The sequence below is a fragment of the Phacochoerus africanus genome, chromosome 4 (genome assembly GCF_016906955.1).
Source record: "Phacochoerus africanus isolate WHEZ1 chromosome 4, ROS_Pafr_v1, whole genome shotgun sequence".
Taxonomy (NCBI): Eukaryota; Metazoa; Chordata; class Mammalia; order Artiodactyla; family Suidae; genus Phacochoerus; species Phacochoerus africanus.
The window spans coordinates 89,477,397-89,950,584 of NC_062547.1; the positions used below are offsets into that span (position 1 = coordinate 89,477,397).

Here is a 473,188-nt window from a genome sequence, read left to right on the forward strand (position 1 = left end):
GAATGGAGAATAAAGGGGACAAACTGAAAAAAATAATAAAATATAGGTCCAGCCATATCAACAATTACATTAAATGAAAATGTTCTAGAAACACCAATTAAAAGACAGTTTGTCATTTTGGTTAAAAATATAAGACCCAATTATATGTTGTCTGTAAGAAGTCCACCTCAAGTAGTAGAAGTAGCTTAAAGTAGGAGGATGGGAAAAGACCATGAAAAGACAAATCAAAAGAAATCTGGAGTGGCTATATTAATCACACAAAATAGATTTCAAACAAGAAAAATAAAATATAAAGAAGTAAATTACATAAAATCGACAGTTCACTAAGAAGACATAAAAATCCTGAATATGTTTGCAGCCTACAACAGAGCTTCAAAATACATAAAATACGAACTGATAGGAGAAAAGAGATAAATCCACAATTATTGGTGAAAACTTCTCTGTGTAATCAACAGAACAGGTAAACAGAAAATCAGCAAAAATATAGAAGACCTGAATTATATTATCAATCAACTTGATCTAGGTGACTCTTACAGAAATTCCACTCCAAAATGGCAGAACACTCTGCATGTACATATGTAATATTGATCATGACAGATCATATCCTTGGTCACAAAATAAATCTTAACAAATTTGAAAGAATCAAAATCATATAAAATCGTATAAAATATGTTCTCTCACTAAAATGGAAATGAACTGGAAATTAGCAAGAAAAAGATACCTAGAAATTCATGTAATTACATGGATGTTAAATATAACACACTTCTGAATAATCCATGGGCCAAAGAGAAAGTCTTTGGGGAAATTAGAAAATATTTTGAAGTGAATGCACATGAGAATACAACATCAAAATTTGTTGGATGCACCCAAAACTGTGCCTCTAGGGAAATTTATAGCACTAAATACTTATATTAAAAAAGAAGAAAAGGGAGTTCCTGTTATGACTCAGTACGTTAAGGATCCGGTGTTGCCGTGAGCTGAGGCATAGGTTACAGACATAGCTTGAATCCAGCTGTGGCTGTGGTTTAGGCCAGCAGCTGCAGCTCCAGTTCAGCCCCCGGCCTGGGAATTTCTGTATGCTGCAGGTGAGAATGTAAAAAAAAAAAAAAAAAAAAGGAAGAAAGGAAGGAAGTCTCCATTTTGAGAAATCAGAAAAATGGCAAGCAAAATAAATGTAAGGCAAGCAGAAGGACATAATAGAGAAAACTAATGAAGTGAAAGGCTAGTTCTAGGAAAAGATCAGTAAACTGGTAAACCTCTAGCCAGACTGACCAAAGAAAGAAAAAAGACAAAATAACAGTATTAAGAATGAAAGATGCAGTAACAGTATATACCACACAAACACTAAAAAGATAATAAGGAAATAATATGAGTAAATTCACATTTAATCTAAGCTATTGAATATCAAAGTTTAATAATAGATTAATGGGCTGTTTCTTGAAAGACATGAATGATTGAAACTCACACAAAAAGAAACATAATCTGAATTGTCCAGTATCGATTAAAGGAACTAAATTTGCAGTTAACTTTCCAACTGAGAAAATTCCAGGCCCAGATTTACAGAGGAAATAATAACCATTCTACATAATCTCTTTCAGAAATGAAAAAGTAGCAGTGTTTCCCTACTCATTTTGAAAGCTAGCATTAGCCAACTGCCAAAACCAGAGAAAGACATTTCAAAGACCAAAATCTTGTATGTAGACACAAAAAATCCTCCAAAAAAATTAGCAAATTGAATTCAGCAATATATAAATAGAAAAATGTGTCAAAACCAAATGGGGTTTATGCCAGGAATGCAAAGCTGGTATCACATTCAAAAATCAATCAATATGATCCACCGTATTAACAGACTAAAGTATCAAAACCACATGATCATATGAATAAATGTAGAAAATGCACTTGACAAAGTCAACATCTATTCTTGATTTAAAAAAAAAAAAACTTGGAGTTCCCGTCGTGGCGCAGTGGTTAACGAATCCGACTAGGAACCATGAGGTTTGCGGGTTCAGTCCCTGCCCTTGCTCAGTGGGTTAAGGATCCGGCGTTGCCGTGAGCTGTGGTGTAGGCTGCAGACGTGGCTCGGATCCCGCGTTGCTGTGGCTGTGGTGTAGGCCAGTGGCTACAGCTCCGATTCAACCCCTAGCCTGGGAACCTCCATATGACGCGGGAGTGGTCCAAGAAATAGCAAAAAAAAGACCAAAAAAAAAAAAAGCCTCAAGACACTGGGAATATAAGATCCTTAACTTGATGATGAATGGTGGCTACTAAAACCTGACTGCTAACATTTTTAATGGCGAGGGACCAAATACTTTTCCCCAATATTAGGAAAAAGAAAAGAATGTCTGCTCTCAGCATTTCTGTTTAACATCGTAAGTTCTAGCCAGTTTAATAAGGCAAGAACAGAAATAAGAGGCATGCAATTTGGAAAGAAGAAAACTTTCTCTTTTCAGAAACATGATTGTAGAAAATCCAAGGGAATCTATAAAAAAGCTGCTAGAACTAATTAGTTTAGCATGGTTAGCTGAAGGATACACAGTTAACAGAAAAATCAATCACATTGCTGTATACTAGCCATGAGCAATTGAAAGTCAAAATTTAGGAGTTCCTGCTGTGGCACAGTGGGTTAAGGGTCTGGCATAGCAGCAGCTATGGCATAGGTAATAAAAATGTAGCCAAAAAAAAGGAAAAAAATGTCCAAATTTAAAACGTGTACCATTTACATAGTTCCCCCCAAATGAAATACTTTTATTTAAATCTAGCAAAATATCTGCAGTGTCTAAATGTTGAAACTACAAACACTGATTAAATAAATCAAAGAAGTTCTAAATTAATGAAGAGGTACTATTCATAGATTAGGATACTTAACATAATTAAGAATGTCAATTCTCCCAAATTGATTTGTAGTTTTAATGAATTCTAACCCAAATCTCAGCAGGACTTTTTTGTAGATACAGACAAGATTGTTTTAACATTTATATGAAAAGGCAAAATAACTTTGAAAAAGAAAAACCAAGTTGAAAGACGTTGGATTTTGACTCAAAAAATATAGTAATTAAGGCAGCGTGATATCGGGAAAAGGAAAACCACATAGATCAGTGGAGTAGAACCGACCAAGTCCAGAAATAAAACCACACAAATATGGTCAGTTAAGAAGTTCCCATCGTGGCTCAGTGGTTAATGAATCCGACTAGGAATCATGAGGTTGTGGGTTCAATCCCTGGCCTTGCTTGGTGGGTTAAGGATCCAGCTTTGCCATGAGCTGTGGTGTAGGTTGCAGACGTGGCTCGGATCCCCATTTGCTGTAGCTCTAGTGTAGGCCGGCAGCTACAGCTCTGATTGGACCCCTAGCCTGGGAACCTCCACATACTGCAGGTGTGGCCCTAAAAAGACAAAATAAATAAATAAATAAATAAATACAGTACAAATATGGTCAGGTGATTTTTTTGTTTTGTAGGTTTTTTTAGGGCCCCACTCAGGCTAGGGGTCCAATTGGAGATGTAGCCGCTGCCAGCCTACGACACAGCCACAGCAGGGCGGGATCTGAGCCATGTCTGTGACCTACACTACAGCTCACAGCAATGCTGGATCCTTAACGCATTGAGCAAGGCCAGGGATTGAACCTGGGTCCTCATGGCTGCTAGCCAGATTCATTTCCACTGAGTCATGTCGGAAGCTCCCCAGTCAGTTGATTTTTGACAAAGAGGAAAGGCGGTTCTTTGGAGAAAAGATAATCTTTTCAACAAATGATGTTAGAACTACTGGAATCTGTGTGCAAAAAAAAAAAAAGAACCTGATTTCCACTATACTTCTTGCACAAAAATTAATTCAAAATTGACTCTAGACATAAATGTAAAATGTGAAAATATAAAATTACTAGAAGAAAACAGACGATTTTATGACCTTAGATAAAGAGTTTTTAGGTATGATACCAAATATAGTCCATTTTAAAAATGAATAAATGGGTCTTCATCAAAAATTAAAAAAAAAAACAACTTTTAACCTGCCAAATACTGTTAAGAAAATGGAAGATCAGTTATGAACTGGGAGAAAATATTTTCAAATCACATATCCAACAAAGGACTCACAGCCATAGCATATAAAGAGCTTTAGGAGTTCCCGTCGTGGCGCAGTGGTTAACAAATCCGACTAGGAACCATGAGGTTGCGGGTTCGGTCCCCGCCCTTGCTCAGTGGGTTAACGATCTGGCGTTGCCGTGAGCGGTGGTGTAGGTTGCAGACGCGGCTGGGATCCCGCGTTGCTGTGGCTCTGGCGTAGGCCGGTGGCTACAGCTCCGATTGGACCCCTAGCCTGGGAATCTACATATGCCATGGGAGCAGCCCAAGAAATAGCAACAACAACAAAAGACCAAAAAAAAAAAAAAAAAGACGTGAATGGTAAAAAAAACACATAAAGCGATATGCAACATCATTAGTTATTAGAGAAATATAAAGTCCAAATAAGATATGACTGCACACCTATTAGAAAGTCTTAAAACACCTACATACACAAAACCAAATGCTGGTGAGAATGTGGAGCAAGTGGAATTCTTAAACTTTGCTGGTGAAAATGAAAAATGGTACAACCACTCTAGAAAACAGTTTGCTAGTTTCTGTTAAATATACAGTTGCTATGTGATTCAACATTCCTACTGCTAGCTATTTACCCTAGAGAAATGACAACTTACATTCACCCAAAAACTTATCATGAATGTCTATAACAGCATTATTCATAATGACCCAATACTGGGAACGATCCAAATGTGTTTCACCTGGTGGCTGTATAAACAAATGATACCTCCATGCAAGGGAATACTTTTCAGCAATGCAAGGGAACAAACTATTAATACAAACAACAACATGGGGAAATCTCTCATTATGCTGAATGAAAGAAGCTGGTTCCAAAATGTTACACACTCATGATTTTACTTACTTGACATTCTGGAAAAGACAGCATATAGGGAGGGAGAACAGATTAATGTTTGCTTGGGATTAGCATTGGAGGAGGGTAGAAATTTGGGAAGCTCTGTATCCTGATTGTGTTTGTGATTATACAAACTTGTGCATATATTGAAGCACAGAGAACTCTATATCAAAAGTAAGTCTGACTGTATGTAAATTTTTAAAAAAACAATAGTATTGGAGTTCCTGTTGAGAGTCAGCAGTTAACAAACCTGACTAGTATCCATGAGGACATGGGTTCGATCTCTGGCCTCTCTCAGTGGGTTAAGGATCTAGTGTTGCCATGAGCTGTGGTTTAGTTCACAGATGCAGCTGGGATCCAGCATTGCTGTGGCTGTGGTGTAGGCTGGCAGATACAGCTCTGATTCGACTCCTGGCCTGGGAACCTCCGTATGCTGCAAGTGCAGCCCTAAAAAGACAAACAAACAAAAACAGTATTTAAAAGGAGGCAAGAATATAAAATGGGAAAAAGACAGTCTTTTCGTCAAGTGGTGCTGGGAAAACTGGAGAGCCACATGTAAATCAACAAAACTGGAAAACACCCTCCCACCATGCACAGTAATAAACTCAAAATGGCTTAAAGACTTAAATGTAAGACAAGACAACATCAAACTCCTAGAAGAGAACATAGGCAAAACATTCTCTGACATCAACCTTACAAATGTTTTCTCAGGTCGGTCTCCCAAAGCAACAGAAATAAAAGCAAAAATAAACCAATGGGATCTAATAAAACTGACAAGTTTTGCACAGCACAGGAAACTATAAAAAAAAAAAACACCCAAAAAACCAAAAAGACAACTTATGGAATGGGAGAAAATGGTTTCAAAAAGATGCAGCTGACAAGGGCTTAATCTCTAAAATATGCAAGCAACTTATACAACTCAACAGCAAAAAAACCCAACAACTCAATTGCAAATTGGGTAGAAAACCTGAACAGACATTCTCCAAAGAAGATATATAGATGGCCACATGAATAAATGCTCAGCATCACTAATTATTAGAGAAATGCAAATCAAAACTAGTATGAGGTACCACCTCATATGGGTCAGAATGGCCATCATTAACAAGTCAAAATAACAAATGCTGGAGAGGATGTGGAGAAAAGGGAACACTACTATGCTGTGGGTGGGAATATAAATTGGTACCACTACGGAACACTATATGGAGGTACCTCAGAAAACTAAATATGGAACGACCATATGGCCCAGCAGTCCCACTCTTGGGCATATATCTGGACAAAGCTTTCATTGAAAAAGATAGACACACCCATATATTCATTGCAACACTATTCACAATAGCCAAGACCTGGAAACAACCTAAATGTCTATCAACAGATGAATGAATTTAGAAGATGTGGTCTATAACCACAATGGAATACTACTCAGCCATAAAAAAGAACAAAATAATGCCATTTGCAGCAACATGGACTGAACTAGAGACTCATACTTAGTGAAGTAAGTCAGAAAGAGAAAGAACAGTACCATATATCACTTATATGTGGAATCTATTATACAGCACAAATGAACCTTTCTACAGAAAAGAAACAGTACTTAATGCCACTAAACTAAACTAAAAATAATTGAAATGTTAAATTTTATATATGTTTTATGCATATACAAAAAATAGATCACATAATACTGGTTTTTATATAGGTCTTGACTGAGAAATACTAGGGGAAATTGCCCTATGTATGCCCTATTCAAGTAAGTTCTGTGTTCTTTAAAGAACAAAGTTAATCTGTTAACTGTTTCCAAAAAGTCATACATGAGTTTTGCATATGTTGCCATAGAACTTTGTTAATCATAAAGTAAGTTAAAATAAGATCTCAGTGTAAAAAGCTTGCTTTTTAACTGCTTCTGTAAAGCCCTAGGCAACAAGAAAAGCAATGTTTCCTCCCGTAATTAATTGCAGAGAAATCACAGATAGTTACATAATTGCCCTGATTTCATCCTGAGGATACAGGAGCTGAATGTGAGGAAAAGAATGCTCTGGGAGAGAGTTGCTTTGCAAGGACTTGATTAGGCTGTGTCTTGGGAGGATTAGAACAGAGCTTTAGAAGGTGTGGGATTTGCCCCCTGTATAAACAAACTTCTCAACAATAAAATGTGCTTTTTCCAACTAGGCAATATTTGAACTGTGAAAGATTAGGCTATTATGGATGTGTCACAACTATTCCTTGAACCAACCTAATTCTAGATTTTAAAAAAGGGATATGAGGTGTTAGGAGGACAGTTAAAAATCCCTTCTGCACTCACAAGAGCTTAAAGACAAGGGAAAAAGGGAGGATGGGGCTCAGGAAATGGGACTTTTTATGGCTCTTTTAAATTGTTTTTTATATGGTTGCATTATTCTACTGAAAAAAAATTTAATGTAAGGACCAAACAGCAAATGCTATGGTACATTTTCTTGGTTGTCCAGGTGGTTTATCTTAGGATAAATGGCAAGGTCTCACTTTAATGGCAACAGGAAAATTCAAGCTAGACTCTAGTTTTACAAAAGCTTATTGCTGAATCACAAAAACGCATGACCACAATGAACTGAATAATGAGTAAATGACACATCCACTTCATTATCATTTAAAATATTTGTTGCCCCTTCATGGGATCACCTTCCTGCAGGAGAATAATACTCCCTGGCTGTTGAACTCGGGCATGGCCAAATGACTTGCTTCAGGCCATAAATTATGAGCAGAAGTGACACATAGCACTTCAGAACAGGAACATTAAAAACAAGCATCTTTTTCGCCATGTCTCTTGTTCCTCTGCTGTTAAGACCAGCAGTATTCCAGATAAGAGCTGCTCTATGAGCCTTGGTCTATGAGTGGAGCAGATCGGTGATAGACATGTAACATGAGTAGGAAATCAACCTCTGTTTACTTGAGGTGGTTGTTGCCGCAGCATTACTTAACCTCTCCTGACCTTTGCATGTTCCCTCCACACAGTAGCAGCTTTGTAAACGTTTATGTAGTCTGTGTAACATTTTGTCTAGGTTTTTCATTTACCTTTGTATCCTTTCCTAAAGGCCAAATTTGTACAATTTCTTTTCTCTTCTTTAATAACGGAATCCCAGTTTCATTCTAGCTGTAATGTGCCCAGCTAATGGTTTGATTGGTCTAAGCCAATCATAGCAACCCTGTTCCTCCTTGAGAGTAAATGGTCTATGGATGAGCGTATGATCTAGTTCTGATCATATGCGGTTTAAAGAGAGTCTGCCAGAGAATTCAAGCGATCCTTTCCATTTCTGATAAGGGGGGCATGCAAGAGAAAGTTGTTTTTGTCCACTTTTGTCCACTTTTCTCGACTTTAAGCTTTGAAAGCTCTAAGGTAAGAATGTAATGCCTGGACCTATGAGATGAGTAAAGTCAAGGATAGAAGGAGCTGGAGTCCTTGATGACACAGTCGAACCATCAAATCAACCTTAGGACTGCCTACGTAGACTTAGTGAACTAATAATATCCTTATAGTTTAAGCCATAAGTCTGGTTTTTCTGTTCCTTTCTGCCAAAAGCATTCTGACACAATACATGTGGACGAAGCTTTGTTCACTTGGCCTGTTTCACAAGGGGTTCATCTTTATGACTACTCAAAATAAGCCTTAGATTTACCTGTTCTTAAAGTACAGTGGAAGTTAAAGATATTTGATGATTTTCCTTAATTTGGTCACCCTAGTACAGCTCTAACCTTAATGAAGTCCTCCCTGGTATAGGCACTGACTGAAGCTCTCAGCTCCCTGTGGTCTTTTCATGTGGAGTTCCATATCTCCAGGTGGTTCTAGAAGGTACCTGGGCCTAGTTTTTTCCCCAATGGAGAAAATAAGTTTATCATGAGATTTCTCCAAGAAAAGACAGTCAAGACAAAAGAAGCTGCCAATGCCACTGTCTTGAGCTCTCTGTTACATTGTATTCCAAAGTTACAAGGAAACGAATGTAGAGGGACCCCATGGCTTAAGCCTCAAGGAATGCTGTGTGTGTTTCCTCCAAAGCAGGAGTATTCCCCCATTCCTAGTCACTGTCTTGACCAACAGCAATGACCACAGAGTGGATCATGGGTTTAGGGAAGCAGGCATGCCTTTCAGTGCTCTAAGTTTGGTCTTTTCATAGTTTCTTGGAACAGTCTCCATTTTGGCATTCTGTTATCATGCATTATTTCCAGATGTTTCTCATTTTTATTCTAGTTCTCTGTTTCACAAACTATGTGTTATTATTTTTAATCCTTGTTTTATGTCTGTGTTTGTGGATCCTTGAAAAGGTCTCATAAATGTGATCATTCTTTAATTTTTCTAGGTATCTTTTCCTTTGCTGTCATAGCTGTATGTGGCTTCTGGATATCATGTAGGAGTGTTACTTTAATTTCAGGTTTCTGGAAACCCATGACAGATATCTCAATTGTTCTTGCACTATTTTCCTTTCATCTCTGTTTTACATGCATTTCATCTTTGCCAACAGAGTGTTCCAATATTTGGTGTCCCTTTTTATTGCCTATGCTACCACATACGTCTTTTCACCTTGTAAATAGGAAAGAAATATACAAAATTTGTCTTGTACAGTTATTTAATCAATCTTGGTAGCTATTTTGAAACATTCCACTAAGAGCAGTTAAGTTGCTATTAAACTAATAGGTTATTTTTTCCCTGAATGGTCCAAATTCAGAATCATCAAAATAACTTAATTTATATTTTCCTATTTTAATTTGCTTCGTATAAATTAGATAGTAATTGACCATATTTGCAGTTTTGCTCCACTTATTATGTCTATTTTATAGATAGGCTGCCCGTAGCTCAAGTTTTGTGTCTACTTGGCACCTGTGAATTCTTAGCATTCTTTCTTAGATTTATGCCTTGAATCAGAAAAGCTTTATTAAAAAATGTGTTTCTGCACATTGTCTCATAAAATTTTCTTTGGACAGACTAACATACCCAGTTTTCAAGGCGTTTAATGGCTATTTTCACCTTGTTGATTTATTGTGTTTTTTGTTTTGTTTTGTTTTGTTTTTGGAGCATTTCCATTCTTCCATCAGCTCACAGAAACCTTGAAACATCTGTGCCTGGGAGAACAGTGGTCACATGGAAATGAAAAGCACATTTAGCTGCTTTGTTCCTGCATATTGTGTGGCAAATAAAAGTCATAGGCCCTTGACATTCCAAACAGCCAGTGATGTACTGCACAGCTTGTGTTCCAGTGGTCTGTATATCAGCTGGTTATTTGAAATGCACTTCTCCATGGAAACAAGAGGGGCACTGAGGTTTCTAGGTTAGTTCATAAAAGCCTCTTTCACCCATAATATAACTAAAATTATATAACTGCAGTGAGTAATTGTAGAATATTATTGCAATATTGGTAACCCTTAAGTAAGCCAGAAAAGTAATCGAATTGAATAAAAAAAAGTTTTAAAAACTTATGTTGAATGATGATTATCAAAGAAAAATACTAAACTAGATGGGGATAGAGAAGAATATGCATAATGATTCCAACAGGAATAATGTAAGAACAAGTGGCAATAGTTTTCTTTGTTATGTTAGTTTCCTTTTAAAATAAACAGCTTGATAAAGTTTCAAAATATTCCTCATTAAGCATTATTTTTTATAATTAGGTCAAAGATGCCAAATGTTTCTTTAAAACGTTTTAAGAAGTGAAAAAAATCTCATGGCTTTCTTCTTGCTTGAGATAGCTGTATCAAGCTGCATCACTTTTGATTTAATTGAGCAGGGTGACTTTCGTGTCCTTGCATCTCATCTGTTAAATAGATGAATATCAGTTGCCCACTAAGTGACAGGTGCTGCTCTAGGCTCTATACAGCAGCAAATAAGACAGACCAGGCATTCCCGTCGTGGCTCAGTGGTTAATGAATCTGACTAGGAACTATGAGGTTGTGGGTTCGATCCCCGGCCTTGCTCAGTGGGTTAAGGATCCGGCATTGCCGTGACCTGTGGTGTAGGTCACAGATGCGGCTCAGATCCCGAGTTGCTGTGGCTGTGGTGTAGGTGGGAGGCTACAGCTCGGATTAGACCGATTAGACCCCTACCTCCATATGCTGCAGGTATGGCTCTCGAAAAGACCAAAAAAAAAAAAAAAAAAAGAAAGAAAGAAAGAAACAAAAGGAAAACATAAAGCCTTAAAAAATAAGAAAAAAAAAAGACCAAAGTCTGGTAGATTTATAGAGAGAGTGATGAACATCTCTAGGAGGGATTTTCCTGTGGAAATGAGGCAAGAAAGAAAAAGGTGAAGGAGGAAGGGAGTTACTGAAGACTTGAATGGAAGACAGAGATTTCCTGAGGAGAAATGAATTCACCTGGGAGTAGGAGAGGGTGAGAGGGAGAAGGTGGCCCCAGAATGCTGGACTCCCTGGGGAGAGGAAAGGAAGGAAAGGAGGAGAGAACTTGGATGAGGCACTGACCAGCCCAAGCCATGGAGTAACCCATCTACCCCAAAACAACTTGTGTGACTTAAGGTGAAAAGAGTGAGGGGGGGCAGGGAGCCAATTTCCACACGTGCGGAGGGAAGAAGCCATTCTGCAAGATGGCTGTTAGAAACTATAGGAAACAAAGCAAAGGGAACAGGCAGATGATTTGGCAGCAGTATCGCTCAGATAAACTCTGTGGTTTCCGAGAGTAAATCATGAGGGATAATTTGAGAAATGTCCAGAAATTTCAATTCAGATCTATTTTTTTCACAATAAAAAGCTATTTTTTTATCTGTTATAAAGTGATAATGTGTGATTAAAAATTATTTAGTGTATTTGGAAAGACAGAGTTGGAGAGAGCTAGCTAAGTGATGGGGTCTTCAGGAACACAGAGTAAAAGAGATTCCCCGTGCAGGATGGGTAGGAACTAGCCCACAACTGATGACTTGCTCGTCACTTTCTCAGCTTCCTCGAATTGCTTGCTTGCTTCTTTATTTAATTTATTTTATGGCTACACCTGGGGCATATGGAAGTTCCTGAGCCAGGAGTCCAATTAGAGCTGCAGCTAGGGGCAAGGCCAGATCCTTAACCCACTGAGCAAGGCCAGGGTTTGAACCTGCATCCTCATGGATACTAGTCAGTTTCTACCAAGCCACAATGGGAACTCCGATTTTTATTTTTATTGATGCACCCTTATTTTCACTTTAAGGAGTCCTTGAGATTTATTGAAAGGTGTCGAAAGTAATGCACATTCACCCAGTTCTATGCCCTAGAAAGACCCCACCACATGTAATTCCCTTAAAGGATCAGAGGAGTGCAGAGGTTAAGAGCATGAACTGTGTAGTCAGAACATCTGGATTTGAATCTTGACTCCAAGGACACAGTCACTTCCTGTGTTGTGTGACTTTGGGCAAGTTGCTTACCTTCTCTGGGCCCCAATTCTTTATATGCAAAATGGTGTGATAATAGCACCTAGATCATTATGTTACTTTAAAAATTGAATGGGTTAATGTACATGAAGCTCTTACAAAAATGCCTGGCCCTGAGGCAGTATTAGCTTTAAAAAGCAAAACAAAGCAAATATAACTTTAAACAATTCCCGCCCCAGTTACTTATATTAACGGAAACAAGAGCTAATGTCGCTGCATACATATTCATTTGCCTTCATTAACAGTTTGGTAAATGCTTACAATCTTATAAAGGGAAGGGTTAGAATCTGGCTCAGCTGCTTGGGCTCAGCCCATCCCAGCACCAGCTCTGCAGAGGAGCTCCAAGTCTGTCACATCTGAACCTGGTTCACTTCAGGTCCTAGATTCACTGGCTAGATTTGTTGGTTGCACTTTGTTATAGTGTGTCAGGAATTGCATACGGAAGCGCTCTCAGTCTTCCTACTCAAAGATGGTGATGATTTTTATCTGTTTGTGGATGTAGCTGGAATTTATTTTAAGTGGGTCCATGGAAAGAAAAAAAAAAAAAAAGCACCTCTTTGGATGCCTTCCTTCTAGTAGAATTTATCTAGAACAACAACAAAAAAAGGTCCCTCTAGCCAGATATGGCTCCACACAAGCCAGTGATGTAACTAAAGACCATCCTTGGGGCACTTCCAACATGGCTTTTAGCCCCAGTCAGAGCCCTATTGCTGCACACACACCATAACCACCCCCCCATCCTCGGCTCTGTCTTAAGGAAAATCCAAATTTGAACTTTTTTTTAAGAGTTAAATGTTAGCGGCCAAACACACAGCTCCCTACTTATGAAAAATCCACCTGTCTCTTGCTTTTCTCCCATGGAAAGCCTGCCCTACTTCCTCTTTTTCTGCATTTACATAAAATATGCCACCAATTCCAGAGGAATTTTTTTTTTTTGAGAGAGAGAGTCACAAATATTGAAGTGGATACCATGAAAATTTTTTCATCATCGTTGGGGAAAGAGGAAAAGGTAGGAAAAAATCTAGTACAATAAAGTAGTAAGGAACCAAAGCAGAAGAGGCATGAGGGAGAGAAAAGGGCTGATTGGGAATAAAGAAGAAAGTTAACTACTTTTGTGGGTAGAGTCATGAGAAGCAATTGGAATAGGATAGGATTTAGGAAAGAAGCATCTACTAGGCAATTTAGGAAGTTAGGTATGGAGGGTTACAAAAAACCATAGTTATCAGCACACTGAGGTGACAGCATGCTCAGTCAGACTGGGGGTGCAGCAGAGATATTAAGTCAGTAAAGAATATGACCCAGGGGAGTTCCCGTCGTGGCTCAGTGGTTAACAGATCCAACTAGGAACCATGACATTGCGGGTTCATTCCCTGGCCTTGCTCAGTGTGTTAAGGATCCGGCGTTGCCATGAGCTGTGGTGTAGGCCACAGACATGCCTTGGATCTGGCGTTGCTGTGGCTCTGGCGTAGGCCGGTGGCTATAACTCTGATTAGACCCCTAGCCTGGGAACCTCCATGTGCCGCAGGAGCGGCCCTAGAAAAGGCAAAAGACAAAAAAAAGAATGTGACCCAAATTGTTGGGGCAGGCTTTGTCCACCTAAGCCAGTTGGGCAAAGGTCAGCACCATGGATAGTCCCAAAGGCTGATTACTGCATGGACTCTGCAAAGAAGCAAAATGAACTCTAGGTATTTGGAGATAAACCAAAGTTTATTTTTTCAGCTTTGCCCCTGAGACCAAAGCTTTCTTGTTCTGCCTATATTGAAAAACAATAGAAAATTTGTTGAGCACCTGCTATGTGCCAGGCATACTTACTAGTGCTGAAGAATGACAAAGAAATAAAATAAGGTTCTGCCCTCAAGAAGCTTACTACCCCTGGAAAAATCAGAAATTAAAAAAAAAAAAAAAAAGGGAATTCCTATTGTGGCTCGGTGGTAACGAACCCGACTTGTATCCACTGGCCTTGCTCAGTGGGTTAAGGACCTGGCATTGCCATAAACTTCAGTGTAGGTTGCAGACGAGGCTCAGATCCCGTGTTGCTGTGACTGTAGCAGAGGCCAGCAGCTGGACCCTTAGCTTAGGAGCTTCCATGTGCCACAGGGGCAGCCCTAAAAAGAATAAGGATAGCTAATTTTTATAGATCAGTTACTATGTGCCAAACAATTTACTATGGATAAATTGTTTAATTTTATCAACAACTATAAACAAAAGGCATTACCATAATGTTATATATGTGGAAGCTGAGGCACGCAGGATTTAAGAAGCTTTAAGTCACATACCTTATGTGAAATAGAGCCAGAATTTAAACCCAGACATTCTGACTTCAGTGTGCCTACCACACTATATTGTCTTCATGTCAGAGTGACACCATGGAATAATACCTATGGCAGAGATATAGCTAAGATACAGGAGGAACATAGGAAGATACACCTGAATCAAAATGGGTTTGAAACAGGGAGAAATTCAGGGGAGCCCATTTAGCAAAAGTGGCATCCATCTTGAGTTCTGAAGAATGAGAATTGGCATGAAGCAGAAGGCTGAGCTTGGCTTATAGTGCCAGGCCTACTGGAGGTTTAAGGAGCCATCAGCTGTCCCCTCCATTCCTCATATTCTAAATGGTGGATAAAGGACTCAAGGGCCTAAATGGGACCAAAGTGTGAGGCTTAGCTAATTCCTCAAAAAGTACAGAAAATACAGAGAGAATGGAAGATAGGCCATGCTGCCTTTGCATTCCTGAACCTCAGTCAAAAAAGAGTTGAGATTTCAGTATCGTTTCTGGATATAAGATTTCACTATTTAATAAGAAATACCTTTGATACTAAAAAAATCCTCAACCAAATATTAACAAAGTAAATTTAGTAATATATGAAGAAGGAAAACATTTCATGACCTAGAAGGGTAATGAAATAATGATGCTAAGTATATTTTCATGTGTGTATTGGCCATTTGTATAACTTCTTTGAAAAAAAGTCTGTTTAAATCCTTTGCTCATTTTTTATTTGAGCCATCTTTTTATTGTTCAGTTGAAAGTGTTCTTCATATATTCTGGACACTAGCTCCTGATCAGATATGCAATTTTAATAAAGAATTGGAGTTCCTGTGTGACTCAGCAGGTTAAGTATCTGGTGTAGTCACTGCAGTGGCTTGGGTCACTGTTGTGGTGTGGGTTTGATCTCTGGCTTGGGAACTTCCCCATGCTGTGGGTGCAGCCAAAACAAACAAACAGAATTGGGCTGGCCTTTGTCTCTAGTTCAGGGGAGGTAACCTCTAAACCCTTGGAGTTCCTGTAATGGCTCAATGGAAACGAATCTAACTAGTATCCATGAGGATGCAGGTTCGATCCCTGGCATTGCCTAGTGGGTTAAGGATCCAGTGTTGCCGTGAGCTATGGTGTAGGTCACAGACTTGGCTCAGATCCCACGTTGCTGTGGCTGTGGTGTAGGCTGGCGGCTACAGCTCTGATTCGACCCCTAGCCTGGGAATCTCCATAATACTGTGGGTGCAGCCCTAAAAAGACAAAAATAAAAATAAAAAAATAAACCCTTGGAGTTTCCCACTCATAGCAGTGTCTTCATTATTCATGGTGGGCCGCTCAGACACACCAACTTACACATTCAAATTTAAAGATTTTATAAACCACATTTAAATAACAAAGGTTTGCAAGTAGTAAATATGGTAGGTTTACCACAGTCCCTCAAAGAATGTGAAATAAACAAGGGGGACGTTAGAATGAGGTGGTTCTAATACCTTAGCAGCCAATATAAGCAAACCAAAATATAAGCATGTAAATAGCTCAAGATTAAGAAATTGAAACCTAAGGACAACCAATCACATACCCCAGCTAGGTTTTCCCAAATAAGGCAAATGCTTAAACTGGAGCCAATCAGATTATTCCCTTTCTTGGCTTCCCTCTATTCTTTGTAAATCCTTCTCCTGGCTCCTGTTGGTGGAGGAGCCCTCCTAACCACTACCAGTTTGGAACTGCTAATTAAAATATTTTTTTTGCTCAAGTGAACTTTAAATACTTTTAGAAAAAAAAATATAAAAGGAGTTCCCTGGTGGCTCAGTCTGTTAAAGATCTGGCATCACTGCTGTGTCTCAGGTTCAGTCCGGGGCCTAGGAACTTCTGCATGCTCTGAACATGGCCAAAAAACAATTTAAAAAATTTTTTTTAAATTTTTTATTTTTTATTTTCCCACTGTACAGCAAGGGGATCAAGTTATCCTTACATGTATACATTACAATTATATTTCTTTCCCCACCCTTTGTTCTATTGCAACATGAGTATCTAGACAAAGATCTCAATGCTACTCAACAGGATCTCCTTGTAAATCTATTCTATCAGTTGTGTCTGATAACCCCAAGCTCCCGATCCCTCCCACTCCTTCCCTCTCCCATCAGGCAGCCACAAGTCTTTTCTCCAAGTCCATGATTTTCTTTTCTGTGGAAAGGTTCATTTGTGCTGGATATTAGATTCCAGTTATGAGTGATATCATATGGTATTTGTCTTTGTCTTTCTGGCTCATTTCACTCAGTATGAGATTCTCTAGTTCCATCCATGTTGCTGCAAATGGCATTATGTCATTCTTTTTTATGGCTGAGTAGTATTCCATTGTGTATATATACACCACCTCTTCCGAATCCAATCATCAGTTGATGGACATTTGGGTTGTTTCCATGTCCTGGCTATTGTGAATAGGGCTGCAATGAACATGCGGGTGCATGTGTCTCTTTTAAGTAGAGTTTTGTCCGGATAGATGCCCAAGAGTGGGATTGTGGGGTCATATGGGAGTTCTATGTATAGATTTCTGAGGTATCTCCAAACTGTTCTCCATAGTGGCTGTACCAGTTTACATTCCCACCAACAGTGCAGGAGGGTTCCCTTTTCTCCACAGCCCCTCCAGCATTTGTGATTCGTGGACTTATTAATGATGGCCATTCTGACTGGTGTGAGGTGGTACCTCATGGTAGTTTTGATTTGCATTTCTCATAATCAGCGATGTTGAGCATTTTTTCATGTGTTTGCTGGCCATCTGTATATCTTCCTTGGAGAACAGTCTATTCAGGTCTTTTGCCCATTTTTCCATTGGTTGATTGGCTTTTTTGCTGTTGGGTTGTATAAGTTGCTTATATATTCTAGAGATTAAGCCCTTGTCCATTGCATCATTTGAAACTATTTTCTCCCATTCTGTAAGTTGTCTTTTTGTTTGCTTTTTGGTTTCCTTTGCCATGCAAAAGCTTTTCAGTTTGATTAGGTCCCATGGGTTTATTTTTGCTCTAATTTCGATTGCTTTGGGAGACTGACCTGAGAAAATATTCATGATGTTGATGTCAGAGAGTGTTTTGTCTATGTTTTCTTCTAGGAGTTTGATGGTGTCCTGTCTTATATTTAAGTCTTTCAGCCATTTTGAGTTTATTTTTGTGCATGGTATGAGGGTGTGTTCTAGTTTCATTGCTTTGCATGCAGCTGTCCAGGTTTCCCGGCAATGCTTGTTGAATAGACTTTCTTTTTCCCATTTGATGTTCTTGCCTCCCTTGTCAAAGCTTAATTGACCATAGGTGTGTGGGTTTATTTCTGGGTTCTCTATTCTGTTCCATTGGTCTGTCTGTCTCTTTTGATACCAGTACCACGCTATTTTGATGACTGTGGCTTTGTAGTATTTCTTGAAGTCTGGGAGAGTTATGCCTCCTGCTTGGTTTTTGTTTCTCAGGATTCCTTTGGTGATTCTGGGTCTTTTGTTGTTCCATATAAATGTTTGGATTGTTTGTTCTAGTTCTGTGAAAAATGTCCTGGGTAATTTGATGGGGATTGCATTGAATCTGTAGATTGCTTTGGGTAGTATGGCCATTTTTACAATATTGATTTTTCAAATCCAGGAACATGGAATATCTTTCCATTTCTTTACATCTTCTTTGATTTCTTTGATTAAAGTTTTATAGTTCTCGGCATATAGGTCCTTTATCTCTTTGGTCAGGTGTATTCTGAGGTATTTGATTTTGTGAGGTGCAATTTTAAAAGGTATCGTATTTTCGTGTTCCTTTTCTAATATTTCATTGCTGGTATACAGAAATGCAACTGATTTCTGAATGTTAATCTTATATCCTGCTACTTTGCTGAATTTATTAATCAGTTCAAGTAGTTTTGGGGTTGAGTCCTTAGGGTTTTCTATGTATAGTATCATGTCATCTGCATACAGTGACAGTTTTATCTCTTCTCTTCCTATATGGATGCCTTTTATTTCTTCTGTTTGTCTAATTGCTGTGGCTAGGACTTCCAAAACTATGTTGAAGAGCAGTGGTGAGAGTGGGCATCCCTGTCTTGTTCCAGAGTTGAGTGAGAAGGCTTTCAGTTTTTCCCCATTGAGTATTATATTTGCTGTGGGTTTATCATAAATGGCTTTGATTATATTCAGGAATGTTCCCTCTATACCAACTTTGGTGAGGGTCTTGATCATGAATGGATGTTGGACTTTGTCAAATGCTTTTTCTGCATCTATTGAGATGATCATATGATTTTTGACTTTTCTTTTGTTAATGTGGTGTATGATGCTGATTGATTTGCGTATGTTGAACCATCCTTGTGAACCTGGGATGAACCCTACCTGGTCATGGTGTATAATTTTTTTGATATGTTGTTGGATTCGGTTGGCTAAGATTTTGTTGAGAATTTTTGCATCTCTATTCATCATTGATATTGGCTGATAGTTTTCTTTTTTGGTGGTATCTCTGTCTGGTTTTGGAATGAGGGTGATGGTGGCAACATAGAATGTCTTTGGGAGTATTCCTTCTTCTTCAACCTTTTGAAAGAGTTTAAGGAGGATGGGCCCCAATTCCTCTTTATATGTTTGATAGAATTCACCTGTGAATCCATCTGGTCCTGGACGTTTATTTGTAGGGAATGTTTTTATGACCTCTTCAATTTCATTTCTAGTGATCGGTTTGTTCAGTTGGTCTGTTTCTTTTTGATTCTGTTTTGGCAGGCTGTCAGATTCTAGAAAATTGTCCATTTCTTCCAGATTGTCAAACTTGTTGCCGTATAGTTGTTCATAGTATTCTCTTATGGTTTTTTGTATTTCTGCTGTATCCATTGTGATTTCTCCTTTTTCATTTATAATTTTGGTTATTTGGGTTCTTTCTCTCCTCTTTTTAGTGAGTCTGGCCAGGGGTTTGTCAATTTTGTTTACCTTTTCAAAGAACCAGCTCTTGGTTTTATTAATTTTCTCTATTGTTCAAAAAACAATTTTTTTAAACATACCTCAGTTTGTTTTTAACACTTGACCTTATATCTCAAAGGCAGCTTCGATCACCCCTTACCTTTTCAATCCAGACAAAATAACTCAAATCCTAAAGGCTCTTTCAATTTAATTAATGATTCTGATATACTTTTCCCCCCAGTGCTCAGATGATCACATCCTGTTAAACTACAAACATGAGGAGTTTCTGCTGTGGTGCAATAGGATCCATGCTGTCTTCATAGCACCAGGATGATTTGACCCTGGCCCAACACAATGGGTTAAAAGATCCAGCGTTGCTGCAGCTGTGGCATAGGTCACAACTGTGGCTCAGATGGGATCCCTGGACCTGGAACTCCATATGCTGCAAGGTGGCTAAAAAGGAGAAAATAAAAATCTTGACTCTAAATTCATGCAATGTAGCAATTCCTTAGTACAGTATGTTATGAGAGGTAAATATGCCCCTTTTTTTATATGAGTAATCCATTGATTGGATTATAGATGCTGTTAGCCAGTAGCATAAGTAGAAAGCATGTAAGTAAACTTGACCTTTTGTTTGCTTATTAGAGGCTTATTGTTCAACAGTCATCAGCTGTCTCTATAAAAAATAAAACCTCTCGGAGTTCCCGTTGTGGCGCAGTGGTTAACGAATCCGACTAGGAACCATGAGGTTGCGGGTTCGGTCCCTGCCCTTGCTCAGTGGGTTAATGATCTGGCGTTGCCATGAGCTGTGGTGTAGGTTGCAGACGCGGCTCGGACCCCGCGTTGCTGTGGCTCTGGCGTAGGCCGGTGGCTACAGCTCCGATTTGACCCCTTTCCTGGGAACCTCCATATGCCGTGAGAGCGGCACAAAGAAATAGCAAAAAAAGACAATAAAATAAAATAAAATAAAATAAAACCTCTGTTTGTATGGAGTACAGGATGACTTTACTGGGTTTGGAAGGACAGCATTTGCCACCTAGTACTAATTTGTCTTCCTTCCCTGAAATGTCCTGTTTCTTTTGGTTTCTCAGTCAACACAATGATAGGGTTTTGAACGGTGAGTTGTCTTGTCTTGGTACAAAGGGAGAAACTGTCAGATTGAAGATTACAGTGGATTTGTGTGAGTTTGCCAATATTTTGACTAATTCCTTTTTTCTCAAAGATCAATGAAACTAAAATAAAAATATAGCAACCAACTGGCTAAAAAAAAAACTGGCCAGGCCATTCATGGTTAATATTTCTGAAGAAATCGCTATACAACTATAACAATGCAGAGAAATTTAAATGTGTTAAAGAATTTTATTTTTAATCAGTTATTCCTAGGAGAGAATTACTAGTGATCTTTATTCTGTGCATTATATTTCTGGTACTATTTTTGTTTGTTTTTCTAATCTATATTTTGGTGATTTTTTTATTGTGGTGAATTTACTTAACATTTGTATTTATAATTAGAAAAACTGAACTGTTTCTGTTTTAGAATAATTGAAACCAAGATCAAAGGAAGAACCATGCTCTGATTTGCATGAAGACAAGTTCATGTGAGTTGTAATGGAGTAAACATACACATACTACTGAGGATATGATCTAATTGCTATACTTTCAAACATATGGATATGAAATAGTGTTTCAAGTTCTTGTAAAATGGCCATATGCTCTCTCACTCCCCATTTGTGTCATCCTGGACTAGCCGCCTAACCTCTAAGGGCCTCAGCTACCTAGTCTGAAAACAATAGTTCTTTTTGTTGTTGTTGTTGTTATTTTTTTATAATGATTTTTATTTTTTTCCATTATAGCTGGTTTACAGTGTCTATCAATTTTCTACTGTACGGCAAGGTGATCCAGTCACACATACATGTATACATTCTTTTTTCTCACATTATCATGCTCCATCACAAGTGACCAGACATAGTTCCCAGTGCTATACAGCAGGATCCCATAGCTTATCCATTCCAAAGGCAACAGATTGCATCTATTCACCCCAAATTCCCAATCCATCTCACTCTCTCCCCCTCCTTCTTGGCAACCACAAGTCTATTCTTCATGTCCATGATTTTCTTTTCTGTGGAAAGGTTCATTTGTGCCATTTATTAGATTCAAGATGTAAGTGAGATCATATGAAATTTGTCTTTCTCTTTCTGACTTACTTCACTTAGTATGAGAGTCTCTAGCTCCATCCACGTTGCTGCAAATGGCATTATTTCATTCTTTTTATGGCTGAGTAGTATTCCATTGTGTATATATACAACATCTTCCGAATCCAATCATCTGTCGATGGATGTTTAGGTTGTTTCCATGTCTTGGCTATTGTGAATAGTGCTGCAATGAACATGCAGGTGCATGTGTCTTTTTCAAGGAAAGTTTTATCTGGATATATGCCCAAGAGTGGGATTTCTGGGTCACATTGTAGTTCTGTGTATAGTTTTCTAACATACCTCCATAGTGTTGTCCATAGTGGTTGTACCAGTTTACATTCCCACCAATAGTGCAGGAGGGTTTCCTGTTTTCCACATCCTTTCCAGCATTTGTTACTTGTTGACTTGTTAATGATGGCCATTCTGACGGCTGTGATTTTTGAATCATAGTAGTTTTGATTTGCATTTCTCTAATAATTGGTGATGTTGAGCATTTTTTCATATGCTTGTTGGCCATCTGTATATCTTCTTTGGAGAAATGTCTATTCGGGTCTTCGGTCCATTTTTCCATTGGGTTGTTGGTTTTTTTGCTGTTGAGTTGTATAAGTTGTTTGTATATTTTAGAGATTAGGCCCTTTTCAGTTGCATCATTTGAAACTATTTCTCCCATTCTGTAAGATGTCTTTTTGTTTTGTTTATGGTTTCCTTTGCTGTGCAAAAGCTTGTCAGTTTGATTAGGTTCCATTGGTTTATTTTTGCTTTTATTTCTGTTGCTTTGGGAGACTGACCTGAGAAAACATTTGTAAGGTTGATGTCAGAGAATGTTTTGCCTATGTTCTCTTCTAGGAGTTTAATGGTGTCTTGTCTTATGTTTAAATCTTTAAGCCATTTTGAGTTTATTTTCGTGCATGGTGTGAGGGTGTGTTCCAGTTTCATTGATTTTCATACAGCTGTCCAGGTTTCCCAGTACCAGTTGGTGAAAAGACTGTCTTTTCCCCATTTTTTATTCTTGCCTCCTTTGTCAAAGCTTAATTGACCATAGGTGTGTGGGTTTATTTCCGGGTTCTCTATTCTGTTCCATTGGTCCATATGTCTGTTTTGGTACCAGTACCACATTGTCTTGATGACTGTGGCTTTGTAGTATTGCCTGAAGTCTGGGAGAGTTATGCCTCCCGCTTGGTTTTTGTTTCTCAGAATTGCTTTGGCAATTCTGGGTCTTTTGTTGTTCCATATAAATGTTTGGATTGTTTGTTCTAGTTCTGTGAAAAATGTCATGGGTAATTTGATAGGGATTGCACTTGAATCTGTAGATTGCTTTGTGTAGTAAGGCCTTTTTTACAGTATTAATTTTTCCAACTCAGGAACATGGAATATCTTTCCATTTATTTGCATCCTCTTTAATCTCCTTTATTAATGTTTTATAGTTTTCCTCATATAAGTCTTTCACCTCCTTGGTCAGGTGTATTCCCAGGTATTTGATTTTTTGGGGTGCAATTTTAAAGGATATTGTATTTTTGTATTCCTTTTCTAATATTTCATTGTTAGTATACAGAAATGTGACTGATTTCTGAATGTTAATCTTATATCCTGCTACTTTGCTGAATTTGTTGATCAGTTCAAATAGTTTTTGGGTTGAGTCCTTGGGGTTTTCTATATATAATATCATGTCATCTGCATACAATTTTACTTATTTTCTTCCAATTTAGACACCTCTTATTTCTTTTGTTTGTCTGATTGCTGCGGCTAGTACTTCCAAAAATATGTTGAATAACAGTGGTGAGAGTGGGCATCCTTGTCTTGTTCCAGATTTTAGTGGAAAGGCTTTCAGCTTTTCTTCACTGAGTATTACATTTGCTGTGGGTTACATTTGCTGTCATAAATGGCTTTTATTATATTAAGGTATGTTTCCTCTCTACCCATTTTGATCATGAATGGACATTGGATTTTGTCAAATGTTTTTTCTGCATCTGTTGAAATGATCATGTGGTTTTTGACTTTTCTTTTGTTAATGTGGTGTATGGCATTGATTTGCGTACATTGAACCATCCTTGTGAACCTGGGATAAATCCCACTTGGTCATGGTGTTTGATCTTTTTTATATGTTGTTGGGTCTGGTTGGCTAAAATTTTGTTGAGAATTGTTGCATATATATTGATCAGAGATACTGGCTTATAATTTTCTTTTCTGGTGATATCTTTATCTGGTTTTAGTATTACAGTGATGCTGGCATCATAGAATGTCTATGGGAGTGTTCCTTCTTCTTCAACCTTTTGGAAAAGTTTAAGGAGGATGGGTGTAAATTCCTCTCTGTATGTGAAAACAACAGTCCTTATGTTGTTATGAGGTTTACAGCACTCAATAATAGTGGCATATAGAAGATACTAAAACAAACAAACAAACGAAACTGTGGAGCTATTTTATTCTGACTGGGAAAGACCAAGTGTTATATTCATTTACTTATATGACCTAGTATAGAGTTTCATTTACTTATATGACCTAATTCTCAACACTATCTCTTCCTGTATTTCATGTTTCTAAATGGTCACAGCCTTCAGGCTTCCTAGACATCTTTTTTTCTTCAGAGGTTCCTGACAACTGTGTTGTAAAGAAAAACGTTAAGATGTAACTTTAATGCTACTGAGGTGTTCATGCCACAAAGATTGACAGTGACATACCTCGGTTGTGCCTTGGTTCCATTTGCATGGAGGGAATATCACGTTCCCAAACGGTGGCTTGTCTGTTATAGGGCTGCCCAGAGCCTGGGTTTTCTGACCCTTGCTAGAGGCTGGAAGGTCTGAACATCATGAGACGCAGGACTAGAGCAGGCCTGGGCAGAGTGCTTGGGCCGTTCTGCCGGAAGGTGAGGAGGCTATTGACTGTCTTGGAAAGCGGTCATGGGCAGCACATGTGAGAGGAAGACGACTAACAACAGAATAAAGGGCCAACACCCACACATTAATTGTCTGTAAGGTACTAGTTGGTGGTAGCTGCTCAGGCAAAGACCAAAAACAAAGAGAAAGTCCCACCCTTTAAAGAACATAGTCAAGATGATCATCAGGGATCAGGCACATGAATTAAATAGAGGCCAGAGGTAAATTAACACTAAAGATCCCAGAAGAGGAGTTCCTTTGTGGCTCAGCAGTAACAAACCTGACTAGTATCTATGAGGACGTGGGTTCAATCCTTGGCCTTGCTCAGTGGGTTAAGGATCTGGCATTTCTGTGAGCTGCAGTGTAGGTCACAGATGTGTCTCATATCTGGTGGTGTTGTGGCTGTGGTGGAGAATGGAGCTACAGCTCCAATTCAGCCCCTAGCCTGGAAACTTCCATATGCTACGGGTGTGCTCCCCCCCAAAAGGGAGGGTGTAATCTATGGGCTCATGTAACTGAGAGGGGTGTGAGTAGACCCAGGGAGGCTCTGTTAGGGCTTACTCTACCTCTTGTCCCTCCACCTTGGCGGCAGGTCTGATGAACTGGCTGAGTCACTGGGCTCCTCTCCGACTACAGGGTTCACTCAGCTCTCCCTGTTACTAGCTGTTACTAGCAGTTTTATCCCCCAACAAGTGAGGATGACATAATAACACCTTCCTGCCAGGCTTCTTGTGTGGAATTAGTTAGGACAGTGCCTGGTGCATTATGAGGACTTAATAAATGTTGCCCATTAGTTTGGCTCGTTTCCTGAGGCTCCATCTACATAAAGGTATCTTCTATACAGAGGAGAGGGTGGCTACTGGCCCCACATCCCATCTTCATGATCCAGCCTTATAGCTAAGAGATAGGGACACTATGATTGGCTGCCCTAGAAGCATTTGATGGGACCTAGGGAAGGAGTGTCTGCCACCTACACATCTCATCTCACAACCAGTGTCATAGAGAAGCAAAGCACATATTCTGCAGTTCTAGGTGAGAACACCAAGGTATCAAAAACTTAAGAGGTTCATGGGAAAGTGACAGAGCCAAGAATTTACCCAGACCTGTCACTCCACATCTGTTTTTACTTTATTTCACTGTTATAACCAAATCTCAAAATACTTTATTACTATAAAATAAAAGCTGCCTTCTGTTTCTGCTGGAGATGTTTTCACCACGAGTGGAGACTGTTTCATAGTCAACATGACATACATTTATTGAGCACCTACTGCATGCAGAGTGCCAAACACTGTCAGGGAAGTCAAAACACAGAGATGGACTTGTGGTTGCCCAGGGGGAAAGGGAGGGAGTGGGATGGATTGGGAGCTTGGAGTTAATGGATGCAAACTATTGGTTTTGGAATGGATCAACATAGAGCTCCTGCTGTGTATCACTGAGAACTATGTCTAGATACTTACAAGGGAGCATGACAATGGGAGAAAAAATTATGCATGCATGTATGTGTATACATGTATGTGTCCCCATGCTGTACAATGGGAAAAAAATTTTGTGGTGTTGGGGAAATAACAATTAAAAAAATAAAAAATAAATTAAAAAAAGAAATGCAAAAAAACCCCACACAGAGATGAGTGAAACATGGCTCCTACACATGTAAGATTTTTTAATTTATTTTAAATTTTTTTCTTCATTTTCTTATTTTTATTGAGCAAAGAATATAACATGATTGAAGACAGAGTATAAATGAATATTTGCAAAGAGTATAAATGAAAAATTGGGGGTGGGGTGGGGAGAATTTTTAAAGTAACTTTTGCCAAAAAAAAAATCTTTTTAAAAATATTATTTTCCATCATGGTCTATCCCAAGAGACTGGATATAGTTCACTGTACTACAAGTAGAACCTTATTTTGTTTATTCATTCTAAATGTAATAGTTTGCATCTACTAACCCCAAACTTCCAGTCCATCTCCACTTCATCCCCTGCCCTCTTGACAACCACAAATGTTCTCTATGTCTGTGAATCTGTTTGTTTTGTAGATGTTCATTTGTGCCATATTTTAGATTCCACATAGAAGTGATATCATATGGTATTTGTCTTTCTCTTCCTAACTTCATTTAGTATGCTGATCTCTAGTTGCATCCATGTTGTTGCAAATGGCATGATTTCATTTTTAAGGGCTGAGTAGTATTCCATTGTGTATATATACCACATCTTCTTTTTTTATTATATTTAAATTTTTTTTTGTCTTTTTGTCTTTTCTAGGGCCACACCCATGGCATATGGAGGTTCCCAGGCTAGGGGTCCAATTGGAGCTATAGCCACCGGCCTAAGCCAGAGCCACAGCAATGTGGGATCTGAGCCGCATCTGCGACCTACACCACCACTCATGGCAATGCCAGATCCTTAACCCACTGAGTGAGGCCAGGGATGGAGCCCGTAGACTCATGGTTCCTAGTTGGATTCATTAACCACTGAGCCACGATGGGAACTCCTACACCACATCTTCTTAAACCATTAATCTGTCAATGGACATTTAGGTTGTTTCCATGTCTTGGCTATTGTGAATAGTGCTGCTATGAACATACGGGTGTGTGTATTTTTTTTTAAATTATAGTTTTATCCAGACATATGCCCAGGAGTGGGATTGCTGGATCATCTGGTAGTTCTATTTTTTTGTTTTTTGAGGAACCTCCATACTGTTTTCCATGATGGTTGCACCTATTTACATTCCCACCAACAGTAGTGGGAGGGTTCCCTTTCCTCCACACCCTCTCCAGCATTTGTTATTTGCAGACTTATTAAAGATGGCCATTCTGTCTTGATCTACATTTCTCTAACAATTAGTGATGTTGGGCATCTTTTCATGTGCCCACTGGCCATCTATATGTCTTCTTTGGAGAACTGTCTGTTTAGGTCTTCTGCCCGTTTCTCAACTGGGTTGTTTGATTTTTTTTTTTTTGCTGTTGAGTTGTATGAGTTGTTTATTTATTTTGGAGATTAAGCCCTTGTCAGTTGAATTGTTTCAGCTATTTTTTTTCCCATTCTTTAAGTTGTCTTTTTGTTTTGTTTATGGTTTCTTTTGCTGTGCAAAAGCTTATACGTTTGATTAGGTCCCATTGTTTTATTTTTGTTTTTATTTCTATTGCCTTGCAAGACTGACCTAATAAAACATTTTTAGGATTTATGTTAGAGAATGTTTTGCCTATGTCCCCTTCTAAGAGTTTTATGGTATCATGTTTTATGTTTAAGTCTTTAAGTGATTTTGAATTTAATTTTGTGCATGGTGTGAGGGTGTGTTCTATTCACTGATTTACATGTAACTGTCCAGATTTCCCAGCATCATTTGCTGAAGAGATTTTTTTTCTATTTTATATCCTTGCCTCCTTTGTTGAAGATTAATTGACTGCTGCATGTTTATGGGTTCATTTCTGGACTCTCTCTCTGTTCCATTGATCTATATGTTTGTTTTTATACCAATACCAGACTGTTTTGATTACTGTAGCTTCATAATATTATCTGTAGAATAGGAGAGTGATGCCTACTGCTTTGTTTTTTCTTTTTCCCCCTCAGGATTTTTTTGGCAATCATGGGTCTTTTATGGGTCCATATAGATTTTTGGATTATTTGTTATAGTTCTGTGAAAAATGTCATGGGTAATTTTGATGGGAATTGCATTCAAGCAGAAATTTTAAATAGAGTGAAGAAGACAGCATAGCCAAATTTGCTTGAATACAGTTTACCTTGTGAAAAGAACAGATCAGTGGATCCAAAGTTTTTTTGTAATTTTTTTTAAGTGGGAGGCTGGAGAGTAGAGGACAACTTTAGTTGTCAATTTCTTATTTTGCTAAGGATATATATTTTTAAACCTATTATCAACAATAACTCTCATTTATATAAAAGTAATATTTTATTTCTTAAAATAGGAAGGACAAAATGTTCAGGATAAAAGATGGGCCTTCAAAGTTTATATATCTATTTTTTTGTCTTTTTGCCTTTTCTAGGGCCATTCCTTTGGCATATGGAGGTTCCCAGGCTAGGGGTCTAATCGGAGCTGTGGCCACCGGCCTACACCAGAGCCACAGCAACTTAGGATCCGAGCCGAGTTTGCAACCTACACCACAGCTCACGGCAATGCCGGATCATCAACCCACTGAGCAAAGCCAGGGTTCGAACCCGTAAGCTCATGGTTCCTAGTCGGATTCGTTAATCACGGAGCCATGACGGGAACTCCCAAGGGGCCTTCAAAGTTTAATAAGTGGAGTTGTACTATAAACTTATTAACTTTACAAACTCTATTAACTCTACAAACTGTACTTACTACATTGTTCTTACTTTTCCCATGTCACAGAGAAACAGTGAATCTTTTTATAAACCAATGTTTAGAGAACCATGGTCTGAATGACTTCCTAAATGTCTTTAATGCAAGATGGCATATGGGCATATTTTGATATTTTTTTAAATAAAAGCCTGCTAAAAATATGAGTTAGTGTTATTGTTTTTTTTTTTTTTTTGTTGTTGTTGTTACCTAAGCAGTACCCTGTCAGTTGCTCTAATGGGAGTATCCCAGTGGTCCAGGCACCAGTGGGCAATGACAATTTAGGATGAACTTAGAATGGTGCCACTGCTGGAATCAGATGTGGCCCAGGAAAGGTTTACTTGCTTTCTATGGCCTCAGTCCATGGTTAACCAAGGAAGTGTGTTTGATAAAGGACTTTGAAAAATAATACTTCTTTTTCTTGACCATTTTGGCAATTTAGACTTGAAAATGCTCTAGGGGATAATGGTATTGTGGTCACATAGCAAAATTCGCAATATATTTCCAAAGTGGGTCTCAGTGGCTGGAAACCTAGAATTTCTCAACATCTCAATTTCTGTTTGTGCTGGTGCTAATCAGCAAAACTCTCTTTCCAAATCCATGGAAGTCCGCCCATGTGACTCTGCAAAGTCTAGTTTTTTTTTTTATTATCTTGATTTCAAAGCAATTTCAATATTAATTTTTGTTCTTAAAAATACAGCAATAAAAAAAGAGCAAATAGGAGTTCCTGTTGTGGTGCAGTGGTTAATGAATCTGACTGGCATCCATGAGGTTGTGGGTTCGATCCCTAGCCTTGTTCAGTGGGTTGAGGATCCAGCATTGCCATGAGCTGTGGTGTAGGTTGCAGACGTGGCTTGGATCCTGCCTTGCTGAGGCTGTGGTGTAGGCTGGTGGCTACAGCTCTGATTGGACCCCTAGACTGGGAACCTCCACATGCCATGGGTGTGGACCCTAGAAAAGACAAAAAGACAAAAAAAAAAAAAAGAGCAATATAACCTGCCATTAAGATACTTGAATATATTTTATGGAGTTCCCGTTGTGACTCAGCAATAATGAACCCAACTAGTAACCATGAGGTTGCGGGTTCGATCCCTGGCTTCGCTCAATGGGTTAAGGATCTGGCATTGCTATGAGCTGTGACATAGGTTGCAGAGCAGCTCAGATCCCAAGTTGCTGTGGCTGTGGTGTAGGCCAATGGTATAGGTCAGTGTGATTTGACCCTTAGCCTTCAAAACTTCCGTATGCTGCAGGTGCAGCTCTAAAATAATAATAGTAATAATTGAATATATTTTAAAAGTTCCCATGATCTTTCGAACCTATCCCCGAAAAGATCTGACAGGCTATCATAAGGGCACAGGAAATAAAACCAAGAGATTAAGAGCTGAAATTCAGCTCCTTAACTCCAAAAATGTCATCATTAAAGTCATCAGAGTTGGGGCAGTTTCTCATTTTCCCTCAGGTGCTATTTAAAAATAGGGTTTAAAGAATCCCCCTATCTGTCTTCCATAAAGGCAATATACAATCCAGCTTCCTTGTTCTCTTCCACAATTACAGTGCTTGCCAATTTGTATTTGAGAATAAAATAACACACACATAGACACATTCTGTAAGAAAAAGCTTACTACACTTACCAACAGGGGCTAATTTTGTTATAAATAATAATCATAGCAGTAGATATCAGCAACCATAATATAACAAGAGCCATATACATAAATTCACTGACAGTTAACTTCACACAACTCATGCAAACAAAGGCAAATAAAAGTAAATGAAATACACACAGAACACAATGTAAAACCTCTCAGGCTTGAGTCTTCTAAGGTTTTCTCTTACAACCCAGGGTATACAGATTTCTGAGGTTTCCTTTTTCATCTCTCTGGTTCACATTGCCTTCTTCATAGGAACATCACAGAATTTATAGACTTAGTCAAGATGTAGAGACTGCTGCTACACAGAGCAGCACAGTTTTAGAAAATGAATGTGCATTTCAGGCCTAATGTTCACATTTGATTTTAGCATTAAGGGAAAGCAGAGCTATAATCTGAACGAAATATGACTCTTGAATCCTGCAAGAGAAAATGAATTGTACTCCTGTGCCCACAGCCAGGCAATGATCCTGACTCCAACGTCTAGCTAGGGGCAATGCCAGATGGTCCTTCCCAGGAAATTGAGCTTGTCCTCGGCATAGGAAAGCCAAATGACTCTATCCCACAGAGAATGCTTTATGGCCTATTACCATAAACTTTGTGGGACATAAAAGGATGAGGGTGGCGATGGCTGACGATTGATCAAAGGGAGGAAGCTGTGAAGTAACTGAGACTTCTGCTGATTTCTTGGCATTTTGGCTAAGATTAGGGATTGCAGTCTCAAAGTAATAGGGCAGAATTATTATGTGGGTAGAATAATAATTGCTAACTGTTGAATAATACTATCGCTATCACTGTGTTAAAAATGTACATATGCATTAATACTTACAACAACCCTATGAGGTCAGCTTATCATCATCATCATCCCCACTCACAGATGGGGAAATCGATGGACGCATTTCCATGGGATTCTGAAGTGCCAGCTCACAGAGTTCCTCAAAGTCTTACTTTTGATGACTGGCAAAGCCAGGATTTGAACCCCTATCTGTTTGACTTAGAGTCTGAGGTTGATATTATGAGTAACAGTATCATGACCTCCCCCAGCATTTATATAAAACAATACTGTCTGAGACGTGCTATCTTTTGAGTATCAGGAGGCCCACTGTGCTTTGCCTTTCTCAGATAATATTGTCAGGGAGCTTCTCTCTCTTGGTTTTTGCTCCCCAGATGCCTACTACTGATGTGTCTTATCCAGGCTTCTCTTCTTCTTCTTCTTCTTCTTCTTTCTTCTTTCTTCTTTCTTCTTCTTTCTTCTTTCTTCTTTCTTCTTCTTCCTACATCCTCATATGGAAGTTCCCAGGCTAGGGGTTGAATTGGAACTGCAGCTGCCAGCCTACACCACAGCCACAGCAATGCAAGATCCAAGCCACATCTGTGACCTACACTGTAGCTCACAGCAATGCCGGATCCTTAACCCACTGAACGAGGCCAGGGATCCAACCTGTGTCCTCATGGATAATAGTCGGATTCTTTTCCGCTGTGTCACAATAGGGAACTCCAAGGCTTATCTTCTTTTGTTCAAATTATATATGCTCTAGTCTCTGCTAAAAATAGGATTGTGTCCATTGATCATTTTAAAAAATGGCTTCAGTGGTGACATTTATCCTCTATTAAAAGAGCCTTTTCTTTATTTTTAAATGATTTTTATTTTTTCCGTTATAGTTGGTTTACAGTGTTCTGTCAATTTTCTACTGTACAGCAAAGTGACCCAGTCACTCATACATATATACATTCTTTTTCTCACCCTGTCCTTCTCATGCTTCATTATAAGTGACTAGATACGGTTCCCTGTACTAACAGCAAGATCTCATTGCTTATCCACTCCAAATGCGATAGTTTGCATCTATTAAACCCAGAAATCCAGTCCATCCCACTCTCTCCCCCCACCCTTGGCAATTACAAATCTGTTCTCCAAGTCCATGAGTTTCTTTTCTATGGAAAGATTTATTTGTGCCGTATATCAGATTCCAGATATAAGTGATATCATATGGTATTTGTCTTTCTCTTTCTGACTCACTTCACTTAGTATGAGAGTCTCTAGTTCCATCCATGTTGCTACAAATGGCATATTTTGTTCTTTTCTATGGCTGAGTAGTATTCCATTATGTGTATATACCACATCTTAATCCATTTATCTGTCGATGGACATTTAGGTTGTCTCCATGTCTTGACTATTGTGAATAGTGTTGCAATGAACATGCGGGCGCATGTATCCTTTTCTTTTCTTTCTTTTTTTTTTTTCATTACATTATTTTTTATGTGGTTTTATTTATTTTTTATTTTTTTATTTTATTTTCCCACTGTACAGCAAGGGGATCAAGTTATCCTTACATGTATACATTACATTTTTTTCCCCACCCTTTGTTCTGTTCCAACATGAGTATCTAGACATAGTTCTCAATGCTACTCAGCAGCATCTCCTTGTAAATCTATTCTAAGTTGTGTCTGATAAACCCAAACTCCCGATCCCTCCCACTCCCTCCCTCTCCCATCAGGCAGCCACAAGTCTATTTTCCAAGTCCATGATTTTCTTCTCTGTGGAGATGTTCATTTGTGCTGGATATTAGATTCCAGTTATAAGTGATATCATATGGTATTTGTCTTTGTCTTTCTGTCTCATTTCACTCAGTATGAGATTCTCTAGTTCCATCCATGTTGCTGCAAATGGCATTATGTCATTCTTTTTTATGGCCGAGTAGTATTCCATTGTGTATATATACACCACATCTTCTTAATCCATTAATTTATCGATGGACATTTAGGTTGTTTCCATGTCTTGGCTATTGCGGATAGTGTTGCAATGAACATGCAGGCACACGTATCCTTTTCAAGGAAAGTTTTCTCCAGATATATGCCCAGCAGTGGGATTGCTGGGTAAAACAGCCTTTTAATTTTCATGCTGTTGTGGATGGGCCACAGCTAAGCTTGGAAAAAATAACACCTAAAGGAAGGTGAATGCTACAAATTCTATTGTTATTTGGACAATTGAATTTTTACGTAAATTTCAAAAGGTAAAAGGCATAGTCAGATTTATAACAGTGTTGAGTATACGGCCTGGAGCCCACAGGAGAGATGTGGACCCGGGGTCCTTTAAACCACCTTTCTTTTCCCTTGAACTTTTCCCAAGAAAAACTCCTCCTCTCCCATGTGCTTCATCTTCCTTATATTCTGAGACCTGTGGCTTCTGGTGAACTTTTAAAAGTGCTCCAGAGTTAGGAGTTCCCATTGTGGCTCAGTGGTTAATGAATCCAACTCAGAACCATGAGGTTGCGGGTTTGATCCCTGGCCTTGCTCAGTGGGTTAAGGATCCGGCGTTGCTGTGAGCTGTGGTGTAGGTTGCAGACGCGGCTCGGATCCTGAGTTGCTGTGGTTCTGGTGTAGGCCGGCGGCTACAGCTCCGATTGGACCCCTAGCCTGGGAACCTCCATATGCTGAGGGAGCGGCCCAAGAAATGGCAAAAAGACAAAAAAAAAAAAAAAAAGGTGCTCCAGAGTTAAAAACAAGAAGGAAAAGATTACCTATAGCTAATATTCATGGCATACTTAGTATGCCAGGTTAAGCAGTGTATGTGATCGTTAACTACACTTTATAGGAAGTCCTAGGATCCTGAGCAGTTGAGTAACTCCCTCAAGTGGCAGAGGTGGGATTTGAACTTTGAACCTTGAACATGAAGGTTCCCTACCTCTGCTCCCCCCAGAATCCCTGAGTCTAAAAGTTACCAAACACTGTCTGCCTGGGCTGATTCCTGTGCATCACCTTGCAAGCAAAATGTCTTTTATCAGCTATGATCACTCTTTAGAAAGTTCACAATCTGACTACTAAAATAAAATATAAATGAGAGTTGTTGATCCTCAAAAAAGTATTATTTCGGAGTTCCCGTCGTGGCGCAGTGGTTAACGAATCCGACTAGGAACCATGAGGTTGCGGGTTCGGTCCCTGCCCTTGCTCAGTGGGTTAACGATCCGGCGTTGCTGTGAGCTGTGGTGTAGGTTGCAGACGCGGCTCGGATCCCGAGTTGCTGTGGCTGTGGCGTAGGCCGGTGGCTACAGCTCTGATTCAACCCCTAGCCTGGGAAGCTCCATATGCCGCGGGAGCGGCCCAAGAAATAGCAACAACAACAACAACAACAAAAAAGACAAAAGACAAAAAAAAAGTAGTATTATTTCAAGAGAGGTTGCCTGGAATACATCTTGGTTATCATGTACATCTTACCAATTCTAACTGCAATGGGAGGTCGGAAAAGGCTGAGGGAGTATAGGGTGGGGACCTCAGGGGAGAAGTAGGGCTTAATCAGCCCTGCAGAAAAGATCAGACTTCACAGTCGCGGGGTTTTCCATGTGTGTGCAGAGTCAACCCCAGGGGTTAGAGCAGGTGCGTATAGCCAGGGCTGGACACAGGCTGAACTGGAAAGACTCTTTCAGGGCAGTTTAAGGAGTTTAGATATTATCCTCCAGTCTATAAGGAAGCACTGATTGTTTTGACTAGGAGATGGCTGCAAACAAAATGATTCATTTGCTCAGTCACTTAACAGGGAGGATGGCAACAGGACAGTTGCTGATATTTCTTATGTAGGCAGCTGCCCAACATAGATTTTTAACTAAATGCTTTTATTGAAATAAAACACACATATAGAAAAGTGCACATATCAAATCATATAGCTCTTCAAATTTCTGTATTGTGAAAAAAACCTATGTAACCAGCAACCACATCATAACTAAGAAAATCGCCATCACCCTAGAAGGCGCTCTCGTACACCCCACCCAGTTAATAATTTCCCAAAGGTCACCACTATTTTGATTTCTGTCACCCCACATTAGTTTTGCCTGCTCTTTAATGTTATATAGATGGAATAATATACCACATTTTCTTTGGCATTGGACTTTTTTCTCAACATAATGAGAAATTTTGTGAGAATTATCCATGCTGTTTCCTGTACCCATACTTCATTCATTTCATTGCTGTATATTATTCCATTATATGAATGGACCTCAATTGACATATCTGTTTTCATGGTGAAGGGCAGTTGGGTTGTTTCCAGCTTGGGGTATTCATGAGTGATGCTGGTATGAACATTCTTCTGCTTATTCTTTTGCCTCCCTAAAGTAGAAATTAGAATTTACCCACTTCCCTGACAGCACTGGCGTGTGACCTAGGATCTGACAATTAGATACACCTACCATGACACCAAGTTGAGAAGAAAATCATGAGCAAGCAGCTAGTAAGAGTGGTGGAGAGTGGCCAAGAGACTCAGTGCTACCAGGGGAAGAGTGGCAGTGGTGATGCCCTGTGGACGATGCCTGGGCTGCCAGCACCACATGCGACATGTCACATTTCCAGGCAGTCCTGGGAGGTCCCCACTATTGTTCCTGGCTCTGTGCCTCAGACTTCAAAGCCTGACTCTCACCAGAATTCTTTGATCCTCTTTATTAACTTCCTGTTCAGCTTAAAGAACCCGGAGTGGGTTCTATTATTTCTGATGAGAAGGAACTATTAGAACAGGACTAGGTAAGACTTATTTGACCATTATGGGAATAGGAGATGTAATGTCTCTTTTAGAAATATGGACACGTCTCATATAGTGCTTAAAAGCATGGATTCTAGTGCCAAACTGCCCAAGTTCAAATTCTGTCTCCATGATTTATGAACTCTGTGTGCCCTTGGGTAAGTTACTCAATCTCTCCATACCTTACTTTCTTCATTATAAAGTAGTGATGATAATAAAATGCACATCAAAATGCAGGCTGTGCTGAGGATGAAATGAGGTAATTTATGAAAAGACACGAACCCATGCCAAGCACTTAGGAAGTGCTACGTGTGTTTGCTGCTATTACCATTATTACCTATGACACTACTCAGCCCCTGGGCTTTTTCAGATGAAAACTTAGCAGGAAAATGCCAGCTAGGACTGTGACTCGCTTGCGTAGCATTATTGGTACAGCAGGAATCTCCAACGTGCTTAGTTCAATAGAATGGAGTGAGGTAGCCTCAGTGGTCAAAGCAGCTGGGCAGAGATGCCTTTAACCAAGGCTTGTTAAACCTCACTTCCAGAGTGCTAAAGGCTCGCCTGCTTCTCATCACTTCTTTCTCTTTATTTCTGCCTTCCTCAAACTCTAGTACCTGTTTTCTCTACATGAAATCAAGTGTGTGTGGGGTGTGTGAGTGTGTGTGTGTGTGTGTGCACATGCCAGGCTCTGGGGCTTAGGTTACAATCTAGAGTCCCCACTTTTCCATTGGAGCCTCATTGTTTTTTGGTAATTTCTAAATATAGCGAGGAGACCTCCTCTGTGGGATGCACAGGTTTGCTCAATAGATTTTTTCCTCTTAGGCAGGGATGCCTTCATTTTGTAGGGTAGGTGGGGTTGCAGTATGAAACACTAGAGAGGAAGCATCAGAGCCTCCTTCTTAAGAGCCAGGGCACCCCACAGTAGGGATTGACACTGTGAGGGCAAGCCCTATCATGTGGCAAATCTGAGCAAGGGACACAGGGCAGAAGTGTACACTCCCTTGGAAGCAGTCCAACTGCACTCTGGAAGTGAGGTTTAACAAGCCTTGGTTAAAGGGTAGCCATTGAGCACTCAGTATAATCCTTTGTCAAAAAATGTGGTCAGCACAGTGTGAGTTATCAGTCTGAGGGGGCAGAAGAGAAGGAAGGTGGTCCTCCCCTGGGCCTTACCTGGGGTGTGAGCTATACTGAATCAATTCCATAGAATGGAATGGGTAAGGCACATGGGTGGAGAAAGTGCAGGGTGGACCCCACTGCTAACACACCGGCATGTCCCATCCCTGTAAGCCCTGATGCTCCTGCAGCTCTACTGAGCCACTTGTCCTTGTGACCTTGAGGTCAGCTGTACTGGGTCCAGGGATGTCAAAGATGAGAACAGCTGAGGCCCTGTCCTAGGGAAGCTTATACTCTGAGGAAGGGACTGGACAAGCACAGAAAGAACTACACTATGAAGAAGAAAACAGTAATTGGAGAATCTTATAGTTTCTCCACTGCTGCCCATCACTGTTTCCTGATTGTGTGATTAACTCTAGAGATGCTAATCTTTTCCTAATGTATCATTCAAATCTCATTATACTGCACATGATAGAAAGTCTGACTGAGAAATCAGATTTCAGGTCTGGTTTGATCCAGAGGTTCAACAATGTTATCAATCCTCCCACTCCCTGACCCCTTTTCAAATGTGTCTCCATTCTTCTTCCACAGCACTGACCTCACCCTAAGGCTGCCTGTCATATCTGCAAGATGATGCCTGATGGTCCAGAGGCTCCCTGACTCTCATCCACATCAAAGTAAAGAGAAAGCCTTAGTCTTTGCCCTAAGAATTTCAAGCCAGAGTCCTGACATTCACTCTGATTGGACTGGCTTAGGTCAATCACTCTGAGTGGGAGGGATGAAGTATGCTGGCTGGCTTGAGCAGAGTAGAGCCCATTCCTGGAAATACTCCTACTTTTAGGATATTGTTAGGGAAGAGAAGTGGAGAATGATTAGGGGTACCAGTCACTAATGTTGGTCACAGCTAGGTTCAAGGCAGGTGGTTTCTTCCTCTTCTTTTTTTTTTTTTTTAACAATGCCCAGGACTTATCCTCTGCTGAGGCTCAGAAATGAATAAGACGGGGTCCCTGGCCTCAAGGAACTTACAGTGCGGTATCAGAGACATGCATGTAAACAAATAATTCCCAAATGGTAGTAAAGGCAAAAAGGGGAAATGCAAACAAGAGCACCTGGAAAGAAGACTAAATCTAGCTGGGGCTTCCGTGAAGCCTCCAAGGAGAGAAATAACAACAACAACAACAACAACAAACCAGGTATTGCAGGATAAGCAGACATTAGTCAGGTGAAGATGACAGAAACCTGCTGTTATAGAAATACCCAAATAAAGAACTAGAGGCATGAAACAGTCACTTATTCAACAAACACTGCTGAACATGGTAATTACTGAGATCTACCAGAAGTCTGGAGTTACTGGAGATTAATATTTGAAGTGCATGGAGCTTAAAATTTGAATTTTGAAGCTCCTGGAAATTAATATTTGAAGTGGTAGGAGATGAGACCAATTAGGAAGGAAGACCAGATCACAGAGGGCTCCCTGTGCCAGTGGAAGAAACCTGGGTTTTATCCAGTGAGAGATGGAATTTGAATCAGGGAATCTGATGTGGATGAGCGCTAAAGAATTTCACCTAATCAATTTCAGTAAGTCTCTCCTTTCCTTAGTCTTAGCATAACTCACCAGCTTGGAAAATACTCACAAATGATGAACTATCACTTGCCATTTATTTCTTTTTATTTTATTTTATTTTTTGTTAGGGCTGCATCCATGGCATATGGACGTTCCCAGGCTAAGTGTTGAATCAGAACTGTGTTGCCTGCCTACGCCACAGCCACAGCAACACCAGATCCGAGCCGTGTCTTCAACCTACACCACAGCTCACGGCAACACTGGATCCTTAACCCACTAGGCAAGGCCAGAGATCGAATCTGTGTCCTCGTGGAGGCTAGTCAGATTCATTCCCACTGAGCCATGATGGGAACTCTTCTATTTTTATTAATCATCTAGCCCAGGCACCTTGTTGTTCTGGTGGCCACAGGGGAAACTCATTTTGGCCTCGTGTCTCACCTTGTTGGTTATAAATAGTTGTGTATTTACCTGCCCTCTTGCATAAGATGGGAAACTACTGGAGGCTCTTGAGTCTTCTATTTTTTTCCACGATCAACTCCATAACTAGTAAGGAATTGGTAATGTTTGTTGAACTGACCTCTTGATGATCTGGGTCACAGAGGCCATTAAGCTGGTTACAGACTAAACTTATTTCTAGTTTGGGAAAATAGGATTGAGAGTTTTGGAGAGAGGACTGCAAGCCATATGTTTTGAAGTCCAGGGCTGGAGTACTCCAGGGCTGAGAATGCACCGCTGGTGAGGCAAAGTCATCCCTTGTCTAAGTCATGAAGCTGAGAAGTAGACATTTATCGGGTGTGTGTCAGTCTGGGGCTTGCCTTGCTCTCACATTCACTTCTTGCCCAGTATCTGTCTTCAAGACTCAGGGTGAGTTCGGCCAACAAGAGACATTGGTGAACTTGAAGACAAGTAGAGAACAAGCCAGTTTTTTTTCCCCTCTTTTCCGCAGTCTCTGCCTTGGCTGGTGTCTGCCATGACGGTTGTCTCTTCCATGGCCTCGGCTCCTGCCGGACAAGACCACACAAGTCCGTCTTCTGCCAGGTGACTCCAGTGTCCAGGAGTTCACCTTCTCTCTTTGTCTCTACAGACCAGAAACTGTACTGACTTCCTCCAGTTCTTAATCTCTGAGTTTCTACCCCGAATCCCATTTGGCTTCTTTGGTTCCCCGAATTAAGTTCTACTTAAAATATTCAAGGAAGGAGTTCCCATTGTGCTTCGGTGATCGCAAACCCAAATAGTATCCATGAGGCTGCAGGTTTGATCCCTGGCCTCACTAGTGGGTTAAGGATCTGGAGTTGCCATGAACAAACATGGCTTGGATCTGGATCTGGCATTGCTGTGGCTGTGGTGTAGCCTGGGAACTTCCATATGCCACTGGTGTTGCCCTAAAAAGAAAAAAAAAAAAAAAAAGTCAAGGTATTCACTGGCGGACTAATAGTTAAGGATCCAGCATTGCCATGATGTGTCATGGGTTCAATCCCTGGCCCAGGTACTTCCGCATACTGTGGGAGTGGCCAAGAGAAATTAATATTTTCCTTACTGGATCCTGAATGATGTGAGACATTCCTATATACTCCTTCCCCCAATTCTTTTAACTATATATTTTGCTCAGACTTTAATGTCACATTCTACCTCTATTCCCCACCCCCACAATTCTGCCTCCTTTTGATCCAGAGCTTTCATGCTGCTCTATCTCTCCTGTTCGGAAGGCATATGAGCTGATAAATCCATTCACACACAGATGTGTACCCCTACTGGGAGTATATGAATTTTTAATAAATGCACAGGGATGCAGAAATGATACACTCAAAGTGATGACTCACAGATGGTGGAATTTCTCTTTCTTCGTTTTCTTCAGAGGCCAATGCTGTCCATGCATACTGCCACTTCTGGGTTTTGTGTGAACCAATGAGCATCACTCTGTCCCCTACAGCATTCCCTGGTCCAGATGTCTATCCTTGACCCCAAGGAATATGGATGGAGCATCAAAGTCCATCTCTAGCTCTGGAAAATCAGTTCAGAACTTTTTTTGCTAGTGGTAGGTGAGTAAATCTCTTTTTCAAATGTAAAGTACGCATATGTTGCTATTTGTATATATATATTTTACAATTTTTAATAAAGCCTACACAAAAAATAATAATCCACATTTAAAAATTACCTTCCGGAGTTCCTCTTGTGGTGCAGCAGAAGTGAATCTGACTAGTATCCATGAGGATGCAGATTTGATTCCTGGACTCATTCAGTGGGTTGGGGATCTGGCATTGCTGTGCGCTCTGGTGTAGGTTGCAGACGTGGGCTCAGATCCCAAGTTGCTGTGGCTGTGGCGTAGCTCCAATTTGACCCCTAGCCTGGGAACTTCTGTATGCCATGAGTGCGGCCTTAAAAAGCAATGAATAAATAAACAAAATAAAAATTATCTTCCCATACTACTTGAGAACTAAGTCTAGCAATTGTAGAATGGCATTTTATTTGCCTCAGGCAAACATATGCTACTCTATGTGTGTTTTTGACTTTGACACATTTACTGAACATGACAATTTTACCATTTAAAATAAACTATGGTAATTTAAGTACATAGAGATTTGATAATAAGCTCTGGCATAGTAAGTCTTAGATCACTGGTAACTCACCACTTCTACCCTCAAGTATTCAGATGGAAGTGAACCTTGAATGGCCTTAAAAAACAGCTCTTGGGAAGTCATGCATTGGTCCCAGAGTTAGGAAGGTCAACCATCCCATTTGTTGGAGACTGAGGGGTCTCCCAGGATGAAGGACTTTCTATGCTAAAACCAGGAAGTCCTGGGTAACCTGAGATAAAGCAGTCACCTTGTGAAGACTCGATTTCAGGGGAGGAGCAAGGCTCTGAATCTCACAGACAGTGTGCTACGGTTGACCAGGCTGCCATGTAGAAGGAAAGCAGCTTGCTGATTGGCTGTTCATGGTTGGGTGAGGTCAGTCTTTAAGTGCACAGAACTTCGGCTACAGGTGAACTAACCCAGTAGAAGACAGACTGAGGAAAAATAGAAGAGGAGGAGTAGTGAGAGGGTGTGAGAGGAGCAGTGGCCACCAGGCAGTCTCCAGTGGACAGTGGCAGAGGAGGACAGAAAATGAAGAGGAAGAAGACAAGTGGTTCTACTGTGCAGGCCCAGGTAAGAGGAATAGTTTTGTGCAGGACTTTGATTTCTCTAAGGTCTAGGGCAGTGGTTCTCAACTGTAGTGAGCCCTTAAAATTACATGGAAACTTTTGAAAATGCAGATGCCTAATTTGAATTAGAATTTGTACAAGTGGACACAGAAATTGGTCTTTTTTTTTTTTTTTTTAAAGTTCCCATGATTGGGAGTTCCCATTGTGGCACAGCAGAAACGAATCCAACTAGGAACCATGATGTTGTGGGTTCGATCCCTGGCCTCGCTCAGTGGGTTAAGAATCCGGTGTTGCCGTGAGCTGTGGTGTAGGTTGCAGATGCAGTTGGGATCTGGTGTTGCTGTGGCTGTGGGGTAGGCCCAGCGGCTGTAGCTCCGATTCGACCCCTGGCCTGGGAACCTCCATATGCCACAGGTGCGGCCCTAAAAAGCAAAAAAAAAAAAAAAAAAAAAAGAAAAGAAAAAATTAAAAAAAAAATGAAGTTCCCATGATCATATTATGTAGCTAAGGTTGAAAACCACTGACCCTACATACCTCTTTGTGTGTGTGACAGTAGGTCTGGGCACCAACAGTCAGGGAGGCTAAGTAATCATGTCTTAATATTTAGACTTTATCATACTTCCATACTGCCCTTGGTTGACTGTAGAAACTTCACCATCTCAAAATATTTCCCTTGCAGTATGTACATATAGCAAATTATTATGTTGTACACCTGTAACTAATATGTTATCTATCAATTATATATTATATAAAAATGTGTTTATATATATCAATATATTTATAATATATTATATATATATATAATTATATATATAGTATATTAAAAATTGCAAGGAGCCCACTGGGGTGTTTCCTTATGAGGCTTCACCAGAAGATCTGCCTGTGGTCTCCTGCTCCAGCTTCCTCGTTGAGTTACCAGCCCCAGGAACCTTTGCTTATAATCTCCTTGAGGCTGGAATCAACTCCATGCAACACTGGGCCACTGCTCACCCTCAGGCCAGTGAGAATGGATATTGGCAAAGGGAAGAAGCACCATTCACCTTTACCAACCCATCTCAAGCATGGACTCAGTCTTTTAATTTCCTTCAAACCAACAGAGAACTGAGGGTCTAGACGAAACAGAGACTGCAGGTGTTAATGTGGAGACTGACTGGGAACCTTTTTGCTAGAGAAACATTTCTCGCTTCCTTCAACACCAACTTTTCCTCTCCCGCTCTTATTTGTCATAGAATCAACCTCCTCTCAGGATTTTATAGAAAAATCACTCTCATTAGGAGAAAGCACAGGCCCTACCCTGAGGGCTATTTTTAAGGCTGTAATGGGATTAAATAGTCCAGTATGAGCCATCTGTGGGCTTCAGTGTTAAATAACACACCTCAGTAGGTAGGACATCAATGGTCCAGATCATAGGAGGCTCTGCTGAACCTCGTCTTCCATCTCTCTTACATGCAGGGTTGTTTACTTTGTAGATATCCCAGCAACATGAACGCTTCATCACCTGTGAGCAAGTGTCAAATAAGTTCTCAAGAGCCAAGATAGAACTTCTACTTCTTGCCTGAAACAACCACAATATATGACAAAATAGATGAAGCAGTCCAGACATGGGACAATAGGCAGGAAAGGGATCCTTGAGTGAGGAAGGCAAAGGAGATGAGCACTAGAAGTGCCCCTCCCAGGCCTCTCTGTAGCCTGGAGAGAGTTTGCCAGGCTACAGAACTGAGAGAACCCCAAGAAGAGAGTTAAAGAAGACAAAATTGAGGATTCAGGGAAGCCAGTGGCTAGAATACACAAGACAGGTTACTGGAGAGGAGACAGCTGCATAGAGAGCTCTGGATCTGCAGAAAATATCCCTCCCATCTTTAGCCAAGTCCAGGTCAGCTCATGCATGTGAGAAAATGACTAAGGGCAGAAAATGTACATCCAGAAAGAAGCAAGAGGAAAAATCTCTAGAGTTTACACCACTGCCTAAGAGTCAGAATGGAAATGTCTCCTGGCACAAGATATATGAAGTGGAGTCCTCAGCTGGGTGGGCAAGATGAACTCAGATGAAAAGCTGTTCTGAACCTCCCCAAGAAAGATTAAAAGTGGAGTTCCCATCATGGCTCGGTGGAAACAAATCCGACTAGCAGCCACGAGGACGCAGGTTCAATTCCTGGCCTCGCTCAGAGGGTTAACGATTCTGCGTTGCTGTGGCTGTGGCATAGGCAAGCGGCTACAGCTCTGATTCGACCCCTAGCATGGGAACCTCCATATGCTGCAGGAGGCCCTAAAAAGACAAAAAAAAAAAAAGATTAAAAGTAAATCTCCTATGGATGAAACTATTTTCAAGTTACCAAACAGTTCCACAGCCCAGAAGAAAATATTTGAAGGAGTATATTACAACAAACAAACAAACACAATGAGAACAACAGCAGAATGCAAAAGGTAAAACTCACAGTGTCTTGGCATCTAAACAAAAAAGGGCAGAGATTCAGGAAAATACGCCTCATAGAAAAGAGAAAAGGCAGTTAATAAGAGTAGACCCAGAAGTGACAAAAATGGCAAAACTGGTGGATAAAGCCATTAAAACAGCTATTATAAATATATCCCATATTCTTGATAAGGTAAAAGAAAGCATGAGCATGAAGAAGAGGAAAATGAAAGACAAAAAGACCCAATCAAACTTTATTTATTTTTTCTTTTTAGGGCTGCACCAGCAGCATATGGAAATTCCCAGGCTAGGGGTCAAATTGGAGCTGCAGCTGCTGGCCTACACCACAGCCACAACAACAATGGATCTAAACCGTGTCTGCAACCTGTGCCACAGCTCACAGCAGCGCTGGATCCTTAACCCACTGTGCAAGGCCAGGGACTGAACCTGTGTCCTCATGGATATCAGTCAGGTTCATTACCACTGAGTCACAATGGGAACTCCCCAATCAAACTTTTAAAGATGAAAAATCTAATGTATGAGAGATGAAAAATACATTAAGTGGGATTAACAGTAGGTGATACATGATGATGAAGTAGCCTTTGTCCTAGGAATGTAAGGTTTATTTAACACTGAAAAATAAACTATTGCTCCACCATATTAAATGAGTTAAAAAGTAAAACCGTATGAACATAAGAAAAAGTATCTGCCAAAATTCAATATCCAATCTTGATTAAAAAACAAAACAAAATACCAAACACTCCACAAACCAGGAATAGCTGGGAACTTCTTCAACCTGATCAAAGGCATCTATAAAAAACCTACAGGTAATATCACACTTGGCAAATTCTTCCCTTCTGAGATAAGGAGCAAGCAAGGCTATGCACTCTCACTTCTTCTATTTAACATTTTTTTCTAGAGGACTTAGCCATAGCAAAAGGCAAGAAATAGAAACAAAAGACATACTGATATGAAAGGAAGAAGTAATAACAGATGACATGATTAAGTAGAAAATCTTTAATCTATGAAAAAGTTATAAGAACTTATTATGAATACAGTGTGGTTATAGGGTACAAGATCCATATGTCAAAATAAATTTTATGGCCAAATACTATCAATGAACAACCAGAAAATAAATTAAAACATACCATTTACTATTTGTTATGGACTCTTTGTGTCTACACCCCTCCCCCCAAATTCATCTAATCTCCAGTGTGACTGGGAGGTGTGGCCCCTGGAAAGTAATTAGGCCATGAGGTTGGAGCCTTCCTGAATGGAGTCGGTGCCCTTATAAGGCAGTGAAAGACCTAAGCTCACTCACCATACACTATGAGGACATTACAACAAGTCCACTGTCTGCAACCAGGAAGAGGACTCTTACTAGACCCAACCATGTTAGCACCATGATCTTGGACTTCTGGCCTCCAGAACTGTGAGAAATTTCCTGTTGTTGTTAAGTCACCCAGTTTGTAGTATTCTGTTAAAACAGCCTGAGTTGACTAAGACACTGTTGCATCCAAAAATATGAAATACTTAAGACTAAATTAGACAAAAGCTGTGTAAGACCCATACACTGAAAACTACCAAAAACTGCTAAGAGAAATTTAAAAGTACCTAAAATGGGGAGATGTACCATGCTAATGGATTGGAGGGCTCAATATTAAGATGTTCTCTCTAAATTGATTTACAGATTCAACTGAATCCCAACCTAAACCTCAGCAAGATTTTTTTTTGCAGAAATTTGTGAGCTGAATCTAAAATGTGTATAGAAATAAAATTTGTATGGAATTGAAAGACTTAAAATAGCCAAAACAATTTTGAAGGAGAACCATTTGAAAAATCTTAAACTATTGATTTTTAAGACTTTTTAGAAAGTTAAAATAATCAAGACAGTGTGAAGTACACTACATCAGTGTAGATTTGTGTGTGTGTGTGTGTGTATCAACAATATATATCAAAGGAACATAATAGGAACTCACACATGTATAGTCAATTGATTTTTGACAAGCATGCCAAGGCAATTCCACAGGGAAAGAATAATCTTTTCAACAAATGGTGCTGGAACAGTTGGAGAGCACGTGCAAAAATACAAACCTTAATTACCATACCTCATACCTTTGGATCATGGACCTAAACATAAGAGCTGATAGCATAAAACTTATGGAAGAAAATACAGGAAAAAATTTTAGTGTCCTTGGGATAGTCCAAAGGACAACCCAAATGTCCATCAGCAGGATGAATAAATATGGTGCACCTGTATGACAGAATACTTCAGAAATGAACAGACTCTTGATAAGCTCATCAAAATGGATGAATCTCAATACCACCATGCTGTGTGAAAGATGCCGGAAAAAAGACTACATACTGTATAAGTCCATTTATATAAAAATTCTAGAAAATGCAGAATTTTCTAGAAATGGAGGGGAAGGAGAGGTAGTAAGGAAAGGATTTCAGAGGGGAAACAGGAGACAACTGTGGGTAAGAGAAATGATTGTTATTTTGATTGTGGTTATGGTTTCATGGATATACAGTATGTGGACACATCATTTACTAATCTTCAAATATGTGCAATTTATTATGTCATTCATACTGCAATGAGCCTATTTTTAAAAAGTCCAAAGATGAGTTTATAGTATAATGCACTTTATATCCTCAGTGAAATGTACCAGTCAGGGCAATTATCATTAGCTGTAAGAAGAAACCCAGTATCTCAATGCTTGATACAATAAAAGTTTCTATTTTTCTTATGTCACAGTTTCACATGGATTGGGCTACTCCTGGCAGCTTGAAGCCATGCAGTGACTCAGGGACCATGGCTTCTTCCATCTTGTGGCCCTGTTGACTTCAATATGTGTCTTCAGTCTTACCTAGAAGAAGAGAGAGCAGAGATGATCTTAGTCAGACTTAGAAGGAGGTACCCATTACCTCTGCCCACATCCCTTAGGCCAAAACCCAGTTCTATGGTCGGAAGGACTGGGAAATAGAGTCCTCTCCATGGCAGCAAAGAAGAGTAGTGTTTTCATTTCTGTATCCAGCCAGTCTCTTCCCAGAGCAGCTCTGCACACAAAAACATGTATTACAAAAGAAGGCTGAGCGTCTGAGCCTAAACACATGCATCCAGATCCCTTCACAGTTTTCTCCCAGATTCATGAGAGGGCATGTGCCTTATATTTCTGAACTGAAGAGCCTATTCAAGGGCTTCTTGTGAAGGAGCAGTTTCTACACCAAAGGGGAATCCAAGGCTTCAGCTCCTAAGATACAGAAAATTGTTTTATGGTTTTCAAATCAGCCTCTCCCACTCCTTTTTTTTTTTTCTTTCTCTCTCTCTCTTTTTTTTTTTTTTTTTTAGCTTTTTAGGGCTGTACCCATGGCATATGGAGGTTCCCAGGCTAGGGATCCAATCGGAGCTATAGCCGCTGGCCTACACCACAGTCACAGCAATGCCAGATCTGAGCTGCGTCTGTGACCTACACCACAGCTCTTGGCAATGCCGGACCCTTAACTCACTGAGTGAGGCCAGGGATCAAACCTGAGTCCTGATGGATGCTAGTCGGTTTGTTAATCTCTGAGCCATGACAGGAACTCCTCCCAGCCCTTTTCTACTTCTTATCCCCAAGGTTTCAAAACTTTCAGGGTTCAGTCTAAGCAAAGGCATGCAGCCTGTGCCCTCTGCCATCTGTATCTGCACCTACAGCATGAGGAGAAACTGAATCCAGCATGATGGCCAGAGCCAGGAAGAACATTTGCTCAGAGGAGTTCCCATCATGGCTCAGTGGTTAATGAATCCGACTAGGAACCATAAGGTTTCGGGTTCGATCCCTGGCCTTGCTCAGTGGGTTAAGGATCCAGCGTTGCCATGAGCTGTGGTGTAGGTTGAGATATGGCTTGGATCCCACGTTGCTGTGGCTCTGGTGTAGGCCGGCAGCTACAGTTCCGATTGGACCCCTAGCCTGGGAACCTCCCTATGCCACCAGAGGGGCCCAAGGAATGGCAAAAAAGACAAAAAAAAAAAAAAAAAAAGAACATGTGCTCAGAGCCTTTGGTGGTATATGGTAGAATAAAGAGATTCCTTGCCAAAGCAGCCAGGTTGCCCCAGGTGACCGTGGTAAGACTGGATTCAATCTTATCATTATCAGCTGTGTGACCTTGCCAAGGGTTAACCAGTTGCCTTTCCCTATAGCACATTCTCCTGTGGCAGTGAAGCTTCCCCAGTCTCAGCAAAGCTTCCCACCCAGGTGTATGTGGTCCTGGGGCACTTGATGACCTGACCTGTGTCAGAATGACCCTGGCTTTTACCTATAGGGGAAATCTATGGTTTTGTTCAGAGTGAGATGATCTGAGGGCTGAGCATGCAAGTCCATATTGGTAAGTTGATTGATATGGTTTGTCCTAATATTTTGATTTGCATCCTAGATTGTGTTTTATATATATATAAAACATATATATATACACACACATACATATATAAAACTTGTGCGTGAACCACTCCAATCTTTTTAGTCCTACCACTCCAGTGAAACCATGTTTGTCACTGTCACCAATAGTCCCCTCATTGTCCAAAGTCAATGGTCGTTTCTCAGTCAGCATCTAACTCGACATCAAAGAAGCATATGGAACAGCCGATCACTCTCTCTTAAAATACTAGCTTCGGGGACACCACACTCTCCAGGCCCTACTTGCCTGCCTGCGGCTGCTTCTTGTTCTTGCCTGCTGTCCTCCTAACCTCTGAATACTATTTTGCCAAAGAGCTCTGTCCTAGAATGTCTTCTCACACATGAATCAGGGATTTGGAAAAGCTATGGATTAGGTTCTATACACGTCTCGATCGCTTTGGACAACTCAGATAAAATTTCTCCTTCTTTCTTCCCTTCCCTCTTTCTTCCCTCCCTCCCTCTTTTCCTTCTTCCCTTCCTCCCTCTCCCTTCCTTTTTGTCAAATTATCTGGAAATCTTCTCCCTCTACAAGTAGTAATTAGGGTTTCCAGATATGATCGTTCCTTGCTCATTTTTTTCTCTTGCTTAGAAAGAAGCAACGAGGACACTTTCACTGCTATCAGTGAGACATGCATTGCTGTGCTTCAAAATCACCTTAAACTGACCCTTTCAGGAAAGAGTCCATGACATGCAAGAGGAAAAAACAATGAATTCAGAGAAGAGCTTGTTCCCACCCACTTGGAACATAGTTCCTTTTGCCAACCTGCTTGATCAGCTGGGGAAAAAAGCGTCCTCATTTACATAACCTCCTGGTTCTTTGTGTTTCAACATGGCACCATTCCAGCAGCGCAGTTTCTCCACAGGAATGATGGAAGCTAAAAGTCCACAAATGCCCAGCAGGCACCCCACTGGCTATAGCTTCTCTAGGATGTCCAAGGATTTTCAATTGTTTCTGTCTCTTACAGTCTTGAAGAATGATCTAATATTTGCTAATGTGTGTGCTCTCCTTCATAATTCAGTGTCCAAATATTAATTTAAGACATATTTATGAGTCACTTGTATACCTATTGCATATAAGCTCTCCCACTGGGTGCTGCAGCCCTGCTTTGGAGAAACAGACAATCAGGTGAGAAGTAGTACCTCAACATTATATCCTAATCTGAACACACCAGAGGCAGAGGCAAGGCATTTTTTCTGCATCTTCTACAGCATCTAAATATAGTGTCGAGGATATAAACACGTGATCAATAAGTAGTTCTCCCAGTGAATTTCCATAATTAAAACCCATAGTAGTCACCAGCAATATTTTGGAAGAAACCAGAGTTCCATTCTCTCACTGTCAGGAGGCATATGACAGCCACAATACCTCACATGGTAGGAAGTGATGACAGACCAGAGGCTGAAAAGAGTACTTTTTGTGGTTCAAGTGAAAAGGAACTCTGAGTAGACAGAAAGAATAAATAAGTGCTGAAATTAGCCTCCCCACGAGAGACATTGCTTATTGGGGACTAAAAAAAAAAAAAAAAAAAAGTTTCACATCTGAGAAAACACAAGTGGTTAGAAGTTCTAAATACTCATTGCCAAACTGTTTTTGTACTGAATTCACACGCTTAATGGTTTCCGTTCAAAAACGGAGCTCATCATTTATACCCGTCAATTGGCTTACGGGGTTGGGATCACGGAGAAGGAAATGAAAAGCCTCCCAAGGCCAATGCCCATCTTCTTTGCATCTAGAATCTGGCTCAAACCCTTGTCCACATTTATCTACTGTCTCCATACTAGTATTTCCTCTAAAGAACAATGCAAGTTCCCAGCTGGGTAAAACTCAAATTAGCATAGCACTGTCCTTTAGATATTTAAAAATATGTAAAGAGAAATGGCCACTGTTCTCTTACTGTAATTTCAAATGGAAATTTCCCTATTATATAGTTTTTAACAGTGATTTTTTTTTGAGGTGAAATGGAAAGAACACTCAGCTGCTCAGTGAAGCAGTTAAAATATTCTGCAAAAACAGCACTTATGGAACAGACAGAACCCCTGGGCTACCAATTAATGAACACACAACTAGTGGCATAAGACAGGTAACAGCTTCATGGGCCAAAAAAGGATTATTATTATTATTATTATTATTTTATCTTTAACAATTAACACTTTATGGCAAACCATTTTTATGATAAGTGACTAAGGAGACTAAAAAAATGTATACAAAATCAAACACTGGCACTCTCTGGAGTGTTCACTAGCTTTTTCTTGCAGCTGCTGGGCACATCATTTCTTTTCCACTTACATTTTATAATAGGGGTCTTGGTTTTCTGGTTGAACCAGCAAGATTTGTTAATCAAATGAATCCCAGTTCCAGCAAGGGTATCTAGTGAAACTATGACAGCAGGGCCTCCAGGAATAGATTCTGCCAGGGGTAGCAAGTCTCCCTTATTTGGTTTTCTTTTCCTGGTTGAAAACTCAGTGCTTAAAATTTAGTTTCTTTCATTTTACTCCTGAGAAATCACAGCCATTGAGAGGGAAAAACAGCATCTGATACCTTTCTGGGAACAGGGGAATTGCACTCACTAACTTCACCTCCAGTTTTGAATACAACAGTGCAAGTACAGGCGGAAAAGTCAAGGCTGCCAGTTATGCAAAGCCATCCTGTAACTCCACCCACTGCCATGGAAATGCAGTCCTGGATAAGTGTGAGTGTGTGGACACGGCAGCTGGGTGTGTTGTATATGTGAGGGGTTTATGAAAGTGCGAATTTTCGCGAATGTGTATTTGTATGTTTGTGAGTGCATGTATATGAATATGATTTGTGTATTTTTGAGTGAATGTACATTGATGTGTTCATGTGTGTATGTGTATATGATCATTTGTGACTACCTATGAATGTGTGAGTATAAATGTGTTTGTGTTTACGTGTAGTTTTGCGTAAGTGCCTGTATGAATGTGAATATGTGGTGTACATGTGTCTATATTGTGTGTGTGTTTGGCTGAGTGTGTAAATGCGTGAGCGTTTCAGTGTGTGTGTGTGTGTGTAGCTGCCTATGTTATTTGTATATAGGTTTGTATTTTTGTGTATAGGAATGCATATTGTGGATGTATTTGTATGTATGAAAGTGGGCAGTTTTCCATGTTTCTATTTGTGCGAATTGAGTATTTATGTGTGTTGGAGTGTGCAGTGTTTGTGAATTTGTGTGTTTTTGTTTGTATATGTGAGCGTTGAGTATGTAATTTCGCAAACGCGAGTATTTGTGTTGGGACTGTGCGCGACTGGTGAGTGCGCATTTGTGTGTATGTGAGTATATATGTTTGTGTGTATGTGTGAGTGTGTGTGCGCGCGCGCTCAAGTACGCGTGTGAGCGGGTGTGTGCGGTCGCCGCGCGCCTCCACCTCCGCGCGAACCGCCCCATCGCGGCGGGGGGACAGGCAGCCGCCCGAGGGAGGGACGCGCGCTGGGGTGAGCGGGCTGAGCCGCCGTCACTGCAGCCGCGCCGACTTTGCCCTTTAAATCGGTCTCCAAGCCGATTACAGCTGATCTCCCACGTGACGTTTTACCTTCTGTCTCCTGGAGCCAGTTGCCCGAGGACAGTCTTCCTCAAGCTGCAGCGCGTCGCGTCTCTCTAACCCACCGCGGGGGCTCGGGCTTCCGCAACTTTGGGCGAAGCAGCGGCGGGCCGGGCGCCTTCTCTGGGCCACTCTCCACTCGGGCGTCGGGGACTGCAGGGGCTTTGCTCGGCGGGGAGGGCGGTGGTCGGGGCAGAGAACGCGCCCCAGCCGCAGCCCGGTGCTCCTCGGACCCGCTCGCCGCCGCTCTCCGGAGGCCGACGGGCTGCCCTGTGCGCTGCGTCAGGAAAGGGGGCGCCCTTGGCCGTCGGGAGCCGAGCGGGCGCGCCCTCGGACAAGCCGGCGGGAGATGGCCGCGAGGCAGGGGTGAGCTCCCGCGCCCTCACCATGCAGAAGAGCGTACGTTACAATGAGGGGCACGCCCTGTACTTGGCCTTTCTGGCCCGCAAAGAGGGCACCAAGCGCGGTTTCCTGAGCAAGAAGGCAGCCGAGGCGAGCCGCTGGCACGAAAAGTGGTTCGCCCTCTACCAGAATGTGCTGTTCTACTTTGAGGGCGAGCAGAGCGGCCGCCCGGCCGGCATGTACCTCCTGGAAGGCTGCAGCTGCGAGCGGGCACTCGCGCCGCCCAGGGCCGGAACCGGGCCGGGCAGCGCCCGGGACGCGCTGGACAAGCAGGTACCACGCGCCGTCCCTCCCCATCTCCCTGCCTCCGGCCGCGGCAGTTCCCAGTTCTTTTAACCCCAGAGGTCGAGGCCCAACACCGCGACCGCGATCCGAGATTCCTCTTCGGCGTCGGTGGCAGGACATCTCCACACGCCTCCCACCTCCATTCCCCCTTATCCTCTATCTCCTTGAGATCAGTTGCAATAGGAATTCGGCTTTATTTTGTCGCGACCCAGAAAGCGGTCGAGTTATTTCGTTTTCATTGCTAAACTTCCGTTGCTTCTCTACACCTTGTTCGGGAGGATTTAGTGTGGTAACGTGTGTTGACACCTGTTGGATTTAGATTGGCAAGACGGAGCTAACTTACTTGAAAAAGTTTGGTCCCTCCTTTGCTCGGCTGGTTGCGTGTAGATGTCTTTGCCTGCAGACGTTTGATTGCTGTCTTCGCAGGGAACTAGCGGGTTCCCAGGATAGGCAGGCACTTGCTATTGGTCACTTTCAATCTGTCTTTGTGGCTTATGTCAGTTTACTTTGCTAACATTCTGCCTGCTGAGTCTAATTATGAAGGTAAATGTGTATCCGTTTCCCTCAGGAGTAATATTTGGTAGCCACATTCCTGCTTTGTGTAAACATGCGGGAATTTTAAAAGAACACTTCAGTGTACTTTTAAATGAATGCTTCAAAAATGAATGTGATCTTTTTATTCTGGATCATAATTTTATTAGTTTTTCCTCTGTGTGCCCTCGGAGGGGGGAACTCTCCAGATTTAGTAACTGCCCCCCCCCATTCCTGCAAATGCGAAATTTCTATTTTTTTAAATCACCATTTGGTTATTAAACTCAAAGCAGACTCATTTTATGTTCCTAACTGTTCTAACTTTGCTTCTACATCTCCACCTTGAAAAAAAGAAAGCTTATTGTCTTTGCTATTGCATAAAAATATTTCACACCTTAATTTTCGTGCAAGTGACAGCAAACAGTTTCTACTGTAAAGCTTCCACCCCCCTTTTCCCTCCCCCTCTCTCCTCCCCTCCCCCTCCCATCCCTCCCACCCCCTGCGGCTATGGGAGGCGGTAGCGGTAGCATTGGAATCTTGAATAAGATGTGTACATAACCCTGGGGGGGGGGGGCCTCATAAAATTGTGTGTAAAATTAAGAGGAGTTAAAACTAGATCTACCAGAAGTTTGAATTTTTGTCACTTTGGCTTCATTGTAAATCATTTAGACCTAACTGATTAAACTATTTAACACTTACAAATCTGAAAATTTGAAACTATGCCCTTTGATTTGTGAGGGCATGTTGAATGTCATTTGAAAAACCGATTTCCAATTTTGTAGATATAGATACAGGAAAGATAAATTTAAATTTCAAGTCAGGCATTTTAGAGTTTAAATTGAGAGCAGGAGAAGGGTTTTGAGGAAACAGATTTTTTTCCAGGATCTATTTTTTTTTTTAACTTTTCTATTGGTGAGAGGTTTTCTTTTTTTTTTTTTCAAGAATATGTTCTAAGGCCCATGAGAGCAATAAGTTTTAAAAGTGTTATTATGTCTAAAATAAAATAGTGTACTTTAAAGTATTCCGAAGATACATCATTGATTTAATTACTAAATACAAATTTCTCTCTGTATTTATACTGATATGAAGGGATAACCACTTTTTTTTTTTTTCTTTTGAGCTGGAAGTGGGGAGTTGTTACTTGTTGCACCTTACATGGCTTGTTTGTTTGATTTGTAAAATTTTTTTACCAGTCCCTTTTCCAAGATTTTTCTATTTGGCGAATAACCAGGTTCTCATTTTTAGGACAATTTTCTTTAAACCATATTTTTATAAAGAAATGTAACCTCCAAAGAGTTTGACTCTCCTGCCACTTTCTAGTGGAATCCTAAATAAGTCTTATGGTGAAGAAAATTTGTTTTCTATTTATCATCATACAAGTTATGAGTATTTCTCAATCATTTGTACATCTCTACAAGGTTAGAAATTAGAACCTTTAGTGTTTGTAATAAAACCGAGATGGAGAGGAGCAAGCATTCCAAAATAGATTAAGAGTTGGACTGGGAAACCTGTCAGAATTTGTCTTGTGTTAGACACGCTTCTATGACTTGGGTTGGTGTAGCAGGTTGATATTTTTATGCAACACTGTCTGGATATGTTTGAAGAATTAAGAAGAAACTATAAAGAGACAAGAAGAAACAGTCGACCTTTAACCTACACAGTTTATGTAGTTAATTTGTCTTGCAGGGTGCCTTTCACTTCATCCCAGGCACTTAAAAATAGTGCACCTGTGAAATTGGCAAGGTAAAGGGCAGATGTGAGGTGCTGAGCAGGGACCACACCAAGGTCTGCTCCACGTAGGCTTTGGATCTCTTTACGAAAATGTCTCCATCATCCCCATAAATGTAGTTGAAGGTTAATTTAAGGGCTTGAAACAGCATGGGTTTCCTCCACCACATTTCTTCTGCGTCTTCTTAGGCAAATCTCTTAACTGTTTTCCTGTTTTTTGTTAATGAAGTCTGTTCTTAAATATGTGAAAATTTGGCTAAGATGATTTCTAAGTTGTCATTATACATCTATTTCTAAGGTTATCACGGACAGTGTGAGCTTTCTGCTACATACAAGATGTATGTGAAAAACAATTTCACAAGATTTAAATCATCAGTCCCTGTAATGAAGCCTGCGTCTGAGTGGCTAAGGGCAGGCAGGTGTTTGAAGTGGACCTTGTGATCAATCAGGTCAGCAGATGTGCAAAACTATGGAAACGTCACTGCGTGACACAAAGACATTCGTGTTCACATTGGAGGGAGTCATTGTAATGTTAGTGACAGTTGCTAGAAAGTGCCTTTTCTTGCTATAAAATGCCACCAATCATTCTTGCCAGTTTAAAATCTACTTCTTCAAATAACTGAAATATTCTAATTAGTTGTGATAAGTTATAAAAAGAAAACACTCATTGATTTGCTTCTTCTAAGTAATAATTCAAAGTAAGCTAGTTGGCAAAAGAAAATTAAGGTTTTTTTTCTTTCTTTCCTTTCTTCCTTCCCTTCCTCCCTCCCTCCCCTCCCTCCCTCCCTTCCTCCCTTCATTCCTTCCTTTCCTTCTTTCTTTCCTTCCTTCTTTCCATCATTTTATCTTAAACTGTTTCCAGTTAAGGAGAAAAAGGTGTTTTTCACTTTCCACATATGGGTAGGTTGAAGGAATAGTTGCATTGCTCCATTTTCTAAATAGTGTCCCAAGATTCCACTTTGATAAGTCCTTGGGAGATCATAAGGCTCTCTTATCAATAGTTCTATGTGGCATCTTCTTATGAATAGTTATGGTAATATAATCAAAATACATTCAGTTATGGAAAATATTAAGTGGTGTTCCTTTCCTCCAAAATGTGTGCTGGCGGTGCTTTCTAAAAAAGCTCTGTTTATGGAAAACAAAAAACTTAACCTTTCGTTCCATGTGAAGGTGTTTAAGGGGGAAGGGAATTTGCTTATTAGTAGTAAGTGCCTTGTATGTGCCAAGTTTAGTGTCTTCTATTATGTAATGTAGTTTGATTCTCACTTTAGCTCTTAGAGATTGGTAGTGTTTTTTTTTTTTTTTTTTTTTTTTTCATTTTTATCTATGTTAACACTGAGGCTTAAAGGGTTCTGGGGAGATGATCAAAGTTCAACTCCAAGTATGAAGACCAAATAATCAGTCTTGAAGAGTGCCTTGTTAGACTATTTAAATCCACTGAGAAGTTCCCTCCTGGCTTAGCGGGGTAAAGATCTGGCGCAGTGGCTCTAGTTACAGCTGCAGCTGGGTTCGATCCCATGCCTGGGAACTTCTCCATGCCCTGGGTACAGCCAAAAATAAATAAATAAACAAATAGACAAATCTACTGAGCATCCAGAAATTTCAAATCTGGGTGGAATGGGAGGTTGGGGTGGTAGGAGGTATTTGTTTATTCTTATTTTCTCTTAAAAACCGATTAAAGAATAGTTTAGATTCTTGAGAAATATAACTGGAAACCATTACATTTTCAAAGAAAAAAAATGGGATTTATGTTTAAGCAGTTTTACGTGGCCTTCATTGGTTGACTTCAGTCGGGGATCTTTAAAAATATTTGCTCTTAAGATGACAGTCTATATCCCAGTTGGTCTGATCTAAGTGGTTGCATCTGTCTTGCCTGCTAGCAGCAAGACATATAGGAACAAAGCCATCTTTATTCTCATTTTCTTGGCAGTGTTCAGTGTTCTATTCAGTTGTTTGGGGGGAGAAGATCTCCTTACTTCTGGCGGTTTAAAGTAGTAGATACTTGTCATGTTTGCGCTGAATTAAATATAGCGATTTAATTTTGAAGAGATTAAAAGGTTGTGTGATTTCCCCTGTCACCTCATTTCTAACCAGTCATTTTAGCTTTCCTAACTTGACCACAAGCAGAGGATTGTAATCGTTTTATCGAATTAGGCAGAGCTGCACACAAGCCCTGAAATATTTGTTGGGGGGGGAGTGTAGATTGTGTGTTTTCACTCTAGTTTGGGTTTTTTAATTGAAGTTTAATAGCCAACTCTGTATTTTCTTTTCAACCTTTGCTTTTTGAACACAAGTAAAGGGCAAATTGGAATAAACATAGAGAAAATCCATGTTTGATGTGACAGATATACATAAAATGAATTTTTATTGTGATGGTATTTTTCCATGGGATTTAATCAGTGAGCGCTAAATGCAGTATTAAATGGTGGAAAATGTTTGTAGTGTGATACAAAAGTTTTTTCCTTCTTTCAGGAATTGAAAAACAGAGATATTTTCCTTTCAATTGGGTGATAAGTCCTAAAGCATGTGTGATAACTAAACGTTTTAGGTTTTAGCAAGCAAATGTTAATAGTTTGCTAAAACAATTGTTGATATTGACCTTTGTTTAACACACATTTTATATATATATATATATTTTTTTTTTTTGGCTTTTTGGCTTTTTGTCTTTTCAGAGCCCCACCCGCAGCATATGGAGTTTCCCAGGCTAGCAGTCTAATTGGAGCTGTAGTCTCCGGCCTACACCAGAGCCACAGCAATGCCAGATCCGAGCCAAGTCTGCAACCTATACCACAGCTCACCGCAATGCTGGATCCTTAATCTACTGAGCGAGGCCAGGGATCGAACCCACCACCTCCCCTGCACCATGATGGGAACTCCCACATTATATTTTTAAGTTAACTTTGGCCATATTTTTTATTTTTACTTTTAAAAATTTTTTATTTATTTATTTTTTTGTCTTTTTGCTATTTCTTGGGCCGCTCCTGCGGCATATGGAGGTTCCCAGGCTAGGGGTCTAATCGGAGCTGTAGCCACTGGCGTATGCCAGAGCCACAGGAACGCAGGATCCGAGCCGCGTTTGCAACCTACACCACAGCTCATGGCAACGCTGGATCGTCAACCCACTGAGCAAGGGCAGGCAGGGACCGAACCCTCAACCTCATGGTTCCTAGTCGGATTCGTTAACCACTGCGCCACCACGGGAACTCCCATATTTTTTAATAAACATGCATACTATAGTGTAATTAATTATACTATATATAGTGTAATCCATATAATTTTAATTTTGTGGGACAGAAAGTTGTATTTAAGAATATTTTTGGAGGAGTTCCTGTTCTGGTACAGCAGAAACGAATCTGACTAGGAACCATAAGGTTGTAGGTTCGATCCCTGGCCTCACTCAGTGGGTTAAGGATCTGGCGTTGCCATGAGCAGTGGTGTAGGTTGCAGACACAACTCAGTCCTGCATTGCTGTGGCTGTGGTATAGGCCAGCAGCTGTAGCTCTGATTTGAACCCCTAGCCTGGGAACTTCCATATGCCACAGGTATGGCCCTAAAAAAAAAAAAAGAATATTTTTTTTGATTAAATAAGACAGACTGACAAACAATATGGATTTACTGAGGTCTGAAATCCTAATTTTCACAATTTTAAAATAATTTTATGTTTTTATTCCTATGCATTGGTCCTATAAGGGATATGTGTGTGTATGTTGTGTATATGTTTATTGAGTTTATCTTGTATCATTGAATATTAAACATTTGTTATTCAGTTATTCATGTTGGAGTTTTATAGATTTTTATTTGTATTGTTAACATTTCAAGACGTGTTTTAAATTCAGTCTGTGTACAATTTGGGGAGTTTTATTTTTCAGGACTAATGATTCTGTTAAGCTAATCACAGTATAAATTCCTCTCCGAAATTAGTTTATCTTATTTCAAGACTATTTATGGTAAAATCTTAGTTAATATTTAAACAAAAATAGAAATGATATTTGTTAGGTATCAGTGTAGCACTATGCAAATACTTGGTTATTGTATAATACTTGGCCATTATTCTAAAAATTAACCAATATTCCACAGTTATTCATTACATTCCAACTGGTGTAATTTTCAAATATTAGCTGATTATGAAGTTATAAATACATTGTTTTGGCTCCACCAAAGGGTATATTTAACCTTTTTTGCCCAAGGAATTCATACATGATTGTGAGTATATTTGGGGGAAAAAACAGAAGCAAGTTTTTCTTTTATTTGAGTAAACATCAGTATCAGTAAGTGGAATGAAGATGCAGAAAGCACATGTATTCACACTTTTCCTTTTTACTAGCACTTGAAAAACTTACAATGCATGAAAAGTGAAGTATCAAATTGTTTTTCTTAAAACTCCTCACAGTGAGTGCAGAATGCTCCAAATAGGCTTTTGGGAGAGGGCAGGAGAAAATAAGCACATTTGAGTTGATCTATACTTATGTAAATAACATTTCTTTTTGAACTGCGGAGGAAGAAGTGAGAAAGTTGGGCAGGCCTATATAAGTATGACATAGCATCAGAGTACTGTAAGTTTACGAAAGATGGAATTATCATAAGACAGAATAAACAAAACAGTGTTAAGAAAAGCTATGCTTAAAATAAATTTATCGATCTGTTAGTGCTTTACTTTTTTTTAATGTAGACCATAATTTTTTTATTAGCTTCTTCCATACTTACCACTGTGACACTGCTGAGACCTAAGATGATGGAAACATCGGGGATCTGAGGGAAGGGCTGGTTACTGGTTACTGGTTACTGGTATTTGCCTTCTTTTCAGGTTCCTGAAATATCTTATTCTGTCCCTTGCTGATTTAATTTAGACAATGCCTGATTCATTTCCTGAACTGTATATATGAGCTCATGCCATTTGTGTGACTAATGTAAATAGTGGGGTTAGTGCCGTCAAATAGAGGGACCATTGGAAAGCCAGGAGGTTTCCTGGGTTAGACATGTGGGAATGGGGAGATAGGAGCCTGGCCTAAGCCTCACTGTGTAACATCACAACCCCTTATGCAAGAAGTCATAATGAGAGCAGGTCAGGAGTGCATAGAATAGGGGACCACTGTATCTAATATGAATTTGCTTTCTTTCAACTTTCAGAATGTCAGTTTCCGGGTAGATAGAAATATTGAGTATGGTTCAGTTCAGGAGCTCAATGGCGGCGTTTTTGTTCTCTCCTCAGCTGCTTACCAGGTATCTAATGAGCAGTTTCTCTTTCTAAGCCTGGACCCCTACCTGTGATGGGGATCATGATAGTACCTACATCATCAGGTTGTGTGAGACTCATAGGCAGTAGTCCACACCAAGCTCTTAACACAGGGCTCACCACATGGATAGTCAGCACATTTGTCAGCTAGTGGGTTTTATGTATATAATATATATTATATATTTATGTAATATATTATATATGTATACATACATGCATATATATATGCCAATAAGGAAAAACTTCCTATTTATAAGAAATAATATGATGTGTGGGACTTGCTTTAAAATAGTTAAATAAAGGAGTTCCCATCGTGGCTCAGTGGCTAACAAATCCAATTAGGAACCATGAGGTTGCGGGTTTGATCCCTGGCCTTGCTCAGTGGGTTAAGGATCCAGCGTTGCCGTGAGCTGTGGTGTAGGTCGCAGACGTGGCTTGGATCCTGCGTTGCTGTGGCTCTGGTGAAGTCCGGCAACTACAGCTCCGATTGGACCCCTAGCCTGGGAACCTCCATATGCCATGGGTGCGGCCTGAGAAAAGGCAAAAAGACCAAAAAAAAAAAAAAAGTTGCCCTGTTCAATATAGTAGTACCTTGCTGTTTATCCATTCTGCATATAATCGTTTGCATCTTCTCATCCCAAATTTCCAGTCCATCTCTATACCACCCTCCTCCCCCTTGGCAACCACAAGTCTGTTTTCTATGTCTGTGAGCCTGTTTCTCTTTGGTAGATAAGTTTATTTGTGTCATAGTTTAGATTCCACATATAAGTGGTATCATTCGGTATATGTCTTTCTCTTTCTGACTTATTTCACTTAATATGATAATCTCTAGGTCTCTGCATGTCCCTACAAATGGCATTATTTTGTCTTTTTTATGGCCGAGTGATATTCAGTTTTATACATATATACCACATCTTCTTTATCCATTCATCTGTCAATGGGCATTTAGGTTGTTTCCATGCCTTGGCTATTTTTTTTTTTTTTTTTTGCTTTTTTAGGGCCGTCCTCGCAGCATGTGGAAGTTCCCAGGCTAGGGGTCAAATTGGAGCTACAGCTGCCCACCTACACAGCAGCCACAGCCATGTGGGATCCAAGCCACATCTTCTACCTACACCACAGCCACAGCCATTTGGGATCCAAGCCGCATCTTCTACCTACACCACAGCTCTTGGCAAGGCTGAATCCTTAACGCACTGAGTAAGGCCTGGGATTGAACCTGCATCCTCATGGGTACTAGTATGATTTCTTTTCTGTGGCGCCCTAACAGGACCTCCCGCCTTGGCTATTGTAAGTAGATGTCAGATGATGTTTTTATCACCCCCTTTCTAATACAATTCTTTTTCTATTTTCTTCCTGTTGCTTTCATTACTAGGGGCACTTAAACAGTTTTTTCCCTCCTTCTGCTTTAAAAAATACTTTTAATTTAACACAGACAAAATAGAAATAGTTCTGGGAACACCAATATGCTTATCATTCAGCTTCAACAATCTTCACCTTTCTCTTTTCTTGTTAGCTGTTTTTCTCCACACATACCTTTTTTTGTTGTTCAGCTATTTTAAAGCAAGTCCCAGACATCATATTATTTCTTGTAAATAAGGATGTTTTTCCCTTTTGGCATGGCCCTTGTTTGGCACTGAAGGTTGTACGAGGTGTAGCTGTGAGAAGAATGATCTTGGAAAGACTTTGTAATGTGTTTCCGTTTTAATGTGTGTTATTGTAATTGTCATCATCTTCTTATTCCTTTGATATCATTGTGTAGGAGAAAACTTGAAACAGTAGTTGTGAAGACATAAAGGTAGTAGAATTAGCTTTTAAGTAAGTTCTGGCATGTTAAATCTGAAAGACAAAGAAATTTGAAATCAGTTGTTTAACCATGATCATGGTGTAAAGTTATTTTCATGATTTGACCACACTCTGGGGGAAATTGAATTACTGGTGATTCTCTTACTGAAGAACCTTCTTTTCCTTATTGAAGTCCATTAACTGAACTCTTTGAGCAGCTGGAAGAGTCTTGTTGAGAGGTCAGAGTGAGTGCTTTCTCCTCTGATGCCGTTAATGCTTCTCATCACTCAGTAGTTTGCGTAGTTTTGCAACTGTCAGCACGCTATCCATAAACTAGTGCTTCATCCATCTTTCAGAATCACTTCTGAGACCCAACAGTAGTCAGTGCTATTTTAAGGCAGTTACTAAGGCTTCATTAATCGAGTGTGTAGTTTGCTTTTTCTAGTGTTGCTGAGCTTTTCTTGGGTTAGTTGCTTTCTGTCATCTGATTATTTGCTTTGAGCTTTTTTGATTGCAAGGAAGGGATATGAACTCAAGTTGGCTTAAATAATGGGCATGTCTGTGTGTGGTTGGGGACAGTGGGGATATTTTAAGGGAGTATAAGGGTGGATATTGCTCTGCCTTTATTGTGACCTAGCTATATTCTTTGGACATAGGTACTGGCTGATATGTTTTCCAGTGTGTCAGTGCCTCTTGGCCCCTCACTGCTTCTGTTTTCTCATAATTTCTGCTTCTCCTAACTTCAGGCTTCCATGCCCCTCTTGGAATTGATTCAACGTGTTGTGGCCCCGTTCTCTTTGTTTTTTACTGCTTCAGTCCTCACTACAGCATCTGTTATTCACTCTGTATGTTCAGGCTCATCTTTTTGTGAGAGAGAATCTCATTGGCTTCATTCACATCTGGGGGCTAGACAAGGCCATTGGTCTCTGACTGGTTCATGGATTGGCTGTCGGACATCAGGGGCTGTGGGTGAGGGAGTTTCATGGAAAATTTGGTGGGTGTGAGAAACATTATTTTCGATGTGTCTAGTATATTCATCAAGTTAGTAAATACTATTTTCACTAACATGTTTATGCATCATAAGCCACCTTCTCTTCCTTCAGAAGCAGTTTTATATCCTTACCTTATCAATAAGATCTTGTCAATACTACAGTTTCTATCCTCTGGTCCTGATTGTCCTCCTGTGTTGCTAAGGGTTCATGTTCATAATTTCTTTTTACTTTCTAATACTATGATATTGAAAATTAATTGAATGTTGTTCTTTTAACAATAAATTACACACAAACCTATTTTTCAAAGTATAGCATACATATAGAAAAGTGCACAAATCGTAAATGTGTTGCTTCATGAATTTTCACAAAGTGAATATATTTTTGTAAGCAGCACCCGGGTCACCCATCGACATGATCAGCCCTCTGGAAACTAACCTTATATCTGTTTCTCTTTACTACTTCTGCCCAGGGGTAGCCACTGTCCTTATTTCTAACATCCTGGATTACTTTTCCCTATTTTTGAACTTCGTCATAGACACATGCAGTACGTACTCTTCTGTGTCAGGCTTCTTTCCCTCAACATCCTATTTGTGAGATGCGTCCATGTCTTTGGATGTTGTGGTTCATTCCTTTGTGGTTTTCCACTGGATGAGTATACAACAATTTCTTTATCTATTCTGTATCTGCTGTTGATGGACATTTGGATTGTTTCCAGATTGACGCTATTACAACTGATGTGGCAATGGGAATTCTTGTACATATATTTTGCACGTACATGTTTACATTTCTGTTGGGTGTATACTCAGGAATGAATTTATTAGTTCATAAGACTTGCTTATATTCAGCCTCAGTAATTATTGCTAAACAGTTTTCCAAAATATATATGTCAATTTATATTCCTGCTGGCTGTGTATAAGAATTCTATTTCCTCTACATCCTTGTCAGCTCTTGGTATTATCAATTGTTTTGGTTTTGAGCCTTCTAATGGGTGGGTAGTAGTATCTTCTATTGGTTTTCATCTTCACTTCCTAATAATGAGGTTGAACACATTTTCAAGTGTTGACCATTTGATTGTGCTCTGTTTTGAAGTGCTTGTTCAACCTTCTGTTCATTTTTATTGAGTTATCTTATTGGTGTGTAGGAGTTTTTAAATATTAGGTTAAACTATATGAGTCGTGGTTTTTGAATGTCAAAAATGACCAAATACCAGAATTTCATCTTGTTTATCCTAGGATGTGTGAAGACATGAATGCTTTGTCCGTTATATGTATTGCAAATGTTTTCTCTTACTCCAGTTTGCCTTCCTACTCTCCTAAAGGTATCATTTGATGAAGAGAAGTTTAAAACTAATGTAGTATAATCTGTCTTTTTCTTTATGGCATCTGTCTGCCCCTGAAGTGAGTGGGGATGGGGAAGACATCCGAGGTGCTTTATGTGCAAGGTACAGGAGCTGGGGACCCTACCTTGCTGCTCTGTAGTCAAGGCAATCAAGTGGATCACAAAAGATGCACCACTTTGTAAAACAGAATGCTCTTGCAGCAGCTTTGGAGTGTCACACCAGGATCTTTTCCCCTTGGGGGAAGGCTCCGGGGTCAGTTCTTTTGTCTTTTTTGTTGTTGTTGTTGCTGTTGTTGCTATTTCTTGGGCCGCTCCCGCGGCATATGGAGGTTCCCAGGCTAGGGGTCTAATCGGAGCTGTAGCCACCGGCCTACGCCAGAGCCACAGCAATGCGGGATCCGAGCCGCGTCTGCAACCTACACCACAGCTCACGGCAACGCCGGATCGTTAACCCACTGAGCAAGGGCAGGGATCGCACCCGCAACCTCATGGTTCCTAGTCGGATTCGTTAACCACTGCGCCACAACGGGAACTCCCCGGGGTCAGTTCTTAAAGACAAAAAAATGTATCATGTTCTTTCCTCCTTCATACCTCCTGGGATCTGAGGTGTTTCTTCCTCAGGTGCTTGGTTGCTGCTCTTCCTCTGGAGATGCGTACATGTATATGCACCACAGACTTGTACAAGAATTTTCATAGCAGTGTTATCTACAAAACTGGGTGTTCAGTTCCAGTAGCTCTAACTTCACTTTGTATTCACTCATCCCCAGCTCACACCTGCAGCATTCATCTGGGAGGATCAAGTGCAAGAGGGACAAAGTGCTTTTATAAAACTTAACCAGTGTTAAGCATGAATCCCTGATGCCCCCTTTCAGCTATGATGTCACCTGTAGGAAGTGTCAACTAGGCTGGCCTGGGGGTGCTGTTAGGGAAAGAAAAATACATTATGCTCAGTAGTGGTCAAGACAGAATCCTCAGTTTTCAAAATATGTTCATAGAGTGCCCTATAACCCTTCCCCTTCTGTCCTGATTATTACCCAGAACGTGGCCAAGAAGGGGTGACCCCTTTCTTGGAATACCTACATTCACTGATCACACTGCCTTACCGCAGTATATAGCCTGGGAGGGCCTAAGGGACAAGGCGTCGGACAAAAAGTCCATTGTTGAGTACACAGATTAGTTTCAAGGGCCACAATGGTGTGACTGGAAACAGCTAATCAGTAACCTGAAAAGGTATCTGCAGCAGTGAGGCAGCTCTGATAGCCCTGAGAGGGCTTCGAACGTCTGATGTAACCATTCTACCAGGGGTGCGGGAGGGGGTTAACACACCTTGTGACATGGCCTTTCCCATTGTGAGACAAACGGGTCAACAGTCGGCAGGAGTCACAAGGCTATCCTGCAGTGGTAGCCCTCTGCATTGGACACAGAGTCACCCTCCATCAGCAGCTTGATTCTGCTCAGTCCATAGCCCTTCCTGTGGTCACCTACATGAGTGATCCAGGCAGTTCAATAAGCAGACATGGTTTGTTTACCGGTTTATGTTGCCAAAGAAAGTCTCTTTAATCTGCCGATCTGTAGTTTTCCAAGTGGCAAACCAAATAGCTATGCCATTGGCAAGAGCCCAAAAGTCTGAGCCTTGCCTCCTGACTAGAGCAACTACATCTGTCTTTGCTTCTGCATAGCTGACACTGAGGTTGCATAGCCACAGCATCCCAGTAGATACTCTTGGGTTCCAGCCTAGCCAAACCATCAATGAGCCAGGCCCATATCTTTAGGGAATTTAGGTGGATCGAGGACCTCATTGAGTCAATGGCTGCCTCCAGGAGCAGAGCAGATAAAGTTCCCCATAGAGGGATTCTTGCTGCTTTTTAAAATGTAAAGCTGAGGAGTTCCCGTCGGGGCGCAGTGGTTAACGAATCTGACTAGGAACCATGAGGTTGCGGGTTCGGTCCCTGCCCTTGCTCAGTGGGTTAACGATCTGGCGTTGCCATGAGCTGTGGTGTAGGTTGCAGATGCGGCTCGGACCCCTCGTTGCTGTGGCTCTGGCGTAGGCCAGCGGCTACAGCTCCGATTAGACCCCTAGCCTGGGAACCTCCATATGCCACAGAAGCGGCCCAAAGAAATAGCAAAAAGACAAAAAAAATAAAATAAAATAAAATAAAAAAAAAATTAAAAAAAAATTAAAATGTAAAGCTGAGATGCTTCCGGGGCTACTCCAGCTACATTCTTGAATGTACCTCTTCCATTTGATAAGTAAGATTTTAGCCCTTCCTACCCGAATTCTTGAGTCTGAGATTGATTCATCCTGAAATGCAGATTTCAGGCTGGAGAGTTACAAGGTCTCTATGGGCCAATTTTGACAAGGACTCAGCTGTAAGCTAATGTTTGCCTATATGCCTTGTAATTTTGTTTGGATGCCGAACATTGTGTATGAAAAAAATCAAAGAGGTAATCTGAGGCTCTGTGTGATTTTTCTGTCAGAGAGGGTTTACTTTTGCTTTCTTGCAGGCATGATATGTGGGGTAATTTACACTAATCCATTCTGAGAATGAACTGGTGAAAGCTAGGTTTCAGGTTTGTGAAAACACTCTATTTCTAGTTGGTTCTAATTTCTAAAGTCTAGCCTTTCCAGGGTCTTATCAGGAATTCTGGATGTTTATATAACCCCTTCCTCTGGTCTCTCTCCAGCCCCACAGGAGTGCCAAAAACTCAACACTGATTTCCAGCCTCTTAACTCCTGCTCTCTGCTTAGCCTCTTAGCCTCTCGGCTCTGTACTACTCAGAAATTGGCAAATTCCTTGAAAGGAACAACTTCAAAGATTGTCAAACTCACTAGTTTACTTCCCTTTTCTAACTTTCTTTTCTCCTTAGGTCCTGAATGTCTTGTTAGCTCACTGATGCTTTCAAGTTGTGTGTGTGTGTGTGGTGTACTGTTCTTAATGTGTGCATGTTGGAGTGGTTGGGGAGGGTCTGGAACAAACTACCTGGCCATTACCACTTAGCAGTGAGTTTTAATAATAAGTCTAAAAATGAGTGAAACTCCTTTCAAAATAGTAAAAGAATTATCTTGTCTTTTTTTTTTTCTGGAAATGTATCTGTTAATTCTTTTTTTAATAATGATTTTTATTTTTTTCCATTATAGCTGGTTTACAATGTTCTGTCAGTTTTCTACTGTACAGCATGGTGACCCAGTTACATATACATGTATACATTCTTTTTTCTCACATTACCATGCTCCATCATTAGTGACTAGGCATAGTTCCCAGTGCTACACAGCAGGATCTCATTGCTAATCCATTCCAAAGGCAATAGGCCGCATCTCTTAACTCCAAGCTCCCAATCCATCCCATTCTCTCCCCGCCACCCCTTGGCATTCACAAGTTTATTCTCCAAGTTCATGATTTTCTTTTCTGTGGAAAGGTTCATTTGTGCATATACTAGATTCTAGATATAAGTGATATCCTATGGTATTTGTCTTTGTCTTTCTGACTCATTTCACTCAGTATGAGATTCTCTAGTTCCATCCATGTTGCTGCAAATGCAAATTATTTCATTCTTTTTTATGGCTGAGTAGTATTCCATTGTGTATATATACCACATCTTCCTAATCCATTCATCTGTCAGTGGACATTTAGGTTGTTTCCATGTCTTGGCTATTGTGAATAGTGCTGCAATGGATGTGCAAGTGCGTGTGTCTTTTTTAAGGAAAGTTTTCTCTGGATATATGCCCAGGAGTGGGATTGCTGGGTCATATGGTAGTTCTATGTATAGTTTTCTAAGGTACCTCCATACTGTTCTCCATAGTGGTTGTCTTCTTAATTCAGTAATGATAAATATTGAGAAGTCATGGAGTTCCCATTGTGGCTTAGCGGTAGTGAATCTGACTAATATCCATGAGGATGCAGGTTCGATCCAGGGCCTCGCTCAGTGGGTTAAGGGATCTCGTGTTGCTGTGGCTGTAGTGTAGGTTGGCAGTTGCAGCTCTGATTCAACCCCTGGCTTGGGAACTTCCTTATGTCGCAGGTGTGGCCCTTAAAAAAAATATTGAGAAGTCAAATCACATCTAATCCTTCTTTTATCAGCTTAATTCTGAAAATCTTTGAATATATCATTTTACAAAAAAAGAAAATATCATTTTGTAGTTATAAGATTTTTTTACAGATGCATATATATCTTCATTCTGTTCCTGAGTGGTGAGGTGTGTATTTTGAAGATATTGAGATGCAAGTCTTATTTTATTCCTTACATGGTAGATTTAATTTAAACTTTTTTATTTTATGTAAATTAAAAAAATTATAGTTGATTTACAGTGTTTTGTCAATTTCTGCTGTACAGCAAAGTAACTCAGTTATACATTTAAATATTCTTTTTTTCACATTACCCTTCATCATGTAACATCACTAGTGATTAGATAGAGTTCCCTGTGCTATACAGCAAGATCTTTATTGCTTATCCATTCCAAATGCAATAGTTTGCATCTACTAACCCCAAATTTCCAGTCTCTCCCACTCCCTCCTCCTCCCTCTGGGCAACCACAAGTCTGTTCTCCATGTCCATGAGTTTATTTCTTTTCTGTAGATAGATTCATTTGTGCTGTATATTGGATTCCAGATGTAAGTGATATCATATAGTATTTGTCTTTCTCTTTCTGATTTTATTTAGTATGAGAGTCTCTAGTTCCATCCACGTTGCTGCAGATGGCATTATTTTGTTCTTTTTTATGGCTGAGTAGTATTCCATTGTGTATATGTACCACATATTCTTAATCCATTCCTCTGTAAATGGACATTTAGGTTGTTTCCATGTCTCAGCTATTGTGAAAAGTGCTGCAATGAATAAACTTTTCTCTTAGATTGTCTTCTCATATCTGATTGTCTGTCTGTCTATCTATATCTAGTTGATGAGCATTTAATTTAATCAATCATCTTTCTCTAGGTCTAAGTTAGCCCTTTTTTCTTGCAAAGTGAAAAAGTAATAGACTATTTCATTTAGGATACTAACTTGTTAGTATATTATGGACATTGTTTTATATTGTACAATTGTAAGAATTACTGTTTATTGAATGCTAATTGTCAAAGCGCCAAACACTTTACATGTATTACCTTATTTAATTTTCACAACCATCCTGAGATGACAGTATCCTCTTTATTTTGAAGCTAAAGGTACTGAGGCTTTAGTGATTTATAATTCTCCCAGGGCAAACTTTTACTAAATAGCAAACTTGGTTTAGTTTAGTAAAAGCATATGTTGGTTCTTGGCCCTTATCTAGGAGTTAGAAATATATAACCAGCAGGGAAAAGTTTTTGTCTTCCATCTCATTCTTCTCTGTCTTGGTACATTTGCTGTTCAGGTGGAAAACTTCTCAGACTGATCTGGCAACATTCATAAAGCCCATAAAATTGAGTTATAGTTTCTACCCTGGATTCATGAAAGTATGTCCACAAAGCAAAGCTGTGGGCTCATGTTTATCTAAGGGAAGCATTAAAACCAGTTTATGTAACCTCAGTAATCTCTATGTGCTTGGCAGTGGGCTGATGCGCAGGAGATTTGGTGTTGGGGAACAGGTCAGTCAATCTCCAAAGCATCCTCATCTTTCTCCTGTGCCACTGATTTCCAGCACAGGCTTGCTTCTTAGTGTCTGCTCAGCACCATGAAGGGCCCAGTGCAAAAGGTGTAGAAGACAGAGCCCTCCCTGCCATTTCAGACCTTGCCTGTGCCACATCTCTTGACTCTGAGAAGACCTCTTACATTTTGAAGTGAGTCTACCTCTTCAGTGCTTTGATTGATGCTACCACTTTTTGGCCACTGGGTCAAACTAGACTGTAGTCTCTCCTGACCCAGAGCATCAGGAACTTTTGTCTGAAACATGAAGCAACTGAGAATGGTACTTGCAGTCTGTGCGATCAGCATAAATGTAATTAAAGGAGAAGGAGCATTTATTTATATGTGCTCAGTCTTTCCGTTCTGGGCCAGAGTATCTTCTTGTATTTGTTTTGTTGGAAGCTTCACCTGGTGTCTCTGGAATTGTACAAACAAATCATCGAACTATAGCATCCTGTGATTCTAGTGCCTTAGCTATAATTTCCTCTGTGAGTGTTATTATCCAAATTCATTTTCACCATGTCAGTTTGAGCTGAGGCCATCCTCCTTCCCCACTGTCCTGCCATGACCTATTCTTAGAGCACTGAAGATGCCATGGCATGCCATATGGTTAAATGGTATAGAATGCCCAGTATATTGAGGTGAAGTTCCCAGGTCCAAGTTCTAGATCTCCCTTTAAAAAGCTATATATTCTGAAGCTTAGCCCTTTCCTCATCTGGGAAATGGACATGATAATTCCTACCTTGTCAAGAAAGGGGGAATATTAAATTGAGATAACAATGTATGTGATAAATATTTTGTAAATTAAAATGCTACAAGAATGTTATTTAAATTCTTCTCAATTACGGTTTTTCATTTGAGTGAGGGCCATTTAAACAGTAAATAAACTGAAAGTTTGCTTACTACAGGTGTGTGTTCTATTCATTTTATGGTCCGTTTTGAGAAACACATAGCTTCTCTGCTTGGTTCGTAGACATCTTTATGCTTTTTCAGGGTCTATGGAGAATATTTAGTTGATGACAAATTCCTTAAGAAACAGTTGGGAGATTACTTTTACTAAGTGCAAGAGAATATTACCTAAAAGGATGGATCAGTGAAGAAATTTTTCTTTCTATTGTATAGATCCTGCTGACTGTAATAAATATTAATATGAGATTAATAGATTTTTTTTTAAAGGAAAATGTAGCTATATTGATACTTGTGCTTTGAAAGTTCAGTTTTTCATAGAGAGTGTTTAAAATATATACTGAAGGATAAATAAATCCACAGCTTACTCATTTCTTTCACTTTTAGTGTTAAACTGCCATGTTAACAGAACATTTTTTATTTTTATTTTTTTAAAGCTTTATTGAAATATAGTTGATTTGCAAGGTTGTGATAATTTCTCCTCTAGAACAAAGATTCAGTTATACCTGTACACACATACAATTCTTTCAGATTCTTTTCCCACATAGATTATCACAGAATACTGGGTAGAGTTCTCTGTGCCATGCAGTAAGTCCCTGTTGGCCAGTCATTCCGTATACCTCAGTGTGCATATGCCAATCCCCCCCTCGCCCCAGTCCATGCCCCCACCACCTGTCTGCTTTGGTAACCATAAGTTTTTAAAAGTCTGCGAGTTTGTTTCTGTTGTGCAGATAAGTTCATTTGTATCATTTTTTAGATTCTACATATAAGTGATGTATCACAGGATATTTGTCTTTTACTGTCTAACTTCACAGTATGATAATTTCTAAGTCTATCCATGTTGCTGCAAATGGCGTTATTTCATTCTTTTTAGTGGCTGAGTAATATTCCATTATATATCTATATCTATATATATAACATCTTCATTATATATCTATATCTATAGATATCTATAGATAACATCTTCTTGATCCATTCCTCTCTGTTGATAGACATTTAGGTTGCTTCCATGTTTTGGCTATTGTAAATAGTGCTGCAGTGAACATTGGGGTACATATATCTTTTTGAATTATGGTTTTCTCCACTGGATGCCCAGGAGTGGGCTTGCTGGATCATGTGGTAGTTCTGTTTTCAGTTTTCTTTGTGGAAATGGTATACTGTTTTCCATAGTGGTTGCACCAATTTATATCTCACCAACAGTGTTAAGAAGGCTCTCTTTTCTCCACACCCTCTCAGGCACTTATTGTTTAAAAGAACATCTTAAAAAGTAATTTTTTATTTAGAAAAGTAGTGTTTCTGAGGATCTAATGTACACCATGGTGACTATATTAACAATACAGTATTGTACACTTGTAATTAAATAAGAGAGTAGATCTTAAATGTTCTTAACACACACAGGGATTACTATGTGAAGTGATTGATTTGTTAGCTAATCTTATGTTAATCATTTCATAAACATATAATATATCAAATCATCATGTTGGACACTTTAAACTCACACAGTGTTATTTGTCAGTGATATCTCAGCAAAGCTGAAGAAGAAAAGGAAATCGGGGGAGTTCCCATGTGGCTCAGTGAGTTATGTATCTGGCATTATCACTGCAGTGGCTCAGGTCACTGCTGTGGTGAGGTTTTATCCCTCGCCCAGGAACTTCCACATGCTGCAGGTGTGGCAAAAAAAAAAAAAAAAAAAAAAGGGAAATCAGTGAATGGATATAGATATAGTGTATATTTTCTCATTCCATGAATTATATGTAGAAGTGATTGGTTATTTTTGCTATATTGTATCCCAAATGGATGCCAGTCAAAATACCTGCATTCTTATTCTAGTTCTTTGAGGAAATAACTAAGATATTTGCTCATGGGTAAAAAATAGAGCTTCTTTGTTTATAAATAATTGAGTGTAAAGGACTAAAGTTTGAGATGGTGAAACTCTCTTGGTATTTCAGACACTAGCTCATGAACCCAAATAGACCTTGACCTTAAGTAGTATCTAATCTTCTATTTTTATGCAATTGCAAAGGAAATTAAAATTATCATTATTATTTAAAAATCAAATAATACAGGTATATAATTCTATTTAGTGTTCAGAATGCATTCACATATTTTATCCATTTGATTTCTTAATAACTTTATATTGTGATTCTTGTACAGTTTCTAACTTTTTAGACACATTATTAAAGTTTAAAATTCATTGTGAAAAAAGTGTTTATTTATAAATTTTGGAAATCAGGCAACTATAAAATAGGAAAATTAAAATCTCCTGAAATCCCATCCCTCAGAAAAAAACTACACATTGAAATGTTGAAGGATTTCCTTCAAGGTTTATTCTGTGTGTGAGTATAATAAATAGACGTTTTTAAAAGGGAGCATAGTGGCTCAGCGGAAATGAATCTGGCTAGTATTCATGAGGATGTAGGTTTGATCCCTGCCCTCACTCAGTGGGGTGAGCTGTGGTGTAGGTCGCAGACAAGTTTGGATCTGGTGTTGCTGTGGTGTAGGCCGGTAGCTATAGCTCCAATTCGAGCCCTAGCCTGGGAACCTCCAAATGCCACAGGTGTGGCCCTAAAAAGCCAAAAGAAAAATACAAGTAAATAAAGGGGAGCATAATTGAGATCATACTGTATGTATGCAGAGTTTTGAATATTTTTTTTTATTGAACATTATATTGTGAGCATTTGGTTTGCCAGTAAACATCTTTGAAAACATTAGTTTTAATGCTTATATGCCATTCTTTCTATCACACAGATGTACATCAAACATTCTCCTACTCTTAGATGTTTAGATTATTTTCATATTATGAACTTTTGCTTTGGTTTATAGTCAGCAATGCTGCAGTGAACATCAGGATGACATTTGTGAAAAAAAACTGTCAGGGCAGGTGGAGGCACATGCAAACAAATGAATAGACAAACAAGCAGAAAGTGAGGGGCAGCCTGTTAACTACAACAACAAGGGTACTTTCCCCAACTTCATCTTAAGCAAAAACTATTTTCTCTAATAAATGCCCCACTTGCATTTCAAAGTAGTTTGGTAACTTACTGAAAACTTAACGTAAAATATAGATTTCTAGAATCGAGGTACAATTTCATCTGTGAATAAAATACAGAGACAAATGAGGCCAAATATAGTAGTCTAATTTTGGAAAATAAAACTAGACCTATGCATGCTTTCTGGTGAGACTTACTCTCCCTAAAGTATATTCGTTATGATTCATTAAAGTGCTTAGGACCATGATCTGGAGCTCCATTTGATTGCATTAAGTAGAAATACCTAAAATGACCATATTCCACTGATTTTTGAGCATACGTAGATTATAACATTTTACATTTTCTGAAATTGGAAAGTGTGTTCAGGAGTTCCTGTCATGGCTCAGCAGAAACAAATCTGACTAGTATCCACGAGGACTCAGAAATACTACCCCTGCCTTTGCTCATGGGTTAAGGATCTGGAGGTACTGTGAGCTGTGGTGTAGGTCGCAGACACGGCTCAGATCTGACGCTGCAGTCGGTGGCTGTGGCATAGGCCGGTGGCTATAGCTCTGATTTGACCCCTAGCCTGGGGACCTCCATGTGCCTTGAGTGTGGTCCTAAAAAGACAAAAAAAAAAAAAAAGATGTGTTTTCAATCAGTGTGCACATTTTGTTGATGTGGTAATCCTTTTTCTATAAACTTTTTTACTAGTTAATGTTATATTTTATAATACCGTCATAGACACAAAGAAAAGTGGGAGTTTTCAGACTAAGATACTTGATGTTTATTTGTATTTTCAATGCTCTTTGCTGTATTTACAAGAGCAAAGAGGTGTATGGATATCTATATTGTATCGTCTGCTGTGGGCCTTTGACCTCTTAATACTAATTAAATATAAAGATAGGGAATATCATGACCAAGTGAGAAAGAGGGAACTTCAAAGCTTGGTTTTTAAACTTCTTACTCTGATCGGTACCTTGCTTGTTATCTCTTCCTGCAGCCCCTTTGAGCCACACGCTCTCTGGTCACTAAAATTCAAGATTTGCTTCTCCCTTCAGCTACAACATTACCAACTTTTTTGGCAGTGGGTCTTCGTTTTTCATATTCTTCCATTGTGCTTAGAGAATGGCAAATTTGACTGATAATTCTAGCCCATCCTTCCATTTGATTGTGTTAACCTTTTAAGACCAAAACAAAACAATTAAACCCTCCTGAGTAAGGATACTCATTCTTTCCTACCTTTCGTGTTGCTAACAGCTGCCTTGCCTCCTTGGGCTTATTGTTATCTTTCCACCCCCGCATCCAACCCCAGAACATCTCTCATATTCCTGTGGTCCCACCAGCCCTCCCTCATCTTGCCTCTCCCTGTGGCTTTTGATGGCTTTTTGATGGGAATAATTTTGGTCCCAAACAGAATTTCTGAAATTATGCCATTGAACTTCTCATGTCTTATTTTAAAACTTATACACTGCTATGAATTTAAATAAATGAGCTTTCTAGTTTTGTTGTTTAGACAAAACATTTATTTATTTATTTATTTTTACTGAGGTATAGTTCATTTACAAGGTTGTGCTAGTTTCAAGTGTATAGCAAAGTTGTTCAGTAGTACATATATATGTATATTCTTTTTCAGACTCTTTTCCATTATAGGTTATTACAAGATATTGAATATAGTTCCCTGTGCTATTAGTAGGTCCTTGTCATTTACCTAGTTTATACATGGTAGTATACATATGTTAATCCCCAAATCCTCCCCTACCTCCTATTAGCCCCTTTGGTAACTATAAGTTTGTTTTCTCTGTGGGTCTGTTTTGTAAGTTTCTTTGCATCATTTTTTTTAGATTCCATATATAAGCGATATCATAGTTGTCTTTGACTAACTTCACTTGTTTCTGGGTCCATCCATGTTGCTTCAAATGGCATGATTTCATTCTTTTTTTTGGTTGAGTAATATTCCATTACATGTATGTTCCACATCTTCTTTAACCATTCACCAGTTGATGGACATTTAGGTTGCTAGACAAAAACATTTTATTTGAAGATTATTTTAGTGTCCTGGAAGGTAGATTTGTTTGGAGACTCTCACTTTGAATAAAGGAGGAATGTCCATTGGCTTTCACCTGGCAGTCTTGGCTGGCAAAGTGGGATGTTTCTAGAGAGTGCACTCACCACATGCTCTGTGCACCCAGTCCCCAAATTCCTCAGGATTGCTGCTCACAACATCACAGTAAAATCCACACAAGTGCTTCCTAGATACTTTGTGATCTCTTTTGCAAATTTACATAAAAGTCATCTAAAGTTTTGGAGCTTTGTACTTGTATATCAGTCGTGTTGCTCTAGTCCCAATACACCAACACTAGTTACTTACACACTCACTGTTATGAAGTAAAAACCTTCCATTTTAGATTTTACTAAGACCTGTTGTTGTTATAGTTCATACTGTTTGGCTTAATTGATACCACAGCATGGGGTCCATGTTTTCCAGGACAACCTTGATTTAAAATATTCTATCTCTGCTGTCCCATAAAAGCATATGGGTTTTCGCATCATGAGGTCATGATTTGCTTTGAAAATTATTGTACCTGTACTTCTGGGTAGCTTTGAAAAAATTTACAAAATGCTGGCTAGACTTTTTTTCCCCTCTGTAGGGCCGTACCTGTGGCATTTGGAAGTTCCCAGGCTAGGGGTCAAATCGGAGTTGTAGCTGCTGGCCTACACCACAGCCACAGCAATGCCATATCCAAGCCGCAGCCATAGCTCATGGCAATGCTGGATCCTTAACCCACAGAGTGAGGCCAGGGATCAAACCTGCATCCTCATGGATACTTGTTGGGTTCGTTACCGTGAGGACAATGGGAACTCCTCATTCGACTCTTAAATGGCACCTATGTGGTACAGCTGAGATGGAGAGAGAGACTTTTTTATTTTTATTTTTTTGTCTTTTTGCCTTTTCTAGTGCTGCTCCTGCAGGATATGGAGGTTCCCAGGCTAGGGGTCTAATCGGAGCTGTAGCCGCCAGCCTACACCACAGCTACAGCAATGCTAGATCAGAGACGTTTTTAAACAAGGTTGTGTTTGTTGTTATTGAGGCTTGTGAGTGCGCGTGTGTGCCTGTATGAGTGTGTGTGCCTGTGTGTGGTGGTGTTTTAGTAACTCATTTCCTCTTTATGAGGTATCTCAGCAATTCCTTTCTCATACTGAAAACTGCTTTTTTAAAACAAAACTTCCAGTTTCAGTGGGAAAATGACAATGTCTTAAATTTATCTTCAGAGAACAATTATGTAAAGGATAAAGTGTATCATAAAGGGACACAGCAGTTTGACCATGAATTAATTCACTAGCAGTGGGGCACTGCAGTGATGTGGCTCAGACCCTAAAATGATAAATCGGGGCAAGGGTGGGTAGGGCTTTTCTGCCCATGAAGGCTTGATTGTATGTCCTTACCGCAGGTGTCCTTTAGGAGGCCCGAATGTGCTCACAAGCCAGATCCCCCTGTGTCAGAGCCCAGGCACTTCATTCCTTCATTTATTCCCTAAGCAGGTTTTGAGCATTTGCTGCACAGCACTGTCCTGAGGCCTGTGAAAGAAGTTTCAGGTCTAATCTCTGCAATCCTGAAAGTGCCTGTCTAGGGGGGAGGTGAACTGATGTATTTGAAGGACTTCTCAGAGGATGTGTGAGGCTTAGTAGAGGCTGTAAGTATTTAGGAGATGAGGAAGACCTTTCTGGCTTTGTGGTCAGAGAGGGTTGCAGAAACATCTGAGGCCCTGGGTCCTAGACAGAGGAACCACACTTGGTTGGCAGAAGGAAAAGCGATGTTCATTTTGGCTCTAGCTGGGATGTTTAGGTTCAAGTTGGGAGTAACCTTTGGGCAAGACCGGAAGGGCAGAGGGGGCAGACCACACTCATTGGCTTGTGAGTCATGGAGAGCCAGGGAGGGATACCCACATAGGGAGGGGAGAGGGAGGGGTGAGCTGGAAAGATAACCTGGCTTGGTGTTTGGGGAAAATGGAACAAGGAAAGGTGGGAGCCTGAGACAGAACCGAGGAATTTGGTTCTATTATTAATAAGGTTTGCTGGGAGGAATTTTTCCTGATATCAAACAGGGCTTTATAAGATTAGACCAGAGCAGTATCTCAGAGTGAGCCGTGTGTTAGGAAGACTATCTACTTGTGTGCCTTGGTGTTTATTATTGTTAAAATGGGTTCACACCAAACAAGTGTGGGGAAAAGCTGAGTTATCCAAAGTGAAGTAGGTTTCTTCATGACAGGATTTCTCAGACTCTTTCCTATGCAAATGGCTTTGTTCATACTCCCTTACTTGATAGTCTGTTCTAGAACCAGAGTAGCTTAGCACAGTGAACACAGAGACCAAGCTATGGCATCACCCCCTTTGGCCCCTGGTCCTCCTCCTGTGGTTCCCAGCACCTTGAAGTCTTCACTGTGGCAACTGTAGGGCACTGAATGGTGGAACCTCTGTCTAGGAATCTCAGCGGCTATGTCTCCTCTGTCCTGACTACCTGTCCAAGTTGCAGTCACCTGGGTTCTCAGGAGGAGACTGAGGCTCATTGGAGTGCAGGTTCCAGTGTCAGTAGTGGCCCTGTCCATCCTTGGGCCAGTTCACTTTATCTTGAAAAATGTCTTCAGTTGAGGGCACTTGGATGAAAAGCTGCTCACTACCTTGGAGGGGCCCAATCAGGAAAAGAGTGCTATTTAAGTACCTACTACCATATGGACAGGCAAACTTTTTGTGTAAAGCGCCAAATAGTAAATATTTTGAGCTTTGTAGGCCAAGAGGCAAAATTGAGGATATTGTGTAGGTATCCTCATGGATACTTGTTGGGTTGTGTAGGTATCAATATCCTCAGTTTTGCCTCTTGGCCTACAAAGCTCAAAATATTTACTATCTGGTGCTTCACACAAAAAGTTTGCCTGTCCATATGGTAGCCAGAAGCAGTATGTGACTTCTGAGCACTTAGAACATGGTTCGACCAAATTGAGATGTGCTAAGTATTTACGTTTATACATGTTGGAATTTGAAGACTGGCTCGAGAAAGAAGAACTTAAAATATCTCAATAATTCTTTTTTTAAAAAAGTTTGTTCACACTTTTATTCAACATAGTATTGGAAGTCCTAGCCACAGCAATCAGACAAACAAAAGAAATAAAAGTTATCCAGATTTGAAGAGAAGAGGTAAAATTGTCATATGACAATTGTCACATGCAGATGACATGATACTATATATGGAAAATCCTAAGGACTCAACCGAAAAGCTACTCAAACTGATCAACAAATTCAGCACAGTAGCAGGATATAAGATTAACATTCAGAAATCAGTCACATTTCTGTACACTAACAATGAAATATTAGAAAAGGAATGCAAAAATACATTACCTTTTAAAATTGCACCCCAAAAAATCAAATACCTGGGAATACACCTGACCAAGGAGGTGAAGGCTTATATGCCAAGAACTATAAAACATTAATCAAGGAAATTAAAGAGAATGAAAAGAAATGGAAAGATATTCCATGCACCTGGGTTGGAAAAATTAATATCGTGAATATGGCCATACTCCCCAAAGCAGTCTACGGATTCAATGCAATCCCTATCAAATTACCCACAACATTTTTCACAGAACTAGAAAAAACAATCCAAAAATTTATTTGGAACCATAAAAGACCCAGAATTGCCAAAGCAATCCTGAGGGAACAAAAACCAAGCAGGAGGCATAACTCTCCTAGACTTCAGACAATACTGCAAAGCCACAGTCATCAAGACAGTGTGGTACTGGTACCAAAACAGACATATGGACCAATGGAACAGAATAGAGAACCCAGAAGTAAACCCACACACCTATGGTCAATTAATCTTCGACAAAGGAGGCAAGAATAAAAAAAATGGGGAAAAGACAGTCTTTTTAGCAAGTAGTGCTGGGAAAACTGGAGAGCCACATGTAAATCAGTGAAACTGGAACATGCCCTCACACCATGCACAATAAATAAACTCCAAATGGCTTAAAGACTTAAACATAAGACAAGACACCATTAAACTCCTAGAAGAGAACATAGGCAAAACATTCTCTGACATCAACCTTACAGATGTTTTCTCAGGTCAGTCAGTCTCCCAAGGCAGCAGTAATAAAAGCAAAAATAAACCAATGGGACCTAATCAGACTGACAACCTTTTTTTTTTTTTTTTTTTTCATTTTAGTGTATTGAAAAACTCTCCCAACAGCTTCTGCCTGGAACTTTTTTTTTTGGTCTTTTTAGGGCTGCACACATGGCATATGGAGGTTCCCAGGCTAGGGGTTGAATCTGAGCTGTAGCCACCAGCCTACACCACAGCCACAGCAATACCAGATCTGAGCCGCGTCTGTGACCCACACCATAGCTCACAGCAAACGCTAGATGCTTAACCCACTGAGCAAGGCCAGGGATTGAACCTGCATCCTCATTGATCTAGTCAGATTCTTTTCTGTTGAGCTGGCAACTCCAAACTGACAAGCTTTTGCACAGCAAAGGAAACCATTAAAATAAACACAAAGACAACTTACAGAATGGGAGAAAAAGTTTCAAACAATGCAACTGACAAGGGCTTAATCTCTAAAATATACAAACAACTTATACATCTCAACAGCAATAAAGCCGACAACCCAATTGAAAAATGGGCCAAAGACCTGAATAGACATTTCTCTAAAAAAGATATGCAGGTTTCCAACAAACATATGAAAAAATGCTCAACATCACTGATTATTAGAGAAATGCAAATCAATACTACTATGAGGTACCACCTCCTACCAGTCAGAATGGCTATCATTAATAAATAACAAATGCTGGAGAGGGTGTGGAGAAAAGGGAACCCTTCTGCACTGTTGGTGGGAATGTAAATTTGTGCAGCCACTATGGAAAACAGTGTGGAGGTATGTTAGAAAACTATACATAGAACTACCATATGACTCAGCAATCCCACTCCTGGGCATATATCCGGACAAAACTTTCCTTGAAAAAGACACATGAACTCGCATGTTCATTGCAGCTCTATTCACAATAGCCAAGACATGGAAACAACCTAAATGTCCATAGACAGATGATTGCATTAGGAATCCAATCATGATTGGTTTTTATACACAATGGAATATTATTCAGCTATAAAAAAGAACAACATCATACCATTTGTAGCAACATGGATGGAACCAGAGACTCTCATACTATGTGAAGTAAGTCAGAAGGAGAAAGACAGATACCTTAGGATATCACTTATATCTGGAATCTAATATATGGCACAATTGAACCTTTCCACGGAAAAGGAAGTCATGGACTTGGAGAACAGACTTGTGGTTGCCAAGGCAACTTGTGGTTGCCTTTTTTCTCCCATGGCCACCAGCAAATTTAAAATTACATGTGGGGCTTCTATTTGATATGCCCATTATATTGCTATTGTAAGATGTTGACTATAGTATAGCACCCAAGTTTATTGCCCACAGAGCTCTTTGTTTAAGGAGTCTCTTGAATAAACCTAGTTGATTTTTCTTGGGGTACAAGTTTAGCAAACAGAGCCCTAGTGTATTTTAGTTGGAAGGTTTGTGTTTTGTTGACAGCAAAGCTATGGTTTAATAGGTGTAAAACTCTCCCTTAAATAAAGTTATATACTTCCCTTTGTGTTTTTCAAATACAGATGTATTTTTAATGTTTTTCTTTAAATCAGGTATTCCTTTATTCTTATCATTACGTATGATTTACACAATCTGCGAGCTATATATTAGCCATGATATAAAAATCATGACCTTATCATGTCTGATTCAGCAACCCCATTTCTAGCTTTATGTCCTAAGGAAAAAAAATGGCTGAGTGTACAAAGATATGTATCAAAGTACTATTCTCATTATTGCCTTAAAAAAAGAAAAATTGGAAACTATTTTGATGCCCCACAATAAAGATTGATTACTTAAATTATGGAATATCAACATAGTTATATTGCCAATATAAATGATGGCAATGAATTATTAAAAGGTATTTATGACAATCAGTATTTTAAAGAGAAATAGATGAGTTTATACTTTAAAAAGAGTATAAAACAGTTAGAAAGAGACCACGTTCTAACTGTTCATCATGATTCTCTTTGGGAAATTTCGGGTTATTTTAATTTTCTTCCTGCCTATTTTTTGGTCTCATTTTCTGTAACAGACATGTATGTCTTATGTAATTACCTAACATAATTGTTTAACCACTTTGTAACTAATGTATGAAATAGCTCCTTGGAAAAAGTTCATAATTCTAAGCGAACACATTTGTGTGGCATAGGAATTCATAAAAATAGATTTTATTGTCACATAATGAGGGACATTTAGGTAATGTCCCTTATGGTGACAGATTCATCACATATTGGGAACAAATTGTCTTAATAAGGGCAGAAGTCATTGGTAGGGAGTAAAGAAATCTGTACTATCTAAAAAATAAAGTTTGTATTTGAAAGCCTTCTGAGATCTACCCTTACCACAGTGGTGATGGCCAGTGATATTTCCCTCTCAAATAATTTCCTGAAATTTTCAAATGCTTCATGGCTAGTTATTTTTAAGTCACCCAGCGCAGGAAGGATGTGGAGGGGGTGGAGTACATGGGAACTCCTGCCAGTTAATGGAAAAGTTGTTTGAAAGTGGGCTGAGGCCACCAAAAGTAGACCGAGGAGATAGCTGTTATGAAGTTTTTTTTTTTTTCTTTTCTTTTTTTTTGTCTTTTTGCCATTTCTTGGACCGCTCCAGCGGCATATGAAGGTTCTCAGACCAGGGGTTGAATTGGAGCTGTAGCCACTGGCCTATGCCAGAGCCACAACAATGCCAGATCCGAGCCACGTCTGCAACCTACACCACAGCTCACGGCAACGCCGGATCCTTAACCCACTGAGCGAGGCCAGGGATTGAATCCACAACATCATGGTTCCTAGTTGGATCCGTTAACCACTGTGCCACGCCTGGAACTCCAATAGCTGTTAACACAGTTTTTTTATTGTGGCAGGCAAATACAGCATGTGTGCTTGACCCCAACAGGTCTGAATATTTTGGGGCATTTTTCTTTAAATTTCTGTAATGAAATTTAAGGCTGAGAATCCGTTTGATAAAGTTGAAAAGGTAAGAAAACATCTTTCATCCTAGTAGTTAGTAGGTGAGCCCTAGCTAGCAAACAGAGCTCTCCTAACGGGATTTACCGTTAACATTCACAATATTAAAGTGTCATAGACTCTGTTGCATATGATATTCTGATATTATGTATTTTGAACAATTTAGGCATCATTTGGCTACATTCACAGGAAATGTCACTGGCAGTATGCACATCATTAGAAAAATGGGTGATAGGTCTTGCAGATTATTAAGACATTAGTGGAGTCAAATGTTACCTGCTTTGCCCAATTGGGTAGTTTGTAATTCTCCTCTGTGCACTTAGCACCTCATAACTACTTCTTACAGCATTGGAGTCGTTATGGTTATTATCTATGCATCCATCTTTCTTCTACTAAACTCAGAGCTCCTTGGCTGCCAGAACTGTATCTTACTTGCTTTTGTGTCCTTAGCTACCAGTACAGGACGTGTAGTTAGTGCCTAGTAGATGTTTATTGAAAGGAGGAAAGCAAGAGAGGACTGTTCTAGGTGATAGAATCTATTAAGCCCTGTATTCAAAAGTAGTCTGAATTGCTTCTGGCCAGATGCTTTTCAAACACTGGACAATCCAACACTCTCTATCTAACTTGGGAGTTGAAGCTACATATTTTGCAGGGAGAAATCTCTCAGCATTTGTTAAAGACCATCCTTTTATCTCACTCATCACTGTTGAATTCAGACCCTTCTCTTCTCTCAGTTGCCCTTCTTGGTGAGCTCCATGCCTCCTTTCCAAGCCATCCTCCACGTTGCCGTCACACTGCTGTCCCTAAATTAGTAGGGTCATATTCTTTTCCTGTTTAATGTTTGTTCCTGGCTCCTTATAACTTGCTCGGTAATCTTGTCCTCTTTGCAGGACATGGGAGCCCTAATTGGTCTGGCCCAGTTACTCCCACTCTTCCTGTGTCTGGGCCCCAGCAATGCCACAAAGAGGTGGTCATCATTCTTTCACAGGCCAGGCTACATGCTTTGCTGTGTTCACTGCTTGAAATGCTCTCAAGCTTCTTCTTTCAGTCAGATGTCCTCTTCTGTGGAAGACTGGCTCTCTGATCCCTCCGGGGAGCTTGCCCCACTTTCCAGTGGTCCCTGTTCAGGGCTTCTCAGCTCTCTGATTTACCTTAAGTATTTTTTTTTTGTCTTTTTGTTGTTGTTGTTGTTGCTATTTCTTGGGCCGCTCCCGCGGCATATGGAGCTTCCCAGGCTAGGGGTTGAATCGGAGCTGTAGCCACGGGCCTACGCCAGAGCCACAGCAACGCAGGATCCGAGCTGCGTCTGCAACCTACACCACAGCCCACTGAGCAAGGGCAGGGACCAAACCCGCAACCTCATGGTTCCTAGTCGGATTCGTTAACCACTGCGCCACGACGGGAACTCCTACCTCAAGTATTTATCTTTTGCTTCTTGACGTCTACGTCAATTCCTCTGGCTCTGCTACAATGCTGAAGAAATGGGAGCTCCCATTTTCCGAGTGCCAGCTACACCAGGCCTTTTGTTGATTTGCTTCCCACTGGATCAACAAGGCCTTGGGGCTGGAACCTTTGGGGGCTAACTGCTTACTCTAGGCTGAATATCTAGTTGGTCAGGGACTCTCTAAATCAGATGTATTGGTTGATTATAGACCTTTCCATCATTTTTGTTTTTTTCTCTTTGTTTGGCTGTGGCATGTGGAAGTTCCTAGGCCAGCGATCAAACCCATGCCCCAGCAGTGACCCAAGCCACAGCAAAGACAATGCTGGATCCTTAACCCGCTAGGCCACTGGGGAACTCCCACCAGCATCATCTTAAATAAGCAGACAAGTAGCCTAAGTCATTTGAATTCAGTCCTCATTTTATTTTGGCTTCAGGCAAAGATCATTTTTGCAAATAAGTGAGTGGTGGGTGATTGTGTAGTGATAATCACTCATTTTCTTGACTAGTTTGTTTTTGAGCAAATCATTGCCCACTCGTGAGAGGCAGACCAGGGAAGAAACGTGGTGAGATGGTTTCCACTTAACACTCAGAGCATTGCCCCAGAGCACTGAGATGAAAGGAGAATAAAGCCAGAATAGTGATGATGGGATTAGTGTAAAATGTAGGTTCTTGATTAATGGAAAGCCCCTGTGAAGTAGCTCCTCATGGTTCCATATGACTTGAAATACTTCGTGACATGCAAACTGTTTCCCAACCTCCATCTCTCCCATTACTCTGTGCTTCTGTTTTTGATGGTGGTGTCAAGTTCCCGTCTCCCATCACTTCTAGTCCAGGCAGTGCAGTGGTTCCCTAGAAAGCTGTGTAAGGGATCACCTCCACAACACTCCCTGTGATAGCTGTCATCTTTCCCTTTTTTTCTTTTATGCTACATGATCATCTCCACTTAGATGTAGCTTTTAAATAAATGTACTTTAGGTGTGTGTGTGTGTGTGTATTTAAATTAATCTGCAAAGTGTTTGTAGCCAAGAACAATATCTTATCTTTCTTTTAATTACCTGGAGTTCTTAGTACCAGTCTGTGAAGGTATTAAATGTTAGAGTCTTTCTGAATTACATTATTTTTAAGTGTTTAAAATCTTAGTGTGTGCATATATATACCTAAAGTACATTTTTAAAAAATATATGAATATATATACATGTATGTGTGTGTGTGTGTGTGTGTGTATTTTTTCATTCCAGGCCCTGATGGATGCTGTTTGCATTTATTTGATAACAGTTGAGAGAGGCATGCTGCCTGGCTTCAGTTACTGACTTTGCCATGTATTAGCAGTCTAACCTTTCTGTGCTTCAGTTTTTCATCTCTTAATGAAGCTAAAAGACACATCTACCTCAGAGGGTTGTTGCAGGGATAACAGTGTTGAGAGAAGTTATGTGCAAAATGCTTAACATTCCTGGTACAGAATAAGTTCATGATAAATATTAACCACTATGTATAATTTGTACATACAAACACAGAAGAATAAAACAACACAATGTGTGTAGTTTGCCTATACATTATTACTCTAATGATTATAAAATTGACCTTGCAGCCATGAAGAAAATTAAGGTGATATTAAGTGTGACTCAAAAAGTTGAATATGGAGTTCCCTCTGTGGGACAGTGGGAACTTAAGAATCAGCTGAGGTTGGAGTTCCCGTCGTGGCTCAGTGGTTAACGAATCTGACTAGGAACCATGAGGTTGCGGGTTCAACCCCTGGCCTTGCTCAGTGGGTTAAGGATCCGGCATTGCCGTGAGCTGTGGTATAGGATGCAGACGTGGCTCAGATCTGGCGTTGCTGTGGCTGTGGTGTAGGCCGGCAGCTACAGCTCCAATTGGACCCCTAGCCTGGGAACCTCCATATGCCATAGGAGTGGCCCAAGAAATGGCAAAAAGACAAAAAAAAAAAAAAAGAATCAGCTGAGGTTGCTGATTCTACAGTCCATTGCAGTGTGCTAAAGGGTACAACTCAGATTCAGTCTCTGGCCCAGAATGGGCATATGAGCCATGGGTGTGGCCATAAAATTAAAAATTAAAAGTTGAACATTATTACTATTTTTTTTTAAAGAAAGAACTCCCTTATTGTGTGTTGATACTCAAAATCAGATTGTCTGCTACATAAAGTCTAGCCTAAAGACACTGATATTAAAAGAATCGAGTAAAAACACACTCATGGAAATGTTTGTCATGATTTTTCTCGTTTCCGTGCAGCCATTTTTAGTTTAGACATGCCACTGTAGCGGGGGTTCTTTAAAGACTCCTCTGTGTGAAATTTTGTGTTGGAGCAAACTTCATCATTGGAGCAACTAATAATGATGTTGCAGTTTGGAGCTGTTACTGTAGAGTGGTGAAAAAAATGTCTTCATAAGATGCCCCATCGTGTTTGCAAATGAGAACTGGAGGATGGCAGTGGACCATGAGCAGAACAGTTATGCTACTCCCGCACTTGCTGAAATAAACAGCTCCGGTTTTGAAGCATGGGCTTTATTATATTCTTGCTTTCTGAAATGGATTCCATCACTGCCAATACAGTACAGGGTAGTTTTGCTGTAGTTAATCACGCCATCAGTCAATTTATAAAACTCAATATAATCAGATTGTGTAAAATGCAATTACGGTAAGAGTCATAATGAGATGAGAGGGATGGATGAGTCCTCAGAGAACTGTTCCCTCACTTCTAGAATACTGTTCATTGTCTGGATTGTTTATTGGATTCTGGGACGCCTGGGCTTATGTACTCTCCCTTCCTTTCCCTCCCAGCATAACCTGCTGCTCAGGTGGGGAGGGCACATGGCTTTGTCTGTGCATGTTGCATGCATGATTTTGCTGGGGGGGCGGTGAGTGGCAGCTGTCTTCCCTGGCGAAAGGAGGGCCATTTTCCTAGCACACAGGTGCCTTCCACTTGATAAGCCTAGTGCTCCCATTGCCCAAAGGAAAGGCTCCGACTGGTTTGACTGCTAGAGGGTTTTCTTCTTCTTTTTCTGTCCAGCTGGAGCGCCGTTTTCTAAATGGCACAGAGGCACACAATATTGCCTAATAGTGGCTTGACTTCTGGGGTCCCTAGGAAGCAGGCGAGCTCCTGGCGCCCACAGTTTCATGGCCGACTCAGAGTCCATTCTTAGAGTCTTGAGAATCCTCCTGACCGCTCTTCTACTCTTCTTGCCCCTGGAAGGAGAGGGGCGGGCAGCTCTAGCCAGAAGCAGTTGGGCCCCCAGTGTGGGGCCGAGGAGTTCTAAGGCTGGGGCTCTGGTCTGCTAGGGGCATTTCCCCTCCCTTGCTGGCTTGCATCAGCAGCTCCTCATGGCAGTGGGCCTATTTTAATGGGCAGGGCTGTCAATCCAGGTGAAAGACTGGTGGGGGCTGGGGTGGGGACTTGTCAGGGAACCGCTCTGTTCCCCAGACCAGCCAGTCATAGGCCCCACAGTTATCACCCCGAGCTCTCAACTCCCTGGCACTCTGGGCTCCTGTTTGTTGTTGGCCCTTCTTACATCCCAGGAAGGTTTTCCCTTCCTGCACGGTGGCTTGTGGCTGGCTAGTTGGCTGGTATGCCCCTCATCCTGGTGGTGTCTAACCTCTGTTCTGTGGGCTTTTCTTGGTATGACTTTGGGAAAGAGCAGAGTTCAGATTGTCATCATGCATCAGAAGTGCCGACTTCTTAGTATGTAAAGGTTCACATGGGGTGAGCTGCGTAAGCTCAGGTGGGTGGTGGTGCTTTTGTAGGTTGGAGGAGTTTGTGAATCAGATTAGAGCAGGAAAATTACTCATCTCCAGGAATGTCAAACCTCCTTTTCCCTTTATTGTAGATTTCTGCGACCCCTTGTTCCTATCAGTACTTTCCTAATTTTACATGATTGTTGATAGAATACATGAGCTTCTGGAACGTTAGAGCAAGACTTCTTAAACCTTGCAAAGGTCTGCAGATCACCCTGTGGGCCTTTAAAGTGCAGATTGTGATTCAGCCTGTCAAGGTCTAGACTGTGCATTTCCTTTTTTTTTTTTTTTTTTTTTTTTTAGGGTCTCATCCATTACCAGGCTAGGGGAAGTTCCCAGGCTAGGGGTCGAATTGGAGTTGTAGCTGCCAGCCTACACCACAGCCAGAACAACAGCAGATCCGAGCCATGTCTGCGACCTACACCACAGCTCACAGCAACGCCAGATCCTTAACCATGGAGTGAGGCCAGGGATCGAACCCATGTCCTCATGGATACTAGTTGGGTTCGTTAACCACTGAGCCACTATGGGAACTCCTAGACTGAGCATTTCTAATAGTCATCAGGACATTACCTCAAAGTCCTTACACACCCCTTTATATTTTATTTTCTCTTTTTTTAATTTTTTTTTTTTGTCTTTTTGCTATTTCTTGGGCCGCTCCCGCGGCATATGGAGGTTCCCAGGCTAGGGGTCTAATCAGAGCTGTAGCCACTGGCCTACGCCAGAGCCACAGCAACGCGGGATCCGAGCCGCGTCTGCAACCTACACCACAGCTCAGGGCAACGCCGGATCGTTAACCCACTGAGCAAGGGCAGGGACCGAACCCACAACCTCATGGTTCCTAGTCAGATTCGTTAACCACTGCGCCACGACGGGAACTCCTCTTTTTTTAAATTTTATTAATAGAGCTCTTTCTGGTATGCCTCTTTGCTTTGCTGTCCCTGAGATATATATTGATAAGCATTTGAAGAACCTTCTCAACTGTTGAGTATTTTCCCAAGATAATGTATGAAAGGAAAATAGTCACTTTTATTTTTTTAAATGCTTTCCTTTTAAAATTATGTAAACATGTTCACATTTTACAGAAATATTGTGAGCACCTATAGTTTATCCAGAAACTTTACCAGGGAACGTGTCTTTCAATGCAGCTACTAACTTTGATGTGAATGCTGGAGGCAGAAGGCCTTTAGATAAGTTAGTGCTGCCAGGGGTAAATATAATAGGGCTGGTGGACCCTGTGGACAAGGGGAGACTTTGGATGGGATGTCTGGGGAGGAAATTCCCATTAGGATGGTCGTAATACAGACAGTCTTCCACGTGAGTACCTGCCATGTTGCCTCCCAACCTCACCATTGCACCCCTCCCTCACCTCCATCCTAGACCAGAGAAGCCCCACTGCCTTTACCTCTTTGCATGAGTGCATGTGCATGCACACACACGCGCGCGCGCACACACACACACACACACACACACACACACACACACACACACACACTGAGAGACTGTGAGACCAAGAGCTTTAGTAAAGCCAGTATCATCCTTGGAAGGACGCTGCTTCTTAGATCTGAAGTTCTCTTTGGTGTTGCGGCTGCAGGAGGAATGGGCCCCCAGCCCCACCCAGGAGCACCCGTGGCCTTTGTGCCTGTGAGAGACATGGCTCAGGGAATTGACTTTCTCGAGGGTTTCTCCAAGTTCATCCAATGTGGTCTGGTATCTGTTCTACTTTTTTTTTTTTCCAGTTAGTAAAGTGAAGATGAGGGTTCTAATTTGCAGAAGAGAGTAAGAGGGAGGTACAGCCAGGGGCTTACTTTGAAAGAGATGAAACTCTTCAACAAAATTGGAAGGAATTGGTTCTAGGTGAAGCTTCAGGGTAGATTGTAAAGATTATCATCCTGTCTCAGGCTTCTTTTTGGTTTAAGGGAGTTTTAAAATATAGATGAAACTTCATGAGGAAAGATATATGTCAGTTTTTTTTTTCCTGAATTATCTTCATCTCTGCTTCATTTCAAAAAGAATTTAATGCAGCCCGTCTTAGAGTGTTTGGGCTTCTGTATCAAAAATACCATAGACTGTGTGGCTTATGAACAACAGAAATTTATTTCTCACAGTTCTGGAGGGTGGGACGCTCAAAGTCAGCACATGGGCAAATTTGGTGTCTGGTGAGACCCACTCTTGGTTCATAGACGGCCATCATCTCTCTGTGTCCTCACAGGACAGAAAGGGTGAGAGAGCAGTTTATCAGACTGTGGTCTCTTTTATCAGTTACTGACCCCATTCATGAGGCTCAACCTTCATAACCTCATCACTTCCCAGAGACCCCACCTCTGGGTACCATAACATTGGGGGTTAGGTTTTGACGTGAATCTGGGAAGGGGGCATAAGCATTCAGTCTATTGCATAGCCCACAAAGATACACCCACAAAGATTAAAAATAAACAAAATATATAAGGAGATGGGGTTGAAAGAAAAGAAGCTAGGAGTAGGATCAGCTCACAAACATTTCCCAAAAGATGCTGTTCACTCATTAGAAGTGAGCTATAGATTTGGCTGAGAGTGTCCAGGTTCCCCAAGTTGGTGAAGGGATGCATCATGGCCCTAAGATTAAGGGGAAACAGTTTTCCCTTCATAAAGGGAGCTCTATGTATGTAGTGAACCATGCTTTTGCAATATTCATTCCTCAAATAAATGGTAGAGTGTTTTGTGGGGCTATTTTTCAAAAGGTCCTTGGATATAAGTGGATGGCATAGGTATGCATAATTTAGTGAAGACCTTTTTACAAGAGCCCCAAACGACGAAGTCTAAGCGTGCAGTTCTCTGACTGCCTTCAGGGATAAGATTATCACGTCTGGAGGAAGAGATGGACTCATATTCTTTATGCAGTCTTCCATGAATGTTATTTTGCTCATCCAAGATATATTTTGGAAAATGTTAGGTTAAATTGCTTAAAAAGGGAAGAAAATTTGTGACTAAAGCTTTCTCTAGTGGAACGTTATCAACTTTAATTTTGGGGAAAGTCTATACAAAACAGATGAAACCCAATGACTGCTTCAATTTGTATATTGAGGGTTTAAATATATCAAAGTTCCTTTTGTCTCAAAAGTCTTCTGTATTAACCAAGGTCTTGGCAAGTAAGAGCTGATATTCTTAAATTGGGTCATACAGTAGTGAGGGCAGTGTTTGGGGATCCAGTAGGGCATAGTGCAGTGCCCAGGACTAGCTAGCACAGGGAGCCCTTAGCACTTCTAGGCTGCGGGCATGAGGGGAGGTTACAGAAATTGGAGAGATTAGTTTTAGGGAACTGTTTGACAAAATCTGTAGATCCCATGTATAAGTGATACCAAATGATATTTATCTTTCTCTGTCTGGCTTACTTCACTTAGCATGATAATCTCTAGGTCCCTCCATGTTGTTGCAAGTGGCATTACTTCATTCCTTTTTATGATTGAATAATATTCCATTGTATGCATGCAGAGATTAACATATACACACTACTGTATATAAAATAGATAACCAACAAGGACCTACGTATAGCAGAGGGAACTATACTCAATATATTGTAATAACCTATAAGGGAGGAGAATCTGTAGAAGAATGTAAATATATATATATATATATATTTTTCACTGTACTATATACCTAGAACCAACATGATATTGTAAATCAACTCTACTTCAATTAAAAACAAAAGCTGTAGGAGTTCCCGTCGTGGCACAGTGGTTAACGAATCCGACTAGGAACCATGAGGTTGCGGGTTCGGTCCCTGCCCTTGCTCAGTGGGTTAATGATCTGGCGTTGCCGTGAGCTGTGGTGTAGGTTGCAGACGTGGCTCGGATCCCGCGTTGCTGTGGCTGTGGCGTAGGCTGGAGGCTGCAGCTCCAATTCGGCCCCTAGCCTGGGAACCTCCATGTGCTGCGGGAGCAGCCCAAGAAATAGCAAAAAGACAAAAAAAAAAACAAAAAACAAAAAAACCCAAACCAAAACAAAAGCTGTAGAGGGATCAGCCAATCATAGTGGAAAGTTGAGCTGGAAGGATGACCACCTCAACTTCACTCTTTACCCCTCCCATCTCCTGACTGTGGTCCCCATGGGCAGAACCCAGTAGAAGGCCAGAGGGTTTCCATACACCTCAGCCTCCAGGGGCACAGTGGAGACGGAGACAGGGAGGAGCAGGTAAGAGACATGCAGTGCTTTCCCTCACTTTGTATTCCTAAACAAATGCTTTGATTTTTCCTCAAGGTCAAGAAATGCTGTCTTTGAGTTTTCTTCAATAAGAACCTTTTCTGATTTCCTGCTGTAGCTCCAGGGCTTAACCCAGGAACTGGTCCTCGGTAAAGTTCAGTGAACAAAGGGCCACTGGATAGTGACGGGCACCTTAAGTAAATGACAACAATCAAATTGGAGTGCTGAAGAAATAAAACAGACCTGGTGAGCTGATGGCTTTGACGGATTTCTGAGAGTCTGTGTTGTCCTAGCCCTAATGAATCCGATGAGAATAGTTTTTGGGCCGCAGGACAAATAAAACCTTCATAAAGTTTCATTTGATGCTCTCATCTTTATAGGGTTGGAGAAAATTCATTTTCTGATCCATAAATCTCACAGAAGAATGACAGGATGCCTCTGTGACAGCCTTATTATGAAGAACCTCCCCCCTTAGGTTGTATTCCTTGACCCGATGGCTTGAAGCAAAATCTGCTGTGCCCCAGAAATGTGATTTGAAGTCAAGTATGGGAATATAATTCCTGAGGGAATCATAGTGGATTTTTCCCCCAGCTTCTCAAACAACAGTACATTTTTCAAAAAAGTTCAACGGGAATATAGTTTAAACACAATAACATTCATCCACTTTGAGTGTACATTTCCATGAGTTTGGGCATATGTATACAGTTGTGCAGTCACTACCTTGGTCAAAAAAGAGAATGTTTGATCACCCCAGAAAGTTTACTTGGGCCCCTTTGTGGTAGACCCGCCCCCCACTTCTGAAGTCCTGGCTCCTGGCAATTTTTAGTCTGATTTTTGTCACTCTAGCTTTGCCTGTTGTAGAATTTTGTATCAGTGGAATCCTATGTATAGTATAGCCTTTACATTTTGTTTGTTCTTTTTTTTTTTTTCTTTTTAGGGCCACACCCGCAGCATATGGAGGTTCCCAGGCTAAGAGTCTAAGCGGAGCTATAGCCGCCGGCCCACACCAGAGCCACAGCAGTGCTAGATCTGAGCTGTGTCTGTGACCCATACCACAGCTCACAGCAAAGCTGGATCCTTAACCTACTGAGCGAGGCCAGGGATGGAACCCTCAACCTCATGATTCCTAGTTGGATTCGTTTCTGCTGTGCCACAATGGGGACTCCCAGCCTCTACATTTTAAAATCAGCCTTTCTTTCAATTTTTATAAAAAAGTCTCCTGGGGATTTATTGTATTTTTGTGTTTACATGTTTATACAAGTTAATATTTATTCAAGTACATCCACATGGTTAAAATGACCTGAACAGTGTAAAAAGGTTTCAAATGAAAACACAAGCCTACCGCCCACTCTTCTCATTTCAAATCCCACTTCAAGAGCCAGCAGCATTTAATTGTGTCTGCCTTCACTTCTTCTGGAGGTTTTAATTAATATACAAACTGCTGTTTCTTGACAGTGTTGCTGGGGAGAAGGAATTTTCCTCTACCCTTTTATGTTCTTCTGGCTGGCCTAAGAATTAAATTGACATAAGACAGATTAACAGGAGACAATCCGACAAAAGTTTCGTTGGATATACCGGAGAGACTTAAGTAACTTGGCATAAGGGCTGAAATCTTCACCTTAAATACCACCTTCGGCTAAAGACAAAGAGGACGTTGGAGGTGGCGCTTTGGGACTTCAGAGGGGAAGATGGCAGTTCCCATGGAGATAGGAAAGCAAACGTTTGGTAAGCAAATGTTTGCTGGACCGTGCAGAGACAATGGGATGCAGAGTGGACTCTGGTCTGTAGGCTCTGCTGAGATTCCTTAGCCGGTATTCTTTGCAGCTATCTCTGGTGATAGCTCTATCCTGGGAACAGTCCTCTATCGGAAGCCTTTTTAGGCAGTGACAGGAAAGGTCAGGGTTTTTTTCCCTGAGTCTTTGGTGCCTTGATTGTTTTCACCACAAAATAACCTGCCTGCCAGAGACACATTTTGGGGCGGCACATTTTGCCCCTATTTTATCTGTGAGAGGGGGATGATTCTGCTCATTGCATCACCTCCTCTACTCTCTGACCTCCTTTCCCCACCTCCTGAGAGCTGTCAATTACATCACTATATTTATTGCCTCTTTTGCTAACCATTTGAACTTTAAGTGCTTATTCTTGATGTTATACCTTAAACTAGCATGTTGAAGAAGAAAGTAATTACAATTCTTGGACTCAGTAGACTGTCCTTTCTGTAAAATAACCAAATCATCAATTTCAAGGGTAGAGATCAGGCATGACCAGTTAAGTTACTTTGCCATAGTGTGTGTGTTTGTGTGCGTGAGAGAGAGAGAGAGAATTGGTGTGTGATGTTTGTGATTCAGTTTTGTTTCAGTCATATATCATATTACAGAACAGCCACATTAGACCTTTGATGTTAAAAACATCATTTGTGGTAAGGGAAATTCAGAAGGAAATTGCAGGAGACTTGGGAAAAGCTTCTTATTTTTCCCAAGGAAAAAGGAGACTTGTTTGGCTCCTTTGGTACACATGGGTTCAGGAAAGCAAATGAAGGGAGTTTCCTCTTTCTAGCAAGAACATGAAATTTAAAATGAGGCACACAATAAAAATTAGCTAAAAATAAAGGTTTTGCAGCTAAGGACTCCTTATATTGTCAGTTAATTGAGTTAAAACATTCTTAGCCAATGTTAACAAAAACTTTTCAGAGCAATATTTATGAACACAAGCGCACTTCCTTGTAATTCTATGAACAATCGTCTTTGAGATGTTAAAAGGGGATTCTGACTGTTTTCCTTTATTATGAGGAGTCACAGGTGCAGATAGGGTGGTTTAGTAATTTACCTTCTCAGAGTCTTTGGAAGCTGTCAGATTTGACTTCATCATCTTGCATCTCTGGTGTCCAGTTTGCAGGTCAGACTTCTCCATGAACTCTTTCAAGTAGAGTGGTCTTTTCTGAGTGGAAGGCAAGAATGAAAAGACTTCTAAGTACAAGAACAAACCCCTCTTACAGCAACGTTCAAGAAATTTGTTTAGTTAAATCTAACAAGAACAAGAACAATAACGAATCAATGATCTCAGTGAGCTTGGGCAGTCATTTTTTTCTTGGTCTCTTTATCCAGGAAGGATGGCTAAAATGGAAATTCTGAAATACTGAAATAGTGATAGTTTTACATTTCATGAAACTCATTTGTTTTGTCACAAATTACAAAAATTTCTGTAGTTCATACAAAAGTGAAAGCCAGTGCATAGAAGAAAATTGGCCAGTATTTCCTTTTAAAGTTGTCAAGACTTTGATTTCTCCATTGACAGCAGCAACCTCTTTAAAATAAGAAGATGACAGTGGGAATATAGCCTGAGAACTGGTGCTGAAGAAGAGTTTTGAATGACTGGAACAAGAGGACATTTTTTTTGCTGAACAATTTCTTGCGGAAGCTGAAATGTTCAGGGGAAGGTTCTTACATGTGGGGCAGATAAGGCCTGAAGTAATCTCTCCACAGTGGTTACCATATTGCTGTTTTATAACTTTTAATATTTGTAAATTTCCATTTCTTATTTTATCAACTTTCAACAGTACCTCTTTTTTATTTTCTGTTCTGTTTTTTTTTTGTTTGTCTTTTCATTATTTTAAAAGTTTTATTGAAGTATAGTTGATTTGCAAGGTTGTGAATTTCTGCTGTACAACAAAGTGATTCAGTTGTACATATATTCACGTCCATTCTCTTACAGATTTTTTTCCCACATAGATTATCATAGAATATGGGGTAGTGCTCTCTGTGCTGTACAGCAGGTCCCCATTGGCCAATCACTCATATACCTCAGTGCACATATGCCAATCCCAAACCCCCAGCCCACCCCCCTACCTGTCCCATTTGGTAACCATAAATTTTTCAAAATCTGCAAGTCTGTTTCTGTTCTGCAAGTAAGTTCCTTTGTACCTTTTTTTTTAGATTCTACATATAAGTAATACCATATGATATTTGTTTTTCACTGTCTAATTTCACTTAGTATGGTAGTTTCTATGTCCATCCTTATTGCTGCAAATCACATTATCTCATTCTTTTTTATGGCTGAATAATATTCCATTGTGTATATTTCCAACATCTTCTTTATCCGTTTCATTGTTGATGGACATTTAGGTTGTTTCTATGTCTTGGCTATTATAAATAGTGTTGCAATGAACACTGGGTGCATGTATCTTTTTGAATTATAGTTTTTCTCTGGATAGATGCCCAAGAGTGAGATTGCTGGGTCACAATGGTAATTCTATTTTTAGTTTTTTGAGGCATATCCATATTGTTTCCATTGTGGTTGCACTAATTTACATTCCTACCAACAGTGTAATAGGGTTCCCTTTTTTTCCACACCGTGTCCAGCATTTATTGTTTGTAGACTTTTTTTGTTTGTTTGTTTGTAGACTTTTTGATGATAGCCATTCTGGCTGGTGTAAAGTGGTACCTCATAGTAGTTTTGATTTTCATTTCTCTAATAATCAGTGATGTTGAGTATCTTTTCATGTGTTTTTTTGCCATCTGTATGGAGAAATGTCTACTTTGATTTTCTGACCTTTTTTGTTTGTTTGTTTGTCTTTTTAGGGCCCCACCAGAGGCTTATGTAGGTTCCCAGGCTAGGGATCCAATCGGAGCTGAAGTCGCCGATTACACCACAGCCACAGCAACTCAGGATCCGAGCCGTGTCTATGACCTACACCATGCTGGATCCTTAACCCACTGAGCAAGGCCAGGGATCAAACCCTGAGTCCTTATGGATACCAGTTGGGTTCCTTAACCATTGAGCCACAGCAGGAACCCCCCCCCATTTTCTGACCATATTTTGATTGAGTTGTTTGTTTTTTGGATATTGAGCTGCAGGAAGTGTTCATATGTTTTGGATATTAATCCCTTGTCAGTCACTTCATTTGCAAATATTTTCTCCTGTCAACAGTATCTCTTGATTCTCTGCTCTCTGCCCTTCTTTCTCCTATCCTCCTTGCATGTTTACGGTGAAAATTACTATGATTTAAACTATACATTCTGAAATTTAAACAATCATCAAATTTGTATATAGTTCAATTTTTGAAAGACAAACGCTGAATGTAGGTTTTATTGCAATATACTATGATTAGATTTCTTTGTGGTACCAGGGCTAAGCTTCTTTGTAAGAAATAAGTTTAGGGAGTTCCTGTTGTAGCTCAGTGGGTTAAGAGCCGAGCTGGTGTCCATGAGGATGTGAGTTCAATCCCTGGCCTTGCTCAGTGGGTTAAGGATCCAGCCTTGCTGTAGCTGCTATGTGGGTGACAGATGTGACTCAGATCTGGCATTGCTGTGGCTGTGGCATAGGCTGGCAGCTACAGCTCTGCTTTGACCCCTAGTCTTGGAACTTCCATATGCCGCAGGTACAGTCCTAAAAGAAAAAAAAAACAAAAACCCAAGAAATAAGTTTAGGAGTTCTCCTGTGACTTAGTGGATTAAGGAAGTATCCAGCGTTGTCTCTGCTGCTGCTCGGGTCACTGCCGAGGCACAGGTTTGATCCCCAGCCTGGCACAGTAGGTTAAGGATCCTGTGTTGCTGCAGCTGTGGCTCAGATTCAATTCCTGGCCCAGGAACTTCCATAAGCTGTGGGCATGTCCTCCCCGCCCCAATAAATAAGTTTAAATAAATTCCCTTTTTTAATATACTCACTTCATTTGGCCACATTTTAGTGGATTTTTTATTTCTACCCTGATTTTCCTTTGTGGTTTCCCCTCCTTGGAGTTCTGTATTGCCTTTTGTTTTTTTCCCTTGAGAGATGCGTGGAATACCTTTGACTGTGCCCCTTGTACACCCAGTCTCCACTCTTCACCCTTTACTCTCTGCCTACGTGCATCGAATCAGCAGACTACCATGCCTGGTAACATCTGGTTGGCTTCAGCCAGTAAGGAGCCCAACAGGAGATGGGCGTGTGGATAATGCCATTCCAGTAAACAGTGATTGTTGGCCACTGTCAAGCCATCAGCCACTGCAGCTCCTCCCCCCCACTGTCCCCCATCGTATGCTCTGAGGGGAATTCAAGATGGATTGAAAACTGGATACTGGCCCTAGATAGTTTAATTGCATATCAGAGGAATAATTTCCATAAGCCCAGACTCTTGTAACTTCCTATATATAGAAAAAGCACTAAAATCATTAACTTGAGATATCTATATTTTGTGATTAGTAGTAATCTTTCTTTTTTTTTTTTCTTTTTGGTTTTTTTTGCCTTTTCAAGGGCCACACCCACGGCATATGGAGCTTCCCAGGCTAGGGGTCTAGTTGGAGCTATAGCCGCCGGCCTACGCCCAAACCACAGCAACACGGGATCTGAGCCGCATCTGTGACCTACACCACAGCTCACGGCAACGCTGGATCCTTAACCCACTGAGCGAGGCCAGGGATGGACCCCGCAACCTCATGGTTCTTAGTTGGATTTGTTAACCACTGAGCCACGACGGGAACTCCAGTAGTAATCTTGATGTTCAAAGACATGGGCTTTTTTCCAGCAAAAATTCCTAGATATCCTGGCTTCTCCCTTACCCCTTTGGAACAGTTCCTCAGAGCTAGCTGAGAGTTTGTCTCCCAGGCAGTAATACTCTGGATGGTCCCTGAATAAAAATATAACTCTCAAGTTTTAGGTTGTGCATTTTTTTTTTTCAGTTGACAGGCAGGAGTGGGGAGAATTATGTCAGAGCATATTCATTCTGTGGATCTTTCTCTGTGAGATTGCTTTAGTCGGGCTTTGTACTTCTAGTAAAGGTCATCTTTCCTTTTAAGGTAGCATCCTTGCAGACTCCCTACCATTTTTATTTTATTTTATTTTATTTTATTTTATTTTATTTTATTTTATTTTATTTTATTTTATTTTATTTTATTTTATTTTGTCTTTTGTCTTTTTAGGGCCTCACCCATGGCATATGGAGGTTCCCAGGCTAGGGGTCTAATCAGAGCTGTGGCTGTCAGCCTACACCTCAGCCATAGCAACACGGGATCCAAGCTGCATCTGCGACCTACACCACAGCTCACGGCAGCACCGTATCCTTGATCCACTGAGCAAGGCCAGGGTTTGAACCTGCAGCCTCATCGTTCCTAGTTGGATTTCTTTCCACTGCGCCACAATGGGAACTCCTCTATAATTTTGATTTGAGTAAATACTAACTCCCCTTGTCTCCTTGGGCTTCGGAGGGATGATCTCATTGCTGCTTGTCCTGCAGTTACTGCACTCTTTTCCTCAGTTTTGTAAATGCACCCTAAATTATCCTCAGCTGAGGGTGTCATTGGTTTTCTGTTGGGATATATTTAGATATATTTTAATGATTTTTGTTTCCGTTATAGCTGGTTTACACTGTTCTGTCAGTTTTCTACTGTACAGCAAGGTGATTCCATCACCCCTACATATATACATTCTTTTTTCTCACATAAACATGCTCCATCATAAGTGACTAGATATAGTTCCCAGTGCTATACAATAGGATCTCATTGCTTATCCATTCCAAAGGCAATAAATAGTTTGCATCTATGAACCCCAAATTCCCAGTCCATCTCACTCCCTCCTCCTTCCCCTTGGCAACCACAAGTCTGTTCTCCATGTCCATGATTTTCTTTCCTGTGGAAAGGTTCATTTGTGTTGAATATTAGATTCTAGATATAAGTGATATCATATGGTATTTGTCTTTCTCTTTCTGACTCACTGGCATCTTTTTTTACAATGTCTGTATTTTCATGTCTTATTTAATATCCTTGAACATTTTCTGCATTTTAAAAAATTTTATTATTATTAAAGTATAGTTGATTTACAGTGTTTCGTCATCCTGTTGGAATCTTAACTGATGCAGCAAACTCTTCCTAGTTAAAGTTCAAGTGTCGAGGGCATGTCTTGACTTCACCCAGTGCTGGTTTGTCAAAGTCACACACACACAGCTCTGATGGTGTAGACCTAGTGTTTCACAGCAAATTTCATAGGATGCATTGCCTTGGTGGTGTCCTGTGCACATCTGCATGGTAGTGACTAAACAAAGAAAAGCTTAGTTCAATTTGCATTTATTCAACACAGTACACAAAATATAGATAACTCTAACAAGAGATGTTGGCTAGCTAAATTCAAGCAGAGATGTAGCCCTGACACCCTGTTGTCTTGGCCAAGTCCAAGAAGACCACAGAGGAAGCCAGGACAACATGCCTAACTGGTCATCAGCTATTTGCTGCCATACCTTGCCTCTGTCACTATTGAGCTGGGTGCTTCAAAAATGAGAACCAGAGTTCCCGCTGTGGTGCAGTGGGTTAAGAATCCAACTGCAGTGGCTCAGGAAGCGGTGGAGGCACAGGTTGGATCCCTGGCTCAGTGCAGTGGGTTAAAGAATCCAGTGTTGTTGCAGCTGCAGTGTAGGTTGCAGCCGTGGCTCAGATTCATTCCCTAGCCCAGCAACTTCCACATGCAGTGGGTGCAGCTATTTAAAAAAAAGAGAGAGAACTGGTGAGTAGCGAGGGACGTTACTTGTTACATGGCTGAGTTATGCACCAGTGAGTGCTGTCATAGTTGTTTTATATTTTTTCTCATTTCCTGTTTAAATAGATTGAGCATATCTACCAGATTCAAGGATGCATGCAGCCTTAATTAAGAAGCACTGTTCTGAAAGAGATCAAGATGATATTTGTGATCCAACAGGCTGTTTTTCTTTCTCTGTTGTTATGTCTTCACCCCTGGGAAATACAATTGTTAACCCAGTCAGCAGCCTTCCAGCAGCAGTCTTTTTTATTAGATTTACAAATGAAGCTTGTATTTGTTATACCTGACTTCTCTATGATACTCTTTTTTAATTAATTTTTTTTTTTTGCTTTTTAGGGCCACACCTGTGACATATGGAAAATTCCCAGGCTAGAGGTTGAATCAGAGCTGCAGCTGCTGGCCTATGGCCTACGCCACAGCCACAGCCACAGCCACAGGCAAGCCATATCCGAGCTGCATGTGCGACCTACACCATCGCTCATGGCAACACTGGTCCTTACCCACTGACCAAGGCCAGGGATCAAACCCATATCCTCATGGATACTAGTTCAGTTCATTACCACCAAGCCACAAAGGGAACTCCTTCTCTATGATAATTTTAATAAAAAAATACTCGGATACTCTGAGTTAATGATGGGTTCAAGTGGGGAGTAGCTGCTTTTGTTGGGCTTCTTTGGATTCACGTAGGAGCCCACAAAGGTCAGGTGTACTACTTGGTGTCCCTGCAGTCTTGGTGTGTTTTGTTCTTTTGACACATGAGCTTCTCAGTTTTTACTGCTATTTTAGGGCCCTTTGACAGTCTGTGTGAGCTGCTGTATCAAGATACCACAGACTGGGTGGCTTATAAACAGCAGAAATTTATTTCTGGAGTTCCCATGGTGGCTCAGCAGTTAGTGAACCCAGCTAATATCAATGAGGACTTGGGTTCGATTCTGGGCCTCGCTCAGTGGGTTAAGGATCTGGTGTTTCCATGAGCTATGGCGTAGGTGTTAGATGCAGCTTGGATCCGATGTTGCTCTCCAAAAGACAAAAAAAAAAAATTTAAAAAAAAAAAAGTCATTTCTTATAGTTTTGGAGGCTAGAAAGTCTAAGATCAAGGCCCCAGGAGATTGGGTGTCTGGTGATCGCCTTTTTCTGGTTCATAGAAGGCCATTGTTCTGTGTCCTCACATGGTGGAAAGAGTGAGGGATCTCTCTGGGATCTTCTATAAGAATGCTAACCTTATTCATGAGGACTCCACCCTCATCACCTAATCGCCTTCCAAAAGCCACGCCTCCTAACCCCTTCTCTTTGGGCTTAGGACTTAACATGAACTTTGGGAAAACGCAAACATTTAGTCTATAGCACCCTTAGTCCTCATTCTATTTGGACCACAAAGTTGCTCTTTGGCACTCTCAGAGTCAAGGGTTCACTCCTTTTTTTTTTTTTTTCGGCTGCCCCATGGCACATGGGGTTCCCAGGCCAGAGATCAGATGCAAGCCGCAGTTATGACCTATGCCACAGCTGTGACATCGCCAGATACTTAACCCACTGTGCTGGGCTGGGGATCAACCCTGTGTCCCAGTGCTGCCAAGACGCCGCTGATCCTGTTGCACCACAGCGGAAACGCCCCACTTTTTTCTTCCTTCTTCAAGAGTTCACAACTTCTTGAGCACAGAATGTGCTTCCTGGGCAATATGATGTAGATGTTTGATGCCCAAAGGACTTTCTCACAGACATACACACATACTGCTCTCCTTTTTTGAAAAGCAACTACCTCTTGACACATAATTTTACCCTGATGTGTATTTATTTACTTGTTTTCTTGCCTTCATTTTGCTGTAGGGTTGTAACGTCCTTGAGGGCTGAGAAAAAGAGTTTCTTATCTTGATAGACCAACAGTGCCCAGCACAGTTTTGGCTATTATAACAGACTTGTGCTAGGTCAAAAGGAAATCTCGGCCTTCCCCTCATCTGCTGATTTGAGCAAGGTTTTGTCTTCTGTGACTTATTAAGCTGTGACAGAATTGGTGGCCTCTAAGGAAAAGAAGAAAAGTATCCATACATATCAGTTGGACATGGGTTCATCTGTATGTGGAATTAGATAATTTGGTTACCACTATGGTTTTTAGCAAATGACTTTGCATTGGTGATCCAGTTGGCAAACTACTATATATATTCAGTGGAAAGTCTGTTTTCAAGAGGAAAACTTTTCCTTCATTTAGTTTTGCTTTGTTAGAGGATAAAAGGTGGCACACTTAGCCTTTAATATTTATTCCTCTTTATAGAGGGAGTTGTTACCTAATTTGTCAACTTTGTTTTTAGGGCTTGATTTTTTTCTCTGCAATACAGAAGATGCAGGAGTTCCTGTCGTGGCTCAGGTTAACAAATCCAACTAGGAACCATGAGGTCGTGGGCTCGATCCCTGGCCTGGCTCAGTGGATTAGGAATCCAGTGTTGCTGTGAGCTGTGATGTAGGTCGCAGACGCGGCTCAGATCCTGCATTGCTGTGGCTCTGGTGTAGGCCGGTGGCTGCAGCTCCGATTAGACCTCTAACCTTGGAACCTCCATATGCTGCCGGAAACAGCTCTAGAAAAGGCAAAAAAGACAAAAAAATAAAAAAAGAAGATGCAGTTTTATCATTGTAAACAAGTGATTATATGATATTAAAATGAAAGGACTAGGGGTTTCCCGTTGTAGTGCAGTGGAAATGAATCCGAGTAGGAACCATAATGTTTCGGGGTTTGATCCCTGGCCTCGATGAGTGGGTTAAGGATCCCGTGTTGCCCTGAGCTGTGGTCTAGGTCACAGACACCCGCAGACAACCCCGCGTTGCTGTGGCTGTGGTGTAGGCCAGCAGCTGTAGCTCTGATTTGACCCTTAGCCTGGGAACCTCCATATGCTGTCGGTGTGACCCTAAAAAGCCAAAAAAAAAGGACTATAATTATTACTGGGTAAATTTATATCTTTGGAAGAAATAAAAATTTTTAAAAAATCTTATTGTACCTTTACTTAGTTCAGTCTAGACTTAAAAGCATATTAGTTCTCACAGACTCTCAATACCATGTAAGTAAGAGTATATACATTGTGTTGATGTGGAGATTTTGTAATTAAGTCATCTTTTTTCTGGGATTTTGCAAGATGTTATCTCACTAGGCAGAGTGAAATGGAAGATTTGATAATAGGATTATAATTTTTCCCAACAATAATTTGTCAGCATTATATTACATTTATTATGACAGGTTTGGCCAGCAAAGTAGCTGGCCTGACTCTGGCTATTGAACTGCTTATGGAAAAAAAAGGCTGTTTGGATGTCTTCAAACCAGTGGAAACTATCAATGAGAGTCCTTCGAACTCTATCCAGTGGGCATGAATTGGTTATAGTGATTGATTACCTGCCAGAGGAAAATAACTCCTTTTTTTTTTTTTATATCACAAAGAGTCTGATAGTTTTTCTTTAATAAAGGAAAAATAAATTGGTTATTCATAAAAACAGACAAATTTTTCAGCTTTACTAGGTATAATTGACAAGCAAAATTGTATCAAACCAATTTGTTTTGATTTCAGGCATCAAAACACGTTTCCGTATAACACAGGGTCAGTGCCAAGGCTGAACTATAGACTTAAAGAAATAGAATATCTACTTTTTATTCATTATTTTAGGAAAAAGAAGCCTGTGTTTTCCTCCCCAAAAGGTGGGGAACTGAATCTTCTACATGCTTGCCATTGTCCTAAGTCTTTGAAGAGAGTCCCATAGGTAACAGTTACAGGCTTTGCCTGGAGAGGGCCTCAGGTAACTGTAGGTCAGTGGTGGCAACAGGGTGCCTGTGGCTTGTTTGCATCCCCACCCTCCTGTTTAAAAACTCCTGCTGGAAAGCAGAATCCCTGCTGCAGAGGTGTTGGTGAGATGAGAGCTGGGAGTTGACTTATGTGCTTGTGTTTGTGTTAATGTTGGCGAGAGCCTCAGAGCATTTAAGGTTCTCTGGAATGATTTGAGGCTTGTAGCCAGAATAAAGCTCTCATTTGCCTTTGAGCTCTAAATACAATGAGCAGTTTCCTGTCATTGAACAGGGGAGAAAAAAAATAATACTCGACTACTGAGTATTGGATGTACTTGGTTTCGAGGTCTCCTCCTTGATTTGCAACCAGATAAGGTTTGGCACGTTACTTCTTGCATGCTCTTTTGTTTCTGGGCAGTGATTGACCTACTGATCACAGGGTGGTATCCGTTTCCCAGAGAGTTTGTGGACTTCTGTAAATGAAAAGTGGGATGAACAGTTAAGAGTCTGTTTTGGTTGTGATGTGAGTCCAGTCCAGTTGCAATATCCCCCCAGCTGGCTTGTGAGTGAGAACCATCAGACACCTAACTACTTGGTTAAACCATTGGAAGCAAGTTCATTTCTTATGTCTTAATAATGTATTCTTCTTTAAAGCAGGCTCTCGTAGTTCCTGTGTTGTACCGCGGAAATGAATCCTATTAGGAACCATGAAGTTGAGGGTTTGATCCCTGCCCTCGCTCAGTGGGTTAAGGATCTGGCGTTGCTGTGAGCTGTGGTGTAGCCTGGGGCAACAGCTCCAATTCGGCCCCTGGCCTGGGAACTTCCATATGCTGCAGGTGCAGCCCTAAAAGGACAAAAGACAAAGCAACAACAACAACAACAACAACAACAAAAACCCCAGAAAGCAGGCTCTCTTGTCTGAGCCTGGCTTTTTCCACCACATGAGGTACCACAACTATTTAACTTGGGCCATTTCATCAGTTGAAATGGCACTGGAGAATTTACTGTATTAATTGGTAGAAATGAGAGTTCCAGAGCGTGGGTAACATGACCAATGGCAGGGCAGCAAATATGGAAAAGGTATAAATGCTCTGATTCAAATCATAATCTGTGTAAACAATTGCCTTTCCTTCAATGCAACATCATCAGTATCGTTTTCTACTTGGAACAGAAATGCAGTGCATGCTGGTAAATTTTTAGTTTTGTTTTCAGCTGCACTCATCACCCCAGTGAATTTTAGTTTATTTTACTTTATTTATTTATTTTTGCTTCTTTTTTTAGGGCCACTCCTGCAGCATGTGAAAGTTCCCAGGCTAGGGGTCGAATTGGAGCTACAGCTGCCAGCCTATACTACAGCTACAGCAATGCAGGACCTGAGCCATGTCTGCAACCTACACCACAGTTCATGGCAATGCTGGAATCTTAACCTACTGAGCGAGGCTAGGATCAAACCTCCTCTCTTGGTTCCTGGTTGAGTTCGTTAACCACTGAGCCACGAAGGGAATCTCCACAGTGAATTTTAAAACAATTAAATTCCCTCCAGTTTCCCACTCCCTGGCCCCCCAGGCCTATGCAGCTACTAATTCTCCTTCTGTCGCTATGGATTTGCCCTTCTCAACCTTTTATATAAGTGGAATCATGTAATGTGTAGTCTGTTGTGACCAACTTTCACTTAGCATAATGGTTTCAAGGCTTATCCATGTATGTATATAGCTAGTATCCATACTTCATTCCTTTTTATGACTGAATAATATTCTATTTCATGGATATACCACATTGTTTATCCATTCACCACTTGAGGGTTATTTGAGTGTTTCCCCTTTTTGGCTATTATGAATAATGCTGCTGTGAGCAGTCCTATGCAAGTTTTTATGTAGATACATGTTTTCATTTCTCTTGAGCTTATACCCAGGTGTGGAGTGAGATTACTTTTTGCAGTGCTTTGTTCTTGCTCTCTAGAAGGGAGAAGAGGCCCTTTCTTCGGTGAAGTAGGCTCCGTGTTGGTGAGAACATTGATTAGGAGGCAGGAATTGTGGGTTAGAGTTCTAGGTCTGCCCCTGACTGGTTATTTGTTAGGAAATTCACTATTTCCTCAGCTGTACAAAGAGGTAGTTTTTATCAGACAATCTTTAAGATCCCTTCCAAATTAAAAAAAAAATTTCCTGAGTGATAATAAAAGGCTTTCAAGATATGAAGGAAACTATTTCCAGTGAGGTCTAAATAACAAACCACACCCCACTGAAGTCCCCAGAGCCTATTTTTTTGTTTCCTAGTTTGAAAACAACTTGGACCTCCATATTTAATTAGTTAAATGTTTTTCAAAAAAAAACAGATAAATGCTCCTTAAAAAAACTGGATGACTCTAGAACCAAAATTATTTAAATGTGTATTACCCAAAGACATTTAACATCTGCTTTAACATTTTGGGGTGTTTCATTTGGGTGCTTCAGTTTTTTCCACTTTAGGTTGTTTTTTGTTTATCAAGCTCTAATCATACTTGGTTCATGGTTTTCTGTTGGGATCCTGTTTTGATGGCCCTTCAGGCTATTCTTGATTTCACTGTGATGCTTCTTACTTTGATTGAAGGACCTTTGAAAGTGGGAGTCTCTTGATTTCAATGACTTTGTGAAACCCACAACAGTTTTGAGAGTGCGAAGGTGTTCCCAAAAGTGTGTTCTAGCCAGAGGAGTTGGTAGAAAGATTTGTATACAGTAGACAGGGATGAGGCTGTAAATGAGTTAAAATCAGTAGTTTCATACCCCAGAGCAGCTAATCCATTTCCTCTTCTTGTATTGTGACTGATTTAGATGCCATCAAAATCATGTGGTTATTTATGTTTTTTTTTTTCACAGTATAATTTGCTCAAAAAGTTTCTAACTGTGGTTTCAAGTTGACCAAATCTTCCCAGAAACACACTCCCAAGATTCTTAGCCTTGTTGGAAGAAAGGGTGAACTTGAGTTTCTTTTTGTCTACTTGCTGGTTTTCAAGGTCAACAACTTGAGAATTTACACTGACCTATTTTGGTTCCTGAGAGATGCTTCTGTACAGCGAAGCAGACCTTTCTTTCCTGGGAGGGTGCCGAGGTTCACTCCTCCCCCCAGACCTTTTTCTAGCTGGACCCTGAGGCTGGAGCGCCCCCTCCCCTCTGGCACCACCTGCCTTCAGAGAGCTCCAGTGTCCTTCTGTTCCTGGGAGCCCTTGCTGCTTACTGCCCTGGAAATGAGCTGGGCAGATAATCCCTCACTGTTTCTTTTTTCTTTGCTTTTTAAAACTCATGCCATCAAACTCAACTTTCTCACAGTATCCTTTTGGTTATAGTAAATGCTGTTTTGTATTTATTCAGTCAGCATTATGGAATGCTTACTATAGGTCAGATACTGGGATTTCAAAGTTCTTGCATTGTCGAAATTCAGTACTATATACAGAGTCCTTAAAAATCCGGCTAAAAAATATCTGGGTAAAAAATATGAAAAAAATCATAAGTGCTGGATTTTCTTCTTCTTTTTTTAAATACTTTGAATAATAATAATAATAGTAATTATTATTATTATTATTAATACTTATTTCCCCAATACATTTTTTTCCTACTGTACGGCATGGTGACCCAGTTACACATACATGTACACATTCTATTTTTGCACATTATCCTGCTCCATCATAAGTGACTAGACATAGTTCAACTCCTCTTTGAATGGACATAGAGACTTTCCGCAGAAAGTTGTGTATGACTGCCAGGTTAGAACTGCTAAAATACAATTTTTATTATCTCATGGTTCCAGCCCAAGAAAAATACAGTAAATCACCATTGCTTATGGCACAGGCTTTATTTTCTGTAGTTTTGTGGCTCTTTAAAATCTGACAAATAAGTTGATGCAAGCCTGCAACCCTTCTGTTGGGGGATTGTGTTCTTTTCCTCCTCTGAAGTTCTCACCAATGGACTGCGTGTAGAAGAATATCCAGTCGAATGAGAAACAAAGGCCAATTTATTAAATCTGGGTGCACCTCATCCCCTGGCTATAGAGAACAATGTGGCCTTATCTTGACCTTGAAAGAGGAGCTTCCTATTTCCCTTGAGTCTGGACTTGTGTGCTTAGGCTCTACAAATAGACAGCAAAGCAAGCCCAAGTTTGTTAGTGAAAATAGCTCCATGTACCTAAGTTCCTTACTTGGAAGAATTCATGTAATTTTCACAATAACTCTGTGAGGTAGATATAATGATCACTCACTTTATTTTTGGCCACACCCACGACATGCAGAATTTCCAGGGCCAGGGGTCAAACCTGCGCCACAGCAATGACTTGCGCTACTGCAGTAAGAACACCAGGTCCTTAACCTGCTGAGCCATTAGGGAACTCCTTACTCACATTTTTAGATGCAGAAATTGGAGCACAGCGGTACTGAGCAACTTGCCTAAGGCTATGTTAGTTCATAAGGTTCATTAATGGGACTTGAACGCCAGGAGGCTGGGGTCAGGACCGACAGTCAACCATCAGGATCACCCACCTGTCCGCGATGCTGCGAGCCTTACTCCCCAAATTGCAGGTGCAGCCGAGAGAAGGGCGACTGCATGTTGTTCTTCAAAGCAGTGACCCCACCCACAGGGGAGGTGAACCCACTGAGTGACATGCTGAGCAAACAGATCCGATGGGGCATCCTTGGTCTCCCGTGTGTGAGTAGAACGCACAGTAGAAGTGTCCACATCCCTTGGCAGTGGCGGTGATGGAGAGATTCTAAGGGCCCCAAGCTTTCTCAGTACCACCCAGCAAGAGACGTCTGCCTCATTTCTGCCAGTCTCTTCCCACCTGCTCCTCCCGTATTTTGGATTGTTCTTCCCTCTGAATGCTCTAGTCCTCTGGGACTTAACCTTGGGGAGCCACTCATTTGTATTTTGATCTGTTTGTGCGGTGATCTCCTATAACATTTATTGTCTTCATCTATAGTAAATATTTTCTAATAGGTCCAAATCAGGATGTATGGTCTAATATTCAGGAGCAACTGTCTCAAATGTCTAATAATCTGAAAAAATGTATGTTGATGGTTGTCATTGTCATAAGCTTATTTTAGCACTTTGACATAACTTTCACTTATTTAATCTTGTTTTATGAGTAACTAATTTATCTCTTTAACTAAATGGCAGTGTCCTTAAGACCAGGGAGTGGGGGGTGTGTGTGTGTGTGTGTGTGTGTGTGTGTGTGTGTGTATAAAATATACCAGCACGACACATTCTAAAATAAGGTGGTTGATGAATATTTAATGGATTTCTTCCTCCCTCCTTTTTTTTTCCCCTCCCTTCTTTCCTTCTTGTAGCACCTGGTGTCTCTTAGGCTGTTGATATAAATATTAGAAATGAGGATGGAAGTGGTTAGGGCAGCAGATAGGAACATTATGAAATTGAGGGGGAGAACTGCATAGACTTGATGATTTTTGGAAATTTATTGTTTACCCAGGTTCCAACCATCTATTTCTTCCCTCCCATTGTGGTCCAGAGGTGGCTCATACTTATTGTTTACCCAGGTTCCAACCCATCTATGTCTTCCCTCCCATGTGGTCCAGAGGTGGCTCAGTAGAGCAGATCGCCATTTCAGAGTCCTGGGTTTTGGACTCACATGACCTGGCTAGCTTTGCCACGTGTAAAGCTTTCTCACAGAGGGTAGGCAGCAGTGTGTGTGTGTGTGTATGAGTAAGAGTCCTTTCCTACTCCTGGGCCTCCAGCTTGGGGCACTTACCCTGGTGGATTGGGGATGACCATCATGCCTCTTTAAGCCTATTTTCTCATCTGTAAAATGGGAATAAATCCTGGGGTCATCGTGAGAATTAAATGAGAAGATACGCATGGAATCTTAGTACAACACCTGGCTTAACATTAAGCACCGAATGGATGTTAGCTATTCTTATGCCCAAGCACAGAGGCATGAACATCACACACTGCCCAGGTGAAAGAAGCTCCCCAAGAGTGTAAGCTCCCAGAGGGTAGGAATATTCAACCATTTATAATTTCCGGTTATAGCATCACAAATGCGGTTATTCAGTGGCTGGAATTGTGGTGTGAGTGTCATTTCAGTAGCTGATTATCACACCTGTCAGATGTAGCCTTGTGTCAGCCTTGGCAAATGCGGAGCAAATATCCTTAAAGGAAATCTAAAAACAAATTTTAAAAAACCCAAACGATTAATATCTTTTATCCAGTTTTGAAAATCTCAACCAATGGACTAACTCAAAATTCCAGTTAAAAGTTTTATGTGCCAAAATGTTAGGAGGAATAATGTTTCAAAAGTAGGCAAATACATTTAAGTAAACTGTCACATATCCTCTCTGTGCAGTGCTGTACAGCCTTTTATAAATGTTTACCACATTTTAAGTAACATGGAATCATATTTAGTTTATCATGGAACTTGAAAAATAACCAGAATAACATTGCATATGCAGTGAGCTCAACTATATTAAATTGCCTTTAGAAAATAAAATGGGGAGTTGTGGCTCAGTGGGTTAAGAACCCACATGGTGTCTGTGAGGATGCAGGTTCAATCCCTGGCCTCGCTCAGTGGGTTAAGAATGCGGCATTACTGAAAGCTACGGCATAAGTTGCAAATGCAACTTGGATCCTGCGTTGCTGTGACTGTGGTATAGGTCAGCAGCTGCAGCTCTGATTTGACCCCTGGCCTGAGAACTTCATATGCTGCAGGTACGCCTGTTAAAAAAAAAAAAAAAAGAAAGAAAAAAGGAAAGAAAAGAAAGAAAAGAAGAAGAAAATAGGAATTCCCGTCGTGGCGCAGTGGTTAACGAATCCGCCTAGGAACCATGAGGTTGCGGGTTCCGTCCCTGCCCTTGCTCAGTGGCGTTGCGGTGAGCTGTGGTGTAGGTTGCAGATGCGGCTCGGATCCCGCGTTGCTGTGGCTCTGGCGTAGGCCAGCGGCTACAGCTCCGATTAGACCCCTAGCCTGGGAACCTCCATATGCCGCGGGAGCGGCCCAAGAAATAGCAAAAAAGGCAAAAAAAAAAAAAAAGAAGGAGAAAATAGAATGGGTTGAAAGACATCAGAATTTATCAGTGGTTGTTTTTGGATGATGTTGGACTTGTGGACAAATTTCCCTAATTTTGCTTTTCTATATTTTCTATATTTATATGATTTATGTGATTATTTACATGGGCAAAAATTAAACTTTTTCTTAAGGGGTACATAATGTACATAAGTGGTCGACAAAAGTCATGGCATTTAGCTTGTATTTTCACAATGAAAATAACAACAAATGTATAAGGTACAGATTGAATTATTTGTTATTAATTTATCAAAGAGACATAAAGTGTGGCATAAGCTAAATTCTCCAGTTTTGAAACTAAAATTCCAAATTCTCTGGAAAATTTGAGAGAGGTTTAGCTTTATGAGGATTTTTGGAGAAGCAGCACAAATAAAAAGCCCTAGCTAATGCACATGTGCAAATTTTCTTTTCCAGTACTGAAGTTTGATATTCTTAGCCATGCTGATTGTGGAGTTTTGAGACTCTCATTTTCTTTTAAATGTCTGACAGCTATAAGCTTTCAGCTATCAGCAAATGAGGTGAAAATGTATTTTTAATATTGAAAGTCTTTTTTGGGGAAAGAGGCCCAGCAAAACCATCATTAACAGTTCACATTCAGGCAACATTTTAAGCTTCCTTCTTAATCCTGCTCCTTTGGTATTTAAGAGTCCAGGCATGTCCACCAAATGTGCTCTAAGTCCTTTTATTTACATAGGTGTTTCTGAAAATTTGCTGTACCTTTTTTTTTAAATTTATAAATAAGTGCATACCATGTAGCCTTCTTTTTCACACTGCGATGCTTCAGCATATTTGTTTCAAAGCAGAAAAGTGTCCAGTTGACCCTGAGTATTTTTCAAATCTTTAGCATATGTAGGACTCTTTATATTTATGTCTTTAAAATGTATATGTTTATTATGACTAATTTGAAAAGTGCATTAAATGTATGCATAAGAAGATAATAATTACTAAGGGATAACTACTGTCAGCATTTTGGTTTGTTTCCTTCTACTTATTTTTTTAATATGATTTTTATTTTTTCCATTATTGTTGATTTACAGTGTTCTTTCAATTTCTACTGTACGGAAAAGTGACCCAGTCATACATATATATTCTTTTTCTCACATTATCCTCCATCATGTTCCATCACAGGTGACTAGATACAGTTCCCTGTGCTTTACAGCAGGATCTCGTTGCTTGTCCGCTCCAAATGCAATAGTTTGCATCTATTAGCCCCATCCCACCTCCCCCACCCCCCTTGGCAACCACAAGTCTGTTCTTCCACTTATTTTTAGTAATACTTTTTCATTAATGTTACAAATTTTGTATTTATTCTCCAGCTTGGTTTTTGTTGCCTTTCTTATAAATGTTGGTACACATAGAACTCATTCTTTTAAACTGCTTATTCAAGTTTTGCTATAGTATATTTAACTATCCTTTTTTGGATATATATTTAGATTGTTGTCTTTTTTTTTTTTTTTTTGGCTTCTAAAGCAGTGTTGTGGTGAGTATCCCTATATGTGCTCTTCGAGCCCATGAGTGTTTCTCTAGGGAGTAAAATTACTGATGATGAGATTTGCTTTTTTTTTATGCTTTCTTCATTTAGTATATTTTTTCAATATACCTTTTTATCAACTTACAAACACATATTATAAATAAATAAGTGTTACACATATTTCTTTTTCTTTCATTGTAAATGGTTAGCTGCATTCCACCTATTGCTTTAAATCCTGTTTTTTTTTTGACCTAATGAACTTGTTCCATGTCAGTGGATATGTGACAGTGTAACCAAACTTTTACAGCAGATCCTCAGGTGCTTGGAGACCATGAATTTGCCTTCTAGCAACCTGACTTTTTTTTTTTTTTTTGTCTTTTTAGTACCATACTCATTGCATATGGAGGTTCCCTGGCTAGAGGTTGAATCAGAGCTGTAGCTGCTGGCCTACCCCACAGTCACAGCAATGCCGGACCCAAGCCACGTCTGTGACCTACACCATAGCTCACGGCAACACCAGATTCCCTAACCCTCTGAGCAAGGCCAGGGATCAAACCTGTGTCCTCATGGATGCTAGTCAGATTCGTTTCTGCTGAGCCACAATGGGAACTCCCCTAACAACCTGACTTTTAAAAAATTTCAAATTTTGTTTTTCTTTCAAACCTTAGTAAAATTGCAAGAGTAGTACAAAGAACTTCTGTATGTCTTTTACCTAGATTGACCGTATATGAATATATTGCCCCATTTACTCTCTCTCTCTATATAAATTCATATGAATTAATAATTTGACTTGATTTTTCTTTACTTTATGAATGAATATGAATTGATACTTTTTTTTACCTTATTCTTTTGGTGATGGTGGTGTCTGCTAGAGTTTTCCACTGTGAAGTGGAGGTTCATCCATGTTTATCTAAGTATTAGCAATTGCTTATTTGTTGTTGAATAGTTTTCCACTGTATTCATATACCACATATAGTTTCTTCACCTATTGAAGGACATTTGGGATTTTGCTAGCCATGAAGGTATGTCAACCAGATTCCCCTTCACAGAAGGGGTTGCTGTCCAGCTGCAAAGAGTTGGTCTACAGACAGCCTCTAGCTCTCAGCTCCTTCAGCGTCTACTACAGCTGCAGAGAGCTGCCTTGTTCCAGATTATGCCCTTCCTGAGGTAGCCCACATGCGGTGACTCGGTGAGGCAGTGCTGTAAAGGTCCAACCATTTCAGGAGTTCCCGTCGTGGCTCAGTGGTTAACGACTCTGACTAGGAACCATAAGGTTGCGGGTTTGATCCCTGGCCCTCCTCAGTGGGTTAAGGATCCAGTGTTGCTGTGAGCTGTGGTGTAGGTCGCAGATGCGGGTTGGATCTGGCGTTGCTGTGGCTGTGGCATAGGCTGGCGGCTACAGCTCCAATTAGACCCCTATCCTGGGAACCTCCACATGCTGAGGCAAAAAAAAAAAGACAAAAAAAAAAGGTTCAGCCATTTCGGCCTAGGGTGTGACAACTCTGATGCACGATTTTTACTCTTTACCATCATGGCATCCACCACTGTTACCCCAGCACCCCTTTCTTAGCTAATACTGCTGGGTGTATGCAGAATCCCGTACAACTCAGTGAAGGAAAAGGGAAAAGCCAAAGCTTGGGTTGTGGATGAGTCAGCTCAGAATGGCTCTGAAAGACCGTGATAAGGAGAAATTCTCCCAGTAGGGAGGGTTGTGCACCTGGCCATCCACTTTGAGTGGAAAGAGAAGCGGTCTGAGGTTCAAATATGTCTTTGAATGTATTTTTAGTGATTTTATTAGTATAGATTCCTATATAAAAACAGTGCAATACTTTAAGGTCTTGATACAAATTACCAACCTTCTTTACAAAGTTCTTAACCATTTTCATTTCAGTCAGCAGATTATACTTTCTAACTCTGGCTTTTATTATTTTAAAAAAGAGGCAATTTATTTATATATTTTTCAGAACCTTATTTTTTTAACTTTTTAAAATGTACATATTTATTTTTCTTTTTTTTTTAATAATTGTTATTTCCCCAATACGATTTTTTTTTCTACTGTACCGCATGGTGACCCAGCTATATATACATGTACACATTCTATTTTTGCACATTATCATGCTCCATCATAAGTGACTAGACATAGTTTACAGTGCTATACAGCAAGATCTCATTGCTAATCCATCCCGAAGGCAACACACTGCATCTATTTACGCCAAGCTCCCCATCCACCCCACTCCCTCCCCCTGCCCCTCGGCAACCACAAGTCTATTCTCCATGTCCATGATTTTCTTTTCTGTGGAAAGGGTCATTTGTGCCATATATGAGATTCCAGATATGTGATATCATATGGTATTTGTCTTTCTCTTTCTGACTTACTTCACTCAGTATGAGAGTCTCTAGCTCCATCCATGTTGCTGCAAATGGCATTATTTGGTTCTTTTTTTTATGGCTGAGCAGTATCCCATTGTGTATATATACCACATCTTCCGAATCCAATCATCTGTTGATGGACATTTGGGTTGTTTCCATGTCTTGGCTATTGTGAATAGAGCTGCAACAAACATGTGGGTGCATGTGTCTTTTTTAAGGAAAGTTTTGTCCGGATATATGCCCAAGAATGGGATTGCTGGGTCATATGGTAGTTCTATGTATAGATGTCTAAGGTACCTCCATACTGTTCTCCATAGTGGTTGTACCAGCTTATATCCCCACCAACAGTGCAGGAGGGTTCCCTTTTCTCCACACCCCCTCCAGCATTTGTGATTTGTGGACTTATTGATGATGGCCATTCTGACTGGTGTGAAGTGGTACTCATAGTAGTTTGGATTTGCATTTCTCTAATAACCAGGAATGCTGAGCCTTGTTTCAGGTGCTTGTTGGCCATCTGTTTATCTTCCTTGGAGAAATGTCTATTCAGGTCTTTTGCCCGTTTTTCCATTGGGTTGTTGGTGGTTTTGCTGTTGAGTTGTATAAGTTGCTTGTATATTGTAGAGATTAAGCCCTTGTCAGTTGCATCATTTAAAAGTATTTTCTCCCATTCTGTAAGTTGTCTTTTTGTTTGTTTTTTGGTTTCCTTTGCTGTGCAAAAGCTTGTCAGTTTGATGAGGTCCCATAGGCTTATTTTTGCTTTTATTTCTGTTGCTTTGGGAGACTGACCTGAGAAAATATTCATAAGGTTTATGTCAGAGAATGTTTTGCCTATGTTCTCTTCCAGGAGTTTGATGGTGTCTTGTCTTATATTTAAGTCTTTCAGCCATTTGGAGTTTATTTTTGTGCATGGTGAGAGGGTGTGTTCCAGTTTCATTGATTTGCATACAGCTGTCCAGGTTTCCCAGCAAGACTTGCTGAAAAGACTGTCTTTTCCCCATTTCATATTCTTGCCTCCTTTGTCGAAGAGTAATTGACCATAGGTGTCAGGGTTTATTTCTGGGTTCTCTATTCTGTTCCATTGGTCCATATGTCTGTTTTGGTACCAGTACCACACTATCTTGATGACTGTGGCTTTGTAGTATTGCCTGAAGTCTGGGAGAGATATGCCTCCTGCTTGGTTTTTGTTTCTCAGAATTGCTTTGGCAATTCTCGTTTTTTTGTGGTTTCATATAAATTTTTGGATTGTTTGTTCTAGTTCTGTGAAAAATGTCCTGGGTGATTTGATAGGGATTGCATTGAATCTGTAGATTGCTTTGGGTAGTATAGCCATTTTTGCAATATTGATTTTTCATACCCAAGAGCATGGAATATCTTTCCATTTCTTTGCATCTTCCTTAACTTCTTTGATTAATGTTTTATAGTTCTCAGCATATGAGTCTTTCACCTCCTTGGTCAGGTGTATTCCCGGGTATTTGGTTTTTGGGGGTACAATTTTAAAAGGCATTGTATTTTTGTATTCCTAAAAAAGACAATTTAAAACAATGGTCTTAATGTACTACTATGCATTTATTTTTAATATTTTCATGTATATAATTTTTGTTGTGAGTATGTGAACATTCTGTTCCTTTTCCCGCATTCCTGTTAGTGTATTTGACTTTTTTAATTGATTTATAAAACTTCTTTATTTATTAGCTGCATTAATTCATCCTTTTACATTATCTGATTTTTGCCTCTTGAGCTATGCCATTTGGGATATATGATAATTTGGTTATTTTCAGTTATTTATTCCTATTAGGGCTTCCATCTTTGAGGTTTGCTCAGTGAATTATGTGTTAATAGTTACTTCTGCGTAGCTAGCACTTAAAATATAAAACGTGAGACAACATTTCAAAGGATTCTTTCTGTCACTTTTGTAATATTGTGAACCTGATGCTTCTGATAAAAGCCATCAATGCAACAATGATTCTTAGTTAATTTGATAAGTGTAACTGATGATTATTAATATACACCAGAGGCAATGTCATAAAAGATGTTCCCTTTTAAAAGGCACTAATTATTTCTTTGCTTAGACGTGTATTTTCTTTCATTCCCATTTTGGTAAATTGCCGTATGATAAAAACTGAGATATTGAGCAGCAAAATCAGAACAGTGGTCTAGCCATTGTTTATGTGCATCTTCTATCACATGCCTTTTTTTTTTTTTTTCCTGTCTTTTTAGAGCCTCACTTGCAGCATATGGAAGTTCTTAGGCTAGGTGTCGAATCAGAGCTGTAGCTGCTGGCCTACACCATAGCCACAGCAATTCAGGATCCGAGCCACATCTGCGACCTACACCACAGCACAGCTCATGTTGTGACAATGGTTCTAGGCTGACCAGTGGTAGATCTCTCTCTCTCTAAAGATAATGAGTAAACAGGACTGGGGATGAGGGAGAGCCAATTCCATAGATCAAACATTGTCTTTAATAACATCTGTCCCCGTCTGAAGTGGTGCTATAAGAGGAAGACAGGAACTTGTGTGAGAATGTAATGAAACATGGAGAGGAATTGTTGCATTGTCCTGTGAGCCAGGGATGATGGCTTAGGCCACTGTGTCTTATGCTTCCATTTTCATAAATTTCAATATGCCTGGTGATTTATGGGAACTTATCCCTTGGTCGATGAAAGTTTCCCTGTTCAATTTTTATATGATAACCTTCCAGAGATTTGAAGAGCAACCAAATATATCAAGTTCTTTTAGCTATTCTTAAAATGACAGGTTTTCTGACCCTCTTGGCACAGTTTAATTTGACTCACTTTTTGGTGAAATTTGGAAGCCAGACAGGATGTATTTTTCCTATTGTTGTTACCCCCCCCCCCACCAAACACACACAATAGGAGGCCGTTAACCTGTATTGAGCTGTATTCTGAATTAAATTCTTGTCTATTAAAATATGTTTGGGGAGCTCCCACTGTGGCACAACAGGATTGGTGGCATCTCTGCAACATCAGGATGCAGGTTGGATCCCAAAGTTAAAGGATCCAGCATTGCCACAGCTGCAGCATAGGTTGTGACTGTGGCTGGGATCTGATCCCTGGCTCGGGAACTCTGTATGCCGTGGGGTGGCCAAAAAAGAAAAAAAAATATGTTTGTAGAAGAATATATTCTGAGGTGGGTCTTACATGCTGATACTCCAGCCTATTGTGGATTTTAGGCTTGCTAACACTCTGCTTTATTCATAGTTTCAAATTTAAAGTTTGTGTGTGCTTCTGTTTGGACAAGTCATCCAGCAAATGCTTGCATGTCACTGACACTTCAAAATACAGTGCCTCTCTAAGCCTTTGGGAAAATTAGAACTCTTTTTTTTTTATCATAAATATCAAACAACCACAGCAAAATCTGCAAGAATAAAATAACCAACCAATAACCACCATGATAAAAACAGTATGACCTCTTCTTAATTATCAAGTACCCAGTGGGCTGGTTTATAATTTTAATACATCCTTTTCTTTTTTTGCCCATGTACTTTTATCTGAGGAAAGCAGTGGAGAGAAAGCAGGAGGGACATTCAAGTTCCATAGTTTTGCAGAGCTGGAACAAATCCAGTGTCCTAGGATTTGTTCCGGGGACAGACTAGGCGGCTGGTTTCCTGGTGAGATCTGGCAATCCTATAGTAATGACAAGACACAGTCATGCTTTTCTAGACACTTTGATCTGTGTTATTACTGCATTTGATCTTCACCTTGGGGTTAGGAGGAGACATGGCCTGATCACCTCTTGGACGAAGAACAAACTAAGCACAAGAGAATCTTGCCAGAGTTCACACAGTGTCACCCAAGACAGGATGGAATCCTGATGTTCCATCTTATAGCCTGGGGCTCCTTCTGCTGAACCCACACTAAGATGCCTCGTGAATCTGTGAAGTCTTGTACTGAAGTGAACATGCCCATGGCCGTTCCTCTGAATCTCAGAGTTGAAAAGGAAGTGAATCAATAGGTAGGGGGAAAGCCTTCAGTGTCTTAGGTCTCTGTTCTTAAGGAGACCTGGAGGAAGTAGTTGGGAGATTTGACATATGTTTTAACGACAATGCATGAGCTTCAGCATGTAACCATCATGTGGAAAGATGGAGTCTATAAAGTAGTTGGAAAACTGCTCTCTAGCTTACACAGAATCTTCTCTGGAGCTAAAGGTACCCATGAGGTAGAGCTGTGGTCAAGAAATGATCCCACTATATAAAAACAGCCCCAGAAGCAGGAGAGTGAAATGCCTTCTCTTCTAGAGACCAAGGGAGCTGGGTCCAGGATATAAGGCCTTCGGCTTTTCTTCTTCAGTGAGTGCCCCCCACCCCCAGCTGGCACGTCAGTGACCAGCTGCAGTGGGCAGAGAAGTCCCTTACAAGTAACATTTCAATGGCCAGAAATACACAAGAGTGGGAATACCAGGAGGAGGAGAAGGGGAGGGGATGGTATCAAAAAGCATGAAGAATTTTCCACTTTTTTATCCTCACCTAACTGTTGTTTTCAGTCTGTCTTCTCTTCTCTCTCTCTCCCTCACTGCCAGGGCCGTGGCAGCAAATCAGGTTCAGAGAGATCTGTCTGTGCCTCTAGGGTGCAGGGATGGGGTATCTTCTCTTATGGAGGGCCAGTCACATATGAGCAACATGAATTGAAGTTCCTGTGAATGTTGGAGTTGTCAGTTTAGGTGAAGTTAAACCCTTGGGGTGAAACTTAGGCACATAAAACTCAGTTTTGTCAGTGTATCAGATATTTAACATGTATTTTCATTTCCATTCTCCAAGCAATTACAGAAGAAAGGGGAAAAGGGAGGAAGAGGAGGTAATGAATCATAGCAAGATTAACAGGAGCACAGACTTTGTTATTGCTTTGGCAATGCACCGGGACTAGAGAATTGCTGTCCATGGTTTTCATCCATGTCCACATCCAGAGACATCTGGATCTCCCTTCCAATTGGCATGGGTGGCCATAGCAACCCATGGGGATGCTGGGGGAGGAATATTCTCTGGGCTGCCCAGGGCCACTCAGTAGCATTATTCACAGTCCAGGGGACTAGGAAGCCCAGACTACAAGGCCTGGGTGGGGATGGGGAGCTCCCTCTGGCTTTTTTTTTTTTTTTTGCTTTTTAAGGGCCATACATGTGGCATTTGGAAGTTCCCAGGCTAGAGGCTGAGTCACAGTTACACCTGCAGGCCTATGCTACAGCCAGAGCAACAGGGGATCTGAGCTGCATCTGCAGCCTACACCACAGCTCACAACAACACTGGATCCTTAACCCACTGAGTGGGGCTATGGATCGAACCCGCATCCTTGTGGATACTATTTGGGTTTGTTACTGCTGAGCCGCAGCAGGAACTCTCCTTTTGGCCTTAGAGATGCTGTGGTCCCAGGGGCACTACCACTCCAGGCTGCTATGTTCTTGTGATTACTAGCCCCAGGTGTATAAGTCACCAAGCCAGGAACATTTGGAAGGTGTCCATTTCTTTCTTTTTTGGCCATGTTCATGGTATGCTGTTTCTTTATCCACTCATCCTCTGACTTGCAGGGTCAGACATGTGACTTTTCCTCTGGAGAGGAAAAAGCAAATAGGGCACCTCCCACCCCTCCATGGAAAGGGTTGGTTTTAATTCTTTTAATCTAAAACTGAAAAATAACAACATATGCAATAATTTAAAACTATGAAGTACTATCAAAATTATAAAATATATTGCAGAGCAAGGTGTTTTTTTTTTTTTTAATTTATTTTTGGCTACTCCCATGGCATATGAAAGTTCCCCAGTCCAGGGATTGAACCCATACCACAGCAGTGACCCAAGCCACTTCAGTGACAACAGTAGATCCTTAACCCACTGTGTCATAGGAGAACTCCAGAGAAGTTTGTTTGTTTGTTTTTTGAGAGATTATTTTTCTCCTATATACTTTCAGAAAACCCACAGTGGTTTTTAATCTTCTTTTGAACATCACTGATTTGACCAAGGTCATTTACTTTCTCTGGGTATATAAGTAATATTATAAAGACGTAGATATAGTTTTGAAAATGGATAGTGTCTTTATTATTGATTATATGGCTATATGTTTGTGACTCAAACAATTTAAAAATGGAATGAGCAGATTTTTGTTGACTATATAGCTATATGTGTTTATCGTAAATGATTCAAACAATATAGAAATGTAGAAAGCGGAAGTGGTCCTGTAATAGCATCCCCCAGCAATTGCCACTGTTAGAGCCGTAAACTTGTTTCTAACTTGCAGAAGCTTAAGAACTAGAGTTTTAAGTGAGCTTGTGTTCTCATATTGGGTTACATTTGTTCTTTCTGCAGCAGCAAACCCATTATAAAAACCAGACAATTGAAAAATGAAAATGCATGTAAAGCAACAATAGATAGCAATAAAACCCTGAACATTTAAGTAGCCAAGATCTGTTCATTATGTTGTCTTTCTGGCATTTTCTGGTCACTGTAGGTAAGAGGTAAGACCCTTTGGTGAATATGCCGACCTACAATATGTGTTCTTGCTGCTCCTCTAGGGGGTTGGTAGCTTTAGGGGTCTTTTAAAATCTTTTCTCTGAATGTCTGCTGGATGTGATTAAATAGTTATGAAATTGGTTGTCATGTGTGGCTGTTTGAAGCAAATTTATTAGGTTCATTATATCTCATCTTTCTTTACCAATGATCATTTATTCAGCAAACATTATTGAGGGATTTGTGTGTGCCCAGTGCTGTGCTAGGATCATAGGTACAAAAGGACAAGTCCTGCAGGAAAGGGGGACACATGCGTGAACAGCTCTAAGGTGATGTGAGAAAAGCGTGCATGGGCTTACCGAAGCCCAGAGGAAAGGGGGGGATGCCAGAAGGATCTGGGAAGGATTCTCAGAGGAATTGACGTTTTGTGACATGAGTCATGAACGTTCAGTAGGAACTTGTAGGTAGAGAAGGGACTGGAGATGAAGAAAGTCAAGACAAAGGGATACAGCTGAGAGAGAAGGGAATTCATATTTTGCCAAGTGCTTCCTCAGTGCCAGGCACTGCATGTCAGCAAGTTAGTCCTGTAAGATCTAAAATGTGGTCCTCATTTTGCCCATAAGGAAACTCAGTCTCAGAAAGGTTACATGTCCTGCCCAAAGTCTCGTAAGTTGAGTTACCACTTGGGGGAGTCAGGATGCACACCCACTTGTAGACTCCCGGAGAGCAAACTCTGTAGTAGCTGGAGGCTGAGAAAGGGGTTTGTCTTCTTGGGGGAGTGATAGGTTGATTGGCTGGAGTGTGGTGTACCCTGAAGAAAAGACGCGGAAATGAGGTTAAAAATGGAGAATTGGGCCAGTTTGTGAAGGATGTTTTCTGTCTGCACAAGATTTGTGTTTCTTAGTTTCAGAATACCAGCAAGGGTTTGTGAGCAAATCCGAAGGCTCAGATTTACCTTTTAGAAAGAAGACTCTGGCCATCTTGTTCACATTGGAGGGAGCTGGGTAAGAATGCAGATTTATCTTCACCACACTTACATGTACAAAAAAATTTTTTTTTTCTAAATTGAACCGACTTTCTCTTTAAGACCTCCTCTGTAGTCAATTGGAGAACAAGGAACCTGTCTTTACCTGAGAGTGATACATTTGGTCTTCTCCAATCACGTGAAAGTTAATTCATTCTTCTACGCTAAGATGGGGTCTGTGTAAGTGGGGACCCCGCGTCCTTGAGATTGCATGTGTGTGTGTATCAAAGGTTGAGGTGAGAGTCCTTGCTGGTGCTGACTGGGGTCTGGCATTGTTCTGGCTCTGCCTTGGTCACCTGGTGGCGTCTGTTGCTGAAGTGTGTGTGGCTGCTATGACTTGTGGTCCATTCTCTGTTTTGCTTACACGGCTAGGCTGCTGCTGGGGCTGTATAGCGCCCCCATGAGGTCTGATGGCCCCCTTCCTTCCACAGTCCTCCACGGTACACCCCAAGACATCACACCACATAAAAGCTGGGGAGGATCTGGATAGCTAAACTCGAGACCTAGACCCTGCCTTTATTTAGCCACTGTGGCACCAGATTTACTGATTGATACGATACGGTCACTTCCCATGAGGATACCACCTCCTGTTGTCATGAGCAGGGGTTTGGGGCAAGAGGACATCATGTGAGATGACATCCTCTGGAGCTCCAAAGTATCAAAGTCCCTTGATTTTTGGCTTTGTCATCAACCCGCTTAGGTCCTCAGCCTTCTCTGGGATTTTAGGCTCCAGTGGGGAGAAGCTGTACCAGACATATCTCTGCTGCTTTCTAACCTACCTTCACCACTACTTCTCTCCACATTTCTCCTTGTGTTCCGAGCTCACCAGGGCTTCCCGTCGGTCATCCAGTCCTCCTTCCAGAGGTTGCCATTAACCTCCCACTTTGGGCTATAAGAGCAGCCAGGAAATGAGGAGCAAGAGGGACCAGCTAGAAGATAAAGCAACCTCAGTTGGAAAGTATTTCCAAGTTGTGGTTATCTGTCATCAGTGGTAAAGCTGTTACTGTTAGGTAATCTAGTGAGGGATGATAAAAGCCACAAGAGAGACTTAGGAGGGGGCACTGGTGAAACCCCGTGTGGGGCTGATAGGAGGGAGAAGTTAAGGGTGACTTTGGGGTTCTTAGTTGGGCCAGCTGTTGGAGAAAGATGCACTTGACAGAGGAAACGCAAGGGGGGAGAGGAGGGCTCCGGGGGGGCAGAGGGTAGGAGGAGGAGCATAAGCGGGTGTGAGGAAGTGAGGGGAGGTAGCAAGTGAGTTCAATTTTGGACATGCTCTAAATGCTGGCTAATGGGAAACAAATGGGGCTGGCACTTGGGAGAGGATCGCCTGGAGAAACAGATTTGGGAACAGGTGAAACTATCCAGGGAGGAAAAAAAAAAGATGTAGATGTTGCGTTTGAAAACATAAACAAGGTCATCACTGTCATTATTCTTCCTTGCCCTTCCCGACGACCCAGTACTTGGGCACTTCCCCTCCTAGTTTATCGCAGTGGAGCAGCCCAGAGGTCAAAGAGTACTGTCAAGGGACCTGCTGATGCTTTTGATCCCCAAGGGGACCTCTAAAGCCCCAGATCTGACGCACACATCCATGGTATATTGATTCCATATCAGAGTGAGGCCAGAATACACAATGAAAACTTTTTTTTTTTTGCTTTTTAGGGCCACATCCACAGCATATGGAGGTTCCCAGGCTAGGGGTCGAATTAGAGCTACAGCTGCTGGCCTACACCACAGTCACAGAAATGCGGGACCCAAGCTGTGTCTGCAACCTACACCACAGCTCAAGGCAACACTGGATCCTTAACTCACTGAACGAGGCCAGGGATCGAACCTGCCGTCTCATGGTTACTCGTTGGATTTGTTTCCACTGCGCCACAGTGGGAACTCCAGAAAACTTTTTGGTGAATGGCTTGAGTTGAATAATTCGCAGGTACATGTAGAGGCAGTGTTTGATTCTTTGTGCTTAAGCAGAATTTGTTAGGCAAACTCCTGGAACCCGTACTTCTTAAAACCCTTTCCATCATTGTTATGCCTGAGACATGGTCTAACCTTTGGATGTACTCTGTAATGTAATCGCCCTGCTGTCTTTTAAAGGTGGCTTTTAATTGGGTTCCCAAGCAGCAGCTGCTGTTGAGGCGCTGGTTGCAGCCTTTCGCTATCAGGTTCGTTAAGTGTTTCCTCTTCCCAGACTGGGCATCTGGCCTTGGATGGTGGCCAGCACTTACTGAAATGCCATCAGTTAAAGGATTGCCCTTTAAGCCACTGATTTGCTGTTTTGTTGAGTTTCGATTCTTTTCCTCTCAAATTGAATCGAAGCTTTATTGAATACTGTGGTAACCTTAGTTTCTGCGATTCTCAGAGGCCTTTTCATCAGGTTATATCCCCCTAGTTCGTGGCATTCCGGCTTGGACAAGAGGTTTAAGAATTAAAGACAGCTTGTCATTTATGGGGCTCAGGGCTGTCCATGGGGAAGCACAGTGGATTATCTCACAGGCATGTCCTCAGCTGCCTGATGAATTATGCACAGGTAATAGGAGAAGTCTTTTAGCCCATTTTTTCCCCCTTTTGTAAAATTGTGCTGCAAATTCTATGACTTTTTTTTTAAGAATTTATCTGTAGAGTTATTATCCTGACTTTTTTTTTTTTGTCTTTTTTCCATTTCTTGGGCCACTTCCGTGGCATGTGGAGTATCCCAGGCTAGGGGTCTAATCGGAGCTGTAGCCACCGGCCTACACCACAGCCACAGCAACACGGGATCCGAGCCGTGTCTGCAAACTACACCACAGCTCACGGCAACGCCATATCCTTAACCTACTGAGCAAGGCTGGGGAACGAACCCACAACCTCATGGTTCCTAGTCAGATTCGTTAACCACTGCGCTACAACGGGAACTCCCTTGACAGTTTTTTTTAACTGAAGTATAGTTGACTTACAATATATTAGTTTCAGGTGTACAACACAGTGATCCAATATTTTTATAGATTAAAAGCTTTCGTAATGAAGCTTTTTAATTTGTTTGAAGAAAATGAGTATGCAGTGGTCACACCGAATCAAGAGTAGTTTGGAGATGGGGTGGGAAGTTGGCAGCACAGAAGGAATTTGGGTTTTGTCTTTGGTTTTCCATCTCAGAGCACCTGTGTGGGGATGGTTCTTTTCATGCCATTGAAGTTTTGGGCAGACCTAGTGTATTTGTTCATCATTGTCATATAATAAAATGTCCTCCAGTCATATTTCCTTCCCAGACAGTCTCAGTTTGGTAATTAATAAGTCTAGCCTCAACTAGACTTGTTTAAAGTGACAGCTTCTCCTGTCCCCGTCTTGGATTCTAGATTCCCTTTGTCAAATTCCACCCAAGTTAAACCTCTTGGTAGGTAATTTTATTGGAATACATTGAAGTTATAGATTAATTTACTCTTTAGAGATGATACATTTGTTTCCTTAGGTTCCCTAGCTATTTATATTTCTTTGCTATTGCAAATGCTGTGTTTAAAAAATTGTTTCCTACTTGTTGATAGTGGGCCAAAGTTCAATAGATTTTTATATATTGATTTTATATCCAACAGCTTTTTTGGATGTTCTCATTCTAATAGTTTTTCAATGGATTTTTTTTTTTTTGGTCTTTTTAGGGCTGCACCCATGGCATATGGAGTTTCCTAGGGTAGGGGTCTGATCAGAGCTATACCTGCTGGCCTACACCATAGCAACACCAGATCCAAGCTCCATCTGCGACCTACACCACAGCTCAGAGCAACACCGGATCCCTAACCCAAATGAACGGGGCCAGGGATTGAACCTGAAACCTCATGGTTCCTAGTTGGATTCATTTTTGCTGTGCCACAATGGGAACTCCCAATGAATTTTTAATATAGACACTTACATCATCTGTATTATGTGACTTCCCCTCTTGCTTTCCATTTCTTTTTTCCTTTAATTTATGTTGCCTTCTAGACAGAATTGCTAAATAGAAGTGGTGATAATTGCCATTTTTTTTCTTATTTTTGATTGTAGAAGTGTTGCTTGTAATAGTTCGCCACTAGGTAAAATATTTGTGGTAAATTTTTGATAGACATCCTTATTAATCAGGTTCAGAAATTTTGCTTTGTAGTTTGCAAGGAATTTTCATCATATATTTGTGCAGGATTTTATCAAATATCTTTCTGTATCTGAGAGATCATGAGTTGACTCTTACTGAGGGATGTTAAGATGCAACCTGTGGTATCTTCTAGGTGCAGAGTCATTGCCAAGCAGACTGGGAGTGTTGTTACATTTTGAAATATGGTTTAGGGAATGCTGATGCATTTTGTAAGCATATACCCTTTGTAGGGAAATACCTCGTTGTTATGCTTGAAAAATAAAATGTTACTTTGTTTTTCTTTCCAGTATTACTTCACAGTTCTTTTCGGCCACGAAGGTCAGAAACCACTAGAGCTGCGCTGTGAGGAGGAGCAGGACGGTAAAGAGTGGATGGAGGCCATTCACCAAGCTAGGTATGGATGCAAATCCTCTGTGTGACCCTGGATTGTCTTGGTCTTGCACTGGGGCTTCCCCATTGGCAGTAGTTTTGGACAAATTTGCACATCTGAAATGGGTTTCCCCTTTGCACCTCCTCCTTAGTCACATGTGGGAAGATTCTTTGTGCTTTCCACGGATATAGTCTAGCTAAAAGGTAAATGAAAGGTAGTAGATATAACGACAATATTGATAATTATTGAACATAAAATTTGTTCCCAAGTGGCTGGCACTGTTCTTAGTGCTTTTCAATTAGGGAATTTTTTGACTGTATTGATTTACTTATCCTCTCAACAATCTGTACAGCTGTATCATAATTACTCCCTCTTTTCCAGATAAGGAAACTGAAGCCTGGAAGGTTAGTTTGCTTCCTGAGGTCACACAGCTACTGAGTGGCAGAGCTGGGATACTGACCCAGCCCAGCCTGTATTGGTAAACCCTGCCCTGTGCAGCCTGGTAGTTGAGAAAGGGAATGCCAGCCTCTCTCTAGAGAAATACAAGCTTGCTTTTGCTTTCTCCTGGGAAGTACCAGGAAAGAGGAACTACTCAGCTTCAAATGGGAATGAGAAATCCAGAAGAGACGCAGATAGACCCGTCTTATTTATCTTTCATATCCAGTTCCAAAGTCCTGTCCATTTTTGGTTACCGACCTTATGCATCTCAGAGAAATATTTTGGAGCAGGGGAAAAGAAAAGGAATTGAAATCTTTTGCAAGTAACATCTCTACTCAGTTTCAAATGGGAATGAAAAATCCAAAAGAGTAGCTTTGAGTGCTCCTGGACTGGCTGCTTTTTGCCTGTCCTCGCCCCAACCCAAGTTCCCTTTGCTCCACAACTCCCTGCTTAGGCCCCTGGTATTTCAGGGACAAAACACATGACTTTTTCTTTGCCAGACATGCCCCTCCTTCTCCTGTAAGTTATTCACGTCTCCTCCCCTCCTCCCCCAACTCCCGGACACTTTCCGCCACAAGCCAGTGCTCACTTAACCTCTTCTCCAAATGGCTGTAGCACCGGCTTTACTATACATGGAATATTTGATAATTTAGTACAATTTAGGGTATTTTTTATGTATGTCATGTGTGTGACTTCTGTTTCTTGAGCTGGATTGTTTGAACCTTGAAGATGAGAAGGGCACATTCATTTCTGACTGAAGCATGGTACTACTTATGTAGTAGGTCATCAGACCATATTTTCAGATTAATTATAGCAAGTATAAGGCATTTGTTCTGAGTGAGTTTAGCCTATTCTTTGAACCCTGGAAACTTTTTCCCTCTCCCCTCCTCTCCTCTCCCCGTTTCCTTCCTCAGCTGCTTTATATTGACTACCTGCTGTGTAGCAGGCAGTGTGCTTTACATAATTATCTTTTTTACATTCCTCCTTTACAGACTTACTTTTTTTTTTATTCTTGCTTTATCAGGCAGTATGCTAAGTGCTTTACATACTTGTTTTTATGTATAATTAGCCTTTTACAGATGAGAAAACAAAGATTCATGATACTTAAGCAGCTTGGCCAAGGTCTAACACAAAGCTGTTATACTAAATGACTGTGATTCAAACCCAGGTCTGTTGGACTCTGGAACCTTTAACCAAGGTTCTATATTGTATCTCTCTTCATTATTGTCTCTTTTTCTCTTCAGTCTTTCCCTCTTCTATTTCTTTTTCTCGTCCTCTAATTCATGGATGCAAATGGGTTAATGTGCTGTCAGAGTTGAGAGTAGATGTTATTTGCAAAAGATTTAAATTCCGTTTCTTTTTTTCCCCCTCCAAAACATTTCTCTGAGATGCATAGGCTTGGTGACCATACTACCCGGGGAGGGGGTGGGTAACTTGCCAACATCATGATCCAGGCACAGTGTTCAGCTGTCTTCACGCTCATTGTCTCTGTCTGAGGGTTTTGCTCCAGACTTGGGACTAATGCAGACTGACTCACTGTAGAAAGGAGGTCAGGTCTTCAAGGGGGAAAGGTGTATCAAGTTGGCAAGGGCTCTACCCAAGGGCCATTTCTAGACATAATCTTTGTGACCACTTCTATTCCTTTCTACCTGGGAGTTAAAATGAAGTAAATAATTTTAAACATGTGTATTTGTCCACCTTTTTCATTCCAGAAGAGCCAGGTACTATGAGTAGCCTAAATGCCTTTATAGTTGCCAAGCAAACATTGTGGTGAACCAGAGTGTGAATTACTTTAAAACTGCGAAGATTTCAAGTAAGAGGTTTTTTTGGGGGGATGCTGCAAAAACTTTGTCATATATGTGGAAGTAGGTCAGTAACTATTTGGTGTTGATTGACATATGATCAGTCCAGGGCTTGCATGATTTATCAGGAAACATAGATTTTTAGAAACCACTGTAGTGGTTTAGGTAATTGAATGGTAAAAATTCTCTTTCGAATTTGAAGATTTGGTTAATAATTGATCTTTTCCTTTGATGTCCTGACATTTGGTCCATTGGATTTGCTTTTCCTTTGACTTGAGGTCCAGGACTGGGTTCTTTGATGACCTCCTTTTAATGTGACTGCTTCATCCTTGAGTTCTTGTATTTGACTTTTTGCATTGAGATGCTTCTTAAACTTTTGTTTTCTAAGTGAAGGAAGGTGGTAACTTTTTCGTTTGTTTCACAAAGTCAAGTGTTTGGTACAAACTTGGGTCTGTGAAATGCATCCTGACTTTGTACATACATGAGGAGAGCCAGAAAGTTAATGATGCTGATTCAGAGGAAGGATTTGTTAGCCATTTTTCTTGGCATTGTGCTAATTAAACAACTGGTTGGTTGACTAAACATTTCACCTTTAGAGGAGAGTCTGATAGCATTAATTTGGTATCAGTGCCTTTTTAATAGAAAATATTCAGTAATTATGGTTTTATTGTTCCCTCTGGTTTAGGTCTGAGCTTTTGATTAACTGATGACTTAGTTTGAGAGTAGTTCTTTTCTGAGCTGCAAATCCTTCTGCAGATGCTACAGAGAAACAGAGACTGCTCAGAATCCTTCTCTTGGTCACTGCTCTTTTCCTGGGATATTTCTCAATTCTGGCTTGGATGTTCTGTCTTTGGTGAAATCATATTCTTCAGGCTGGCTCCCATACCTCAGAGTCAAATTGGCTTGCCCTAGTTTGTCTTCAGAGGATCTTTAGGTCACTTTCTGGCATGTCAAGTTGCATGTTTTCTTCCTTAGATTTGGCCCAGGAAAGCATCTTTTTTGGAAATTAACATTATCATTTTGAAGCGTTGACCTGATCCAGGAAGCTTGTTTTCAGAGTTTTGTTCGAAGTTGGTCGATATTACATTTCTAAAAACTGGCACATTTAAAAATACCATTTCATCGCATATTACTGGCATCAGTTCATGGGAAGCTGCTAGCAAGGCTCAGTCTCGTTTTTGTCTGGATGAAGTGAGGCCCGAGTATTTTAACAGTAATGAAGTCTGGGCTCGTTCTATAAATAGTTTGCTGGTTGGGTATAGACTTTGGACATTTCCAAGAACCTGATATTTCTTTGTTCTCTTGGCCATATCTGTCCACCACAGTAGATTTATTTGTAGACATTAGGACAGTGCAAAACACTGATCCAGTTGATGGGAGTGGGTCTTTGGACTTACTGCCTGAAGAGGCAATGTCCACAGCTCCTTTTCTCCATGTTTCATCTGTTGGAGTCCTGATCAAGCGAGGCCTTGGCAGTTAGAAGGTGGTCATGGCCTGGAAGAGGATCCAGATGTACAGCTGTAACAAGGCTTTTCCCATTCCAACCTGAGCATAAGACCTGAAGGGCCTGGTCTATGACAGTTGTGGGGAGAGGTAGGTGGAAGGTATTCCAGACTGTGAAGGTAGGGGGTAGACTTCACAAGACTTTGCTACCACATGGATGTGGGCAGGATTAGACCAGGGTGGCATCTAACACATCTCTTGGGTCCCCAGCTTGGATGGTGTCACTCCCTGGGATGAATGAGAGCAGGTCTATGGGGCAAAGATGATGAGCGCTGGCCAGGAGGGGCTTCTGCAGAGAAGTGGAGGATATGATTGCCTGGAACCATGCAATACTGATGGGTCTCCTTGCCCCTTGGTGTGTAAGGTATGAGAGGATGAGTAACAGGACTTCTGGAGAAGGGAGGTGTGTCCTGAGGGGAGATCTGGCTCTGGGCTTCTACCAAGACTGGGGTCAGGGGAGGCCTTTGAAACATTGGAGCCATGGAGAACGTGGTGCAAGGTGTTGCACACCGTGGGGTGTATGCTGCTTTGCTTGCCCTGCAGAACCATCGCTTATGCTTTCAGGGTTTGAGCTGGTCCTACGGTCTTTTGCCTGCTTTCCAACTTCTCCAGCTGAAACTCAGCGCCCCTCCTCATTGCTCTTTTCTCCCTTTAGTGTGTGCCTGTGGAAGGTGGCTCTTAATTTTTCCTCCACGGGGAAGGTATTTCCAAGAGAAAAAGGAATTTGGCATATGCTTCCATTTCCATAAAACTCACGTCAGATTTAGTTTGGCCAGGGCTTGACTTAGCCCTTTCCTTCATCCTGTCAGTTTTGAACTTAATGAGCAGAGAGACTTCATCCTCTAGTTCAGATTGTTCAGTATCAATCTCCTGGGATAGACCATGATGGAAAAGAATATAAAAAAAGAATCTACATATACATAAAGATGAGTCACTTTCTTGTGCAGAAATTGGCACAACATTGTAAACTAACTATATTTTATTTTATTTTTTTCTTTTTTTAAAAGCTTTTTTTTAAAATTATAGTTGATTTACAATGTTCTGTCTGTTTCTGGTGTATGGAAAAGTGACCCACTTATACATTTATATACATTCTTTTTTTCACATTCTCCACCATCATGTTCCATCACAAGTGATTAGATATAGTTCCCAGGGCTATACAGCAGGATCTCATTATTTATCCATTCCAAATGCAATAGTTTGCATCTGCTAACCCCAAATTCCGAGTCTCATCCCACTCCCTCTAACACAAGATTTTCCTGCTTCATCTGATGGCAGTGAACTTGGCAGAATCACTAGGGAAAAGGTTACCATGACAGAGTTCTGTAGCCCAGCCCTCTCGTAAGGGGCAAGGTGCCTTAAAGAAGTTTCCTCTGGTATAAGTCTACTACAACCGTTATTATTATTACTGGCCATCAGTCCACTCTCACAGCTCTTTCCTGCATGGTAGCACTGAGAATTGTATTTATTTTTATTTTTTAATTTTTTTATTGTTATTTCCCCAGTACAATTTTTTTTTTCTACTATACAGCATGGTGACCCCATTACACATAGGAACAAAAACCAAGCAGGAGGCATAACTCTTCCAGACTTCAGGCAATGTTACAAAGCCACAGTCATCAAGACAGTGTGGTACTGGTACCAAAACAGACATATGGACCAATGGAACAGAATAGAGAACCCAGAAATAAACCCAGACACCTATGGTCAATTAATCTTTGACAAAGGTGGCAAGAATATGAAATGGGGAAAAGACAGTCTTTTCAGCAAGTCTTGCTGGGAAACCTGGACAGCTGTATGCAAATCAGTGAAACTGGAACACACCTTCACACCATGCACAAAAATTAACTCAAAATGGCTGAAAGACTTAAACATAAGACAAGACACCATCAAACTCCTGGAAGAGAACATAGGCAAAACATTCTCTGACATAAACCTTATAAATGTTTACTTAGGTCAGTCTCCCAAGGCAGCAGTATTAAAAGCAAAAATAAACCAATGGGACTTCTCAAACTGACAAGCTTTTGCACAGCAAAGGAAACCAAAAAGCAAACAAAAAGACAACTTACAGAATGGGAGAAAATACTTTTAAATGATGCAACTGACAAGGGCTTAATCTCTAGAATATACAAGCACTTATACAACTCAACAGCAAAACCACCAACAACCCAATGGAAAAACGGGCAAAAGACCTGAATAGACATTTCTCCAAGGAAGATAAACAGATGGCCAACAAGCACCTGAAACAAGGCTCAGTATTCCTGGTTATTAGAGAAATGCAAATCCAAACTACCATGAGATACCACCTCACACCAGTCAGAATGGCCATCATCAATAAGTCCACAAATCACAAATGCTGGAGGGGGTGTGGAGAAAAGGGAACCCTCCTGCACTGTTGGTGGGGATGTAAGCTGGTACAACCACTATGGAGAACAGTATGGAGGTACCTTAGACATCTATACATAGATTGACCCAGCAATCCCACTCTTGGGCGTATATCTGGATAAGACTTTATGTAAACTAACTATATTGTAATTAACAAAAAAAAAGAGAGAGGTTTTTCAATTAGGCCTTGTCTTCTTGATCATTAAAGAAAGCTCTAATCCAGCCTCTTTTTTGGGGGGTCAAATCGGAGCTACAGCTGCCGGCCTGCACCACAGCCACAGCCACACAGAGTCTGAGCCATGTCTGCAACCTACACTACAGCTCACAGCAATGTCGGATTCTTAACCCACTGAATGAGGCCAGGTATCGAACCCATAACCTCATGGATCCTAGTTGGTTTCATTAATGGCTATGCCACGAAGGGAACTCCTAATCCAGCCCCTTGAGTCTGCTTTTTTCTATAGTCCTATTGATTACATGAGCCTGAGGCAGCCTGTTGTTCATATTCTCTGTCTCTCTCTCACTCTCTCTGTCTCTCTCACCACTTCCCCCTCCCCCAACACACACACAAGCACTTATACGTATACCCACCCATACCCATACCCATGGCAGCTGCACCAAACACCAATGCTTGTAACCTCATTCTTTTTACTTGGATAGAGGCTTAATTTAGAGCAAAATATTTAATAGGAAATCTGTCCAACACTAAAATCTGTCCATGTGTGTATCCTGTCATCCCCATAATATTAGCATGTTGTAGAATGTGCATGGAGGAAATCCCTCACAAATCAGAAGAGTGATTACATAGAAAGGCTGAAAATGCTTTATGTATCATAACAAAACCACAGGACTAGAAAATCAGAAACAGGTGTTGATGTTATAGCCTAAACCAATACCAAGGCCATGTGTTGTATTCTTCTTGTGACAGAGAGACTATCACTATTAAAAAGCTGAAAATGTGGATTTTGTTCATTTGAGATACTGTATTCTTTTTTTTTTTACCAAGAGTTTCTATTAGGCCTTTGCCTCCAGATTTACCATGATGAAAGAGACTTCAACACTTTTTCCTTTAGAGTCTGCACAGTGCAACACAAAAGAAAAAGGTAGGGTGTTTGTGGACTGGGAAAGACTTACTTGGATGATAGATCTTGTTTTCTATAAGGAAAAGTTGGGCTTGAATTGTCCTGTTTTCAGCCCTTTGTTAATACTTTTGCCTGTCAGTTATGTTTCCAGTTCCTAAAGGGTTTTTGCTTCAAATGCTTGTCTCCTTCCTTAAGCATCAGCTTGCACTGCGATGCAACCTCATGTCTCTGCACACAGAGCAGGCGTGCCTCGCTGATGTCTTCCTGGTCCATGGGCTCACCTCAGCCCATCTCTGGTTTAGAGAAGCACCAGAAGAGAACTGTCTCTGGTTCAAGGAAGATCTCTATCCTCAGCCTCCTCCTTCTGATTTTCTTCCTCCAGACATTTTTCCATTTCTCTTTTATAGTTCCATTCTGTTTACCTGAGCCTCTTCTCTCCTGCCTCCTGCTCCCCTTGACTTTTTTCTTGTGCTCTTTAATATTCTTTAAATCTCTTCCACCTTAAAACAAACCCCAAGCTCCTCCCTTGGCCCAGAATCTTATTCTAGCTACTGACTTCTTGCACATGCAGCCTGGCTTTTTGGAGAAATGGTTTGGTTGTTCTTCCTCTGTACTCACCTCCTGCTCTTTTCAGCCCTTTGGGATGGATTTCTGCCCTACCCCACTGAAGTTGTGTCACTTGGGTCAACAGTGACTTTTTAATTTTTTTGTTTTTTTGTGTGTGTGTTTTTTGGGGGGTTATTATAGGATATTGACTGTAGTTCTCTGTGCTATACAGTGGGACTTTATTGTTTATCCATTCTGTATATAATAGTTTGCATCTGCTAATCCCGAACTCCCAATCCATCCCTCCTCTATGCCCCCTTTCTCAAGGCAACCACACGTCTGTTGTCTATGTCTGTGATTCTGTTTCTCTTTCATAGTTAAGTTTATTTGTGTCATTTTTTCTAGCTACACCCACAGCATGTGGAAATTCCTGGGACAGGGACTGAACCCGAGCCACAGCAGTGACAATGACAGATCCTTTACCACTAGGCCACAAGGGAACTCCTCTGTCATATTTTAGATTTCACTATATACATCTCTCTCTTTCTGATTTACTTCACTTAGTATTATAATCTCTCAGTCCATCTATTTAGCTGAAAATGGCATTATTTCATTCTTTCTTATGGCTGAATAATATTCTATTGTGTAAATATACCATATCTTTATACATTTATCTGTCAGTGAACATTTAGCTTGCTTCCATGTCCTGGCTATTGTAAAGAGTGCTACTGTCAACACTGGGGTACATGTATCTTTTTGAATTATAGTTTCATCCAGATATATGCCCAGGAGTGGGATAGCCGGATCATATGGCAACTCTATTTTTAGTTTTTTGGGGAACCTCCATACTGTTCTCCATAGTGGTTGCATGAGTTTACATTCCCACCAACAGTGTAGGAGGGTTCCCTCTTCTCTACATCTTCTCCAGCATTTGTTATCATATACTTTTTTTTTTTCTTTTTGTCTTTTAAGTACTGTACCCGATGCTTATAAAATTCCCAGGCTAGGGGTTGAATTGGAGCTGCAGCTTCCAGCCTGCACCACAGCTCTTGGCAATGCCGAATCTACTAAGCAAGGCCAGAGATTGAACCTGCATCCTCATGGATCCTAGTTGGACTTGTTACCACTGAGCCACGATGGAGATCGGTTTATGTGGGTCTCTATGATTTAAATCTTCTCTTAATGACATCATTCACTCCTGATTCATCTTCCAGCTTTTTGATCATTTTTCTCTTCTTTTTCACTCCCCCTCGTGTTCTGTCTTTTTTTAAAATGTCACTGCTCTGCAGTCCCCTCTTTTCTCACCTGGTGTCCGTTCCTTAGGCTTCCACCCCATGGATGGAGTGGCCCTTTCTCTCTGCTGGGGACCATTTCTTGTGCACCACATGCTCTTTTCATGCAGTAGACACAACAGCTTGTGAAGTAGGTGGTGCTATTCTCGCTGTGTCTGAGGTCTGAGAGAGATGAAATCACCTCCTGAAGGCCAGTTGACTAGAAATGGCAGAACTGTAATTCAGATCCATGTCAGGCCTGTGCATCTAACCACCAAGATATTTTGCCTCCAGAAGCTGATAAATATGCAAATATGCATTATTCTGTATCAAACTCTCTATTTATTATCTCCCCTGGGTTCTCAGAGTTATGTGATACTTAGTAAATCCAAAGCCATACTCGCATTTTTCTGCAAGTGGCTTCTTGCCCCCTTCTTTCTTCCCAAGGAACAGTGAGTCTCTCCAGCCAGAAGGATGTCATCCTGCATCCTCCTTACGTCCAGTCAGTCACACTTATGGATTTGACCTGGGAACATCTGGTCTCCCTGACTCTCCATGTCAATGGTGGTTGCCCAGGTGCATCACCTGTTTCCTTTTCAGATTTGTCTTCTTCTTATCTAACTTCCACATGATTATCAGAATGCCCTTTCTGATGAAAACATCTGAAATGTTGGAAGAACTCCAGCACTCCTTTTAGTTTTTTTAGTTATTATATTCAATATTCTTTTTATTGTAGAAAAATTTAAGCAGATACAAAGAGAGAGCAGTATAATGGTTCTCTGTGTTGTTTTTAAGAAAAAAAATAGTTGTTCATTCAATTGATATATATTACCTCCCAACCAAGTCTGGGAGGCAGTGAGCCAGTCTGGGTGAGGACTCGCCTGAGCTGACCTCTCTGATCGCCTCATGCTGTCCCCTACCCTTGTGTCCTGGGCTCTCTAGCCATAGCAATGCAGACAGGAATACAGGGACATCCCTCCAGCCTGAGTAACTCCAACTCCTCTCTCGGGACTCAGCCCTCAGTTATCTGCACCATCTTCCCTAATCTTCCTCCCCAGCCAGGAAGAACCGACCATTCCCTTCATTGAGTCTCCACTGAAACCACTTACTTCTCTCAAAGCACCGATGAGATGATTGCATTGATTTGCTTGCCTGCTTCTCCCCGTCAGCTTGAATTCCTTCAACACAAATGCGTCCTGGTCATTGCTTAGCCCTCTGCTCCTGGCACAGTACCAAATTACTTTTCAGAAGTGTGTGTACCAGTTTCATCTCCTTGTGTTAGGACATAAGAAATCTGGAATCATTTAAAAAAATATATTTATTATATTGATAGGTGGAGAATGGTATCTTGGTGCAATGAACATTTCCTTGATTATTAGTGAGACTATTTTGGCTCTGGTTAATATTTGTCTCTCTTTCCAACGTGAATTGCTACCTCATGTCTTTTCCTCATTTTTCTTATTGGTTGTTTTTCCTATCAGTTTGTTTATGAGCTCTTTATATGACAGAGATATTAGCTGTCTTTCATATTTGTTGTAAATTCCCTGTATCATTTTTTTGTCTTATACTTACACCTACTACAGCATTTTTTTTTTTTTGACATAAAGAGTTTTGAATTATCATGTAAAGAAAATACTGCTTTTGGAAGGGGGGTTGTTACATTGCTTTAAAAAAAAACGTTATTTTTACTTATTTATTTTTCTTTTTATGGCCTCACCTGCATCATATGGAAGTTCTTGGTCTATGGGTCCAATTGGACTTGAAGCTGCTGGCCTACACCATAGCCATGGCCCCACTGGATCCTTAACTCATTGAGTGAGGCCACGGATCAAACCCACATCCTCACGGAGACTACGGTGGGTTCTTAATCCACTAAGCCACAGCAGGAACTCTTAAAACATTATTTTAAAAATTGAAATATAATTCACATACCATAAAATAACCGGTTTTAAAGGGTATCACTTAGTTGTTTTTAGTATAGTAACAAGGTTGTGCAACCATCACCACTGTCTCATTCCAGAACATTTTCAACACCCAAGAAAGAAACCCTAGGTCCATTATTCCCTATTTTCCAATTTCCCTAGCCCCAGCCAACCACTAATCTGCTTGTTGTCTTTATGGATTTGCCAATTCTGGGCATATAAATGCCTTTTTTGATCTGGTTTCTTTCACTTAATGTAATGTTATCAAGGTTCATCCATGTTGTAGCATAATCAATCCTCTATTCCTTTTTACGGCTGAATACTATTCCATTGAATGACTATACCAGGTTTTGTTGACCTTGTCATCTTCTTGATGGTCATGTGGGTTGTTTCTTCTTCTTGCTGTTATAAACACTGCTGCTATGAATATTTGTGTACATGTTTTTGTGTGGACATTTGTTTTCAATTCTCTTGGGGCTATAGCTAGGAGTAGAATTACTGGGTCATGCAGAACTCTAAATTTAACCTTTTGGGGAATTGCCAAACTATTTTCCCCATGGCTGCACCACTTTACGTTCCCACCAGCAATGTGTGAGGGTTCCAATTTCTTCACAGCCTCACCAATACCTCTTTCTATTGCTATTTTTTGTTTTGTTTGTTTTTTTCCTTTTTCAAGTTTTCTTGAAGTATAGTTGATTTACAGTGTTGTGATTATTTTTGCTGCACAGCAAAGTGATTCAGTTAAACATGTGCACACATCTGTTCTTTTTCAGATTCTTTTCCCACATAGACCATCACAGAGTACTGGGTAGAGTTCTCTGTGCTATATAGCAAGTCTCCATTGGCCAATCATTCCATATACCTCGGTGTGCATATGCCAATCCCAAACCCCAAATCCATCCCTCCCCTTTGCTGTTTTGTTTAAGAGCCCTCATAGTGGAAATTGAATATGAACACTTATAAACCCCTTTAATCCATTTGTGTTTAATGTATATAGTTGAAAATATACTTCTGCTAAAGAATTTTTGGTGATCATTAATTGAATTCTACCAATACCTATTTATTTATGCATACTTGTAAAGAAATAAAAGTCTCAGTTTTAGGAAAGGGTTATCAATACCAACTATGATATAAAATAGGTTCCTCAGTTTTGTAATGTAATACTATAAAATGTACCTACTTTTAGAAGCATTCCTTATAATTGCTTTGTGACAAAGAAATAATTTACCATTATTGACTTCCTGTTATATTTACTTACAACAATGTTTTACTTGTATTTTTATATTGACTTGTGCTTCCAGAAAGATTACTGTTTAAGTGATGAACTACAACTGTGAACTGGAAAGAAGGATCCGTGTTCAAAACGGGGAGTTTTAGTCCTTAAATTGTATTTAGCTTTTTGCTCTCTCCTCACAGAAATGCTTGAGTTTTCATTCATTGTAAAAGGGACAGCTTAGGAGAGGAGGGCCTATTTGTAGAAAGAGAAGAGATAGCAGGAGTGAACTGATGTGACACCTGAAAAATATTGATTAGCCAGTAAGAGTGGAGCTATTGATGTAAGAGAATTTGAGAGCCAGAAAAATGGAAGGTAGCAGTGTTAAAGGGGCCATGAATGATGCCTGCAGGCCTGGTCTAGCCTAGATAAGTGCGCTGCTGCCCTTGCTCAAACATTGCTTAGGTAGGAATTGCAGTGCTGTCATCCAAGACCAGATTTTCCCGATTCCCAAAGACACTGTGGTGCTCCTGTGGTATGAGAATTGCTGATTCCAAAGTTTTCTCAATAAAATTGAGTATAATCCTAGAGCTAGTGGGAGTTTTTCTTCAGTTACCTGTTACACGACTTTTTAGTTTGGGTTTTACTATAGTTCTCGCTCTCTCTGATATGCTTCATATATATGCTTATTATTATTATTATTATTTTTGTCTTTTTGGGGCCACAGCTGTGGTATATGGAAATGTGCAGGCTAGGTGTTGAATCAGAGCTGTGGCTGCTGGCCTGCGCCACAGCTGCACCAATGCCAGCTCTGAGCCGCATCTGCAGTCTACCCTGCAGCTTACGGCAATGCCAGATCCTTAACCCACTGAGGGAGGCCAGGATCAAACTCGCATCCTTATGAATACTACTCAGGTTCATTACTGCTGAGCTACAATGGAACCTCCTATGTATGCTAATTATATCTAGCATATTAGACAGGTGTCTCTCTCATCAGCAAATTTGTCTTCAATCAGAATAACTTGTATGAGGTTCTGGCCCAAGGAGCAATTCCTTGCTAAGCTAATGTAGTTTTTCCCTCCTGTAAAAATGATTAAGGTGTATGATTTTATTTATTTTTAATTAATTAATTTGTTTATTTTTTCCACTGTACAGCATAGGGACCAAGTTATACATACATGTATACATACTTTTTCCTTCCATTGTTGTGTTGTGATGTAACTATATCTAGACATAATTCTCAATGCTACACAGCAGGATCTCATTGTAAATCCATTTCAAGAGCAATAGTTTGCATCCAATAACCCCACACTCCCAATCCCTCCCACTCCCCCCCCCCCCCGGGTGGCCACAAGTCTATTCTCCAAGTCTATTATTTTCTTTTCTGTAGAAATGTTCATTTGTGCTGTATATTAGATTCCAGGTATAAGTGATATCATATGGTATTTATCTTTTTCTTTCTGACTTATTTCACTCAGTATGAGAGTCTCTGGTTCCATCCATGTTGCTGCAAATGGCATTATGTCATTCTTTTTCATGGCTGAGTAGTATTCCATTGTGTATATATACCACATCTTCCGAATCCAATCATCTGTCGATGGACATTTAGGTTGTTTCCATGTCTTGGCTATTGTGAATAGTGCTGCAATGAACATGCGGGTGCATGTGTCTTTTTTAAGGAAAGTTTTATCCAGATATATGCTCAGGAGTGGGATTGCTGGGTCATATGGTAGTTCTATGTATAGTTTTCTAAGGTACCTCCATACTGTTCTCCATAGTGGCTGTATCAGCTTACATTCCCACCAACAGTGCAGGAGAGTTCCCTTTTCTCCACAACCCCTCCAGACTTGTTATTTGCAGATTTATTAATGATAAGGCCTATGATTTTATACTGTGCCTCTTCTCTAGACTTTTCAGGATTTTACTGGAATATTTCCTTCCCTCCTATCTGGAGTGGTGGTGGTTTGGTTTGACTCTAAATATTACACATGAATATTTTATTCCCATATATGTGCTTCAAACTTGCCATCTGTTGGTATTCAACAGATTAGTTTGGCTTTCAACAAGTTGATTTATATGGCTTAAATAATAATTTTTCTTGGCAGTGAGAAACCATTTTTTTTTTCCTTGAGAGAAATTAAACTGAACAACCAAAAGCAAAAAATCAGAAGTAATGAATAGATGAGGCAGGCACTCTTAAACTTGAGCATTATCTAGTAACTGGAACATTTAATCAGATAAAACATATATTGGAAATATAGTGGAATAGAAATAGCAATGCTCTGAAAATTCTTACATTGATGGAAAGCCATACATGCATTTTCAGTTGAGCTGACACAGTCCAGAGCAGACTTTTATTTACTAGTGAGATACCTAAAGAAAGCTTTATGATTTGAAGGTGAGAGTATATCCCAGTGGTAAACTAGGGAGACCCAGTGAAATGCTTTGAATGACTTGAAAGTTATGAGAAATGAAAATTATTTTATGAAGAAGAGTAAATCATACTAGATGACTTTTTTTTTTCACTTGACTGTGACTTCATTTGAAAGGCCATTTTGTGCCAGGTCCCATGCTCAGTGCTGGACTAATCTTCCACATTTTTGCCTGGGTTATTGCAGAACCTCCAGCTGGTCTCCTTTTCTCCCCTTGTGCTACACCCCTCACCTCTGTCCTGTCTCATCACAGTAGCCAGCATGATCCTGTTAAGAAGTTGGATCTTGACACACATCTGATCAAAGCTCAGCATCTCATGCAGGGTGGAAACCTGAGACTTTTCATCTGTCTGCAGAGCCCAACGTGCATTAGAATCCCGTCCCCTCTTGTGCCTCTCATGTATCTCTGCAGTCATCCAACCACTTTGCCATTCCCCACACAGGCCAGGCCTGCTCCACCGTGGGGCTTTTGCACTTGCAGTTTCCTCTACCTGGAAGGCTTCCTCCACTTGTCCACAAGGCTCACTCCTCAGGTCCTTACTCTAGTACTAGCTCTTTAGTGAGACCTCTTACATACCTTGGTTAAAATTGGAGCCCCAGAGTTCCTGCAGTGGCACAGCAGGTTGAGGACTTGGTGTTACTGCAGCTATAGTGTAGGTTGCAGCTGAGGCTTAGATTCAGTCCCTGGCCCGGGAACTTTAATATGCTGTGGGTACTGCTGAAAAAGAAAAGAAAGAGGAGTTCCTGTCGTGGCACAGTGGAAACAAACCCGACTAGGAACCTTGAAGTTGCGGGTTTGATCCCTGGCCTTGCTCAGTGGGTTAAGGATCCGGCATTGCCGTGAGCTGTGGCGTAGGTCGTAGACACGGCTCAGATCTGGCATTGTTGTGGCTGTGGCTGTGGCGTAGGCTGGCAGCTATAGCTCTAATTGGACGCCTAGCCTGGGAACCTCCATATGCCACGGGTGTAGCCCTAAAAAGACAATTAAAAAAAATTTTTTTTAAAAATTAAAAGAAAAGAAAGAAAGAAAGAAAGAAAGAGAGAAAGAAAGGAAAGAAAGAAAGAAAGAAAGAAAGAAAGAAAAGGAAATATTGTAACCCCATCTTCCCCACTTCCCATGCTTCTCCTCCCTTTTTCCTTTTAAGGGTAACCATCACCAGGTAACACACTATATATTTTTTGTTTTTGTTTTATTGTGTTTTCCTCTGCACTACAATATAAGCTTCATGAGGGCACAGATGTTTTTTTTCCTACTTTGTTTACTCTAGTATCTAGTGTTTTGAACAGTTTCTGGATACATAACATTCAATAAACATTGAATGAAAGAATGAATTTGGAGTCACAGAACATATAAAGAAGGAAATAAATATCACATAATCTCACCTCACAAAGTAACTAACTGCTATTAGGATTTGTGTGTGTGTGTGTTGAGGGGGTTTCTACTTAATATTATAGAGATGCTGGAAAATACAGAAAAGCACAAAAGAAGTAATTAAAAATTACCCGTAATTGCTCCAACCAGAGAAAGCGCCTTTTTGTGTTTGGAGTACCTATCTTTCTCTCCCCTGCTTTCCAACCCCTTGTACCTGTGATATACATAATTTTCTCTCTCTGTATGTGAACATGTATGTGTGTACATGCGCAAATCATATTTATTTAAATCTCCTGGGCTTTTTGTTGGTGCTGTTCATTTATTAGTAGTCTTTGGCTATGTTCCACTATGTTAACTACTCTTTTAAAATGTGATTTTTTTTTTTTTTTTTGCCTTTCTCTAGGGCCGCTCCTGCAGCATATGGAGGTTCCCAGGCTAGGGGTCTAATCGGAGCTGTAGCCGCCGGCCTACACCACAGCCACAGCAACGCCAGATCTGAGCCACGTCTGCAACCTACACCACAGCTCATGGCAATGCCAGATCCTTAACCCACTGAGCAAGGCCAGGGATCGAAGCCGCAATCTCGTGGTTCCTAGTCAGATTCGTTAACCACTGCACCACGATGGGAACTCCAAAAATGTGATTTTTTTAAAACAATTTTTGGTAGCCATCCTTTTTTTATTCACTCATTTTATATATATATATATATATATTTTACAAGTTTTTTTGGTAAGAGTCCATTTATTTTATTTTTATTTTTTCATTTTAAAGTTTTATTGAAGTATGTAGTTGATTTACAATGTTGTGATAATTTCTGCTGTACAATAAAGTGATTCAGCTATACATACACACAATCCATTCTTTTTTAGATTTGGATTGGCATATACACACTGTAGTATATGGAATGACTGGCCAGCAGGAACCTGCTATATAGCACAGGGAACTCTACCCAGTATTCTGTGATAATCTATACGGGAAAAGAATCTGAAAAATAAGTTTTTTTATGAGAAAAAGAATGGATATATGTATGCCTGGGTCATTGCACTGTACAGCAGAAACTGACAGAACATTGTAAATCAGCTATAATCAGTTTTTTTTTTTTTAAAGACAGGATAATATGAGAAAAAAGAATGTATACGTGTGTGTGACTGGGTCACCTTGCTGAGAAAATTGACAGAACACTGTAAACCAGCCATAATGGAAAAAAATAAAAATCATTAAAAAAGAAGAAAAAAAAAGGCAGGATAAACTTCAAGAAAATATAAAAACACTAATTCAAAAAGATAATATGCAGCCCTGTGTTCACTGTAGCATTTATTTACAATAGCCAAGATATGGAAACAACCAGATGGAGAAGAAGCAGCAGAAGGGGAAGATGTGGTGCAGGGGCTGAATCCAGCCACTGTAGTGTTGCTGTGAGCCACAGGGGAAGTCCTGAAAAATATGAGTTTTAAATGGCTTGTAGCATTCCATTAGATGGATGTACTGTTGCTTGCTTAATCACTTCTGATTGTATATTTAGATTGTTTCCATTCTCTTATATTTATTTTAATGAATGAATAGCTTGTTTCTTTGTACATCTTTGTGCAAGTCTCTGTTTATTTTCCTTTGGTTAGATTATTAGAAGTGAAATTGACCAAAGATATGTATGACCTTTTTTAACCTATCTTGATACATATTGTGACATTGTCTTTTGGAATGCCTCACTCCAGTAGACAGCACCCATTTTATCATATCTTTGCTGGTGCTTGAAATATTGTTTTCTAAAACTCTTTTTTTTTCCCCTTGCTTTTTAGGGCCACACCTGTGACATATGGAGGTTCCCAGGCTAGGAGTGGAATTGGAGCTACAGCTGCCAGCCTATACCACAGACACTGCAACACCAGATCTGAGCTGCAACTGCTATCTACACCATAGCTCACGAGAACACTGGATCCTTAACCACTGAGCAAGGCCAGAGATGGAACCCACAACCTCATGTTTCCTAGTTGGATTCACTTCTGCTGTGCCATGATGGGAACTCCCTGTTTTCTAAAACTCTCGATGAATTTGTTAAACATTTTTTACTTCTTTGATTACATAGGATTTTTTCCAGTATTTGTTAGTCATTTATATATTCTATGAAGTCCTTTTGTCTGTTTCTTGACTCAGTAATTTTAGGCAGTATTATTGCCTGGCTCCCTGCTAAAAATTTGAAGAATTTAACACTCTTAAATTATCTCTTACCTCTCCTCCCTCTGTCCCCTCTGTTTTTGATACTTACATACTTTTGTCTCATGCAGTGGTTGACTTTATATCTTAAAATGATAGCATTAAACCTCTGTCCATTTCTCAACTTTGGGCAATATATATTGATTCCTTGCTGTGAAGGATAAGTAAATTAAGACATCTAATGTGTTCTTATTGTTCTTTTCTTTCTTATACTCTGAAATTTTATTATTTTCATTGTTACTTATTCTCTATAAATTTTCAAGCATTTACCTTCTATTCTCTAAATTTAGTTAAGCCTTTGTTGATTCTGAAAATTAAAAAACAGAAAGGGCACTTACATCGTGGTTATGCAAATATGATGTACCAACCATCATGGCTGGTGTTTGGTTCCACAGAGCAATGTATTGTATGCAATTGAACATTTGCTCCTTGAAGAAGACTCCTACATGCATGAACTCCTTATTTCTTTCTTGTGTCCTTTACTTCGTCAAAAGTTTTTATTCTTGCATTCCATATCTTCCTTGGTCTTTGTTTTTTATTTTGTTTGATTAGAATACCTCCTCATAATTTTTCTCCCATAGAAAGTCTAGTTATTAGTAAACTGTTTCTGTCTTACACTGGCACTTGGTTAATTGATTGGTTGCCTGGCTATAGGATTGAAGTTCACAATATTTTTCTTTCCATTTTCTTTTATGATCTAGCATCCCAGGTTACTAATGAGAAGCACATCAGATTCATCATTGCTTTCTTTAGCTAACCTGTGGTTTCTCTTTGGAAGCTTTTATAATTTTTTTTCTCTGTTCTTAGAGCTCTGATATTTTACCAGGGTATGTCAGGATGTGAAATTTTTTTCACTTATCCTCTCTGGCATTTGAATTAGCCCTTCGTTTGAACTGTACCCTGTTCAGTTCTAGGGAGGCTTCTTTGATTTCTTGATTATTTCTTCCCCATCACAGTCTCTATTTTTTTTTTCTCTTCTAGAACTCCCATCAGAGTTCTTGGATCTGTACTCATTACTGCTCATATTTCTTTTATATTTTTTATCTCTTTGTATTTTCATTCAGTGTTCTTTATCTCTGCAATCACTCAGTTTAGTTATCAGCCATGTCTGGTTTATTGGTTAGCATATTCACTGACCTGTAAAATTTTAATAATCATTTTCATTTCCAAGAACTCTTCCTGTTATCCAATTACCTCTTTTCTATGGCAACCCCTTTTTGCTTTATGGCTCTCCAGTCCTTTCACATCTCTTGGAAGATAATAAACCTCTGTCCCCTGAATAAGTCTTGTTTCTCTAATATAGTTTTGTTTGTTCATTTAAGGCTGTATTTATTGTCTCCTGCTGCTTAACAATTTACTCCACAATGTTTAAAACAATAAACAATTTATTGTCCCCACAGTGTCTGTGAGTCAGGAATCCAGGTACCACTTAGCCGGGTGCCTCTGACGTAAGGTCAGAAGGCAAAATCTAGGATGTCAGCCAGGTCTGCAGTCTCATCTGAAGGCTCAAAAGGGAAAGGATCTGCTTCCAAGTTCACTCACATGATTGGTAGCCAGATTCACTTTTTTATCAGTTGTTGCCTTGAAGCCCCAGTTCCTCATCAGCTGTTGGCCAGAGGCCTCTCTCAGTTACCATCTCCGTATAGCAACTCACAGCACTACGCTGGCTTCCAGTGCAAACTGGCAAAACAGCAGGAGAAGGCCAATGAAATGGAAGCCAGAGTCTCCTTGTAAACTGACCTTGGAAGTGCCATGAGGTCACTTTTGCCACATTCTATTCCTTAGAAGTATGTCACCTTGGTCTAGTTTACGCTCAAGAGGAAGGGTTAAGAACGTGAAAACAAGTGGGCATGGACCAGTGGGGACCATCTTATATGCTGCCTACTACTTTCTCTTTGGGATTTGCTTTCTCAAGTATTTAGTGATCTTTCTTTCTTTCTTTCTTTCTTTCTTTTTTTTTTTAGGGCTGTACCCATGGCATATGGAGGTTCCCAGGCTAGAGGTCTAATGGGAGCTACAGCTGCTGGCCTATGTCACAGCCACAGCAATGCCAGATCCAAGCTGCATCTGTGACCTACACCACAGCTCATGGCAATGCCAGATTCTTAACCCATTGAGTGATGCCTGGGATTGAACCCGCAACCTCATGGTTCCTAGTCGGGTTTGTTTCTGCTGTGCCACAGTGGGAACTCCGATCTCTGTTTCTAAATGAAGGACCTTGAGGGTTATTACAGGTAGCTGGCCTGGGTTTACATTGTGACTGTAGTTGCAAGGGCTGTGTCACTTGTGTAGGCTTCCTTTACAGGTATGTGGGCAGATGGCAGGAAGATTGGCTGGAATCCCACCTTCTGTGATTCTACTTGTGACTTGCTACCAGCTACTAGTCTATAGCACACAGCCAGATAGTCACTCCTTTGATTGGGTTACATTACATGGCAAAGGAAAAGGGATTTTGCAGATGCATTTGTAGTCCTAAGTCACTTGACTTTGAGTTAATTAAAAGGAAGATTTTTCCTGGGTGGGCCTGACTTAATGAAATAAAAGTGGGATGAAGGCCCTCCCTGAGGTCAGAGACGCTCTCCAGCTGGTCCTGAAGAAATAAACTGCTTGTGGTCTACTTCTGCAAGAAAGTGACTTTTTCCAGCAACCTAAATGAACTTGGGAGTGGGTTCTTCCCCATTCAAGCCTCCAGAAGAAGATTCACCTTGGCTGACACCTTGATTGCAGCCTTGTGAGGCTCTGAGCTGAGAATCCAGCTAAACTGACCCAGGGAAACTATGAGATAATAAGTATGTGTTGTTTAAACCACTAAGTTTGGGTTAGCTTATTACACAGTAGAAAATGAATACAGTGTATTTCACGCCTAGCTCCTCTCAGTGCCTTTCCTTTTCAGTTCTCTATTGTGTCTGCAGTGGATGTGTGGTGTAAAGCCAAGCTCCCTTTCTCCTAATCCAGCTTCCTCACCTGGGGGCTTCTACAGAGGGCAGGCTTTGGGCTGTGACTTGAGGGCAAATCACTCCTGCCATTTGTGTCTTTTATTTCTTTACCTTGCTGGGTGAGAAGAGGAGGAACCCAACCTCCAGATAGTCTAAAGGCATTTGTTTAATGAAAGGCCTTGATGGTAATTCCCGAACTGACTCCCGTCCTTTGTATTTGTTGATTCTGGGCTCAGGGCATCTCTGGCCACTCCGTGGGAATCATGCTTTTGCAAGGGGTCAGTGTGTGTGGTTTCCTCTGCTCTCATTTTCCCACCACTCTGATTCTACTTGGTTTTTCTCTTCATAGAATTGCATCAAACTTCTGGTCTCTTGGCATATTTTCCTGTTTTATAATGCTCGTATGGTTTCACTCTTTAAACAAAAAACTGGGTTCCTAGCCTTTCGATGGGACTTTGGAAGTAAAGGGAGGCAGATGTCAGTGGTAAGTCTGTGTGAATTCAGCTGCACATCCTGCTTTGGACTTTTCCTTTTTATAAGAGAAAATAAAATACCGTTTTGCTACCAAACACTGACCTAACATATTTGTAATAAATTTGGCATTTTCCTAATAAAACTGATGAGAAAGGGCAGAATTTGTATTATAGTAACTTTCTCACGCTCAATTATTACTTCCTCCTTTTTTTTTTCTGTCTTTTTGCCTTATCTAGGGCCGCTTCCCAAGGCACATGGAAGTTCCCAGGCTAGGGGTCGAATCGGAGCCGTAGCCACCGGCCTATACCACAGCCACAGCAACGCCAGATCCGAGCCACGTCTGTGACCTACACCACAGCTCATGGCAATGCCTGATCCTTAACCCACTGAGCAAGGGCAGGGATCGAACCTGCAACCTCATGGCTCCCAGTCGGATTCATTAACCACTGCGCCACGCTGGGAACTCCTATTACGTCCTCCTTTTAAAGTTCCCCAAAGCATATTTCTAAGAAGACCATGCTCTTCCTCTTTCTTCCTCTTCCCATTACATAGCCTTTTTATTCTCTTAGGGTAATTTCTTAGAACAAGTGACTTAACAATATTGCTGACACTTTGTTTTTTTCTAACACTTATGGCACACATGATGTAAGTGCTGAGAATGTTGAGATAATTGAACTAAAATTGTGATTTTAGAATTGTCTTAAGATTGTTTTAGTTCCAAGGTCCAAAGCTATTTCAAGCTAGTTAAAAAGAGAGTTTATTAGGTGGAAGCTGCAATAGTATCTCACTGAACCCAAAGCTAAAACTATATTCAGATATCATGAGGTTCTGAACCAGAAACTAGAAAGCCAGCAGGAATCCAGGAAGTCATTACTTTTCTGTCTCAGACTTTCTCTCTTGTCTCTGTGTTTCTGGTCATCTGCTTATTCTTTTCTCTCTCAGCTGACTTTGTTTTGGCATGATAGTGGCCAAACATGGCTAAGAAACAACAGTAACCTGAGCTTCCAAGCTTGTATCTCAGCTCAAGCAAATAAATCAGAGGCACAATCCCAGATTTGAGGAGAAAAAACCAAGTTAGTTTACCTTCAGCCAGTTCGTTCGTTCGTTTTCTTTCTTTCTTTCTTTCTTTCTTTCTTTCTTTCTTTCTTTCTTTCTTTCTTTCTTTCTTTCTTTCTCTCTCTCTCTCTCTCTCTCTCTCTCTCTCTTTCTTTCTGCTTTTTAGGGCCACATCTGCAGCATGTGGAAGTTCCCAGGCTAGGAGTCAAATCAGAGTGACAGCTGCCAGCCTACACCACAGCCACAGCAATGTAGGATCTGAGCCACATCTGTGACCTACACCACAGCTCACGGCAATGGTGGGTCCTTAAGCCACTGAGCGGGTCCAAGAATTGAACCCACATCCTTGTGGATACTAGTCAGGTTTGTAACGTGCTGAGCCACGACAGGAACCCCATGAATGGGCCAGCTATTTCTTTTGAGACCAGTGATTGTGTTCATGACCAGTGATTATGCTCATTGTTCATTGTGTGATATGTGGCATGACTGCTACTGTCCAAGTTCCCAAAAAAGAGGTAAGTGGTGCAAGATCGGGCAGGTATCTCCAGATATGTCTGTTGTACTATTCTTGTTTAGATCCAGTGTGCTGTTTCTCATTAGGGAGACAGTGTAGTTTGTGGTTAAGAACATGGGCTTTGGGTCAGATCTCGATTTGAATCCCAGCCCTGCCGCCTACTAGCTGTGTGACCTCTCTGAGCATCAAATTCTTTCTCTGTACAATTGGGGTGATAAAGCCTGTCCCTCGGGGTTGCTGGGAGAGCAATAATATATTTGGTACATCCCACACACTCAATAAATAGCCAATGTTATTTATTACTATTACCATACCATTCGGGCAAGATTATGTGAATGGAGGACCATATAATCTTCTTACCACCCTGAAGGGTGCAAGAAGATCTGGAAGCAAAAATCCAGGTGCCGCAGAGATCAATAAAAGTCTAAAAGAGAACTCTTGCCTTTTTCACACTTGGCCAAAGAAATGGACATGGCAATTGTCCATTGTTAGTGTAGGCTGATGACTTACAATGAGAATCTACACTTATTTTTAGAATGAAATGTTTGCCTCTGTTGGTTCTGGACAGGGAGTCAGTGGCCTCACAAAGAGAGCCAAACAGGGCTGGTGGTCACTGGAATAGGCATCATAGTTCTTTCCAGCCAGTGCCTGCTCTGATGGTCTCTGCCTGCTTGGTGGCAGGTCTGTTCTGATAGGCTGGTGCCTCATCCAGTGAAATATTTTGAATATGTGCCATCAGTTCATCTTTATAAAACAATAGATTTGCTTTGCACCTTTCTCACTTATGTGACGAAGTTGGGGATGGAAGCCATCATTAAACAAACTCTTAGTACAAAGTATGTAATATGATGGTGATTCAAATTCTGTGGCATTAAAAGATGCCAAATGTTAGCCCACTGATAATGTTTACACAAAGTAGAGTTAGCCAGCAAACTATATTTATGGCTTCTTTTTAAATGAATGTAGTATGTGCTGTTCTGTATGAAACTGTAGTGGAATAGTATCTCAATGACTAACTGTGTAATTTTCTCTTAAGTTATGCAGACATTTTGATTGAGAGGGAAGTGTTAATGCAGAAGTACATTCATCTCGTTCAGATCGTAGAGACAGAAAAAATTGCTGCCAACCAGCTCCGGCATCAGCTTGAAGATCAAGATACAGAAATCGAAAGGCTTAAATCAGAGGTACTTCCCAGTTAATTGAGTCCTCCTCATTATTCCATGTGTATTGTCATTTCCACATGATTACTTAAGGTCTGTCAGGCCAAAATTTTAATCCCAAACGTAGTTCCTCTGCCATCAGCATGTATATGTCTAGGCTACTAGTGTACCTTAGAAAAGAATCAAATGTCTGTGTTAGGATTAGGTAGATATGTTACAGTGCAATGTCAGGATAATGTGCTCTTTTTGAATTGTTTATGCTCCTGATGTCCTTCATTTGATCAGATATTCAAGAGTTGACTATAAGTTTGAACTATTTTCAGATTGACTCCCAACAGTGAAAATTGGGAGCCTGTCATAGATGCAATTAAAGTCTGAATGACAACTTAGGAAGGTCCAAACATGAATTCAGAAAGTCTTTACTTTTTCTCCGTCTAAGGCGTCTAGCTTTCTCCCCTCTAGAATTTTGAAAAACTCATTTGAGTTAAAGTATAGAACATATGCTAGGGTGCATTTTTTTCCCTGCAGTTGGAATTCCTGCTTCCCTCAACTTCCCAGCGCTCCTCTGAGTGTGAATTTCTCAGGCTCTGCAGCCTCCCTCCCCCATAGTGTGTTTGGCTCCAGTGAGAGCAGAAGGTGGTGGTGAAGCCCGAAGCCGGCAGCCAGGGGGTATTTGTAGACCCTCCCTCTCTCTGAGGTGCCTCTGAAACCTGAGTGTACCTTCCTTTGCTGTCCTGTCATTCCTGGTGGGAAGTGATCAATAGCTAAAGAATTGAAGAGGAATATAGAAAATGAGCTTTCTTCCACTCTTTCTGACCAGTGGTATAGTATCTTCTTAGCATCAAAGAAAAGCATAAGACAGAATGCAGCCTACTACTAATTGTATCCTTTTGAACAGAAGCAATTCAGGCTCCTCAGCCTCTGTCACTTTCTTGTTGCTTTTCTGTTATTTGTTTTCTTCTTCGTTTCCTCACATCTTCTTCTGTGAGGGTTTTCACCTCCAGCTGCTTGAGTACCTCACCTCCAGCAGACAGAGGATGGGTATAAGCTGACTCTCATTGGGATCTTTTTGCCTCTCTGATGATGATAAGTTGCAAACTGTTCACCATATCATTAGTGCTGTTAACTTCCTGATTCAACTCTGAAATCTGAGATAATGAAAACAACAACAAAAAACTTAACAAACCTGTACTTTAAAAGACTATATCAGGCACTGTAATTTAAAACGAAATTATTGTGTTCTGTCTTTGCCAGAGTTCGCTAGAGCAGATGCTTGTCTACTAAATGAAAGAGGTTGGCATTTACTCCATGAGCGAAACTTAGCACCAAGCAATGTTCCCCAATATTTATTTGTGTGTGCTTATCTGTCTTTGCTATATTCTATTTTAGTGTGAATATATATTGCAGCTAAAAACTGTCAGTAGCAGGTATGTCTGTGTGGTCGCTTGACAGGAGCCATAATTTATTTCCTCCTCCTTTTATTTTTACACCTCCATGGCAATAAATGGCAGAGGAGTGTATTTGATAATGGGGACAAAATGTAAAGACAGGTCAGAGGGAGCAAGTATGAGCTCAGCTTTTTAAGTGTTGGCTTGGTAGTAAATCTGAATAGGTCCTTTATTTTGCAAGAGCCTGAAATTGAGTGATAGTCCAGGCTACCTGGATTTGCATTGTCCCTCATAGGTCACAGAACTGAGCTGAGACTATAAAGAGAGGGCACAGGTTGTTTCAATTCTTCTTTGCCTTTTTGTCTTTTCTTGGCTGGCTTGACCGACCCCTGGGCTCTGAAGTTCCCTTTGCCATTACCATTTTCCCAAGGAGATCTGTGAGCCTGCTGTCCTTGGAAGGCTATCGGCTGATATAGGAAGTAAGAGCTTTGAGCTGAGGGTCACTGCATTTGGAGACCACAGGGCATTACAGGAAGCTGCCTTTCGTGAGATGAAGGACATTAACTGAGATGCCGAGAAGGCCTTGGTCTGGTCGCCACTGGCAGTCAGGACCTAGTTTTGAACTAACATTTCTCTAATTCAGACCTTACACATTCCACAGTCACTTACAAGCACATTTGTTAGCAGCATAACAAAACAGTCTTGGGGTGAAGGTCATGCTTACCCTGACTCAACACCCGAGGAAGATGGGTATCTAAATAGTGAATGTTGCCTAACGATCTTGAAACTTCTTACGATTTATGGTTGTAGTCTAGTATTTTCACATCATGAAATGGACCGATTTTGTGTTATAGATTATCGCTCTTAATAAAACCAAGGAACGAATGAGACCTTACCAAAGCAATCAAGAAGATGAGGATCCAGACATCAAGAAGATTAAAAAGGTACAGTGCTGGGGGTTTCCAGAATTGGGAGAGCACGACAACCGGTTGTCTTTCTGGAGTGGCGACTTTGCCACCCTGACTCTGAGCTGAGACCAGTCTTAGTGTTTCTCTTCCAAAGGCTCCCAGACTTGTGCCTCAAAGTGGAAACACATGCTTACATCTCTGGAAAAGCTTAAGCTTGAGATTTCTTTCCAGTTCTGGGAATCCATTTGTGGATCCTGTAGGAAAGATGCCAAAGCCGGATGTTAAGACAATAGTATTCTCTGGTTGGGTTAAGTGCTGCTGAACCTTCTGATTTGGTGCTGCTTTTGTATTTTGGGGGGAGTATTTCTTTTAATTAAACTTGGAAAATATTTCTTTTAGCTTAATTCTTCGGTGCTTATTTAGAGAGGCTTTTGTGGGGGGAGCACATGAGAAGATTGAGTGAATCAGTACATCTCTGCAGATTTCTGGTTTATTGTTGTTTCTTTTTTGTTTAACATCTACATAATCAGCAGCTCTTTCCATCTTACTGTAATTTACAACTGTACAACTTTTGCAGTTAACCAGAGCCTGGCACTCAGTCTAGTCTGCTGTGTTTGATTTATGTCATCTAGGATTCGAGTTCCATAATCATAATTGTCCTGTGTACAAGCACTTATTCAGCTTTGTTAGCATTAGGCAAAAAGCATCACAGTTAAAGAAGTTCTTAATTTTTTTATTCTTATTTTCCTATAGCTAGGTAATTATTTCCTTTCAGTTGTAATAGAACTTTAAATATTGCTCAAAATTTGGAATAGAAATGTGTCTTAGGACTGAGTTGCACTGTTTCCAGTTTTCAAGAAATAAAAAAAGGAAAACAACATTCCTCTCTTAGAATTTACATATTTTTATTTTATTTTATCTTATTTTGGTCTTTTTTTAGGGTCACACCTGCAGCATATGAAGGTTTCCAGGCTAGGGGTCAAATCGGAGAGCTGCAGCTGCTGACCTACACCACAGGCACAGCAACACAGATCTGAACCACATCTGTGATCTACACCACAGCTCATGGCAATGCCAGATCCTTAACCCACTGAGTGAGGGCAGGGATTGAACATGTTCCTCATGGATGCTCAGATTTGTTTCCACTGAGCCACGACGGGAACTCTAGAATTTACAAATTTTTAAATCAAGTTCAGTTTTTATTCCATTCTGTTACAAAATGAATTCTATTGCCTTCCTTTTAATAGTGTGCAATTGCATAGAAACAAAGGTATTATAAAATACAATTGTAGTACATTCTTGCTATAGAAATAAAAGAAGGAAAACAACATTCCTCTCTTAGAATTTACATATTTTTATTTTATTTTATTTTATTTTATTTTGGTCTTTTTTTAGGGTTGTACCTGCAGCATATGGAGGTTCCCAGGCTAGGGGTCAAATCGGAGCTACAGCTGCTAGTCTGGTCTGGTAATAGGTAAGTGAACCAGCTTTTGCTCAGCAGACCATTCCTGCCCAAATAATAGAAAGATTTTATTTAACACAAAATTCAGTTAGGTTCATTTTTGAGAATGAACTTCTGTTAAATGTAAGAATAATGATAAATACATGCTGCGGGAGCAGCCCAAGAAATAGCAAAAAGACAAAATAAATAAATAAATAGAAAAGGCAAAAAGACAAAAAAAAAAGAATAATGACAAATACATACTTTTTATATTTTCTGTCTTCCTATTTCTTAATGATCTTTTAACAAACTTATTTTGAATTTATTAAATAGATTTTAAATTTAATTCCTTTGTTTCCAGTCAAACTAATGCCTGTATGGAAAGGGATGTTTACAAATGAATTAGTTTCTCTATTCTGATCTTGGCAAATATCAACAAAAATTTTTAACTTCGAGAAGCCAAAAGTGAAATTGGTTATAGTTCACAGAAATTTCCCATTAGATTTCTCCAAATAAGAGCGTATAAATTCTATTAAAATGTATTTAATTTTTGTTGTTTGAGATATGGCAACTGTATGAATGCCTGTTATGAAAATTGATAGTATGCTGACATTGGTTGGTAATTGAAAGAATTTTAAATATTGCAAAAGAAGAGTAGTTGTTTAAATGGATGATATTTTATAGCATATGGGTGAAATAGTATGGAAAAAATAAGAATGTGCTGAGGAGTTCCCTGGTGGCTCAGTGGGTTAAGGAACTAGAATTGTCACTGCTGTGGCTCTGGTTACTGTTGCTGGGGTGGGGGGGTTCCTATCCCTGGCTGGGGAACTTCTGCATGTCAAGGGCATGGCCAAAAAAGAAAGAAGAAAGAAAATAATGATACTAAAATAGATTCGATAGTAATTTAATGCTTTCAATTACATATGAATTTGCAACCTGCTTTGTTGTTGAATATGCCACTTAGATATAATAAATCCTAATAAATTATCTTTTTTTTAAACTTAGAAAGGACTTCAGATTTTTTGGTCAGTTATTTTATAAATAAGGAAATGGAAGTCAGAGCTCAAGGTCACCTAATAGGTTAGTGATAGAGCCTCTGGGTTAATTACTATGACATATATCTATATGCTTAGCACTCAGCATTCTGGGCATTTAAAAGGTGCTCAGTAAATCATTGTTGGCTGAAACACAAAGGCCAATGCACCTTGTTTGGTTTGCCTCTTATTTTTAAATCACTTCTAGGGAGTTCATCAATTTTATAGGCTATCATGTTCCTACAAAACTGATTTTAAATTTTACTTTTTGTCTCTTTTCACAAAATGATCACCGTTGTAAATTGTTAACATGTGTTTTGCCCATGTGGCTGGGAAAGAGTCCTTACAGTTAGCAGAAGCAGATAAAGGAAGGCCAAGTTTGGTTGCAGCTTTCCTGTGTGACTTGCCAAGAAATTTAGTTTACTTAACCATGAAAAGGGGGGGATCAGATGAACTGATGTCCAGCGCTTATTTTTTAAGCTTAATAAAAAACTCAACCATCACAAAAAATCAAATAACCCAATTTAAAAATAAGCAAAGGACTTGAATAGATATTTCTTCAAAGATAACAGACTTTTCTCTCCAAGATGATTCTTTAGAGAAATCACCACACCTACACCACATGAGAAGGTGCCCAACATCATTCAGCATCAGAGAAATACAAATCAAAACCACAATGCAGTGTCACCTCATATCCATGAGGATGGCTACTATTAAAAAAAAAAAAAAAACCCGAAATAGAAAATATTGTTGAGGATGTGGAGAAATTGGAACCCTTGTGCACTGCTGTTAAGACTATAAAATGTTCAACTGCCATGTTTGTTCCTCAAAAAATTAAAATAGAAATACCGTAGGATCCAGCAATCCCACTCCTGGTATATATCCAGAATAATCAAGAGCAGGATCTTGGCGACATGTCTGCATTCCCATATTCATTGCAGCATTATTTGCAATAGCCAAGAAGTGGAAATAACCCAAATGTTCATTGACAGATGAACAGATAAACAAAATGTTGTATGTAAAAGCCACGGAATATTATTCAGCCTTAAAAAGGAAGGAAGTCCTGGCACATGCTGCAACATGGCTGTACCTGGAGGCCACTATACTAAGTGAAATAAGCCACGTAAAAAGACAGATGCTGTTATCATTGCACTTATGTGAGGTATCCAAAGTAGGTATATTCGTAAGAATAGAAAGTAGAGTGGCAGAAAGCGGGAATGGAGAATTGTTTAGTGGGTATAGAGTTTGAGTTTTTCAAGATGAAAATGTTCCAGAGATCTGTTTGTCTAACAATGTGAAGATATTTAACACTGATTAACTGTGGACTTAAAAATGGTTAAGACAGTAAATTTAAGACAGTAAATTTTATGTTATGTGGGATTTTTAAACCATGATTTACAAAAAATTCTATATCTGCTTTTATGTTGTTAAAGAATAAACTTTTGATTTATTCCTTTCTTGAGATGTTAACAACTAACCTATGTGATATTATATTCTGGTGTCCTTCTAGGCAGGCCTAAAGAGCTTAAGTGATGGAAGAAACTGGTGAAGCCAAGGAAAAAATTTTTTTCTTTTTAGGGGGGCACCTGCAGTATATGGGGAAAGTCCCAGGCTAGGGGTCACATCGGAGCTGCAGCTGCTGGTCTACGCCACAGCCACAGCAATGTGTGATCCAAGCTGCGTCTGCGACCTACACTGCAGCTTGTGGCAATGCTGAATCCTTAACCCACTGAGCGAGGCCAGGGATCAAACCTGCGTCCTCAGGGATACTAGTCGGGTTCTTAACCTGTTAAGTGACAGTGAGAACTCCCCAAAAATATTTTTTTTTAAATCACCTCTTTTTTTTTTTTTTTTTTTCCGCTTTCTGGTATAAGCCTGACACTGTTCATTCTGGTGGTGGGCCTACTAGTGCATCCATGGGAGAGCAGGGTGTATATGGCACAGGATGGACACCCTCCTGACAGCTTCCTTAAGGTTCTTTTTTGTTTGTGTTTTGTTGTTCTGTAGGTTCAGAGCTTCATGCGAGGCTGGTTATGTAGAAGGAAGTGGAAGACCATCGTGCAGGATTACATTTGCTCTCCTCATGCTGAAAGTATGAGGAAGAGAAACCAGATTGTGTTCACCATGGTCGAGGCCGAGTCAGAGTACGTTCACCAGCTCTACATCCTGGTCAACGGCTTCCTCCGGCCCCTGCGAATGGCAGCCAGCTCCAAGAAGCCCCCCATCAGCCATGATGATGTCAGCAGTATTTTTCTCAACAGGTTGGTCTTGGCATAAAGAGTCACGTGAAAGACTTTGTGTTTCTGAAAAGAAGTACCATAAATTCACTGCTGTGAGCTTATGATATTGAAAATAAGAAAGCTCTCTTTGGTTTTGCATTCTTAGCCCAAATTTTCATATCCTTTTTTTTTTCTTTTTTTTTTTGTCTTTTTAGGGCTGCACCCGTGGCACATGGAAGTTCCCAGGCTACGGGTCCAGTTGGAACTGCAGCTGCCGGCCTACGCCACAGCCACAGCAATGCCAGATCCAAACCAAGTCTGTGGGCTATACCATGGCTCATGGAATGCTGGATCCTTAACCCATTGAGCAAGGCCAGGGATCAAACCTGTGTCCTCATGGATGGCAGCTGAATTTGTTAACTACTGAGCCATGATAGGAACTCCCAAATTTTCATCTCTTTATTCTTGAATCTTGGCATCTAGTTTTCTATTTTTCTTCTCATTGTGTGTGTTAAGGAAGATAATCTCCTCAACATAATAATCATGGAGTGATGAACAGGTCTTCACCTGAAATCTATACAGAAGTATTTTAGGAAGGACGGAAACTAACAGAAGGCCTGAAAATCTCTAATAAGTTTATTCACTCAGTAAATATTTGTACTACCTTTACTGCTGAGAGTTCATCAGTGAACAAACAGAAAATACCGCTTTGATGGAACTTAACATTTTTTTGGAACTGAAATTTTGATGTGGGAAGGCAGATAATGACTAGTGCATAAGTGGAAGATGTAGCTTTTATGTGGTGATGAGTGCTATGGAAAAATAAGCATAGCGGGGGAAGGGACTTCTTGAGTATTTTACTTAAAATTTTAGTTACTTTGTGGTTTTCGAGTAGATAATACATTCACATGGCTCAAAAAATGAAAGCAATACGAAAACATCAAACAGCAATTAGAAGTCTCACTCTTATTCTGTCTCTGCCCATCCCATTTTCCTCACTTGCTCTCTGTAACCGTTTTCATTAGTTCCTTATACATCCTTCCAGTGTTAATTGATATAGATTAATCAAATATGAACATACAGGAGTTCCCTTCATTGCTCAGCAGAAACAAATCTGATGAGCATCCATGGGGACCCAGGTATGATCCATGGCCTCACTCAGTGGGTTAAGGATCTGGCGTTGCTGTGGGCTGCAGTGTAGGTTGCAGATGTGACTTGGATCCTTCATTGCTGTGGCTGTGGTGTAGGCCCGCAGCTACAGCTCTGATTCAACCCCTAGCCTGAGAACCTCCACATGTCACCAGTGTGGCCCTAAAAAGACCAAAATAAAATAAAATAAAATGTGAATATAAGTCTTATTTCCCCCTATCTTACACAAAAGGCAAGTATTTAATATGTACCTGCTTTTTTCCACTTAACAGTATATCTTGGACATCATTATACACACACACACACACACACACACACACATAAAGAGCATTCTAGTTTTTAAAAGATAGCTGCATAATATTATATTATATGAATGTCCTGTAATTTTTCTGTAGCTAGTCTTGAGAAAGGCCTTAAAGATAAGTTAACATTTGAGCAGAGACTTGAAGTTGGGGAGGAAGCAAGCCATGTGGCTATCTTGGGGAAGAGAACAGCGATGCAAACAGGGGAGACTACCTGTTCAAAGAGCCTGGGGCCGGAGCTCACCTGGCATGCTTGTTGGAGGAACGGTCAAGGTCAGTGTGGATGAAGGAGGATGTCAGAGAGGTAACAGTTGGGGACATTGCACAGATGTTTGCTTTTACTCTTAATGAGATGGAGAGACAGTGGTGGAGGTTTGATGAGAAAAGTAGCATGACATGACTTATGTTTTAAAAGTTCACTCTGGTTTCTCTGTTGAGACTAGGCTGTAGGGAAGTCAGTTTGATGACTATTGCAATAAACCAGGTGAGAGATGACTTAGCAGGGAGTCGTGTTAGGCGGCTATTGCAAGAATCTAAGCAAGAGATGATTGCAGTGGAGGCAGTGATGAGTGATTGGATTCTGGGTATATTTTTAACGTAGAGCCAATAACATCTGTTGATGAGTTTGCTGTGGATTTTAAGGAAAAGTCCAAAGATTTTGGCCTGAACAACTAAAAGGATGGAGTTGCTATTTTTTAAGGGGGGAAGATTGATGTAAGAACAGGTTTAGGGGAAAGATGAAGAGGTTTTTTTGTTTGTTTGTTTGTTTTAATCTCAAACCTGGCAAGTCTGAGATGCTATTAGCCATCTACATGTAGAAATCAAATTAGCAGGGATGGATATTAGTCTAGAGTTCAGAGGAGGAGTTCAGGGCTGGAAGTCTAATAGCATATGGACAGTATTTAAAACTGTTAGTCTGAATAAGATTACCAAGGGAGCGAGCACAGATGAATGAGAGAAGACCCAGGACTGATCCCTGGGATATTCCAACATTTAGAGATTAGGAAGATAAAGAGCCATCTAAAGAGAGTGTAGAGTACAAGGTAGGGTTGCAGTATGTAAACCAGGAGACTGGGTTGTCCTGGAAACCCAGGCAAGAGGGAATGAACAACTATGTCCAAAAGGTCAAATAAAATAACCGAAGTCTATCTGTGGGCTTAAGAACTTGGAGCTTATCAGTGACTTAGATGAGAAGCCAAAGCCTGATTAATGGGGATTTGGAATGGAAGAGAGTTGCTAAAGAAAACTCTTTCTTTTTCTCTCTCTCTCTGTTTGTTTTTTTTTGTTTTTTGTTTTTTGTCTTTCTGCCATTTCCCGGGCCGCTCCCACGGCACATGGAGGCTCCCAGGCCAGGGGTCAAATCGGAGCTGCAGCCACCGGCCTACGCCATGGCCACAGCAACGCAGGATCCTAGCCGCGCCTGCAGCCCACACCACAGCCCACAGCAACGCCGGATCCCCAACCCGAGCAAGGGCAGGGATCGAACCCGCAACCTCATGGCTCCCAGTCGGACTTGCCAACCACTGAGCCATGATTGGAACTCCAAGAAAACTCTTTCAAGGAGGGTTGCTGTATAGAGGATCAGAGAAACAGGGTGGTATCTGGAGATAAATTAAAAAAATACTAAGGAATGTGTATGTGTGTGTGTTTAGATGAGATGAAAATGACACCAGTAATGAGGGGGAAAACGTTGTAGAAAAGACAGGGGAGAATTTCTAGAGCAGTAAACTTGTACAGGCAGAAGTGGATAGAAAGTGGTAAACCAGTCAGGAAATTGGCATTAGGTCAGAGCATGGGCAGGGAAGGAATAGTACCTGGACACAGGTAGTTAGGAAGCAAGGACATCAGGTGGCAGTGCTGTCAGGAGGGAAGTGTTGACATCAGGTAAGAGAGGAAGAGGTGTGAAATAATGATCACGGAGAATGGGGCAGTGAGTGGACGAGGGAGGTGTAGCATAATTGCTAGGCCGCTCTAAGACCTCATGTTAATATATTAGGTTGGTGATCATGACTTACAGTGACACTAGTTGTATGTTGTTCTGTAGCCACTTTCAGTTGCCTGGGCGCAGGTGCAGAATGGGTGGAGGGTTGTGTTCAACTGGTACTGGTGTTGTACGAGGCTTATAAGAAGTGAAGAAACAAGAAGGGAGTTGTAGGTGTATACAAGGAAGGGATTATAACACCAAGCCATGGAATCTAAACGATACAGAGAGGCAAATGATATTGGCAGAGGTTTTTGTCAGTGATAAGGTGACAGGATCAATGGTTTCAGGTCCTGGTGGTATGAGGGTTTTGAGGAATCAGGGTTCTCAAGGCAATGAACCCAAAGACGAGGTGGTCAGAGAATAGTGGGTCTGAAGCTGAGATGGGGATGCAGTTATTGACAATGGCAAGGTCTAGGATACGATTAAGAGAGTGTTGACAGCGGTCAGTGAAAGACAAAACCCACAAGGAAGAAGTTCAAAGCCCCAGAGAGGCCTGGTTATTGGAATGTTGTGTGTATGAATTGGAGTCACCAAGAATTGAGATACGAGTGGTGCTGGAAGAGAGACTGACAGTGAGCTGGGAGCTAAGGGCCCTCAGCCCTAGAAGACTGTCTGGGGGGTGGTGAGCCGGGGGCGTCTGTCAATGACTGCAAAAAAGAAAGGATGATGGGTGGCAGTCTGGTAACATGAGATGAAAAGCTCGTCTTTTGTGGTGTGAGGTAGAAGGGAGACTTCGCCGTATTGGGCGGCATTGGCTCCGCTGAAGTACTTAAGATCCTGTGCATCCTGAGGTTTTGCTCTTGATCCTCAAGCTATACAGCTAGCATTTGGGTGATACTTCAGTCACCCAGGCATGCAGTTTCAATAGTTCTGATGGCAGTGGACAGGATTGTGAACTGCACTCTGATAGTGATGCCATCACAGCCTGCACCCCAGTGGCTGCCTCTTGGGGGTGTTTCCAATGGATTGCCTGATCCACAGTTTGAAAGGCAAGGCTTGTCATATTGTTTTATTTGGAATCAAGATGCTATGATGTCCATTGACAGAGAAGTGGATAAAGAAGATGTGGTGCATATACACAATGGAATATTATGCAGCCATTAAAAAGAAAGAAATAACAACATTTGCAGCAACATGGATGGACCTAGAAATTATCATGCTAAGTGAAGTGAGTCAGACAGTGAGACACCAACATCAAATGCTATCATTTACAAGTTGAATCTAAAAAAAGGACACAGTAAACTTCTGCGTAGAACAGATATTGACTCACAGACTTTGAAAAACTTACGGTGTCCACATGAGACAGGTTGGGGGGTAGGGGGATGCACTGAGGGTTTGGGATGGAAATGCTATAAAATTTGGTTGTGATGATTGTTGTACAACTATAAATGTAATAAAATTCATTGAGTAATTAAAAAAAAGATGCTATGCCTCTTTTGGGAAGAGAGACAGTCTGCTTCATACAGATTAGCAGTTGTTTACTACACTGGGACTTAGATGGAGATTTGAAGAGTTATGTTTTAAAGGTGAGGCTTACAGGGTGTTTGTTGTCATTTCTGTTAACTAGATCCTCTTTCCTTGCTTTTGAAATTGAAACCTTTGGCAGGTCAATTCTTTTGAATTTCAACATAGACTTTATAGTTTAAAAATATAATTCAGAATTGTTTCATCTGTTTTCTAACCATTTAGTTGTCATAATAAGAAGGTAGATGTAACAGTTTTCAGCGTAGGAAAGAGAAACCTCCTCTCTGATTGGAGGGAATTCACTGCTTATAAAATCCTACATCAACTATATTCCACTAAAATTTATTTTAAAAAAAGACAGTAAATTAAAAAAAAAATCCTTTGGAGGGGCTGGAGGAAAAGTCTGGGAGCTGACCCTGAGATCATTGAGTTCAAGGGCACAGTCCCATAACTATGATCCAGAGGTTACGGAACTACTGCTACCACCACTGTCACCACATCTGCCTTTCGGATGCATGAAGCTGATTCCAAAGAACTAGAACACCGAGGCTGGAGGCTGAAATTGCCCCTAAAATGCTCACATCTCCAGGGTTGACTTTGGGTAGCAAGAAGTTGGCCTCTGCTTCACTTGCCATGCCTTACCTAGTACATCTATTAGTGGAACTGAATTTACATCTAGAACCCTACCTGTGAGGGAATCTGGAAAATGTAGTTTGAGTTCTCCATCGTCTACACCTGGAAGAGGATGGAATGGAGATTGAAAGACTAATCTACAGTCACTGCCAAACTAGATTTGGTTGAAATCTTTAAACCACAAATACAGCTTAGTTAAAATTTGTATCAAAGAAAAACAAATTACAGTCTTCAAGCAGTGTCTGTTACGCTTCGTGGACCACTTGGAAATAGTAAGGATTCCCCACTGATGTTTCTTATTATGGGATTTGACTTATAACAAACGAAGGTATTTCACTGACAGAAATAATCCTGTATTTGATTGTGTCAATGGGTTAGTTCAGAACAGCCTTCAAGGGTTCATTCCAGCAGGTTAATTCTACTGAGGGGAAAGCAGATGTTAGTCTGGTACCTTTTAGAAATTTGGATCTCTGATTTATGCCTAGTCTTCATTTTAATATATCTGTGTAGGCTCCATCCTTTGCAGAAGATTCCTCTCCATTTCTGTCCTGGGAGTGGTTACGGTAGAAGTCTGTCAAATCTTTTACCCTGTTTCCTTCCGTCAAAACTCATTTTGGTGAAAAAGAGAGACCTATCCCCAAGTTATTATCTAGAATTAAATCTGAAGAGAGAAGGATCATAACTAATTTTCTGATTATCAGTTGAAGCGCTACATCCCAACAGTATAAAGCTGTTTTTACTATAAATTGATGAAGAGGGTTGTATGACAGTAATTTGGTGCTTACTGTCTTCCAATACTTGAGGCTTAGCTCAGAGTTTTCTTTGAGATTTTCAGGTCATCTGAAAGAGAAATTGATTTGTGGGGTCTGGTATAATCGCTGTTGTTATTAGAGGCCCTCAAAGATATATAAATCATCCATTTATTAAGCCTTTAAGGACTCAATGGACTGGAACAAAATAGTTTACAATGACTAAATTATGTTATTTTTTTCATTTTTTTATAGTGAAACAATTATGTTTCTTCATGAAATATTTCATCAAGGACTAAAGGCCAGGATAGCCAACTGGCCCACGTTAATTTTAGGTAAGTGCTTGCTTTAGAGAGGTAAGATTTTCTCTTACTGTGGCCACAGTTAGGGTAAAGTAGCTTCAATGTTATTCAGCCAGTGCTATCTGAATTTCTGTAATAACCTGTGACCTTCCTTAGACATTGGGATTCTGTTTCCTTGCCTTTTTGTCCTTTCCCCCCCAGCCCATCAAAGTTCTTTGGGGGCTAGAGCTGGGCTCTGCCTCAGGGTGCATTCTAGCAGGTCAGTCATTTGGGCCTCTGGCTGGGCACCATGTATGTGTGATTCATGGTGCCAGGAGCCGCCCTCTGTCCTTCCTGCAGAGTGGACGCAGGCTCTTCCTGTACCTTAGAACAGTCACCAAGCACCAAGAGACATTGCCATGTTTACTTCTTCTTTCCAGCTGATCTGTTTGATATTTTACTCCCCATGCTGAACATTTATCAAGAATTTGTGCGTAATCACCAGTACAGCCTCCAAGTGCTCGCCAATTGTAAGCAAAACAGAGACTTCGACAAACTCTTGAAACAGTATGAAGCCAACCCTGCCTGTGAGGGGAGGATGCTGGAAACGTTCCTGACCTATCCAATGTTTCAGGTAAGTCGTCGGGGGTGCGTTGATAAGTCATTGATTCCAGCATGATGTGACTGATACCTGGTGGGACCAGAGTGAGGTTGCCAGTGTCCCCTGTGGGGAGTTAAGGCACATACGTATCATCTGCCATTTGAGTTTGACCCTGAGATAAAGAAATTTATGCCATATATTCTCTTTCTAGTCTGTCCAGTGTATGAAAGAAAACTGGGCATTTTTGAGGCAATTAAATCAGGAATGGTTTTGTGAAAAGCAGCACAATTTTCTCTTTACACAAAGATTCCTCCCAGACCTCTTCCATGGAGTCTCCTCCTCCAGTGTGTTTAAAAATATTATTAGGTTTACAGAAATAGGATGCTATGCAAATGTTCCAGTGTATGCTGGTTGCATAAAAGGTTCCGGGGGAGTGGAGGGACTGCGGGGAAGGTATTTGTTTTCCTGCCCTGTTGTGATTGCTGCTGAGTCTGCCGTGGCCGGAGCTCTGCAGAGGAAGATGACCTTCTGTGTTACAGAGGCTGTGAGGACAAGAGAGGCCAGAGGCACTGGCTGGGCGTGGGGACTCAGCCCCGAGTCAGGTGGTCGCATTGAGCCTGGGGCTTGACCTGACCTTCACTTTTTGGGATTAGAGCAACCCAGAGGCTTAAGTTCACTTAGGTGCTTTCCGATTTCTAAGACTTTACCCTTCTTTCGTGAGAACTGCAGAGGCCAAGATGTGAATTAAATCTCCTGTTCTTTTTTTAAAAGTGTTGATTCTGTTCTTTTGGACAAGCCTTGCATGTTCCCATAGTGGAATTTGTGGGGCTTCTGGCCAGGCCTCCAAATTGTCATGTGGCAACCGATTCTCCTAATCACGGGTGTTCTCATTTCAGTGGAGAACTTTGTCCCCCTGAATGAGCATCTTTGACCCTGGCTGATCATTTTGTAGCCTCAGAGAGAAGTGCTGCTCTGCTTCATAACTGTTTGTCTTAAAGTTTGTTGGTCCTGCTTGAAATCCTGGAAGTCACTACAGAAACTTAGTAAGATTTTTAAAAACCAAAAGGATGCATTTGTAACAACTTAAGTACAGTGAAACTTTATAACGTTACTGTGTTGTTGTTGTTTTTTTATGAAATTCAGTTGTTTAACGTTTTGCCCCTCTGCAAAAATACTTCACAAGAAAAACTACGAAGAAAATAATTGTTTAACCTTATCCAAAATTATAATATAAGATTTTATTTACAGTGAAAAAATTGTATGTAGTTCAATGTTCTGAGATTCTGTCTGAATCTTTGGCAGTTACCTCTAGGCCATGGTTAAATTCCCTAAATTGAATCTGTCTAGCAACACCCAGCTCAGGTGAATATGCAAAGGTAGGGTTTTGAAAGACACATAGAACATTCAGAGAGGTCCCTAACTCCCTTTCTGACAGCCTAGGAGTGTCTTTTCCAGTATTTTTTCTTCCCCTGGGTGTGGTGCTCTCCGTGGTTTAAAATGTCAAAACAGGGAGTTCCTGTCGTGGCTCAACAGTAATGAACCTGACTAGCATCCATGAGGATGCAGGTTTGATCCCTGATCTCACTCAGTGGGTTAAGGATCTGGCGTTGCCATGAGCTGTGGTGTAGGTCGAAGATATGGCTCAGATCCTGCATTGCTATGGCTCTGGCGTAGGCCAGCAGCTACAGCTCCTATTTGGCCCCTAACCTGGGAACCTCTGTATGCCATGGGTGCAGCCCTAAAAAGACAAAGCAAACAAACAAACAAAACAAATAAATAAAATGGCAGAGCAGTACTTGCACTGTAGGTGAAGTGTCCAAGCATAGTTGAAGGCAGGGCCTTGGGAGGGCCTTTGGATTTCTTAAAAATGCTGAACTATTCTTCTTCTACCAACCTTTCCTCCTTCCCCTGGAATTTAAGCCCAATAACAGCTTGTCGCTTTGACTGACCCCAAAGAATTCCCATAATGCCCGAGAAGGGCCATTGGACTGGGGGTGTTGAGGAGACCTGCGTATCTCCCTCACCCTTCAGAAGGAGCACTGGGAAAAGACCTGGACCGATCTAAATCTGTTTCTTACTTTTGAAATTGGGGCAGCTGGGCTCTGTTTATCTCCCAGAGCTCCAGCTCTCTGACTGTGATCTGGGGCAAACTAGACTGGTTCTGGAAGTTTGGGCTGGGTAACTATGTGGTGTTGTGAGGTGCCTTGTGATAGTCTAGGACACCCCTCCTCCCTCCAAGACCGTGGTGGCCCCACATCTTAGAATTTAGCTGAGGGGGCAGATGTTGAGGTTCTCTGGTTACTTTAAGACCGAGGTAACCAAAGGCGCTGGGAGAAGCCTCCAACTTAAAGAATTTAGCCAGAATCGGTCCAACTGCAAGAAATGTGCAAATTGAAGGAGTGCTGAATTGTGCTCTCATTTATTTGCTTCCCTGTAACATGTCCCTTCCCTAAAGCTGTTTTGAACAGACCATGATCATCAACGTTTGCTGCCCAAGGACTTTGTTCTCCTTGGCATCTCTCCCTCTCCTGCTTTCTCCCTAGAAATGACCACATGGAACATTTGAGGGGACAGTGCCCTTTCTAGATGCTTGAAGGTTTTTTTCATACTAGGTTCATGCTGTCCTTGTTCTCTTTCGATCCTTTTGCTAAGGAGTCCTGAAGGCATTTGCTCTCTCACATAGGCCAGCTATACACCTGCTTCCCTCTGCTCGTGTTGTATCAGCAGTGGTACTTGTGCATGTCTCTCTTGCTCCAGTGTAGGTTGGACACCTTGGGATGAGGCTGTGGTGCTGTGCATTTTCCCCATAGAGCAAGAATGAAAGATGTGATCTAGGCTCCTACTACCAAGGGGCCTCTGCCCAGACTTTTTTCTGGGGCCTAGATGTGGAGGCAAAGGTTTGTGTGGGCAGAGGGAGGAGGAGAGGCAACTGGTAACTTAAAGGCTGTGTATGTTTAGAAGAGAAAAGGGTTATATTCTCACTCTTCCTGGACCTGTTGTTAAGTCAGTTGTTATTCCTGAACCACCTTGAAGTATGGGAACATGGAGGAATTGTAGAATTTGGATGATGAAGTGAATTTCCCCTCAGTTGACCTATTAGGCAAGTAAGTTCAAATGTTACCAAGAACATTTTGATGGAAAATTATGTAGTCATTAACATAATTTTTGTTTAGCAAAGGTGGTGGCTTGGCTGGAACTGTTTAAATTGGCTTCAGCTGCTCCTAATCCATAGGTAAGCAGATCATGGAATCTGCTTCTGATAAGGACAGTGCTGTTATTTGTCCTTCAGAAAGTAGCCACTTGCTGCTTGAGTCACTTGTTTACTGAAACTGGAGAGCAAGCTAATTAATGTCTATAAAGTGACACATATTATTGCATAATGGAAAACATGGTGAATTATGATTCATCTGACAGGACTTACTAAGATCCTTGGGTTTTGAGGGGACAAATTTATAATCAGTTCTAAAATATACAGATGCGCTCTTGGAGAACTGGCTGCTTCTCTCTGCAGAAATACTTTGCCTACTTTTTGGTAGTTTAAGGCTTGTCCGGTTTTCCACCAGAAAGTGAGATGGGCCGGTTACTTTCAAATCCATTCACTTGAGTCTTAGCCAAAGAGCTCTCTAAAAATAGATTTAATTAATGGGGGAGGATCATGAAGCTATTGACTAAACTTAGTTTTGTAGGTTTTCAGTGCATTATAAGTAGTCAGGCTTCCCATTCCTGCCCTCTCTGTTATGAAAAATTGAGACTATTAGGTGTTGATTACCTCGATTTTCTTGTAGAAGTACTAACTTAGAGGCGAACTTTTATCCATCATGGCATTGTGCAAAAGGAACCTTTCTGGTCATACTTAGCCCAGAAGGCTTCACCACCCTTCTGCTACTGGAGAGTCTATACGTCTGAAATCTTGACTCAATGACGTTCCCTAGGACACGATCCCAGAGGATGAGCTGCAGACCAATGTCTGCACTTAGGGTGCCACCCTCTGTGCTGATGCGTAAATGTGGGCACTCCGTAAATATTAGTAAATAACCCAATGAAGGCTACCGCCTGCAAGAAAGCAAAAGCAGATCTGTGCCTAGAGCTGCCAATACAAGTCGGAATGGAAGAAGCTACCCATAGGGCTTTGGGAAGCCGTTTTACTTTCTTCATTCTTATAGGTCCTTTCAAGCCCAGAGGTAGACCTTAGTCCCTGCAGAAGAGACCCACTGGGCTGCTGCACTGGTCAGAGTCAGGCTCATAGCTGGTTCTGCCATTTACTCTGAGGCCACCTTGGGCAAGTTTTGGAACCTCTTCATGCATTATTTGCTTCTCCATAAAATGGAGAAATGATCCTGATGTTTTGTTGGAGGATTGGGTATACATGCAAACCCTGAGCTCCCAATCTGACTCATAGCAGGTTGCGTTATGGTAGCTGTTGTTCATGCAGGTTTTTATTAAAGTTAAACACACTGCCCTTGCTTTCCAAAATTTTTTAGTTTATGAGCCAGTAAAAAATATATTGATTCAATATAACTTGAGTTAACTCTCCACCGTGGTCTATTAAAACCTTCACAATATTGGTGGAGTTTCTGTCTTTGAGAGAATTCAGATAGTCTGTTCATAAACAAAAGTACAAACAAATAATCTAATTAAACAATACTTTTTACCACTAGAAAGAGTTGAAGTAGAGTAGGATCAGAATGTAATAAGGGCGAACATATCATTTCCAAATTTAATTCTCAAAGAGAACATTGTAGTAGGATTTAGTTTTTTGAAAAAAAGTGTAAACAGGCAAATAAATCTCAAACACAGACTCAAGTGACTTGCTGATAACTGTCTGTTTCCCTATGAACCAGTTTTCAAAAATTATAATTGAGAAATGTACGATTATATTAAAAAAATCTAAAGAAACAATAATTTCTTTTTTTCTTTCTTTCTTTTTTTTTCTTTCTTTTTTTTTGGCTTTTGTCTTCTTAGGGTTGCACCTGCAGCATATGGAGCTTCCCAGGCTAGGGGCTGAATCAGCTGTAGCCACCAGCCTACACCACAGCCACAGCAATGCAAGATCTGAGCCATGTCTGTAACCCACACCACAACTCACAGCAACGCTGGATCCTTAACCCACTGAGCAAGGCCAGGGATCGAACCTGTGTCCTCATGGATGCTAGTTGGGTTCGTTAATCACTGAGCCACAATAGAAACTCCAATAATTTCTTTGTAATACTTTGCCTTCACATTTTCTTGGCAAAGTATTTGTGTTCGTGTGTGCAGTTTGAAGGTTAATTTATTTTCCATGTATTTCTTAATATATATACATGTAAAATAATCACGAGTAGGAATGAACTTTTTAGAAGTGATGCTAGCCCAGAAGAGAGTGTGCAGTGTTGCTCACTCTGACATCTTGCTCATACTGGCCTTTGTTTGCTTTTAGATTCCTAGGTACATCATCACGCTTCATGAACTCCTAGCTCATACTCCCCATGAGCATGTGGAGAGGAAAAGTCTGGAATTTGCTAAATCAAAACTAGAGGAGCTATCCAGGTATGTGGAGAGTTTTGTTTTTTGGGGGGTTTGTTTTTTTGTTTGTTTGTTTTTTGGTCTTTTTAGGGCTGCACCTGCAGCATATGGCTATGGCACAGCCACAGCAACTCGGGATCTGAGCCGCATCTGTGACCTACACCACAGCACACAGCAACTCCGGATTCTTGACACACTGAATGAGACCAGGGATCTAACCTGTGTCCTTATGGATACTAGTTGGGTTCGTTAATCACTGAGCCATGATGGGAACTCTGATAATAAAGCTTTGATAAGGCAAAGGAGCATGTTAGTCTTTTGTGGAAATCTCCTCTGTATATCCAGGGAACAAGAAGCAAGACACAATCCGGTATCTTAGATTCCACTGATCACTAAATGCTGGCTCCTAAAGTGGTATAGAATCAGTCTGCACATTCATTTTAACCAAGAAAAAAATATATCTTTGAAAATGGTTTTATGGGAGTTCTCACTGAGGTGCAATGGGATTGGCGGCGTCTTGGGAGCGCTGGGCCACAGGATCCTTAACTCACTGTGCTGGGCCAGGGATCAAACCCATGTCTTCATGGATACTAGTCAGGTTCATTACCACTGAGCCATCATGAGAACTCCTCCTTTATTTATATTTTATTTATTTATTTATTTAGTCTTTTTGCTATTTCTTGGGCCGCTCCCTCGGCATATGGAGGTTCCCAGGCTAGGGGTCTAATCGGAGCTGCAGCCACCGGCCTACGCCAGAGCCACAGCAACGCGGGATCCGAGCCGCGTCTGCAACCTACACCACAGCTCACGGCAATGCCGGATCGGTTAACCCACTGAGCAAGGGCAGGGACCGAACACGCAACCTCACGGTTCCCAGTCGGATTCGTTAACCACTGCGCCACGATGGGAACTCCTATTTATATTTTAAATTTAATTTTTTTAAAAAAAGCATAACTCATTTAATTATTTAGTTAATTTTTTGGCTGTAGTATGCAGTAGCTTGATGTGGGATCTAGGTTCCAAGAACAGGGTTTGAACGCAGGCCACAGCGGGGAAAGCACCGAGGCCTAACCACTGGACCTCCCCACCCATTTATCCTTTAGAATCATGCTGTAAATTGCTTTGTTTGAGTGATAACTTAATGAAGCCTGGCTGTCCAGCGTGACTTACGCTAAACAGCCCCTACAAGTTCAAAACCCACAAGTTCACAGCCTACAAGTTCGAAACCTAGCTTCTCAGACGGAGCTCCTTTGCTTACCTGCTGGGGCAATAGAAAATCTCTTACCATGATCCTTTGTTGTGCCTCACAGGGTAATGCACGATGAAGTGAGTGACACTGAAAACATAAGGAAGAACCTTGCCATAGAAAGAATGATTGTGGAAGGCTGTGATATCTTGCTGGACACCAGCCAAACTTTCATCCGCCAAGGTAAGTCGTCGTTCCGCGGACCCACCATCTGAATGATCTCTGCGCCTATTACATTATCACTGGCAGATCCAGGAAAGCATTTTGGAGCAGGCTTGATTTAGCTGTTTGATTGATGCTGTTCATGCAGGACGTCCCCATGGCCTTGACCGAGGCTGTGGTTGAGGCCCACCTTTGTGCTGTTTCTTTTCAGGGGCCATGAAAAACAGCAACACAATAATAGTAAAGCACGAATGGGACAGTAAATTACATTCTGACTGGACTCTCCTCCTCAGTGGACCCGACATTCTCTACAGCTCCAAGGAGGACAGATTGGTCTGGCCGATTGGAGTAGCAGTGCCAGGCGATGACGACATCCAGGCAAAGGCCCAAGAGAAACTTGCATTGCTCAAAGCCCTTTCACATAGCAGTGGGGACAATGTCCGAAGTGAAAACAGCTGTCTCTTGTTCCCCTTTTTCATCAGCACTTCCGGATCAGCCCCACATGATATGACTTGACGCAACTGATAACTCCAGTTGCTAGATGAAATGTCTCGATTATTATTAACCTGCCCTGCCATGCTTTGGTGTTGGTGAAGGTATCATGTTTGAGACGTGTGCTTTGGGGTCTCCTCCAGTAAATTAAGCTTTTGAAGAGTGAAGATATTCATGCTGGAAACTGTAGAAAAGCGGACGCCTAACAGTGGATATTTCTCTGTGACTTGCGTTACCAAGTGCAGGAATTAAAACCACCACTCCCAGTTCTTGTTAAGTGCTTAGGTGTTCTCGAGTAGGGGAGCATGCCTCATGGAATTGATTCGAAGCAGCATATTACACACACTCATAATTTTGAACTTGGTGAGGAGTGGCATATACATATGCAACTAGAGTTAACCTTTAATGTGGTTTGTTTATAGCATGCCAGTATTATTTGAAGATATCTGCATTTCTAGTGCCTAACAAAACGTGCTGCTTGAAATATCTTTTTTACCTCATAAAACAAGACATTATTTGTGCTGCACGTGCTAAGTGTTGCACAGAACACCTAAAAATCTTAACACATGCTGTTCTATTTTACATTATTTATTTGCAAGCAGAGAAATCACACAGATGTTATTTAAAGTTTGAAAGTATATTTCAGGATATACCATTCTCATTTTTGGCTTTAGGTATTAATTTTGCTTTAAATAATAGTGGACTATGATGCTCACATCAAGTCTTCGTAATTACCCCTTACTTCCTCCACACAGACTGTGTCTCCCTATTGGCTTCCTGCCTTCCTGGCGCTTGTCTGCCTTTGTGCCTTTATGGGTGGTGCCCCCAGCCTGGGGGCCAAGAATGCCCTGCTCTGCCTCTCTCGTGCCTATGCTTATCCTCCTAGGCTCAGGTTGGACACCTCTAAAGAGCCTTTTAAAATTTCCTCCTCATCTTCGCCTCCCTGCTTCCTTCCAGGTAGAATGAATTACTTTCCTCCTTGTCCCCAAGCCTCTTTGCTGTGGGTGCATGTATTTCTTCCTCTTGTATTTTTATAGGTCTCTGAACGTATGTTTGTCTCCCCCAGTAATTGTAACTCTGAAGGGCAGTGTTTATAAATTTTCTCTTGCCTAGTACAATGCCTTCCATTATAGATACCTGGAAAAAATGGACAATGAATTAAATTGAGTTGCTTTGCTGAATTGCAGTTTTGAATGTCAGTTGTCTTATTTTGTATTTTTCTTGTATTTGGCGTTCACTGAAAAATACTTACTAAAGGACTTGAGCTTTATAATACGTGAAAATGGAAACAAAAGTTCCTATAACTAGTATTCAATGTTCTGAAAGGACTTTTGATTGAAAAGTATTATAACACATAAACATTTAATGTAGTTCTACAAACATAAACAGTTTTGATCTAACTCTGAAGAAAAAAATCTATGATGAAAAATGCTGGAAGGTTGAATACAATGAAGTTATATTTTTTTTTCATTGCACCTGGAGGAAAAACAGTCATGAGCCATCTCTCCCTTTGATTCATGTCCAGATGTTATTTACTGCTTGTCCTGTACCACGTGTTTGAGACACTTCTTTCAGCTATTAATATATCTGATGTTATTGCTGTATTGATGTTAATATAACGATTTGCCTTTCAGCAGTATTTTTCTGTATTGTTTGGTTTGGTTAGTCTGTTAAGGAATTATTCAATAAAGGTGGCTTTAAAAAATCAGCTTTAATCTGAAGGTAGAAAGTAATCCAATTATGGACAATTTGGAAAGTTTGTGTTATTTGCTTTGGTTGCTCTTATTATTACTTTTACTAAATACCTTTAATAGGCTTTAAAACTCATTGCAGTGGGCTTCTTACAGTTTTTTTTTTCAAAATTTGCGGGATTCTATTTTCTATGAAATGACTACAGTTTAATTGTGTACTTGTATTTGTGTTTACTTTTAGGGATGATATGAAGTCTGTTTTTCAGTGTGTGTGTGGTGTGTGTGTACAAATGCATGTGCATAGATATATGCATGGTTTCAATCTCAAATAAATTTTCCTTCTGAGGACAAGAGAAAATAAGTCATCCAGGGCATCTGAAAGGCTTCCTCAGAATATGGGTATCAGCCAACCTTGAATGTCAACCTGTGGGAATTTAGTGATTGAAAAAGCAGGTTTTATTGTAAACTGATTACAGTTGTTAGGCAATTGATGAGTAATGCGAAGGACCATATCATCATAGTGGTCTGACGTTGTCATTGATTTTCCAAAATCATTTCTAAGTTTCTTGAGCAAATGTTTCAGTGTCCAAGGCAATAATAACTAGACAGTATAGATGCATCATGGAGGCCCAGTCCTGTCTCCTCCACTTCCTTGCTGGGTGATATTGGGCAATTTATTTAACCTCTCTTTGCCTCAGTTACCTCTTTTAAATTGGGGTTAATAGTAGTACCTATCTTTTAGGATTGTTCTGAAGATTAAATGAGCTAAGTCTCATAAAAGCACCTAGAATAGTGTCTGTGAGATTATGACATAAACTTTAAAAACTGAGACCTAAACTTTGGAATGGATTTCTATTTTCATACGTGAATATTTATTAGAAGATAAAGACACTCTAAATGGACATTTTGTGCAAAACCTATCATACATAGTCACCATTGTCTTATGGAAATGTGAATCAGGAAAATTAAATAAAGGTGACTGAATTTAGAGCTAAATGCATGAGAATGAGACATGAACCTCTCTGGTACTTTAATCATTCCCAGACTCAAAATCATGTACTTTCAATGTACCAGTGTTCTTTGAAATTGTAACATGGGGTCTAAAAATACTTTTACCTTCTCAAATGACTATCCCAGTAACTTGGTAATTGCTCTTCATTCTTTTTCACTACTGAGTGAAATTAAAAATAGAACATTAACTAGTCTTGAATGCCATGCTATGGGAATTTAGTGATTGAATAACTGTTTTTTGGTAAGTTGACCCCAATTATTAGATAGAATGATGATGGTGATGCAAAGGACCATATTGTAGCAATGGTCTGATACCAAGGAGTTAACTGACTTAAGACTTATAATTTCTCTAATTTGTATTAACTGAAAAGGAATATTCAAGTCTCATGCGTGTGTTGAAACATCATGTCAAACATAAGATAAAATGTGAAAAAAAAATCCACTTAACATGTTTTGCAATGTGATTATTTTATAAACCAGAGTTGAAATTGTTCACTTTTAATTCAGGTGTATAGATTTCTGTGCATATACCTAATGCACATAGTTTCCTAGTTGAATATGAGATGAATAATTATTGACTAAGCCTGCTAGTTTATAGTTGCCAAGGAAACATTTGTTTTTTACCTCAAAGCTAAACTTCATAGTGATGACTTACATGCGCTAACAGTGTGTTTTATAATTTCTGGTTTACAAAAAAATAATTAAATACTGGAAGAATTTACCTGTGAACACATTACTATCCAGTTTTCATAGCCTCGGTTATTTCCTTTCTGAAAGTGACTCCCAAACCCTCTTGTCCACCTGTCTCTGCCCCAGTCTTCAGCTCTGCCCAAACCCATCTGCCTGGGTGACTCACGCCCACTCATGGCAAAGCAAGAACATGCTTTTTCCATCATTCCCTTTCCGACTTTGAGTATTTAGATTGCTGAGGCCACTGCATCCTGGCCGAGCCACCGAATTAGGGGTGAACCTAGGAGGGAGGCTTCATCGGCAGGCCTCCGTTTCGCCTTCTGTGAAAGGAGGGGATGTCCCAGGTCCTCTGAAAGATCTCTGCCTTGGATTCCACCCAGAGGTCTCTGGGTACCATCCTTCTGCTATGACTTGCTCATCTACTCCTCTAAGCATTCTGCCTTCTGCTTTTTCATCTCTCCTATGTTCTTCGTATTTCGTTACTGGCTGCCTGTGCTCTCTGCCGCCTTGCTCCCACCTACTTCTCCGCCTCCTCGCCCATTCTATTCATTGGAACCAAGCCTTCTCCCACCCTTTTCCCCAGTCCCACACCCTCCCTCCCTCAGAACTGCCTCCGTGTTATTCTTTAGGACCCAATAGCAGCCTTAGCTAAACACTCACCTGAATAGATGGAATCAGGGCCTGAAAACTTGGGTTCTTTACCCACTGCATGTACATCTTTAGATCTCTGTAAAAGTAGATGCTGTTTGGAATATTCATATGTTAATGTAAACATTTCGTGACCCACAATCATAGCTTTACTATTCTACATATATAAAGAACTTCAGAGAATTTTTTTTCTCCTCTTATAGAAATAACCTGTGCTCATTAAAAAAAGCAATCAGGAGGAGTTCCTGTCATGGCGCAGTGGTTGACGAATCCGACTAGGAACCATGGGGTTGCGGGTTTGATCCCTGGCCTTGCTCAGTGGGTTAAGGACCCAGCGTTGCCGTGAGCGTGGTGTGGGTTGCAGACGCGACTCGGATCCTGTTGTTGTGGCTCTGGTGTAGGCCGGTGGCTGTGGCTCCGATTGGACCCCTAGCCTGGGAGCCTCCATGTGCTGAGGGAGCAGCCCAAGAAATGGCAAAAAGACAAAAAAAAAAAAAAAGCAATCAGGGGAGTTTCCATTTTGGCTCAGCAGGTTAAGGACCCAATTTTGTCCCTGAGAGGATGCTGGTTCCATCCCTGTCCTCACTCAGTGGCTAAGGATCCAACGCTGCCACAAGCTGTGGTGTAGGTAGCTGCGGATGCAGCTCAGATCTGGTGTTGCTGTGGTTGTGGCATAAGCTGAAGCTATGGCTACAATTCGACTCCTAGCCTGGAAACTTCCACATGCCACACATGTGGCTATAAAAACAAAACAAATCAATCAGGAGACCCATAAAAATGTATGAAGAGGAAAATAAGATTGCCTACTGTCTCATTTCTTAGTGATGACCTCCATTAATATATAAGCAGTACATATTCATTTGCTAGTTTTTAGGAGGCTGATACGAGCCTTTGTAAAGATGCATTTGGGGTAGGTATTAGATTAAACCAATAGTAGAAATATTACTGGCTCTGCATTTCAGAAGTCAGAGGCAAGGTATTTGCAAACGTCTTTCTTAGTACTAAAGGTGTTTTTTGTTTGTTTGTTTTCGTTTTGTCTTTTTAGGGCCACACTCACGGCATATGGAGGTTCCCAGGCTAGGGATCAAATTGGAACTGCAGCCGCCAGCCTTCACCACAGCCACAGCAATGCCAGATCCGAGCCATATCTGTGACCTATACCACAGCTCACAGCAACGCTGGATCCTTAACCCACTGAGTGAGGCCAGGAATCGAACCCGCAACCTCGTGGGTCCTAGTCAGATTCGTTTCTGCTATGCTATGATGGGAACTCTGTTAGTACTAAAGGTTTGATACTAACTTAGATTGGAATTTTATTTTGGAGCCATTATTAGGGTGAAACCGTATAAAGGCTATGCATAGCTTCTCACCTTGAATAGAAGACAGTTTTGCTCATAGGAGTGTTCTGGGTATAGAATTTATGTGGTTTCCTTTCCATTTAGATTCCATTTAGAACTTTTATAATTTATATGTAACCTGAAATAGCTGCCCTTTAAAAATAGTTCTTTTTTTTTTTTTTTTTTTTGCTATTTCTTGGGCCGCTCCCGCGGCATATGGAGGTTACCAGGCTAGGGGTCGAATCGGAGCTGTAGCCACCGGCCTACGCCAGAGCCACAGCAATGAGGGATCCGAGCCACGTCTGCAACCTACACCACAGCTCACGGCAATGCCGGATCCTTAACCCACTGAGCAAGGCCAGGGACCGAACCCACAACCTCATGGTTCCTAGTCAGATTCGTTAACCACTGCGCCACGACGGGAACTCCCTAAAAATAGTTCTTAACTAAGTTGTGTTAAATTGTTTAATTTGTGTATTTTCATAATATACTTGCATTGGACATTCTGATTTTTTTTTTCCCCCACTGTACAGCAAGGGGATCAAGTTATCCTTACATGTATACATTACACTTACATTTTTTTTTCCCCACCCTTTGTTCTGTTGCAACATGAGTATCTAGACAAAGTTCTCAATGCTATTCAGCAGGATCTCCTTGTAAATCTCTTCTAAGTTGTGTCTGATAAGCCCAAGCTCCTGATCCCTCCCACTCCCTCCCCCTCCCATCAGGCAGCCACAAGTCTTTTCTCCAAGTCCATGATTTTCTTTTCTGTGGAGATGTTCATTTGTGCTGGATATTAGATTCCAGTTATAAAATCATATGGTATTTGTCTTTGTCTTTCTGGCTCATTTCACTCAGTATGAGATTCTCTAGTTCCATCCATGTTGCTGCAAATGGCATTATGTCATTCTTTTTCATGGCTGAGTAGTATTCCATTGTGTATATATACCACATCTTCCGGATCCAATCCTCTGTTGATGGACATTTGGGTTGTTTCCATGTCCTGGCTATTGTGAATAGTCCTGCAGTGAACATGCGGGTGCATGTGTCTCTTTTAAGTAGAGTTTGGACATTTTGTTTCTTAAAAACAAAGTGTACTGTATTAATGCTGTTTATCTACCTTCAGTGCTTTAGGAAGAAGAAATTCAATTTTCTTTTTATTATGTTATTTTGTTGCTATATGTGATTATACAATATGTACCTTATTCTTATGTAAATAAATGGATGGATATCAGATTACCAAGGACAGATGGCAGAAGTGCCTTGTTCTTTGAATTTAGTTTGGCTTTCTTTTTAAACTTATTTTCCCGCTTATAGATAAACAATCAGGTCTAAAGTGTTTTTACAAAAATAATAGGAATTTGCGTGACTCTTAAAATGTAGCATATTGTTTCTTCTGCTCAGAGTACAGGGGATTTACTTGTTCCAATGGTGCATCAAATAAATCCTTGGTATTTTGGGAAACAGGCCCTAGTGTTGTATCAGGAATGGCTCTCACTTGACAGAATTTTAATAACTGTATGTTCTTCACTTTTGTGATCACCAGGTTCTCTTATTCAAGTACCTTCCGTTGAGAGGGGGAAACTTAGTAAAGTTCGCCTGGGTTCATTGTCTTTGAAAAAGGAAGGAGAAAGACAATGCTTCCTATTTACAAAACACTTTTTAATTTGTACAAGAAGTTCAGGAGGAAAGCTGCATCTGCTCAAGGTACTGGTTTTACATGAATATCCATTTATATTCCATGCACTTAATAGGCTTCAAGGTTAATTTAGTTGTGTCTTTCCCTTGCCTGCTGTCATAAAACAGATTGTCACGGTTGCAACGGTTGCATCGTGAGGTCATGTACAGTTACCAGCCTTGACATTTACTTTGTTGTCAACTGGATACAAAGTAATAGAAATTGAAGTGTGCATTGCCATAAAGAAGAGAAATTAAAATCATAACCTGGACAAAATTACTCGTTGATGCCCACTGGGCTACAAAAATCTTGTCAAGGTACTACAGTGTAAGATTATGTAATATTTGCTAAATGCTATTTTATCTTGCTTAGTACCAGGAATGAGCAAACTATGACCCATGGCTTGCTACCTCTTTTTAATAATAAAGTTTTGTTGGAACGCAGACACCCTCATTTCCTTGTATATCATCCCTGGCTGTTTTCATGGTTTTTTAAGATGGCAGATTTGAGCAGTTGCAATAGAGATCATATGACTTGCAAAACCTAAAAGATTCATTAGCTGGCCTCTTACAGAGAAAGTTTGCCTGTCTGTACCTTCTGTTAGTGCCTGAAAATATTATCCAACATCATGGCCACAGCTTTCTACTGCTTCAGCCACTTCTTGTTGGAGAGTTCTGCCCTTTGCTGAGTGAGCTGTATTTACTCTATAGGGCCCCTAAGGTGCCCTATAATCTCCCATAGACTGACTTGCTAAGTTTCATCAATATTGGCAGTGGGAGTCGGATGAGGTCGAAGAGTAAGGATGTTCAGTGAGTTCAATTACTTTTACACATCGAAGTTTAATTTGGACTCAGTGAAAAATTATTTCATGATGCAAAATTGCCGTTTTCTTCTGTGGCAATTGGAATGTTTAACAAATCACACCTTCCCAACTTGTGCAGGATTCTTAGCCTCTTAATGAAAACTTGGTTTGTTTCCAGACAGGTGGCGTTCTCTCTCTCATAGATTGTACATTGATCGAGGAGCCTGATGCAAGCGATGATGACTGTAAGTCACATTCTATCACTTTGAATTATATTAGAATTAAAAAGTCCTATGGTTTTTAATTCATTCACCACTAAGAAGAGCTGCTTAAGGAGGCAGGAGCTAAGGGTAAATGTCCTGAGTTCATTTATATATGAGAAATTCTGTCAAACCATTTAACCTGTGAGCTGTGTTAAACCATTGATGGGAATTCATGTTTTGCTGAATTTGTCTCATGATAGTGACTTTTCTGTGGCTGAGAAGGAAGAAATTGAAGTAGTGTTGGAATTCAGGAACTTATGTAAAAATTAAAAAAAAAAACCCATGAAATGAGGAGAGTAGGATGCTAGCTCTGAGTAACCTATTGATGCCAGCTTCTTCATCTGCTATGAGCTTAACCAAGCCATCCTTATGCCTGAAAAGCACCATATTGCTGAAATGAGACACATTGATTGTATTACTAGAACTACATGTAAGCAGACATCACTCATATTTTTGCGTTCACATCTAACTCTCTGGTTTACGTGTGTTGAAGCCAAAGGTTCTGGGCAAGTGTTTGGACACCTGGATTTTAAAATAGTGGTGGAGCCTCCTGACGCTGCTCCTTTCACTGTAGTCTTGTTAGCACCTTCCCGCCAAGAGAAAGCTGCCTGGACAAGTGACATAAGTCAGGTAAGCAGGTGGCTTTTGCCACAGATTGGTTTTTGTTGTTGTTTTAAATTTCACAACCTGAACTTTGGGGAAGGAGTTTTAGAGTCAGTTTATTTTTATTAAAAAAATTATATCTTGTTGCTGTGATCACTGCTCTGTAAATGGATTGGATCATTTGTGTTTGCTTAAAGTTTACCTGAAATGTAGTCATTGTGTTTTGTTTCTGGCATTTTGGTGCAAGCTGTCAAAGTAATCACTTGTGCTGAACAGTGTTAAAATTGCCCTGTTGGTAATAAATTGCCCAATGACCCCATTTGATTTTTTTGTTTCCTGCTTACTTGATACTGAGGTAGGAAAATGGTGAGGGGTACAAAAACAACTAATAAGGACTCTGGTGAGAAATCACAAATTAAGGAATCAGATCGAAGAAGTGATACTGTCTGTAACACAAAGTCTGAAAATTAGCTTCTGTATTTTACACAGAAAAAATTAGGAACTGATTTGCTTACCTTTCATTGATTAGCCATGCCCAGTGAGGGAACTGCTGCATTTATTCAGGATTTGAAAAAATATCAAAACTAGGGATGATTGAACTTGGGGATTCCTCAATCCAAGTTCCATATTAATTTTGGCTCCATTAACCAACTGAGGTACGAAAAGGGAAGCCGTGTAAGGAAAATATTAAAAGAAAGCTTAGTAATTCAAAGTTGTTAACTCAAGGAATGTTGGGGCAAACAGGAAAGACCTACACTATAGATTTCATTGCCTTCTTTTTCTGAAGAACTCATAATAATTTATATATAAGACTTGGGTATAAATATGAGCTGTATCATAGCTCTTAGATAATTAATTTTTTTCTCAGTGACTGAAAACTTAGGGGAAAATGAATGCAAAAGTAATTATTTTTATGTGTTGGAGTTCCTGTCGTGGTCCAGTGGTTAACAAACCTGACTAGCATCCATGAGGAGGTGGATTCAATCCCTGGCCTCGCTCAGTGGGTTAAGGATCCGGCGTTGCCATGAGCTGTGTGTGGGTTGCAGATGTGGCGCAGATCCTGTGTCGCTGTGGCTGTGGTATAGGCAGGCAGCTGTAGCTCCGATTCGACCCCCCTAGCCTGGGAACCTCCGTATGCCGTGGGTGCGGCCCTAAAAAAACAAAAAGACAAAAAAAATTATTTTTATATGTCAAAGAAATTTTACAGACTTAATTTCATTTGACTCTTGCAATACAATGCTGAAGGAAAGCAGAAATCGTAGTCCCGGAGTTCCCGTTGTGGCGCAGTGGTTAACGAATCCGACTAGGAACCATGAGGTTGTGGGTTCGGTCCCTGGCCTTGCTCAGTGGGTTAAGGATCTGGCGTTGCCGTGAGCTGTGGTGTAGGTTGCAGACGCGGCTCGGATCCCGCGTTGCTGTGGCTCTGGCGTAGGCCGGTGGCTACAGCTCCGATTCGACCCCTAGCCTGGGAACCTCCATATGCCGCGGAAGCAGCCCAAAGAAATGGCAAAAAGACAAAAAAAAAAAAAAAAGAAATCGTAGTCCCATCTCACAGGTGAGTAACTTGAGGTTGAAGGGCTAAGCATTTGTCTGAAGTTACATAACTTCATTCAGAGTCAGGACTTAAACCCAATCCAGGTCTTTTATTAGCACTCTAAATATCCTCTACCAGGATTTTTCCTTCTCCCACCACCCACCCCCAGCCCCCCGCCGGGCTGTTTCGATGGTGAATAAATAGTTGAAGTGAAGGTGCTTCTTTTCTGGTTAAAAAGGGAATGAAAATATGAGATGTTATATATTTGCATAATTACATCCTTGTGGTAATTTATTCATACTTTCATTAGCTCCATGCTGTATGAATTAATACTTTAATTAAGTCTCTGTAATGCATCTTTTACCTTATGAAACTCTGAATCAGCCATTGATTCTATGAGTGTTAATTGAGCAATCACCATGTGTTGCCAGATATTGTGTGGTTACTAGGGACATGGCAATGGTCCCTGCTCTCAAGGAGATCGGCAGGCTAGTAGGGAAGAAAAAGAAGTAGACAACTTAATGCAACAAAATTTTGTAGGTGTTGTGAGGCCAAGATAAATAGGAGGCGTGGGCAGAATAGGAGTGTAGGCAAAGCTGTTTTTCCAGCTGCTTATAGTTTCTACCTTACAATGTAAACTGGGGCTCCTAAGATGCAGAGTTGATAAAAGTTTTTTTAAAAAATATTTAAATTTTATTTTTATTAGAGTTGATTTATGGTGTTGTGTCAATTTCAGGCTCCAAGCGATCTTCCTTAGGGTACCCAGTGAGCCATTGCTAAGACCCCTGGGTTGCTTGAATGACTCTATGCCCAGTCCTTTAAAGGAAGGATCCACTATTTTGCCACTCAGAAGCATCAAATGAGTCTTTTTACTGAGACTACATCTGTCTCGCTTTTTTCATATTTATTTATAGCATAGTTGATTTATAATGTTGATTGCAGTTAATCTTAACAATTAACAGTGTTAACTTTTGCTGTACAGCAAAGCGATGTATACACGTATGTACATTCTTTTTTTTTTTTTTTTTTAAACATCCCTTTTCATTATGGTTTACCCCAGGAGTTTGGATGTAGTTCCCTCTGCTCTGCAGTAGGATCTTGTTGTCCATCCATTCTAAGTCTAATAGTTTGCACCTACTACCCCTAAACTCCCTGCCTATCCCACCTCCACTCCCTCTTGGCAACCAGAAGTCTGTTCTCCACAATCTGTGATACTTAGACTACATCTTGAGTTGAATGTACAGATTCTTTCTGTTTTTCCAAGTTGCTATGGCTAAGATGTTTAACTGTAGTAGATTGTAAGTGCAATTGAATTGGAGAAGGAAACAACAGAGAAAACAACAATATCTTCAGGGTTTGAATGGTGGGTGGTGGAAGCAGAGTGCCACACTGTTGATTGAGGCCAGCCTACTGCCCAAGCAGCCTGCGTCTCAACCGGGCTTTGTTCTCTGCTTAAGGCATTTTCATTTTATGAGGGAAATTATGTACTATACATACATTGATGGAATTGGTCATTCTCCCAAGTGTGCCTTTGGATATATTCATTATTAATAAAATGAACTTATGGAATGTTTGAAAATGTATTTTTTTAGTATTTTATCATGTGTATGTAAAAATATGGACACAAAAAGGAACTAAAATTATCCCAGATCATTAAATAAATATGCATCAGAGTACTTTTCACAGACAACTGTATAGAATTACTTGAGGGTTTTTTAAAAATACAGATTCCTGAACCCACGTTCCAGATAACCGCCCTCCCCCCAGGTTTAAGAACCTCTACAGATCACTTTTGCACAGTTAAATTAGAGAAACTCTGCTCTGAAAACCAGATGTTTCCATCTCTAAAACCATCACAGTCCTGTCATACAGAAATAATTAAACAGTTTGGCTCTCAGTGTATATATGCATTGTTTTGCTTTTTACATTTTTCTGTGTTCCTATTAAGTCTTCATATTGGGTGTCTTCTGATAATAATATATATATTACTGTGTATATACACACACACACTGTGTATATATGTGTGTATACACACACACACACACGTTTTACCATGTTAACACTTTTCTAGGTCTTTCTGAATAATTAAGCATATGGGCAGTTTCCAGGTTTCAGCTTTAATATGTGATGTGATGCTAAACATCTTTGTGCAGGAGTTTCTCCCCCTTTCAAGGTCCCTTGTTGGTATATCTTGCCCACAGCAGGTAAGGCTGGTACAGAGGGCATGATCACTCTCATGATTTCATGATTCATGACTCAACAGACTGCCCAAATGTGCCAAGAAACATGAAACTCCTCATTTCACGATACCATCAGCAAGGTGTCTGTGCAGCTTTTTTTCAAGTCCTGAGAATGTTGAGTTTTGTCGCATTTATCACATTTTCTGATTTAAGGAAAAGTGGTATGGCTTTCTAGTGGTTTTAATTTACATGTCTATAATTAACAGTGAGATTAGAATTTTCCAGTATTTCTATTTCTTATCTGTTTATACCAGATGGACATCTATTCGTTGGAGCTAGCTATCCTTATAGACTAGGGAAATACATTTTTTTCCAATCCAAATTATGAATATGGTCTCCATTATTTTCTCCTTTCATTTTTGTCACTCTTTGTTTTGAAAAATTTTATTTTTTTCTGGCTTGATACCACCTTGCTAAACTGTTGTACCGTGTTATACTAATCACATGTAGCTCTTATTTGAGATAATGAAGTGGTTCCTGAATATTGACATAATCCTAGTTTCCAATAAAGAGCCATACAAAAATTAAGACTTTTTACTTTGTCAGATCTCTCTTTTTGAAGCTATAATTTTTAGAAGTAACAATTGCTTGAATGATTAATTATACTTTTAGCTCCACCAGCAAGGTCATAATTAACTGTTGGTGCCTCCAACAAAATGTGCAAGTGGTTAATGGTCTTGACCAATAATTCTTCCCTTTTCATCTATTTATAGGGAAAAATCTGAGGCCGAAGATTTGACCATTCATTTCAGTATAGTGCAGTCATTTGTGCATATCTTACTGTCATACATAATGGTGTATTAAACAGATTTTTCTATAATTATGGGTATTAACTAAAATGCAGAATTAAAATTCACCTCTGAGCCTCTTGGTTTGGGCAGATGTGTCAAAATATAGACCTTGTATAGATGAATTTGTAGCACATGGTCATGCTTCTTCCCTTAAAATAGCCTCTCTGCAATCAACAGGGAATTTTTTACTTTAATATAACAAGGTGAATTAAAAGAGAAAAATTGAATTTACTTTTCTTCCCACTACTTTGAAGTGTCAAGAAGCTCAAAAATATGGTGACACAGTAGACCACTGACTTTTTTTTAATTGTTGTTATTTTTTTAATAGTTATTTCCTCAATACAATTTTTTTCTACTGTACAGCATGGGGACCCAGTGCACACATTCTGTTTTTGCACATTATCATGATGCATCATAAGTGACTAGACATAGTTGCCAGTGCTACACAGCAGGATCTCATTGCTAATCCATTCTAAAGGCAATAGTTTATATCTGTTAACCCCAAGCTCCCCAAGCAACCCATTCCCTCCCCCTCCCCTTGGCAACCGCACGTCTTTTCTGCAAGTCCTTGATTTTCTTTTCTGTGGAAAGATTCATTTGTACCTTATGTTATATTCCAGATATAAGTGATACCATATGGTATTTGTCTTTCTCTTTCTGACTTCATTCAGGATCAGAGTCTCTAGTTCTGTCCATGTTGCTGCAAATGGCATTATTTCGTTCTTTTTTATAGCTGAGTAGTATCCCATTGTGTATATATACCACATCTTCCTAATCCAGTCTGTTTTACCACTGACTTTTGATCAGATATTGCCTTAAGCAAGACTCACCAAAAAAACTCCTGCTTGAACAAGCCATTCTTTTTTATTAATTAATTAATTTATTTTTATTACTCAACGAACTTACTACATTTATAGTTGTACAATGATCATCACAATCCAATTTTATAGAAACAAGCCATTCTTAACCCTTCTTCAAGGACCTAGCATCAAATTACCTGGGCTTTTGTGAATTTACATATTATCAGGCCCCACCCTAGTCATAGTCATCACAAACTGAACTAGAATAGCTATGACCTAGGAATCTGCTTCTGTTATCCAATTAAGATTGACAGTAATTTGCATAAATTCAATGGGTCCTTAAAGGTATATGACACCCTGGTTATTTTCATGCCTTTCTTCTTAAAATGAGTGAACTGTATTTATTTTCCCAGGGCTCAATCTCTTCTCCCCAACACAACCAAGATACATACTTATATGATCATGAATATATAGCATGGCTTCTAATATATTCATACACACATTCCTAAATACAAATTCTGTTGTAGTTTAACTTTTTTTTTCCGGATGAGAACACTTTCTTCAGTGCAGCATTACTGAAAATGCCAAATGGAAGTGAAATAAAAGCAGAATACTTTGATTGAAGTAGAATTGGTGGACTCTGAGCCTTCAGGAGTCCTATTTGTTCATACCTGTGTCGTTACAGCAGCTTGTCTTTGGAGCCTCTAAAAAAGAAGGTGTTCATTTCAAAACCACTCTTCTATCATAAATATACCATAATATGTTTTATACATTTTAACACATGTATTATATATATAAATAATTTAAAATATATATATATATGTATATTTATCCCAAAGATAGGTTAAACATTGTCCGTTTTCAAAGACTGTTTTGTACAGATAAATATGACTTTTATTTCTTGGTATTTTGATATAAAGTTCAGATTTCATATATATTTTCTTCTCCTGGAACTTGATGGTATGTGAAAATTTCTTTTTCTTCCCATTGAAAATAATTTTCATGCTTAACACAGTGAATCAGAAAGATTTATGAATGAGATCTGACATTGGATAATGAGATGTTCAGAAGTGGTCACATAAATCTTCTCTTTTGGATCTAAAACATTTATCTCAAGTTCCAATCCTGACATGGTGAGGGCTGCTCCAATTTAGATCCCCTTTAGTTATAAAACCAGAGGTCTTTAATACATAAAACCAGTATAATAAAGAAATTGAATACATTGGTGATACTTACAGATATAAAGGGAAATCTCTAGCTGGCAGAAATAACAAGGGAACTTGAAGTCAGGGCAGACAGCATGTAAACTGAAGACTGAGGAACTTGGGAATGATTTTATATTGGATGTTGGTCCCATGCCCAAGAGATATTAACAAAAGGGGTGAGAGGTAACCTTGGGGTCTCTTAAAGGAATTGAGATCTCTGTTTAAAGCCTGAGCATTGAAAGGCTGTCCCCTCTATGAAATAAGAACTCAAAAAAACTGATTAGGCCAGGAGCGACATAAGGAAGTTTGTCTTTGTCTTGAGTTCTGTATTTTTAAAACTCTCCTTTGGAAAAAACAAATGTGTTTATGGCCTATGGATTTGAAATTCAGATTTAGGTTATTCACATGGTGCAAAAATTCCAAACTGAGAAATTAATGCAAAAACAATTTTTGGACTGTTGCTCTCTCAAGAATGCTTGGTAGAGGCAAACCTGAAGTCAGTGCATTAGCAGCACTTCAACAATTCAGGGCTTATGACAATGTACTCAAAATCAAAAATACACATCTTGTGACTAAATGATCTGTCCCAAGCAAGAGTTGAAGGACCCAGTGAGCAGTTTAATCAGCACTGCTGGAACTTGAGATAATAGAGTGATAACTTAGAAAAGACTATGCGAAAGAGTGTTTAAAGTATAATAAAGCTATGGAAAAGACTATACCTATATGTGTAGCAAAGTCACCTTGCTGTACAGTAGAAATTAACACAACATTTTAAATCAACTATACTTCAATAAAATAAATTATTGCAAAAACAAAGCTATGAAAGGAAGGAACAGAAGATGGGAGGGAAGGAAGAGGAAGGAAAGAAAAGAATAGATCACTGTGTAAAAAGGACCAGGCTGATCTGTCAGTGAACCAAGTAGAAAATCTGTATGTCTAACTGAATCACTTTGTTGTATCGCAGAAATTATCACATTATAAATCAACTATATTTCAATAAGACTTTAAAAAATGAAAACAATCTAAACATGGAACCCAGGTCCCAAGTCATCCTAAAGCTGTTGTCTGTGTAACTATGCCATTGCTTAGAATGTTAAATGAAACTGAAGGAACACTGTTCATATCCCACAAGTCTCACCACACAGCGTCTCTGCCCTCCCACTTCCTGTGCTGGTGGCCCAGGTAGCATCCTCATTCTGCTCAGAAACATTGAGAGTGAAAAGTCTAAGGAATAGCTAGAAAGGTCGTGGGATGAAGCTTCTCTTATCCTCTCCTTCCTCTCCCTGTCTCTGTGCACCATCTGTCCTCATACAGCTTTTTTCCCCATGCCCCCCAAACCCCATACTCATAGTTTCATAAGAATAGGGAGAATGCTAATCCAGTTCCCACTGGAATTAGGAAAGTGAATTTACAGTGGCTTGCCTTATTCATCTTTGAAGCTTTTTCGTGTATCCTTTCTCTGCTCCCTGTCCTCATCTCCCAGCATTTAGCCCAGTATTTGTCATGTAGTAAGTACTTAATAAACACAGACCCGAGACCCTCATTTAATCAAATCCCTAATGCCATATAATCAGTGCATCTTCTTGGTGCCTTTGAGAATCCAAAAGATAGATTAGTTTGGGTTAGGATCTGTGTCATTCAAAAGACATTTGTTCATGCTTTACTGCTTTTAAATATATTTGCATTTCCATTGCATTTTCTTTTTTTCTTCTTTTATGTAATTTTTTTTTCCAATTTTAGCTGGTTTGCAGTCTTCTGTCAACTTTCTATGGTAGCTACTGCATTTTCTAATTAAAAACTGCCTATTAGTGATAGTCATCTTTGAATTTTTTTTTTAACCCTGCTTTTTTTCTCTTGGTTTTCTTCAGTAACTCATCGATTTATATTTTTTCTTCAAAATATTTATCTCCATCTCTTCCTTTTCATTCCCAGCGTCTGTCTCTGAGGAGGCATGAATCATTTCATTTATGACTCAGAGTCTCATTCTGATGATCTCTTCATTCATTCCTCCCTCTTTTCAGTGAATTATCTCCATGAAGCCAGCTGTAGATCTTTTAACATAAACAGGCCACTTAGAAACCTGTAGTGACTTCCCATCTGCCTCTGGACAAAACCCAGATTCGAGACTGCTGACTGCAGCTGACTCCATCATAAACGCACACACCAGCCAGCCTCATCTCTTCGTTCTCCAATGTGTGTTCGCTCTTAGCAGTGGAGTTGATGGTATCTTTTTGCATCTGGCCCTGCCTGAGAGCTCTCCCTTAGAGGTCCTGTGGCCGTTTTCAGGTTCAAGAGGATACCTCACCAGTGAGTAGCTTGGCTCACTTGTGGAAACACTGATTTTTTACAACTGGATACTAATTTAGGATATTGCAGTTTCAAGACTTTTGGAAGAATACCACATTCAACTTCTGTGGCTCAAAACTGACACATACTAGGATAGGAGAGGCAGCATGTCTTTGGCCTAAACAAGCGCAGCCCAGGAGTTCCCTGGTGGTTCGGCAGATTAAAGATGCAGCATTGTGACTGCTGTAGCTCAGGGCACTGCTGTGGTACACATTTGATTCCCAGCCTAAGAACTTCCACATGGGCGTGGCTAAAAAAAAAAAAATGAGCAGCCCATACACATGCTTTTCTGAAGTGTATGAAATCTGTGCTTGGAACCAGACCAGCTACGGCAGGATCCTATTCTTTGGGGCCCACCACAAAGTGGTTAATTTGGAATTATAGCCATCAACCAGTGTTGAGGAAGTTGATAAGAAATGATTTGGTAAAACCTGTAATTACTGTTTTTTACCAGTTTCTCTAGCAGTTTCTATTGGCAACATGTTGCTTTGCTGAGGATATATATATGTCATGCTGTTCATGACATTATTCAATGCTTTCTTTATGAGAACCCAAGAGATGATTTTCCTCTGGATGCAGGTTAAGATAACATGGATTTTGTAGCTGACTTTGTGGCCCCCTTTAAATTGGCTGCTCCATAGCTCAGCTAATTTTGAGGACCCTGTATAGCAAGTGTTTGGGACTTCTCAATATAATGTATGTATGGTGGTTTGATCCCAGGCTTCATCTTATTATTTTCCATTCTTTATCCAACTCCTCTCTGATTTTTGTACTTATCTTGACTTTTTCTTACCATAGGTATTTTTATAATCCACCTGTGTGAATAAGATATTCTATAAACTCACATGTAAGCACATATCATCTAATTTATAGTTGGATAACCATAATTAGTCATATAAAAAGAAAACTCCAAATTCCAGATGCTTAAGGAAATGAATTGAAGGGGAACTTGAAAATATTCCATTTTCTTCCCACGAGTTGAGATCCTCTGTACTTGGTCATTGAAATAATGGTGTAAGACCTAAGGAAACAAATTTTTTAGGGAAAAACAGGTATGAAAATAGCTGATATGCTAAGTAGAATGAATAGTCAGGGAATGTCATTGATCCAAAGTTTCTTATATGGCATATTCACTCTTTTGTTAGACACCGGGGTTTAGGAATAAACCCTGGGTTCAGGGCTATGTGAAATCACTTGGCAATGAGCTTCTTCACAGCACTTAATTGCACTCGTAAAGGACTACATGGTATCCTAATAACTAAAAGTAATTTATGATTTCAAAAATTGTTTCAATCTTTTTTTTTTCATTTTCTGCTTTGTTTAAAGGAAATATATGTAATTCAAAATAAATCCTTCTCCAACCCAAAGTAATTGCAAAGGGAAATTTTAAATTGATAAGGCATGGATATAAATAAAGAAGGCAGAGGAAATGAGCCCTTTAGGAAAAATTAGAAAATTAGCAAATTCCTGAGTTGTCCTCTTAGAAGGAAAATAGAAGATGAACAGGGATGGATGTATGCCAGAAATTGGAGAAAGTATATATATCCTCACCAAAGCAACATGTTGCCAATAGAAACTGCTAGAGAAACTGGTAAAATTGGGGAATTTATTGGCCAAAAGGCCCACTGAGAAGCAGGTACAGAGCTTGCTTGTGAGAGAGATGGTGCATTCCATCCAAGGAAGGCACCATTTTTAAAAATTAATTAATTAATTTTTCCGCTGTACAGTGTGGGGGCCAAGATACACTTACATGTATACATTTTTTTTCCACTCTTCGTTCTGTTACAATATAAGTATCTAGACATAGTTCTCAATGCTATTCAGCAGTATCTCCTTGTAAATCCATTCCAAGTTGTATCTGATAACCCCAAGCTCCTGATCCCTCTCACTCCCTCCCTCTCCCCCCAGGTGGCCGCATGTCTATTCTCCATGTCCGTGATTTTCTTTTCGGTGGAAAGGTTTGTTTGTGCCATATATTAGATTCCAGTTATAAGTGAAATCATATGGCATTTGTCTTTCTCTTTCTGACTTATTTCGCTCAGTATGAGAGACTCTAGTTCCACCCATGGTGCTATAAATGGTATTATGTCGTTCCTTTCTATGGCTGAGTAGTATTCCATTGTGTATATATACCACATCTTCTGAATCCAATCATCTGTTGATGGACATTTGGGTTGTTTCCATGTCCTGGCTATTGTGAATAGTGCTGCAATGAACATGTGGGTGCATGTGTCTCTTTTAAGTAGAGTTTTGTCCTAATATATGCCCAAGAGTGGGATTGCAGGGTCATATGGGAAGTTCTATGTATAGATTTCTAAGGTATCTCCAAACTGTTCTCCATAGTGGCTGTACCAGTTTACATTCCCACCAACAGTGCAGGAGGGTTCCCTTTTCTCCACACCCCCTCCAGCATTTGTGATTTGTGGACTTATTAATGATGGCCATTCTGACTGGTGTGAGGTAGTATTTCATGGTAGTTTTGATTTGCATATCTCTTACAATCAGCGATGTTGAGCATTTTTTCATGTGTTTGCCGGCCATCTGTATATCCTCCTTGGAGAAATGTCTATTCAGGTCTTTTGCCCATTTTTCCATTGATTGATTGGCTTTTTTGCTGTTGGGTTGTATAAGTTGTTTATATATTCTAGAGATTAAGCCCTTGTCGGTTGCATCATTTGAAACTATTTTCTCCCATTCTGAAAGTTGTCATTTTGTTTTCTTTTGGGTTTCCTTTGCTGTGCAAAAGCTTTTCAATTTGATGAGGCCCCATTGGTTTATATTTGCTCTTATTTCTGTTGCCTTGGGAGACTGACCTGAGAAAATATTCATGATGTTGATGTCAGAGAGTGTTTTGCCTATGTTCTCTTCTAGGAGTTGCATGGTGTCCTGTCTTATATTTAAGTCTTTCAGCCATTTTGAGTTTATTTTTGTGCATGGTGTGAGGGTGTGTTCTAGTTTCATTGCTTTGCATGCAGCTGTCCAGGTTTCCCAGCAATGCTTGCTGAATAGACTTTCTTTTTCCCACTTTATGTTCTTGCCTCCCTTGTCAAAGAGTAATTGACCATAGGTGTCAGGGTTTATTTCTGGGTTCTCTATTCTGTTCCATTGGTCTGTCTGTCTGTTTTGATACCAGTACCACGCTATTTTGATGACTGTGGCTTTATAATATTGCCTGAAGTTTGGGAGAGTTATGCCTAAAGTTTGGGAGAGTTATGTCCCCTGCTTGGTTTTTGTTTCTCAGAATTGCTTTGGCAATTCTGGGTCTTTTGTGGTTCCATATAAATGTTTGGATTGTTTGTTCTAGTTCTGTGAAAAATGTCCTGGGTAATTTGATGGGGATTGCATTGAATCTGTAGATTGCTTTGGGTAGTATGGCCATTTTTACAATATTGATTTTTCAAATCCATGAACATGGAATGTCTTTCCATTTCTTTACATCTTCTTTGATTTCTTTGATTAAAGTTTTATAGTTCTTGGCATGTAAGTCCTTTACCTCCTTGGTCAGGTGTATTCTCAGGTATTTGATTTTTTGAGGTGCAATTTTAAAAAGTATTATATTTTTGTATTCCTTTTCTAATATTCATTGTTGGTATGTAGAAATGCAACTGATTTCTGAATGTTAATCTTATATCCTGCTACTTTGCTGAATTTATTAATCAGTTCAAGTAGTTTTGGGGTTTTCTATGTATCGTATCATGTCATCTGCATAACAGTGACAGTTTTATCTCTTCTCTTCCTATTTGGATGCCTTTTATTTCTTCTGTTTGTCTAATTGCTGCGGCTAGGACTTCCAAAACTATGTTGAAGAGCAGTGGTGAGAGTGGGCATCCCTGTCTTGTTCCAGATTTGAGTGAGAAGGCTTTCAGTTTTTCTCCATTGAGTATTATATTTGCTGTGGGTTTGTCATAAATGGCTTTGATTCTATTCAGGAATGTTCCCTCTATACCCACTTTGGAAGCCACCATTTCTACTCTGCCTGCAACCTACCAACCACTAGGGCATAGAATGAATATAGCAGAGTCAGTCAATGAAGGTGTAAACTTCTCTAGTAGTGCTAATTCTCTAGTGATTGCTAGAGAACTGTGCCGTTGTGACATTGTGCTCAGAATCCTTGGGGAACACCTACCAGGAAAATGTAGCCCTTATATCCATCCTCAGGAATTTTCCAGCTGCACAGTTTTGGTATTTGGATATTGAATCTGTTCATCAATGTGTAATGTTTGGTGTGTGTGGCAAGTGTGTGTGTGTGTGTGGTGTGCGCGCGCCTGTGTGCACAGATGTGAAACTAAATTGTTTTTGCAGCTCTAAATAATTCTGGGACGATATATTCTGCCTAGTTTTCATGTGAGTTGTAACTGTCTGTTTTTTAATTTCACAGTGTGTGGACAACATACGGTGTAATGGTCTAATGACCATAGTGTTTGAAGAAAATTCCAAAGTCACTGTGCCACATATGATTAAGTAAGTGTGGTAATCCTTTCTCTTACGTTTTAAGCAAGATCAGATTGGTCGAGAATGTAAAACCCTGCATAAAATATTGCTTCGGTAGCATTTGGCTTCATACTGTGGAAGATGGTTGACAGTAATGTGACAGTTCATGATATGACATTATAAATAATAAGACTATCCAAATGGTTATTCAGATGCATAGTTTATTGACTCACAACATCGAAAAATAGTTTTCATGCTGCTACAAATGACAAAAGCCTATCAAAAATTTCAAGGTCAATATAAAAAGTTAGGATAGCCAGATGTATCAGAGGGTGAACCAAAGTTGGGCAGATTCTTTAGCTGTCTTCTCAGTGGGTATAAATCATATTAGTCAGATTTGGTTGTAGAGATACATTCAGGTTTTTGAAGACTCAAAATGGATTAACTGGATTTTCGGTGGTTCCATCTACCCACAGCCTATACGTGCGTTTATCCCAGAGGCTATTGCCCAAGGCTGCCATCCTACCCTCTATGTGTTTTCTTACCAAAACTAACTTACAATTTAATGTGATCATTAAGGAAACCATAGTTTTATTTTATTTTTTGTCTTTTTAGGGCTGCACACACGGCATATGGAGGTTCCCAGGCTAGGGGTCGAAGCGGAGCTGTAGCTGCTGGCCTACGCCACAGCCACAGCCATGCCAATTCTGAGCTGCATCTGTGACCTACACCACAGCTCACAGCAACACTGGATCCTGAACTCACTGAGCGAGTCAGATTTGTTTCTGCTGAGCCATGATGGGAACTCCAGGAAACTATAGTTTTAAAATAAGACATTAGATCAATAACTGTGTGCCACTGCTCTCTATATGAAAGTTTTTCTGTCTCCAAATTCAAAAATTGTTTTGGGAGGAATTTGAAGCTGACCTAATTGTTCCCTACTCTCATTTCTTTCGGTTATTTGCAGTGTAAGTTCTAAGATTAAAATGTATTTTTTAAAGCAGCCCTATTATATCTTTCCAAAAAAGTTACATGAAGCTAAGAAAATGTTTGTCTCTGTCTTCCATGGCTTTTTGTGTGGATTTTTTTAGGTCTGAGCTGCTTAAGAAAAAAAAAAATTAACGTTTTTCTTCTGACAGGTATTAATTATAATTAGCACTATCGCAATGGTACAAACTTTAAAACTTATCAATTATTGTATCAGATGAAGGCCGAGTACATTACTCTAGTGCCAAAATTACTGCAGAAAAAATATAAAAGAATACCATTTTAAATTACTAGTCAAATTTTAAAATACTTTGGGTAGGGTCATTTTAAAACTCTCAAGCAAAGATTCCTTTTGCATTGAGTTTTTTAGGTTGTTATTTTAATATAATCTTAAAAAAACAGATTAAAACATATGATACTAAAATTAAAACCAAGTATGGAATATTAAATTAAAAGGTTTAAATTATGACATAATTTTTAAATTCACACCACTGGGTTAGTCTTATTAGTTTTCTACCATAGTATTCTTATTGTAATAGTCACGGAGTAATATACATTATTTTAATTCATTTTGAAAAGTACTTTCTTAAAGGTTAAACAGCCATTAAAGTCCGGTGTGCTTCAGAATGAGAATATGTAAGTTAGAATTTGCAGCCAAGTTATAAGCAACTAAACTATAGGGCAGCTGCTCACCCGCTATACATACATTTTGTTCACTTTAATACAGATGAGGTGTTCTCGTGGCTCAGGGGAAACAAATCTGACTAGCATCCATGAGGACCTAGGTTCGAACCCTGGCCTTGCCTAGTGGGTTAAGGATCTAGTGTTGCCGTGAGCTGTGGTGTAGGCCACAGACGAGGCTTGGATCCCATGTTGCTATGGCCATGGTGTAGGCTGGCAGTTGCAGCTCTGATTCGAACTCCTGGCCTGAGACTCGCCATATGCCATGGGTGTGGCCCTAAAAAGACACACCCACAAAAAAATTAATATAGGTGAAAACTAGTTTTGTGCCTGACTCATTTATGGCTGGCACCTGAACGCATCTTCTGGCCTCTGTGATGGCCTTTTCACTAATGTCCATGTCCAATCTCATTTGTTTAACTACGTCTTGTATAGACAGGACTTTCCTACTTTTGGGTGCACCAAGGGGACACTGTGATAAGTTGGGACCACTCTCCTATGAGAATAGAAACCCCTATCTTGGACTGTAAGGATTTCCTATTGGGGTCACACATGTTTTGATGCCCACCTATACTATACTAGATGTATTCTCAAGGAAGAGTTTCATGTATTTCATACCTTTCTTCCTTTTCTTTTTCCCTGTGACATTGAGCTTGCCTCTCCTCAGAAAAAAAGAGGATGATTTTTGCAGTCTCTCTCCCTTCTGTTGGTTTCCACCATGGCCCTATTCTGCCCTAAATTCTGCATTCTTACCTCCTACGCCTTTCTCCGCCTACATGTGATTTAAAAAAAAAAAAAAAAAAAAGGTGTTTTGCAGAGTTAAAAGAAAAAATTATCCTCCCTTAATTGTGTCTTGTTATTGACATGGCATTATGTTTCAGGCACTCACTTCCTTTTAATTTTATGATGATTTTTGTTTTTTCCATTATAACTGGTTTATAGTGTTCTGTCAATTTTCTACTGTACAGCAAGGTGACCCAGTTTCACATACATGTATACATTCTTTTTTCTCACATGATCATGCTCCATCATAAGTGGCTAGATATAGTTCCCTATAGATCCTACTCAGCAGGATCTCATTGCTAATCCATTCCAAAGGCAATGCTTTGCATCTATTAACCCCAAGTTCCCAATCCATCCCACTCCTTCCCCCTCCCCCTTGGCAACCACAAGTCTGTTCTCCAAGTCCATGATTTTCTTTCCTGTGGAAAGGTGCATTTGGGCCATATATTAGATTCCAGATATAAGTGGTATCATGTGGTATTTGTTTTTCTCTTTCTGACTTACTTCCCTTGGTATGAGAAGTTCTAGTCCCATCCATATTGCTGCAAATAGCATTCTTTTGTTCTTTTTTATGGCTGAGTAGTATTCCATTGTGTATATATACCACATCTTCTTAATCCATTCATTTGTTGATGGACATTTAGATTGTTTCCAATGTCTTGGCTATTGTGAATAGTGCTGCAGTGAACATACAGGTGCATGTGTCTTTTTCAAGGAAAGTTTTGTCCAGATATATGCCCAAGAGTGGGATTTCACTTCCTTTTAAAACTCACTAATTATAGGAGTTCCTGTTGTGGCTCATTGGTTTACGAACCCGACTAGTATCCATGAGGATGCAGGTTCAATCCCTGGCCTTGCTCAGTGAGTTAAGGATCTGGCATTGCTGTGAGTTGTGGTATAGGTTACAGATGTGGCTTTGGTCCTGTGTTGCTGTGGCTTTGGTGTAGGCTGGCAGCAGCAGCTCTGATTTAACCCCTAGCCTGAGAACTTCTATATGCCGCATGTGTGGCCCTAAAAAGCAAAAAAACAAAACAAAACCAAAAAACTTACTAATTACAATAGGTGATTTGGGTTTGATGTCTCAAGATTGTTTTAAGTGTCTACCAAAGAGAAGTTGTTATTATCATAGGAGGCTTAGAGGGTCTCTTAGGAAATAATGTAAGCTCTCGTTCAGTGTAATAAAAGAAAATTAAGTAATTTCTTAATATTTAATTTCTTTACTTAAAATGAAAATGTAATTGTAACTTTGAAGGACAGTAATTTAATTAGTCAGTTTTAATTTCATATTGGTGGCAATATGTTTTTTCCTCCTAGTGTTTGAAGTAATTATACTCAAAGATGCAAAACTCCAAACTAAATTAGAATTCAAAATCATGACATTTATTAGGTGAATATATCCTTTTAAGTGATATATTTTATGTATATTGGCGAAGGCTTGTTTTCTTTTAATTTTTAATGATTTTTATTTTTTCCATTATAGTCAATTTACAGTATTCTGTCAATTTCTACTGTACAGCAAAGTGACCCAGTCATACACACACACATATATATTCTTTTTCTCACATTATCCTCCATCATGTTCCATCACAAGTGACTGGATATAGTTCCCTGTGCTATACAGCAGGATCTCATTGCTTATCCACTCCAAAAGCAATAGTTTGCATCTATTAACCCCAAATTCCCAGTCCATCCCACTCTCTCCCCCTCCCCCTTCGCAACCACAAGTTTGTTCTCCAAGTCCATGATTTTCTTTTCTGTGAAAAGATTCATTTGTGACATATTAGATTCCAGATATAAGTGATATCATATGGTATTTGTCTTTCTTTTTCTGGCTTATTTCACTTAGTATGAAAGTCACTAGATCCATCCATGTTGCTGCAAATGGCATTATTTGGTTCTTTTTTTATGGCTGAATAGTATTCCATTGTATATATATACCACATCTTAATTCATTCACCCGTCAATGGATGTTTAGGTTGTTTCCAATGTCTCGGCTATTGTGAATAGTGCTACAATGAACATGTGGGTGCATGTGTCTTTTTCAAGGAAAGTTTTGTCTGGATATATGCCCAAGAGTGGGATTGCTGGGTCATATGGTGGGTGGTTCTATATTTAGTTTTCTGAGGTACCTGCATACTGTTCTCCATAGTGGTTTACCAGCTTACCTTCCCACCAATAGTGCAGGTGAGTTCCCTTTTCTCCACACCCCCTCCAGCATTTGTTATTTGTGGACTTATTAATGATGGCCATTCTGACTAGTGTGAAGTGGTACCTCATAGTAGTTTTGATTTTCATTTCTCTAATAATCAGTAATGCTGAGCATTTTTTCATGTGCTTGTTGGTCATCTGTATATCTTTGGAGAAATGTCTTTTGCCCATTTTTCAATTGTGTTGTTGGCGTTTTTGCTGTTGAGTTGTATAAGTTGTTTGTATATTTTACAGATTAAGCTCTTGTCAGTTGCATTGTTTGAAACTATTTTCTCCCATTGTTTTCTTTTAATAATAGTTGTCCTCAATTTCCTTAGAAAATAGAGATTTGGGGTGGGAAAATGGTGGGAGAAAATGCTCTTTCCTTGATTAGCCATCCCCTAGACAGACTGATTTATAAAAGTTTCTAAGGGAGATGAGAAAAATTAAGAAAAGTAAAGTTGGTTGAGGGTCACATATTAAGTGGAAAAAAGAGCCAGGCTATTTCCAAGAATCTCAAGAGATGCACTTCTGTATTTTCGAGATCAGTAATGTGACTAAAACTAACAGGCCACCCTGAGCCAGTTCCTTGTCAGAAGTAAGCTGCTCATTTAAAATGCTCTTTCAGGCCTGCAAATGAAGTACTTCTGCCTGCACTGAGCTTGCTTTGGGGTGGAGCGTTTCCAAGAGCAAGCTAAGGAAGCTATTGATTTCTTCTTATCCAGAGAAAATAAATATATAATCCCTTGAAGTGCTGAAAGGGCTAATTAAGGGCACTCACAACAAGCCAGCTGATTCTTAGGCAACTGCCTCACTGAACATCTCTGGCCCTGTGGCCTTTAATCAAGTGGTGAAATCCAAGACTTCATTGATTACCTGTTCTGACACTGGGTATCAGACAGGAATGTGATGGCTACCGGTAGTCCTAGCAAAGGCGTGCATTTCTTTGAGTCCCACTTGGAGTCCTGTGGGCTTCCTCAGCTTCCAGGCTTTTCGTCTTAGGAACCCGGCCTCTGTGCTGGCCTCTTTTTCTAACAAAGGTGCGCCCTGGGTTGGGGGTTCTGAGCACAGCCAAGGATCTTGAGGGCTACTCTGTGAACCACCCCCTCCTCCGCGCCCCCCCATCTGCTTGTCCACTTGGAGAGGCTGCTGCAGGCTTCCAGTGCAAGGGCCTTAGGGTGGTGGCTTGAGGAGCAGCCAGATGGGAGGTTTTGCAGAATGAGAAAAGCCCAGGCCTGAAGGCAGACAGGTGGGTACTATTCCAGGAGAGTTCACTGCCTACATGACACCCATTCTTTTTTTTTTTTTTTCAATGAAGACTTTTTTTAACACTGCAGAATATTGAAAACATAATGAAAACATGTTTCATACAACTTACGGATTAAACTGCAGTCAGAAAATGAATAGCCGTAAATGCCTTAATCAGCCAGAAAGAATGAAAGGGATAAGTATTCAGTTCAGGAAGTTAGAAAAAGAATGACAAAATCAACTGTTGGAAAGTATAGAAAGGAAATAATTAAGATAAGAATGGAGTCAATAAATTAAAATAAAGAGAAGCAGTAGAATTGATCAAAAAGCTGCTTCCAGAGGGAAAAATACCTAATAATATAATCTATTAGACAGTTTAATCAAGAAAAAAAAAAAAGAGAGAAAGCACAAACACACAAAATTAGAAGTGAGAAAAAGAAATAACCACAGAGGATAGCAGTGACATCTGGGTCTCCCTCTCCGTGGGGAGGGTGTCACCTGTTGCTTTTTTCCTTTTTGTCATTGTATGGCCACACCCACAGCATATGGAAGTTCTAGGGCCAGGGATTGACTCTGAGCTGCAGCTGTGGCAACACTGGACCTTTAACCCACTGTGCCAGGCTGGGATCAGAACTTGCACCTCCACAGTGACCCGAGTTACTGCAGTCAGATCCTTAACCCACTGTGCCACAGCAGGAACTCATGTCACTTTTAACTTTGAAAGCACATTTCTGGTGCTTTGGGTTAAGGGCATAAGTAATGCCCCTCCTACACAGGGTTTTGGCTTTCATTTCCTAAAGAAACATAATTGAACCAGAGAAAGACCGGAAGGGTTGCAGAATATGCCACCCTAAAATATGCCACTTAGGCATATTGATTATTTTGCACTATGGGCACTTGAGAGAGAGCAAATGCAAAGAGAGGCTTTTTCTGCATCCCTCATATCTGCCTAAACACAGATCCTTCCAAAGGAACTCAGTTGCCATAAATCCCCTTCCCAACCATGGAAGACAGACTCTTGTCACAGGAGAGAAGAGATGTCAACATACCCAGTCAAACTGTCACTGTCATACCTCCCATCTGTTCTTCCAAGGGTTCATTCATCTTTCCTAAAAACAATTTACTCTCCCCTGAGAGGTCTACATACCCCCACCTCCCTTTCCCTATTAAGGTGGTATTTAAGTCAGTTCTAAGCCCCCTCTCTGAGAGTCCCATTTTCCTCTAGTTATTTGCCTTGTATACGTGAGATATACATGTTAATAAATTCGTTTATTTTTCTCTTGTTCATCTGTCTTTTATTACAGGATCTCAGCCAAGAACTCAGAAGGGTAGAGGCAAAATTATTTTTCTTCTCCTGCAGAAGGAATTCACAGAGAGAAATAAATTATTATCTTCTCCACAATTAATTCTGACCTTCCTAAATTATAATGGCATGTTTGATGTTTTTATAGTCCTGCTTTGTTGTATGTAAAATGTCCTATTGATCTTGGAGAGATGGCAGTGAGTGATGCCTTGAAGTGAGATCTTAATTCCCTGCTCAGGAATGGAACCTGGGCAGCCTGGGTGAAAATCAGGAGTCCCAGCCACTAGACCACTAGAGGTTAGAGGCTAAAAGCAGAGCGGCGCAGATTCTCACCTCCATTGAAAGCAAGAATCTTTCAAGGAGGCAAAAATGTAAAATACAGGGAGTTCCCGTCATGGCGCAGTGGTTAACGAATCTGACTAGGAACCATGAGGTTGCGGGTTCGATCCCTGGCCTTGCTCAGTGGGTTAAGGATCCGGCGTTGCCGTGAGCTGTGGTGTATGTTGCAGACGTGGCTCAGATCCCGAGTTCCTGTGGCTGTGGTGTAGGCTGGCGGCTACAGCTCCGATTTGCCCCCTAGCCTGGGAACCTCCATATACTGCTGGAGCGGCCCAAGAAATGGCAAAAAAAAAAAAAAAAAAAAAAAAAAAACTTTGAAAAACAGGTGCAAAGTTTCTTAGGAGGGAGGACAGCACAACTTGGGGGAGCACACAGAAAGTACTTTATTTAAGACTGAGGCAGGGCACGCCAAAAGGAGGATACACACTCAAAAGAAGGATGAAGGTACGGGTATCCTCCTGAATGAGGAACTGGCCAGAGAGGTGACTTAAATCACTTATAGAGGGCAGTTCTTCCGAGTCTTTGTTTTCCAGTGGCCAGTTATCTTGTTTTATTTCTCATACCTGATTGGACCCAGGGCTCTCCCAGATATGCGCATGCGTCTTTTAGCCAAGACGAATTCCAGCCTAATGGCCTATGGGAAGGTTGACAACACCTATTATGGGGTAGCACCCTTCCCTTTTTGACCCCAGGAATCTTTCTACACATGTGTAGTTGGGGAGATCTCCTTGACCTTAAGAGTGATTGACGTGGTCAAATTTTTACCCCAGCAGAGGTCAGCTCCTCTCATTAACTTTCTTCTTAAAATGTCAGAGAAACAAGGCCTATTTTACTCAACCTGACAAATCCCAGCTGTTCTCAGCCCAGGGGCCCATCTCCCTGTAACCTCACTATCTCATCTTTGATATTTACAAATACTGAAATATTTGTGTGTGTTTACAAATACTGAAATATTCAGGGGCCGAGAGGCAGCCGCACCCTGGTTTTATCCTCATGTTCCCACCCTGTGCATAGGTCCGATGCCCGTCTTCACAAGGATGACACCGACATTTGCTTCAGTAAAACACTCAACTCCTGCAAAGTGCCCCAGATCCGTTACGCTAGCGTGGAGCGCCTCTTGGAGCGGCTGACAGACCTGCGGTTTCTTAGCATCGATTTCCTCAACACCTTTCTGCACACCTATCGGATTTTCACCACAGCAGCCGTGGTGCTGGGGAAGCTTTCCGATATATACAAGAGGCCTTTCACCTCGATCCCCGTCAGGTAGGCCCAAGACTGGCCTGTGAGGAACGTGTGGCCCACTTGGTCCCTGGGCCGCCAAGCAGCTGGGCAGCCCTGCTCTGCCAGTTACTGGCCTGCCTGGGAACTCAGCAGGCCCAGCCAGTAGAAGGGGGTGAGGAGAGGTCACAGAGAATTCCTAAGGGAGGCAGTTGAAGTTTCCAAGTGGCCTTTGCTTGCTCTGTGATTATTTGGAAGATCACTCTATTGTTTGGGGGTTTTCTTTCTTTTTTTTTTTTTTTTAAACAATGGTACTTTGACCACTTTAATATGCATAAGCATCACCTGGGGGCCTTGTTAAATTGCCGGCTCTGATTTGGTAGGTCTGGCATGGGGCCCCATCCTGGTGTTCCTCATCTTTGGACTACAGTTTAGTAGCAAGGAATTAGAGCAAGCCTAAAAAGTGCCTCTGTTCCTTTGGCAAGTGTGTGGTCTCCACACAGCATTTAAATGAAGGTGAATCCAGCAACAGAAGAGCGATGCTAGGGACATTCCCGTTGTGGCTCAGCGGTTAAGGAACCCCACTGGGAACCATGAGGTTGTAGGTTTGATCCCTGGCCTCGCTCAGTGGCTTAAGGATCCAGCATTGCCTTGAGCTGTGGTGTAGGTCAGATGCGCCTCAGATCCTGCATTGCTGTAGCTGTGGTGTAGGCTGGCAGCTACAGCTCTGATTAGACTCCCTAACCTGGGAACCTCCATATGCTACGGGTGCAGCCCTAAAAAGTTAAAAAAAAAATTTAATTTAAAAAAGCATTTAAAAAAAAAAAAAAAGGAAGGGTGATGATAGGGCAAGCCTTTTAATGTAGGGAGCATATTCTTGAACGACATCAGGGGAATCATGTTCATTTGCCTACAGTCCGTTCAGAGCTTTTGCTCTTGTTTTTAGGTCTTTGGAATTGTTCTTTGCCACCAGCCAGAACAACAGAGGTGAACACTTGGTGGATGGCAAATCCCCACGCCTGTGTCGCAAATTCTCTTCCCCACCGCCACTGGCTGTGTCCAGAACGTCCTCCCCGGTGAGGGCCAGAAAGCTGTCCTTGACTTCTCCCTTGAACTCAAGGATAGGAGCATTGGACCTGACCACCTCCTCCGCGTCCAGCAGCCCTACCACCACCCATAGCCCTGCCGGGTCCCCACCACCGCACACTGGTAAAGTACCGCTGGATCTTAGCAGAGGCCTTTCTTCTCCAGAACAAAGCCCGGGAGCTGTGGAAGAGCATGTAGATAACCCTCGCGTGGATCTGTGTAACAAGCTGAAACGAAGTATTCAAAGAGGTATCTTCCAGCTGCCGCGCCCCGCATTTGCCAGCCCCCTGCTTCCCTACCATTCCTTCTGGTTCCCTAGATCCCTTCCTTGACAACTTTCCTACTTCTGTGTAGAAAGTAGAATGAATACAGGGGCTCGTTAGAAGAGGAAATGCCTGTAGTTCCCTCTAGCCTTTGTGGAAGGAGAGGAAGCTTAGCCTTAGTTCTGAGGCCTTCTGTAGCAAAAGGGTGATTGCAATCAGTTGTCTATGGAAGAATCGGATCATCTAAATGGTTATCACTGGAAGGTTCTTGATGGAATTTGACGAAGGCTGGTTGGCCAAAGAGCCTAGCATGATCTTGAACAGAGGCGTAGGTTATGGGCACCTTATCTATGACCTTGGACCTCAGAGCCTTTTCGTCCTCCAGTGTCTGCTTTAAACACCTCTACTGCTTTCAGCCTTTCCCTGCTAAGGATAACCTAGCCTGGAAGCATTAAGAGGAAATCTTCAATTTAGTTTCCAAGGCAACACTCCATATTACAACTGAGAAATAGGGAGAAAAATAAAATCTGAGACAGTGTTCATTGTCCATGACACAACCCAAACGGTTTTTAAAAATGTGAATTAGATCATCTGGTTTCCTGATTAGATTCTCTAATGACTTCCTGTCGCACTTAGAATAAACTACATTCTTCCTGCTAAGGCCTTCAGATCCTCAGAGACTTGGATCCTGTCTCTCCCTTTAAGCCTGGCTCTTGCCACGCTCCCTTGTCTGCTAGGCTTCAGTCGCATTGATTTCTTTCCCTTTTTTTTTTTTTTTTTTTTTTAAAGGGCCACACCTGCAACATATGGAAGTTCCCGGGCTAGGGGTTGAATCAGAGCCTCAGCTGCCAGCCTACACCACAGCCACACCAGGTCTGAGCAGCACGTCCGGCCTGCACCACGGCTCACAGCAACGCCAGATCCTTAATCCACAGAGTGAGGCCGAAGATCAAACCCGAGTCCTCATGGATACTGGTCAGGTTTGTAACCGCTGAGCCACAAGGGGAACTCCTCATTTCCTTTTTGAGTCTCAGAAATACCTGAGTCACTTCTGCCTCAGGGTCTTTGCACTTGTTTTCCCCTCTGCCTGCACAATCTTTTCCCAGGTACACTCATGAGGTCAGTGACCTCATCTATCTTGTTCACCTCTGTAACGCTCAGTGCCTTGGCCAGGGTGTGACAGGTCGTAAATTTTGTTAAATGAATAAATCAAGCCAAATACTCAGGGAACTAATCAAGGGTCCTGTGGCACATCGCCTTACCCTCCTCAACTTGGTACAGCATAGGGTTTGGAGGAGGTGATCGCATGCTTTTATAATCCAGTGTTTCTGTGATAAAATATGAAAGGTTTCACAGTCAAATTAGCAAAGAGGTTTTTTTTTTTTTTTCCTACTTTATAGTAACTGATGTATTTACTGACAACACAATACTAAGTAGGCAGGAAGTCAGAGAAAGTGCAAATTTTAAAGAGGATCACCCAGATGGAAGCGTAGACCCCTGTTTTCTACCTGCTTGGAGCTTCTCTGTACTTTCTAGCTCAGATCATTTAAATAAGCTTCCTGAGTGAGGTATTTAGTGGAATTTTTAGCCGGAGTGGTTGTCATCATCAAAAGTAGCATCCGTTTAAATAAGAAATTCTTTAAATTGACACATTAGCAACTAAGGAGGATGAAAGGGGGAAGATAATTAGAAATTCATTAGAACAACAAGCTGCAGCAGAATCATGATGGATTCTTTTTGGGATAATGAGCCAGTGCACAAACCAACAGGTGCATCTGGGCTTTGATCCGGGGCAGTGCCTGAGAATCTCCATGGAGAGAGTGATTGGGGGGCTTATTGCAAACCTCCCCTCTGGGCCAGAGTGGCCTGGAAAGTACAGGAACTTCTTGGAGTATGGAAAGTTCTTTCCCTTCCTTTTTTGGATTGCATTAAATAGGAGAGGAGAAATCTGGAGATAAGTCTGGATTTTTATGCTATTTTGAGTTAAGCATTTTGGTGTCATTTGTGACATTTGTGACTCCAAGGCTTTGATTTGATTGCTCCTGGGGCTGGGATGGAACACAGTAAGGTCTGCTCAGGAGCGATTGTGTGATCTTGTCTGTGCAGGTTGCTGTGCTACAGGGTCTCTAATGGTAGATAAGATGGTGCACTGGCCCCTTACATTAACTATGTATAAGGTAGACAAAACATAAATATAAGGACAAATGGTACAAGAGGTATAGACAAAGGTGCTCAGAAAGGTGAAAAGCAGGAGAAATCATGTTCAGTTGAGCAGTATCAGAAAATGGCATTGACATGAGCCAAGAACAATGGGTAAATGGGCTGCAGAGAGGAAACAGGCAAGCTTATGGGCAAAGAACACCTATGAGTAAAGGGCTAGTGGTAACATCCAGTGGTGGAAGCCATTTCTAAGACCAAGAGTCATCACTGCTTCTGAAGGTACAGCTTTTGTTGACTTTTGGTACAAAGTCCAATTCTGTAGGGTATACCCTGTTACTAGTCTTCTTTCTGGTATCTAGTAAACTTTTCAAAACTCTTCTAAAAAATCCTCCTCTTCTTCTTCCTTCTTCTTTTTGGCCATCTTAGCCTTTTTTTTTTTTCCAGGTTTTTTTTTTCATTTTTCCCCCCCCCTGTACAGTACGGGGACCAAGTTACTCTTACATGTATACATTTTTTTTTCCCACCCTTTGTTCTTTTGCAATATAAGTATCTAGACATAGTTCTCAATGCTACTCAGCAGGATCTCCTTGTAAATCCATTCCAAGTTGTATCTGATAACCCCAAGCTCCTGATCCCTCCCATTCCCTCCCTCTCCCCTCAGGCAGCCACAAGTCTATTCTCCAAGTCCGTGATTTTTTTAAGTGTACCATTCAGTAGTGTTCAGTATTTTTCACATTGTCTTGCAATACATACTTAGAACTTTTTCATCTTGCACAACTGAAACTCTGTATCCATTGAACAACTCCCCATTTCTCCCTCCCCACAGCCTTTGGCAACCACCATCTTCTTTCTGTTTCTATGAATTAGACTACTTTATATATACTTCATATAAGTGAAATCATATAACATTTGCCTTTTTGTGGCTGGTTAATTTCACATTGCAAAATGTCCTCAAGGTTCATCCATGCTGTGACATGTGCCAGGATTTTCTTATTTTTTTAAGGCTGAACAATATTCCATTGTGTGTGCGTGCATGCGTGTGTGTGTGTATGTTCCATATTTACTTTATCCATTCCTCTGTTGATGGACATTTGGGTTGCTTCCATCTCTTGGCTGTTGTGAGCAATACTGCAGTGTACATGTGTATGCAGTTATCTCTTCATGATTCTGCTTTCAATTCTTTTGTGTATATACCCAGAAGTGAGATTGCTATATCATATGGTAACTCTATTTTTAATTTTTTGAGGAACCTCCATTCCATTTTCCATAGTGGCTACATCATTTTACATTTCTGTCAACAGTGTACAGTGTTCTAATTTTTCTGCATCCTTGCCAACACTTAGTATTTTCTGTTCTTTTGATAGCAGCCATCCTAAGGGGAGTGAGGTGAGAATCTTTCTTCATTTTTGCAATTTCCTGGAGATTGCATTTTAATTCGCCTAAGGCCTAGTAGTATAGATACTAACTTTTTTCTTTTATTTTTTGGTCTTTTGTCTTTTTAGGGCCGCACCCACAGCATATGGAGGTTCCCAGGCTAGGGGTTGAATCAGAGCTGTAGCTGCTGGCCTACGCCAGAGCCACAGCAACGCTGGATCCTTAACCCACTGAGCACGGCCAGGGATTGAACCCAAGTCCTCATGGATGCCAGTTGGATTCGTTAACCACTGAGCCACGATGAGAACTCCTAACTTTTTTCTTTAATAGGGAAGCAAAAGAAAAATCTATTCCTTTCTGCATTATGGACTAAGAAGGTGTCGTAGTTCTAAAAGTCCTCAGTCAAGCTGCCCATTACCCATCTTAATTAATTCTTACACTTTAACCCACACGTGGATTTTTTTCCCTGGTGGTAACTAAAGTCCCTAGTTTTGGTCTTCAAAGTCCAAGCCTAGAGTTCACAGCAGTGGTCCACTGCCATATTATAACAGCTGTTTGGCCTATTGTCTCAGATAGAAGCATGGTCACTGGTAGGGATCAGAAGTTTTTTCCCCAGGAGCAACAAGCTGGCAAAAGGTTAGACTCAGGGAGACCAAAATAAATGAGAAAAAAACAGATCAAACCACCAGGGAAGGACATTGACAAAAGCTGCAAAGTCCTATCCATGCAGGTGTTGCACAGAGGTGGGATCATTATGGGCACAGCTAGTGGCAGCTGCAGAGCTTGTTAGGTGGCAGCTTGCATCATTTGTGACCAGGACCCAGTAGATGGAGAGGGTCCATGAGTAGTGGTGTGGCAGAGATAGTAGGTTCTTTCTGCATTCTGCCCTATTTCTTTAAAGAAATAGCTAAAGTTGAGGACTTAATGCTGCTTCCTCATTGGATTTCCCCAAAACACATGATTTGCAGTTAGAATTTCAGGAGTCAGTTTATTCACATGGTTCATGAGTTAGGAATATGATTTTGTGGTTCCTGGGTTTAAATGCAGGGCTCTTCTCATGGGGGAGGGTGGGGAAGTTCCAGGATTGTGTCCATGGGTGGCCCATGAAAGTTCTTGAAGCCCATTGGACCCAACCTCGAGTCCAGAGATGCCAGATCCCCTGCCCCCTGTGTTTCTTAGTCACCTCCACCCACTGACATGCCCCCCACATCTCTCCTTTTTACCATGGTAGTCCCCCTCCCAGATCCTTCCGTTAAACATTTTGTTCTGGCCTCTTCTTTGCATTTGGATTTCTTGTCCGTTTCTGTAGCTGTTTTCTAATTATTTTCAATGTATTTACTTCCCAGCTTGTTCTTAAAAGTATTTCAGGTGGTAGTTCAAAGAGGCACATGGTACACTGGATTCAAAATAAAATAGATAAGGAAATCAGGCAATGGAGAAAAATTGTATGAGGCCAAGGTCACAGTTAGTGAACAAATGAATACTATGTGGTCCTCTATGGTTCCTAGAGTCATTCTGATTTTGGTTCTGAATGTAGTGAACTACATGATTCATCTGGAAGCTGAGAACAGGTTGGTATGCAGGGACGTCCTTTCTTGCTCCGGAGACTTGAGAATATTCCTGGGGTCCGAGGAGCTCTTTGGTATTTTTTTGAAAAGGTGAAACAAAGGATTTAGAGACTTAGTTTTTCCTTTTGTTTTGCATTCATATAAAGACAACACTGATGATGAATAGTTGTAGGAAAGCCATGGATGAAACACTTTATTGCAGCATCAGCCTGACAAGTTCACTCTGTGTGTGTGTGTGTGTGTGTGTGTGTGTGTGCGCGTGCGTGTGTTTGCATGGGTACACAATATCTGTAGAAGCCAAGAGTCCTGCCGTATAACTCTGCCATCTACCCTTGAAAATTCTAATTGGCAAAAAGAGCCAGACAATGATCTGTCTTTAATTTGAAAGATGTTTGCCTGTGCTTTGCATAATGCTGACACTAGAAACAGTTGGCAAACTTGAGTAAGAAGCCTGCGCCAAGAGTTTATACATTTTCTGCTTTTCGCTTCAGGATACAGCTCCACAAACCGCATTGCACACTATCAGCTTTGCCACGAGGTCCATACTGAGGCCATGGGTCTCTCTCACTGCGGTCCAGCTAGACAGTTTCAGGGCACCCTCTTTGAAAAATAGGAGCACTCTTTGTCCAGTTTTTGCAGTTATCATGCCAGTCTTGCAATATTTCTTGGCAAGAGAGCTTCAAATGACATGAAAGGAAAGAAAAGAAATAGGAAATATCCCTCCGAGCTGGTGAGACTTTGAACCTCGGAGGGAAAAAATAATGCAGTTGATTTCACCCCCTGCCCAGTCCCTAGATCAGTTCCAGACTCTCTAAACATTCATTAGCGCCCCTCTTTCTTCCTACCTGGAAGCCCCCACCTTCTGCTCTTCTGGGTTCCTCCAACAAGCCCAGCTCACATCCAGATTCCACCTAGTGGTGAGATCTCAACCAAAAAAACACAGGCCAATGGCAGAGGAGAGTCACAGGGTGGCTCACCATATGAGTCCCCTCCGCAGTCAGTGGTCCCTTGGACCAGAGCCATGCAGCCCAGGCTGGGCATTGCCACATGACCCACATCACTAGTGTCTGTTTCTATGTTCTTAGTTTGAAAATTGCCTGCCTGTGGGCTGAAAGTGCTCCCAAATTTAGCATTTGTTTTGAGCCCACATCTGCCCACTCGTTCTGCAGGCAAAGCTGTTAGCATGGAACTTGATTGAAAATGAACCTGCAAGAAGGAAACGCTTCTGTCCCCCCCACCGCTACCACACTGGCATGGTTTCTCCTCACTGTAGGTGCCTGCTTGTGTACAGTGTTCTGTGCTTTCGTCTTCTTTCAGTGGACATGCAGGGCCTGTCCAGCTCTCTCACCGAAAAGTTTTTTGGGTTTGGTAGAATTGCTGACTGAAAGACTTGCTCCTTTGCTTTGAATGAATGGTTGAATCATTGGACATACATTTGATATTCTGCTTGCTCTTGCAGAGCAGATGCCTTCTATTACTGAATTTTGAGGGAGTTATTTAGAAAATAATAAAACTAACAGCTAAGCACTGATTTTTTTTTCTTTTTTCTTTTTGGTCTCCATCCTGCATCATTGCCAGCTTGACTATAATTATGTCATTCAAGGAAAGATTCTAACCATTTCCTTTCCCTGGCCCCTTTGTGTTTCAAAAGAGCTGAATTGCGGCCATATATCTAAGGGAGTAAATCACATGCAAGGGTAAAAATGGCCTTATGTGAAATCATGAGGGATTTTGTAAAGTTTATTGAGTGAAATCTTGAATGGAATGGTCAAGGGAGCTGAGAGTTGTTTTGCTGATGGGTGTAATGTAAAATTAGTGGAGGTGACACAGCTTTTATTGGTTGATGAAAAGCCCAAGGAAAAAGAAATGGAAAAGTTGCTGGAAATTTATGAAATTTTTGTAGTGCTTTTTCTTAAAAGAACACACGCAACATTGTAGTTTTACCTGGTGAATAAGCTAGAGGAAGGGGTGTATTAAGAGCCTAAATATGACCCTGGAATGATGTTTCTTTTACTCATCAGAAGTTAGCTACAGTTACGAGGCTCACATTATCTTAAAACTCTTCCTTATAAAAATTTCTGCTTCCCTCCTACTGACCTGTAGCTACAGGACAGACAGGGCTATCCAATAGAGCTTTCTGAGAGGATAGAAGTGCTGTTGAGTACTGTAGCCAGGAGCCACATGTGCCATGTAGCCAGTGCATGCGAGGAAGTGAAATATTCAGTTAAATTGAGTTAGTTTTCATTTAAATGTACATAGCCACTTCTGGCCAGTCTTGCCCTTTTGGACAGTACTGCTTTAGATGCTTAGGAGCCCCAGAGCTTCTTGGGGTCAGGGCGGGGGCTGCAAAGATAAAGATTCAAACTTTAATTGGCTTAAGGGAGCAACCCAAGCAAAGAACTCATAAAGTCCTAATTTTCATTTACAATCTGGAAGGGTTCCTCTTTTTCCATTCCAAGCAGGCAGAAGAGATTCTGGAGGGTGGGGAAACTACTGCCTATCCTATTCTTTTTGGCCTCAGTTGTGTTGACCAGAAGAGGCTGGGGAGGGCAGACCGGCTCAACAAGATCAGCAGGATGGGGGTCGGGCAGATCCACAGTTAGATTTTGTGTCATTCGACTTCAGCCAGGAGGAAGGCCTCAAGTCCATGCTAAAGTCCTTTAAAAACAGAGACGAGTATGAAATGCTTGTTCTCCCTAACAAACTTTTGTGTTTTCTCCATGCATGATACTGACAAGACACTCTTGAATTCATGCCCTGGTTGTTAAAGCTCTTGGTGTTTTAAAGCAGCAGTCCTAGAGTCTGGACCAGTGGACCGAGCAGGAGTGGAAAGCTCCCCAGCGACTGATGCCACAGAACTTTCACCTTGCCGGTCACCCTCGACTCCTCGGCACCTCCGCTACCGCCAGCCTGGAGGTGAGAGCTCAGAAGGGGACTCAGAGACACAAGGAAAAGAGGATTCTAGCTCTGGGATCTTTTGTCTGTCTTACTGTCTCTCTCCCCAGATATATTTTAGTTTCAGTTAGGAAAATTAATTGGAAGCAGCAGTTCCCATTGTGGCATAGTGGAAGTGAATCCGGCTGGTATCCATGAGGGTGTGGGTTCGATCCTTGGCCTCGCTCAGTGGGTTAAGGGTCCGGTGTTGCCGTGAGCTGTGGTGTAGGTCACAGACCCGCCTCGGATCCCGTCTTGCTGTGGCTGTGGTATAGGCCGGCAGCTACAGCTCCAACTTGAATTCTAGGATGGGAACCTCCATAGGCCGAGGGTGCGGCCCTAAAAAGATAAAAAAAAAAAAAGACAGAGAAAATTAACTGGAAGCAGATGATACTGGAGGACCAAGTAGTAGAAAAATAAATGATTAGCGAACATGCCATTAGTATAACCAATATTTATTTGACCCCATCATTACGTTGCACTTTGTGTGAAGTAATGTGAATCAAGAAGCTAGTTCTTAGTTGCTAGTTGAAGAATCTGAGTGCTGATTTTACTAAAATATTCCCAGACTCTGATACCTTACCATGAATCCTGTTGTGGTCTGTATAATATAGGCTCATCTGGGACACCAGATTTGGGGAGGTCTTTATCAAGACCACTGTTTCAATTAAAATAAAGTCCTGTTGCACAGAATCCCAATCATCATTATTGCTAGGAGTAGAATCTGGTATATTTTTTATAGTTCTGAAAATTATAAAAATTATGACCCATAATTTGTTTTAGGGTATACCAAATGTTTTCTGAATGGAGAGAAAACTCTCAGAGCAGAAGATTTATCTGCCATCGTTCAAATAAACGTATCCAAATAACAGTTGTTTTTGAAATGTTTCCTTTTTCCTCCTCAGGCCAGTTATTTCAAGTTGGAAGGGAAAATTTATTCAGTTGTGAAACCAGATCCACCCCAAGTAACCCAAGTGAAATGTAGACATTTTTTGATTCTCATGACTTCAGTTTTAAGAAGGCATTTAGCAAAGGATAGAGTGCATGGCTCCAAAGGGTCATTTCATTCATAGCCTTTGCCACATGGTAGAAGCTGTGGTCATTGCCATCAGCTCCAAGAGAAGCTGTCTTGGGTCAGGCTCTTGGCAGCAGATTTTCCCCGATGGATATTAGCCCTTGGGGTTGGACCGATTTTAGGTTCCTGGTCAGTAGTGGGTCACCCTGAGGTTTGGGCGGTTCTGGGAAACAAGCTTGACTTCCCTGGCTTGTTAGAGGACTACTATGGAATTGGCCAAATCTCTTCACTCTTCTCAGAGGCTTGGTCAGTCCAGGCCTTGACCTTTGCCACGAGGGACATACTCCCTGGAGTTCACCATCACCTTGGAAGAGTTTGGGGCCAAAGCCTGGAAGCAAAACTCTACCAAAGCAAGAGTTAAATGCTATCCACTTGGTTACTCTTATTAGCGTTCTGTTGTATAGCTGCTTTTCATATGTGTATATTCATTTAATATTTTAAAAATTTATGTAAACATCATTTATATATATTGGAAAATATATAAATTATTTTAAATTTATATAAGCATTATGCCACATCATGTGGAATGTGCATTATAATCCACAAACAAATCCTCGCCCTGTTTGTGGATTAATGAAGTTCTTTGTTTCTTCCGTGATCTGACTAAATCGCAGACACAAAGGAAGGAAGCCGAAATCTGTGATACTGTGGAAGATCCAAGTGGGGACAGTGTCACACACGTTCTCACCGTGTAGCTGAAATGTTGCCTGTTCATCTGTCTCCTTGCCACCTTGTTCTACAAATGGTTTCAAGCTGCTGCCAAAGAGAGGGTGGGGCTGTCCTGTGCTTTTGTGCTTGGGCACATGGAACAGCCCTTTGCTTACCCTCTTATTTATTTTAAGCGTGACTCTGTAAACTAATACAAACCCTCCAGGTCAGAATCACAGTGAACTCTCTTCCCTAAAAGCCTGAGTGAGGAGAAGCAGTGAGGTTGGCATCCACATTATCAAATGCTGTGTGTAAATATCTGAGGCGTGAGAGGGGCTGCAAAGAGGTGCTCAGCGCATCCTTCCATCTGAGAACCCATCCCACTTCTAAAGGTGTTTTGAGAAGAAAATTCTATCAGTAACATGTAGAATTATATGTGTGTATACTAGTCGTGTTTGTTAACCACTAAGCCATGACAGGAGCTCCTAAAAAATATTTTTAATATTGAGAGTTCAGGGAATTCAGGGAGTTCCAGTCTTGGCTCAGAAGTTACGAACCTAACTAATACCCATGAGGATGTGGGTTCGATCCCTGGCCTCACTTAGTGGGTTAAGGATCCAGCATTGCCGTGAGCTATGGTGGAGGTCACAGATGTGGCTTGGATCCCACATTGCTATGGCTGTGGCTCAGGCCAGCAGCTGTAGCTCCGATTCAACCCCTAGCCTGGGAACTTGCAAATGTTGCAGGTGCAGCCCTAAAAAGACCCCCCCCCCAAAAAAAAAGGAAGAGAGCAATGAAATTCATATACCATAAGTCACCCTTTTAAAGTATACAGTTCAGTAATTTTTATATATTCATAAAGCTGAGCAGCCATAACCACTGTCCTCTTAAAACATTTTCATCATCTCTGCCACAGGAAAACCCTGTGCCCATTTGTAGTCACTCCCCATTCCCATCTCCCGCCAGCCTCTGGCAACCACTAATTTACTTTCTGTCTCTATGGATTTACCTATTCTGGACATTTAATATAAATGGAACCATACAGTATGTGACTTTTCATTTAGCATGGTGTTTTCAGGGTTCATGCATGTTGTAGGATGTATCAGTACTTCATTCCTTTATGTGACTAAATAATATTCCCTAATATGGGAATTTTTTATTTGGTTTATCCACTCATCAGTCGATGGACATTCAGTTGTTTCTCCTTTTTAGCTATTATGAATGATGCTACCGTGGATGTTCATGTATGAGTTTTTGCTTCGCCTGGGTCTATACCTAGAGTGGACTTGCTGATGGTAAATCTCATTATTTGCTTATTAATAAGGACAACACAGGGTATTTGGCCCAACCTTTCATCCAGTGCAGGGATAAAATGAAAGTGTTCATTACATAATATCATCCATCTGCCTCACCATACCATTTCCATTCTTTTTAAATAACCAGGACAGACGGCTGACAACTCCCACTGCTCTGTTTCACCTGCTTCTGCTTTTGCAATTGCCACGGCTGCAGCAGGACACGGGAGTCCACCAGGTGAGTCGGGGCGAGCAGCGGAGCGCAGACACCAGGCAGTTTATGGTACATCAGTGGTCCTTACCTGCCAGCGTCTTGATGACATGCTGCACAGCTTCTGAAGAATGCAGATCCCCAGCTCCCTTTTCTAAGTCCGTGTGTGTCTTGGTGTGGGACTGCCTTTTAAATAAACACCTTCAGGTGAGTCTCACACAGCTGGCCTGTGGAGAATACTTTTGAGAACTTCTATAGCAGAGAAGGATGTGTTCTCTCTCTTTCAGGTTTTATGGAGTTCTTTAACCTTTTTAGCCAAATTATCGAGAGCATGTGTTTCCCTTTTTAATTGAGTACCGTGCTAAAAACACATGCAGGGCGGGAGGGGAGACTTGTGGAGGGGGGTGGGGAGGAAGGTGGGATCTCTTGCTTTAGCTGACTCATAATTCATTTCCAGTAGCTCCATGATGCTTTCTGAGTTGCTGTCAGTTAATTTTCAGGGTAAAGAAGTACTTCAAATAAAAGCATGATATTTTAAATAGATCAAGACTTTTATTCATTATCTCTGTCCTCTTTTCTCATGTGCAAGGAGGATATTATGTTAAAATAAATCTGCATGTGGTTTAGACAGCCTTGTTGCGGAGAGTGTCTCCACCTAAACTTAACTCCCTGGGTTTTGGGAGGGATGGTGTATTTTGTTATTTAGTCGTTGTTCACCTCCCGTAAAGAAGTCCGTTTCCAAAGCCTATGAACCTATATTCAGTGATAGGAACTGGTAGATACTGTCTTTGTGAATTCCTTCTAAATTGAAGTAAGAACAGAGAGGTGTTCTGTAATGAACATGAATTACCATAGTGATTATATATATATCTCCCATCTGAATCGAAAAATCTTTGCAGATTAACTATATTCCACATCTTCGGTATTTTACCACACACACACCTCATCGGATGTGGTCAGGCAAACTGGGGATGTTCTTTGCCCCCCCCCAATAGTCCCCACACCTTCCCCCCCAGTTTCCTATCAGTATAACACAATACAGCCAGTCGTGGTAATAAGATTGCTGTTTTCTCAATCCAGTTGGCTTCTGTTATTGACTGCATGTTATAATAATGAACATTTCTTGGATGAAATAATGGAGTGTTCCCTACATTTTCAGCCGAGTTGGTTATCACTGTGACCTGCTAAGAACATCTCCTGTCTTTTGTTCTCACAAGCTAGTCTGTCTTTGGAAAAAGTGAAGTACAGAGCTTCCTCACAGGTTTTTTAGCCTAAATATGTTTTCTGAGGGAAAAGAGTCATTGTTACTTCGGGCTGAGCCCATTTCCCCGTTTGCTGGAGGCTGGGTTGGGGAAGCTACCTTTTTTCCACGGAGACGGAAGCAGAGTTTTAATGGACATTGGCTTTCGGACTCTGGCTTGTCCGTGCATGATGGGGCAGAGGATGAAGTAGCCAAAACAGCTGTCTTCCTCACTATCTGAACAGGCTTTTGCCTCTGCTGCCTGTCTTCCTGCTTCTCCCCTGCAGCTGAAATAGTCTTAGGAAGGAAGTTCTCTTCAGTGGGTGGGATGAGGCAGGGCAGACTGCTGACCCGCTGTGGCTGGTGCTGCTCGGTCCAGGGTAGCCTGAGTCTCCTTTTGTTACCCTGCTGCTGATGTCCCCTATAATGTGGTCTGGAGCCGCATGATTCCATTTTAGACATAAGTGAAATCAAGGATGGATTTCACTGTGCCCTGCTGTCAAGGCAGTGGGGGTCAGTCTCAGTGTCTAACAGTGGTAAGAGAGGGGGTCTGGGAGTTCCCGCTGTGGCACAATGGGTAAAGAATCCAACGCCAGCAGCCCAGGTTGCTGCAGGGGTGCAGATGTGACAGCTGTGGCTTGGATTCAGTCCTTGGCTTGGGAGCTTCCATATGTTGTGGGTGTGGCCATAAAAAAACAAGAGGGGGTCTGTCTGTCTTGGACTGGGGATCAGTACATCCCTGGGCTTAGCTGTTTGTGGAGCTGGCTCCACAGGAGCGTCCACCTGCCTGTGAGAACTTGGCAGAGGGGCTCATGTTCACAGATGACTAAGGAAGGTGGACATGGAGCAGAAAGAGAGGAAGTGCTAAGAAGATGATCTGGACTTCTTGGCTGGTCAGGGAAGCCTGGTGCTGCCCAGAGAAGATCTAGACCCAGACAGACAGGTGTCCGAAGGAAAGGAAGGCTAGGTAATGGTTAAGTCCCAGATGGGGCTTTACATACAGTCTTTGAATCAGGAATTGCTGACCTGAATGCACCCTAGAACTTCGAGAGCTGCAAAGGCGAGCAGGAGGGAAGGTTGTGTAGGCAGACACATGAACACCTCATACTCACATCCATCTTTCCAGGCCCCTGTCTCCTTATCTGGCTGAAATGTGGGCCCACCCAGTGGCGCTGCTCTGCTGTGTGTGGCTTAGAGCAAGAAACAAGAGTCTGCCCAACCAAGCCTCACAGTCTGCAGAGCGGGCTTCCATGTTTCAGGCTGCTCTTCAGGTTCCCTCCTGCTTTAAACCTCTCCCACCTCCCTGCCCCCAACCTCTCTCTCCATCAAAATGCACAGGAATCTGGCACCTCTGGGTTAGAACTGTCAATTAATGATCATGCTTTCAACTATTCACTCTAGGCATTCGCATGTAAGCCATTTCTCCTTAATGATTGCCTGGAAGGTATTTTTACTGCATTAAAAGAAATTTAAATTTAGCAAGAGGATGGACAGAAATTTTTCTTTGCATAGAGGCCAAACAAGATGTGTATGCCTGGCCGTGAAGGCAAAGAAAGCGGACTTTTCTGTGGAAGGTGGCCTGGGATCTGCTCAGGATCGCCAGTCTTGTCCCTCAGGTCTGAGCCTGCCTAATTTCCACACATACTGGAAAAGCCTGGGTTTTTTTCCCTTCTGGCTTCTTTTAGAGCCTACCCTTTCCAAAGGAAAATAAGTCTCTCTTCCACATCATGCCCCCTTTCCATATAGACCAACAGTGGTACCTCTGTTTGAGAGGAAGGAGAGCCTGATCTGTGGGCACAATTGTGACACTAATTCTTGTTAACTCACGTTATGAAGATTTCACAGTTTATTTAGTTGCTTGCCTTCAGATTGGCCGCTAAGTCACATTAGACCCACTTATGGATGGATCCAGGGTTTGTGGGGTCTAATGCTTACCTAGTTTGCCTCAAGGGAGAAAATACAAAATTACAACCACAAACCTTTAGTGCACCTCCCAGTGCTTTGGAAGAGGACCACACTCAGTGAGAGGCCCTGCAGCTTAAGCTCTGTTGGCTTCCTGGTAAATCAGCTTATGAGGCCAGTCCTGCTTGTTCTTGGAATCAGAGCAGCTATAGGAAATTTTGATCCCTGAGAGATGGAGATGGGAGGGGGACCAGTGATCATCAAACAGTCACATAAGGGCTCTTTTCGGTGGTGGAGCTTTAACTCTATGAAAGATTGAGACAGAAAACAATCATGGGGTCTTAGGAGCCACCGCATTGGTTGAACTGTATTTTCAAGCATCTGCTCAAATTTAGGAGCTCTGCATTAAAGTGGAATTAAAATGTGTGCTTTTCGGATGGCTGCTGATACAGGGAATCTGCAGGTGCAGTTTGGATATAGTTAAGATATGAATAGAAATGCAAATCCAATGAATACACATATCAGGGTCTATCGTGGTGCTTACTCTACACCTGAAGCTCTGGGATTAATTATAGATTTTATGAAATGATCTAAAATGAAATATGACAGGATGAGGTGGGTTATTTTTATAAAAGTAGAAATAATGCCAGTGGAGGTACTACAAGCAACTCTTGATTTTCTGTGAGCAGATTATAGGTTTTACCATTCTTTGGGAGTCAAAGTAAATTAACAAAGTAGAGGAATGGTTGAATGCATTTATAGGAAAATTAATGGCACAGTTACAATTACTTAGAGAAAGAGCGAGTCTTTTACTGGCGTGACTTGGTACTTGTAAAATAGATAATTCGTAACCTGTTTTGTCTTCTGTCAAACCACTCATGCTTGTGTAGCCTGTAGTAGATCTGAGCTTGGTATAAATTGCGCTTAGACTTGCTTTTCAAAATACCAACACTTAGTCCCCCACCCAGAGATTCTGACTTAATTGGTCTGGGTACCTTCAGGGCATCAGGATTTTTAAAGCTCCCCAGGTGATACTTGTGTGGAGTCAAGGTGGGAAACCACCAAACTAGATGGAGACATTGGTTTCTTCTCTGCTTGCAGCATTCCTACTCAAATGTCTGAGTTTGAGACATGTTTTCTTTTGGTTTTGTTTTTTTTTTCAAAATATATTAAATCCATTTGTCATTACTTTATCAAAGATAGCTAGTTGAAGTTTGGGGGACAGAATGTACCTAATCTGTATTTTTAAGTGAAAACATTATCACTATTATTAATGAAAATCAAAGAGCTTTGGCAAGCCAAATTTAAATCAACAATGATTCCAAGTCTTATTTTTCATTATTTCTTGGTTTTTTTTTTTTTTTTTTGGTCTTTTGTAGGGCCGCACCCACGGCATATGGAGATTCCCAGGCTAGGGGTCTAATCGGAGTTACAGCTGCCAGCCTACGCCACAGCCACAGCAACACAGAATCTGAGCTACATCTGCAACCTGTACCACAGCTCACGGCAATGCCGGATCTTTAACCCGCTGAGCAAGACCAGGGATTGAACCCACAACCTCATGGTTCCTAGTCAGATTCGTTAACCACTGAGTCACGACAGGAACTCCCCGATTTTTTAGGTTTCATGTATACAGCATTATATTTCAGTTTCTGTATTCACTGCTCAGAAAGTTTAGTTTCCGGAATTCCCGTTGTGGCTCAGTGGTTAATGTACCCAACTAGTATACATGAGGACTCGGGTTCGATCCTTGGCCTCACACAGTGGGTTAAGGATCCAGCGTTGCCTTGAGCTTTGGTGTAGGTCCGCAGATGTGGCTCGGATCCCACATTGCTGTGGCTCTGGCATAGGCTGGCAGCTGCAGCTCCAATTGGACCCCTAGCCTGGGAACCTCTATGTGCCTCAGGTGCAGCCCTAAAAAAGACAAAAGAAAGAAAGTTTAGTTTCCATCCATCATTATCCAGTTGACCTCTTTACTGATTTTGCCCTCCCCCATGTCCCTTTCCCCTTGGTAACCATTGCTTTGTTCTCTGTATCCATGTGTTTGTTTTGGTTTGGTTGGTTGCTTACTTATTTCTTTTTATAACTCATATGAGTGAAAACATGATATTTCTCTTTCTCCATCTGAATTATTTCACTTAGCATAACACACTCCAGGTTTATCCATGTTGTTGCAAATGACAAAATTTCATCTTTTGGAGTTCCTGTCGTGGTGCAGTGGTTAACGAATCTGACTAGGAACCATGAGGATGTGGGTTTGATCCCTGGCCTTGCTGAGTGGGTTGGGAATCCGGCGTTGCTGTGAGCTGTGGTGTGGGTTGCAGACGTGGCTCGGATCAGTTCGAATCCCGCGTTGCTGTGGCTCTGGGGTAGGCCGGTGGCTACAGCTCGGATTAGAACACTAGCCTGGGAACCTCTATATGCCGTGGAAGCGGCCCCAGAAAAGGAAAAAAGACAAAAAAAAATCATCTTTTTTTGTGGCCAAGTAGTATTGCATTGTGTATATATATACTACATCTTTATCCATTCATCTATTAATGGGTACTTAGATTGTTTCTGTATCTTGGCTATTGTAAATAATGCTGCAGTGAACATAGGGGTTGCGTATGTCTCTTTGAATTAGCATCTTCATTTTCTTTGGATACATTCTCAGAAGTAGAATAGCTGGGTCATGCGGTAATTCCATTCTTAATTTTTAAAGGAATCTTCATACTGTTTTCCATAGTGGCTGCACCAGATTACATTCCCAGCACCAGTTCAAGAGGGTTCACTTCTCTCCTCATCCTCGCCAACACTTTTTATTTCCTCTTTTTGATGATAGCTATTCTACCTGGCATGAAGTCATAGGTCATTGTGGTTTTGATTTGTGTTTCCCTGGTAATGAGTGATGGTGAACATCTTTTCGTGTGCCTGTTGGCCATCTTTATATCTTTGGCAAAACGTCTATTTTTATCTTTGGAAAAATGACCATTTTTTAAATCAGAGTGTTAGTTTTGTTGTTGTGTTGTATGAGTTCTTTATATATTTTGATTATAAACCCTTATTGGATATATGATTTGCAAATATCATCTGCCATTCAGCAGGTTGTCTTTCTGTTTGGCCGATGGTTTCCTTTGCTGTGCAGAAGGCTTTTACTTTGATGTAGTCTCATTTGTTTATTTTTGCCTTTGTTTTTCTTGCCTCAGGAAACATATCAAGGAAGAGATTGCTAAGACCAGTATGAAAGAGTGTATTGCATCTGTTTTTCCTAGGAGTTCTATGATTTTAGGTCTTTCATTGAAGTCTTCAATCCATTTGAAGATTTTTATGTGTGGTATAAAATATGGGTCTAGTTTCATTCCTTGCATGTTGCTGTTCACTTTTCCTAACACCACTTATTGAAGAGACTGTCCTTTCTCTTAGTGCATGTTCTTTGCTCCTTTGTCATAAATTAATTGTCCATATATATGTAGGTTTATTCTGGGCTGTCAATTCTGTCTCATTGTTCTGTGTCTATTTCTGTCAATATCATGCTGTTTTGATTACTGTAGTTTCAGGCATACTTCATTTTATTGCACTTTGCTTTGTGGTGCTTCACAAATACTGTGTTTTTTACAAATTGAAGTTTGTGGCAACCCTGTGTCCAGCAAGTCTATCAGTGACATTTTTCCAACAGCATTTGCTCACTTCATGTCTCTGTGTCCTATTTTGGTAATTCTCACAATATTTCAGACTTTTTTCACTAGTATTATATTCATGGTGACCTGTGATCAGGAACCTTTGATGTCACTATTTAACTTAGGGGTGGTCCACAAACTGCACCCATATAAGGATGGCGAACTTACCAATAAATGTGTGTGTATTCTGACTGCTCTGCAGACCTGCTATTCTCCTGTCTCTCTCCCTCTGTTCAGGATGCCCTTTTTCCCGAGACACACACTGTAGACATTAGCCAATTAATTACCCTACAACAGCCTCTAAGTGTTTAAGTGAAAGAGAGAGTTGCACATCTTGCACTTTCAATCAAAAGCTAGAAATGCTTATCCATTAACCCCAAATTCCCAGTCCATCCCACTCCCTCCCCCTTGGCAACCACAAGTCTGTTCTCCATGTCCATGATTTTCTTTTCTGTGGAAAGGTTCATTTGTGGATGAACAATGAGATCCTGCTGTATAGCACTGGGAACTGTATCTAGTCACTTATGATGGAGCATGTTAATGTGAGAAAAAAGAATGTATATATGTATGTGTGACAGGGTTCACCTTACTGTACAATAGAAAATTGACAGAACACTGTAAACCAGCTATAATGAAAAAAAATTAAAATCATTAAAAAGAAAAAAAAAAAGCTAGAAATAATAAATCTTAGTGAGGAAGGTACATCAAAAGCCAAGACAGGCTGAAAGCTAGGCCTCTTGCACCAAACAATTAGCCAAGTTGTAAATGCAAAGGAAAAAGTTCTTGAAGGAAATTAAAAGAGCTCCTTCAGTGAACACAAGAAGCTGTTATGGAGAAAGTTTTCATGGTCTGGACAGAAGCTCAAACCAGCCACAATATTCCCTTAAGCCAAAGCCTAATCCAGAGCAATATACTCTCTTCAATGCTGTGAAGGCTGATCGAGGTGAGAAAGCTGCAGGAAAAAAATCTGAAGCTAGCAGAGGTTGATTCATGAGGTTTAGGGAGAGAAGCCATCTCTATAACATAAAAGTACAAGGTGAAACAGCAAATGCTGATGTAGAAGCTGCAGCAAGTTATCCAGGAGATCTATCTAAGATCATTAAAGAAGGTGGCTACACCAAACAGCAGATTTTCAGTGTAGATGAAACAGCTTTCTATTAGAAGATGCCTCTAGGACTTTCATAGCTAGAGAGGAGAATTCAACGTGTAGCTTCAAAGCATCAAAGGACAGGCTGACTCTCTTGGTAGGGACTATTGCACCTAAAATTGAAGCCAGTGTTCATTTACCATTCCAGAACTCCTAGGACACTTAAGAACTAGGCTGACTCCCTTCTGCCTGTGCCCTGCAAATGGGACAAGGCCTGGATGATGACACATTTATTTACAATGTGCTTTACTGAATATTTTAAGTCCACTGTTGAGACCTCTTGCTCAGAAAGAAAAAAAAAAAAAAAAAAGATCCCTTTCAAAACAGTACTGCGTGTTGACAATGTTTTCATGCCTGCTAACACAACATCCATTCTGCAACCCACAGTTCAAGGAATGATTTGGACTTTCAAGTCCTACTATTTAAGAGTTATGTTTTGTAAGGCTATATCTGCCATAGATAGTGATTCCTCTAATGGATCAGGGAAGGGTAAAATGAAAAACTTCTGGAAAGGACTTACCATTCTAGATGCCATTAAGAACACTCATGGTTCATGGGAAAAATTCAAAATAGCCACACTACCAAGAGTTTGGAACAAGTTGATTCCATCTGTGATGGATGAGTTTGAGGGGTTCAAGACTTTAGTGGAGGAAGTCACTGCAGATGTGGTGGGAATAGCAAAAGAACTAGAAATAGAAATGGAGCTTGAAGATGTGACTGACTGTAATCTCATGATAAAACTTGAATGGATGAGAGTTTTGCTTCCTATGGATGGAGAAAGAAGGTAGTTTCTTTCTTTCTTTTCTTTTTTTTTTTTTGTCTTTTTGCCATTTCTTGGGCCGCTCCCGCGGCATATGGAGGTTCCCAGGCTAGGGGTCTAATCGGAGCTGTAGCCACAGGCCTACGCCAGAGCCACAGCAACGCGGGATCCGAGCCGCATCTGCAACCTACACCACAGCTCACGGCAACGCCAGATCGTTAACCCACTGAGCAAGGGCAGGGACCGAACCCTAAACCTCATGGTTCCTAGTCAGATTCGTTAACCACTGCGCCATACAGGAACTCCAAGATTTAGAATTTGATGTAAACTTGGTTGATGAAGCAGCAGCAGAGTTTGAGAGGATTTATTCCAGTTTTGAAAGAAGTTCTGCTGTGGGTAAAATGCTGTCAAACAGCCTTGTGTGCTACAGAGAAATCATTGGTAAAAGGAAGAGTCAAACAATGCAGCCACCTTCATTCGTGTCTTATTTTTAAAAATTGCCACAGCTGTCAACCTGATCAGTCAGCAGCCATCAACATTAAGACAAAACCCTCCACCAGTAAAAAATATTACAATTTGTTGAAGGCTCAGTCGTTTAGTATTTCTTTTTAGCAATGAAGTATTTTTAATTAAGGTCTGTACATTACTTTTTTAGATTTAATGCTATTGCACACTTAACAAGTCTGTAACAACATAATGTAAACATAACTTGCCATGCCTGTGGCATATGGAAGTTCCCGGGCTAAGTGTCAAATCAGAGCTGCAACTACAGGCCTACTCCACAGCCATGGCAACACCAGATCTGAGCTGCATCTGTGAACTACGCTGCAGCTTGTAGCAATGCTGGATCCTTCACCCACTGAGTGAGGCCAGAGATGGAACCCGCATCCTCGCAGACACTATGCCAGGATCTTAACCCACTGAGCCACAACAGGGACTCCTAAACATAACTTTTATATGCACTAGGAAACCAAAAAAAAAAATTGTGTGACTTTACTGCAATATCTTCTTTGTTGTGGTGGTCTGGAACCGAACCAGCAGTATCTTTGATGTCTTCTTGTAGTATAATTTGAAATCAGAAAGTATGATACTTCCAGATTTTTTTTTTTTCCTTAGAATTGCTTTGGTTGTTTGGGGTCTTTTGTGGTTCTCTATAAATTTTAGAATTTTCCATTTTTGTGGAAAATATCGTTGGGATTTTGATAGGGAATTGGATTGAATCTGTAGACTGGTGTAGGTAATATGGACATTTTAACAATGTTAAGCCATAAGAGAAATGGAAGAAGTCACAAAGAAATGGAAAGATATTCTGTGCTCAGGGATCCCAGTCTTATTTTTAGACACACACACACACACACACACACACACGACTGAAATGAACATTTTGGAGGTTCCCAGGCTAGGGGTCTAATCGGAGCTGTAGCCACAGGCCTACGCCAGAGCCACAGCAACGCGGGATCCGAGCCGCATCTGCAACCTACACCACAGCTCACGGCAACGCCAGATCGTTAACCCACTGAGCAAGGGCAGGGACCGAACCCTAAACCTCATGGTTCCTAGTCAGATTCGTTAACCACTGCGCCATACAGGAACTCCAAGATTTAGAATTTGATGTAAACTTGGTTGATGAAGCAGCAGCAGAGTTTGAGAGGATTTATTCCAGTTTTGAAAGAAGTTCTGCTGTGGGTAAAATGCTGTCAAACAGCCTTGTGTGCTACAGAGAAATCATTGGTAAAAGGAAGAGTCAAACAATGCAGCCACCTTCATTCGTGTCTTATTTTTAAAAATTGCCACAGCTGTCAACCTGATCAGTCAGCAGCCATCAACATTAAGACAAAACCCTCCACCAGTAAAAAATATTACAATTTGTTGAAGGCTCAGTCGTTTAGTATTTCTTTTTAGCAATGAAGTATTTTTAATTAAGGTCTGTACATTACTTTTTTAGATTTAATGCTATTGCACACTTAACAAGTCTGTAACAACATAATGTAAACATAACTTGCCATGCCTGTGGCATATGGAAGTTCCCGGGCTAAGTGTCAAATCAGAGCTGCAACTACAGGCCTACTCCACAGCCATGGCAACACCAGATCTGAGCTGCATCTGTGAACTACGCTGCAGCTTGTAGCAATGCTGGATCCTTCACCCACTGAGTGAGGCCAGAGATGGAACCCGCATCCTCGCAGACACTATGCCAGGATCTTAACCCACTGAGCCACAACAGGGACTCCTAAACATAACTTTTATATGCACTAGGAAACCAAAAAAAAAATTGTGTGACTTTACTGCAATATCTTCTTTGTTGTGGTGGTCTGGAACCGAACCAGCAGTATCTTTGATGTCTTCTTGTAGTATAATTTGAAATCAGAAAGTATGATACTTCCAGATTTTTTTTTTTTCCTTAGAATTGCTTTGGTTGTTTGGGGTCTTTTGTGGTTCTCTATAAATTTTAGAATTTTCCATTTTTGTGGAAAATATCGTTGGGATTTTGATAGGGAATTGGATTGAATCTGTAGACTGGTGTAGGTAATATGGACATTTTAACAATGTTAAGCCATAAGAGAAATGGAAGAAGTCACAAAGAAATGGAAAGATATTCTGTGCTCAGGGATCCCAGTCTTATTTTTAGACACACACACACACACACACACACACACGACTGAAATGAACATTTTGGAACTAACAAGTTATGTCTTCACCAGTCTGAGCCTGCAGAGCAGCTAGGAGTGCTCATGTCAGGGGGTCATTGCATTCTCTTCCCGGGAAGATGCCCAACAAGCCAGATCACATGGAGCATCTCCTCTGCTCATCATGTGTTTTTGATGTGCCTTTTTAAGCAGACCCAGATCCTTGTTCCAGCTGGCCTGGGCACCCTCTTCCCTGACCGTGTTGCATTGCCAAGTTCTCCTTCTTTGCACTGCCCTTGCTTGAGTTCCATGCAGACCATCCTCTTCTATTACTCTCTCTTCTGGGCAAAGGTGCAATACGGTTGATTGCACATTTTCACTTTTTTGATCTGCTCACTGTGCTTAATTGCTACTTGGCTGCAGTACGGGTTCATCCATTTCAGAGCCAGGCAGATAACCGAAAGGGGGACAGGAGAGCTCCCCCTGGTTTTTGCCTTGACAGAATACAGACTAGAGCTGTCAGATCTATTTCTTTCTCTTCTTTTTTTACCTCTTCTTTTTTTAAAGAAAACCCTGAGAACTGGATATTTTTGTGAAAACTCCTATTTTTAAATGCTGGGAGTGAATTCATACTCTTTTAGAAAATGCTATCTAGGCCAAGCAAAATACTTGTGTGGACCACATTTGGTGGTGAGCCACCAGTATCTGACCTCAGATTTACTGTAATCACTTATAGCTGGAGTTGTAGGTTGATCCAGGTAAGAGTTCCTGAGACACACATAAGTACTAGCAATGATCTCCCCAGTCCTCCATCCCCTTAACCATTGCCTAGTCCTTTGGCTGGGCTGCTTGGTTTTCTTTTTATTATTTTATGATCTATTTTTTGGAGGGGGAGTGAGTTTTATTTATTTATCTTAATTATATTGAAGTATAGTTAATTTACAAGGCCATGATAATTTCTGCTGTACAACAAAGTGAGCCAGTCATACATACACACATATTTCTTCTCTCTCAGATTCTTTTCCCATGTAGATTATCACAGGATACTGGATAGAGTTCTCTGTGCTACACTGCAGGTCCCCGTTGGCCAGTCATTCCATGTACCTCAGGGGGCATATGCCAATCCCAAACCCCCAGTCCATCTCCCCTTACCCGTTTCCTTTGGTAACTATAAGTTTTTCAAAGTCTGAGAATCTGTTTCTGTTCTACAAATAAGTTCATTTTTATCTTTTCTTTTTTTAGATTCTCCATATAGGTGATATTGTTATGATGTTTGTCTTTCACTGCTTAACTTGATTTAGTGTAATGGTTTCTAGGTCCATCCATGTTGCTGCAAATGGCATTATATCATTCTTTTTATGGCTGAATAATATTCCATTGTACATATGTACCACATCTTCTTTATCCACTCCTCTGTTGATAGATATTTAGGTTGCTTCCATGTCTTGGCTATTATAAATAGTGCTGCTGTGGACATTGGGGTACATGTATCTTTTTGAGTTATGGTTTTCTCTGAATGCATGCCCTGGAGTGGGATTGCTGGATTGTATGGTAGTTCTATTTTTAGTTTTTTGAGGAACCTCCATACAGTTTTCCGTAGTGATTGCACCAGTGTACAGCCACATCAACAGTGTAAGAGGGTTCTCTTTTATCCACACCCTTTCCAGCATTTGTTTTTTGTAGGCTTTTTTTTGTTTTTTTTCAGGGCGCACTCACAGCATATGGAGATTCCCAGGCTAGGGGTCAAATTGTAGCTATAGCTGCTGGCCTACACCACATGCACTGCAACGCAGAATCTACAGCTGCACCTACACCACAGCCTATGGCAACACTGGATCCTTAACCCACTGAGCAAGGCCAGGGATCGAACCCACATCCTCATGGTTGCTAGTCGGGTTGGTTAACCACTGAGCCATGCTGGGAACTCCTTAACCCACTGTGTTACAGTGGGAACTCCTTGTTAGTTATTCTTGATCTTGTCTTTGTCTGAGGCACACCCATTTCTTTTCCATCTTCTTTCCACCTCTCTGTTCACCTGGTATTCACCTGGCAGAGCAGCATGGTAACTCCAGAGAGATGAGCCTGGGTGGAATTAGTCATCTGTGGGTAGATTCTTACTTGGCTAGCAGCACTGAAGGATCCTGTGATTTCTCCCACAGGATTGTATAAATTAGGGTCTCAGTACAATTTTATAACCTGATCAGAGGAAGCATTTATCTCTAAATTGAGATTTGGATTAATATTGAGTTATGTTAATGTCACATATGTACTCTGCTATCTATTTTTTTTTAGGATTTATGAAAACACTCAGCTCTCTCTATTGATTTTTTTTTTTTTTGGCCTTTTTAGGGCTGCACCTGTGGCATATGGAGGTTCCCAGGCTAGGGGTCAAATCAGAGCTCTAGCCACTGACCTATGCCACAGCCACAACAAAGCCAGATCTAAGCTGCATCTGTGACTTACACCACAGCTCATGGAAACACCCGATCCCTAACCCACTGAGTGTGGCCAGGGATTGAACCCACATCGTTATGGATACCAGTCAGATTCGTTTCTACTGAGCCATGACTTCTTAGCTCTCTTTAAATAGTTAATCTACTTATAGAGTGAACTTAGAAGGAAGGCACAGAGTATGTTTTTTTTCCAGTGTTGTTTGTCTTACTTGGCTTTGTAGCCTATGGCTTCACAAGTGCTAGAAAGACATGAAGAGGCAACTTAATAACATGTCATTCTCCTGTTTTATCCTGTGAATACATCATACTTATGGGTAGTTTTTGCAGAGGGCCTCTCAGAGTTGTATCCACATATGGCAGACGCCTATCCTACACTGTCCTGTTGGGCATTTCTGTCTTCAAATTGAGTGATTGCACTTATTATCAACAGGCAATTACAAGAGTAAAGTTACATAATTCTATAGCGTATATTATACACCAAATGCCATTCTAAGCTTTACATATGTTAACTGATATGTGAAGTAGTTACAATTATTATGCTCATTTTTTTTTAGTAAGGAAACCAAAATACAGAGAGTTAAGTAAGTCACCTAAGATAATGTAGGTGGTAGGTAGTAGATTTGAATCATATCCTCTGTCTGATGAAAAGAGGACCCTGATACAGGTGGTATCATGATTGCCAGTAAGCCTTGGCTAAATTATTCATAATTAAATTGAATTTAGGGGCATATTTTCATCTTGGATCTATAGCCAGTTCCAACTGCTGCCTTATATCCATAAAGCAGAGCTGGAATTTCATTCTCTAGGTTTCTACGGTCCTGCCATTGTATTTGGAGAAGGACATGAGTGTTTCTGTGGGTTGTCTGGTGGTTTTAAAAATATGTCCACATATTCTTTCATACTCCATCCATAAACAGGTAAAGTTGAGTTCCTTTTTCTTTTTTGTGTGGGCAGGATTTAGTAGCTTGCTTCTAACAAATAAAATTAAACAGAGGTGATCATGTATCACTTTGGAGGCTAGGTCATCAAAAGGCATAACTGTTCTCTATTTTGGTCAATCTCTCTCTTGGTTCACTTGTTCGGGAGGAAACAAGCTTCCATGTCATGAGGAGAGGCCCATGAGATGAGCAAGAAACTAGAAAATAAGCCTCCTGCCAATAGCCACATGCATGAGCTTAGAAGTGAACCCTCCAGCCCCAGTTGAGCTTTCAGATGACTGCAGCCCTGGTAGACATCTGGCTTGCAATCTCATGAGACACCTCGGGCCAGAGCCACCCAGCTGAGTCACTTCCAAAATCTTTCCCTAAAGAAACTGTAGGAGTTCCCATCGTGGCTCAGTGGTAATGACCCTGACTTGTATCCATGAGGACATGGGTTCGATCCTTGGCCTTGCTCGGTGGATTAAGGATCCGGCATTGCCATGATCTATGGTGTAGGTTGCAGACACGGCTTGGATCCCAAGTTGCTGTGGCTATGGTGTAGGCCAGCAGCTACAGCTCCAATTCAACCCCTAGCCTGGGACAGGTGCAGCCCTGAAAAGACAAAAGAAAAAGAAAAAAAAAAAGAAAAGAAACTATGATAGTAAATATTTGTAATTTTAAGTCTGTAAGTTTTAGGGTAATTTGTTGTGCAGCAATAGGTAGCTACTACAGGCAGTCTCATGATTGCCAGTAAACCTTGGCTAAATTATTCATAATTAAATTGAATTTAGGGGCATATTTTCATCTTGGAAAGAGACACATGCCCGGGCTGTTCCTCTAGTACAGAACACCCTGCCCTTATTCCCTAAGAAATATTTTGAAATGGAGACAATATATCTAAAATTAACATGTAGCTTAAATCTACCTTATATTCCAAGATCTCTAAACAGTCTTTCTCTTCTCCCTTCACCTGTGGTGCTCTGAATTGAATAGACTGATTTTTCTGCTGTTTGAAAGCTGAGTGCAGTTTGATTTGAACACAACTGTTGCTTAGCAATAGGAAGCAACTTAATGGCTCTACTCTCTTCTGCAAACTGAGAGTCGCCTCCCTGTGTAGCTATTGTCTGTCTGTAATGCTGAATTTAAAATTGTAATTATCATTTTAAGATGAAACCAAAGCTGGCCTCTGTGACACATTACACTTACCCTAGCATCTAAGCTACCCAGGGAGTTAGACTGTCCCAGTTTGAGGCCCCTTTGCTGAAAGGCTGTTCTCCCGGAATTTGGGGGCATTTAGAAGTCTCAGACAAAGCTTGAAAGAAGCTGGTGAATTATTCCTCATTGGTAGGTGGTGTGTATTCCCTTAACATTGACTCTGTGATTCGGGAGCTGAAAACTTCGTTCTTGAAATGTTGTGACTAGAAAATGGGCCAGTGATATTGGGGGAGAGACCAGTGGTGGGCTGGGGATCCCAAAGAAATTTGGAGGAAGTGGGAAGTCTAGCTGCCACTGACCTTACTACCTAGCTCTGTGGGAAAGAATCCTAGAATTGTCAGCTGCATTGGATTTTTAAACAAAAGGTCTAAATCCAGTTGTTCGACAGAAAGGTTGGTATGGAGATTCAGATATCGCTACCAAGATTTACAAGCGTTGTTCTTTCCCACTCTTTGGGTTAAATGATATGCAAGTTTATTTGATTTTGTTCAATCTTCAGTGAGTTATATAGGTCTATCCATCAGGTATTGTAGGAAGCTAACAATGAAATATGAGGCATGGCCTCTACTCTCTAAGGACTGACAATCCTGTTGAGGAGGTGAGGCAAACAGGCATGAAGTAAATCTCAAATGATCAAGATCTAAGCTCCAGAATACTGATAACAATCAGTATAATTCTCAGCCATGCTGTTAAATTCTGGACTTGAAGATGAGAGAAAATGTCACATTAGCAAAATAACAAGCCATCAGTGCATGACCCTGCAAGAAAAGGGTAATCTAGTTTCACAGTATTTCATGCAGTCTTCCAATTAGCCAGTTTTCTGAAAATAGGATTTTGGAGCTTTTTTGATTTAGTGGGTTTTTTTTTTTTTGTAGTTTTTTAATTTTGAGGCAGTGTTTTCCTCTGGATCTGCAGGTTATTCTTTATGGGCAGACACTTCTTGTGTGTGTTATAGTCTTAGGGGTTTAGCTGTTACTACATTAAGTGGGGGCAAAGTCTGTCATACTGGACTTTGTTAATATTGTCATAATTATTAACATACTATTAATAACATAATATTAACATAATTAACACATTGGACTAAGTTAATATTGTCAAGATTTCTACACCTGCATTATAATAAGAAGTGATGAAATGGAGTTCCTGTCATGGCTCAGTGGAAACCAATCTGACTGGCATCCATGAGGATGAAGGTTTAATCCCTGGCCTCGCTCAGTGTGTTAAGGATCCAGTGTTGCCGTGAGCTGTGGTGTAGGTCCCAGATGCAGCCCGGATCTGGCATTGCTGTGGCTGTGCTGTAGGCCAGTAGCTACAGCTCCGATTCAGCCCCTAGCCTGGGAACCTCCATATGCTGTAGGTATAGCCCTAAAAAGACCAAAAAAAAAAAAAAGTAATGAAAGACTTACACCAAGTATATTTTAGTGGCTTCAGAAACCAGAAGTCAATAGCCTAGAGAAAACTGAAAAGAGATGAGTTGAAATGGAGCAAAATAATAGTATCCTGATATGTTTGTGTGTATGTGTTTCTTTTTAAAATAAATGTAAAAAATAGTCATGGGGAGCCAAACATCTCATTTTTCAGATATTATTGGATCACCAGCTGTAAAGACTAAGACTCCTGTTTAATCATATGTTGCATTTGAGTAACAGCAGTGCAAATGTCATTGGCTTATAATTCCTCCTCCTCTTTTTTTAAAATTAATTAATTAATTTTTTTGTTTTTTGTCCTTTTAGGGCCACACCAGTGGCATATGGAGGTTCCCAGGCTAGGGGTCTAATTGGAGCTGTTGCTGCTGGCCTACACCACAGCCACAGCCACACCAGATCTGAGCCGAGTCTTCGACCTACACCACAGGTCACAACAACGCCAGATCCTTAACCCACTGAGCGAGGCCAGGGATCGAACCCACAACCTCATGGTTCCTAATTGGATTCGTTAACCACTGCACCATGACGGGAACTCCCCCTCCTCCTCTTTATAGAGTTTTCTTTGGGTTGTTTCTAATTTTCAAGATCCTCTTCACAATTCAGAATTCATTCCCAAAACAGTAGAGCATCTCAGTCAGGATACAGCTTTACCTGGCAAATAATGTTATGCTACCACAATCAGTTTTTTTTATTCCTGTGGGTTGTGTGTAAAACAAGCCATGGTCTGTTTAGAGGCAGGAACCAGAAAACTGACCATCTTAGTAAGGCTGCAGTTTCCTCCCTCCATCCTGCTTACTTTGCTCACTGTAGTTTGAAAGATTTATCAGTGATGTTCTCATTCCTTTTTTTTCCCCTATCCTAGCAGTATAGATTTATGAAGCCCTAATCCTGTAATTCATATTGTATACTATCTAATGATTGCAAAATCCTTTTATAAGTAACAGCATGTGTCTGTCACAGCAAGGCTGGAAGTGGAAAGGTAAGTTATATATTATCTTCTTCTTCTAATATATAAAGAAACAGGCTCAGCGAGCTAAAGTGACTTATTCAAGGGAAGTTATAAATTGCAAGAATAGGCCCAGAGTCCAGATCTCTTGACTTCCGATCCAGTGCTCATTCTGCGAAACCAGGTTGCTTTTGTAAAGTGGCATTTCAGAGCCATTCCTCTGAAATGTCAAAGGACAGTTAGCTGGTATCTGATAAACTAGTTGGTTTTTAATGATGCATCTTCAAATATGAATGTCGCTTCCCTCTTCAAGTATAGGTACTTAGGTGTTTTGATGGTGTATGATTCCCTTCGCACTACAAAGCTATTAGATTCAGAAATAGGATGACTTTATCTATGCCAGATGAAGAAAGTGAGTTAGCAATTTAAAGTCTTCCTCCAAAGAAAATCCCAGACCTAGATGGGTTCACAGGTGACTTATACCAAACATTCAAAGAATAAGTAGTGTCAAGTCCTCACAAAATCTTCCAGGCAATGGAGGAGTAACTCCTTCCAACTTATTTTATTAGGCCAGTATTACCATGACGTCAAAACCGAACAAAAACATAAGAAGAAAACCTAAGGAAATAGCACTCAGTCACTTCCTATATGTAAGGAAGTTTCAAAGACGGACTTTTATTTCTGGTTTGCTTTGTGCGTTTCATAGTTTGTATCTAATTTCCCAGAAAGGCTCAGGGTCTCCCACCCAAGTGTTCCTGAGGAGGTCACTTGGGTAGTGATTGACAGACCGAAAGACATTTTAAGGAATTTGAACATATTTCTTCGTTCTCCTACACATTCTTCAGATAAATATCATGGCATGAAGAAGAAAACCCAGAATTCACCAACCAGATTTTACTTATTTACTCTGTCATTTTAAAATCCACTCACCATGCATTTCCTTGGAATACATCTCCTAGCGTTGCTGGTGACTTAGAGATAGAAGCCTTTCATTTTCAAAGGTTGGCTATCTTGCCATTTTCAAATTTTTAGTATATGTACTGCCAAAGAGAGCACCATTTTCAGTGTTTTTTGGGTTTTGTTTTGTTTTTTACAGATATACCTGCAGCATATCGAAGTTCCCAGGCTAGGGGTCAAATCAGATCTGCAGCTGAGGGCTACACCACCGCCATGGCAACACCAGATCTGAGCTGCCTCTGTGACCTGTGCCACAGCTTGTGGCAATGCTGGATCCTTAATCCAGTGAGCGAGACCAGGGATCAAACCTGCACCCTCCATTTGAGTAATAAAAAAAAAATGGAAAAAAAAAACCCCAAAAAACCCTGCATACTCCCAGAGACAATGTCGGGTCCCAACCCACAGAGTTCAATGGGAACTCTTCAAATTTGTAAACAGCTTTACTGAGATACGTTTTACTTACCTTATGATTTGCTCATTTAAATTGCCTACAATTCAATGACTTTTAGTTTTGCTCTGACATTTTTAGTGGTCTTCCAGTCTGGGTTTTGAAAACACTCAGGCTGCCTACTATAAAAAACAATTCAATCAGGGTCTGTGACCACCTCAGAGTGTCTGGTTTCACTTGACACTGTGGTGTGGGTGGAGGATACAGTTAAGAAGCCCCCTTGCCCTCTTGGGGGTTAACAGTTGGTCCCGAGGATTTGGACTTCTGTTCTTACTACATCGAGGATGGGAAGAAAGGCTGCCTTGCCCCTTCCCTAGCACAGTGCTAGGGAAAAGTGGCCTCTGATGGCTAATGATCTGGCTGGCAGTCTGGCTGTAGGAAAAGTAGTTATTCAGGGAATGGAGGCCACAAGAGCCTTAGAGAGAATGGGGAATTGGTGAGAGCAGTTTTGAGTAACTCTCCAAGAAGTCAGGATTGAAAATGGTTAAGAGGGTGGATTTTGCTGTCAAGTAAATGTGGGTCTGAGTTCTGCCCTTGTCTCAGCTGTGTGATCGAGGATGGACTCTCATTTTCTCATCTTTGAAAAAAGTGAGAGTAATGATTGGACCTCCCACATAGAGGTGTCACGAGGATTAAAGGAGATGGTCCCCGGGCGGTTCTTAGCATTTGGAACCAGCCAAGCCCTCCATGAATATTTCCTGCTCTTATTATTGGCTGTTTCCGCCACATGATTTATGAGCTTCTTGAGAACTGAGACTGTTGTGTTTCCGATTAGATCTCTAGCCCCTGTCATCGTAACAAGCCAGAGTTGACTTGAATGCATTCCTCTGGAGCTCATTTATTCCGTCTGTCTTTTCCTGCCTCACTTATGTTCACCCACGTGTGTGCGTGCAGATGTACACATACACACATACGTGCACACCATAGCCCCTGCTGACTATTGTTACGTGGGTGAGAATTAGTAAAATAACCGCTGAAGAGTATTAATTGTGTGTCATCCGATAAAAGAAGTGTAGTTTCTGGGCACAATCAAGAGAACTAGAAATAACTTCGTTAAATAAATCTATGCTATGTAATGGTATCTGCTACAGCAGACTCTCAAGAATAATGGCAGGTAATTGGGGAGAGGAGAGGCAAGCAGCTGGCCAGTAAGATTTATAGTAGTAATGGTAGGAGATGCTTAGGACTCGCACGGGATGTTTCCAGACGGGAAAGGAGTCCGAGAAATCAATGAGGCATCGAAGTGCCTGGGGTTTTGAAACAGAGACAACAACAGTCAGCACCTGGCTATTATATTCTATGTCAGCGTAGGCGTTTTGGATGGACTATATATAGTACCTGGTGAAAACGAGAGAAGCAAGGAAGATAGTTCTTCAAGTCTTACACCTGAAAAACTAAGTTAATGTAATGATCTCAGTTCACAATTAGCTAATTGTTAGGTGTCAGCATTAAATCTAAGTGGGGAGAACCAAAGAGGAGGAGCTAGATGCACTTCTAAGATGAGTTTATCCAACCCCTCTCACTCCTGGAAAGGTGTCCTCTGGGCTTGTTTATTTATGTCATTTTGGAAAGGACTTGAGGCAGATCCCTGGCTGCATTGCAAGTCAGAAGACTGCCTGGGCTCCAATCTGGACAAAGTTCAAAGGAAATTGAGTTTTCTGTCCATAGGGAACTGGTATCTTAATAATAAAAATTATGTTTTCAACTTTTATCCTGAAAGTGTCACACATCCCAGAGAATAAATCTTGTGCAAACTGTTGCTGTTATCAGAAACAAGGTCATCTCAGGTGGCGTTTGCTGTACTTTTCCATGGCTCAAGGGGCGCTAATTACCTGTTGTGTCAGACTCAAGTTCCAGGTTAAGTCACTTATTAGCTTTTTGAGGCATCAGTTTCCTCATCACTAACAAAGGAATAATCATGTCCAATTTACTGGAATTTTGAGAATTAATTTATTTTTTCTAGCACTGAGATAATCAGAATGGAATCATGAAGACAACGTTGTGATATGGGTTGAAGGATGGCAACTGAATCAATCCCCATTTCCTGGTGCTTTCTGCTTATTAACACATTCCTACTGCCTAGTTGACCTGTGCCAGAAAGAGATGGTTCTGTCAAATAGAGGGACCCCTGAGGATGAAAAGGTGGGAAGTCAGGGATCAAAGAGAACATCTCCAACATGACTGAATAGCTTTATTTCACCTGCTATGGTCGGTTCTGATATTTTCTTAGGAAAGGTTCCTTAAGACTTCCCCTGACACTGCCCTAGCCATGCTAGTCTTTCGCAGGTCCCTCCTGCTGGATCTGATATTCCAGTGGATAATTTTCACAGGTACTGTCCTGGACCATCCAAGGTTGGACTCAGCCATACCAGTGCTATGATCATGTAAGTGCTCCAGAATAGTTCCCAATGTGGTTCAATTCGGTTTATGATTTTCCCAGTCCTGATTAATTTTTCATGCATAATGATTGTAATTATTTACGTTGAAGTATAGGAGACATTGGGTTTTTCCATAGTTAGAAAGATCTTGAGAAGTAATACTATATCAGTGGTACAAAGAAGTATTTTTCTTCAAATTCAAATAAAGGTTATAGGTACTAAACTCAGCCTTTGGACAATTATTGCTAATAATTGGAAGCTGTCACCAAAACCTCAATACTTTTTTTTTTGCCACCCTATGAAATGGTTTAATATAGCTATAAAATGGAAATGATATCCAAATTTAGGTTGTCCTTTTTCTCTTCAAGGGTAGGTGAGTAGGTGTTTTGATGGTGTATGACTACCTTCACATCACAAAGCTATTAGATTCAGAAATAGGATGACTTTATCTATGCCAGATGAAGAAAGTGAGTTAGCAATTTAAGGTCTTCCTCCAAAGAAAATCCCAGACCTAGATGGGTTCACAGGTGACTTATACCAAACATTCAAAGAATAAGTAGTGTCAAGTCCTCACAAAATCTTCTAGGCAATGGAGGAGGAACTCCTTCCAACTTGCTTTATTAGGCTAGTATTACCATGATATCAAAACCAAACAAAAACATAAGAAAACCTGAATGTAAAATACAAAAATTCTCAATAAAGTATGAGTAAACCAAATCCAGCAAGTTATGAAAAGTATCAAACACCATGACTAAATATATTTTAACTCAGGGATGCAAAATTGGTTTAACATCAGAAAATTAATTAATTAATGTAGTATACATATATCATATAAAGAATAAAATGATTACCTTAATAGTAACAGATAAAATATTTCATACAATTCTACCAAGAAAGTAGGAATAGAAGAAGAATTCTTGATTTTGGTAAGAAGCATCTATGAAAAAGGTAGAACTCACATCATATTTAATGATGAAAGACCAAATGCTTTCCTCCTAAGGTCAAGCAAAATATCAAGGATATCTTGTCACTTCTATTCCACATTGCACTGGGATATTTTCTGAATGCAATAAGAGAAAAGAAAGATTATATAAAGGCATCCTGATTGGAAGGAAATAAGAAAGTAAAACTGTCATTACTCACAGATGACATGATCCTATATACAGAAAACCAATATTCTGCTGTATAGCCCAAGGAACTATATCTGATCACTTGTGATGGAATATGATGGAGGATAATGTGAAAAAAAAATGTATATATACACACAGACACATATACACAGAAGAAGTTGATAGAACATTGTAAATCAACTGTAATAAAATTTTTTAAAAAAAGAAAACCATAAGGAATCCACAACAACAACAACCCTACCAGAACTAATAAATAATTTCAGCAAAGATGTAGAATATAAGATCAATATATGTCACTTGTATTTTATATACTAACAATGAACTTAAATGAAATTAAGAAAACAATTCTAGCCACAAAGCATCGAAAGAATTAGATACTCAGGAATAAATGTAACAAAAGAAGTAAAAGACTTGTATACTGTACCGTAGAGAACATTGCCAAGAGAAGTTAATGGAGAGATCTGCCAAGCTCATTGACTGGAAGATTCAGTTTTCCCAAAACTGATCTATAGATTCAACACAATTCCTTTCTAATACCCATAGGCTTATTTCTAGAAATTGACCAGCTGGTTCTAAAAAAAAATGCATCACTTTAAATGTATATTTATTTTTGCTTTCATTTTTGTTTTGTTTTATTGAGTGCTAATATTTCTTTGGAAATGCAAAAGACCCAGAATAACCAAGACAAGTTTAAAAAATAAGAACTAAGCTGGAGGATTTCTGCTTGCTGATTTAAGACTACAGTTAGCAAGATAGTTAGCAAGTTAGAATGGTCTGACATAAGGTTAGTCATACATATCCATGGAATAGGAGTCTAGAAATAAGTCTTTATGGTCCATTGATTTTTTTTTTTTAATGAAGATACCAAAGCAATTCAGTAGGAGAAAGGGTAGTCTTTTTCATCTAATGTTACTGGGGCAATGGCAGGCTAAAGCAAAAAGATTGATTTAATTCTAAACATTAAGGACTAAAAGTTTGAAGTTCAGTAAGAAACATAGGAGAAAGTCTTAACGCATTGGGTTGGGCAAAGAATTTTTAGATATAACGTCAAAATCAAGATCCATAAATGAAAAAAAATTAATAATTGAACTTCATCAAAATTGAAAACTTGTGTTCTTTCGAGGACACCATCAAGAAAGCAAAAAAGACAACCCATAGAGAAGTGGGAGGAAATAAAGCAAATCATCTACTTGATAAAGGATTTCTATCCAGAGTATATAAAGAACTCAATAATAAGAAGACAAACTACTGAAATAAAAGTGGGAGTGGAAGATCTGAATAGATATCTCACCAAAGAAGATAAAGAAATGACTAAAAAGCACATGAAAAGATGCTCATTATTCATTAGGGAAAATACAAATTAAAGTCACAATGAGATACTATTTCATAGCTGTTAGAATGACTATAATAAATTTGACAGAAATAATAACAAGTGACAGTGAGAATGTGGAGACACAGGAACCCTTATACTTTGCTGGTGGGCATGTAAAATAGTATAGCTACTTTGGAAAACAGTTTATCAGTTTCTTTTTTTCTTTTTAATTTATTTTTAAATTAAAAAAATATTGGAGTATAGTTGACCCACAATATTGTATTCGTTTCACGTTTACAGCAACGTGAATCAGTTATACATATACACATATCATCTCTTTTTTTTCCACATGTAGGTTATTATAGGACACTGCCAGTTTCCTAAAATGTTTAACATAAGCTTACCGTAGGATCCAGCAAATTCACTCCTGGGATCTAAGCATCTATGGAAAAGAATGAAGCCATATGTTCACACAAAGACTTGTACATGAATGTTTATAGAAGCATTATTCACAATAGCCCCAAATTAGAAACAGACCAAATGTCCATCAACAAATGACTGGGTAAACAAATGCGATATATTTTTGCAACATAATATTATTCCACAAGAAAAAGAAATGAATGACTAATATATGTTACAACATGGATGAACCTCAAAAATATCAAGCAATGTTTTTTTGAAAAGGTCAGATAGTAAATATTTTAGGCTTGTGGACCGTATGGTCTCTATGGCAACTTCCCAACTCTGCCCTCCTCGCACTAAAGCAGCAACAGACAATATGTAAACGGTTGGGTGTGATTGTGTTCCCATAAAACTTTATTTACAAAAACAGGCAGCAGGTACTTTGCTGACTCCTGTGTTAAGTGAAAGAAACCAGATGCAAAAGACCATACGCAGTATGATTCCATTCCTCTGAATGTTCAGAAAAGTAAATCTCTGCTGGCAGAAAGCAGACTCATGCTTGCCTGGCTTGGGGATGGGAACAGAGAATGACTGCAAATTGACACCAGGGATATTTTGGGGGAACGGAAATGTTCTGTAATTAGATTGTGATTGTGGTTGCACAACCCTGTAAATTTGCTAAATATCACCGAATTATGCCCTTAACTGAATTATACACTTAAAATGGGTGACTTTCATGGCATGGAAATTATATCTCAGTAAACCTGTTAAAAATTACATCTGCTTTCTTTTGTTCTTGTTTCTGTTGTTTCCAGCTTAGCCATTTTGTCCTCATATTATTACTTTTCAGGGAAAAAAAATTATTTTCTTTGTGACTCTAGTAGTAGTCCAGCTAAGAACAATGCTTAGAGAGTTTTATAAGTACCTCGGCACTTTGAACTCTTCCCTCTAGAGCAAAAGTTGAGGTGGGTTGGGTGAGTTCTTTTTGAACTCTTTCCCAGCCATCTTATTGTAAGGAAAAGTCTAGTTAGAACTCTGAAGGAAGCTTGATAGCATCCTCTGTGCTGGAATATCTGAAACCAAATGTTGGGGACTGTGCTGTCAGAGGTGGGTAAGAAAGGAGCCTTTGATTGTATGTATTTCTTTCCTGCATTCTTTAAAAGTTCTCATAATATCTAACCTCGGCTCAAGTAGGTGAATTCATCCAATGCTTATAAGGAATGGTCCATGCCTTTGGAAGATTTTTTTAGGCTAAGAAGAGGGCATTTGTTGCCAGTTGTCTGCTGTGATCATTACATTCCCATCCTGAGATCTGAGACTCACATGGGTCAAGGACCCAATTCAGATTCCATCTTGGGATCATCATTTAATTGCCTACGGCTTCTTCCCAAGAGAATAAGTTAGTAAAGTACAAAACCAATGGCATTACTGATACATAAGCAGGCTTTCATAGAACTAAAAATTAACCTGCTGGTGACAGAATTGGTCAGACTGAGAAAAAGGGCCACATAATGGCTGGTGCCCTGATCTGCTGATTTGGCTTCATTTCCCTCATCAGAGAGTATTTCCAAGGTGTGATCTTGAAAGAAAATAGCCTTTTCTCTGGACTGATAAAGGAGAATAGCTCTAGTGAATGGCCTCACTGCATGATTGAGATGCCATTAAATCCTCGACCTTGGAGCAGAGTGTGAGAGCTGGCTCTTAGAATCTTCAGGAGCCAGAGGTAAAAATGTACCCCCTCAGGAGGATGGGCTCTTTATTGGTCATAGGATTTTCCAGTTTGCCAAACTTACTGAAGGTATATAGCTGGAGAGAACCTCTTGGACAAATATAACAAACAGTAAATACTGTTTTGTCCCTACTGTAGCCTCTCTCCATCTTGCATACAATGATTCCCATATATGAATTGTGCGCAAATAACTTGATGCCTTATTAAAATCCTTATAACGAAGATTATCAATTACTATGAGCATTATCAGCACCAGTGGACTCCTTGCCGGAGTCCAATATGCATTATCATCTGTTATTTAAATTCCTTCCTTTAGTTGATCAGTCTTTTTCTCTGAATCTATAGAATGATCCTTTGCAGTGGTTTGATTTTCATTTAAATGAGAATGGTTTCATTTTCAGGTTCTGCCAAGCAAACAGAGACAGGTTGTTAATTTTTTTTAATTTTTTAATTTTTTTGGTTTTTTGCCTTTTCTGGGGCCAATCCTGCGGCATATGGAGGTTCCCAGGCTAGGGGTCGAATCAGAGCTACAGCTGCTGGCCTACACCACAGCCATAGCAACTCAGGATCCAAGCCAAGTCTGCAACCTACACCACAGCTCATGGCAATGCCAGATCCTTAACCCACTGAGCAAGGCCAGGGATTGAACCTGCAACATCATGGTTCCTAGTCAGATTCATTAACCACTGAGCCACGACGGGAACTCCCAGAGACAGGTTTTTTAAAAACTCATCCCGGCTGTCTTCTAAAGATGGGTTCAAGAGTGCCTGACTCACCAGTATTGTCCTCTGTGTAGACAGAAGCTTCTGTGTGAAGTCTCCTTAATTCTACTGAGATTCTCTCTTTCTCTCCCCTCCTTCCCTTTCCTTCCTTCCTTTTGGCATATGTGGAAGGCAATTTTGATCAGTCATGTGTTTACCTAGAAACTGGGAAGGTCTGGGGAGTTCCCGTTGTGGCTCAGCAGTAACAAATCGGACTAGTGTCCATGAGGACAGGCGTTCAATCCCTGGTCTCGCTCAGTGGGTTAAGGATCCAGCATTGCTATGAGCTGTGGTGTAGGTTATAGACATAGCTTGGATCCTGAGTTGCTGTGGCTGTGGTGTAGGCCAGCAGCTCTAGCGCTGATTTGACCCCCTAGCCTGAAAACTTCTTTTGTTTTTTTTGTCTTTTTAGCACTGCACCAGCAGCATATGGAGGTTCTCAGGCTAGGGGACTAATCAGAGCGGCCTACACCACAGCCACAGCAATGCCAGATCTGAACTTCATCTGCGACCTACACCACAGCTCATGGCAATGCCAGATCCGTAATCCAGTGAGCGAGGCCAGGGATTGACCCGAAATCTCAGGGCTCCTAGTCGGATGTATTTCCGCTGTGCCACGACAGGAACTCCCTTAGCCTGAAAATGTCTATATGCCATGGGTGCGGCCCTAGAAAGACGAAAAAAAAGAAAAGAAAAGAAAAGAAACGAAAGAAATTATGAAGGTCTGTTAGAAGGCAGGTTTCAGCATAACAAAACTAAAGAGCCTCTGGCCCCCTCTGAATGTGGAATGTGTTGTTTTAATTGAATGTCAAGACTTGTTCAGGTCCTGTCCCCCTCATCTGCCTCTGACTTCAGATGGGAAAGGTCGCTCCTGGTTTCTGATTTGCAAATACCGAGCATCGTGACCTAATTCCTGGATATTTGTCCTTGGACCCTTGCTCTCTGTTACCCATGAAAATTTGGTTGTAAGGAATAAATCATGGGCTTTACTTGGGAAGAGATTTCTTACAGCAAATGGGGTACAGGGGAAGAAATAGGCTTAAGGCTGGGCTTCAAGGAAACACCAGGGAGAAGTGAGCTACCTGGGGCTGCTGCTGTCCTTGGATGGTAGGAAAGCAGAAGATCTCCATGGAAACTGCCCACCCAAGAGGACCTTGACTTCACCACATGAGTGATTAGGAAACTGCTGCCTGCCTCTGCGGAGGCTGTCTCTCTGGGCTGGGACACTGCTGGCCTCCATGGCCATAGCAGGAGACGTGGCTGCTGCGGTGGATAATAGCCTTTGTCTCGTTCCCACAGTACAGACCCTGAGCAGATGCCTACTTTACGTTCAGAACCTGAGCTGCAGAAGAGCCTGGGAAATGCAGAATTTTTCTGCTTTTGAGCCTTCCAGCCCGAGGACATGAAGGAAAACCTCTCCATCTTAGACTTTTACATATAGTCAGTTATGCTTATTAAAAATGTTCCTGGAGTTCCCATCGTGGCGCAGCCGAAATGAATTTGACTAGGAACCATGAGGTTGCCGGTTTGATCCCCGGCCTCACTCAGTGGGTTAAGGATCTGGCGTTGCCATGAGCTATGGTGTAGGTCGCAGACATGGCTTGGATCTGGCTGCTGTGGCTCTGGCGTAGGCCGGCAGCTACAGCTCCAATTGGACCCCTAGCCTGGGAACCTCTATGTGCCCGGGGTATGGCCCTCAAAAGCGAAAAAATAAAGTTCCTTTTTGGAATTCCTGCTGTGGCGCATCAGGTTAAGGATCTGGCATTGTTTCTGTGGTGGCTCCAATTGGATCACTGGCCTGGGAACTTCCATATGCCACAGTTCAGCCAAAAAAGAAAAAAAAAGTTCATTTTTAATCATCTTAATTCATATGAAGTTACAAATGAGCATCCTGGAAGAATATGCAAAAATGAGACAGTCCTTAGGCATATAAGGTGTTCTCACAAATTTAAACCCACCTTTCTTGACCACCAAACTCACTCATTTAAAGTATCTTCAAGCCAAGCAATGTTTGTGCAGTATGTGGCCAAGCTACAAAAGAAACATGCAATTAGAGCATCCTTGTGGGACCCCGGTTATGTGGATATGTGTGCACATCAAGTCCTGTGCTAAGAATAAGCATTGCTTTTTTTGTGACCCTGGGAAGCACCGATGCATTGTGTGTCCCAACAGGAGATGCTGTATAATCAAAGAGCTGGCCTTGGCTGATGGCACCAGAACGTGTCTGCTCATTGGGGAACTCTTGTAAGATGGGGAAATTAGAACCTATGATGGCTGTAGTCTTAGCTGTAGTTGACGTGAATGGGTGCTGATGACACTGTGGATGCAAAAACTCTGCTACCTCATGAGGTTAATGTGAGGGTTCAATGAGTATAAAGTACTGGAACAGTGGCAGGCATATAATGAACACTATATAAATAATTTCTATTATGATTATATTATTATTATTTAAATTAATATATTGCTATTATTTAATAATTATTATTTTCTGTAAAGTGGGGATAACTTAGTTATAGGATTGCTGGAAAGCTTAAATGATTTTAATCCCTGGCATTAAGCACTGAGTGAATGTTAGCTATAAAATAATCATAATCAGGGGTTCCCGTCGTGGCGCAGTGGTTAACAAATCCAACTAGGAACCATGAGGTTGCAGGTTCGGTCCCTGCCCTTGCTCAGTGGGTTAACGATCCCACGTTGCTGTGGCTCTGGTGTAGGCCAGTGGCTACAGCTCCGATTCGACCCCTAGCCTGGGAACCTCCAAATGCCGCAGAAGCGGCCCAAGAAATAGCAAAAAGACCAAAAAAAAAAAATCATAATCATAATGGTTTAACTCAGAATGATGCGTTCACTATGACATATTTCCCTAGACCTTTTAACCCAGAGGCCTCCTATCTCTGAAGAGTGAGACAGACTTGCTAGCTTGAATTTGAGAGACAAGCAGAGGGCAATCTTCTCTCCTTCAGGACAGGCAGCTTCTTAGCAACATGCACATTTTTCTCCACATGTTAGTATATTTTACAGGCTTTCAATAGAACCTCAAGTCCAAGAAGTTAGTTTACCTTTGGAAAATTATTTCTCAAACCAAAACGACTTCACGCCACACTTAGTCATTGGATGAATTAAGGTGTCTGCCCTTAAGATTGGGCCACGTTTAATGACAAAAAAATAAAAAGGCCCAATCTTCGTGAAATTTAGGAATTGGTATGGTTTGTTAGTTCATATTTATATTAACCACATACTTTGACCTGATTTGGTAGAACATATTTTTGCATAAGTATCTGGTAGACTGTTGAATCATTTTTAGACTGTTGAATCATTTCTTGGGAGGTTGAAAAGAACATACTTTCAGAATTTGTGGTTTTAAAAAAGGATTTACTCTAGCCTGATGAATAGTGACAGTAACGTGGACTTAGGGAATGGAATTCTTAGGGCCCTTCTGGTACCTTCTGGCAGTTTGCATACCAATTAGCAAACGTTGGCCTGATCAGCAAAATATGGATTCTGGATGGAAGAGTTTGCCTATGAAGTTCCTAAGTGGCAGCTGAAGTCCTGTGTAGGTGAGGTGAAGGTGTCTGGGTAGGGTGAAGAGGAGCTCTGAAGCTCTCAAACACATTTTAAGAATTGTTAGTAGGAGTTCCCGTCATGGCGCAGTGGTTAACGAATCCGACTAGGAACCATGAGGTTGTGGGTTTGGTCCCTGCCCTTGCTCAGTGGGTTAACGATCCGACGTTGCCGTGGGCTGTGGTGTAGGTTGCAGATGCGGCTCGGATCCCGCGTTGCTGTGGCTCTGGCGTAGGCCTGTGGCTACAACTCCGATTAGACCCCTAGCCTGGGAACCTCCATATGCCGCAGAAGTGGCCCAAAGAAATAGCAAAAAGACAAAAAAAAAAAAAAAAGAATTGTTAGTAATCTTAGAGTTTCCGTTGTGGTGCCTCAGAAGCGAATCCAACTAGGAACCATGAGGTTGTGGGTTCGATCCCGGGCCTCACTCGGTGGGTTAAGGATCCGGCGTTGCCGTGAGCTGTGGTGTAGGTCGCAGATGTGGCTTGGATCTCACGTTGCTGTGGCTGTGGTGTAGGCCAGCAGTTGTAGTTCCAATTGGACCCCTAACCTGGGAACATTCATATGCTGTGGGTGCAGCCCTAAAAAGCAAAAAAAAAAAAAAAAAAAAAAGAACTGTTAGTAATCTGTTTGAAAGTTTTCAGCATTGAGCAGCCATCTTCCACTGAAATGCTACAGATAGATTTTTCCTGAAACACTTTGCAGAGACGTAGATTCCCAGCCAGGGTATGGAGGGCCCTCCAAGAACGGGGCGCAGTGCAACCAGGCCTTTGTGTGGAGGGTGTTTTCCTGGGCCTGAAGGTTTCACAGCTGTGTACAAACCTCTCTCCTGAGTCCTCAGTTGCTAAAGCAAAAATACTTTACATTACCTCAGGTCTTGTGGTTACCGACCCTGGGGAGGATGGGATGGGAGGAGAAGTGTGGTAAATTCCAAGGCAGGGAGGTTCAGGAACCTCCTGACTCAGGAAATACCAACGTCTTCCAATAAACGGGACTGTGTTAATATATTTATCCACAGCGATAAAGTGAATAAAAAATCTGGAATTAAAAAAAATATATATATATATATAAACAATTAGGAGTTCCCATTGCAGCTCAGCAGAAAGGAACCCGACTAGTATCCATGAGGACACAGGTTCGATCCCTGACCTTGCTTGGTGGGTTAAAGAATCTGGTGTTGCCGTGAGCCATGGTGTAGATCCCAGACATGGCTTGGATCCCGTGTTGCTGTGGCCATGGCACAGGCCGGTGGCTGCAGCTCCTATTCACCCCTAGCCTGGGAATTTCCATGTGCTGCGGCTGCGGCCCGAAAAAGCAAAAATAAATAAATAAACAGATTGTGTCCTCACTGCCTCTAAGGCCCTTTGCATGAAGGGTGGAAATGTAACCCAGTGTCCCAGGCCTCCAGCATGGGATCTCAGAGTGAGGCCTGATTTCTTCTTATACTTGAATTAAGCCAATTTTAGAACTCCCTCCTCTACCTTGCCTCCAATAGGGATGATCATTGGAAAGTCCGTCTTTCAGAGACTTTCTTGGGAATATTTCGAAGGATTCCAGCTGCGTGTTTCCCTGTCTTCACTAGCCTGCTGGTCAAATATCATGTTTTTAGCTATATCAAGGCCCCACTGGCTGGTCCTAGGTGTCTCTGCTGCAGCAGCAGAAGCTTTGGCCAGTCCACAGAGATGCTCGTGTGAACCCTACTCTGTTTACGGCGACTCCTGAGGCGGGTCCAGATCTCTGCTAATTTGTCCAGACCCTGTGACTTACACCTTCCCCAAAGCCCTAGGACTTCTTCTAGGCACCAGTTCAGATTCCTTCTTGCTTCTGGCAACTTGCCTTTTCTGAGCTCCATCATCCTTTCTGACAGTCTGACCTGACTCTGACTGTGCCACACGGGGCCACTTGATACATCTCAGTGTCACTGAACCACAGAAGAAAAGAGATGGGGTTATGGTCATAAGGGTGCCTTGTGTAAAGTCACAGATGCCATCAGACGTATGGACCTGGGGGTGCCCAACTTCACTCGAAGCACTCAGGACTAGAGCACCAGTGGATTTCTGGGGGCCTGGTGACATGTTATTCTTCCTGCTGAAAGCCTTTGCCTATTTACAAATATTCTAGGGGCACCTAGGCTAAGCAAGAAAGACAAAGCCTCCATCATCACATGTGAGGGAGTGGCAGCCTTGAAGAAAAGCCTTCATGAGTGTAGGGGAGGGATCCATGCAGATTGAAGGGCTCGAGGAAAGATGGGTGATGATGGTAATTGATGATGTCGGGGGTTCAGACTCATAGTGGGAGACCTGAGCTTTATCCCAGGAGACCCTGAAGAAAGGCAGGTGTCTAGATAAGTTCTGCATGATACCAAAGAGGAAACTGAGACCCGGAGAGACAAAGAGACTTTTCCAAGGCCACTCAGTGAGATAAGCCCATTAAAAACTCCCCAGTCTATTGTTTCTTCTATCCCATGTGCTGCTTTCTCCAGGGGGTAAGGAGGAGAGTGGGGAAGGAGTGGCAGAGAGACTTCGAGGAAGGGTGCAAGCCTCCTGGTCTCCCTCATGAGGTGATTGCAGTCTCTAGCAGGTGGCTGGGGCAATTGGTCAGACCACCCGGCAGTGTGCGCCGAGCGTGTTGCCATGTTGCGCCCTCATCATCAGTGTGAGTTGTTTGATGCTGCTCTCAGTAGCTAAGGTGAGGGACACAAACTTGTTGCCGCAAGGGACCCGGGTTGCATCATCCATCCGTCACTGCTGTTAAACAAATTCACTGGAGTAGAATATACAGCAAGCTGCTCAGAATCAGAAATCCTGGCAGGGGTCTTTAAACGGCACACTTGAGTACACAGTTGGATGGCAGTGATGGTCTCCTCCCTGCATTTGTCTGTAAGTTTCAAAGCAGACACAGCTTTTTAAATGAAAGGCCACTAGAGCAGCTGCAGGCTGCGTTCTGACCCTCCGCCTCTCTTTGGCCGCCTCCAGGGCACCCAGGGACAAGCAGAAGGCTTGGCCAGTTCTGATAGTGTGATCAAAGGCATGGAGCCTGCACCAGCCAGGGCCGTAACTGAACATAGGCAGGATCAGATGGAGCCAGTGTTCACGCAGAGTGGAGCTGCTCCCTGGAGAGGCCAGCAGAATTGTGCTGCCGAGACTCCCTTTATATCTTCACATTCCCAAATGGGCGTCCTGTGCTGCCAGGCAGCCATAGCAAAGTCGCTTCCCTACATGCCAGGATTTCTCTTTAGATCCCCTCATCCCTCTCCATACTCGATGATGAGCTTCCCTCCTCCTTCACCGAGAAAACACAAAGGGTAACCTGTCTCCTCCACTGGCTTCACCAGCCCAGTGCACTTGGATTCACGCTCTGCCTTCTCCCAGTGCTTCTGGGAGAATCATCCCTGCCCTGCTGTTGGGTTAAGCCCTTCCTCTCCACATGCTCCAGAACTGCTCTCACATGCTTACTCTCCTTTCCTCCCTCGTCCTCAGTTCTTTCCCCATGACGCCAGCATGTCTGCTTCTCTGCTTCCTTTTGCTACTTGCTTTCTTTTTTTTTTGGCTGTGCCCACAGCATGAAGAAGTTCCCAGACCAGGGATCAAACCCACATCACAGCAATAACCTGAGTCTCAGCAGTGACAACAGCAGATCCTTAACTGCTAAGCCACCAGGGAATTCCTGCTGCTTGCTTTCAAGGCAGAAAATCTTGAGTTATCCATAGTCAGTGTCTCCACTTTATCACCTATTTCCCTTAGCTTGTTCTCTTGGACTTTCACTCTGAAATGACTCTTCTCTAGGTCACCTGTGACCTCCATCCTGCCAAAGCCAAAGCCGTCATCCCAGTCAGCCTCTCTGCAGCATTTGGTGCAGCCGGTTGCATCCTCCTTGTTGAAACACGTGTCCTCTTTGTCTCCACGACACCACCCATGCCTGGTTGTCCTTACCCTCCCCCCTTTTTCTGTCTCCTTTGCTGGCTCCTCTTCTACCAAATCTCAGCTGGTCATGGGACCACAGCTTTCCCTAGCCCTTTCCCCCATATAAATTCTCTACCCAAGTAAGCTCATGCAGTCTTACGATGCTAAGTACTACATAAATACCCAATGCTCTCCAGTTTACATTTCTAGTAGGAACCTTTCTGTGTGAGTTTCAGGTTGTTATGTCTAAGAGCCTCACGGATATTTCCACTTATGTGTTTGAAAGAGGCATCTTTCAGGAATCTAATATATGGCACAAATGAACCTATCTGCAGAAAAGAAACAAACTTATGGACATGGAGAGCAGACTTGTGGTTGCCAAGGAGAAGGGGGAGGGAAAGGGAAGGACTGGGAGTTTGGAGTTAGTAGATGCAAACTATTGCATTTAGAGTATATAAGCAATGAGATACTGCTGTATAGCACAGGGAACTGTATCTAATCACTTGTGATGGAAAATGATGGCAGATAATGTGAGAAAAAGAATATTTATATGTATACACACACACACACATATATATGTATATATATGATTGAATCACTTTACAGCAGAAATTGACAGAACATTATAAATCAACTATGATAAAAATTTTTTAAAAGAATGGAGGAAAAGAAAGACATCTTTCAGTTTAAAACCAAATTCTTTTTTTTTTTTTTGTATTTTTTGTATTTTTATGGCCACACCTGTGGCAAATGGAATTTCCCAGGACAGGAGTTGAAGCCAAGTTCCAGCTGCAACCTATGGCAACCCCAGATGCTTTAATCCACTGCACCAGGCTGGGGATCAAACGCATGCCTCTGCGGTGACCTGAGCCACTGCAGTTGGATTGCACCACAGTGGTAACTCCTAAAGCCAAATTCTTGATTTTCCTCCCCAGACTTACCCCTTCCCAGTTTCAGGAAATGGCATCATCCTCATCTTTACCCAGCTGCTCAAGCCCCAAACAGTGGAGCCTTTCCTAAGTCCTCCCTTTCCTTTAGACCGTGTATTAGTTACCTAGGGCTGCTCTAGTAAATTATCTCAAATGGGTGGCTAAAAACAGCAGAAATGTGTTCTTTCACAGTTCTGGGGGCTAGAAACCTGAAATTAAGGTGGCAGCGGGGCTGTGTTCTCTGAAGGTGTAAGAGGAGTCTGCCTGGCCTCTTCCAGCTTCTGGTGGTTGCTGGCCATCCTTGGTGTGCCTGGCCTATGGCAGCATAATTCTCTGCCTCTGTTGTCACAGGGCCTTCTTCCTCTGGGTGTGTCTGTATCCAAATTTGCCTCTTTTTTTTTTTTTTTTTGGCCTTTTTGTCTTTTCTAGGGCCGCTCCAGTGGCATATGGAGGTTCCCAGGCTAGGGGTCTAATCGATGCTGTAGCTGCCAGCCTACACCACAGCCACACGAGATCCGAGCCTCATCTGAGACCTACACCACAGCTCATGGCAATACCAGATCCTTAACCCACTGAGCAAGGTCAGGGATTGAACCCACAATCTCATGGTTCCTAGTCAGATTTGTTAACCACTGCACCATGACGGGAACTCCCAAATTTGCCTCTTCTTGGAACCATACCAGTCATTGGGTGTAGGACCTTCCTTCATCCAGTTTGACATCTTAACTTGATTACATCTGCAAAGACCTTGTTTCCACATAAAGTAGTACTGGGAGGTTTTGAGTGAGCATGAATTTGGGGGAACGCTCCAGTTCAGTACAGATCCCCCAGCTAGTTTTAGCCTATGTATCTCCAACAATTCTCATACTCCTGCCACAACCTTTGTCCAACCCGCATCCCCTGGACCACTGCCCCATACCTGGTCTCTCCCAGTCCACTTTGGCCCCCTCCAGCCCACCTTACCCAAGGCGGCCAGAGTAACCTGTTCGTAGTGTCAATGAGGCCATGGTTTCTGCAAAACCCTCTGGTGGCTTCTTGATATCAGAGAATAAAATCCAGCTCTTTCGCTTGGTTTCAGAGATGTTCACTGGTCTTCCTCACTCCCCAACTTCGTCTCCCTTTTCCTGCCTGCCTGTGTGCTGGGCCCCAACCACACCGGGGCTGCTTTCTGGCCCCCAGTCATGCCGAGCTGTCTCATGGCCATTTCATTCACTGCTCTGCTTGAAATAATCTTCCCTCAAATCCTAATATGACCGTATCCTTTTCATTGTTCAAATCCCAACTCACCTGTCATCATCCTCTCCTTACAAAGGACTTCCCAACAAAGCCTAGCCCAGCAAATGCCCTGTCTCTGTCTCTCTTTCACCACACACACAATAGCCTATTTACTTTCTTTCCTTTTTTTTTTTTTTTGCTTTTTAGGGCCACACCTGCAGCATATGGAGGTTCCCAGGCTAGGGGTCTCATTGGAGCTACAGCTGCCAGCCTACACCACAGCCACAGCTTGGGATCCAAGCCAAGTCTGTGACCTACACCACAGCTCATGGCAACACCAGATCCTTAACCCACTGAGCAAGGCCAGGGATCGAACCCGCAACCTCATGGTTCCTAGTTGGATTTGTTTCCACTGTGCCACGACAGAAACTTCTGTTTACTTTCTGTATAGCTCTTCGTTTCATTATCTGAATTTACCTTCTTCATTTGTTTATAGCTAATACTATCACTGATGTGATGTATTATTTATTATTTGTGCCTCCCCCAGTAGAATGTTAAGTTCCTTTAAGCAGCTAATTAGTTTTCCTTGTCCACCACTGCACCCCAGTTCCTCTGAAAGTGATTGACGCAAAGACGCCGGTAAATGTTTTGTGTCTGATAAAATGGGCTGCCTTTGTATTCTGTGGCTTTCACCCTCCCTCCCAAGGTGTGTTTCATTTTCTAGTGGCAAAATCTCTTGCTTTGATACATTGGAGCAGTTTGTACACATTCTTATATGTTCACCATTAAGGGGGTTAAAATGGCCTGTGTTTATCCCCCTCCCCAGCTCTCAAATTCTCAGCTATGGCTTCTTCAGAATAGTTCCGCTAATGTGGGGCCCGTCCCCGCCTCCTTGTACACACAGGTGTGTGCTCCTTTACAACTTTGTACACACTTTATACACACTTCCCAAGGCAAAACCTATCACTCATCGTCCTGCCCCTACCCCCACAGAAAAGCATGTCTAGATGTGTGTGGGATTGTGTAGAAAGAAGTACAGAACAATTTAGAAAATTATTATTATTTTGGTTTATAGGGAAAATTTCCCTGATGCAAGAATGCGAATATTTTTCCTCATCAGGCTGGGTAGGCATCTCTTATCTACAAGGGGGAGCGGATGCCCATCAGAGAATTCAGACTGATGCACAGAAAAATGTCCATCTTTCCTTTTTTGGAATAATTGGTTATGTGGGCATAAAAGATAATAGTCAGAAAATTGGAAGTCTGTTCCTTTTTTTCTGGTGTTCTTTATGTTAACCATTTCTAGAACAGTTACTGTATTTTCAAAGGCCTGGGTAATACTGGTTTTGCTGTCCAGAAAGTGTTACCATGATTATTAGATTTCTTGGTTTTTTATAGATTTCCATATTTTGATTTTCAAACCAGTTCAAGTTATTGTCTCCCACAAACCCGTTTCACTTTTTTGTTTCTGGCCTGTTCCTTTCCTTCTTGCCTTTGCAGTTTTCTTAAAAAGTGCTTTAAATTCATTAACTCTGTGGCTTCACTTCTCACTGACTCCTCAAAGGGCCCCATTCTACTTCAGCAGAAGGCAGTGTTGCCCTCTGTTTTGGTGGTATGTCCTTACTGCAGCTTTAGACCAGCGCAGAAGCTGATGACAGCAGTGATGGGAGGGTTGGAGCTTACTCAGCAGTAAACAGGGCCAGCCAGTGCTTCTCATGGATAGGCATTCAGACAGGATGTTTCAGTGGGAAGAGCCTGGATTTGAGAATCCGATGGTCTTGCCATAAACCCCAGTTCTGTTTTTACCATCTGTGCCCTTAGGTTGCTATTGGACTTCTCAGAGCCTTAGTTTCCTCATCTGTAAAAACAAGAAATGTGTTTTATGTAATTGCGAGGATTAAAAGAAGTCACACCCATGGAGTTCCCGTTGTGGCTCAGTAAGTTAAGAACCTGACAGTGTCCATGAGGACGCAGGTTTGATCCCTGGCCTTGCTCAGTGGGTTAGGGATCCATCATTTGCCACAAGCCGTGGTGTAGGTTGCAAATGCAGCTTAGATCTGGTGTTGCTATCTATGGCTGTGGCATTGGCAGCTCCAATCTGACCCCTGACCCCACAGGTGCAGCCATTAAAAAAAAAAGAAGAAGAAGAAAGAAAAGGAAAAGAAGAAAAAGATTAAAAAAAGAAATAACACCCAATGGTTCCCAATAACTTTTATTTTAAACTTGGTGTATAATAATTTCTTCAAAATCTAAATAGCACCTATTTTTAAAAATCCATAGAAACAATTCAGCTAACCATCTTAATTACTGATTTTCTTGAAAGGTGAAAGCAGAGGGAAGATATTGATTTTGCCATTTGACAAGTATTTTTCATCACAAATAATGATAGACCTGCTGAGCTTCTTTTCCTCATTCTACAATGATGTGGTATTTCATTTTTATAGTTGATTGCACTTAGAGAAAAATCTCAGGTTAAAATAAGAACTTAACAACTCAAGGATAAGGACACACTTATAGAGAAGTTAAAAAAAAACAACCATACCATGCAGCATTTGTTCATTGCTTCAGTATTGCCTTGCCATATAACATCTTTGAAAAACTGCCTCTTCACATTTTTAGCCATGTGCTTTGAGTGGAAGCTTACCCCCCTCACACACACACACACACACACACACACACACACACACATACACACACACGTGTATGTGCACACATCTCCTTGCTATTTCTGACACCTTCTCCAACCATTGCCATAGTAATGAGTCTGAGGAAGGGGTATGATGCACTTCGGGCCAGTGAAATGCAAAGACTTTTGGGTTTTTTGTTTTGTTTTGTTTTTTGTTCTTTTTTTTTTTTTTTTTTGTCTTTTTAGGGCCGCACTCACGGCATTTGGAGGTTCCCAGGCTAGGGGTCTAATCGGAGCTACAGCTGCTGACTTATACCACAGCCACAGCAATGCCAGATCCAAGCCTCGTCTGCACCCTACACCACAGCTCACAGCAACGCTGGATCTTTAACCCACTGAACCAGGCCAGGGATCAGATCCGCATCCTCATGGAGCCTAGTCAGATTCATTTCTGCTGAGCACAACGGAAACTCCAATGCAAAGATTTTTTGGAGGACTTCTTGGTTACAAATTTCTTTATCTTTAGTGGAAGTTACCAGAAATAATTATCCTTATTCTCTGGATGGTATGATGTGAAGTCATAAGACTAGCATGGCCTTACCTATTTTCACTACCTGGCAATGAGAGCAGAATCAAAGTACAGAAGAGAAATAGACACAGACCAGGCTAACATGTGCCTCTGAATCAAACAGGATCTGAATCTAGAACTATCTCCAGATATAGAAAATACTAATCCCCTTTTTACTCCAAACCATTTTGAATTGAGTGTTCTGTCCCTTTTGCAAACAGAAGATTGCCAACTAAAAGTCCATTAAAATGGGAGTAATTGAATATACTAGTAGATTCCTATGCCAGATAGCCTACCCTATTAAGACTAACATTTGTTTTCTTTCATTGTAGCTATTATTCTGGGTCATCTCTCAAGAGTATATCAGTTCAAAGATTCAGTGAATACTGTTATCATGATGTTCATTACAGTGTATATGCAAATCTGCTCATCTTCATTAACCTGTGGGGTTTTTTTTTCAGTTTATTAGCTAGTAAAGGCAGCTATCCTTTCCATGTGAAGGAAAATATTCTAGATTTGGTTCAGTGGACAATAGGTAGATATTAGGAGTACTCAGTGCTACATGGATGGACCTAGAAATTATCATACTCAGTGAAATGAGCCAGACAGAGAAAGACAAATATCATGTGATGTCACTTATATGTGGAATCTAATGAAATGATACACATGAACTTATTTGCAAAATAGAAACAGATTTACAGACATAGAAAACAAACTTATGGTTACCAGATGGAAAAGTGGAGGGGGATAAATTAGGCATTTGGGATTAACATAGACACACTACTCTACATAAGATAGATAATCAAGGACCTACTGTGTAGCCAAGGGAACTCTACACAATATCTTTTAATAACCTGTAAGGGAAAAGAATCTGGAAAAAAAATGTATACGTACAACTGAATCACTTTGGTGTATCCCTGAAACTAACACAACATTGACATTAACTATACTTCAATTAAAAAAAAAAAAAGAAGTACTGCTGTTGGAGCAGTAATTAGAAGGACAATTGAGATTACTCTTGAATAGATAGCACCTTGCTCATTTGCAGGATTTCAAATTATACGTTTTGGGTGTGTGACTTGTTTGAAGGCTGTCTTCTTGCCATTTAAAGAGCAAACTCCATGAGAGCAGGGATTCCACCCTTTTTGTTCATCCAGCACCTGCACAAAATCTGGAACATAGTAAGTGCTCTAAAGATATTTATTGAATAATTGAATTATGGATGGAGGAAGAACAGAAGAACAGAGAGAAATGAGAAAGGAGGAACATTTGGAGACAAAAGCTGCAACCCATGGGGGAGGTACCTAGACTTAGGGTTGTAGCAGGAGACTAGAGAAGTGATCAATCTGACAGACCCTACCAAAAAAGTGAGTAGCATTTGTTGACCAAATGGGAAAAACCAAGGAGAGATAGAGAAGAATGAGGTTTGCCACCTGAGGAGCTGAAACCATGGTTGTTCCTTAACCAGAAAATTAGGATGGGGATGAGCTTGGGAGCAAAAAAACATAAATTTCTCTCTAACACCGTACACAAAAATAAATGAAAAATGGATTATAGGCCTAAATATAAGGCCAGATACTATAAAACTCCTAGAGAAAAAAATAGGCAGAACACTCTCACATAAATCACAGCAACATCTTGTTTGATCCACCTCCTAGAGTAATGACAATAAAGACCAAAATAAACCATTGGGACCCAATTAAACTCGAAAGCATTTGCTCAGCAAAGGAAACCATAAAAAAACAAAAAAAAAAATGAAAAGACAACCCATGGAATAGGAGAAAATCTTTGCAGAGAATGCAACAGAAGAGGACCTTATCTCCAAAATATTTAGACAACTCACAAACAAAAAAACAAACAACCCAATTGAAGAATGGCCAAAGACCTAAATAGACATTTATCCAAAGAAGATATACAGGTAGTCAACAGGCACATGAAAAAATCTCAGTATCACTCATGATTAGCGAAATACAAATCAAAACATTGTACAATGAGGAACCACCTCACACCAGTCAGAATGGCCATCATTAACTAGTCAACAAATGACAAATGCTGGAGAGGGTGTGGAGAAAAAGGAACCCTCCTTCACTGTTGGTGGGAATGTAAATTGGTGCAACTACTATGGAAAACAGTATGGAGGTACCTCAGAAAACTAAATATAGAACTACCATATGACCCAGCAATCCCACTCCTGGGTGTGTATCTAGACAAAACATTCATTCCAAAGGATGAGTGCACCCCGATAGTCATCACAGTGCTATTCACAATAGCCAAGACATGAAAACAGCCTAAATGTCATTGACAGATATATGATTAAGATGATGTGGCACATATATATAATGGAATACTACTCAGCCATAAAAAAGACAAAACAATGCCATTTGTAGCAACATGGATGGAACTAGAGATTCTCATACTAAGTGAATTAAGCCAGAAAGAAAAAGACAAATACCATATAATGCCACTTATTTGTGGAATTTAAAATATGGCACAGATGATCCTATATATGAAACAGAAACAGATCATGGTCAAAGAGAGCAGATGTGTGGTTCCCAAGGGTGGGAGGAGAGAGTGGGATGGATGGGCAGTTTGGGGTTTTTGGAAGTAAACTGTTGTATTTAGAATGGATGGGCAATGGATCCTACTTTATAGCACAGGGTACTACATGTGATTGGGTGACTTTATTGTAGAACAGAAATTGAAGAAACATTGTAAATCAACTATATGTTAATAAAAAAGTAAAAAAAAAATGAATCTGGTATTACCAAGAAAAAAATCCATAAATTTGATTTTTGGATATGTTTCTTTATGAGAGAAGAATGTGTCATGAATATGGAAATGTCTTGTAAGGTCCTTGGAATGAGGGATTTGGGAAAATGTTGGAACTGGAGGAGGTTGGAATGCATAGAAAAGGAGAGAATTATGTGCCAGAGGGCGTGAGAACTGGATGGAGTCAGCTGGAGAACAGATCAGAAACGGAGGAATGAGGCAGAGGCGAACAACCTGGAGGATTGGTTGGAGAATGGGGTGGGGGTGGGGATGTTTGGTGACAGAAACCAAAGGGGAGCGACAGTAAGAGGAGAAGCAACCTCTGCTTGTTCGTTCAGACATGTTTCAGAGTAAAGAATGCACTTAGTTATCCAGAGTTTCTGGGAAATTAATGCAGGTGGTTGAAACCTAACGCTAATAATCAGATTATCTGTTTTAGCCACTTTCAAACTTTTTTTTTTATTGCAATCCACTCTTAAGAAATGCATTTTACATTTTGATGCAGGATACACAACCCCCACCCCACCACACACACAATTGGTACAAAATTTCCCTAAAGAATATTCATTTTCACTATGTACAACCTACTCAGAGAATTTTCATCTATTTCATTGTTTAAATGCTGTTAACAACCCACTAAATTAATCTCACTACCCATTTATAAATCATGACTGCAAGTTTTAAAAGCTCTGGGGCATACAGTGGTCACATAGGAAATGGAATGAATTTGGAGAAAGAGTACATTTTTGAAAAAATTTAAATTCCAGTTAGATAGATAAAACTTTTTGTTTCAAATCCATTACAGTATGAAACGCCATAACAGCGCTATGTTCTTAGCACTTTCAAAATTTAAAAGAGAGAATTAAAGAAAAGCACTTACCTTCCCAAAATATTCACATAGCATCTTCTCTCATTGGTTTACCAACTTGCAAGTAAAACTTAAAATGTAAATTTTGGATCCAGGTCATGAGGTGTAATTCAAAGGACTCTGGCTTTGGAAATGGGCAGACCTCGGCTTCAAGTCCTGGTTCTGCCACTTAGAAACTCTGTGACCTTGGCCCAATTTCTTAACCTCTCTGAGTTCCTATTTCTTTGTCCATAAGTGAGGAAAACAACATTTACTCAACAGAGTTGCTGTTGTTATTGAAGAAGTCACATCACTCATAGTCCTGTACTTGGTGGGCATGTGATAAATGGCAATTGTTATTATTGTGAGGGTTAAATTATAGACACTTCCAAAGCTCCTAGCACAGTGCCTGGCACAAAGCAACAGTAAATATCAGTGATCTTTGCATGCCAGCTACCAGAGTCGAAATACAGTTGTAATCTGAGTGCACAGAAATGTACAAACCAATTATATGATTTCTGCCTTGCACACAATTTTTAGAAAGATATCTATTGGATAAGGTATATGGATAACATTGATGTCATTGGAGAGATTGAGTTCCATCTGCGTAAAGTGACAAACAGTTCATCACTAACATGGAGTTTTTCTAATTCCTCTACCAATATAACCACTAAAGTGACGGCAATGCAGTCATTCAATAAGCCTAAATTTATTTACACCTACAGTGCTAGGTCCTGGGGATAAGAACACAACAACAACAAAAAAATAGTTTCTAGAAGCATGATTAAAGTTACCCAAAATAAGCATTTACTTTTCCTCGGCGCATCACCGTGGACCACCATGGACCATCAATATTATCTGTGCTTTTTGGCTCTTCCTGATTTTACGCACAAAGTCAGAGGAAGGCCTAAAGATGCTTTGTTGGCATTAATGACAGTTCCATGGTCCACTTCTTGGTGATCTACTTTTTTTTTTCTCTTTCGGCAGAACAGGGATCAAATTCGAGCTGTAGCTGTGACCTAAGCCACAGCTACGGCAATGCTAGATCCTTAACCCACTGTGCCACAGTGGGAACTCCTACTTTTGATATTAAAATACCTCACCCCATTCAAGACTTCCTTGTCTTTGACAGTATGTCCTCAGGCAGTCTCGGGGTAGCTCTAACTGGACAAGCCCATAATCCACGTCGCCTACATGTAATCTTATTTCCATCTTGCCATTATTTTACTGGCCTTTAAAAATAGTGAAGTTAGCTAAGTGTCACACCATTTGAAGAATAAAATAAAAAATGTCCGAGTACCTGTTGTGGCACAGTGGAAACGAATCCCACTAGCATCCATGAGGATGCAGGTTCCACCCCTGGCCTCGCTCAGTGGGCAGTGGATTAAGGATCCGGTGTTGCTCTGAGCTATGGTGTAGATTTTAGGCGCAGCTCAGATCCTGTGGCTGTGGCATAGGCTGGTAGCTATAGCTCCAATTCTACCCCTAACCTGGCAACTTCCATACGCCTGAGTGCGGCCCTAAAGAGCAAAATAAATAAATAAATAAATAAAAAATAAATAAATGTCCTCTCTTTCTCTATTTTAAAATTTCCTTGCCTTGCTCCCCATTACTTTATTGTATGTCTTTCTTGTGACAGATTTCAAATACATCATCATCATGGTAATATAGTGATAGAATGCCCTTAATTCAGGTATAGCATCTGCAGATACTTTCAAATAGTTTTCAGGGAGTGATGCACTTTTTGTTAACAAGTATAACTGCTGAGTGCCTGTGTACAAAGATGCTCAGGATAAGATCCCTGCACCAAGGAGTTACAGCTAATGAGAGAGATGTCGCATCCACCAATTACTCTAAGGGATGGACTGACAAAGTGTCTGGGGGGAAGGACCATAAGATAGAATCACACATATGGTGATTTGGTTCTTATCATTTTTCCAGATGGCTTTTGTTGCCCGGATTAGCCCTTTTGTCCAGTGCCTACAACAATGATGAACGCGAGTGTGCATAAATTGAAAAGATGTGGGTATTCCAGATGTTAACTAGTAAAATGAACTCTGCTTGTATATGTAGAGTTTGATTGTGCAGTCATACCTGACCAGTGAAAGATGTTTAAAGCGCTACAAAGATTTGCTGTTTGCTCTTCCAAAAAAATGGGCACAAGAACTCCTTGGGGGTGGATCCATGATTCTAGGACAGAATGGCTTCTACGTGGGTATCACCACCAATTAGTGGTATAGTTTATGTTTAAATTCAGATATAAGTATTGCTCAAGCAACCCCCAGCTTAGATAACAGCTTGTAATAAGGAGGCTATCTGGTGATTTGCAGAAAATTGTTGCTTTGCTCCTAGAGCTTTAAATTTGTGAAAAATGGGGAGGTGGGCTGTCTGATCGGGAGTGTGGACATAATGTGCTATATTACAGCAAGACTACACATGTCTTAATACATGAGAGCCCCACTAAGGCAATTTCAGTTAGTGGATGAGCAGCATCTTCATTTATAAAACTTGATCTATCAAGACTTACTGCAGATTTGCCCCTCAGAGAGAAGGTTCATGTGTCTGGTTTAGGGAATTTCTAAATTTGGTAGTTTAAATAGACAGAGTGTTTCTAAAATCAAAGGCCTCTATCCTCTTTCTTGTTGTTTTTTTTTTCTTCTTTTTTTTGCTGCCCTGTAGCATATGGAGTTCCTGGGCCAGAGATCAGAACTGAGCTGCAGTTTGTGACTTAACACTGCAACTGTGGCAACGCCAGATCCTTAACCCACTGTGCTGAGCCAGGGATCGAACCTACACCACTGTAGAGACAATGCTAGATCCTTAACCCACTGTACCACAATGAGAACTCCTAACACCTTTTTTTATGTTTTTTATCTCTTTAGCTCTTAGTACTGCATTTGGGTAATTTTCTCAGATCTGTTTTTCTGATCTCTTTACAGTTTACTTTATTCAGCTGGGGTTAACCTGTTTTTATTTATTGTAATCTCTTTTAAATTGCTATTTGTCTATTTTTCAGCAATAATTGAAAGAATACTACTATTAATTTGAAGATGTTTTATGTGATTCTTGTAAAATTTGACTTTGAAAATATTTTTCAGGAGTTCCCTTTGTGGTGCAGTGGAAATGAATCCAACTAGGAAACATGAGGTTGCAGGTTTGGTCCCTGGCCTCACTCAGTGAGTTACGGATCTGGCGTTGCCATGAGCTATAGTGTAGGTCACAGACAAGGCTCAGATCCTGAGTTGCTATGGCTGTGGTATAGGCCAGCAGCTGTAGCTCTGATTAGACCTCTAACCTGGGAACCTCCCTATGCTGAGGGTGCAGCTCTGAAAAAATAAAAAAAAAAAAAATCAATCTTTTCGAATGTTTTCAGTTGCCACTTTTATATCTTTAGTCTTTATAAACATCCTAATTTTAGGATATTTTAACTAGAACTATTGCATAGTTCCAGCTTCTGAAATTCTCGGCGGTGGTGGAGGAGTTGGGTGAGGTGGGGAGTTCCTGACCTTTGTATCTGGTGACCCTTGTTCGTAGTGCAAGACTTGTGTGTTTTGTAACTTGGGGTTGTGAGTTTTTCTTCTGGAGCTTTCTTATTAGTAATCCAGTATTGGCTAGGGTTGACTATGTGTGTGTGTGTCCTGTCCCCCTCGGCCCCCATAGAGAGGTTTTGTGTGAGCTTTTGTTGGGATCCAGGGTTGTCACTGGCCTGGGTGACCCAGTGGTGTGGAACCTACATGAGGTGGACTTGTATTATCAATTCTCAGGGAGACTTTTTTTTTCTTCCCTCTCACTGAGATCCAGGCTAAGATAGTCACCTTTCTTAACTGTCCCCTTGTGCAGAATGGAAAATTTCTTCCCTCATCCTCTCTTGGGCAGAGGGGATGGTTTTTTGAGAGTTCCAGCTTTAGGTGGGAGTCTCAGTTCTAATTCTGTCACCACACTTCCTGAAGGCCCTGGGGCTTCATTTCCTGAACAGTGTGGATTTGCAGTCCACATCCCCAATTTCCAAGACTGGTAACCTCTGCTCTCAGGGCAGCCAGCATTAGTTCAGAGGCTTGGTTCTGATTTTCACATCTCTCTGTGTGTTTGGGCCTGGAAACACAAGGCTTATTTTCTTGAGAACTCAGATGTGCATTTAAAAAAGATATTTGTTATCTTTTACCCAGAATGTCTAAGCTTTTCATAGCAAGAGGTTTTTTTTCCAGATACCTTGTCTGGCCCAGAGCACATCCTCATATTCTGATGGTATCTGCTAGAGGGTGGAAGAAGCCTGTCTCCATTCAAAGAGGAGTGTGGAGAAGGGGCCTCTGCCCTTTAAAAGTTCATGGACTTTTTTGGTCTAACTCATTCATAAGCTCTGAGGGCTGTTCCTTCAGTCTTTCACTCAGTCATCCTTACGTTTAGAGCACATGCAAGAAACACTAAGTTCCTACTCTCCAAGCTTCTGTTCACTTACGCTTATTCAGCAAATGTATTTTGTGCCCACCATCTGCCACACATGCCAGGTATGTGTTTGTTTGTTTGTTTGTTTGTTTTTGTCTTTCGGCCATTTCCTGGGCTGCTCCCGAGGCATATGGAGGTTCCCAGGCTAGGGGTTGAATCAGAGCTGTAGCCGCTGGCCTACACCAGAGCCACAACAACATGGGATCTGAGCTGCATCTGTGACCTATACCACCGCTCACGGCAATGCCGGATCGTTAACCCACTGAGCAAGGCCAGGGATCGAACCCGCAACCTCAGGGTTCCTAGTCGGATTCGTTAACCAGTGAGTCGCAATGGGAACTCCGCCACGTATGTGTTTGTGCTCAGCAAAAACATACCCAATTCCTGTCTTCATGGAGGACATAGATCATGATGAGATAGTCACATACAGAAGTGTGAAACTGCAAATGTAGCAACTGTCAGAAAGTAAATGTGCATGTTACTGTGAGATGTGCAGTGGGGAATTTATCCAACGCAGCCAGGAAGGTTCAGGCCTCTTTGGAGAAGTGCAGTAAGACTGGCTTCCAAAGAGTGAAAAAAAGAGTGATAACTGGGAAACTATGTGCAAAGGCCCTGGGGTGAGGATGAGGGACTAAAATAAGAGAGCTTAAATGGAAGAGGAAATAGTGAGAAGAATGCGGCTCCAAAAAAGGCTGAGAGGGAGCTAGGGACCAAACCATAGAAGACCTTGCAGGGTGTGAAGGAGTTTTATATTTATCATAGGAGTCATTGAAGGGCTTTAAACAGGGGAATGACACATCTAATTGGCCCTTTGAAAGATCTTTCTGAGTTCATGGAGTTCCCATTGTGGCTCAGCGGAAACGAATCTGACTAGCATCGATGAGGACGCAAGTTCAGTCCCTGACCTTGCTGCAAACTGTGGTGTAGGTCACAGATGCAGCTCGGATCTGCTGTCGCTGTGGCTGTGGCGTAGGCTGGCAGCTACAGCTCTGTTTTGAACCCTAGCCTGGGAATTTCTATATGCCACGGGTGTGGCCCTAAAAAGACCAAAAAAAGAAGAAGAAAATCTTTCTGAGTTCAGAAAAGTGACCATATTTTAGGAGGGAGGAGTGATGATAAAGAAACTACTTGGAGAGTTCCCATCATGGCGCAGTGGTTAATGAATCCGACTAGGAACCATGAGGTTGCGGGTTCCATCCCTGGCCTTTCTCAGTGGGTTAAGAATCTGGCGTTGCCGTGAGCTGTGGTGTGGGTGGCAGACGCTGCTCAGATCCCGTGTTGCTGTGGCTCTGGCATAGGCCAGCAGCTACAGCTCCAATTGGACCCCTAGCCTGGGAACCTCCATATGCCAAGGGAGTGGCTCAAGAAAAGGCAAAAAGACAGAAAAAAAGAAAAAATGCTTGGGAGGCTATTGTCAGTAGACTAGATGAGGCTTGCTGGAGCTCAAATCCAGTTTGGGCTTTGTAGATACAAAGGCAGGGACAGAGTGGAGACTTATTGAGCAGGTGAAATTATCAGGAAGAAGCAGAGAGATGGGCCAAGAACAACTCCAAAGGTCTGGGCTTACATAATTGGATGGCATTGGTATTCCTTTGCTGAGAGAGAGAAAACACTGGAAGAGGGCAAGGTTTGGTGGAAAGGCTTTTGGTGGAAAGGGTTTTTCTTTTGCACATGAGATTTTTGAAACATCTGAGGGGAAAGTATCAAGAAGCAGTTGGATATACGGGGCCAGAGCTCAGAGAAATCTGGGGATCTAATGACATGAGTGATTTTCTTGTAGGTGATCATGAGATGAGATTTCCTATGGAGAGATGATAGCTAGCTATCAGCTCTACAGACACAGAGGTTACTGGTGACCTTAATGATGGTAAGATAGGGCGAGAAGCTTGGAATGGGATGCAGAGTGAGTAGGAGACAAAATGAAATCAGTGAGTAGAGACAACTTTCAAGAAGTTTGCCAGTGACATTGCTTAAGGCTCGAATTCATTCTTAGAGGAAATATGTCCCTTAATTATAATTTAAAATCTTTTAAAATAGAGAGTCAGTGGAAAAATATGAAAATGGTTTCTTAATCCTGAAACGGTGGCCAAGGTAGAAACACGGGCTGGCACAGAGAGAGCCCCAAGACACAGACCCAATATTGAGTTGTAACGGTAGCTAACATTTATTGAGCTCTCATTTTGATTAACATGTATTAACTAACTGCATCTCCAAATAAGCCTCTAAGGTTGGTATCCTTAATAACCCATGCAGGACTTGAGGACCCCGGTCACCAGAGAGGAGCCATCACTTGCACAGCAGGGGGACAGGGATTTGAACCCAGACAGTGTGGCAGTGGAGGTCATGTTCTTAACCACTGTGCGATTTTGCTTCTCCATATTTGTATCATCTGTGAGCCAAGGTATGGGCTCATCCATGTACAAATATAGAAAATGTTAGTGGTTATGTCATGACTTTGGAGCCAGAGTGTAAACTCATGTTGATTCAAATACTCCTCCTTGGCTCTATGTGATATAACAAGACAGGCACAAATGAAAGTGTCCTTAGACCAGCTTTAGCTTTCATCGCTGCCCTTCAGTAAATACGTCCACATTATTCATTGAATCGTGCCTGTAACTATGTGGTGGCCTCGCTGCTGAAGGTATGATAGGCGAGTAAGCAGAACCCACGGCAGTCTGAAGCCACTTGCTCCTCTCTGCCAAGATGTGTCGTTTGTGAGTTTCATGAACCAATGTCCTAAAATAAGTGACCTTTCCCAGGCCCCTGAGGGCTGGCTTTAACTGCAACATGTATGTGTTTCTTTTCCTCCTAAGGATTTAACAACGCCGAGAGAACATGTGACAAAGAATTCATTATACGTAGATCGGCCACCAATCGAGTACTGAACGTCCTCCGTCACTGGGTCTCAAAGCACGCACAGGTAATTCAGTGGCCTTGGTATTTACTTGCAAGGACTTTTTTTTTTTTCTTGTCTTTTGTCCTTTTAGGGCCGCACCTGCCGCATATGGAGGTTCCCAGGCTAGGGGTCTAAGTGGAGCTGTAGCCACCAGCCTACACCAGAGCCACAGCAACACCAGATCTGAGCCGTGTCTGTGACCTACACCACAGCTCGGGGCAACGCCAGATCCTTAACCCACTGAGCGAGGCCAGGGATCGAACTTGCAGCCTCATGGTTCCTAGTCTGATTTGTTTCTGCTGCACCACAATGGGAACTCTGCAAGGATTTTTTTTCCCTAACCAACTTTTTAAATCATGACAATGGCTCCTGATCCTTTGGAGTTAGAATTTGGAACCTTAAAATTGGAGCAGAGGAAGGTAAGAATCAGGAGGGTGGACAAACAGATCAAAGCAAACCAGCATCCACTGTTTCCAATCTACAAAGGGCACGACAAGGAGGTGGCAGAGCTCCCTCTTCCCTCCTCTCTGAGGCAACAGCACCCACCTGTGGGCACTAGAGCCACAGCAGGGCCACTGTGGCATGCCATCCTGGGAGCACAGGTTCCCAAGGCCCTCTCTGTAAGTGGAGTTGGGTCTGCTGGGGTGGTACCTCCTGGAGGTAAAAAGCAGGTCCCCGCAGAAGGAAGTAACATTCTGGTCCCAGACCCTGGTATCTTGTCAGGGGGTGTCTTTTCAGCCTGATTCAGGAGCTGCTTTGCCTCATGTGCCCTTTGATGTTTTGGTTTCTGGTACAGTTGTCTTGAACAATGTGGTGGTAAGGGGAGCCAACCTTCTGTGCCGTGGAAAATCTGGTATAACTTATAGTCAGCCCTCTGTATCCGTGGCTCCACAGTGTGTGTGATTCCTCTGCCTCCGAGGACTCAACCAGCCACAAATTGTGTAGTACCGTAGTATTCACTATCAAAAAAAAAAAAAAAAATATATATATATATATATATATATATATATACAGTGGACCTATATAGTTCAAACCTGTGTTCAAGAGTCTACTGAATTCTGTTTTTAAATTGCATCAGGCTGACAGAACACCTGCTTGTTATCTATTTGTGTGTTTTCAGTGTAAGTTTGTAGAATTTATACCCATTTCACCATTTCACAAAATAAAGTAAGGGCCCCCTTTGCCTCATTGATTCAAGGCATGAATGGTGCCAAACAGTGTGCCTACTGTCAAAAGAAAGGGCAGGCCCTCCTGGACTCTGGCTGTCCCGCACCCTGCAAAGGAGGGCTTTGGCAGGAGAGAGGAAGGCCCTTAACGGAGCATGGGAAACCTCAAATCTGAGTTCGCTAATAAGTAGAGGAACACAAGAGAACACAAGGAAGTCCCTTGTCTCCATTCATCCTACTCTCAGAGGCCATCCCAGGTCTACTGTCTGGCTGTTGGTAATGACAGTTCATCAGAGTGAGTCCCTCGAGGGCCAGGCTCCTAAAATGCTCCTGCCCAGGGGGAGGACAGGTCACTAACTGGGAAAAGTGAGATTTGGACCTCACCACCAGTTAGCCCATGACAATTCTTAAGTATTAATTCAAGTATTTAAAAAAAAAAAGCACACTCAGTAAAGGATGTAAACATTTCATCTTAGGAGTTCCCATTGTGGCTCCTGTTGTGAACCTGACTAATACCCATGAGGATGCGGGTTTGATCCCTGGCCTCACTCAGTGGATTAAGGATCCCACGTTGCTGTGAGCTGAGGTGTAAGTCGAAGATATGGCTCAGATCTGGTGTTGCTGTGGCTGTGGTGTAGGCTGGCAGCTACAGCTCAGATTCAACCCCTAGCTTGGGAACTTCCATATGCAGCAGGTGCAGCCCTAAAACAACCACCACCACCACAACAACCCCATTTCATCTTAATTCATCCTAAATAAATAAAAATAGGCTAGGGTTTATTTTACTACTTTTGGTAAAGAGATTTCATAGATGGGAGATTGGTGTATTTATAATTAATCACTTTGAATTATGGATTTAGAGTCAAGTCTGCTTTGTTAGCTGCACTGCACACGTACACCTGTGCGCATATGGGCAAATCAGGCTGCACAGCACCAAGCCTTTGGAACAGGGAATAGATCAACATGAAGGCAAGGGTCTCTTCGGATTGTGTCCTGGTGGCCTTTGTTTCTAATCCAAAAAGCACCCTGGGTGTTCGCTTTTGTTTGGACAGTTCAGATACTTTGCAATTTGTTACTGCCTGTGAAGTCCTTTGTAACTAACTCCAGTTCAGGGTCCCACCAGGAAGCCGGGGTGGCACAGCTCCACATGAGTGAATGGTACAAGCTTCTTAGCTGTCCAGTCTTGTCTCCTGTCATGGTTACTGTATAAAAATTTAGATCCTGATGTGCCAAAGGGAGTTCTTAGCACTCACTCGTCCTTTCTCGCCTTCCCTGCTTGTGTAAGTGGATTGTAGGGATCTGTGCTTGGTTTTCAATGGTGCTGTTATAACTTCATTATATGCACATCCTATTACCTTCCTTCATTATTCAAGCCAGTTCGATGTCACCTTCCCTGTGTAAGCGCCTAATGTGCAGGGCATTTCTGTGACATTTCTGCTGTTGACAGTGCTTTAAGACTGTTGTTTGTTTGTTTCTTTCTTTCTTTCTTGTTGTTGTTGTTGTTGTTTGCTTGTTTCAGATTCTGGGTCTCCCTTCCTCCCTTCATTGACTTGCTTTTGATAAGATACAAGCCCAGGTTTGTCCATTTCCAAGACCAAAGTGCTTTTAATTACACCTCAAGGCCTGGATGGAGAGTTTGGACTTTAAGTTTTATTTGAAAGTTGTTAAATAACACTTAGAGCTACAGGAGGAGTTCCCACTGTGGCTCAGCAGCTTAAGAACCCAGCATAGTGGCCGTGAGGATATGGGTTCAGTCCTGGCCTTGCTCAGGGGGTTAAGGATCTGTCATTGCTGCAAGCTTTAGCACAGGTCACAGATGTGGCTCGGATCTCGTGTTGCCATGGCTGTGGCATAGGCTGGCAGCTGCAGTTCTGATTCAGCCCCTAGCCTGGGAACTTCCATATGTGCTGGTACAATTGTAAGAAGAAGAAAAAGAAAGGCAGAAAAGCTACAAGCGAAGTTGGTAGTCAAATGTTTGGGAAAGTAAGTGCTTTTCTTTGAATTCTCTGTTCTGAATTCTGAAGAGTGACAGGAACATAGCACCATTATAGAGTTTCATGCTGTAATGATTGTTTTCAGGGGGGGCCACATTGTGCAGTGGCTTGATTTGGAATCTCAGTTCCGAATCCAGGGATAGAACTCAGACCACAGCAGCGAAAGTGCCGCATCCTAACCACTAGACCATCAGGGAACTCCTTGTAATGAATTTTAAATGAAAACCTTTATTCACCTGACTGGAATTAAAGTTAAAATGTAATTAAAGTTAAATTAAATGTAATTATAATTAAAATGTCCTCTTTCCTCAAATTCATGGCATATCCTGTGTGACCACTATAGATACCAGAGATTTTAAAACCTTCAATCAAGATCCACTAATGGAGAGTGAAATCAATTTAGTGGGTTGTTACCAAGAGCAAGTCGAGGCAGCCTCTTGATAATGGATTGGTAAACAGTTCCAGTGGACAGAACTGGTTTCAGCTCACAGTCGTGGAGGCCACATTGTATGCCTACCTCCTGCTCTCACCAACTATGGCACAGCCTGAGCCTGTTGAGTTCGAGGAGGTGGGAGTGTGGCCCCTGACTAGATGGACCCTGAGCGAGGTGACTATTATGATGCTTAAAATAAGAACAACTTGGTACCTTTATTCAGGCTTATCTAAAAGTCTTTAGTAAAGAGTTCCCTTGTGGCTTAGTGGATTAAGGGTCTGGTATTGTCACTGCTATGGCTCTGGTTACTGCAGTGGCGTGGGTTCAATCCTTGGCCAGGGAATTTCCGCTGGTTACTGCTGTGGGTGTGGCCAAATAAATAAATAAAGATCTTTACTCTCATAAAGGCAGTGTCCCACTATGAGACAAGACTACCTGTCCAAAAATTTGGGCTATAATCTGACTCTGCCAATTAACCCCTCATCTTTGTTGTCTTTGATTTCCACATCACAAATGAAGGGCTTGGACAAGAGGGTGTTTTGTTATCTGATTCCTTCAGTACCAATTGTGTCCATTTAAGAAAGAATGTAGCATTATTGTGGCAACCTGATTGTCCTAAAGTAGTAGCTTTTTAAAAAATAACTAGGAAGTTGTACTCATTTCTGAAATACAGCGTTCCCGTTGTGGCTCAGTGGTAGGGAACTGACTAATATCCATGAGAATGCATGTTCGATTAAGGATCCGGTGGGTTAAGGATCTGGTGTTGCTGTGAGCTGTGGTGTGGGTCACAGATGTGGCTTGGATCCTGCATTCCTGTGGCTGTGGTGTAGGCCAGCAGCTACAGTTCCAATTTGCCCCCTAACCTGGGAACTGCATGAGTGGCCCTAAAAAGCAAACAAAACAAAACAAAACAACCAGCCTAACATGGTAATAACTGCAGTTTTCCTCACATGTTACACTAACTAGGGACATCATTTCAATTTGTAGAAAACAGAAAAGCCACAGTAAAGCAACAGAATGTAAATCCGTCACCAAACAATCTAGAAAATTGAGTTTCCTCCGAAGTATTAGATATCGTGCATCGATTGTTTTGATTAAAGAGATTGTTCTTGTAACTAAAGGTGAGCATCACCTTTCACTTTAGTTCCTGGGTGAAAAAGGACTCAGGTGAGGCGAGGAATCTGGAAACCTGACTTCTAGTCTAGATTCATTGTTCACTTGCTATATTCCTCATTTGTAAAATTGGCCCAATGATCTGTATGGGGCTCTGCTGAAAGGAATGTCAAATTGCTTTAGAAAAATATATGATGTGAGAAACTATTATCTGGGAGTTCCCGTTGTGGAGCAGTGGAAACAAATCAGACTAGGAACCATGAGGTTGCAGGTTCGATCCCTGGCCTCCCTCAGTGGGTTAAGGATCCGGCGTTGCCCTGAGCTGTGGTGTAGGTCACAGACACGGCTCAAATCTGGTGTTGCTGTGGCTGTGGTGTAGGCTGGCGGCTGCAGCTCCAATTAGACCCCTAGCCTGGGAACCTCCATATGCCGTGGGTGTAGCCCTAGAAAGACAAAAAGACAAAAAAAGAAAAAAAGAAAACAAACTATTATCTGATAAATATAGGTTTTCTTTCTTTCTTTCTTTTTCTTTTTCTTTTTTTTTTTTTTTAAATCCTGAAGATGGATCTTCTTTTTCTCTGGTCCAAGCAAACAACCAAGTAAGAAGATCCCAGTTCTTTGAACTGCTTACAAATGTTTTTTCTTGTCTTTTATGCATCTCTATTGTTATCCTTTAAACCCCCCTTATGCTTTCCATGCTTATCTTTTTAAAAAATGCTTGGCAAGGAGTTCCCATTGTGGCTCAGCAGAAATGAACCCTACCAGTATCTATGAGGTTGCGGGTTTGATTCCTGGCCCCGCTCAGTGGGTTAAGGATCTGGTGTTGCTGTGGCATAGGCCACCAGCTGAAACTCCTAGCCTGGGAACTTCCATTTGCCTTGGGTGTGGCCCTAGATTTAAAAAAACAAACAAACAAACAAAAAAACAACTCAGCAAGATTTACAACAGGATTTATTTAAGTCAGTGTGAAATAGAATTAAGAGTTTAAGAAGGCTGTTTTAAATGGAACTGATATCAGTTTCCATTAGTGGCTGAGACAGTATGTGTAATTTGGTCCCCATGCTGTACAGCCAAAAAGAAAGAAAGAGAGAAAGAGAAAGAAAGAAAGAGAAAGGGAAAGGAAAGGAAAGGAGAAGAAAAGAAAAGAAATTTAGTTTTCCCCCTGTAGAAGGAATGAGTGGGCTTCTTTAACCTTTTGTGGATAGATTTTGTTGACAAAGAAAACACAGAGGAGCACCGCAGGGGATTTTAGGTACTCTGATAGCTTCTTATCTCTAATGTAAGAGTTTTCTGATGAAAGAGCCACTGGGCAGGGTGGGGGAGGGTTGGGGGGGCGAGGAGAGGGGAGGGGTCTTATTTTTCCCAGTTTGCTTTCTACATGCTCACGGTTGTTCTTGGATCTTGGAAGCATTTCTGGAGACCAAGACCTGCAGCGGTGTCCCCAGCCACCTTCTGTCAGTTTAAGTCACGTGAGGTTCCCCAAGGAGCCCACTTAATGTTGGTGCATCAAGTAGTGCATTCAGGTCCAAGGTGTTGTCTCACCTGCTGCCTTTTCTTTGTATCCCTCCTCTCCACGCTGCTCCAGGTGTCCCCAGCCTGTATCTCCTCATCTCCTCCCGTAGTAAAGTTTCTCTGATGGACATCAAAGCTTCTGCCTCTACCTGTGACTCTGAGCCTGTCTTCTCTGTGGGGAAAACCTACCAGCGTTCTTTATCAGCTTTTTGCCTTCTTGTGGATCAGGGCAGGGAGAACAAAGCATAGCTTAGAGACCACATTCTAGAATTTTCCTAAGGCTTGGAGTTAAACTAAAAGATAATTTTGTTGGCATGTGGCATTGATTAAGTTTAAAAAATCAGGTTTAAAACCAGGCTCTTCCAAACTTTCTTTCTCCTTCCAATCCTTGCCGGTTGTCTTGAAGGCTACAAACCACATCAGTTAACCACCTATCTAGAAACCGAAGGAAAGCACAGCATGTGGAAAAATTCTCCTTTATTCTGATAAATACAGTTTCAACTGGCTGATTCTCTTTTGACGCTTAAAGATGTCAGCTTGGGAGCCATCTGATTTCAGGCTTGTAGGGCAGTCTTTAAAATCCTTAGAAGCACAGCTGTTCAGGTCTAGAGGCTGAATTTTCGCAAGTCATTCACATGCAGAGTCATTTGTTAGACAAGGATCAAATGATTTTCTGCATGGGTTTCTCCTTCTCACTGCGTTGGTGTCATTCATTGCCATTTGCCTCTTCCCAGTTATTTTTGTTCTAACATATCTTCCACATTTGCGTTGTGCTTTCTCCCACTTCACATCTGTTCAACCGATTTCCCAAACTGCCAGTTTAAGAAGATTAGGTAGCTTGTTACCACTTGTCTCAAAGTTAAGAACCCTCCCCATGAACTTCATCCATTCATTTAGCAAAGATTTGAGGGCCCACCTGTGCTTACCAAATTTGGGGTTTAATCATATCTGGGTTTTACTCCCTTTTCCTGGTACATAAGCTCCTACCTGATAGTCAGGTATGCCTTTCCTTTGTGTTCTGTTCCTCTTTGAAGATGCTAAACCTTTGGAGTAATTACCTGGTGAATGTTGAACAGGTGTTGGACACTTTAGAATTACGATGGTAGTGCTTGGTTTCCTTCCAAACTTAACACCCTTCCTTAAAATTTTCAATTAGGGTGTCCTTCTTGTCGTGCAAACAAAGAGTGGTTAAGATATTTTTGTAGACATGCTGAAAAATTCCACCTTTCACTTTTCCAGTGAGAAACCCAGATTCAGAGTCAAGGTTGCCCAGAGGTGGTGAGAAGCAGGCAGAGCAGGGTGGTGGCCAGTAGACCAGACCCGAGTGGGTGCTGTGCAGGGTCCCCCATACCAGCTTTTAGCCAGCACATCTTCCCAGGATCAGGTTTCAATATTAAAGTTCTAAATAAAGGTTCCCCTCCCCTAAAGAGCTGAAAACCACACTGGATTAGAGGCTCGTTATCTTTAGTTGTTAAAATGGGGAATCTGAGGTCAGTTTGCATAGATTTGGGAAGATCAGCCCACATCTTTGCTTCAGTTTCCCATTTGACAAAATGGCCCAGATCTAACGTAAATCTATACCATGACTTAAAATTTTCACCTTCTGTAGCCAAAGAAAGCAGGAAATAGAAACCTGCTTTTCATTTTTCTTGAAAATCACTAAGTCCAACTCTAGGCTCTTATTTTTGAGTCTAAGCACATCCTAAGCCACTTCTTTATGAGCCCTTTGAACCAGGTTTTAAAATTATTTATGTGATTTTATTCCATTCTGCAGTATTTCCACTTTCCTTTTTAAAAACTCTGGCTTCTGTTAGGAATACACTGTACTGGTTACAGTGAGAAAATTACTCTTGTAATTCTCTTTACCCTCAAACTGTGTTCATGGAATCAGATTATCCCAATGTCCTAGCATTCCCTTGGCCATATGTAGTATATTATAATATCCTGCTCTCCTGAAGGAATGAATTTCATTTCCAAGATGCCTAAACAAGGATTTATCTTAAAGTGCCAGAAAATCTGATTTATTGCCTCACAGATGATTTTTTGGGGCATTGTGTGGTCTATCTTATTTATCCAAACTGAGTCTTGATATCTGCATCTCAAACACTGTTAGTTCCAGACTCAGTATGGTAACCAGTTACGGTTTGGATGTGTCTTTCAGCCCAAGCCACCAGTGCTCACTCACTGATAACCGCTTTTTCTGGAGAGTCCTTACAGTGTAGCTAGAGTTAAAGACTCAGGCTTTCGCTGACACTGCACAGGTTTGAGTCCTGGGTCTGCCACTTGCTACCTATGCAACTTTGGACAAGATACTTCGATTCTCTGAACTTTGATTTCCTCGTATGTAACATGAGGATAATAATGATTGTACCTATGTTGCTACTGAGGGTTGAATTAGGTAATAGGGTGGTTGAAATATCATCTAGCATGTGGCAAATTCTAAGTCTCCGTCATGATAAGTACCTCAGGTATTGTTCACTGACGTAGAGAAAATACTGACTCTCCTAATCATTCTTGAATGTGTTTGAGTCTACAAGTCTTGGTAAAATATTCCTATGTTCCAATAGCTTATTTCTCCAGGAGGATTCTAGCATCATCAGTTGATAACTTCTTGTTCCTAAGCTTTTGCTGTGTACCACATTCTGCTCTTTGGCACTGTGCTTGAGCTGTCATCTCTTTGCAGGGGGTCCCCAAACCTGCATTTCCAGGCCTGGACCCTTTTTAAAGACTCAGTCCTGCACCACTAGGCTCTCCCGCTTTTAGATTCCACACCGCCCCCCCTCCAGCCCCAAGCCCTGGTCTCCGTGGCTTTCATTGGCTAGTATCTCCTCCATCCACCCAGACGTCTGTTGGTTGCTGTGTCCCATCACCCAGAGCCCTCACTATGGAGGGGCTCAGTAATTGTTCAAAGAACAAGAGCTATAATTTCCTTTTAGAGACTGCAATATACGAGTCACACATTTTCTGGGCTCTCTGCCTTTGAAAGCAGGGTGGTTTCTTTTCTCATCTTTAACCTTCTGAGCCCCGTTTCATGAAAACGAAAACCAACCCACATAGCCGTTACTATGCTAACCGCAGGCCCTCTTGAGTGCTGCGAGGTTTGTTCATCATCCCAGGAAGCATCCCACTCTGGTTCTGCTTGCTCTCCACCCGCCTGCTGGTCCAGGAAAAGCGCCACTGACTCCCGTGGAGCCAGACGACCCAGGAGCGCCACCTTGTGGGAGCCCCGGTTGCTGACTGTGGGAAGAAACCGTGTCCCTCCACGACCCAGGACCTGGGGAAATGTCGCCAAAAATGAGATTTTCGATAATTACAAAATGGTTGTCAGGCACACTTATCATGAATAATCTACCTCTGGGTTTAAATAGGGCAAGTACCTTTTAGCTGTCCCAGATTTCTTTTTATTAAGTAGAAGTGTCTATGATTTTAACAGAGCTTTTTGTATGTCCAGTTTTGCATTTTATAAGCACTGGTCAAAAAAAGAAAACTTTATGTCCTAGGCAGTACATCAGAGGAGAGAATTTGTAATTTTTTGGTCAGTTTTTGAAGAGTTATTCTTTTACTTGACTCTTTTTTTGGGGGGGGGGGTGCTGTCCACCACAGCATATATAGAAGTTTCTGGGCCAGGGATTGAATCCTAGCTGCAGCTGTGACCTAACCTACACCACAGCTGCAGCAATCAGGATGGTTAACCCACTGTGCCAGAGGTTGAACCCCCTTCTCAGCAGCAACCGGAGCTGCTGCAGAGACAATTCCAGATCCTTAACCTACTGCTCCACACCAGAAAATCCCATGATGTTTTTTTCATGGCAAAGTTTTGCTGCTGAAAGTGTGACCAGCATCACTGCAGACCTTGTTTGAAAATTAGAATCTCAGCCCCCATTCCAGACCTGCTGCACGCGAATCTGATGATTCTTGTTTGCATGTGACAGTTTGAGACACACAGGAGGAAGCCAGATGGAAGATCTTTGTTCTTGTTTTGCTATAGCCATGTCCTTCCATTCTGCATCTCAGCTCCCTGGTATGACCACCTCTCTTCAGCTTCAGTGGCCCCAGTGTGAAACAGAATTTTGATTCCTGCCTTGCCTGCCCCTGGGTGGGCTGAAATCATATACAGGAGATCACTTTGAATGTGATAAAAACCCTGTGCAAGTGTAAAGGAAAACTATGAGTGAGAATTCTTACATTTCATACTCAGCCATCATTAGATAATCTGCTTTGTATTTGCTACATCCTCAGCAAGCGAATATTCACCTATAACCATCATGATTCAAAGAGTATCTGGGCATGGGAGTTCCCGTTGTGGCGCAGTAGTTAGCAAATCCGACTAGGAACCATGAGGTTGCGGGTTTGATCCCTGCCCTTGCTCAATGGGTTAAGGATCCGGCGTTGCCATGAGCTGTGGTGTAGGTTGCAGAGGTGGCTCAGATCCTGCGTTGCTGTGGCTTTGGCATAGGTCGGTAGTTATAGCTCTGATTCGACCCCTAGCCTGGGAACCTCCATGTCCCGAAGGAGCAGCCCTAGAAAAGGCAAAAAGACAAAAAAAACAAAAAACAAAAAAAAACACAAAGAGTGTCTGGGCAGATTTCACCAAGTTTCCAAAGGTCTCTCTCAGGCTAGTCTTCCCAGAGCTCAGAATAATAACATTACATTCTGTTTTCCTCAACAAGACCTTTCACTCACTTTGCCTTCCTGGGATCTCAGAAGTGTTCCCTCTGTTGCACCCAGGATGGGGGCCCAAGAGGTGCTCAAGGATGCTTGTTGATTAAACCACCAATTAGCCCCCAGCAAGGTCCAAACACCGGCTCGATGTCCTTCACATTAATCCATTTATGATAATCTGATTATTTCTATCATTAGAGACTCAACATAGCCACAGGAGGACTCAGTCATCTCACTAATAAATATCAAACATTCATTAAGCACAGACTCCTTGTGCCTGAGAAAACCTTTGGTAGTGCGTGAAGACAGAAGTAGGCGAGACCATTAACTGTTTACAAACATCATTTCCTTTCCCTTTGAGGTGGGGGAGGGGGTGGGACAAAGGCGGGGGGCGGGGGGGAAACAGCTGCAGGATGTTACTGTCTTCTGTTTGCATGTATTTAGAAAGAAAAATCAGTGGCCAAGAAGCTCTTGGAAAATAAACAGGTGAAATTTTGGGAAAACTTATCCTCTGAAGGTGTTGCCCCAGATACCAGTGACTCCTGTTCCTGAAGAAAGGGTACCGACTGCCAACAGTGCAACTGAGATGTTGAGAAAAATGAATGACACTGTTCTCCACCAAATAGGGGCCCACACTAATGCCATTCAAAATAAATTAGACTTGTGCTTTAGCTACACTCTGTGAAATGATGGACTTTCTGCCCCTAATTTGCTAAACAGCACAAAAGTATGCTGTTTTCTTTGGATCGGATCGGTTGCACTTAGCAATATTCTCTCTCGTCTTTGAAAAGAATTCAGAACGTGAGTGCTTCAAAATTACTTTCCCTAAGTTAAAATGTAGTTATAACAAGTAATTTATGTGGGAGCAAAAGTAAACCCCCAGGCCTGCACGTACAAAGACAGCCTTTCAGAATCAGATCCCGGAAGTCATCTGTGGACACCTGGCAATCCCAGGATGCTGCCCACGTGCTGTCGGTGTTTTATGAGAATGCATGTAAGAAAGGAGTGTGAAAGCACTACAGCCTTACCTTTTTTACTTTGGAGAAATTTCAAATCGAGAGAAAATGCCAGAATAAAGCCAGGTGCACTGATACACCTCTGGAGTCGCTCTTGGTTAGTGTGTTGACCACACGTGCGTGTTCTTCTTCCCTCTCCCTTCCTCTCTCACGTTCTCTCTCTTTCCTCCCCTCCCCCAACAGGAGCACAGACCTGCTCTTAAGTAGCTCTGGCAAAATGACCAAATTCAGGACAAGTAACATGAATAGAATGCTCTCGACTGTACATAGTTCTGACTCTCTTTTTGCCCATTGTCCCGGTAATGCCCTGTATAGCGTTTCCCCCTTGATCTCGATCTAATCCAGGCTCATCTGTTGCATTTAGCTGTGGTCTCTTTGGTGTCCTTTAAACTGGAGCCCTTTCTCAGTTTCTCTTCGTATCCGATGACATTAACATTTTTAGAGCCTGTAGGCCAGTGCTTCCTCTCAAGGCAAGTGCGGGATTATGCATTTGGGGCAAAAACCCTAAGGGATGCTTCTTCCCGGAGCGTTACATTCAGGGGTCCATGATGTTGGTTTGCTCCGTTACTGGTGGTGACATTGCTGATCTCTTGGCTAAGGTGGCATCTGTCAGAGTCTCCCTTTGTGATTAATAAATAGTCTCTAATAGTGGTGTGTGTCAAGGGGGTGAGGGCTCCGACTCTCTTAATTCTGTTCCCCATATATTTCAGTATCCCATGACCTTTTCTAATCACTTATTACTGCTTTTGTCAAAAATGGTGATTTCCTAACTCTTTCATTCCTTTGCATTTATTACAAGTCCACTGTGAAGGGTAGTTTTCTGTTCTCCTCTCTTCGTGTGTTTATCTATTTATGTATTTGTTTGTGGGCATCAATAGGGACCTGCAGATTGTTTCAGTTCACTAGGTTAATACGTATTACTCTCCTTGTTTTTTTTTTTTTTTTTTCCATCTTTTTGTCTTTTTAGGGCTGTACTCACGGCATATGGAGGTTCCCAGGCCAGGGGTCTAATCAAAGCTGTTGCTGCTGGCCTGTGCCACAGCCACAGCAGCACCAGATCCGAGCCGTGTCTGTGACCAACATCGCAGCTCATGGCAAAGCCGGATCCTTAACCCATTGAGTGAGGCCAGGGATTGAACCCACAACCTCACGGTTCCTAGTTGGATTAGTTTCTGCTGCACCATGACAGGAACTCCCTCTCCTTATTCATTTTGATGCTCACCTTGTCCCAGCTTTGTCCAGTGGGTGCCCCCTCGGTCCTATGCCTGTGTTTGCTTGATACAGCCCATTTGGTGTTTGGGTGTGTGGGTGTCACTTACCCTTTAGCTTATCTGTACTAAAGTTTTTTTTTTATTCACGCCACTGCCCAAATGACAGCTTTTATCCTTGCAGCAAGTCTTTTCTTGATCTATTGCTTTGCCCCAGTTACTGATCTTTCTCATGGTCCCATGGGAGACCAGACAATTAAATTGGCCCTTACAGGACAATCGGTTAGGATGAGGGCGCCAACGAAAAACTCTTTATCCTCTTGGGTCAACCAAGGAAGGAGCCTTGGTTGAGAAAGAAAAAGTAGATATAGAGGAAATATATCATCACCCCCTAGAGCTGGAGGATGAATAGAAATAAACCTGTGGAGGAAGCACAGTGTTCCAGGCTAAGGGAAACCTATTTCTTTAAGGAATTCCTGCCCTTCCAGGAGCCTGTCAGCAGGGCCCCATCCCCAGCCAATTAGGTCAGGATCTCTAAGGGAGAGTCCATACATTTTAATTTCCATACAGAACGTCTAGAGAATTTATCGTGAAGAGTGGTGTTCTGTGTCACAGAGCTACACCCTTCAAAACCAAAATTTTAAAAGATCCCTTTAGGAGTTCCCACTGTGGCTCAGCAGTCACCAATCCGACTAGTACCCATAAGGACACAGGGTCAATCCCTGGCCTCGATCACTGGGTTAAGGATCCCATGTGGCTGTGGCTGTGGTATAGATTGGCAGTTGTGGGTCCGATTTGACCCCTAGCCTGGGAACTTCTGTATGCCATGGGTGTCCCCCCCCCCCAAAAAAAAAACCCAAAATAAATAAATATAAAATGATCCATTTTACTTTCCAGGATTTTGAACTCAACAACGAACTAAAGATGAATGTCCTAAATTTGCTCGAAGAAGTTTTGCGAGACCCAGACCTTCTTCCCCAAGAAAGGAAAGCCACGGCGAATATCCTGAGGTAAAGGCAGCTGCAGGTGCTTCTTAACTACGCTGTTTGGTTTGTGCTGTGTTCATAGAAAAGAAGGTCCTGGAGTTCCCGTCGTGGCGCAGTGGTTAATGAACCTAACTAGGAACCATGAGGTTGTGGGTTCGATCCCTGGCCTCGCTTGGTGGGTTAAGGATCTGGCGTTGCCGTGAGCTGTGGTGTAGGTTGCAGATGCAGCTCGGATCCCGAGTTGCTGTGGCTCTGGCATAGGCTTGGCAGCTACAGCTCCGATTAGACCCCTAGCCTGGGAACCTCCATATGCCGAGGGAGCGGCCCTCGAAAAGGCAAAAAAGACAAAAAAAAGAAAAAGAAAAAGAAAAAGAAAAGAAGGTCCTGCCAACCAGAAGGAGTAGCTTAGACTCCCAGGGTTGGCAGGAGTTCTGTCCTCACTGGTAAAGTGGCCTTGGCGAGATTTCCGACCAGGCAACATAACTGGGGAAGAGTACAGTCACTCCTGTTTGAGTGGCAGACAGGGTTTACTGTAGAACCAGATGCCTTGAGGACCCTCCCCTGCAGGCCCAGCCCAGCAGGCATCCCAGAGTTGTTTCTTCCTCACGTGGCTCTAACTGTTTATGGAAAGCTTACATTATGAGCTGGGTGAGTGGCGATTCTATGGGACGCTCATGCATCTCGTTTGTGGATGTGCCACCCCAAAGTAGCTGTTTTCTTTGGCTTGTTTTGCTGGTCCTGGACCGATTTGACTGTCATCTTCTTAGGTGTGAATTTCCACATCATGTAGCTTGTGTACATTTGGATCCCATGCTTCCATGGGACAAAGTCTTGAACTTCGGGTGTCCCACTGGGAGGCTGCTGGTGTCTGTTGTGACAGCCAGCATCCAAGCAAGTCACAAACTTTCTTATGGCTTCGTGAACTGGGTGGATTTTTTTTCTAGTGCCCTCTCTGTGAAGAAGGGAGCCATCTGTGTCTCTGTGTGGACATTTCAGTGGCAGCTGTCCACCTCACTCATAGCTGTCTGCCTGCCTCTGCTTGGGGTGCAAAGCCTGGCCCCTATCTGCCAGGGCCTGGTGCTCCTTTCCCATTCTGACTTCTTTGTCCCTCTTCATTTGCAACCTCTGGAAAGAATCCTTCCTTTTTTTCTGTGCTTGACTCTTGTTTCTTTGTTAGAGGAGAGTCCACTTAGTTCAATGGAGAGTCCATTTTATTTCAGTCCACCCTTCCTGATGCAGCAATGCCTGCTAACAATTGGCCCATAAGTCATTCTTACCCCATTAGCTCAAGATCCCATAGCTGGACCCTTCTTTGGACTACAGGCTATTATGGGTTGGACTGTGTTCCCCCTCAAAAATTTGTCAAGGTTCTAACCTTGAGTACCTCACCGTATGACCTCATGCGGAAATAGGGCCATGCAGATGTAATTAGTAAGGACGAGGTCATCATACTGGAGTAGGGTGGGCACCTAATCCAGTGTGACTGGTGTCCTTTGAGAAGATGACCATGTGACATAGAGGGAAATACAGAGAGAATGCCAGGTGAGGATGGCGCAGACTTTGGAGGGAGGCAGCTGCAAGCCAAGAAATGCCATCGCTGGCAAACCTCCAAAAGTTGGGGAAAGACGAGGAAGGATTCCTCTACAGGTTTCAGAGGGAGCATGGCCCTGCAGACGTCTTGATTTTGGACTTTGAGCCTCTAGAGCTCTAAGACAATGAATTCCTCTTGTTTTAAGTTTGTTGTACTTGTTTAGCGCAACCCTAGGAAACTGGGCCTTCTTCCCTTTTTCCTCCTATGGAAAGGGCTAGGTCAGCTTAGGGCCTCTGTTCCTATGGTTATTTTCAGATTTTAAAATTATAAATACATTTGCAGATAAAACCTGGTGTCGGTGGGTGAGTGGTTATGTCCGTGAGTGACTGCTGTTCCTCTTTTCTCCATGTAAACAGTTGATGCTGCTCTTTGTGTTTAAAACACTGATATATAACAACTCTGTTCTGGAAATCTGTGCCCCTAGATTCATGTGACTAAATTGCCGGCAGGGAAATGAGGGTGCTCAGGCTGTTGGGACTGGCCAGGGTGAGGCCCTCATGTTGCCCAGCCCCTCACAACACTCATGCCAGACATTACCCATTAATCCCGAGGGCTTTCTCCCTGCCCCTGCAGGTGAGCTCAGAACTCAGCTGACTGATACTACTGCTTCAGATGAACCTTCTTTACAATCCTGGGTCTTTATTATTCATCAAGCTTAAGATGTACACATTCTTCTTCTTCTTCTTCTTTTTTTTTTTTTTTTGTCTTTTTAGGGCCACACCCATGGCATATGGAAGTTCCCAGGCTAGGGGTCAAATCAGAACTACAGCTGCCGGCCTTGGCCACGGCCACAGCCACGCCAGATCCAAGCCTTGTCTTTGACCTACACCACAGCTCATGGCAACGCCGGATCCTTAACTCACTGAGTGAGGCCAGGGATCAAACCAGCATCCTCATGGATACTAATGAGATTTGTTTCTGCTAAACCATGATGGGAACTTCATATTCTTCTTTCTGAATAAGTGCTAATTCTAATAAGAATTAGAGGTGTAAGGCTGATAAAGAGGAGAAACTTTAGTAGATGGTACAGCCTGGGAGCATAACACCTCGCAGAGTTTAACATGTAAGGTGTCACAGGTTTAAATCTTGGCTCAGCCACTAATAGCTGTCAAGTTTCTTAATCAGTCTAAACCTTATTTGCCTGATTTATGAAGTGAGGCTATCAAGACCTACCTCACTGGGGTGTTGTAAAGATTATGTGTTGTAATATGTGTAAAGAGGTTAACACAAGGCCTGAATCATAATTAGCACTCATATCACTGCTACAGGTGTTGTTGTTATCGTTGTTACGAGAAAGCACTGACAGTAGCTCTTGGGAAAAATAGTTTCAGCCGTCAAGGTGACACAGCCCAAGTAAAACCAGGCTAGATCTTAGTCAGACTCAACTTTCTTTAGGCTTCATTGCCTTGTCTATAGAAAAGAGATTGTAATAACTTTAACAACCTATAATGGAATATAACCTTCAAAAATACCGAATCACTGTGCTGTAGACCTGAAACTAACACAATATTGTAAATCAACCATACTTCAATTAAAAAATAAAAACTAATTTAGTTTGTGTCAGCTGAGTCTCTGGGGCACTAACTTATCTTCCCAATAAGCCAGTGAACAGATTTGTGCAAAAAACCCTGGTGCAAGAAAACAAGTGATATTAGATTAAATTTCGCCGGCCAAGTAATTCATTCTACCTGCACTGTGTTTGAAGGTCCTGGCCCTGGCACATGAGATTGTGATTATAGGAGGAATAAATAATACATTAATTTTTAGGATTTTTGAGTGATTTTCAATATCGGATGCTCATGCTTATATGTATGAAATTTAGGTTCTTAAAAATCATGTCAGAGTGATTAGAAAGTAGAGTAGGAAGTAGGACCTAGAGAGAGCCATTAACGGAAGGAATGTTATCATTTATGAAATCTCTTTGTGAAAAAAAAATCACGGGGTATATGAGAAAGAAACAGAAATCAAAAGAATTATTTAATAACCCTGAAAATTAAAAATATTTTCAACTTCATTTCTTAATTTGAAAACAAATGGAGAATTATTTTCAGCCGTAACTAGGAGAATTTAGTATTAAACATTTCCATGCATTTCTAGACATCTGCACCCTGCCCCCCCCTCCCTTTTTTTTTAACTGTACCAGAGCAATGGGCTCAAGTAAGCCTGGAAGAAGGAAAGCCATGGGGAGGAAGAGGTGGTCTGGCAGGTCCCAGAAGCAACAAGAGATTAAACCATTCATAAGGTGGAGAGGAGCAGAGCCTAAAGCAGGCCACGCCCTGGGCCCAAGCCTGCCAATCCCAGTAGCAAGCAAGCTGCCAAGAGGGTGCAGACCAATTTAAGGACAGAGGCTGCTTGCTCTTGGCTCTGTTTTTTAAGACTACATGATTTCTAGACCTTGAGTCCCCCGGTTCCCACCTTTACTTAAAAAAAAAAAAAAAGACTACATGATTTCTACAATTGAAGGAGAAATTTTCTGGTCATAGAACTTGGATAATCCCATTTCCCTTGAAGTTTCTTAACTGGCATTTCTCTTATAAATGCACAAAATTTTAAACTGATTATACTGAGTGATAGATGTGGGGGAAAAGTAGGATCCTGGAATAGTCATCAAACTCTATAAGTATTCAGAACACTAGAAGTAAGTCCATCTTATATTGGACCTGGACCAGAGTTAGAGAGGCCTTCACATCTGTAGGGAACATTTCTGAACATTCTTCTTGGAGAATACAAGTTAGGATTGTGAGAGATTAAAAATAAATAAAATAAATAAGCCCTGGGAGTTCCCTTGTGGTGCAGGGGGTTAAAGATCTAGCATTGTCACTCCTGTGGCACAGGTTCAGTCTCTGTCCTGGGAATGTGCATGTGCTTCGGGCATGGCCAAGAAAAAAACAAAAGCCCCTGACGTTAAAGATTTATATGCATTCAGGTCAGGTAAGCGATATAAACATGAAATGTGTATTTGAACATATATTACATGAAAACAGTGAAGGGAAAGCTTTCTATGCTGAGTCATCCCCACCTCACAGCCTCACAGGGGTTGCTTTATGATGAGAAAGCTTAATTGGCATAGGTAGTTTGTGACCCTGTTTGGCAATAAAACGTTTCCTCAAAACTTTCATATTCCTAAAATACCACCCCCTCCCATGTTGTCTGACTAGCTGGCTTCTGAATCTATGCAGTGTATTTGGTTTTCTGTTGATTTTTTTGTTTTTTGTTTTGTTTAATTAGAGTATAGTGGATTTACAGTGTTGTGTCCATTTCTGCTGTTCAGCATAGTGACCCAGTAGACAACCAACATGCCACAGAATGAAAGGAAACAGTGATTACCTTCTTGGATGGTCAGCTGGAATGGGTTCAGGACATGGAAAGGAGACTCACAAACCCACACAGCCCGAAGCAACAGCAGCAGCAGCAGACTTTTTTTTTTTTAAGAACACTACTTTATTCAAATTGCTTCACACAACAAACCAGCTATTCAAATGAACAGACCCCTTGGCAACCACAAGTCTATTCTCCAAGTCCATGATTTTCTTTTCTGTGGAAAGATTCATTTATGCCATGTAGTAGATTCCAGATAGAAGTGATATCATATGGTATTTGTCTTTCTCTTTCTGACTTACTTCACTCAGTATGAGAATCTCTAGTTCCATCCATGTTGCTGCAAATGGCATTATGTTGTTCTTTTTTATGGCTGAGTAGTATTCCATTGTGTGCTTGGGGTTATTAGACGCAGACTATTGCCTTTGGAATGGATTAGCAATGAGATCCTGCTGTGTAGCACTGGGAGCTATGTCTAGTCACTTATGATGGAGCCTGATAATGTGAGAAAAAAGAATGTATACAAGTATGTGTACCTGGGTCTCCATGCTGTACAGTAGAAAACTGATAGAACACTGTAAACCAGCTATAATGGAAAAAAATAAAAATCATTATAAAAAAAGAAGTAAACAGAAGTATCAGGGATATGTTGGACAATAAACTATAGTTATAAAAAAATGAACAGGCTGAGGTAAAAGTTTTACTTGGTTTAATCAAATTAGTTTACCAGATTCAAAGGAAATCCAGTTGATTGTGCTTCTGTGCAACTTTGTCAGGCTAAGGTGCTCTCATGGGGATGTTTATATGTGGCACATGAACATAGGAATACATGTACATTTGCATATCATTTCAAAAAGGTTTATAGACCCTTAGACATTTTTTAGTGGTAATTTAGAGTTAAGACGTTGTGTTCTAAGGGGACTTTTTTTTTTAAAAATAGAGAACAGTTTTTTCATTTATAGATTCTTTTGAAGAGAAATGTTAGGTAACTTACTGGGACCAGACGTATTTTGGAACATTAGGGTAAGATCCTTGAGAAGGGGAACATTTGAATAGAAGCTAAATAACTTCTGGACCATTTCTTTCCAAGGGAAGAATATTGCCCAGCCTCATAAACAAGACTTTTTCCACGGGTACACGTCGTTATATGGCCACTGATCTCCCTCCAAGAACCTCGACTGCAGTAGAAAGAATGACATGCGCTTTGGGAAAGAGCCACTTTTCCCCCATGTAGCCTTTAAGTGTGATGTAATGGTCTTTGGAGAAAGAGTTGCACTGACTTATTTTTTTTCTTCACCTTAACCTGCCCTTTACCGTGTGATGACTTTTTCTACTCACGAATGATATGGCTAATTGCAGACAAGAGGGCTGCCACTCCTGTAATCTAGAAGGATTCTGCTCCCTGGTAAGCAGCCGAGAGTTCTTGTTAGAAAGAAGGAAACTAGAGGAAAGGGAATTGACTTTTTTTTGTGTGTGTGTGTGTGTGTGTGTGTGTGTGTGTGTGTGTGTGTGTGTTCAATGCCAGACCCTTGAACAGGTGTCTTTCACGAGCCTGCTTAAGACGAGCAAGAGCAGCAGCAAAGCACAACTGGACTGAACCCTGGGCAATTTAGTCCATTTTTTGGAGCTTTTTTTCCCTCCTCTATAAAATGAAGATAATAACACTTACTTTAAAGGGACTTTTTACAATTCAGGAGAGACCGTGTGTCAGGTGGTTAGTACGTGCCCGGCATGAAATGGGCATATAGTTACCCAATTCGGTTGATTTTGTATTTTTGAGGGTGATAGTTTAGTTGTAATCAATTTAGAACACACAGAACCTCACGTTATTATTGCTTTTTAAAACTAGCATCCTCCAGCAGTTCCCGCTATGGCACAATGGGATCAGCGGCACTTTGGGAGTGCTGGGATGCAGGTTCCATCTCCGGCTGGGCACAGTGGGTTAAGCATCAGATCCCTGGCCGGGGAACTCCATATGCCGTGGGGCAGCCAAAAACAAAAACAAACACACAAACAAACAAAACAGTGTCCTCCAGCAGACAGGCTACGGGGTTGGACACTTTAAATATTTTAATCCTTTTAGTATGTGATTTGATTTCACTTTAGGAAACTTAAAATGCTTAGTCCAGATGGCAAATTATATAATCAGGCTAAGTCTCCCGGACTCTGAACTTCTGTTGGACATGAAGTATGACTCTTGCTCTGAAACCAGCTCCCACCTTAACTTATGGATTTATTTATTCATTTGTCACTGATTAAAAGAAATATATTTGTTGAGAGCTGAGTAACACTGGGTGTGGGGATGTGGGACCAATTGTGTCCCAGGAAAGTCCTTCTGGGAAGCCAAGGGGACGTGTTTACCTGCTGGCTTCTACCTCCAGTTGCTCCAACTCTTGCTACCTTGGAACCCCCCTGAGCCTCTGGTCTACCTGGGTAGGGAGGCGGCAGCCTTGCATCTTCTTGCCACAGCATCAGCAGAAAAGGGCCAGGGTAGGGACTGGAGGCGCGTGGATGAGCACTCAGACCCGAGTTAGAAGCCCTGACTGAGAGCAACACAAGGCACCGGGATTCACGGCAAGGATCCTCTCAATAAAAAGCACCAGCTCACCCTCCACTCCCCTTTCCGGGGCGGCAGGGGCAGGGCGCCTATTTTATTCACAACCTTGTATGTAACAGGTTGGCTCCTTGTTAGAAGTCAGCTCTCTCCATGAGCCTTCTGTGCCTTTAACGTGTGTTTTCCTGTTTCTTCAACCCCGTCTTCAATTCATGTCTCTGCAGCCTTGCAGATCCAAACCTTCCAGCTTTCCATCAGGGGGAAAACTGAGCTGCATTTAGGCATTTCATTTCTGGGATGTCTATTTTCTTTTCATGGAGGATATTCTGACTCTTTTTTTTTTTTTTTTAGGGCCCTTTCACAAGATGATCAAGATGACGTCCACCTAAAACTAGAGGATATAATTCAATTGGTAAGTTCAGCCATGGTCTTATTCTTGCACAATTAACATGCAGCACTTCTCTCTCAGGGGCGAGCACAGTGTCCATGACAAATAATGGGGTTCTGGACTGTGTATTCTGTCGACAAAGCTGTGTGAGATGGACAGGAACTGGCTTGGGGCTTAGCACTTGATCCATGATGTGAATGTCGGCTGGTATTTCTGAGTGTCCTGCTGTTTGCTTCATGGCTGGGATCTAGGATGGACGTTGTACTCCCATTGCTACAGGGAGCTGACGGGCACCTCGCTTCCAGGTGTATTTCACGCCCTGCCCTCCTCTCTTGCAGACAGACTGTCCGAAGGCCGAGTGCTTTGAGACCCTGTCGGCCATGGAGTTGGCCGAGCAGATCACACTCCTGGACCACATCATTTTCAGGAGCATTCCCTACGAGTGAGTGTACCTCACAGCAGCAGGGCCTGCTGCCCGACGGGTGACATTGTTCCCAGGCAGACATGTATGCAGAGGCGTGGGGTTTTATTTTATTTTATTTTATTTTAGTCTTTTGTCTTTTTAGGGCCACACCGTGGCACGTGGAGGTTCCCAGGCAGGGGTCGAATTACTCAGCTGTAGTTGCCGACCTGTGCCACAGCCACAGCAACAGAAGATCTGAGCCAAAGCTGCGACCTACACCACAGCTCATGGCAACGCTTGATCCTTAACCCACTGAGCGAGGCCAGGGATCAAACCTGTGTCCTCATGCATAGAGTAAGGGATGCTCCCTTAAGTTCCTCCCCACCCCCACAAGCTGTCATAATCAGCAGCTTCACACGCAATGCCTTTGTTTGGACAAATCCCAGGTGTTGCCACAAGTCCTCCATGAATTAATAACTAAATGGAAGGTGAGGGAGGGCCTGGGCAAGAGGCGTGAGTGAGTCCACGTCCCATGAAGAAAGGAGGATGATGGAGGGACAAGCGTGGCAAGGTGATGGTTAGAGCTATAGCTATGCTGGCAGTGTAAAAGACAGGGCCAGAAGATGCTCCTGCAAGCTTTTCTCTTCTGCACTCTATCTTATTTCCCTCCCCCTCCCCTTTCAGCACTCCTGGACCTATCCATGAACATGGCGGAAAAAAAAGGAATGTGACCCCCTTGGCTGTACATATGAACCCAGGGATTGTTTGATGACTTGACTTAGGAGCCCCAGATCCTACCTACCTCTTCCCCCCACCTCCTGACAACCCTCCAGTGTAGTGAGGATTCGGGAGGGAGGAGAGGGTAACCTCTGGGGAGGAAGAGAAAGAGCAAAGCCCGGACCCATGTGGTTGCCCTTGGTGTGGTCCCTTCCGGGAACCCTTCTCACCTCTCCTCCTTGTCCCCTCTGGGCCGATGGGAACAGGTCCCAGTTATTTTCAGCTGTGGAATTAGCGTACCTTTATGTTGGACAGCCTTGCAGGATGAGGACAGCACCACCCACATCATGGGACAAGGAGCCTTCCACAGGGACCTGGTCAACATTTCTGGGATAAGAATGTCAGAGCAGAGTTCCCGTCATGGTGCAGCGGAGACGAATCCGACTGGGAACCATGAGGCTGTGGGTTCGATCCCTGGCCTTGCTCAGTGGGTTAAGGATCCGGCATTGCCGTGAGTGGTGGTATAGGTCACAGACGCGGCTCGGATCCTGTGTTGTGGCTGTGGCTACAGCTCCAATTGGACCCCTAGTGTGGGAACCTCCATATGCTGTGGGTGTGGCCCTAAATAAAGACAAAAGACCAAAAAAAAAAAAAAAAAGAATATGTCAGCAATTTCATCTTAAGTTAGTTTTGGTAATGCCTCGACAAAATAACTCCTGTGTGCTCTAGCTGGCTTGTCCCTTGCTTGCTGTGATCTGGTCACCCACTCATGAGTGAAATGAAGGAGCAGAGCTGTTATTTGGAAGATAGACCTGCTACCAGGCTGAGTTCCCACCACAGTCACTGCGGTCATCATGTGAACCGGCTGTAAAGTGCTAACAAGGGCATTTGGTCATTGAGCCCTTACCACGTGTGGGCTCTGGGGAGAACAAAGGAAAGTTCCTGCCCGTGGAATTGACATTCTCCTGGAGAAAGAGCACAGTGGAGCAAAACAGGCTGTTCTTGATTAACATTTTTGGTAGTGATGGATTTTTCAAGCCTTGGGCTAAGGCTTAAGAATTTTTTAACAGCTGATCCAGGGAAAATGGTTTTGGTTTCTGAGCTAGGACTTAACCTCTTTATTCCTCTTGTCATTGTTTTCCAATTTCAGAGAAGCTTTTCTAATAGGGACAGAGTTCCAAACATTTATAAGAGAAAGCAGAAAATTGAAAAACCGTTTTCTTTTTGCCATCAAGGGGTAAAATGTTAGGATGGAGCTACAAGTCATTTGTGCTGATCAGGAGCAGCGGGAATTAGGCAGTGTCAAGCTTTATGTATCTAATACTCACAGTAATTTTTCAGGATCCTAGACACCCTTTAAAAAACTCAGTTGATTTTGTGTTTTTTTTTTTTTTTTTTTTAACTTGCAGAGAATTCCTTGGGCAGGGGTGGATGAAGCTGGATAAAAATGAAAGAACACCTTACATTATGAAAACCAGCCAGCACTTCAATGATGTGAGTAAAAGCATTAAAGGAAAACCTTGGGCAGGCGTCTTACAGGAACATGAGTCCCAGGGTTTTCCCACTCCACCTCTAAATTATTTTATTTTATTTTATTTTTTGTCTTTTGCCATTTCTTGGGCCGCTCCCGAGGCTTATGGAGGTTCCCAGGCTAGGGGTCTAATTGGAGCTGTAGCCACCGGCCTACATCAGAGCCACAGCAACGCAGGATCCGAGCCACGTGTGCAACCTACACCACAGCTTACGGCAACGCAGGATCCTTAACTACTGAGCAAGGCCAGGGATCGAACCCACAACCTCATGGTTCCTAGTCAGATTTGTTAACCACTGAGCTATGATGGGAACTCCCCTCCACCTCTACATTAAAGGAAGTCTGCCACCCACTTTTTAAGCAAAAATTGAAGGAATTTTTTTTTTTTTAAAGGCTTGTATCTCCTCTAAGAATTCATAGTGATGTAATAAACTTCCAGTTACCTTCCAGATGGAAGAGGTTCACTTTTGATGGTACACAGATCTGGTACGTGCTCAGTTATACGCAGGTAGCTGCTGCTGTTTTTATCATGATCATCATTACTTCATGGACATAGATTGACGAGTTCCAAGGGCACAAGTGTTACTGGCCCCTGGTGGTACTGGTGTTGGTAAGGCTGGATTGGTACAATTCCCCCTCCTCGTTGCTGAACATTTAGTACAAATATACTCCAGGGTCGGAAGGGATCTCTTTGAGGATAATTAGAGTATGGCTGTGGCTGTGTGGAGTGGTGACCATCTTTCCTCCATCTGTAAGGATGGAGTTGCTTTTCTACCCTCCAACTCCCAGTTGATGCCATTTTAATGGTCTTAGTCTTGTGGTGGAACTATAGATGCTGGAGTGTCTTCAGGTCTCTCCAGGCAAAGGAAGACTCTTTTTTTTTTGGCCTTTTTTTGCTATTTCTTGGGCCACTCCCGTGGCATATGGAGGTTCCCAGGCTAGGGGTCTAATCGGAGCTGTAGCCACTGGCCTACACCAGAGCCACGGGAACGCGGAATCCGAGCCGCATCTGCAACCTACACCACAGCCCATGGCAACGCCGGATCGTTAACCCACTGAGCAAGGGCAGGGACCGAACCCACAACCTCATGGTTCCTAGTCGGATTCGTTAACCACTGCGCCACGATGGGAACTCCCGGAAGACTCCTTTTTCAGTTCTGCTAAACTACTATAAAAGGAATAATCATAATTTTTTAAAAGACTACCTGGAAACCTATAGGTAAATTATCATCATCCGATATCAAAATACAAAACAACGGGAATTCCCTTTGTGGGTCAGCAGTAATGAATCCGACTAGTATCCATGAGGATGTGGGTTCGATCACCGGCCTCACTTAATGGGTTGAGGATCTGGTGTTGCTGTGAGCTGTGGTGTAGGTTGCAGACACTATTCGGACCTGGCGTTGCTGTGGCTGTGGTGCAGGCCTGCAGCTGCAGTTCTGATTGGACCCCTAGGCCAGTGGCTATAGCTCCAATTCAACCGCGTGCCTGGGTACTTCCACATGCTGCCCATGTGGCCCTAAAAAAGCAAAAAACAAAATAAAACAACAGTGTAGATTCCCAAGACAGCGCCTTGTGCAGGATAGCTGTTATCACAGGTTGAGCATCAATGCCATTGCATCCTAAATGAGAGAACGCGTGACTCACGTAGGCCACCCTCTGAGAAGCAGAGCCCCTGCTGTGGACAGTAAGCCATTTTTTTTTGCTTGTGCTATATATACAATTGGGATGTAATGGACACTTAAATCAGAGGTTCAATCCCAGGCACTGGACCCACATACCTCTACTTGGATGGCCATTTGCACTGTGTCGAGATTGCAAATGGAACTCATCAACCGCCCTCAGGCCTGCCAACCCTGCTTCTTCATCTTACTCTCTTTTCTCAGTCTTGGGTAACGGCCTCACCATCCATCCACTCACTCAGTCAAGCCCGGAATCTAGAGCTCAGTCTTCGACTCCTTCTCCCTCCCCACCCTCCTTACCTCCCCCCTTATTAGTGAACCCTAAATCTATATGTTTCAGACTCTTCTTTTCCTTCCTTTCCCACCACCATAACCTTAATTAGCCTCTTCTCTGAGAGCTCCCACCTCACTCTCCCCAACGCCGTCTCGCTGCCACCCAACCCATTCTTCACGTGGTGCCACGGGAATAACTTCTCTCAAAGGCCCATCCAATTGTGTCCCTTCCTTTGACAAAATTTTGCCAGTGGCTTCCCCTTCCTGGTGCATCCCTAGCTGCTTAAGCTGACCTCCAGGAGCCCCGTTTACCTGTCTCTCACTGTCCCCCATACTCCTCAGACCGCCACATCCACCATGCCACCATGCCTTCTGCCTCTGTCCCTTTGCAAATGCTCTTCTACTTGGATACAAGGCTGGCTCCCGTGCATCCTTTAGGGTTCGGTGCAGGCAGGACCTCTTTCCAGAAGCTGCCTGCCCCAGGCTGCCTCCGTTTCTCAAGCTCCCCCTCCACGCAGCCTTAGCTTTGTGTTTCACCGTGTGATATTTGTTTCTGTCTGTCTCTCCTGCCTTCCCGTCTAACCTGGCTCTGTACCTTGAGGCCAGGGAAACTGGTTTATTTATTTGATTTTTCCTCTTCCTACAACCCCCAAAATGCCTGGTCCTTACTAGGAGCTCAGTACAAAATAATTGCTTTTTTTTTTTTTTGGTTTGTTTTTGTTTTTTGTTTTCTTGGCTACACCCCTGGCATGCAGAAGTTCCAGGGCCAGGGATTGAGTCTATATCGCAGCAGTGACCTGAGCCACAGCAGTGACAATGCTGGATCCTTAACTGCTAGGCCACCAGGGAACTCCTAAAATATTTTTTTTTCTTTTTATGGCTGCACCTGTGGCATATGGAAGTTCCCGGGCTAGGGGTTGAATGGGAGCTGCAGCTGTCGGCCTACCCCCCATTATGGCAACATCGGATCCAAGCCACATCTGTGACCTATGCCACAGCTCATGGCAACACTGGATCCTTAACCCAATGATTGAGGCCAGGGATTGAACCTGATTCCTTACAGAGATAACATTGGGTCCTTAACCTGCTGATCACAGTGGGAACTCCCCAAAGTAGTTTCTTTAATAAATACACACAATGATAATTCTGAGGCCCTGTGAGATCTGAAATATCTACGGAATTATCTAAGAATGGTTCTATCCATCAGATATAGTGTGTGGGTATAAGATTAGGGACCTTGTATTGCCTTTGTTAGTAATCTTATTTTATTCTTTTCCTTTCCATATTCTAAGTGTTGGGCTTCTTAAGCTGCTTCTTTTTCTCTTGGCTTTAACTAATAGAATTACAGTACTTAGCCTTGAAACTCTAGGTCCCTTTATGGGCTGGTGAAAACATTTAGCAAGATTAAAAGATAAAAATGTTCTCTCTTCCCCTGTACCCAAGTGTTTCTGGTTTGAGAGTGGGTAGGTTGGTTTGATTTGATGGGGGGTGAATGCGCTGTCTTTCTCTGTGATGACTGAGGCTTCCTAGGGTACATATCCCCACACAGTGGGAACCCGGGGAACTTGGGGAGGGACCCCAAGAAGTAAACCCCTGACCTGCAGTGGTTGCCATTCCTCAGTTCCTCAGGGGTTAGCTCATTCTATTCCACTCCCTCAAGAATTATTGGAAATACCACCTTCATCAAAATTACCAATTACCAAAATCACCTCTGCCCCCAACCAGCTGATTCCCAGCAGTGCTTCCCTTCACTCTGAGGATGGGCAGGTGTCCCTTAGTGTGTTCTTGTTATTATTACAGACTTTAGTCTTTTCAGAAAGTCCGTGTCTAAAGGACCGTGATCTCCACCCGCGTCCCCTGACACCTGATTTCCTGACATTTCTGTCACTAATCCAGGTGTTTGGACTGCATGAGTTACTTTGGCTCTTAGCTGGCCTCTCTTGGCTTTTCCGTTGTCTCAGATGAGTAACCTGGTGGCCTCCCAGATCATGAATTACGCCGATGTCAGCTCCCGAGCCAACGCGATCGAGAAGTGGGTGGCCGTGGCGGACATCTGCCGGTGTCTGCACAACTACAACGGCGTGCTGGAGATCACCTCAGCCTTGAACCGAAGTGCCATCTACCGGCTGAAGAAAACCTGGGCCAAGGTGTCCAAGCAGGTGAGCGTCAGCGGGTGAGTGAGGAGGAGGGGCCGGGAGACCAGAGCCAAGAGAAATGTTACTAATTGGGAAATGATGAGCGGCAACGAGTAGCACGGTTGCCAGAGGAAGGTGCCAACATAGGTAATGACTGCATTCTTAGCACTTAATTGATTCCACTCCTGTGCCTTTCTAAATGGTTCATGTAGCAAAGAAAATACAAACGAAAACATTCATTATCACATATGCGGGGACAACTTCAAACAGTGCGATTGACAGTCAGGAGCCATCTCCTGACACACTGATTCCCAGTGCAGGCAGTGACACCCAGTGGATCCCTCTTTTTCCCCTCACAGTAAGGGCACAAGTGCCTTAGGGTCAAAAGCCAGGGACAAATGGTCACCATGTTCACCTTTTTCTTTATCATTCATGTCATCACGTTTTGGCCGAATGACCTGGATGTGAAGAAATAGAACTTGCCTAGTTTGCTTTTAGGTGGACTCAGCTTGTTCATACTTATTGTTTTCATTCAGATAATGTGAGGATTCAGATGCCGTGGCCATTTTCCGCTGCTCTTCCTCCTGGTCTCCCCCCTGGGTGTCGGTGGGGGTTGGGAGGGCTTCTCTGGGCTCGTGGAAGACTGTGTGCACCCACTAGCCTCTTGTTGTAGTCTTTGGCTGATGGGTCATTGGGTTCAAGCCGCTGTGCATTGTCTGTGCCTGGTGTTCACATGGTCAGCTTACCCTGCCAGGAACAAGGTTGTGGTTATTGCCCCCAGGGCGCTTGGCTGACCTCACCTCCCCTTCAGCTCTCACGGCTCTGCTGATTCTCTGAGACTGGTGCGTATTGTCTCTGCTAGAGGTCCTGCCCCCTCTGTCCCCCTGGATCCCTGGTGGGCCAGCTAACTCTTCACTACTAGATAACTACCTTGTCCCTCTCAAAGGCTGCTGGGGGAATTGTCTAGGCTCCTCTGTGTCCTGTGGGTGCCAGAGGCTAGGAGGATCTATGCCAGGCACTCTCTCTGTCTTCTTCTTCCACACACCACTACGCCTGCCTTGTTGTGACCACCCAAAGGTGGTGAAGCATCGCCAGGGTGCCCAGCCCCAGGGTTTCGGGCAGGATGAAGAGCATAGAATTCTGCTGATATTTCCTCAAAACTGTCTGGTTTCCTTCGCCCTTTCTGAGGATTTAAGCCACCTCTCCGCCAATCAGAGACACTACTTCTGACCCCATTCTATCTTCTTTTCTCTCTCCAACCCTTTTCATTTCTTCCCTATGTAGCAAGAAACCAAGCCTAAATCATAGCTTTTATCCCCTCCCCCAATTCTTTAGTAAAAAGTGGAGTGCTCTGAAAATCCCACATTTGGCCCCAAGAACTAGCAAATTCTTCTTCTGCGAATAAAGCCTGGATCTGGCACATGAAAGCCACACCTTTGTAAAAAATTGTGTAACATTGGAAAATAGAGTCACTATTTGATAATAACTTTATTTTATTTTTTATTAAAGTATAGTTGATTTACAATGTTATGCCTATTTCTGCTGTACAGCAAAATGACTCAGTCACAAGTGTATATACGTTCTTTTTAAAATACTGTTTTCTATCATGTTCTGTCCCAGGAGATTGTCTATAGTTCCCTGTGCTGTATACTAGGACCTTTTTGTTTATCCATTCTAAATGTAGTAGTTTGCATCTAGTAACCCCCAAATCCCAGTCCATCCCACTTCCTCCCCACTGCCCTTGAGGACTACAAATCTGTTCTCTCTGTCTGTGAGTCTGTGTTTTGTCAATAAGATTGTTGGGGCCATATTTTAGATCCCACGTATAAGTGGTATCATATGGTATTTGTCTTTCTTTTTCTGTCTTACTTCCCTTAGCATGAGAATCTCTAGTTGCATCCAGGTGGCTGCAAATGACATTAGTTCACGAGGCATGCACATCGGGGTGCATGTATCTTTTCGAATGAATGTTTTGTCCAGATGTATGCCCAGGAGTGAGATTTCTGGATCATATGGTAATCTCTATTTTTAGTTTCCTGAGGAACTTCTATACTGTTTTCCATGGTGGTTGTACCAGTTTACATTCCCACCAGCAGTGTAGGAAGGTTCCCTTTCTCCACACCCTCTCCAGCTTTTATTATTTGGTGACTGATTAATGATGGTCATTGTGACTGGTGTGAGGTGGTACCTCATTGTAGTTTTGATTTGCATTTCTCTAGTAGTTAGCGATATTGACCATCTTTTCAGGTGCCTGCTAGCCATCCATATGGCTTCTTTGGAGAAAGGTCTATTCAGGTCTTTGGCCCATTTTTTCATTGGGTTGTTCGTTTTTGTCATTGTTGAGTAAAAGTTATGGTTTTATTAAAAACTGTAATAAAAAACCTTTAATGTTGAGATCATTGCAGGGTCATACGCAGTTGTAAGAAATCAAATCATAAAGATCCCCTACACCTTAGACCCAATGTCCCCTAATGTAACATCTTACATAACTATAAACAATATCACAACTCCAGAATTAATCATTAATATCAACCACCCACTTTATTCAGACTTTATTACTTTTACATTTACTCATGTGTGTGTTTGTGTGGGAGTATATTGTGTTTTATATGCTTTTTTTTTTTTTTTTTTTTAGGGCCGCATCTGGGGCATATAGAAGTTTCCAGCTAGGGTTTGAATCGGAGCCACAGCTGCCCGCCTAGGCCACAGCCACGGCAACTCAGGATCAGCCACATCTGCGGCCTACACCACAGCTCACAGCAACACCAGATCCTTAACCCACGGAGCGTGGCCAGGGATCAAACCCGCATCTTCATGCATCCTAGTCAGGTCCATTGACCACTGAGCCATGAGGGAACTCCCCTCTGGGCTTTTATTACAGGGATAGATTCATGTGATCACCACCACGACCAAGACATGGAGCAGTTCTCTCACTAGGATCCCTCCTGCCACGCTTCTATGGTCACAACCACCTTCCACTCTCTCCCTCCCTAACTCCTGGCAACCACAGATTTTATGTCCATCTCTTTAATTTTGTTATTTCAAGAATGTGGTATAAATGGAATCCTACAGCATATGACATTTTAAGATTGCCTATTTTTGGGGGGGGGGCTTGGCCTCATTCCTTTGAGATCCATCAGGTTGTTACCTGTATCAATACTTGTTCTATTTTATTGCTGAACAGTATTTCATGGTATCGATATATGACACTTCATTTAACCGTTCGCCCCTTGAAGAACATCTGGGTTGTTTCCACCTTTCCCTGTTACAAATAAAACTGCTCTGAACATTCATGTATAGGTTTTGTGTAACTGTGAGTTTTCATTTCTTTGGGATAAATGCGTAAGAATGCCATTACTGGGTCATATGGTAATTGTTTAATTAATTAATTAATTAATTAATTAATTAATTAATTTTGTCTTTTTGCTATTTCTTTGGGCCGCTCCCGTGGCATATGGAGGTTCCCAGGCTAGGGGTCGAATCGGAGCTGTAGCCACCGGCCTACGCCAGAGCCACAGCAACGTGGGATCCAAGCCACGTCTGCGACCTACACCACAGCTCACAGCAACGCCGGATCATCAACCCACTGAGCAAGCACAGGGACCGAACCCGCAACCTCATGGTTCCAAGTCGGATTCGTTAACCACTGCGCCACGACGGGAACTCCCTGTTTGTTTAATTTAGTAAGAAACTGCCAGACTCTTTTCCAGAGAGGTTGTACCTTTTACATTCCTATCAGCAATGTATGAGTCAACCTGTTTCTCCACATTCTTATCAGCATTTGGTTTTATCATCATTTTTCATTTTAGCCACTTGGATTCTCACTATTGTTTTTATTTTCATTTCCTGGTGGTTAATGATGTTAAACATCTTTTCATGTACTTGTTAGCATCTGTATATCCTCTTCCATGAAGTGTCTCCTCAGGTCGTCACCTCTATTTTAATTGGATTGTTTGTTTTTTTACCTTTGAGATTTGAGTATTCTTTCTGCAGTCCTCCCACTTTATTCTTCTGTTTCAAAATTATTTTAGCTACTCTAGGTGCTGCGACTTTCCATATGAATTTTAGAATAAAGCTATATCTAAAAAACTTTCCCGAGATTTCCATTGGAATTCCATTAAACAAACTGACATCTTTACTATACTGAGCCTTCCATCCCATAAACGTAGTATTTCGCACTTTTTCTTTGATTTTTTTTAAATCAGCATTTTGAAATCTTCAACATACAAGTCTTATGTATATTTTGTTGGATTTATGCCTAAATATTTCATTTTTCTTTGGAGATATTTTAAATGTTATTGTGCTATGTTTTTGTTTTTGTTTTTATCCTTTTAGGACTATACCCAGGACATATGGAAGTTCCCAGGCTAGGGGGTCAAACCAGAACTGCAGCTGTCAGCTTACACCATAGCCACAGCAATGCCAGATCTGACCTGTGTCTGTGACTTACACCACAGCTCACAGCAATGACAGATTCTTAATCCACTGAGCAAGGCCAGGGAAACTTGCATCCTCATGGATACTAGTCAGGTTCTTAACCCACTGAGCCGCAACAGGAACTTCATTATTATTGTGGTTTTAATTTTGGTTTCCACAATTCATTGTTAATATGTACAAATGTGATTGATTTTTGTGTGCTGGTCTTAAATTTGCAATCTTGCTGAGCTCACTTATTAGTCCTAGGAGTTTTTCTATAGATTCCTTGCAATTTTCTACATAGACAGTTATGTCACTTGTAAATAAGAACAATATCATTTTTTCTTTCTAATTTATATCCTTTTATTTCCTTTTCTTGTCTTATTGCTCTGGCTAGACATTCCAGTGCTGTGTTGAATAAGATGATAAGCAAAGGAATTCCTATTGTGGCTTAACAGTTATGAACCTGGCTAGTATCCATGAGGACATGGGTTTAATCCCTGGCTTTGCTCAGTGGATTAAGGATCTGGTGTTACTGTGAGCTGCAGTGTAGGCCACAGACATGGCTCAGATCTGGCATTGCTGTGGCTATGGTATAGGCCAGCAGCTACAGCTCTGATTCTGCAGTGTAGGCCACAGACATGGCTCAGATCTGGCATTGCTGTGGCTATGGTATAGGCCAGCAGCTACAGCTCTGATTCTATCCCTAGCTTGGGAACTTCAATATGTCATGAGTATGGCCCTAAAAAGGCAAAAAAAAAAAAAAAAAAGATAAGAAAGGACACTCTTACCTAGTTCTTGATCTTGGGGAAATCCTCCTTTCAATTTTTCACCATTAAGGATGGTGTGAGCTATAGGGTTTTTTTTTTTGTGAATGCTTTTTATAAAATTTAGGGCACTACCCTCTCTTCCTAGTTTTTTGAGAAATTTTATGATGAATGGGTATTGTAATACTATTTTTAAAATGGTATTCATTATATCATTAATATCAGAATCCAAAAGCTGGACACTAAGTCCTTTGTTGTGCCTGGGTTTTGCCTCCCTCTAAGGCAGTTGTGGCCTAGCCCTTAGGCTCTGGATACAAAGAGCATGTTATCCTGTGACACGTCACACTTCATCAGGGTCAGTAAGTCACTTCTTTGCCTTCTCTTTTCTTCTCATTCTTTTTTCCTCTGAAGTTGGCATCAAGGGATTCGTAAATGTTCTTTAACAGAATGTTAGGCCTTCCCTGTACTTAGTGATATTCATGTTTTTGACAGGATGCAAGTTTAGGGATAACAGAACTGACTATGAAGTAGAGATGATAAGACTAATATTGGATTTTTTTTTTCAAATTTGAAAATATCATCTACAGAGACATTCAGTAGAATTTACCATTTCAGTAACATGTACAGATCACTCAAAGTGGCTTTAGTATGGGGGATAGACTATCCTCCAGGGCCCAGTGCCTCAACCCAGTCACGGTAAGCAGGGCCTAGTTGCATATGTGCCCTGCTTCAGACACTTTTGTTAGTACCATCATCTCTATAGCTTTTCTTAAGGTCTGAGTTCCATCTGGGAGATATCCAGAAGACCTGGTAGAATATATGCTCTGGAGCCCACCAAATATGGTGTGTGTCTGTAGGACAGACTGTATTCCTAAAGCTTCTTTGGGCAAAGGCCAGCCCTGGGCCAGGCAGAAGGGCTGCCTGACCTCATCCCATTCCTTCAGCCCTCCACCCCTGTGCATGCCTTGCTGGCTGTCTTCTTCCAGAGCTCTCAGGGACCAGGATGGGGAGGTAGCCCTTTCAGCCACTTTGAAATCGCTCTTGAAGCCATGCAGCTCCTCTCCAGATTGGGACAGAGTCATCTGAGGAGCCTCAGCCAGGACTTTACTGCAAGTGTTTCTCCCAGCCTGGCTGCTTGGGTGTGGGAATGACCAGGAGAGGGTCATCATCTCCAAGGGCCACCCTACCATTGTCCGAGGCACAGGGGAGACACTTCAGGCCAGTGTCAACAACAACGTCATGTCTTGGTAATTATCAGTTGTACTTTTCTAGCAAATGGATGAAGATGATCACAAAAGAAGATTTGAACTAGAGGGTATTGATTGGTCCATAGCCAGGCAACCTAATATGTGCTTTCATGACTTGGAAATTAATGATCAAATAAATTCATTAGGGAAATTCCCTGACACAAGACCTCTCCTTGAAGATCCCCTGTTTTTTTAGTTCTGTAAGTTCCTAAGTTTCCTGTGCCTTCCAGTTTTTCTTTTCTACATATTCTTTCTGACTAAATGAGTAGTCACTTTTTCTTCTCTACATGTTCTTCTTTCTTTTTTTAAACATCAAATTATATGTAATGCACCATCTCTATACTTGGAAAATTATATCACATCACAAGAGTCTGGCAAAGATATTAGTACTTGCTAATATAGAAGAGAATTGAGCATCTTTTGGTAACTTACCACCTTATCAAACCGTAGGAATGTTTTCATGACATACTAAGTTATTTGTTTCTTTCTAGACAAAAGCTCTAATGGACAAGCTTCAGAAGACTGTTTCATCTGAAGGAAGATTTAAGAATCTCAGAGAAACTCTTAAAAAGTATGTTTATCTTATTAAAGTGTTCATAATTCAGAAATGTATTTATGTAATTTTATAGTCTACAAATAGTGGCCTAACTCCTACTTTGCCTTTGAAGGGAAAACAAATGGGAAACAACTTATATCATTTAGGTATTTATCTTTTTTTTTTTTGAAGTAGAATTGATTTACAATGTTGTGTTAATTTCTGCTCTATAGCAAAGTGGTTCAGTTATATATACATTTTTTTTTTTGTCTTTTGTCTTTTGTCCTTTTAGGGCCGCATCCTCAGCATATGGAGGTTCCCAGGCTAGGGGGCTAATTGGAGCTGTTGCCGCCAGAGCCACAGCAGCGCCAGATCCGAGCTGCGTCTGTGACCTACACCGCAGCTCATGGACAGCAGATCCTTAACCCACTGAGTGAGGCCAGGGATCGAACCTGCAACTTCATGGTTCCTAGTCAGATTTGTTTCCGCTGCGTCACGATGGGAACTCCAGTTATATATACATTCTTTTTAAAATAGTCTTTTCCATGTGGTTTATCATAGGACATTGAACACACTTCCCTGTGCTCTACAGTAGGACCTTGTTGTTTATTCCCTCCATGTATAACGGCTTACATCTGCTAACCCCAACCTCCCCCTCCATCCCTCCTCCAGCCCCCTCCCCCTTGACAACCACAAGTCTGTTTCTATGTCCTCCATTTCTCTTTCGTACATAGGTTCATTTGCTAGGTGTTTGTCTGATGTTCCTTTTCATTTGGAATAACCATGCATATAGTAAATGTCTTATGGATAGACTCATGATATGCAGAGCATTCCGCATAAGAAAATATCACCATAGTTGATCAACCCATCTTTTACTATAAAAAGTTTCTTGATTTGGCATTTCCTTTTTTTTTTTTTTTTTTGTCTTTTTGCTATTTCTTTGGGCTGCTCCTGCAGCATATGGAGGTTCCCAGACTAGGGGTTGAATCGGAGCTGTAGCCACTGGCCTACACCAGAGCCACAGCAACGCCGGATCCGAGCCGCGTCTGCAACCTATACCACAGCTCACGGCAACACTGGATCGTTAACCCACTGAGCAAGGGCAGGGACCGAACCCGCAACCTCATGTTTCCTAGTCGGACTCGTTAACCACTGCGCCACGACGGGAACTCCGGCATTTCCATTTCTCAACAGAGTAATTTCCTATGACGTTTCATGTAAATGTTCCAGAACTTACTGAATATTGTTATTTATTTTTTGCCTCTTATTGCTGGTTCATTCTCTCTTTACACACACACACACACACACACACACACACAGAAGAGAAGCTATTCTCCTGCGACTTGTTTTCATATGATCTACTGTATATACTGGGAAATATTGTCCTGGGATGCCATGAGTGAAAGAAAGACTCACAGCAACAACAGCAATAACAACAACAACAATAGTACAAGAACTATTCACTGAATAATTTCCAAAATACAGATTCTATACTAAATGATTGATGTGACTTATTTAAACTTCCGAACAAAATAAAGAGATAAGTTTTATTGTCTCCACTTTACAGACAGGGAATCTGCTGTTTAGAGAGTTGGCCCAGCATCACTTAGTATGTGGTCAAGCTGGGACTCAAACCCAGTTCCCTCAGGCTCAAAAGGCCATGTTCTCAACCTCTAGACTCTTTGAGAAGACCGAGCTTATCCTCCATCCAAAGAGAGGTCTCACTTGAGTGTGCAGGTGTGATATTAATTAAGTCCATCCCTTCGAAAACATTTAAATACTAACTGAAACGGAAAATAAGTTTTACAAGCTCTAAACACATTGATTTTTCCACCCACTTCTTTAAGGTTGAATGTTTGTACTTAAGTGAGATGAGGGCATAGGATTTTCCTATATGCTTTTACCACTCAGAAAAGTGTGGCCAGTTTACAGGTATTACAAACATCACAAGCAAGTACCCTAGCAAATGCTTTGTATTTGTCTCTAAGACATCCTGTTGTTTGAAATCCCATTGTCTTAAACACAGAGAAAAACATAGGCTGTAATTTTGTATTATATTCTATTGTAAGAGGTCTTTAAAACTCTGCATATCGACGTTCCCGTCGTGGCTCAGCGATGATGAATCTGAGTAGTATCCATGAGGATGCGATCCCTGGCCTTACTCAGTGGGTTAAGGATCCAGTGTTGCTGTGGCTGTGGTGTAGGCCAGCAGCTATAGCTCTGATTCTGCCCCTAGCTGGGGAACTTCCATATGCCATGGTGTGGCCCTAAAAAGCCAAAAACAAATAAATAAAAAACAAAAACAAAAAAACTCTGCATATCATGAGTGTGCTTCTGAAAATGGAATCGAAAGACTTGATTCTTCAGGAGGGGAGCAGCACAGTTACTGACTGTTTAAACTGGGTAAATGGACACTTGTGTGAATGGCCATGAAAACAGTGCCTCTTGGTCTTGCAGTTGTAACCCCCCAGCTGTTCCTTATCTGGGGATGTACCTGACAGACCTGGCGTTTATTGAAGAAGGAACACCCAACTTTACTGAGGAAGGCCTTGTCAATTTCTCCAAGATGAGAATGGTAGGTGAGAATTTCACCGTCAGTGTGTCTCAGTGGCATCCAGAGAAGAAGCAATGTCATGGAAATCCCTGTTTGCTTTTTTTTTTTTGTCTTTTTAGGGCCGCACCCATGGCATATGGAGGTTCCCAGGCTAGGGGTTGAATTGGAGCTGTAGCCGTCAGCCTACACCATAGCCACAGTAACCCCAGATCCAAGCCACATCTATTGCCTGCACTGTAGCTCATAGCAATACTGGATCCTTAACCCACTGAGTGAGGCCAGGGATCCAAACCGCATCCTCATGGATACTAGTTGGGTTTGTTACTGCTGAGCCACAACAGGAACTCCCACTGTTTGCTTTTTAATCTTGAGGTGGAAGAGATGATGGTCACTTGAGAGTGGCAGAAGCAGGACATTGTCACGGGACCATTTCAGCTTTTAGTCTGGATGAAGAGGGTGGGGAATCAAGCTCCAGGGATGACTGTCCAGAGCTGACCAGTCATAGGCAGATGCTGAAGGCTTTTGGCTGGACAGCCAGCTTCTGAGCACTAGGTTAGAAGCAAGGGGCCCATGGACAGTGGCACCAAGGGCTTGCCACTCCTGAACCTGAAGCCACCCAGTGCCAGCTGTTTCCCTAATGGTGAATTCAGTATCTTCTTGCTGTTAGCATTTAGTGTGGCTCATCAAAGGGCAAGAAGGCCCCAGGCCTGAGGCATGATTGGGCAGAGCTCCAGATACTTCATTGAAGGAATTGACTGACTAGTCTGAGTCCACAGAAAAAATGTGCTGCAGCACAGGAAATACTTCTGCTTTGCTTTTGTCATGTTATTTCTCTGTTAGATATCACACATCATCAGAGAGATTCGCCAGTTCCAGCAGACCTCCTTTCGCATAGACCATCAGCCAAAGGTAATGTTCTATGGTTGAAAGGGAATTTAATGTAGGAAAAAAGTGGAAATTAATGAATTGGACACAGATAGAATTGATCAGTAATACCAAAAGCTGACTCAAAGAAAAGACCTATAAAATAGACAAATCTTTGGTAACTCTGACTTTAAAAAAAAAGAAAGAGGGCCAAAAGAATATCAATTCATCATTAAACTCTATTTTAGCTCCTCTGTTTCTCACAAAGCTGTCTACACCACCACCACCCCTGGTTCAAGCTACCAATCTTTGCTACCCAGTCTCCTTGCATTTGCTCTAGAGTGTAAAATCCATTCTATACTCCGTTTACAGCCAGCTAGAACTCTCTGAAATGCACAGTGGAAGTTGTTTGCCCCTTGCATAAAATATTTCATTGGCTTCCCTTTGCTCTTAGGATAAGGAAAGAAAAGCTCTTGATGTATCCAAGAAGTCTTGTGAAACGTGGTCCCTACTCATCTTTTAAGATTGATCTCAAGTCTTAGACCCCCTGCCTCTCTTCATCCCAGCCGCAACTGGTCTTTCTTACCTCTTCCTCCTGTCCTTTCTTTTTTCTTTCTTTCTTTTCATTTTTTAGTGGATGTTATTTTTTAGAATCATTTTAACTTTAAGAAAAATGGAAAGATAGGACAGAAGATTCCCATATAAGTCACAGTCAGTTTTCCCTATTATTTCATGGAACTTGACATATTTATTATGAAACTTATAAGGAAGCTGAGATAGGCAAAAAAATGATGTTTGTTTTTTGTTTTTGTTTTTTGTCTTTTTAGGGCTGCACTTGTGGCATATGGAGCTTCCTAGGCGAGGGGTTGAATCAGAGCTGTAGCTGATGGCTTGCAGTACAATCACAGCGACACACGATCTGAGCTGCATCTGTGACCTACACCACAGCTCACAGCGATGCTATATCCTTAACGCACTGAGTGAGGCCAGGGATCGAACCTGTGTCCTCATGGATGCTAGTCAGATTCATTTCCTCTGAGCCATGACAGGAACTCCCACTTTTAATTTTTTTAATTTATTATTATTTTTTTACAAGGACTTTTTTTGAAAAATAAGAAGGATAAGGTAGAGCTTTCCCTGCCAGATACAGACACACATCCTCAAACCACAGTAAAAAAAAAAAAACAGGACTGTGTTGGCACAGAAATACAAATTCAATGGAAAAGGATAAAGTCCAGATGCAGATTTTTGTCTATATGAAAATCATATACGGGATAAAGGAGGCATTAAAAAAATTGACTATTCTGTAAATGGTATAGAAATTCTGGCTCTCCATTTCATACCTGTCACAAAAATGGGGTCCAGATGAATTCATTACCTAAATATAAAAAGAAATGCGAAATCATTTAAATAAAATATAGGACAAAATATTCATGGCCTTTGGATTTGAAAGACATTCTTTTTTTTTTTTTTTGTCTTTTTGCTATTTCTTGGGCCGCTCCCACGGCATATGGAGGTTCCCAGGCTAGGGGTCTAATTGGAACTGTAGCTGCCAGCCTACGCCAGAGCCACAGCAATGCAGGATCCAAGCCGCGTCTGCAACCTACACCACAGCTCACGGCAACGCCGGATCGTTAACCCACTGAGCAAGGGCAGGGACCGAACCCGCAACCTCATGGTTCCTAGTCGGACTTGTTAACCACTGCGCCACGACGGGAACTCCTGAAAGACATTCTTACACACAGAAGGCAACAGCTGTAGAAGTAGAACTTGTTAATGTTTGTTGCATCAAGATCTAAAACTTCTGTATGACAAAGGGCAATTATGTTAAAAGAAAACAAGCAGTAGTCTAGAAGACAATATTTGTGACATATAAAACAAAGAAACAGAATAAATGTATTCCTACATATCTAAAAGGAAAGCATAAACAACTCAACGGGAAAATTGACAAAGCTATAAATAGGTAACTTGGAAGAAGAAACCAAAAAAGCCAATAATATTTGAAAACTGCTCCACTTCATTAATAAGAAAAAAGGCAAATTTTAAAGAGGCATCATTATTAGTTATCAGATAGACACAATTTTTAAATATTGATAGTAGCAAACATTAGTTAGGATATAGGATAACCAGCTCTTCTCATGTGCTGTTGGTACCATAGTTTCGGTGATTGTTTTATATTATCTTTTGAAGTTAAAAATTAATACACCAAGTAAACAGAACGCCCACACATAGCTGGTGAGAATAACATGGTACAACCTCATTGGAGAATTGTCATTTGGAGGTTTCTTAAAATGTTAAATATGCATCTACCTTATGACCCAGAAATTACTTACTCTCCAAGGTATTTATCCAACGGAGAAGTGAAAACACACCCATTAAAAATCTTGTATAAAATACTCTTTGCATTTCTTAATAATATCCAAAAATTGGGAGTTCCCTGGTAGTGTAGTGGTTAGGATTCAGTACTTTCACCACTGTGGCCCGAGTTCATTCCCCGGGCTGAGAACTGAGATCCCATATCAAGCTGCTGCATGCTATGGGCAAAATAAAATAATAATAATATCTAAAAATTGGAAACAGCTCAATTGTCCATAAATAGATGAATGGATAAACGAATTGTGGTGTGTCTGTACAGTGGACCACTACTCAGCTATGAAAGAGGACAAACCACTGAAACACACCACAACGTAGATGAATCTCAAAATGTTACACTGAGGAAAGAAACCAGATACCAAAGAGTATATCCTATGTAATATTCACTTATCACGTGAAGTTCTAGACTAAACAAAACTAATGTGTGGTGATAGAAATCAGAGCAGCAGTTGCTCCTGGGAGCAGATTGATTGGGAAGCTGCATGAGGAGACTCTCTGGGGTGATGGAATTATTCTACATTGTAATACGTAAGGTACATGGATGTTCACATTTGTCAAAACCAATCAAGCTATTGATTTTGCTTATATCGGTTATATCTCCGTAAAAATAAGGAACTATTTCCATGGCGATACCGCATGCTCCAGTGTGTTCATTCCACTGTCTTTTCTTTTTATTTCCATTGTCTACCCCAGAGGGTCATTCATACATGACCACCAGAGAGCCTGTCAACAGGGACTTCACTGTAGCCTTGTGTCACGGTGATTTTTTTTTTTTTGTCTTTTTAGGGTCACACGTGCGGCATATGGAAGTTCCCAGGCTAGGGGTCGAATCAGAATGCAACCGCCCGCCTACACCACAGCCACATGGATGTGGGATCAGAGCCACGTCTGCAACCTACACCACAGCTCATGGCAACACCAGATCCTTAACCCACGGAGCAAGGCCAGGGATCCAACCCGCGTCCTCATGGATACTAGTCGGGTTTGTTACCACTGAGCCACAACTGGAACTCCAAGTTTTTAAAGGTTTAGGAGAAAACGTCGAATTGTGTCAGGTTCCATTTGGAAACGTCCATACTGGTGTTGCGAAAGAATTAAATGTGGGGATATTCCTCTTTTCTCCAGGTCACGCAGTACTTGCTTGACAAAGCCCTCATCATAGATGAAGATACGCTCTATGATCTGTCACTAAAAATTGAACCTCGGCTCCCTGCTTGACCATCTGGCTTCGCCCCGAGTCCGTGGAATTTTCATGGAAAGCAGAACGGACAGAACTGTGCATGCTGTGCCTCCCAAAGAGCAGGGAGGACTGGGGATGGAGACCAAGCCAGTCTCCTTTGTCCACCGAAGACGACAGAACCAAACTGGAATTCTGTCTCCAGCCAGGGAAGCGCAGCTGGTTGGGGTTAAAGACAGATGCTTCAGGCTTGGGTGGGAAGGTGAAGAAGATGGATATTTGATAAAGCTGAGGGCACATCTGCCTGAGGGAATATCAAGAGGGGAGGTGCTGGTAGCCCGATTTCATGAAGCAGGAAAGAAGGTGAATTTGAAACTGCTCCATGTTCTGTTAGAACTTGGGGGACGAGCGTCCATGGAAAAGGCCTGCGATATTTCGCTGGCACTTGACCAACCGGGTGCACCTCCCAATCTCCTCCTGGGATTTAACTGTTACATTTCCTTTGTTACAAGCTTCCAGAAGAGCCGAAGCTGCTTCTGTCGGTTTGGGCGACGCATAAGCAATTTCAGTCTAGAGCATGTGCATGGTTCTCAGCGCATTATAAAAAATTAACATCGGAGGAATGGCATGTTCTGAAACTGCTCTTTCAGTCTTTAGGCAACAGGGCAGGAAAGACGCTAAAAGTCAAGTGGATCTGTACGTAAGTTTTCCAGGATTGAAAACCAAGTAACTGAGTCCCCAGGACTGTTTTGAGTCGGTGGGAGGGGCTTCTTCCTGAGGCTGTGGAGCCCAGGAAGCCAATGCCCTTGGAGAGGCAGGTGCATGCTTTGCAACAATATGCCCACGCTCCTCACCGACAAAACTGTGGAAGAGGACAGAAGGCCACCAAGTGCTACAGGGAAGAAGAGTGGGTTTCAATGCTAAGTGAAAAGATGTACTTAAAATGTATCATCTCTGCTCCCTGCTGTGCTCCGCCCCCCCCCCCCATGTGGTAATCTATTCTGATTTACACGAACCATTTTTAAGCCCACTATGAACATTGGATGTATTCTTTTGAAGCTGTTTATTGAGACTTCCTTTTTATAACCGCCCCCCCCCCCATTCCGTGTGCTGTTGGAAGACAGTTTTCCCCCAGTCATCTTTGTTTTTAGATTTTGAGGCATTTCTGAGTGAAAATGTTCTAAGTATATGGGAAATGGGCCCAACCTCTCAACAGCTCTTACATCAGAAAGCCAAATTCAAGGGTTGGTCCTCCTCCCTTAGGCTGGGAAAGTAATCTTGCTTTCCCCAGGGTTTGTAGGTTGTTGAAGAAATAGGGCTCTCTCATGTTTACCTCCCTCTTCTCTTCTCAGGGAGACCTCTGCTTTAAAAGAAGGAAAAGAAAAAAAATACAGTTATTATTACCTGAGCCTATTGCACCTGGCATTATCCCTAAGAGGCATGAGGCGTATGGATGCTGACAGTGAAAAAAATTGATCTGTTTGGCTGTTTTCCATCTTTCTTTGCACTTTAATTATGTTGTTAGAGCTAACAACTGACTAATAAATTCAATTTGCTGGCTCCTAAGACCCAGTGGCATTGATAATGTCCCATGGAGGTGGAGAATGTACATTTTTCCTGCATGGTAAGGGCCATCTCTGTATATAACTATAAAGTGAGATATCAAGTAATAGAAGATATTTATACTATTTGCGAACCACTCCAAAAATATTTTCAATAGCTCATATTAGCCAACAGTGTAGCACTAAACCCACAGAGGGTGACTTAATGGATGTTTTCTTTTTTTAAAAAGAAGTTGCTTGTTTTTTTCCTCTCTAGTCTCAAGTAAGAGGTTGATGCATCCTGATGCATGATAAGAAGCATGGGTTGTTTGGGTCCTAATGATGCATAACTTACAATTTATTTCTCAGTGTTCAGAAACTGAAGAGTTTGTACTAATATATGTCAGTCGCACCAAGCACCTCAAAGTCTTGCAGAAGAATAAAAAAGTAAAGGTTAACTTTCTTGGCTGAAAAACATCATTTGGAAGGTGAACAAAACCAGGACGAATCAGTGAAAGGACCACACACACGGTAGTTTCAGGCTGAACAACAGGTGGAAAAGTTGATGCATCCAACTCTGCCCTTAGAGTCCCCCAAAGTCTTCCAGAAGGGAGGGTGTGGTTCTGTCGGCACTGCGCCTGGAAGTCTGGACCCTTAACTCTCTGACCCAGATTTTCCAAAGGCACTGCAACCATTCTTATTAAAGAAAAATAGGAACTAGAGGGATTTCCAAATGCTTCTCCCTTTTTGGCGTAGGCCTTTTTTTCCCTCTGCTAGTGACAAAGCCGGCCTATTTCCTGCAGAATGTTGGCCGCGCCCCCCAGTGGTCAACTGTGGGCACTGTCCGTTGTCTGTGCTGACCCTTTAGCATTTTATTGACGCTAACACACTCCTTCCGAGCGTCTAAAGCATTGCTGGAGCTGTGCCGTGAGAGAACTCCACCTCCAAGGGCGTTGCTTTTGCTGACCTGCACCATTTCTGGGTTAGCTGGAAGAGGAAAATGCTTTTTAAAAAGCTCAATTTGGTGACATTTAAAATCCCCAAGAGCAATTTGTGATTTCTTTCCATTGTTTAAAGCACCCATCCTCTTCCGCCCTGTAAGCTTTGAGTGATTGTCAGAGCACGCACTCTTGGCTGTGTCTGCTTCTATCCCATCATATGAGACCCATTTCTATGAATAGATGGGAGGTCAGCCTCTAACAGCCAAGTAGGGAACACGTATTATTGCAAAATTAACCTAGAAAATCAGAAGCAAAATCCAATTTCATGCTTTCAGATGAATACCCACGTTTTGTACTTTCAATGAAATTATCTTGGGGATTTTAGGGGATGCCTTTGGTTATTAACTAAGACATCCAGTTTTGCTACAGGGACAAATCTCTCACTTAAGTCAATATATTGTGTGACAGATTCAGGCATGAAGTAAAATGTTGTCACTTTTCCTTAGTGTTTGAGTTTAAAGAGGGAATTTTAAACTCTTGTTGCAATATTTTCAACTGGCGCCCACACCAAGCCCCTATTTCTGTTTGTTAATTTCAGTGCATCTTAAAGTACTACTTAAAAACAAATGAATTTCTGGAGTTCCCGTCATGGCTCAGTGGTTAATGAGTCCGACTATGAACCATGGGGTTGCGGGTTCGATCCCTGCCCTTGCTCAGTGGGCTAAGGATCCGGCATTGCCGTGAGCTGTGGTGTTGGTCGCAGATGCGGCTCAGATCCCGCGTTGTTGTGGCTGTGGCGTAGGCCGGCGGCTACAGCTCTGATTCGACTCCTAGCCTGGGAACCTCCATGTGCTGAGGGAGTGGCCCCCAAAATGGCAAAAAGACAAAAAAAGAATTTCCCCCAGAAATTGATTTTATTTGATGTGCCCAAGCCTTAAGTTTAATAAAGAAAAAAAAAATCTCCATTAAAAAAAAATGAAACTTGGAGATACTGAATAACTTAGAAGAGAAAAATCTGTTATGGTCCCCCTTGAATGCGTGCGATAATGGACTCACACATCTTTTTTCAGGATGTTATACAAGATAAGACCTTGGGTCGAGAATGATTGAGCCATTTGTAAATTCTTAACTAAAAAGAGTAATGCAACAGAGGGATTTTTCCCAATATTAACTTTTATTTTACAAGGAAGGATTTTATTTAGCTCTCTCTCTCTTTTTTTTTTTAAGGGCACCTGTGGCATATGGAAGTTTCCAGGCTAGGGGTCAAATTGGAGCTGTTGCCTGTGCCACAGCCACAGCGATGCCAGATCTGAGCTTCGACTACAACCTACACCATAGCTCACAGCAATGCTGGATCCTTAAACCACTGAGGGAGGCCAGAGATTGAACCCACATCCTCATGGATAGTAGTCGGGATCGTAATCTGCTAAGCCACAATGGGAACTTGCTATTTAGCTCTTCAAAGTTTGATTTTAATCCCCCTTGAAGGGGTGATCCTTTCCCTTCACTTCAAAATATAAGATTTTTTTAAAACCAGCCTGTAAAGTTTCTTATTTTTACTGCTATTGAAATGCTATAAAAGATAACATATTATTTATGGCTAAAGAATAGATCTAGGCTAATGTCCACAGCCAGAAGGAATAAATAAAGATTCATTTTCATTTCAGTAAGACAACAGATTGTAAGTTTAAATAATGACTTGATTGCAGACACCACTATGTGAATCCCGGTAATAAGACTTGAGTCAATGAAACCTAATCAGTGTCATTTCTCTGTGTCTGCCAGCAGTTTAAAATTAAAGCAGGGCAGAGCTAAAGGAGAAAACAACCATTTTGTTGTAGGTATAAACACATGAATGATTCAGAAAAGTATTCATCTTGGCTGCCACACCACATCATGTTAACATTAGGGTGGATTTGATTGTACTTGATCTCATTTGCTCAAGAAAACTAATAGTTCTACTAAATGATGTTGAACCACTGTCTTTTACACTATCATTATTTTTTTTCTCTGGAGAGACAGTTATGAAAGTGTGCTGGGCTAGGGATCCTAGCCCTGAGTCCTAGGCCCAGGTCTGTATCTAAAGCTGGGGAACCTTAGGCCAGTGCTGAAACCTCTCTGCTCCTCAGTTTGCTTATCTGTGAAATGGGGCTAATAGTAATTCCTATGCTGCCTACCTCACAGGGCTGTCATGAGGAAAACTGTAAAGTGCTGTCCATGTGTGAGGTAACTTGATTACCATCCTCGTCTCTCTTGTGCAGAGGATCTAAGTGTATTTCTTTGTTATTTGTGTGTGTGATGGACGCATCCATGTGTTACTTTGAGAAGTATATTGTTTGTGTCCAGTTTGCAAATCTGCTGACATTTGTGACTCGGACAGAAGGGTTTGTTATGTGGCCTAACTTGCCAGGTGAGGTGTGGGTTATGCCTATATGCAAATTAAACTTTGCCTTTCTCAAATTCTCCACAATCTCCTTAGTCTCTTTATTTGATTCTTTTTTTTTTTTTTACTTTATTTAGGGCTGCACCTGCAGCATATGGAGGTTCCCAGGCTAGGGGTTGAATCAGAGCTATAGCTGCTGGCCACAGCCACCGCCACAGCCATGTGGGATCCAAGCCACATCTGCGACCTACACCACAGCTCACAGCAACACTGGATCCTTAAACCACTGAGTGAGGCCAGGGATCGAACCCACATCCTCTTGAATCCTAGTCAGGTTTGTTAACTGCTGAGCCATGAAGGAAACTTCCTGGTTATTTGGAATAGTATATATGAAAATATTTTGGTCAAGTCAATGAAGTTGTCCTAACCTTTAGAGCTGAAGGAAACACGATGCAGTGGTTGAGCACAAGAGAGAGCTGAGAAGGGGAAGACTGAGGGTCCCTCCTGTCCCACTGGCTCCCTTTCCCAGTTCTGAAATGAGCCATCAGCCTGCTAGGGATTCAGGAGCACAAGTTCCTCTCATCTTCTTACTTGGCCATTCCTCACGGCATTGCCCTCACCTGACAGTCAGATCTGGGTCCTACTGCATTGTCTCCAGCTGGATTTGGGAACAGACAAGAGAAGAAGCCTCCGACAGGAGATTTCCTTTATAGCAAGTGATAGGGCAGTTACACACCTCATCTCTTTTCCTGTCCCTAGAACAAGAGCCAGCCACACGGCCCCCAGACTTGGAAGGGAGCTGTGAGGAATGAGAAAGGAATAAATGGCATATGACAGGGATCACATGTGAAGGATTTGGGGAATTTCTTTTGAACCACCTGTGGAAGTTGCCATCTCATCATGTCACTTTTATTGTAAGTGTGAGGATGACTAGGTCCCCAAAAGAAGAGTGCCACCTCCCCCCTTTTCTCAACAACATCCCAACTTTTCTTCTGACCTTACTTTAATACATTAAAAGTACACTGTAAAAGATGAGGGCTTGGGATGAGGTGTGGCGGGGGAGAGGCTAAGTGTCCATTAGTAAGGAATTGGGGGGGGGAAAGGGGGCTTTCATTGTAACTGCTATTCTTTAAATTCTACATTTCCATGCTCTTCAAAAAGCCTCAGTTTTCTAGGTCTGGGATCTGGGCTATTTCAGGCTCCCTGGATTTATTTCACGTGGTGCCTGAACTGCCACACAGCAGTCAAACAGCAGCTGGTCAGTCCTGCAGACCTCTAGCCTGCTGCCCATCCTGGCACAGAAGCCAGAGGGACCATGGTCCATTGCAACAGAATGTGCAGACTGGGAACTCTGACTCTTTGGAGGATCATGCTGTCAGTTTGGTGGATCTGACAATCTGCAACTGTTTAATGAAATAACGTAGGAGAGCCTAGAACACGAGTATACTGAATGCAGAAAAGTTGTCTCGCTTTGTAAACATTTTGATTCAATGCAAGCTAGGTTATAAGGATAGCATATTTTAAACTGAGGTATGACCAATACTCAGTGAAGTGCTTGAAACTTGTGTACAACTTGAGGAATTTTTACATAAACTCTCCCAGTCAGTATCCCCAGGCAAAGGTGAAACACTTATTTTTGCTTTGGATCATATTTAAAAGAAATGGAGCTACTGAAAGAGAACCACCCTCTGTGGGAGATTATTTCTGGGCTCCACACCTGGTCCATCAGCCCCTCTGAGGATGGGTTAGGTCCTGAGAAGGAATCGAAAAGAATTAGCTGGTGACCTGCACGTGGCCATAGAAGCTGGGTACGTGACCCGTCCCCAGAGGCCTGGGCAGCTCCCTCTGAAATGCAAGGCTGCCGTCCAGAGTCCTGGTGGGTCAATGCTATTTACAGTCAACCTTTCCGGTTTGTGGTGGCCGTTCCAAGGAGGGCTATTTTTAAGCAAAGCGATGGCCTGCAGAACCTCTGGGTAGCAACTTCAGCTAGCGTGGATACAAAGTGAGATTGCCTATCAATCTACTGCAGATGGTCTGATCTAGAAGAGAAAGGTGATAATTACCGTCCCTGAATCCAGGCCCCAGACAAATTGGAAGATGATGACTGATGCCCTAGCCCCTAGCTCAGAGCTTGATCAGAAGCTAGAAAGAGGGGCCTAAGCCTAGGGAGAGGTTGGGGGTGGGAAGGGGAGAAGGAGAGGGGCTCATTCTCCGTAGTTAATCCGGGGCCCCAGGGATGGGGCTCCTGAGAGACGGGAGGAACCAATTACCTAAAAGGGGCAGATAGGGGACAGTTTCCCAGCGGCCCTTCCACCCCCAAGGCTGGAGCCTGCAAGCCTGGGCAGCCAGTCAGATGCCTGCGGGCCCAGGAACCTCTCGCAGAGGCCAGGGAGAGGCAGCCTCCAGCTGCAGACTTAAGCCGGAAAATTTAGCAGAGACAGAGCAGGTGGTACAAAGAACCCCGGGGCCCGCGGCGGCGGAAGAATCCGGGGCCGGCCTTCAAGGGCACAGCTGGGGAGCGATTCGCCCCGAGGTCTGAGGCCGGATTGGCCGAGACGGGCCCGACCCCGCCCCTCCCCTGAGCCCTTTCAAGGCCCGGCTTCGGCTCTCGCGTTTCAGTCCTTGGCTGTGTGCAGTGCAGGAGGCCGGGCGCAGGAGACTTCAGCTCCAAGGTTAGTGAGACGGTGAAGCACCTTTCTTCCCCCAAAGCCCAAAGCGGGGGCATTTCGGGAGCCAGGGTGGGGGCCTTGTGAGTAGTGTACCCAGGGCAGTGGGCCGGGATCTGGGCACTGTTCCTGTGTGAGGAATTAGTGGGAACTCTCTAGAGAAGCCGGTCGAGCCTCTGTCCTTGGCCGCCGTCATCCTGTACCCAGGAGCAGGTGACCATGCCATAGGACAGCTGCGTGTGAGGTGCCAGAGCCGTGTCAGCACCCTGCTTGCGGTGCCTGTTTTTGATAATGAATTGGGAATTTTTCTTGATGGCAGAAATCTAAATGCCACTAAATTGGGGACCTTCAACTTTCGCATGTATTTATGGAGACTCACACATTAGTTTTGAGAATGGTTTCCCGCAGCAGCAGCAACAAGAGAGGTGCAAATCAGTGACTTGGGGTAAACTAACTGAAAAAATGAGCATTTTGAAGCCCTCGAATGGAGCTAATTACTAATTGAGCAAATATAGCTAGACTTGATTTAAACTGGTTCATATTGCTAGTAATTCATTTTTGAAATCACTAACCCATTAATAATGAGCCAAGCTTATGTTTCCCCTCCACCCTGGAGGTAAAAATGCTATAGAATTGGCCTACATGTGTTTCACCTATGCCAAAGATGTGTTCTTTGCGTGCTTGGGTTACTGTCAGTCCTGTTTCTGTCCCTTGAGTGGGTGACATCTCTGCCTTCGAATGTTCTGCTGGGGATGGAGAGTGGTGTTTGCCAGAACAAGCCACAACCCCTCAGCCTTCCTCACTGTTGCCCTTGAGCCCTTCTCTTGAGCATTGCCCGGGTTCTGCAACCCCCCAGCGGGTCAGGTGGAATCAAGTGGGATAAAGAGTGCAGAGTCCTGCATGTCCAGAGGCAGAAGTATTTGTTCTGAGACAGACTTTGCCTCTGGCTCAGGGCCACTGGACCTCCTTCTCTGCCACAGCTGAGAGGAGGAGCCATTTGTCTTCCCAGAGGGAACCACATGGAACCTTGCATCAGCAGTCTGGGAGTTCCTGCCCATTGAGCCAGGAATCTCACAGGGAGCCCGTCCTGAAGGTGACTGCTGGAGGTCACACCCACTCCTGCCTGGGGAGCCATAAGGACTCTGTCCCTTGGGCAAGGGAAAGAGACCACTCTTTTACAGCATTTCAAGGGACTAGATGGTGCCCAGCTTCCTATTTTCTTGAAAACAACCTACCCTTGAGAGACAAGCCTGGTGATGATCATATGTCTTCATCCCCAGAAGGCCTAGGAAAGACCTGTTTTATAGGGAAGGACCCTAAACCTCTCCGCTTATGACTTTCTATTTGTTGAATAGAACAGAGGTGCCCAAGGGTGCCCCTGAAGGTGCCTCTATAGGCCATGGTGGCAAAGTAGCTTGAACCCTTTCCTCTCTTAGAACTGGGAAGGGACAGTCATTTTCTGCTGGCCACGTCTGGCATCATGTGAGTTTGTTCATAGCGTTCTGTGGAGCTGGTCCAACCCCAAGGACATCCTCTCTTTTGGGGTGACTCTCTAGATGGAAAGCTGACACATGGACCTCCCCCTAGCCTTCCACTGCCCTCCAAGGAGCTCAGACACATGGATACCATGTACAGCTGGACCAGAAATAACTCTGGGTCAGCAGAATGGCACTCATGGCATCTCCATCCAGGATACTCAGGACAACTAGGGGGCTCAGGATGGAGGCTGTGACAAAACCCAAGGCCTCCACGTTAGGAGGGGACGGAACCAGACAAAACCCTCAAACCATGACCCAGACTCCCAGGATTCCTGTCTGAGACAGATGTATAGCTCTTGGGCACAGTGACATGAGGGCTTGCTGTGGTGGTTCTTGTTTTTGGTGGAGAGGACAAGTGTAGGAATAACCACGACACCGTTGCCTTTGGCTGTGACCTTGCACCCCCCCATAGAAATCTCCCTGGCTGGGAGCCCAGCAGTTCTGCCAGGTTTTAGCCCTGATGCTACGAGCAGTACTTTTCAAATCAGGACTCAGGAGGTGTTCCAGATCAGGGAAACGGAGGCCGACCGCTTCTATGAGGTGAGGGCTAGAGATGCCTTCCCTCCTCACCCCTGCAATCCCTACCTCTGTGTGAGAGAGGAGAAGGAAGGGGAGGAGAGAGAAGAAAAGCCCAGGCCCCGCCTCCTCAGGGAAAGGCAGGCTGGCCCAGCATCCCCAGCACGGCTGGCAGGCTCTTTGGGCACCTGGCGTCAGAGTGGAGTGTGTAAAGCGGCACCTGGCATCTGGGCCCCTTCAGCAGGAGCCTGAGGACAAGGAAAGAGAACAGGTCCAGAGTGTTCTGGGACTCTGAGGGTGTCACATGGTCTGGGGTGAGGATCCCGTGTCTAGAAGCTGCTGCAGTAAAGGCATTTCTACCATCTTGGGGGCCTCGCTGAATGGTGTGATCAAACGCCACTTCCGGGTCCTAAACCACGTCCTAAACCACAAAGGTGGTTTCTTTCCAATTGCTGAGCAGAGTGGGGCTGCCCAGGAGGTGCGCTGCCAGCAAGGAGCCTGAATGCAGGGCCAAGCACAAGCCTAAGTTCAAATCCCAGCTTCATTTAGGCGCTGGCCCAAGACCTGGGGCAGGACTTTGAACCCTCTTGAGTCTGTTTCCCCATCAGCAAAATTGTGCCTGCTTGGCAGGATTGTTTCAAAGACTGAAAACAGGGTTTGTAAGGGCCACGTGCATGATGCATGGCTCCTGGTAGGCATTCAGTAAATGTTAGTTAAAAGAAACAAAGAAAGGAAGGTTCAACCAAGCGTGCAAGGATGGAAAGGACGTTCAAGGTGGAAGGAAAGGCTTGGACAAAAGGTCAGAGTCTAGAAGAAGAACTTGGGAGTCCAACTGAGTCCATCCATATTGTGAACCCAGATAATGGTTTTCAGAGGATGATCAATGGATCTGAAAGTTCATGATGGGCTCCTTCTGGAATCAGGTCTTGTCTGCAAAGAAATTACAACATAAAACCATTAAATGAAACTCATCAAATGCTAAACTTGTAAACCAAAATCAACAGATGTTCAGAGGAGGAGTTCCCATCATGGCACAGCGGTTAACAAATCTCTCTAAGAACCATGATGTTGCGAGTTCGATCCCTGGCCTCGCTCAGTGGGTTAAGGATCTGGCGTTGCTGTGAGCTGTGGTGTAGGTCACAGATGCGGCTCGGATTCCGAGTTGTTGTGGCTGTGGTGTAGGCTGGCAGCTACAGCTCCCATTGGACCCCTAGCCTGGGAACCTCCATATGCTGCGGGAGTGGCTCTAGGAAAGACAAAAAAAAAAAAAAAGGTTCAGAGAAGAGGCAGACCAGTGCTGGCTGGGACAGCCTGGGTTGGGAGGGATAACTGTCCCATTGTCTTTGGGTCATTAGGGAGAAGGGACTCAGATTTATTTCATGCCTGCTCTGGTCTGTCACTTAATCCTTACAGAGCTCAGGAAATGGTCTTACTGAGCCCATGAGGTACAGGAGTTGCTGAGGCTCAGGTAGGCAATTTACAGGGTTCCCAGATCCAGCAGGGCTTGGGAATGCCTGACATGCAATGGTTCCATTCTTGCTACTCATTGGAAAGTGAAGCCTAGAAATCTGGATTTTTAACCCATTTCACAGCTGATTTTCTTTTCACTTTTAATTTATTTAATTTAGATCATAAAGGCAAATACATTTGTATTTTTACAAGTGATGCAATACAGAATTCTATTAAGAGAAAATTAATCATCTACCGACTTCAAATCTATGCTCTGGAGTAATACTTGATGCAGTTTGAATAACCTTCAAGATTTTTCTTTATGTTTGTTGACTAGAAAAATGCACAATGTGGGAGCTGTGAGTTAAGTTTTATTTGGATCCAAAGGAGGATTATAGTTTGGGAGTCGGCCTTTCAGATAGCCGAGTGTGTGTGTGTAAGTAATTTTACTGAAAGAGGGATACATGCAATCAAGCACACATTTTGGCAGAAGGTTGCTGCTAGTCCTGAGGAACAGATGTCCCTGTGAACGATTTTAGTGCTTTTCTTAGATATGGCAAGATGCAAGAACTTGGGCTCATAAAATCTTCTCCTAGAAAAATACCTAACTGTCTGAAGGCCTGTTCTGTCAGTTTTCCCAGAGCACAGAGTGCCTCCCTCTGACCTCTTTTCAGGGTGTGTTGAAGGTCAGCGGCTGCAGTGGCCAATGACTTCATTCTTGTAGAACCAGAGGGCAAGTGACACTTTTTGGTTGGCCTGTTCGTACCAGTCTATGCACATATGTACATATGCACCTCGTTGTTACACAATTGGAATCATGCATACTCATTACTCTGCAAGATTTTTCCCTTTTAACCTAAAGACATGGTATAGATTACACCCTGGTGACTGGGGTCAGTTTTCACTGATTCTGTAATAGCTGCACAATGTTTCATTGTCCGAATGTGTCACATTTAATACAGCCTTCCTCTGATGGCCAGATTTCTTCTGCATGTGTGTTTTGGTTTGGTTTTTTTTTTTTGCCACTACACACATTGCTTCTTGAAACATTCTTATACCTCTTTCCTAATATACTGACAGCTCTGTTTCTGCAGGACAGACTTCCAAAGTGATGCTGGGCCAGTGGGTTTGCACTTTTTTTTTTTTTTTTTGTCTTTTTGCTATTTCTTGGGCCGCTCCCTCGGCATATGGAGGTTCCCAGGCTAGGGGTTGAATCGGAGCTGTAGCCACCGGCCTATGCCAGAGCCACAGCAACGTGGGATCCGAGCCGCGTCTGCAACCTACACCACAGCTCACGGCAACGCCGGATCGTTAACCCACTGAGCAAGGGCAGGGACCGAACCCGCAACCTCATAGTTCCTAGTTGGATTCGTTAACCACTGCGCCACGACGGTAACTCCAAGTTTGCACATTTTTATGATAATAGATGTTTCCTGGTTCACTTTCCACAATGGTTGTGGTGGCTCTCAAAGCACCCCGGGGTGAATCTGCTTCCACCCCAGGAGGAAGGGCCACGCAGAGCTGCTCCCTCCTGTCCCCTAACTCTCCCAGCTCTACTCCTGGGAGCCTTTTAGGACCAAAAGAAGGGCCACCTTGCCTCTAGCATGGGGCTTTATTTCCCTGCCTCCACAGAAGCTGAATGGTGGACCTGGAGCAGAGAGGTGAAACTTGTCCTGCCTAAAGTTTCTTTGAAGACATCAGGGCTGGAGTCCCTGTCGTGGCTCAGCAGTAATGAACCTGACTAGCATCCATGAGGACATGGGTTCCATCTCTGGCCTTGCTCAGTGGGTTGAGTATCCGGTGTTGCCGTGAGCTGTGGTGTAGGTCACAGATGCAGCTTGGATCCTGCATTGCTGTGGCTGTCGTGTAAGCTGGCAGCTGTTGCTCCAATTCAACCCCTAGCCTGGGAACCTCCATATGCTGCACGTTTGGCCCCGAAAAGCAAAAAAAGAAGGGAAGGAGGGAGGGAGGAAGAAAAGGAAAGAGGAAATAAAAAGAAAGAAGCGGATGTTTGAACAATTGCTGCCCTTTCTAGTCCAGACCCCTCTTGGGCAAGAAGTCTCTTACAAGCTCCATAATCACATTAGAAGACATCCTCTCTGCAAAACCTCCCAGGGACCCTTCCGTTCCACCTGATTACCCTGTCCTTGCCTGGACCCTAAACCTGCTCCCCAGCCAGGATTCCCAGTCATGGGGACTCCTCAAGTCAGAACCGTGGCCGTCCTTCAAGTGTCCTTCATGACACCCATCCCCAACCAATCACACAGGCCCCCCCCCCACCCCCAGCCCACCCACTAAATAGCTTGGGAATCCTTCCCATTTATCTTCATGTAAGCCTCCGCCACTGCCATGGCTCAAGGCCAGAGAATCTCCTCCCCAGATTAGTCCAGGGCCCTGGGACTTGGTTTCCCTGCCTCCAGACCCTTGTCCCTTCCTCAGCAATGTAGTAGCTTTAGCCACAAGAACTCCTAACATTTATTGCCTGCTCCCTCTCTGTCAGGATTCGGGCTGGCACCAGGACCCTCGACGTGTGGGTCCTATCATTGGCCCCCTTTTCCAGATGAGAAAACTGAGCCGTGCTTTTCAATCTATCTATAGAAAAAGCTGCTACTGATTTCTCCTCCATTGCAGACCAGTACATTTGTAAAATAAAAGTGCAATCGCTGGAAAAAGAACTTAATCAAAGACATGCAAAACACCAGCTCAGTTTTTTTTCCAATTGAAATTATTCTGTCAAAATGTTACACACATCCTCAAATTTCACTCTCAATTTCTGTGTGTGTCTCACCATGAATACCACAGCATTATGGAGTCAACCTTCTATAAATCTAGTAAAATTGTTCCTCTGCTAAAAATCCTGTTGTCCCTTTTCATCACCTCCAAAATCAACTGCCACGTCTCACAGTGACTTTCCTCTTGCTCCCTGTCTCTGCAGTCTGTGCCCTGCCTTTCACCTCACTAGCTGTCCCTATGCTCCTGGCAGCCCCCCACCTCTGTTCAATTTGTTCCCTTTATCTGGAATGTCCTCCCCTCTGTCCACCTGGCGCCAAAGATTTTTCACCTCCTCCAGAATGACCACCTCTGGTCCACCCGGCAGATTTGGGGTTTCTCCCCTCTTTTCTCTTTGCTTTTGCCACTTTGGATTGGAATGCTGTGTTCTTACAGTGATCTGTCTCCCCCACCAAACTGTGAACTCCAGGAGGGCAGCTCCAGGATCTAACACAGGGATTGACTCTCCAATGTTGGTTGAATGGAAGGACAGATAGGCAGATGGATGCATGGGTGGTTTGGTGAATGAATGGGATTTGAGGCTTAGCTCTTGGGCTGAAATGTGATCTTCTCCACCGTGGATGTTGCATTCACCCTTCACATGGGCCATTTGAGTGGTTGGTCTTGGCCCCATTCAGATTCATTCCTGGTAGCTGCAGGTATTCTGGAATCTAGAATCAGTCAGGGTTATCCCCAATTTGTGCATTTTCCCTGGGGCAGCCACTACAAATCCCAGGCAGATTCAGCTCCAGTTTAATTCAGCTCTCCACCTTCAGGGGAATTATCTTCTGTGGAGTCTCTCCAGAGCCACATTTGAATGAGGGACAGTGTCCAGGATGCTGTTTCCTCATTCAGAAGATTGAACAGGCATAGAACAGGGGCTGAAGTTAGCCTTTCTTCCCCTTCTCCTTTCCAAAGTAGATTAAGTGTGGTGAGGGCTGAGGGCAGGGGCAGTTCTCCCACCTGGAGATGGCGAGAAAGCAGCCAGCCAGAGCGAGGCGATGCACCAGACCTCCAGAGTCGTCTCATGATGCTCACGGGTGTGTGGTGTCTCCTCATTGTTTCTGCTCTAATCCTTTGCAGTCAGTGACCTGCTACTAGTCCCAGGGCAGGTGGAGGCAAGTAATACCTCCGTCTAATTGAGACCAGACAAGCTCCCTCAAACAGTGTAGCGAAGTGGGCTGGGCCAGTTCCAGACCCTCCCAGGGGCTCCCACAGGGCTCTGGGTCCCCTCAAAGAACACTTACCACGTGACTTGTTGCCCAGGCCGGGTGCTGGTTAAGGGCATGGATTATGAAAACAGACCACTGGTTTTGACTCCCAGCATTGGCGCTCAGAAACTGTGTGCTTTTGGATGTGTTATTTTACCCTTCTTTACCTCCATTTGCTCACCCGTAAAATGGGGGTCATAAGAGCATCAACCTCACGGGTCTGTTATACGGATTCAATGAGGTAATGACCACAAAGCTAACAGCAGATAACCACCAAGCTTAACAACAGTAAGTGCTACAGGAGAATTTTCCCCTTAGACTATGAGCTCTGAAAAGCAGCCCCATAGTAGGCACTTAAATATTTATCAAACAAACAAGTAAAGAGATAACATGTCTTTATCGTCACTTCATCCTGTCTTGCTTCTCCCTCCATCACTTTCTCACTGTGACTTGTCCCCACCTGACACACGTCATTATCATTCATGGTGACCGTGACCCCCCATGCCAGGTCAGTGGGGTTCCTGGAGGGAGGAGGAGCCCCGAGGGTACACCCCCTGCTTGCCCTGCCTCTCAGAGCTGCCCAGAATGATGCCCATGTGCTAGTGGGCAATTTGACCCCATAATTATCCTCTCTCAAGCCCCCTGTGGAAACCCTGATGAAGACAAACCCTTCAGGATGCCGGAGAGAGCATAAAGAACCAGAGGCAGCTAGAAGTGTCTGGCAGCTCTGTTCCTTGGGAGACAAGGGGATCGACTCCATTCAAATATACTGTAATATTGTTTATTACAAAAGCTTGTAGGAGTTCTCCTGTGGTGCAGTGGGTTAAGGTTCTGAAGCTGTCACTGCAGGGCAGTGGGTTGCTGGGTCGCTGCTATAGCATGCATTTGATCCCTGACCAGGGAACTTCCATGTTCCATGGGCGTAGTCAAAAATTAAAACACAAAAAGCTTGTAAGTAAAAGCAGCATCTTCATTTAAATGAGTGCCTATTGAAAGTCAGTACATATAACTTCTCTCTAGCTGTGTGACCTTTGGCTGTCAGTTAACCTCTCTGTTTTTGAGTTCCCACATCTGTGGCGTGGGGCAAAATAATACTCCTTGGAGTTGTGAAGAAAGTACATGGCCCTTGAAAGTGCTCTCTAGTTTTGTTTTTCCCCCTTATTAAGACATGAAAAGGATTTTTAATATTTTCAGTTATTCTCCAGTAAAACGGGTTGCTCTCAGAAGTGGTCAGCTCCCCAGCACTGCTGGTATTTAAGAACGGCTGAAGGGAAAGAGATTTCTGCATTCAAGTCGAGCTAAGTGGTCTCTAGGAGTTCCCTTGTGGGTTATTAGGTTAAGGATCCAGCATTGTCACTGCAGCGTCTCGGGTCACTGTTGTGGTGTGTTGTAACAGGTTTGATCCCTGGCTGGGAACTTCCACATGCTGCAGGCGCGGCCACAAATTTTTTAAAAAAATAGATAGATAGATGACTTCCAAAGTCCTTTCCTGCCCTGGTTTCTCTGTGACTGTTCATTCACTCACCCAGCATTTACTTAGAACCTGTCACATGTGGACCAGTGGGCTTGAGAACCAAGAAAAACTGTGACCCCATACTGTGGTTGTGGGTTCTCTTCCCTTTTATGTACCAAGTACTAAATCGGCTCCAAATAATGTCCACCCTGGAGCTGAGCCCAGCTGATCTCCCAAAACTGTCCTCCCCAGTGTGTGGGGGAGAGAAATGCCAAAGTTAATGTACCCCTTCCCTTTTCTTAGAGTATTTCCTTCAGAAAACTTTCTCTGCCCCTTTGAGACGTATTTAAATCTTTCTAAAAGCTAAGTAAACGTCTAGCCGGTTTGACCACCCAGGCCCGTCTTTCTCAAGCACCTGGGAGCATCTCTTTGAAATGTAAACGCCCCATTGAAGATAGCCGCCCAGTCTCCGAGGCTCAGTGGTAAGCAACCTGTCAGAGAAATGGAAAAGCTTATTTTCCCTTTGGACAAAGGTAGTTAGCTAACACAAATGGCCATGCCCACGACTGTGAATTTAGGGTGAACTCTGTGTGACAAGTAGTGCTGTCATATCCTCTTACCTGACTTACCTCGAGAGCAGTTTGGAAGGGTCTGTCTGCAAGGCTCCGTAAGAGGATGAGATTTTCTTCCGCCTTTTTGGAGTCTCTTTAACTGATTGCCTGTGCATTGCAGTCTGTTTTCCTGCTTATTAGTCAGTAATTAAACTGTTTCTTTCTTTTTTATTTTTTTTTTGTCTTTTTGTCTTTTCTAGGGCCTCACCCACGGCATATGGAGGTTCCCAGGCTAGGGGTCCAATCGGAGCTGTAGCTGCCACCTACACCACAGCCACAGCCACGCGAGATCCGAGCCTCATCTGCGACCTACACCACAGCTCACGGCAATGCCGGATCCTTAACCCACTGAGCAAGGCCAGGGATCGAACCCGCAACCTCATGGTACTAGTCGGATTGTGAGCCACTGAGCCACGATGGGAACTCCAAACTGTTTCTTACTTTCCTGTATCTTTTGGAAAGGAATTTCTGGGTGTCAGGAGATTTAAATTAAATTTCCCCAACACCTAGCACTTGCTCTTCACCTGAGCATGCCTTTCCCACCTGCCTGCTCGTTCTGGGGCGGATCCTTGGAGGGAGCAAGGGTGCACATGCTATGCTGTCTGTGGGGCAGCCTCTGCTGGGCACCTGTGGAAACCGCTGAGGATGGGCTCAGCGGGCTTTTGGGATCAGCCAGCCTGTCAAGGCTGAGAGTTCAGGATCCTGCACTGGGCTGCCTTGGCTCAGGCGCGGCTTACACAGCCCAGGAACCTGAGCTGGAAAATGCAGAAAAGCAGCCCACCAGCCTTGTTTTGTTGCTTTTCTGATAAGATTTCAAAATCAGAGGCTGAAAGGGATGTGTTTTGTGTAATGTAAGTAGATTTTTGTTTTTCCTCAAATTTTGATCCAGGAAGCTGGCTCACAAAGTGGATTCTAAATTGGTTTGGATACCAGGCCTGGGGCTTCATAGCAGATTAAAAGTGAAAAGGACTTGGGAGTAAAGGGGCCAGGCTAGAGAGTAAGGTGCCTTGGGGAAAGGAAAAGACGTACAGGTTTTTATTTTATTTTATTTATTTTTTACAAGTTCACTTGAGAGATACACACTTTTAAAAGGAGATACACAGGGAGTTCCCCTTGCGGCTCATCAGTAACAAACCCGACTAGGATCCATGAGGATGGGGTTCCATCCCCGGCCTCTATCAGTGGGTTAAAGATCCGGCGTTGCCACAAGCTGCTGCGGAGGTTGCAGATGTGGCTTGGATCTGGTGTGGCTGTGGTGTAGACCAGTAACTGCAACTCTGATTTGACTCCTAGGAACTTCCTGGGAACTCCTCTATGCCACGAGGGCAGCCCTAAAAAAAAGGAGATACACAGGGCATGGTAAGAGTGCCTCCTTCTGGAAATTAGGCAGAACACTGCTCACAAACATAAAGTCAGGGAAGAGATGTTTATTGAGCAGCTACTGTGCAGGAATCTGGCAGATGAGTTCCTATCCTTGAAGCTTTTACCAGTCAGCTGGAAAGACAATCCAAACACATGTGGGGAGTTCCCCAACGTGACAGGAGATACGGGATAACTGAAGTCACCACCACATGTCAAAGAACTATGCAGCTCAAGTGCAAGTGAGCAGCTCGTGAGTGCTTGGGGCACTCAGACAGAAAGCGATCACTTTTTTTGTGGAAACACAGGCACCAGGCTGAGGTCCAGTCAGGCCGGAAAGAATGGATGGCAAAGTCCAAATGGGAGGGGCAGTGACAGGTGATACTTTTACTAAATAGTAACAATTAATAATTTTATAAGAGCAACTGAGTGTAGTTCATTGCACTAGCACAAAAATACGAACAGAAAAACTGATATATTTTTTTAAATCTGTATTCAAATATGTATATATATATATATTTTTTTCTTTTTTTTTCCCCAAGTTGAGATTGTAAGGCTCTAGAGCTGTCAACCTGAATGTCAGGCTGGCCCACTGTGTCCTGGGGATTCTGGGCCCCCATGACCATCCCTGAACGTATGTCCATGTGCTTGTGTGAGCCTTCACAAAATTCTGCATATGAGCTTACTGAGTTGACATTGGCCTCTCTTCTCCAGAATACATCAGCATTGCTCTCCCAGGGGACCCTGGCTGCTGATCTCATACGGCTGAGGGAAGCAGGCTTCACAATTTCTCTGTTGCCTATGTTCCTCTTCCCCACCCCGTGCTCCCTCATCTGCTCAGCTCTCTGATTGGCTCCATTTCTGGCCTCACATCCCCCACTGTGACCACTCACTTGACCCCAGGATCATGAATCCTGGCAAGCCTCAGATTGACTTCTAACCCCAGCAAAAAACAGAAGTCAGTTATATTAAATAATGCTCCTGAGAGGCCTACTAAGCACCAGGCAATGGCAATATGACAGTGAGCAAAAGAAACAGGGTCTCTTCCCTTGGAGGCTTATAATTTGTTCAGGGAGATGATCAATAAACAAGAAAAATAAACAAAATAACTATAGGTGGGATTGAGTGCCAAGAAGGAATAAACAGGACATTCCAAAAGCAGAAATGATGCCTGCTTTGAAGTAAGCCATCAGGCAAAAAGCAAGACATGGAGCCCACAGTGCAGGTGTCTAGATGCCAAGGGCTTTCGTCCCCGGAGAAACACCACAGTTCCTCCAGCCCCTCATCTCCTCTCTCCACTGATCTCTTGACAGGACAGTTCAGTGTGTTATGCTAATACTAGGGGCATGGAGGGAATCAAAATTTTAAAAGCTTGTAAGGGAGCTTCAGAGCACTTTAAGCTCCAAACTTTTGTTCCAGTGGTTTCACATAATATACCAGTTTATAGAACCACCGTGTTTGGAAACTAGGCAAAGCCAAATACTGACCCCTTGGGTGAACGCAGATAACCTCCAGCATAGCTCTTTGCAGCTCTGTTGGTTTATGCCACGTGTTATCATCTGTGCAAACAACAAAGTGAGCCTCCTCTGAGCAGGGGTATCAGCTGTGCTTACGTAACATTGGGGCCTTCCGGGTAATAGAGAAATCTTTAGGACAAAGCAGTGTTCTGCCAGTGCAGGTTTTCAAAGACTAGCTTTTTTTTTTTTGTTCCCACTTTCTAGAGCCGCACCTGCAGCATATGGAAATTCCCAGGCTAGGGGTCAAATCAGAGCTACAGTTGCCGGCCTCCGCCACAGCCACAGCATCGTGGGATCCAAGCTGTGTTTGCGACCTACACCACAGCTCACAGCAAGGCCAGATCCCCAACTTGGCTGATCGAGGCCAGGGTTTGAACCCACAGCCTCATGGATTCTAGTCGAATTCATTTCCACTGAGCCGTGAGAGGAACTTCCAAAGACTAACTTTTAGTATGCAAGAGTGATTTAGTTTAGTTGTGAGGCAGAGTGATTTCATTGCAAGCCTGGCTCTGGGTCTTGGGGGAGCATGGCTCCAGAGGAGGACAGGACAGATCACTGTCCTGTTTGAGACCCTTGTTTCAACTTCATATCCAAGTTTATTGATTGGAACCTTAATGGTGAAATTCATTGTCTCCATGTGTCTTGGAGAGAGAAGAACATAGAGTCAAGGAAACAGGAATTCTTCACTTTACCAAAACTTTGAGTCTGTGTCAGTTCTCTACAAGGAATCAAAGCAGGGGGTAGAGAGAATTTCAGCCCTAAGATTGCTTGGCTTGCTGCACCCAAAGCCTCTAGAGGATTGTTGCCAGGAATCTGACATCATTGCCTGATGTTAGAACTCTTGGATGTTAAATAATATTATTTTTTCCAGAAACTAAAATATGGATATGATGACATCTCAAACATTCATATTCTGAGTCACATACCCCCTCCTGATCACCCTCGCAGCGGGGGAGACCTTTAAGGACCACCAGTGGTCAGTGCACTACACAGGGACACCATTCCCACCTCTTCCTCCTGACTCTGCCCCTTAGGATTTCTCTTCTCACACAGACTGATGCGAAAACATATCCAATTAAGGAAAAAAAAAATCAAAAATATTTGAGTCACCCTCAATCGCAACAACTGCACTTCCTGTTAACTTAGAGAAACAATGTCCTGGCTTATTTTTTGGCTCATGTATAGTCCGGAAAAAGTTTGGGCAAAGCTTCCCTTACTTTGATGAGTTCTACAATAAAACTCAGAGAAGACGATATTGCCTCGCTGCTTGGGAAGCTGATTGCAGGGTGTGGAAACAGCTAAGACAGGTCTGAAAGACGCAACCTAATGTTGCCTGCTGCATGCAAGGGCCAGGAACACCTGCTGCTGTTCCTTGAGGACCGTTCACCTCCTCTTGGAAGGAGATGAACAGCAGCCCAAAGTCTAGTAGGGAGCAAAGAAGTACATGTGACAAGGTGAATGTTGGGCCACTACAAGTCCCCAGAACAACTTTAAGAAATGACATGTTTATCTTGCCCGGTGATTACTAAGGTAATTCCAGTTTCTTTGGAATTGAGGGAGTTGTTTTAAGACATGAGCACAGAAGAAATGCTGTCTGATAATCTCATTTCCCATGCTAAATAGAAAAAGAATTTCCTCATTATTTTTTAAGGCCTTTGATGTTTTTAGTTGAGATGTTCAAATTTCTCCCTAGTGTTGCTCAAAAAGATATTAAGTAGAGACTTCCATGTGAGGATCCTGGAAGCACAAAGTTGAGGGATCAATCCCAGTTCCCCAAATGCAATCAAGCCAGAAAGTGGACCTCAGAAGGCTACTTCAGAATTACGTTTAAGGCCATGCCAGCTTCGCCTTATTGGGGGAGTTCATCATCCACTGGGTAGCCTAGGTTTTCATCCCACAATCATACTCTCAATGGGCTCTTTGCAAAAGCCATCTAACCCATCTATACTTGGAGAATCTTGTAGCAGAGTCCTGGGAACCTTCTAAATATTAGGGGGAAATTCTATCCTTCCTTTATTTGGGCATCACAGAGGCCAATCTAAAGAGGGAGTACTGAAGGGTACCTGCTCCATTGTTCTCTACTCAACAACCCATGTTAAATAGTTCCTCCCTGGGTGATGCTGTGGATTAATTGTCCCTTCTGATCTCTGAGCAGTAGCAGACACAGCAGGGTATCTGATTTTCATCCTTTGTTGATGTTATATAAAATGTATCATGATTTATACATTTTAGCTGCATCTCAGGCTGTCCCGCTAGTGTCTGTTTCTTACTTTCTAAAGTATATATTTTATTATTATTATTATTTTGCTTTTTAGGGCCGCACCTGCGGCATATGGAGGTTCCCAGGCTAGGGGTCTAATTGGAGCTGCAGCTGCCGGCCTACTCCACAACCACAGGAACACTGGATCCGAGCTGCATCTGCGACCTATACCACAGCGCACAGCAACGCCAGATCCTTGACCCACTGAGCGAGGCCAGGGATCGAACCCACGTGGTTCGGATTCCTTTCCACTGCTCCATGACAGCAACGCCTAAAGTATATATTTCAGTAGTTTCTTTCTTATGGATCTGCTCTTTAAATTGCCTTTTTCATTTTCAGTCAAAGATAGTTTGATTCGGTCCCCAATCTGGTTGATAATTATTGTCTCTTAGCCCCTTAAAGACACCGTGTCTCTGGCGTCCATTATTCATTGTTGAAAAAAATCAGCTGATGTTTTTTTTCCTTTTACAGTAAACTGTCTTTCTGTGAATTTTTTTTTTTTTGGTCTTTTTTTTGCTATTTCTTGGGCCGCTCCCGCGGCATATGGAGGTTCCCAGGCTAGGGGTCCAATCGGAGCTGTAGCCACTGGCCTACGCCAGAGCCACAGCAACACAGGATCCGAGCCGCGTCTGCAACCTACACCACAGCTCACGGCAACACCGGATCCTTAACCCACTGAGCAAGGGCAGGGACTGAACCCGCAACCTCGTGGTTCCTAGTCGGATTCGTTAACCACTGCTCCACGACGGGAACTCCCTGTGACTTCTTTTAATGTCATTGTTGCATCTGTGCTGCAGTTGACTATTACGTGTGAATGGATTATTTTAATTTTGGTTGGTTGTATTGTGCCTCTTGAATTATGGATTTTTGTCTTTTTTCCATTCTGGAAAATTCTCACTTTTCTTCTCATATGGCTTCTTTGTTTTCTCTGTTCTCCTTTCTGGGGCTTTAATTAGATGTGTATTTGACCTTCATTCTTTTACATCTCTTATCTTATACTTTCCATTTTCTTCTTAACCTGTACAACATTCTGTGTAGTTTCTTAAGATATATCTTCCAGTTTATTTATTCTGTCTTTAGCTGTATTATATCCAGTAGTTCAGTTTGGTTCTCTTCCAAATAAATTTGGTAATAATAGTCTCTGTTGCTCGCTCATTGTTGTGATTCCAAGATTTATTTCTTTCAACACTGCACATAGAGGCAATCTGAATTCTCATATGACAATTCCAGTATATTCAATCATTGGAGGTCTAAATCTGTGGCCATTTCTTCTGTTGACTCCCATTCATGGTATCTCCATTTGTGCTTGGTGGTCTTTGACTGAGAGCTTTTTGCTTGGTCTTAATCTGTAGGAAACCAGGTCCTAAAATGAATATACCTTCCTCAGAGAGGATTTGAGTGCACTTCAGTTGGAAGCCAGGGGAACAGGGAGGGCTCCTGACCTTGGACCACTTCAGCCCATCTCAAGAGTCCTTGCTCACCTGGGGAGTCTTAGATTCGGTCCTCCACCTCCCTGCTGGCATCCTGATCTTAGTGTTCAAATGGGCATCTACTCTCAAGATAACCCAAACCTCCTGACTTGTTACCCTGAGTTCTGACACTGACTCATTTGGGGTAAGCAAAGTAGGAGTGTGGTTCTCAGAGACTTTGAAACTGTACAAATGATGGATCACATCCATTTTGCCTGCCTTCACCAATCTAGGTCCTTTTAAGGCTTGCAGCTCCACCAAGCAGCTCCTAGCCTAAATGATAAGATGTTTGCCTGAGTTATTTTCCAGGAACTAGAGTCAGTTGTGTCTAGTTCAGGCTGAGTTGGTTAAGACTGGATCTGACCACTGAACCTTCAACTGGGCATACACAAGTGTCTGAGCTCAGTGATCTTCTGATATAGGAGGGCTGAAAACTCCACCCTCAGAACCTGGGAGCCCTTTAGCCTAATTACAGCTGTGCAAAATGACTATTACTGCACCTTTTTTCCAATCACCTCTCCCCATCCTCCCCACATTCCTCATGCCTTCGACCACCCTGCTGCTTTTTTAAAAATTATTTTTCTTTTTATTGCTGCACTTGCAGTATATGGAAGTTCCCAGGCCAGGGGTTGGATCAGAGCTGCAGCTGCCACTGCCATGACAACACCAGATCTGACCCACATCTGCAACCATAACGCTGGATCCTTAACCCATGGGGCCAGGGATCGAACCTTCATCCTCATGGAGACATCCTGCCCCGCTTCTTTATTCGTGATCCCATAAATACCTCAAGCTCCTTGCCTTCAGGGAGGAAGATTGGAGATTTGCTTTCCCATCTTCTCCCTTGGCTGCCTTGGGAATAACCCTCTCTTTGCTGCAAGCTTTATTGTCTCAGCGTTTTGGCTTGCTGTGCATTGGGCAAAATGAACCTAGTTTGGTAACAACTTCCTCTACCTCTTGTAAGCCCAGCAGTCCATTCTGTTCAGTGTTAAGTTGTGCAGGGGCAGAGTCCCAAAGAGCACGTGGTCTGTCAACCAGTCAGATGTAGAAATCCTCCATTTCCCACCCACGCATGTCCTGCTAGTGCAAAAAATGGCATGGGCTTCAAGCAATTTGACATTCTCAATTTCTAAAACTACCCAGATTTTCTCAAGCAATGTGAAGGGGGTAGAAGAGAAAGGAAGACAGAGAAAAGTAAAACAGACGCTAAGTCTCCCGCAGTTCTTTCTCCCATCTATTGATCTCTGTACTATGGTTCAGGGCTGTGCTGTGTGGCTAATCCAGCTTCTCTGCCTTCCAGACACTCATCCACGAGGAAGGATGGCCAGCACCTTCTCGAAATTACTAACTGGCCGCAATGCTTCTTTGTTATTTGCCACCTTGGGCACCGGTGCCCTGACCACCGGGTACTTGATGAATCAGCGGAGCGTGTGTGCTGAGGCCCGGGAGCAGCACAGGCTGTTCCCACCAAGGTAAGTCCTCTTGGCTTTATTTATTTATTTCTCTGGTTTTTGGTCTTTTTGTCTTTTTAGGTCCACACCTATGGAGGTACCCAGGCTAGGCATCCAATCAGAGCTGTAGCCATTGGCCTATGCCACAGCCACAGCAACACAGGATCTGAGCTGCATCTGCGATCTACACCACAGCGCAGGGCCATACTGGATCCTTAACCCACTGAGCGAGGCCAGGGATTGAACCCGCAACCTCATGGATGCTAGTCGGATTCACTGAACCATGACAGGAACGCCCCCTCTTGACTTTGAAATGACACCAAAAGCCAGCCAGAAATATGCTTTCTCCTGCCAAAACTGTCAGCAAGGATACCTCTTTTTGCCATTGAGGATGACTAAATCAAAGTGACTGTTTATAAACACAGTGACTTGGGGCAAATATAAGAAAGTGTAATGTCATCATCCCTGCTTAGAGCTGGATGTGTGTTGAAATAGCACTAATAGTAATAATAGTAGTAACATTTGTTGGACACTCCTGTGTGTACTGAGCACTTTATGCAGAATATTTTTTTTTTTTTGGTCTTTTTGTCTTTTCTAGGGCCAAACCCATGGCATATGGAGGTTCCCAGGCTAGGGGTCTAATCGGAGCTACAGCTGCTGGCCTACACCAGAGCCACAGCAAGGACAGATCCGAGCCGTGTCTGCAACCTACACCACAGCTCACGGCAGTGCCAGATCCTTAACCCACTGAGCAAGGGCAGGGATCAAACCCGCAACCTCATGGTTCCTAGTCGGATTCATTAACCCCTGAGCCATGACGGGAACTCCTATGCAGAGTATTTTGTTCCTCTTAGCATCCCTGATGCAGTGGATACTGAGGAGAATTAAGTAGTGCCATCAAATGTGAACCCAGGGACCTTGATTCGAGACCTATGTCTTGCCTATAAATGCTGTACCACCTCCGGAAAACATGCTGTTGTACGGGTTTTTTTTTTTTTTGCTTTTTTTAGGGCCGTACCCGGGGCATATAGAGGTTCCCAGGCTAGAGGTCCAGTCAGAGCTACAGCTGCCAGCCTACACCATAGCCACAGCAACGTAGGATCTGAGCTTCGTCTGTGCCCTACACCACAGCTCACAGCAATGCCAGATCCTTAACCCACTGAGCGAGGCCAGGGGTCAAACCCATAGCCTCATGGTCCCTTGTCAGTTTCGCTTCTGCTGCGCCACAGTGGGAATTCCCCATGTGGTAGTATTGATGTTAAGTGTCAGCTTTAAAGGACCTTGCAGTAGGGAAGTGGAGGAGTGGCATGAAAGTGAACTGTTTTTGGAGCTCCTCCTGTGGCGCAATGAGATCAGCAGCATCTTGGGAACGCTGGGACACAGGTTTGATCCCTCGCCCGGCACAGTGGGTTAAGGATCCCACATTGCCACAGGTATGGCTCAGATCTGATCCCTGGCCTGGCAACTCCATATAGGGGCAGGAAAAAAAAAAAAAAAGATGGACTGTTTTCTCCACCCTTGGAAACTTACTATGGCTGAGGCATCACACACCACTGGATCGAGTTGGGGTGGGGTCTTCCTTGAAGAGATTTCATGTAGGCACGTGTGCATGAAAGAGTCAAGGAACACCTGAGGTGTTTCTCAGAAACATTTACTGGCTTTGTGGGAATCAGGATCTCTGAGGGAAATACTGGCCCCCACCGTGTACCTCAGGAATTGCTGAGGTGAGATTACCTGCGTTTGAGCCTGTGGTCATCTTTAATCCCCTATTCTTCAGTCAGTACATAGCCCAGAGTAAGACAGCACCTCCATTTGATTTCTTTCTAGGTATTATTTCAACAGCTGAATTCCTGTTTCTATAGCCAGGCACTGCTCCCAGCAAAGCAGAGAACATCACAGAGAGAGGACAGACAGACACATGAATTTCTCTGTAGTTCCACCTGTTGAGTTTTTAGCCTTTGTACCGCAGATCTAAGGGACTAAAATGCAGCTGTTGTATTTTACCAAAATGATGGAGTTAAAAAAAAAAGGGAAGTCTGCATATGATTTCACTTTCTCATGGGTGTGTTTCGTGTTTTTGGAACAGTCCATCTTTACCATGGAAAGTACCAAAAATATTTTTATAGAATTATCCGATCCACATAGAATTGCAACATATTCTCTCTCTCATCTCTCTACCAATTTTTCTACCATATGGAAATCACAACTACAGTCTAACATTCTTCTACCCAACAGAACCATTTAATCCCTTTAAATGAGATGTCCTGTTATTTCTCCTTAGATAAAGTTTGATACTTTACAATAGCCTGTTCCACAATAATGCACGGGATTATCACTTAGCTTGGGGAGAAATGATTTACATATTTCTTATACCTGTATGTAGCTTCTTATATGATTTCAATTTCTTTTCTAATTATTTTCTCTCCTCTTTTTTTTTTGTCTTTTGTCTTTTTTGAGGGCCGCACCCAAGGCATATGGAGGTTCCCAGCCTAGGAGTCGAATTGGAGCTGTTGCTGCCAGCCGGCCTACATCACAGCCACAGCAACACCAGATCTGAGCCGCGTCTGCAACCTACATCACAGCTCACTGCAACGCTGGATCCTTAACCCACTGAGCAAGGCCAGGAATCGAACCCTCAACCTCATGGTTCCTAGTTGGATTAGTTTCCACTGCACCACCACAGGAACTCCCCTCTCTCTCCTCTTTACATAAACATAAGTCACAGTCTGTGGGCTTCTGCAGCCAGCATCATGGACTCCTTAGGCAGGGCCAGGTCCATTTCTCTGGCAGTTCAAGGAACTCTTTTTAAAAAATCTGGCTTACTTTAGTCACAACCTAGTTGAGTGTTCCTCTGCCTGCTGGGGAAGGATGGCCAGAAGCAGAGCTCCTGCACAGACCCCTTCGCTCAGGGGCTGCTCACTGAATGCATTTCTCCTCCCCCTGCAGTGCAGACTACCCTGATCTACGCAAGCACAACAACTGCATGGCCGAGTGCCTCACGCCGGCCATCTACGCCAAGCTCCGCAACAAGGTGACACCCAACGGCTACACCCTGGACCAGTGTATCCAGACTGGTGTGGACAACCCCGGCCACCCCTTCATAAAGACCGTGGGCATGGTGGCTGGTGACGAGGAGTCCTATGAGGTAAAATTCTGGGCTGCCAGTGCGTGTATGGGGGCGGATTGCTCTGAGTTCTCTCTGTGGGGCCACCTTGCTGCCTCTGCAGGAAGGGAGCCCGTCAATAGAGGCCCCAGCATCACGGGGCCATCTGCAGTGCTTTCTGAAACAGTGAGGTCTATAGCTCCCAGGGACAAAGCTTCCTTTGCTGCTGCTGCAGAAACCATCCCCATGGAGGAATGAGTTACGTGATGGAACTCTCTGAGCTTGTCAAGGGGATGAATTGATATTGAAAAAAAAATATTTTAATGGTTTTATTGTATTGGTGATATGTATTCACCAGTAAGGGTTTAGGAGATGATGCATTTGTGGCTGAACTTTACTGCAGTGGGAAGAGAATGGTTCCATGTGTCTTTTTTAAATTACTCAATGAATTTTATTACATTTATAGGTGTACAACAATCATCACAACCAAATTTTACAGCATTTCCATCCCATATCCTCAGTAGATCCCCCCACCCCCCAACCTGTCTCATTTGGAAACCATACATTTTTCAAACTTTGCAGACAAAGAAGTTGTGTCCTTTTTTCCATGTGTCTTGAGTTTAAGAATGACTGATTACACACAGCCGCTGTTCTATTAGTGAGTTCACTAAATCTCTTGGAGGAATCCCACAATCTCCACATCCTCATCCCGGCTGCAGAAGCACAGGGCGGTCTACTGCTCTGGAGCTCAGCAACCGGAGCAGCCTCGTGGTGACAAATACCTCCAGCTGATCTCCCTCTTGTCGGGCCCCCTTTGCCCCTTCTGTTTCAGAGAGCTGAAGGCAGCTCCCTGGAAAGGCAGCCATCAGGAGGAGGGTGGGGCTTCTCTGGAATGGACTAGACTGGTAGCTCACTCAGGTGCCACAGTGCCCAGCTCTGGGCTCCCAGAGTCCCAGACTAGAGCTGGCTGCCTGGACCCACTTCCCACTTCTCACAGCTCCCAAATGCTGTAGGGTGCTCTGTTATGACTTCTCTTAACATTATTTGACCTAGAGGATATTCTTTTTGAAGTTTTTGCTTTTTAAAAAAAGTAAATATCGCCCAAGGTAGTTTGGGCTGTGGAAGGTCCTCACAGGGTGAGAGGTTCCTGCTTTGCCTTAATTGCTGCTGTGCAGTTTTCTTTCAGTGCAGTTAGTTTATTATGTTGCAAAACTTTAGAATCTGACCTTTTCTTTTGACCCCAGAACTGCTTAGCTTCTGATCTGGCAGCTTCTTTTATCCCACAAAAGCAAGAACTTCTGGGGAAAAGCCCTCTTTTTCTTTTTTTTTTTTTCTTTTTTTGGGGCTGAGTCTGTGTTATGTGGCAGTTCCCAGGCTAGGGGTCAAATTGGTGCAGGCAGCATCACAGTACACAGCAACACGGGATCCAAGCTGAGTCTTTGACCTACACCACAGCTCACAGCAATGCCGGATCCTTAATCCCAGTGAGTGAGGCCAGGGATCGAACACGCAACCTCATGGATACTAGTCAGGTTCATTACCACTGTGTCACAATGGTAACTCCCCTCAAATTTTTTTTTTTAGCTTTTTTATTATGGTTGATTTAAAATGTTGTGTCAATTTCTGCTGTATGGCAAAGTGACCCAGTTTATATACATTATTTTTTTCACATTCTCCACCATCATGTTCCATCACAAGTGATTAGATATAGTTCCCAGTGCTGTACAGCAGGATCTCATTATTTATCCATTCCAAATGCAATAGTTTGCATCTACTAACCCCAAATTCCTAGTGCATCCCACTCCCTGTAACACAAGATTTTCCTACTTCATCTGATGGCAGTGAACTTGGCAGAATCACTAGGGAAAAGGTTACCATGACAGAGTTCTGTAGCCCTTCTCTCTCCTAAGGGTCAAGGTGCCTTAGAGAAGTTTCCTCTGGTATAAGTCTACTACAACTGTTATTATTATTACTGGCCATCAGTCCACTCTCACAGCTCTTTCCTGCATGGTAGCACTGAGAATTTTTGAGAAGGAAGGCATCAAATTTGGCTCTTAAGATAAAAGGGAGCAGGGAGTTCCTGTTGCGGCACAGCAGAAACGAATCTGACTAGAAACCATGAGGTTATGAGTTTGATCCCTGGCCTCACTCAGTGCGTTAAGGATCCGGCATTGCCGTGAGCTGTGTTATAGGTTGCAGACACGGCTCAGATCTGGTGTTGCTGTGGCGGTGGCGGGCAACTGTAGCTCTGATTAGACTCCTAGCCTGGGAACCTCCGTATGCCATAGGTGTGGCCCTAAAAAGGGAAAAAAAAAAAAAGATAAAAAGCAAATGATGAACCAATTTAATTCCAGAGGAAACAGGAGCATCTTCCCTCCTGCAGGTGTTTGCTGACCTCTTTGACCCTGTCATCAAGCTGAGGCACAATGGCTACGACCCTCGGGTGATGAAGCACCCCACCGATCTGGACGCATCCAAGGTAGGGGCAAGCCGCCTCTGTGCCTTCCGGTGCAGCTGCTCCCGAGCTCAAGGGGAGGAACACCTGAGAGAAGGCAGATGCCTTTGAAAGCCCTGTGATGGCCCTGGCACAGCAGGCTCCCTGGAGGGCCACGGAGATGGTCAGGAAGGTCCCGAAGTCTGTTTTTCTTACTTTGTACCACCAGGGGTGTAGCGGTCATTGAGAATTTTAAACCCTTCATAAAACAATTCCTTTTTCACTTCAGACCTAGTGGGGGGTAAAAGAACTGCAGGCAGCGCTGTGTAAAGTAGCTCCTCCCTAGACTTCTAAGACTCCTGCCCCCAGAGTTCCAGAATGTGTCCAGCGTGCACATGTGCTCAGTGTCATAGGGCCCTCAGATCCGAAGGCTGGAGGCCACTGTGGCCGTGGCGCCACGGTGACCCCAGGCTTTGCTCGGCAGATCACCCAGGGGCAGTTCGACGAGCGCTACGTGCTGTCGTCTCGGGTGCGCACAGGCCGCAGCATCCGCGGGCTGAGCCTGCCGCCCGCCTGTACCCGGGCCGAGCGGAGGGAGGTGGAGAACGTGGCCATCACGGCCCTGGAAGGCCTCAAGGGGGACCTGGCCGGCCGTTACTACAAGCTGTCCGAGATGACGGAGCAGGACCAGCAGCGGCTCATCGACGTGAGTCGAACACCCTGGGCTGCCCTGGGCTGGGCTGTGCTGAGAGAGCCCTGATCCGCGCGGTGTGGCCTCTCCCCCAGCCCGGGCCCCTGCGCTGGTTGGGAGCTTGCTGGGGCTTCAGCCTGGTCAGTGTAAAGAAAGAAGAGCAGGCCTTATAGCTTTAGGTCAGAAGTAGAGACGGATAAAGTCTGCAGAGGAAAAAGTATGGTGGGGGGTGGGGGATGGATTTGGAGGATCCCCTGGCTTGTTGATAAATGGAAACAATTGGGTGTGAAAAATCCTGTCTATGCCTGGATGGTGTCCATTACCACACTCAAAGTCCGGGAAGCTAGGAAAATCTGGGAAGGGAATTATCCAGGTAGAAGACCTGCCCTGGCCCCTCCAGGAGGGGCCAGCCTCCGGAATTCCTGCTGCCTCCTTAGGTTCTCCATGGCCTCACTCTAACACAAGGATAGACAAACCCCAAGTCCCTTTTTCAGTTTCCCTGTAGCACAGTTACAACAGAATGGCGTTTTTCAAAAGTAGCTTTAAACCCCAAGGAACAGCAGAAACACATCTCGGTCATTTCAGAAGATGCAGTGCCACAAAATATGCCCCGTTGCCAAATCAGATGGGCCATCCACATGATCTAGAGGCCTCAGTCTCCTGGTTCAGAACTAAGCCCTCCTCTTCCTCAAGGAGACACTTCTGGTTCTGGCTTAGGGGATACCCCGTTTCCTGGGAAATGACAGCCATCAGCCTGTCCTGGCTCAGGTCTCTGACCTCCTCCACTTAGAGATTGTTGAAGGACTCCCCTTCCTGTGTCCTCTTGATTTCTGACATCTGTGTAATATATTTGAATATATGGTATCCATATGCATATTCTCATTGTGTACACATGCTAAGAAAAAGGTCAGGCTCTGGGCATTGATTTTGATCTGTACATTTGATTTTGACTTTTGTACTCTATACTACAATATAGAATAGTATATTGTAATTAGAGGTGTATTTGGGACTTAGACAATCTAGGTTTGTAAGAGGCTCTGCCATTTCCTAGCTGTGTGATGGGCTGTTTGCTGTCTGTGTTCTCAGTTTTCTTTTCCTATCAAATAGAATGATCACATTTACCTCGGAGTGGTGTTGTGAGGATTAAAGGAAATAAATTAAAAGTTTAAAAATCCATAGCTAGAGCCTGGCACATAGTGAACATTACATTAATGGGAACAATTTTATTCACAGCTCATTTTATTTTATTTTTTATCCTTTTTAGGGCCACACCCACGGCATATGGAGGTTTCCAGGCTAGGGGTCCCATCGGAGCTGTAGCCGCCGGCCTGTGCCACAGCCACAGCAACACAGTATCCAAGCTGCGTCTGCGACCTACACCACAGCTCATGGCAACCCACTGAGTGAGACTAGGGGTCAAACCTGCGTCCTCATGGATGCTAGTTGCGTTCATTAACTGCTGAGCCACAATGGGAACTCCAACTCAGTTTATATCTCTAATACTTTTTAATGAAAGGAATAATAATAATAATAATAATAATAATAATAATAATAATAATAAATAAACCAACAGCACTTGGAAATGTGGAGACTGCATCTCTGTAAAATACTTTTCAGGATAGTACCCCCCACTCACTGCCCACCCTGCCATTGCGTGGGGTTGGCACTGGTGGGGTTGACAGTCTCCAAGGTGATGAAGGATTTCCATCTGGGCTCAGCCAGTGGTTTGCAACGTTAGCTGTCCACGAGAATCACCCAAAAAGACTGATGTCCAGGCTGCACCCCATAACGAGTCAGAATCTCTGAGAGATGGGAACTGGGCACTAGAATTTTTTTTTAAAGCTCTCAGGTTATTATAGCAGGGAGCCAAGGCTGAGAACCACTGCCTGAGGGACTTTAGCCACTATTAGTGAGTTGAAACTTGGCCACCTGGCACTTGCCATTGTCTCTGATCTCATCAGTTTCTCCTTGCTGCTTTGTCCTTTTTGGCCTGCAGGACCACTTTCTGTTTGATAAGCCAGTATCCCCTTTACTAACTTGTGCTGGGATGGCCCGTGACTGGCCAGATGCCAGGGGAATCTGGTATGGACACAGCGTTTTCACATTTGCAGTGTGTGCAGATGTTCTCCTTCAGATCATTGCTTGTCCTAACCTGAAGTTGCTGTGTTCTGCACTTGACAGCATGCCCAGCTTGAGCTAAATGGAGAAGAGAGAGTACTTAGAAATTGGGGTGTGTGTGTGTGTGTGTGTGTGTGTGTGTGTGTGTGTGATATAAATAGAGTGATGTTTCCAAGATGTGCAGGAATGTTTGCTGTTTTGCATGAATTATGCATGAGAAAAAAGACTATTTTTAAGAAAAAGTTAGCTTCATACTATTCGAACTCATAGAGGATCTGTTTCATGACATTAAAACAAAAGAGCAGAACATGAAAAATAAATACTGAGAATTTAAGCAAAACCCTATGAGGAAGAGTGAGTGTACACGTATTTTGTTTTGACCCTGAGTCCTCAAGCCACTTTGATCCCTGTACCTTGATAGGTTATTGTGACACTACCCAGAAGAGCCCAGATCAAAATGTTTGGGAGCAGCTGCTCAATGAGGGCAGATAGGCAGGATCTATACAGCAAACGTGAAATCTTCTGCAGCCCAAAGATGTTGGGATGCAGGTAAAATCATATTTTTAAGGGCTGCAAGATTTTGTTCCAATCTATTAGGAGACAAAACACTCTTGTTAACTTCAAAGCCAAATGTTATCATGGTTGAATTATCATCCTAGTCTGAGGAACAAGGGAGATTATGTTCTCTTTGGGCAAAACCATGACATCCTTGAGGGTTGGAGTTGGTCTTACTCTTCATTCTGTCAAGATAACATTATTTTGCAATACTTGTTCCAGCGCAATTAAGAGATTAGGGCCATGTAAGGAAATGAGGAGGCAATGAAGCTACAGAGGTAATGGGAATTTTCATGTGTTGAAACCACCGTAATTAACACTCGGCACCATATTTCTCTCTTCATTAGGCACAATTATGACAAGACATTTCTCATCTGGATTAATGAGGAAGACCACACCAGGGTAATCTCTATGGAGAAAGGAGGCAACATGAAAAGAGTATTTGAGCGATTCTGTCGAGGACTCAAGGAGGTAAGATGTCATCAGAGATTTCTGAATATTCGCTAAAATAAAATATCCTTTATTCTTTATTCTTGCAGGAAGACACTACGGTGACTTCCAAGATGGGCTAATTTTTTCTGGGGATCGTGGTACCCTTTTGGGATGGGAATTCCAGGGTAGTGCTTCAAAAAATAGATGACTTTCTTTTGTTATTAGCAAGCTCCTATGCTTTCCTCCCCAGTGCAAAATGGTAGAGACGTCTGTGGGTCATTAGTTATTTTCTGATTTCTTTAACAGAGCTCTTGGCAGTTCTAAGCAGAGACAATATAGGATACTCCTGTGTTCATAAGAACCTGCCCACAGCCATACTTGCTGAGAATTCCTATATTCTCCTACTATGCTCAGGTGGAAAACAATAACAGCTGGCATTTATTGAGTTTATTGTGGGCTAGATACTGTGATCAGTGTTTTACATTGTTCTTCTAATTTAATTGGACCATTTTAATATTCTGATAGGAGAGGTTTAATTTTCTGTTAAACAAGTATTATAGGGTGAAAGGATGGAATTTTGCCATTTGCAGCAACATGGAGGACTTGGAGCGCATTATGCTAAGTGAAATGTCAGAGAAAGACAAATTCTGTGTGATGTTCACTTAGCTGGGGAATCCAAAAATTGCAACAAACTAGTGAGTAAAACAACAAAGAAGCAGAGTCACAGACAAAAAGAACAAACTAGGGGTTACCAGGGGAGGGGAAGGGGCAGCAAAGGGGTTGGGGAGGTGAAAGGGTTATCATGGGATTGTATGAAATCGTGCGTGTGAAGCTTTTGACAATTGTTACGTGCTCTAGATTTTGAAGAATCTTTCTTTCAATAAAAAAGAAATTTAAAAACGTTCATTAAAAAAGAACTGAAAGACAGCTTTCCTTTTTCCTTTCTACCGAAAGAGAAGTCCTGTAAATTCACCTAAATTTCATTCATGGCAAACATATAGCACACAGGTCTCTCCCTGGTGTTTGGGATGTGCTGAGTGACTGGGTAGCTGAGAACTTTGCCGTTTGTTCCCTGTTGTAGGTAGAACGTCTAATCCAAGAACGAGGCTGGGAGTTCATGTGGAATGAACGCCTCGGGTACATTCTGACCTGTCCCTCGAACCTCGGCACGGGATTACGGGCTGGGGTCCATGTCAGGATCCCAAAACTCAGCAAGGTAATGTCATGGGGCCGGTGGCCCTGTTGGGTTCCACCAGGATCGGTTCAGATGGGACTGGTCTGCGGTGGGAGAAATGTCACAGCCCATTCCTTGACCCTTACTCTCTGCACGGATAATAGAAAGTGACAAGAAAGGGTTGTTTGCTTCAAAAACACTTGTACCTTAGGGTAAGAGGTGAATGGGGCTGTAAGAAAGGGATGTGGCTTCAAGAACAGGAAGTTCAAGTTTTTCACCTTCCAGGTTGGGATAGCTAGGCAGGCTGCCCTGCCCTGCCCTGCTCCCTGGCTTGCCTTCCATCTCCACTCTCTCTCCTAGGACAGAGGTTCTCAGACTTGAGCCTGCAGCAAAGTCACCTGGAGGCTTGTGCAAACACCAATTGCTGGCCCCACCTGCAGAATTTGCATTTCTAACAAGTTTCCAGGTGCTACTGCTGCTGCTGTCCAGGGAGCTACACTTGGAGGACTATAGTCTCAGGGCACTGTCCCCTTTGTATGGTCACAGTCAGGTCTCATGTTCTAGCTTGTGGGAAGGAAAGAGAGCATGCAGGTGTGTCCATAGAAAGATTTGAGTTCTATGGGGGTTTTCTGGTGGCTCAGCAGGTTAAGCCACTGCTGTGGCATAGGTTTGATCCCTGACTCAGGAACCTCCCTCCATATGTCATGGGCACGGCCAAAAAAAAAGAAAAAAGATTTAAGGTCTAGGCCTGGCAGTGGCACACGCCACTTCTGCTTGTTCCATCGAAAGAACCTACCAGTTGTTAACTTCCTCAGTTCATCTGTGGAATAGGAGAGGGATTCCAGTGGGCAGCTAATAGTTTCTGTCACAGCACACCAAATGAATCAAATACCTTAAAACAATTTTAGAAAATGTGCTTATCGTATAATAATATCTGTTATTCAAAACTCCAATACTAAGGAAATTCTTTGAAGTTATTTAATGTCACAATTTTAATCAGATCAGTAACAACTTTTATATAGATGAATCAAAACTCACCAAAGCTGGCATCCACATGCCAAAAAAGGGGTGTAGAAGTTAGTGACAGGGGTTCTCTTGTGGATCAGAGGGTTAAGAACCTGACTAGTATCCTTAAGAATGTAGGTTCGATCCCTGGCCTCGCTCAGTGGGTTAAGGATCTGGTGTTGCAGCAAGCTGCGGCATAGGTTGTAGATGCAGCTCGGATTTGGCATTGCTGTGGCCATGGTATAGGCTGGCAACTGCAACTCTGATTTGACCTCTAGCCTGGGAACTTCCATATGCCATGAATGTGGCCCTAAAAAGACCAAAAAAAAAAAAAAAAGAAGAAGAAGAAGGGGTTAATAATAGCTCTTTTCCCTTCTGTGTTCAGTCTACTTTTAGGCAAGTTAATTCCTCTGAGCCTTAGTTTCCTCATCTGTGAAGAAGGTGTAAAAGCCATACCTTCTTCATGGGGTTGTTCTAAGGCTTAAGTGTTCCAGCATAGGGCCCTGGTACATAGCAAATACATGCTTAATAAATATCAACTGTTGGGAGTTCCCATCGTGGTGCAGGGAAAACAAATCTGACCAGGAACCTTGAGGTTGTGGATTTGATCCCTGGCCTCGCTCAGTCGGTTAAGGATCTGGCATTGTCGTGAGCTGTGGTGTAGGTCTCAGGTGCAGCTCAGATCCCATGTTGCTGTGGCTGAGGCAAAGGCTGGCAGCTGTAACTCCCATTCGACCTCTAGCCTGGGAACCTCCGTATACCGTGGGTACAGCCCTGAAAAGCAAGAAAATAAATAAATATCAACTGTTGTTACTTATCCTTATATGTCTGAGTGTGCCAATAATGCATCAGTATTACATCTTATGACACTAAATCCTATCCTTTGTCCCAGGATCCGCGATTTTCTAAGATCCTGGAGAACCTAAGACTCCAGAAGCGTGGTACAGGTGGTGTGGACACTGCAGCAGTGGCAGACGTGTATGATATTTCCAACATAGACCGAATTGGTCGATCAGAGGTAATGGCTCTCTCACTCTCTGAACATGAACCAACGAAAGCAGCCTAAGACAAAAAGAAGTAACCTCAACAGCCTTTCCTTGCACACAAAATTCAAGACCTCCTCTTTGCCCATTAAGTCCTGAGTCATGTTAGCATTTCTTCATTCTGCAGTACTAGTCTTCCGCAGGAAATCACCACCTAAAGGTGAGCATGGTATAAGCTGAGGATGTACAGGCAAGTGAAGAAATTCACCGTGGGACTGTTGTCCCTTGCCTGCCCCTGAGAGCTCTTCCAGGATCCGTCAGCAGCAGGAGCTCTGTCATGCTGAAGGACGGCAGTCTTTTATCACCGTGAAGTCAGAGAGCATGTGTGCTATCTTTCCCTTTCCAAGGCGGGTAAAATAATGGAGTTTCTCTTGATTCAGAATTTCCTTTGGTGAAGGTCACATACTATCATCTTCACTTGGGTGTTTTTATTTTATTATTTTTTTTTAAGATGATTTTTATTTTTTCCATTATAGGCTTGTTTTCTTTTAATTTTTAAAGTGATTTTAATTTTTTCCATTATGGTTGATTTACAGTGTTCTGTCAATTCCTACTGCACAGCAAAGTGACCCAGTCATACACATATGTATATATTCTTTTTCTCACGTTATCTTCCATCATGCTCCATCATAAGTGACTGGGTATAGTTCCCTGTGCTATACAGCAGGATCTCATTGCTTATCCACTCCAAAGGAACAGTTTGCATCTGTAACCCCAGATTCCCAGTCCACCCCACTCCTTCCACACCCCCTTGGCAACCACAAATCTGTTCTCCAAGTCCATGAGTTTCTTTTCTGTGGAAAGGTTTACTTGTGCCATATATTAGATTCCAGATATATGTGATATCCTATGGTATTTGTCTTTCTCTTTCTGACTTACTTCACTCAGTATGAGAGTATTTAGTTCCATCCATGTTGCTGCAAAAGGCATTATACGCGGGCATTTTTAGATACTTGATATTTGTAAAATGTTATGTGTAGAGCTACAGATGGCAATTCAGGTGTGCACTAGGTGTGCGTGTATAAGATTGTGATCATCGGAGTTTCCGTCATGGCGCAGTGGTTAACGAATCCGACTAGGAACCATGAGGTTGCGGGTTTGGTCCCTGCCCTTGCTCAGTGGGTTAACGATCTGGCGTTGCCATGAGCTGTGGTGTAGGTTGCAGACGTGGCTCGGATCCAGCGTTGCTGTGGCTCTGGCCTAGGCTGGTGGCTACAGCTCCGATTCAACCCCCAGCCTGGGAACCTCCATATGCTGCGGGAGTGGCCCAAGAAATAGCAAAAAAAAAAAAAAAAAAAAGACAAAAAAAAAAAGCTAAAAAAGATTGTGATCATCACAGTAAGTCATGCCAACTTATCTGGATGAGGTCCCATTGAATGTATTGGGCTCATCATTAGTTTAAAGGCCTCATAACATACAACTCTTAATAACTTAGTGGGTGGTTATTAAATCTGAATTATTGGTGCCTGTTCTTCTTCCTTGCCATCTTTTGCATATTTAATTGCAGGTTGGTACCCCTCCCGGTGAACTGAGGAAAGGAAAGGCAAAAACACTCAAAACAGTTAAATCAGCCTAAGTCCTACTAGCTCTGATAAAGTACTTGAGGAAGAAGCAGCTCTATCTACCATACCTCCTGGCATTTGTTGGGAAAATGTATGGTGAAGTGAATAAAGAAAATATGGGGCATAGTCCTGTCAGCTTCTAGATTTTTATTGCTGGAAAGCAAGGTAGTTACCACTTTTAGAAAACTATAACAGGTGATCGTTATAAAAGGTAGAAACGTTTTTAAAAGTACTAAAAATAAAACCAATTTTTTAGCCTAACAACCCTGAGATAACCATCGTCAACATTATTCTAAACTGCCTTCCATTCATAGAATTACTCAAAAAATGTTTTTCACAAAATTTAGTGTTATAGCATATACTTGACATAATACAGATTTTCCCAATATATTATAACATGGGCATTTTCCTACAATATTAAATATTCTTTGGAACACAGTATTTAATGACAGCATAGTAAAAGTAGTCCATTGTCTATTTAATATCTCCCTGGTTATTTGATATTTTGTTTGTTCCTCTCTATGCATAACTCTAATTACAACTCTGATTATTTAGTTAGGATATATTTCTAGGAAAGGGATTCCTGAGTTAAAGATGAGGGGTCCCTTACTTATGACCATGTTTCCTACCAGAAGGTTTATCCCAAGAGAGATCCACTGGCAGTGAATGAGAGACCCATCTCACTACACGCTCATTCATACTGGAAGAGGGCAGTCGGATGAGTAGAAAATACTTGTTTCTTTTCTCAATGATGACTGTCTTTCTGACTCAACCCTCTCGTAGGGCCTCAGTTTCCTTATGCAAGAAAAGAACCGGGGAGGGTACTAGACTCCATCATGCCTGAAGTATGTTTAGCTCTGACACTTAACGATCTCTTCCATTATTGCTGTCCATTCTGGAGTTATACCATGTATTTTTGGGCCATCTGGAATGAATTAGTAATGACTTACTATCTTAGTTTGGGTCCCTTTAGGAGCAGTGCGAGAAATTTGGGAGGCAATTCCCAGGGAAAAATTCATAGGTAGATGGGTACTCTAGTTTAAGAAACACCAATTATTTGTAAGTAAAATAATTTTTAAGGGGAACTTTTTAAAGTATATCTTAATATAATTCACCCATGTTCCTTTAAGTAGCCAACTTGCCTCGTACAGTGCAAAACAGGGTTTAATTGCCAAACATTTGTGTTTAAAGAATTTTCAGAAAGCCATTCACTGTGTGAATGATAATATCTAAATTATAGCACATTTAATACTCAGGTAGCTTAGTGGCGGGTCAGAATTCAGTTCTGGATCAAAGAACATCACAAGGGTGTCACTGTGAAGTTTTGGTTTTAAACATACCGTTATTTTATAGCAGAGACTGTTGTGGAAAAAATGTCTGAGATACACACTAACGGGTTTTGTATTTTAAAAAAATTTCCCACACACAGAGTGGTAACCCATCTTAAGAAAGATTGAGAGGAGTTCCCGTCATGGCGCAGTGGTTAACGAATCCGACTAGGAACCATGAGGTTGTGGGTTCGGTCCCTGCCCTTGCTCAGTGGGTTAACGATCTGGCATTGCCGTGAGCTGTGGTGTAGGTTGCAGATGCGGCTCGGATCCCGCGTTGCTGTGGCTCTGGCGTAGGCCGGTGGCTACAGCTCCGATTCAACCCCTAGCCTGGGAACCTCCATATGCCACGGGAGCAGCCCAAGAAATAGCAACAACAACAACAACAACAAAAAAAAAAAAAAAAAGAAAGATTGAGAGAAACCCTGTATCAGATATCATCATATTTCTGATGATAACCATCTCTCCCCACAAAACTTCAGGGAAATAATGAGAAGAAATCATTATCAAGTCCGTCTAACATGGCGAGTTCTCATTTGTCCCAGTATTGTTCCTATTGATGAAAGCCTTGTATGTGTCTTCGGTGCAAATTAATCTTTCATCTTTTTCACTGTCAAAGGTTGAGCTTGTTCAGATAGTCATCGATGGAGTCAATTACCTGGTGGATTGTGAAAAGAAGCTGGAGAGAGGTCAAGATATTAAGGTGCCGCCACCTCTGCCCCAGTTTAGCAGGAAGTAAACTTTCCCTCCCCCAGTTTGAAATAATCTGTCTGCTGGATGACAGACATAAAGCAATTTCTACTCTGAGAGTTTTTATAGACTTGGAAAAATGTAAAATTGTAGGTCCTGTCTATCTTTACAATAAAACTCTCCTTAATATCTTTGGTTTGTTTCTTTGATTTTTTTTTTTTTTTAATGCTACAAAGAAGGGCAAACATTCAATTACAAGTAGCAGGTGGTAAAAATATTTTAAGATGGCAATAAAGCTAATATTTGTAAGACTCCTTATGCACCAATTTAGAAACCCTCCAACTATCTAGATGCTATTGTAATCAACTCTTTAACAAATCCCTACAGATACCATTGAAAAGAAAAATGAGAAACTAATGTAATCAGTAGAGCAAGAGGAAACTCATCTCTTGAATGTGTGGAAATAAAGATTATGCAGAAGAGGACAAATGAAGGCTCTTCAGGGCTTGCCATAGCAGGAGAGTCAGCCACCACCACCACTTCCAGGAATCTGGCAGAAATTTGAAGGCAAGCATAGGAAAGCTTTCTGGCAAAAGAAGGAGTATGCTCAGGTGTGCTCTGAGTGGGCTGTAGGCGGAAATTGGAGGCAGGCCAACTAGCAGCAGGGTATCCTGTGTAAGTGGTTTGGGAAGCATATTTGGCTTTCTTAGGTTGGTCGTGAATTGGAAGCTAGGGCGCAAAAGAGGGAAACTGGAAGTCACTGAGCAAGCCCAGTCTCTGGGCCAACTGCTTCAGAAGTGGTTTGGCTTCTTGAACTGGTTGCTGCAGAGGTTAGCGTCAAGAGTTTCATTGTCATTTATGGTCTGGCTGTTGTCCTTTTGTATATTCAGTCTCTCAAAAGCAATCCAAAATTTGATGTCTCAAATACCGAAAATGTATTTAGTATAATTTTGAAAGCCGAATTCTTTCCTCAGCACGCAGATGCTTACCTCGAATCTTGTTATTCTCTTCCTTCCATCCTGTGATGTCTATAATCTGAAGGGACATGATAGAAGAGGTGGGAGCAGCTAATTCTCTAACTCTAAAACTGCCCCACACAATGAGAAAAATACTGTTATCTTGAATAACAGGAATGTGAGCAAGTTCTGCATTTTGTGAATAAATGAGCACTGTAGATGCTACAATGAAGATAGATCACTGCTATAATAGAAACCTAGTCTTCCCTTCTGCTATATTGAGAAAAATAATGTATAAAAAGAATACATTTGTGCTGGTGCTAATAGGCACTACACCAATTTTTGAGTGACAAACTGATACGTGGTTGAAATTTAGAAGAGGAAACTACACCCACAGTATTCAGGACATTGTGCTAAACACCCTGAATGGGATGGGGTGGAGGGCTGTTCTGCCAACAAATGCCTGTTGACAAAAGAGGGATCAGAACCTTGGGCAGTAACTGGCTTTCTGGGGACAAGGGATGGAGGGTTGAGAGGACGTTGTGGTCAAGCATGTTGACTCTACAGCCCTTTGTTCGAGTACAAGTCCCAGCTCTCCCACCATATGATGTTAAGTGCTTGACTCTGAGTGCCTCAGCTTCCTCTGTATAAATGAGAATAATGATAATTCCTTCTTCATAGGGTTGTTGAGAGGCTAAAATTAATGTTTGTAAAGTTCACTTAGAAGTGCTCAACACATTGTAAGTACTACGTAAGGATTCCTTTGTTAAATAATAAAAAAGAATCACTTTTATAATATGATAATAATCCCTCTCTGAATATTCCTTAAAACCATCCTTTAGGGCAGACCAACAGGACTGATGATCCCTCTTCTGAAAGGTCTGATGAGATAAGTGGTAAGTGAAGGCAAGTTTGTACATTTAAAGAAACCGACACATAAATGAACTTGAAGAGATTAGAGAGAAGCACATGCTGACAAATATTGCCAAATATGTGAATGCTATAATCCTGTTTGCAGAACTTGTAGGTTCTTTTTCTATGAGAAACAAACACACTGGCAATGCTACAGTGAAAATAAAAGATCTGTGGTGTAAAAGATAAGTCAATTGAAAGATAAAAAGACTTGACTGTTGGTTAGATTTCTAACTGAATGCCCTTTTAGCCAAAGCAGTCATAGTGTATAAATGGTTTCTGTTTATTAAGGTCTCCTTCAATCAATATTTGTTGAGCAGGGATGGGGACAGAGTATGGTTAGTGTCATGGTACTTTTAAAGTTTGCTGTATTTCTTGTTTCTGGGGCAGAGTGCAGCTAGAGCAGGCTTTGCTGGCCAGGAAACCATTCTAGCTCTCTTCCTTGGTCCTTCTCTTTGACTTTTGCACTGCCGCAGTATGTCTGCTTATGCAGAACTGGCTGTTCTGCAGGCCAAAGATCATGTAAGAGCATGTTAGGAAAGCAGCCAAAAGAAATTGTTTTGAGGTTAAAAGATTTGCCTTAAATTGAAGCTCAGCCACTAACTGGCTGTATGACCAAGGGCAAATTATTTAACTCTATAATTAAGTCTTGGTTTCATTTGTAAAATGGAGACAATTGCCTTACAAAGTTTTTATGATGATTAAATAATATAAGGCAATGACTTACATTTTTTTTCTTTCACTGTAATTTATAGGAAAAAATATATTTTGTATTAGAACCCAGCACCCAGGTAAGCAAGTGAGTGTCTTTGTGTTATGTATGTAAAACCCAAATAAATGTTTGAGGTAATAATAGTTACCTATGTGAGATGCACTCTGATATTTTTCTATTCTATATTAACTCATTCTCTCAGATTTAAAAAAAGTTGATTGGGGTCACCTAAATTTGATTTTACAACACATGAATGGGATGAAACATTTTTGAAGACATAGATCTAATTACCTGGCTCAATAAACATTAAACCCTCTCCTTTCCCCCTTCTTTCGTTTCCAAATATTTTGTTCTATTGTCTTCTGATTTCCATGATTACCCCTTTCACAAGGACGGTTCCTCTTCTCACCTTCTGGTTCCCAGACATAAGAAGTCGCTTACTCCTTTTTCAATGTCAAAAATATTTCATAACAACTTTTTTACATTCAAAGTTGAATCAAGCCTAATTGTTTTAATGTGAAAGGATCCAGAGTTGCTGTTAATTTTAGTGAAGGAAAACTTTGGTACAGATTATGGAATATTTACTGCATTTAGTCCATTAATCGAGGTAGTGATTCTTTACATTAGAAATATTTATTCTCTTTCTCATATGTGTAGTGAACCATACAAGGCTTTAAAATTTTATGGGGGACTAGAACATATATGAAGGAGCCTCAAAACCATCAAAAAAGAGAGAAAGTAAATAAAACTGCCTAGGATTAAACTAGAAAAATCTACACGTGTGGGGATTAGCCATCTGGAAGACTAAATCTGGAAGACCTGGGATGTACAACTAAGAACTGCAAGACTAGGATCAGATGATTCAGAAAAGGAAGCCAAATTAACTACGTTTTCTCCTTTCTGTAAGAAACCTAGGCAAAGAGAAGGCAAATGGTTATCATGGAACCTAAAAAATGGGCTGGAGAGATCACATTTGGTACAAGGGGCCTTCTTCATCCTATCAGCTGCTGCTGAGGTCCAAATCCTCTTTAGTTAGTTCCTAGGATGGGGGTGGGGTTAGATGATCTGAATTTCTTGCTTTGGATCCATATATTCAATGAGTCACTTATCTTAGTGCCTTGAAAATAAATCCATGCTGGAGGTCAAGGATGAAAGAGGTGCACCATAAGTAATTGTGTTTTCAACTTGTAAGCAAAACCTGTATTTGACAATGAGTAAATCTGGTTTGAGAGATACAATTATGGAATTCTAAAAAGAAGGTTTAAGAAATTTTTTAAAAAATTAGTTTTATGAAACAGGGTTACAGAGGAAATGCAAAATGATATTCTTTTACTTTTTAACATATACATCAGGCTCCCTACTTTTCAAAAAATGCATTTGACTCATATAGGCTCTTGCCTATATTCAATGTGAAGATTTGGGGAAGAAATGCAGTATTTTGGTGTCTCTACAAAATCCTTTCTTGTCGTTTGTACAAAACTCAGTTGTTAGTATACAAGCAGCTCCGTAAATAGGGATCTTTTTAAAATAGTGTAGGTGAGGTAAAAAAGGAAGATGCTGGGCTCCTGGAATGCAGAGGCTGTGCTGTTGCAGACACAGGCAAATAGGCATAGAGTTGATGTAAATAGAGACACGTACTTGGTGATCACTCTGCAGACATGGACTGAATTACTTGGAACTCATCAGTTCTGATGAGGCACTAACTGCATTCAGGTGCACTTCAATCAGAACTAGATTATACCATTAAAATTAATGAAGCACTAGAAGACTTTAGTGAGTAAAAGAGGGTTGGTTTTCAAGTCTTTATGCATTTTATTCACATAACAGTTTGGTCGACAGTGAAATCACATCTCTCTCTGTAGACAGGTAAAAAGTTTTGGTTATTAAAGGTTTTAAGTAACATGTTCTATTCAACATATTCCCTGGCATATCTTCGACATTCATTTAAGTGGCCTATTGGTTTAGCTTAATTAAAACGGAGGTTGAGTTTTCTGTCTTTTTCTATCCTGTTTTTTTTTTTAATAGAAATTAAATAATCATTCTCTCTCTGATTCCAGATTTTCTCCTTATACTGCTGAGATGTCATTTCCCCGTCTTTTTAGATACTAGCACTTTTATAAGCCAATGGGGCACCTGTTTTTTATCTTTTCTAGGAATGTATTCATCATGAGTGGGGGGTGGGGTGGGGAGTCCATCCATCTTCAAATAGGACTTTACTGTGAGATTCAGCAGAATATGAAATTAGGAAAGAATTTGCCAAGAATCAATGCTTATTTTAATATAAGCCTGGCAAATAATAAAATGAAATATTAGGCAATCACAGGAAGGTGACATGACCATGAGTTCAGGAAAGGGAACAGACATTTTAAATCCTGGATATAGTTTTGACAAACTTAATGTTAGTTAAGTTAGTTCTGCATCTTAGTTTTCCCCAGCTGTAAATGAGTATTACTGTTCATGAGTGTTAAGTATATCATGAGTATGACCAGTCATAACTATTTAGGAAGATTTAAAGCATAAGATGCTTACTAATAGTGGCTATAATTATTTTGAAAAGGTTTTGTGCTCCACACATCACACTTCCTAAATTCAAATTGATGAGTGATTTTGTAATAAGAAAGAGAAGTTATACATGGGTAACAATCTGTTTCTTAAACTTAAGAACCGCTCCTTAAATAATAAAGTACATGTAAACAAGAGAATCAAGATGGCCTTTTTGATTAAAAGGTCAAATATGAATTTTTCTATTTTTTTAATAGACTGGCTTTTTAAAAAAGTTTTGGCCGAGCCTGCAGCATGTGGAAGTCCCTAGGCCAGATATCAAACCTGTGCCACAGTAGCAAGCAGAACCACAGCAGTGACAACACTGGATCCCCAACCTGCTGAATGGCCAGATGATATATCTACTCTTTAACAAGGTACTGGTAGACAGGAGATACTAAAAAATGCTTTTTCTTGACCTACTCTATTTTATAGAAATCCATTTTTAATTACAGACCTCCCACTGTCCCCCTGGAAGGAACAGTCTAAGACCCATACATACCAGGCAGCGTTTCCTCAGACAAAGGAGGAGGGAAGGAAGTATGCATGTCAGAGAGGAGAGCTTGCAAATCGTATCACTTGTAATTTAGGTTTAAGTATTCATTTGAAGCTCTTAACACTCTAACCTTTAAAAAGCATGATTAAGAACTCAAACTTGAGAGCCACACCAGAAGGGGGTGAGATGAGCGTCAGAAGGCCCCATCATTCTTGTGATTAATGTTTCCAGTGCTATTCTTTTTTTACTTTCAAAAAGTAAGAAAAAGATTCAAGTTTTTTTTTTCTTTTTTTCTTTTTTTTTTTTTTCAGGAGGGAACACAAACTTCATGTTATTTCTATTCCTTATTGCTTAGCAACCTCAAGCAACTTCCTATAATGGGTTTCTTCTGTTGAGAGTTCAGATACTGCTTGTAACTTTGTTATTGAGTGAGAAAACCAACAGTCAAATGAAAAACTAAAAATATAGGGCCATCTGTATGTCCACGTCAGGGAAAAAAACTGTGTTACTAGCAATGTGTCCTATGGCAGTTATTTAACTTCTCTGACTCTTCATTTATTAACCTGTAAAACAAGACTTTTAAAGGTATGTATTTCTATGAATCTATATATAATTGGAAATTCTTATGCACTGTCGCAAAACTTGCGTGGATTAAAAAACACTTTAATAATGATTTTAAAGAACATATTCATTAAAAAAAATTTGTAAAGTAATAGTTAAAGAAGAAAAAAGGAACTCATAATTCTATTACCCAGGAGCCTTATTGTAAGGGCTCTAAAGCAGCTAAAAAAAAAAAAAAAAGTCACTGACAGGGAGTTCCTGTCACTGGTTTGGATTTCATTTTTATTTACAACAGCAGGATCACTAATTCTTTTCCTCTCTCTTCTGCTCTATTTCTGTATATATTCTGATGAAGTTCAAGGCTCCAGAGGGTTCTGGCACTGCTTTAGGTACACTTTTCTACACACAGCCCTCTTCTGTGATCTATTTTATGGGATGATCTACTGATGATCTGAAAAACTATAATTCTTCATTGCTTAAGCTCTAAAGGATAACATGCAAACTTTGATTTAGTATTTACAAAACCCTTTATTTTGGTAAAATCTGGCCCCAGCTGTTCTTTTTAGGTGCAATAGTCTCCATTCCAAATTACAGCTAAACAGGTTTGGGAGTTCCTGTCGTGGTGCAGCAGGAACGAATCCAACTAGGAACCATGAGGTTGTGGGTTCGATCCCTGGCCTCGCTCAGTGGGTTAAGGATCCGGCGTTGCCGTGAGCTGTGGTGTAGGTCAAAGACGCGGTTCAGATCTGGCATTGCTGTGGCTCTGGTGTAGGCCAGTGGCTTCAGCTTGGGAACCTCCACATGTCACGGGTGTGGCCCTAAAAGGACAAAAGACAAAAAACAAAAAACAGGTGTTTGAAGCTGCTCATGCTGAGGTCCATCAGCCCTTCATAACTAAAACTCTAGCTTCCCACTCGACATTTACCCTCTGGATCATATGTTTTGAAAGTAACACTTTTACAGTATTTTAATGATATCTGAATGAAAACTTTTAATAAAAAGATAATTCTTTGAACTGTAAAAGTGAATACATTCTAAAAAAAAAATAGTCTTACATGAGCAAGACTGAGTAAAGTTTACTTTAAAGTGGGTTCAAGTAGGAGTTCCCATTGTGGCTCAGTGGTTAACGAATCCGACTAGGAACCATGAGGTTGTGGGTTTGATCCCTGGCTTTGCTTAGTGGGTTAAGTATCCAGAGTTGCTGTGATGTAGGTTGCAGAGACGGCTCGGATCCCGTATTGCTGTGATTGTGGTGTAGGCCTGTGGCTACAGCTCCAATTAGACCCCTAGCCTGGGAACCTCCATATGCCTCGGGTGTGGCTCTAAAAAGACAAAAAAAAAAAAAAAAAGATAAAGTGGGCTCAAGTACACAATCTTATGCAGTATTTTAACACAGTGGAGTGCATATGGTGGGCTGAGATCTTGGTTCAAATCCTGACTCTGTATCTTACTGGATATATGGCCTTGAATGAGTTACTTCAGCTCTCTGAGCTTGTTTCTTCATTGTAAAGTGGAGAAAATAATAGTTCTTACTTCCCAGGGTACTGGGGAGGTTAATTAGGTAATGAATGTAAAGCATTCAACAAACAGTGCTAGGTACCTACCAAATGTTCAGTGGAAGTGGGCTATCCTTAGTACTAATAATGTCTTCTGAATCCCAAAAGATTTCCATGGCTGATATACTCAATTTCTAATTTTTAGTTGATGCACATCTCCACAAACAGAGATCATGTTCCTTCACTTCCAGGGATGAACAACCATCTACAGATTAAAATTCAGCGCAATACCAAAGACAAGTTTTAGTTGAATGCACCCTCTAGTGGTATACATTATGTGCAAGAACCTGGAATCTGCAAAAGAAACCTCTATGAAATGTCAGGTTCTTGGCTGGCACTTAGAATGCTAAGTGGCTGGTTAAGAATATTATGCTATGAGAAACACTATCATATATCTTTTAGGAAACTTTCTCTCTTCAAGACCTGGAGGATTCAAAAAAATCTTTTAAAACTTTCCCCACCATAAGACCTAGGATATCTGTGATATTTACCATACCAAATTCCAATATTCCTACAGTATTGACTTTAATCTTTACTCTTAAAATAGGGTCATTTTCTAGCTTTAACAAGCATTGCAAAATATTTATTCTTCATTTAGTTAGCAAAACATAGGAGCATCAACTACATATCAGGCAACGGGGATACAATAACTTACTACAAAATGCATTATGCAATTATAAATTTGAAAAACACCATAAGGAAATATGGACTGCTATGAGTGAGCACTAGGGATTGGCCCAGTTTGGGGAAAGGGGCTTTGGAAAGCTTACTTGAGAATTAAATGTTAAAAAATCCTTGAAGGGTGAGGAGATGTTAATTGGAAGAAAAATAGGAGGAGAAGCATACAAAGTGAACAGCATGCTTAAAGGTAGAGACAGAAAGATGCACATGGCATTTGAGAAACTGAGCAAAGAGTCCCATGCAGGCAGCTCAGGAAAAAGGGGGAGCTTGTGCAGGGTGAGGCTAGAGAAGTAGGCAGACACTTAACGTCTTGTTTATGAGTTTGAAGTTCTTCCTAAGAACAATGGGAAACTGGTGTTCCCCTTGTGGCTCACTGGTAAGGAACCTGACTAGCATCCATGAGGAGGTAGGTTTGGTCCCTGGCCTCCCTCAGTGGGTTAAGGATCTGATATTGTGCTGTGGTGTAGGTTGCAGATGCAGCTTGGATTTGGCTTGGCTATGATCCCCTAGCCTGGGCGGGTGCGGCCCTAAAAAAGACAAAAACAAAACAAAAACAATGGGAAAATGGGAAACTATGGAAAGGTTTAAATCAGGGGAGCAACAATCTGGTTTACACTTCAAAAGCTTGCCTTGCTAAGGCTTGGAAAATGAATTCGAGGGAGTGGAGCAAGAACAGATGCCCAGAAAGTTGGAACAAGAGTAGTAGTAGTAGTGATGAAGTAGACAGATACTTAAGAGGTAAAAATGGATCGACCATGACAATGGGGATGGGAGCAGTTGCCCTGGTGAACTCAGTGGATGCCAATTTTTACAACAAGCAGGAATACTGGTGGTGGCTGTTGCGGGGAGGGGGCGTTGTTGAGCTAAAGAGTTGTTTGGGAGACTTGGGTTTCCCTCTTAAAAAGAGAACATCTTTGGCTTCACAGGGTGTTATTTCAGGTTCATCCTTAACTAGCACTGGGCAGGCAGGCCTAAGCGGCTCCATCCTCCATCCAAGAGGGCGCCAAATGTCCTTTTCGGATTTCTATAACAATGATCCACTGCCACTGCGCTAATAGGTTTACTTTACCTCTGTCTGAAAAGATCTAACTTTCTCCCAACGCCAATTCCAAAGAAATGTTTGTTTTATTTTTCAAGTCCAGTACAAAGATCCCTTGTCAAGGAAGGCTCTTTCGGGCCTCTCTCACCCCACGAACCCTCCCACCCATCTCGCTCACTATGCTGTGCGTTCCACACAGCACAGATTGCGCACTCTTCATCTTCGCGCCTCCGCCTTCCAACACAGTGCTTTTCAAACACCCGGCGCTCTACATTTACTAATTAGCCACATTTACCGGCGCTGACTTCTCAGCGCCGGTCAGGTGCACCTCCACCGGGGCCAGCCGATTGCCCGCCGGAAGTGACGCACCCTCAGGGATCACGTGCTTCCTCTACAGGGTGCCGCCTCCGCTGCCGCCGCGGCAGGGGTACGGGTCTCTCTGGCCGGCCAACTCAGCTGCCCTGGAGGATTCGTGCGTGGTAAGAGGTTGCGCGCCGGGGAATGAGGTGGTACGGGCCCCTAGTTTGTTCCTGAGGACCCGGCGGAAGGGCGGAGGGACTGGCGGCTAGGTCCCTAAGGGCCCCCAGGCGCCAGGTGGGCTCCCCGACCGGTCAGGTGGGCTCCCCGCCAGGTCAGGCTTCCCGACCGGGCTAGGGTGTCGGCGCCGGGACCGGCTTCAGCTGTAGGGAGCTGGCCGCTTGGGCCGGCGCGTCCAACCCCTGTGGGGCCATTCGGGCGAACGGTGTCAGGCGACCGGGTCCTCGGAGCTTCCCCTTCGCAGATGCTCAGGGAAAGGAGAAACCATCTCCTCTTGAACAGTTCCTGTCCCTACTGTGGCAGACACAGGATCTGCAGCGACGAGTGTGCGTGCGTGGTGTAAAGTGTCGTGCCGCGCGCGCCCCACAGGTCTTGTGGCAGGAAGGTTGTGGCAGCAGCTGATGTTTTAACACTGGTTGGTGCACAGGATGCTGCCCTAGAAGGGAGGCGGCTTCATAATGGATAATGATTGGAAACAACCAGGCTGGACGTAGCTTACACTCTGGAGGAAGATCTAGTATTATCACGTGACTGCAAACACTTTTATGTATTTTACTTCTCAGTCTGCCGCAGAGTTTTAATGACAGACATCACGTCAAAGGAGAGGATTTGTGCAGGCTTACCACTTTACTATGCAAATTACTTGCAATGAAATGGCAGACCCAGCGAGAAGACTGAAAGAGACTTTCGACTTAGAGATAGGAAAAATAAACAGCAGGGAAAACTGCAGAATTGGGGGAAAGTAACTTCATTTACTGTATGATTTAATTTTGATAATGTAGTTTCTTATGAATTGTTTTCCAATAAGAAGCAAGCATTTATATCCCTGTTTTTGTTGTTTGTTGTTTTACTGGTCTGATAGCTGTGGCAAGGGCTAGATTTATATTACAGGCATATTTCCCCAGTGTGTTACATAATTAAACATGTAGATATCTAAATGAAATAAGTGACTTAATAATTAAAACTTTGGGAGGTCCTGTCGTGGTGCAGCTGAAATGAATCCCACTAGGAACCAGGAGGTTGCCGGTTTGATCCCTGGCCTCGTCAGTGGGTTAACGTGTGAGCTGTGGTGTAGGTCGCAGATGCGGTAGGATCTGGCCTGGCTGTGGCTTAGGCTGGCTGGACCCCTAGCCTGGGAACCTCCATATGTGGTGGGTGCGACCCTAGAAAGCAAAAAATAAAAAAATAAATAAATAAAAATTAAAACTTTAACATATGGGTATGTGTGGTATAGTTATATACATAGTTCTTTTTTTTCTTGGAGCTGATAACTAACGGTCATGCTTGTGGTAAAGATTGATAAGGTACCTCTGATGAAGCCATGACAAGGTGGGCACGAGTTACGACCACACAGAACAGAAGACCCTTCCCTGCAACATCATGGGAGGACATGAAGAAGGGATCCCTTGAGGGGAAAAGCCAAAGCCCACCAAGGAGTAAACAACTTGAAGCCAACAGGCTGTCTCTTAAAAAGGACTCACCTCAAGCAAAACACAAAAAGAATAAAAAGAAAAAGGAGTATTTAAATGAAGATGTGAATGGATTCATGGAGTACCTAAGACAGAACTCACAGATGGTTCACAATGGGGAGGAGATAGCAGACAGTCAGGAAGTAAGGCAAGAAATTGCACTTGCTTTAAAGAAGGACAGTCGCCGGGAGGGCAGGCGATTAAAACGACAAGCAGCAAAGAAAAATGCAATGGTAAGATTATCACCTCTTCCAAAATGTTACTTTCTATGGCTAGAAACTATTATTCATACCTCCACATACATATTTTAGCAGAGCCTGATTGCTGTGATGTATTAGCTTTATAAGGAATATTTTTGAGGGCTCGTCATAACACTAGAACTATGTTAGCACCTTCTCTATGCTAGGCCACTTGATGTACTGATTAATTATCACAACACAGAGAGATGGTGGCTTTATTTCTATATGATGGGTAGAAAACACTGGTGTGCGGATAGGTTAAGTATCTTGCTGAAAGTCACTTAGCAAGTAGCAGAGGAGAAATTCAAACCCAGGAAAAGGTGTTAATTAGAATACTGGCTGGCACTGTATAAGTGGGTGTGTTATTAAATGTGAACCTAAATGGGCTGCTAACTCCTATGCAGTTTAGCCAAAAAAAAGAAAGAGAAGATATTTAATCCCGGAGTCTGACTTTAAAACCTGTGTTCTTACTCCTTAGTAGCTCTTTTTCAAGCAGTCACTAAAAAAAAAAAAAAAAAAAAAAAAAAAAAGTCAAAATAAGGGGGGAGGCTAAGTACAACAGGTAGGTATGTATAGTTCCTTTTGATATTGGACAGACTGTCCTTTTGTCTCTATCTATGAAAAACTGAGGCACAAGAGAAGAGCTAGTAAGAATCACTGGTTAGTAACATAGCAGAGGAACAGCAGAATTAAAACTCCTTGCGATTTTCCCTAGTCATTGCTCTTTCCTTCCTCATGTTACACTGAGGGGAATGCTGGAGGCTGCAGGTTTATTTCTGTGGAGCTAAGACCTAGATTTTAAACTGTGTCAGAGATAGGAAATGAAGTACTTGGTATAATTCTTTCCCTTCTCTAGCAAGGGATTTTTCCAGCAGGATGCTACATTAGAATCAGGGTGTGTTGCTATTTTATGGTTTAAAAGAAATTAGAATTACTAAATGTAGAGCATTATTTGCAGCAGTGCAGGCTTGAAATGTTACAGCCTCCACAAAAGTGGCTTCCGATTATTTGCAAGATTAGTTTTATACAGTATCATATTTAAAGTTTCTTTTTTTGAGATAATAATGAAATGTTCCTTGTGGTTAAATTTGGATAGTCATTTCTGTTTGGATCAAACAGTTTTGTTTAAATTGTACAATTATTTTTAAATAGTTTAGTTAATTTTACATAAAGGTTATTTAAAGATAATTTCATTGACATAGACATGACAGTGTCAATGCACACTTCCCTGCATAGGCAGTGTCAAGGCAGTGAATCACATACTTTTCAAAAAGTTTAGTGGTTTGACCTTTTAAGAGAAGTTTTATGGTTGTAGTTAAGGGAGATGACGTTGTTTTAGGGAAAAAAAGAATGCTTTATATTAAAGCGTATGCTTTAGATAGTTTTTCATTTTTTTCAAGACCCTTCAACTCATTTTTTTTTTTAATACCTCACACCAAGCATCAGTTCTTAACGTTAATAAATTGACTGTCATCTAGAAATTTAACAGTCTGCTCTCCACAGTCCCATCTACATTAAATTTATGGATCATTCAATAAGTTTGTATTTGAAGTTTGTATTTTACAGATAAAACCTTAATCAGTAAATTGTCAGGTTACTAGAAACTACCCTGACTTCACCTGGAGTCTAAGACTTCTTAGGTTGGTAAGCCAGTTTTTGGTAGTAGCTTTTCCTGCAGTTGTAGAATAAATGCATTTTCTTCCTTTGGGCTAGCTTATTCTAAATATAAAAGTTAATAAGGAATAAAGGGACTCATTTGTTTTTCCAAGGTGTTATTAAATAGGAAAAAAAGAAAGTGAGGGCATAGTTGCAGAATATTATGTTTTATTTTGCCTGCTGAATTAGCTTTTTTAAAACCTTGGGCATATTTTGAAAAAAATAATTAAATGATGAACTACTTGTTATCCAAAAATACACCTTTTTCCAGTTTAAATAAGATAGTTTAAATATCTACCATCTTATGATTATGAGTGATGTTCTCATTCATTGCAGCAAAGAATATCCTCCAAATTGCCAGATAGTATGTAAAGCAACCAAATCATTGTTTAATGTTATGCTGGAGCAAAATAATTCATCTTAGAATTATACCTTTAAAAATGTGTATATATTCTAAAATGAAACCTCTATATTTATGAATATGAAGGAATATGTATTAACAATATAAAAATTATGAAGTGTGCTTTTTGATCTGAAATGTATCTTATGATTTGAATCATAATTTAAATGGATTATTTGACCCAAATTCATTCAATTATGTGAACTTTAAAAGTGAAAGTATTAATTTTGAGTGATAATTTTTATGGTCATTGTCTGTCTTCTCCAGAAAACTCAGTTTTTCTAGTTATAGACATCCCCATTAATGAAATGAATAGTCCATATTTGCTTAATTCATTTTAAGCAATTATCTCCTACAAAGACATTTATAACTTTGTGTCTGAGACTGATAGATTTATGGATTGAGAATTTTCAGAGGCAGTGAAACCCTCTGATGGAAATGACATTTCTTACTGTTTAGGAATATATGAAACATTTTTTCTGCAGATAAAATAACTGAGATTTCAAAAAATGCTCTCGATAACTTCAAAATGAGAAATGTTTTAAAGATATTTTTGATGACTAGAATTAATAAAGCCAGTGTAGTGCTGCAGTATGGAAACTCAGGTTTTGTTTTTCCAGGTATGTTTCCATTGCAGACAACCTGGCCATGGGATTGCAGATTGCCCTGCTGCCCTTGAGAATCAAGAAATGGGCACTGGAATATGTTATCGGTGTGGATCCACAGAGCACGAAATAACCAAGTGCAAGGCTCAAGTAGACCCAGCTCTTGGTATGTTTCTTTTTCCTATCATTTTTTCCTGTGGTTAATGGGGAAAGTGGCCAATGGGTAGTCAACTGGTATTTTTGTTGTTGTTGACAGGGTTTGTTAGGAGTGTGTCACCTAATATTTTGAAATCAAATGAGATTAAACTTCATGTAAAAAAAAAATGTTTTCTACTCAGTATTTTAAAATAATATGAATTACATGACTTATATATAACTAACAACAGGAGCTGTTGATCGTTACAGGTGAATTTCCTTTTGCAAAATGTTTCGTTTGTGGGGAAATGGGACATCTATCCAGATCTTGTCCTGATAATCCCAAAGGACTCTATGCTGATGGTGAGTACTGTAATTCCTATAGGTCAAAAATGGTGAGTCATTGTCCAATTGAGATTTAATTTACACTTAACCAGTTTTTAAATACATCACTAAATAAGTAGCAAAACCTTACGAATTTAGTTGTTTTTATCAAGCAGTTTTCTGTGTACTAAACTTGTTGTGTACTGCAAATTGGTATTTTTAATACATCAAATCAGAAAATACCGACGTGTATTTCACACTCTTTGTGCTTGCTTCAGCATCAGTTGTGAGAGTATGTTATAAATATGTACTTTTAAGCAACTGAAGCAAAGGGCTTATTTCTCAGACTAATATAAGATTTAAAAAATAGTGTTGAAAATTTAATCTCAGCCTAGTGTGCCATTTTGGGTAGAAGGGTTGGTATACACTCTTCATATTTATGCTAATTTTTGTTTCTGAATGTTTTCCTTAGTTAATTGTCTGTCATGGGACCATGTAACTTTTTTACCTTGAGCTCAGTTAATGTGTTAAGGTGCCCACACTAAATAAAGCCTGTGATGTTTAAAGCTTTAAGGAGGAAGTTGTCATCCAGTAATGTGAGCCGTTTATTTATGTGATGCTGGTACCATCAGGTTCTGGACACCTCTTGTGTCATGTCCTTTGTTCCTTTGCAGACGTCCAGTAAAATGCTTTTACTTTGGAGTTAGACCAGTTATAGCCTCAGCATTAGCACTCGCTAATTGTGGGACTTTGGCCAGATTACTTTTCTCATTTCATTTTCCTCACCTGTTAAGTGCAAATGAGAAAAAATTATATTTCACAGATTCCAAGATACACATTTTTTTGACAGTGTAGTATCTCTGAACTCAGTGTATCTTACTATTGATGGGTGCCGCATAATTGGCAGTTTTTCTTTTCCGGAGAGGTATGTAAAATAATGATGCATCTTATAATCAATGGTGTCTTAGATTTGACATATTAGGGTGTTTTACCTTGAAGAGTTATAAGAATTAAAATATATTGTTCAAGTGCCTCTTCTCTTTCACTATGGCATCTACAGCAGTAAAGAGTCCTGGACCTAGAAAATGCTCAAAAGTCCCTTTTGGTTTTGAACTTATGAAACAGAGCATAAAATATGACTGGTGAACAAAGACGGCTTTGTATGGTCCACCAAAATGGCTAGATATAAAAACATGTAGCAAGGGGAGTAGATCACATGGAAGTGAGAATTCATCTAGGTTTGTATTCTGTAGGATCATTTTTCTGAGTAAGTCGCCTAACATTATAGCATGATCATGCGAATGCTTAACCCTTAAGCAGTAATGTTTCACCATTCACTGAAAGACTCATTTGAGAGACCAAATGTATTGTAATTTACTGTCCTAGAATGTTGCTTGAAGTAGGCAAGTAGGCATTTTTATGAGAATTAGGATGCCTGGCGGATAGATGGCAGTGAAACAAAAGTTACGTGAACTCCTTTTGTAACTGCCCACTCCTGTCTGACCTGCACAGCAGAGCAGTGGTTCCTCACCTCTTTGGGGGTCATGAAAGAATCATCTGGGGGTCATCTGACCATTAAAGAATCTGATTAAAAACTATGGGCATTCTCCTTAAAAAATGCACCCACACACAAATTTTGCAGAGGTCACAGACCCTTGACCATGTAACCAAGGTCTAGGCTTCCATGTAGTGGCTCTTGGACACTCCAAAGGACGGGTACCTTCTGTCATATCTCTTTTCCACTTTTCCCCGGAAGGCCTGGAGCAAGAAATGGTGGGTAGGTACAGTTTAGTCCTCTATGAGGTCAAGAGGAATAGACAACAGACTTAATAGGAATAAGTTTGTGGCTCCAGCTACCTTTACAACGTGACAAGGTTATGAGGACCATATTGGATATGAAAGACATTAAAAGCCTTAGGTAAGTATGAGAGGCTTTCCATAACTTTGTTCTTTTTATAGGTGGTTGCTGCAGACTTTGTGGCTCTGTGGAACATTTTAAGAAAGACTGCCCCGAAAGTAAGAATTCAGGTGAGATCTCTGGCTCTCTAGTTAGACGGGGTAAGATTAGTATTCCTCACCTCACTGAGGCACAACTGATTTAAAGGCTGGCTGGTTTCTTTCTGCAGTGATGACTTTATCATTTCTTTATCAGCAGTAGACACAGTACTAACTGAGCATCAGCTGCTGTTCCCCAGTGGAAGAAAAAAGTGACCCGTAAGCTCCAGAGGACCCTGATTTTATAAAGCATCTTATTCATAAACATTTGTATTTGCTAAGTAATGTATTTAATAATAGAGCCAATTCTGTTACTTTAGAAAACTATGGATTCACTAAGAGAAAATAAATGTGAAAATAACTTTCAATATTTTTATGACTGAGTATCCTCTGGTATGCTCTGAAGAAACCTATAGGATTCAAAGTTGGTTGCAAAAACTGGCAAAAATATTAAAATTGTGTTATACACACAGCATCTGGCCAGTTATGTTTTCTTCCTAATGAAACACTTCTCTTGGTCATCAAAAACTTCATAAATGTTCACCAAACCTAAGGCAGATTTTTAGGGCCACACCCACAACATATGGAGGTTCCCAAGCTAGGGGTCTAATCAGAGCTACAGCTGCTGGCTTACGTCACAGTCACACAACACCAGATCTGAGCCGCATCTGCAACCTACACCACAGCTCAAGGCAACAATGGATCCTTGAACCACTGAGCGAGGCCAGGGATCGAACCTGCAACCTCATGGTTCCTAGTCGAATTTGTTTCTACTGTACCATGATAGGAACTCCGACAGTAGTGCTTCTTAAGGAGAAAGCACATTTCTCTTGGTAGCAAATATTCATAGTACCGCACAAAGAAGTCTGTCCATTCTTTCTTCCTACCCCTAGCATTTGAATTTGAAAACCAAGAGTTCTTGTTTTTACAGTCTTGTCTAGAAGAAGTTGAAAGAAGCCTGCAACATTGTAGGCAGTGAGATTGAAATGATGAAGTGGAATTTGAATTCTCCCTCCTGGGAGGATTGCCACTTCCCAAATGACAAGACTGACAAGCAGATGTTGTTTAATTTCACAGGTGGAATCTTGTGCATTTAAAACTGATGCTTCATAAGTCTTGCTGTTTACAGACTCTTGGAATTCATTGACTCTGTAATGATGAACTCTGAGAAGGAATAAAAGAGCTTTCTCATCAGTTTGTGCATTGCAAAGCAGTTGCTGTATTTCCCTAATTGGGATGAGAAATTGCCTGTGGTACTCTGAAATCAAGGGTTATAATCAATTACAGAATTGCTCACTTTCCTTTATTGATGGAGTCGTCTCTCCTTGTGATTATTCATATCAAAACTAGTTCCTTTGCTAAACCAGTAACAATCTAAGTGGATTTATTTGATGACTGGTTTTCTTATATTCTGATTTTCCTATTCCTTTGCAGATCAAATGGTCACAGTTGGTCGCTGGGCAAAGGGAATGAGTGCAGACTATGAAGAAATTTTGGATGTGCCTAAACCACAGAAACCCAAAACAAAGCTACCTAAAGTTGTTAACTTTTGATAATGACTGGTACTGTTGTTAGCTGCCACTTCTTTGGTAAACATTCTGAATTGGGCTTACTTCACAAATTGGAGCTAGACTCTCTCTTGGAGGCGGCTTGTATTATCGATATCAGTATAAGCTGGGTGGGGTCAGGTTGTTCCCTGAGTTCTGTCCATTGAGGAGTACTTCTCCCACTGTTTGGGGAAAATCGCTGAAAAAAAGTATAAAATGTTCAAATTGGATTCTCTAAAAGTATATATTTTTAACAGATAAAACTTAGGTGTAACTAAGTGGTTATATACCTGATTGTAACAATCACCTTTTTCTTAAAAATGAAATTATGCATTAATATGAACCATCCCTAAATATAGGGTAACTGCTTTGTATTTGGAAATGAATTTTTGCCGACATAATTTTCTTCATTCAAAGTATCAATTTATTATTATATTAGAATTTATAATTGCTATAAAATCTGTATTTTAAAAATATTTAATAAAAACGCATTTGCTATTTATTTTTCTGAATACCTAACTTTGGAATGAATGAGCAGTTTTCCGTGAATGTCTATGTAATAATCCGTTTGGAAACATGATTTTTTATGAATCCTAGAAGGTTAGTTTTAGTTAATTTTTGTTTCAGTTTTTGTTTGTTTTTGCTTTTTAGGCCCACACCTGTGGCATATGGAGGTTCCCAGGCTAGGGGTTGAAATTGGAGCTGCAGCTGCCAGCCTATGCCACAGCCACAACAACTCAGGGATCCGAGCTGCATCTGTGACCTATACTATGGCTTGCGGCAACCCTGGATCCTTAACCCACTAAGTGAGGCCAGGGATTGAACCCGCATCCTCATGGATACTAGTAGGGTTCATTACTGCTGAGTCACAGCGGGAACTCCTTTTGCTTCAGTTTTGATGTAAAGAATTACAGATTACTCAGGTTAAAATAGAATATATTTCAATTTAACAGCAGCTGGTTCTTTGCTCCAATTTTCAAGAGAGAAGTTCCAGCCCAAATAGGGTATTTAACTAGAATGATGATGGTACATAACGGATTGTCTGTCAAACTTAATAGCATTTTGTTTGAATTTTTTGGATTGAGTCAGGGTGAGATGCAAATATCATCATAATAGAGTTAGAATACTAATCAGAGACCATTAGCTTCTTTGTTTGATTTGATGAATACATGCATACTTAATACATATATTTCACAAAGCTTAAGGCTCCCATTGTACTGTATAATGGGATGACTTTGTTGGATTGTGTTTCATTTGGAATTTTACCTGATTGGATACATTTGCAATGAAAGGAAACAGCTGTGATTAGTTACTGATGTTTCAAAAGCAAAATATTTACCAAATAAGAAAAGGAACACTTTTCTGTTTTAATGCCTCTGTGACTCAACAATTCTAGTATTTTTTTTTTTTCTTTTAGGGTTGCAACCACAGCATATGGAGGTTCCCAGGGTAGGGGTCCAATTGGAGCTACAACTGCTGGCCTACACCATAGCCACAGCAACGTGGGATTTGAGCTGTGTCTGGCACAGCTCAAGGCAACACTGGATCCTTAACCCACTGAGCGAGGCCAGGGATCGAACCCGCAACCTCATGGTTCCTAGTCAGATTCATTTCCACTGTTCCAACAGTTCTGGTCTTGATAGAAGCTGTTCTTTTTTTTTTTTTTTTTTTTTTTCCCCAGTGATGGAGGAAAACATGACAGAATGTGGCTCAGTATCTCAGAGCTTAAGGACGTAAGTGCCATTTAAAAGGAATGGCACAGGTCATACAACTGGAAAAGGACAGATGGGCTGCCTTAGTCATTAAGTCTGAACACTTAAGATTTATTTTACCTGTCGTATCCGGAGCAAAAGTCTCTGGAAAGTAGAAAGCCAGTCAGCTGCAAGTTAAGTCTAATGTTTTTTATGCGAGACTTCAGTGCAGGGATGGTCCTGTCTGTTTCGTCTATTTTGGGTTACTTTGTTTACATTTTAATGCTCTTTGAAGTAGACAGTGAAATCATTAGAAGTAAATTGCAGGTGCTGAATGTAATATTGGAAAAGTATGTGGTCGCTTTGTCAGAAGAACATGCTAGACACAGAAGTTCTGATATCCTGTGAAAGTGTGTATTGCTTTCTGTATCAGAAATATCAGTAAAAATAATACTAGGGCAGGATATTTTATTACACTTTATAAATACATCATTGAATCCCCTAAGAGTCATTAGCTCTCTTTTCTTTAGTTTTTTGGAAACGCCATCCCTTCTTGCCAACTTTTTTTTCTTCTTGGCTGTACCCATAGCATGCAAAAGTTCTGGAGCCAGGGATCAAACCTGACCCACAGCAGTGACAACGCTGGATCCTTAACCTGCTGAGCTACTGGTGAACTCCTGGCTTATTTTTCACTTCGCCATAGGTGACCCCTAAATCTACATCTAGCCCCCAGATCCCTGATTTTGCTTCCTTCTCACCTGCCTGCTGGACATTGCACTAATGCTTAAAACTCATATAGCTTTGAATCTTATCATGTCCCTTGAGGAAAAAAAAGGACTAATTTCCTTTCTTGTCTCCATTTATTTTCACTGCAATTATATTCCAAGCCTATAGGCCCGAATCTTGAGTTGCTCTTTTGACATTCCCCCCGCCCCATCCCAGAGTCAACCCTCTCTTACTGCCTTCAGGTGTCTGCTTTACAATGTGCTTCATAGACTCTTTTAGGACAGGCCTTACAGAGAATAGCTTTTTCCTTGTTCTGCTAACTTTTCATTCTCTCTAAATTTTGTCCATTATTTATGTTCCTACCTAGCACTATTTGTCCCCTCTCCATCAGATTATAGGCTATATGAGGGCAGGAATTTTGAGTCTTGCTCATTACTAGATCCTCAGAAGTGCTTGGTACATACAAAGTGTTCATACTTACTGAATGAACGACTGAATTAAATGAATACCTGATATAATTGGCGTTCGATGATGCAAGTGGCTGGATAGCTACTTTAGATTGGATAATCAAGGGAAGGCCTCTGACGCTTAGACTTTTAAGCTAGATTGTGGATGGCAAGAAGAAACCTGTTGTAAGGATAATGAGAAAGACCATTTAGGGAGAGAAAATAGTCAAAGCCCCTAAAGAGGAATGACCTTGCCGTATTCAAGGGATAGAAGGAAGATGTGAACTTTTGACTGGCTCCCTTCACTTGCCATGATGTCTTCAAGGTTTATCTGTAATAGTCTACTGTATAGGTACATGGGTAGTAGGGAGTAAGGCTTGGAAAAAAAATTTTTTTTTTTTTTTCTTTTTAGGGCCTCATTGGGGGCATATGGAAGTTCCCAGGCTGGGGGTAGAGTGGGAGCTACGTCTGCCGGCCACAGCCACAGCAGCATGGAATCTGAGCTGTATCTGCGACCTACACCACAGCTCATGGGAACGCCAGATCCCCAACCCACTGAGTGAGGCCAGGAATCAAACCCTCATCCTCATGAATACTAGTCGGCTGTATTTCCACTGGGCCACAACGGGAACTCGCCTTTTTTTTTTTTTTTTTTTTTTGCCTTGATGTGGATATCTTGATGTGAGGTAGTAAGTAAATGCACTTATTCTGAGGAAGGGGCATACCTGGTGTAGTTGAAAAACAGCAAAGAGGTCAGTACGGTTGGAGAAGAATGAAGGATAAACCAGTAGGAGATCAGACAGTTAACAGGGTCATATCTTACAGGCTCTACCAGTTTCTGCCACCTAAGAATCACAAACTCTCAGAAGCATACGATAGTAGGTGTGTACTTAGCTCATGCCTGTGAGCTCTGCTAATCTTGGTTAGGCTTGCTCACATCCATAGGAAGTTTGGTTTGGGATCAGCTGATCTAAGCTAGACTCAGATGAAGCAGCCCTATTCACATGTCTCTCTTCCTTTTTCTGGCAGCAGCAGGCTAGCCCTGATGTGTTTTTTCTCAGGACAATGGCAGAGATATAAGAGGGAAGTCCACTTGCGACAAAACCTTTTCAGCCCTTTGGCTTCATCATGTGTGTTAATGAGTCACATGGTCAAACTCAGAGACAATAGATACAGATGGAGGTGGTGGCGAGGGAGTGAGTGACTATTTCTGATAATTATTCCAAATAATCCAATGTATGACAACGGACCTCAAAAAAAAAAAAATGCTTTGGCTTTTATTCTGTGATAGGCAAAACCTTTCACTTTGAGGGAAAATGCGACATAATCTAATTGCTGAGCCGAGAGTAGATTGAAGGGAAGAGTAAGAATAGGAACAGAAAGGTTATGATCCAGATGAGAGAAGATGGTGTTCTGCATTAGGGCTGTTGCGGTGGAGTTGATTAGAAGGGATCAGGCTCTGATTATATTTTTAACAGAGCTGTTAAGATTTTCTGAAGAAAGGAGGATTTTATGGAGGGAAAGGCGGCAGAATTAAGGGGTCTGTTTCGGAAATGTTGACTTTGTGATGACTGTTACCTTGGTGGAAATGTCAAATAAGTGGTTAAATATACAGGTGTGGAGTTCAGGAGAGTTTAGGACTAGAGACAGATCTGGGAGTTATTGGCAAGTTGATGTCTTTTAAAACCTGGAAACTGAGGACTCGCTGATAAATGGAGGTAAAGGAGAAGAGGCCAGGGACAGAGCCCTAGGGTAATCTAATATTTAGAGGTCTGATGGAACAGGAAGAGCTACAAGAAGGGGGCTTTAAAAATGTGATGGGAGGAGTTCTGTGACGCAGCGGGTTAAGGATCCAGCGTTGTCACTGCAGCCGGTTGGATCGCTGCTGTGTCTTGGGTTCAGTCTCTGGCCTGGGAACTTGTGCATGTAACGGGTGTGGACAAAAAGAAGAAATATAAAAGCAATTGGTAATGTACGAGGAAATACAAGAGTGTGACATCACGGAAGCCAAGAAGAGAAAATATTGCAAAAAGAAGGAACTAGCCAACTTTGTTGACTCTGCTCAGAGGCTAAGAAAGTCAAGAAGAGGGCCAGGAGTTGTGGCAATATGGAAGACATGGGCGACCCTGAAAAGAGAGGTCTTTATGGAAGAGTGGAGTGGAAGTACAATTCGATGAATGAAATAAGGATATGAAGACTACATTTACAGTTAACGGGAATAGAGATGGGGTGGCCTTTAGGAAAAGGGATCAGGCGAAGTTGTTGTCTTATTTTAATAGATAATAGTGGCTATGGAAATAAGCCAGGAAAAACTGATGTCAAGAAAAAAGAGAATTAGAGGAGGGGTGCCTTGGAGAAGGTTAGAGAAATGGTTCTTTGCTAGGGGTAGAGATGTTTAATTCATTACAACAGGGGGGCCAGCAAAGATGTGGAAGGTGCATAAATGGGGACATGAGATGACTCCTGCCTAATGGTTTATATTTTCTCCAATGAGGTATTTTCTAAAGTTCATTAACAAAGATAGAAGACATGGGAAACTTGAAAGAAGGGAAGGCAGTATGAAGTAGCCAACAGAAAATGTAGTAGGATTATCAGAACCCTTTTGAAATTTGTGGTCATAAATTTCAGGTGAGACCAGGCCACAATTTTCAGGTGCTCAGTGCAGGCATGGGGTATTACAAATAACTTAACCACAATTGTGATTTGCCAGACAAGGTGAATGAAAGGAAGAGGTTCAGAGGTTTTCCAAGGAGTGATATTAATGATAGACCCATGGACTCTCAGCCAGGTAAGGAAAGAAGGGATGATGGAGAGAGATAAAGACCAATGGAGGAATTCCCATTGTGGTGCAGTGGAAACAAATCCGACTAGGAACCACGAGGTTTTGGGTTCAATCCCTGGCCTCGCTCAGTGGGTTAAGATCCGACATTGCTATGAGCTGTGGTGTAAGCCGGCAGCAACCGCTGCAACGGCTCCGATTACAGGCCTAGCCTGGGAACCTCCATATGCCACGGTGTGGCCCTAAAAAGACAAAAGACAAAAAAAAAAATGGAATAGGATAGAAATATTAATTTTGAATCTATTTTCAGTTGTCCCTAAAAATATCACAAAATGAGGAAAGGAAAGATGGTACCAGATGTGTAATTTTTATATGGTGCTTTTACTTGCAAGTATACAATGAGAGGCATTTTGTAATATTTCTTTGACTTTTGAATCTGGAGGTGGGTTACTCTGAGGAACCCAAGAACCCTGAAAAGTTTGAGATTCTAGTCTGTTACTGTTTCATGGATATTTACAGAAGGCGCAAGAATCCTGATTCAGAGACAAAGGACAGTATTAGTCATGGCACAGCAAGCAACGTGAGTATTGACTTATTTGTGCTGCTTCCCTTCTTCCCTAAGTCCTACAGGGTGGCATGATAGGCCCAGATAGATGCTATAGACAGCAGGTTTTTGTCACAGCTGAGGAATCCAGAGCCTAGCACTCTTTGAGTAAGTTGCAAACACTATAGCAAGCAGCAAATGAGCTGGGTCTCCTATGCCCAGAGAGTGGGCCATTACGCTAAAGTCATGCTGTGGTCACCTTGACCTACTTAATTGCCTTTGGGACCAGCTACAGGTACTGCTCAGAATTAGGATAAGTCTTCCAGTCTGGCACATTCAGCAGGAACATGCAGTATGTCTCTGGGTCCAAGGTGAACTGTCTGTCCCAGTAATTACATTACCTTCAAACGAGTGAAATAAAACATGAACAAACTTAATAGTTTACATTTTAATAATTTATTCTAAAACATAAAATTTATTTCTTAACATACACATTTTCAACATATATTTTCAAAACTACTCTCCTATAAATAAACCAGTAAAAAATTTCAAAGTTATCTCTGAAATGTGCAGTAAGAAATGTGAAGAGAACCATGTGATGGTATACATAAAACTACTCTGGAGTTCTTTCAGTTTTTATTAAAATTGTTCATTTCCTAGAGGTGTTTAAGTATAAGGGTAAACTATATTCTAAATTATGCAGGTCAGTTTTCACATTTTTTCCTCTAGATTTCTTCTTTAAAAAATATGATAGAAAAACTAAATACAGATCAGAAACTCAGTTGCATTAAAACCAGGAAGAATTAATAGGAATGAGCTTCCTTTCGTAATCAAAAGGGTTTTGGTCCTGTTAGAAATTCTTGAAAACCCTTGCCATTAGGAATGGCATGAAATCTTGAATGTTCCTTGAGGATATTTTGACATGCCAAAGGAAAAAATAAGCATGACTGCATTTTTATGTTTCCTCTATCCTTAGTCTCCATGGGCTTGAGGGTGACTGCTGATGAACCAGCTTAGCTGCTTAACCTTGGAGCAGTGTGTTTGCTTAAAGCCAGGGCCAAAGAATGGGGAAGGCTGTCTTTAATTCTGCTGTCTTTAATTATTTCTCACTCTGTTCAAGCCTACTTTTCCTAGAAAGTGCTAGAAACAGTCCCATCTCAAAGGCTTTGCCTGGATTAGTCCTTCTGCAGGACTGATCCTCGTGGCTCAGTCCCCCTCTGCCTTCAGGTTTTTGCTCAAATGTCCCTCAAGAGAGCTAACTGACTGCCCTATTTAAAATGTGAACAACCACCTCCCACACCTCCCCAGACCTCACATCCTTTATCCTTTTTGCATTTAACACGTATCTTCTAAATACTCTATATTATTTATTTATTTTATTACGATGTGATCAGTATGCTTCTGTTCCTTGGTGAACCCACAGTGCCTAAAAGTTTCTAACACCAGGGAGGTTCTTATTAAGTATGTATTAAATGAGTGAGAGAGCAATCAAACACATTTCCATTAAAAAAAGGAAAGGTCAACCTAAGGTCTATTGTTGAATTTTCCAACAGGAGTCCTTACTCAATTGTGGCATGCTTTCAGGCAACAGATGTTGAGATGCCCTCAGCAGAGCCCGAATGTATTGCTGTCTTTTCCAGATCATAACCTATTAAAATCTCTTTAGACCAGGAGTCCACAAGTGAGCTTCATGAGACCACGTGTGACTGATAATATTGAAATGGGGCTAGTGTGGCTGAAGAAATGATCTTTAAATTTTATTTAATTCTAATTAATTTAAATGGTCACATGTGGCTTATGGCTACCACATTGGACAGTTCTGGTACGGACGATGCCGGTGTTATGTTAGAGTGGGCAACATCTTTATGTCTAAAAGTGACCCAACCAAAGTTACTCTAGTCCTTCAACCCCACAATTGCTCTGTTACTGCTCAGGAAAAAATTTCAAGAAAATTAAAATTCAAAATAATTTGGTGGAAACAACAATGTGCCTTTTTCTGCAGTGTTGAGAGCAGTGACCTTAGCATTGGATGGCCAGCATTCTCTTCATAACACACACAACGATTCCTTCTGGCCACACGACGCTGAAGACAGACTTTGAAAAATGATGCTGCCTTTGAGGGCATGGTTAGGTGAGCATAAGTGTGAATATGGACACCAAGAATGAAATTATGCAAACAAACAAAAATGAATGCTTTATTCTAGCAGGTAGAGAAGTGTAGACTTTCTGTCACTGTTCTATTTACATAGGTCCTGTGAAGTCATAGACTGGGTAAAGATAGAAGTTAGAAGTGTGTCAGTTGTAAGAGAGGGCTGAAATTTTAGCATACAAAGTTTTAGTGTAATGTAACCCCCTTTACACTCGCTTTTTTAATCTTTTAAAAGATCTATATTCTCAAAAATCTTTCTACTTTTGAAATGTAATATATGACCATTTTAATCTACATATTCACTCTTTTTATTGTATATAACTGTTAATTCATAAGATTGGGCCACAGCCCAAAGTTCATATTAATGTAAACATGCTGGCACAGAATAATAAAATATTTACAACCAGACCTGGACAGAGGTAAAGATTAGACAAATTAAAGCAGGATATCTCTAACCTCTTAAGTGCTCAAAACTCTAATGATGAAGTCTTCCAACTTTTAGAAGTTGACATAGGCCGGTTTGTCTTAAAGTTAAGACAAATCACAGAGTAAAATAATAAATGTAAAAGTCTAGGGAATAAAGTTCTAAAAATGGTTATGAAAGAAGAGCTCAGTTAATTCTTTCTCTACAGTGTCACATTTTGCAGGTACTTTGTGAGTGTATATAGAGCAATAGATACTAAAATGGTCAGCTACCTTGATATATGTTCAGTGACACTAGTAAAGTAGTTCCTATTACTAAAATTGATTGGATTCCATTATGTTTTAATGTCTTCCTAATTTAAAGCTCTAAAACATGTAATACATCTTGTCAGATGCTCCCAACATACAGATACCTGCCGTACATGGAACAACCCCATGCGATTAATCAAATAGCCAATTTATCATTTCTGACTTTATAAAAAATTTTAAAATTTCACCCAGAATATGTTTCAGCCCTGAGCATAAAACTGTTTTGATTCTGTTAACCAAACTTTCACCATTTTACAGAAGACAAAATATTGCCTATGAGAAATTTTCCATTGCCTGCATCCCTGGAAGGGAGCAGAGCCACAGGTGATCTACAACAGAGTTTTAAAACTTTTAATGTTAAAAATCACCCAAATCACCCAAATCTTTTTGTTTTTTAACCTCTTCATAACTGCATTTTTTGCTTAGACCGATATGACATTATTTCGTAGCCCAGAAGCTTGCCAAGTGTCAGAACTAAGGGTGCTTGAAATTGAAAGTGGGACATCAAAGGACAGGTAATTTAAAATTTATCATTTAAAATATGCATAGCTCCATCATCAGTAGCATTCTCTATGAATTGTATACAGGAGGCTGCTGTCTCTTCAATGGATTTTGACCACCCACCAAGATTTCCAGCAAAATAAGGAAGGATGCCAGCAGAAATCTGGTTAAAGTAAGATATCTGTTTCAAAAAAACAAAGCAAAACAAAACAATGTTTTAATTTCTTATTGACTTGAGTTTTTTCAAGCAGCGATCCCAGTCTTGTTGGTGTAGGGGAGACAATGACTCTGATCTTTTGGGAATGGATCTGAAAGGATGACCTTAGGATTCCCTGGTGGGTGTGGGTGGGCACATGTTGCAGAATTACAGTTAATTAGTAAATCCAGGTTTCTCTGTATCTATAGGAGCAAATTAATCTGCTGATGTTTCCTCAAACTTACGGTACACGAATTGCTATCAACAGCATGGATGAGAAATCCGGCACATACGATTTCACTTCTGACGTACTGTGGTGAAGGTGGGACTGATGGCAGAGTAACCGACTTCACTGCCACCGTGTAAGTGTGACTGAAAGATAAAAGGACACTTTCTAAGTTCTTGAGAGAAATGAAGCATAGTTCTTAGACAATTCCTTTGGCTAATGCAGTTTGTTTATATAATAAAGTAAAACTATGGAGATCCAGATCTTCTAGATGAGTGGTATGCATTAGAAACACTATGGCTACATTCAAGCATAGAAAATATAGTGAGATGAGCCAAAGGTGTCTTCTGCCTGAGAATTACATATACTTTGCATAACTCTGCAAAGCTGGAGTCAACCTCGAAACTGTGTGTGTGTGCGTGTGCATGTCCTAATGGGTTGTAATTTCAGTCTCTTCTCCTTTTTTAATGAAAAAATGTCATTTTTTAAATTAAAATTTCATTTATTTATTTATATTTGGCGGTGCCTGTGGCCGATAGAAGTTTCCAAAGGAACCCAGGCCACAGCAGCGACCAAAGCTGCTACAGTGACAATGCAGGATCCTTAAGCTTTGCCACAAGAGAACTCCTATCATTGTCTTAAAGAACTCTCAGACAATAGAGAACCTTATAGAGTAGAAAATAGATATTTGGAATTCCTGTTGTGGTTCAGTGGGTTAAGGACCTAATGTGTCTGTGAAGATGTGGGATCAATCCCTAGCCTCACTCATGGAGTTAAGGATCGGATGTTGCTGTAAGCTGTGGAGTAGGTCACAGATGTAGCTCAGATCTAGTGCTACCATGGCTGTGGTGTAGCTCGCAGATACAGCTCTAGTTCGACCCCTGGCCCCCAAGAGTTTCTATTTCTATATGCTGCAGGTGCTGCCAGAAAAAGAAAAAAGGAAATAGAAATCATCCTTCAGTCCACCGTAGCCACAATACACTCCTATCCTAGAGGTGACACCCTTAACTTTTTGTTGTGGCCCTCTAAACCCATTTATAAATGTATAACAGTTATGAAATCAAAGGGACAAATGTAGATTTTTGCATGAATACAATCATTGTACAACTACTAGTCTATAATTTGATTTCCCTCTAACAATAAATCTTTGCAGGTGTTTCTGTATCAGTGTCTCAGTAACTGCTTCATCCTTTTTAATGCTGGTATAGTACTCTGTGGTATGGTTCCACCATAATTTATAAGATGGAGCTTTAGTTCATTTCTAGTATCTTTTGCTGCAGTAAATGATACTACACTGAACATCCATGTGCAGTAATCCCACATGTGAGGGATTATTTCTATAGATCAGCTTTGACATCAGAAATAATGCTGGCCAGTTCCAGAGGTAGACTCTGTCTTGGCACCTTCCACTTCTTGTCCCTTGAATACTTTCTTGTGGGACCCTTCCCCTTAGAACCTAGACATTATTTTCCAAAAAGTCCAATGACCATAGAGAAGCCATGAACAGAGCTCTAATCAACATCTAGCAATTCTGGGTGTCTAGCACAGTTGAGCCTTTGTAAATTCTGAACCAAAACCATTTCCTGGTGTTTTATTTGGCTTTCACTGCATTTTTACCAAAAAAGGAATGTCTCAAAGGTTTGCTAAGTATGTGGGATTTGTTTTTGGTTTTGTTTTGCTTTTTTAGGGCCACACCAGTGGCATATGGAGGTTCCCAGGCCAGGGGTCTAATCAGAGCTACACCACAGCTCACAGCAACACCAGATCCTTAGCCCACTGAGCGAGGCCAGGGATAGAACCCGCAATCTCATGGTTCGTAGTCAGATTCGTTTCTGCTGCACCACGATGGAAACTCCTTGCTAAGTATGTTTGACATTTGCATGGAGCAAAAGGAAATCAAACTGCTTTAGGAGTCTTGCATGATGCTTTGCCTGCACTTAATAGAATTTTTTTTTTAATGATAACTAAAGGTTCATCTAGAAAATTCTCATATGAATATCATTCAAAACCAGAAATGCTTATTCCATTGACTTCCTTATTTTCATATCAACTTTTTCTTTCTACTCTAAACTATAAAACATTGCGATAAACTTGAATTGCAGATACTCACCCATCTTTGAGAGGCCTTCTTCGTGATACAAGTACCACCAAGTCTTTGGGTTTGTCATCATTCATCGGAGGACAAGTGATATGATAAATCTGATCATCTTCATTTATCCAGTCTATGACTTCACAGGACCTATGTAAATAGAACAGTGACAGAAAGTCTATACTTTTCTATCCAGTAGAATAAAGCATTCATTTTTTTGTTTGTTTGCATAATTTCATTATTGGTGTCCATATTCTCTCTTTTGCTTATATAACCATCCCCTCAAAGCCAGCATCATTTTTCAAAGTCTGTTTTTAGTGTTGTGTGGCCAGAAGGAACAGTTCTGTGTGTGATGAAGAGAATGCTGGCCATCCGACACTAAGGTCACCGCTCTCAACACTGCAGAGAAAGGCACATCGCTGTTTTCCACAAAATTATTTTTCTTTAGGATCAAGTAATAATATTTTGAAAACTCGTCAATTATATGGACAATCCAAGAGGGACCCTTAGGTAAAGGAATATGGTGTATTGGGAAGGAGCCCTAAGTTTCAAATCAAACAACTTGGCTTTGAGTCCTAGATTGCCACTTAGTAGCTGTCTTATATTAGGCAGGTCACTTTTTTCCCATCTGTAAAATGTAGATAATAATAAGGAGGGGGTTGTATGAGACTGTGTATTAAAGTACAAGAGTCTGGAATTCAGAGCCTGATAGACCCGGGTTCCAGTTCAGGTTCCATTGCTTTACTGCCTCTGTGAGCTTGGCACATTTTGGAACTTCTCTCTTGTTAAATGGGAATAATATCAACCTTGAAGAGGTATTGATAAGATTACAATAGATGTGGCTAAAGTATATCAACTTAATATAGATGAAAAGTAGATGATTATAATACTTTTTGTTTTGTGTCTCTCAGTGGCACCTGATGTAGGTTTTTTTTTTTGTGCAGAGCAATTTTTAGAAAATACTCTTTAATCAATAAAACAGTGGGTCATACTTTGGACAGTGGAGATGGACTGCGGTGTGGAGATCGTCTTTTACATGATGTCAGGGTTGAATAAGGAAATATTTAAAACGTATTCTTACATGCAATGGGAGTCCCACAAAGGTCGCTTGGTAAAGTCAGATAAAAGATGATAAGCCAAGTGCGCTGGTCTCTCTGCACGTTTTTTAACCCAAACAGATAAAATATCATGCTCTTCCAAAGTATATATTTTTATCTAAAAGAAAATAACAAGAAAAAATACAAAAGAAACGTGGATGTTTTTACTTAAAAACCACAAGCTTGTATATACAGTCATAGGCTGCACTAACAAAGGCATCGTGGCACCTGGATAATAATGAAGCCAAATGATGGCAATTTCACTTCAGACACTTGGATGTCTAGACCTCAGACTAGGAAGCTATGCTCCTTTGTCATCTAAACAACATGTACTTGAGGGTGGGTTATATAATTATTGTGCAGCAGGTTTTGTCACAAAAGAGTGTAAGCCTTTCTCTCTTTATCTCTTTATGATATTTCCCTGCCTCTATCCAGGAACAACAGAAAATATCACTGGGCAAGTTAGTGCTTCATTTTCCTCTAGACCTTGGAGTCAAGGCGATAGCCAAAGATACTTTCCGAGAATGTCAGGCATACCTTCACATGGGCCGAAGGAACCCAGGAGGCAAGTCAACTGCCTTCAGAATCATCTCATCCTCTCAACAGGGCTGCTGAAGCACCTCGTTTCTTTAGCACAGAGCATTCTTTCATTTGTGAATCACAAGGGCTTGTCTTCCTGAGAGGCCAGTCCCTGGGTTTCTAGTATTTATTATTCTTTAGATAAGAGAAGGCTTGTCTGGGGAAGCCATTTGACATATACTTAAACATTAATGGATCCCCTGTTACTTTGAACTCTCATTCTACTGTGCTTTTACCAATAATCAGAGATACATGTTCAGCTAAGAACACATTTCTATCCTGCCCATTTTCTCCATCTCTTTCAGGGTTCTTTGAAGTTAGCGTTGAAATGTGCCATCTTATAATCATTCCCATGGCAACAAGCTGCGAGAAGACAAACAAGCATAGGGTTAAGACTTCACTGCAGGAATCAAGCAGATGGAAAAATCAGGCTGTAAGAGAGGAAAACCTTTATTTAAACATAAATATCTTCAAGAAGAGAATGAAGAAATGAGAAACTGACTAAAAGCAGCTTAGAAAGGAAAGAAGTAAGTATTTGCTTATACCATTTTATTCTCTATTTGACCTCAGTACCAAACCTGTCTTTACATTGAGCCTGCAAAGGAGAAGTAGGCTGTGGGCACTTATCAAACAGAAAGCAGACTATGAGTGTGGCCTTAGGTGGTGGCTGAGACTCACTCCAGCACAGAATTAGCTACTTTTGCCCCCTGTACAGTCGAAGTAGCAGGAGGTTCAATGGTATAAATTAAGGGAGAAGTCACCTCATAAAAGCCTGGTGTCCATGTGGCTCTCCAGCCTGATGGAGCTGTGCAATCTCAGAGGAGTGAGGGTAGGTGGTCAGAGTGAATTCTACCACCTCAGATTCTGGCTTTGGGGCAGCCATGGGCAACCTTGGTAGAACCAGGGTAGAGTGGGATGTAAGACTAGGCCAAGCACTTTTTAAGTGTTGAATTGTTCCCCCCACCCCCCAACTCATATGTTAAAGTCCTACTTCTAGTACCTCAGAATGTGACCTTATTTGGAAACAAGGTCATTGTAAATATAGTAAGTTAAGATGAGGTTATACTGCAGTAGAATGGGCCCCTAGTCCAATATAACTGGTGTCCTTATAAAAGGGGGCAATTTAGACACACACACACATATACACTGGGAGAATCCCACATGAAGATGAAGCAGAGGTCAGGTGATGGATGTACAATCCAAGGGGTCTCAAAGATTGACAGCAAACCGTCAGAAGCCATGGAGAGACCTGGAGTAGATATTCCCTCTCTCCCTCAGAAGGAAATGATACTGCCCACATGTTGGTCTCAGACTTGCAGCTTCCATAACTGCGAGACCCCCTGTTTGTGGTACTGTTACGGTGGCCCTAAGAAATTATCACAGCATTTTTCCAGGAAGCTGCTCTCAGGTTGCAGACACATGCTGCTGCTTCCTAACCTGGAGCCAAAACAAACTCCATGCTAAGTAGCTATCATTAAATTCTGCCCTTATAGATCTCACTAGACTTATCCAGTGCCAAGTACCATATTGGATATTTTGATCCTTTCCCTGAAGGTAAAAGTAACAGAAAGTCCTTCTCATCACTCTGCTGTCAGAGTCAATGATGTTGATGCAGATGAAGCAGGCAAAGAAAGGCAGCAGGAGGTGTTGGCTCTCTTTAAACCGTGCTACTTTGGGAAAGCCAACTTTTCTTAGCGAAAAATTCTCCAAGACCAACTCTTCAAGAAAATGAGTTCGGGTACATGCTTGGAAGAATACAATGGTTAAACTCCATTTGCAACCAACTCAAATGTTTCATCATTTGGTGCCTAGAGAATTATATTCTATGAAATGAAGCTTAAAGGAGGCTCAACATTTGCCGGAGCTTGTTAACATTTTATTAATGTTTTTTTTTTTCCCCTTCTAAGATTCTAATTAATGGGTTTGGGTCTTATACAAATGGCACAAGAAGAAATAACTCAAAAAGTTTTAGAATTCTGTACTCTCTGTTGACACGTATGTCATTGAGACTATATTGTGGGAAGGAGGACAAAACTGGTTGTGTTTATGGAGTCATGGGGAGAGGAGTAGATTCTTTGGAGATGCATTATATCCCAGGGGCTAAGAGGAGGAGACTTGGTCAGGTGGAGCCCTGGGACCAGCCCCTCCCCAGCTTCAAACAGACTAGTTCTCCTCTGGTCTGTTTCCTGTAGATTTTGTCCTGTGTAAAAGTTTTCACGTGATCCTTGCCATTCTGGCTGCTGGTACACTCTCATCCACTTATTAAATAAAAAGCTATGTCTGTCAATTAAGTCTTGTACCAATGCTGACTTTCATCAGGAAAGCTTGGCTTAAGCTGCTCACTGCCTGGAATGCCCCCTTTACCCCTCCAGCAATTTACCCCTGTACTATCCTCAGGGAGGAAAGAATCGTCTCCTTTCCAAAGCTGTCTAAGCAACTCTCTTCCCTGACTTTGATTTGCCTAAGAGCTGACTTTTGCATTTTAAATACTACAATCTCTCACTTCTTTATAAACTACCTTAAAATTATTCCTCAGCAGTGATATGTATATATGTGATGCTTTCAAAATTGACTATCAGCTTCTTTAGGATGAGGGTACATATTTTGCTTCTTGTATTACTGCTATTAATTCCACCACTACACACTGAAAATGAAATGTAGGTTAAAACAGTAAGTACTGCTCAATTTCATTACAAATACCAACAATTTTAGACATTTGCCATTTATCAAAACATCTAAAAAATAAGTATAGATTTTTAAAACCTCAAATAAGTATAATTTTAACAGACAGTTATGTTACAAGATTTTATTCAGCTGAAAGGTGACAGAAAAAATAAGTGAGCTGTATTTTAAAGTTAAAAGCATATAGTGGGTGAAGGTGGTTAAAACAAGCATATGGAAGCCTTAAAAACTTAGAGAGGGATAACTCAGAAAGAAAAAAAACTAGATTTTTATCATAAATATAATCTAGAAAAAGGAGGGCTTCAGATTCAACAGAGATAACATAAGAATGTTTCTTCAGTTACATAATATTCTCTAATATGTATCTGTACAAAAGTTAAGAATTAATGATTGATGGCTTTCCTTAGACACTGTAAAAACACATTTGTTTGTCTAGGTTGATTTCTGGCCCCAAACTCCTAAAGAACTGAAGTTTTAATGTTACCTGACTTTACTAAATAAATATGTTCTTGTCCTTTGTTCCAGACAAGAGAGTATCCTTTCCTACGCTTCTCATGAATGCTCAGATGCTCGCAATGATGCAAAAAGCAGCTTTCATATTAATAAAAGAAGGCAAAGTCTTGAAGCAGCTTTTATGAGGAATAAAGAGAAGCAAGTAGCATTGTTATGTTAAACCTGTGTTTTTGCACCACTGAACTAAGCATAGATGGAAACCTAAGTGGATCCAAAGAAGGTAAGGAAGACCCTGAAAGGATTCAGAAGTGAGCACCAAGACATCATAAAAGCAAACAACCAAAGCCAAAACATGAAGAGGAGGTCAAGCCAGAGGTGAAACAATCAATGCAGTAGCATCTGAATTTGCTTCCATTTCAGGGTAAGTGACCCTATTATTTATTATCTAAACTGGAACACTTAGGCACTGTTAATAATTATGATGGGACAATCCGGACTGTTCCAGGAAAACCAGAAAATATGATAATCCTACTTTAGAGGCTACTGTTTCATTGATGATGAAAAACAGTACACATTGAAATATGAGCATAGATAAATGTTGGGATTATTGAGCATCTCCAGAGTGGTGGGCACTGCTATGTTCTGGAATTATAGGGGTGAACAAAAGGGCCTCAGAGGGTTTATAATCTGTTTAGTGTGGACATCAGCTTCAGAAGATCTCCTGATAGACCTCTGAAATTAGATAAATTAAAATCCAAATTATACATGTTTATTTAAATTTGTTGACATGCAAACATTGTAAAAGGTGCTAAAAGAGATACAAAGAAGTCAAGACAAGGCTTCATTCTTAAGAAGTTTATAATCTAGTTTAGGGAAAAGATCATGTGTTGAAGTTAAAAAGTTAAATTGCTCTATAAGACAAATATCGATACAGTGTAGCCATGGAGGAACTGTCACAAGATAATGCATAATTGATTGGCAAATTAATTGTAAAGAAGTAATTGTTAAAGGAGTTCCTAGAGGGGTAAGTTCCTTCAGTCAGGGTAATTGGCTTTATGGAGAAGCTTAGTCCTGGGTGTTGAAGACCAGGTAGGCCTGGGGTAGGTAGATAGGAGGAGGAGGAGAGAGAGGTGGAATATGAAAACCAAACTCAGAGTAGGAATGTGCAAGGTGATTTGAAGGACCCTAGTTCAGCGGGTGTGGGATGGAAGTGACAGAGCTGGAAAGATACTTGACTCTTAAAAAAGCTCCCCCCCCAAGACTTTTTACCTTTTTAAAAATTGAAATATAGTTTATTTGCTAGGTTATATTCATTTCAGGTAGACAACAGAGTGATTCAATATTTTTATAGATTATACTCCTACACATGAATATATGATTATATATGACACACTCTCTCTCTCTCTCTCTATATATATATATATATAGAGAGAGAGAGAGAGAGAGAGAGAGGAATTGCTGGACCATGTAGTTGTTTTTAGTTTTTTGAGGAACCTCCATACTATTTTCCATAGTGGCTATACCAATATACATTCCTACAAACATTGTACTAGACACATCTTTGCCAGCATTTGTTATTTGTGGTCATTTTGATGATAGCCACTCTATAGGTATAAGGTGATAACCCACTGTATTTTTGATTTGCATTTTTCTGATGATGAGCGATGTTGAGCATCTTTTCATGAGACTCTTTGCCATCTGTATATCTTTTGAAAGATACCTATTCAGGTCTTCTGCCCATAGTTCTTTTTTTGACTGCACCCACAGAATGAGGGAGTTCTTGGGCCAAGGATCAAACCTGAGCCCCAGCAGTGACAACACTGAATCCTTAACTGCCAGGCTACCAGGGAACTCCTTCTGCCCATTTTTTAATTGGGTTATTTTTTTTTATATTGACTTGGAGGTTACCCCCTTATTGGTTATATCACTTGCAAATATTTTCTTTCATTCAATAGGCTGTTTTTTCATTTCCCCATTGTTTCCTTTGCTTTGGAAAAGCTTAATTAGGTTCCATATGTTTCCTTTGCTTTAGGAAACACATCCAGAAAAATATTTTAGATCCTGTTTTGTTCTTTTTTCCTCATATTGCTATGATTTATGTCAAATAATTTTTTGCCTGTTTTCTTCTAGGAGTATTATGGTCTCCAGTCTTAAATTTTTGAGTCTATTTTTGTATATAGTATGAGAAAATGTTCTAATTTCATTCTTTTACTTATAGCTGAGCAGTTTTCCTAGCACCACTTATTGAAGAGACTGCTATTTCCCCATTGTATATTCTTGCCCCCACCCCTGTCATAGATTAATTGACCATAAGTGCATGGGTTTATTTTGAGGCCCTTTATTCTCTCCCATTGTTTTATGTGTCTGTTTTTGTGCCAGCACCATTACTGTAGCTTTGTAATATACTCTGGAGCCAGGGACTGTGATATATCCAGCTTTGTTCTTTTTTCTCAAGACTGCTTTGGTTATTCAGGGTCTTTCATGGTTCCATATAAATTTTAGGATTATTCATTCTAGTTCTCTGAAAAATGTCGTGGGTATTGTCATGCCAGATGTTGTATTAAATTTGTAGGTTGCTTTGTGTAGTATGGTCATTTGAGAATATTGATTCTTCAATCCATGAGCATGGGATATCTTCCCACTTCTTTATATCATTTTTAATTTCCTTCATCAGTGTGTTACAGTTTTCAGAGAATAGATTTTTCAACTGCTTGGTTTAGTTTATTCACAGGTATTTTCTTCTTTTTATGTGATTTTAACTGGGATTATTTTCTTGTGTTCTCTTTTTCTTGTCTAATTGTTGTGGCTAGGAATTCCAATGCTATGTTAAATAGAAATGTATAGTGGAAATCCTTGTCTTATTCTTAATTTTAGAGGAAAAAGCCTTTTAGTTTTTTGCTATTGAGTATGATGTTAGCTGTGAACTTACCATATATGTTGAGATGTGTTCCCTCTATCACAATTTAGATGAGTTAATATCATGAATGAATGTCGAATCTTGTCAAATGTTTTTCTGCATCTATTGAAATGATTTTTATCCTTCCTTTTGTTAATGTAGTGTATCATATTAATCTGCAAATATAAAGTCATCCTTATGTCCCTGCAATAAATCCCACTTGATCATGGTATATGATCCTTTTTATGTATTGTTGGATTCAGCTTGCTAATATTTTCTTGAGGATTTTTGCATCTATATTGATCAGAAATATTGGCCTGTAATTGTCTTTTTTTTTTTTTTTTGTAGTGTCTTTGTCTGGTTTTGGTATTGGGGTAATGGTGGCCTCATAGAATGAATTTGGGAGTTTTTCTTCCTCTTAAATTTTTCAGAACAGTTTGAGAAGGATATGTAATAGCTCTTCTTTATATGATAGAATTCCCCTGTGAAGCCATCCCATCCTGGACTTTTGTTTCCTGGAAGTTTTTTGATTATTTATTCAATTTCACCACTAGTGATTGGTTTGTTCAGAATTTCTATTGCTTCTTGATTCGGTCTTGGAAGATTGTATGCTTCTAGAAATTTATGCATTTCTTCTAGATTGTCCAGTTTGTTGGCATAAAATTGTTTACGGTATTATGATTTTTTTTTGTGTCTTTGTGATATCTATTGTAACTTTTCCTCTTTGCTTTTTTATTTTGTTTATTTGGGTCCTCCCTGTTTTTTTCTTGATGAGTCTCGCAAAAGGTTTATCAATTTTGTTTATGTTTTCAAAAAAACAGCTCTTGGCTTCATTGATATTTTCCATTATTTTTTGGTCTCTATTTTATTTAGTTCCTTCTTTCTGCTTACTTTGGGCTTTGTTCTTCTTTTTCTAATTCCTTCAGATGGTAAGATAGTTTGTTTATTTGAGATTTTTTTAAATTTATTGAGGTAAATTTGTATCACTGTGAACTACCTTCTTAAGAACTGCTTTTGCTGCATTCCATAGATTTTGGAAAGTTACATTTACATTTTCATTTATCCTGAAGTACTTTCTGATTTCCTCTTTGATTTTTAATTGACCTCTTGGTTTCTTAGTAACATATTGTTTAGTCACCATGTGCTTGGTGTTTTTCAACTTTTGTTCCTGTAATTGATTTCTAATTTCATGATGTTATGGTCTGAAAGAGTGCTTAATATGATTTCTGTTGTATTAAATTTGTTGAGACTTTTTTTGGGGCCTAGTATGTGATCTGTCCTGGAGAATGCTCCATGTACACTTGAAAATAATGTGTATTCTGCTGTTTTGGGATGGAATTTTCTGCAGATTTAAGTCCAACTGGTCTATTGTATAAGAGCACTGTTCCTTTATTAATTTTCAATATGGCTATTCTGTCCATTGATATAAGTGATGTGTTAAATACTCCTACTATTTTTGTATTAATGTGAATTTCTCCTTTTATATATGTTAGTATTTGCTTTATATATTTAGGTGCTTGTGTATTGGGTACATATATGTTAATAGGTATAATAGCCTCTTCTTGTATTGATCCCTTTATCATTATATAATGTCCTTCTTTGTCTTCTGTTATAGACTTTGTTTTAAAGTCTATTTTGTCATCTAAAACAAGTATTGCTACTTCTGCCTTCTTGTTTCTTCTATTTATGTAAAAGTTTTTCAATCCCCTCATTTTCAGTCTGTGTGTGTTTATCGCTGAAACAGTCTCTTGTAGGCATCATATAGAATGTCTTGGTTTTTTATCCAACTATCCACCCTGTGTCTTTTAATTGGAGCATTTAATCCATTGACATTTAAGTAATTATCTATAGATAGAAGTGTTACTGTTGTGGCAGAGGAAATGAATCTGACTAGTATTCATGAGGGTGTGGGTTTGATCCCTGGCCTCTCTCAGCGGGTAGGGGATCGATCTGGTGTTGCCATGAGCTGTGGTGTAGGTCACAGATACAGCTCAGATCCCACATTTCTGTGGCTGTGGCATAGGCTGGCAACTGTAGCACTGATTTAGCTCCTAGCCTGGGACCTTCCCTACGCCTGATGTTCAGCCCTAAAAAAGCAAAGAAAAAAAATTTAAAAAATAAAGTAATATTGATAAGTATATACATAATGCCATTTTATTACTTGTTTTCCAGGTGTTTTTTTTTTTTTTTTGAAGTTCTTCTCTGTTCATTTCTTTTTGCTTTTTTCCCCCCTGTGGTTTGATGTTTTCTTTAGTAGTGTGCTTGTATTCCTTTCTTTTTGATTTTTGTGAATCTTTTTAGGTTTTTGATATGTGGTTGCCATGGGGTTCATATATGCTGTAGTGTAATTATATCTGCTTGCTTCAAACTGATAGTCATTAAGATCAAACGCATTCTAAAAGATCTACATTTTAAAACTCTCCTTCCCCACATTTTATATTTTTGTTGTAACATTTTACATCTTCATGTTTATCCCTGAATTATTTATTGTAGTCATAGTTGATTTTATGGTTTTATGATTTTTTTGTTTTTTAATCTTTGTTCTAGCTTATTTAAGTGGTTGATCCACAGCCTTTACTATATATTTGCTTTTATTAGTGGAATTTTTCTTTTCCTATTACTTCTTGCTGTAGACTTCTTTTCCACTGAGAGAAAACCCTGTAACATTTATTTTAAGGTTGGTTTAGTACTGATGACTTTATTTGTTTTTGTGCTTGTATGAGAAGTTCTTTATCTTTCCTTCAATACTGGATGACAGTCTTGTTATATGGAGTAACCTAAGTTGTAGGTTTTGCCCTTTAAGCACTTTAAATATATTATGCCGCTCTCTTCTGGCTCATAAAGTTTCTGCAGAAAAATCAGCTGATAGCCTTGTGGGGGGTTTCCTTTATATGATATTTTTTGTTTTTCTCTTGCTGCCTTTAGTTCTCTCTTTACCTTTAACTTTTGTCTTTTTAATTATGATATGTCTCTTTGGGTTCATCTTGTTTGGGACTCTCTCTATGTTTCTCATACCTGGATATCTGTTTCCCCTTTCAGGTTCTGGAATTTTTCAGTCATAATTTCTTCGAATACATTTTTGACCATTTTCTCTCTCTCCTCCTTCCGGGACTCCTATAGTGTAAATGTTATATGCTTGATGTTACCCAAATTTTCCTTTAACTGTTTGTATTTTTTAAAATTTTATAATGATTTTTATTTTCTCCATTATAACTGGTTTACAGTGTTCTGTCAATCCTCCACTGAACAGCAAGGTGACCCAGTCACACATACATGTATACATTCTTTTTTCTCACATTATCATGCTCCATCGTAAGTAACTAGATATAGTTCCCTGTGCTATACAGCAGGATCTCATTACTTACCCATTCCAAAGGCAATAGTTTGCATCTATTAACTTCAAATTCCCAATCCATCCCACTTTCTCCCCCTTGATAACCACAAGTCTGTTCTCCATGTCCATTATTTTCTTTTCTGTGGAAAGGTTCATTTGTGCCATATATTAGATTCCAGATATAAGTGATATCATATGGTGTTTGTCTTTCTCTTTCTGACCTACTTCACTTAATGCGAGTCTGTAGTTCCATCCATGTTGCTGAAAATGGTATTATTGTGTTCTTTTTAATGGCTGAGTAGTATTCCATTGTGTATAATACCACATCTTCTTAATCCAGTTATCTGTCAATGGACATTTAGGTTGCTTCCTTGTCTTGACTATTGTGAATAGTGCTGCAATGAACATGCAGGTGCATGTGTCTTTTTCAAGGAAAGTTTTGTCTAGCTATATGCCAAAGAGTGGGATTGCTGAGTCTTATGGTAGTTCTATGCATAGTTTTCTGAGGTACCTCCATACTGTTTTCCATAGTGGTTGTACCAATTTACATTCCTACCAACAGTGTAGGAGGGTTTCCTTTTCTCCTACCCTCTCCAGCATTTGTTATCTGTGGACTTATTAATGATGGCCATCCTGACTGGTGTGAGATGGTATCTTGTGGTAGTTTTGATTTGCATTTCTCTAATAATCAGGGATGTTGAGCATTTTTTCATGTGCTTGTTGGCCATGTGTATATCTTTTTTGGAGAAATGTCTATTCAGGTCTTTTGCCCATTTTTCCATTGGGTTGTTGGCTTTTTTGCTGTTAAGTTGTATACGTTGTTTGTATATTTTAGAGATTAAGCCCTTGTCGGTTGCATCACTTGAAACTATTTTCTCCCATTCTTTAAGTTGTCTTTTTTTTTTTTATGGTTTCCTGGGCTGTGAAAAAACCTGTCAGTTTGATTAGGTCCCATTGGTTTATTTTTGTTTTTATTTCTGTTCCCTTGGGAGACTGACCTGAGAAAACATTTGCAAGGTTGATATCAGAGAATGTTTTGCCTATGTTCTCTTCCAGGAGTTTGATGGTGTCTTGTCTTATGTATACATTTAAGCCATTTTGAGTTTATTTTTGTGCATGGTGTGAGGATGTGTTCCAGTTTCATTGATTTATATGTGGCTCTCCAGTTTCCCCAGCACCATTTGCTGAAAAGACTGTGTTTTTCCCATTTTATATTTTTGCCTACTTTATGGAAGATTAGTTGGCTGTACGTGTCTGGGTTTATTTCTGGGTTCTCTATTCTGTTCCATTGGTTTGTATATCTGTTTTGGTACCATTAACACACTGTCTTGATTACTGTGACTTTGTAATATTGCCTGAAGTCTGGTGTTTGTATTTTTTAAAATTTATTTTCCTTCTTGCTGTTCTGTTTAGGTGATTTCCATTATTGTATCTTCCATATTACTTAGGCATTCTTTATCACCTAGTTTGCTGTTAATTCCTTCTAGTGTGTTTTTCATTTCAGTTATTGTACTCTCCAGTTATGACTGGTTCTTTTTTTTTTAAAAAAAATATTTTCTAGTTCCTTGTTAAAATTCTCATTGTGTTCAATCTGTCCTTTTCTCTAGTTCACTTAGCATTCTTATTACTAATGCTTTCAACTCTTTATCTGGTAAATTATTCATCTCTTTCATTAGTTGTTTTGTCAAGGTTTTTATTGTTCTTTCATTTGAAACAAATTCCTCCATTTTCTTCTCTCTGTATGAAATTAGGTGCAGTGGTTAGTTATCTTGGTCTTGAAGGGGTATCCTTGTGTGGGAGCATCCATATGCAATCTATGTGTGCCCTGTGGCTTTGGTGGGAGCTGGGTCTGAAGTGAGGATGGGTCACTTCTTCCGCAGGGTGTACTTGTGGCTATCACCTTGGTGGGAATTGAGGCTGGAGATGAAAGGGATAAAGCAGAGCTAGGTGTGAGCTGGGGCTTCTCCAATGTTCAGTGGCCATTACTGCCCTTTTAGGGGCAGTGTCAGATCCCAGGGTGCTGGCACAGAAGCCCTGAGGATTGAGTCAAAGCTGATTCTGTTCCTTTTATGTGTGTACTCTTCTCCACACAGACAATGGCACTGTTAACCAGAGATGGGAGCAGTGCTAGAGCGAGAAGGGCCAGAGCAGGTACCTGGTGTAAGCTGGGGCATGTGCTGGGTGATCTTGGCACATCAGTTGGAGCTCCAGACAGCTTGTGATCCATCACTTTTGCAAATACCAGTAATGGCCACTCTCACCCTATTCAGATGTAGTGCTTGGTCTGAGCTGTCTCCATTTCCTCCGACTGTGCATTCTCCTCAGCATTGGCAACCTTCCCCCTAGTGGGGAGCTGTGATGGAGCTATACAGGCTGGAGCAGGTGCTTGATGTGGGCCAGGGTACACACTAGGATGGTCCCAGCAAACCAGCCATAACCCTGGGAGGTTTCAATCTGCTTCCTTTGCCTTGTTCCCAGGGATAAGGCAGCATGTAAGTGCTCTTTAACAGTGGAGTCCGGGTTTCTTATAGCCTTCCTGTTCGTTAGTCCCACTGCTTTTCAAACCAGCTAAGGGGACTCCTTCTCTTGGTGTCAGACCTCAGGGCTGGGGTGCACAGCACATGGTTCAAACTGCTCTCCCTCTGGGGAGGATCTCTGAGCCTGTGTGATACCCCCCCCATGACATCTCTTAGGGATGCAGGCCCTGACTTGGTCGCTTCTCTTCCCCTCCTACCTGACTCTGTGTGGATCATTCTTTACAATCTTGGTTGTTGTATAAGAGTCTTTCTGCCAGTCTTCAGTTTGTTTTCAGTGTAAATTGCTCCACATATAGAAGTATTTTTAATGTGTTTGTGGTGAGAAGTGAGCTCACTGTGCTTTACTCTGCCATCTTTATCTCCATTTTTTTTTTTTTTTTTTTTTTTTTTTACCATCTTAGAAGCAGCATTGGAAGCATCAGAACTGGGAGTTCCTGTCATGGCTCAGTGGCAGTGAACCCATCTAGTATCTATGAGGATATGGGATTGATCCCAGACCTCACTCAGTAGGTTAAGGATCTGGCATTGCTGTAAGTTGTGGTGTAGGTTGCAGATGTGGCTTGGATCCCGTGTTGCTGTGGCTGTGGTGTAGGCCAGCAGCTGCAGCTCTGATTCAATCCCTACCCTGGGAACTACCATATGCTGTAGGTATGGCCCTAAAAAGGAGAGAAAAAAAAAAGAAGAAGAAGTAGCAAAACCACCACCAACATGACAATTTTCATTTGTGATGGGCGACAGGTTGTGTGTATACCTGGATGCCTCCTACCTTTTCCACAGCACTGGTAAGCTCCCAACCACTTTTGGCTGCCAGATTTTTGAGAGCCTCCACATTGCCATTACTCAAAGATACCTAAAATGCAAATATTTGAAAAGCTGTGAGTTCAATGCACAGATATATGATCAAATATTTTCTGCTCAGAAACTGGACATTGTTAGAGCCAAAGTGCTGCTGTTGAGGTTAGAACTAAGTTACAGGAACGTAATTTCTGTCCCAACCTCTTAATTCAGAATTCAGATAAGATAATGTGAGTCTCCTATGCTTAGCAAATAAATATCATTTTAATTGGTATCCTGAGCAAAGATAAGCATACCATTCAGTATCACTTGTAATCAACATGTAATAAGTAAACTTGGATTTCCCTTTACATTTTATGGTCAGAAACTAATACTGTGTTGTTGTATTATAAAATTGCAAGCCAGTGGGTATATCATTCAGCAGGAACCATGGTATGACACCAGATCTCAATGTCTCATGCTGCTTGAATGCATTTGATCCAGAGTCTGTGACTTGGGAACTGTACACATAATTCAAATAAGGCAGCGAAGCAACTGGCTGATAACTAGTTACTGACAGCTTAGTTTTATTCCATTTTGAGATGACTGGTTACTATAATTCTCCTTTTCATCTAACCTGCATAGGCATGAGTCAGTTAAATGAGGGAATTTCAGTTTTTGTAAGGAAGTGATTTTTACATGAAGAACTTCGAATCATAAAAGTGTCATCACCTGGTTGCCAATATCCCAGTGTATGCAAAGTGGAACCTCTTCTTTGTGGGAAATAATATATTTTCTGGAAAAAATTAAAACGTTAAATAACAGTTTTCTTTCTTGCCCTTAGCACACAGCAAAAACTATGACACTTTCTTGAACTGAAATCAGCAGTTTCAAAAGGCTGCTTTTGCTGGTGGAATGATCAGAAAGAACAATTTCCATCATAGTAGCCCCCACAGTCAGAAAACATCAGACCTTCTCTTTTTATATTATGTGAGAATAGAGACCCCGAGGGGGCTCTTTGCTATGTAATTTGTCAGATAAGAGAAGATTCCATAAAATCCCTCTACCTAAGTCCCTTACCTGCCAAGGCGGATTCTCCTGCGTGCAATAGCTCCACGGTATCGTCTAAAATCATCCTTAAATAAAAAACAAAGTAAAATCAGTAAATTTTTAATATCTCAGGGCTCAATCCTTAAGTCTCTCTTTTCTAAGTCAATTGAAGAAGCTACTTGGAACAAGGAGTCCCTGCATGAAAAGGCTTCAGGTCAGAGTTGGCAATGAGGCAACTTATTCCAAAAGACTTAATTCCAATGAATGCGGAGCAGCATAGAGAACCGGGTGTAAAGTGGGAGAAGACAGAATTGTGACACTGAAGACAATGTACTTCCAACAGCAGTGTATGCCCGAGTAAAGGTGAGGACTTCGGGGCCTCCATCATTTCAATGATGACAGTGGCTCTAAGTGATTAGAGTGAACTGGAAAAAGAAGAAAAAGCCCATTTTGCTTTGTAACACAGGAAAGAAAGAAAACCAAAGGGGAATAGCCATGAAGGTTGTTGCTGGTGCAAGGAGAGAGTCTGAATAGAGCTCTGTACCCACAGCTTCCCCCAGAATAAGTGTTCAGATACCTGAACTACACGTGCTGATAACTGACCTTTGACATGGGTTTGATTCTGGGAAATGTGACCGGGTCTTCTTTATCGTCGACAGCATTATAAATGAGAAAAGCACTGTTGATGTGACGGCCTCGGCCCTCAGACCACTCCTGGCAGTCAAAGGCCTCCACGCGCACTCCCACTTCCACACTGCAGAAGGGCAATGAGGGCAGTAGGTAGAGAACCTGAGCACGCTGGGCTTCCTCTGCCCACCACCCCACCTCCTCCTCCAGGCAAGGAAGAGAATGAGGGCCCTAGGTTGTTTCTTTGTGTCTGCTAATCTGTCCAGCTGTTCAAATCCATTTCATCAGGTCGATGGATCTGAGGTACAAGCTCCTGGGAGCATTTCCACTTTACTTTCCCACTATGAAGCGGGAAAAAGGCCAGTGGAACTTTACATACATTCATGAACATATTTTCGTAATGGGGGAGGGGCATTCAATTGTGCCAAAGTCAAGTTTTCTCTCCTAAAAACAATAGTTCTGTAATTACAAAAGCATCAAACAATGAAACTGCATAGGAAATATAGATTTCTTTTTTTACACTTAAAAAGAAAAAATACTAAGTTAAATCTTTTTATTGTGTATCAAGAATAATAAAAATAACTGGATAACTGGGAAGTGGTTTGGACTTCATGGTGATAAATGACAGGTCTCTTATGACCTGGTTGACCACATACGTCACTGGGACGCTTGAGAGTGAAAGGAAGAGCTAATAATTGTGACAAGTACAAACCAGGACCATCCTGGATCAAGTGGGACGTACAGTCATCCTTATTATGAAAAAAAAAAATTATCATAATATACTTGGTGTAAGGAGGCCTCAAGTGGAACAGAGGGTTAAAATGTGTGTCTATGGATTTTGAAGGTTAAGTGAAGTTTCAAGAAAAAAATTAGAAAGCACTTGGTTACTTCGAAGTTGTCCCTATACTCACCTCCAGGTTGGAATAAAATGACAAAACACCACTTAAGGACAAGTTTGAATTCACTTATAGCAGGGTAAGAGCACTAGACATGCTTTACCAGGTCTGAAATGTATTGTTGACAATGGCATTGAAGACAAGACGATCTCCAACTGTAGACGGTCCCCGAAACTTAAACATGTCCACGGATTTCAGAAAGGGATGCGCTCGACACAGGCGGCTGATGAAACAAAGGGAAGAAGAGAGAGAAGACGTGATCATTCTCCAAAATATCTTCAGGAATGGCTGCTTTGTTTGGTGGATGTAATAGACCAGTGTTCAAGGTGCTTTCTAAATGAACATCTCTTTTAACTCAAGAGAGAAATAAATACTTGGATTGTGTGCATTGAGAGTGGTCCTGCACATTGCCTGCAAATGTTTTGGGAAATAATACCATGTCCCTAGGCTGTGGGGTTTCTACCAAGATGCTGGTGTTTCTCTTTGTTGTCGTGACAATCCCGCTCTTCTTTTGCACTCTGTGGAAGTCCCTCTGAAAAACCAACCACTGTCTTTTGTTCTGATTTGAGGGTTTTATTCCTCTGACAGCTCATGACTACAATCACAGGAGGCTGTGAGTCCCAATTTGGAGTGGGGCACAGTGACGAGAACTGCCAGCTGGTGCCACTCACATGAGTTCCTTGGCTCCACTGTTACCTGAATTCACCCACATAGCAAAAGACTCATTTTTTTTTTCCCCACATAAAAATCACCTGGATTGCTGCACAAAGCCTGAAAGGCTACCAGGTATACATTTTACATTTTTTTGTGTGTGCAAGGTTTTGAAAATCCATAACGAAAATGTAATCTCAGAAAGTTACTTTCATAATTTTCTACATTTTGGATTCCCATAGTAGTCATGCAGTTACTCTAAAGAATTGTGCCCAACAGTGAGTGAACAGAAGCTGCCATAGTTAATTATATTGTATGCCTTTACAATGAAACAGGTTCAAATGCCTTATTGGTGTTAAGAATGACAATGTCATTTTTAAAACAAGCTCTCATATTTGTGCATAATTTATAGGAAGGATAACCACAGGTTCTAACCATAGTCATAACCATAGATGTATTAATAATAGAATTCTTTTGATTTGGGGAAAATAAAACCTTAACAATTTTCAGTGGTTACAAAAATTGTCAGAAGGGCAGATCATGTTCAAATGAATTTCCAGAGTACACAGTGTTCTTTAAAGCTGCTCGATTACCTACATGGTTCCATTAATCATAAAATAGCCCTTTTGAAACTGAGGAGCACTTAAAAGTAATTTTCCAAATTCTTCCCTCTTTCTCATCTTTTTTCAGCTAATCCTTTGGCCATACTGATTCTAACCAACACTTTCAAAGGTCAGAACTAATTGTAAATTGCCTTTTAAAAAAGTTTATAACTTGACTATGTTTAAGTGTAGATAGAGGCTGTCTTCTGTTTCTATTCCCGGTCTACTTTGCCATAACTATTGTTACAAAGAGTTGTGGTGTCACAAGATCAACATTCATACATAATTCAGAATAAAGGATAAGAACTGTCATTTTCTGTTTATTTTTGAAACAAAAATTTAAACACTCACCTTCAAACAAAAGGGCAAAATAATTCTAAGGTAAACAGGAAAATGACTAATCATTTTCTCATTTTGATAAAAAGGCAACATTGCCCTCTCTTTGTTTCCTTGATTCACTCAAGAGCTGAGTCTCAGACCCTTTCTTTCCTCTTCCCACTGATCCCAAGATCACGAGCCAAAGGTCAAAACCAAGCACCTTGCAGAAATAGTAGCCACTGTCTCCATCCAAGCCATAATCTGGCCACCAAATGTATTTCCATGATGGTTTGCATGGGGTGGGAGAACAAGTTCGATGCTCTGCACGAAGGTACCCCTTGTGGAAACCGTTCCTTCCTCTTCATCACAAATGGAACCTGAAAGGTGGGTGTCAACAAACATGGTGGAGTTAAACACAGAACCCAAGACTGCAGCCTGTCTTCCCAGCAGCACACTCAACTCACAGGATTTTTAGAAACACTGAATTACTACCAAAGACTTAAAACTCTTGAGGAAATAAATAGGTTTTATTCTACAGTCGCTCTGAACCATGGGTATTTACAGTGAACTGGATAAGAACAGATCAGAGAGGATATTTTAGAGACTGAACGCCAAGTTATTTTACAAGACAACCAGAAATTTAATTAAAAGAATGATTAAGTTTAAATTTGGGTTGCATCAGGTGGAAGAGAGGCAGATCAGAGCAGGTCAGGGCAGAAAGAAATTCAGGGATTGATGGATATGTTATTATCTCGATTGTGGTGATGGTTTTTTATGAGGGTATATGTGTCTCAAAATCTAGCAAGTTTTACATGTTAGATATGGGCCATTTATGGTATATTAATAAAGTTATTGAAAAGAAAGTGATTTGAACTTTAAAGGGTCACAGACACTGAGACTCTGGAATGGTTTGCCGTACTATACACTTCAGAATCAGAATGTGGCCTCCTGTGGTTTCTGTTTTGTAATGGATGCAGTCACAAAGAGAAAAGACACAATACAGTGTATCCCTGGTGTCTTTTTCTGCTTCTTTTGAATCATATCTGCTTCATTTACTGACAAATTGGTTTTTACTCTCAACAATGGAGAAATCATTTACTTTGGCTGCAAAGCAGTAAAATGTATTCAATTACACTTCCTGCATCATCAAGTGAATCACCAGCTAGGCTTAAATCTCACGTGCTGTTGTTGAGGAGAGGCAGGGAGGAATTACAAATCAAGGGTACCATCCCGGTTGTACCATTAGAGGCAGAGCTGAAAGAGAGCACAGATCTGCCCAGCTGTTGTTGGTAGCTGGGGATGGAGCCATTCTTGGCCAAGTCACATATAAGTGAGCAGAGAAGTGTAGTTACAGAGTCTTTTAACTCCATTTCCTAATGTAATTTTTATATTTTTAATCAATTGCTGGTCTTTTCTTTTCTCCCCCTTCATTCTGCTGATCCTTTGGGTCTCCTGCTTAAAAACATGTCTGTAACGTCCCCTTGTCCTATTAGAAAAATCCCAAATCATCCTCATGGCCTCAAGCCCTTCCTTCCTTATTTGGCCTCTGCCTCCTTCTCCAGCCCCAGCTAGTCTGCTGCCACCCATTTTCTCTCAGTCTCTCTCCCTTTGTTCCAACCACAATGGCCTTTTTCCAGTTCCTAAGCTAAACAGTGTCTTCTTCGACATCAGGGCATTTGCACATGGTCGTCCCTCGGTCGGCAGCAGTTCTGCTGGCCACCACTACCACCTTCTTCCACTTACCTTCTGTTCTTTCTTAAAAAAATTTTTTTTTATTAAAGCATAGTTGATTTACAATATTGTACCAATTTCTGCTGTATAGCAAAGTGGCTGTGTTTATGTATATATTCCTTTCCATCATGGTCTATCCCGGGAGATCGGATATGGTTCCCTGTGCTCTATAGTAAGACCTTGTTGCTCCTTCTCTTCTTTCTTGGTCCATCTCAGTCACGTGTCCTCAGGAAAGCCTCCTCTGGCTCCCACCACTAGGAGCTCTCACTTGTACCTTTCTTTCATGGCTATAATTTTTTTGTTTCATTTTGTTTTAAACTATGAAGTCTGTGATAATTTTTTTACAGCAGTCATAGGAAATTAATATAGCAAGTTTGCAGGATAAGCTCAATATACAAAAATCAGTTGTAGATCTATACACTGTCAACACACGTTGAAATAAAAATTAAAAACCATTTATAATAACTTCACAATGATTAAATTCTTAGAGACGTCCGACCACAAAAATAAAACAAAGCCCATCAAACACTTATGCACAGAAATTTACAAAACATTACTGAGAAATGAAAAAGAGCAAAATAAATGGAAAACTATACTGTGCTCCTGGTCAGAAAATGTTCATATTGTCAAAACTTTAATTCTCCCCACATTGTTCTATAGATTCAATGCAATTCCAAATAAAATTCACAAATGGGGTATTTTGTAGAAATAGGAAATCTAATGTTAAAATTAGCCTGGAAATACATATAACTTAGAAACAACTTTGAAAAAGAGGAACAGGGGCTGACATGGGTCGCTTGAAAGTGGAGCACTATTTACAGTTATTGCCCCCTTCTCTGCCCCAATGGGACTTACATCAGTGGATGGGCACAGACTGACAATGCCTCCAACACAACCCCCTGGATAGTTGGTATGCCTTAAAGAGTCCCCAGTTCAGTTTAAATTACATTCTCAGCCCTATTTCTACTCTGGTGATTCTAAGACTTTGGGCAAAGACGTCAGTGACTGTCCCCCAAATATGATCCCTCAATGGAAAGTCCCTAAGTGGAACCTTCTTCTTTTTATTACAAATGATGATTTTTCTGCCCAGCCATGGTGTAAATGAGTCTGAGTGACACTGGGGTGGCCAAGAGGTCCATATCTAACAACCACAGTGCCACATGCTGGTTATCTTCTATGTCATGGCTATAATTTTATATTTATTTGTGTGTTCTTTGATTATCCGATCCACTAGATTCTAATCTCCATTGAGCAAGGACTGATTTTTTTTATTCCAATATAATTTCAGAATGTGGGTGCTCAGTAAATATTTATTAAATGAATGGATGGATGAATAAAGTTAACTTTGCTGATTTATTCCACACTCACAGTTCTAACAACAGAATACTTTTAGGTAACACAATAGCTGTACTGATGTGTACTTCTATCTGCTGTTTAGTAGAATTCCCACTGTTCCCCATTTTCACTTAAATGGAGTTGTAGACTCTTGAAGTTTTCCAGCTTTGTGGATGTGAAGTAGTATCTCATGTTGGTTTTAATTTTCATTTCTCCGCTTAATAATGAGATTGAATATCTTTTCATATGTATATTAAACTTCCGCATTACCTCTTAATGAAATGTCTGTGTTGTTTGCTTCAAATATTACTTCTCTCCCATTCTTTTTCCCCTGTCTTCCTGCAACTTTGATTAGATGCTTATTAGACATCTTACTCCATTCTGTTTCCTAATCTCTCTTATATATTCCCTTTTCTTTTTCAGATCCATTTTTCCAGTTTACCATGTTAAATGTTGTTTATTTTGTTCATTGAGTTTTAAATTTTAATTATTATATATTCTTTTTGTATAGAAATTCTTTTTGCTTCTTTTCAAATATTCTAGGTCATTTTCTTGTTCCTGCATTCTTTTGATATTCTTATTTCTTAAAATATACTAAAGTTCTTACTTCAAATTCTTTATATGATAAATTCAATATCTGTAGTCTTTGAGGACCTCATTCTATTGACTATTGCTTCATTTGGATTTTGGTGATGTATTTTTATCTTTTATGGTTGTTGCCTAGAAGCTCGTATTTCTTAGATCTTTATCTGTGGGAATTCTTGAGGGTTGGGCTTGAAGTCATTTCTTCAGAGGATTGGCCTTTGTGGCTGTAGATCACCTGAGGGTACTTAACACAGTACTGCTTCCCACTGGGTTTCCCTTGGTCTGTTTTAGGCCAAACAAGTTATATGAATTCTGACACCAAATCTGCTTGAGAATGTAGTTGTGATTGAATCCTCAGAGGGAAACAGTTTTTTTTTTTTTTTTTCCATTCCACCCAGGGCTAAGTGGAAAGCATCCTTACCAGAGCTCTCTGAGGAATGGGATTTTTCCAGTTGACCCACTGAGGGTATCATTTTCGGGAGTTTGCAGTTCCAGGTATGGTTCCCTAATGCAAGCTTCCACCTGGCTGTGTCTCCTGAGCACTGGCGAGCCCATTAAAACATAGGTTCTAGGTGTAGCACCCACAGGGGCCTCTGAGAAAATGCCAGCTCTTGTGTCTCCTTACACTGCTGCATTTGTATTTCTAATCACTTATAGACTTCCAGGCTTTCTCTTATTTTTTTTTGCCTGCTGAGATGTTTTTGCAATGATGTTTATAAATATTTTATCTGGAAATTTCAGTTTTTTCCAGACTTTAAGCCCACCACATTGTGGTAATCAAAATTGGATTGCTTCCTAAAGTGATCCTTAAAGAGCATGTGAAATCTTAATTCCTTTCCAACTTCTATCTTTTTTAAAGTACTGATTTTGTTAGATAATATTCTATAAACATCCCAAACTAGTATTGATTGAATTTTTTAGGTTAATTTCTCTTACTTACATGATACTTCTTTTTTGTTCAAAATAAATTTATATAATCCATCCCTAAAATATACTGTTAAATGAAAAGAGAAAGGTGCATAATTGAGTATTGTGTTGCCAGGATAAAATTAAAACATTGAGAAAAGACCTTATACTGTGAGAGACATTGTAAAGACTTAAATATAAGACAATTCCTTTTCTGAGGGCTAACTAAAGAAAAAGCTACTGGATTCCTATGAAGACATACATGGCATTCAGTGAGACATGTAGAGGTGGGTACTAGGGCAGGTCATATTTTCATAAGCATCAGCTATGACATGACTGCAGAAATATGTTAAGTCTAGTGGACCTTGGGGCAGAAGCATGCCTCTTTGCAGGTGACTGCCAATCAATGGGGAAATAGGGTTCTCCCAGGTTTAGAGACCCATCTGGGCTCACAGCTCTGGCTATGTACTCATGTTAAACACAGTAAACAAAGCTCGTCCTTTCCACAGGCTTCCAGACAGGGGAATACCCATCCGGAGGTCAATTTCAATTCTTGTACTTTGGATATTCATTCAGAATCGTGTCATCATTCTGCCTGGACAATTTTACATTCATCTTGTCAGGAACTTTGACCTGAATTGGTTTTCTTTCTCATTCTGTCTCTGGTTTTCTTTCTCATTACTGGAAAGGACCAACATAGCCGCAGAATACATGTTCTTTTCAAGTGCACCTGGAACATTCTCCAGGATAGATCACATGCTAGACCGCAGCCATATAATTAAATTCCCTGTAAGTAGATTTACTTACCATCAAATGTGCCACTTTCCTTCATCAAGTTTTTAAAGGTATTTTCATGTTGTAACCTAACTTTCCTTCTCTCAGAAGCCAGGTTATGTTCCACATGATCTTGTTCAGTTAGAAGTGTGACCGGTTTTAAATGAATCTAGAGAAAGAAAAACATTTATGTTTAATTGCCTTGTTAAATCATAAAAGCACAACATGAATTTAGCAGAAACAAATGACATGCTACATTTTTCTCTAACTCAATGTTAAAGCATTTATGGGTGTTTTCATACATATTTTATTTTAACTTAATTTTTTCTTAAAATATTTTTAAACTAAAAAAAAAACCAATATAGCCCTAATTATTTGTTCATACAAGATATGTGCCTTAAAAAATTTCCCAAATATTAATTACTCCTGGTTTAACAAATTTTCCACAGAAGTACAAAACAAGAATTCTTCACATTAACGAATGAGGAGAGGGACTTTGACTCCTCTTATCAAGACATGTTTTATACCTTTTGCAAAATTAAGATAAGGGGGAGGAGTTCCTATCGTGGTGCAGTGGAAGTGAATCTGACTAGGAACCATGAGGTTGTGGGTTCGATCTCTGGCTTCGCTCAATGGGTTAAGGATCTGGCGCTGCCGTGAGCTGTGGTGTAGGTCACAGATGTGGCTCGGATCTGGAGTTGCTGTGGCCATGGCGTAGGCCGGCAGCCACAGCTCCGATTTGACCCCTAGCCTGGGAACCTCCATGTGCTGTGGGAGTGGCCCTAAAAAGACGAAAGACAAAAAAAAAAAAAAAAAAGAAAAAAGAAAAAGAAAAAGATAGCAAGGGAAGAGAATAGAGATGTTCTAGAGAAAGCTATCATGTACCAAGAGATAGTCCCAGTTTGGAAATTTCATCACACGGTGAAAACTTTTTCTAATAAGCAAAACAAAAGAATCAATATGTCAGAATAAAGCTCTAATTGACCTCTGGACACCTGGAAATATGATGCAACAGAACCAAGTGTTCAAACTCCTCCAGAAATGCCTGAGTGCTGGCCTGTGTTTATGAGTCACCTTACAGCTGGGCCAGCGTCCTTCCACGCTTATTTACAAGACATGTAAAGGCTGGTGCTGACCCTTGACCAAGATAAGGATGAAACAGCTAGTGATTTCTAATATATGCTTAAAGTTAAACTCCCCTGGACTCCTTCCTCTAATTTGTTTAGGGACATAGAGACAGAGAGCTTAGACTGGTTTAACTAATTCCACAGTCTTATTTTTAGTGGGATATAAAGGACCACCTGGTAAATTAAGGCCTTGGTTCTCCAACCTGCAGACGAAGTAGATTTTGTGTATTAAAGAGGACCCTAAGAGCTGTGGCTGGAAGTCTCAAACCTCTTTGATGTTTGCTGTGTCCTCTCCTTTAGCTTCAGTAAGGCCGTGCAGGCGCATACCCTATGGAGTCTTATGCGGCCTTCTGTGATCTGGCCTGTGCCATTGTTGAACTAGACCTAGTTAATCATTGCCCAGCTCATCTGAGAATAAACTCACTTTGGACAGGGATCCAGGCAGGCCTGTTGGTTCAAACCAAACTACTGATTTTACATGGCTCTCTTCATGATGTGCTACTGAATAAGAATGTTACCAACTAGAAAATAAGTTTGTTTGGAAAGGAGCCTTACAGTAAAGGTTATCTCAGCCAGCCAATTACAGCAGCACTTAAGGTGACTGCTTTCCCAGAATCACAGTTGGAAAACAGTTTTTTAGACTCAGTAGAGACTGGACGAAAAGTGTGGCTGTTCTGTTCTTATTCCATGAGTCATGAAGTTGGAGCAAGAGGCCTGAAGCTGGAAGGGAGAGTGGTGGTTCTCATTTTCTCCTCCAAGTGAAGGAGTGGCTTGGAGGGTGCTGTAGAATCCTTTCTGTCGCTTGCACTCAGATATGAGAACTCTGTACCCACCCCCATATTCTCTCATTCTCAAAAGTTTGGAGATGTGGGGGGCGGGGATTCCAGGAAAAACAAAATGATTGGCAAGACCTATCTCAGTGTCTCAATGAGGTTAGTGACCAGAGGATCCCTAGGGTGCTTTGTCAAAGTACAGATTCTCAACTCCTGTCCTAGTGAATCTAATTCAGTAGGCCTGAGATACAGACTCCTGGCCCTGGTGAGGAGTAGCTGGTGAGTGTGGTTCTCTGTCACTTCTGCTGGGTGCAGTGAAAACATTGCTTTGCCCCAGCTGGATCTGAAGTTGGAGGCATTGTGAGGAAGAACACTTTGGCAGAGTGAAAACTACTCGTTGCTTCAAAATGGAACTAGGAGAAGCCACTGTGGTCACCTCTGGGTGATTCTTGGAGTGAAAGAGTTAAGTTCTAAATTGAATTATTACATTTAAAAATGGTCAGACTAGGTAGTTCCCATGGTGGCTCAGCAGTAATGAACCTGACTAGGATCCACGAGGATGCGGATTTGATCCCTGGCCTCACTCAGTGGGTTAAGGATCCGGTGTTGCCATGAGCTGTGGTGTAGGTTGCAGACGCAGCTCGGATCCCACGTTGTTGTGGCTGCGGTGTAGCTGGCACCTGTAACTCCGATTTGACCCCTAGCCTGGGAACCTCCATATGCTGTGGGTGTGGCCCTAAAAAGCAAAGAAGTACATAAATAAAAATGCTCAGACTAAATGGGGATCTTCTCCTAGTCACCCTAAAAAGAAAAGCCAAGAAATTATAATAAGTCCCCAGCAGACAAGGGACTCGCTGCTCCTGGGCCAATGGCCAGGTAATTATTTGGGCACCCACATCAGGCCAATATATATATATATTTTAAGGGTGTATTTACCCCATATGCCCTTCAGCTTATTTTTAAACTTCAGTAACTCAGCAACTTTGACATTTTTCCTTCAGGTACAAAAATTGTTTGGACCATAGATAGCATGCAACTGCTAGCTAAACAGCTCTTACTTAAAAAAAACATATATATATATATATTTTTGTTTGTTTGTTTGTTTGTTTGTTTTTGTCCTTTTGCTATTTCTTTGGGCCACTCCCGCGGCATGTGGAGGTTCCCAGGCTAGGGATCTAATCGGAGCTGTAGCTGCTGGCCTATGCCAGAGCCACAGCAATGCCGGATCCGAGCCGCGTCTGCAACCTACACCACAGCTCACGGCAACGCTGGATCGCTAACCCACTGAGCAAGGGCAGGGACCGAACCCGCAACCTCATGGTTCCTAGTCGGATTCGTTAACCACTGTGCCACGACGGGAACTCCTAAAAAAAATATTTTAACTCACTTTTGAGTTCTATGACGCTAAAAGAAAAGAATTAAACCAGTAAGCAATGTTTTTGAGACACTGATATAACTTTCCCATCATTTAAAACACAATGTTTTTTCCTCTTTCACAAATTGTCTACATCTCTCATTTTCTCTAAGTTAGTTATAGTACAATGATATTACTGCATAAATATTGCTGAAAATTATGATAAATATTGTTGAATAACAAATCTTGGGAAAGCATAACTCATGGTAAAAAGAAATGTCTTTTTTTTCCATAGTAATTCTGATGCTGATAATTCTGTTAATATGTCCCTCAATTACATGCTAGAGATCTCTTCACACAGGAAATTTACCTTTTCTTTTCCAACTGGTTTGGCTACAAATGTAGAGAAAGCCACACTAACAAGTTTCTCAGTGCCAGTGCACATATCCTGTACTGTGACCTTGATGCTGATCTAAAATGAAAAGAAAAATAAATTCAAAAATTTTCAGCCATCCAGACAACAGATGAGATTGCAGCATTCAAAATTCATCTCTGTACTCTATCATTATTTTCTTTGGGTTTTTAAATGAAATCAGCATTTTAATTTACTTTCAAACAATACAGTCCTTTCAATGCTTTTTCTATGAAATTGGAAAATATCTTTTTTTCTGATTATAGAAAAAAATATATTTCCCATAGGAAATCTGGTAAATACAAAAATAGATGATAAAAATGGAATCTGACTATCATAGATATTGCCAGTAATCTCATCATTCAGATTAATAATTATACACACGTATATATGTATAAGTGTACATCACCGTGTATTTACAATTTTATATTATAACTTAAAATTATGTGATAAGCATTTTCTAATCCCAAAAGTACATAATAAATGTACTTTTGAAAACAGGATGTTAATGAATGCCTTATAGCCTATCAGAGAGATGCACCATACCTTTTAAAAATCTTTAGTCTGAGTTTTGTAAACAAGTTGACATGGACAGAGTATTACTTGCGGTCATGTTATTTGTAGCTTTCCTCTTTCAGGAATTTCATTTTTCAGGACTGGCCAGGAGATAGCTAAGACACTTCCTGGTAACACATTATAGTGGACTAGGTTTCCCCATGTGAAGAACTCTGAACTCTGGGCCTCACGATCACATTCTGCTGAAGTGTTAAGTAAACTCAGGCACATACCTCAGAAAAATAATACTACCTTCTGGAAATTGTGGGCCACCTTAGGCATCTTAATTCAGCACTATGTTATCAATGATAAAGAATATCTATTTCTACATCTTCACCAAGTATGTCATGTACAAAAATCATCAACAATCCATGATTCACTTAGTTTATGAAACCAGAGTGCCTTCTCCTTGTATGTTTACTTCCTGTGTATCCTTCTATGTAAAAAGAGCACATTACATCACATTTAATTTTAGCAGCAGGGAAACACAGGCTCCTTATTTACCTGTGAGCCTGACAAGGGCCTTCTGAAATTCAGAATCTCATGAGCGCCAAGTCATGCCAGGCCTCCTCATCTACCTTCTATAAACAATGAAGAAATGAGCACCAAGAGGCAGAAGAAAAAATAGGAGCCTCTTACCTCCATGCTTGTGCTAAATGCTCTAGTAACTTTCGCTTTGATGGTTATAACTTGTCCAAGTCTAGTAAAACAAACAAACAAAAAAAACCACCTCTGTAATTCTAGCAAATCTCATTTCATTTGATGAGGAGTCACTTAAATGCATGTGCAGTTCCACTTTATCATGTTGATAATGTTCCTGCATGAAAAACTCAGGTTAATGATAACAGAACAAGACAGTGCTAAAAAACAGATGTCAGTCATTGTAAACCATACCTATGTTAGCTGACTACCTCTTTCTAACAGAAAAGGGCCTCTGCAAAGGTGGTGTAAAAGTGAACTTCCAAATCTACAGCAGACATTTATACCATATCACGGCTGTTTCCTTAAGAGGAGGTAAAACAAACACACATGCAGACCTAGACAATCGACATTTTAAAATGTTTGTCAACAAATATGTGGGTAAACATATAAGCAGGCAAGCAATAAAACTGAATGTTTGCTTCCCTAGGTTTACCTGAGCCCTCAGAGTTGCTAGATAGATGATCCATTCACTCCCTGTTCTTGCTAGAACTCTGGTCCAGTAACTGGAAGCTGTTTCAGAGCTTTTGCGTTCAGGCCTCTCGGTCACCTAAGGGTCTACCCAATATAAACCTCCTCTATTTTTCTCCCTTCTTCAAAGCTGAACCACATTCTCACTATTCTTCTCCTCACTCTTCTGTTTCAGAGGAAGGAAGATCTCTTCCTTTACCTGTGTCCTTGATCCATCCCCCCATTACCTTTTCTCCCTCACTGTGGTCTGGCTTAGGCAGCTCTTTGCTTTTTTGCATCCTCAGTCTCTGCCCCTTCCTGACTCCTTATCAGTCTGTGGAAAAAGATCAAGCCTTTTCCTTTAAAAAAAAATCTTTCAACTATATTCTATCTCGAGATTTTTTTTTCTCTTCTCCTCCATATTTCAACTTCCTAAAATAATCTTTTTCTCTTTCCAACTCATAATATATTTAACAAATGTTTACTGAGTTACAACTAGTTCTGGCATTACACTAAGACCTTCGAATACAGTGATTTATAAGACAAGGTTTTGAACATCAAGGAAATCTGTCTTCACTTGGGGCACCAGGATCTAGACAGATGAAATGCAGTTTTTCGAAAAGAAGAAAGGATTGAGCATTGCAAAAGCTCGCAGAAGCAACTAATGTGAAAAGTCAGGGAAGGAGGCATAGAAGAGGTAGTATTTGCATTTCTCTAATAGTGAGTGATGTTGAACATCTTTTCATGTGTTTTTTGGCCATCCGTATGTCTTCTTTGAAGAATTGTATGTTTAGATCCGCCCATTTTTTGATGGGGTTGTTTTTTTGGTATTGAGCTGCAGAAGATGTTTATAAATTTTGGAGATTAATCCTTTGTCAGTCGATTCATTTGCAAAGATTTTCTCCCATTCTGTGGGTTGTCCTTTTGTTTTGCTTAGGGTTTTCTTTGCTGTGCAGAAACTTTGAAGTTTAATTAAGTCCCATTTGTTTATTTTTGTTTTTACTGTCATTACTCTAAGAGGTGGATCTGAGAAGATATTGTTGTCATTTATGTCAGAGAGTGTTTGGCCTATGTTTTCCTCTAAGAGTTTTATAGTATCTGGTCTTATATCTAGGTCTTTGATCCATTTTGAGTTTATTTTTGTGTATAGGGAGTGTTAGGGAGTGTTCTAATTTCATTCTTTTCCCTGTGGCTGTCCAGTTTTCCCAGCACCATTTATTGAACAGGCTGTCTTTTCTCCATTGTATATTCTTACCTCCTTTGTCATAGATTAGCTGACTGTGGGTGCCACTATGAGGTACCACCTTACACCAGCCAGAATAGCCATCATCCAAAAGTCTACAAACAATAAGTGCTGGAGAGGGTGTGGAGAAAAAGGAACCCTAGTACAATGTTGGTGGGATTGTCAATTGGTGCAACCATTGTGGAAAACAGTATGGAGATTCCTCAGAACACTCAAAATAGGACTACCATTTGGTCTAGCAATCCCACTCCTGGGCATGTATCCAGAGAAAACCATGACTCGCAAAGACACATGTACTCTGATGTTCATTGCAGCACTATTTTCAATAGCCAAGACATGGAAACAACCTAAATGTCCATCGACAGAGGATTGGATCAAGAAGATGTGGTACATTTACACAGTGGAATATTACTCAGCCATTAAAAAGAATGAAATACCAGCATTTTTAGCAACATGGATGGACTTAGAAATTATCGTGCTAAGTGAAGTCAGCCATACAATGAGATACCAACATAGAATGCTTTCACTGACATGTGGAATCTGAAAAAAGGACACAATGAACTTCTTTGCAGAACAGATACTGACTCACAGATTTGAAAAACTTATGGTTTCCAAAGGAGAGAGCTTGGGGGGTGGGGGGATGCTAGCAGTTTGGGATGGAAATGTTAAAAAATTGGATTGTGATGATAATTGTACAACTACTAATGTAATAAATTCATTGAGTAATATATAAAAAAAAAGAAGAGGTGACATTTGAGATGGGTCTTCAAAGATTAGGATTTTGGAGTTTCTGTTGTGGCACAACGGAAATGCATCCAACTAGGAATCATGAGGTTGCAGGTTCGATCCCTGGCCTCACTCACTGGGTTAAGGATCTGGTATTGCCTTGAGCTATGGTGTAGGTAGACATGGCTTGGATCTGGTGTTGCTGTGGCTGTGGTGTAGGCCAGCAGCTGTAGCTCTGATTCAACCCCTAGCCTGGGAACCTCCATATGCCACGGGGGCAGCCCTAAAAATACAAAAAGACAAAAAAAAATAGGATTTTTTTCGGGTTCAGCAGTTTGGGGGTTTCATCTTTCATTCCCTTCTCAGCTACTCAAAACTACCTGTTTTCTCCACATCTTACTCCTGATCTCTCCAAAGTCACTTCCTAACAGCTAAATCCAAGGGCTCCTCTCATTTAAGAGAATCTGTCAACTTCTTCCTCCAGGAAACCATCTCTTCCTTTGGCTTCCAAAACACTGTTCTCTCTTCATTCTCAGTTTCCTTCACTGATTTCCCTTCCTTTATCCATCCCTTAAGTGTAGCCATCCCCCCAAATCTGTTCTTTGTTCTGTTCTCTTCTCATTTCACTTTCTTCCAGAAAGACTTTGTTCTCTTCCATCATCCTGTCATCTTTATAGAGATGATTCTTAATTCTATATCTTTTTTTTTTCCGTCTTTTTGCCATTTCTTGGGCCGCTCCTGCGGTATATGGAAGTTCCCAGGCTAGGGGTCGAATCAGAGCTGTAGCTGCCAGCCTACACCACAGCCACAGCAGCTCGGGATCTGAGCCACGTCTGCTACCTACACCACAGCTCACGGCAAAGCCAGATCATTAACCCATTGAGCAAGGCCAGGGATCGAATCCGTAAACTCATGGTTCTTAGTTGGATTCTTTAACCACTGTGCCACAATGGGAACTCCTCAAGTCTATATCTTTAGCCTGAACTTCTTTCTTGAAACTCAGAGCCATATTCTCAAACTTCTTTTAGCAGATTCGGCTAATAGTTATGGAGGCTCTACTAGGCTGAGTGTTAGCTGCTTCCACACACATTACCTTGTTTAACTTAATCCCCACATTTAACACATCCAAACGGAAACCAATTTTTCTTTTTTCATTAAATTTGTTCCTTCCAGACTTTCTGGCTCTCGTCAAGTTTCTAGCAGAGGTTTACGGCAATAGCATGAGGCGAAGAGTGAGTCCCTTTTCTAAGCTACTTTAGTACTTTGTTCTCATATGCTACCAAAATCTTGGCCCTCTCTGTCTGTCAGACTTTGAAGAGGGGAAGCATCTTGCTGCTTTTCGGATTTTGTGAACTCTGCCCTGCCCTTAAAATGTAGGGGAAATACATACGGCTTGGTTCTCTACCAAACCAAACTTCTGATACTGAACTGTCGGATGAGTGGAATGACTAAAATTCCAACTGAATAAAATCAATTTCATAGCATGGCATTCAAGGCCTTCTGTTAGCCAATTCCAAACTACTGTTAGGGCGTCATCTCTGCAGACCAGGCTTTTCCTGAGCACCCCCCACTCCTTCCCACCTTGGTGCTTAGCTTATACAGGTATGTCATCTTGTAAAGACCTTTTCCTATTCACCAGATGAAAATCTATACCTCATTTAAGGATTTTATTAAATGCTACCTCCATCATGAAAGTCTCATTGATTCTCCAATTAAAATGGACCTTTTATCCACCCCCCGGAACTGAGTTTACATCTCACCCTAAGCATGCATCCTATCATTTCCTTCCATTCTGATGACTATGTATTTTTCTAACTTTCTCACCAGACTGAGTGCCACACACTCCAGAGCTGTGCCATAATCGTATATTCTTTTGGGTCTAGAGCAGAATTTTGGTCTATGCAATATACATTTGTGAATTCAAAAATATTTACTATGGCTTTTAACCAAATTATATGAATTTATATAAGTAGCTTTCAATTTTCCTTTTTCAGTGGTGCAGTTCTCATATCCCTTCTGACACCACAAACACAAAATGGAGTAAATGGCAAACCACATTTTAAGATGATGTTACTAGTTAAATCTAAGTTATATAATTTAGGATTGGAAAGTTCATAATGGATGTTTATTGCAAACGACTGCTGGCCTTCTTAAATTTAGTAATGATGCTTTAATCTATGCTCAAATAAGTTTGGATTTTCATTAATCTGTAATTTGTTCAGATACAAACACATGTCAATTTTTTCTACTCTACGGAAAATCACACAGCTAGTATCTGAGCTTAGCCAACAGAACTTTACCTGCATCTTCAAGGCTCTAGTATGTCAAGGGCTCTTTTACTAACACTGTAGCTGCCTATGAAAACCAGCATCAGGATGTTCAATAAAGATTGCTGATCACAAAGTTAGAAGAAGTGGCTTGGGAAAAGCACTGGATTAAGCATAAGAACATCCAGGCTCTAAGTGCCCTCTGACCTTTGGCTGGCTTTGGGCATTAGGCCTCAGTGTCTTATCAGTACCAAGAGATGATTGGGCTAAGAGCTAAAGGTCTTTCCATATCTATGTTTCTAATTCCTATCAAAAGCCTTTTGGGGTCAGGTTTGAAGATGTAATTTCTTTATGCATGTGCTTTCACTTAGCTTAATTTTATTTGTATGTAAATGAATAAATGCCACATAGATAAATATAGGCAGTAAGCTTGTAGAGATGAACTAGGTATCTCACTGGACAAGAGTACTTAGGGTTTGAAAACTGGTGGTAACTACCCAATGGTCCTGAGAACTATCCCAGACTGGAAACAGATGATCTTCTTTCTTCCTTTTTCTTGTAAGTTATGTTTCTTATAAGTTTTGTTTTCTTCTAAGTTACGTAAGAATCAAAGGTGTTCAGAATGAAAAAAAGAGATACGTAGTTCCCATCATGGCTCAGCAGTAAAGAATCCAACTAGTATCCATGAGGATGTGGGTTCAATCCCCGGCCTCACTCCATGGGTTAAGGATTGGGTGTTGACATGAGCTATGGTGTAGGTCTCAGAGCGACTCAGATCTGGTGTTGCTATGGCTGTGATGTAGGCCAGCAGCTGTAGCGCCAATTCGACCCCTAGCCTGGGAACTTCCATGTGCTGTGGATGCAGCCCCCCCGCCCTCGCCGAAAAAAAGAAAAAAAGAAAAGAAAAAAAAAGAGATATGAACATAAAATTAAAGAAATAATTAAGTAAAACCACATTATCCTAGTTTGTTACAGTTATTAACATATACTCTTCAAAAAACATAATTCCTAATTCTGTCCACTAAAAAGCCATAGAAATAATGACCAACCTTGTATCAATGAGCACCTTCCCTGCCTAGATTATGACCTCGACTTATCATTTCTTTTGAAAAATTTTCTGAAGTTAAATTTGTGTGAGGAAACATAAAAGATGAGCCCAGCTTATCAAGGCAGGAAACAAAGGAGTTATTAAAGATTTTAACTTTGTTATGTCCAAAGGACTTAGGAACCAAACCAAAGAAGCTCCCAGTGCTCAAGGATGGGATAGTTTGAACATCCAGAGTAATAATCATATCAGAATTGAAATGCATCAAATATGTTAAAATCCATGAGCTCATAATGATACTAACTAAAGGGAAAGAATTAAGCTTGTCTTTCCCGGACAAACTTTGGCTCAGAGTAATCAAGTAATTAGTGAGATAAAGGGTTTCGCTATACAAATATTCAGAAAATATGTGAAGAAATTGTAGAATTAGCATATTACTATTTTACCAGTATCTAATGAAATAATGTTCTATGTAAAGATTGGGAGATGTTATGTGTTCTTGAAAGGGATGGGTTTTACCAAAATTCAAACTTTCATCAGGTCAGTTTTTAGATGTACCTATCAGTTTATATGAGAACATGTTAAACAGGGATATAGTGAGCAAATGCAAAGTGTGGTAAAATCTGTAAGACAAATGACCAGGTTTCTTTAAAAGTTAAATTGCAAGAGAAATGAAGAAAGGGAACAATATTATGTTAAAGGTCATATCAGCCATACTGGGTCCCGATTCAATAAACCAATTGTTTAAAAAACATTTTTTCAGGTCATTGGGAATGATACTTTTTGTTAATGGTATTGTGTTTAGGTTATTACTTTTTCTAAAAGAGCTCTTATCTTTTAGAAATATATACTAAAATATTCAGACGTGATGTCTAGGATCTGCTTCAATATAATCCAGGTGTGTGTGGGAGTGTGGAGGGATATTGGTAAAACAACTATGTCTATGAGCTGAATATTGTCATAGGTGGTTGAAAGATTTGTGTACCTTGAGATTTTCTACAATAAGTGATGGTAAAACATATATACACAGCCACGCACAAAATGTTTTTTTATAATTTAACATCTCTGCTCAGATGCATTTACCCAACAACCTAATAATGAATTCACCATCATAGAGATACTTATTAGCATTAATTATTCTTCTAGTAGAGAGAAGAGTCATTAAGAATCAGCTATTAGAAATCCTGCTCTACCTTATACCAGAATGCATCTAATGCTAATAGCTATTTCTCAACAAAATCAGGACAGTAAATTTACAGTTAAGAGTATTTACTAAAAGTAGGTCCTGCAAATTATATTTTTTTCTGATTTACATTGGGTCGAAGGTTATTTGTTTTATTAACAAATTGTATCACTGACTCCAAATGAGTAAACCCAGGTGCCACAGATATATGTCACAACATATACATTCAGGAGTTGGAAGGCTTGATAGAGCAATGTCACTTACCTAGCTGTCTCCTCAAATTGTATGTCATCCACTGAGGCTGTAACACAGGAAACCCCAGCATGCTTTTCAGCTTCAAAAAACAGGTAAATATGGGCTGCATTAGTGGTTATGCTTAAATATTTCAGCATGTGAGAAAAGGAGTAAAACAAGAGAATTTACTCTAGTAATTCATCTTCTCATTCAATATAGGACAGCTGTGCCTGCACTTCTGGAAGAACCGACTGAGTTCTTTGCTCAGTATATTTTTTCTACTGTATGGAAATTACTGTACTTTCTCCTAAGTTTTAACTTGCACTATCTTTGATTTGAAATTCAACACCAATATCCAGCGTATCAAGTTATTTAAATAGCAACTTTAGTAAGTTGATGCCAGCTTTAAATATTTTGTTAGTAACTTACCCTTCTTTTGTTTTGAAAACAAGGCCCCAAAGCTGTATTTATTATCCCACATAACCAGTGTTATGAATACATTTAAACCATTTAACTAGTGTAAACACTGAACGATATGGAAGACCCCAAAGTCATACCCCAAACCAGAGAGAAACTTGTCTGAGCATCAGAGAAATATAGATTGGCATATAGGCATTTAATAAGTATTTATTATTTATTATTGCCAGATTCACACAAAATTCACTATGCATTAATTATGTTGGAGGAGGAAAAGTATTGAGTATGGTGGGAGAGATTAGGGAGGAACTCCAGTTATTTACATTTTCCCTGTCTATGTTTAATTTGTTGAGATTTTTTTTTGATTGTTGGTTTTACTTTATGTAAAAATATCAAATTTATTCTCTTTAGGAAAAATTTGACATGTGTTTTTTCTAGAATTTGACTTGGAGGAATAGTCAATTAAAATTGCAACAGACCCCAACAGAATACACAAAGAAATTTAAACTCCACTTTAATTTTGGAGACTTCACTCCTGTTGCCACATTATGAAAAAGAAAGAGATGGTGAACTATACTGAATTTGTATTCTTTGTATGTAGTGGATTCTTTAAACTGCAATATATATTAATTGATGGTCCCAGGTAAAGAGATGTGAGAAAATATTCCAGAGAGCAAGTATGTAACATTCTTAGGAGCTAATTCTATAGAATATTGAACATTCTGGTTTAACTAGTTGGATTAACTGTTCTTCCAGATATACACTCAATATAAACTGAGTTACCAGAAAACTAACCACAGCAGAACTCTTTGTGTGAGTGATGGAGGGGGGAGAATGGGCTTCCCAGATATAAATGCAGTGAGAGGAAATAAGCATAAAAGTATCAGACTCCAGTAATTCTCATATTGGGCTCAATTTAATTCAGTGTATCAAGTATTTATTCAGTTCCCATTGATTTCCAGATACTGAGCTGAATTAGTCCTATCTGTTAATGAGTCTACTCTAACCATCAACAGTGCCCTTTTATCTTTTTTTTTTGTCTTTTTTAGGGCCACGCCCTTGGCATATGGAGGGTCCCAGACTAGGGGTCTAATCAGAGCTGTAGCCGCCGGCCTACTCCAGTGCCACAGCAATGCCAGATCCGAGCCGCGTCTTCGACCTACACCACAGCTCTCAGCAATGCCAGATCCTTAACCCACTGAGCGAGGTCAGGGGTCAAAGCCACAACCTCATGGTTCCTAGTCGAATTTGTTTCTGCTGTGCCATGACGGGAACTCCAATAGTGCCCTTTTAGGGTTTAAGTTTTCTAGAGAACTTAAATGCTTACCAATATATGCTGTAATAAGTTGAGTAATGAGTACCTACTAGATATTCATTCTCGTTACCTGACATGAGGGAATGAGATGTTGAATTTATTAAACTATTCTTATTAATAAAGTGTTACAATGTACACCAACATGAATTACCAATTTTGAATGCTTTAAATAACTAAAGTGCAAAAATTGATAAAAGACTAAATTTTTATTGTATGTATTGGCTGTCTTCTATGCATATATATAGCACGATAATAGATTGCATTAGGGATCACAAGGAAACAGTCATAATAATTATCATCTATTAAGTATTTATGGTCTGGCACTAAGTTAAGTATTTGTGCATATCAATTATATGAGGTTGATAGTAGTATTAGTTCCATTTTACAAATGAGGAAATTCAAGCTTTGAAAGATCAAATACATTGTTCTAAATAGTGATTTTTGTCTGTAAAAGCAATAGGAACTCTGGGAAAAGAAAAGACCAACCAAGGAATCCTCCCTAGAGAAGTGCGTGGCTGAACATGGGCTTCAGGGGCTCAGTAGCCGTGATTTACATCATATATTTTCAAGGGCCATTAAATTAAAAGAGAAAAAAGAAAACCATGGAGAGCCAACCAAGGGCCACAATTTTTACACGTGGTTCTTTTCTTTTTACAAGTATGACGGATGTGAATTCACTATGACCAGCTTGTTCTGGCTCTTGGTTTTGATTGTCCTTCATGCAGTATGCCATTAAAAGCTGAGAAACCCTAAAGCTGTTTCTGATTCCTTGAGGAAACTGAGAGAAGCTGAGGAACAGTAGCCAAGTGCATGTAATCCAGGTATGATGATTGATAAAAATGGTGGTGCTGTTGTCCGTTCCTTCTTTTAACTTGTGTTGGCTGAACACTTGTGCTATGTCAGCCTCTCTGTGAGGTGCCGGAAATACAGAACAGCCACTATCCCCATTCTTACGGAGTCTGGTGGAAGAGCCAGAGATTATTAAATGAATACATAATAACAAAATGAGTTACATGCTCTGAAGAAAACATGGAATTTGTGAGGGTCTGTAACTGAGGAACCACAGCAAGTGGGATGTCAGCGAAGGCTTCCTTGTGGAGGGGATGCTTGAACTGACATCTGAAGGATGAGAAGGAGTGAAAGAGGTGTGTGTTGTGAAGGAGGGTGCAGAGGAGGGAGGGCGTGCTGGGCAGAAGGAACAGTGACTGCACAGGTCCTGATGAAAGTTTTTGTGGCTAAAATGCAAAAAGCAAGGAGAGTGAGTAAGATACGGCTGAAGGGAAGGTCGAGGATAGACCAGGCGCAGGGCCTTGAAGCTCTTGGTTGGTAACTTTTATATTTAGTATTAAAGATATTATTTCACTATCTTCTGGCCTCCAGTGTTTCTGATGAGGTCAGTGGCTAATTTTTCTAAAAAAACTTTATTGGAATATAGTTGACTTACAATGTTGTATTAGTTTCAGATGTACAGCAAAGTGGATCAGGTATACATATAAATATATCCATTCTTTCTTCCTATATAGGTTATTACAAACTATTGAGTAGATTTTCTTTTGCTATATGGTAGGTTCTAGTTAATCATCTATTTTATACAGCCTGTGTGCACATGTTATTCCCATCCTCCCAATTCCTCTCTCCCCACAGTAGTTTCACCTATAGTAAACATAAGATTGGTTTTTAAATCTGAAATTTTTTCTGTTTTATCAGTTATTTTGTATCATTATTATTAGAGTCCACGTATAAGTGATATCACATGATATTTGTCTTTCTCTGACTTACTTCACTCAGTACGATAGTCTCTGGTCACACATGTTGCTGCAAATGGCATTATTTCATTCTTTATTATGGCTTAATAATATTCCACCATATATATGTTCTACATCTTCTTTATACATTCTTCTATTGATGGGCATTTAGGTTGCCTCCATGTCTTGGCTATTGTAAATAATGCTGTAATGAACATTGGGATGCATGTATCTTTTCTGATTATAGGTTTTTTTTTTTTCTGGATATATGTCCAGGAGTGGGATTGCTGGCTCATATGGTAGTTCTTGTTTAGTTTTTAAAGGAACCTCCATACGATTGTCAATAGTCCATTCCCACCAACACTGTAGGAGAGTTCCCTTTTTTCCACACCCTATCCAGCGTTTATTAGTTTGTAGACAAAAGATGATGCCCATTCTGACTGGTTTGAGGTGATACCTCATGGTAGTTTTGACTTGCATTTCTCTAATAACTAGTGATGTTGAGCATCTTTCCATGTATGGTCATTGGCTTATTCTAATCCTAATCCTTGTTTTCCTATATATTGTATAATGTATTTCTTTCAAGATTTTGTCTAGAGTTTGACTATGATGTACCTAAATGTGATTTTCTTTGTATTAATTTTGCTTTGTGATCTATGATTTTTTTTTTTTTTTTTTTTGCTGTTTAGGTATACTTATGGCACATGAAAGTTCCCAGGCTAGGGGTCAAATCAGTGCTATAGCAGCCGGCCTACACCACAGCCACAACAATGGGATCTGAGCCATGTCTGCAACCTACACCACAGCTCATGGCAATGAGGGATCCTTTCACTCACTGAGTGAGGCCAGGGATCCAGCCCGCATCGTCATGGATACTAGTCGGGTTCGTAACCTGCTGAGCCACAACGGGTACTCCCTATGACCTTTTTGAATATGTAAATATATCTTTTACCATATTTTGGAAATTTTCAGCCGTTATTTCTTGTTTTTTTTTTGCGCCATACTTTCTCTTATCTATGGGACTCTAGTTATAAAAGGTATGTTATACCTTTTTGTCATTTTTTCTCATAACTCTCAGACACTTTACTTTTTATTATTTCCCTTCTTTTCTTCAGAGTGGATAATTTCTATTGCTCCATCTTTATGTTTAATAACTCTTTAGTCTGTCACCTCCATTCTTTGGTTAATCCTATCTTGTGAATTTTTAATTTAGATACTGTTATTTTCAGTTCAGGTATTTCCATTGCGTTATTATTTTATAGTTTCTACTCCTCTGCTGAGAGCTGTTGTCTATTTTTCATTATATTCTTGAGCAAAGTCATGATAGCTGCTTTAAAATCCTTGAAGCTTAACTTAATTCCAGCATTCGAGTCATCTCGGGATTGGTCTCCACTCACTGTCTTTTCTCTTAAGAATGGGTCATGCTTTTCTGTTTCTTTGAATATCAAGTAATTTTGAATTGGAGCCTAGCCACTGTGAGTGATATGTTCTAGCAACTGTGGGTTCTTATATGATCCTCTGAAGAGTACTGGTTTTTTAATTTTTAATTAAGTTTTTTAGTTAAACTCACACTATAAAACTCTGTCCCTCTAAAGGCAGGATCAGTTCCTCTCAATATAGAACTCTGGTTGGGAAAATGCCAGAAAAAAAAAGTTTTTGTATTAGTCCAATTGCATAAAAAAACCCACCATGTTGGAGCACTTCTCAGTCAAAGATTCAGTTACACCTTTTGGCTAAATAATGTCCTGTGCTTATGTGGCGGCTTTTCTTACGATGGAGTGTTTAACACAGGCATTAACCATGTCTCCAAACCAGCTTTATCATAAAGGTCTCTTTTTAACATTGTATTATTAGTAATACGACGATTAAGGTCCAGAGTAATTGGTTATCTCCTGACTCATTCTATGGTCAGAGCTTCCAAAGATGTAAAAACCATAGAAATTTTTATGATAATTGCAGGATGGCCAATGGTTTCTACAGGAGAGAAGCGCGAAGTGAGGTAACTTTACAGAATCACTTAAACATTCACATAATGAATTTAGTTGCCTTGGCAATAGGCATCATCATTATTAGCAACAATAATTTCTATATTTTTTTCTTCTACATGTGAATTAATTTTATATTCATATCTCATTATGTTGTTATAAGCGACCTCAAATCCTGATAAAAACTGTTAAGGCAGAAACCAAACAGACCTATCAACAAACAGAAAACAAACAGATTGGCATCAGATATATGACAGTTTTATGGGTGGTTAACACATAGTGGATTAGAAACTCTATGAGCATTCATTGAGGAAAGCAGGGTTTTGTAATCAGCTGAGCTTTATTTTTATCTTCTGTAAAATAAGAGTCCTGGGAATACATGATCTTAAGCTCTTTCCAGCTCTAATATTTTATCTTAAAGTTATTTGACTTAATATGTACATTTGCCGATTCTATTAAGTGCCTTATGCAAAGCCTTTTAGAAATGAGATTCCAAGTTCTGGACCCATCCATCTAACTATCCATCCATAAAATCAGGAGGTTTTTATTTAGTGCCAACCAAGCAATAGAGACCTAGCTTTAGTTTACATGCTAATTGGCCAGGCAAGAAATAAAAGTTGAAATATTAATACAAAAATAATTACAGATTGTGCTAAGTGGTGTGAAGGAAGTCAGGAAGGGTGTTGTGATAAAAGTGAACAGGCATAAAGCAGATGGTTAGGAAAGACTGCTCTGCAGAAATGATATTTAAGTGGAAACAGAATGCCCTGAAAGGGCCATGAGGGTAAAGGCAAAAAGAAAAGCACCTGCAGGAGTTCCCGTTGTGACTCAGCAGTAATGTATCCATGAGGATATGGGTTCAATCCCTGGCTCTGCTCATTGGGTTAAGGACCCGGTGTTACTGTGAGCTGTGGTGTAGACTGCAGACACAGCTCAGTGCGGAATTGCTATGGCTGTAGTGTAGGCTGGCAGCTGCAGCTCTGATTTGACCTTTAGCCTGGGAACTTCCATACACTGCAAGGAGAGTCTGTAATAAATAGATGCATGCATGCATACGTACATACATACATTAAAAAAAAAAAAAAGAAGAAGAAGCAGGTGCAAAGGTCCTTTGCAGAGACTACATGAGGATGTGGAAGGCAACAAACTGAATGAAAGCAGATATGAAACGAGGTGATGTATTAAACTAGGCATTAAATATATTTGCAATAATATAAACCAATACCACTTCTCTAAGTATGTTTTTATTCTTATTGAAAATATAGTTACTTTTCAATGAAAATATGTAATGGGTTTTTGTTCTTTTCAAATGGTTATTTTAAAAAATTTTGCATAGGTAAATATGGATAAAAAGAACCCACATAAAGGCTCTCCAGGAGCCTCATTTAGTGGCGTAAAGAAGTTCTAAGACTAAAACGTTTTAGAACTACTGGTCTAGGTCATTCCCAGAGTAGGATGAACAATCTCAATCATCACATCCCAGGTGCACAGGGCTTAAAACTCTGTAAATATTCTTCTCTCCTCCCTTCTCCCTCCTCACTGAACCCGGTTCCCGGCGTGGCGCAGAACCGAGCCCCAGGGATCCGCACTGCGGAGCGTCATCCCTCATCCCGGCGGTCCCAGATCTTTCCGCATCCCGACCTCTGCATCCCAGATACCCCCTCCGCTATCCCGCATCCCTCACATCCCAGCCTGCTTCCAGTTCTCAGGGACTCCCTGCCCTCCTGGACACCACCCCAATACACACCCGACTCCCTCCGGTGCTCCCCCATTCCGGAGCCCTAGCACCCAGGGTCTCCTTCGCGCGGCACTCCCCCTCCAGCTTCCCTACCCGCTAGGCAGGCGGTGGCGTCGATCCACTTGAGAAGTTGCCCGGCGCTCAGCTCACCGCGGGAGTTGGTGTGCGCGGGCTGGATGGCCTGGCTCATGCGCACCTCGCCGGGTGTGGGCAGCTCCATGACTGGGCAAGAGTGCGAAGCCCCCGGGCGAGGGAGCCTGGCCGCCGCCCGGCCCGCCCCCACTCCAAAGGGCACCTCGCCGCTGCCTCCCAGGCCCGCATCCCGCGCCCTGCTGGCTGCCTGGCCCGCCCAGTGCCCTGGGAGGTGAGATTTAAGGCGCCAGGAATAAAGCCAGGAAGGCAAAAGACAGCTTTCTTCTGTCTGAATCCCAGGAGACCAAAGTTGGCAAAGCTGCGAACAGTTTGGGTTGCAGTACTTATTTCAAGGGACTTGCAGAGAATTGAAAGAGATAATGTAGGAAATTTATAGCCGGTGCCTGGCTAAGGTGATACAGGTGTTTGCCAAATGAATGCACAATGAGGTTTTCATCTGTGTGAAGAACTTGACAGCAATGGGAAGTTAAGAACTGATTAGTTAAATGCTGCCCAGAAAATGTAGACCTTTTGCTTTAGAAGTTGATTTTGGAGTGACTTATTTTTTTCAGGCTGTTGATTGGCAGGTAGGGTGAGAACTCTAGTTCAAAATACACCTTCTGACTCTTAGGATATTATAATGGCTCCAAAAAACTCCTGTATTATTGATCATTTTGTTGTGAAATTACCTGCACTGCCAAACAAGTACTGATGTTTGCAGACCCATCAGAGTCACCAAAGGAAGGCAAACTTTTGGCTTTAATTTAGAGAGTTGACAATTAGAAACTATCACTTCATTACAAATGAGCCCAACAAATCCCAAGAGAATTTCTTCTTTATGAGAGGCAGGACCTAGAACATTAAGTGAGAATTTTCATTGTCAACCTTTAGCACATAAAAGCTGTAACATTTTCCAGAGCTAAAATCAGTGACTAGTTCCCATGAAGGAAACAGTGACATCAGAAAACCTCCAGCATATTATAGAGCCATAGATGTCATATTGTTAGGGCTGGCTTCATCTGGGAGGGCATTGATGGGTGAGGAAATGGAAGCCTGGAGATGTGAAGCATTGTGTCAGGCAGGCAGCTGATGCAAAAGGATCAGCTAAGGTCGTAGATCACCCGGCTTGAACCCAGAGCTCCTGAGTTACCACAGAGTTTAACTGACTCCAACAATTTGGTGCTGCTTTTTCATCCCTGTGCTTCTGGTAATGTTGCTTCTCCTTTTAAGATATATTTTTAAATATAAAAATTATATATATAAATGAGAGGAATGATGTTAACATGGACTTGATAGCTTTTCAGGGTCTTCTGCGGGTAGGTTTCCATCTCGTATCCAGCATAAATAAGAATCAGATGCATTCAGTTAGGCAAGTAAGAAGTTTGGCTTTTATAAAATGCATAACGATGACTTTATTCAACAAATTGAAAGCTCTGCTTCCAGGAGGGTCCCCTAATATAGTTATATGCTGATTTCAATGACAGGGTTATTACTCATGTCACTTTTGGCACTCTTCTTTGGAAAAAGCCTCGAGTTTTTTTTTTTTTTTAATTTATTAGAGTATAGTTGATTTACAGTGTTGTGCCAATTTCTTCTGTACAGCAAAGTGACTCAGACATATGCTTTTAGAGTTTATTGTTCAGCAACTATTCACTCTAGGTGCTGATGACTCCATGGGAGGCACTTACTGATGTTGGGGTTGACTCTGTGACTTGCTTTGGAATGGGGTGTGGGGAGGTAGAGTATACCAGTTTGAGCCTAGACCTTCGAGGTACCACATCTGTTCTCAGCAACATCTGACCTCTGCAGTAAGAAGATGCATTGCCTCCATCAGTGCCCCATCAGCATCCGGATACCAGGCTAAAATCACATATTGCAGAGACATTCCAGTCAATCTGCAGATTCACAGCCTGAAGCTGAACCATCTAGCAGACGTGCAGACTCGTGAATGAAGCGTTAGCTGCTTTTTGTTGTGTGTCACTGGAATTGGGGTTTGTTACACAGCAATCACTAATAGTTACATGTATGAATTTATTAATATATTAGAAAATTTGTTAAGTTATTGGAAGTCAAGTATATGTTGTTTTGAGTTAAAATGGTGACTGAAGTGGTAATATCATGTGTATGGAATATACTTGGTAGCCTTTGAAAGTGATTATCTAGAGGGGATAGCGTGCATCTGTATATGTATGCCTGGGAATGTTGCTCAAAAGGCAGACACATTACACAAAGTCACTATTGTGTTTTCTTGTATGTATTATCTCCTGTTTAGATGTCTTGATTATGGTTTCATACCTTTTATGTGTTTTCACTGATTTTCATTTTCATAGCCTCTGCTTGAAACTATTGTCCTTACTTCTTTTTTTTTTTATGTCTTTTTGAGTTTTCTGGGGCCGCACCTGTGGCATGTGGAGGTTCCCAGGCTAGGGGTCTAATCAGAGCTGTTGCTACCGGCCTACACCAGAGCCACAGCAATGCAGGATCTGAGCCTCGTCTGCGACCTACACTATAGCTCACGGCAACACCGGATCCTTAACCCACTGAGCAAGGCCAGGGATCAAAGCCGCAACCGCATGGTTCCTAGTCAGATTCGTTAACCACTGAGCCACGATGGGAACTCTCTGTCCTTAAATTTTTCTGAATGGCCTCTTTTTCCCTTTCATAATGAAAATGTCATCTGCATGTGTGAACATTTGCTGTCTCCTTTATCTGTCAAGGATTTTTGCTATTATGTTTGAAGGAAAGGCTTGCATTTTCTATTGCTGTTTAGAGACATCTTTTGAAGATGAGCGGGCTCTGAAGCCATCTTGATTTTAGAAGGTCATGCATAGGAGCAAGAGAACTGATCAGGAAGAGTGTGGAAAGTGTGATGATCACTAGAACAATAAGAACATCTCTAGAATGTTGGAGTGGGAAGGAAACTAGACAGTCAAACCTGCTCATTCTGGACATGAGGAAATGGGATGTTTGTTTGCCCTGGGTCACAGTGCAAGGTAGTGGTCAGGTTTCTGAGAAAACTGAGAACAAGGAGTGTGAAATAAAAGAGAAAAAGTGCTTCCCCCAGAAGTGGACTCTCCAACAGGAATTTGAGAACAAGTGGTTTACTTGGGAGACAACTGTAGAAAACACCTGCAGGAGAGTCAAAGTATGGTCCCCAGACCAGCAGCATCAGCATCACATGGGAGCTTGTCAGAAATGCAGAGTATGGACCCCACCCCAGATGTGAATCATTAGATCAGAGTCTGAATTTTATCAAGATCCCCAGGTGAGTCATAAGCATATTAATGTTTGTGAAGAACAGTGTGTGTTACTCCTTCCAGAGACATGGAAGCTGGGATTTTTGCCCTCCAACTCCTACCCTTCACTGGCGAAGGGCTGCTCCCCAGCATAAACTCCTCAGCATTTATGCTGACTCCAGGGCAGGAGCGGGCTCTCAGACAGAGCCTTGCCTCAGTAGGAAGGGAGGGTGCTGTCAGCTTGTGCTAAAAGCTGGAATGGTGAGTAGGGGCCGCAGGGAAGGCAGCAAGAGCTATGGTATTGTTCTGAACATCAGAGGTAGCTGGGAGCCTTTTCTTTTTATAAGGTGAATCTCAGGCAGATGGCTTGGTCATTCAAAGTATTTCATACAGAGATGAACTGTATTAGCTAGCAGTCTCTTTCTACACCTTTGGTAGAGGTTATGAAAGGTGCCAGGTCAATATTTTAAAATTCAAATTTATAAGGATGTGGTTCAAAGCTTAAATACAGAGTTCCTAAGCAAAAAATTCAGAATGGGTTTCCTTATATTTCAGATGCCAGCTTCCTGCCTGGAAGTTCTCTTTCTCTTCTTGCCTGGAAGTTCTCTTTCTTTTCTGTTCTTGGGAAGTTGGACTGTCCCATATGGCACCTGGAACCTTTTCCCTGTTTGTTCCTATGCCTCCAGTGGCCCCAGCTTGCAAACAGACAGGCATCATGGGTATAAGCCAGGTGTCACCTAATGCATATGCAGTGTTGCACTTTATTTTGTTTGAACAAAAGCCAAGTGTATAGTGTCCAGTTTTTTCAGTTACTGGGATTTGCTTGGCCCCGCCTTTATCTCAGGAACTGCTCAATGGAGTCCCCTGGCTGCCGCTGCTCAACAGTAGGCAGAGTACAGGGATTGCTTTCAAATATGGAGCCAGTCTTGCATCTCTGGAATAAATCCCTCTTAAGTCATGGGGTATAATTATGTTTAAATGTTGCTGAATTCTATTTGCTAATATTCTGTTAAAGATTTTTACATCTATATTTTTGAGAGATATTGGTCTGGGTCTGTAATCCTCTTCCTTCCTTCTTTCCATTCTTTCTTTCCTCTCTTTGGTTTTGGTGTCAGAGTCATAAAGTGAATTGGGAAGTGTTCCTGCATATTCCAAAGAAATTGTTTAGATTTGGTGTTCTTTAAACATTTAATAGAATTCTCCGGGGAAACTATCTGAGCCACTCATAACATGCTACACAGCCCTGTGAAGGGTGGTGACTATTATAATTCCCATTTCATAGATGAAGAAACTGTAGCCCACACAGGAACTAGGAAATAGTAAAGCCAGGATTCAGACACGATAGTTTGGCTATTGTCTCAGCTAGGCTGAGAAGGTGACCAATGGGGTCAGGGCTACACAGTTAGGAAATGAGAGAGATGGGAAGTTACCTAGATCGGTTGAACTTCAAAGACCGTGCTTTTAGTCCAAGTTACATTCATTCAATCAGTGCATTTTATCAAGTGCCTACTGTGTCCTGGGGCTGTTCTAGTCATTGAATAAATGAAATGTTGAGTGAAATAGATTTAGCCCTTGACTTTATAGAATTCATGGTTTAATAAACAATATATGAAAGTGCTATAAAATGTAAATTATTCTAATGAGGATGAAACAATGATAAACATATATGGAAACTTAGCTGATGGCTATGGGCAGCTCCTCAAATTATATCCGGAAGTTGACTGTGTACTTGACCGAAGGTTACGCCTGATTTGTGTGTGTGTTTTTAAACTGAAGAACTATACAAAGAAATGGAAGAACTATACAAAGAGCTTATTTTTCCTTGAGCCATCTGAGAGCAGGTTGCCAACCTTACAACCTGTCATTACTTCTAAATACTTGAATGTGAACTTCGTGCAAACAGGGCATTCTCCTACCCAACCATGCTACACTATCAAAAAGAGGACATTAACATGAATCAATTATTAACCTCTAGTCCTCAGACTCATTTATGTTTTACCAGTTGCCCCAACATGGTCTTGTGTTACCTTCAATTGTCATTTCCCTTTGGCCTTCCTCTGTCTGGAACGAGTCTTCATTCTTTTTTTACTTTCATGACCTTGCCATGTTGGAAGGTTCCAGGCCAGTTATTTTGTAAAATGGCCCCTAGTTTGGCTTTGTCTGATGTCTCTTTGTAATTGAATTGGGTTGATGCACTTTTGGCAGGGATACCAAGAATCGATGCTGTATTGTCCTTCGTGTACCTGACCCAGAGGTGGACAGTTTCAACCTGTCCCATTTTTGATGATGTTCATTTTGGTCCTTGGGTTAGGGTAGTGCCTCCAGGACGTGATCCTGAAAATTTCCCCTTTGTAACTTATTAGCATTTTGTAGGGAGGTACTTTGAAACTATGTAAGCATCTCATTTCTCCTTAAATTTGTGATTTATTCATTAATTTATTTAGTCTCTCTGGACTCATGGTTTCTTATTTTATTCAATGAGCTGCCCTCTTTTATTATCTTTATTCCTTTTGATGTTCAGATTATCTCCAGTTGGGTCAGAGGGAGTCCCTATAAGCTGACTTCTGGGTCCTTTTGACATATTTCTATCATTCTTTTGTAATTCTTCATTTTCTGGTGCAACCAGATGTTCCAGGCTCATCTTTTTCCTTCCCCAGCCCTGTAATCAGGCATTTCTTCAAAGAGGGCTGGTTTCAAAGATCTGGGCCCTAGATGTGCTTGTTGCTATTTGAGTGTCACCACTCCCAGGCCCTCATTGTGGACAGAGCTACGATTCATAAGTGTGTGTGTGTCTGTGTGTGTCTGTGTCTGCCTGTCTGTCTATCTGTAGTGGGTCAAATGACAGTCCTCCAAAAGATATGTCCATGTCCTAGTCATCCGAACCTATGAATATTACCTTATATGGCAAACAAAAAAATGCGAATAAGAATCTGGGAGGAGAAGCTTATCCTGGATTTTCGAGGTGGGACCTAAGTGCAATGACATGTGTCCTTATAAAATAGACACCCAGAGGACAATAAATACAGAGAGGAGGAGGACACAGAGGTTGGAGTGATGTGGTCACGAACTAAGGAACTCACAGAGCCAGCAGAAGCTGAAATAGGTGAGTAGAGATGCCCAGTCTCTGTGCCTTCACCTTGATTTCTGACTTCTGGCCTCCAGACCCACAGGAGAAGCAATGTCTGCCGTCTTAAAGCACCCAGTTTGTGGTAATTTGTTCTACCAGCCCTGGGAAACTAAGACACTCTCTGTAATTCAGACTGAAACATCAATTCCCATCCACCCACAAAGGATTCATTGTATTTCTCTTTCCCCATATTTCTAACTCCATTTTCTGACAGTGAGAAAGCTGGCTTACATCCCGCTTGATAGATTACCCTATTCGGTCAGTCCTCCTGTGTGTACCCAATCTCCTACCTCCAGGCCATCTCTGCCCTGAAAGGGCAGCCAGGTCCCGTCCTGGGACCACCTCCTGCTCCGGGTCACCCTCACATGCACACACTGGCTTTCCTTAGGCCGTGTGGCTCAGGAAAACAAGGGAAAGGAAGAGGAGGGGGAGAGTAAGGGGCAGGCCCTGACTGGGTGTGCGGGTGCTGGTCCTGTTCCCTGAGTGCTCTATCCCTGACCCTGCTCACCCGCTCATCCCGCTCACCCTGTGGGCCCACCCACAGCGGTGCAATGTGTGTCTGGGAGCCTGTAGGGAGTGAAGGACCCAGGCCTTACATGGAAAGCGCAGGGACCAGAGCCCCCTGAGTTGCACTCACCCTGCAGGACCAAGTGTTTTACCACGAGGAGTCATCAGTCAGGGTTAGTGCCCCAAGTGATGCAGGAAGGCTAGAACCAACCTGGAGGTTTCGATACTTTGTTTCACTTTGGAAAAGGCCTGTACCTAAACATCAGAGGCATTTGCTGGAGGCAAAATGGACAATATTTATCCCCTGTTAGATAGGCATCAATCTGCCTAGAAGAAGTCTTCGGATTAAATTTCAAGGATGAAACAAGAGTAGTTCTGATAGGTATATAGATCCTCAAAGAATGTGCAATAACTCCTCATAAAACAGCCTAAAAAATTATTTCTGGCAGTTCCACACTTTTTAAAGAGCCCTTATGATTTGTGCTTGATAATATAAGCCTTAAATTTTAGAATTGTTTATGCCACCATGTCTTGTCTCTCTAAAGCGATTCATTCATCAACTAATTCATTCAGCACTTGATATAAAATACGTACTACTGAGCAGACACTGGGCTGAGCGTAGGTAAGCCCTCCTTCTCAGGGAACCTCTCAGTCTGGTAGAAATCAGCGGTGTGATATGAAAAGGGCATATCATCAAATAGTGTACACAGTGCCGTGGGACATGGAGAGAGGAGGCTGTCTTCCATACGGTCAGTCCCAGAAGGTCTTCAGTGCTCTGTCAATTAAGCAGCAGGACCTGAGCATCCTGAGCAAAGGGGAATGCTTTGGGGCAGAGGGTCCCAGAATTGACTAGACATGGAGAACCAGGCTTGACAGTGGGCAGGACCAAAGGCTGTGCTGCAGGGCTGGGAAGTGCAGTGAATGTTTATTAAGAATATTCTGGTATGGCCTTGCCTCTGCTCCTTCCTTGTGGACCTTGGTTAAGATCTAAAGTCCCAGGAGAGAGCATCTGTCTGACCAAGCTTGAGTCATATGTCTGCTCCTGGCCCTAGGACTGAGGAAGGGAAGGGTCCAAGAGGAGTAATATCTGTTTTTCTTCCTTTCAGTAGAGGTGAGACAGGTGTCTGGAATTTCTTTCTCGCTAAGACTGAATACTCTGGGAGAGAAGTCATTTCCCCCAAAGAAAATTAAGCTCTGATTAGGGATGGAGAATGGAAACTAGACAAATTTTTTAAATTATCAGTGCCTCGGAGTTCTCTTTGTAGCGCAGCAGAGACGAATCTGACTAGGATCCGTGAGGTTGCGGGTTCAATCCCTGGCCTTGCTCAGTGGGTTAAGGATCTGGCATTGCCATGAGCTGTGGTGTAGGTTGCAGATGTGGCTCAGATCCTGCGTTGCTGTGGCTATGGTGTAGGCCAGCAGCTGTAGCTCCTAGCCTTGGAAACTCCATATGCCACAGATGCAGCTCTAAAAAGCAAAAAAAAAAAAAAAAAATTAATTACAAAAAATTATCAGTGCCTCTTATAAAGGCGTTCAGGCATAGGGAAGACTTTGGGGAAAGTTAAGTCCTTGATAATGTTGTTCAGCTGCTGGATCAAGCCTAACTTGAAACCAATACTTTGGAACTTTCCAGTTACATGAACAGATAAGCCTTTTTATGGCCCCTTTTCCCTGACCTTTTTTTTTTTTTAATTGTTTGTTTAAGACCATTTGAGTTTGATTATCTGTCATGTGTAACCAAAAGATTTCTAGCTGATACACCCCCACAATGTTCTTATACAATTGCTGGTGGTCCTTTATTTTTCTTTTATTTCCTATGGAACTATTCAGTTCTGTTTATATTTTCAATCTCTGAGTGCCACCAGTGCAGCGCATTTTTAGCTTTTATCAGGGGAGTGATCCAGATTATAATATCACACTCAAGTAATTTTCCTCAAATAGGTGATATACTTTTATAATGATATCTGATTAACCCTTCATAGTATCCTAATTAACAAAAGTAGTATATATGGGAAATAGTTTTTTCTTTTTTTTTTGGTCTTTTTGTTGTTGTTGTTGTTATTGTTGTTGTTGTTGCTATTTCTTGGGCCGCTCCTGCGGCATATGGAGGTTCCCAGGCTAGGGGTCCAATCGGAGCTGTAGCCACTGGCCTACGCCAGAGCCACAGCAACGCAGGATCTGAGCCACGTCTTCGACCTACACCACAGCTCACGGCAACGCCGGATCGTCAACCCACTGAGCAAGGGCAGGGACCGAACCCGCAACCTCATGGCTCCTAGTCGGATTCGTTAACCACTGCGCCACGACGGGAACTCCTAGTTTTTTCTTATAGCAATGATAAAATCAGTTTTTCAGTCATGCAGCTGACTGGGCTAGAGATGCAAAACCTTCACAGCCATTGGTGTGTCTTCAAATCAGGCAACTGCTCGGCCCCCACCTGGTCTTGCTGGCATAGGCCCTGCCTGGGTGCTATGGGGTCAGCTCCTGTCCCAGTGGGAGACTAAACTAGTAACTCAGCTTTATGCAATGCCATGTTATCCTGAGGGACGTTGGGACTGGTAATTAATTCACAGGAGTCTCTGCATGGGGACAGCCACTATAATTATTCTAGTCTTTCAGTCAGAAAACTAAGATCCCGAAATTTACCCCACATTGCCCACCTAATCAGCCATCAAATCTGAATTCTCAAATAAATCTTTTTGAGTTACATGCCCAAGGTGCTTACACACCCATTGTCATTTGCACTGTTATTTAGATAAAATAATATTGTTTTAAATATACCCTAATGATCATCATACAGCATTTGAAAAGAAAACATTTTCCCAATAATGTAGATATTGATATCTCAGATTTTTCATTTAGAATTCTTCTTCTTCTTCTTCTTTTTTTATCACATGCAGAGAAAACAAATGAAGAGAAAATGTGGGAAAGTGAGCTGGTGCTGAATGGCAGGGATTTACCCGAACAGCTGCCCATCAGTGAGGCTGACAAGTAGGATGCTCGCCTGTGACTGGCCTGACACATGTCAATAGTCTTAAATATTATCTTCTACTGTGTGATTCCCTGAATACATTTTAACAATATTTGTATTTGATGAAAATAACTTTACATTCGATGGCAGTAATACCTGTGTCAAAAAATTTTGGTTTAGAGATTAAAACAAATAATGATAAGTATTTTAATAAATCTTGGAAAATTGTCTTTCCTGCCTGTCGGAATTACGATTGTCTGGAATATTCTCTCCTCAGCAGATTCTCACACAAAGCCTGGAATAGCAAAGGGACATAGAAACGGGCCACCTCTTATTTTTGTCAGGTAAACTCGGTGAGAAGTTTGGAGAAAAACGACACTCACCAATGATCCTTTCAGAATTCTAATAGGAACAGAAGTAGGAAGCACAAGCAGGGCCCGAATGTTCCCTCAGCAAATATTGAAAGCTCATCCCTGTTATCATGGAGCTTAGCTTCTGGTGCAGGGAGGCAGAAGGTAAACAAAGTAAGCACATAAGTGTGTGTGTGTGTGTGTGTGAGATGCCATTAGGCTAGTAAAACAGGACGGGAGAGGCAGTAGGTGGGCGTGAGTTCAGCTTTACACAGAATGGTCAGGAAAGGCTCTCCTGAGACTCTGCTTTGCTTCAGCAAAGGTCAGGAGGAAGTGAGGGAGGAGCTTCAGAGGTCTTAGGACTGTTCATTAATGTCCCTGTCCTCCTTCCGGCCACGTGCTAGGGCTGCAATTCCTATCTCCTCAAGTATGAATTGATTTGGCCAACGAGGCATAAGTAACGGTGGGTGGGCAAAGGACTTTAAGGGTCAGGGCATGATTTCTCACGTTCCCTTGTCTTCAGCCAGTGGAGTCCACATGGAATAGGCTCTCTTAGAATGCTCTTGACCAGAACAGCAGAGGCCAGAGCCAACAGCTAACCCAGAAACTCTGTTGCTGTAACCCTGAGATTTGGGAGTTATTTGCTATTACAACATTGTGCAGGTATAGCTGTGTTCTGGAAGAGGGCACAAGTGCAAAGGTCCTCAGGCAGAAGTGGACCTGGCATGTTTGAGGAACAGTACAGAGGCTCTGTGCAGCAGATTGGGCAAGAGGGTCCTGAGTTGGTGTCAGAAAGCGGGTGAAGGGAGAGAGAGGTTGTGCGAGGCCTTCAGGACCATGGTAAGGACTTTGGCTTTTAGTCTGAATGAAATGGGGAATTGAGGGGTTTTGAGCAGAGGCATGATAAAATTTGCATTACATTTCAAAAGGCTCAGTCCAGTTGCTCTGCTGAGAATGTAGGGGGCAAAGGTGGAAGAAGGGAAGTTAGACCCTTGCACATCACTGTGTGTGTCCCTAGAAGAACCCAAGAGTCTGGGAAGCAAGTGATAGAAGTAGGGATGGATCCACTCGCCATCATCATCACTCATGTTCTTTGGGAAATGTGTGATTCCAGCCCTGATGACTCTCACCTTAAGTTTTTGTGAGTATAGATCTAATTTCCAAAGGGGGACACTTCTGATGGGAGGGGGGCATCTGGCAAGAGCCTGGTCACTCCAGCAGGAGGACCAGCAGCAGGAGGGAAAGGTGTCACCATCCTGGCAAGGGCAACTGACCCAAAACTCCAGGAAGAGGTGGGACTTCTGGGGAAGGCCAAGGTACATTTGACATGCAGTGGTTCTCAGGGCATCTTGGGTCTCCCTTGCCCAATTTTGGTGATAAAAGGACCTGTGCCACAGCCATGTCCTATGAAGGGCATGATGACAAGGGATGAACAAGGTCCCTCAGGAATGAGGCTTTAGGTCCCCCACCAGGCAAACTGCCTAAGCCAGTAGGGCTGTAGCCCGGGGTAACCCAGGGTGGGTAACTGAGGAGGGCAATGATTAGCATCGTCACTGTTTGGAAACCACCCGGAGCCTGAGGGATACAGTTTTTCTCATGAAATTCCCACTTGTAAATTTTCCCTAGGAAAAGAGACCTATCAAAATTTCAGAGAAGTTATTCCAAGGCGGTCTGACTTACTGTACAAAGCAAGCAGATCTGAGCAGGTAAGGTGTGGACTTCAGTGGATTTTATGGTGCACTGTACAGAGATTCCCTTCAGGACCCAAATATTCCTTTTCCCAGTTACCAAGAGTGTCTTCCTTCTTGGATGACACCTGGGCCCCTCCCCAGGAATTGCCCTCAGTGGAAGGGAACTGCCAGGTTTTCACTTTTGTTCCCTCTCTCGGGGAAGTTGTATTCACTGTCTGGCTGATTTGGGGAGTCTAAGGGCCTGGCCTCTTGCTGCAGTCTGGGACATCTCTGAAGAACATGGCTGGTTTCACATCTCATGGAACTGGCTGAAGTCTCTAAGGTGTGTTCACTTTCTTCCTCCTCCCAGTCTGCTCTATGGTGGACAGAATAATGGCTCCCCAGGGATGTCTGCATCCTCCTCCCCAATAAGCGTGACTGCATTGCCTTCCATGACAAATGGAAATCTGCACACATGAGGAAGTTAAGGATCTGGAGATGGAGAGATTATCCTTGGTGGGCCAAATGTAATCCCAAGGGTCCTTATAAGGAAGAATCGGGACGTCAGAGAAGAGAGAAGATGCTACCACCTGGTTTTGAAGATGGAGCCACAGCCTAAAGATTGTAGGTAGCCTCTAGAAGATGAAAAAAGTCAAGACAGATTCTCCTTAAGAGCTTGAGAAGGAATGCAGTCCTGATGACTGATTTGGGACTTTGATCTCTAGAACTATTCAGTGATAAATTATGCTGTATGAAGTCACTGTTTATTGCTGTTTACAGCAGCAATAGGAAACAAATACATGTTCCCTTACAGGTGATGTTTGGGAAAAGCACGCCCCAACAAGCTTCTAACATGCAAATCTTTTTTTAAACGATTTTTTTCCCATTATAGCTGGTTTATAGTATTGTCAATTTTCTATTGTACATCAAAGTGACCCAGTCACACACACACACACACACACACACACACACACACATATATATATACACTCTTTTTCTCACATTATCCTCCATCCTGCTCCATCACAAGTGACTAGATATAGAACCCAGTGCTATACAGCAGGATCTCATTTCTTATCCACTCCAAGGGCAATAGTTTGCAGCTATTAACCCAGATTCCCAGTCCATCCCACTCCCTCCCCCTCCCCCTCCCCCTTGGAAACCACAAGTGTGTCCTCCCAGTCCCTGAATTTCTTTTCTGTGCTAACATGCAAATATTTACTCAGAGCCTGTTCCTCAGGGAATCTGGCTTATGCTGTGCCACTTTGTGGACAGATACTAGGACAATGAATCCTGAGGGAGATCAAATCAACCTGTTGCTGAAACTTGGCCTCTGTCCACCTGTGCCAAATAGAGACAGAGACAAGAGTTTTGGGTAAAGGAGAAATAGATGTTTTATTGCTTTGCCAGGCAAAGAAGACCAGCAGGCTCATGCCCTAAAGACTGTGCCATCCGTTGGGAAGAACTGTGGGGAGTTTTATAGTAAAAAAGGAGAAAACCAGGTTTTTGTATAGGAATCAGGATTGGGGCAGACATGCATTCTTCTTTCTTTGCAGGAATTGTAGTCATCAAAGCCGGTGTCAGGAGATCTCAGCATGATAATAATGGTGGTCTTCTGGGTTCTTGCCTAGAATAATAGTACTTTGGAAAAGGGCATATTGATCAGAGATTAGAACAAACTAGGAAGCTTCCTGAAAAACGTTATGTGCTCATAATCTTTAACCCACAGGCAATTATGCTCAGGGTGCCTAATCTTTAGTTGATAGGTGATAGCATTTAGGGTGCAATTAAGCCAGCGAGAAGGACAAGAAGGCCTCTACCTGTTCAAAGTATTCATCTCTAAAAGAAGCATAAAGAATATACTTTTCTCTTAGGTGTATAAGATGCCTCCCTATATCATTATGTGGATCCCTTGAGAGGGGACCAGGATCCTGCCCAAGGCCGTACTGTTGTTTCTTGACTGTCCCTCCCTTGACTTTGCATCCCCTTCTTTCCCTGATGAGCACCTGTCTGGACCTGCCCCTTGGAGCCCAGGGAAGTGCATGGAGGCTGAATGAAACCCATTTCCTAAAAACAAGAAATGCGGGGCACAGAAAGGCTTTTGTGCCCAGGAGCCCCACAGGGCCCTGCTCAGTTACAATCTCAGTTTCGTTTAAAAAGCTATCTTTTATTTTTTTTGTCTTGTAGTCCAAAGGTAGTGTGGTCCAGGATTCTCCAGCAAGTTTCATCATCCGAAGGCTTTTTGGAATTAGAAACAGTCCTTGGATGCACTTTGTTTTAGATTCAAGATTGAACGTAAAGGAATTGTGCAGGCCATTGGAATAATTTACCCTTTTAGGGAAAACTCTGTGATCAGAGAAGTTGTTTGTGTCACTGTAGGTCATTTTTCACTCCTGGAAAATCTTCATGTCTCTCCATGGGGGCTGCTGAAAAGACAACCTATAAACTGCTGGGATGATGGTGGTTTTGAAATTTGCCTGCAATTCTTTGACACTCCTTCCATTGAAAAATGGGGTCTGGGTCAGCTCCTTTTAAATCTGGGCAGGCTTATGACAGCCTCCTAAAATAGGGTCCGTACTTTGTGATGTTAAAATCAAAAGCAAATGGAGACCAGTTTCAAAGTTTCCCTGAGCAGACAAAACCAGTTTAGTCATTAATTTAGCTTAATTACCAGTTACTGTGAAGACACTGCCTTCTCACTATATAAGCCGCTTGGTAACCGTAGACTTGCAAGCCTCATTCTGTGCACGTTCCTGGTTCGCTTTTGGTGATTTGTGCAAACTACGTTGTTATTAATTGGTGGTTCGTGGGTTTTATTTTCGCTTTTTCTGAACCTTTGACATTTAATGGTGCCTGAAGTGGGGCTCCAAGAAGATGAAGGCTGCAAGCCCAAGGCCAGGGAGCAAACTGCGGTGCTGGTTCCCACAGAGCCCTGTGTGCCATGATTCTTCGCCAACTGCAGAGTCCCCGCCGGTAAGTCTCCCTTGTGTCTGAGCACTCTCTTTGTGGTACCTGCTTTCGAACTTTATCATGCACATTTGTTTTTGCTTTCTTCCTATTGTTGCTTGTGTGTGTGTGTGTGTTCTGTTAATGTTTCTGGTTGTGGAAGCTTTGTGGCCAGTCCCCATACTCTTGAAAAGGAGGGAAAGTACATGATACTGGGGGTTGGCAAACCGTTGTTGGAGACGAGGGTCCCTCACAGTTACCAGTTCCAGAAGTCATTTTTGATGCTTTGAGACTTTCATAAAGTTAAATTTCTCTCTGAAAGACATTTTAGGGAATCCAAAGGCAAGATAGATTTCTCTTTGTCCTTGGTTCAGATTCTTTGCTTTATGAAAAAAACAGGTGAAATTTTGAATGATTTAGGATTGCAGCGGCCATTCTGAAGAAATTTTTAAATAAATCCAAAGGGAAAAGAGAGGATCTTAAATCTCTTAGACACAATGGAAAACAAACGAACAAGCCTGTTGGTGTGTGTATTTGTGTATGTATATTATATGTTGTAAATTTTTAAACTTGTGGATGGTAGTGCCAAGGTTGATTTGTAAAGAGTTCTATTCAATTAGCTTGAGGGCAAAGAAGTGTTGCATAAATGAAGTATATGCTAGCCCAAATGTTTTCAGGTTAACAAGATTTAGGATCATATTTGATAGATAAAAGCTGTTTTAGGTGTGTGGGTTTGATTAGAGCGGGCCTGCTTCAGAATTAGCAGCATGGAATATACTGTAGCTGTTTTGAGTAAACTAAATCAAATACACTGTTAAACTATATTAAGTGTGATTAAGTACAAATGAATTGGATGTGTGTTAAGTAAGCGTTTTTAGGTGAACTTCTCAGCAATAGTTACTTTATGGCTGAAATGGTTTCTCACATCTTTTAGGTAACTTAGACCGTTAAAGTTTTGATCGTTTTTGCAGAGGAGGAGGTGGGGATATTTAGATCTATTGATGACTATGTTCATGCCACGCATGCCATGAGGATGAATTAAAAGTGGAAGGACAAATGGTTGTCTGCTACTCTGCTAGCTCTGGGCAGAGAGGAGGGAAACAAAGGATGACAAGTTAGAGAGCTTAGCATCACAGTTTGCAAAGCCAGGGCACAGGTGCCGCACATTAAGATCCAGGTGACAGCAAAGACTAAGTCAAGAGATAGGATGTGTGGGAAAGTAATAGAATAAAAAGGGAGTAAAAGAGGCTTTTAAAAACACAGACTGCTGGAGTTCCTCTCATGGCACAGTGGAAACCATCCGACTAGGAACCATGAGGTTGTGGGTTCGATCCCTGGCCTCGCTCAGTGGGCTAAGGATCTGGTGTGGCTAATGAGCTGTGGTGTAGGTCACAGACGTGGCTCAGATCCAGCGTTGCTGTGGCTGTGGTGTAGGCCAGCAGCTGTAGCTTTGATTTGACCCCTAGCTTGGGAAATTTCTGTATGCTGCAGGTGAGGGCCTGAAAAGCAAAAAGCAAAAAAAAAAAAAAAAAAAAAAAGTCTCTCTCTTGATAATAACCACCAACACTGGAAAGTAATCAAATGTACTCTAGAACTCTCTCTTGGTTTGCGTGAGTTTTTGGATGGTTGGTCTGTTCTTGCTGAGAAATTATAAGCAGGGGTTTTTCTTTGCATTTTCAGTGCTCTGCCTAGAAAACAAAGATGATGTGTCTTCTCAAAATATCTTTTTCTCTCATATCAGGTCTTTGATGACCTAAGAAGGCTGGATTTTAATGCTGTATATGTGTTAAAATTACCTGGGAAGCATTGTCAAATAAGTATTGTCTTGTCTTGAAATGATGTAAAAAATATGAAATGTTCTAATAACTTGGACAAGGAGAGTTTGCTGACAATTTTAAGATCATAAAACTTGGTAGGAATTTCCAGAATTCGATTCAAGTAGAACAAGGCTTAACATGGGACTCAATTAACTGTTGAGGGTAATTGTAATTTCTGCCAGATTGAAGGAAATCTTTCCTTTTAGGCTATGACTAACGGTACAGATAGGGAGAAAGATTACTGGTTTTTATGTCTTCATTACAAGCCTGTTTCTAAAAAACGTACATTTTAAAATGAGTCCAAATGGAAGCCCACACACCATATGTCTAAATATTTAAAATTATAAATCAAGTGAGCAAATTGTCAAATATGTTCAATCCTCCCATTTTAAAATATACATTTGTGATGACAAAATAGAAAGTTGGCAAAAGATAAAACACTCCTGAATTTGTTACACAAATCTTTATGGGCTGGCGGTGTTTGCATCATTGTTTTGGATTGTAGAAAGTTACGCAGCCACTATATGCAACTGTTGTACATACTGTCCTAATTCCCAAGTTATCTCCTGAGTCAGGACTTAGAAAATGAAGAAAAGACAGAACTCCCAGGAAATACCTTTGTGTGTAATAGGTTCTATTGCCTACATACTGAATCTTCCGTAAAGTCATCGGGTGAATTCATTTCTCTTTTTACCTACTGAAGTGTTTCATTCAAATTGTCCCAATGAAACCCTCCCATCCTCTTAAGCAATGTTTATTTCTGACTGAAACATCACAAACCTATGCTCATACACCTTTTGAGGACATAGGGCAAGCAAGGTAGAGAAGCCTTCCCCTGAGACTCCTTGGACAGCGGCGTCAAAAGTGGATATTTAGGGTTGAGGGTGGTGCCGTGCCAGTGAGTGCTAGACCCTGAGAGGATCACAAGTAATGGTTTAATACAAATCTTGGTGGGCTTGTGTAGGATACATGGAGCCCTTTAAAGTGCAGGACCAGGACGAAGGCCTCTTTTAATTTAAGGGCACTGCCACTTTCAGGGCACTTGTTCCATGACATAGGGATAGATGTCTGGGGAACAGTGACAGGAATCTATTAACTCCTTCACCCCTAACAAGAGAATGATGATGAGTCTGCAAGCCTACCAATCAGTGATTCACATTCTGCCTTTTCCATTCATTTGTGTGTCAGATGCTGTTCTAGGCACAGTGGTGAGCAAGGCCATCAGATTTCCTGCTCTTACAGAGCTCCCATTTTAGTGGGAAGAAGACTAAAGATAAACACCTAAACTATAAGTAAGATAATTGAGCATAGAAACAAGTGCCGTGAAGAAAGTAAATCATGAAATGGGGCAGGAGCGGCCAATTTTAGGTAAGGGGGTTGGGGAAGAGCTCTCTGGGGAGGTGACTTTTGGGCTGAGGTCCACAATGAGTAGGAGGCAATCATGCCAACATTGAACAGCTTAGTTAACTGGATTTCCTGATAGCAGAGGGTTCAGAAGAACCACTTTTTGAAGTTTCCTAGTGGCACAGTGGGTTAAGGATCCAGTGTTGTCGTTGCTGTGGCATGGGTTCAGCTCCTGGCCCTGGAAATTGTGCATGCTGTGGGCCAGCCAAGGGAAGAAATAAAAGAACCACCACTTTATAAACTTTAACACTTGATGAACATTTGAACATTTTTCTTTCAAGTACTTTGCCTCATTGTCTTTCTATTGTCTAAAGTGCAACAGTTTTTCATACTTCTGGACTTAGTACCACACCTTGATAATTAATGCACAGAATATAGATGTAAAATAAGTTGTGATGAGACCAAATCTGATCTGAAATAAGAATATGCTCTGTAAAATACATAATTTTAATAGAAAATTTTATATATTGGCTACTTTGTTGTTCTTTCTCAAATAGCAAAGGAATAAAAAATTGTCTTGTTTTCTAATAATGTTTTACTATAACTGATTTTCATATGAAGAGTTAAATTAGCAAGGTAAGCTTTAAAAAAGCTGTATCTACGTAGAATTTTAGTCCTGTACATATCATGAGATTTTTAAAGAATACTTGAACTTAGTCAACAATTGCACTTGTTAAGACTGAAATTGAAGAAAACCTTTATTTTTTCCAATTTAAAAAAGGAAATTTACCAGTCAGTTTTAAAAGAAAGATGCATGTGTAATGTGGGATTTTTTTTGTAAACACTAAATATTTTATTTTTAGTACTTACAGAAACATTACTGTTGCATGTGGCAGACAGTACAGTGACTTATATGCATCCTGACATGAAATTGTCACAAGACCTTGCATGGATTGGTATAAGGTACTATTGGTATTCTTATTTTCTTTTTGAGGAAATAAGCAAAATTAAATACTTTGTCCAAAGTCACACAGCGGGAAATGGTAGAACCAGAAGTTGAACCTGGGCAGCCTGTCTTCAGAGTCAACTTAATTCCTGAGATGATGACAGTCTTTTAGATATTATACTATCTTATTTGTAATTTCATGATTATATTTTCACATACTTTGGAATTTGCTTAATTCTTTAGTTTCTGCAGAAATTCAGTATGTTATAGCAACTTTTTTGTGAAAGAAAACTTTATTCTAAAACACAGCTCAAATTGTAAGACAGGAATACTATTGAAACAGGTAAATGTAGACATACAGAGAATAGTGAAACATAAAAAATAGAACTTGAGCATTTTTAAGAACTCTTGATTGATAAAACCCAACATACCTCTAGCATAATTGTTAAAACATAGTCAAAGTAAAACACAAAACTATGGAAATAGTGAATTCAAATATAAAAACAAGACATAGGTATATTTGAATCTGTACAGAGGTCTTCAAATCAGTTGCAGCATAATTCCAAACAAACTGCATAACCAAGTAAAGAAAGTCCATAACATACCCTAGACTAAGGAACAAAAGATTTCCTAAAATGACCAAATGATTTATTTCCAAAATCTCCTGTATGATCTAGCAACGGCCTCCTCTTTTCTCTTTGCCTACCTCCAAAATAAATGAGGTTCTGTCAAGTCTGATGTCAACCACTGCATGGCTTATTAGACTTTGAGCATTTTGATTAAGACCTTTCATTAAATGTGCTCTCTTGTGACATCTTTCTTCATCAGTATGCCTTCTGAATTCTAAATATTTCAGGTACCAAAAAACCTCATTACTGCAGCACTGGATAATTACGGTAGCTTTCTTCATTTAAGTGGACATTGAGAGTTGTCTTCACATGAATGAAAAAGAATAGCAGAAACCTCCACAAGAAAACTTTATAAAAATACTTCTTTGTCCTTTAATACCTCAGTTTTTGAAATATTATTAGTCACTCTCCAGGCCAGAGTTTTAGAGCATAGATGAAGTAAAAGTTGAGAATGTAGCTGGGGGTGAAAGTTAGTTCTCCCATTAAATATGTGAATGGGGCTAAAGTATTGTGCAGAGGATGCATTGATCATGTTACTCCCGAGTCTCATCACTTCTTAGTTGCTTCTTGCATTAAGAATCTGAAGTTGTCTGAGGAGTTTTTTTTGTTTTGTTTTGTTTTTTTAAGGGCCACATCCGTGGCATGGGGGGTTCCCAGGCTAGGAGTTGAATAAGAGCTATAGCTGCTAGCCTATGCCACAGCCATGTGGGATCTGAGCTGCCTCTGTAACTACACTACAACTCATGGCAGTGACAGATCCTTAACCTACTGAGTGAGGTCAGGGATCAAACCTGTGTCCTCATGGATGCTAGTGAGATTTGTTTCTGCTGAGCCATGACAGGAACTCTACTCTGAGAAGATTTATATTACTAGACTTATTTGGCAATGAAAACATAGGAAAATTGGTTGTTACCATAAGAAAGTGAACTCAACAATGGTGGTAAACTTTCAGAAAAATCAGGTCTCCAAATCAGCTTTTGTTAGCAGGAAAACTTTTTTTAAGGCTCTTTCTCTATGTTAAAATTTTTTAGCATTTATAAGATCTCACCTTTATTAACAGTGTCAGATACAGTATTAGTAAATGCAATACTTTTAGGAAGAGATACTTCATCATTACTTTCTTGAAGTTTAGTACTTAGAGCTTTTTCAAACCAATGTTCTTATTTTAGAGCTGAGCAAGCTGAGGCTCAAAGAAAACCTGGCCTGTTTGGTGTTAGCAAAAAAGCCAACAACCCAAGTGAAAAATGAGCAAAAGACCTGAATAGACATTTCTCCAAAGAAGATATACACATGGCCAACAAGCACCTGAAATAATGCTCAGTATCACTGATTATTAGAGAGAAGCAAATCAAAACTACAATGAAGTACCACCTCACACCAGTTGATGGCTATTATTAATAAGTCCACTAATAACAAATGCTGAAGGGAGTATGGAGAAAAGGGAACCCTCCTGCACTGTTGGTGGGAATGTAAGCTGGTACAACCATTGTGGAGAACAGCATGGAGGTACCTTAAACATCTATACATAGAACTACCATATGACTCAGCAATCCCACTCTTGGGCATATATCCAGATAAGACTTTGCTTGAAAAAGACACATGCACCCGTATGTTTGTTGCAGCACTATTCATAATAACCAAGACAAGGAAACAACCTAAATGTTCATTGACAGATGATTGGATTAAGAAGATGTGATATACATATATGTATATATATATGTGTGTGTGTGTGTATATATATACACACACACACACACACACACACACACACAATGGAATACTATTCTGCCATAAAAAAGAAAAAAATAATGCCATTTGTAGCAACATGGATGGAACTAGAGACTCTTACACTGGGTGAAGTAAGTCAGAAAGAGAAAGACAAATACTGTATCATATCACTTATATATGGAATCTAATATACAGCACAAATGAACCTTTCCACATAAAAGAAACTCATGGACTTGGAGAACAGACTTGTCGTTTCCAAGGGGGAGGGAGTGAGGTGGACTGGGAATTTGGGGTTGTGAGCCACATGGGAAGTCCAGAATTTGGGGGTGATAGATGCGAACTATTGCATTTGGAATGGATAAGCAATGAGATCCTGCTATATAGCACTGGGAACTATATCTAGTTACTGGTGATGGAGGATAATGTGAGAAAAAGAATGTATACATGTATGTGTGACTGGGTCACCTTGCTGTATGGTAGAAAATTGACAGAACAGTGTAAACCAACTCTAATGGGAAAAATAAAAATCATTTTAAAAAACAGAATGACTATATCATCTGGCAATCCCACTTAGGGGTATTTATCCAAAGGGATTGAAATTAGGATCTTAAAGATATACCTGTGTTCTCATGTTCATCGCAGAATTATTTAAAATACTCAGGATATGGAAATGACCTATATGGGCACTTGCAGATGAATAAAGAAATGCAGTGTGTGTATATATATATATATATATATATATATATATATATATGTACAATGGAATGTCCTTCAGCCTTAGCAAGAGGAAAATCCTGCCATTTCCAACAACATGGACGGACCTACTGGACATTATTGCCATTTGAAATAAGCCAGACACAGAAATGAATAATACTGTATGATCTCACTGACATGTGGAATCTAAAATCATCTAGCTCACAGGAACATAGTGATTGCCAGGAGTTGGGGAAGGAGGAAATGATAAGGTGGTGTTCTAAGCGTAGCAAGTTTCAATTATGTATGATAAGTTGTGAAGCTCTGTTAGCAAGCAGAGTGCCACAGCTAACAGTGGTCTTAACACACACATGTGCAGCAAATGGGATGGGGGAAACTTTGGGAGGTGATGGATATGTCTATGGCCTTCATGGTTTATGGGTATATACTCATTTCTAAACTTATTAACATATATTATATATATATTAGTACAGATTTTTACATGTAAATTGTACTTCAATAAAATGATTTAAAACAAAACACGTAGGCTTTAAAATTAAGAATTTTGCTGCTCTTTGATGCAAATCACCCACTGGCAAAACACTATTGCTGAGATTTGGGGAGGACTTTATGAGACCTCAGGCTTGGGGAGAGGGAGCTTAGTCTGGAGAAAAGTATGTGCTCATTCTGCTGCCCAGCAGCTGCATCTGTCAAGCTGGCCAGAGGTGCAGTTTGCTCCCATCCCTCCCCGTTTAATTTCAGCTTTTGAGTAGACACGTGAGTCATTGGGACACAGTAAAAGCACAGCAAAAGCACAGCATTTTAGTCATATACTTACTAGTTAATTTCCCTTGCCTACCCATGAGGGAGGAAGTCGTATCTCAGGGATGCAACTAGTTAATTACTGTAAATAATGATTAAATACTCAGGTTTCAGAACTATGTTGGAGTATGGTTTAATTATTTTCCTTAAAGAATGCTTAGTATTTTAATTTTTTGAAAGCCATGTAACTAATCAGTTTTAGCTGGATATGTTGCCCTCCCACCAACAGTGTCCCCCTCCCCTCACATGAGATGTTGACATAATTGAATGACTGTGGGTAAAAAAAAAGTGCATTTGCATTTTGATGAATTAGGTTACAGAAGAAATCCACAGATAAAAGGAGCATGCATCTAAAATATTTTAACTACCTATTTACAGAGTTTTAGCAGTCTTAGAAGCCTAGAGAAGTTTATAAACCACATTGAGGAACTGGGTTTTTTTTTAACTTTTTATTACTCAAATGAATTTATCACATCTGTAGTTGTATAATGATCATAATCCAATTTCACAGGATTTCCATCCCACAGCCCAAGCACATCCCCCCACCCCCCAAACTGTCTCCCCCAGAGACCATAAGTTTTTCAATGTCTGTGAGTCAGCATTTGTTCTACAAAGAAGTTCAGTCTGTCCTTTTTTCAGATTCCACATGTCAGTGAAAACATTTGATGTTGGTGTCTCATGGTATGGCTGACTTCACTTAGTATAATAATTTCTAGGTCCATCCATGTTGCTAAAAATGCTGGTGTTTCTTTCCTTTTAATGGCAGAGTAATACTCGATTGTGTATATGTACTACATCTTCTTGATCCAATCCTCTGTCGATGGACATTTAGGTTGTTTCCATGTCTTGGCTATTGAAAATAGTGCTGCAATGAACATCAGAGTACATGTGTCTTTGCGAGTCATGTACTCTGGATAGATGTACTCTGGTTTTCTCTGGATAGATGCCCAGGAGTGGGATTGCTGGATCAAATGGTAGTTCTATTTTGAGTGTTCTGAGGAATCTCCATACTGTTTTCCACAGTGGTTGCACCAATTTACAATCCCCCCCAACAGTGTACTAGGGTTCCTTTTTCTCCACGCCCTCTCCAGCACACTTATTGTTTGTAGACTTTTGGATGATGGCTATTCTGGCTGGTGTAAGGTGGTACCTCAGAGTGGTTTTGATTTACATTTCTTTAATGAAGAGTGATGTTGAACATGTTTTCATGTGTTTTTTGGCCATCTGTATGTCTTCTTTGGAGAACTGTCTGTTTAGCTCTTCTGCCCATTTTTTGATGGGGTTGTTCATTTTTTTGGCATGGAGCTGCAGAAGGTGTTTAAAAATTTTGGAGATTAATCCTTTGTCAGTGGATTCACTTGCAAAGATTTCTCCCATTCTGTGGGTTGTCTTTTCGTTTTGTTTAGGGTTTCCTTTGCTGTGCAGAAACTTTGAAGTTTGATTAGATCCCATTTGTTTGTTTCTGTATTTATTGTCAGTACTCTAAGAGGTGGATCTGGGAAGACGTTGCTGTCGTTTATGTCAGAGAGTGTTTGGCCTATGTTTTCCTCTAAGAGTTTTATAGTGTCTGATCTTCTATCTAGGTCTTTAATCCATTTTGAGTTTATTTTTGTGTATGGTGTTAGGGAGTGTTCTGATTTCATTCTTTTCCATGTGGCTGTCCAGTTTTCCCAGCACCACTTATGGAACAAGCTGTCCTTTCTCCATTGTATATTCTTGCCTCCTGTGTCATAGATTAGTTAGCTGTAGGTGCGTGGATTTAATTCTCGGCTTTCTATCCTGTTCCACAGATCTATGTGTCTGTCTTAGTGCCAGTAGCATATGGGTTTTAATGATTGTTGCTTTGTAGTATAGTCTGCAGCCAGGTGCCTGATTCCTCCAGCTCCATTTTTCTTTTTCAGGATGTCTTTGGCTATCCTGGGTCTTTGTGTTTCCAAAGAAACTTTAAAATATTTTGTTCGAGTTCTGTGAAAAATGTCCTTGGTAATTTGATAGGGATTGCATTGAATCTGTATATTGCCTTAGGTAGCATTGTCATTTTGATAATATTAACTCTTCCAATCCACAAGCATGGTATATCTTTCCATCTATTTGTGTCATCTTTGATTTCTTTCATCAGTGTCTTATAGTTTTCAGAGTACAGGTCTTTTGTCTCTTCAGGTAGGTTTATTCCTAGTTATTTTATTCTTTTGGATGCGAGAGGAACTGTTGATTAAAGAGTGGAGGTGGCTTGTTATAAAGCAGTCAGCTCATACTTCATTCATGTAAAAGATCAGTCATTAAAGAGGGAGGGGCATGTTCTTGCCCTCCTCTCCTTTCCCTCATGTTTCAAAACTTTGGGAAGAAAACTACTTACTTGTAATACTCTATCAAAACTAATAATATAAGATAACAATAGATCGGAGTTGCTGTCATGGCTCAGTGGTTAACGAATCTGACTAGGAACCATGAGGTTGTGGGTTCGATCCCTGACTTTGCTCAGTGGGTTAAGGATCTGGCATTGCTGTGAGCTGTGGTGTAGGTCACAGACGCGGCTTGGATCCTGCATTGTTGTGGCTCTGGCATAGGCCGGTGGCTACAGCTCTGATTAAACCCCTAGACTGGGAACCTCCATATGCCCTAGAAAAGGCAAAAAGACCAAAAAAAAAAAAACATAACAGTAGATGTTTATCTCGGTCTTATGATCTACAGTCAGAAAAAACAGGGAACTCAGGATCTTCAAGGATAGTATGCCTACCTAATATGACATGCTTAACATTTGTCATTAGAGACCAGTAATCATGTTCAATAAATTCCAGCTCATTGTTGAGCTATCATTTTCTACCAGTCACTCTACACTTTGTTTCTTAAAACCTGCTAACTTCCAGATAGATAAGTAAAAGGAAAAAAGCTGGAAAACAAAAGCCAAAAACATAGCCGATTCAAACTGTAGAAGCTGAGGTAAAACTTAAATCGGCTAGAAGTTTTGAGGGTCTCTATGGGAAGTGACAGATGAGGGGACTGGTACAAGGGAGGCAGGCAGTGGGGCTTCCTTCTAAGTAGCTACTGACTTGTGCTGTATTGACTAAGGATCCACCTGCTGCTGATTCAGTGGTATGCGTTTATTAGCATTGCTCTTGTAATAGGACTCCAGGGACCATGGGGAGGGATACAAGTAAGAGGAGATTGAGAAAGATTATTGTTAACTGGCTTGAATGTAAATAATGGGTCTTGTGGTAGAGATGAGGAGTGTAGTTAGCCCCAAAGCTAACAACATCTTGAAAGCTCACTTAATGGAAATTTTTTGATCAGATGTAATCATTCATTACAGGAAGGGTTATGGGAATAGTGAGGTGCCATAACCATTGGCCACAGTAGTTTAAGATCTGTAACCGCTTGGCTTTTAGCTAACTGTGTTTTCTTGGAGTCTCTTTATAGCTTAAAAATATTCCTAAAAAGATTGGACTTGTCTTACCAGGGCCAAAGTTACTCCTTGAGGAATTTAAGTAGTGGTTTCAAGAGCCACATTAATGCTTTTAAACTAATAACTATTTATGAAGGTACATTAACTTTTCAATAACTCTATATTATATCTTAACTACAAGGACTAGTTATAAGTATTAGAACAGGGCTCCCAGATTAGAGAAAAAAGATACATAGGATTAGCTGCAATTCTACTAATAAAAATTATATAATTTCTTATTGAATAAGTTAGATTTCACTTGATCAAGATAATGTGTGATCAGAGAACTAATTTCTTGCTTGACTTGTAAAGAGTATTTTCTATGAACTTTTATATTGTGAAAGGAAAATGGTTGTAAATCTCCTCGAAATTTCCATTCCCATCTTAATCCACCGTCTTTGCCTTAAACATGGCTTGAGAAATAAGAGTTTTTGTGATGCAGGCAGATGCTGTCAAACTTTCACTGCAGGAAAAGGAGTGTTGGCCTCATATTGTTTAAATGAATGGAATTCTTCCAAAGAAAGACAGAGGAACCAACCGTGCAAATTGGTTTTGCATCTTTTACTTATTTCTGGCTAATGTGTGTTCCTTTTATTTTTTTTTCTCTTCTGATTGCTGTGTCTAAGGCTTTCAAAACTATTTTGAATAAAAGTGATGGAGATTGGACATCCTTGTCTTGTTCTTGATCTTAGATACATGTTTTTCATAATCTTACTGTGGGTTTGTCATATAAGGCCTTTATTATGTTGAGTTATGTTCTGCTTACACCTACTTTCTGAAGAGTTTTTTTTTTAACCCTAAATGGATGTTGAATTTTGTCAAAAGATTTTTCTGCATCTGTAGAGATGATCATATGGTTTTTTATTATTTAATTTGTTAACATGGTATATCACAATGATCATTTTTACAGATACTGAGAAATCCTTGCATCCCTGGGAAAAATCTCAGTTGATCACAGTGAAGGATTGTTTTGATGTAGTGTTGGATTCAGTTTGCTAATATTTTGTTGAGGATTTTTGCATCTATGTTCTTCAGTGATATTGGTCTGTAATTTTCTTTTTTGTATGCTTTCTTCATTTTTGGTTTCAGGATAATCTTGGAGTTGTGAAATGAGTTTGGAAGCATTTCTTCCTCTACAGTTTTTCTGGAATAGATGGGGAAAAATGGGTGTTAACTTTTCTGTAATTGTATGTAGAATTTACCCATGAAGCCATCTGGTCCTGGACTTTTGTTTGTTGGGAGTTTTGCGGGGGATGTGTACTATTTTTGTTTTCACTACTAGTGATCGGTCTGTGCAAGTTGTCTGTTTTCTTCTTGATTCATTCTTGGTAACTTGCATGTTTCTAGTAATTTGTCCATTTCCTCTAGTTTGTTCAATTTATTGGCATATAACTGTTCATCATATTAAGATTTTTTTTGGTATCTTTGTGGTATCTATTGCTTTCTGTTCTCCTTTTTCATGTCTTACTTTGTTTTATTTGCATCCTTTCTCTTCTCTTCTTGGTAAGCCTGGCTAAAGTTTTAGCAATTTTGTTTATCTTTTCAAAAAAAATTTCTTGATTTCATTCATCTTTGCTCTTTGTCATTCTTTATTATAGTAGAATTTATTTACAATGTTATGCCAAGTTCTACTGTACAGCAGAGTGACCCAGTCATATATGTGTGTGTGTGTATTCATTTTCTTATATTATCTTCCATAATGATCTATCCCAAAAGATTGGATATAGTCCCCTGTGCAATACAGTAGGACCTCATTATTTATTCCATTTTAAATGTGGTAGTTTGTATCTACTAACCCCACACTCCCAGTCTGTTTCCCTCCCTCCCCCTTTCACCTTGGCAACCATAAGTCTGTTTCTGTTTTGTATATAGGTTCATTTTTTTGCATTTTAGATTCCAGATGTAAATTATATGCTATGGTATTTGTCTTTTTCTTTCTGAATTATTTGGTTTAGTATGAGAATCTCTAGTTGGATTCATGCTGTCGCAAATGGCATTATTTTGTTTTTTTTTTAGTGGCTAAATAGTATTCCATTGTGTATATTATCACATCTTAATCCATTCATCTATCAATGGACATTTATGTTGCTTCTATGTCTTGGCTATTGTGAATAGAGGTGCTATGAACATAGCGGTGCCTTTATCATTTTGAATTAGAATTTTGTCTGGATATACGCCCAGGAGTGGGATTGCCAGATCCTATGGTAATTTTATATTTAGTTTTCTGAGGACCCTCCATACTGTTTCCCATAGTGGTTGTACCAATTTACATTCCCACCAACAGTGTAAGAGAGTTCCTTTTCTCCACACCCTCTCCAGCATTGGTTATTTGTAGACTTAATAATGATGACCTTCATTTCTCTAATAATTAGTGATGGTGAGCATTTTTTCATGTGCCTGTTGCCATCTGTATTTCTTGTTTGGAGAAATGTCTATTTAGGTCTTCTGCCTGTTTTTCAATTGGGGTAGTTGTTGTTGTTGTTGAATTATATGTGTTGTTTATGTATTTTGGAGATTAAACACTTGTCAGTTGCACTGTTTACAAGTATTTCCTCCATTTGGTAGGTTGTCTTTTTGTTTTGTTTATGGTTTCCTTTGCTGTGCAAAAACTTGTAAGTTGCATTAGGTCCCAATGGTTTATTTTTGTTGTTATTTCTATTGCTTGAAAGACTGACCTAATAAAACATACGCATGATTTATATCAGAGAATGTTTTTCTTATGTTCTCTTCTAGGATTTTTATGGTGTAATGTCTTATGTTTAAGTCTTTAAGCCATTTTGAATTTCTTTTTGTGCATAATGTGAGGGTGTGTTCTAATTTCACTGATTTATATGCAGCTGTTCGTTGTTCCCAGCACCACTTGCTGAAGAGACTTTTCCCCAAGTTTATATTTTTGCCTTCTTTGTCAGAAATAATTGACCATAGGTGTTTGGATTTTTTTCTTGTCTCTCTATTCTGTTCTGTGGATCTGTATATCTGTTTTTATACCAATTCTACACTGTTTTGATTACTATAGCTTTGTAATATTGTCTGAAGTTTGGGAGGATTATGCTTCCTGCTTCCCCCCCACTGCCTCAGGTTTGCTGTGGCAAATTCTGGGCCTTTTCTGATTCCGTATAAATTGTTGTATTATTCGTTCTAGTTCTGTGGAAAATGCCATGGGTAATTTAATAGGGATTGTATTAAATCTGTAGTTTGCTTTGGATAGTAGGGCCAAATATTAGCAGTATTGATTCTTCTAATACAAGAGCCTGGGATATCTTTCCATTTCTTTGAATCCTCTCTAAATTCCTTTATTACAGTTTTATAGTTCTGAAAATAGAAGTCTTCTACCTTGGTCATGTTTATTCCTAGGTCCTTGCTATTTTCAAAATAGCTAATTTTATTATTTCTTCTTGATCTTTGTTATTTCCTTCCTTCTGCTGACTTTGGGCTTTGTTTTTTTTTTTTTCCTAATTTCTATAGTAGGTAGTTGATGTTGTTTGAGATTTTTCTTACTCCTTGAGGAAGTTCTGTATTACTATAGCCTTCCTTACTAGAAATGCTTCTGCCATATCTCATAGATTTTGGAGTGTTGTCTTTGCTTTTTCATTTTTCTTGAGGTATTTTCTGATTGCCTATTTGATTTCTTCATTTAGCCATTGGAATTTTAGTACTATGGTGTTTAGAGTCTACGTGTTTGTTCTTTTCCCTTTTTCTTGCGATGGTTGATTTCTACTTTGTTGACATTGTGGTTGGAAAAAATGCTTGAAATAATTTCTATCCTCTTAAATTTATTGAGACTTGTTTTGTAGCCTAGCATGTTACCTATCCTGAGAATGTTCTATGTGCACTTGAAAAGAATGTGTATTCTGCTGGTTTTGGATTGAATGTCCTGTAGATTTTAAGTCCAACTTGTCTATCATTTAATAGCACTGTTACCTTTTTGATTTTATATCTGGAAGATCTGTCCATTGACATAAGTGGAGTTTTACTATTTATTTATTTATTTTGTCTTTTTGCCTTTTCTAGGGCCACTCCAATGGCATATGGAGGTTCCCAGGCTAGGGGTCTAATTGGAGCTGTAGATGCCAGCCTACACCACAGCCACAGCAATGCAGGATCTGAGCCTCATCTGCAATCTACAGCACAGCTCACAGCAATGCCAGATCCTCAACCCACTGAGCAAGGCCAGGGATCGAACACGCAACCTCATGGTTCCTAGTCATATTTGTTACCCACTGGGCTATGACAGGAACTCCGAGTGGAGTTTTAAAATCCTCTACTATTACTCTATTTTTGTCAAATTCTCTCCCTTTGTGTCTATTAATCTTTTGTATATTCAGGTGCTCCTGTATGTGGTGCATATATGTTAATGAGTATTCTATCCTCTTCATGTATTGACCCCTTTATCGTTATATAATTCCTCCCTTCTCTCTCTCTCTTTTTTAAACCATAATTGACCTTTTATTTTAAAAAATTACATGGAATGATTTCCAGTATATCTTATTATATAAAAGTACTGCCTATATCAAACATTTTATATCACTATTAATTCCATTGAAGAGCTGCTATTTTTAAGGTACTAATTCTAAATGATGGGATACATACCCTTAAAATAGATAGTTTCCATTTTTTCAAATGTCAAAATTAAAATTACTGAAAAGTTGATTGCTTTATGGCTGGGAAAGATGCTACCAGCACATTTTAGGTAAATAATATTCTTTATTAAAAATTTTGAGGTCATTCAGTTTAAAACTTTCAGGATGATTCACTGTGGCAACGTTGAATCTTTAACCCATTACACCAGGCCAGGGATCAAAACTATGCCACTGCAGGAACAATGCCAGATCCTTTATCTACTGTGCCACAGTGGGAACTCCTATAATGCCCTTCTTTATCTTTCATTATAGCCTTTTTTTTTAAAGTCTAATTAATCTGATATGGGAGTGTTGCTCTGCTTTTTTTCTTCTGTTCATATCAAATCTTTGCCATTTTCACACTTTCAATCTGTGTGTGTGTTTAGCTCTGAAGTGAGTCTCTTGCAGGCAACATATACAAGGGTCATTTTAAAAATAATCTAATTAGCCATGTTGTGTCTTTCGATTGAAGCCTTAGTCCATTGGTACTTAAAATAATTACTGATAGGTATGTACTTAATGCCATTTAAAAAAATTGAAGTACAATTGATTTGCAATGTAGTGCCAATTTCTGCTATACAGAAAAGTGACCTAGTTTAATATATGTGTGTGTGAGTATATATATATGTATATATTCCTTTTCTTACATTATTTTCCATCATGGTCTATCCAAAAAGACTGGATATAGTTCCCTGTGCTATACAGTAGGACCTCATTGCTTATCCAATTTAATGTAATAGTTTGCATCTGCTAACCCCAAACTCCCTCCCCCTTGGCAATCACAAGTCTGTTCTCCAAGTCCAGGAGTTTGTTTTTTTATGTATAAATGTTCATTTGTGCTGTATATTAGATTCCAGATATGTGATATCATATGGTAATTTGTCTTTCTCTTTCTGATTTACTTCACCCAGTACAAGAGTCTCTAGTTCCATTCTTGTTGCTGCAAAGGGCATTATTTTGTTCCTGTTTATGGTTGAGTAGTATTCCATTGTGTATATATACCACATCTTTTTAATCCATTTATCTATCAATGGACATTTAGGTAGTTTCCATGTCTTGGCTATTTGGAATATTGCTGCAATGAACATACGGGTGCATGTATTTTTTCAGTGAAATTTTGGTCTGAATATATGCCTAAGAGTGGAATTTCTGGGTCATATGGTAGTTCTATAATTAGTTTTCTGATGGACCTCCATACTGTTTCCCATAGTGGTTGTACCAATTTACATTCTCAGCAACAGTGAAAGAGAGCACCCTTTTCTCCACACCCTCTCCAGCATTTGTCATTTGTGGACTTATTAATGATGGGCATTCTGACTTGTGTGAGGTGGTACCTCATTGTAGTTTTGATTTGCACTTCTCTAATAATTAGTGATGTTAAGGATTTTTTCATGTGCATGTTGGCCATCTGTATATCTTCTTTGGAGAAATGTTATTCAACTCTTCTGCCCATTTTTCAATTTTGTTGTTGTTGTTGAAGATTAATTGTCTCTAGGTGTCTAGGGTTTATTTCTTCGTTTATTTCTTCATTCTCTATTCTATTCCATTGGTGGTGGTACTTGTTTTGGTACCAGTACCAAACTGTCTTGATTACTGTAGCTTTGTAATATTGTCTGAAGTCTGGGTGTTAGGCCTCCTGCTAGGTTTTTTTTTTCCCTCAGGATTGCTTTGGCAATTATGGCTCTTTGATTGATCCATATACATTTTTGGATTGTTTGTACTAGTTCTGTGAAAAATGTCTTGAGTAATTTAATAGCGATTGCATTGAATCTGTAGATTGTTTTGGGTAGTATAGCCATTTTAATGATACTAATTTGTCTAATCCAAGAACATGGTATATCTTTCCATTTCTTTGAATCCTCTTTAATTGTATTGATTAATGCTTTCTAGTTCTCAACATATAAGTCTTCCACCTCCTTGGTCAGGTTTACTCCTAGGTATTTAATTTTTTGGGGTGTGATTTTAAAAGGTATTGTATTTTTATATTCCTTTTCTAATATTTCATTGTTAGTATACAGAAATGCAACTGATTTCTGAATGTTAATTTTGTATCCTGCTATTTTGCTGAATTCGTTGATCAGTTAGAATAGTTTTTGTGGAGTCATTAGGGTTTTCTATGTAGTATTATGTCATCAGCATTCAGTGACAGTTTTACCTCTTTTCTTCTAGTTTGGATACCTTTTATTTCTTTTGTTTGATTGCTGTGGCTAGGACTTCCAATACTATGTCAAATAACTGTGGTGAGAGTGGGCATCCTTGTCTTGGAAGATTTTAAGCTTTTCTCCATTGAGTTACTGTGTTTACTCTGGGTTTGTCATAAATGGCTTATGTTAAGGTCTGTTCCCTCTGTACCCACTTTTTTTTTTTTCTTAATCATGAATGGATTTTGGATTTTGTCAAATACTTTTTCCGCATCAATCGAGATGATCATGGGGTTTTTCCTTTTTTTTTTTGTTTGTTAATGTGGTGTATGACTTGATTTGTGTGTTGAAACATCCTTGTAAACTTGAGGTGAATCTCACTTGGTCGTGGTGCATGATTTTTTTTACTTGTTGGATTCGGTTGGCTAAAATTTTGTTGAGAGTTTTTGCATCTATATTAATCTGAGATACTGGCCTATAATTTTCTTTTTCGTAGATTTTTGTCTGGTTTTTGGTATTAGGGAGATGGTGGCTTCATAGAATGTCTTTGGGAGTGTTTCTTCTTCTTCAACCTTTTGGAAAAGTTTAAGAGGGATGGGTTTAAGTTTTTCTTTGTACGTTTGGTAGAATTTACCTGTGAAGTCATCTGGTCCTGGATTTTTGTTTGTAGGGAGTTTTGGGTTTTTTTACATATTCAATTTCATTCCTAGCAATGAGTATGTTCAATTGATCTAATTCCAATGAGTATGTTCAATTGATCTAATTCTTCTTGATTCAGTTTTGGCAGGTTGTAAGTCTCTAGAAAGTCCATTTCTTATGGGCTGTCGAATAATTGTTCATAGTATTTTCTTAAGGTTTTTTGTATTTCTGCAGTATCCCTTGAGATTTCCCCTTTTTCCTTTGTTATTTTGAGTTCTTTCTGTCTTCCTTTTGGTGAGTCTGACCAGAGGTTTGTCAATTTTGTTTACCCATTCAAAGGACCAGCTCTCGGTTTTATGGATTTTTTTTTTTAAATTGTTTTTTGAATCTCGATTTTTTTTTTCTAATTTCCTCTCTGATCTTTATGATTTCCTTCCTTCTGCTAACTTTAAGTTTTGTTTTTTCTTCTTTTTCTAGTTCTTTTTGGTGGTGGGGCGAGTTGTCAGTTTGAGATTTTTCTTCTCTAGAGGAAGGTCTGTGTCACTATAAACTTCCCTCTAAGCACTGCTTCTGTGACATCCCTTAGATTTTGAATGGTTGTGTTTTCATTATCATTTGTCTTGAAGTATTTTTTTAATTTCCTTTTTGATTTCCTCATTGACCCATTGGTTTTTTAGTAGCATGTTATTTAGTCTCCATGTAGTCAGTTTTTTCTCATTTCTTTTTGTGTGTTTTATTTCTAGTTTCATGCCGTTGTCAGAGAAGATACTTGAAATAATGCCTATATTCTTAAATTTGTTGAGGTCAGTTTTGTGCCCCAGTATGTGGTCAATCCTTGAGAATATTCCATGGGTACTTGGAAAAGAATGTGTATTCTGATTTTTTTAGATGTAATATCTTTAAAATATCAATGCAATCTAACTTTTCTATTGTATCATTTAGGATCTCTGTTGCCTTATTGATACTGTCTGGAGGATCTGTCCATTGATGTCAGTGGGGTGTTAACGTCTCCTACAATTGTTATATTCCCATCAATTTCTCCTTTTATGTCTGTTAGTATTTGTTGTATATGTCTGGGTGCTCCTATATCAGGGGCATATATGTTGATGATTATAATATCCTCTTCTTGACAGGATTGTTTTATCACTAAACAGTGTCCTTCTTTTCTTTCTTCATGGCCTTTGTTTTTAAAGTACATTTTGTCTGATAGAAGTATTGCAACTCGTGCTTTCCTGTCTTGTACATTGGCATGAAATAGCTTTTTCCATCCCCTCCCTTTCAATTTATATGTGTCCTTTGCCCTAAGGTGAGTCTCTTGTAGATAGCATATTGTAGGCTCTTGCTTTTTTATCCAATCTGCCACTCTGTCTTTTAATTGGAACATTTAGTCCATTGAAATTTAAGGTAATTGTTGATAAATATGTATGTATTGCCCTTTTATTCCATGTTTTCCAGTTGATTCTATGTTCTCTCTCTCTCTCTCTTTTTTTTTTGTTAGATGATTTACTTCTGTCTTATGCTTGTGTTCTCTTCTTTTTAGTTTCTGCAGATGTATTATTTGGTTTTGATCTGTGGTTGCCCTGTTTTTCAAGTATGTTAAACCCTTCCTTTACTGCTTGCTTTAGCCTGATAGTTATATAGGCTCAAACACATTCTTAAAGTGTTTAATTTTCTTACTTTGCTTCCTTACATTTTTTGATTTTGAAGTCCTTTTTTAACATCTTCATATTTGTCCTTTTGCTGTTTCTTGAGTTTATTGCTGCTTTTACAATAGATTTTTTTTTTCCTTTGAGATCTGTATACTGGCTTATTGAAGTGATTGCTTTCCAGTTGTGATTCCCTCAGTCCTATTACTTCTTACTTCTTTTTTACTTAGAGGAGCCCTTTGAGCATTTCTTTTAGAATGGGCTGAGTATTACTGTGCTCTTTGAGTTTTTGTTTGTTGGAGAAAATATTTTTCTCCTTCTATTTTAAATCATATTCTCTCTGTGTTGAGTATTCTAGGCTGCAAATTTTTCCATTTTAGAATTTTGAATACATCTTTCCACTCTCTTCTGGACTGTAGTGTTTCTGTAGAGAAATCAGCTAATAGTCTTATGGGGGTTCCCTTGTAAGTAACGATTTGTTTTTCTCTTGCTGCCTTTAGAATCCTCTGTTTATCTTTAACTTTTTCCAATTATTTTTTATTATAATGTCTTGATGTGGGCCTGTTGCAGTTCATCTTGTTTGGGGCCCTCTGTTCTTCCTGTATCTTGATATCCATTTCCTTTAGATTTGGAAGTTTTCAGCCACACTTTCTTCAAATATATTTCCAATCCCTTTAATTTCATGTTTTTTCACTTGGTTTCCTTTCTGCTGTCCTAGCTGGGTGATTTCGGTTATTCTATCTTTCAAGTCACTAGTTGGTGTCTCTGCATTATCCATTCTCCTCTTTAGTGACTTAGCTTACATCTTGGCAAATAAATTTTCTAATTTTTCTTGGCTCCTCTGTATATTTTCTAGTTCCTTTCCAAAGTAATCTGCTTTACTGTTAATATCCACTCTTAATTCCTTCATTTTCACTCTTAGTTCCTTCAATATTTTCAGTATCTCCTTTTTGAACTTGGTGTCTGTTCGAATGCAGAGGTCTGTTTCATTATTTGTTCCTTCAGGTGAATTCTCCTCTTCTTTTAACTGGGAATGGTTCCTGAGCTTCTTCATTTTGCTTACATATTTCTTATTCTGTGAGTTTAGGGAAAACAAATACTGTAGTCTTAGGGGGCTATTTATATGTGTGAGCACCCCTGGGTATTTTGTGAGAGCTTATGTTTTATTTCTAGGGTGCCATGTGTGCTTCCAGGAAGATGGAGGCAATGGGCAGGGGTAGTAGCTCATGCCTGGTTGCTGGACCCTTGGTAGTGGCAAGGACCCGTGGGAAGGTGGTGCAGGCTGCTCCCAGTTGCAGGGCCCTGGGAAGTGACAGTGATCAGGTAAGTGTAGGTGGTGCCTAGAGAATCTGGCAATGGCAGCAACAGGGGGGTGCATTCCCAGGGGAGTGAGAGCAGTAATGGGTGGTGCTCTATTGCAGTGCCCTCTTCTTTGCTGACCTCTGAAGTGACTGGGGCTGCAGATGGTGCCTGTTCACAGACCCCTAGTGGTGGTGGGCCATGGTCACCTCTGGTGTCTGAGATGACTGCTGTGGTTTGCTCCTACTACCTGTAGATCACACAAGAGGTGTCACATCATGCTTAGCCCCCCAGTGCTGTTAGCCTGCACAAGGGGTGCCCTGTCACCTGTAGCCCACACAAGTGGCACCTCATCACCCATGGCCTACACCAGAGGCAATTTGCCCTCTGAGAGTCTGCTTATATGCAGGGAAAGATATTCCTATGGAGGTCTACCCCTCCTTCTCTCACCCTCCCCAGCAATGGTGCCTTGCTTCTCCTGTAGGCCCAGACCTCCTCCCAGGTTCTCTTAGCTGTGGTGCTCAGCTCTCTAGCCCATGACACACCACTTCCTTGCTCCTCAGGCTGTCTCCATACACCTAACCCCAGTCTTCTCCCTGGAATTGATCTCCAGAGCCAGAATCTCAGCACCCAGCCCCCCCCCCAAGCATCTCAGGCTATGGTGTCTGGGGGTGGTAGTACAAATGGTCTGTGGGGCTCTCTCTGATTTGCCCTCCTCTGTTCACCTGCTGCACTTTTCTCCACGATTTTGAGGTCCCTCCGTCTTGGCTGATGTCCCCATCAGTTAGGTGGGTTCCCAGGGTGTGGGGTTTCTTTGCTCTTTAACAGCTCCCCCTAAGAAGTGCTAGTCCTGTCTGATTCCTTTCTTCCCTCTCTCTCTTTTTTTCTTTTGTTCTATCCAGTTATTTGGAGGGTTTCTTGTCCTTTTTGGAGGCTTAACGTCTTCTGCCAGTGTTCAGTAGATGTTCTGTTTGAATCGTTCTACATGTAGTTTTTATTTTATTTTTTATTATTTTAATTTTTTTCAGTTGTATAGCATGGGGACCAAGTTACTCTTACATGTATATATTTTTTTTCCTGCCCTTTGTTCTGTTGTAATATAAGTATCTAGACAGAGTTCTTTTTTTTTTTTTCTTGTCTTTTTGCTATTTCTTTGGGCCGCTTCTGCGGCATATGGAGGTTCCCAGGCTAGGGATCTAATTGGAGCTGTAGCCACCGGCCTACGCCAGAGCCACAGCAATGCGGGATCCGAGCCGCATCTGCAACCTACACCACAGCTCACGGCAATGCTGGATGGTTAACCCACTGAGCAAGGGCAGGGACCGAACCTGCAACCTCATGGTTCCTAGTTGGATTCGTTAACCACTGCGCCACAACGGGAACTCCTAGACATAGTTCTTGATGCTACTCAGCAGGATCTCCTTGAGGCATTTGTGGGAGAAGGTGAGTGCCACATGTTACTCATCTGCCATCTTGATCCTTCTGTCTCTTAATCTTTGTACTGGATTTAGTGGTTAATACTTAATTCTTAAAATATATTTGCCACTCCTAGTTGAATTTTTTTTCCTCATACATTCTACCTCTTTTCATCTTAGAGAAGACCCTTGAGCATTTCTTGTAGGTTAGGTTTAGTATTGATGAACTCTTTTAGCTTTTGCTTATCTGAGAAGTTCCTTATCTCTCATTCTATATTAAATGATAATCTTGCTGGGTATAGTATCTTAGGTTGCAGGTTTCTCCTTTCAGAAATTTGAATTTATCATGCTATTCCCTTCTGGCCTGCAAAAGTTCTTCAGAGAAATCAGCTGTTGGGCTTATAGGGATTCTCTTTTTTATGACTCTTTTTTTTTTTTCTTTTGCTGCTTTTAGAATTCTCTTTATCTTTACCTTATGCCATTTTGGTTATGGACGTAACTTGTCATGGGTTAGTTTCTATTGTTTTGGGGACCCTCTGTCATTCCTATACCTGGATATCTGTTTCCTTCTTTTGGTTTGGGAAGTTTTTAGTCATAATTTCCTCAAATACATTTTTGATCCCCTTTTCTCTCTTCTTCTGGGACCCTTATGTGAATGTTGGTATACTTAATGCTTAATGCTTTACCTGAGATCTCTTAAATTGTTTTCATTAAAAATTCTTTCCTTGGCTGTTCTGATTTGGTGATTTCAATTGTTCTTTTAGATGACTTGTGCATTCTTCTATGTCAGTCTTCTATTTAGTCCTTCTATTGTGTTTATTTTGGCTATTGAATTGCATTTCTGATCAGGTATTTATTTCATTTTCTAGGTCCTTGTTAGTGTTCACTGTGTACATCTGTTCTTTTTCCTAATTCAATGTTTTTTTATTACCAGTGCTTTGTATTCTTGATGTGGTAAACTGTTTATCTCTGTTTCATCATTTTTTTTCCTAGGGTTTTCTCTTGATCTTTTAATTGAGAAGCACTTCCTCTGTCTTCTCACTTGGCTTAACTTTCTCTGCCTCTATGAATTAAGGTGAAACAGTTACCTATTGTGGTCTTAAAGGTGTGTTCCTATGTGGGAGCATCTTTATGCAGACTGAGTGTGCCCAATGCCAGTAGTCGGTAAGCTGGATTTGACAAGGATGCAAGTCACATCTTTCATCAGGGTGTGCTGGCAGGTCGTGGTTCTGGAGATGCAGTGGTAAGAGCTGGTGCTGAGTGTGAGATGGGACTTTCCCTTTGCTCAGTGGCTGTCACTGTGCTGAGGGCTGTCAAAAACCTTGAGAGTTGGGCCCAAGCTAGTTCTGTTCCCTCTAAATGTATATTTTCCCCCTTCCTCTGCACTGTGACCCCTGCCCCAGAGTGGGAGAGTGCTGAAGCAAGTGGATCCCATGCAGACTCTCAGTACATGTCCTCCCCTGACAAATAGCCAAGCTGTCTCTGGTCTGCTGCCTCTGCAGTGATTGAATCTCTCACTCTGCTTAGATGCAGCTTCAGTTGAAAGTCCCCTTTGTCCCTCACAACTGATCACTGCCTTCAACCTCTGCTGCCCTTGCCCTGCATGGAATTGCTCCACAGGGCAGGTGGGGCCTGCACAGACTTGTGGTGTGTACTGAGGGGTGAGCTGTGGTGGAGTGGCCACCATCAGAGATCTCAGTGGCTTCTGATGTGCTTGTTTAAGTACGAACAGGGGCCAATGCCACCCCACCCAGGCTCCACCCCAGGACTGGGTCACGAGTCATGACTGCTCCAGATCCTGTGCTGCATTGCAGTATGGAGTGAGTGAAACTGGATTGGCAGATGGTTGAGGCTGGCATGTGTGGCAAGGTTGTCACAGGACACCTGGCAGCTGCTAGAGCAGACAGCTCTCTGTCCTGGCTCAGAGACAAGACAGTATATTGTGTATTCCTTCACACATAGTCCAGGCTTCCCACAGTCTTTCTCTTAGGCCTAGCTGCCCTCCAACCAGCCAAGGGGGCTTGGCTCCCCTAAGTAGGACCTCAGGGTTGGGGTGCCATTCTTGGCTCCAACCGTTGACTCCCTGGGGGGTGTTCCCCTGCATATTCTCCCTTTTCCTCTGAGTCCCCTCCCAGTGGCACAGTTCCCAACCTTACAGCTTTTCTTCACTTCCTACCTAATGACCTGTGTGTCGGTGAAAACTGTTCCGCATGTAGATGTGTATTCGTTGTGTTCATCGGGGTGAGTGAACTTCACATCCTTATTACTCTGCCATTTTGATAATGAACCTCTTAGATCTGATTTCTTGTAATTAAGTCAAAATTTTCAATACACTTTTAACATAATCACTGAAAGAAAATTAATAGCCAAGTAACTAAGAAATATCTTGAACTCTAGGCATAAATGTTAATGTTGATTTTTCAACTTTTAATCAAATGGTAAAATACCAATTCAGTTTGTGAAATAAAGCACTTACTCTAAAAGAGTTTGAAAGTTGAAACATGTTAATAAATCGCTGTGTGCACATATATACTCACTCTCTCCAAGACCCTAATTACTTAAGTATTTTTCACAACTCTTTTGGTTGAGTCCCCACATTTGTGTACAGGTTTTTAATGTCAGAAATAGATTTGAAGTGTTTTAATTGTTGGCATTTACATGTGAAAACAGTTGGAATCACATAGCTTCTTTTTGGCAGGATTGAAATCCACCACAAAATCATCTATAATGTAAAGCCTTTACATAAATTTTGGGTTTTAGCGGGAAAAAATCTACCACAATAGCTTAGGGATTAACTGTATACATTTACATTTGAGCTGAAATTGTTGTGGCAATTTAGTGATTAATCATTAATCTTGGTAAATGCTGATTTTCTACTTAATAGGAGTAAGAACATGTATTTGTGCAACTCAAATGGAAAAGATACGTGATTAAACAATTTGCTCCAAAACTCCAGTTGGTTAGGCTTAGATATTTCTAGTGCCGCTTAGATATTTCCAGTGCCTCTTTAATGCACATGTGGGAACCTCAATTTCTGGGGCCCAGTGCAAGAGCTCATATCATGGTAAATTTGATGAGAAATAATACTTCCAAGTGAACCAGAAAGATATTTTATTTTAAACAGATTTGAAATGAAGATCAAAGGTATCAGGAACATAGACTTTTCCAATCTACATTTCAAGTTTTCTGAAGTGCTGACTGCCAGAGCAAAACAACATAATATTTTTGGTTATTTGAAGGAAAAAAATGTTGGTATTAGTTATTCATTGTTGCAGATACATAGTTCAGTAACTCTCTTACATAGAAACATTATGCAAATCTTTCTAGGACTTGACAATACAGTAGTAAACACCTTACCGAACAAGGTTTTAAATCATTTGGGAAGTGAAGTAACCAGAGTCAGCTTGCCAGGCTGCTACTCATCCCAGACCACCTCCCCTCTGAGATGATTTAAGAGGTTCATTTTAGAGATACTTGCAGCATACACATTCTGCAAATGCTTGGACCTTGAAAGCTTTACATCCTAAACTGAACTTTCATTGGACCACGTAATTTTGCAACTGGAAATCTTTCAGCATCCTTACTATTTTTTGAGCAGAGCCTGTGATTCTTGTGCTGCCTATTTCAAAAGGTATTTTTGCTAAATGGATTGCCTTTTAAACTCTGATGTCTCAATATTGAGAATTTGGTTTGCCTGATTTTTGTGGAGATATCTTAGAAATACCGGCAGTGGTATTATTAATTCACCTTTGGTACAAATTAGATATGGCTACTATGTTTTGATTTAGTTATTTGAATAAATTCTCATTAGATTGATCATTTCAATTTTGAATTTGGGTACTGGAGAGTTTTTATGGTTAGACAGATTTATTACAATTGCTGGTGCTTGATTTTCATTTAACACTTGCATATGTGGCTTAGACTTTTGAAAGTGTTCATTCCTCTTTATCAATGGTTCAGATTCCTGTGGGGTTTTTTTTTTTCACTTGAATTAGAAATTGTGTTTACATAAATACTTCTCAAAGAAAAAGGAAGTATATGAAAATCTGGCTAGTCACTCCTTGTTGTAAAAGCATGCCGAGTTCTCAAAATGAAAAAAATTCTTGCAATGATTAATACATGCGTTCTGTTAAAAGTTATGAGACCATTAAATATGTGTAATGTCCCTTCAGTCATGTGTGAATAGTGACTAACTTGATGACAAAATGGTGAGCACCAGTAAGACTACCTAGAGAACACATTTGACTTTTCAATTGTTAAACCATTTTTCTCTGAAACAATATTTACATAAATCAGGAACATTGAATTCTCTATAAAATGTATTCCAATTTTTAAATTATATATAACTGAGATTATACTGTGAGCACATGGAAAAGCAAAATTTTTCATGTGATGTAAGTGGATACCAGAATTTCCTTCCTATTAGCCATCAAGAATTAGAGGCTGTATGATGCAAAGACACAATGATGTGAGGGAAATTTGAGATCACTGTACACTGAGAAATGCAGCTATAGCTAAGCAGACCCTACAGACTTCAAGGGAAACTCTGCTAATGGAATGAGACAGATTAACACTTAGGTATAATGTCTTTTGGCTTCAGAGCTTTCTAAAAAGCAATGCTGTATGTCTAACCAGACAATTTGTGTAGGGAACAAAACTTCTGGAATTTCTTGTAATTTTTTATACCTCTTTTGATGTAAAGGGGTTCTTGACTTTTCAGGCTACACTGTGGTCCAGGAGCAAACACTTGATGACCCCTGCTGTGTGGGGCTGGGGTGCAGACATCAGCCCCTTCCCTGGGATTTGCGCTCTTTCACTGTCATCTCATTCACCAGGAGGAGCTGAGGAGGAACTAAAGGAATTCTGTTGGCTTTTGTTTGTTTATGTTACTCTTGTCCTGAATCCACATGATGTTACTACCACTAACAACCATTTTTACACAATTAGAAATAGTTCAAATAACAACTTCCAGAAAAGTTCTTAGAGGCCTGTACCTGTTTAAATTCAGGGACTCTTCAGCTGACTTAGTCCCTTCCTTATTACTCCTTACCTTCCATCTGCCAGAAATCTAGACATCTTGCTAAAGCTGCCTCATAAATTATTTGAGGTGACGCTGGCTCAAAAAGGTATCTGAACAGTGGGATGTATAGCATTTTCCTACCTAAACACTATGTATAAATGTGCTGCATCATGGAACCAGAACCCCCTATTTGGATCCAAACCATAATTTTAGAAATAATTAACACTTAAAAATCTTAAACACTGTAGAAAAGGCACTTAAGAATTTATTGAAAACAGTGATGTATAGATTTCATTGATAGAGAGGACAAATGCTTAATCTCAATTATGGACCTTCCTCCTCCTATAATCTTAATTATCTATAGAAGAGTGTGCAGAACCTACTTTAGAATATTTATCTGGGTGAATGTTTGATGGTGAACTGAGACAAATCTGTATAATTTATCAGAAAGATGAATATACTTGAGAAGCATAGTTTTACAAGAATTAGCTCAATAATTTTCAGGTTTTCCATATTAAGTATAATCCTACTTGGAATAAAATAATGAACTTTTATCAACAGATCTGCTAATAATGATTTTTGTATTCAAAGTTTAGTTATCTGACCACATAAAGCTAGCAACTCATCATAGCGTATTTAAATTAATATAAATAATTTTTTTGATATTAGAGACTCTGGGTTTTTACATAAAGTATCATGTCTAATTCAATTATGGACACAGATGTCCACATTAGTCTGATCATTAATGCCGGCTTCATATGAAAAATTTCCTTTACTTTTCAATAAGTAATACAGTTAGTGGCTAGAAATGAAAGATAGAAATGGTAAATGAAAAGCTGTATTGTTAAAATTAAATGTGAAAACATCTGCCAAATTAAGGGCCATTTATGTACATTGTACATCTTTATGACAACTTTTCCCATTACACAAGTAGCTCAAGTATTTATACAAAAACATGAAGTAACAAATTTATTTGAAAATAAACATAGTAACAATGTTTATATACACACCCACATACAGGCAGAGGCTAAATTAGCACAATGTGTCAGGTAGCTGGTGGCCATGGTAGCATGAAGAATAGTGGATTAGGAAGAGTCATCCCCTACTCTAATTATATTTATACACCAACTATGCATTTATAAAAACCTTACAAATAATTCTAGTTTTTCCAAGAAGACATGATAGGTAACGTTTTAACACATGTAGTAATAAGACGCCTTTAATTCTTAAAAATCATAATTAGATAAACAGTACAATAAGCTAATGGCACTAAAGAATTTTGTTTATAAAGACTGTCCATTCATGTTTGAAACTCCATGACTTTATTCATTCTAACATTATGTACGTAACTGTCTTAATGCATGGGAAGTAAATATTCTGAAATATACTCTAGTAGAAAGTCCTATACATTCAAATTGGTAATTGATATTTAAAACATTTCTAAGGTGTTGTTAAACTCAGGTAAATTGGATGGATTCTTTGAATTATTGCTTCCTAGTAAATGGATGGTGAATTGTATTTTCTTGAGCAATTTTACCAGGACGTGGTGGTAATTTAGCTTATAGCATGTTGTATTGTGTTCTGAGAACCCTGAAGAATCCAAATTTCACTTTCTTGGCAATGTACTTACTGAAGTCGTTTGGCACAAAAGAAAAAGCAGGATAAAGTTTTAATGTTAACATGGAATAAATCCTGGGAATAAATATTTTCTCTAGGAAGAGTAATACTTGCCTTTGTCGTGTTAATGGCACATCTCACTGTAAAAAATGGTCCTATTTCTAGGACCATATCATTACATTTCAATGACGGGGATAACTGATTTGAGTCCAGTTTATCCCAAGATAGTAAATCCAAAGGGGAAAAGGAAAACTATAATTCTGTACATGAAAACACTTAGTCCCACTTGATAATTTACAGTTGTTTATATACTTGTCAACATTTTTAAGGATGTAGACAAGCAAAAATTTTCACATTAAACTACTTAATGAAATTATTTTTCTTCTATTCAGGAAGACCATTTATACTAAGTTAACATGGGAAACCTAGAGGGAAATGTTCCTTAGGAGACTTACTCAAGTGAGGACTTCTCTTTAGAATATAGTTCAGCAAAGTAATTAAAGAGGTCTCAGGTGTTTTTCATCTGTAGGTCATTCCTTCTGAATTACAGTTCATGGATAAAGTTGACATTTTTGGTGAAATAGATGAATGTCCATTCAATATCTTCTCCACAAATGTCTACGTCAAAAGACGAGATTATTGCACAGTTCCTGGTAGTGAAGTGACCAAGGACTAAATGGTCATTTATGTTCTTACCTTCAGATGCAGTGCCTTCACAGAGAAGCCTAATGTGGGCATGCTAGCATGGGATGTGAAGCAGGAGAATCCAGCTGCTTATGTCTTGTACTACTCTTTCCATCCCAAATCACTTTAATCAGCTATTTTACCATTGAAATGAAATGCAGTCAAAGGAAGGAACAGTTAAACAGTCATCAGTTATGCTGTGACATAATGTAAGTTATAATGGGCGTGTTTTGTGAGCAAACTTCATACTGCCATCTCCAACACACACACACACACACGTTTAATCTGGAGAAGAAGTGTATTAACAGTGGCTCACCTTTCTTTTACTTTTCTAGTATTTCTCAAAGTATGATTCATTGACCCAAGGAGCAACTTATACATGCTTACAGTTGGGTCCCAACTGTGTAAAGGAAGAGAGTCCTGCTCCTCATGGCAAACAAGAAACTTACTCCATCAGGAGGGGTTTAAAAAAGGGGGATAATCTACTTTTTGGAAAAAAAAATGTGGTAACTTTCTCCCCTCCAAGTTGGGCTTCTTTCTCCCTATAAACTACTAGTGCTACTTATATCAATTAGAGTTATTAGGAAAGAGAATTATGGTACCCAAAACATAAAAACTCATGTCAAAATACTATAATGCATTCCAAAGTCAATAGCTATGATTTGTGGCACTGCTTCTAATTAACAGTGAGAGTCAAAAAGTAGAAATTGCAATTACTTCTTCTGAGAAGACCGTATACTCCATGAAGAAGAAAACTGTAAAGGCTGCAAAGATAAAAATGTTCACATTGTACTTCATTTCTACTGGAGGACGCAGGAATTGGGAGGGAGGCATAGAGAAAAAAGCCAATCAAGACTTCATGGTATTAAGGGCTGTGGAAAACTCCTTGCCAAAAGAGCAGTTCTAAATGCTTTTTGGCACATTCCCAGAATGATCTGATGGAGAAAGGTCTGGACAGATGGAGGGCTGCCTTGTATCTGAAACTGAACTTATTTATTTTCATTTGTTCTCTTAAACTACAGGGAGAGTGTTAACTGAAAGAGTCTATGAAGGGCAACAGAGTTCAAATGTCTTAGAGAATCATAGAAATAGAAATGGAAGTTTTCTCTAGTTCATTCCTGGAGGGAAGGGGTGTTTGGGGCACTTTCATGGCTCAGAGAGCAGATTTGTTAATCTTCTGGCATTAGAGCAATGTTAACCTCATCTTCTTAGCTGTATAATTGCTATTCATCAGCAACTGAGTCCAAACTGGAACACCCGGAAAGGAGCACTAAGACTGACCCATCAAATGTGTGGAGTATTAGCAGATCAATGGCACCTCGGAGCCTCTGTTTCCATGTACAACTTTGCTATAAGAAAGACAGCTGGTGAAGAACATACCTACCTTAGAAAGCACTGGACATACATTTTCAACTGTAGTGAGGCATAATGCAAAACAGAGTAATGAGAGTTAATGTTTTCACCTATTTATTTTTACATTTCGTATGTATATTTTATATGTTCCTTGTAGGCAAGAATTTCTAACATTACTGTAAGGGTAAATGTTGAAAATAACTCAGGAACAGGTAGTATATATAAAGACAAAACAAATGCATGGAAAACATGGATGAAAACAAAAAGGCTAAATGGCCTTCTTACAAGACAAGAGGATAAGGTTTAAATGATTCAAAACCTAAACAAATGTTAATGTACAGATATATGAACCTCTATTTGGTGCATGAGAAAATTATTTGATATTAAATGAAGTATATTTTCTAGTTTTCTTGAATAAAAGTTTCTCAAATTTTCCACTATTTCAGAAATTTTAAAAACTAGCTATTTTAAACTTGGGTTCCAAGAGAAAAAGAAATACTTCAGATGAATTAATTGCTATACCTTGAAAAGTCAATTTCACTTTTTTGACCAAATATGCTAGAAATAATGGAACCCATACTACCATTAATATTCCAGCATTACCCCCAAAACAAGAGCAAGTAAAATCATGCTCAGGATTCTTTGATAATAGGAAACAATACCTTCTTAGAAGGCAAATAAAAGAAATTCAAGAACAGTAACAATGAAGAAAAGAATGTACAAAAAGTTTCAGAATTCTAGCATTATAAGATTATGCTTAATAATCACAGGACTCTCAATGATCACACAACTGTCATAAAGTGAAAGTTAAAATTATTCTTGGTAAATTCATGTGTCTGTACAAAGCATCATCTTCAGGTTACCTTGGCTTGACTTAAAGACCTTGTCATTTGAATTTTTCATGAAAGTTCTCTGCAGCTTGAAAGCTTGAAGTTGTTCTCTGGTGTGCAGTTCTAGGCTCCTGCACACTGTGTGATTAATGGCAGCTCACTTGATTAGTTTAAA

The 473,188-nt window shown here is 41.0% G+C and overlaps 4 protein-coding genes and 1 long non-coding RNA gene across 11 annotated transcripts; 4 read left to right on the plus strand and 1 right to left on the minus strand.

The window, feature by feature from the left end:
* Window positions 1-52,559: 52,559 nt before the first annotated feature.
* On the plus strand, window positions 52,560-312,152 carry RASGRF2 (Ras protein specific guanine nucleotide releasing factor 2). Of its 4 annotated transcripts, none has more exons than XM_047778205.1 (27): window positions 52,560-52,854; window positions 127,421-127,527; window positions 151,697-151,844; window positions 154,063-154,152; window positions 158,599-158,852; window positions 165,347-165,426; window positions 165,813-166,006; window positions 171,390-171,499; window positions 172,786-172,904; window positions 180,299-180,459; window positions 181,411-181,477; window positions 181,989-182,125; window positions 195,393-195,475; window positions 203,988-204,236; window positions 205,138-205,526; window positions 213,430-213,558; window positions 216,743-216,832; window positions 267,889-267,995; window positions 281,973-282,085; window positions 289,876-289,936; window positions 290,251-290,354; window positions 292,442-292,526; window positions 296,480-296,677; window positions 303,575-303,654; window positions 306,076-306,193; window positions 307,013-307,081; window positions 310,535-312,152. In XM_047778205.1, exons 1-27 carry the CDS (start codon window positions 52,567-52,569, stop codon window positions 310,625-310,627), a joined length of 3,723 nt encoding a protein of 1,240 aa, XP_047634161.1. In that variant the 5' UTR covers window positions 52,560-52,566; the 3' UTR covers window positions 310,628-312,152. The 4 variants fall into 4 exon arrangements, with proteins under 4 accessions (XP_047634161.1, XP_047634162.1, XP_047634163.1 ...); XM_047778206.1 differs by having other exon boundaries at window positions 213,433-213,558; XM_047778207.1 differs by having other exon boundaries at window positions 165,858-166,006.
* Window positions 312,153-318,041: 5,889 nt separating this feature from the next.
* CKMT2 (creatine kinase, mitochondrial 2) lies at window positions 318,042-352,046 on the plus strand. The gene is made up of 10 exons (XM_047778210.1): window positions 318,042-318,123; window positions 335,570-335,741; window positions 338,667-338,865; window positions 341,207-341,302; window positions 341,742-341,963; window positions 343,945-344,030; window positions 344,969-345,092; window positions 346,135-346,269; window positions 348,125-348,250; window positions 351,785-352,046. Exons 2-10 carry the CDS (start codon window positions 335,590-335,592, stop codon window positions 351,902-351,904), a joined length of 1,260 nt encoding a protein of 419 aa, XP_047634166.1. The 5' UTR covers window positions 318,042-318,123; window positions 335,570-335,589; the 3' UTR covers window positions 351,905-352,046.
* Window positions 352,047-361,667: 9,621 nt separating this feature from the next.
* Window positions 361,668-370,718, plus strand: ZCCHC9 (zinc finger CCHC-type containing 9). Of its 2 annotated transcripts, none has more exons than XM_047778211.1 (6): window positions 361,668-361,788; window positions 363,142-363,548; window positions 366,231-366,381; window positions 366,621-366,713; window positions 368,634-368,702; window positions 370,104-370,718. In XM_047778211.1, the coding sequence occupies exons 2-6, from the start codon at window positions 363,168-363,170 to the stop codon at window positions 370,220-370,222; spliced, it is 813 nt and encodes a 270-aa protein (XP_047634167.1). In that variant the 5' UTR covers window positions 361,668-361,788; window positions 363,142-363,167; the 3' UTR covers window positions 370,223-370,718. The 2 variants fall into 2 exon arrangements, with proteins under 2 accessions (XP_047634167.1, XP_047634168.1); XM_047778212.1 differs by lacking the exon at window positions 361,668-361,788 and adding an exon at window positions 361,828-361,903.
* Window positions 370,719-373,753: 3,035 nt separating this feature from the next.
* LOC125126142 (uncharacterized) lies at window positions 373,754-382,791 on the plus strand. Of its 3 annotated transcripts, none has more exons than XR_007134516.1 (4): window positions 373,754-376,438; window positions 378,405-379,956; window positions 380,190-380,342; window positions 382,309-382,791. It is a non-coding gene; the product is annotated as an uncharacterized LOC125126142 (long non-coding RNA). The 3 variants fall into 3 exon arrangements; XR_007134517.1 differs by lacking the exon at window positions 373,754-376,438 and having other exon boundaries at window positions 377,092-378,533; window positions 379,871-379,956; XR_007134515.1 differs by lacking the exon at window positions 373,754-376,438 and having other exon boundaries at window positions 377,096-379,956.
* Window positions 379,437-425,719, minus strand: ACOT12 (acyl-CoA thioesterase 12). Its single transcript, XM_047778213.1, has 15 exons — window positions 425,484-425,719; window positions 418,221-418,290; window positions 410,983-411,043; window positions 409,747-409,848; window positions 406,156-406,291; window positions 401,012-401,168; window positions 399,324-399,443; window positions 398,301-398,451; window positions 397,728-397,783; window positions 397,380-397,443; window positions 396,640-396,723; window positions 383,377-383,510; window positions 382,317-382,445; window positions 380,226-380,352; window positions 379,437-379,965 (listed from the first exon to the last, which is right to left on the minus strand). Exons 1-15 carry the CDS (start codon window positions 425,608-425,610, stop codon window positions 379,804-379,806), a joined length of 1,680 nt encoding a protein of 559 aa, XP_047634169.1. The 5' UTR covers window positions 425,611-425,719; the 3' UTR covers window positions 379,437-379,803.
* Window positions 425,720-473,188: the final 47,469 nt, after the last annotated feature.

Bases quoted from the DNA above. Each gene is read 5' to 3' on its own strand.
- RASGRF2 (XM_047778205.1), top strand. From the start codon at position 52,567: ATGCAGAAGAGCGTACGTTACAATGAGGGGCACGCCCTGTACTTGGCC. The intron at 52,855-127,420 runs GTACCACGCGCC...TTTTCTTTCCAG, and splicing joins GGGACGCGCTGGACAAGCAG to TATTACTTCACAGTTCTTTT. The intron at 290,355-292,441 runs GTGAGTGTACCT...TTTAACTTGCAG, and splicing joins TTCAGGAGCATTCCCTACGA to AGAATTCCTTGGGCAGGGGT.
- ACOT12 (XM_047778213.1), bottom strand. From the start codon at position 425,610: ATGGAGCTGCCCACACCCGGCGAGGTGCGCATGAGCCAGGCCATCCAG. The intron at 397,444-397,727 runs GTAAGGGACTTA...AATTTTTTCCAG, and splicing joins AGGAGAATCCGCCTTGGCAG to AAAATATATTATTTCCCACA. The intron at 382,446-383,376 runs GTAAGAATACGT...CTATTTACATAG, and splicing joins TTGTGGGACTCCCATTGCAT to GTCCTGTGAAGTCATAGACT.
- ZCCHC9 (XM_047778211.1), top strand. From the start codon at position 363,168: ATGACAAGGTGGGCACGAGTTACGACCACACAGAACAGAAGACCCTTC. The intron at 363,549-366,230 runs GTAAGATTATCA...TTGTTTTTCCAG, and splicing joins CAGCAAAGAAAAATGCAATG to GTATGTTTCCATTGCAGACA. The intron at 366,714-368,633 runs GTGAGTACTGTA...TTCTTTTTATAG, and splicing joins CAAAGGACTCTATGCTGATG to GTGGTTGCTGCAGACTTTGT.
- CKMT2 (XM_047778210.1), top strand. From the start codon at position 335,590: ATGGCCAGCACCTTCTCGAAATTACTAACTGGCCGCAATGCTTCTTTG. The intron at 341,303-341,741 runs GTAGGGGCAAGC...TTTGCTCGGCAG, and splicing joins CCGATCTGGACGCATCCAAG to ATCACCCAGGGGCAGTTCGA. The intron at 345,093-346,134 runs GTAAGATGTCAT...TCCCTGTTGTAG, and splicing joins TCTGTCGAGGACTCAAGGAG to GTAGAACGTCTAATCCAAGA.